This window comes from Mercenaria mercenaria, chromosome 12 (assembly GCF_021730395.1).
Source record: "Mercenaria mercenaria strain notata chromosome 12, MADL_Memer_1, whole genome shotgun sequence".
NCBI classification, from domain to species: domain Eukaryota; kingdom Metazoa; phylum Mollusca; class Bivalvia; order Venerida; family Veneridae; genus Mercenaria; species Mercenaria mercenaria.
In genome coordinates, this window is record NC_069372.1 from 28,159,199 (window position 1) to 28,586,422 (window position 427,224).

At 35.5% G+C, this 427,224-nt stretch overlaps 6 protein-coding genes and 3 long non-coding RNA genes across 20 annotated transcripts in view; 4 read left to right on the forward strand and 5 right to left on the reverse strand.

Moving 5' to 3' along the window:
* LOC123534099 (signal peptide peptidase-like 3) overlaps positions 1-13,299 on the forward strand; it is a 58,454-nt gene extending 45,155 nt beyond the window's left edge. For all 5 annotated transcript variants that reach the window (XM_045316168.2, XM_045316172.2, XM_045316170.2 and 2 more), the window contains exons 10-14: positions 419-507; positions 886-931; positions 4,750-4,900; positions 5,357-5,466; positions 8,273-13,299. In XM_045316168.2, coding sequence (XP_045172103.2) covers positions 419-507; positions 886-931; positions 4,750-4,900; positions 5,357-5,466; positions 8,273-8,341 — 465 coding nt within the window. In that variant the 3' untranslated portion in view covers positions 8,342-13,299. The remainder of the gene's footprint in view (positions 1-418; positions 508-885; positions 932-4,749; positions 4,901-5,356; positions 5,467-8,272) is intronic.
* Positions 13,300-19,599: 6,300 nt separating this feature from the next.
* Positions 19,600-91,969, forward strand: LOC123534101 (septin-5-like). 2 transcript variants are annotated; one of them, XM_053519539.1, is made up of 13 exons: positions 19,600-19,631; positions 22,462-22,574; positions 31,264-31,301; positions 72,391-72,571; positions 73,043-73,166; positions 75,049-75,183; positions 75,640-75,757; positions 78,049-78,150; positions 78,803-78,899; positions 79,453-79,504; positions 84,633-84,737; positions 86,535-86,613; positions 87,925-91,969. In XM_053519539.1, the coding sequence occupies exons 2-13, from the start codon at positions 22,523-22,525 to the stop codon at positions 88,012-88,014; spliced, it is 1,173 nt and encodes a 390-aa protein (XP_053375514.1). In that variant the 5' UTR covers positions 19,600-19,631; positions 22,462-22,522; the 3' UTR covers positions 88,015-91,969. The 2 variants fall into 2 exon arrangements, with proteins under 2 accessions (XP_053375514.1, XP_053375513.1); XM_053519538.1 differs by lacking the exons at positions 19,600-19,631; positions 22,462-22,574; positions 31,264-31,301 and adding exons at positions 48,018-48,590; positions 53,053-54,475.
* Positions 91,970-93,027: 1,058 nt separating this feature from the next.
* LOC128547294 (uncharacterized) lies at positions 93,028-95,146 on the forward strand. Its single transcript, XR_008366427.1, has 2 exons — positions 93,028-93,540; positions 94,836-95,146. It is a non-coding gene; the product is annotated as an uncharacterized LOC128547294 (long non-coding RNA).
* Positions 95,147-100,237: 5,091 nt separating this feature from the next.
* Positions 100,238-160,751, reverse strand: LOC123535159 (A-kinase anchor protein 1, mitochondrial-like). 2 transcript variants are annotated; one of them, XR_008366426.1, is made up of 9 exons: positions 160,617-160,751; positions 124,924-126,141; positions 118,591-118,813; positions 110,739-110,860; positions 109,662-109,842; positions 106,886-107,101; positions 102,357-102,496; positions 101,566-101,788; positions 100,238-101,185 (listed from the first exon to the last, which is right to left on the reverse strand). XR_008366426.1 is itself a non-coding variant. In XM_053519540.1 (8 exons), the coding sequence occupies exons 2-8, from the start codon at positions 126,076-126,078 to the stop codon at positions 101,723-101,725; spliced, it is 2,103 nt and encodes a 700-aa protein (XP_053375515.1). In that variant the 5' UTR covers positions 126,079-126,141; positions 160,617-160,751; the 3' UTR covers positions 100,238-101,722. The 2 variants fall into 2 exon arrangements, 1 of the variants encoding a protein (XP_053375515.1); XM_053519540.1 differs by having other exon boundaries at positions 100,238-101,788.
* A 191-nt stretch (positions 160,752-160,942) lies between these two features.
* Positions 160,943-199,994, forward strand: LOC123534555 (serine/threonine-protein kinase ULK2-like). The gene is made up of 22 exons (XM_045316842.2): positions 160,943-161,326; positions 163,106-163,198; positions 163,555-163,605; positions 172,649-172,718; positions 177,698-177,748; positions 182,214-182,339; positions 182,800-182,873; positions 183,016-183,176; positions 183,428-183,510; positions 184,662-184,712; positions 185,155-185,285; positions 185,735-185,869; positions 188,406-188,488; positions 188,866-189,121; positions 190,442-190,643; positions 191,682-191,897; positions 194,034-194,132; positions 194,283-194,500; positions 195,144-195,435; positions 195,964-196,115; positions 196,713-196,848; positions 197,274-199,994. Exons 1-22 carry the CDS (start codon positions 161,237-161,239, stop codon positions 197,351-197,353), a joined length of 2,850 nt encoding a protein of 949 aa, XP_045172777.2. The 5' UTR covers positions 160,943-161,236; the 3' UTR covers positions 197,354-199,994.
* LOC128547295 (uncharacterized) lies at positions 199,842-200,279 on the reverse strand. The gene is made up of 2 exons (XR_008366428.1): positions 200,191-200,279; positions 199,842-199,971 (listed from the first exon to the last, which is right to left on the reverse strand). It is a non-coding gene; the product is annotated as an uncharacterized LOC128547295 (long non-coding RNA).
* Positions 200,280-204,457: 4,178 nt separating this feature from the next.
* On the reverse strand, positions 204,458-399,540 carry LOC123533205 (titin homolog). 6 transcript variants are annotated; one of them, XM_053519533.1, is made up of 23 exons: positions 399,331-399,540; positions 355,241-357,505; positions 348,156-348,231; positions 332,638-332,813; positions 311,204-311,279; positions 285,213-286,730; positions 282,060-282,609; positions 281,711-281,784; positions 280,544-280,831; positions 279,733-280,017; positions 277,068-277,367; positions 276,231-276,518; positions 274,178-275,808; positions 243,233-243,358; positions 241,686-241,761; positions 239,216-239,388; positions 236,521-236,743; positions 235,862-235,936; positions 230,427-230,564; positions 222,343-222,403; positions 217,424-217,529; positions 213,019-213,170; positions 204,458-207,939 (listed from the first exon to the last, which is right to left on the reverse strand). In XM_053519533.1, the coding sequence occupies exons 1-23, from the start codon at positions 399,373-399,375 to the stop codon at positions 207,798-207,800; spliced, it is 8,844 nt and encodes a 2,947-aa protein (XP_053375508.1). In that variant the 5' UTR covers positions 399,376-399,540; the 3' UTR covers positions 204,458-207,797. The 6 variants fall into 6 exon arrangements, with proteins under 6 accessions (XP_053375508.1, XP_053375509.1, XP_053375507.1 ...); XM_053519534.1 differs by lacking the exon at positions 399,331-399,540 and adding an exon at positions 377,800-377,892 and having other exon boundaries at positions 236,563-236,743; XM_053519532.1 differs by lacking the exon at positions 399,331-399,540 and adding an exon at positions 377,800-377,892.
* Positions 223,637-230,159, reverse strand: LOC128547296 (uncharacterized). The gene is made up of 2 exons (XR_008366429.1): positions 229,732-230,159; positions 223,637-228,870 (listed from the first exon to the last, which is right to left on the reverse strand). It is a non-coding gene; the product is annotated as an uncharacterized LOC128547296 (long non-coding RNA).
* A 4,961-nt stretch (positions 399,541-404,501) lies between the features above and the next one.
* LOC128547297 (uncharacterized) lies at positions 404,502-425,826 on the reverse strand. The gene is made up of 6 exons (XM_053519542.1): positions 425,667-425,826; positions 422,325-422,513; positions 417,369-417,478; positions 415,956-416,079; positions 407,109-407,260; positions 404,502-404,772 (listed from the first exon to the last, which is right to left on the reverse strand). The coding sequence occupies exons 1-6, from the start codon at positions 425,734-425,736 to the stop codon at positions 404,554-404,556; spliced, it is 864 nt and encodes a 287-aa protein (XP_053375517.1). The 5' UTR covers positions 425,737-425,826; the 3' UTR covers positions 404,502-404,553.
* Positions 425,827-427,224: the final 1,398 nt, after the last annotated feature.

Here is a 427,224-nt window from a genome sequence, read left to right on the forward strand (position 1 = left end):
CCGTCGCGTTGGTTAAAGTTTTTGATTAAGTCAAATATCTATCTTGAAAAAGTTATTTACTATAAAGATCTACTCCAGGAGAAACAATCCCCATAAGTCTGATTTGAATTTTCAACAGAGTTATGTCCCTTTTTTACTTAGTATTTTTTGGTTAAAGTTTTTGATAAAGTCAAATATCTCTGTTACTATCAAAGCTCTAACTAGTTATTAACCAGTAGAAACAATCCCCATAACTCTGATTATATATTAGAATGAGTTAAGCCCCTTTTACTGGCAAAGTTCTAATTTAGAGTCAAGCGCTAAGAAGTCGAGTGTGCTGTTCTATGGACAGCTCTTGTTTGTATTGATAGCTTATAAGTTTTATATTGCCAGCTCATGAAAGTAAACATTGTTTAATATCCTAAATTGATGTTTTTAGGTAGGAATGCTGGCAAAGAAATTCCATTTCACAGGACTAGCACGAGAAGCCCCAAAGTTGTCACTACCAGGAAAACTTGTCTTTCCAAGGTAACATATAACAAGTATTCTATAATGTTTTAATTAACTGAGGTTCAGACTTTTGGGTTATATCCTAATGGAAGCATAATTTTGCAGTCACCCAGCAAAAATTTGCTATGTCATTGATTTTGGTAAAAAAACCTTCCCAGCAAGTTGTTGTACAATGAATGTAGTTAAAAAAGAAAATAATTGATATAATGTACAGTGTAAAAAGATTGTTATTGAGGTCATAATCTGACTTGTACCATTACATTTGAATTCAAAATATGACATGTGAGGTGTTCTTCTCATTGATATTAACTAGACAGTTGACTTTGTGACTGTATTACAATAGTACTTTTACTTAGCACTTTTACTTAGCATAATTCTTTTGCACTTCTTTTCCAGCATGCAGAATTCTAGTCACTTTTCTATGTTGGGCCTTGGCGATATTGTAAGTATCCTAAATTTTGATAATCTTTTTGTGTACCCCCCCCCCCCCCCCCCCCCCCCCCCCCCCCCCCCCACAAACAAAAGTGGGTGGTGGGGGCACTTAGAGTTGCTCTTATCTGTCTGTTGGTCTGTTCTTTTTGTCTGTCTTAATATTTGTGCCGTGCATATCTAAAGAGTGTTTGACCCAGAGTCATCAAACTTCACAGGATTGTTATTTAGCATATTAAGTTGTTCACCTGGTGTTTAAGTTTGAATCCCATACAGCCAGACCAGAGTTATGGTCCTTGACTGTCAAAAATTGCATAAAAAGGGAATAAAAGATTTTGCTGTATACCTATATAAATTGTGTCGAAAATACGCCTTGTATATCACAAGTAAATATGAACAGGCAGATAAAAAGTTCCGTATTGTACCTTTTGTATTGTTGCCGGACTACTTTCATTTAATATGCATGACCTGACACATTTCTTTGAATAGCGCACAAAAAAATCCTCACTCAGTTCTATTTCAATATCGACAAACATTGAATATTTCATTTGATAACAAAACAACATACAAAAAGGTGGATATTTATTATAAGAGAGTCATTATAACAGTAGTTAGATGTGGGACTTTGTATTTGGCTCCCATGGATTTTGCAAGGATGGATCACATAATGAGATACGATCTAGCAAAACCCACTTGAGCTGAATACAGCATCCGAGATTAAGGTACTATTATAATATTAATAACCCAATTATATTGCATATATCTCAAAAAGTATTTGACCTAGGATAATGAAACATTACAGGAAAATTACTCAGCATGACAAGTTGCGCACCTGAGGTTCTGTAAGAGATTGCATTCAGCCAGACCAGAGTTATGGCACTTGGCTTAGTCAAAAATATGCATAAAAGGACTTGAAAGTTTGTGTTGCAGGTATCTTAAAGCATATTTGACCTGGGGTCATGAAACTTGATAGGAATATTATTCAGCATTTGAAGTTGTACACCTGCTGTTTTTTAGCTCACCTGAGCAATGCTAGGTCAAATCAAAGAAAAACCTTGTGTATGCGATAGAGGCTGTATTTTTGAGTCGGCTAAAGGCTGAAAGCCTTTTGACGAGTCCTTGCTATCCAACGATTCTCTAAATGGACCGAATAACATGTGAAGGGATGTAGTTCCATTAGATTTCTCAAATTTCAAACAGTTCACTGCATGAATGAAGTTAAGTTGTGTCAATTCCCTTTGCTATGACCAATATACGATGTAATCTGTCATATTTATGACTTGTAATTGTGCAATTCTCGAATGTAACTCATTAAGCATAAATGTGCATTTTAAGAATTGCGCAGGCTTACAAAGCTTGGGTAACATCCAGCGAAAGACAAAAAATAGTTCCAGCAGGGCTCTAGATAAGATGCGTATTAGCGTAAATTACGCATAGAAATAATGCAAATACGCATGTCTAATACTTTCTAAGCGTATAAAAACGTATATAAAATTACAGAAACGCACACAATGCTTTTTTAAAAACAAAATCTGAATCGTCTGGATGCGTTAGGTAACATAGCCGATCAGCCTTAATTCTCCCACATTGAACGTAAACACGCATCGTATGATTTCTATAAACTTTGCGTGGGTTGAATTTTGCAGTCAGAAAACGGATAAATTATCGGAAGAAGAAGCTCTTACTGGTTTGTTTAGTTACTACTGATATTAAAAATGGTTTTAATTCTTATTTTTCGAGAAATAAACAAATCGGCGAAACGTTGAATTGTATTTTCTTGTAGTTTTTGAAATCGAAAGTAGATCGTCTATGTTTGGCGAAACGAAACAACTTTTTTATGAAAAGATTTAAATAAAAGGTAATTTAACCGTAAACTTCAATGTCAGATACTGCCAATTGCTGCTAAATGTCTTCGTATCATCACAATTTGTAAAATATATTGTTCAAACTGGAGAAAAGTGTAATCGTATCCGGATATAATATTTTGGGTAAATATCGAGCTGTGTTATGAAATTTTAAGAAAAAAACTAAAAACAAACTGAAACTGGTAGACTATACTGTCAGTACATCAATCATTAGCCGACTCAGGCCATTCAGGCCTTTGATTTCAATTAATCTTCATGAATTTTGGTCAGAATGATTACCTTGATGAACTCTAGGCCAAGTTCAAATATAGGTCATCTGGGGTCAAAAACTAGGTCACTAGGTCAAATCAAAGAAAAACCTTGTGTATGCGATAGAGGCTGTATTTTTCAATTAATCTTCATGAATTTTGGTCAGAATGATAACCTTGATGAAATCTAGGCCGAGTTCGAAAATGGGTCATCTGGGGTCAAAAACTAGGTCACTAGGTCAAATCAAAGAAAAACCTTGTGTATGCGATAGAGGCTGTATTTTTCAATTAATCTTCATGAATTTTGGTCAGAATGATTGCCTTGATGAAGTCTAGTACAGGTTTGAATATGGGTCCTCTGGGATCAAAAACTAGGTCACTAGGTCAAATCAAAGGAAAAGCTTGTATATGCGATAGAGGCTGTATTTTTCAATTGATCTTCCTGAAATTAAGTCAAAATGATTACCTTAATAAAATCTAGGCCAAATTTGAAAATGGGTCATCTTGGGTCAAAAAGTAGGTCACTAGGTCAAATAAAAGAAAAACCTTGTGTATGCGATAGAGGCTATATTTTTCAATTGATCTTCATGAAATATAGGCTGTATTTTTCAATTGATCTTCATGAAATTTGGTCAGAATGATAGCCTTGATGAAATCTTGGTCAAGTTCGCATATGGGTCACCTGGGGTCAAAAACTAGGTCGGTAGGTGAAATCAAAGAAAATATTTACTTATACTCAATATTTTTGCTCCAATTTTAATAATAATTGGTCAGAATATTTTTTTCCATGAAATCACTAGGTCAAACATGTTTACTCTGTTTAATATGTTGTGTTATGGTGTGTTTCTCAGGTGAGCGACCTAGGGCCATCTTGGTCCTCTTGTTTATGGGATTTCTGTCTGTCACACAAGAGTAATGGCCCTTGATTAAGTCAAAATGTGCATAAGTGGCATACAGGTTTCATGTTACATGTATTGCAAAGGTATTTGACTTAGAATCGTCAAACATTTGGGGATTGTTGATAGCATGTGAAGTTGTGCATTCTGATGTTCTGTTTGGGATTTCATGCAGCCAGAGTTACGGTCTTTGGCATAGTGAAAAATAAAAAAAAGTGCTTAAAAGTTTGTGTTGCATATATCCTAAAACATATTTCACCTAGAGTCAAGAAACGGTGTTGGAATGTTATTATTAGTATTATCATTAAGGGCATACACTTGTGTCCCATGTATCTCAAAATGTATTTGACCTAGAGTCATAAGACATTAGAGGATTGTTATATAGCATGTGAAGTTGTGCACCTTGTATTGTCTTTAGAATTTCTCTTAGTCAGACCAGATTTATGGTCCTTGACATGAAATGCCTAAAAGTTTGTGTTGCATAATTATATCTTAAAAAATCTCCTAGAGTCATGAAACCATGTACAATGACAGGAAGTGGATGCAGCTGTGTCCTATGGACACACATCTAGTTTGAGTAGTGACAATGATATACCCCAGAAAGCAACAGCAAGGTCTTTTGTGCACAAGAGCACAACACAAGTTGAGCTATACTGACCACCCATCAGTTGTACCTGCTTCTACTGCTTGATGTTTGTTCTTGCATGAACCTTTCTGATATTTTTCCAGATGGTTCAGGGCCTGCAAGAACTTAAGATGAAAAAGACCTTAAACAGTTCCTTACATACTAACTGTTTGAGATGTGTTGCTTATATATTGCAGGTTATGCCAGGCCTATTGCTATGCTTTGTTCTGAGGTATGATGCTTACAAGAGTTCACAGCTGAACAGTATGGACCAGGGCATTCCTCCCCCACCAACTTATGTACAGAAAATCACATACTTCCACTGTTCTCTCATAGGATACTTCCTAGGTAAGTTACACGGTTCACCAATTAATTGGCAATTAACTGTAAAAATTGGCAAACTTTGTATACATCTAGCAAAAAAAAGTAAAAAACATAACAAAAAAAACCCCATCTTTAATTGATATTTTATCTTTTCACTTTTCTGTTAGCAAACATAGTAAGCTTGCTGACACTGTCCAGGATTAACTGAAATGTCTGTAGTTTTGTTCAGAACATCTATTTCCTAGGGATTTGAAAGTTTTGCATTTCAGTTTTTGCAGATTAGAGAAATGAGACTTTAAGTTGTTCTTTGGGAATTAATTTTGTCAGTTGATGCAACCATTAGTTGCCAATGAATTGTAGATATCCCAAATTATTATTAGTGCTGTTACAGTATGTAGGATACCTGGTTAGTTGAAGAAGTAAACTACTTGGAAAAAAGTGTTGTGCTGAAAGTACAAAACAAGTTTTCTTTAATTTCAGGGTTATTAACAGCCACAGTATCATCAGAAGTGTTCAAAGCAGCCCAGCCAGCATTGCTATATCTTGTTCCATTCACGTTATTGCCATTGCTTACTATGGCGTATTTAAAGGTAAGCAGCCCAGCCAGCATTGCTATATCTTGTTCCATTCACGTTATTGCCATTGCTTACTATGGCGTATTTAAAGGTAAGCAGCCCAGCCAGCATTGCTATATCTTGTTCCATTCACGTTATTGCCATTGCTTACTATGGCGTATTTAAAGGTAAGCAGCCCAGCCAGCATTGCTATATCTGGTTCCATTCACGTTATTGCCATTGCTTACTATGGCGTATTTAAAGGTAAGCAGCCCAGCCAGCATTTCTATATCTGGTTCCATTCACGTTATTGCCATTGCTTACTATGGCGTATTTAAAGGTAAGCAGCCCAGCCAGCATTTCTATATCTGGTTCCATTCACGTTATTGCCATTGCTTACTATGGCGTATTTAAAGGTAAGCAGCCCAGCCAGCATTGCTATATCTTGTTCCATTCACGTTATTGCCATTGCTTACTATGGCGTATTTAAAGGTAAGCAGCCCAGCCAGCATTTCTATATCTGGTTCCATTCACGTTATTGCCATTGCTTACTATGGCGTATTTAAAGGTAAGCAGCCCAGCCAGCATTTCTATATCTGGTTCCATTCACGTTATTGCCATTGCTTACTATGGCGTATTTAAAGGTAAGCAGCCCAGCCAGCATTTCTATATCTGGTTCCATTCACGTTATTGCCATTGCTTACTATGGCGTATTTAAAGGTAAGCAGCCCAGCCAGCATTGCTATATCTGGTTCCATTCACGTTATTGCCATTGCTTACTATGGCGTATTTAAAGGTAAGCAGCCCAGCCAGCATTTCTATATCTGGTTCCATTCACGTTATTGCCATTGCTTACTATGGCATATTTAAAGGTAAGCAGCCCAGCCAGCATTTCTATATCTGGTTCCATTCACGTTATTGCCATTGCTTACTATGGCATATTTAAAGGTAAGCAGCCCAGCCAGCATTGCTATATCTTGTTCCATTCACGTTATTGCCATTGCTTACTATGGCGTATTTAAAGGTAAGCAGCCCAGCCAGCACTTCTATATCTGGTTCCATTCACGTTATTGCCATTGCTTACTATGGCATATTTAAAGGTAAGCAGCCCAGCCAGCATTTCTATATCTGGTTCCATTCACGTTATTGCCATTGCTTACTATGGCATATTTAAAGGTAAGCAGCCCAGCCAGCATTGCTATATCTTGTTCCATTCACGTTATTGCCATTGCTTACTATGGCGTATTTAAAGGTAAGCAGCCCAGCCAGCATTTCTATATCTGGTTCCATTCACGTTATTGCCATTGCTTACTATGGCATATTTAAAGGTAAGCTGATATAAAGACATCCTACCTACCCAGTGTCAAAGTCTTACTGTGTGGTTGACCAGATCTGTAGTAATGTTTTTGTTTTTGTGTGAATTATGACTTTTGCAAGAGTAAGTTGATATGAGTAGGATATTTTATAATGTTTAATATATCGTTGAAAATGTTTGTTGTATGGGGAAGCATGTATGTTCCTTGTTTAAAATTCTGGCCCATAAAAACTAGAGCATTTTTTTTTTTTAATTTTATGACATGCAAAGATATCCTGAAAGTTTAATAACAATCCATCAACATATACAGTCAGAATTGAAAATAACAAAATTGATCATGAAAATTCTTGTTGATGATACTGGTAAATTGAAAACTAATCATTGCTCAAAAGATTTTAAAAATATAGGTCCTACAACTAGCCAAGGACTGATTTATAATATGAATGGTTTTATTGTATTTAAAGAGCAAACTGCAGACAAAAGTATTGTACCATAAACTTTGGGGGTCTTCCTATACCATCAAAGCTGGAAAGTCGGCATGTGACCTATAATTGTGTTGATGTGATGTTAAACCCAACAAAACAAACAAAAAATAAAACTTTGTCAGAATGTTTTTCCCTATGAAATTTAGAATAAGAATAAAACTGGGTTACAAGCTCTTAAACTAGGTCACTATGTTGAAACACAGGAAAACATTGTTAATGCTTTAGAAGCCACATTTTCTACTTGATTTTCTTAAAACTTTGTCAGAATGTTTGTATTAAATCTAGGTCAAGTTTGATACTGGATGATCTAGGTCAAAATCTGGATCACTATGGCAAATCATAGAAAGATCTCAGTGTTAGCACTCAGAAGGCCACATTTTCTACCTGATCTTCATGAGTATTGGTAGGAATGTATGTCTGTTTAAAATCTAAGGTGAATTTATAATGGGTCACTTGGGGGAAAAAAACTAGGTCTTAAGGTTAAGTCATAGAAAATCTTTGTTAACACTTCAGAGGCCACTTTTTCTACTTGATCATCATAAATCTTTGTCAGAATGTTTGTCTGTATGAAATCTAGGTCAGACTAGGTATCAGAGGTCAAAAACTATGTCACTGGGTCAAATCATTTAAAAACTTTTGTTACTGATCTCCCTGATGTTCATAAAACATGGGAAAAAATGTCTGTCTCTACTTAATCAAGTGCCTGGTGTAAGAACTAGGTCGGATGAGCGATACATCGCCTTAAGGGCTCTCCTGTTACATCATAATAATAGTATTAACTATATGCAGCATAGTTTTTCTCATCACTTAATCCTTGAGAAGCCATTGGTTACTTTATATTGTTCAGTGTTTAGAAAATATCTTACATTTTGGATATAAAGTATTTGCTTATGGTTCACTCAGTTACAAGCCCTCTGTGACACTGTTGAAGTTTTTAATAGATGATTCAATCATATGCACATAGACAGTTTTTTTTCCATGAAAAAAAATATGTTCCTCCCTTTAAAGTTGTCTCACTTATACAACATACACTTATTTTCAGGGGGATCTGAGAAGAATGTGGAATGAACCTTTCATAGTTCAGCAACCAGCAAAAGATCTGGATGTATAGCACACTTGTGATAGTTATAGATGTACTGCCAGTGTTTTCATGGATTTACAAAACTTATTGTGAACAACATCTATGGCTTTTTTGTTTGCCATGGATTTTATGGGAAATATGCAATGGATTTAAGCAACTGAAAATGAATTAACATACATGTAGGGGAAATTTTAATGGTTTCTTTGAGGTCTCTTTGAAAATAACATATTTTTCATGGATTTTCTTCTTCTTTTTTTCATATATTTTACACATTTGTATGAACATAAGATTTTTATCAATTTGGAATAGTCTGTGTTTTTCCTTGAATGACACTAGAAAAACATGAGATGAAGGCATGAATTGATCTGTGGAATTCTTTGTCTTGTGTAAGTGGGAATGAAATGTGTGTGCTAAATTTGTTAGAACTGCCAAAAACTTCCCGAAAGAAGTTCGGTACTCAAGAATTTCTACTGATAAAAACAAAAATGCCTTTGTAAATCACTGTGCTGTTGTGTATATTGACATTTAGAATAATGCTGTTACAATAGATTCAATGGCTGTCATTGTTTTTCATCAAATATTCTTCATAAAAAAATAGTTGAAGTTGTCAGAATATGTTTTAAATTGCAAAAAAAAAAGATCTTCAAAATTTTACTAAATAGAAAAAAGTGTTTGCTTTGGAAAACAGCTTAAAGTACTTAGCCAATTTGTTATTATTATTTTTTGAAATTTTTACTTTTCAAATAAACTTTAGAAAATACAAGACAGTGTAAATACAAGACAGTGTATGTATAGAATTTTTATTTGTAGGGTATGTTGATGTTTTTAAAGTTATCACTGCAATACAAACTTTAGAAGGTACCGTTAGGTGCCAGTATTAGATTTTTTTATTGTTTTTATATACAGATTTGTTTATTGGTAATTAGTGATCAATATGTGTGTATTTAGTCATATCATTTTTCCTTCAAGTTTGCTTTTGAAAGAAGTTTTTGCACAGTAAATTTTCATTAAAAATGAATTTAGTTGTTCAAGTAAAATTTTGTCCCTGTTTCTGTCTGCAGTATAAAGGGATAATTCTTTTGTTAACTTTTTCAGTTTTATAAAATACACTTTTTAAACTTGAGTTTACAAGTTTTCACAGTTATCCGTGTTTCTAAGTCACTTTTTTGCATCGTTAATTCATTTTTACTTACGTTTTTCTATGGTTTGGTACTTGTTTTTTTGTAAATTTAATAAAAATGACAAAACTAAAAACTTTATTTAATGATAAATGTATAAATATTTCAGTTAGACATTCCATAGTAGAATTTTTTTCTTTGTTTACTTTTTAATATTGCTTGTTTATATAGATATAACTTTAAGGATTCAATAATACCCTAGACCTTTTTTATCAATAATGTTCTTTCTGCACATGAAATGGGAAATACAGAGTTTCAGATATAGTTTTCTTTACTTAATGATTTGGGACAATTTTTGTCATTGCTTTTTACTTTTCGGTTTTTGGTAAATTTCAGAAACAGGCATTGGAAAATATCTTTGATATTTTATCATCAGCATGTCAACTTGGTACTGTGTAGTAATGCACATGACTTACTAGAAAAGTTTTCTATGGGTAAACTATATTTACTGTTATATGTGTGTTATTATATGTTTTCTTCTGAAATGCAACAGTGGGTTATAACATATAATTTCATGGTGATAATATAAAATATAATTTCACTGGTACTTAAATATGGAAGAAAAAGAAGGCGATTTGTTTCATTTTTGTAAGTATTCATTTCTTTCATTGTAGGTATTTGTTTGTTTAATTATGATATTGAAATACTCCGCTGAGCAAACACCAGATACAATATTTCTACAAAGTGGTATACTGTATAGCGGGTTATATTCGCAGAGGTTAAATTTTCGCTATATTTGCGGTCAACATTGACAGCGCGAAATCTATACACCGCGGTTTTTTGTTACCGCGAATATACACATTTCACAAAGGAAGACACTCAATTACAAACTTTACTCTTTGTTTTTTTGTTACTTTACATTGCATGTGCCAGATTGTAATGTACTGTGTCAGTGCGTGCAGGCGTACATTCACCACCTTCAGTGATGGCTCTAGTTTTTTATAAATTTGATAGTATTTTGAAGAAAGAAATATGAAAAATCCTAAATTTTATGATACTAATAAAAGATCAACTATAATCTTTAACCGAGATAAAACTGTAAACAACAAAACTGACACTAGGCATCACGCTAATTGCCAATAATTAGTATTAATTACTGGCCATTTCATCCATAAAGTTTAACAGATCGTAACAAAGGACGATCACACCATTTGTTACCAGTTTGAATGAAGAAGTTGCTGTCATTTTGAAAAATGCCATTCCGAGATATTAAAAATTGCTTTCTCTTCATTCATAAAAATATTTAAATTTTTAAAAGGAAACATCAAATAGACCAATATTTTATTGGTTTTATTTTCAAGAAAACAAAAATTGATAGTTCAGTGAGACCAGTTCCGCTCTCCACAAAAGAGGTAATTTATTATCGGTGTCGATGTTAATCCTACTTTTGTTTTCAGTCTACCTCAAAATTTGCGTATTTATTATTATTTACATGTCTAGGAAGAGTGACCTCCCTTTCTTTTGTTTACAACCAAGGTTTAAAAGTCAGGGTTGGGAGTAGTTTCCATGAAAGTAAGACACTGTGAATTCAAAACTCTTCAAAAAATGCGAACATTTAGCACCGTGAATATAACCTGCTATACAGTATATGAATTAAAATGTCTAGTTAATGACATACCTTTATAAAATTATTAAAAGTAAAAATTACATGCAGCCTTATACTAAAATGTGATATAAATTTATATGTCATGTTGCATTATTTGAGATTTACCAACATGAACATTTTGAGGTAAAACCATTGAAAATGCATAAAGAAATAGAAAGTTTGTTTGTTCAAAATATTTTTCTTTGTTTTACATTTTCTCTTGTGGCTATACCACTAGTGAAACTTGTTTCTGATGTTGACTCAGTGAAAAATGTTTCAATCTTACACTGAAACAAAGAAATATCTTCTCTGTCTTCTCGGAATAGAGTATACCTAGCTGTCCTGAACTAAAAATGGTGCAGGAATTTTTACACCCTAATAAAGAGGGACATATAACAGGTACATTGTACTTCGGTGTTGTGATAATATTTTGCTTTTAAATTCTCTATTAAAATTGCTTACCAGATGTAATAATGATAAAATTATGTTGACTTAGTAAATAGTTTTCCAACAGACATCTTTAGCAAGTTATAGAGGATTTTCTTTAGAGTTAAATACTCAAGTTGCCAGATGTGATTTCCTAAAACATAGTCATTGAAAAAAGTATCCCAAAATATGGGATTGCAATTTGAGAACTTTAGTGGCATCTAGTCTTATATTGTTGATGTTGTGTGTCAGTGTGCATTTTTTCTTCTATAGGTCTTTTGAGACTTAAATTTCAAGTTTAAAGGGATAGAATGATAGAAATATTTATTTTGGTTGTTTAAATGTTTTAAACTGTATGATTTGATAGTTTTCTATTTTCTTTCGTTATTAGGCCAGTGTATGTTATAAAGGGTTTACATAAGACACTTTATTACAGTAAAATAGTAGAAATTCTGTTTCTAATGTAGACTTCAAAGAAAAATAGATAGACACTTATGGATGTTAGCATCATCACCCTTCATAATCATCATTATCATCATCAGCAGCTGAATTATTACTTTTGTTGCAGTCATAATTCTGATCATCATCTTCATCACTAGCAGCAACATCATCATCATGTTGTTATTTCTGTAATATAAATTTTTATCATCATCATCATCATCATCTCTGTGATTAATAACTCCTTACATTTCAGTATTTACAGAACAGTGATTTACAGCAATAACATATATGGACTAAAATAAAGAAATCACAAGATGGTGTTTTCTTTTACAAAAAGAAAATTGTGGCTCTCTTTGTTTGCTTGCTTGTTATGAAGAGATGAGATACACAAATTAGCTTTTATTAAAACTTTTGTAGAGCAAATACTCTTGTTACAAGGATAGGAATACTCTGTTTCAAGGATAGGGATATTGTTTATAACTTAAAAATGTTCATTTGAAGTGCTCCACCATGGAGCAGTCTGCACAATGAACAATTTTCACACCATTATCTGAGTAGTAAGTGTACAGGAATATGAACTGAGATATACTGGGATTGATCCCTGGATACTACAACTGTCCTCTGTCTGGCTGTCACAGAACACATACTGTCTGAAGTCATACATCCCCTACCTGTGGGAAAATGTGTGTTACTTGCATAGAAAAAGTTAGTACTGGTTATAATTTGGGTACACTGCTCATGATAAATACTGTTGAAAAGTGGTGTTAAAATCCATATCGGTTCACTTGTTTTTTCAAAGATTCAATAAAATTTGAATTAGTCATATATAAGATTCACTAGACTTACATTTAGAGAACTTGTCAGCTACGTGGAGAAAAGGTTCATGCTGGATCAGTGCTACCTTTTGATACACAGCTGGAAATAACATTTAACTAATTATTGTCGGATAAATTTTACTTTCTGTAAAAAATAAAACCACCGTAACAATTTCTGATTACTTTTTATTTCAGCGCCATGTTTTCTTTTCTATTTTTTGTTTTGTTTCAGTGAAAGAATAGCTTCATAGAAATTATATTCATGTGCTAATATATCTCCAGTTCTTTTTAATTTGTATTATATCAAGATGATTTGGACTGTCTTGTGATAAATAAAATACAAATTACAAAAAAAGTAATATGAGATATCAGTACATTTCATTGCAGAGTCATTTGTCAGGTATCATTGTAAACAGTGTAAAATATCTTGTCAACATCGCCATTTTCAAAAGTTATTTTTATTTCTCATGTATGATATTTTTGATGTATGCTTTTTATTTGCTAAATATTTGTATTTCGTGGAATAAAATCTGTAAAAACCAAGGGTAGTCTATTTTTACTTATTGTCCATCTATTGCCTAGTTTAAGTACATGAGCTACAGTTTGGTTTTCAAGTGTATGAAATTAAGACTGGAGACCAGTTTCACAATGTGTCATTTTTAAAAGCGCATTAAAGAACAGTATGGTTTCAGAATGTGTCATTTTTAGCTCATCTGATTTTTTGAAAAAAAAATGATGAGTCATTGTCATCACTTGAGCGGTTGTCCGCGTCTGCGTCGGCGTTGCCTGGTTAAGTTTAATGTTTAGGTCAGCTTTTCTCCTAAACTATCAAAGCTATTGCTTTGAAACTTGGAATACTTGTTTACCATCATAAGCTGACCCTGTATAGCAAGAAACATAACTCCATCTTGCTTTTTGCAAGATTTATGGCCCCTTTTGTACTTAGAAAATATCAGATTTCTTGGTTAAGTTTTATGTTTAGGTCAACTTTTCTCCTAAACTATCAAAGCTTTTGCTTTGAAACTTAAAATACTTGTTTACCATCATAAGCAGACCCTGTACATCAAGAAACATAACTCCATCTTGCTTTTTGCAAGAATTATTGCCCCTTTTGGACTTAAAAAATCAGTTTTCTTGGTTAAGTTTTATGTTTAGGTCAGCTTTTATCCTAAACTATCAAAGCTATTCCTTTAAAACTTGCAACACTTGTTCACCATCATAAGCTGACCCTGTACAGCAAGAAACATAACTCCATCCTGCTTTCTGCAAGATTTATGGCCCCTTTTGGACTTAGAAAATATCAGATTTCTTGGTTAAGTTTTATGTTTAGGTCAACTTTTTCTCTTAAACTATCAAAGCTATTGCTTTAAAACTTGCAACTCTTGTTCACCATCATAAGCTGACCCTGTACAGCAAGCAACATAACTCCATCCTGCTTTTTGCAATAATTATTGCCCCTTTTGGACTTAGAAAATGATTTCTTGGTTGAATATTATGTTTAAGTCAACTTTTCTCATAAACTATCAAAGCTATTGCTTTAAAACTTGCAACAGTTTTTCACCATCATAAGTGGACACTGTACATCAAGAAACATAACTCTATCCTGCTTTTTGCAAGAGTGATGGCCCTTTTTAGACTTAGAAAATCATGGGTAGGACAATATTTCTATTATACAAAAAAAATCAGATGAGCGTCAGCACCCGCAAGGCGGTGCTCATGTTAAAAGCACCGTCAAGAACAGACGGTTATGTATGGGAGTTTCAGACTGGTTTCCAGTTCAGTTTTTAATCCCCCTCCACAAGTGGGGGGTTATAGGAATGGTCTCCGTCCGTCCGTCTGTCTGTAACACTTTCGTGTCCGCTCCATATTTCCTAAACCCCTTGAAGGATTTTCATGAAAATGATCACCTCATCAAGACTATATGCAGAACCAATGAGTCAGCCATGCCGGCTCAAGGTCAAGGTCACAACTGAGGGTCAAAGGTTTGAGCCTTCCATTTTGTGTCCGCTCTATATCTCCTAAACCCCTTGAAGGCTTTTCAGCAAACTTGGGTCAATTGATCACCTCATCAAGATGATGTGCAGAACCCATGAGTCAGCCATGCCGGCTCAAGGTCAAGGTCACAACTCAAGGTCAAAGGTTTGAGCCTTCCATTTTGTGTCTGCTCTATATCTCCTAAACCCCTTGAAGGCTTTTCAGCAAACTTGGGTCAAATGATCACCTCATCAAGATGATGTGCAGAACCCTTGAATCAGCCATGCTGGCTCAAGGTCAAGGTCACAACTCAAGGTCAAACGTTTTAGCCTTCCATTTCGTGTCCGCTCTATATCTCCTAAACCGCTTCAAGGAATTTTATAAAACTTGGGTCGAATGATCACCTCATCAAGATGATGTGCAGAACCAATGAGCCAGCCATGCCGGCTCAAGGTCAAGGTCACAACTCAAGGTCAAAGGTTTTAGCCTTCCATTTCGTGTCCACTCTATATCTCCTAAACCACTTCAAGGAATTTTATAAAACTTGGGTCAAATGATCACCTTATCAAAACAATGTGCAGAACTTAGGAGTCAGTCATGCTGGCTCAAGGTCAAGGTCACAGCTTAGGGTCAAAGGTTTGAGCCTTCCATTTTGTGTCCACTCTGTATCTTCATCAAACTTGGGTCAAATGATCACCTCGTCAAGAACTCATGAGTCAGCCATGTCAACTCGAGGTCAAGGTCACAACTCAAGGTCAAAGGTTTGAGCTCTGTATCTCCTAAGCCCCTTGAAGGATTTTCATGAAACTGGTCAAATGATCACCTCATCAAGATGTGCAGAATTCATGAGTCAGCCATATCAGTTCAAGGTCAAGGTCACAGCTAAAGGTCAAAGGTTTACCCTTTCACTATCCATAACAGTGGCAGGTGATTTAGCTGTCATTCAGACTGCCTTGTTATCTTTGGCTGGTTATTTAATTATCGGGACAGAAAAAAAGAGATTTTTGTTTGTTAACTCCGAAGGTTAGTATACAAGAATGATCAAGCTGAGAGTTAAGACTCTAGAGGTCACAATTCTGACTTCTTTAACATGTGCAAGAAAGTGGTTCAGGGGCCGAATACACAGTTTTTAAAAAGACAGTTATTGTGAAAGTTTGTTTGCAAACAATAAAAAGAAAGCTTTCTTCAGTCCTAGTGTAGGTACACACTGGAACCCGTCCAAACTGAACTCTTTCCTTGCCCATAACATTTTTTAAGAATTAGAAAGTCAAATCATATCATAAAAAGAATATACACATTTATGTTTCAAATACCACTTTAAACGAATTCATCAAGGCAACATTCCATCCTAATTGTACTAAGGGCATGGGGTGGGGAGGGAGGGGTTTCAAATACCACTTTAAACGAATTCATCAAGGCAACATTCCATCCTAATTGTACTAAGGGCATGGGGTGGGGAGGGAGGGGTTAAGATATTCCGTGCAGATTCTGTGAGAATATACCATGGGAAAACACAATTTCCATCCGCTTTTAAGTACTGAACAGTGTTGAAAAAAAGTGCAAGATTGATTTCAAAGTATTAAACCTTTATAGTGAAATTTGACTGTATTATGTTATATTAATAATATAAATATATGAGCAATAATCTATACAGTATACATAGGCGTAAGAGCAAGGAGGCTGCGGCAAAATCTTTAACGATGTAACTCATTGCAGACTTGGAGCGGTCTTCTGCGCATGCCCGAAAGTGATTATCAATTGTAGCGCACGGCAAAAATATGCAAATTTTTGCATGTCCGCATGCATTTAGTGTACAATATGCATAAAATACTGACTAAAGGTTAGGGTTAGTATCACCATAGTTACAAAATATATACATTTATGATATTTTCGTTCAAATTTAGTTAATCCGGTATGTACCGGAGTCTGTAAATTATACCGGCGCACCAAGTCTGCATTGAGTCACAGTCAATCTTTAATAGATAATTGTTTATTGTTGCCCTTGTCCATTTGTTTGAATTTTTGTGATGTGTATATCTCGAAAGTATTTGTGACAGAGTCGTCCGACATCACAGGATTGTCACTCAGCGTATGAAGTTGTGCACCTGTGGTTTTAATTGGGATTTCACAAAGCCAGACCAAAGTTATGGCCCTTTACTTAGTCAAAAATATGTCTGTCTGTCCGACACAGGCAGACCAGAGTTACGGCCCTTTAGTAGTCAAAAATATGCGTGAAAGGTATAGCAATAATCACAGCTACATTGTGTTACCGCAAACAAATGTTTTTTTAATGACAGTCTGGCCGAGATTTCTCTCTTGCCATGGCAACCGAAAGGAAACACTTTAAAAATATTCTTGTCCAAAACCGCAAGGCATAGAGCCTTGATTTGGCGTGTAACTTCATCTAATAGTCCTCTATGAAGATTGTTCAAATTGTGCCCCTGGGGTGAAAAGAGGCCCCGCCCCGGGGGTCACAAGTTTTACATAGACTTATATAGGAATTTTTTAAAAAAATCTTCTTGTCTTAAACCACAAGACCTAGGCCTTTGATATTTGGTATGAAGCATTGCCTTGTTGTCCTTTACCAAAATTGTTTAAATTATAACCCTGGGCCGAAAAGAGGCCCTGCCCCGGGGGCCTCAAGTTTTACATAAACTTATATATAGGAAAAAAAACTTTAAAAATCTTCTTGCCTGAAACTGCAAGACCTAGGCTTTTAATATTTAGTATGTTGCATTGCCTTGTGGTCTACTACCAAAATTGTTCAAATTATGCGCCTGAGGTGAATAGAGGCCCTGTCCTGGGGGTCCCAAATTGAACATAGACTTATATAGGGGAAAAAATAAGAATCTTCTTGTCTGAAAGTTCAAGGCCTAGGCCTTTGATATTTGGTATGTAGCATTGCCTAGTGGATCTCTAACAAGATTGTTCAAATTATGCCCTTGGGGTGAAAAGAGGCCCTGCCTTGGGGGTCGCTTGTTTTATGAGTTATATAGGAATATATACTTAAAAAATTATCAGATCTTATTTCCTAGACTGTTTAATTATAATTACCTGATGACCCCAAGCGATTAGGGGTCACTTGAGTGTGACCTTGACCTACTGACCTACTTTCTTGTTTTTTTAAGATACAGCCTTGAATTTTGGATGACTGCACACTGATCTTAAAACTGACAATCAAGTGTCCATGAATGTGACCTACTGACCTACTTTCTAATATTTTAGCATCACAGTGCCATTTTAAACATATTACTCAGGTGAGCGATTCAGGGTCATCATGACCCTCTTGTTACAATAAGGCTTATTGTATACCACAGTGGTCAAAATGAGGAGCTACAATTTGGGTCAAATTGCTTCTCTTTAAGGAGATGTCAGGGCTGAGATAGTTTAGCATTATTACAATACACAGTCGGTATTGAAATTGTGTTTCCAATACATGTGCTCATTAGATAAATCCTCAATATCTATGTGAAAATAAGGGATGTGTTTTGTATGATTGCAACACTGTGAGTTGCTCCAATTACTGACAAATGACTGAAACAATAGGAATTCGTACGAGAGATGGACAGACAAAACGACAGTGAGGTAACAATATATTCTTTTATTGTTTTAATGTATGAGTTGTAAGCTACAATAAAGAATACCCATTTTATGAAAATCAAATAACAGAAAAAAAAATAATTAGGTCATGAGTCATCATATACCTGTCAAAATTTGTCATTAGTTTTCACGAGCTGTCAAAATTACTTTTATCTCTCTATTCTGCAAATGCATTGTTTTTGAAAATATCTTGGACGGATATTGTAGTGTGTAACTTACTTTACATTCCACATTAATATTTGTGCTTGAAATTGCTTTGTTGAGCTCACGATGTCACATATGAATGTCTATTGTTTTAGTTTACTGTCTGTTATAAAGGTATCAGATCTCAATATTAAGATATAAGAATTGTTCGTTTCTGGTAGACAATGGAAACTATTTGGTTGAATCGTAATATAACAGTTTTTGGAAAGAACTGAATATTCTTTGGTTTTTTGTTATTCACCGGAAATTCAAAAAGTGACATCACCTTAAGAAAAAAGATTTGCATTTTTAGCTATTTTATGTAGGCCTACCTAAGCAATGTACTCAATACAATCGCGCTTAATTAGATTTAAAAAAAATTATAAACGGTTTTGGAGAGTTATCATAATTTAGGAGGATGGACTTTACTACATTACCAGAACTAGTGCAACATCAGAATGTACTGTACTACATTACCAGAACTAGTGCAACATCAGAATGTACTGTACTGTAAACGTGAAGTAAATTAAGTTTTTGACTAATAAAACATTTTGAAAAAAAAAAGAAAAGAAAATTCAGGTTTGCTCTGAAAAAAAAGGATGGCTCCAAGAAAAATCACCCCTATTCTCCCTCCTAATTTCAAATGGTCGGCCTTTTTGTCCGCTTTTTTGCACTGAGATGGCGGTATATGTAAGAAACATGTGGAAAATACGGTTAATTCATGGTATCTATAAGAAAGCAGATTTTCCGTGCGAATTGATCTGCAAGTTGACGGATAATGAAAACGGGCGCCGATGAGAACTGCGAAAGCAGATGTCACCTGCGCGAGCATCTATTTGACTACAGAAGTAAATCAAGGTATCAAGGTCAAAGCCGATTTTCCGTGCTTATCTATATAACAATACATGTGACTCGAGCAACATTGAAAAGAACGGAAAACTCCGTGCTCTGATAAGTTAAGGCAATATCCGCCCCTGTCTGCTTCGGCAGCTGATGTCGCCCAGTTTATCCAATCAATAATCCGTATTATTTGTCACTAACCAATCATATGTCGCGTTTTATCAATCGATATGTCAAAGCGTGGGTGTTGAGTCACACGTGAATTTGTGTTATTGTAGGTAAGTTATTATAGGTATTTTTATTTAATATTACTAGTAGAATCGTTCATTTGTAAGAACAGGATATGCAAGGTAAGAATTCATTATTTCTTACACTAGTCAGAGTCATTGTCTGAGACATGAATATTTGATTAATTGATAGAAATTAAATAATGTATGCCTGATGCTCATGAAAACCTATTCAGTGCCAGTGATCTATAGCTTTAGAGGGAATGATCAAAGTGTGCCCTATTCATATTCTGATTTGTGTCCTCATAGGCATATGAGTGGGAGCTAGGTGGGGGTAGGGGAAGCATATTTATTTTGCCCCACAACCTTTAACCTCAAAATCAGTATTTTCTTTCACAGAAAAGGATAAATTATTAAGATAAAGGTAAAAAAGTCCTGTAAGAAAGTACTGACAACTAATTTTATAGATACTGTTAAAAATAAGCAAGTATATAGGCTATATACCAATAAAAGAAGCACATTTTGGACCGAATTACTGCATTATAACCAATAAGAGATATCTTTTTATCAAATTTCATAACATTTTCATCTCTGTTTTCAAGAAAGATGTAATACCGAACATGTTAACAAGTTTCATTCTGAAAATTTGAGATTTTAGAGAAATATAGACATTTACGTGAGGCCACCCCCTACCCATTTTCTTGGCTAAATTTAGGCTCTATGGTCGCTTCATTGTAAATTTTGGTAAAAGTTTCACCTGTATGCATTATTTTTCACTTTGATTCTGAAATATCATTCATTCCGTCATGAATATGACTCAAATAGATGCATTTTGTGCATCTTCACACATTCTGGAGACAAAATATTGGCCTTTCTATTGCAGAAATTGCTGCCGAAAAAGGCGCATCTACTCAAAATATGGTCAAAATTCAAAATTTTTCAAATTTAATGATTATTTTGCATTGAAAACATCATTTTATAACATATACAATCGATTTATGACTATGAAGACTAATTGTGATGTGTTTCGAGAAAAGTCTTATTTCAGCTCTTATAGGATATATACCAATAAAAGAAATTGTTCTTTGTTTCATATAAAATTCAGCTACTTCAGACCAATTTGTTACAGTTTCTAGATTTTCACTCCGTTGTTGACCTATTTTCCACAAGATATCCATACATTTGCTTCAAGAAAACGAAAAGAAAAAGGGGTGTTGAAAAGTATGCAGTGAAATGCAAGTCAACTGAAGTCAGGTACCCTCATATTGCCGCATTTCAGAAAGCGGTCCGCAGAATAAACACCCTACATTCGTTTTCAAGTAAACAACTCGAAAACATGCGAGTATTAGCATGAAACGTGTCCTATTTTATGTAAAATTCATTCCACGAGTGAAATAATGCCCATTTGGCCCCCGATTTACGCGCAAATGCGCGAAAAATGGAAAAATTAGGATTTATTTATTAGGGACTTCTTTCGACTACACCACGGAAGCACATTTTGGACCGAATTACTGCATTATAACCTATAAAGTATGATGCTTGTCAGATTGTCTCCCCTCCTCCTTACAGGGCACTAGACAACTTTTGGGGACAGGTACCCATGGGTACCCTCAGGATGGGGAATTTTTCATCATTTTGAGACAAAAAAGGGAAGTTTTTAGCCATATAAATGTTACTACTTTTCGCACTTATTAATACTGTTTTCAATTATTTCTAACTAATTTAACTATATTGCAGCAGTAAGGCCAAAAAAAATTAATGTTTAGTTTCTCAGGCCACTTTTTGCAAAATTTAATGAGGCAGTGTGGATTTTTTTAAAATTTTTATTTTCTTTTTTATTAACGACATTGCCCGTTTTATATGAAATCCAATGATGTACATCCATATTTAACACACTTAAAGACATTGATGAACAAAGGAACCATTCTTGACGACTTATTTGTACGTATTCACATATTTTCCTTCTTTTGTCCTCAATTTTTGTTGAATTTTCCATTTTCGCGAATTTCTTCAGTTTTTCTTTGATAAAATTTTGAGATGCGGCGGGTCAAAATCGTATGCGGCGGGGCCTGAGAAACTAAACATTAATTTTTTTTTGCCTAACCTTCCTTGGAGCCTATATAATAGAGGCACTATAATATAACTTGAAAGAGAGTTCATATCTAGTTGTGTCAAACAACCTATTATCAGGGGAATTTTCTTCTGAGAAAGGGGAAAAACATATTATTTTATGAGGGGAATGGTGCCCATATTCGGCCCCCAAAACGGCCAAGTGAGTGCCCTGTCCTTTACCAAATAACACTTTGAAACAGTGGTATAATATTCCTATCAGAAAGAACCAAATTCAGAGAGCACAGTAGGTGAAGTACAAAAACATTATAAGAACCAAGAGGTGTTTGGTTTGAATCCCAGACAAGGAGTAATGTTAACCATGATGACTTGATTTAAAGGTCATTCACCTGGCACCTTGAAAGGTTTTTATTGATAGTCTGGAGAACAGAATGATACTAGACTGGTGAGGAATTTATGAAGAAAATTGTCTACCATAAATATTATACTGAAATACAAATGAAGGAAAGGTCTTGAAAGCAGTGCCTGACCTCTGTTTGTTTCCATATTATCAGTTAATTATAACATTAAGTTGACATTCTCATTAGAAGATTTATTTAATTACCAGTAAAATGAAACATAAAATGGAAGACAGTTTTCTTCTTTTAATCCCTGTTTTATTGTATTCTTTTAAGATGTTTGTTCTTACATATATATTTTCTGCGTTTTCTGAAGGTATAGTAAGCCAAACTATGCCATCGCATTTTTCTGTAACCAAGCAATGTACAGTGTAATCTTTTTCATACTTTACTGCTTCACTTATCTTTTTCAGTCTGTTTCCAGTATGATATAGATTGTAACTGACAGAAGTTGTTGATCTTGTTCTTACCACCATGAATGCTGCCAGGTTAGCATCTCCCAGATCTGGCAGACTTTACACAGCAGGTATAGCTTTTAAATCATCATGGCAATAAAAAGGTTCTGTAGTTACTTTCAAGCTTTCATTGCATCACCCTGTACTGAAAATGTAAACAGATATGAAATTCAGCTAAACTATATTACCACTACATCATCACTATGTTCACAATATTCAATTTGATCTTCCTAAAAGTTAGATCTGATGACAGCCCATTCAGATTCATCTTTCTGTATAATGGGATTTCCAATATTGCTATTATTAGTTTGACTACTCAAAGAATAGGCAGAGCTATTGGACTCACCCATGCCTTGGCATCCCGCATCGGTGTCTTCGTCAGCGTCCCGATTTGGTTAAGTTTTTGTATGTAAGCTGGTATCTTAGTAACCACTTGTGGGAATGGATTGAACTGACTTACATTGCACAGGTTCCATATCTCTATTTTGCTTTTAAGCTCACCTGTCACATAGTGACAAGGTGAGCTTTTGTGATCACCCTTCGTCCGTTGTCCGTCCGTCCATGCATCAACAATTTCTTGTCTGCACGATAGTGGTTTCATTTATGATTTTATTTTAACCAAACTTGCACACAACAAGTATCACCATAAGATCTCAGTTCCTTTCTTGAACTGGCCAGATCCCATTATGGGTTCCAGAGTTATGGCCCCTGAAAGGGCCAAAATTAGCTATTTTGACCTTGTCTGCACAATAGCAGCTTTATTTATAATTTGATTTTTACCAAACTGGCACACAACTTGTATCACCATAAGATCTTGGTTCCTTTCTTGAACTTGCCAGATTCCATTATGGGTTCCAGAGTTACAGCCCCTGAAAGGGCCAGAATTGACCTTGTCTGCACAATAGCAGCTTCATTTATTTTATTTTAACCAAACTTGCACACAACTTGTATTACCACAAGATCTTGGTTCCTTACTTGAACTGGCCAGATTCCATCATGGGTTCCAGAGTTATGGCCCCTTAAAGGTCCAAAATTGGCTATTTTGGCTTTTGCAGCCATATAGAGACTTCATTTATGGTTTTATTTGATACAAACTTCCAAAATATCTTCAACAACAATAAATCTTGGATTCCATGACAAATCAGATCCAATCGTAGGTTCCAGAGTTATTTTATATCTGATTACCTCCCCTGATTGTAATCAAAATGGTTTATATCAGTAAGTATTTATAGGACTTATTTGAAATTTCATTATTGTCATTAGTTGGACTGAGCCAATCAGGGTAGGTAACTATGGACTGATTTTATGTGAAATTACCTCCCTTTATTTCAAATTAAAATGGGAATATCTCCGTAACTAATGAAGATACTGATCCGAAATTTCATTTATGTCAGCAGATTTATTTGGCAGATCCTTCTTTCGTTCACTTACAATAATTTTTTTTTTTAATTACTTCCCCTTTACGTTACTATAAATAGCTTATTTTTAGTAACATTTTTTATTACTTGCCGTAAGGAAAAACCGAGACCACTTTTCTGTGGTACAACATGGATGGTACCTCCAATTTTTAGGTGTATTTTGACATATCTGTACATTGTAAGAATTTTTTTTCTTTTTGGTTAAATTTCTTCCCTTTGTTGTTCCTGTCCTTTGTACTTAGATATTTTTTCTGAGGACCTTCTTGTCCTCAAGTGCAATGATAACAGGTGAGCGATATAGGGCCTTCATGGCCCTCTAGTTTACAAAATTATGCCACTTTTTTGACTTAGAAATTTTTGGTTAATGATATCTCAGTATCCACTAATAGGAATGGATTGAAACTTCACACACATGTTCACTGTCATGATCTGACATGCAGTGCACAGATTCCATTACTCTCCTCTGTATTTTTACAATATTATGCCCCTTTTTCGACTTAGCAGTGTTTTTGTTGAGTTTTGTATGTAAGCTGGTATCTCAGTAAACACTAGTGTGCTATTGGACTCACCCATGTGTCGGCGTCGGGTCCCGATTTGGTTAAGTTTTTAGCTCGACTATTCAAAGAATAGTCTAGCTATTCTATACTCACCCTGGCGTTGGCGTCGGTGTCACACCTTGGTTAAGTTTTTGCATGCAAGTACATAAGCTAACATTTTAAGGCATATAGCTTGGAAACTTATTTTTTCTTTTTCTCAGTCAATTACCAACAATTAGACCGCCTCGATAGCCTAGTGGTAGAGCGCCCGCTTTGAGTGCGGGAGGTCGTGGGTTCGATCCCCGGCCGCGTCATACCAAAGACGTGAAAAATGGTACCAGAAGCTCCCTTGCTTGGTGCTCAGCATTAAAAGGAAAACTGGCCTCTTCTCTCATACCCTTGTGGCGATGGATTCCATCAGGAATGAGGTGTCGAGAGTGATTAATATAAGTTGTAGAACTTCCTTCACAATCGACCTAAAATAAATTATGTAAAAACTAATTACCAACCTCACTGGGTCAAAATCCATAGCTCTGACATGTATTTTGAGCAAATTATGCCCCCTTTTGGACTTAGAAAATTCTGGTTAAAGTTTTACATGCAAGTTACTGTCTCCAAAACTAATGCAGATATTGAATTGAAACTTCACATGTGTCTTCGGGGTTATAAAACTAGTTGATAACACCAAGTCTCATAACTCTGACCTTCATTTTGGCCAAATTATGCCCCCTTTTGGACTTAGAAAATTCTGGTTAAAGTTTTGTGTGCAAGTACATACAGCTATTAATTACCAAAAGGCATATAGATTTGAAACTTAATTTTTCTTTTTCTAGATCAATTACCAACCTCACTGGGTCAAGTCCCATAACTCTGACATGTATTTTGGGCATATTATGCCCCCTTTTGGAATTAGAAAATCCTGGTTAAAGTTTTGCGTGCAAGTACATACAGCTATTACTTAAAAGCATATAGATTTGAAACTTATTTTTTCATTTTCTATATCAATTACCAACCTCACTGGGTCAAGTCCCATAACTCTGACATGTATTTTTGGCAAATTATACCCTCTTTTGGACTTAAAAAATTCTGGTTAAGTTTTACATGCAAGTTACTATCTCCAAAACTAATGCAGATATTGAATTGAAACTTCACATGTACCTTCGGGGTTATAAAACTAGTTGATAGCATCAAGTCCCATAACTCTGATATGCATTTTGGTCAAATTATGTCCCCTTTTGAACTTAAAAGTCTTTTGATATTTAACATTTTGGGTAATATTTTCCTGCTTCTGTGACAATATTTCGTATAGTCAAGCTTGCCTGTCTTACGGACAGCTCTTGTTGTATGTAAGCTGGTATCTCAGTAACCACTTATGGGAATGAATTGAAGCTTCACACACATATTCACTGTGATAAACTGACTTACATTGCACAGGTTCCATAACTCTGTTTTGCTTTTTTACAAAATTATGCCCCTTTTTCAACTTAGAAATTTTTGGTTAAGCTGGTATCTCAGTACCCACTAATGGGAATGGATTGAAACTTCACACATATTTTTCGCTGTCATGATCTGACATGCAGTGCACAGGTTCCATAATCTACTTTGTATTTTTACAATATTATGCCCCTTAGCAGTGTTTTTTGTCAAGCAGGCTTGCAGAAGGGAAGACATATGTAGTTGTCCAAATGGCTGTTTCTTGTATGTGTGTGAGTCCATGCGTCCATCCAGATTTGTTTGTCTGGACCATAACTTTGACATGCATGGAGCAATCTTGTTTATATTTGGCAGGAACGTTAACCTTAGTGAGACAGAGTGTCATGCGCAAACCCCAGGTTCCTATCTCAAAGGTCAAGGTCACACAGGTCAAAGGTCAAATCCAAAAACGACTGTCCGGAGCATTTCTTCTTCATGCACGGAAGGATTTTGTTGTAACTTAGCACAATTGTTCACCATCATGAGACGGAGTGTCTTGGGCAAGAACCAGGTCCCTAGGTCTAAGGTCAAGGTCACACTTAGAGGTCAAAGGATACAAGAATGACAACTTTGTCCAGAGCATTTCTTCTTCATGCATGGAGGGATTTTGATGTAACTTGGCACAATTGTTCACCACCATGAGACGGAGTGTTTTTTGCAAGAACCAGGTCCCTAGGTCTAAGGTCAAGGTCACACTTAGAGGTCAAAAGTCAGATACAAGAATGACTTTGTCTGGAGCATTTCTTTTTGATGCATTGAGGGATTTTGATGTAACTTGGCACAATTGTTCATCATCATGAGACAGAGTGTCATTCGCAAGATCCTAGAATTACTTTCCTTTGTTGTTACTATAAATAGCTTATATTCGTAACTTTTTTATTACTGGTCCTAGGGAAAAATCAAGACCACTTTTCTGTAGTACAACATGCATGTAACATCCAGTTTTCAGGTGTATTTTGACCTATCACTACAGGTGAGGACTTTTGTGTGGATTTAGAATTTTTTTTTTTTTTTTTTTTTTTTTACATCCTTTTGTTGTTACTTTAAATAACTTTTATTGTAACTTTTTGCAATCTCTTTTTTATTTGGCATAAATGTTTGCCTCAATGAGACAAGGAGTGTCATGTGCAACTCCCAGTCCTTTTGACAGCTGGCAGGCTCGACATGTTGCCTGTGAGCATCTAGTGTTGAGTTTTGTATGTCAGCTGGTATCTCAGTACCCACTAATGTAAATGGATTGAAACTTCACACAATTGCCCATTGTCATAAGCTGAATTGCACTGTACAAGTTCTATAATGCTTTGCAATTTTACAAAATTATGCCTCTTTTCGACTTTAATATTCATTCAGTTGACAAGACTGTTGAATAGCCAAGCGTTGCTGTCCTCCGACAGCTCTTGTTGGTTAAGGTTTTATATGTAAGCTGGTATCTCAGTATGGATTGAAACTTCACACACTTGTTCACTTTGATGATCTGACATGCAGTGCACAGGTTCCATAACACTACTTTGCATTTTACAAATTATGCCCTATATTCGACTTAGCAGTTTTTGGTTAAGTTTTTGTATGTAAGTTGGTATCTTAGTACCCATTAATGGGGATGGATTGAAACCAGTCACTTGTTCATTGTCATGATCTGACATGCTTTGCATAGGTTCTATAACTCTACTTTGCATTTTTACAGAATTATGACCCTTGGTCATGTCAGGTCAGAAATTAGGTCACAGGGTCAAATCAAAGGAAGAGCTAGTTAACACTTTAGAGGCAACATTTATGACCATATCTTAATGAAACTTGGTCAGAATGTTAATCTTGATGATCTTTAGGTCAGTAGGTCAGGTGAGCGATACAGGGCCTTCATGGTTCTCTTGTTTTATAAATGCATTCATGGATGTTTAGATTACTTGGCACAAACATTCACCATAACAAGATAATGTGTCACGTTCAAGATCCATATTCCTACCTGAAAGCTCAAGATCACCCTTCGAGGTCAGACTTTTACATCATTATACATGTCTGGGTGCAGTTGTTCGAAACTTTAACAAGTGATTAAGCTAATAGTTGGTTAACTTTTACAGTTATTTTTCGACATTTCAGAAGACTTAGGAAAACAAATGTATGAGGTAAGAATTATGAACACTGAAAAATCTTTACAATGAAATCAAAATATCACACTAGTGTTTCCCATCAAGTCCAGTATTTTGAATCAAAATTTAACCGCCGGTTAGTTTAACAGCAGATTAAAGTTTTGAACAACCGGACCCAGGTCTATAACTTTTGTATGAAATGAAGGATATTCAAGTAACTAAATGGCACTGTAACTAGACAGTTTGCAAAACTGCACTCCTAGCTAAAAAGTTAAGGTCACCCTTAGTGGTCAAGGATTTTAAATCTTTAATTTTTTGTATGAATGTATTATTATGCATACACCTTGGCAAGAACCATTCAGCATTACTAAATAGCTCAGTTGTCAAGGCCACACTTAGAGGTCAAGAGATTTACTTCATTTTTCTTGTCAACTCTCTAACTTTTGTATTTTCATGCATACACTTCTGGCCAGTATGAGCGAAACACTCCGACAAATATGTATTAGCACACTGCATAAGTGGCCGAATCAGACACTTCAGGTTGTGCACATACATACTATGTAGAAGTCTGTCCAAATCATAAGGTGGACGGATAGCTCAGTGGTTTGCACACTGGCCTTCCAGTCCTGAGGTCGGGGGTTCGATCCCCGGCAGCTACTCAGGAATTTTCAGAAACGCATTTCAGTGTTTCCCACCCAACTATAGGTTTACTGGTCAGGAACCCAGGCAATCCTTGCATGTATCAGTGCTATACACTGGGCACGTTAAAGAACCAGGCTGTCTATTCGCAATGAGCTAGGCTAAGTTAGCCGGACAAGCCTGTATCTGATTTCTGATCTCTCTGTCATGGGGGCTTTGTCTCACTCTGTCCCTCTGGTCAGATCGCTCTGTGTCTGTACTAGTAGAGGATGAATTATGTGCCCTTTGTGGCTGCATTTGAACTATGTAAAGCGCCTTTGAACGTGAAATTGATCATGAAAAGGGCGCTATATAAATCTGGTATAATAATAATAATAATAATAACTGCCAATTTTGTGCAGGTATGCTAAAATGAAACTATGTCACCTTGGCTTAAAAACAAGATCACTAAGTCAAATCATAGAAAACCATGATCACATTTTTTATTTGATCTTCATAAAATCTTGTCTTGACTATGTGCTCACCATCAGGTGTGAGAATTAGAGCTGTCACAGCCTTCTGAGTCTTCGGGATTCACTGAAAAGACAGCCTTCTGAGTCTTGGTGATTCACTAAATAGAGCTGTCACAGCCTTCTGAGTCTTCGGGATTCACTGAAATTTTAAGGTTTCACTGAATTACTAAAACAGTATCATTTTCACTGTTCACTCTTAAAGTAATAGATAACCTCCTATTTATTTGGAAATTCTAACTTTAAATTAATATGATCATATGGACAGCACAAGTAAAACAGTTACCAGGCTGTCCTAAACAGCCTAGATTTATTTGGACTAGTGTAACCTCTAGTACAGTAGAAGACATCTTAACTTGCCATTTATCAGACTTCTCAGCTCCTTGATTCTCAAGCACTTTTGTCTAAGGAATAATATAATTGTCAAGTATTGCACCGGAAATCAATATCCAGATTTGTCCCTGTCTCTCTTCCCTTTGTTGGAAGAACAAAAATAACTTCATACATTCCAAAGGAGTTTTGTTTGTTTTAGCAAAAAGGATTTGGATATAATTGTTATGTGAATATAATTGCTATATTGCATTTTATTACAGTATTTTAGAAGATTTGTTTAGTGTCATACAAAACATGTATAAGATCAAAAAGGACTAATGTATTTGTTAATTGCTTCTGTTTAAATGGGTTTTTTTTTGTAACACTTGTCTCCTTGATATTTTGTTCTAGCTTGTTCATGAAAAAATGGGACTATTATTTTATTGAATTTCATTTTCATTTATTGTACTGGACATGATTTGGATTACAGACATGGATTTAAAACATGAAAACAAGGGCTGTGGAAATAGTAAAGTTAATGCTGTTTATAAGATGGAAAGGAAAACGATGAAAAGTTTGCTACATATTGTCAAATTGTTGATATTTTCCTCTGTGATATAGGCATACATATATTACACTAACATTTTATACTGTTTCAAAATATACCAATTGGACAGTTATTTATGTATCTACATGCACGCACAATAGAAATAATTATATAGTGACAGTTATTTTTATTGCAACATTCATTTATGAATTAGTGAAAAAAAGATCAAAGGTTACTATTGAGTAAATAATTATTCTACTTAAGGTAACTGGTAAGTACAAAAGATAATAGTTATTGTAAATATAATTTTAAGTGATTCTTTTCTGAATGAGGAGCTACATATTGAATCTTTCCTGTTAATATATTACAATTGTTTGATCCATAAAATGATTCAAATTTTTTAAAAGTTTCTTCTTGTTATGAACTTTACATTCTTAAAAATTTCGGTATAATGAATGATCTATTTGTTTTTGTCTTACTTTATACAGTCAAAGATCACAGTCATGTTCTAAAAACCACTAACATGTGGTGGCTGATTGCACGAGAGACCACCGTGTGGTGGCTGATTGCACGAGAGACCACCGTGTGGTGGCTGATTGCACGAGAGACCACCGTGTGGTGACTGATTGCACGAGAGACCACCGTGTGGTGGCTGATTGCACGAGAGACCACCGTGTGGTGGCTGATTGCACGAGAGACCAGCGTGTGGTGACTGATTGCACGAGAGACCAGCGTGTGGTGACTGATTGCACGAGAGACCAGCGTGTGGTGGCTGATTGCACGAGAGACCACCGTGTGGTGGCTGATTGCACGAGAGACCAGCGTGTGGTGGCTGATTGCACGAGAGACCACGGTGTGGTGGCTGATTGCACGAGAGACCAGCGTGTGGTGACTGATTGCACGAGAGACCACCATGTGGTGGCTGATTGCACGAGAGACCACCATGTGGTGGCTGATTGCACGAGAGACCAGCGTGCCAATATGCTGTTTGTTGTTCTGGCCTGTTGGAACCCTTCAAATGTGCCTACATGCCAAAATGCAATATTTGTGTGTCAATACAACAAATAGGCTTTTGTTATATTGGCGCACTAGTTTATCATGTTGGCTTGTTGGCAGTTTCAGATACGCCAGTATATGCCAGAATGGAATGGCAGAAATCAGCCACCATATTAGTGTCATATCAGAAGGGGGAACATTTCAAGGAAACAGTTTTGATCTGTGTTTATTTCTGTCTTACAGGAAGAATGGGAGAAAACAGGGCCTGTCTGCCAGGTGAGGTATGTACACTGTTTTCATCATAATGGTAAAAATATAAGTCCTATAAGTTCTTTGATACACTGCTTGTTATAAATCATATTAAAGCATGAGAAGTGCACTATAGTACTGGAACCCCCACGATTGAGTGATTAAGGTCGCTGACATTGAATTTCTTACCCGTGTGGATTCGAAACCATGTTAGGAAGCCACCCATGCCTGACATTGCTCTTAGGGGCACCTTTGATCTTCCTTCACCATCAAAATCAATCTAAAATAATTGCCATATGACCTAAATTGTGTTGATGTGACTCAAAACTAAAAAAAAAACCAAAAAAAAAATGCAAATGCACCGTGTACTTGTAATACACCATGTGGATCTATATCTAAACATACTCGAAAAATTCTGGTATATAGCATGTAGAATAGCATATTTTCTGTATTCTCGTGTTATAAAAAATCCACTTTCAAGTAATTATCAGATTGCACAATGGACAAACAATATATAACTTAGGGAATACAGAGTTTTGACTTAATATCGTATTTGAGTTGTATATCTTTATACCATTAGTAGCAAGGACCTTTTATCTCATATGTATATTAAGACAAAATTTCTTGTAAACAACATCATAGTGATTGTTGTATTATCAACTGGTATAATATTATATAAAGGAATGCATTTCTATGTGTAAAATTCTGCCAGCACAGAAATACCAAGGATTATACACAATAAGTGTCTAAAGCGCTAAATGTCAAATTTTTAGAACACTCTGGCTATAAAAATGATTATCTTAACTAGACAGAGGAGAATACATGTAATTGGTTTCTTTGAGAATTTCTGTCCAACCAGCAATATGTCATCCTGAACAAATTGGCTATGATATTAAAAACAATAAAAGATACTGTAAAGTTCAAGAATTTCTTCTCTTTGACTTTTGCAATCTTTGAAATGATTGATATTCATTAAATTCCTGCAAAATGAAGAAACATGTAAATCAAACAGCGAGTATTAGTGTTGTCTTATCATATTTTGTTGTTGTTGTTTTCTGACCATTATTGCATCATGCATGCAGAAGTCCAATGCCCAGGCTCAGCTGTGAATTGTAACTAATGAAGCTTTTTTTCATCCAGCTTCTGTTAAAATTTGCCTATCATAAGTTACCTGTCTTTTATAATTCCAAACATAGGGGTTGATAATCTAAGCCATGTAAAAAGTCTTCTTATAGAATAAATTTAGCACAAAAACAAAAAGATTAGTTCTTATTCAGATCACTGCGGTAGGTATTTCAACAATTAGACAACAACACGTATAAAAGTTTTATGTATTGTAGTTTATCTCATCAGCGTTTCGGCTAACACCTTCATCAGGATAATTCACATGCAAAGATTATGCATTCTTTGAATATCAGTGAAAAAAGATATTTTAAGATCTCTAGCACTTACTGGTAGCCTATGTATACCTTTAGCATTTTACCGTCTTTGTCATGAAGTGTTGGGGTGTCAAAATTCAGAACGTAGGTGTCAAAATTCTATACATACATTTTATACATACATTTTTCTAAAACAGACTCTTTATCATTGGAGTTAAAAGGTCTAAACACAAAAAAAAAGATTCATAGGAGATTTGTGAAACAAAAATGTTTACACAATGTTACTGCAGATGGGTGGTATACTTGATAATATCAATATTTGCTCGAAATTCATAAACAGTTACAACAATTATTTATGCTTCTTGAACTGCTTTGTTATGCGACACATGCATGTGAATAAAGGAATGATACTAATATTTTGTTTAATTGGCTTGGATTTCTTTTGAGGACTTTTTTCCTGTATTGTATACTTAACTAAAGCAATAAAACTTCATGTTGGAATTAGTTTGAGGTTCGGACATTTTGTCTGGTTATCACATGAGGGTAAATGGTTCTTCTTGGGCACCTGTCAGTACCTGAAATAAAGTTGGGAGGGACATCAGAGTACTTGTTGGAAAGTTGGGAGGGACATCAGAGTACTTGCTGGAAAGTTGGGAGGGACATCAGAGTACTTGTTGGAAAGTTGGGAGGGACATCAGAGTACTTGCTGGAATTTGGAGGACATCAGAGTCTTGTTGGAAAGTTGGGAGGGACATCAGAGTACTTGTTGGAAAGTTGGAGGGACATCAGAGTACTTGTTGGAAAGTTGGGAGGGACATCGAGAGTACTTGTTGGAAAGTTGGGAGGGACATCGGAGTACTTGTTGGAAAGTTGGGAGGGACATCGGAGTACTTGTTGGAAAGTTGGGAGGGACATCAGAGTACTTGTTGGAAAGTTGGGAGGGACATCAGAGTACTTGTTGGAAAGTTGGGAGGGACATCAGAGTACTTGTTGGAAAGTTTGGAGGGACATCAGAGTACTTGTTGGAAAGTTGGGAGGGACATCAGAGTACTTGTTGGAAAGTTGGGAGGGACATCAGAGTACTTGTTGGAAAGTTGGGAGGGACATCAGAGTACTTGTTGGAAAGTTGGGAGGGACATCAGAGTACTTGTTGGAAAGTTGGGAGGGACATCAGAGTACTTGTTGGAAAGTTGGGAGGGACATCGAGTACTTGTGAATTGGAGAGTACTTGTGAAGTTGGAGGACATCGGAGTACTTGTTGGAAAGTTGGGAGGGACATCAGAGTACTTGTTGGAAAGTTTGGAGGGACATCAGAGTTCTTGTTGGAAAGTTGGCAGGGACATCAGAGTACTTGTTGGAAAGTTGGCAGGGACATCAGAGTACTTGTTGGAAAGCTGGCAGGGACATCAGAGTACTTGTTGGAAAGGTGGGAGGGACATCAGAGTACTTGTTGGAAAGTTGGGAGGGACATCAGAGTACTTGTTGGAAAGTTGGGAGGGACATCAGAGTACTTGTTGGAAAGTTGGGAGGGACATCAGAGTACTTGTTGGAAAGTTGGGAGGGACATCAGAGTACTTGTTGGAAAGTTGGGAGGGACATCAGAGTACTTGTTGGAAAGTTGGGAGGGACATCAGAGTACTTGTTGGAAAGTTGGGAGGGACATCAGAGTACTTGCTGGAAAGTTGGGAGGGACATCAGAGTACTTGTTGGAAAGTTGGGAGGGACATCAGAGTACTTGTTGGAAAGTTTGGGAGGGACATCAGAGTACTTGTTGGAAAGTTGGGAGGGACATCAGAGTACTTGTTGGAAAGTTGGGAGGGACATCAGAGTTCTTGTTGGAAAGTTGGGAGGGACATCAGAGTACCTGTTGGAAAGTTGGGAGGGACATCAGAGTACTTGTTGGAAAGTTGGGAGGGACATCAGAATACTTGTTGGAAAGTCACCATATGACTAAAATTGAGTTAAGGTTTAGCAGTATATCACAAAACAACAGATTTTTTTAGTAAATGAACAGCATCTTGACACACAACTTATCTTTCCAATATACGTTTTACTGTTCTGTCCCACAGAGTTGGATACTTAAAATATTCTTAATGACTTGTCCCCCTTTAAATAAGAATGTCATTTGTAAAGAAATAAATGTAAACAATAGTCAAAAACGATGTTTTACCTAGTTATGTAAAGTTTAAACACTCGCACGATGTTGCAAATGCATCAAAACGAAGACATGTAACAGCTTTTTAAAAATGGTGAGTTTTTAAAGCCGCTCAACTGTCCAGAAGTGTGGCCCCTTCATGCTGTCCCTTTTTGGAGTTCGATACATGTATCAGTAAACTGACAATGGTTTTGTAGAATAATATAAATATTTTATACGCTGTTAAATTTTCATGTAAAACAATGCTTTCTTTCTATGATTTGATGACGTTCGAACTTTTTTCTCCGAAACATGGACCTATACCTTAAAAGCCAGCAAAACAAAAAAAAGTCTGTTGTTAATAGTGTTAATTATATTTTGAATGTGTATTTCAGGTGAGCAATATAGGGTAATCTTTGCACTCTTGTATTTGAAAATTCATTTCAAGACTTAAGTTGTTATGGTGGAGAAAATTTCAGCACCCATAGAAATTGAAAGAACATGAGGTAATCAATGAATTCAGACAAAAACAGGGACAGTTAGACATAACTGCAAGAACTGATCAATAAGTCTGTGGATTTAGGTATTATAAATCATTATAATATGGCAAGACAAAACAGATAGAAGTTTTCATGCAAGTGAAATTAATTGACTTCATTTAAAATAAATGAGATGACTTGAGAAGAAGTTATTGGACAGGATTTTTTTTACATTAGCGTTATTAGTAAATGGTAGCTAGTAATCGGTACAGGATAGGGAAAATCAATGGTCGGGATGTAGGTTAGAGACACAAATTCACATTAGGAAGTCTCAAGTGTATGTATGTTATAGATTGTAACTGGTTTGCTTTAAGGACATGTTAAATAAATGATTTGGTTATCAAAGTACTGTTTGAACAAGTCTTTTGTAATTACACACTTCCCGATTTTCAAGGAATTTTTTTTTAAATACATTTTAGAGCTAGGAACCAAAATTTAGGTAAATAATTACTAACTTATAATTTTGACTGCAGATAAATCTCATTATACATAGGGACCAAGTAAGTTTTTCTGTCTTCAACAAATTTTATCAGGAACAATGATCAATTACTAACTAGAATGTGCTTATGATTATTAGATAAATTCTATAGCAATGGTTTTAGCAATGATTTTACCTATCTCGAAAAGGAAATAATTATATGAAAAATGTATACATACTGACATTCAACAGTGAAAAATATATATGTGGAAAAAGTGTAATAATAGCTGAAAAAGGAGTAAATAGACAGGGGATAAATTAACCTGAGTGGGAAGTGTTCTTGGTGAAAAACATTAGAAGTTTAATTAGACAGTTACCCAGGCCAGTGGTCAAGGAATTCGCAGAACTCCAAGCTTGTTAAGTATGCAGATGAAAAAAAAGGTAATATATAGGTGTCCAGTGGTCTATGAATGAAAAATTGTAAACATGTATATCTGTTCTTGAATGTCTCTGTTTTAATAGTTGTTGGAAGTTTCTCATTCCTGTTCACATGGATGATAAGGAAGTATCCTCTATTATGTTGTTGTTGTTTTTTTCTGTTATATTTGAAAGGGACTGAATTTTTAACTTCCTGGTCTTGAAGGAGGAAGCTAACATTTTCTGCTCTTGGAGCTTGCATTGAACTGTATCGGGTTTTGATGTAAATATATTATTTTAACCATTTAAGATAGGAATGTACTTTAATCTGTTAAAGATGTTATTAAAGAAAAGTTGCAGGTAATTCAAAAAGAGTGCAATTATTATTTGAGAACAAGATTCAGGAAGCGGTTCTCTGGAAGCTGTTCCATATGTGTAGGGTCATTTGCAAGTGATTATCTGGTACATTGTGCTTGCCAGGGTGGAAGATGTTATTATAAAGAGCCCCCCTTGTTTTAGTAATTATAGTTTTAGTACTTATGTTACCGTAGTTCTTTCAAAACATGTTAGAGATTGGTACTTTTGTGGTATAGCTATAGCTTGCAACTGTTACATTGCTATAGCTTTTAAATTGGATATATTACATTGCTTTAGCTTGCAAATGGGATATGTTACATTGCTCGAGCAATGCTATCATGCTGTTGTCTGAAACTGGATTATTGGAAGTGGAATGTTGGAGTATGTAAAATTGTTGCAGCTTATTAAATTGCTCCATGACATAACTGGAGTTTGTTATATTGCTGCAGACTATAACTGGAATATGTTGTATTACTGCAGACTATAATCAGGGTATGTTGTATTGCTGCAGACTATAACCAGAGTATGTTGTATTGCTGCAGACTATACATGTAAGTGGAATATGTTGTATTGCTGCAGATTTTAACTGGAGTATGTTGTATTGCTGCAGACTTTTACTGGAGTATGTTGTATTACTGCAGACTTTTAAAGGAGTATGTTGTATTGCTGCAGACTATAAATGGAATATGTTGTATTGCTGCAGACTATAATTTGAATATGTTGTATTACTGCAGACTATAATCAGGGTATGTTGTATTGCTGCAGACTATAAACCAGAGTATGTTGTATTGCTGCAGACTTTTACAGGAGTATGTTGTATTGCTGCAGACTATAACCGGAATATGTTGTATTGCTGCAGACTATGAGTGGCATATGTTGTATTGCTGCAGATTTTAACCAGAGTATGTTGTATTGCTGCAGATTTTAACTGGAATATGTTGTATTGCTGCAGACTGTAACTGGAGTATTTTGTATTGCTGCAACTATAACTGGAATATGTTGTATTGCTGCAGACTATTACTGGAGTATGATGTATTGCTGCTGACTATAACTGGAATACGGTATGTTGTATTGCTACAGACTATAACTGGAATATGTTGTATTGCTGAAGATTTTAACTGGAGTATGTTATATTGCTACAGACTATATCTGGGTTATGTTGTATTGCTGCACAATACAACTGGAGTATGTTGTATTGATGTAGACTATAAATTGAGTATATTATGTTGATAATGACTATAACTGGAGAATGTTATATTGATGTTGATTATAACTTATAGCTGGAGAATGTTATTTTGATGTAGACTATAAATCGAGTATATTATGTTGATGTTGACAATAACTGGAAAATGTTATATAATATTGATGTTGACTATAACTCGAGTATATTATGTTGATGTTGACAACAACTAAAGTATGTTATGTTGAAGTATATTATATTGATGTTGGCTATAACCGAATACCATTTAAAAATGAAGACTACAACTGGAGACAGTTATATTGATGTACACTATAACAGAAGTGTATTATATCAATATTGACTATAACTGGAGTTATATGTTATATACAAATAGAGTACACTGCTATAGCTTATAAATTATGTGGAGTTTGTTATATTGCTATAGCCTAAATGTTAAGTTTGTTACATTGTTACAGCTTGTACTTGGAGTTTGTTACATTGCTATAGCTTATACTTGTAGTATGTTACATTGCTATAGCTTATACTTGTAGTATGTTACATTGCTATAGCTTATACTTGTAGCATGTTACATTGCTATAGCTTATACTTGCAGTTTGTTATATTATAGAGATAGTTAATGCTAGATGGAGTAATTTTTCCTAAAACTATAAAATTTTACTAGATTAGCTATATACATAAGTGACTAATGTTTTAGTCCTGTATATTTACATATTGAATATGCATCTTAGGAATATTATGGTACCATATTGACAAGAACAATATGCTACAGAATTATGGACTGGTTCATAAAAATCTCATTGGAAATAAACAAAAGTGCAAGATTATTACACTGTTTGAAAATAAACATCAGCCAGCCATAGGCATATCAGTTCTGAAGGGATGTTTCCAGCAATTATAGTGAGTAAATTATTTCATACATAATTACATAAAGAGCTTAAGTTGTCTTTTTTGTTTTATTTATTTCCGTTGAGATAACTTTTTGAGTTTTAAAAGATTTGGTAAAAAATAAATTGTATAGAAAGTGGTTAATTAATTAAGGCTTAATCATATAGAAGAAGAACTTCATTACTATATATTTACATTTGCTCAATTCTTTTCCATTTAAAATTATGTTTATTTTGTATAAATAGCAAAGGAAAGGTGCCAAAGTTCCGACAACACTGCTTAGTAATAACAGACCTTTGTTTTGATGCTGTCCACATATAGTCTATGAGAATGTTCCTTAGATGCATCGCAGTTGTTCCATCTGATGAACACAATGACTTTAATGTTAAATGCAACAAAATGTATGCAATTTATAATATAACCATGTTTACAGATGGAAAGGAAATATAATATAAATATAAGAAATGAACTAATTTTTTTGGAGTTCATGCGAAATGAACGACAGAATAGGATCGGCAAATTAAGCATGAGTCGCTAATGTGATTCATAGATTTGGCGATCCTATTCTGTGGTTCATTTCCCTTGAACACCGAAAAAAATGATTTCATTTCTTAAGTAGATAAATTGTAGATTGATTAGTTAAACTACCTTACATTGCAGTAAACAGATGATGTGAAACAAGCCTGGTTTATTATGTTATAATGTAGAACTTGAAGTTGTTTGATCGGTTAAACTATAATAGCTGATGTGATAAAGGCCTGGTTTATTATGTTATAATGTAGAACTTGAAGTTGTTTGATTGGTTAAACTATAATAGCTGATGTGATAAAGGCCTGGTTTATTATGTTATAATGTAGAACTTGAAGTTGTTTGATTGGTTAAACTATAATAGCTGATGTGATAAAGGCCTGGTTTATTATGTTATAATGTAGAACTTGAAGTTGTTTGATTGGTTAAACTATAATAGCTGATGTGATAAAGGCCTGGTTTATTATGTTATAATGTAGAACTTGAAGTTGTTTGATTGGTTAAACTATAATAGCTGATGTGATAAAGGCCTGGTTTATTATGTTATAATGTAGAATTTAAAGTTGTTTGATTGGTTAAATTACCTTACATTGGTTAATTATGATTTAACTATTCACAATGCAGTCACTGCTCACTGTTTATAGTCAATGTACAATACATATGCTGCAGTCACTGCTCACTGTTTATAGTCAATGTACAATACATATGCTGCAGTCACTGCTCACTGTTTATAGTCAATGTACAATACATATGCTGCAGTCACTGCCCACTGTTTATAGTCAATGTACAATACATATGCTGCAGTCTTTGCCCACTGTTTGTAGTCAATGTACAATACGTATGTTGCATTCACTGCCCACTGTTTATAGTCAGTGTACAATACATATGCTGCAGTCACTGCCCACTGTTTATAGTCAATGTACAATACATATGCTGCAGTCACTGCCCACTGTTTATAGTCAATGTACAAAACATATGCTGCAGTCACTGCCCACTGTTTATAGTCAATGTACAAAACATATGCTGCAGTCACTGCCCATTGTTTATAGTCAATGTACAATACATATGCTGCAGGTCATTGCCCTCTGTTTATAGTCAATGTACAATATATATGCTGCAGTCACTGCCAATTGTTTATAGTCAATGTACAATACATATGCTGAAGTCATTGCCCACTGTTTATAGTCAATGTACAGTATACAGCAGTCATTGCTCACTGTTTATGGTCAATACATATGCTGCAGTCACTGCCTACTGTTTATGGTCAATGTACAATACATATGTTGCAGTCACTGCCCACTGTTTATAGTTGCTGCAGTCACTGTTTATGGTCAATGTACAGTACATATGTTGCAGTCACTGCCCACTGTTTATAGTTGCTGCAGTCACTGTCCACTGTTTATGGTCAATGTACAATACATATGCCGCATTCACTGCCCACTGTTTATAGTCAATGTTCAATACATATGCTGCAGTCACTGCCCACTGTTTATAGTCAATGTACAAAACATATGCTGCAGGCATTGGCCACTGTTTATGGTCAATGTACAATACGTATGCTGCAATCATTGCCCACTGTTTATAGTCAATGTACAATACATATTTTGCAGGTCATTGCCCACTGTTTATATTCATTGTACAATACATATGCTGCAGTCACTGCCCATTGTTTATAGTCAATGTACAATACATATGCTGCAGTCATTGCTCATTGTTTATAGTCAATGCACAATACATATGCTGCAGTCACTGTCCACTGTTTATAGTCAATGTACAATACATAAACTGCAGTATACTTACACAGTATGCCAGCTGGAGTTTATTGTCAGTGTTGATTGCTTGCCTGCTGGAGTTAATTATGTCTCCCCCAGGAGACATATTGTTTTTGCCCTGTCCGTCCATCCGTCCGTCCGTCCTTCCGTCCGTCCGTCCGTCCTTACGTCACACTTCATTTCCGAGCAATAACTGGAGAACCATTTGATCTAGAACCTTCAAACTTCATAGGGTTGTAGGGCTGCTGGAGTAGACGACCCCTATTGTTTTTGGGGTCACTCCTTCAAAGGTCAAGGTCACAGGGGCCTGAACATTGAAAACCATTTCCGATCAATAACTAGAGAACCACTTGACCCAGAATGTTGAAACTTCATAGGATGATTGGTCATGAAGAGTAGATGACCCCTATTGATTTTTGGGTTCACTCCATCAAAGGTCAAGGTCACAGGGGCCTGAACATTGAAAACCATTTCCGATCAATAACTAGAGAACCACTTGACCCAGAATGTTGAAACTTCATAGGATGATTGTACATGCAAAGTAGATGACCCCTATCGATTTTGGGGTCACTCCATTAAAGGTCAAGGTCACGGGCCTGAACATTGAAAACCATTTCCGGTCAGTAACTTGAGAACCACTTGACCCAGAATGTTGAAACTTAATAGGATGATTGGTCATGCAGAGTAGATGACCCCTAACGATTTTGGGGTCACTCTGTTAAAGGTCAAGGTCACAGGGGCCTGAACATTGAAAACCATTTCCGGTCAGTAACTTGAGAACCACTTGACCCAGAATGATGAAACTTCATAGGATGATTGGTCATGCAGAGTAGATGACCCCTAACGATTTTAGGGTCACTCTGTTAAAGGTCAAGGCCACAGGGGCCTGAATATGGAAAACCATTTCCAATCAATAACTTGAGAACCTCTTGACCCAGAATGTTGAAACTTCATAGGATGATTGTTCATGCAGAGTAAATGACCCCTATTGTTTTTATGGTCACTCCGTTAAAGGTCAAGGTCACAGAGGCCTGAACATTGATAACCAGTTCCGATCAATAACTTGAGAACCACTTGACCCAGAATGTTGAAACTTCATAGGATGATTGAACATGCAGAGTAGATGACCCCTATTGATTTTGGGGTCAGTTTGTTAAAGGTCAAGGTCACAGTGGCCTGTTCATGTAAAATAATTTTTTGGAAATAACTTGAGAACCACTTGACCTACAATGTTGAAACTTAATAGGATGATTGGACATGCAGAGTAGATGACCCCTATTTATTTTGAGGTCACTTGATCAAAGGTCAAGGTCACAGGAGCCTGACCAGTGACTTGAGAACCACTAGGCCAAGAGTGTTGAAATTTAGCGGGATGACTGGACATGCCAAGTAGATGATCCCTATTGCAGCCAACCATCAGTGTCTCTTTGACTTTTGCTCCTGACCCCTATTGACTTCTTGCCTATAGGACTTTGCATTGGGGGAGACATGCGCTTTTTTACAAAAGCATTTTCTTGTTTTAGTTTAGTTTTTATTCGAGTGAGATACTGTTCACCGATGATATGACTCAGTGTTAATAAAAACATTTTCATCCGACATTCATACAAAACAGTTATAACCAAAAAATCACCGGGTTACTTAGATTTACAGCATCGGCTTGAATTTTTAAAAACGACTTTTTACAGAATTCTGTAATGAAACAATAACCACTGTATGGTAAATGATATAACTAAGAAAATGAATGGTCATATATCAATGCTTTTTATCTAGAAACAAGAAAATTATAGACACCTTTCGAATCACTCAACAGCATTCAGGTAGACAAAATCTTTCCCACTTCTTCTTTATTATGTCTCCCCCCCCCCCCCCCCCCCCCCCCCCCCCCCCCCCCCCCCCCGCTGGGGGAGACATATTGTTTTTGCCCTGTCCGTCCATCCATCCGCCCGCCCGTACGTCACACTTCATTTCCGAGCAATAACTGGAGAACCATTTGAGCTAGGTAGGACCTTCAATCCCAATTGATTTTGGGGTCATTCCGTCAAAGGTCAAGGTCACAGGGGCCTGAACATTGAAAACCATTTCCGATCAATAACTTGAGAACCACTTGACCAAGAATGTTGAAATTTCATAGGATGAGTGTGCATGCAAAGTAGATGACCTCTATCGATTTTGGGGTCACTCCATGAAAGGTCAAGGTCACAGGGGCCTGAACATTGAAAACCATTTCTGGTCAGTAACTTGAGAACCACTTGACCCAGAGTGTTGAAACTTAATAGGATGATTGGTCATGCAGAGTAGATGACCCCTAACGATTTTAGGGTCACTCTGTTAAAGGTCAAGGTCACAGGGGCCCGAACATTGAAAAACATTTCTGGTCAGTAACTTGAGAACCAAATTTGACCCAGAATGATGAAACTTCATAGGATGATTGGTCATGCAGAGTAGATGACCCCTAATGATTTTGGGGTCACTCTGTTAAAGGTCAAGGTCACAGGGGCCTGAACATGGAAAACCATTTCCAATCGATAACTTGAGAACCTCTCGACCCAGAATGTTGAAACTTCATAGGATGATTGCTCATGCAGAGTAAATGACCCCTATTGTTTTTGGAGTCACTCCGTTAAAGGTCAAGGTCACAGGGGCCTGAACATTGATAACCAGTTCCGATCAATAACTTGAGAACCACTTAACCCAGAATGTTGAAACTTCATAGGATGATTGAACATGCAGAGTAGATGACCCTATTGATTTTGGCGTCAGTCTATTAAAGGTCAAGGTCACAGGGGCCTGTTCATGTAAAATCATTTTTTGGAAATAACTTGAGAACCACTTGACCTACAATGTTGAAACTTAATAGGATGATTGGACATGCGGAGTAGATGACCCCTATTTATTTTGAGGTCACTTGATCAAAGGTCAAGGTCACAGGAGCCTCAACAGTGACTTGAGAACCACTAGGCCAAGACTGTTGAAATTTAGCGGGATGACTGGACATGCCAAGTAGATGATCCCTATTGCAGCCAACCATCAGTGTCTATTTGACTTTCGCTCCTGACCCCTATTGACTTCTTGCCTATAGGACTTTGCATTGGGGGAGACATGCGCTTTTTTACAAAAGCATTTTCTAGTTCCCAGTGTTTCCTGTCAATGTACAATGTGCTTGCTGGTGTTTACAGTCTGTGTTCATTACTTGCCTACTGGGGTTAATTCCCATTATTTCCTGTCAATGTACAATGTGCTAGCTGGAGTTTACAGTCAGTGTTCATTACTTTCCTGCTGGAGTGAATTCCCAGTGTTTCCTGTCAATGTACAATGTGCCTGCTGGAGTTTACAGTCAATGCTCATTGCTTGCCTGCTGGAGTTAATTCCCAGTGTTTCCTGTCAATGTACAATGTACTTGCTGGTATTTACAGTCAGTGTTCATTACTTGCCTGCTGGAGTTAACTCCTATTGTTTCCTGTCAAGATACAATGCACTTGCTGGTATTTACAGTCAGTGTTCATTACTTGCCTGCTTGAGTTAACTCCCATTGTTTCCTGTCAAGATACAATGTACTTGCTGGAGTTTACAGTCAGTGTTCATTGCTTGCCTGCTAAAGTTAATTCCCAGTGTTTCCTGTCAATGTAAAATGTACTTGCAGGTGTTTACGGTCAGTGTTCATTACTTGCCTGCTGGAGTTAACTCCCATTGTTTCCTGTCAATGTACAATGCACTTGCTGGTATTTACAGTCAGTGTTCATTACTTGCCTGCTGGAGTTAACTCCCATTGTTTCCTGTCAAGATACAATGTACTTGCTGGAGTTTACAGTCAGTGTTCATTGCTTGCCTGCTGGAGTTAGTACCCATTGTTTCTTGTCAATGCACAATGTACTTGCTGGAGTTAACAGTCAGTGTTCATTGCTTGCCTGCTGGAGTTAGTACCCAGTGTTTCCTGTCAATGTACAATGTACTTGCTGGAGTTAACAGTCAGTGTTCATTGCTTGCCTGCTGGAGTTAATTCCCAGTGTTTCCTGTCAATGCACAATGTACTTGCTGGAGTTTACAGTCAGTGTTCATTGCTTGCCTGCTGGAGTTAACTCCCAGTGTTTCTTGTCAATGCACAATGTACTTGCTGGAGTTTACAGTCAGTGTTCATTGCTTGTCTGCTGGAGTTAGTACCCATTGTTTCTTGTCAATGCACAATGTACTTGCTGGAGTTAACAGTCAGTGTTCATTGCTTGCCTGCTGGAGTTAGTACCCATTGTTTCCTGTCAATGTACAATGTACTTGCTGGAGTTTACAGTCAGTGTTCATTGCTTGCCCGCTGGAGTTAACTCCCAGTGTTTCTTGTCAATGCACAATGTACTTGCTGGAGTTTACAGTCAGTGTTCATTGCTTGCCCGCTGGAGTTAACTCCCAGTGTTTCTTGTCAATGCACAATGTACTTGCTGGAGTTTACAGTCAGTGTTCATTGCTTGCCTGCTGGAGTTAACTCCCAGTGTTTCCTGTCAATGCACAATGTACTTGCTGGAGTTTACAGTCAGTGTTCATTGCTTGCCCGCTGGAGTTAATTCCCAGTGTTTCCTGTCAATGTACAATGTGCTTGCTGGAGTTTTTGGTCAGTGTTCATTGCTTGCCTGCTGGATTTAATTCCAATTGTTCTTTGTTGGTGTTATAGTCATTGAACAACAAACTTGCTGGTGTCAGGTTTTAATGTTCACAGTCAATATACAATACACTTGCTAGATTCACCTCTCATTGGTCGGGAAAAAAAACCCCAACACTATCTTAAAAAACTGTCTTTGTTTTACATTATATAGACTTTGTAAATACTTTAAGAAAGATGTATATGATTATATTTTCACTGATCTCCCCTTTTTATTTTTTTCTGTTTCATTAACTTTGCAACTACCAAATAATTTCTAAGAATGGTAATATATATTTTGATAAATGGCAAAGAAGGGAAATGAAACCTGCAAGAAAACTAATTCTACCTCAGGTTAACTATTGTCCTATTGAACTGCCTCTAGTTAAGGTATAGGTCCATGTTTCGAAGAAAAAAATTCGAATGTCATCAAATCATAGAAAGAAAGCATTGTTTTACATGAAAATATAACAGCATATAAAACATTTATATTATTGTACAAAACCATTGTCAATTTATTCATATATGTATTGAATTCTGGAAGGGGACTACATGAAGGGGCCACACTTCTGGACAGTCCAGCGCCTTTAAAAACTCACCATTTTTAAAAAGCTGTTACATGTCTTCGTTTTGATGCATTTGCAACATTGTGCCAGTGTTTAAACTTTACATAACTAGGTAAAACATCGTTTTGACAATTGTTTACATTTATTTCTTTACAAATGGCATTCTTATTTAAAGGGGGACAACTCATTTAGAATATTTTAGGTATCCAACTCCATGGGACAGAACAGTAAAACATGTATTGGACAGATAATTTGTGTGTTAAGATGCTGTTCATTCGCTAAAAAAATCAGTTGTTTTGTGATATACTGCTAAACCTTAATGCATGTGATTATTTATGATATAATTTGTATAACTGTGGCTCAACTAGTGGCTGAGGCTTTGTTCCTCTAGTTTCAAAATGGCAGAGAAAGGTAAGAAGCTCTTAATTGTTGTTAAAGACATATCCTGGATTGAACATTGGACAAGGCATCTTTTCATAAATTCACTTTTAAGTTACAAATAGCTTTACCATAGATACCTGTTTACAATGTGCAGTTTTTTCGACTTATAGAACCATCCCCAAATGGGTGCGTATTATACTCAAGTTTAGACAATTTTCCAACTTTAAAACAAGTTCATTTACTATTTTTTCTCCATTTTGGTAAAGGGAAACTACACTCTTTGCCAAAAAAAAAAACTGTCTTGTAATGTTCTGTAAAAGACCTTTTCAACAAAATGAATTTTATGTAAATTTAATTGTATTCTGGAGAAACTAATTGGGCTAAATATGGCTATATGGGTTAAAGATGATAAAAGTGATGCTTTTACGGTACTAAAACACTGTTAATGGTGGTAGAATTAAAAAAAATTCTATGTGTGGATATTGACTTTCATGTTTTGATGTGTCCTCACCGTTACATTTTTGAGCTGCTGTGCCGTCAGTTAGCATTTTAAGTCCCAAAAAAGTTCAAAATGTCAAACAAGAGGTTCTAAACTATGTAAAACCATGCAAAATTAAGAGTTCTTTTTGGAAATTTAATACTGGCCAATTTCACCTATGGGGGCATGGGACAGTAAATTTGAAAATTCCACAAATCTGTGTTGATACCAGTGTGAAAAAAAAATCATAACAAATCCAGTTTTGAGAAATTTGATGTAAGCATCGAGCGAATGTATTGCACATACTTAATAGAACTTCATCATGTGACATTTTCAGCCTGCCAATACCATTGTTTCTACGATAAAAACGAGAAACTCGGTTTCAGGACACTAAATTTTGAGGCAAAAATGGCCCAAAATGCACACCTTGCGGGACGTTTACCATATTATCTGCAAATGACTGACCTAAAACATTTGTATATTTTTAAAGCATGTGACCAGATAAAAATAATGGTGGGAAGAAAAGTGTCTCATAACTGTTTACTTTTCCCACAAATTTGAGTAGAATCTTGATAGATTGATGACCGTTTCCATGTTGTCTGACTTCCGTTTCCTCAGGTAAGATTTTAGACCTGGCCATCTACATGGAGCTAGGAAAATCGATTCGAGCATATATTTATTTTTCACAATATTTACTCAGGGAATTTTTAGTTCTATAAGAATCAAAAATAAGCAGTTGAATATAAATGCCATTAGGTACATCTACCTATTTTATTTAAGAAACGTACCCGAGCCACAATGCGAAATTGGCCCCTGCCTCTTTTAATGATTCTGTCACTTCTCCTATTTGTATTCTATGCCTCCCTGATCAGTCAGTTTTATTCACTAAAAAAGTCGGACAGAGTAATTTGTAGTACAAGATCTTTAAGAAAGAATATTTGTCTTTTAACACCTATTGTTGTTGTTCTATGATCTGTTAAATTAATTGACATATGTGTTTAACTTGATTGCATACAATAATATTGTTTGTTTAATTTGTGCCTTTTTTCATACAGGATATGATCAGTTATTGGAAATGAAAAATAAAATCTTCCCTCCCCTCTACTTTCAAAGTAAAATTTGGATGACAGTGCTGGAATTACTTTCTAAATGGACTACAGTTACTGTTTATTTCAAAGAAATTAGAAAATATTGACTTTCAAATAAATAAAACTTGATATTTAATGGTAACTAATATCATCCAAGTTGAAATAAGGTAAAATATGGTTGGACATACATATAAGGTCATATACAGTTGAACCCCAGGTGTACCCCCGAGGGCAGTACTTCAGACTGCATCATTATTATGTATCTATCTACATAGAAATCAAGAGATGTTTTACTAATTGTCACGGTGTATTGTTACCTACGTCTGACAGGTCCATTCTGTACCAGTTTGTTCACGGAGTGTTGTATGATCCGAAAGTTTGATTGATTCGGAGATTTATTTTCATGGTTTAAACATTTAGTGGATATATATATGTGCTTTTAATATTCGGATTAAATGAAAAAAAATTCGTAAACTTATAATTTATGACTGTAAATATAACTTTTAAGGAAAATTAGAAATGGAAAGTGAAAAATAGAAAATTGAAATAGGAATGTATGGACTTTACAAATTGGCAGTTTACAGCAATATTTGATATACCAAATGATATATTAGGACTCACATAAAGAAAGTGTAATACTGATAAATGGTTGAAACACATTTATAGGTAGCTTTTTCCTAATGAAAATATGAAAGTTTCTTTCTGTTCTAATTGCTTTATGAAATTATCAGTTTCCTTTATATTTCTAATGAAGTTGTTTTGAGTATATCCAGTAAACTATTTTACATAAATTATTTTACTTCAAGGAACATTCCTGTAAATAAACTTCCTAGGAATCGTAGACCTTCTTTGTTTTGAGTTTTTATTGACAGTAATTTCTAAATAAAAGTAATTTTCAGCTTGAGAAAAATTGATTGATATAAAATCTGGAAGAAAGCCGCTTTAATAAGCCAGCATGCTCCCTGATTAATGCCAGACTTCCTTTTCTTTGAGACTTTATCAGGTTCCTTGATAATCTGAAATGTGTTTCCTGTAATGATTGTTTTATGCTAATAATAAACTTTCAACTGTATATATACCGCCCATAATATGATGAATTTGATATTTATAGTTTATTTTCATTTTTAAATGAAATTAAAAACTCTCTTTTATTTGAAAAAAATTGGTTTGAATACATCCTTTTTCAAAATGGTTGTCATGCTGAGTATTTATTGGCTTGACTTCTAGTAAACCAGGATTTTATATAATTTTTACTTTACCTGTGTTAAGATTTTGAAATATGGTTTAATAAATACATACTTTGGTATTATGCTTTAAAGCTTCTCTTTGTTGATACGGGGGTAAAATACTAACTAGATTTTTTATCAGATGAATTTGCATTTTGTTTGTGAATACACTGAGGAAACTAGCTGCTGTTCATTTTCATATAAAAGTGATGTTGTATTCTTTATTTTATTTTTTGGGGGGTGGGGGGCATAATTTAAGGAAATTTTAACATTGCAGTAATGAAACTTATCATAAATATATTAAACTGCTTTTATTATATAAAGTACATTCTTACTTCTTAAAAATATGTAGGTATATGTATAGAATGACCCATTATACTGATTTGGAAGTCATCTGGTAAAAAGCCAAGGTAACAAGTGACCTTTGGACTAAAAAAGTTTCTTCCGCGTAAGAAGTGGATAAGTATCTGTCATTTCCATTTGGTTTTAGGAGTCAATAGGTTTTAGGAGATCATAGTCACACCTCTGCGAAAATCTGTTCTAGAAATCAGTACAGTTCTAGAACTGTTTCCGAACGTAACAGAACAGTACTAGAAGTGTTCCGTAACTCAGTTCTAGAACAATTGCTCTAGAACTGTTCTGGAACATTTTATTGTACAAATCAAGAACATTTGCAGAACAATATTTGGTTCTAAAAGTGTTCTTAAAATGTTCCAAAATAAATTCATGACCTATTCTGTGATTTACAAGTTCTACAAAATTAATGTTCCAGAACTTATTTGTAGAACATTTTTAGAACATTTCAAGGAAATATCAATTTCTTCAAATGTTCTACAAATGTTCTGAAACAAAATTCTAGAAGATTTTGTCAAATCAGGTTCTGCATATATTCTAGAAACGATCTGCAACAGAATTCCAGTACACTTTTAGAACTGTTAAGGGATTTATGTTCTTCAAATGTTCTATACAATAATTGTTACACAAAAATTTAGAAAAACCTGTATAACTTTAACTTCTGACCTGTTCATTCATTAAACATAAAACTTAGGTTTATTACCTTTTACAATAAATGAATAACTTCATGAACTTTTCATTAATGCTCATGAACATTAAATTCATTATGTCACATGATCAGTTTCCATTATTTTGTTGCATGCTGGGATTTTTTTTTGCACATGTGATTCAGCAACTTTTGAGAAGTTTGTGCAGCAAGTAAGAAGGAAATAACTATCATACTACAGTCAGGAATTGTTTAAAAGGAACATGAGTATACTGAAAATCAAATAAGTAATTATGGTGTTGTCATAAATCATTCATTTAAAAAAAAATAAAGTCCTTTTAAAATGTCACAAGTTTTCACGACCCTGAAGCAAAGCTAGTACATGCATCTGAATTTCAATCTTGAGATTAAGGTAACTTGACATGGACAACCAAGATGGCGTCACGATATTGGGGGTGGTCACATTATTTACTCGTATAGATGATATGCTGCTACAGAGGTCTAAAGATGCATTTTAATCATTTAATACACACGTATACAATTGTAAAAATGCATTTAATTTATAAAATTATAAAATCAAATGTTCTGAAACTCACCATGAAAACTAGTCAATTTTTGTGCACATTTTGCGGAAAAGTTATGCATCCAAACTGAAAATAATTTATATACTCATATCTTTAAATATGTCCTTCAGGTGCTCCACCTATGAACAAAAGAACTTATTCACTGAGTTTTATGCCATTTGCTCTGTAATTTGGTAAGTAAATTATAAATTTCAATATTTTGTTGCAAATAAATTGAGTAACAAGGGCTATGCAATTCCAAAATATGTTTTACGTAAAACTCACCCAGTCCTATGAAAAGAAAGTGAACCCAAACATAGCTGATTTGGGTATATTACATTGTGTTTATGACCCTTGCATGTTCAAATGCAGAAATCCTCATCTAAACTGGCTCTCTATTGTTTGGGAGACAACAGAAAAAGCAAGAAATGTACTTATCAATTACATTAAACATACATTAATTTAGTAGGCCTAAGACCCATGCTTTCCATGAGATTTCCATGCAAGTCAGTGAAGTTTTGAAATTGAGGGTTATTCAAACAGTAGCAAGCATATTTGAACTAGGACACAGATTGAAAATATTGTAAACGTTTTATAAAATTTAAATACAAACAATGTAGAATTACTAAGAAATGAACACAACACTCAAAACTCTAAATATATAGGATGTAAAGTCTCAGAAATAAGAACAAAAAAACTTACATGTACTGGAATTTTTTAATGACCCTCACACTGCAGACAGGTTTCAACTTTTTAGGGTGTAAAATATAGAAATTATACTAATTTACCCATTAAATTCCAGAGCAATAGCATGAAACTCAATAGATAAGTTCTTTTGTTCATAGGTGGAGCACCTGAAGGACATATTCAAAGATAGGAGGTTATAAATTATTTTCATTTTGGATATGTAACTTTTCCGCAAAATGTGCACAAAAAATGACTAGTTTTCATGATGAGTTTCAGAACATTTGATTTTATAATTTTATAAATTAAATGCATTTTTACAATTGTATATGTGTGTATTAAATGATTAAAATGCATCTTTAGACCTCTGTAGCAGCATATGGTCTACATGAGTAAAAAATGTGACCACCCCCAATTTCGTGACGCCATCTTGGTTGTCCATGTCAAGTTACCTTAAAGTAAATTATACATTGTTTAACTTGATGTTTTGTATTTTATACAGCAATTGTTTACTTCTTATTATGCTCCCAATCCCACTCTAGTTTACTGTTTTACTCAACATGTCATCCCCTGCGAAATAATCTGGAATAGTTCTAGAACTATACTAACATTGTTTTAGAATAAGTGCTCTAGAACAGTACTAGAACAATGCTCATTAGTTCTAGAACATTTAAAGAACAGTTCTATTACGTTAAATGAGACAAATCTGACCCTGGAATGTTCTAGAACTGTTCTCTTACTTTTTTTTATCAGTTGTTCTAGAACAGTTCTGGAACATTTCAGGGAAGATCTGTCCCATTTAACGTTGTAGAACTGTTCTAGAACAAATGGTCAGAACAGTTCTAGAACATCTGTCCCTGAAATGTTATAGAACTGTTCTAGAACAACTGATTAAAAAAAGGTAACAGAACAGTTCTAGAACATTCCAGGGACAGATTTGTCTCATTTAACATAATAGAACTGTTCTTTAAATGTTCTAGAACTAATGAGCGTTGTTCTAGTACTGTTCTAGAGCACTTATTCTAGAACAATGTTAGTATAGTTCTAGAACTTTTCCAGATTATTTCGCAGGGGCAGTGACGCCAATACTGAAAATTATTTCTGCTCAATAACTTAAAAAGATTGGGGCTACAGCTATCAAACTTTATTGGAAGATTACAATGTGGTGAGTTGATGACTGCTGCTATTTTAGTGGTCATAAAGTCAAAGGGCAAGGTCACACATGCCTTTACACCGGGGGGAAAAAGTTCACATCATAGACCTATAGCAGTATAATTGCATGTCGACAGTAGAAAGCTCCCTGTTGTTGTTTGCTGGCAAATTAGATCAAATGTCAAAGTATACTTTAAACTGAAATTTATGAACACAGCTCTCTCCAATATCAAACCCATCTTGAGGTGCAAATATGTTTTATAAGACAGCCTTTGTTTAAAATCTCTGTTCTTAAACAGTATAGATCATTCCACAACTTGATCAAATTAATATTAACAAATATAGTGTTGTAGTCAAATTGATACAAATTGTAATAAATTTTTCTAAACAGACAGGGAACATGATTTTTACACATATTGAAATATTTACAATTTAAAAAAAAACACACCTGCCTTAAGATTCAACAGTGTGATGGATTGGTGAAAAAAGAAATACGTTTAAAGAAAATAGAAGTCAGTGAACTAGATGTATTTACTGCCGTGAGTGTCTCATTTATTATGCAAATTATGTGAAAAGCTTGTCAGAAATGCAAAAAAAAAATTGAAAAGGGATGTAATATAAACATGAGTGAAAACACAAGGAACAGTAATTACCGCTCACCGCTAACGCGTAAAATTGGTGTTGGATTAACAAGGACAAATTTAAGCCCTAGATTACAAGATGCCTCTCAGAAGTCATTGAGAGATACGCCACTTCTGACACCAAATCGGTTGATAATATCTGGGTCATCTCTTGGGCCCAGTCGGACAAATAATGACCATTATTCAAGTGGATATAGTAGGCTTGGTGGATATAAGAATATAAGTGCACCAAATGTTGGCTCAGCCACTAAAGAAAATTCTGATGTGTTCACAAATGTAAAAAACAGTTCAGATCATAATCAAAATATTGAACAGCCTCTAAGGAAAAATTTATCACCTACAAACACTTCAGAGTTGATAAAAAATGAAGATGTTACAACTGGAGTAAGTGTTCAGAGGAGTCAGTCAGCTAATAGAGGGCTGTTTTATCATGGTAGGTCTTCCCAAACCGACACAGGTGTTGGACTGATAGATGGATACAAGGCATATAGACCAGCAGACTATATCACTCAAAAGAATACCGATTCTAATCTTGAAAGGTTAAACAGATCTACAAAAACAGTAAACTATGACATTGACCTTGAACAAGATGAAGATGATGCTGTGGTAGAAGTCAAAGACACTGTTGATGGAACAGAGACAATTCATTTAGAAATGACTGCTCCAAACTCACCAAGCCAAGATTCTGGTTACCATTCTCCAAGAATTGAGACAAATGTTGACTCTTTTAGTACATCAGTTCTAGGGTCAAGGTCACCAGTCAAGTCTGATGCAGTGAAGAGTTATTCACCTTGCTCGCCTGATCGGGATGACTCTGCATATGTGCCAACAAGGCCAGTAAGGTCAAAACATAGTGCTAAGAAACAGAGTATCAACCAATCAAAACAGTTGTCTCAGAATATTGACCAATCAAAAGAGTTGTATACTGCACCTGAACAAGCTCCATGGCAACAGGAAACAAAAATTTTAACATATGGTACTTCTATAACTGGAAAAGGTAATAGAGATGAAAGAGATGATACTGACTTGACCAAAGGAAAACAGGTAGATAGCTCGTTACCTGAAGATGGTGATCTAAGGTCAAGGTCATATGATGAGGCTGAAAGGGTGCCAGTGGCAAAACCAAGGACTCATAGAAGACTTACTAGGAGATCTATAAGCTTCAAACGTTTGGTAAGGAAATCTTTACATGTGTTGATATGACCAGCATAAGTTAACACTCACAAAAAAATCTACTTGATATTTGATTTTGCAGACTTATAGCTAAGAAAAATATATTGTATCTATATACACTTAGAATTGTGCTTTTTCCATAACATGCTTAGAATTGTGCTTTTTCAGTAACATGTTGTAGCCATTGCTAAAAGTTGCAGTGCTAGATTTTAAACTAATATGTACTTAAATCAAAGTTTAAATCATTAATAATCATTCTGAAGCATGTACAAAGTTTTTAACTGATCCCTTAATTATCAATTGTTTCCTTATATATTTTAATCCATAGAAAGTTAGAAAAAGGACGTTTTTATAACTGAATAACAACTTGCTGACTTGCTTGACTTTTTATGTTCTTAATACAAATTAAAAGATCACTCTAGTCTTGTTGAGCTAAAAGCAACTCTTGTTACTTTTGATCAAGATAAAAAATACAGGTTTGAAGTTAGTCTTGCCTGTGGCTACCTCATTTACATGATTCATTTAGTTTAAATTGGCTTGTCAAACTCTTTAATGGCTTAAATGAAACAATTAATTCATTATTCAATTTTTTACTCAAGAAAAAAAAAGGTGATGGTGTATTGCATTTCAAAGATAACTTTGATGGTGGGGTTTGTGGCTTTACCTATGAAATGCACAAAGCATGTCTTACAAACATTGTGCAGTCTCTTCTATATAGCTAACAACTTATTCTCCAGCCCCATTATTTGGAAAACATGCAGCCTGATTATTTGGAACTTGCATGATTTGAGTATAATATTATGTGTACATATGTATAAGGGACCTTTTTAAACCTGGTGGTTTTCAGTTCAAACCTACCTGTGACATTTTGATTATTTTTTCTCAGGCTCTAGGCTATAAATTCACCAATTTTATAGTCATGCAGTAAAAAAGTAGAATTATCTGTATTTAAAATGTCAAACATTTTATATGCATTCCAGTTATACCTATATAAAGTATCTACTGGACTATAATGATTTCTATGCATTTAAATCTTTGCAGTCCAAATTTGGATTTGAAAAGATAGTCTGATGGAGTTAGATTTCATCTCGTGCGAGCTTCTGCAGACAATGATAAACAAGGGGGCCTCCGTGGCCGAGTAGTTAAGGCTGCTGACTTCAAATCACTTGCCCCTCATCGCTGTGGGTTCGAGCCCTGGTCGGGGCTTTGAATTCTTCGTGTGAGGAAGCTTACGTAAGGTTGGTGGTTCCACCTAGGTGCCCGCTCGAGGTACACCTGGGGTCTTCCTCCACCATCAAAGCTGTAATGTCTCCATATGACCTATAATAGTGTCGGTGCGACGTTACACCCAACAAAATAAATAAATAACAATAATACACAAAAAACATGTATTATCCTCCACCACACTTAGCAGCAATGCATGGAGTGAGGGAGTGAGGGGTTAGGGTTGGGAGGGAGGGGTATTGTTTATATTAATCCTGTGATCAAACCTCACAGCAGTGCTTAGACTGGCATCAGTCATTAGAGTCATAAAATGTAAAGCACTGGCTATAAAATCAATCCTCTCTGATACCACTTTCTGAAAAAAATAACAATATCTCTTGCCTCTGTCTCTATAAGTCTGTTGAGAAGAGCCTAGAGAGAAAATGTTTTTCTGAGAAAATATCAGTGTCAGTATGTAGAAACTAGTATAATTACAGATTATTTGATCTCAACAGACTTTGTAAGTCTAAGAAGTGCTGAGAGGAAGGAAGGGGGATTGTTGACACTAGTCTGAGCAAAAGTCTGGTGGAGACTTATTTAGTTTTAGTAATCACCATAAATTTAGTATGAAGTAATACAGATTGTTTGAATTACTAAACTTTCCTAAATTATAAGTTTATGATGGGCAAGGCCTTTCATGCAGTCTATATTAAATATGTAAAATGATCTCCCTTGAGGCTTGCTATTAACATTTACTTGTTACAACTTTATTTTATTGCAAATTTACTGGAGCAAGGAGAGATGAAAATAAATAGGTATGTGGTATGTATAACAAAAACCATAAGTACTGAAATTGAAACTTTATCATGATGACCCTACTGTAAAGTTTGTATTTTATTCAAAGATCTATTTTATAGTTGTATGTTTATGATTTAATCTCAAGATGAAATTCACCTTAGTGTAAATGATGTTGTACAGTTATAAGATGGAGACATTTAGTTTTAGACTGCCATTTCTGAAGTTTTTATAAAAGGTGTTCAGTCAGTCCAATTTTTGACATGTCTCTCTGTTTTAAAGTGAAACTATTATTCCAGTTCTCAGAATGTTGAACCAGAAAGTTGAAGTAATCTTAGATATCAACAGAAATGAGTTTTGAATTCTAGATTTTCTGGATTTCAATTTTATCAGACTGGAAAAAAAGAGATGTTTGTTTGCAAAAGTTTAAAAAAGAAATGACAGTTTTACATGTTTATTACTTCCCTTTTGTCTGTCTTTGTTGATCAACTAAGATATGTTCAAACTTAATCTGAAGTAAAAAAATATATGGGTACAAAACTTATACTTAAGAGTAAATTATTTCAGTATCCTAGTTACTGTCATAGAAGAAAATTAATGTTTACGAAGATTGTCCTTAAAGGGAGATAATAAACGTTCAGTTCTGAACAGACTGTATCCTGTCCTGTAAAATGTTAGATAATTATAGCTCAAAAGTCCTGGATCTTTAAAGAATGTGAGACCTTGACTTATAAACATCAATCTGAAGACATTTCCCAGTCATCTTATCAAGCCTGTCCAGATGATTAATTCCTTATCAATATGATATATAACAAAATAATCAAGGTCTAAATGGACCTGTGACACAAAAATTGATCTGAAAATTGCTTGAGTTTTTTTAGTTTGTAGGGTGCATTCAATTAATCATTTTGCCCTGAAAATGATTGATTTTACAGTTATGAAATTTAAGGATTGTTTATATGTTATGTATTATGACCCTAACTGTGCTATGTATAAATCCTCACACGTCACACGATAACTCAAACAATAACATGTTTGATAATTATGATTTTTCTTCATTAAAATGTTTCAATACAGAAAATATTTTGGAATAACATTACAGTTTGTACTTAATTTCTATCATTGACAACCTTTTTGAGTTCAACTTTGTCTGTATGATCGTGGCAAGGTCCTCTCTCAAGTTTGTTCAAATGATTGCACTTGATAAATTTTAGGGGCTACCAGAGCTAAAAAGAAACAACAAAAAAACTTTTAACATATTCTTCTCATGTCAGAACCACTTGGTGGACCTGAAACTTTGTCTAAGATTGAAGATTCGTTTGATTGATTCTATGGGCTGCTAGAGCTAGATATAGAAAAAAACTTTAAATTTAACGCTGAATGGATCATCATCAAACTTGGTTTTTTATCATCCCAGTAAGGTCCTCCCTCCGATTTATTTAAATGGTTCTGATTGATTGATTTTATAGGCTGCCAAAGCCAAAAATAGAAAAACCTTTCAACGACTTCTCATGAACCACTTGATGCATGACCAAGAAACTTGGTCTGTAGCATCCAAGTAAGGTCCTTTCTTAGATTTGTTCATACAGATCCACTTGTCTGATATTAGGGGCTGCCCCAGCTAGAAATTGAAAAACCTTTCAATGACTATTTTTCTTGAACCGCCTGATGCATGACCACCAAACTTGGACTGTAGCATCCTAGTAAGGTTCTCTCAGTTTTGTTAGTATGGTATATTTTACATTGTAATTATGTCTCCCCCAGGAGACATATTGTTTTTGCCCTGTCCGTCCGTCCGTCCTTCCATCCTTCCGTCCGTCCATCCATCCGTACGTCACACTTCATTTCCGAGCAATAACTGGAGAACCATTTGACCTAGAACCTTCAAACTTCATAGGGTTGTAGGGCTGCTGAAGTAGACAACCCCTATTGTTTTTGGGGTCACTCCGTCAAAGGTCAAGGTCACAGGGGCCTGAACATTGAAAACCATTTCTGATCAATAACTAGAGAACCACTTGACCCAGAATATTGAAACTTCATAGGATGATTGGTCATGAAGAGTAGATGACCCCTATCGATTTTGGGGTCACTCCGTCAAAGGTCAAGGTCACAGGGGCCTGAACATTGAAAACCATTTCCGATCAATAACTAGAGAACCACTTGACCCAGAATGTTGAAACTTCATAGGATGATTGGTCATGAAGAGTAATTGACCCCTATTGATTTTGGGGTCACTCCATCAAAGGTCAAGGTCACAGGGGCCTGAACCTGGAAAACCATTTCCGATCAATAACTAGAGAACCACTTGACCCAGAATGTTGAAACTTCATAGGATGATTGTACATGCAAAGCAGATGACCCCTATCGATTTTGGGGTCACTCCATTCAAGGTCAAGGTCACAGGGGCCTGAACATTGAAAACCATTTCCGGTCAATAACTTGAGAACCACTTGACACAGAATGTTGAAACTTAAGAGGATGATTGATCATGCAGAGTAGATGACCCCTAACGATTTTGGGGTCACTCTTTGAAAGGTCAAGGTCACAGGGGCCCGAACATTGAAAACAATTTCCGGTCAGTAACTTGAGAACCACTTGACCCAGAATGATGAAACTTCATAGGATGATTGATCATGCAGAGTAGATGACCCCTAACGATTTTTGGGTCACTCTGTGAAAGGTCAAGGCCACAGGGGCCCAGACATTGAAGACCATTTCCGGTCAGTAACTTGAAAACCACTTGACCCAGAATGATGAAACTTCATAGGATGATTGGTCATGCAGAGTAGATGACCCCTAACAATTTTGGGGTCACTCTGTTAAAGGTCAAGGCCACAGGGGCCTGAACATGGAAAACCATTTCCAATCAATAACTTGAGAACCTCTCGACCCAGAATGTTGAAACTTCATAGGATGATTGTTCATGCAGAGTAAATGACCCCTATTGTTTTTGGGGTCACTCCGTTAAAGGTCAAGGTCACAGGGGCCTGAACATTGATAACCAGTTCCGATCAATAACTTGAGAACCACTTGACCCAGAATGTTGAAACTTGTAAGGATGATTGAACATGCAGAGTAGATGACCCCTATTGATTTTGGGGTCAGTCTATTAAAGGTCAAGGTCACAGTGGCCTGTTCATGTAAAATCATTTTTTGGAAATAACTTGAGAACCACTTGACCTACAATGTTGAAACTTAATAGGATGATTGGACATGCAGAGCAGATGACCCCTATTTATTTTGAGGTCACTTGATCAAAGGTCAAGGTCACAGGGGCCTGAACATTGACTTGAGAACCACTAGTCCAAGAGTGTTGAAATTTAGCGGGATGACTGGACATGCCAAGTAGATGATCCCTATTGCAGCCAACCATCAGTGTCTCTTTGTCTTTCGCTCCTGACCCCTATTGACTTCTTGCCTATAGGACTTTGCATTGGGGGAGACATGCGCTTTTTTACAAAAGCATTTTCTAGTTATAAACTGATATCTGATTGATAAAAAGTCATATATCTATTTATGTCACTGATTGTAATAAAAACCTTTTATAGGAAAACAAGTCAATCATGTTAGAATATAATCTTTTCTTATAATCATCTAGATTTTGGACAGTATCCTGCTAGGGGAGGAAGGGTTAGGGGAGAGTGGGGGATTTATATAAATGGGAAACCTTATTCAGGGGTATATGGTGTGAAAAATGATAATTTATGTAAATGTGATAGATGTAGTCTACATACCTGTTTAGTAAAATTCAACATCACACTGGTCAGTATATCTATAACTTAATATAAATATTTTCAATTCTCAATGACAATATTGACAAGTTAGGGAGGCAAATTTTATACTAGTGTAATAAAACATGACAGGTTTTGATGAGTTTTTGACATGGTATAATATCTTCACTGACCTCCCCGACAGCGTGTCACACAGGCCAGCAGGATAGAAAATTTATACATGAAGAGTTTTTCAAAAAGTGATGAGTGTCTCTGTAATGTGTAACATTCATGAGATTTGTTATGGAAATGTAATCTTTAAGAATATTATGTTTACTGAAATATAACTGTCGTATAATCTATGTAAAGAAAATAAGATTATGATATTATATGGAGGAAGTCGTAGGTGAAAGAAAATATTAAAGTTTTGCAAAATGGCAGCCTTGGTGAAAAAAGAATGAATTATTAATCGTATTTATCATTATCTAAAGAAAAAGAATAGAAATCAGGAACACTTACTTACAGAGCTTTTACAGTATTCTAGAATGTTTACAAAGACATTGCAGGTAAGAGATTTAGAATATTTACAAGTTTCAACTTCAATACTTTAATACTATGTCAATCTTGTTAATAAATAAAAAATAATATGTTAGAAGTTTACTGGTTCTTTGCACTCTTTACTTGTTTAGACTGAAAGAGAATGTTAAATGACAAATTCTGTCTAAAATTTTAAGATTTAGTTAAACGTCCTTTCCATAAAAGTTTGAAGTAATCTTGACATGTCTGTGATATTATATGTTTGTTAAATTAACAGCAAATTATTCCTTTCTGGTACTGACAGGGATGGAAAAAATATGGAGTCAAAAATTTCTGCAAATTCTTTCAACAAAAATTCCATTTAAGGGCATTTCCGACAGGTGTTCTTGCACAGCGGCTGGTCCATTACTTATTGATCCTGTTTTTCGTTAAAAAGAAGATAGAGTCATTTTCAGACAGTATCAAACACTGTAAAATGAAAACAAATTGGTTGTGAACGTATTTCAGCTGGTAAAAAGCGAATAGGAAAGGCAAATGATGTCTGTTTACAAGTAAGACAATGGAAAGTAAAGAAATTGTAGCTCCGATATCCAGCACAAACGAATAATAAGTTAAATTTTTATTCATGTTTAAGTATGTTTAAGAGTTTCTTACAGCTACTGACCCACAGTTTGGGTGAAATTTTTTAACATATTCGTTTCCACCAAGTTTGGCATAGAATGTATATATGACACTGAAAAATGATAAAGTGGGTGAAAATAAAAGTTTGATATTGGTGAAAATGCAAGAAGAATTTAAGTTATCTGCATCACACCCGTTAACCAGTTCCGAGCAAAACAGTTCGTGGCGGACAAAACAGTTCACCGATATTTTTGCCGGTATCTGCATTGGGGTAAGCGGGGATGACATGATGCTATTCGTATGCATATAGTGATGTAAGATACGCGTATAATGATTATACACATCACCAGTCCATAGTTGGCACTATTAAACCAGCACATGTATTTTGTAAAAAGAACATATTTTTGGATTTTAATCGGGCTTTTCTGTCAGTCAGTGTTTGATCAGGCTCGAACCACCAACAGTCTATATCTCCCATTGTTTTGCCTTTACCCCTTGCAATTTTCTTTCCGTCTATGCCGGTTTTGATAGAGTTTTCCCCTACATTGTTTGCAAACATCTTCATAGTGTCTACAAAAACACCTAGTAGTATATTGGTTCCAATGCGTCCTGAACTATGATTGGTTTAGAAGGCACTGCAAAGTTTATACTTGAGTTTTGTGTAGAACAATCACGAAGAACTTGCTGTCAACTTACAACTTGACCTGTATTTCGGGGACCAGCCATGAAACGCAACAATTTCCCACGGAACAGTTTGTAACCAACTATCCAAATTTTTTTTTAAAAATTCGTGCATATATCTCATCCGGGATGAAGAGGATTTCGAAGACCTTTCTACAAAATCGAGGAACAACAAATAACATATGTTTTCCATTGGGAACTGTTTACTAGCAACTAGTGATAGCCATTTTTTTATATAATTCTAACTGACCATTTCATGTAATGTTTCTATTACCTCAGGTATATTGTCATAAATATCAGTTAAATTTACTTCAGGTGGGTCTGTTTCTTCTGAAAAACAGGGAGAGGATTCTAATTTAAATGTTGAAGTGTTTCCTAATTCCTTGTTTTCGCTAACATTTAGTGAAAGATTGTCTTCTGCTTCTTCAGATAAAAAAGAATTTTCAGTGTTGTTTTCTTCAAGAAGAGATATGTGTAACTGATTGTTTTCTTCAACGGATAATATATGTGACACAGGTTTAATACATTCAAATATTTTTGTTCGATATCTAGTTTTTCCTGTACGACAGTCAAGCTCAAGTTGTTTGTACTTGAACGTGTCAAACCTATGGCTATTACAGAGGTGCTGAATTAAGTGCCTATAAACATCAGCTGTTGTATTGCAGTAGTAGCACAGGAACATATGCATTGTGATCCTGAAAGAAATATCACTAATGATATAATAAAGTAAGTGGAACGTTCCTAAATGGGAAGGCATCACATCAAACTACCGTACCACTGTAAACATAATTTAAGAATGTATGAAGAAGTGTTGATGATATATTACATTGTTAGACGGTTGTATGACTTATATATGCTTTGATTTACATCTGTTTGTTAATTAAAATTAGTGTAAATTGCTGTTGTCTGATTACAAACGTTATTTTTCAAGACTTACGAGCTTGATATCACTATTTAGACCATTTATTAAAGTAAACTAAAAAGATACAGGACTGCTCTTGCTTGCCACACAAATAACCTTAAGCTGTGCAATGCCGCCACACATTTTTTCGACCATTTCATGTTTGAATGTCTATAACTCGTTGAATATTGCGTTTTGTCGCTTAAAAATTGGACACTATTCAGGGCAAACATTATTATAAAGGTTGACGTTAATACCATAGACCGAAGTTGAAAAATGAATTAAATATACCGTGATAAACTTTCGCTTTCACATTTTTTCAACAAAATCACACTTTTAACTCGTCATAACTTACTAAATATAGGTTAGTTTTAAATGGGAAGCACATGACATGTTCTTCGTTTATGCTACTTTTTACAGAAATAAAAATCTTTAACATATTTGCACCAACAGATTCTTGGATAGAGAATACTTACCCCTATGCAGATACGGGCAAAAATATCGGTGAACTGTTTTGTCCGCTACAAACTGTTTTGCTCGGAACCGGTTAACGGGTGTGTGCATTATTTCAAAAGTGTTGCAATGGTTTACTACCTTCTATTTTTAGTTATTTATAAGAATATCTTGCAAAAATCTAATGTCAATAAGTTTTTACCACTAGTCACTTCAGAGTTCTTACATTTTATGGATCTTTGACAGAAATTATTTTTTGCCTAAAATATATGTGTTAGTCCCTTTTAAAGGTCCATTACTAAGGGAAAGTGAGTTGGCAATTTTTTTCATAGCCAGTGCATAGACTTCTGCAAGACACTAAATAATAAAGACTGGCAGGTCAAAATTTACAGAAGGTCTTTGGAACTCAAAGAAATGTATGTGTATTATGTTGAAATTTCAATGAATCGACAGAATGACCCCCCAGGTCTTTTTAACTTTCTTCATACTTCATAGAAAAATAATTGTACATATACTGCGATTTATTTCGAATTTCTACATACCAACTTTCATTTTCCAATAAAATGAAATAGTTTCTGTGCTTTTTAAAAGAAATTAAAATGTTCACTTTCCTTAGTATTGGACCTTTAAGGACAATTTTTCTGAATCAGACACCCAAGGAATGACAGTGGAGGCAAATAGTAGAGATATGGCACCAAATATTCCAGAAATATATCACAGAAAAACTATGATTATGGTCAGTTGAAAAGTTTCAGGAAAAATTCTCTGTAGTGATAAAATTTTGCATCTGCAAAGAGAACTTCATAAGTAAATGAACTAAAGCAAACTATGTTTAATGACTGTGATATAGTAACCATTGTTAAAGCCAGGTTCAGTTTTTGCAACCTTAGTGTGTCTTTTCTGCTGGACATTTATGTATGGTCTTCCTACATGTTACTTTTGACAGAAATGATGTAACTACTTGTCAAGGCAAATACCAATCATTTTTATCACATAAATGAAATCACTGCAGGCAGTGTGCATTTATATGATGCATACCATCTTCAGGTATTTTCTAAAGGATATGATATAAAAGCTACCTTTGATGGTAAATATTTATGTTTGTTTACAATTGAGTACATCAGGTGGTACAGTTCGTTTTCGTAAACATCATGTTTGTAAACATTAAAGATTGCATTTTGTAAGTTCCTTATTTTAGTTTGTCTTGTACAAGAAAAACGTGAGCTCAAGCTAAAACAAAACATAATCAGAAAGTAAAAAGGTCATTTTGTAAGTAGAGAAATTTTGGGTTGAAAACATGTAAACACGTGTAACCTATTAATCAAACTGTAGATACTTATCCCCAATGATAACGTGATTCCCGCCCAAACGCGAGGACGAGTCTAATTCATGATAACTGATGAAATAGCAATTCATAATGCTTGCACATTACTTGACAAGCAAATATTAGTATTTCTTCCATTTTAAGTATCCACTTAGTATGTGGCAACATAGATCAGTTGGGCAGTTGGGTAAAATGCAGACAAGAATTGGATATAAGCGAATCGTTGTGTGGGTTCGAATCCTCATGTGGTTTTTTTTTTCAGATGTTTTTGTTTGTTTTTCCTATTTTTTTTTTCATTTTTGCTTTTTCCTATTCGTTTTATTTTTGCTTCCGTATTTTTGTTTCTTTCTTTGATGGTTTGTTTTTGTATATATGACTTTATATAACACATTTAGTATCTTCAGAGTTTGCATGGCTAAAGTACATGCATTTAATCAACATCATCTTTTATATATACTAAACTATTCTGATCTGCAATGTCGCCTTTAGATACCTCTCTGTCGTGTTGTCACAGAGCTCATGAAGGAATTAAATAAAAATTGACTGTCCATGTTGAGTTTCGAACCTACACGGCAAAAGATCTGTTGAACATGGACAGTATGCTTTACCCCTGAGCTAATTTGTCATTGGTACAAAATATAGAAATATTTAGATTGTAACATGTTAGAAAAATGTTGAATTCCCTATGTCCCATTTTAATTTATTTATAGTCATGTTTGTAAATATCAAGTTATCGTTCGGGCATAGTAGCCATGTTTATGGATTGGGGTATGCTGGCTGGTGGGTGGAGTTTTGGTGATTAACTTGTCACAGTGTAGATATTTTAAGGAAACATATTATGAAGGTTCACTGTATAGAATGTTTTGTGATTCTCAGTTCTGATTGTAAAGTTCCCTGTTACTAAAAATAGAATTTTAATTTCTGCTGGATACTAAAGTTTTAGTTAAATAAAATCAGTTTCAGGACAGATATTTTTAATGAATATTGTTTAATAGAGATTTAGCAAAAGGTTTCTTCTAGCCCATATGCAATATTTTGTCTTTTAAGAAAATCTTGTTTTTAGCATCATGTTACAGATGTCAACTGTGACCTTGACCTACAAGCATAGACCAAGTATGTTACACATTGTTTCATCATGGGGAACATTTGTGTGCAGTGCTACAATAATCCATCAATGCACATAAAAGCTATGGAGTGGAAACAATTTTAGTTATTTCATACCGAAGAATATTCCTCCGGCCAATAATCGATAGCGGTCAGATTTTCTATATAGAAATAAGAAGGGCATGTACACATTTTACTTAATAACAAAATTACTAAAAATAAGAAACCTTAGGTGCAAACATATTACCAAAGTTCAACATTTGATTCATCACAAGGTTTTTTTTAATTAAATTTTATCTTAATTTTTGATTCGTTCTTCGCATGAAGTTTGATGCCATCATTTCGTCATTTTTTCCCTTCTTTGTTTCCATATAAAATGTGCAAAAATCTCATACATGCGTTTCTTCAAAGCATTTTTTTGTATAAAACCATTGATATGAAAGCTTAGGTGCAAGAACTTTCCTACTCTCATTGAATTTATCTTTTGAATGATATTTATTTCATTTTTGTGAAATAAAAATTTGATTCGTTCTCAGACGGTTTATTTCCACTAATTTCGAAGAAAAATTAACTTCAGCGCGAAGTTGTTGTTGTAGCGTCATAAGCAGACATATTATAGTATGCCGCGTGAACATGCGGTATTGTGATCAAAAGGTTAAAGTAATGATTTAATCATTTAATGTAATTTTACTTCGCGAGTAATTCATTTTGTGTTAATATCACAAAAACAATATAAGATAAATATTGCATTTTAATATTTCGGTTCTAAAAAGAAAGAGATGCGCATTTCTTCTTATGTTGTTGTTCTCACGTTATTTCATATACATTTAAATATCAAGTGTCAATTATGCCAATTATGTCAATTAAACATTAAAAGAGATAGCTTTCCTATCGACCCTTGGATCACAAATGCAAACTGTCGTAAAAAAGTAAAATACAGAATTTTTTGTACATATTTTACTTAATAAATTTGAGTAAATAAATTTCAAGGTCCGCCTTGATCAAATTAAAGCTGGAAAATATGTCCGGAGCATTTTTTTGTGTGTACAAGAATGTTTTTGCAATGCGAATAATATCTGCATTTAAAACAGAATTGAATTTTACTTCAGTAACTTAATGATATATTTTTGTTTCGTGAACATTTTACCTGGTTTCATGATCTTTTCAGTTATCATAAATGTAGTCGTGATTAACTTACTTTCATAATTTATTGTACATGTTCAATTCAAGATAATTTTACATGAAACAAATTTCTATATAGAAGTAATAAAATGTTGTATGCATCACGCATAAATACTTTTTATTGGACCTGTCATAAAACTTGCCAATTACCTCTAAATAAGGAACGTTAAAACAACACAGACGATTATAATACTGATAAGGCTATAATTGCGTTTTGAATTTAATACGGGTATTTGTTTTGTAATTACAAGGTAAAATTATCATGCGATTTTAATCTTTTGCATATTTTTTATTTTGCAAACAGTTTTTATATATTGGTGGAATATGTGTAGTTATATTAAAATGAATAATGTCTGCCTGGATACGGCAAAATACCTGTACCACGCTGATTGCCACTATCTTTTTTTTTTTTTTTAAATTTTACAAACATACCATAATTTTCGATTCATTAAACTTCCTATTTTGTCTATATGTTAAGAATTACTGAATTGATATACGTGTGATGTTCAACCATTTCAGATTAAAATAATTCAAAACCTACACCTGTGTAATTATAAATTGTAAACAGCTGTTTAAAAAAAAAAAAAAACAACAACAAAATAACTTGCGTATGTATTTTTGTGACATAAGAATGGACGTGGTAGTGGCAGCAGGTATAATACATATCAATCAGACAATTTTAAAATATATTCAAGTTTATTAGTATTTTGTGACTTCCCTGTTTGATATTTGTCTTTGTTTTCCTTTTTTTGGACAAGAATGTGTTATGGCCGTAAAAGTTATAAAATCGGATAAAACATGGTTCGATCTTCTTTTTTTTGTTGTGTGTGTGTGAGGGGAGGGGGAGGGGGGGGCGGTGGTACCTAGGTCTTTTACACATATTATACTTAAAGACAGCGTTATTTAAGGGGACGCATACTTTGAAATTAGAAAAAAGTGGGTGGGGTATGATAAAATTTACCTGCAAAAAAGTACAAGGTTTTGGTACATGAAATGGATACTGTTTCAACTGTTATAAGTACACAAAGGATTGCTCACTAAAATAAAAACGAGAAAACTGAAACAAGAAAGTTATTGTTGAATTACATAAGACTTATTGTGTACATTCAAAGTCAACAATTAAGACTTTTTGGTGCGAAAATAATAGTGCTTCACCTTGTCCAAACATTTATCAATGTCCTACAGATTCTAATTTAAAGAAAGAATGTGAAATATGGTCACTGTCTTGCTTTTCATTTCGCATATGTAAGCTAAAACACATTATTTAGTTTGTTTACAAAGTAGTGCATAAGAAAAGATACGGTGGTCAAGGAATGCCACATTCCAAAACTAAAAGAGTATATTCCCCTTAATACATTAAACATTTATCGTTACAGAAGTCTAGTGGCTTACAATAAGGGCCTAGAAATGTTGCCATTATTAATTTTTAACTTGGTATTCATGAATTACAATGCACTTAAATATCAAAACACATTCAACAAACTTTTGAAAATGTATTGTCTTAAAAATCCCTAAAATAAGGTATGAAATTTGGTTGAGAGGTCCAATCAATGTGTATATGTGCAAAAGTAACATTCTAATCTTGTTCACAAAAGTTACTAATACACAGCAGGCATGTCAATGATCAAAACTGGACGAATATACAGTTATCCTCACTTTAATGTCATTTATAATTTGTCCTTGAATTCTCCACCATACTTTTCATAACTCTGTTTGCACGAGTTGCACGAGAATGCTGTCATTCGCGTAAAAAATGGGGTCAAATAAGTTGTAAATGCAATATCATCTAAACGTAATTAATGGATTATGCAGTTCAAGATAAACTTTATCTCATAACGTAACGAACATGTATAATGTTGTAACAACAATTTTACTTACACTGATTTAAGTAGCAGTCGGTTTATAAGTGACTTTATTGATTCATTTTGTGTTTTGTTATTGTTGTCAAAAAGTATAACGGAAGTGCCTCACAACTGAAGCGGAAACCAGTTTGATGCGCAAAGTAGTCCAATGTAAGTAATATTTTTGGACAAATGTCCACAGAAATTAATAATTTTCTAATATCAAAGACGAATATCTGAATAGGATTCATTATTTGATAAGAAATTATAATCATCGACATGTTTTTTAAAAAATCGTACACGTGCTGACACCTAAGTTGTCTCCCGTGGTTTATTAGAGTTACCTTTCGTCCGGCGCAGTAATACATTTGCAGTGAATCGCCGAGAAGTCGTGGGAAAATTAAAAACGATGTAAACAAACTGAAATTAACCACCTTTTCAAGATGAATTTCAAGTGATCGCCATTATGCATTTAACCCGCCTGACCTGTGTAGCATCCTAGATATCTGTTCTAAGGTATTCATTGTGTAGAACGTCATGTTATGCCCTTGCAGTGCTAATCCCACTCTGATTTTTTTGTTTACATTTTTATCAATGAGAAATATGGCGTCCAACTCGAGCTGAAATGGCGTGGCGTTAAATTTTTACATGTTTAAGAAAATTTGGTGTGTTAGAAAGAAAATCTCATCCCTTCAACATTATTTGGAACACTGTTATTGTCAAAAACCTGTTTTTTCCTTCTACAAAAGCTTAATATTTTGTGTTGAATGTACTTTCACAAAGACCTCTATTTTCCTATTACATTCATAGTACCACATCCTTATTCACAAAATACTGAATATTACAGGTGTCCATCAGTATTATATCAGTTTAGGAATATGTTTTTTATTTTCCCACCATCGATTTCTTGAATATGCACCCCTTCCGCATTTCTGTATGAACTGTGAATGTAGCAATATGCGTCCCCTTAAAACAATGTAAAATCAGATCATATTTCTTAAATATATATGTCAGATTTTATTTTTCAACGACAGCATATTTTATATATGGGAGACGCCGTAAAAATATCAATGCTAGTGCTATATAAATATAAAAGGATGTGTCTATGGGTACGAACCTCCTTTTTTCTAGAGATTAAGGGTCATTTACATTTCAGATTTGGTTGAAAATGAAAAAAATAAATAAATAAAAGACTTCATCGATATTTGCCTTTAACTTGAATCTAAATGGTTTACAGATAGCAATGTTCAGCCGATTTGTTACATTGTTTTTCGAAAACATGTTAAAATATACATTCTTCTTATATAAGAATATGTATGAAAATAATTTTATATGAAAATATGGTTTTTATTGCTGATAGATATGGTCTATTGATATAAAAATAAATTTAATTATTATAAAATAACATGTTAAAAATGCTATGGTTCAGAAAATTACATATTAAACATTCATTTGATAAAAATGTCTTCTTTTATTTCTAATGAAAAATCCCTTTTCCATAATTTGTAACTCCAGTGATAATTGAAGCTTGTTTAATTATCTTATGAAAAACCTTCCCTTTTATTAGCTCATCTGATTTTTTGAAAAAAAATGATGAGTTATTGTCATCACTTGAGCGGTTGTCGGCGTCGGCGTCGGCGTCGGCGTTGCCTGGTTAAGTTTTATGTTTAGGTCAGCTTTTCTCCTAAACTATCAAAGCTATTGCTTTGAAACTTGGAATACTTGTTCACCATCATAAGCTGACCCTGTATAGCAAGAAACATAACTCCATCTTGCTTTTTGCAACATTTATGGCCCCTTTTGTACTTAGAAAATATCAGATTTCTTGGTTAAGTTTTATGTTTAGGTCAACTTTTCTGCTAAACTATCAAAGCTTTTGCTTTGAAACTTGGAATACTTGTTCACCATCATAAGCAGACCCTGTACATCAAGAAACATAACTCCGTCTTGCTTTTTGCAAGAATTATTGCCCCTTTTGGACTTAGAAAATCAGTTTTCTTGGTTAAGTTTTATGTTTAGGTCAGCTTTTATCCTAAACTATCAAAGCTATTCCTTTAAAACTTGCAACACTTGTTCACCATCATAAGCTGACCCTGTACAGCAAGAAACATAACTCCATCCTGCTTTTTGCAAGATTTATGGCCCCTTTTGGACTTAGAAAATATCAGATTTCTTGGTTAAGTTTTATGTTTAGGTCAACTTTTTCTCTTAAACTATCAAAGCTATTGCTTTAAAACTTGCAACTCTTGTTCACCATCATAAGCTGACCCTGTACAGCAAGCAACATAACTCCATCCTGCTTTTTGCAATAATTATTGCCCCTTTTGGACTTAGAAAAATCATTTTCTTGGTTGAATATTATGTTTAAGTCAACTTTTCTCATAAACTATCAAAGCTGTTGCTTTAAAACTTGCAACAGTTTTTCACCATCATAAGTGGACACTGTACATCAAGAAACATAACTCTATCCTGCTTTTTGCAAGAGTGATGGCCCTTTTTAGACTTAGAAAATCATGGGTAGGACAATATTTCTATTATACAAAAAAAATCAGATGAGCGTCAGCACCCGCAAGGCGGTGCTCTTGTTACACTTGATATTGAAATAAACATCCAGGTGACAATACCCGGAGGCAGTAGATGTCGACATCGCAATACCGATATATGTTACCAATACCAAATAGCTGTTGTCTCCCCTGATATCGATTTTCTGCAATATCGGTCATGAGGTCAATTCTTCCTCATGCTTCTTGACCTTTAATAATGACCTTGACCAACAACCATGGGTCATGGATATATATGCAGGTGCTCATGCGTATTAATCATGTGACAAAAACATCCAGGCAGGGCTAGTTCTGCACAGAATTCAGAAGATTTTAATATTGCAGAACCAAACAGATTTTCATCACTGTCATAACAAACAGTTTAATAGGGTAGAAAAGTTTTGGATTGAGTGTTCTTGTTATCACTAAGGTCAAGGTTACTGTCAGGTTATGGCTACTATTTTAGACAATAATGTCCTTTGTTATACGCCCAAAGGGATGCATTATGTTATACCCCAGGTGTCTGTCCGTCTGTTAGCAATTTCGTGTCCGATCTGGAACTCTTGAACCCCTTGAAGGATTTCAAAGAAATTTGACACAAATGTTTACCACATTGGGATGATGTGCAGAGCGCATGTTCTGGATGGCTCACTTCAAGGTCAAGGTCACACTTAGGGATCAAAGGTCATGTGAGTGTGTTTCGTGTCCGTTCTCTTGACCCCCTTGAAGGATTAAAAGAAATTTGACACAAATGTTCACCACATCGAGACTACATGCAGAGTGCATGTTCCGGATGGCTTGCTTCAAGGTCAAGGTTACACTTACGTGTCAGTGGTCATGCCTTTGGGCGTATATTGTTTGTCATTGTATTAATCGTGCATAACATTCATACTTTAACCACTTTGTATTGTATTTCAGCTAAAATGTTCAACGGCTCCTGCCAGCTCAACTTTAATATGTATATTTTCTGAATATATGAATGGTTTCAAAAAAGAATAAAGGATCGAACTAATCTAATTTCAGGAAGACGATGAGTACATTGGTTTTGCATCACTGCCAGAACAGGTCCACAGGAAGGCGGTCCGCAGAGGGTTCGAGTTCACACTCATGGTTGTTGGTGAGACAGGTTTGGGAAAGTCAACTCTGATTAACAGTCTGTTTCTAATGGACCTGTACAAAGACAGAAAAGTTGGAAACATTGAAGGTTTGCAATGTGCACTCTTGTGTATGTGTTAGTCCTTACAAGATGTATTCATAATTGATCTGGACTCTGACAAATGATCATCTTTGATGTGTGGACAAGCTTGAAAGGAAACTCCTGAAAGACTCCACATTCATTGCTCAACTTCTTTACAGTATACAGTGTTTATTATATTGAAATGTTAATGTACAGTATTATAAATGCAGTAGATTGTGTAAGACTCAACCTAATTCATTCGGAACATTATATTTCAATAAGTGTCTCAGTTGTCAAAATTCTGAACAGAAAGTGCATGTTTACAAGATGCAGTTTGGACGTTAAATAAAATGTGTTTATAATATGTGTATGTGAACATATGCATATAGAAATCTTAACTCTTCTATGTGTAATTTAATATAATATTATATTGTTCATGTAAATCTTTTTAAGTAGTTAATCATGTAAAATGTTTTAAAGTTAATTCATTTGTTTTAGAGAGGATACAGAAAACAGTGGAATTGGAGAAGAAAGAGCTTGAGATAGAGGAGCGTGGTGTAAAGTTGAAACTGACTATAGTTGACACACCCGGTTTCAACGATGCTGTTAATGCAGAGGAAAGGTGAGTGGAGAAAAATTACAATGAAGTTGACAGACCAGATTTTAATGATGCTAAAGATAAATGGAAAAATGTAAAGTTGAAATGACTATAGTTGATACAACTGGTTTTAATTATGCTGTTCATGAGAGGAATGGCAAAAAGAGAAAATGTGAAGTAAAACAGTTGACACATCTGGTTTTAAGGATGCTGTTCATACAGAGAAAATGTGAGATGAAATGTGGAATGACCTTGAAACTGACTATAGTTGACACACTAGTTAGCTCGCTTGAGCACAAAATGCTCGGGTTGGGCTATTGTGACTGCTCATCATCCCTCGGCCCTGTCATCTGTAGTCCGTTGTCTGTCCATACTTTTCTTAAGATCACATCTGCTCTGAAACTGCTGGTCAGAATTTCACCAAACTTGGTCAGTAGCATCCTGGCATGGTCCCCAGTCAGGATTGTTCAAATGATTTAGGTCAAAGCTAAAAATAGAAAACCTTTTTAAAGAGTTCTTTTTATCAATGGCTGGATTGAGCTTCATCAAACTTAGTTTGTAGCATTATTATAAGGTCTTCCCTCAATTTGTTCAAATATGGCTTCTGAACTCTATGAACTGTTGGATAGATCTTCATCAGATTTGATCTTTAGCATTATCATAAGGATTTCTCATAATTTATCAAATAAAAATAGAAATAACTTTAAATGACTTCTACTCATGAAGCACTTAATGGATTGATCTTTAACACCTTTATAAGGTCCTCTCCCAATTTTGTTCAAATGAGGATGCTTGACCCCTTTAAATGGCTGCAAGAGCTAGAAATAGAAATACCTCAATATGACTTCTTCTTATGAACTGCTTGATGGATCTTCATCAGACTTGACCTTTAGCATCATTAATGGTCTCCGAAATTGTTGAAACGGGGGCACTTGGCCCTTCTTAGGGGCCGCTATGCTTAAAAATAGAAATACCTATTAATGATCTGTGACATCATAAAGTCCTCCCCTAAAGTTTTTCAAATTGGGGAGCTGGGGCCACTAGAGCTAAAAATAGAAATGACGACTTTTTCTCATGAACCACATGATGGATCATCATCAAACTTTTGCTGTATCATCATCGTAAGGTCCTCTCATAATGTTTTAAATGGGGTTGCTTGACCCGTTTTAGTGGCCCTACAGCTGAAAATAGAAATATCTTTAAACATGTCTCGTGAACTGCTGGGTGGATCTTCATCAGACTTTTCTTTAGCTCATCTCCATAATTAAAATTTTGTTCAGTTGGGGTCACTTTGCCTCTTTTACAGGCCACTAAAGCTAAAAATAGAAATACCTTAAATTGACCTCTACTCTTGAACCACAACCACTTGATGGTTCTTCATCCAACTTGATCTACAGCATCATTTTAAGGTCTTGTCCCAAATTTGTTTCAATGGGGGAACCTGGTCCCTATAATGGGCCACTGGAGATGAAAATCGAAATACCTTTAAATTACTTTTTCTCATTAACTAATTGATAGATTTTCCATCAAACTTGGGCTGTAGCAGCATTGTAAGGTCCTCTCAAAAAAATTTCAAACAGAATCACCAGTACCTTTTCGGGGCTACTAGAGCTAAAAAAAAAAAGAAATGCTTTTAATCAATTTCTTCTCATGAAATGCTTGATGGATCAACACCAAACTTGGTTTGTAGCATCATTGTAAGGTCCTCTCCCAGACTTGTTCAAATTGCAGCACTCATACTCCTAAAACCCTGTTAACACTCTAGAGGCTGTAGGCTCAATTACTCAGGTGAGCAATCCCGGGTCATCATGACCCTCTTGTATTAAAACTTGTAGTAAAAAATATTTGACTTGATATCACTGATTTTTGCATGTGTTAATTTCGAGTTTATTGGTTGTATTGTCAGCTGGAAGGCAATCGTGAGCTATATAGACAAGCAGTTTGATGCCTACTTCACAGCAGAAAGTGGTTTAAACAGGAAAAATATCCAAGATACCAGAGTTCACTGCTGTCTCTATTTCATCTCACCTTATGGTCATGGGTATGTAATGTATTCATTTCTGTGCAGTTCCTCTGTTTTTACTGGTTAAAGAATTATAAATTAACAACTTTGATTATACTCCCACAAACGAAGTTTTGTGGGGTATATAAGAGTGAGCTTGTCGGTCAGTCAGTCGGTCCATTGGTTTTCATGGTTTCCGGACAATATGGAAAGGGGCGCCATAGAGAGATGACGCAGCATCAACAGCAGGCTCATCAGAATGAGACTTAGACTAAAGGCTTATCAGTCAAAATTTTCCAAAGTGCTTAAAAATTGTTTTATAACGTTTGATTTTCACAGAATAAATCACTTTTTTTAACTCCAGTGGTTGGAGGTTCTAAGCCAGCATGTAACGTGTGTCCATGACAAGAAATTGTAAAAAAATTTAAATGTAACTATTTCTCACATTCTCAAATTTGGGAGATATGCTTGTATTCACATTGTCATGTTTTTCAGGTTGCGGCCTGTAGATGTTATGGTAATGAAGAAGTTACACCACAAAGTCAACATTATACCTCTAATTGCCAAGTCAGATATGCTTACAAAGCAGGAAGTGAAGAGATTAAAAGAACGGGTAAGATAATGCTAGCTTGCTGAAAAATATTGTTATTTAACAGTTTTGTAGACGTAAGATTAACATATGAATAAGAAACACATTATCAGGCCCCTACTGGTCCTAACTTGAAAGTCAAGGTCTCATTTGGAGGGTAGAGGTTAAATTGGTATAAACACGATTTTCTTTCTGTTGCTCCATAATTCTGCCATCTATCTAAGGATTTTAATAGTGCTGTATTGAACTCTAAATTGCAGCTGGCATTTTCATGCCCCCCAAAATTTCGAGAGGTTGGGTTAGGAATTGGGGTGAGGGTATTTAAAGTTGCCCTTGTCCATATGTCTATACATATTTGTGTTGTGCATATCTTAAAACAATATGCATAAAAAGGGCCTAAAAGTTTTTGTCCATCACAAAAAGTATTTGATTTAGGATTATGAAACATAATAGAAATATTATTCAGGGTATGCTCTTGTGTACCTGTTGGTTTATTTGACATTTCACTCAGCAAGACCAAAGATATGACCCTCGACTTAGTCAAAAATATCCATAAAAGTTTGTCACAGGTATCTTAAAACTTATTTGACTTAAGGTCATGATACCCTGTAGGAATATTATTCAGCATGTGCTGAGTTGTGCCTCTTGGGTTTTATTTGAGATATGTGTTGGTCAGACGAGAGTTGTGGCCCTTGATTCAGTCAAAATATGCATAAAGGGCATTTGAGTTGTCCCATGTATCGCAAAAAGTTGTTTGACCTAGAGTCATAAAACATTTGAGGATTGTCATAAATTATGGCATGTAATGTTGTGCACCTGGTCTTGTCAGATCTTGTCTGGCCCATAACTTTGATATGCGTTGTGGAATCTTGTTTATATTTGGCATGAATGTTTAACTCAGTGTGACGGAGTGTCATTCGCAAACCCCAGGTTCCCATCTCAAAGGTCAAGGTCACAGTTAGGGGTCAAAGGGCAGGCTAGACATGTTGCCCATGGGTATCTAGTTAACATATTGTAGGTTTTGAAGATTTAAATTTCATATTTTTCATATTGTGATCACTCACTGTCCGTCATCGGGCGTCCGTCATCCGTAAACTTTTACTTTAAACAACATCTCCTCATAAACCGCCAGGCCAATTTCATCCAAACTTCACAGGTATGTTCCTTGGGTGAAGCTGTACAAAAATTATTCAAAGAATTGAATTCTATGCAGAACTCTGGTTGCCATGGCAACCGAAAGGAAAAATCTTCTTCTCAAAAACCAGAAGCCCTAGAGCTTAGATATTTGGTGTGAAGCATTGCCTAGTGGACCTCTATCAAGTTTGTTCAAATCATGACCCCTGGATCAAAATTGCTCCCGCCCCAGGGGTCACTTGATTTTACATAGGAAAATCTTAAAAAATCTTCTTCTCAAAAACCAGAAGCCCTAGAGATTAGATATTTGACATGTAGCATTGCCTAGTGGACCTCTACTAAAGTTGTTCAAATCATGACCCCAGGGTCAAAATTGACCCCGTCCCCAGGGGTCACTTGATTTTACATAGATTTCTATAGGAAAATCTTAAATTAAAAAAAAAAATAAACCAGAAGGCCTAGAGCTTAGATATTTGACATGTTGCATTGCCTAGTGGACCTCTACAAAATTTGTTCAAATCATGTCCCCCGGGGTCAAAATTGACCCCGCACCAGGAGTCACTTGATTTTACATAGGAAAATCTTCAAAAAATTTCTAAAAATAAACCAGAAGGCCTAGATCTTAGATATTTGACATGTAGCATTGCCTAGTAGACTTCTACAAAATTTGTTCAAATCATGACCCCGCCCCATGGGGTTACTTGATTGTACATCGGAAAATCTTCTAAAAATTTTCATAGATTTCTATAGGAAAATCTTAAATTTAAAAAAAAAAAAAAAACCAGAAGGCCTAGAGCTTAGATATTTGACATGTAGCATAGCCTAGTGGACCTCTACAAAATTTATTCAAATCTTGACCCCCCAGGGTCAAATTGACTAAACCCCAGGGGTTACTTGATTGCACATAGGGAAATCTTCATAAATTTGCTAAAAATAAACCAGAAGGCCTAGATCTTAGATATTTGACATGTAACATTGCCTAGTAGACTTCTACAAACTCTGTTCAAATCATGACCCCCGGGGTAAAATTGGCCCCACCCCAGAGGTTACTTGATTTTACATCGGAAAATCTTCCAAAAGATTTCTAAAAATCATCAGTTTGACATTTGAAACATGTAGCTCATATTACTCAGGTGAGCGATCCAGGGTCATCATGACCCTCTTGTTTATTATCTTGCCAGGTTCTACTGGAAATTGAGAAACATAACATACATATATACCAGTATCCTGATTGTGATAGTGATGAGGATGAGGAGTTTAAACAGCAGGACAAGCAACTCAAGGTATGTTCCATTGTTTCCTGGTTCTTGTTACTCACCTAATTACCTCAATACTGTGAAATCATTTAATGTTGCAGGCATGAACATTTGTGGTTTTGGCCAAAATAGCTATTTTATGGGGATATGAATTCATGGATTTCAAGTTTTGAATATAAATAAATAAGAATCTTACTTGTTCATCGGGATTTAATTTTGTGGATTCACTGAACCAAGAAATCCACAGAAAGTAGTCTCTCACAAATATTAATCATTTCAAAATGTAGAGAACCCTGGGCAAGGTATATATTTTTGTGATGACTAACTGAAGAAAACATGTATGAGGTCATTCATGCTCCATCTCTGATTCATATGAAGAAGGTATCAGTCAATTATTAAAAGCAAGACTTTTGTGGCAGATATAAAGGTATTTTGATATTATTTTGAAACTGGCATTATTTTGTCTTTCTCAGTCATATGTTTTGAATTTTTAACAGATTCCAAGGTTAAATTTATTTCAGATTTGAAATATAACATTAATAAGAGTTACAGTTGCTTATTTAGATTTAATTTCATTGATCAAGCCAACAATAAAAACAATACCTGGCAAATATTAATGGATTAACTGTGCAGACCCTTTTATATCATTATCAAATCCTTGTCTTTCTCTTTGTTTCAGAAATCCATTCCATTTGCAGTAGTGGGCAGTAACACTGTTGTAGAAGCTGGGGGTAAAAAAATCCGAGGGAGAATGTATCCATGGGGTATTGTTGAAGGTAAATAGATCTAAAGAACATAAATTATTCCTTTCTCTACTCCTACAAATGAAAGTTTAGAGGATATATAGAAGTCCGTTGCCAAAACTGTGGTGTGATTTACATCAATAGTTAGACAGGGATTCCGTTGAAACTTCATACGCTGATTTGCATTCAGTGTTGGATGTGCATTAATGTTTTTTCATAGTACAAACTTTGCAGCGCCAACTGGCCTAGACAGATTGTGGGCATTGTTGGTGCATGCAAGTTTGTGGCACAAATTACTTCTGTAGTTTTAAAGGGATTTCAGTGTTGGAGGGTAGTTTTACAATAGAAATGTTAGTACAAAGAAAGCTACCGTTAAATCAGTGTCAGGCACGGTAAAAAGTTGTGTTTTCTGCTGGTATTTTCAGAAGGCTCATACAGTTCAGACATACTAAGGTTTGTTAGCTGTAACATTCAAATTGCAGACGTCTTCTCTCAATAGATGTATTGTTAATCATATACAATGATATTTTACAAGTATTTTTAGTGAAATTCTAAAATCATTTCCTTTGTTGCATTTTGTTTTCAGTGGAAAATCCTTTACACTCTGATTTTATAAAGTTGAGACAGATGTTGATCAGGTATGTAAAATCAGTTACACTACATGACAAGCTACCTACTATTAAAGTTATTTTGAAAAATACTAGTTATTGGTGTACCAGCAGTTGAAGTAAAGACTTAAGATTACACTCCAGATAATTGTTCAGACATGGATATGCTTCCCTGGAAAAATGTTAGCTGTGGTGCATTTTGATGAACAGTTGGGGATATAATCTAACATATTTTGAACTTAATATACAGTAAACCAGTGAAAGTCATGTGCAGACCAAGGCCTTGGGTCGTGTATAGGTAACTAATCTACTGGCTTCACATGAAAGAATTTGAGACCTGTGAGGTTTGACACTGTGATGAGGACAAAGTGACTTGAAGTCACAGACCTCAGCCACTCAGCTGTTCAGATGGCTTTTAAACACCTTGTCTGCAAGAAAAACTGTAACAGTGACATCATAACTGTGTTTGTGTGTTTCAGTGTCATTTAGGTTTATGTTTTGGAATGTGTTTGTATATTGCAGCTTCGTGAAGTTTTCTGCATTGTAGAGGTTTATCTTCTTAAAAGTTTGTATATGGCAACATCATCGAGGTTTATGTTCTTCAAAGTGTTTGGCAACATCATCGAGGTTTATGTTCTTGAAAGTGTTTGTATATGGCAACATCATCGAGGTGTATGTTCTTGAAAGTGTTTGGCAACATCATCGAGGTTTATGTTCTTTAAAGTGCTTCTGTATGGCAACATCATCGAGGTTTATGTACTTAAAGTGTTTGTTATGGCAAGCATCATCGAGGTTTATGTTTCTTAAAGTGTTTTTGTTGTATGCAAATCTCAAGAAGATATATGTTCTTTAAAGTGTTTTATGTAACATCATGAGGTTTTGTTCTTGAAAGTGTTTGTTATGGCAGCATCATTGAGGTTTATGTACTTTAAAGTGTTTGTACATGGCAGCATCATCAATGTTTATGTACTTGAAAGTGTTTGTGTATGGCAGCATCATCGAGGTTTATGTACTGGAAAATGGTTGTGTATGGCAGCATCATCAAGGTTTATGTTCTTGAAAGTGTTTGTGTATGGCAATATCATAGAGGTTTATGCTCTTGAAAGTGTTTGTATATACCAACATCATTGAGGTTTATGTACTTTAAAGTGCTTGTGTATGGCAACATCATAGATGTTTATGTTCTTGAAAGTGTTTGGCAACATCATCCAGGTTTATGTTCTTGAAAGTGTTTGGCAACATCATCGAGGTTTATGTTCTGGAAAATGGTTGTGTATGGCAACATCATCGAGGTTTATGTTCTTGAAAGTGTTTATAAACATCATTGAGGTTTGTGTTCTTGAAAGTGTTTGTATATACCAACATCATTGAGGTTTATGTACTTGAAAGTGTTTGAGTATATCAACATCATGAGGTTTTATTCGTGGAAAGTGTTGTATATATATCAGCAATTAAAGATATATAGTTTATGGAAAGTGTTTGTATATTCTAGCACACATTGAGGTTTATGTTCTGAAAGTGCTGTATGTATAGATTTTTTCTAGCACCATCTCAGGTTTATGTTCTTGAAAGTGTTTGGCAACATCATCGAGGTTTATGTTCTTGAAAGTGTTTGTATATGGCAACATCATCAAGGTTTATGTTCTTGAAAGTGTTTGAGTATTTCAACATCATCGAGGTTTATATTCTGGAAAGTGCTTGTATAATTCAGCACCATTAAAGAATATGTTATGGAAAGTGTTTGTGCATTTCAGCACCATTGAGGTTTATGTTCTGGAAAGTGCTTGTATATTTCAGCACCATTGAGGTTTATGTTCTGGAAAGTGTTTGTGTATTTCAGCATCATTAAGGTTTATGTTCTGGAAAGTGGTTGTGTATTTCAGCATCATTAAGGAATATGTTATGGAAAGTGTTTGTGTATTTCAGCACCATTGAGGTTTATGTTCTGGAAAGTGCTTGTATAATTCAGCACCATTGAGGTTTATGTTCTGGAAAGTGTTTGTGTATTTCAAAATCATTAAGGTTTATGTTCTGGAAAGTGTTTGTGTATTTCAACATCATTAAGGTTTATGTTCTTGAAAGTGTTTGTGTATTTCAACATCATCGAGGTTTATGTTCTGGAAAGTGCTTGTATAATTCAGCACCATTAAGGAATATGTTATGGAAAGTGTTTGTGTATTTCAGCACCATTGAGGTTTATGTTCTGGAAAGTGCTTGTATATTTCAGCACCATTGAGGTTTATGTTCTGGAAAGTGTTTGTGTATTTCAGCATCATTGAGGTTTATGTTCGGGAAAGTGCTTGTATATTTCAGCACCATTAAGGAATATGTTATGGAAAGTGTTTGTGTATTTCAGCATCATTGAGGTTTATGTTCTGGAAAGTGCTTGTATATTTCAGCACCATTAAGGTTTATGTTCTGGAAAGTGTTTGTGTATTTCAGCATCATTGAGGTTTATGTTCGGGAAAGTGCTTGTATATTTCAGCAGCATTAAGGTTTATGTTCTGGAAAGTGTTTGTGTATTTCAGCATCATTGAGGTTTATGTTCTGGAAAGTGTTCGTGTATTTCAGCATCATTGAGGTTTATGTTATGGAAAGTGTTGTGTATTTCAGCATCATTGAGGTTTATGATTCTGGAAAGTGCTTGTAAATTCAGCATCATTAGGTTTATGTTCTGGAAAGTGCTTGTATATTTCAGCATCATTGAGGTTTATGTTCTGGAAAGTGGTTGTGTATTTCAGCATCATTGAGGTTTATGTTCGGAAAGTGCTTGTGTATTTCAGCATCATTGAGGTTTATGTTCTGGAAAGTGTTGTGTATTTCAAGCATCATTGAGGTTTATGTTCTGGAAAGTGCTTGTATATTTCAGCACCATTGAGGTTTATGTTCTGGAAAGTGGTTGTATTTCAGCATCATTGAGGTTTATGTTCTGGAAAGTGTTGTTATTTCAGCACCATTAAGGTTTATGTTCGGAAAGTGTTGTTATTTCAGCATCATTGAGGTTTATGTTCTGGAAAGTGTTTGTGTATTTCAGCATCATTGAGGTTTATGTTCTGGAAAGTGCTTGTTATTCAGCATCATTAAGGTTTATGTTTGGGAAAGTGTTTGTATTTCAGCAGCATTAAGGGTTATGCTCTGGAAAGTGTTTGTGTATTTCAGCATCATTGAGGTTTATGTTCTGGAAAGTTGTTGTATATTCAGCATCATTGAGGTTTATGTTCTGGAAAGTGTTGTTATTTCAGCAACAATGAGGTTTATGTTCTGGAAAGTGCTTGTATAATTCAGCATCATTGAGGTTTATGTTCTGGAAAGTGTTGTGTATTTCAGCATCATTAGGTTTATGTTCTGGAAAGTGGTTGTGTATTTCAGCATCATTGAGGTTTATGTTCTGGAAAGTGGTGTGTAATTTTCAGCATCATTAAGGTTTATTTCTGGAAAGGTTTTGTATTTCAGCACAATTGAGGTTTATGTTTTGGAAAGTGGTTGTGTATTTCAGCATCATTGAGGTTTATTTGGAAAGTGCTGTATATTTCAGCATCATTGAGGTTTATTATGGAAAGTGCTTGTATGTTTCAGCATCATTGAGGTTTCATTATGAAAGTGTTTTTTATTTAGCCACCATAGTTAAGGATTATATGTTATCGGAAATTTGTGTATATTTCCAGCATAATTGAGTTTATTTTTGAATGGTTGTATTTATACAAATTTATAGCTTATAGGATTTGTTTTATAGGAAAGCTGGTTTGTGTACTGCCTCATGAGAGGGTTGACTTTAGTTCGGAAAGCTTTCAGTGGATGATTGTGACCATGCTTTTGCTCATAACGTAATTGTTCTTGGAGGAGGGGAATATGTAATTTTTTCCATCATTGAATGTAGCAGTTTATGCCATGGATAAGTTGATAAATGACTTCACGCACCAATAGGGAATGAATTACGGATAGAGTCGTTGTTGTTTCCTTGGGTAGCCATTGTCTTGTGAGATTTGTAAGAATGTGTCTGAATCATTTCGTCACCTGATCATGTGGAGGGGTTACTGTCTGGAAAGGTTTGTGATGTACAGATCTGAAATGGTTAAGTTACTGCGTCATTACTTGAATATGTTGAAAATGGAGGTTAACTATGTTCTGGCAAGAAAATGGGTTGTAAAAATTCTCGCATGATGTAGTTTATGACTTCATCCGAACTTGTTACAAATTTATTTCTTTGTCGTCAGATGTTTAAGGTTTGGTAACTATGTGTGTGTATTTAATATATATCGAGGTTTATGTTTGGAAATGTGCTAGTATAATTCAAGCACAATTGAGGTTTATGTTATGGAAAGTGTTTGTGTATTTCAGTATCATTGAGGTTTATGTTCTGGAAAGTGTTTGTGTATTTCAGCATCATTGAGGTTTATGTTCTGGAAAGTGCTTGTATATTTCAGCATCAATGAGGTTTATGTTCTGGAAAGTGCTTGTATATTTCAGCATCATTGAGGTTTATGTTCTGGAAAGTGTTTGTGTATTTCAGCATCATTGAGGTTTATGTTCTGGAAAGTGCTTGTATATTTCAGCATCATTGAGGTTTATGTTATGGAAAGTGTTTGTGTATTTCAGCATCATTGAGGTTTATGTTCTGGAAAGTGGTTGTGTATTTCAGCATCATTAAGGTTTATGTTCTGGAAAGTGCTTGTTTATTTCAGCATCATTGAGATTTATGTTCTGGAAAGTGGTTGTGTATTTCAGCATCATTAAGGAATAGGTTCTGGAAAGTGGTTGTGTATTTCAGCATCATTGAGGTTTATGTTCTGGAAAGTGGTTGTGTATTTCAGCATCATTGAGGTTTATGTTCTGGAAAGTGGTTGTGTATTTCAGCATCATTGAGGTTTATGTTCTGGAAAGTGGTTGTGTATTTCAGCATCATTGAGGTTTATGTTCTGGAAAGTGGTTGTAATTTTTCAGCAACATTAAGGTTTATGTTCTGGAAAATGGTTTTGTATTTCAGCACAATTAAGGTTTATTTTCTGGAAAGTGGTTGTGTATTTCAGCATCATTGAGGTTTCATTAATGGAAAGTGCTTGTATGTTTCAGCATCATTGAGGTTTCATTAATGGAAAGTGCTTGTATGTTTCAGCATCATTGAGGTTTCATTAATTGAAAGTGTTTTTTTTTATTTTAGCACACACATGCAGGATCTGAAGGATGTTACTTGTGATGTTCATTACGAAAATTATCGAGCAGAGCATATATCTGAACAAATGACGACCACCCAGCGAGAAAGAGGGTAATTAAATGTTATTTATTGAATGAAAATTGCTAATTTTATACTAAATTTATTTAGCTTGAATATGAAAACAATTTCAAGTTTTATAGGAATAAGCTAGAGAATGCTTCTTAGATAAAAAGTACTGACTCTCTATGAAGAAGGGGTGTGACTTTAGTTCAGAAGCTCTTTCAGTAAGGAATGATTGTGACCCTGCTTTTGCTTATACACCCGCTGTAATTGTTCATAATGGGAGGGAGGGGACATATAAGATAACCTTTTCTCTCCATCATTTGAACAGTACGACCCAGTCTTAGTGCACATGTAGAATGAAAGTATGAATACAAACCTGACTTACCCACCTGCTTAGCTCAATAGGGAGAGCGCACATCTACGGATTGCAGAGTCGTTAGTTGTTTCCTTGGGTGTGCCATATGTTCTCTGTGACGATTTGATAAAAGACATTGTGTCTGAAATCATTCGTCGTCCACCTCTGATTCATGTGGGAAAGTTGGCAGTTACTTGCTGAGAACAGGTTTGTACTGGTACAGAATCCTGGAACACTGGTTAAGTTAACTGCCCGTCATTACATAACTGAAATACTGTTGAAAAATGGCGTTAAACCAAAACAAACAAACCTATGTTATCTGGAAACAAAGAAAATGGCTTTGTACACAAAATTCTCCCCGCATGATGTATTTAGACATTCATCCCACCCTTGTTACAAATTTAATTTCTTTTGTCGTCAGATGTCCTAAGGATATAGTGTTACCCCTCTCCATGTGTGTGTATTTGTAATTATATATTCCAAGCTTTGTTGTGCATGTTTGGATTTTAATTAAAAAATGAGGCACAAATAATTTTCATGAGCCAGACATATATCTCAGAGGTGAAGGTCATGCTAAGAGGTCAAAGATTTTGTGTCATTTTAGCCGGACTATTAGAAGAATAATGAGAGCTATTCTAATCACTCTAGCATCAGTTAAACCCCTTTTTGCATGCAAGTTCTGTAAGTAACTATTGCCTCTATTGGATCAAAACTTTACACAAGGTTTCATAGACACAGATTTTACTAAGTTAGATAACTCTTGATTCCATTCAATTCAAAATAAAATGTGCAGCCTTTTTCTACTTAGAAAATTTGGTTAAAGTTTTGCATGCAACTGTCGAGCTGTTTCTTAATAACAACATGTATTGGATTGAAACTTGGCACAATGCTTCCAGGTGATCAGACCTACTGAACAGACCTACTGATATTAGATTACTCTTCCTTTTATTTAGTTATGGCTCATTCTCAGTTTTGCATGCTACTATGAAGCTATATATCAGTAACAGCAGTTGCTATGTACATCTGATTGAAACTTCACACAAGACATCCTTCTCCCTAAACATACATGACTGTATACACAAATTGGAAAACTCTTGTTTGAAATCAGTTCATTTTCAAAAATTTCCTGTTGATAGACTAAGAAAATTTGTTGAAATTTTAATTGCAGGTTGTTATCATTGCAACAAAAATAAGTTTGTAATTCAGTGAAATAAATTAAGTCATTTACATAAGCCTTACCAAGTTATGGGCCTTGTTTGACTGAGTTGTCATATAGTCAGGTGTGCTATCTTATGGACAGCTGTTGTTTAGATTGGTTTAAAACTTATGTATACATTGATGAATATTCCGATGACTTTACTTATACGATCTCCATAACAAGATGTCCCATACAGGACCTCATACCTGAAAGGTTAGGTCACGCTTACCCAGTAGAGGTCAAAGACTTTAGCTTACTTGTCTAGTTTGTAAGTTATTTTAATTTGTTTCAGAAAGTTAAAGAGAGATTCTGCAGCTAATTTAGAGACTTCTCTGGCGACGGAACAATTGTTACAGGAGAAAGAAGCAGAGGTATCAATTACTGTATAGAAATTGAATAAATATGTGTAACGTTAACTGACATATATATTTATCATATACCACTGAATTTATACTTCCAACAAAATATTTTGAAAAGCTCTTTTGTTTTTGAGTTCTTTGTATCAGTTACTTTATTTTATGCTCTTTAGTGAAATTTATCAGTGAAATAAAATCGATATTTTCACTGTTTCAAACAGTGAAAATATCATTTTTATTTTTCACTGGTACGGACCTACACTTGAATGCGAAAGAATATGAATTATAAATAATAGAAAAGTACTTTAAAAATATACTTCAATAAAGATGTAGATGTATAAAAATACTAACAGGATCATAAATATATACATTCTATCATAATAAAATGTAAAAGAAATCAGGAAACATAGATTCCTAATAGAACTATTTACAGGTTTTCTACAAAGATATCATGACGTCACGACATTATGACATCATGATGTGATGCACGTGACGTTGCGCGGATAAACTGGATATAATTTGGTTAAAATCATTAAAAATGCATAAAATAAATAGAAAATTTGTTTGTTTCAGTGTAAGATCAAAATATATTTCACTCGTGAACACCATAATTTACATTTTCACTCGTGGTTGCGCCATCCATGAAAATATTACATTATAGTGTTCACTCATTGAAATATATTTCCATCTTACACTAAAACAAACAAATATCCTCTACAGAAATAAACACCGTGACAAGATGCTGTGTTCAGTCCACTAAGTTTTGACAGAGATATGGCCCCATATTACTTTTCAAAGGATAAATAGATTTGATTCATTTTCAGTACACAGGTATATGATCGATAAATACCAACAGTTACAATCAACCAAGTTTTGGCAGAATTGTGAATCTTTTCAGACTTAAAATTTTGCAAAACATCTATGTCTTAGTTTTGAAAATAATTCATTTCGTAGTTAGGTAAACCATTTTGAAATACAGGTGGAGTTCAATTTTGGTTACAGTCTACCAATTATGATGGAGTTATTGCTCATTTTGACTTTAATAGAATTTTGTTTGTATTGTGGTTCCTTTATGTATATAGTGGACAATAAAAACTTCCTGTCAGAAACTGCTGGACCAATTTTGAAACTTCTTTCATAGAAATTGTCTGCAATAACTGTTGAACCAATCTGTGAAACTCAGCCGAGCGATCTATGGCCATCATGGCCCTCTTGTGAATTTCTCTCTCTGTGTATATATAGTATGGAGACAAAGTAGTTTAATGATCTTTTGGTTTTATGTTGGATTAAAGTGTGCCATAATTAAAAGCATATTTTGTTTTACAGATCAAAAGAATGCAAGAAATGTTGGCGAAAATGCAAGCACAGTTACAGAGTAACAGTCCTAGACCTAACGGCAGAGTGGGCCATGTATAATCCTAGACCTAACGGCAGAGTGGACCATGTATAATGTTATTATTTTGAATATTTTGATTGAGAGATGTGGGGTAAGGATGAGGGAATTTAAAGCCTGCAAATGAGAAATTGTATGAAGCAGTGAGGTGTACAATGATCAATCAGCTTCATTGGTAAAAATGGCGGATAAGTGATACTGTTGACTGACTTGATTTGGTATGAGAGCTGTAAGCCATGCGTTACAGCAACATTTTTACATCTGTGAAAGAATTACTACAAATTTGAGGATGACACCTTACAGAATTCTTGCCGTTTGATTGTTCTCTTGTTTTTGAGTTCATGTATTAATGTTTGATTTTTTTCTCTTTTTTGTGACTAGCAGTTGACACATAGAAGAAGTGTATTTAATTAAGTTGAACGCAACAAAAAAGAGTATTAAAATTTTGTCTTGTGGGATAAGCAGTATATTAGTGACTTATTCAGTGTGACATATAACTGAACATTTTGTTAAAGTGCAATATGCCTTTCTCATGATGAGATTTTAGCTGGCACCTGGAGATTTTAGTTAGCACATAGTACCTCGGTAATTTTAGTTGGCACCTAGACATTGTAACTTGCACCTAGAAATTTTAGTTAGCACATAGACATTTAAGCTTGCACAGTGTCAAATTTTGTTGTACCTAGAGATTTGACTGGTACCTAGAGATTTGACTGACTCCCTAGAGATTTGACTGGTACCTAGAGATTTGACTGACTCCCTAGAGATTTGACTGGTACCTAGAGATTTGACTGACCTCTAGAGATTTGACCTGTACTTACAGATTTAAGCTTGCACTGAGATTAGCAGGCACCTAGAGATTTGACTGGTACCAAGAGATTTGACTGACTCCCTAGAGATTTGACTGGTACATAGAGATTTGACTGACTCCCTAGAGATTTGACTGGTACCTAGAGATTTGACTGACTTCTAGAGATTTAACCTGTACTTACAGATTTAAGCTTGCACTGAGATTAGCAGGCACCTAGAGATTTGACTGGTACATAGAGATTTGACTGGTACATAGAGATTGACTGGCACTTTTATAATTTGAGCTTGCACCTAGACACCAAAATAATTAGCTTTTACCTAAAGATTTAAGGTAACAGTTATAAGACAGGAGAACTTTTTCATAACAATGTAATTGATGTGTTATTTAATAGATACATTTAGTAGATTAAGCTGGATAAAGTGCAGCAGCGAAGCATTGGGTATGTGTAGGTATAATAGTCTACAAGTGTATGCATTGATATGGTTGCTGAGTAGAGGGGCTTTGCCACATTCTTCACTTATGGATAAGGAAATCCCAGCCAAGATTGAGATTTGTCTAAAAAAATGTTTTACAATGTTTACGGACGTATCTCAAACTAACGGAGGGATTGCCTTTCCACTACTTAATAGGTGAGGTAGATTTATTTTGTGTCATAATAAAATAGTCTGTAACTGGTGCAACAAACATTATAAGATTATCTGACACTGGTGTTGTATTCAGATTACTTTGTCTTGTAGGTGTATAGACAATATTCTGTAAGTGAGCTATGTAGATGGCTGTCTTGTCTTAGAAATGTTCCAGCTTCCATACAGGCTATATCAGTTGTCATGCATGATATCATATCAAGGTTTATGTATACCCACTTACTAAACTTTTGATGGCATTCTTCACGAGTCGTGGTACATTTTACATAAATGAGTACTTTCATTGCTTAATGCCTGCAATAATTATTGTCTAAAACTTACTGAACAATTTTATTGTATGCATTTCAGCAGCACCTGTTGATACGGACTTGCGTTTAGATGCTGCTAGGTGTTGGTGTGGATTTTATAATATTGAACATAATTAGGATTTTTCTTGTGAGCTGTATGTTGTTAGTTTTGTTGTTGTTGTAGCTTTTTACAGATATTTACTTTTTACATAAATTATGTATAATAAGTAGTTTTTATAGAAAATATGTTTTTAAGTACTGTGAAGGGTTCCTTGTATTTTTTGAAGAAAAAAAATTTAATTTACCTCACTTATATAATGAAACTGGAAACTGGGATTTGGTAAACATTCCATAAAATTGTGTCACTGGCCTCATATTGAATTACAGTTTTACTCTACGGTTTTAAAAAGTTTATGAATTTTAGGTAAGGTCATAAAGTGTATAATTTATTATGCCACAGCCTGTTAAGGAAATATGAGTTAAAAAGAACTTTTTACTTTCAGTTGATAATAAAAAAATGGAGAAAATATGTAACTTGTATGGGATTTGGAAAAAGCTTGACAGTGATATAAGAGTATATAAGGTTGTTTCAGTGTAGGACTGAAATATCTTTCAGTGAGCAAACATCAGATGCAAACTTGTTTGAGCAGCAGTGTAGAGACCAAAGATGTTTCATTCTTACATGTAAAACAAACAAATTTTCTATTCATTTCATATCTTTTGAAGAGTTTAAACCAAACTTGACTGACTTTACCTTCAGAATGTCAGGAAGTTGGGCAAAGTCACTCTCAGTCATGATAATGCAATGTTCATTATAGTTTTAAATAATGTTATGACATGTTCAGATTTTTTTTACGTAACTTTGGATTATTATGCCCCCCTTCGAGGTGTATATTGTTTTGCAGATGTCAGTTGGTCAGTCAGTTGGCCTGTATGACGGTAGGTATGTATATCAATTGGATGATAACTCAAGAACACTTGGGCCTAGGATCATGAAAGTTGATAGGGAGGTTGGTCATAACCAGCAGATGACCCTTACTGATTTTGAGATCAGTAGGTCAAAGGTCAAGGTCATATTGACCCGGAACAGTTAAACGGTTTCCATGATGATAACTCAAGATAGCTTGGGCCTAAGATCATAATTATTGATAAGGAGGTTCGTCATGAGCAGCAGACGACTCCTATTTATTTTGAGATCAGTAGGTCAAGGTCATCATTGACCCTGAACAGGTCTAAGGTTTCCGATGATAACTCAAGAATGCTTGGGCCTAGGATCATGAAAATGATAGGGAGTTGGTCATGACCAGCAGATGACTTCTATTGATTTTCAGATCAATACGTCCAAGTTCAAGGTCACAGTGACCCGTAACAGTTTAACGGTTTCCAGACGATAACTCGAGAACACTTGGGCCTAGGATCACAAAACTTAATAGGGAGGTTGATCATGACCAGCAGATGGCCCTTATTGATTTTGAGATCAGTAGGCCAAAGGTCAAGGTCACAGTGACCCGGAACAGTTAAAACCATTTCCGGATAACTTGAGAATGCTTTGGCTTAGGATCATCAAACAATGGGGAGATTGATCATGACCATCACCCCTTCTGATTTTGAGGTCAGTAGGTCAAAGGTGAAGGCTACGTTGACCCAGAACAGTAGAACTTTTTTTGCCAAATAACAAGAGAATGCTTTGATCAAAGATCACATTTGATATGGAGGTCACTTATGACTGGTAAATGACCTATAATTATTGCTTTGAGGTCATTAGGTCAAACGTCCAGTGCACAGTGACCAAATAATTTGTTCCTTGTGCAGTTACTGAATGCATCAAGTGGGGCATTTCGTGTTCAACCAGCTCTTGTGTATCTTTGTTTTTGCAGGTATTTATATATAAATCTTTACCAATGTATGTTGGAAAGAACTTATTTATACTTTACTTTATTCTATGTTTTAAATGCCTAGGATCATAATTATTGATAAGGAGGTTCGTCATGACCAGCGACAAGTCATACTTGTAGACATTTCAAAATGAAAATTCCAGTTTGAAACAGTGAAACTGCAGAGAAACACGAGATAAATTGTCTTAAATTATAGAAGAAAAACACATTATGCTTAAGGTTCTATTTTTCATTATTTTTATGGTCTAAAATATTCTTACTATAAAGTGATGTGTTCCTAGTGAAGGTAGTGAACACTATATATATACCTTTGATTTAATAAAGTGTATGATATATTATAATTGTTGAGTTTTTATTATTGCGCTAAACCTCATTTGCTGACTAAGAAAGTGAAGTATCCATCTATATGATTTGATATTAGGCATTCTAATATGCTTTTCTCTGTTAAAACACTCTTACGCTAGAATGACATCACGTTAACATTGCAGTGACGTCAGATGTTTTTGTTGTGACAAAAAAGAGCGCTACTTTATTTTATCTACTGTTTTAGATTAAGGGCATATTAGAATCGCAATAATTTATAGCAAAACCGTATTTTAACACTATTTATACACTCGGGCAGTAATACGTCGTACAAATAATGTCACTCGGGCTGTGCCCTCGTGAAACGTGTGCAAGTTTGATTAAAACTGATCGCAAAATGTGGTCTATCATGTTCACAAAAAATTGTGAACGGATGATGTGTGATCACAGAAGCTCACCTTGTCACTACCCGAGCTAAATAGCCACCGCAAAAGTTCCTTTTTTTACAGTCATCTGCACATCAAGCTTGGTCAAGTGTGAAAGTTTGAAGCAAATCAGGCGAATAGTGTGGGAGGAGTTGGACACAAGGTTTTGGGATGTACTACGTACAGACAGCAGCAATTCTATATGCCCCCATAAATGTACGAGATTAAAAAGTGTAGTAGGACAGCTATCGGCCAGAAGCCGCACAGTGAGCAATCACAGTAGCTCACTTCATGCTCAGGTGAGCTAAAAAAAACATGGCTGGGGAAACCCATACCCTCCAAATTATTTTAGGGGTATTAATAACAAAAGTTAATTTGTGCAAAACTCTTTACAACAATGACATTCTTAGGCCTGATATGTCTGTTTCAAGCAAGTTCTACAAGGAAATTCTAGCAGTCATAACCCTGAAAATGAGGTTGGACATTTCTTGGGACAAAACTAAGCTGAAAACCTGAGTCAGGGTACACATTTTTCACTGAAGAAGCTCAAGCATATCTGAATATTGATGTAACACAGATGAAATAGCATAAAATTGTGTAAACATCACCCGTTCAGCAAGATTATCTCAAGCTCTCCACCTATCCTTGTACTAGTGACTGAAAGAAACAAGAACACTTTTAGATGGGAGACATGGTTTTAATTTCTTTAAAAGACAAAAATCTACGCATAGTAAGACACATAAGAAAAGAACCAATACAGTGTATGGACTTTACCAAATTTACAAAACTGATCAAATAAAAATCTCAAAATAAACTCATTCTAGATTTAACATATACTGTATCTACCAAGCATTCTCTCTACATAGTAAACAGAACAATTCACTCAGCTCTTTTAAAGTCACACAAAAAACATTTGATTCATTATTTCCATAAAAACAGTTTTTCTGGAGAATACAGGGACCAAATATAGATCCACACAAAAGATCTTTCTGACTGATAATAGCTACTTTAAATTTATTATGAAAGTGTAATTTTTCAAGGCACCTGGGTAGAACCACTGACCTACCGTAAGTCAGCTGGATGGCTCCTGCACATAACAAATTCTACACTTTGTATAAATTAAGGTTTTGGCAATAAAATGTTGCATTTATGTTTACTTCTGTAACGGTTCGAGAACAAAAGTAGTAACAAGAGGACCATGATGGTCCTGAATCGCTCACCTATCCCCACATGACCCAGTGTTGAACTGAGTATGACATCGTTATTTCTATCATTTGACATAGTGACCTAGTTTTTGAGCACATGTGACCTAGATATCATCAAGATAAAAAATTCTGACCAATTTTAATGAAGATCCATTGAAAAATATGACCTCTAGAGAGGTCACAAGGTTTTTCTATTATTTGACCTAATGACCTAGTTTTTGAAGGCACGTGACCTACTTTTGAACTTGACCTAGATATCATCAAGATGAACATTCTCACCAATTTTCATGAAATATCTCATGAAAAATATGGCCTCTAGAGAGGTCACAAGGTTTTTCTATTTTTCGACCTACTGACCTAGTTCTTGACCGCACATGACCCAGTTACGAACTTGATTTAGATATCATCAAGCTGAACACTCTCACCAATTTTCATGAAGATCCATTGAGAAATATGGCCTCTAGAGACGTCACAAGGTTTTTCTATTTTTAGACCTACTGACCTAGTTTTTAACCGCACCTGACCCAGTTTCGAACCTGACCTAGATATCATCAAGATGAACATTCTGATCAATTTTCATGAAGACCTCTTGAAAAATATGGCCTCTAGAGAGGTCACAAGGTTTTTCTATTTTTAGATCTACTGACCTAGTTATTGACCGCACGTGACCCAGTTTCGATCTAGACCTAGATGTCATCAAGGTAAACATTCTCACCAGTTTTTATAAAGATCCCATGAAAAATATGGCCTCTAGAGAGGTCACAAAGTTTTTCTATTTTCAGACCTACTGACCTAGTTTTTGACCGCACGTGACCCAGTTTCAAACTTAACCTAGATATCATGAAGGTGAACATTCTGACCAATTTTCATGAAGATCCATTAAGAAATATGGCCTCTAGAGAGGTCACAAGGTTTTTCTATTTTTAGATCTACTGACCTAGTTTTTGACCCCACGTGACCCAGTTTTGAACTTGATCTAGATATCATCAAGGTAAACATTCTGACCAATTTTCATTAAGATCTCATGTAAAATATGGCCTCTAGAGAGGTCACAAGGTTTTTCTATTTTTAGACCTACTGACCTAGTTTTTGACAGCACGTGACCCAGTTTCGAACTTGACCTAGATATCATCAAGATGAACATTCTGACCAACTTTCATAAAGATCCCATGAAAAATGTGACCTCTAGAGTGGTCACAAGCAAAAGTTTACGCACGGACGGACGGACGCCACGCGATCACAAAAGCTCACCTTGTCACTTTGTGACAGGTGAGCTAAAAATTACAGTTTCAATATATTTTGTTTTACCAACTTATATTTGATTGAAACTCTGAGGATTCTCATGTCAAGAAAACTACTCCAAATGTTTAGAAAGTTGTTTTTTTAAAGTTCCTATTTACACTGTATCTGAAATAATTTAATGAAAAAGCCTATTTAAGGAAATGTCAATCACACATTAACAGCATGGGAACTTGCTTAGCATATGTTAGTGCAAACAAGGTTACATGAAATTTATTTATAGATATAAAGGAAAGTATCACCAATTCTTTTTCCACCTTTGGATGTGGCCAGTAAAAGGAACCTTTTGTAACTGGCTGAAACTACTCAAATTCTTAAACTGTATGATTGTGCAACTTGTTTCTGTGATCCATTTATACTGTATGGACAGCTGAAAATTTCCAAATTATCTGGTACTGGACCAGTGAGTACACTTCTAAAATATGCAAATTAAACCTAATTTATATGTCACATAATGCTCAATAGTCTTAACATCAGGAATTACTTTTCTGTTTAGCAGAAGAAATGTTTATCATGGTATATGTATAATCACACCATCCACAACACATCCCAAAACAATAAACATTAGTAGCACACTTTTACATAATCTTAATACACGCAACACTCGTAAAGGCATTTGAAAAGTCAACAAAAACAGAATCACAATACCATTCTCAGATACTAGTAAACAAACAAGAGCTGTCACAGGAGACAGCGCGCTCGACTATTTCGATGTTGGATAGTGAAACTGGGCACATCTGAGGAAACTAGAGCTGTCACTGGAGTGTTTAATGACTCCAATTGTGGATGAAGATATTACACAATAGCCTGAGTCTATGTCAAAAATATCAACTTAAAGTAATAAGAGAGGTAAAAATAAAATCTATCAAAACACTATAAAAGTATATCCTAAGCAAAAAGGGGCATAATTCATTAAATATTGGTGCCAGAGTTATGTACCTTGTGTCATATGGTGTGGGTGATGATGTTGAACACTTATTTTAAGTTTGAATCAAATCCATTCAGTAATAACAGAGACAGAGTGAAAGTGCATCAAAACTTTAACCTAAAATTCTAAGTAAAAAGGGGAATAATTCATGAAAAATTGTGCCAGAGTTAAGCATCTTGTGTCATATGATGTGGGTGATGATGCTGAACAACTATTTTAAGTTTGAATCAAATCCATTCAGTAATAAAGGAAGTAGAGTGAAAGTGCACCAAAACTTTAACCTGAAATTCTAAGAAAAAAGGGGGAATAATTCATAAAAAATGGTGCCAGAGTTATGCACCTTGTGTCATATGATGTGGGTGATGATGTTGAACAATTGTTTAAGTTTGAATCAGATCCATTCAGTAATAACAGAGATAGAGTGAAAGTGCATAAAACTTTAACCTTAAATTCTAAGTAAAAAGGGGAATAATTCATGAAAAATTGTGCCAGAGTTATGCATCTTGTGTCATATGATGTGGGTGATGATGCTGAACAACTATTTTAAGTTTGAATCAAATTCATTCAGTAATAACAGAGGTAGAGTGAAAGTGCACCAAAACTTTAACCTGAAATTCTAAGTAAAAAGGGGGAATAATTCATGAAAAAATGGTGCCAGAGTTATGCACCTTGTGTCATATGATGTGGGTGATGATGTTGAACAACTATTTTAAGTTTGAATCAAATCCATTCAGTAATAACAGAGATAGAGTGAAAGTGCATCAAAACTTTAACCTGAAAATCTAAGTGAAAAGGGGGGATAATTCATGAAATATTGGTGCCAGAGTTATGGCCCTTATGTCAGATGATGTGGGTGATGATGTTGAACAACTATTTTAAGTTTGAATCAAATCCATTCAGTAATAACAGAGATAGAGTGAAAGTGCATCAAAACTTTAACCTGAAAATCTAAGTGAAAAGGGGGGATAATTCATGAAATATTGGTGCCAGAATTATGGCCCTTATGTCAGATGATGTGGATGATGATGAGGAATAAGTATTTCAAGTTTGAATCAAATCCATCAAGTAATTACAGAGATAAGTTGAAAAAAGAGAAAGTGCACCAAAACTTTAACCAAGGTGGGGACGCGGAAAGACGCCGACGCCGGGGCGAGTAGGATAGCTCTCCTTATACTTCGTATAGTCGAGCTAAAAAGGAACAAGAGCTCATAGAACACGAAATGTCCCCCTTGATGCATTCAGTGATTGCAAAAGAAACAGAAAATATTTGGTCACTGTGCACAAAAGTTCTAATGTTCTTGGTCAAAGTGACCTTGACCTCTGACCTACTGATCTCAAAATAAACAGGGGTCATCTGCTGGTCATGATTAACCTCCCTATTAAGTTTCGTGATCTTAAACCCAAGCGTTCTCAAGTTACCGTCTGGAAACGGTTTTACTGTTCCAGGTCCCTGTGTCCTTGACCTTTGGCCTACTGACCTCAAAATCAATAGGGGTCATCTGTTGGTCATTATCAACCACCTCATCATCTTTCGTGATCCAAGGCCCAAGCGTTCTTGAGTAATCATGTGGAAACCATTAAATTGTTCCTGGTCACTGTGACCTTGACCTTTGACCTACTGACCTCAAAACTGATATGGGTCATCTGCTGGTCATGATCAACCTCCCTATCAACTTTCATGATCCTAGGCCCAAGCGTTCTTGAGTTATCATCCGGAAACCGTTAAACTGTTCCTTAGCACTGTGACCTTGACCTACTGACCTCAAAATCAATAGGGGTCATGATCAACCTCCCTATGAACTTTTATGACCCTAGGCCCAAGCGTTCTAGAGTTATCATCTGGAAACCGTTTAACTGTTCTGGGTCACTGTGACCTTGACTTTTGACCTACTGACCTCGAATCATTCTAGGAACTTTCATGATCCTAGGCCCAAGCATTCTTGAGTTTATCCGTAAATCGTTTAACTGTTCTGGGTCAGTGACCTTGGCCATTTGACCTACTGATCTCAAAATCAATAGGGGCCATCTGCTAGTTATGACCACAACCACCCTATCAACTTTCATGATCCTAAATTCAAGCGTTCTAGAGTTATCGTCCAGAAACGGATTGGTCTACATACTGACCGACTGACATCTGCAAAACAATATACCCCTCCTTCTTCGAAGGGGGGCATAATAAATAGAGAATGTTTTATAATTCAAAGAGTTGTTCAGTAATTGTAAAAACTGTTATATACCTCTGGGTGACAACTGCACAAGTGGAAAAATATACAATTTACTATTGTTTATTTCAAATATTCTTCACCTACTTTTCCCCTCTCAACCTATTAATAGTGAAAACAATACAGATATACTCTGGCAGTGATATCATGTGAACAGAAATAACCAAAACGTAACCAAACAATGTATATTTCAGTCAACATGGAAGCTATATAATTTCAACCTACTCTAGTCTTAACTGTCTTTCACAACCTGATATTTACTTGGATGGCAATAATAAACAAGAGGGTCATGATGACCCTGAATCGCTCACCTGAGTAATATGATCCACATGTTTAAAATGGCAAACTGATGCTAAAATACTAGAAAGTAGGTCAGTAGGTCACATTCATGGTCACTGAAAGTCAGTTTTAAGATCAGTGTGCAAAACTGTACATGTGATCCAAATTTCAAGGCTGTATCTAAAAAAAAAGAAAACACGAAAGTAGGTCAGTAGGTCAAGGTCACAGTCAAGTGATCCGTAATCACTTGGGGTCATCAGGTAATTATAATTAAGCAGTCTATGAAATATGATCTGATAATTTTTGAAGTATTTATTCCTACATAACTCATATAAAAAGTGACCCCCAGGGCGGGGCCTCTTTTCACCCCAGGGGCATAATTTGGGCAATCTTGTTAGAGATCCACTAGGCAATGCTACATACCAAATATCAAAGGCCTAGGCCTTGAACTTTCAGACAAGAAGATTTTTTTCCCTATAGATATGGCTATGTTAAATCTGGGACCCCAAGGGGCGGGGCCTCTTTTCACCCCAGGGGCATAATTTGAACAATTTTGGTAGAGGAACACTAGGCAAGGCAACATACCAAATATCAAAAGCCTATGCATTGCAGTTTTGGGCAAGAATATTTTTAAAGTTTTTTCCTATATATTTAGTCTATGTAAAACTTGAGACCCCACCCCCGCCCCCCGGAGCAGGGCCTTTTTTCACCCCAGGGTTATAATTTGAACAATTGTAGAGGACCACAAGGCAATGCTACATACCAAATACCAAAGGCCTAGGTCTTGTGGTTTTAGACAAGAAGATTTTTAAAGGTTTTTCCTATATAAGTCTATGTAAAACTTGTGACCCCCGGGGCGGTGCCTCTTTTCACCCCAGGGGCACAATTTGAACAATCTTCATAGAGGACCATTAGATGATGTCACATGCCAAATATCAAGGCTCTATGCCTTGCGGTTTTTGACAAGAAGATTTTTAAAGTTTTTCCTTTCGGTTGCCATGGCAACTAGAGTTCTGCATGGAATTCAATTCTTTGAACAACTCTGAAAGGGGGCCACCCAAGGATCATTCCTGTTAAGTTTGGTGTAATTCTGCCCGGTGGTTTTCAAGAAGATTTTTTTTAGAAAATGTTGGCGGATGGACGACGCATGACTGACAACGGACATCGAGCGGTCACAAAAGCTCACCATGAGCCTTTGGCTCAGGTGAGCTAAAAAGCTGATCAGAATTTTGTTTTAAACAAAGTGAGAAAATCAATGTCAATCTCTAAACACTAAGTCCCAATAGTGTTTTGCCAGAACATCCATCCCAATCAGTTATATTGGGCATAAATGTATATTACAACTTGCTATCTCTCTAAACAAAACAAGCAACTGTAAACCAATGAGTTGTTACTAAAAATGCATAGACTAAAATAGACTAACAGACCTAATTAAGTCGTGAGAAACTTAGTGCTAAAATCTTAAATTAACTGTCACAGAAAGCATTTACCATTTTCCTTTCAATTAGAAAAAAAAACCGGTTTGCTTTGTTTTGTTTAATATGTCTACAGGAGAAATGGCATCATCTCATTGATATGGCAGTGTAAATTAAGCAAACCTCATCAGAACATGAAATGTACATTTTATATGAGGGTTGGTTAGGAAGTTATGTCATTGTGTCTAAGGGTGCAACTATTTATCATATTAAAATTATATCAAGATGCTAATTCAATCCTGATTACACATGTTATTATTATTTCCAACTGTTGTTTCAATTTAAACAGAAATTCAAAGTTGACACACTAATATTACCATCCAAAAAGAATGTTTATTTTTTAACAAAGACAATCACCTATTAACATGAAAATCAAGTTCAAAATCAAACTCCACCTCCTTGGATATACTCTGTGTAGTTTTAAGGTATTGCAATATACATGTAACACTGCAAAATCAATGAAGACACAAGGCTGTGGTACAAGCTTTTAATAACGATCAATATCTTAATATGTATCCGACCTGGATTCAGTTTAAAAGTGAGAAGCCTGAAAATCTACTTTCAAAAGCCTGGAATGTCGTCTTCCAACAGTTATATATAAGGAAATTCTAGACCAAAAGCCTTAAGTGAGGACCAGTCCTTAAAAATACTATATCTGGAGTATGCAGTATGTTTTTATGTTATTTTCAGACAGTACTGCAAATAAATCGAGGTACTCAAGGTTTTTTTTTTTATGTTTTTCATGATACACATTTTTATAGCCCCAGTGACATTAATTTTTGGATCAACTTCTGTTTTCCATAAAATCAACAAACATATTTAATCTGACATATATTCACAACTTTCATGATTTAAAACAACCATATCATTTTGTGGAAATATATACAGCTTTATGGTAAATTTAAACTTCTTTTAGAAATCCAATGTTAAAAGAAATAAAATTTGGAAAGGGTTCAATGACAGCGTTATGGTATATTTAGCTTCTTTTATGTTAAAAAAATACAGGAACAACAAGCCATTTTGTGAGTAGATTTCCAAATAGCAATCTGATAATAAACTGACATATCCCATTTACAAATATCAAGTAATTCTGTATTCAACACTAATTTAAATTTCAGCTAAATTTAAACTTGATTAGGAAGTTTATCCCAATATAAGAAAATCTACAGAGAACAATTTAAAACATCAGTTTGGCTCAAATGTTAATTCTAAAAGCTTTATTTTTGTTTCCCTCATATCTCTGGATATGGATGAGAACACCACAATTTATATTAACAGTTAAATTCAAACTAAGATGTACAACACTAACTGAAGAATACAACAGAGGTAAAATGGTAGCTGATATACAACTAGTATATAGACGTGTCACATTTCCTTTGTCTTCTAATGATGGTGGAACAGTCTTGTTCAGTGACTCATTTCTAAAAGGACATATAGATAAATGGAGTACATTTATGTTTCATAATTAAAGGATATTCAGGATTTTTTTCATGAAATACTTTAATCATCATACTGTGAATTCACAAAGACATGTAACAAACTCTCCATGATGATCAAACGTTTAAATATTGATATCTTACTCTGTTCGTTCTAACAATAACTTTATATGGGAAAAACAGAATGTCACATTTTGTAGTAATTTTCAGGTGAAACCCTTACCTTGTATACACAGGTTGAGTTAACAAAATCATGCATGTTATCAAAGTAAGAAATAAATCCATCTTGTTTAATTACTCGTATTTATGTCAATATAATGTGAGATATACCCTTACTATTATAATTAGAAGGATTTATGTTCTACCTGAATATCCCTTTAAATCACACCAATAAATCTCTTCTAGTTCCAAATAATTAACTTTTCACATTAACAAAAGAACGTTCTTGGTTTGATGAATAATTTAATGATACAGCCTTGTTCAGTCAATGAATTCCTGGTTTTTTTGTAACAACAGCACAGTTCATTCCATCAATTCTACCCATCTGACCACTCCTCTGTTTACCATTTCTCTATTGACCAAGACAGCCTGTAAATATACCATCAATAGGATAGAAAATTAAATGGGTTGCAAAACAGAATCAACATACTTCTCATTTCAATTAAGAAGTCCATTATGTAATCTAGATGGCTTAAAACAAAGTTGTCAGCCAGGCACAATTTTCTGTATAGACACATAAACAAGTTAACTATGACCGTTCACAAGCTGACAACATAGGTTTTATGTAAGACACATTTTCTCATTAAATCCAACCCTGCAAAACAAAGTTCTTGGCCACTCACATTTAAATTTTCTGGACTGACTAACGGACATGCATATATACCACATGCCTCTGTTATTTAATATCATAGATAAGGAATAAAAATCTAATTAAAAAGAAGCCAATATATAATTTTTCATTACAGCAAAATTGTAATATACCCTTTCTTTAGATGGTTAGTAAAAGGATATTGAACACACTCACAAATAATTTACTGTAATGAAATATAAAATACATACATCATCTATAGACTTCAGTATCACAACAACCACCATACATTTGACAAATATAGATTATGGGAAACAACTAGATGAGACAAATATCTGGAGAACTTACAGAATTAGCTCCTAAGATCTGGTACACATGAATGTATGGTATTCCATCCTCTGCACGCCCAACAACTTGCCCCTGGAGTAATTTCCCTTGAGTAAGTTCCTCGAGCACCACTGCAGCCTCTGTACTGAAATACTGCTCATCTGAAAACAGAACAAATGTTAAAGCTATCTGGATCATGTACTTGTCTGTCCTATCACTAAACACAACAAGCTTATTAACAGGAAGCTGGGATCTTGTATTCAGCTCCAGTAAGTTTTGCTATTTATGAGGTGTGGAAAAACTATGTGATTTTGCCTTTTAAGTTACATCATTTGATAAATGGATTATTATTAAGTGGCAAGTGTATAATAAAATGCTACTCAACAGCAGTACAGAAGAAAGAGTAGCAACATGTTTTTCAATGGTTTTAACAAAATTTTGTACATTTTGATACTTTTCAATTCCAAATTTCAAGATTTATTTCACTAAAATCTTTCAAAAGTCCACTGAAAAACATGTAATAAAAGCTAATTACTACACGTCCATCTTCCTGGGAGTGAAATAAAGCCATTACATAAGTTTGGTTCAACACTAGTGTAACAAGAGCTCGTAGAACACAAAATGCCCCCCTTGATGCATTTTGTAATTGCACAAGGAACGGAAATTATACGATCACTGTGCACTGTACGTTTGACGTACTGACCTCAAATAAATAATTATGGGTCATTTACCAGTCATAAGTAAACTCCGTATCAAATGTGATCTAGGCCGAAACATTCTCTTGTTATCTGGCAAAAAAACTTCTACTGTTCTGGGTCAATGTGACATTGACCTTGCCTACTGATCTCAAAATCAATAGGCGTCATCTGCTAGTCATGATCAACATCCCTTTAAGTTTCGTGATCCTAGGCCCAAACGTTCTCAAGTTATCATCTGGAAACGGTTTAATTGTTCAGGGTCACTGTGACCTTGACCTTTGACCTACTGACCTCAAAATCAATAAGGGGCATCTGCTGGTCATGGCCAACCTCCCTATCAACTTGCATGATCCTAGGCACAAGCATTCTCAAATTATCATACCGGAAACAGTTTAACTGTTCCATTCACTGTGACCTTGACCTTTGACCTACTTACCTCAAAATCAATAGTGGTCATCTGCTGGTCATGACCAACCTCCCCATCAACTTTCACGATCCTAGGCCCAAGTGTTCTCAAGTTATCATCCGGAAACGGTTTAACAGTTCCAGGTCACTGTGACCTTGACCTCTGACCTCAAAATCAATAGGGGTCATCTGCTGGTCATAATCAACCTCCCTCTTAATTTTCGTGATCCTAGGCCCAATTGTTTTCAAGTTATCATCTGGAAATGGTTTAACTGTTCTGGATCACTGTAACCTTGACCTCTGACCTCAAAATCAATAGGGGTCATCTGCTGGTCATGATAAACCTCCCTATCTACTTTTATAATCCTAGGCCCAAGCGTTCTTGAATTATCATACAGAAACTGATTGGTCTATGGACCGACCAACATACAGACCACAAAACAATATACCCCACTGTGACCCTGACGTTTGACCTATTGACCTCAAAATCAATAAGGGTCATCTGCTGGTCATGACAAACCTCCCTATCAAGTTTTATTAACCTAGGCCAAAGCGTTCTTGGGTTATCATCCGGAAACTGATTGTTCTATGGACTGACCAACATACAGACCACAAAACAATATACCCCACCTTCTTCCATGGGGGGCATAATAAAGCTTAGACGTCAACATCGTTTTAAGTGAAGGAGACAATAGTTGAATTTACTTTGGTCTATAATAGGTTAAGAAAGAGGAAATTTTGATGTTTCAGCAGAAAATGTTTTCATCTGAGAAAAGGAATATTACATTTGTGACATTCCACATTGAATTTATTAAACTTGTTGAATAAAATTGATAAAATGCTCGCATTCTATTATTTTATTCAACTTGTTTAATAAATTCAGTATGAAATGAAAGTTTGAAGGGAATCAGTCTAATAGTGTGGGAGGAGTTGGATACACAAGATTTTTGTGTAAAATAGTCACAGAAAAAATTCTTTCCTTTATGGTCATCTGCACATCAAGGTTGTTCATCTGTGAAAGTCTGAAGCAAATCAGGCTAATAGTGTGGGAGGAGTTGGACAAACAAGATTATGACGTAGACTATGTACCGATAGACAGCAGCAACGCTATGTGCCTTATGTATTATCCTCTATTTATTATATCATAATTAAACTTAAAGCAAACTAGAGATTCCATAGCAACATCAACAAGGAGCTGCGTTCAATAAATGCTTGATGCCCCCAGTGGCATCCTTGTCGATACAAAGCAACCTAAGTCCAAAACGAGGTCAAGTTCAAGGTCAAGGTCAAACTGAGGTCAGGTGATGTCTGAAGATGAGGAATGGTCACAGGTTACATCTGCATTAGTATCAAGTCATTCTAGTTAGGGGTATTGATGTTAGACAAAACGGTCCCATTTGGTTAACCTCGTACGGACGGACGAACAGGACAATCACTATATGCCTCCCGCATCAGTAGATGCCGGGGGCATAAAAATGTATCAAAACAAAACAAGAGATCACAGAGTGATCTTGGCGCCCACCAATGTGCCATTTTTGTGTGTTCCAAATTTCAAGACTTACTGATTAGCTCAAGGTCAAATTTCATTTCCGTACACAACACTGTGCATGTGGTCTAAATTCGAAAGCTGTAGCTTGAGAAATGTGAAAGTAGGTCACTAGATCAATTTCAAGGACAAAGTGGTTTATACACAAAACTATGCATGTGCATCAAGTTTGAAGACTGTAGTTTGAGAAATTGGAAAGTAGGTCACTAGGTCAATCTTAAAATCAAAGTTTATTTCGGTACACAAAACTATGCAAGTGGTCCAAATTTGAAGGCTGTAGCTTGAGAAATGTGAAAGTAGGTCACTAGGTCAAAATCAAGGTCAAATTTCACTTCAGAACACCAATCTACGCATGTGGTCCAAATTTGAAGCCTGTACCTTCAAAAATGTGAAAGTAAGTCACCAGGTCAATGTAAAGGTGAAAGTTTGTTTCGGTACATAAAACCATGCATGTGGTCCAAATTTGAAGGCTGCAGCTTGAGAAATGTGAAAGTAGGTCACTGGGTCAAAATCAAGGTCAAATTTCATTTTGGAACAAGAAATTATGCATGTGGTCCAAATTTGAAGCCTGTACCTTCAAAAATGTGAAAGTAGGTCACTAGGTCAATGTCAAGGTCAAAGTTTATTTCAGTGCACAAAACTATGCATGTGGTCCAAATTTGAAGGCTGTAGCTACAGAAATGTGAAAGTAGGTCACTAGGTCAAAATCAAGGTCAACTCATGTCAAGGTTCATCTTGCCACTCAAAACCATACATGTGGTCCAAATCTGAATGTTGTAGGTTATTGACAAGAAGTTTTTTAAAACTTTTCCCTATATAAGTCTATATGAACCATGTGACCACCAGGGCGGGGCCATATTTGACCCTAGGGGGATAATTTTAACAAACTTGGTAGAGAACCACTAGACGATGCTACATTACAAATATCAAAGCCCTAGGCTTTGTGGTTTGGACAAGAAGATTTTCAAAGTTTTTCCCTATATAAGTCTATGTAAACCATGTGACCCCCGGGGCAGGGCCATATTTGACCCTAGGGGGATAATTTGAACAATCTTAGTAGAATACCACTAGATGATGTCACATACAAAATATCAAAGCCTTAGGCCCTGTGGTTTTGGACAAGAGGTTTTTCAAAGTTTTTCCCTATATAAGTCTATATTAACCATGTGACCCCCGGGGCGGGGCCATATTAGACCCCAGGGAAATAATTTGAATCATCTTGGTAGAGGACCACTAGATGATGCTTCATACCAAATATCAAAGCCCTAGGCTCTGTGGTTTTGGGCAAGAAGATTTTCAAAGTTTTTCCCTATATAATCTATGTAAATTACAGAAATAAACAAAGGGCCATAACTTACTAAAAAATTGTTGCACCAGTGTGATTTTCAGAGGCACACAACTAGGGTACCAATACATCATTCTGACAAAGTTTGGTAAAAATCCCCCTAGTAGTTTCTGAGGAGATGCGATAATGAGAAATTGTTAACGGAAGGACGGACGGACGGAATGACGGACGGACGGACGGACGGAAGGACGTCGGACCACGGACGCAGAGTGATTTGAATAGCCCACCATCTGATGATGGTGGGCTAATAAGAGATAATATCTAGTGTACTATATCCCTTCCATGTTTCTGCACTACATGCCAAAGATGAGTTACATTTTCCTATTATAAAATTTTCTTACATATAAAAATTTCAAATGCCCCTATGCATTTTTGTTTGAAATATCATAAACTCATTCATTTCTGAGAAATATATGGACATTTGCATGTATTTCAAAGCTTTCTAACTTCATACCTATGTTTTTACAGTCTCTACTTTTTTATCTTTTACTTTTTATTTACTTTTGCAATGAAATTAAATGAATTCAAAGTAATTATATATTAAGGAAAAACTTACTATCGAGAGGAGTTATGTTAGCTAGATAGCACTCTATAGCCTCAAATGGTAGTGTCATGAAGTCACTTCGTATCTGTTTCAACAACATGCTTGATACACGACTGTAACCACCATAGTCAACATACTTCACATCACATTCATCAGAATCCTCGTGTGATGCCATAATCTGAGCTCTATACCAGCCATTCAACATTGGTGCCGCACAAATCACTCCAGCTGCAGTCATAACATGTTAGTAAACAACCAGGAAACAACTACAAACATAATCTATTGTTTGCAATTAAATTAGCTACCAGTAGGTGTAATGTAAAACAACAGCACCGCCTTGCGGGTGCTGATGCTCATCTGATTTTTTTGTGTAATAGAAATATTGTCCTACCCATGATTTTCTAAGTCTAAAAAGGGCCATCACTCTTGCAAAAAGCAGGATAGAGTTATGTTTCTTGATGTACAGCGTCCGCTTATGATGGTGAAAAACTGTTGCAAGTTTTAAAGCAATAGCTTTGATAGTTTATGAGAAAAGCTGACTTAAAACATAATACTCAACCAAGAAAACTGATCTTCTAAGTCCAAAAGGGGCAATAATTATTGCAAAAAGCATGACAGAGTTATGTTTCTTGATGTACAGGGTCAGCTTATGATGGTGAACAAGTATTGCAAGTTTCAAAGCAATAGCTTTGATAGTTTAGGAGAAAAGCTGACCTAAACATAAAACTTAACCAAGAAAACTGATTTTCTAAGTCCAAAAGGGGCAATAATTCTTGCAAAAAGCAGGATGGAGTTATGTTTCTTGATGTACAGGGTCAGCTTATGATGGTGAACAAGTGTTGCAAGTTTCAAAGCAATAGCTTTGATAGTTTAGGAGAAAAGTTGACCTAAACATAAAACTTAACCCAGAAATTTGATAATTTCTAAGTACAAAAGGGGCCATAAATCTTGCAAAAAGCAGGATGGAGTTATGTTTCTTGCTGTACACGGTCAGCTTATGATGGTGAACAAGTGTTGCAAGTTTCAAAGCAATAGCTTTAGACAGTTTAGGAGAAAAGCTGACCTAAACATAAAACTTAACCAGGCAATGCCTACGCCAATCAAGTGATGACAATAACTCATCTTTTTTCTTCTTCAAAAAATCAGATGAGCTAAAAACTGAATGACAATTTTGTCCAACTGAATCTTTTAGTTTTTTTAAGATGCTATTTTTCAGCAGTATCTCAGTGTTTGTTTGGTATGGCTTTAATGCCATTTTTTCTTTCAGCAGTATTTCAGTGTTTGTTTGGTATGGCTTTAATGCCATTTTTCAGCAGTATGGCTTTAATGCCATTTTTAGACAGTATTTCAGTGTTTGTTTGGTATGGTTTTTATGCTATTTTTCAGCAGTACCTCAGTGTATGTTTGGTATGGCTTTAATGCCATTTTTCAGCAGTACTTCAGGGTTTGTTTGGTATGGCTTTAATGCTATTTTTCAGCAGTACCTCAGTGTCTGTTTGGTATGGCTTTAATGCTATTTTTCAGCATTACCTCAGTGTTTGTTTGGTATGGCTTTTATGCTATTTTTCAGCAGTACTTCAGTGTTTGTTTGGTATGGCTTTAATGCTATTTTTTCAGCAGTACTTCAGTGTTTGTTTGATATGGCTTTAATGTAATTTTTTCAGCAGTACCTCAGTGTTTGTTTGGTATGGCTTTTATGCTATTTTTCAGCAGTACCTCAGTGTCTGTTTGGTATGGCTTTAATGCTATTTTTCAGCAGTACCTCAGTGTCTGTTTGGTATGGCTTTAATGCTATTTTTCAGCATTACCTCAGTGTTTGTTTGGTATGGCTTTTATGCTATTTTTCAGCAGTACTTCAGTGTTTGTTTGGTATGGCTTTAATGCTATTTTTTCAGCAGTACTTCAGTGTTTGTTTGATATGGCTTTAATGTAATTTTTTCAGCAGTACCTCAGTGTTTGTTTGGTATGGCTTTTATGCTATTTTTCAGCAGTACCTCAGTGTCTGTTTGGTATGGCTTTAATGCTATTTTTCAGCAGTACCTCAGTGTCTGTTTGGTATGGCTTTAATTCTATTTTTCAGCAAGATTCCAGTTTAGTTTGGTATGGCTACCAAGCTTTTTTCAGCATAACTTTAAAGCTTTTATTTTGAGTATGTCAGTGTTTGTTTTGTATGTCTTTTCAGCAAGATTTCAGTGTTTGTCTGGTATGTCTTAAATACAATATAACAGCAAGATTTCAGTGTCCGTTTGGTATGGCTTTAATGCTATTTTTTTTAAGTTTTAGTGCTACTTATCAGCAGTATTTGTGTTTGTTTGGTATGCCTTTGATGCATTTTCAGCAAGATTTCAGTGTTTGTTAGGTATGTCTTAAATAATACATTACAGCAAGAGTTCAGTGTTCGTTTGATATGGATTTAATGCTATTTTTCAACAGGATTTCAGTGTTTGGTTGGCATGGCTTTAACGCTATTTTTGAGCAGTATTTTAGTTATGCAAAGTTAGTCAATCTATCTTACAAGCATGGATTTTATAAAACCAGTACCAACTTGTTCTGCCAAAGTAGATGAAAATTTCCTAAATGGATTAGATTAGTGATGGGAGAATGACAACTTCAAATCATCAAAGAATGCAAACTGGGATTGAACCTGCTACCTCTCAATTTCAGTGTGGGATTCTAGTTGCCTGATGCTTATATAAATAGAACGGTCCTTCTTTTGACAGGACTTGTAAGAACTGAGATATAACATACATGTACTTCTGAAAGAAATAAAAAGATAATGTCTCCTTACCCTCAATTGGGCGCGGAATATCAGGTACAGCCCCTTCTTGCATGTAACATTGACTCATGAATGTATTAAGTCTGTCCAGGGATGGGTATGTAGGATGTGTCGGCTGCTGCACAAATATACGACCTGCATCCACTATACTGGACACAACAATGTCCACTGATACACCTTCTGGCAAACTTAGCTGCAGGAAAACGAGTAAAACATACATCAATCCTTGTATCCCTACAATGGTTCCCTTGTTGAACCAATGACATTCACCAACAGTTGTTTGTTTCAGCCAAGCAGTACTGTTTCACTACACATCTTCCCTAACCAATCAAAATAGTCTACGATCGCCTCCATTTCTGTATATAAGTGCAAAATTACAAGGAATATTTATTTCCCAAAGTAGCCTGAGAATACCCAAATAAAGGAGTACTGTGAATTTCACATATTGATCGCAGTCATTTTGTATGTTGCTTGAATTTTCAAACTGGCAGTGGCAGGTCAAATATAGGAAAATTGATTGGCTGAAACAAGTCCCGGTAGTAATTTACACAGGATTCATACAGAACACCTGAGACACAATTCAAGTACTTTTCAAGGCTTTTTAAGAATTTTTTCAAATTTTCAAGGACTGCTTTTCTCAAAACAGAATCTTGAAATCATACCAAGAACAACATTTATTAACCATTTCAAGCAATCTTTATCACTCATTGTAAAATGAATACATAATTCAAAAGGATTATCACGCCTGGCAGCAAAGAAGTGGCAAAATATATATATTTTTTCTATATCTTATTTTCAAATTTAACCTTTTCATGAAGCGTTGATAAAATGTTTTCAAAAGACACTTAAAGGTCTATGTGAATCCTATTACAAGTTTGCAAGCTCACCAACAAATGAAATCAATCCAAGGTTCCTCCAATACTATAAAGAACCTCTAGTCAATTTCATATTTTACCATTTTACTCATTCATAAGAAGTATGATGAGTAAATACTGATAGGCCTAAAAAATTATCTGGAGCCCTGCAACACTAAAGCAATATCCCTCCACCTTCATAAAATAAAGATTTTGGTAAGACATACAGACTTACCTGCATGATTTCCGGCATGATAACTGGGTTGGCAGCTGGTGTCATATCCATACCTGGGTACTTAATGGCAGGAAACTTCCTCTTTATGATATTACAAGCAGTATCAATGGCACTCTGGGAACCTACGCAAACATTAGAAGAAACTCATCACTACATTTGTACTTGTAGATAGGATATGTTGTTAATATATAAGAAATCATCTTCATTCATTCATTTCATAATACATGTATATACAATACTTTAATTTTGAAAGACAAACATAGTTACGACTAAAAAAATACATTTCCTTGGTAGACAAATATTTTCAAATATTGTGTACTCTAGAGCAACAAATTTCCTGTCAATAGTGCCTTTACAGTGAAATCATACTGATTTAAAGGGCTATTTTAATTGGATAATGCTGTTTTTAAAGGAAGACCCTTAAATCCAAATTAAGCCTGATGCTGGATAGTGAAATTGGGCACATTTGAGGAAGCTGAAGCTGTCACTGGAGTGTTTAAAATCTCAAATGTGGATGAAGATATTGGCCAACAGCTTAAGTCTGTGACAAATGTATTTAGTAATAACAGAGATAGAGACAAAGTGTATCAAAACATTAAATAAGTATAAAAGGGACATAATTTTTGGAAAATTCTGCAAAAGTAATGCACCATATTTCATATCATGTGGAACATCAATTTGAAATTTGAATCAAATCTATTTAATAATAACGGAGATAAAGCAAAAGTGCATCACAACTTGAACCTGTAATAGACCCTGCCTCATATGATGTAGTAGATGATGTGGAACAACCATTTTAAGTTTGAATCAAGTCCATTCAGTAACAACAGAGAAATGGTGAAAAGCATCAAACTGAAATTCTAAGTAAAAAGGGGACATAATTCATTAAATATTTGCACCTGAGTTATGGACCTTGAGTCATATGATGATGAAAGAACTGTTTTAAGTTTGAATCAAATTCATTAAGTAATAACAAAGATATAGTGAAAGTGCACCACAATTAAACTAAAATTCTGAGTAAAAAGGAGGCATAATTCATGAAATATTGGTACAACAATCAATCCGTTTGATAACAACAGAGATATAGCGAAAGTGCATCAAAACTTTAACCTGGAATTCTAAGTAAAAAGGGGGATCATTGATAAAATATTAATACCAGGGCCATTGTGTCAAATGCTGTGGGTGATGATGTGGAACAAATATTTAAGTTTGAATCAAATCCCTTCTGTAATAACATAGATATAGTGAAAATGCAACAAAATTAACCTTACGTTATAAGTAACGAAAGCAACGCTCGACTATTCAACAGCCTTGTCAATTGAATAAATATACAATCAAAAGAGGCATAATTTTGTAAAATTGCAAAACAGAGTTATGGAACCTGTACAATGCGTATAAGCTCATGACAATGGACAATTGTGTGAAGTTTCAATCCGTTCCCATTAGTGGAGATCTTATGGTGATACAAGTTGTGTGCAAGTTTGGTAAAAATCAAATCATAAATAAAGCTGCTATTGTGCAGACAAGGTCAAAATAGCTAATTTTGGCCCTTTCAGGGGCCTTAACTCTGGAACCTATAAAGGGATCTGGCCGGTTGAAGAAAGGAACCGATATATTATGGGGATACAAGTTGTATGCAAGTTTGGTTAAAATAAAATCATAAATGAAACCACGGACGCACTGATGCACAGAAGAGGGACGACGGACGAATGGTGATCACAAAAGCTCACCTTGTCACTATGTGACAGGTGAGCTAAAAATGCAAAGCAGAATTATGAAACCTGTACACTGCATGTCAGATCATCACAGTGAACAAGTGTACTGAGATATCAGCTTACATAATTATAAAACCTTAACCAAAAATTTTCTACCTCGAAAAAGGGGCATAATTTTGTAAAAAAGCAAAATAGAGCTATGGAACTTGTGCAATGTAAGTCAGTTTATCACAGTGAGTTAGTGTTGAAGTTTCAATCAATTCCTGCAATTAATTACTGAGATACCAGCTTACTTATAACAAGAGGACCATGATGGTCCTGAATCGCTCGCCTCTTCCCCATGACCCAGTTTTGAGTATGACGTCGTTTCTTCAATTATTTGACATAGTTTTGAACTTGACCTAGGTATTATCAAGATAAAAATTCTGACCAATTTTCATGAAGATCCATTGAAAAATATGGTCTCTAGACAGGTAACAAGGTTTTTCTATTATTTGACCTACTGACCTAGTTTTCGAAGGTACGTGACCCTGTTTTGAACTTTACCTAAATATCATCAAGGTGAACATTCTCACTAATTTTCATGAAGATCTCATGAAAAATATGGCCTCTAGAGAGGTCATAAGGTTTTTCTATTTTTATACCTACTGGCCTAGTTTTTGACCGCACGTGACCCGGTTTCGAAACTGACCTAGATATCATCAAGGTGAACATTCTCACCAATTTTCATGAAGATCCATTGAAAAATATGGCCTCTAGAGAGGTCAAAAGATTTTAATAATTTAGACCTACTGACCTTGTTTTTTACCGCAGTTGACAAAGTTTCAAACTTGACCTAAATATCATCAAGATGAACATTCGGACCAACTTTCATACAGATCCTATGAAAAGTACGGACTCTAGAGAGGTCACAAGGTTATTTTTATTATTTGACCTACTGACCTAGTTTTTTAGAGCACATGACCCAGTTTCAAACTTGTCCTAGATATCATCAAGGTGAACATTCTGACCAATTTTCATGAAGATCCATTCACAAGTATGGCCTCTAGAGAGGTCACAAGGTTTTCCTATTTTTAGACCTACTGACCTAGTTTTTGATGCAGTTGACCCAGTTTCGAACTTGACCTAGATATCATCAAGATGAACATTCAGACCAATTTTCATACAGATCCCATGAAAAATATGGCCTTTAGAGAGGTCACAACGTTTTTCTATTATTTGACCTACTGACCTAGTTTTTGAAGGCATGTGACCCAGTTTCGAACTTGACATAGATATCATCAAGATGAATATTCAGACCAACTTTCATACAGATCCAATGAAAAATATGGCCTCTAGAGAGGTCACAAGGTTTTTCTATTATTTGATCTACTGACCTAGTTTTTGATGGCACGTGAACCACTTTAGAACTTGATTTAGATATCATCAAGATGAACATTCTGACCAATTTTCATGAAGATCTCGTGAAATATATGGCCTCTAGAGAGGTCACAAGGTTTTTCTATTTTTAAACCTACTGACCTAGTTTTTGAACGCATGTGGCCCAGTTTCGAACTTGACCTAGATATCATCAAGATGAACACTCAGACCAACTTTCATACAGATCCCATGAAAAATATGGCCTTTAGAGAGGTCACAAGGTTTTTCTATTATTTGACCTACTGATCTAGTTTTTGAAGGCACGTGACCCAGTTTCGAACTTGACCTAGATATAATCAAGGTGAACATTCTGACCAATTTTCATGAAATTCTTGTGAAACATATGGCCTCTAGAGAGGTCACAAGGTTTTTCTATTTTTAGACCTACTGACCTAGTTTTTGATGGCACGTGACCCAGTTTTAAACTTGACCTAGATATCATCAAGATGAACATTCTGACCAATTTTCATACAGATCCCATGAAAAATAAGGCCTTTAGAGAGGTCACAAGGTTTTCCTATTATTTGACCTACTGACCTAGTTTTTGAAGGCAAGTGACCCACTTTCGAACTTGACCTAGATATCATCAAGATGAACATTTTGACCAACTTTCATAAAGATCCCATGAAAAATGTGACCTCTAGAGTGGTCACAAGCAAAAGTTTACGGACGCACGCACGCACGGATGGACGACGGACACCGCGCGATCACAAAAGCTCACCTTGTCACTTTGTGACAGGTGAGCTAAAAACTTAACCAAATGGGGACCAACGCCGACACATCGGTGAGTCCAATAGCTCTACCTATTCTTTGAATAACCAAGCTAAAATGGGGGCATACTTCATGAACAAAAGCACCGCCTTGCGGGTGCAGACGCTCATCTGATTTTTTGTCTCTGTATAATAGAAATATTGACCTACCCATGATTTTCTAAGTCCAAAAGGGGCCATAATTCTTGCAAAAGGCAATACAGAGTTACGGTACTTGCTGTGCAGTGTCAGCTTTAAATGGCAAATAACTGCTCCAAGATTTAAAGCAACTGCTTTAACCGTAAAGGAGAAAAGTTTACCTAAACGCAAAACTTAACCAAGAAATCTGACATTTTCTTAGTCCAAAAGGGTCATAATTCTTACAAAAAGCAGGATGGAGTTATGTTTCTTGCTGTACCGAGTCATCTTTCAATGGTGAACAAGTGTTGCAAGTTTTAAAGCAATAGCTTTGATGGTTTAGGAGAAAAGTTGACCTAAACATAAAACTTAACCAAGAAATCTGATTTTCTAAGTCCAAAAGGGGCCATAATTCTTGCAAAAAGCAGGATGGAGTTATGTATCTTGCTGTACAGAGTCAGATGGTGAACAAGTGTTGCAAGTTTTAAAGCAACAGCTTTAATAGTTTAGGAGAAAAGCTGACCTAAACATAAAACTTAACCAGGCAGCGCCAACGCCGATCAAGTGATGACAATAACTCATCATTTAAAAAAAAAAATCAGATGAGCTAAAAATGAGTTTGGTACCTTGTGTCATATGATGTGGGTAATGATGTAGAACAACTAGTTTCAGTTTGAATCAAATCCATTTACCAACAGAGAAAAAGTGCACGAAAACTTTAACCTGAAATTCTAAGTAAAAAGGGGGATAAATCATGAACATAGGAGTGAGAGTTATGACCCTTGTGCCATATGATGTGGGTAATAGTGACTAATGAGTACGCAAGTTTGAAGCAAATCCATCAAGTAATCACAGAGTCAAGAAACATAGAAAATTTTAACAACAGTGACCTTGATCCTAGTGACATCATATGCAATCCCAAACTCCTTTTCTATGCAAGCTACCTATATTCCAAGTTTCACTTGAATCGGTCACTCTAACTCAGGTAACTGAGCAGAAACCAAAAGTTGACGCTGCCCAACAACATTCGCCAATCTAATAACCAGTTTGTTTTTAAAACCTTGTTAATAAAGAGAAAGTGCATCAAAACATTAAATAAGGAGATACTGAGAAATCATTAATATTCGTGGGGGACTAATTTTCGTGGCTTTCGTGGTTGAGTCAATCCACGAAATTTAATTCATACAAACAAGTAAAATTTCCTTTCATTTTATGTTCGAAAGTTGAAATCCACGAATTCATATGCCCACGAAATTGCCGTTTAGACTAAAACCACGAAATTTTATGCCCACGAAATTAAATGATTTTACAGTATATTGAAGAGAATTCAAGGTGTGTAAATACCAATGACTCGGGCATAGCTTACAGCCGGTATCGGGACCTGGCGTCTTAAATTACCTTTGTATAAAATGTAAAATTTAGAGCTTGCGTAAAAGATAAATAAATGTTGTTTTTCATTAAAATATATTTTACAACGCATTTCTGTAACTGATCAATAAGTTTTTAACTAGACCTGTGTAAAACTTTCTCGGCGTGTTTTCACACATTTTGCATTAAAATACTTAGAACTCCATTTCAGGTAGCCGGAAATCGATTATCTAATCTTCAAACATAACTAGAAAATGCTTTTGTAAAAAAGCGCATGTCTCCCCTAATGCAAAGTCCTATAGGCAAGAAGTCAATAGGGGTCAGGAGCGAAAGTCAAAAGAGACACTGATGGTTGGCTGCAATAGGGATCATCTACTTGGCATGTCCAGTCATCCCGCAAAATAAATTTCAACACTCTTGGCCTAGTGGTTCTCAAGTCACTGTTCAGGCTCCTGTGACCTTGACCTTTGATCAAGTGACCTCAAAATAGATAGGGGTCATCTACTTTGCATGTCCAATCATCCTATTAAGTTTCAACATTCTGGGTCAAGTGGTTCTCAAGTTATTGATCGGAACTGGTTATCAATGTTCAGGCCTCTGTGACCTTGACCTTTAACGGAGTGACCCCAAAAACAATAGGGGTCATTTACTCTGCATGAACAATCATCCTTTGAAGTTTCAACATTCTGGGTCGAGAGGTTCTCAAGTTATTGATTGGAAATGGTTTTCCATGTTCAGGCCCCTGTGGCCTTGACCTTTAACAGAGTGACCCTAAAATCGTTAGGGGTCATCTACTCTGCATGGCCAATCATCCTATGAAGTTTCATCATTCTGGGTCAAGTGGTTCTCAAGTTACTGACCGGAAATGGTTTTCAATGTTCAGGCCCCTGTGACCTTGACCTTTCACAGAGTGACCCCAAAATCGTTAGGGGTCATCTACTCTGCATGACCAATCTTCCTATTAAGTTTCAACATTCTGGGTTAAGTGGTTCTCAAGTTACTGACCGGAAATGGTTTTCAATGTTCAGGCCCCTGTGACCTTGACCTTTAATGGAGTGACCTCAAAATTGATAGGGGTCATCTACTTTGCATGTATAATCATCCTATGAAGTTTCAACATTATGGGTCAAGTGGTTCTCCAGTTATTGATCGGAAATGGTTTTCCATGTTCAGGCCCGTGACCTTGACCTTTGATGGAGTGACCCCAAAATCAATGGGGGTCATCTACTCTTCATGATCAATCATCCTATGAAGTTTCAACATTCTGGGTCAAGTGGTTCTCTAGTTATTGATCGGAAATGGTTTATAATGTTCAGGCCCCTGTGACCTTGACCTTTGACGGAGTGACCCCAAAATCAATAGGGGTCATCTACTCTTCATGACCAATCATCCTATGAAGTTTCAACACTCTGGGTCAAGTGGTTCTCTAGTTATTGATCGGAAATGGTTTTCAATGTTCAGGCCCCTGTGACCTTGACCTTCGACGGAGTGCCCCAAAATCAATAGGGGTCATCTACTCTTCATGGCCAATCATCCTATGAAGTTTCAACACTCTGGGTCAAGTGGTTCTCTAGTTATTGATCGGAAATGGTTTATAATGTTCAGGCCCCTGTGACCTTGACCTTTGACGGAGTGACCCCAAAAACAATAGGGGTCGTCTACTCCAGCAGCCCTACAACCCTATGAAGTTTGAAGGTTCTAGGTCAAATGGTTCTCCAGTTATTGCTCGGAAATGAAGTGTGACGTACGGACGGATGGATGGACGGACAGGGCAAAAACAATATGTCTCCTGGGGGAGACATAATTTTGATAGTTGTCTATAAACCTCTTGTTCATCGAGAAATTCACGCCCAAGGCATTACTTATCTTACACCTACTGTCACAATCTGCAAACAATTAACCGTTTAGTCATACCCAGAGGCAATTGTAAACATGTGCATGCGAGATTTTAGACTGATCCAATATGATCATAGTTGCTGGTCCGTAATGTTCAAAACAATTTGCAAACCAGTCTTGAAATTACGTCATTTTACCGCCACGTGCCAAAGTGTTCTTTCGTTTTCACTGGCGTCAATATTCATGGAGTGGTCAAAGGATGCGGCAGTTTAGTGCTTACACAGAGTTTATGCTTTTTAATTTAAATACTTGCTACAACATCCAAAAACATCGACAATGATTAAACAAAAAACGGCGAGTTCATAGAAACTACAGCGAATTTCGGACAAACATGAATTCAGATAAGTGGTAAGTGGGTATAAGCATTTTTCCAGAATTCTTCTGATATTTTTTCACTGCGTCCTATACACGAGTGTGACCTATATTCGGCCGATTATGGTAGTCAAGCTAAAAATAATTATATTTATTTCTGTCTTTAAACTCTGAGAATCATTATAACAGTTTGGGCCCAAAACCATAAAATATCATGCCAACAAATTAGATTATTTTTATCATAAGTCTTCGTACCTTCTATGACACAAATCTGATAATCTCGAGTATACGGGTTATTCTGTAACCGTATCTTTGTTCCAGACTGCTGACTAATCATCTTGATTGTTTTTCCACGTGTACCTATAAACAGTCCACAAAGATCCGATGGTATGTTGAATTCAAATAAGCGGTCCTCATCAGGGGGCGATGTGCCCGTATTCTCTTGAACACTTCCACCTTTACCGCTGTCATTGGAGGCCTGCAATAAGATATCAATATGCTGTGCCAATATCTTATTCAAGCCACTTGCCGTTATCATTAATCTATGTTAATTGGTTTAATTTATAATTATGAATTTCAACATGTGTAGTTAGAGCAACAAGAGGACCATGATGGTCCTGAATCGCTCACCTATCTCCACATGACCCAGTGTTCAACTGAGTATGACATCGTTATTTCTATTATTTGACATAGTGACCTAGTTTTTGAGCACATGTGACCTAGATATCATCAAGATAAAAAATTCTGACCAATTTTCATGAAGATCCATTGAAAAATATGGCCTCTAGAGAGGTCACAAGGTTTTTCTATTATTTGACCTAATGACCTAGTTTTTGAAGGCACGTGACCCACTTTTAAACTTGACCTAGATATCATCAAGGTGAACATTCTCACCAATTTTCATGAAGATCTCGTGAAAAATATGGCCTCTAGAGAGGTCACAAGGTTTTTCTATTTTTCGACCTACTGACCTAGTTTTTGACCGCACATGACCCAGTTAGGACCTAACCTAGATATCATCAAGCTGAACATTCTCACCAATTTTCATGAAGATCCGTTGAGAAATATGGCCTCTAGAGAGGTCACAAGGTTTTTTCTATTTTTAGACCTACTGACCTTGTTTTTGACCCCACATGACCCAGTTTCGATTCTGACTTAGATATCATCAAGATGAACATTCTGACCAATATTCATGAAGATCTCATGAAAAATATGGCCTCTAGAGAGGTCACAAGGTTTTTCTATTTTTAGATCTACTGACCTAGTTTTTAACCCCACGTGACCCAGTTTCGAACTTGACCTAGATATCTTCAAGGTAAACATTCTGACCAATTTTCATGAAGATCCATTGAAAAATATCGCCTCTAGAGAGGTCACAAGGTTTTCCTATTTTTAGACCTACTGACCCTAGTTTTTGACTGCACAATGACCCAGTTTGGAACTTGACCTAGATATCATCAAGGTGACCATTCTGACCAATTTTCATGAAGATCCATTGAGAAATATGGCCACTAGAGAGGTCACAAGGTTTTTCTATTTTAGATCTACTGACCTAGTTTTTGACCCCACATGACCCGTTTCGAACTTGACCTAGATATCATCAAGGTGAACATTCTGACCAATATTCATGAAGATCTCATGAAAATATGGCCTCTAGAGAGGTCACAAGGTTTTTCTATTTTTAGATCTACTGACCTAGTTTTTAACCCCACGTGACCCAGTTTCGAACTTGACCTAGATATCATCAAGATGAACATTCTGACCAATTTTCATGAAGATGCATTGAGAAATATGGCCTCTAGAGAGGTCACAAGGTTTTTCTATTTTTAGACCTAATGACCTAGTTTTTGACCCTACGTGACCCAGTTTCGAACTTGACCTAGATATCATCAAGATAAACATTCTGACCAATTTTCATGAAGATCTCATGAAAAATATGGCCTCTAGAGAGGTCACAAGGTTTTTTCTATTTTTAGACCTACTGACCTAGTTTTTGATGGCACGTGACCCAGTTTCGAACTTGACCTAGATATCATCAAGGTGAACATTCTGACCAATTTTCATGAAGATCTTGTGAAATATATGGCCTCTAGAGAGGTCACAAGGTTTTTCTATTTTAGACCTACTGACCTAGTTTTTTGATGGCACGTGACCCAGTTTCGAACTTGACCTAGATATCATCAAGATGAACATTCTGACCAACTTTCATAAAGATCCCATGAAAAATGTGACCTCTAGAGTGGTCACAAGCAAAAGTTTACGAACGCACGGACGGACGACGGACACCGCGCGATCACAAAAGCTCACCTTGTCACTTTGTGACAGGTGAGCTAATAAATACTGTATGTAGTCGCTAAAAGACACAAATTTAGAAAAGATAAATGGGAAACTTCAACAAATGGGCCATGAGAAACATGTTTACATGCAAAACTGTGAAAATCTAATTTGCAATATGAGGTTATTTCATGATGCCAAAGAAAAAACAATAAGGGTCATCTACTTCATAAACCCAATAATTCTATCAAGTTTGAACATTGTGGGAGAAGAGGTTCTCAAGTTACCATGCAGAAATATTTTCAATGTTCAGGTCCCTGTGACATTGATCTTTAACCTACTGGCCCTTAAAACAATCGCGATAATGTACTTCATAAGGCCAACCATGCCAACAAGTTTTAAAGTTCTTGGTTAAATGGTTCTCAAGTCATTAAGCAGAAACCATTTTCAAAGTTGAGGCCCCTGTGACCTTGACCTTCTGACCTCAAAACCAATAAAGGCTTTCTACTTGATAAGCCCAATCATGCTATCAAGGTTGAAGGTTCTGGGTCAAGTGGTTCTCAAGTTATTGAAAGGAAACCAATTATCAAGGTTCAGGACCATGTGATCTTTGACCTAAATGCAATAGGATTCATCTACTTGATGATTCCTATCAGACTATCAAATTTGAAAGTTCTGGGTCAAATGTGTCTTAAATAGCAGAAACCGTTTTCAAGGTTCAGGTCCCAGTGACCTTGACCTTTGACCTATTGACCCTTAAAACAATAGGGGTTATCTACTTGATAAGCCCAATTGTGCTCTTTAAGTTTTAAAGTTTTGGGTCAAGTGGTTCTCAAGTTGCTCAGCAGAAACTGTTTTCAAAGTTGAGGCCCCTTTGACCTTAACCTTTGACCTACTGAACCAAAAAACAATAAGGGTAATCTACTTGATAAGCCCAATCAACTATCAATGTTGAAGGTTCGGTTCTCAAGTTTTTCAGCAGAAACTGTTTTCAAAGTTCAGGCTGCTCCTTGATCTTTGACCTGTTGACCCCAAAAACAATAGGGACCATCTTCATCAGCCCAATCATGCTATCAATATTAAAGACACTGGGTCAATGATTCTCAGATTATTAAGAAGAAAGCAATTTCAAGGTTCAGGCCCCTGTGAACTTGACCTTTGACTTACTGACCTAAAAAACAATTGGTGTCATCTTATTTATAAACCCAATCATGCTATCAAGTTTGAATGTTGTGGGTCAAGCGGTTCTCAAGTTACCACATGTGCAGAAATACTTTTCAATGTTCAGGTCCCTGTGACCTTGCCCTTCGGCCTACTGATCCAAAAATCAATAATAGGGGTCATGTATTTCATAAGCCCAATCATGCTATAAAGTTTGAAGGTTCTGGATCAAGTGGTTCTCAAGTTATGGAGCAGAAATCTTCCAGGTTAAGGCCCCTTTGACCTTGACCTTTGATTTACTAGCCCCAAAAAACAATACTAAGGGGTCATCTACTTGATAAGCCCAATCAGGCTATCAAGTTTGAATGTTCTAGGCTAAGTGTTTCTAGTCACAGAGCGGAAACCATTTTCAAAACTGAGGCCCATGTGACTTTGACCTTTGACCCCGAAATCAAGAGGGGTCATCTACTTGATAAGTCCAATTATGCTATATAGTTTGAAAGTTCTTGGTCAAGTGATTCTCAATTTACTGAGGGGAAACTGCTTTTAAGGTTTCAGGGCCCCTGTGACCTTGACCTATTGATCCCCAAAACAGTAAGGGGTCTTCTACTTCATAAGCCCAATCATGCCATCAAACTTGAAGGTTCAGGGTCAAGTGGTTCTCAACTTTTGGAGCGGAAACCATTTTCAAGGTTCGGGCATGTGACCTTTGACCTATTAAACCAAAAAACAACAGCGGTCATCTACTTAAGCCCAATCATGCTACTGTGTTTGAATGTTCTAGGTCAAGTTGCTCTCCAGTTAATGAGTAGAAACTGTTTTCAAGGTTCAGGCCCCTGTGACCTTGATCTTTGACTTGTTGATCCCAAAAACATTAGGGGTCATCTACTTTATCAGCCAAATCATACTATCAAGTTTGAATGTTCTGGGTCAAGTGGTTCTCAAGTTGTTGGGTGGAAACTGTTCACTCTAAGGACCAACTGACACGACGGACAGGTGCAAAGCAATTCTCTCCCCGCTCCTCCCGCTTTTTTGAAAAGAGGCATAAAAGGGGACATAATTTTGACAAAATAAAAAAGCTAGAGTTATGCATCTTATCCTAGGAGTTCAACTCATGATACTAAAGACATGCTAGAGTTAAGTAACTTCTCCTAGGAGGTCTCCTAATGATGCCAAAGACATGTGTGACCGTTTGAAAGTTTATATGCAAAACTTTTGTGCCAATGACAACTAAAGGGTGATTACAAAAACCATTACGATTTGAAAACTTTCAAATAGTCCCAACTAAAATTGACTTGTGATATGATTTTATTATATTACCACTTTTTTGTCTGCAAATGAACAGTTTTCTTCCATACTGTAGAAAATACAATGGTTTAGACCACCAAGGTCTATTATTAGCATAAAACACACAGAAAAAATTCCTTAAATATTTGGCCTCTGACCTCCTGACCTTTATGGTAGGGGCATGGGTCTTGAAGAACCTCCCCTTCCTCCCTGACCTTTAAGGTAGTGGTATGGGTCTTGAATGTGACATCTGATTGTGGTCCTTTGAGCCAAACTATTTCAAAATCCAACAGAGTACAACAAAGTTATAGACCGAACAAAACTGTGCATGGACAGACGCACATAAGGACAGGTCTAACACTATGTGCCCCTAATTTTGATGATTGGGGCATAAAAATGCTGCAAAGTACACAAGTACAGTGACAAGACTGATAACTGGCGGAGCGTTTATGCAAATTATTTAGAATAGCTGTTGCATAATAGAGCCAGTGATAGAAGTTCAAAGTAATTTATTTTCCGTTTTTAGTACATTTTACATCATTTGGTACATTGCTGTACTGTGGCATATTGGTTTGGAAATACTACAATACATATCATAAAATCATAAGCCTTTTTAGTTGTGAGCAGAGATCACTCTGCTCTCGGCATTCTGACCCCTTAAGTGACCGAGTCATGTAGTGACCACAGGCAATCATCCTATGAAGTTTGACCAATGTACGCCCAAGCATTCTCGTATCATTGATTGGAAACCAATTAAATGATATACTAACAACAAGAGCACCGCCTTGCGGGTGCTGACGCTCATCTGATTTTTTTGTGTAATAGAAATATTGTCCTACCCATGATTTTCTCAGTCTAAAAAGGGCCATCATTCTTGCAAAAAGCAGGATAGAGTTATGTTTCTTGATGTACAGTGTCCACTTATGATGGTGAAAAACTGTTGCAAGTTTTAAAGCAATAGCTTTGATAGTTTATGAGAAAAGTTGACTTAAACATAATACTCAACCAAGAAAATGATTTTCTAAGTCCAAAAGGGGCAATAATTATTGCAAAAAGCAGGATGGAGTTATGTTTCTTGCTATACAGGTCAACTTATGATGGTGAACAAGTGTTGCAAGTTTTAAAGCAATAGCTTTGATAGTTAGGATAAAAGCTGACCTAAACATAAAACTTAACCAAGAAAACTGATTTTCTAAGTCCAAAAGGGGCCATAAATCTTGCAAAAAGCATGACAGAGTTATGTTTCTTGCTATACAGGGTCAGCTTATGATGGTGAACAAGTGTTGCAAGTTTTAAAGCAATAGCTTTGATAGTTTAGGATAAAAGCTGACTTAAACATAAAACTTAACCAAGAAAACTGATTTTCTAAGTCCAAAAGGGGCAATAAATCTTGCAAAAAGCAAGATGGAGTTATGTTGCTTGATGTACAGGGTCTGCTTATGATGGTGAACAAGTATTCCAAGTTTCAAAGCAATAGCTTTGATAGTTTAGGAGAAAAGTTGACCTAAACATAAAACTTAACCAAGAAATCTGATATTTTCTAAGTACATAAGGGGCCATAAATCTTGCAAAAAGCAAGATGGAGTTATGTTTCTTGCTATACAGGGTCAGCTTATGATGGTGAACAAGTATTCCAAGTTTCAAAGCAATAGCTTTGATAGTTTAGGAGAAAAGCTGACCTAAACATAAAACTTAACCAGGCAACGCCGACGCAGACGCCGACGCCGACGCCGACAACCGCTCAAGTGATGACAATAACTCATCATTTTTTTTCAAAAAATCAGATGAGCTAAAAACAGACAGACTGACATGAGCAAAACAATAAACACCCTCTGCTACAAAGGCGGCCATGAAAATCATACCAACCTCACTAAGATTATCACAGTTTGATGAAGAATCAGAATGGTTGTTTTCAGATGTTTTTTCGGTTTGTAAACCAGTCCGGGAACTTGGACTGGACAGCAACTGATTCGACTGGTTCTCAATTTTTGAGTCTATATTATCAGAAGCATGGAGCTGATCACTTTCAGTTCTCTCAATTTTCATTGAACTTTCAGCCTCATGAATTGTACTGCTGTTGCTGTTTGAACTTACAGGAATATTTTGTTCACAATGGTCAATTTCTGGAGGTGAGTTTAGTGATAAATTTTCATTGAGATCTGTCATATTTTCTGGTATGTCTTCATGCCATGATCGTGTTAATGGTTCAGTTTGTTGAACTGTTTGATCTTCAGGTTCACTACCAGATTCTGCTGTAATGTTCAAATCCTTCACTTCATTCTCACTATTTTCCATTTTATTTTCATTTAAAACACAATTGTCAGACACATTAGTTGGAGTGTTAAGGGATAAACTTTCTGTGTCAATTTTGTCAGTGATTTCTTGAGACATATCAGCTGTATGAGTTTGTTCTGGTTTGGGACTAGAGAACTCTGGAGCAGCTAGAACATTTTCAACTTCAATTGGTGTAATAATGGATTCTTCAATTAGTTGCAATGGGGTTTTGGCAGACTCTGAAACTTTGGAATCATCAAGAAAGTTTTCATTGAATGTTCTGTCTGAACTACAAGATTCTGTGAAAGATGATTTCACTACTGTCTCATGAATCAAATCTTCTACAGGTGCAGCTTCAACACATGTTGCATCACCAGAACCAGTCATACTCGATTCAGCATGTAAGTTCTCGGAAGCTGTATTAAAAGAATTATTATCACCTTTGCAATTAGAATGACAATCACGACCTGTCCTTTCTAAACTGCCACTTGATACTGGATTTTCACGAATATTTGAGCCACCATTCCCAGTGAGGCTGTTTAAAGCCTCAGATTTTGAAACATTGGCTGCTATCTGGCCATTATCTGAAGCAGAGCTTTCTGTCTGTGATGACAGTCTATTCTTATCTGGAGGATCTGTCAATCTTCTAGCTGCTGGCTGTTTTCTGCGCCCAAAATACCACAGTAGACCCAGCAAAGCAGTCACAGCTGGCACAGCAATTGTTACGATTGTTCTAAGGTTTGACATTTTAGTTGACCGTCATGAACAGTAATTCTGTATGATTAGCTCTATATGATAAGCTTACACTACCTGAAAAAGAAAAGTAAAGTTCAAACAATATTTCAACCAAGTTTCAAAGATTTACAGTCAACTTGTCCCCTAGTCCACTTGTCCCTGATTTGGTCATTTCGTCCCCCTCGACGTTTCAAAGTTGGTCATTTCGTCCCCCTTTTTCCGCCCCCCTTTTTTAAAGTGTACTGTATTTTTGAAGAATTTTCAAAATATGATAAATTAAGTTGTATCTTTTTTAAACAAGCAAATTCGATGAATTGGTATCCCCCACGGAATGGGTTTGTGGTGAGGAATGGCAAAAAAATATATACAGCAAAAAGTTAAGGATGTTACTAAGAAACAAATAATTTCAATAGTCAAAATCAATTTAACAGAAAATGAATGCTTTCTTTTTGTTGGGTGTGCACGTGGTCCAAATTCGAAAGCTGTAGCTTGAGAAATGTGAAAGTAGTTCACTAGATCAATTTCAAGGACAAAGTTCTTTGTACACAAAACTATGCATGTGCATAAAGTTTGAAGGCTGTAGTTTGAGAAATTTGAAAGTAGGTCACCAGGTCAATCTTAAGGTCAAAGTTTATTTCGGTACACAAAACTATGCAAGTGGTCCAAATTTGAAGGCTGTAGCTTGAGAAATGTGGAAGCAGGTCACTAGGTCAAAATCAAGGTCAAATTACACTTCAGAACACAAATCTATGCATGTGGTCCAAATTTAAAACCTGTACCTTCGAAAATGTGAAAGTAGGTCACTAGGTCAAGGTCAAAGTTTGTTTCGGTACACAATCCTATGCATGTGGTCTAAATTTGAAGCCTGTAGCTACGGAAATGTCAAAGTAGGTCACTAGGTCAATCTTAAGGTCAAAGTTCATTTCGGTACACAAAACTATGCAAGTGGTCCAAATTTGAAGGCTGTAGCTCGAGAGATGTGAAAGTAGGTCACTAGGTCAAAATCAAGGTCAAATTTTATTTCGGAACACAGAACTATGCATGAGGTCCAAATTTGAAGCCTGTACCTTCAAAAATGTGAAAGTAGGTCACTAGGTCAATGTAAAGGTCAAAGTTTGTTTCGGTACACAAAACTATGCAAGTGGTCCAAATTTGAAGGCTGTAGCTCGAGAGATGTGAAAGTAGGTCACTAGGTCAAAATGAAGGTCAAATTTTATTTCGGAACACAAAACTATGCATGTGTCCAAATTTGAAGGCTGTAGCTTGAGAAATGTGAAAGTAGGTCACTAGGTCAAAATCAAGGTCAAATTTCATTTCGGAACACGAAACTATGCATGTGGTCCAAAATTGAAGCCTGTACCTTCAAAAATGTGAAAGTAGGTCACTAGGTCAATGTCAAGGTCAAAGTTTTTTTCAGTGCATAAAACTGCATGTGGTCCAAATTTGAAGACTGTAGCTACAGAAATGTGAAAGTAGGTCCTAGGTCAAAATCAAGGTCAACTCCTGTCAAGGTTCACCTTGCCACTCAAAACCATACAGGTGGTCCAAATTTGAATGTTGTAGGTTATTGACAAGAAGATTGTTTCCCTATATAAGTCTATATGAACCATGTGACCACCAGGGCGGGGCTATATTTGACCCTAGGGGGATAATTTGAACAAACTTGGTAGAGAACCACTAGATGATGCTACATTACAAATGCCAAAGCCCTAGGCTTTGTGGTTTGGACAAGAAGATTTTCAAAGCTTTTCCCTATATAAGTCTATGTAAACCATGTGACCCCTGGGACGGGGCCATTTTTGAACCTAGGGGAATAATTTGAACAATCTTAGTAGAAGACCACTAGATGATGTCACATACAAAATATCAAAGCCCTAGGCTCTGTGGTTTTGAACAAGAGGTTTTTAGAAGTTTTTCCCTATATAAGTCTATATAAACCATGTGACCTCCGGGGCGGGGCCAAATTAGAACCCAGGGAAATAATTTGAATCATCTTGGTAGAGGACCACTAGATGATGCTTCATACCAAATATCAAAGCCCTAGGCTCTGTGGTTTTGGACAAAAAGATTTCAAAGTTTTTCCCTATATAAATCTATGTAAATTATAGAAATAAACAAAGGGCCATAACTCACTAAACAAGAAGCTGCGTTCAATAAACGCTTGATGCCCCCGGTTGCATCCTTGTCGATACAAAGCAACCTAAGTCCAAAAACGAGGTCAAGTTCAAGGTCAAACTGAGGTCAGATGATGTCTGAAGATAGGAATGGTCACAGGTTACATCTGCATTAGTATCAAGTCATTCTAGTAAGGTGTATTGATGTTAGACAAAACGGTCCCATTTGGTTAACGAAGAGATGGCCCATATAAAGCAATCAAGTCCAAAAGGAGGTCAAGTTCAAGGTCAAGCTGAGGTCAGATGATGTCTGAAGATGAGGAATAGTCACAGGTTACATCTGCATTAGTATCAAGTCATTCTAGTAAAGGGTATTGATGCCAGACGAAACAGTCCCATTTGGTTAACCAAAAGATGGCCCATATAAAGCAATCAAGTCCAAAACGAGGTCAAGTTCAAGGTCAAACTGAGGTCAGGTGATGTCTGAAGATGAGAAATGGTCACAGGTTACATCTGCATTAGAATCAATTCATTCTTGTAAGCAGTATTGATGCTAGACGAAACAGTCCCATTTGGTTAACCAAGAGATGGCCCATATAAAGCAACTTAAGTCCAAAATGTGGTCAAGGTCAAGCTCAAACTGAGGTCAGGTGATGTCTGATGATGGGGAATGGTCACAAGTTACATCTGCATTAGTATCAAGTCATTCTAGTAAGGGGTACTGATGCTAGACAAAACGGTCCCATTTGGTTAACCAAGAGATGGCCCATATAAAGCAACCTAAGTCCAAAATGAGGTCAAGGTCAAACTGAGGTCAGGTGATGTCTGAAGATGGGGAATGGTCACAGGTTACATCTGCCTTAGTATAAAGTCATTCTAGTAAGGGGTATTGATGCTAGACGAAACGGTCCCATTTGGTTAACCTTTAAGTCTTACAGACGGACAGGACAATCACTATATGCCTCCCGCATCAGTAGATGCCGGGGGCATAAAAATTATTGAACCTGTCTGATTTTCAGGGGGACACAACTAGGGTACCAATACATCATTCTGACAAAGTTTGGTCAAAATCCCTCTGGTAGTTTCTGAGATGTAATAACGAAAAATTGTTAACGGACGGACAGACGGAAGGACGACGGACCACAGACGCAGAGTGATTTGAATAGAAACAAGAGATCACAGAGTGATCTTGGCGCCCACCAATGTGCCATTTTTGAGAATTCCAAATTTTAAGACTTATTGACTAGCTCAAGGTCAAATTTCATTTCCGTACAAAACACTGTGCATGTGGTCAAAATTCGAAACCTGTAGCTTAAGAAATGTGAAAGTAGGCCACTATATCAATTTCAAGGACAAAGTTCTTTGTACACAAAACTATGTATGTGCATAAAGTTTAAAGGCTGTAGTTTGATAAATTTGAAAGTAGGTCACTAGGTCAATCTTAAGGTCAAAGTTTATTTTGGTACACAAAACTATGCAAGTGGTCCAAATTTGAAGGCTGTAGCTTTAGAAATGTGAAAGTAGGTCACTAGGTCAAAATCAAGGTCAAATTACACTTCAGAATACAAATCTATACATCGAGGGCTTAGAGCGAAACTAGTCTAAGTGTATATAGAAATAGAAGCAGATAGACTAGTTTCGCTCTGAGCCCTCGACATGTGGTCCAAATTTAAAACCTGTGTATTCAAAAATGTGAAAGTAGGTCACCAGGTCAATGTCAAGGTCAAAGTTTGCTTCGGTACACAATCCTATGCATGAACGTCTAAATTTGAAACCTGTACCTACAGAAATGTGAAAGTAGGTCACTAGGTCAATCTTAAGGTCAAAGTTCGTTTCGGTACACAAACCTATGCAAGAGGTCCATATTTGATGACTGTAGCTCGAGAAATGTGAAAGTAAGTAACTAGGTCAAAATCAAGGTCAAATTTTATTTTGGAACACAGAACTTGGCATGTGGTCCAAATTTGAGGCCTGTACCTTCAATAATGTGAAAGTAGGTCACTAGGTCAATGTAAAGGTCAAAGTTTCTTTCGGTACACAAAATTATGCATGTGAATTTGAAGGCTGTAGCTTGAGAAATGTGAAAGTAGGTCACTAGGTCAAAATGAAGGTCAAATTTCATTTCGGAACACAAAACTATGCATGTGATCCAAATTTGAAGGCTGTAGCTTGAGAAATGTGAAAGTAGGTCACTAGGTCAAAATCAAGGTCAAATATCATTTCGAAACACGAAACTATGCATGTGGTCCAAATTTGAAGCCTGTACCTTCAAAAATGTGAAAGTAGGTACTAGGTCAATATCAAGGTCAAAGTTTTTTTCAGTGCACAAAACTATGCATGTGGTCCAAATTTGAAGGCTGTAGCTACAGAAATGTGAAAGTAGGTCACTAGGTCAAAATCAAGGTCAACTCCTGTCAAGGTTCACCTTGCCACTCAAAACCATACAGGTGGTCCAAACTTAAATGTTGCAGGTTATTGACAAAAAGATTTTAAAAGCTTTTCCCTATATAAGTCTATATGAACCATGTGACCCCCAGGACAGGGCCATAATTGACCCTAGGGGATGATTTGAACAAACTTGGTAGAGAACCACTAGATGATGCTACATGTACAAATGCCAAAGCCCTAGGCTTTGTGGTTTGGACAAGAAGATTTTCAAAGTCTTTCCCTATATAAGTCTATGTAAACAATGTGACCCCCGGGGCGGGGCCATATTTGACCCTAGGGGAATAATTTGAACAATCTTAGTAGAAGACCACTAGATAATGTCGCATACAAAATATCAAAGCCCTAGGCCCTGTGTTTTTGAATAAGAGGTTTTTCAAAGTTTTTCCCTATATAAGTCTATATAAACCATGTGACCCCTGGGGCGGGGCCATATTAGACCCCAGGGAAATAATTTGAATCAGTTTGGTAGAGGACCACTAGATGATGCTTCATACCAAATATCAAAGCTCTAGGCTCTGTGGTTTTGGACAAGAAGATTTTCAAGTTTTTCCCTATATAAATCTATGTAAATTATAGAAATAAACAAAGGGCCATAACTCACTAAAGAATTGTTGAACCAGTCTGATTTTCAGGGGGACACAAATAGGGTACCAATACATCATTCTGACAAAGTTTGGTCAAAATCCCCCTGGTAGCTTCTGAGGAGATGCGATAACGAGAAATTGTTAACGGAAGGACGGACGTCGGACCATGGACGCAGAGTGATTTGAATAGCCCACCATCTGATGATGGTGGGCTAATAAAAATGTGGGGGGCGGGGGGATTCATTATTCTACGCCATATACCTTTTTAAGCTATGAGCATCACAAACAAAAAATCAACTATATCGGCTATTTCAAGGGCTGTAACTCTGTAATAAGCTCTAAGATTCTCAAGAAGAATGATAAGTGTGCAAGATCACATCATGATAAAGACTCAAGCACGGTACAAATCTGTAGATTTTTGAACAATTAAAGGGAAATAATTCTAAGGAAAATTGACCAACAAAAAAACTATGCATGTGGTCCAAATTTGAAGGCTGTAGCTACAGAAATGTGAAAGTAGGTCACTAGGTCAAAATCAAGGTCAACTCCTGTCAAGGTTCACCTTGCCACTCAAAACCATACAGGTGGTCCAAACTTAAATGTTGCAGGTAATTGACAAAAAGATTTTAAAAGCTTTTCCCTATATAAGTCTATATGAACCATGTGACCCCCAGACAGGGCCCATAATTGACCCTAGGGGATGATTTAAAACAAACTTGGTAGAGAACCACTAGATGATGCTACATGTACAAATGCCAAAGCCCTAGGCTTTGTGGTTTGGACAGAAGATTTTCAAAGTCTTTCCCTATATAAGTCTATGTAAACAATGTGACCCCCGGGGCGGGGCCATATTTGACCCGGGGGAATAATTTGAACAATCTTAGTAGAAGACCACTAAAAAATTTTCCATACAAAATATCAAAGCCCTAGGCCTGTGTTTTTGAATAGAGGTTTTTCAAAGTTTTTTCCCCTATATAAGTCTTAAAAAAACCATGTGACCCCTGGGGGGGGGCCCATATTAACCCCGGGGAAATTTAATTGAATCAGTTTGGTATAGGACCACTAGATGAATGCTTCATACCAAAAAATCAAAGCTCTAGGCTCTGTGGTTTTGGACAAGAAGATTTTCAAGTTTTTTCCCTATATAAATCTATGTAAATTATAGAAATAAACAAAGGGCCATAACTCACTAAGAATTGTTGAACCATCTGATTTTCGGGGGGACACAAATAGGGCCCAAATTTACATCATTCTGACAAAGTTTGGTCAAAATCCCCCGGGTAGTTTCTGAGGAGATGCGATAACGAGAAATTGTTAACGGAAGGACGGACGTCGGACCATGGACGCAGAGTGATTTGAATAGCCCACCATCTGATGATGGTGGGCTAATAAAAATGTGGGGGGCGGGGGGATTCATTATTCTACGCCATATACCTTTTTAAGCTATGAGCATCACAAACAAAAAATCAACTATATCGGCTATTTCAAGGGCTGTAACTCTGTAATAAGCTCTAAGATTCTCAAGAAGAATGATAAGTGTGCAAGATCACATCATGATAAAGACTCAAGCACGGTACAAATCTGTAGATTTTTGAACAATTAAAGGGAAATAATTCTAAGGAAAATTGACCAACAAAAAACAAGAGGGCCAAGATGGCCCTAGGTCGCTCACCTAAGAAACACTCCATAACAGTGTAAAACATGTTTGACCTAGTGATTTTCATGGAAACAAAATTTCTGACCAATTTTCATTAAGATTGGACCAAAAAAATGGTCTCTTGCGATAAAACAAGCATTTTTTAGATATGACCTAGTTTTTGAACCTAGATGCCCATGTTCAAACTCGACCTAGATTTTATCAAGGCAATCATTCTGACCAAAATTCATGAAGATCAACTGACCAAAAGGGCCAAGATGGCCCTAGTCGCTCACCTAAGAAACACCCATAACGTGAAAAAACATGTTTGACCGGTGATTTCATGGAAACAAATATTCTGACCAATTTTCATTAAAAATTGGACCAAAAAATTGGTCTCTTGCGAAAAAAACAAGCATTTTCTTAGATATGACCTAGTTTTTGACCCTAGATGACCCATGTTCAAACTCGCCCTTTAGATTTTATCAAGGCAATCATTCTGACCAAAATTCATGAAGATCAATTGAAAATACAGCCTCTATCACATACACAAGTTTTTTCTTTGATTTGACCAAGTGACCTAGTTTTTGACCTCAGATGACCCAAAATTCAATTCGACCTAGATTTCATTAAGGCAATCATCCTGACCAAACTTCATAAATCAATTGAAAAAAAACAGCCTCTTTCGCATACACAAGATTTTTTTAATTTGACCTAGTGACCTAGTTTTTAAATCTCAGATAAACCAAATTCAAACTCGACCCTAGATTTCATCAAGGCAATCACTCTGACCAAATTTCATGAAGATAAATTTGGGAAAACTACATCCTCATTGCATACACAATGTTTTGTCTTCGATTTGACCTAGTGACCAAAATTTTTTGACCCCAGATGACCCATTTTCGAACTCACCTAATTTTATCAAGGTAATCATTCTGGCTAAATTTCATGAAGATCAGTTGAAAAATACAGCCTCTATCACATACACAAGTTTTTCCTTGATTTGACCTAGTGACCTATTTTTTGACCCGATATGACCCATTTTCGAACCGGCCTAGTTTTTCATCAATGCAATCATTCTGACCAATATTCATGAAGATCAATTGAAAAATACAGCCTCTATCGCTTTACACAAGGTTTTTCTTTGATTTGACCTAGTGACCTAGTTTTTGACCCAAGATGACCCTTTTCGAACTCGGCCTAGATTTCTTTAAAGGTTATCATTCTGACCAATATTCATGAAGAATATTTGAAAAATACAGCCTCTATCGCATACACAAGGTTTTTCTTGATTTGACCTAGGACCTAGTTTTTGACCCAAGATGACCCATTTTCGAACTTGGCCTAGATTTCATCAAGGCAATCATTCTGACCAATATTCATGAAGATCAATTGAACAAGAGGGCCAAGAAGGCCCTAGGTCGCTCACCTAAGAAACACACCATAACAGTGTAAAACATGTCTGACCTAGTGATTTCATGGAAACAAATATTCTGACCAATTTTCATTAAGATGGACCAAAAAATTGGTCTCTTGCGATAAAACAAGCATTTTCTTAGATATGACCTAGTTTTTGACCCTAGATGACCCATGTTCAAACTCGACCTAGATTTTATCAAGGCAATCATTCTGACCAAAATTCATGAAGATCAATTGAAAAATACAGCCTCTATCGCATACACAAGATTTTTCTTTAATTTGACCTAGTGACCTAGTTTTTGACCTCAGATAACCCATATTCAAACTCGACCTAGATTTCATCAAGGCAATCACTCTGACCAAATTTCATGAAGATCAATTGAAAAATACATCCTCTATTGCATACACAATGTTTTTCTTCGATTTGACCTAGTGACCTAGTTTTTGATCCCAGATGACCCATTTTGAACTCGGCCTAGATTTTATCAAGGTAATCATTCTGGCTAAATTCCATGAAGATCAGTTGAAAAATACAGCCTCTATTGCATACACAAGGTTTTCTTTGATTTGACCTAGTGACCTAGTTTTTGACCCCAGATGACCCATTTTCGATTTTGGTCTAAATTTCATCAAGGTAATCATTCTGACCAAAATTCATGAAGATCAATTGAAAAATACAGCCTCTATCGCATACACAAAGGTTTTTCCTTGATTTGACCTAGTGACCTAGTTTTTGAACCCAGATGACCCATTTTCGAACTCGGCCTAGATTTCAACAAGGTAATCATTCTGACCAAAATTCATGAAGATCAATTGAAAAATACCGCCTCTATCGCATACACAAGGTTTTTCTTTGATTTGACCTAGTGACCTAGTTTTTGACCCAAGATGACCCATTTTTGAACTCGGCCTAGATTTCATCAAGGTTATCATTCTGACCAATATTCATGAAGAATAATTGAAAAATACAGCCTCTATCGCATACACAATGTTTTTTCTTTGATTTGACCTAGTGACCTAGTTTTTGACCCCAGCTGACCCCTTTATGAACTCGGCCTAGATTTCATCAAGGGAATCATTCTGAAAAATATTCATGAAGATCAATTGAAAAATACAGCCTCTATCGCATACACAAGGTTTTTCTTTGATTTGACCTAGTGACCTAGTTTTTGACCCGAGATGACCCATTTTCGAACTCAGCCTAGATTTCATCAAGGTAATCATTCTGACCAAAACTCATGAAGAATAATTGAAAAATACAGCCTCTATCGCATACACAATGTTTTTCTTTGATTTGACCTAGTGACCTAGTTTTTGACCCCAGCTGACCCCTTTTTTGAACTCGGCCTAGATTTCATCAAGGGAATCATTCTGAAAAATATTCATGAAGATCAATTGAAAAATACAAGCCTCTATCGCATACACAAGGTTTTTCTTTGATTTGACCTAGTGACCTAGTTTTTGACCCGAGATGACCCATTTTCGAACTCGGCCTAGATTTCATCCAGGTAATCAATCTGACCAAGTTTCATGAAGATCAGTTGAAAAATACAGCCTCTATCGCATACACAAGCTAAATGTTGACAGACAGACGACAGACAGACGACAGACAGACGACAGACGCCGGACATCGAGCGATCAGAAAAACTCACCTGAGCATTGCTCAGGTGAGCTAAAAATACAGCCTCTATCGCATACACGTTTTTCTTTGATTTGACCTAGTGACCTAGTTTTTGACCCAAGATGACCCATTTTCGAACTCGGCCTAGATTTCATCATGGTTATCATTCTGACCAATATTCATGAAGATTAATTGAAAAATACAGCCTCTATCGCATACACAAGGTTTTTCTTTGATTTGACCTAGTGACCTAGTTATTGACCCGAGATGACCCATTTTCGAACTCGGCCTAGATTTCATAAAGGTAATCATTCTGACCAAGTTTCATGAGGATCAGTTGAAAAATACAGCCTCTATGGCATACACAAGCTAAATGTTGACGGACGACAGACGACAGAAGACAGATAGACGACGGACATCGAGCGATCAGAAAAACTCACCTGAGCATTGAGCTAAAAATACAGCCTCTATCACATACAGAAGTTTTTTCTTTGATTTGACCAAGTGACCTAGTTATTGACCTCAGATGACCCATATTCAAATTTGATCTAGATTTCATTAAGGCAATCAACCTGACCAAATTTCATAAAAATCAATTGAAAAAAACAGTCTCTATCACATACACAAAATTTTTCTTTAATTTGACCTAGTGACCTACTTTTTGACCTCAGATAACCCATATTCAAAATCGACCTAGATTTCATCCAGGCAATCACTCTGACCAAATTTCATTAAGATCAATTGAACAAGAGCTGTCCGTAAGACAGCCAAGCTCGACTATTCGAAATATTGTCACAGAAGCAGGAAATTATTACCCAAAATGTTAAATATCAAAAGAGTTTTAAGTTCGAAACGGGACATAATTTGACCAAAATGCATATCAGAGTTATGGGACTTGATGCTATCAACTAGTTTAATAACCCCGAAGAAACATGTTAAGTTTCAATTCCATATCTGCATTAGTTTTGGAGATAGTAACTTGCATGTAAAACTTTAACCAGAATTTTCTAAGTCCAAAAGGGGGCATAATTTGCTCAAAATACATGTTAAGAGTTATGGAACTTGACCAAGTGAGGTTGGTAACTGACCTAGAAAAAGAATAAATAAGTTTCAAAGCTATATGCCTTTTGGTAATAGCTGTATGTACTTGCACGCAAAACTTTAACCAGGATTTTCTAAGTCCAAAAGGGGGCATAATTTGCCCAAAATACATGTCAGAGTTATGGGACTTGATTCTATCAACTAGTTTTATAACCCCGAAGACACATGTGAAGTTTCAATTTAATATCTGCATTAGTTTTGGAGATAGTAACTTGCATGTAAAACTTTAACCAGGATTTTCTAAGTCCAAAAGGGGCATAATTTGCTCAAAATACATGTCAGAGTTATGGGACTTGACCCAGTGAGGTAGGTAATTGATCTAGAAAAAGAAAAAATAAGTTTTCAAATCAATATGCCTTTTAGTAATGGCTGTATGTACTTGCACGCAAAACTTAAACCAGAATTTTCTAAGTCCAAAAGGGGGCATAATTTGCTCAAAATACATGTTAAGAGTTATGGAACTTGACCAAGTGAGGTTGGTAACTGACCTAGAAAAAGAATAAATAAGTTTCAAAGCTATATGCCTTTTGGTAATAGCTGTATGTACTTGCACGCAAAACTTTAACCAGGATTTTCTAAGTCCAAAAGGGGCATAATTTGCCCAAAATACATGTCAGAGTTATGGGACTTGATTCATCAACTAGTTTTTTATAACCCCGAAGACACATGTGAAGTTTCAATTTAATATCTGCATTAGTTTTGGAGATAGTAACTTGCATGTAAAACTTTAACCAGGATTTTCTAAGTCCAAAAGGGGCATAATTGCTCAAAATACATGTCAGAGTTATGGGACTTGACCCAGTGAGGTAGATAATTGATCTAGAAAAAGAAAAAATAAGTTTCAAATCTATATGCCTTTTAGTAATAGCTGTATGTACTTGCACGCAAAACTTTAACCAGGATTTTCTAAGTCCAAAAGGGGGCATAATTTGCCCAAAATACATGTCAGAGTTATGGGACTTGATTCTATCAACTAGTTTTATAACCCCGAAGACACATGTGAAGTTTCAATTCAATATCTGCATTAGTTTTAGAGATAGTAACTTGCATGTAAAACTTTAACCAGAATTTTCTAAGTCCAAAAGGGGGCATAATTTGCTCAAAATACATGTTAGAGTTATGGAACTTGACCCAGTGAGGTTGGTAATTGACCTAGAAAAAGAATAAATAAGTTTCAAAGCTATATGCCTTTAAATGATAGCTGTATGTACTTGCATGCAAAAACTTTACCAAGGTGTGACGCCGACGCCGACGCCAGGGTGAGTAGAATAGCTAGACTATTCTTTGAATAGTCGAGCTAAAAATACATCCTCTATTGCATACACAAGGTTTTTCTTTGATTTGACCTAGTGACCTAGTTTTTGACCCGAGATGACCCATTTTCGAACTTGGCCTAGATTTCATCAAGTTTATCATTCTGACCAATATTCATGAAGATTAAATAAAAAATACAGTCTCTATCGCATACACAAGGTTTTTCTTTGATTTGACCTAGTGACCTAGTTTTTGACCCGAGATGACCCACTTTCGAACTCGGCCTAGATTTCATCAAGGTTATCATTCTAACCAATATTCATGAAGATTAATTGAAAAATACAGCCTCTATCGCATACACAAGCTAAATGTTGACAGACGACGGACGACAGACGACAGACGACAGACGACGGACGACGGACGCCGGACATCGAGCGATCAGAAAAACTCACCTGAGCATTGCTCAGGTGAGCTAAAAATACAGCCTCTATCGCATACACAAGGTTTTTACGTGATATGACCTAGTGACCTAGTTTTTGATCCGAGATGACCCATTTTCGAACTCGGCCTAGATTTCATCAAGGTTATAATTCTGACCAAAATTCATGAAGATCAATTGAAAAATACAGCCTCTATCGCATACACAAGGTTTTTCTTTGATTTGACCTAGTGACCTAGTTTTTGACCCAAGATGACCCATTTTCGAATTCGGCCTAGATTTCATCAAGGTAATCATTCTGACCAAAATTCATGAAGATCAATTGAAAAATACAGCCTCTATCGCAAACACAACGTTTTTCTTTGATTTGACCTTGTGACCTAGTTTTTGACCCGAGATGACCCATTTTCAAACTCGGCCTAGATTTCATCAAGGTTATCATTCTGACCAATATTAATGAAGAAGAATTGAACAAGAGATCACAGAGTGATCTTGGCGCCCACCAATGTGCCATTTTTGAGTGTTCCAAATTTTAAGACTTACTGACTACCTCAAGGTCAAATTTCATTTCCGTACACAACACTGTGCATGTGGTCCAAATTCGAAAGCTGTAGCTTGAGAAATGTGAAAGTAGGTCACCCGGTCAATGTCAAGGTCAAAGTTTGTTTCGGTACACAATCCTATGCATGTGGTCTAAATTTGAAGCCTGTAGCTACAGAAATGTGAAAGTAGGTCACTAGGTCAATCTTAAGGTCAAAGTTCATTTTGGTACACAAAACTATGCAAGTGGTCCAAATTCGAAAGCTGTAGCTTGAGAAATGTGAAAGTAGGTCACCCGGTCAATGTCAAGGTCAAAGTTTGTTTCGGTACACAATCCTATGCATGTGGTCTAAATTTGAAGCCTGTAGCTACAGAAATGTGAAAGTAGGTCACTAGGTCAATCTTAAGGTCAAAGTTCATTTCGGAATACAAAACTATGCATGCGGTCCAAATTTGAAGCCTGTACCTTAAATATGTGAAAGTAGGTCACTAGGTCACTGTAAAAGGTCAAAGTTCATTTTGGTACAAAAAAACTATGCAAGTGGTCCAAATTTGAAGGCTGTAGCTTGAGAAATGTAAAAGTAGGTCACTAGGTCAAAATCATGGTCAAATTCTATTTCGGAATACAAAACTATGCATGTGGTCCAAATTTGAAGCCTGTACCTTAAAAATGTGAAAAGTAGTCACTAGGTCAATGTGAAGGTCAAAGTTTTTTTCGTACACAAAACTATGCATGTGGTCCAAATTTGAAGGCTGTAGCTTGAGAAATGTGAAAGTAGGTCACTATGTCAAAATCAATGTCAAATTTCACTTTGAAACACGGTACTATGCATATGGTCCAAATTTGACGCCTGTACCTTCAAAAATGTGAAAGTAGGTCACTAGGTCAAAATCAAGGTCAAAGTTTTTTCCAGTGCACAAAACTATGCATGTGGTCCAAATTTGAAGGCTGTAGCTACAGAAATGTGAAAGTAGGTCACAAGGTCAAAATCAAGGTCAACTCATGTCAAGGTTCATCTTGCCACTCAAAAATATACATGTGGTCCAAATTTGAATGTTGTAGTTATTGACAAGAACATTTTAAAAGCTTTTCCCTATATAAGTCTATATGAACCATGTGACCCCCGGGGCGGGGCCATTTTTGACCCTAGGGCGATAATTTGAACAAACTTGGTAAAGAACCACTAGATGATGCTACATTACAAGTATCAAAGCCTTAGGCTTTGTGGTTTGGACAAGAGATTTTCAAAGTTTTTCCTTATATAAGTCTATGTAAACCATATGACCCCCAGGGCGGGGCCATATTTGACCCTAGGAGTAAAATATGAACAATCTTAGTTGAAGACCACTAGATGATGTCACATACAAAATATCAAAGCCCTAGGCCCAGTGGTTTTGGACAAGGGGTTATTCAAAGTTTTTCCCTATATAAGTCATTATAAACTATGTGACCCCCAGGGCGGGGCCATATTTGACCCCAGAGAAATAATTTGAATCATCTTGGTAGAGGACCACTAGATGATGCTTCAAACCAAATATCAAAGCCCTAGGCTCTGTGGTTTTGGACAAGAAGGTTTTCAAAGTTTTTCCCTATATAAATCTATGTAAAATATAGAAATAAACAAAGGGCCATAACTCACTCATAAATTGTTGAACCAGTCTGATTTTCAGGGGGACACAACTAGGGTACCAAAACATCATTCTGACAAAGTTTGGTCAAAATCCCCCCAGTAGTTTCTGAGGAGATGCGATAACGAGAAATTGTTAACGGACGGACGGACGGACGGAATGACGGACGGACGGACCACGGACGCAGAGTGATTTTAATAGCCCACCATCTGATGATGGTGGGCTAAAAATACAGCCTCTATCGCATACACAAGGTTTTTCTTTGATTTGATCTAGTGACCTAGTTTTTGACCCGAGATGACCCATTTTCGAACTCGGCCTAGATTTCATCAAAGTTATCATTCTGACCAATATTCATGAAGATTAAATGAAAAATACAGCCTCTATCGCATACACAAGGTTTTTCTTTGATTTGACCTAGTGACCTAGCTTTTGACCAGAGATGACCCATTTTCGAACTCGGCCTAGATTTCATCAAGGTAATCATTCTGACCAATATTCATGAAGATTAATTGAAAAATACAGCCTCTATCGCATACACAAGCTAAATGTTGACAGACAAGGGACGACAGGTGACGGACACCGGACATCGAACGATCAGAAAAACTCACCTGAGCATTGCTCAGGTGAGCTAAAAATGACAGGCATCTTCAAAGTATGTTGGTTCATATGTATTTCAAGTTTCATGAAATTCTACCAGCTTGTTACTGAGAAATGGCTGCAGATGTGGATTTTTCATTAGATCAAGGGCAATAACTCTAAGGGAAATTGACCAATCAAAAAAAAAAATGACGGGCATCATCATAGTATGTTGGTGCATGTTTATTTCAAGTTTTATGAAATTCTACCCGACAGTTACTGAGAAATGGCTGCGGACAGACATTTTTGGGCATTTTTCATTAAATCAAGGGCAATTACTCCAAGGGAAATTGACCAATAAAAAAAAACTTAACGGGCATCATCGCAGTATGTTGGTTCATGTTTATTTCAAGTTTCATGAAATTCTACCTGCTAGTTACTGAGAAATGGCTGCGGATGGACACACAGACAGATGGACACATTGACAACGCCATTTCAATACCCCCCTCCCGATTTCATCGGCGGGGGATAATAAGTATATTTAATGTTAAAAATATACATAAGGTTTCGTTTGTTTCAAGAACTTTTTTTTTGTTTCAAAAATGATCGATTTTATTAATAAAGAGGATTTTCTGTTGTTGCTTTTTTTCCTGTTTTTTGTGTGTTTTTGTTTTGTTTTTTTTTTTGTAAATTTGCTACATTGAACATGGTTGTTTCTTAATATTCATATTTGATGCTGCTTATTTTCAAATTCTTGAATAAGATTAAACTTTTTTATAACATATAATTTCCTCAATCCAATCAACTATTAACAAATTTTATTCAGTCAATCAACACCTTCTCATGCAATTAAATACCATTAACACCTTCCAATCAGCCCAATCAACGACTTTTAATGTGATTAGTAACCTTTAACACCTTTCGTATATAGGTATAGGCTCATTCTACTTTTTTTTTAAACTCCTGTCCTCCGACTTTTGAAGTATTGGTTTTTTTTATTTTAATGATAAAAATGAATATAAAGCCTGTTTGTTACCTTTAGTAATACCATACATGCCATAATTTTTCCGGACCTTTCCGGGATTCCGAGTTAAAATTTCCGGAATTTTTACCGTTTGTCCGGGACATACACCGTGACATTAGTATTCGTCTGTTTCATGCATAAATATCATAAAATTATATGCAGTTTCCGGAGATAAACATTGTTCCCTCGCTTAGGAATAATTTGTTGCAAATGTCGTCTAGCTTTCTAAGGGAGGTAAATAGGGTAATTTACGTCTATAGTTCGGCACGTGAATTGGTTGCGTTACCGTGGTGAACTGAATTGGGAGACTTGCTATATACGAAGAATTAACCTGGTCATCGTGATTTAGAATCCAGCTTATTTGGTATCTTTTTAAAGCTTAAAAGTTTACCTAATCATTAATAAAATGGAATCCTCAAAGGAATGAAATAAATCTTGTAGATAAAATCTATATAAAATATTTCAATTTCCAAGGACCAGCCAGCAAAGGCATTCAATAACAAAAGTTTAATTTAGAATATGTGTGACAATCAATCTTCATTTTGAAAGATTACAACCTTTTAAAACAATTATCATTTAATTGACCGTTATCAGCCATTTCTTCCAATCAAGGCTACATGTAGCTTCACCGCCTACGTGCTAACAACAACGAGATTTTCGGCTATTGTTCCTAATATTAAATTATCATAAAACTGTTATTGATCACATAATTTTGTCAATTTATAATCAGGGTCATCAAAATAGCTGACTGTAAATTAATCTGGGTCATCAAAAGATCGCAGTGGGCAATGTGAATGGTGATCGGAGCTAGCTTAATCATGCTCGAGGGCATGAAACTGATTATCGGATAATTAGGAATAAACAATGCAACACCGGTGACTGTTTATTGTGTTTTATTCATGTAAAATTCAACAATTTATAGGCAAAAAAACTAGTTTTTTGGGGGGTTATTTTTGTTTTTCTGTATTTTTAATTTTCCGGGACATTTCAACACTGTCCGGGACACCGGGACGAGTATGTGATTTCCGGGACAATCCCGGACAATTCGGGACATATGACATGTATAAGTAATACATATGTGACAGATATCAGTTGTTTATTTTTGTATTGTATTTCTAATTAAAACTTTCTTTTGTTATGACCAGGGATAAGGATTTATTGCACTCTATTTTCTTACTAGTTATGATTCTTAAGTTAAGTTAATTATTATATTATCTTTTTATTACTAAATGTACTGTACGCATTTATTTTATTTTATTTCAGTTAATTATCTTATAATTTCAGTATATTTCTTTCATTATTTTAACCAACCTAATTATTTAGAGTTAACCATTTCCAATATAACTCCTTCAAAACTCAAGATATTAAACTTTACCAATTTTCAAAGTCAAAGGTATCATAAAAAAATAAAAAATGCTTCATATACTGCCAATTTCAGAAAAGCTCGCCGAATGGGCATTTACATCAAACGCAGGTAGTAAATGACGTAGCTGTCACTCTAGTAATCGGTGAGAGGGTAATTTGATGACGCTTGTAGTTTGCCCCGCCCAACCGTATATTTCTATCGGTCGCAGTGAAAATTACAAAAGTGAAATATTACGGGAGTTTATTTCAGGATTACAATATATACATACATGTGCATGTACACATACGCAGCATATACACTTAAAACTATTTACATCATACATGTGATAAGTTCAGAATCCCAAAACTGGAGGTTTGCCCTTTTTCAGCTGGAGTTGGGGTCTCAAAACTGGAGGTTTTTCAACGACATAAATTAAGCGCGCGGACACATAACTTACAGGCAAAATCCAACATTTTTGGCCACACAATAATGTATATAAGTCTACACCAGAAGAAACAATCCTCATAACTCTTGATTTGAATTTTGACAGAGCTATGCCAATTTTTAACTTCATTTTTTTTTTTTGTTGAAGTTTTATATACTGTCTAATATCTCTGTTGCATTCAAAGCTACTGACTATTATGCCCCTTTTACTGGCAAAGCTTCAATTGCCCCTTTTACTAGCAAAGCTTTAATTCCGAGTCAATCACTGAGAAAAGTCGAGCATGCTATCTTACAGAAGCTCCCTCTTGTTCTAACTTTAAACTTTCTTAACAGATTAAATTTGTAGAAACAAAGTCTCAATTGGGTCTGAAATGAAGGTGAACATGCATTAACATTATTCTACCCGAGGACTTCAAAAAAAACAAAAACGAAGCTCTAAATTGGTCTGAACACAACTCATAAATTAAGTAAATTCCTTACCCCACCCACTTTTGTATAAAAATACTGATGATTTTGACATGAAAAATAGAAAACAGAAATGCATCAACGTGTATTTACCCTTACCAAAATAATGTAGATTGATGTTATCAAATAAATGAGTGTGTGTTTTCATCCAATTTTCAATGAAATATGTCCGATTTAGTAGCAAATTAATTTGGTAAACAATGGAAGAAAATGGCGTAACTCCATAAGGGGAAATAACACTCCTGTTCTAAAAATAGTAATGGGTCGGTTTTACTGAGCAAAATTTTTCTTTGAATAATCAAATTCATTTCAGTTGGGAATTATTTCTTATGACTGGGAGTTTTTTGCTTCAAACTGGTAAAAACTGGAGCTTAAGGCATTGAGAATGGGCAGATCAGGGTTCGAATTTAGCCATATTTTCTACTTGCATTTTTTCGCAAGTGGTATTTTTTTTTAACTTGCTAAATGAAAAAACAACTTGCATTTTCCGCGACTTGTCACTTTATTACAACATTAACACAAACATCCACGTGACGAGTCAAGCCAATCGTATCTGCGCTATGTAAATAGTAACTTATTATAGGTAGCAGGGTACGCTTTCGAATTTTGGCCCCCGTCAATATTTGTTATAAAGAGAACATTGCGATTTTGGATGTCTGTAAATTAAGGTGAGAGATAATGATTATTAATTCTTTAGAAAATTTATACAGCCGATACATGTAAAATTCTGATGTCAGTTGGAAAACTAACTGCTGGTAGCTTTGTATGATCAATGAGACACCATTTCGCGGAAAAATTCAATTCACGGAAGGGTTCTGTGCTTGTTGATTGATACTCAGGAACATTTTCATTATTTTCCGAAAAAACGAGCTGGATGGGCCCACATTCCGTTTATGTCCTGACGTTCAGTAAGGACTATTAAATTAAGAAATGCAATAAAATTGGACAGTGTTCTTGCAGCGGGATCATTGTAGACTGTTCAAAAGGTGAAAAATTGATGATTTTGGCACGCTATTTTTCATGGATGATGTAAACCTTTCACTTTGATAACTTTCTTTATTCTTGTATGAGAATCCTGATCTTGCCATTAATTAAAAGCACAAAACATGCACGCAATTTATAAAATAGCCACCCAAATTTTGCTCATAGGGGAAGTGCAATATTGCGACTCGCTACATGTAAGACCGTCCGTGCCCAAAATTTTCGCATCTAAGTGTACCTTGCTACCTTAAGGAAAATCTGCCAAAATTAAATTTTGAAAGAACTCTTGTGCAGTTTCAAATAGTTTAGAACCTCTTTTAAGATATTCTAAACTTTCTGGGCACTTAAAACGCTACCTGACGGCACAGCAGCTCAAAAATGTTACGGTGAGGACACATAAAAGCATAAAAGTCAATATACACGCATACAATTTTTTTGGATTCTAGCTCCAGTAACAAGGTTCTGGTACAGTAAAAACATCATTTTTATCGTTATTAACCCACACAGCGCATATTTGGCCCACCAGCTATGCAGTTCGTCAATCAGGGGGATGGTCGGACGGTGGGGACCCCATGAAATAAGAAAATAAGGGGTGGAGACATTTTATTTTCGCAAAATGGTGCAGAATTGCCCTTATATCATTCCTAATGACAAAATACGTTAAATCATGTCAGAAAATGGTAAAAACTGATGTATTGTACGTTCTTTGTCTCGTAGCGACGATTTGTAAATTTTGGCTACATTTGTGCATTAGGGGTGGGCAAGTTTAGAGTCTCTCATACAGACTTCTATTCATGCTATTGAAAACATTTTTATTTGGTTGAATTGGCGAAAGACATATAAAAGTTCAGAACAAGTAAAACCCTCTTTTGTTCATTAACTGAAAAATCTTAAGGTAGCAGGGTACATTTTCGAATTTTGGCCCCCGTCAATATTTGTTATAAAGAGAACATCGCGATTTTGGATGTCTGTAAATTAAGGTGAGAGATAATCATTATTAATTCTTTAGAAAATTTATACAGCCGATACATGCAAAATTCTGATGTCAGTTGGAAAACTAACTGCTGGTAGCTTTGTATGATCAATGAGACATCATTTCGCGGAAAAATTCAATTCACGGAAGGGTTCTGTGCTTGTTGATTGACACTCAGGAACATTTTCATTATTTTCCGAAAAAAAAAAACGACCTGGATGGGCTCCCATTCCGTTTATGTCCTGACGTTCAGTAAGGACTATGAAATTAAGAAATGCAATAAAATTGGACAGTGTTCTTGCAGCGGGATCATTGTAGACTGTTCAAAAGGTGCAAAATTGATGATTTTGGCACGCTATTTTTCATGGATGATGTAAACCTTTCGCTTTGATAACTTTCTTTATTCTTGTATGAGAATCCTGATCTTGCCATTAATTAAAAGCACAAAACATGCACGCAATTTATAAAATAGCCACCCAAATTTTGCTCATTGGGGAAGTGCAATATTGCGACTCGCTACATGTAAGACCGTCCGTGCCCAAAATTTTCGCATCTAAGTGTACCTTGCTACCTTATAGATTACCAAACAAGAGGACCATGATGGTCCTGAATCGCTCACCTCTTCCCACATGACCCAGTTTTGAGTATGACGTCGTTTTTTCTATTATTTGACATAGTGACCTAGTTTTTGAGCTCATATGACCCAGTTTTGAACTTGACCTAGATATTATCAAGATAAAAATTCTGACCAATTTTCATGAAGATCCATTGAAAAATATGGTCTCTAGAGAGGTCACAAGGTTTTTCTATTATTTGACCTATTGACCTAGTTTTCGAAGGTATGTGACCCTGTTTTGAACTTTACCTAGATATCATCAAGGTGAACATTCTCACTAATTTTCATGAAGATCTCATGAAAAATATGGCCTCTAGAGAGGTCACAAGGTTTTGCAATTTTTATACCTAATGGCCTAGATTTTGACCGCACGTGACCCAGTTTCGAAACTGACCTAGATATCATCAAGGTGAAAATTCAGATCAATTTTCATGAAGATCCATTGAAAAATATGGCCTCTAGAGAAGTCAAAAGATTTTAATAATTTTAGACCTACTGACCTAGTTTTTGACCGCAGTTGACCCAGTTTCAAACACGACCTAGATATCATCAAGATGAACATTTAGACCAACTTTCATACAGATCCCATGAAAAGTATGGCCTCTAGAGAGGTCACAAGGTTTTTTTTATTATTTGACCTACTGACCTAGTTTTTTTAAGGCACGTGACCCAGTTTCAAATTTGACCTAGATATCATCAAGGTGAACATTCTGACCAATTTTTATGGAGATCCATTCACAAGTATGGCCTCTAGAGAGGTCACAAGGTTTTTTCTATTTTTAGACCTACTGACCTAGTTTTTTGACCGCACATGACCCTGTTTCGAACTTGACCTAGATATCATCAAGATGAACATTCAGACCAATTTTCATACAGATCCCATGAAAAATATGGCCTTTAGAGAGTTAGCAAGGTTTTTCTATTATTTGACCTACTGACCTAGTTTTTGAAGGCACGTGACCCAGTTTCGAACTTGACCTAGAATTCATCAAGATGAACATTCAGACCAATTTTCATACAGATCCCATAAAAAATATGGCCTCTAGAGAGGTCACAAGGTTTTTCTATTATTTGACCTACTGACCTAGTTTTTGATGGCACGTGACCCACTTTCAAACTTGACCTAGATATCATCAAGGTGAACATTCTGACCAATTTTCATGAAGATCTCATGAAATATATGGCCTCTAGAGAGGTCACAAGGTTTTTCTATTTTTAAAACCTACTGACCTAGTTTTTGACCGCACGTGACCCAGTTTCGAACTTGACCTAGATATCATCAAGACGAACATTCAGACCAACTTTCATACAGATCCCATGAAAAATATGGCCTTTAGAGAGGTCACAACGTTTTTCTATATTTGACCTACTGACCTAGTTTTGATGGCACGTGACCCAGTTTCGAACTTGACCTAGATATCATCAAGGTGAACGTTCTGACCAATTTTCATGAAGATCTTATGAAATATATGGCCTCTAGAGAGGTTACAAGGTTTTTCTATTTTTAGACCTACTGACCTAGTTTTTGAAGGCACGTGACCCAGTTTCGAACTTGACCTAGATATCATCAAGGTGAACAATCTGACCAATTTTCATGAATATCTTGTGTAATATATGGCCTCTAGAGAGGTCACAAGGTTTTTCTATTTTTAGACCTACTGACCTAGTTTTTGAAGGCACGTGACCCAGTTTCGAACTTGACCTAGATATCATCAAGATAAACATTCTGACCAACTTTCATAAAGATCCCATGAAAAATGTGACCTCTAGAGTGGTCACAAGCAAAAGTTTACGGACGCACGCACGGACGCACTGACGCACGGACGGACGACGGACACCGCGCGATCACAAAAGCTCACCTTGTCACTTTGTGACAGGTGAGCTAAAAACCCACCGGATGCGGTAAACGTCATCAAAATTAGCACAGGTACTTGTCAGCAGTTGAAAAGACAGGCGCACTGGACATGTATCGAGTGTAAACTTCCGTTTACGACGAAAGATGAAAGAGTGCTCCGAAATTCGTTCTGCAAATGACAATGCGCTGCAATGACCGCGAGTTGTCAAAGAAAGAACAGTGTAAGATCGAGACGACTGTTAGAAATGCACATTATTCGGCCAAAAATTTTCACTCGCAAAAAAATGCTGGTGTCTGAAATCTCACCTCGCAGTTTGAAATTTGCACTCGCATTTCGCGAGTATGCGAGCTTAAATTCGAACCCTGCAGATATTCAGCCCCGTGAGACAGGTGGAAAATGCCCTGCTTGTCTAATCCCTTATCAAAACAAACAATTAAAAATTCACCTGTGAAAAACAACTCTTTCCTCCAGCTACATGTGTGTCAAACATGTATAATACACAACAGTCGGTGACACTTTGATTTACTGTGCAAACATGTTTGGCACTCCTCGGTAATTATCAACCCAGTCATAATACTGATTTTTTTTTTTTGAAAAGCGGGAGAAATATGGTTTTGGTTGGGAGACGGGAGGCAAGGTGAAAAAATCGGGATTTTGACCCTCCCGCGCAGGAGATCACATGTATGATTTACATTATAGATCTGAACTGTCTGAAGATCAGCATTGATGTGTATAATTTGTATTTATAGCAATTCTCGACGAAATACAACACAGCTGGTTTCATGTATTTATTTTGAATTGATGTATCTAGTCTTCGTATTATATCCAAGGATGTCTGTCATGGGATTTTTTTTCAGATGCGGAAAATACCGCTTATTATCGATGTTGTCTTCCACATTGAACTTAAAGGTTCATTTACCCATTTTGCTTTCAATTGTGAGAAAACAAACTCAGCAATATTTATTTAAAACTACATGCAGTATCTTGTCAAAATATAACTGAAAATTTTGTCCCTAGAATCGTGAACGTCTGGTAATACCTAGTACATGTATGTATAATGCCTTTCTTCTATTTCAATCTTTTAGCCTGATTGTGGCAAGTGCTTCTGCCTTTGCGACCAGTGCAGACCAAGATCAGCCTGCAGTCTGATCATGGTCTGTATACTGTTCGCCATTCAGTCAGTATCTTTTTTTGTAAGCGCCCCTTTTAACAGTTATGGTACTGTCCAAACTGAAAGATGGACAAGTTCATTATAGAAATTTAGCAGGGTAAATGTTAAGAGCGCAGCTTGTTGCATTTTGTTCTTGTTACACAGAGAATAGAAACCTAAGATCATGCACTAGATTTTGTAATAACAAGAACTGTTAGTGGACAGCACGCTCGACTATTCTCAGTGCTTGATAGTATAATATAAGCCATGAGTAAAACTTTAACATTACAATAAGCATATTCTAAGTCGAAAAGGGGCCATAATTCAGTCAAAATGCTTGATAGAGTTGCCTCCTCCTTTTACAGACTGGGGTCATGATGGTAAACAAGTATGCAAAATATGAAAGCAATATCTCAATGGACTTTGAAAATATTTGGGGTGGTATGCAAACTTTAACATTTATTCTACGTTGAAAAGGGGCCATAATTCCGTCAAAACGCTTGAAAGAGTTGCCTCCTCCTTTTTACAGACTGGGGTCATGATGGTAGGTAAACAAGTATGCAAAATATCAAAGCAATATCTCAATGGACTATGAAAAAATTTGGGGTGGTATGCAAACTTTAACATTTATTCTAAGTCGAAAAGGGGCCATAATTCCGTCAAAATGCTTGAAAGAGTTGCCTCCTCCTTTTTACAGACTGGGGTCATGATGGTAAACAAGTATGCAAAATATGAAAGCAATACCTCAATGGACATTGAAAGTATTTTGGGGTGGTACACAAACTTTAACATTTGTGTGACGCTCATGCTAACGCTCGCGCAGATGCCGGAGCAAGTAGGATAGCTCCCCTTTTCTTCGAATAGTCGAGCTAAAAAGCTTTATTGTCCAATTTACATGTCACGTTGATTGCTATTTTAGCGTGCCAATTATGACTGATGTCACACTATACTGAACATGTTTTCAGGTCACTGTTATATTATAGCACTACGTCTTGTTCAGTAATTCCTTATTTCTACACATGTATGTGTATCTGACAATTCTGTAAAGAGCGCAATGTGCGCTGAGTGCGACCAAGTAAATCGCATGCAGTCTTGGTATTTCTTTTGTTTTCATTTTTGCTTCGAAAATTACTAAATGGTGCAAATAAACACACAGCCATTTTTTAAAAAACTAATAGGCATTTCATTTCCTACGATGCGATATAATCCGACTGTCGGTAAAAAAATACAAAGTGATGTGGTCATTATACCTCCATCTGAGTCTGATTACCACATCCAGTCTGCCAGGTTTCAAGTGGGTTAATTTAGATTGCCTTGAATCTGTTTATTTCGATCTTTCCAAGTCTGAAGCTGAGAATTGTCAGACAAGCTTACGATAGGAAAATTATAGTTAACTGATGATTTTAAACTAACATAAGCACATGTGATTCTGATTAAATGCATATCATGGTCAGATGGTAAGATCGTTAAAACTAGTATTTGTGACAGGCAAAGTATAAGCAAGATCGTCTTTTACAAACACTGTGAACATAGAGGTGCAATTTTACTATCACAGTTTTGAATCAAAAAATCTTTTGAGAGACGTAAGTTCTATAGAATCTATTTTGTATTTACAACATAATCTGTAAAATACCAAAGCAAAGGATCGCCATCGATTAGAATTTCATTGGAAAAGTTTTCAATATAAAAAATATACATTATTTCATAGAAATCCGTCAAATTATTACTGAATGCAGAAGACATGTGGTATGCGATGTCATGAATACTTAAGTCAAACGGAAACAAGGAGCTGTGTTCAATAAACGCTTGAAGCCCCCTGTGGCATCCTAGTCAATACAAAGCAACCAAAGTCCAAAACAAGGTCAAGTTCAAGGTCAAGGTCAAGGTCAAACTGAGATCAGGTGATGTCTGAAGATGAGGAATGGTCACAGGTTACATCTGCATTAGTATCAAGTCATTCTAGTTAGGGGTATTGATGCTAGACGAAACGGTCCCATTTGGTTAACCTCGTAAGGACGGATGAACGAACGGACGGACAGGACAATCACTACATGCCTCCTGCATCAGTAGATGCCAGGGGCATAAAAAGTAGAAATAAAACTAAGCTGTCAGTCAATTCCATCACCCTTAATCAATTTGAGAGTTCTATGTTGACTTCTGCCGAGTGATTTCTAGAATCCGAATTGTAGTACCATCCATCGTTTGACTGCTCCCATAGTTGAGTGGCTAATCGTTGTCTTGAAATCACTGTAACCTCTCACTGATTTTGGTGGGGGCACGGGTTCGAGCCTTCCTACCGACCATATTTCTGTATGTGAGAAAGTTGGCAGTTTCTTACGGAGACGAGAGTCTAGTACTGGTTCTTCCCAGGTGCAATGCTTAATTAAGTAAACTAACCACCCGACATCAAAAAAGAACTGTTGAAATCTGGCGTTAAACGCAAGAAAATAAATTTCTGTCATGAGCAAGTTTCTTAGCAAGGAGACTTACTTAGTCATGAATCCTGACTCATTGCTATTAAAGCCAAATGAAGGAGCCCAGCACTTAAGGTTTTTAACTTCATGTACAGCGGCTACATGACTGAAGTTGAATCGTTGGTAAGTACAAATACATGTTCAATGTACGAAAAAAAAAAATTCCAGTTAATTCAAGCATGTCTTCAGAATAGCATGTTTGCTGGATTACCAAACACACAGAAATGCTTAGAGCTATTACCTTTATAACTTGAGTAATGTATGTAAACAGGGCATTTATGTTTAAACTAAATATATAATTTTTAATGTGAAAAGTGATGTCCATGAGGCTATGATTTACTACTGTAAACTTAGATCCCTGACCAAACATAAAAATGCACATCATCTTTTATCGACTTGTCACATGGAAATGGCTGTACATCGGTGACAGGAAAAAACAAGCTTATAATGTATACGTGAAATGACCGGGAAAATGCAACGTTAATCAAGTTCAGTTTTACAGACATAATGCAGGGTTTTTTTCGGCTGTTTTTATAGCCGTCATTCAGCTATATTCCCAATGCCAAAAAGTATATATTTTCCCCAAAATGAGTGCAAAAATTCCCAATCTACAGTCAGAAAAAAATTTCATCAAAATTGCACAAACACTGACCAAATTATGGACAATTTTGTAATGGCAGTATGTTAAAGCGGTTGTACAATGTGAAACAAGTGTAGGAGAAAGTGCTTAAACACATCCTTACTATATCCTATGGGACTAAATATTTCCCAAATTGGAACATTTACGCGTCAAAATTCCCAATTCTGGGCATATAGGCTATGTTCAAAAAACAGCAAGAAAAAACCCTGTAATGTAATCGGCCAGAGTGCACGTAAAAAAATGTTTGTTTTGAATTTGAGTCCGAGATACGGCTAAAAACTGTAATGTCATCCATTTTAAAAACCATATATACATTTATGACAGACTTTTCAGTTTAACTTGACTCGCGTCTTTGGCGGAGTTTATGTAAATGACAGTTACAAAATTAGCCACTCACGATAAGAAAATCGATATCAGTCAGTGACTTAATGTGTCTGATGCAAACATTGAATCGGCGCACTATTCTGAAATTGGCAGTATTTAGGGGGACAAAATTACCAAAAGGGGGACGAGTTGACCAAATTTTATCATGAGGGGACGAAATGACCAATTTTGGGGTACAAAATTACCAAATCGGGGACGAGTTGACTTGATACCGTTTCAAACAGGAAACACAAATGTTTAACAAGTGATAAATTTGAAAGGATTTCATGGGAATTACCTAAGAGAAATAAGCAGAATAAGTTCGGATGTGACGGAGACAGACGTCAAAAGTTAACACACTGTCCCGAAATGTCCTATTACAATGTAGTATTATTTGGACTAGTCTCCATCCTGAACACGAGTCAAGCACAGACACTTGGGGATCAGAACCTGTCACCCCTCCAAATCCACCCCTGCCAACCTTCAGCCAATATGTTTTCGCCCTTTAAATCAGACTGAACACATGTCTCGATCATACAACAACTTCTGTTACCATTTCAATATGTTTAAAAAATCTGCCATATACTATCAATGCTCAGAAAAACTAAAGATAACTTACTTCGCAATGTAAACACGATATTCTTGTCCAAGGAATACGAGAATAGATCCCAGCTTGATGTTGCGCAGTCAAATTTACGATACAGAGCCGGGACACAGACGGTATCATTAGCGGTTAAAATAACAAGAGCACCGCCTTGCGGGTGCTGACGCTCATCTGATTTTTTTTTGTGTAATAGAAATATTGTCCTACCCATGATTTTCTAAGTCTAAAAAGGGCCATCATTCTTGCAAAAAGCAGGACAGAGTTATGTTTCTTGATGTACAGTGTCCACTTATGATGGTGAAAAACTGTTGCAAGTTTTAAAGCAATAGCTTTGATAGTTTATGAGAAAAGTTGACTTAAACATAATACTCAACCAAGAAAATGATTTTCTAAGTCCAAAAGGGGCAATAATTATTGCAAAAAGCAGGATGGAGTTATGTTGCTTGCTTTACAGGGTCAGCTTATGATGGTGAACAAGTGTTGCAAGTTTCAAAGCAATAGCTTTGATAGTTTAAGAGAAAAAGTTGACCTAAACATAAAACTTAACCAAGAAATCTGATATTTTCTAAGTCCAAAAGGGGCCATAAATCTTGCAAAAAGCAGGACGGAGTTATGTTTCTTGCTGTACAGGGTCAACTTATGATGGTGAACAAGTGTTGCAAGTTTTAAAGCAATAGCTTTGATAGTTTAGGATAAAAGCTGACCTAAACATAAAACTTAACCAAGAAAACTGATTTTCTAAGTCCAAAAGGGGCAATAAATCTTGCAAAAAGCAAGATGGAGTTATGTTTCTTGATGTTCAGGGTTTGCTTATGATGGTGAACAAGTATTCCAAGTTTCAAAGCAATAGCTTTGATAGTTTAGGAGAAAAACTGACCTAAACATAAAACTTAACCAGGCAACGCCGACGCCGACAACCGCTCAAGTGATGACAATAACTCATCATTTTTTTTCAAAAAATCAGATGAGCTAAAAATACTTGCTAAGAAAGTCAACTACCGCCGTGGTCAAGGTAGTACAGACGCTGGTACTGAGACGATTTTTTGGGCAGGGCCACGGGTTAGTCCAAATAATTGTACTCGAGAGTTGAATATCGTTATATTATTTTGACTTGTCGATATCTGCCTCCGAGTACAAACCAGAAAAGGTAAAGAATGTGGTAGCACTGTCCTCTTCTTTGCCTAAGTAACACCCAATGGAATCCGTTGGGCGGGAATTATGTTATAATAATGCAACGGATAAAAAAAAGAAATACATACATAGAAAGCCTGTAATTTTTCCTTTTCAATGATGTATATATTACCGAGATTTCTTGAGAAAAATTCAAACTATGGCAGTTAAAAAAATGCCAAGGTTTAACACGAGTGTACTACATATTGGAAAATGGCCGATCATCGGTAAACACATCACTACACGAAGGGTTTTCATTGGTCACGCCTCCAACCGCCATTACATGAAGACGATTGAAACGTTAGAGGTTTAAATTTTTTACAACAGAAATTCTTGATAAATATGTCCTGTTCTTATGTTTTTTATTTACTATTTATGATTTAAGGAGGTAGGTTACCTTCATATTCGTATGTGCGCATGTCCAACCGGAAGCTAACGTGACGATTTACGACGACGTTTACGACAAATTAAATGTGTTTGTATATTCATTCTCCTGAAAACAAATCATGAACCTGCCTCCGATCTGATACTTTATGGTTTAATAATGCAGATATAATGAATCAATTGCCGCAGAAACGCTTCAAAACAATGTTGCCTTAAAATGACGTCATTGACGTCATGACGTTACGTGTCAGTTACCGCGCAAAATTAATAGATTTTATCTTGAAAGTACGTAATTCTGTGCATTTTCTTTATTTTAACTATCTTCAAATAACAAATATTTGCTGAAATATTTGTTATGAATCTTTTGCTCTGAATAATCATCAATATTTTGCTTCTTTTATGTAGTTAAATTGAAACGTTATGCGGATTGTAAGAAAATGGATGATGGTAACCAATGTTTTTTGGAATATAGTTGGATGAAAGGTTACTTGTAACGGCCATTTTCAAATAAAAAATCTAGCAGTTTGATTTGTAATACCTATTTTTCAGGTTCCGTTGATAATTTGTTACTTATATACTAAAACTAAGATCTAAAATTGTTCAAATTTCAGTAGAAAAATGTGGTTCCTTGAATTTAATTGATGTTACCATGGAAACGAAGCCTGTGACCTATGTATCAAAATGTAAAATTCGAAAGTGTTGACACTGGTCTATTTAAGAAACACAGCTTCGGCTTTTTATTTTCATTTCAACAATATCCATGAGAATAATAGCAGCATGCTGAACGATTTTTCCATGAAAAATGCCAGACGAGGGGTACTGCCGTATGTATTCTAAGCTGTGAAATTTGTTTGAATCAATGCAAATAACAAGAAAATATAACTTACGTTAGAAATAATATGTTTTAAAGCTACATTAACTAGAATGATAATCTTATTCAATATTTTTTATAAGAAATTTCGACAAAAAGCAAGATATAAGCTATTTTAAACATCTCTGTTGCCATGGTTACTGTAAACTTTAAGAAAAATAGGGTACCATGTAAAGTGCTTGGTATTTTGCTTATAATATTTCCCAAATATTCCATGTTGGTCATTAACAGAATGCCACTTAAGCTGTCGAAAACCCCTATTTTTATACATAGTTGTTTTAAAATGAGAGAAAATGCGTTACCATGGAAACACGAGCCCCGCGACATATACATTTAAAGCTTATATTAGAAGGCTAACGTGCATATTAGTAAACTTATCAATTATGCAGACTTCTACGGATATCAATGAAACTAAAAAATAGCTGAAAAGTGTTAAATATCCGTATTTTCCTTCTTCTTTCAATATGAAATACCTTTAGATGGTCATGTTCTTCAAACCTGGATAAAAAATGAATTTGAAGGGACAGAGACAAACGAAATTGAGATTGTAGCAGGTAAAACTTCATATTACACGAAATACAAACAAATGCTGTGGTTAAACTAACTTGAATTTACCCTTGTAACAAGGTAACCTACCTCCTTAAAACAACAGGTAAGCAGTTAGGGCTAAAGAAAAATCGTGACTACTGATAAATCGTAATTTCAATTGACCACAGTTTCCACCACAGTTTTGATTGTTTCTGGTTGAGACCTCTAGGTAGTTTCAAATCTTATGTCCTTCTTTGACAAACACAATATTATCAGCCAGTTCCAGCATGGTTTCAGGTCGGGTCATAGTTGCGAAACTCAGCTTATTAATTTTACCCAGGAACTTTATAGTAATTTAGAACAAGGCCAACAAACTGACGTCATCGTAATGGATTTTTCTAAGGCATTTGACAAAGTTGACCATTTGAGGCTAATTTACAAGTTACAATCCCTAGGTGTTAGTCCCCAAATAACTAATTGGGTCAAATCCTTCCTCTCTAATCGTACCCAGAAGGTCGCAGTTGAAGGTCACCTGTCCAGCGAACTTCCGGTCCTGTCTGGAGTTCCACAGGGGTCTGTCCTTGGGCCTTGCCTTTTCCTTGTATACATTAACGACCTGCCTGACTCAGTCAAATGTAAAACCCGTATGTTTGCAGATGACACCATCGTTTACCTCACTGTCAACTCAAATAATGATAGCATAGCCCTTCAAGAAGATCTCCATAAATTAGAAACATGGGAAAGAGTCTGGCAAATGGAATTTAACCCCGACAAATGTGAAGTCCTTAGAGTAAGTAGGAAGAGAAATCCCTTTATATATCCCTACAGGTTACACAATACAGAGTTAAAGTCCACCTCATCAGCTAAATACCTAGGAATAACTATCTCCAATGATTTGAACTGGTCACAACACATAGAAAACATAACTTCTAAGGCAACCTCTTCCCTTCGATTTATTCAGAGAAATGTCAAGACAGATAACAAAAAGGTCAAAGAAGCTGCATACACCACCTATGTCCGCCCCCAGCTAGAATACTGTTCAACTGTGTGGCATCCCTGGCAGAAAACCCTCACCCATAAACTTGAACGAGTCCAAAGGTCAGCAGCTAGGTATGTTATGAATGATTACAACTATACAAGCAGTGTAACTGAAATGTTGAAATCCTTAGAATGGAAAACTCTCCAGTACCGTAGGTTAAACTGTTCATTACTTTTGTTTTACAAAGTAAGGACCCAGACCGTTGCTATTGACCAAGGTTACTTGTCCCCCATTAGAAACCTGAACTACTTGATCCCTTATTCCAGCACTCAATACTTTGCTAACTCTTATTTCCCTAGAACCATCCGTCTCTGGAACTCCCTCCCCACATCAGTCAAAGCTAGCCCCAGCCTCAGTATCTTTACAGCAGGGTTTTCCCGGACGCAGGTTTTCTGCGTCCCTGACGCGCTTTGACTGCTTTGGACTCGCAGTTTGTAGTGCCTCTGCGTCCACTGGACCCGCAAAATCGGTCACGAAACTCCTTTGCACTGAAGCTTCCTTTGCGCAGATACCCATGTAAAATGCGCAGTTTTTTACCACCGGGACCATCCCCGAATCGTGGGTGCTCATTATACACAGGTATAGACGTTTTTCCAACTTCAAAACAAGTTTTGTTACCGATGTTCGCCATTTTGGTAAAGGGAAACTACTCTCCGCGCTAACTGACACCGCTAAAATCTAAGATTGCCGTTACGTTCCGTAAAAGATCGAATGGTTTATTTTTCTATTAAACAAAATTAATTTCTTATAAATTTAAAGTATTTTGATGAAAAAATATTAATATATCACAAAAATTATGATACTAATTAAGGATCGAGTATTATCTTTAACTAAGATCAAACTGTGAACAACATAATTGACACAGTTGACACTTAATTGCCGGTAATTACTGGCTATTTGATCATAACAAAAAGACTGTCACACCTTTTGTTATCAGTCTGAATTGAGAAGCTCATGCCATTTTGAAAGATACCATTCCGAAATACTGAATCAGCTGCTATCTAAATTAAAAAGATACAAGTTCATTCGGTTTTAGGATAATTTTTTTTTTAGTAATAATGTCCATTTTCAAGATCAATAATTTGTGGACCCCCAAAAATTATTAGGGACCCTTAAATTAGCAGCCATGGGAGTCCATGGACTCCCAAATAAAAAACCCGAGGGAAAACCCTGTTACAGAGAGACTGGCGGCGGTCACTATGTAATTCCTCCATTCTGTCATATTTTAACTGTAGCATACTGTCCTTTTATCTTTTACTTTTAATACTGTAATATACTAAATTTCTTTAACAACTGTTTCTCTGACAGCGTCGACCAGTCATAATCGGAAATTGATTGTTGGTTGTAACGATGTAGATGTAGACAACGTAAAATATCAAATTGTAAAATCGGTCTGCCCGAGGTCTCATTATTTAGACTAGGCCACGGGTTTGCTCCGCGGTTTGGGAATTCTGTTTTTTTTTGTTTTTTAAATATAATATTTTCATTTTCTTTTTAACAATACATTCTCAAATAAAAAAAAATATTAAAAAAAAAGATCGCCCATAGCACGGAGCAAACCCGTGGCCCTGCCCAAAAATAAGCTCACAGAACCAGCGTCTGTACTCTTGGCCATCGCGGCAGTTGACGTTGTGAGCGAGTATTTTCATTTTAACCACTAACAATATTGTCTGTGTCCCGGCTCTGTGTAGTAAATTTTACTGCGCAACATCAAGCTGAGATCTATTCTCCTATTCCTTGGACATGCTATTTTATGTTGAAAATGCTCTGAGTAAGTTGTCTTGTGTTTTTTTGAGCATTGATAGAGTATAGAAATTTTTCAGACATGTTGAAATGGTAACAGAAGTCGTTGGATGATCGAGACATGTGCTCAGTTTGTTTTAAAAAACGAAAATATACTGACTGAGGGTTGTCAGGGGCGGCCTGGGAGGGGGAGAGGTGCTGACCCTCAAGTGTCTGAAGCAGGACACGGATTTCAGCAATAATTTTGCAAGTGACACTGGTCTGGTCATGCATTGTGCAAATGCTAATCAGGTTTACCAAACTGTATCAACATGCCATCAAAACATCAGGAAGACTTTTCTCCCGACCTTGTTTTTTGCGAAAATAAACATTACCCCACCCACCAAATAAACAACACGATTTCCATCACGCATATTGTTGGACATATTAAAATGGCAAAACAACGAGCATAAGAGACAACTTATGATGTCAAGCCACAATCATGCATATATTTTCTTCTTGTGGGAATGTCAATACCTAGAACTGACACACAGGGATACGTTTTCACCAATCTTTTTCCACACGTGGTGGGATACTCGACTATCTCCAATGTCGAATTACACGAGATTTCACGAGAATGGTGGAACTAACTTATCGATGACCCCAAAATATACGCGTCGTTTCTTGACCTAGAAAGGTCACATTAAGAATATTATTCTATCCGTTTCATTCTGAAATTGTAACATTATGCCAATTTCTTCTGTGAAATAGAATTCTCAAAACTATATATATTGAAAAAGTGTATTTTAACATAAAAGCATTCCAACGAGGAATTACTTTCTTCGCTTTGACAGGTGATCGAATGTAATGTGTACTTCGGCTCAAACCAAAACATAATCAGATGTGAATTTGTATTGATTAGTAAGAATAAATTATGCAGTTCTTTATTATGACGTAAACGTACAAAAAAGACCTTATGTGCTTTCTATTTTTACTGAAATGCATATTTAAAAACATGTGTTGTTAAATTTGAAGGAGAAATGGCAGGTATATCAGTCTTCTGTTGAAAAATGGCAGAGGAAATAAATTTGGCATTTGGCAGCCACAGAACAAATAAGTCATCTTTATATAGCCATAGGATTTAGGCAACAGAAGTGATGGAGGTTGTTGGAGAATACGAATATAGCAAGAAGGACCTGATAGGGCATGGAGCTTTTGCAGTCGTTTTCAAAGGGCGATTAAGAAAGGTAAAACATTTTCACACTGTAACAAAGGAAAACCTACTCACTTTTACAATTAGTAGTGGTAGAAGGCAAGGCAAAATACAACATTTGTTTGGCATTGTTGTGACCATTGGATTAGTTGCATTGTATTGTATATTATAGTTTCATTTGATAAGATAATCGTTATTTAATGTCGGTTATAGATAAATGTTTTCAACAGAAGCTTGTATCTGACATAATTCATTACTAAACTATATGCTGTAGATCATCAAGTTGATCTGTTTTAGGGATAGCGAGAAAATGTCTCATTTCCTAAGTTATACCAGGTTGAGTTAGCACCAAACAAATATATGAAAACTATGATTTTACAACTACATCCACAGTATTCAACTTGATTTTGATGATTTGTGGTATGGTTTTCAGTACTATTCTTCAGATTTCAAATAGTTCAATTAAGGATGGCCTTAAGTGTATTTGTGACATAGTAGTGCTTTCACATTGCTTAGAACTATTAGTTCTGACATTCTATTATTTGGCATTTGAAATATGATATTATTTATTAATATTAATATAAAGATATAAATATACAGAAGTTTTAAACATGTATAGATTTCAAATTAAGTTAAGATAGCAAAAAAAAATTTAAAAAAATACATGAACATTTACATTGTTACTATGTATACATGATTTAGTGTTCAGTTGTATATGCGGACAAAATTTAAATTTTAGTGTACATTGTATAAGCAAGCATCTTAATTTTCAAATTACGAAGAACTCGTAACTAACTTGAAATATACTGTATGAAAATGTTTAAATTGAATGTTTACAGCTATAATTAAATCAGCTGATGCAATATTAGGCAACTTTGTTCTTTGTGTACATGTTGATTGTTCATAGCCATTGAAGTGTGCCAAAAGCCAATATTATATAAGCGCCATTTTTGTAGACAGTCGTTACTGTCACCCTTTGTTGAACATGAAAACAGCTGTCTGTATTAACACTTCATTTTTGTTTGAATTTACATTATTAGCGGCTGACCTTATGAGAATAATGCTGTTTAAAATGCTATAATTTTCATTGTAAATATGCTATGATTATGGGACCTTGGTGTATTTTATTTTAAATGAATATCATTCAGAAAAAGCACAAATTAGAATAATAAGTCAAATCATGTTGTTTTTTTGTTATTGTAGCCTTCATTTGTCATTTAAGCTTAACAAAGACTTGATTTCTAGTAGAAACCTATAATTTTATTCATATGAAAACATTCATGACACCACAAATCATTTTAAACTATCAGTCAGCTTTTAAACTTTTTGTACCAGTTGCCTCCTATCTTCTTTATTGTAAACATAAAGTTATTAATAGCAACCAAAAAATTAATATTCATTAACTGTCAGTCAATAGCAATGCATGCAGAAAAAAGTATTATTAAATTCCCAAAGTAGCAGTGATGTTGCCAGAACCTATTTTCAAATTCATCTACAAATAAATGTATATATGTAGCACATATTGCATTTTGAAAAGAGGGATGTTTGTTAAGGAACACAATTTAATTTATCATCTTATATCGGAATAAAAGTTATAAAGCCAACTTTCAATGAATAAATACATGTATTTTTTTATATAAATATAGTGCAGGGGGTCTTTATTACGTTAGTGGGGAGCATTTATATGAATACAGTATGCCAGAGGAGTGTGTTTTTTCGTTTTTGCATAAATGATAAAATAGTGCAGTAAATGTTTTGATGCACATAAAGTACATAACTTGGTTTGAATGTTTCTTTTGCATGTTGCTTTCAGTACCCGGAGAAGACAGTCGCAATCAAAAGTATAACCAAGAAGAACATAGCAAAATCACAGAACCTTCTGAGCAAGGAAATAAAGATTTTAAAGGTATGGTAGTTGTGCAGTAAGACAACATTCACTGGTAGTTGTGCAATAAGACAACATTCACTGGTTTCTGGTAAAGGCTGCTTGCCACCTTGTATAATTTTCAAAGAAATTGCATATAACATCCTGCATTTAAATTTAAAAGGAAAATAAAGTAAGAAATTTGAGCATTGAACCATGTTACAATGCAGCACACTCCATTTGTTTATTGCTGTGATTATCATATTAACTGATTTTGAAAAATGAAATGCAGTGAAGCAAGCACATATAATAATACTTATTAGTACATTAACCTTATTAAATTTATACTTATTTCAGAGTCTCGGTCTGTATTAATTTCCTCTTTATTTTTTTTTCAGGAATTATCAGGACTCCATCATGAAAATGTTGTTCAACTCATGGAATGTAAAGTAAGTGTAAAAATCTCATTTTATGCATCAAGGCTTCACAGCAAAATATAAAAATGTAAAAAATCGGTCTGAAGGTAGGGTGATAGTACATTAAATAAATATTTAAAAAGAAGCAAAACTAAAAGATTTTTTATCAAAGGTTTATTCCAGTCATTTTTGAAAAGATTGCAGGAGTGACTTGGTTAAGATCAATGATTTTTAACATGTATGGAACAAAAATAATGTTTCAAAACTAAATACTCAAAATAGAAAGCTGAAAATTTGAAATGAATTAGATTTTTGTTCTTAAATTGATAACAACCTGAAGTTCTGTTAAAGGTCCAATACTAAGGAAAGTGAACATTTTAATTTCTTTTAAAAAGCACAGAAACTATTTCATTTTATTGGAAAATGAAAGTTGGTATGTAGAAATTCGAAATAAATCGCGGTATATGTACAATTATTTTTCTATGAAGTATGAAGAAAGTTAAAAAGACCTGGGGGGTCATTCTGTCGATTCATTGAAATTTCAACATAATACACATACATTTCTTTGAGTTCCAAAGACCTTCTGTAAATTTTGACCTGCCAATCTTCATTATTTAGTGTCTTGCAGAAGTCTATGCACTGGCTATGAAAAAAATTGCCAACTCACTTTCTCTTAGTAATGGACCTTTAAACTATCATTTATTACTAAAAGAAAGTCAAAACATTTTACTTATTTATGTTTGTTTTTGGCAGAAGATTTTAAGAAATCAACGGAAATTGTAATTCAGAGATAATTCATACCAATCAAGGTTGGCAAAGTATTTCCCAGGGTGGTATTTCCCATGGGTATGTCCCAGGAAATACCCCACCCCTCCCCACAAAACAGCAAAAGTGGGAAATACTGGCTAAAATATTATTATCAATACATCTGTTAAATCTGTTAAATTCATTGTCCTGTACAGTTTCCCATTATGTCACAATTAGCAATTACATCATTTTATAGGTTTCAGTCAATTATTTGATGCACATGATTACAGATGCAATACAATAAACACATGTACATCATCCCTTTAGGCAGTGTCCTTGTACATTAAGCAGTTGGAGACCGCACAGTTAATTGTATTTTTTTTTCTTTTCCAGAATTTTAAGACTGCATTAATGACCTTAAACTTTGTATTCAAATGTCACTCATGATATCATTGTTTCTGAAAACAATATTTTGGTTGATTTTTTTAAGCTCTTACCTGAGCTAAAGGTGCACAGGTGAGCTGTGGCTGTACTGTGACAGGTGTTTTTCATGATTAGCTGTTAATTTTATAGACTTCTTTTCCTTTGTCAGAAGCATTCCTGACTGTTGTCAACTGACTGCATTATAAGGGCCCCAAAGAGACAGAAGTATTAAAACCTTTAACTTAATTTATTAATTGATTTTATTTTTTCTTGTAAAATATAGTTTCTTTGTCAAGTCTTAAAAATAGTAAGGCAAGAAACATTAGGGGGCCTATTAAGAGGGAGAGCATACCTCAAACATGAGGCTAGTAAATAATGATGTCCCAGTCCATGAAAATAACATGTACTGATCAACCCGAAATACATGAACTAGGTTAGTAGTTTTACATGCTAAACTGGGTTACCGGTGCATACTACCAGAAATGGAGTAATACTGTTAAATAGAACAGTTGTCCTTAAAGTGGACACTCAGGTTGTATATGTATGGGTGACCTTTATGTTGCAGCAGTTAAACCAATAAAATAATGTACCAGGTAAATATAGTTTACCTGATATGTTTAATGTTTTCATGATTTGGCTATATTTGTCACTTAAATGATATAAGAAACTAGAGGTATTTATGGTATATTTTGACATAGATGTGAGATTGGCCTACAGCATGTATATAATAAAAAGGTCAGAAATGATCCGCATTATGTCCTTCCAAGTTCACACTCTGATATAGAAACCAGTGTTCTATTGAATCTATGCTAAAATACAGCCAGAGTATCAGTGGTGTGTTGAAGGGGTGTAGCTAGGGCTTCAGTAATCACTGTTATATGTGTATGCAGGTTATCTTGAGGGGTCCGGCATGCTCCCCTGAGAATTTTTAGCTCGACTATTCAAAGAATAGTCCCGAGTTATTTTTCTCACCCTGGCTTCGGCGTTGGTCGCGGTCACACTTTGGATAATGTTTTACATGCAAGTATATACAGTTGTCATTTAAAGGCATATAGGCTTCTTTTTCTAGGTCAATTACCAACCCCACTGGGTCAAGTTCCAAACTCTTACATGTATTTTGGCCAAATTATGCCCCCATTTGGACTTAGAAAATCCCAGGGTTAGTTTTGCATGCAAGCTAGATACTATCTCCAAAACTAATGCAGATATTGAATTGAAACTTCACATGATTGTGTCGTCAGGGTTATAAAACCTTAGGTGACAGTATCAAGTCCCATTTTGGCCAAATTGTGCCCCCTTTTGGACTAAGAAAATCCTGGTTAAAGTTTTGCATGCAAGTTACTACAGTATCTCCGGAACTAATGCAGATATATTGAATTGAAACTTCACATGTGCCTTTTGGGTTATAAAATTAGGTGATAGCATCAAATCCCATAACTCTGACGTTTATTTTGGCCAAATTATGCCCCCATTTGGACTTGGAACAGATTGGTTAAAGTTTTGTATACATGTTACTCTCTGAAAAAGTAATGCAAATATTGAATTGAAACTTCACATGTTTCTTCTGGTTTATAAAACTAGGTCAAAGCATCAAGTCCAATAACTTTGACTTGTATTTAGCAGAACTATGTCCCCTTTTGAACTTAATAACTTCTGGTTAAAGTTTTGCACATAAGTTACTAGCAGAATGATAATGGATTGAAACTCTAGATATTTAAACATTTAGGGTAATATTCCTGCTTCTGGGACACGGTGGCGATACCCTGGGTATGCAGGGGTGCAAAATGGCGGCGGAATCTCTCGATTCGGGTAACATTTTACATTATTACTGTCTTAATACTTAACCAGTTTTAACGAAATAAAGACGAGTGCCCGCTCATAAGAATACTACACCCTCGACTATAAAGCTTGGACTCCTGAGTTTCGTAGTTTTTGTGAAAAGTGCAACGGCGCATTCTGACGGAAAAAATGCAACTGCTATGTAGGGGGGCATTTTTATGAAAATGACTAAACCAGCTATCCCCTTGTGTTTCGAAAAACGGCTTGTAGGGCGGAACCGGACTTGACATGTTCCAAAGCTGTTTTAGAACTTTAGCAAATGAAATCGCCAGTTTTCGACAATTTCGGGCGATTAAAAGGAAATGCTATGTGGGGGAGGTGTTTTCATATTGTTATGTGGGGGTGCATTTGACATGTGGGGGTGACTTAACTGGCTGCTAGAGACACGCAATAATACGGACAAAAAAGCCAGCGAAAAATACTTTTAACTGTTAAAGGCATATTATATGTCAAAATATATTGTGATGATGTCCGTCCTTTTATCCTTGCATGTTTCTTCTCATACATTGTTGGCACTAGAGACTTGAAACTTGATCACGATACTGCTATGGCCTTTGGAGAGTGCATTTTCATACGACACCTAGATATAAAGCTATAGGTATCATAAGGGGCGTGGATCTATTATATTAAATTTTGCTGTAACTTGTACTAAATTAGTACTTGTAATCAAATAACAACCTTGTTGGCAAGACGTTCAATTATATTCTTTAATATTTGACCTTTACCTTTATTTGACTTTTCACCTTTACTTTTAAAAGTCGGAACATAGTCATTTTGATGTCCATCTGATATTTGACATCTACTATTTAAACGCTAAAAACTGATAGTTTGCTGTAATGTTTTTATTACTTCAAACATTTGACTCGTATTCACAAATACCAATTCTTGTGACAAGATGTTCACCTTGATGTATCTACGTATGACAATGTCCTTCATTTTACTTTGATCTTTGCATTTAAAAATCGGAAATAATTAAATTCCCCATAACCTTTGTCAGATTTTATAACCAACTTGGCTGTAATGTAAACTGAACAATCTATGCGAAAAAAAGCGGATGATATCTTTTGACAAATTCTAGTGATTTATTGTTGTCTTCCTTTAACACGGTGGCGATACCTTAGGTATGCAGGGGTGCTGTAAGGGTCTGTTATAATTTTCTTAGTTACTGTAACACCATTAATACATGAACTTTTGATGAATAATTGAGGAAAGACTTACTTACTATGGAACTTTACATGGAAATCCTGGTGACACTGTGAAATCATGTGCCATAAACTGATCTTTACAAAGTATAGATACTCTTACCTTATAAACTTGCCATACTGGTGTGAACTGATTAGAAAGGAACATTTTATATATGAAAACCACAATAACATTGTGAAATACTTACCTTTTTTGATGGAAATTTGTCAGTCTTCTCAGATTTCATTGTTACCAAAAGTTTCACTGGCGGAAATATTTGAAATCCGCCCAATTCAATATTTTCTTATAAGATTTCCATTTATATTCAAAGTTTCTACCTAGGAACAATTCATGATCTGTATTTATTTGTAATTTATGATTGTTAAACACCAGAAATCCATCAGCTACCGTTGTTATATGCAATTTATTGATCATTTTCTTATTTATTTTTCGTGCTGCATTTCAATATGGCTGCTGCTGAAATGATGGATTTCAGCCTCGGAAATCCTTCTATCATTTGATTGGTGGATCTTGGTGGATTTCTGGATTTTACTGTTTTGATTGGTGGATTTCAGATCCAAATGTTTATAAAAGCCGGTAAGAAATCCTGGCTAGGACTTCGGTCTTGACCTTCAAAAGCGTCACATCAAAAGTGCAACAACCGCCAACTTTCAATTTCTCTTAGATAAAATTCAACCAACACCTGTTTGTAAGTATTTGTAATTCCATTGTATGAAGGAACACTGTTGTCACTATATGAGAATATTAGTATAACTTATAGTAAAAGTACTTTTAAACTTGAAAGAAATCTTCAGTTGTTTCCTCGGAATCCTGACAGATGTTTACAGGTGCAAAATTTAACCTGTTTTTCGTTATTTTTTTTTTTTTTTTTTTTTTTATTAACACCAGTTGGTTTTGTTTCATCAGAATGCGCCGTTGCACTTTTCACACAAAATATGAAACCCAGATGACCAAGCCCTACAACCGAGGCTGTAGTTTTCGTATGGGCGGACACTCGTCTTTATTTCATTAACTGGTTAAGTATTAATAAAGTTAACATGAAAAAAAGGTTAAATTTTGCACCCCTGCATACCCAAGGTACCGCCACAGTGTTTAAAGGAAGACTACAATAAATCACTAGAATTTGTCAAATGATACCATCGCGTATCTGTTCGCCACTTCTTTTGTCGCATTGATTGTTCAGTTTACATTACAGCCAAGTTGGTTATAAAATCTGACAAAGGTTATGGGGAATTCAATTATTTCAGATTTTTAAACGCAAAGATCAAAGTAAAATGAAGGACATTGTCAAAATTAAATACATAAAAGTGAACATCTTGTCACAAGAATTGGTATTTGTGAATACGAGTCAATTGTGTGAAGTAATAAAAAACATAACAGCAAACTGTTTTAAATAGCGTTTAAACAGTAGATGTCAAATCGTGATCAAATTTTAAGTCTCTAGTGCCAACGATGTATGAGAAGAAACATGCAAGGACGAAAGGACGGACATCATCACAATATATTTTGACATATAATATGCCTTTAACAGTTAAAAGTATTTTTCGCTGGCTTTTTTGTCCGTATTATTGTGTGTCTCTAGCAGCCAGTTATGTCACCCCCACATGTCAAAAGCTCCCCCACATAACATTATGAAAACACCTCCCCCACATAGCATTTCCTTTTTATCGTCCGGAATTGCCGAAAACTCGCGAGTTCACTTGCTAAAGTTCTACAACAGCTCTGGAACATGCCAAGCCCGGTTCCGCCCTACAAGCCATTTTTCGAAACACATGGGGATAGCTGGTTTAGTCATTTTCATTAAAATGCCCCCGTACATAGCAGTTGCATTTTTTTCCGTCAGCATGCGCCGTTGCACTTTTCACAAAAACTACGAAACTCAGGAGTCCAATCTTTATAGCCGAGGGTGTAGTATTCTTATGAGCGGGCACTCGTCTTTATTACGTTAAAATTGGTTAAGTATTAAGACAGTAATAATGAAAAATGTTACCTGAATCGAGAGATTTCGCCGCCATTTTGCACCCCTGCATACCCAGGGTATCGCCACCGTGTGGGACAACAATTTGAATAGTCAAGAACATTGACTGTCTTATGGACAGCTCTTTCTAGAATGTCTGTGCTACGACCCTTCATAGGTGCACTGGCTAGTTATATAATCAAATTATAACAGTTATTAGGTTCATAAACAGAGCAAAGTGATATTGATATATAACCAGATAATTCTGTTTTGTATGTTCATCTCTGTATCATTCAATGTATACTCAAGTTAGTCCCCATGAAACAATTATTAGTTTATTTACCAAGTTTTGAAATGGTGCTGTTAATAATTTTACCTATATTATGTAACACATTATTAGGGGTGATAATTTCGGCAGCAAAAGCTAGAACAAATTGTACACATATGATAACTGAAATCTTACCAGATGACATTGTGTCATTACCAGTGCTGCATTTTTGTCGAGCCCTCTTGCGGTGAGCTTGATACAGTCGTTTTGGCGGGCCGGTGTATGTCCGTGCGGTCGTCCGTGCGTGGTGGGATTTTGATGTAACTTGGCATGAATGTTCACCATTATGAGACAGAGTGTCCTGCGCAAGAACCAGGTCCCTAGGTATAAGGTCAAGGTCACACTCAGAGGCCAAAGGTTTGGGCGGGCTCGACATTCTGCCCGTGGGCATGCAGAATGTATTCTAGTTATTGAATTGTGTATACTTATCATTGATTCTGTTTAAAGGAACTTTTTTATTGCAGTCAGGTACAGCATTTGATGCAATGAAAAATGGAATTATTCTGTCTCTGAACCTTGTCCTTACTGAATAGAAAGTCTTTGGAAACAGAGGTGAAAACCAATCATGTATTTTTACAAACTCAGGTACCCAATAAGATGTTCATGATGAACAAAGTAATCTTTCTGGCATTTAGTATATATCCAAAGAACATAATTATCTTACACAAACAGATGTTATCTTTCATGCAGAAATCCCAGAGTGCACTTTTGCAGTCATTATGGCCACATTTATTGATGTGTTATTGCAAGCTTTTGATATTCTGCAAAAAAACATACTTTGCCTGTCCATAAAATTTACATCATATGTTATAAATTAATAAAAAAAAATTGTCACAAGTTCAAATGAAGGGATTGTCGCAGTGACTTGGGGTCATTTAGGACAACTGCATAAGCTGTTATTGAAAAATGCACTCAATGATGAAATATTATGTTCCTAAGTTAAACAACAAGAAAATGTTATATAAACAAGTTATCTAAATTATCCACTTTTGTTCTATGACCATTTATGATCAGTAGGATCTAAGGTTCAGTGTTTTGTAAGTTGGAGATTATTTTAATCATGCATTACATTAGTGACCTTGACCCTGTAAGGTGATTGGTTCTCTATATTGGACAGAAATTTACAGAACTTTATTTATATTTATGTGCACTACTTATTGCGCTGTCTCCATTGTTAAGCAGAAGTTGATTCTGCAGACATAGTCAACTCAGTAATGGAGGCATTACCTGTGGTTTGTTTTGCCCGGGCATGCTTTTCTTGTCTATGGATACAACCTGGGATGAACAAAGTATGATCAGATTGCAAAAAAAAATATTTTAATCACAAGCCAAGACATAGTGATATATACATCTCTACAATAATATATTTGCCTGTATGTTAATTTGTTAAATTGTCTTTCGTTAATTTGCAAAAAAGACCATTTTAAGTAAAATTCCATTTGTGTAAACTATATCAACAAAAAATTGTGTTGATGTATCACTGTGTTATGGGATAAAGAATTAAGAAATAATTGCAAGAATGTACATGTAAATGTGTTATGCAAGTCTAAATAGAAAATAGTTTGTGTCCATGAGTGAAATACATGTTGTAGATGACTATCTAAAGTGTCATGTATTGTAGTAAATACCATTGTCCATTATCACATCTCAAAGATTGACCATTACCTAACTGCCAATAGTGAGATTTTAATCTGCTTGTTTAATGCTTGAAATGTAGGCTTATGATTTGTATTGTATTGACCTGCTTAAATACTTATAACATGATAATAGACTGGTAACCTTTCAAAAGGTTTAAAAACTATTAAAGACTGTCTCTGAAATACTCAAAGACCACTGCTATAAAACCTGCTTTAAAAGGTCACTATTGAAGAGTTAAAGTGTTATGTACCTGTGTTGACAGACCACCTTTCAACAAGGATCACTTTTCATTTCCTAAAATTGATGTTTACATATAAACAAGTGGGAACAGTAATTGTAATCTAATATCTGGTCTATACAATGTCATGCAGTTTTCAGTGAAAAATCTAACTTAAAAGTTAACAGTTGTCAGGACATAAGGTGTACCTAAGTTCATTTAAACTTTTAATAATAATATCTTCTTTGTTTGTTTGTTTGCTTTATAGAGATAATTTTCTGCTGTTTGTTTTCTTTGTTTTGGTAACCGACTTTGAATTCTACGTCTTACTTCTACGTCTTATGAATTACATTCTACGTTTTACCACAAAGACATGCCTTTCTATTTATATAAATAGTTTCCCTATGGTTGAACAAGTTCATGATATACAATCTATGTCAATATAAACATTGCTGTATGACCCAGTTTCTAACTAGGCTTTGGTCTGACTTCAGCTGTCTTAGATTAAGGTGAATCTTTTATGTTAACCTACTCTGTGTCAGGACCAGCCCTTTCCTTTACCCAGCCCTTACCCAACAAGGTTTATTACATGCAGGGACTTGCTGTAACTCCTTAGGCAAATTACATCTGACCAGCATGTTTTTAAAATCATAAAAAAAAATTAAAAAATGTAAGACTGTGACTGTTTTTATAAATGATCCTCCATTTTGAATTATATTTTCAGGAAACAACCAACCATGTATATCTGGTTATGGAGTACTGTAATGGTGGGGATCTGGCTGACTATCTTCAAGGTAAGCTCAAGTCTGTAACAGGACTACAAGGAACAATGCAGCACCTGTGAAAACATTGTACCATATAGAATTTTTAACTTTGGACTTGTTGGATAAGTGAGGGTAGGCACAGAGTTTGAATCAATTTTAGTTTGAGTTCTGGATGTGTCATATATGTTGGTGGTTATACCTGTAGTAGGAACACAGAACTTTGTTTCCTCTTTTCTACCTAGGTGCACGTCCATCCTGAAATAATGTCTGGAGAGGCACTTGTTGGCTGTGTTTATGTGATTTAAAACCCAACAAAATAACAGCTTTTTAAGTACAAAATATCTCTATACTTTGAATAAGAGGGGGTGAAGATAAAGACATAATATTATGTTCAGGTGATTTCTTGTAAATGATGCAGTATAAACAAAAAAATGAATAACATTATTTTTATAATTAAAACCTGTACATGTCATTTGTTTACGATCTTAATCATTCTAAATATTTGATGAAATAGAAATTACAAACCATCAATCAGATCAATTAAAAGGTCACAAGTTGACAGTAATTTACCGATCATATATTGATGTGAATTTGACATTATTGACAATGAGCCTGTGCATTTGGACACAACAGGAAATACAAATGTAATATACTATGCCATTTGAAATAAGTGACAGTCTTAATTTGCCTGTTTTTGGTGTAAGCAGAAACCCAGAGTCTATGTCCAGCATGTGGTTGGCTGTTTCTGAGCATATATTTGAAACAGACCTGTGTCAAAGCTTCTTTTTTATCTCCAAAGTCATTATAACTGTGGAAACAAAAAAAGTGAAAATCTCTTCTGTTAGTGCGTATCGGTTCTAAATGATGGCTATAAAAGGAACAGGGAGTCATGCTTATTCCACATTTAATTCGGAACTGCTTTTCAAAGGTTTTCTAATCAATATTTGATAATTAAGGGAAACAGAAAATATTCATCTGCCTGTTATACATTATTAAAACAGCTAGCCAAAGGGCACTAGAAAAATAAATAATGGATGACAGGCTCTTACTTCTATGACAAGGATGTTAGCTATTTATTTCTCTAATTAAAAAAATGTTCATCATACATTTGTTTACTAAATTAAAAATGTAACTATGCACTTTAGATATATATAAATGCAAATCAAATATGCATTCAATAAAATAAAACTGAACGCAGTATTTCATCATGGTATTACTGTTTTAGGACACGATACCATGACTACCATAAACATATTTTTTATGCGTAGATCCAATGCATTCTTTTACTTTTGTTTCTAATACAGTTGTATATTGATCTATTGAGTGTACCACTTAAATGCTCCAATAAGTAACTGGTTTAATCGGTGAATCATGTATTTACGTATGACGACATTGTTGTGAAATTTAACCTTGTATCCAGGTACATGGGTACCGCCTCACCACGGGTTAAAAGGTCTTGAAAGTGAAACTTAAAGTTGATAAGTAAAATTTCCTTCAATTTTAATATCCTTATTTAATCAAAACATACTTTTATTGCACAAGTGCTATGATTTTTAACAAATTAATAGAACATATCTGTAAATTTAAAGTTATGAAACATGGATTATATGTTATAAGAACATAGCAAAGTGATACTGTAAAATCCTCCATTTTTGTAGGGGAGTGATTTTGTGGTTTGATCCACAAAATTAAATCCAAATGAACAACAAAAATTCCCATTCATTGATGAAATTTAGTGCCCAGGAACTGAAATGATTCTAAAGGAAGCTTTTGTATAATAAGAATACAATGATAATCAGGAGGTGCTTGAATGTCTATTAGTTTTTGTCACAATAAATGTCTGTTTAAAGAATTGCATGTTTCTTTAGATGGGTGTGTGCATACTTTTGAGTTATTTATTCCTTGTATTCAGTAGATAATGAAGGAAAGGGCTTCCATTGACAAGTTTAATTGCCACTTGATCATGAAACTATGAGGGCAGACTGTTATGTTTCATACTTACAGGGAAATGAACAGTTGAAAAGCTTACCCTTTTCCAACTTAACTTGTGCAGTTGTTCATATTTTGTGCATATCATTATGATGTGCATGGTTTCACAATTTTACCTGTAATACATAATGTTTTTAGCTGATATATATAGATGTTACATCATACAAACTATTCATAGGCTTGTCAACAACATTTTGGAATATAGGAAAAAATGTGAAAAAGTTAAAACTGTTAAAACACATAAAACACATACCAAGGACTTTTTGCAACTAAACACAATATTCTACATTTTATTGTTAATTAAGTTAGTTGAGTTGGTGCCATGTTTCGGAAACATTTGTCACTTGCCTGGCAGCTGATGCAGCACAAATGTAATTATGTCTGGTAATACAATAGGCCATTATGTCTTGTTGTTCATTCTTCACAATCAAACAATACATGATGTGTTTTGTGTTGATTTCTTGATGTCTGTTAAAATAATAATAAATAAGATTTTGAAATAATGGTAGAATGAGAAATAATTTTAAGGCATTTCACCTATGATTTTTGTTTATTCGAGATTTTTTCTCAGCTCAGATTTTCTGTTTTTAGCTCACCTGAGCACGAAGTGCTCAAGGTGAGCTTTTGTGATCGCCCTGTCCGTTGTCGTCAGTCGTCACCGTCCGTCGTCAACAATTTGACTGCTAACACTCTAGAGGTCACAATTTTGGCCCAATCTTAATAAAACTTGGTCAGAATGTTACCCTCAATAAAATCTTGAACGAGTTCGATATTGGGTCATTTGGGATCAAAAACTAGATCACCAGGTCAAATCAAATGAAAAGCTTGTTAACACTCAAGAGGCCACATTTATGACTGTATCTTCATGAAACTTGGTCAGAATGTTAATCTTGATGATCTTTAGGTCAATTTCGATCTGGGTCGTGTAGGGTCAAAAACTAGGTCACCAGGTCAAATCAAAGGAAAAGCTAGTTAACACTCTAGAGGCCACATTTATAACCATATCTTAATGAAACTTGGTCAGAATGTTAATCTTGATGATCTTTAGGTTAAGATTAAATCTAGGTCAAGTGGGTCAAAAACTAGGTCACCATGTCAAATCAAAGGAAAAGCTTGTTAACACTCTAGAGGCCACATTTACGGCAATATCTCTATGAAACTTGGTCAGAATGTTTATTTTGATGATTTTTAGGCTAAGATCAAATCTGGGTCAAGTGGGGTCAAAAACTAGGTCACCAGGTCAAATAATCAAAGGAAAAACTTGTTAATACTTTAGAGGCTACATTTATGACTGTATCTTCATGAATCTTGGTCAGAAAGTTAAACTTGATGATCTTTAGGTCAGGTTCGAATATGGGTCATGTGGGTTGAAAAACTAGGTCACCAGGTCAAATCAAAGGAAAAGCTAGTTAACACTCTAGAGGCCACATTTATGACCATATCTTAATGAAACTTGGTCAGAATGTTAATCTTGATGATCTTTAGGTCAAGTTCCAATCTGGGTAAGGTGGGGTCAAAAACTAGGTCACCAGGTCAAATCAAAGGAAAAGCTTGTTAACACTCTAGAGGTCACAATTTTGGCCCAATCTTAATGAAACTTGGTCAGAATGTTACCCTCAATGAAATCTTTGATGCCTACCACGTTGGGTCATCTGAGGTCAAAAACTAGGTCACCAGGTCAAATCAAAGGAAAAGCTTGTTAACACTCTAGAGGCCACATTCATGGCAATATCTCTATGAAACTTAATCAGAATGTTTGTCTTGATGGCCTCTAGGCAAAGTTCGAATCTGGATCATGTGGGATCAAAAACTAGGTCACCAGGTCAAAAAATCAAGAAAAAATCTTGTTAACACTCTAGAGGTCACATCTATGAATGTATCTTCATAAATCTTGGTCAGAATGTTAACCTTGATGCTCTTTAGGTCAAGTTCGAATCTGGGTCATGTGGGGTCAAAACTAGGTCACCAGGTCAAATCAAAGGAAAAGATAGTTAACTCTCTAGAGGCCAACATTTATGACCGTATCTTTATGAAACTTGGTCAGAATGTTAATCTTAATGATCTAAAGATCAAGTTCAAGTTCCAATCTGGATCAAGTGGGGTCAAAAACTGGGTCACCAGGTCAGATCAAAGGTAAAGCTTATTTACAATCTAGAGGCCACATTTATGATTTTATCTTCATGAAACTTGTTCAGAATGTTAATCTTTATGATCTTTAGGTCAAGTTTGAATCTTGGTCATGTGGTATCAAAAACTAGGTCACTAGGTCAAATCAAAGGAAAAACTAATTAACGCTCTAAAGGCCACATTTATGACCATATCTTAATGAAACTTGGTCAGAATGTTAATCTTTATGATCTGATCTTTAGGTCAATAGGTCAGGTGAGCGATACAGGGCCTTCAAGACCCTCTTGTTTAATTATACAATTGATTTGCGATAAACAAAAAATACAAAATAATATTGGTAAAATTAAAGAGCAATATATTATGACATATGGCTAGTAACAACTACCAACAGTCTTAACAACACTCATAGATTTTCTTGTATTGCTGTTCAGTAATCCTTAGAAACTTCACCAACTCTGTTTACTTACCAAATTAATCACCAACTCATTTATCATATGGTACTTGTGATTCAGAAATTGAGATATTCTGGCAAAGACTGCAGATAAAATGCCTGTAGAAACCCAGAAGAAAATTGTAATTTTGATGCAGTTATGATGACTCTGATGATTTAGATTTAGATAATGATGATGATGATTTGACTTGACTATATCTATGTTGATGATGATTATTGTTATTATGATGATCATGCTGATGATGATTCCATTATTGAAATGTTTATTGATGAAGAGAAGATTATTTGACTTTTCTTCATCTTATGATGATGGTGATGATGATGATGGAGGTGTTGGTGATAAAGATGATAGTGATTATGATGATAGTGTTTTTTGTTTATCTTTATGATTAATGATGAAGAGATGCTGCTTTTTTACCCAGTGATTGTTGTTCATTTTCAGCTAAAGGTACACTCAGTGAGGACACAATCTCAAACTTTCTCAGACAAATTGGTAAGCATTTCTTCTATCATATGCAGTATGTACTAGTTTTATAAAAGGGACTTAGATATGTGTAAAAAATCTACCCTTCCAATCACTTATCCCAAAATGGTGATAACAAAAATACATTTTGTTTTGGTGACTTCACAAGTTTTTCCTGGGGTTTGAAAACTATGTAAAAATAAAGGCAAGTATTAGTTGGTTGCTATGACTACAAATGTGAAATGTTATGTTGATTTAAAGGTCAATCACATGTAAGTAACATTATATGACATTTTTCATATATTCTGTTAAAGATTTATTATGTAAACAGAAATACCATTACACAGATTTAGATCCCTATTACAAATGTATCTTTTATTATCTTTATGACATTTTGTAATAGCCCCTACCCTCTAGTATGTAAAAGCAGACTATTTCAGTATATTTCTAGTTTACATTAAGTTATGCATTTATAGATATTGGGCTATTTCAACGATAGGAATAAAAAGGAAAGTGTTAAAACAGCTTAGCTATTTCCAAACAGTCTAGATAGGCGAAGGGAGGTAATAATGATTTAACAAACTTGCTTTTGTAATGAATTTCAGCTAAATGTGTAATTGTCAATGCAAATTTTTTAAAAATCTAATACAGTAATTCTTATTTACCTTTAATTTCTTACGCAAAGTATGTTTATTATACGCCTGAAGGGACGTATTATGACGCCAGTGTCCGTCTTTCTGCCCGTCCATTAGCAATTCCGTGTCCGCTCTGTAACTCTTGAAACCCTCGAAGGATTTCGAAGAAACTTGACACAAATGTTCACCATATTGAGACGACATGCAGACTCATGTTTTGGATGGCTCGCTTCAAGGTCAAGGTCACGCTTAGGGGTCAAAGATCATATGTATTTGTTTCATGTCCGCTCTGTAACTCTTGAATGGCTTGAAGGATTTTAAAGAAACTTGGCACAAATATTCACCACATTGAGATGACATGCAGAGCGCATGTTTCAGATGGCTTGCTTCAAGGTCAAGGTCAAAACAATTTTGTGTACGCTCTGTTATTCTTGAACCCCTTAAAGGATTTTGAAGAAACTTGACACAAGTGTTCACCACATCAAGACAACATGCAGAGTGCACGTTTTGGATGGCTTGCTTCAAGGTCCAGGTCACACTTAGGGTTCAAAGGTCATATGTCTGCTGTGTAACTCTAACTGCTTGAAGGATTTTAAGGAAACTTGGCACAAATGTTCACCACGTCAAGATGACGTGCAGAGCACATGTTTCGGATGGCTTGCTTCAAGGTCAAGGTCACACTTAGGGGTCGAAGGTCATACCTTTGGACATATATTGCTCTGCATTGTGGTGCTCTTGTTAAATTTATACTTGTGTATTGGTTGAGGAACCAAGATAGGAAAATCAACTTTTAAAAATACCTCCAGGGGAAATCTAGAATGTAGAAAACACTCATTGAACACAGTGAAGTGTTGAATGATCACTTGTTTAAGTTTCCTTTGAGGAGAAGTGTAAGATATTTTATGGTTTTTTCACCACCAAGCTGTTGTGTCTGCTGACTGAAATGTGATGAATCATTGGCCAAAAAATGACAAGAACTTCCTAATGAGGATAAAATGGAAGTTGCATTGATTTTCAGCAATTTTCTACGTAATCCTTTTACTGAATGACGCACTTGCGGAAAAATGTTCGTTATTCAGTAATACAATAATGGCCACCACATGATTTAGTACTGAGCATTGTGCTACTGAGATATATATTACTGTTAACAACATAAATTCTATATTAACATGAGAATTATTATTGCAAGACATAATTCCCTGTCACAATGCAGCTGATAATGGTAAAATTATTATTGATTATGAACATGATATTTTATACATTAACACACTCTGTTTTTTGTCATGAACATAACTGTTCCTTTTGCTTTTTATTCCCCTGAAGGGAGGCATATTAGTTTTCAACTGTCCGTCCGTTAGTTCGTTCGTTAGTTAGTTAGTTTGTCATAACGTTAACTTTTTGCATGAAGGCACTTTACTCACAAACCACTGCACCCAGGACCTTCAAACTTCACATGCTGATAGTACTTACTGAGTACACGACCCCTACTGACTTTGGGGTCACCAGGTCATAGGTCAAGGTCACCAGGTCAAAGGTCAAGGCGCTGCGGGGGCATTTGTCACCATTAGTGACAGCTCTTGTTATCTGTTCCTTTTAATATATTCGTCTTGGGAACAATAATAGTAAAAGGTAATTATGTCTCCCCCAGGAGACATATTGTTTTTGCCCTGTCCGTCCTTCCGTCCGTCCGTACGTCACACTTCATTTCCGAGCAATAACGGGAGAACCATTTGACATAGAACCTTCAAACTTCATAAGGTTGTAGGGCTGCTGGAGTAGACAACCCCTATTGTTTTTGGGGTCACTCCAAAGGTCAAGGTCACAGGGGCCTGAACATTGAAAACCATTTCCGATCAATAACTAGAGAACCACTTGACCCAGAATGTTGAAACTTCATAGGATGATTGGTCATGAAGAGTAGATGACCCCTATTGATTTTGGGGTCACTCCGTCAAAGGTCAAGGTCACAGGGGCCTGAACATTGAAAACAATTTCTGATCAGTAACTAGAGAACCACTTGACCCAGAATGTTGAAACTTTATAGGATGATTGGTCATGAAGAGTAGATGACCCCTATTGATTTTGGGGTCACTCCATCAAAGGTCAAGGTCACAGGGGCCTGAACATTGAAAACCATTTCCAATCAATAACTATAGAACCACCTGACCCAGAATGTTGAAACTTGATAGGATGATTGGTCATAAAGAGTAGATGACCCTTATTGATTATGGGATCACTCCGTCAAAGGTCAAGGTCACAGGGGCCTGAACATTGAAAACTATTTCTGATCAATAACTAGAGAACCACTTGACCCAGAGTGTTGAAACTTTATAGGATGATTGTACATGCAAAGTAGATGACCCCTATCTATTTTGGGGTCACTCCATTAAAGGTCAAGGTCACAGGGGCCTGAACATTGAAAACCATTTCCGGTCAGTAACTTGAGAACCACTTGACCCAGAATGTTGAAACATGATAGGATGATTGGTCATAAAGAGTAGATGACCCATAATGATTTTGGGGTCACTCTGTGAAAGGTCAAGGTCACAGGGGCCCGAACATTGAAAACCATTTCCGGTCAGTAACTTGAGAACCACTTGACCCAGAATGATGAAACTTCATAGGATGAATAGTCATGCAGAGTAGATGAACCCTAACGATTTTAGGGTCACTCTGTTAAAGGTCAAGGCCACAGGGGCCTGAACATGGAAAACCATTTCCAATCAATAACTTGAGAACCTCTCGACCCAGAATGTTGAAACTTCATAGGATGATTGTTCATGCAGAGTAAATGACCCCTATTGATTTTGGGGTCACTCCGTCAAAGGTCAAGGTCACAGGGGCCTGAACATTGATAACCAGTTCCGATCAATAACTTGAGAACCACTTGACCCAGACTGTTGAAACTTCATAGGATGATTGAACATGCAGAGTAGATGACCCCTATTGATTTTGGGGTCAGTCTATTAAAGTTCAAGGTCACAGTGGCCTGTTCATGTAAAATCATTTTTTGGAAATAACTTGAGAACCACTTGACCTACAATGTTGAAACTTAATAGGATGATTGGACATGCAGAGTAGATGACCCCTATTTATTTTGAGGTCACTTGATCAAAGGTCAAGGTCACAGGAGCCTGAACAGTGACTTGAGAACCACTAGGCCACGAGTGTTGAAATTTAGTGGGATGACTGGACATGCCAAGCAGATGATCCCTATTGCAGCCAACCATCAGTGTCTCTTTGACTTTCGCTTCTGACCCCTATTGACTTCTTGCCTATAGGACTTTGCATTGGGGGGAGACATGCGCTTTTTTACAAAAGCATTTTCTAGTTTTCTTACTGTGTTGGAAGGTTTAAGGTGATGAATATGCTCTATTTGTTCACATAGATATTCCCTTCTAAATAAATATATCTCCATATGTTATGTGACTACAACAAAGCCCAACTGAGAACAGTCCGTATCCCCTCAATCATCTTGCAATAGCTTAGTGTCAACCTCAAAAGGGTATTAATTAGAATGAACATGGTAGTAAAAAATATATAATTATTTTAAATACAGTAAAACACGACTGACTGGAGCAACAGTAAAACACGACTGACTGGAGCATCAGTACCTCTAGCACCAAGGCTCACTGAAGCAATTACAATAGTCCCCGGCCATTTTCCTCATATTTTCTAAATTTGAATTTCTTAAAATCTTCTTGCTCATCTCCTGGCCATTTTTCTCATATTTTCTATTTTGAATTTCTTGAAATCTTGTTGCTCATCTCCTGTACCTCAAGCAATCATTGCTTTACTGAACATATGTTTACTGTGTATTTTAATAAGTTTGAAAAAAAAAACACATTATATATTTTCAGCGGGTGCTATGCGAGCCCTGAATGGCAAAGGTATTGTTCATCGTGATATGAAGCCACAGAATATCTTACTGTGCTTCCCTCCAGGCTCCAAAAACCCTCCAGCCTCACAGATCAATCTGAAAATAGGTAGGTTACATTATTCATTAAGATGATAAGGAGCGAGTTCAGTCAAGACTATAGTTAAATAATACAATAAAGCTTACCTCGAACTTACTCTTGTCTGTGCACGATCTAGTCAGGAAACACAATAGTTCAGCTTACAGGATGTCATTAGTGGGAACCAGACAAAGTGGTGGCAAAAGCAAATTCATGTCGATGTGTAATGTAATTTTGAGCTTCAGTAGGGTTACTTTGAGAATAAAACAAAAATTAATTTCCAATATTACATATGGGAAATACATAATTAATGTTACCCTGAAGTTAAAAAAAAATCAGTTTGTATTTTGCCAGCATGAATCAATGTCTTTATTAGTTGTTTCACATTGTAAATGATTAAAAAGTAAAATTTAATGGTGATTGGAAGAAAAATTTAATGTGAAAATCAACATAAGAAGTATTTATAGTATTTTTATTTTGATTATTTCAGCTGATTTTGGGTTTGCAAGATTCCTGCAGGATGGAGTAATGGCAGCTACATTGTGTGGATCACCCATGTATATGGTATGTACATTTCAAAAAGGATACCAGAAACTTTGTAAACTAGACCTACAATATATTTATCCAGGGGTTCTTGCCTCATACAATTTTCTTTCTCGCCTGAATATAAAAATATATCATTGATGTAATCATGTTTTTTTTGCAGGCCCCAGAGGTGATCATGTCACTCCAGTATGATGCTAAGGCCGACCTGTGGAGTATAGGTACTATAGTGTTCCAGTGTCTCACAGGAAAAGCCCCATTCCAGGCCACAACACCACAGCAACTCAAACAGTTCTATGAGAAAACTCTTGAACTTAGGCCTAAGTAAGTACCTTTGCAGCAGTAATTATTTTTGTTTGCATACTTGAAAGTTTAGGAGTCGTATGTGTTGTTGAATAATTTTAGTTTAGTTTATACAAATTTTTTGTTTTGGCTGAATTGTGATGAAAGTGTCAACTTTATTTGAATCACTCTCGAGTGCACTTCTTAATTTTGATACACATCCTGCCATGTAGGGACTTTCCAAAAAAGTGATATATGTTCAAAGCAATAAAGCATTATTGTTCATGTTTCAGCATTCCCTCAGGAACGTCACCCGAGCTCAAAGATCTGCTGCTGAAACTTCTCAAACGTAATGCAAAGGATAGAATAGAATTTGGTATGCATTATAATTCAGTTATCATTATGTCTCCCACCGCACAGTGGTATGGGAGACATATTGATTTGCTCCTGTCTCTGTGTGTGTGTCTGTCACAAATCTTGTCCACACTCTAAGTTGAACATTTCTCATCTGATCTTCACCAAACTTGAACAATATGTGTTTGCCAATAAGTCCTCGACAAAGTTCGATAACTAGCCAAATCGGCCCAGGCACTTTTAAATTATGGCCCTTAAAACTTGTTTTTGATAATCAAAGCACTGAAAGTCTGATAAGGTAGTTGAGGTCTTGGTGCATGGTGATTAGGTAGTTGTGGGAGACATGCGCTTTTTTCAAAAGCAGCTCTAGTTCATTCTTGAAGTTAGTTCAAGCATGATTGTAACTTTATATATAAATCAACTAAGTTACATGCTCTATGGCATAGCAGTTAAGGTATCAGCATTGGCAGTGGGAGATTGTGAGTTCAGATCTTAGTGGGAGCTGTTTTGATATAGCAGGGTGGTGAGTGGTCAGCTAAGTGTACACTTATTCAATAGTTTGCCAGTCGTCGATCAAAACTAAGTCTGAAGACAAGCCATTCAGTTTAAGATTTATGACATGACATTTATTTTCACAATTTTATTTTTAACTTTTTGACTTATCGGCCCAGTAAACATGTGGTTATATAGCACAAACTATGGACTGGCGATTTATATATAAAAGGGTACCTTGTGTACCCAACTTCTCCTACACTGTCTTTTTTTTTTTTTTTTAGTTATGCATCATTTTCAGACATACCAGTAATACAAATTACCACTAAATCTCTCCATCTTATGTACTCAATTACTCCTACAGTTTCCATCAAATTAAACTGAACTCCTGAATGTCATGTCACACTTTATTTATGAGTTTTCATGGGGCATTTGTCATGTGACATCATTTTGTTTGTTCTGTTTATAATAAGACTTTGCTGAAAATTTAATGAACAGTAACTCTTATTTACAGGGACAGTTACTAAGTTGCAAAATTTCTGCAAAATTAATCAAATTAGATTCAAAAAATATTATGGTGCTTTAATAGGAAATAAAAACTTTTGATTTACAGTATTTGTTTATCTAGGCCATGTATTCATAGTGCAAGAATCAATAATTCCAAATATTTTATCTTTTCAGAGGATTTTTTCATCCATCCATTTGTGCGACCATTGTCACCTGCTGCATCTTGTAAGTATAACTTGAATATATTACAGAAACTCAGGGGTCAAAGGGCCGTATTCAACCCGTAAATTATTCATATTTCAGTATTTGATGGCCCAGATTGTAACATAAAATGCTATGCTTTCAGGCTGTTACGAAGGTTTTTTGGAATTTAAATTGATACTGATGGAGCTTCTTTCAGCCGATCTGATATTGCTTATTGTATACACCTTTCAGTTTCTTAGTATGCACTACTGTTTGTAATTGAGTCACTAGACTAGATAAAAAAATTTGTTTTAAATAATTCTGTTATATATTCTGACTTCATCAGTCTTGGCTCTCAAGTGTTTTGAGAAGACAATACAAAATTTGAATAGCCTCAGGAGTTATCTCCTGTGAACAAAACACAGGGTCTGAACACAAACTGTAGAGTCTCTTGCATTTATTAAAACCTTTATTGTATTTTCAGCATCCCCAGTGCCTGTTCCAGGCAGAAGTCCAAGTTTCTCGTCAGACAGTCCAGCTTCTCTGAAGGCCAATTCTGCATCACCCCTATCAGGCAAAATGGAATATTCTCCTTCCCCGCCCCCTGTACAAAAAGTAAGTACCTCTGGTGCTGTAACAGTGTTCCTCATTTCACATTTGTAATGTCCTAAGAACATTTTCAGGGCTTTTCCTCAGATCAGCAAATGAGAAATTTTTTTTCGTTTGAAAAACAGCTCTATCAAAAAGGATTTTATTCCTTCCAGAATATGTTTGTACTTGTAAACAGGATCGGTCAGCTTGATTGTTAGTTACTTTGAAGACAGAGGTGTTGAGTACCCATGCCAGGCAAGGCTAATGGTCTCAAGCAGAGTTATATAGTGACACTGTGTTGTTCAGACAGTCACTTGTACAAAACAACTTGCTGCTGAAGAAACACCATGTTAACTGTGTTCACTGTGTAACTGTAGCAAGTCTCCTATATTTAAATATACTTAACATATAAACATAGGAAGCCTAGAGTTTTCTTCTCTCAAATTATTAATCACTGTAAATTTGTTTTCCAGTCAAAGAGTCCACTCAAATCTGAAAAGTTGCAGGAACCATCTAGTCATATCACTGGTTCCCCTCGAGAAGTTGCTGGTTTCCTCAAAATAGCCAAAGAAACTGAGACTGGTTCCCGGTGCAGCACTCCCACGGAGGTAACAAAAGTTGAAGCATGATAAATACCAAATATGTTTACTATGTAGTGATTATTGTGCCTATTATAATGCATTGATTTTGTGTAGAGATTATTTTAATCAACAGTGAGCATATTGTGTTAGTTACTGTTTGTAATATTTTCTTATACAGTTTTTTAACTTACGGTAATAAACATGATGGGCACTTTTAAAGATTTTTAGATATTTCTTACAGAAATTTCTCAGAGAAAAGTTTGTGCATGTTTGGAAAATTGATATGCAGTCAGTTTTGGAAAGAAAGCTTATGTGTAGTAAAACGAAGGTAGAACTTTTGAATAACCCGAGTGTTTTGAAAAACTAGTCCTATTGGGAAAGTTTATGAAAACTTATAATATTTGCTAGATTCCCATTATATTATTTTACCTTGTTATTTGGTAGTTTCTGTTCTTTATAGTTTCCACATTTGAACCATATTCCATACATACTTCCTTGAGCAACTTTCATTTAACAATCCTAACATCAAAAATTATTTTTATGAACAACCCTTCCCAAAGTCTCCTTTTTATGTATGCATGCATTGTGAAGATTATGTTTTTGCATGATACCCTTGTAAACTGGTATTCAAATACATCTACAATTTTGATTTTTGTAAGAAGATTTAAGACAGTGAATATTTTCATGAAAATTTGTTTTAATATGGTTTTTAACATGATGTTTTTTTTTGTAGTATTTTCAGAATTTTCTTTTTTTTCTAAAGTTTCTATAATTTTTTTTTATGACAAAAAGAAATTTTAAATACAAATAAGAACAAGCTAAGATTCAATAAGTAATGAAAGAGTATTACAGAATTTACCAGTTATGGAAATACTTGTAGGAAGAATTGTTCTGTACGGATCAATAATATATCTGAACGCTCGAGTCCGTATGATTATTTCATGTTGTGGATGGAATAATGTAACGGACTGATGACTCACTTGTCTGGCTTTTGCAGAATCAGCTTTCCGAATATGTACTGCACGGTTACAGATTGATAATTTGTCACTGTTTTTGAAATTTCTTGGAAAAAACACGTTTTTTGTTGTGAAATGCTTTTTAATGAGGAAAATTGAACTCTGTGTTATGTCACATTTTACAAGTCATGAACTATAGTTTTGTATAAAGCTGAAAAAAAGGAAATTTATATGATTGTTTGATTTTTTTAATGATTGAATTTTTTAACTGATATAAGACAAGAAAATACAATAGGAGTTCTATGTAGAAGTGATATAACTGTCCGAATATTTATTGTGTGGGCATCTGAACTGTATAAAAATGTCATCAAAAATGAATGTTGAAAGTAAAAAAAATATTGACGTGATATCAACCATGGTGTTAAAGTAGAAATATTGGACCCTAATGGATTAGACATGAAGCTGTAGCAGGGATGGGATGTATTTTCCTGGTGTATTGTCCCCAATGTGAATACGATTTAATCAAATGAATATGTAAAGTTTATGTTATGTTAGCTGTTACATAAAATAAATATCAGTATGCTCAATAATTATACTTTTTTTATTCCACACTGTTTTTTGTTGTTATCTCATTCAAGTATGGACATATTTTAATGAAAATTGGACACACTATTTAATGATCAGTTAAGTTAAATACGACATAACAATAACAATTGGACATAAATTCATTGAGTAATATGTGAGAAAATGAGTACAACCTGGTGCTGGCCCCTTTGCGGCAAGTAGTGCCATCTTTGGGATTAAATAATTTTGCGGCCCACATTACACTCTCAAGGACCAGAAGATGCTGTTATATTGGCATGGAATACTATTCTTCAAGTTTGCATTAGTAGATTATCCAATAAATATGGAGCAATGTTCACAGATATTGCATGACTTTAGTAGTTCAATTTTAATCCATATTTTATTATATACATTGTATATGTCAATATTTGGCAGAGATAAAAACAAATAAAAGGCAAGATGTTAGCAATTTTGTTAAGTATATCTTAAATTTTGTTAAGAGAGTTATTATTATTTATGAATAAGACATTGAAATTTGCACAGTCTTAGCTGAAAATACTGTATCATAATGGATATTTACAAAGAATCTGATCTTTATACAGTTACTTGAAATTAGTTATTATCTTATTTTCTGTATAAAATTTTAGAACACTATTGCTTTTAGCACAGAAAAAAAAATGAATAAAAAAATAGGGATGAAAAGTACGTCCAGAAAGATGTCCGTTGTCAATTGTTTATAACTGCTTGTTTGTTGCTTACACAGAAGACAGAATTCTGCATGAGTTTGCGTGTTTGTTTCTCAGTCACCTTATGTCTGCATTAAATTGTGATTTATCCATTTTTCCACTATTGATCCAAGTGTTCTGATGCGTGGGTTTTTTCCTACAGACAACACGTATCGTGCATTTTGTCGTAAATTCACAGAATTTTGAACAGTTTTGGCTGGGCTCCAAACTGCGGAATGCTCACTCAAGAAAAACAGCTAGCAGTTGGGTTTTTGTCTAAAATCAAAAATGAAATTTTACTTTTCTGTTACATGACAGGACTTTGTTATGGTTCCAGAAGGTATAAGTCCAGAACAGTCTGATGTTGAGGACAAGGCAATTAAAATGTCAACAGAAGATGGGTAAATATAAATTTTGTTTTAATATTGATTTTGATAATGGAAATTAACATTTATTTGTTGAGAACAAGACTGTTATTTTTTCTATCATATATTGTCAAATAATAAAGTTTTAATTGACTTAATTTCAAGTGAAGATAGGAAGGTATGTTATTTAATGTTCAAGTAATAACTTATAATAATTAAAGTTCCATAACTGAAAATGTCTTAATTTGTCAAACAATATTTCATTCACTTCATATTCAGTGCAACTTGAAATAAAGTAATTATTTGAAGTTGAAAAAATTTAGAATGGATCTTTTGCTGAAGTTAAAAATGTATCATTTTCCAATATTGAAGATTATTTGATTAGATGTTATTTCTATATTGATAAATTACAGTGTTACAACAGAAAAAGTAAACATTGTTACTGTCACACCAACCTCTGGTGCTGCACTTTATAGGAAAGACTCAAACCCATGTTTCAATGCCAACCGCCCCTCCACACTACAAGTCGCCTCTCCATCTGGTACTCCGCCATCCTCGGAGCCAATCCCTGTCCCGACCCAGGTCGCAGCTTACCAACGAATGCAGAGTAATTCACCGACAAGTCCACAAGTTCAAAACAAGACGTTTGAAAGTGGTTCCTTAAAAAAGGTTTGGTTATAATCTCTTATTTTTAAATCTATATATATATATATAGTCCTTTCCATTGGTCTAGATGTAGTCACATGATCAATGATAAAAAGCCATATTGACTCGAAGGCAGAGCTAAAAACACATATTGTTCTCCAGCTGTGACGTCATCACGGTTTGATGTCAAAACAATGCGACGTTGTACACAATTTACTGCGAAAAATGACCAACGGCTGCAGATATTTGTATTCAGTTTTTATACATATTTAAGTAAGCAGGATTTAATAATAAAACAGTTGTTGCCTTTTAGGTTCGGTCGATATGTGGATTTATCAACCTGATAAATCCACATATCGACCTCAGCAAAGGCAATAACTGTATAATATTAAATTCTGGTAAATGAAAATTAGTAATTCTTTAACAGCCATAATTAGACCTATCAAAAGAAGATAGTGGGTAGATATAAATAGAGAACATTAGTTTATTGCTTATGAATTTAAGATCTATTAGACACGTCAGATCTGAATGCATTAACATTTTTCAGATACACTTCCTTGATTTAAGAGCAGAAAGCTAAAATCTTACTAAAATGCTATGGATGAGTCAGCTTACATTTCTTTTAGTGATTCCGTTAAAAAAATCTTTTGTTAATAATAGATAGATAGATTTATTTCAGCATTAAATATACAATTTACATGGCAAGTATGATATTAATACAACAAACAATAAACAATGTATGAATTAATATAGCCATGCCAATCAACATTATATGTCAAGGATAACACAAAAAGGAGTTAAAATAAACTCTTATTTCCATTGCGGTCCTTGAGATGTAGTGCTGTATGACGGAAGAAGATATCACATGCCAATTGCACATACGTACTGGACGGTCTCATATTCCTGACAAAAACTTGTTTGTAAAAATCTTTGTCTAAAACAAGATGGCAAGTCAGAAAAGAAGACTGGCAAACTTTTATAAAAAAACTTTATAAAGCAAAATTTATTATCCCCCTTGATTTTGCCTTTTATTTCACTTGAAGGTAGGATATAAGACAATAATGTGATACTACATTTTCACTTTCATAGGGATTGTTATAGTATACTATGTTTGTCATATTTCTTATGACATAAAGAATTACCAATGCTAGGCATATACTTTACAGTTGTGTTTGTATAAAAACAGTATATTGTTCCCTCAAAAATAAACTCATATTTTATATTTGAATAGGAGGGTGTAGAGAATGTTTGGAATTAATCTCCTTTCCCATGACTTAATAAAGTCCATTTGATTTTATATCATAAGGGATTTTTTTTTCTCAGTAGTTATTATTTCTTTTACAGGTAGTAGAGAGAAAGGAGTCTGGTTTGTCTAGACATGGATCAGACACAAAAGTGAATGTCAGTGAAATTTCCCCACCAGTTCAGTTCAGTATAGGTACACCACCGGGTAATACGTGTACCCCTGGATCATGGAGGCGGGGCAGTATATCAAACTCACCGAATAAGTACGGTACAACACCTCCATCACCACTGAAAAAATCAGGTAAAGGTTGAAAAATGATGTAAAACTGGTGGTTTAAATGTCTGAATTCAAGTATTGAGACTAATCTTAGAAAGAAACATTGTTGTTTCTTGGTTTCAGAGATTTTCACAAATTTATTCACAATGTAACATTCTCATAAGCCAGTTTCAGAGATTCTTGCAATGCAACTCTGGTTTTATTTAGATGTTACAAATGTCATTTGTCAGTTTCAAATATTTTCACTCTACTGTTCAGTTTTAAAAAAAATTCACAATGCATCCATGTCATTGGTCAGTTTCAAAGATTTTCACAATGCAACCATGTCATTGGTCAGTTTCGAAGATTTTCACAATACAACATTGGCACTTGTCAGTTTCAAAGATATTTACAATTCGACCGCAACATTGGTTAGTTTAAGACTTTTGCGATGCTACCATGTCATTGTCAGTTTGAGATATATTCACAATACAACCTAGCAATTATCAGTTTCAAAGATATTTAAAATCATGTCATTAGACAAATGCAGGCAGTTGTCAGTTTTAAAGGAATTCATAGTATGTCCTTGGCAGTTGTTAGTTTCAAAGGAATTCACTGTATATCCTTGGCGGTTGTCAGTTTCAAAGGAATTCACAGTATGTCCTTGGCAGTTGTCAGTTTCAAAGGAATTCACAGTATGGCCTTGGCAGTTGCTCAATTTCAAAGGAATACACAGTACGGCCTTGGCAGTTGCCAGTTTCAAAGGAATTCAAACCTTTTGGTTAGACTGCAACAAGGTTTATGTTGTTGATAAGAGCTATGATGATGCCTGGCAGAATGGTGTAATCTTGTAAAAAAAATAATAATAAATATTACAAACGTGCCTGTTATTCATATTGTTGAAGTGTCGTATTTTTGCTTGTTTTAGATAACCATAGTGATAAAACTGATAACAGTATTGGTAAATCTAATAAAGGTCTTGGTAAAACTGAAAATCTTATTTTTAAAATGGGTAAGTACATTAGATGCAACCCTGAAAATATCCACCATTATTCTTTACCTTTATATGCTATACTTATGCAGGTTCTGTACCAGCTCATTTATCACCAGTGCAGTATACAGGACCTAGCTCACTGCCCACTATAATAGACTCTCCCACCAAGGTACCTTCCACTCTGCACTTCCCTATTACAAATATAAATGAGATACGCCCAGGACTTGTCAGCAATGCAGCTTACCAACGTCACCACCCATACACTGTGCCAGAAAACTTGCAGGCATTGGAATTTAATGGAAATCGTAAGTTTTGAAATCAAATTTGATATTGATTAATTGCAACAATTTTAGGTTTCTTTGTTTTTTCCATATTTGGTAATATTATAATGATATCTAAGCAAGTCAGTCTAATCTTGGTCAAATGATAATGCGTCACTTCTAATGTTTTCAGTCCAGGGTTATCCACAGGCCATTTCTGCCGGGCCCTGTGCCTGGCTAAAATATCTTAGTGCCCGGCTATAAAATTTCAATATACAAATTGTTGTGTATACATCTTACCACCTGTAAACATAACCAGTTGATAATTACCCGTTTTGATTATGTTTATAGACAGTGTTACAAACATTATAAGCTCATTTTACCGCCAGCTGTTAAATTGTACTTTCATTCTCGTGCACGACAATTTTTTCCACATTTTATGTTGAAGAGAAAAACAACGTGTTTAAGAACTTGTATATATCAAACAAAGTTTTATATTGCACGTAATCAATTTTGACATCTATTGAAAAGAAATCGGTCAGCAGAAGTTGACAATCTGTTCAGCTGAAACAAAATGAAATAGATGCTGGTGGAACATGTTGAACCATTTATACATGTATTGTCTGTTCTGTAACCAGCAAGTAGTAGCTAGGCTATTTCAATTAAAACACATGCAAAATTACTACCGCTTTTTGGGGAAATCGGCAAAAATCATACCAGAAACTGAAGGGTATTTCAGACGACACTCATTCGGATAAGTCAATACACAGTGTCAGAGAAGGTAGAAAGCTGCAATTATTCGATAACTTTATTTCAAATATTTTTTTCGTGAAATGAGCTTCAGATTCAACTAAAACACATAACACAAAATTATTGATAGGTTTGAAAGATAGCTTGTGCTAGACACTGTGTGAAGATCAAATAGATTGACATTGTTTCCTTATATAACTGCTATGTTACAGTTTCGATGAAAACTTAATCAATGCAAGAAAAATTGTCAATACATGTTTTCTTATATTCCCAACTTCAAAGAAAATCAAGTAGCAATTATTTAATAAATATTTTGCATTGATTTCTTATGTTAAAATAAATGTATTTACTTAAGCTAACTTATTATAAATATGTCTTTTTTACATTTTCACAAGTTGTTTATATTTAAGAAATAATAAATCTGTTCCTATATCTTATCAGTTAATGAAATATGGGCAGGAGTTTGGATGCGTAATAATTAAATCACGAGTGCCCGTGTTTTATTAATTGATAAAATTATTGGAACATATTTATTATTTCGATTCTAACAACACAGATAATTCGGATTTTACAGTACTACATTTTCAGCGTAATACGTCATTCGGGTCATATGCTGTTACAATTTACCCCCTATGGTTAGAAAGAGTTGCATAGCCAATGGAACATATAGATATTTGTTTCTTTTTATCAGAATTTTGAGAAGTATTTACAATTTAGTAATCTAACAGCTCGCAAACTATTTTTGAAGAGAATCATCAAATTAGGCGAGTTGACCCTGTGTTACAAGTTACGAGCTTAACTTTATATGACGTCACATCATTATGACGTCATACTTTATGTCATACATTTATGACGTCACCGCTGAATCTTAATTAAGCTAATTGAATTCGCTTGTAGAGATCAACGGTCCTACGCATAAGTCAGTATGACATTTTATCATATTTATGGTTTTGAGATGCTGTTTTCAACCGTTTGGCCCTGAAAAAATTTGTGTGTAATGGAACTGAAGTAGAATCTTAGGGGGTGAAATGTAACAGCTAACCATATTTTATCGTAGATTCATGTATAGGCGATTTCGCTATATGTTTATATACCAATTGCTGCAGATCGTGTTAGAATTTATAATCTCAATTGACTTAAATGAATAATATGCTTATTGCGATAAACCGCTAAAAAGCGTACGCAGCTATAATTCCGCAGGGCAGGGCTATAACAAACCCTGCAGTCCATAAAAAATCTTTTCTTACAGTGATAAATGCAAGAATGGCAAGAAAATATGTTCAATAGCAAGTTATTAGCTGTTTTCTCTTTTATGCTCAATGGATAAAAATTGGTTTTGGAGTAAAGTGTTCTTTTCTTAGGTAAAGGTTGTTGATTCTCGAAATAAAATGGTGATATATTAGATTTTAAAAAAGTTGTTATCATTTACAGTGTTAGGAAAGCCAGGTAACAGTGGTCGACCATCAGAGGGAACCAGTATGTTGTCACAGCAACTTTTCAAGGCAGCTTTTGGAGAAAGTCCACAGCAAGGTATCCATCATATCCATTTACCCTTCCATTAAAATGAAATTGTATAGGGATATATATTCTTTAATCTCTCCTTTGTCTCCTATTTCACTTCTTTAAACATTTTAACATAGGTTTTTGACTGAGTGAAATTCTGTGTCGAATGTTTTTCAGACACAAGGACAGTGATACCATTTGCTGGGTTTGGAAGTCGGGAAAGAATTAATTCTGGCAACAGTGATAAATCGGACCGGTCAGCAACCTATATACGACGTGGAACCTCTCTAGAAGCATCACCTCCACCGGCCCTCATGTATGCACAGTCCCCATCAAACATGGAAGGCCCCATTGCATTTGTAGCCCCAGAATTGTCGGAAGAAACTCTCATGGATGTGAGTGAACTTTTGTTTTTGATTGTTAGTCCTCTACTGTTGAAACTGAAGGGTATTTCTAGTTTGCTTTCAGTCTGTCTGTCTGTCTGTCTGGGATCCTGTGATAACATAATGCTTTTTTGTAAAACTTGGTACATGAATAGGTGGCAATATTCTTTTTGTACCCCCATTAACAAAGTTTAGGAGAGGGTCTTTCTGGAGTCACCTTGTATGTGTCCATCCGTGTGCATGCATGCATCTGCACCAGTGATAAGTCCTGAAAGGATGGATGGATTGAATTCATTTTTGGTACACAGGAAAATATTAAAGATCCAGTGGCGGGTGATTTTCATTACAATGCATTGATATTTGCTAGAGTTTTGGTTGTTTCTTACTTAAAATTCAGCAAAATGTCGTGGTACTTAAAAGGATGAATGGATTTAATTCAGTTTTGGTGTATATAAAATACAGGCCAAGTTTGATTTGGGTTATAATCCACCAGTTTTTGGTGTAGTAACGCCAGCTTTTCAACTTAAAATTTGGTTGATTGGCCCAAGTGTTTTCATAAAAAGAGAGAATGTCCACTGTTATGTGTTTATGGAAATATATTTGACTTAGTAATTCCTGTTGCACATTTTTAGTTAAGTTCCTATCTGTTTTTCAGGATAACCACAACGCAACACTTGCCAAGTTAAACTTTGCTCTTGACTTGGTTGAATGTATTCTGGAGGTTTCAAAATCTCGAGGTGCACCACTTAACTCATTCTCGGAAAGTGTGAATTGTAACAGGGGAGAGAACTTGCCAGAACAGGTGCCAAAATTTACAGAGTCTCAACGACGGCTTGAACAGCTCATACTTCATGTACGAGCACTACATTTGTTGTCGTCTGCTCTACAACTGGCCCGTGATGAGATTAAGGCGGGAAAACTCACAATTTCAAACTCTGTTAAAACTGGTAGGTTTTATAACTTTGATTATACAAAGTCAAACAACATAAATGTTAATGTAAACTCAAGGGATGGAAAACTCATAGAAATTATTGTTTTGTATTCTATTTTAAAACTCCTAAAATTTCTTTACACTTTAACTTACTAAGTGAAAGTGATCAAACTTCTGCTAAAGAACACCCGTGATAATAAACTGCCTGGCTGTAAGCTTCACTTGTTCCTTATTAAACATTTTAGTGTATTTTAACCTGTGAATAAATACCATCAGAATATAAAGGCTACAAAAAATCCACACAATTTGAACATTTTAACAAAATAATAAAGAGTCTGAATAAACTAATCCAGTTCATTAGTTTAGTATTCACTTGCCTACATGCTGTATACTATATAAAGTTTGCAATAATGTATGTAAAAAAAAAAAAAAAAAAAAAAAAAAAAAAAATCTAAGCAATCAGGAAATTGTTTGTATTAATGGCTGTTGTTCCTTTTTCTGTTTTGTCTTGCTATTTTATAGTTTTTAATTGTACTCTTTTTAGTTGTAAAACAAATGAATGAGCATTACCACATGTGTGTACGTGTCAGTCGGGAGTTACAGCAGCGACTTGGAAGTTCTGTTCAGACCGCCCTCAGCCCACAGATTGTCATAGCAACTGCAGATAAACTGATATATAATTATGCCATTGAAATAGTAAGTTACTGCAACATGTATCTTTGTCAGTAGCTGAGTTTAGTAGAAAATGATATCATTCATTGTTGTCCATCCTGCCAAGCTCAGTATGTATTCTTAACATATGGCAGAGAAAGATTATTAAATGTTTCAGTTAAATATTACAAGTATATGTATCAGGTTGAGCATGGGGACAACACCTTGGAACATTCACCAGAAAGTGAAGGTGTCCGGAACAGTCAGTCAACAGGAAGTGTAGATGTCTGGAAGCTTATACCTGTCTATGGCATACCAACCTCACATTTTATATATACATTGTATATATATATATATATATACTATGTAAATAAAATGTCTTCCTGTTGAGATTTGTTCTAACATTAGAGACAAAGTTTATGCATTAGCAGATCATTGAACTCATTCAACTAGACATTTTATCAGACAGTAGAACAACGAGAATAACTTTAAGATTGACACAAGTTTTAGTTTGTGCAAGGCATGTTTTAAAATTATTCAAAAAGCTGATCTGTCTAATTTATTGAAAAAAAAGAACGGCCATATGATTGTTTACAACTGTTGAAACAGTTTTAAGAAAATGAAATCATTGGTTAATTATAGTGCCAGACTGCAGCACTAGATGAGCTGTTTGGGAATCCTCACGAGTGTTTCCGTAGATACCAGACTGCACAGATTCTATTACACAGTCTCGCACAACAGTCACGCAACACGCGCGATAAAGAATCTCTCAATAAATGTAAGTAAAAGAACAACTCAAATAAAGCATATTACATAAAAAGGGTGTAGTGTGGTTAAGTGGTTACTGACTTTGTGACACATGCCACTCACTGATGTTGGGTGGACCTGGAGGAGGAAGTCACCAAATTGAAAGATAAGTGGTTCTTACGAGATGGTCACCTGTGTATGAACTAACGCTAAAAGGGGCACATGTGGTCCTCCTTCATCTTCCATCAGATATTTAATAAAGTCTTCAATATTCACCTCCCAGTACTCGGTATCCACTTTGGTCTATAAGACTATGGTAAGTTTGTTCGCAGTTTATAATTATGCTTGGCAGACACAGTCATGTTAAATGGAATTGTGAAAAAATAAAGTTTTAAATTACCTGATTAATAAATCAATGATGTATGTTTAAACATGTTGTTGGGGTTTTTTTTGCAGATAAAGCAGCAGTGGAAAGACGATTATCAAATTTACAAGGCAATGCATATTACCAACAACAGGCCTATGCTGCCAGCTGATCCATACTTTACACATTCACAACAACATATGTGTAGTATAGATGCCACTGCATATAGTTAGTGCACGTGTACAGTATAAAATTATGCATAGTATTATTTAAAAAATGTACATAGCAGTATAAAGCATTATTAAATTGGCAGAGCATGGTGAGGGAAAACAAAAAGGAGTTCAGAAGAAAAAAACATCCTCTACTTTTTATGTATTCTTAAAAAAACATTGTGATAAACATCTAAGCATGACAGTCCATGTATTATATACCAGAGCAGTGATAAACAGATAAACTAGTGAAAACTTGATGGCAATGTTAATTGACTGGTGCATTAATAGTGTCACAGTCATCTTGTACAGCAAATCTATACACATTGTAAATAAAATGAATAACATGTAAATAAGGAAGCCTTTAAACCCAGTGTACATAGATCATCACATCTAAAACACGGCCCTTTGTTTGTTGCCATGAAACGGGGAAGATGAAATGAAAAATTGTTGAGAAGAATATTTGTTACATGTTTTTCTGTGAATCATTGAAATGTAACAGTGAAATTTTCACCTGTGGCTATGCCACTATAGTTTTCTTTTCTGTAGAAGATATTTTGATCTTACACTAAATTGTACAAAATATCCACTATGATTTAGTATGTGAGACAAAGGATAAAAAATGTTTGTAACTGTGCTGTCTTAATTGAAAACTATTATTGAAAAAGGAAACCTTGTGCTTAGAATTCAGAATTTTGTTCTGAATTGGTGATAGAAGTTGTCCTTTGGGGTATGGACTGATTAAACGCTGACAGGTTGTGCTGTGTATAAACAGAGATGAGTGGAAGAATAGGACTGTAATTTACGTAGTTACTTACACAGTTCAAAGAAAAACGAACATTATTGGTTAGATAGTGCTTGAACTGTTATATGAAAGATGTAATTGAACACAACAGAAAAGATGTGTTTCAACACTATAGGAAAGATATGCTAGAACACTACAGGAAAGATATGCTTGAACACTATAAGAATATTACTGTAACAGATCAGGGTGATTTAAGTATAGATGATACTATTTAGAATATTCTAAGTGATGGGGAGTGCTGAGGGGTGGTGGGGGCTGATGGAAGTGCTGAAATGCTAAGTGTGATTAAAACGTTTTTTGTAATATAAACAAACACCTGTAGTTGTGCTGATTTCTACAAACATGTGCTGACATTTTACAGCAGATTGTTCCAAGCTGATATGACACGGCTGATTGTTAGAATTGAGAGTGTTAATGGACAAACTTTAGAAATGAGCTATGGCTTACACTAAGGTAATGTCATACTAATTGAAGGATGTTGTCAAGGACAGAAATCAGCTGACCTCATCTCCTAGATTATGTTAACCAAAAGTTTGACATTACACAACTTGAGTTTTTCAATTTTACATGTAAGTGGTCTTTTAACATTGCTTGGATATGAAGATGGGTATCTTTCATTGGATAGTCTGATAGGCTGTGATTATTTTTGCAAGTATTAATAAACTTGTTATAGTCAGAAATTCCACTGCAAAGAAATGTGCAAAGACATGGTAACTTTTGTTGATATTATACTGTTTCATTGACAGATCTTGTCTCAAACTTCACTATTTGTTATGTTAGTATTTATGTATTTAAGGGTTATTTATGAACTTGTTTGAAGGGAGTGAAATTGAAGATTTATGGATTACCTCAGTTACTTATTTGTTTTGTGAGATGTATTTGTGATTTCTTTGTCAAGGGATTGGGGTATGTGTATAGATATGTATGTTTTGTATATTTTGCCATGTTTGTTGCATTTTGATTTAGCCTTGCCTTTTGTACAACAATGTTTCTGATCATTGAAAGCAGTTAGATGTAACCACTGTATGATGAGATCTCATTTGTTGCATCTTTTATATTTGTTTGCTTTGGATTTATTTTGTGCGATGCTTTTACTTACATGCCTTGAGTTATACCATTTGATCAACAGATCATTGCCTTGTCTCCAAAAATATGACTTAAATGAGTATGATACAATTAGATCATCAGCTCATGGGCAAGTCTACCTTACCTCGAGAAACATTTTGGTCAACAGCTCATGGGCTAGTCTACCATGCCTCGAGTAATACAGTTTAGTAAAATGATCAAGGGCAAGTCTACCTTGCCTTGAGTAATGCAGTTTAGTTAACAGATCATGGGCAAGTCTACTTTGCCTTGAGTAATACAGTTTAGTAAAAAGATCAAGGGCAAGTCTACCTTGCCTTGAGTAATACAGTTTAGTTAAAAGATCAAGGACAAGTCTAACTTTCCTTGAGTAATGCAGTTTAGTTAACAGATCATCGGCAAGTCTACTTTGCCTTGAGTAATACAGTTTAGTATATAGATCATTGGTATATCCAGCTTGTCTTGAGTAATACAGTTTTAAAAGATCATGGGCAAGTCAACCTTGCCTTGAGTGATACATTTTGGTCAACAGGTCATGGGCAAGTCCACCTTGCCTTGAGTGATACATTTTGGTCAACAGGTCATGGGCAAGTCTACCTTGCCTTGAGTAATACATTTTGGTCAACAGGTCTTGGGCAAGTCTACCTTGCCTTGAGTAATACAGTTTAGTTAAAAGATCAAGGGCAAGTCTACCTTGCCTTGAGTAATGCAGTTTAGTCTACCTTGCCTTGAGTAATGCAGTTTAGTTGTCATCATGGGCAAGTCTACCTTGCCTTGAGTAATGCAGTTTAGTTGTCAGATCATAGGCAAGTCTACTTTGCCTTGAGTAATACAGTTTAGTATATAGATCATTGGCAAGTCTACTTTGCCTTGAGTAATACAGTTTAGTTAAAAGATCAAGGGCAAGTCTACCTTGCCTTGAGTAATGCAGTTTAGTTAACAGATCATGGGCAAGTCTACCTTGCCTTGAGTAATGCAGTTTAGTTGTCAGATCATAGGCAAGTCTACCTTGCCTTGAGTAATGCAGTTTAGTTGTCAGATCATAGGCAAGTCTACTTTGCCTTGAGTAATACAGTTTAGTATATAGATCATTGGCATTACAGTCTGGTCAACAGATCATGGGCAAGTCTGCCTTTTCCTTGAGTAATATAGTTTAGTTAACAGATCATGGGCAAGTCCACCTTGCCTTGAGTAATACAGTTTTGGGCAAGTTTGCCTTGCCTTGAGAAATTCAGTTTGATCAACAGATCATGTGCAAGAAGATGCTTAATTAAAGATTCAAAATTTATGTTGCTGGTATCGCAACACATATAGTTTCTCTTACAGTGTTGTGTGACATACAAACATAAGCTTTAATACAGGTTTATAAGTTCATGGATGACATTTTGATTACCTCATTCTGACAAGTTATCCGATTTTTTAAAGAAAATAACATATTATCAACACGTTAGATAAGACTGTAGAAAAACTGTATGTAAAAGGATCAGTTACATAATATATGATGGAGACTTTAGCACGATATTATAGTCATTTATTTTCAAGGGAATAATTATAAAATGCATATGGATGATAAAGTCATATGAAAATTCATTACCATATCTTGCACCTTTATTTATTTAAATTTTACATACAGTGGTAATCACTGTTTATATATGTATGTAATACTGAAACAGAAAAAGGGCCATCAGTGATTTCACCTGCATTTGTAACTGCACCAGATTGTGGAGAAAGTGCAGGTAACAGAACAGAATCCAGGTCTGTAGCATCTCATTGTAACCGAGCAGTTGTGAAATTGACCAGTGGTCAAGCTGCGTCCTGGAACTAGTATCCAGACTTTGTGTTATAAGCTTGGGGCCAGACAGACTTTTAATTCATGTTTATGACAATGAGAGAAAAGGTGTTCCTTCACCAGATCCAACTCTGGCCTTGAGCTTCAGTAATGGATTACTGGTTTTTACCACTGGAAATGTCAGGAACTTCCTTATCACTAATGGTCCTTTGACAAATGGTAATTTGTAAAGTGCAATATAAGAAGTGCTTTCATAGACTTAATTAGTCGTTTGAATGTGATTGCAAATGTTGATAATATATGAAATAATTTATGTATAACTTATTGTAGAAAAATTATATGATAGATTCATGTTAACTTTAATGTTAAATGTACCTCAGTATTCTAGACATACTTTTTTTTATCCAAATTGATGAAATATGGATCAACATGGGGAGAATCAGCTGAGTTGCAACTGTAAACTACCATCATATTTCTTTGACTTTTAGATTGGGAAATTTGTTGAATTTCATTTCCAAAGTCACTTTCTAATCTAAATGTGGATCTAGGAATCTTACATGCATTTCCTTATTCAGAATTAGTCTGAAAATCAGAGAAAAATTAATGAATGAACAATTTTCCGTCAGTAGCTTAAAATTTTTACAGTTCATATATGAAAATCCCTAGTAAACAAGCTGAACATTGTATTCATTGTTTCATGCATGAAAACAGCATTTGTATAAAGTTAAACAGGAAAATGAAATAACGTAATTTATTAGTAAGACTGTGGAAATCATTACAAGAGATCAGCGGTATGCACTTAGGCTAGTATTTCAGTTTCCTACAGCCGAGTCAGTAAATGAAACATATTTTTAGAAATATAGGTGTGTTAGCAAATACATGTTAAAAGTATATTGAAGAAATTTTTCCAAGTGAAATATGGTACCTGAACAAACTGTTTAGGTTGGATATGGATGAATCTTTACAAGATTTGTTGAGATGTTGTATGAAGGTATTGAGCCAGTGTTTAGAATACAGTGAGAATTATCTAGCATTCTCTAGCTGTATGTATGGGTTAGATTGTTCACTGTTTTATGGTTATTTCTGTACACAGTATATTTTATTATAATGGTACTACCGGTAAACATTGCTTACTGCCAGACATTTTTGTTTACATGAAGCTTTTTAAATGCATTTGTATCATGATTATTTTCTTATTTGAATATTTGCATTTAATTTAATCCTTTTAATGCATATTTGTAGGTTGGTCCTCCGTTTTCAAATATTTTAATGTTAGGCTCTCCATTTCTTATTTGAAGCTTTATGCGATAAAAAAGTATGTAGTCTAGATTTTAGTTTGTTACCCATGTAAATATAGCATTTTAGTGAATGTAATTGTTGTTCCTTTAAAATATTCATATATCTTTTACATCAACTGATTTTTAATGGACAATTGACATATATGCAAATCTAAAATGTGGCGCATGTACCTTTTATCCAGAATAGACTCTAACCTTGATAGTAAATGTACCTAAGAACTGGTATAGACTCCATCATAAATAATACCTGTACCTTAAATCTGGTATAGACTCCATCCCAAATAATACCTGTACCTTAAATCTGGTATAGACTCCACCCTTTATAATTCCTGTACCTAAAATCAGGTATACTGGTAGACTTGGAGATTTCAAGTAGAATACAAAGTTGCATGATTATATGACTCAATAATAACAGTACTGAAAGTTATGAAACGGTATAAATTATTTAGCTTTTTTTCGTGTATTTTTGTTTTGAATTAGGGATAATATTTCAGTTGTCTTTAGGAAATCTTTTTCTATGGTTGGATTTAAATTTTTATACAAATGGTTGGTTTTGGACTATGTTTTGATGTGAATTTTTAAAGCTTGCATATTTTACTGAATAAAAGGGAAGCAAAATCCATTCTGGTAAAGAGAACCTATTTTTGTTTCTTATAGGTAAGAACACTGTCCTTAATATTACTGATGGGTCCTAGCTAGACTTCTTCATGCATAATTCAAGTCCTTCAAGACATGACTTGTTAGGCTTAGTTTGTTTGTATTAATTTTTCAGAACTTTGAGATTGTGAGATAGGTTTATGGACAAGTATGGAAGTATATTGTTTATGGACAAGTTTGGAAGTATGTCAGACTGGGGTTATCTATATATTGTTTATGAACAAGTTTGTTAGCAATAATTTTGTGTTTGATTTTTATTGTGTATGTTTAGAGATGTGCATTATAAAATAGCATTGTGGTTTGCCATTACAGAAACTTTCCATCGAGTGATGATCATGTATTTCATTTTTATGTTGTCACACTGTTTTTATTCATGAAAAATAAACATACTGAAAAGCTTTAAATGCCATCTTTTTTCATTGCAAATTTGTGTTATGACAGGGAGAAAATATATATTTATATGCCTATATACAAGATATCCAGCACAAGTATACTTCATGTTCAAAAGGGGGCACATAAATCTGCTCTTAAGTGCAATGGTTCCTCACAGTAAAAATCTGCTACTCTATGCATGATACACAGTAGTGAAAGTCTGCTTCTATTGCTTTAAGTATGCATCTTTGAGCAAAACTGTCACAGAATCACAATGTTCTCTGCCAGTGTATGCAATTTTCAAAGTGGAGTTCAGAAAATATAGAACAGTGAGTATTGTACTATTTGTAAAGGCATTAATCAAGAACCTGTTGAAAATTAACTCATCAGTGAATTTGTGTGTACAGTTTTGCTTGGCTTCTGTTATCAGGTATTCAAATAGTGCCTATCTGAACAGTGCCTATCTGAATACTCATACTTCCTTAAACAGCAACTTGAAGAACTATACAATGAGAAGTCCCCTATATTTACTGTTGAGAACATAAAACTACCAAGAGCCTGAAACTGATTAGAAGATTGTAATGACTTGACAATGTATAGTGCTTCTGGTATTATTCTCAACTGTGTATTTTACTTTTGCTCCCCGCCCTTTTTGTTTTGCTCAGGTTTGTCCTATTGACAATCTGATTTCTAGTCAGTAACGAAGGCTTTGGCTACAGTGGTCCGTTTTCATAGAAAGATGGCATATAGTGCCCTTTTTTTAAGGGTCAGTAGGTCAAAAGTCAAGGTCAAAGCATCACTGAGAAAAATTACACACCCAGTTAAATCCAATAGGCCACCATGTGTTTGCTATGTTGAATTTTGTATCATAGATGCCAGGCTAACTGAAGGGCAATTTTGTGCAAGGTTTATAACCTTAGCCCCTGCATGTCAAAGAAGCATACCGGGTACTCCAGTAGTTCAAATCTAACTCAAAGTATACTGCTGAAGGTCCAGACAGCTTCAAACTCACAACTGTTAGACTTGAAAATACAGTTCTAACAGGACTCAAACAACAAACAAATTTTTTTCAAACCTTCATTTATTTATTGTGTACATAAAAACTCTTCTAAAAACTGAACTCTTACAGTTAACACAACACAGTGCAGTTATGTCATATGACTTAAAATTGAAGTTACTAAAATAAATGGAAGAGAATTGTTATTTTTTGTAAACTTTCATAGGCGTGATTAAATGAGCTTATATATCATAGATATTAACATAAAAAGGTATAAAGAGACAAAAAATATAAATCATGAGGTATAGTTTATTACAAATTGTTAGAGCAGTGTTTAGAACTGAACAGAATATATTTCATATTTACATGTATATTATACTTTAGTTAACAGTTAAGATGAACGTCCTTGAACTATTTAATGTATATACTCCCCTATAAAATGAGACAAAAAAAAAATGATCCATTTTAAAATCAAGTATATAAAAATACAGTAAGAAAGAAAATTTTAACCAAGTTTTCTTTATATGTATAACCTGGTAATGCACAATACGTCAGCCTTTCATCTGGTAAAATTAACAAAAGGTTATACTTAAATTTAATAGTTTAAGTTCTATATAATACATTCATTATGCTAAAACAAAAGGAATAATTGAAGTCTACAACATATAAAATATGTTATACATGTACATGGTTTGGAGTATTTGAATAATTTGGTTATATTTATTTAAAAATCCTGTCTAGAGTAAAGTGCACTATAGCAATTAAAACTATCACATGATTTGTTATTGTAAGAGATGTAAGTCATGAGATAATTTTTAACATTTTTTATATAAAAACCTATCTACAAATAAATATACATAACAATATACTACAGTAACAGATCAACATGCAATGGCAGAAAAAAATAACTCTAAAATAATCTCTTTTATCTATACAGCTTAACAAATACATACATTGCATCACACAATAGTTCTGGAAGAATCAATGCAAAATTACTGAGTCTCTTCTTATAAAACTGGTTTTAGTTAAAAACATACTAAAATACTTTTTTATTCAGCCTCTTTTCTTCTGCTTTACTTTCTACGTGAACAGAGAAAAGGAGTAAAAGAAATATAAAATCAGAATGAAAGCAAAAAGTTAAAAATGTGTCTGACAAATTAACATTTCATTTTTAAAAACAAAATTTAAATGTATAAAATTATTTAAAGCAAAACAGCTGAAAACCAGTCGACCGTGAATCCCTTTATAAATGGTAGTACTGACCAAAGTAAAATACAGTAGTTTTGCATTTAGACTTCTATTTGGCATCATGAGAATATTATATAAAACACTTTAGCCCAAACAATTAAGTCATATAGGGAGTTTTTCAGTTAGATCTGTATTGGCACAGAAGCATTTTCAAAGATGGTAGAGGGTGAACATCCGCTAAACATCACATGCTTATAGACTTTCTGCTTAATGACGGAAATGAAGGGAAGACAGAGTTAAACACTAAAAAGATCACGGATGACAGATAATGCCTTACAATTATTGCAATAAATATTGTACAAACTGTAAACAGTATATAATTATGTCATATTCTAGTAAAGACAGTTTATCAAATTGACTTAACATGTGTTTTACACCAGCTTTTGCCGAGTATCCTATGATAGGAGACTAGATAAAAAGGCGAAAATGTCTCCTTAGAAAAATTCAAGGAAAAGCTCAAAATTTTTACACGTAATCAATATTTTTCTCAACAAAGCTAATACATGATTCGGTTCCCTAAAACTGTCCATTATACACACATTTCAGTGTTTCAACACCATCTTCTAAGCACATTTTATATGTTACAATTACTTAACCTGCTTTGATTGTGTGGCTACATTACACCTCGGTGTCTTTTTATGTTACAAAAAGGTTAGATGCTAACACATAGTGACATTGTAGTAATGTGAATTAGGAGAAACAGACTTTAGATGGCAGTTAGATAAATAAATCACTAATATATATCAACATTCTATATATTTCCTGCATGTCAGTTGCTATTTACAAATTCTGAACACCATAAAATTTTACCTAGGTACAAAAAAGTTCAAGATGTTTTGACATATCAATAAAAGATTATACAATCCAAACTGGTAATGGGCAAAAAGCTGGTACAGATATATAAATGTAATATTGTGAGACCAAAAAATAATGAAATATTAACGAAATACTGAGAAAAAATTTCGTAGATAATGTAGTGGATAAAAACCAAACACGCAGTTTTTATAGATATTTTAAAGCATTTAATAATTTGAACAATGATGAGAAAGAAATGCAATGCAATGAGAAGACACTGCATTATGCGATAAATGTGTAAGAGTTAACTAAAAATGCATAAAATATATTGCATAGTTGATTTTCTATTTATAATGTTACCTGAATGTTACTAAATATAGCACATACACATATAATAGCATTAAAAACTTTCCTTGCCAAAACTATACAAGGGAGCTACTTCAGTGTCTAAAATGCAGAGGACATGAAGAAAACTGTTTGCCGTCTGTAAACTCTGTGCATCTGCTGATAATGCAAAAAATGCTAACGCTTCATCAATGACAACATTTGGCATTTATATGACCATTTGCAACTATTGCATATATCAAATAGTTACAGTTGATTTTCATCTTTTGACAAGTGTCATTGTTTTTTTCTAAGCAAAAACACTGGTTGACAACTTTATTATCAATAAATTTCATTTTCTTTGAGTAGGTTACACATAACAGTTTAATACAGTATTCTGTAACAGTACTGTCAGGTATATTGAGTAAACAAAATCTGTACATTGGCATATTTTTAGATACAAAGAGTAGCTCCCGAAGTGTAAGTTACATATCTCACAATTAACAAGATTTTTTGGAATAAGCCAGTCCACCCATATATTTCAGAATGGAATATTCCACACTGCAAGACTGAGGACAGATAAGCAACAAAATAGTTGTACATATGTAAAACAAACTTTACACCGATCGCAGAAATATCGCAAAGAATCTTTTGAAAAATATTTTAACACAGATATAACTAAACAATGTCTGCATAGCTGAACTTCATAGTAATTTCCCCTGAATGTATAGAGAGCACCATACTCATGAACAATTTCTGCTAAATGCAAATCCATTTTTCTAAGAAATCAGTCTTTATTTCAGTAGAAAGATTTTCTGTTTTCTATGGAAATAAGACAACGGAAGTATACCCGAATCTACTATCAAAATATTATATTGTCATTTTACTGATGCAGTGAGAATAATACTGACCTTCACAGGATACAAATAAAATAGGTTAAGAAGAATTTTAGCGACAAACACTGAATTTTGTAGGTTTTTCAGAAAGACTTCCCAAAAACTTAACGAAACTTTTAGAATGTCCTTGACCTTTCTCTGTTTTACGCTGCAGCTTTATTTCTTTCATGTGCATTTAATTTTCTGTAGAAACTCTGAACATAGGTAAACACACATTTCCAGTCTGGTTTCTGCATCCGCACCATGTCTTCAACATCCAATAATGGTGCAATATCTGCTAGCTTCCTGCAAATATAACATTTAATTTCATTTAATTAAAAAGGTTCTTTTTTTCTATTCTGAATGGTGAAACCGATCGACAACATATATTTAAGAAATAACTAGAAAATATCGGTAAAACAAATGGATGCTCCTTGAAATATGATTATTGCATATTAAAAGAACAAAAGTGGAATTCACTGACTGGGCACATATAGTTTACTAATGTTGAATAATCAAAGGACAATATCTCATTGAAAAATCATTCCACTGGAACACAAAGAAAATATACGCACTACCTCTTGAGAGTGAAGCATCCTGCTGAGAAATACTCATGACTAGGATGGCACTATAGTTTACTTATGTTGAATAATTAAAAGGCAATAACTCAGTAAAAATCACCTGACCAGAACATGAAAATAATATGCCCTGAGTAAAGTTTCATATGAAGTTTTGATGAATTCCAGCAAGTGGTTTCTGAGGACTGCTCCAGACAAGAATGCTGAATACCAAAAGGGCAACTCAGTGAAAAATCATCCGACCAAAACACAGATAATATGCTACATTTCCTCTGGGAGTGAGGCTTCCAATAAAGTTTCAATGAATTCCAGCCAGTGTTTGCAAATGTTTCTATAGTATACTATGTTGAATACCAAAAGGGCAATTACTCACAGAAAAATCATCCGAGCGGAACACAAAGATAATTTGCCCATCTCCTTTTGATAGTTAAGCTGCCTATGAAGTTTGGCTAAATTCTGAGAAATTCTCCGGACAAGAATTGTACTATAGTATACTAATGTTGAATAATCAAAGGTCAATAACTCAGTGAAAAATCAGCTGACAGGAACAGAAAGACAATATGCCCATGTCCTCTTGATAGTGAAACTTCCTATGAAGTATGGCTAAATTCCAACAAGGGGTTGCCGAGAAATACTCCAGACAAGAATTGTACTATTATATACTACTGTTGAATAATCAAAGGGCAATAACTCAATGAACAAGAGCTGTCTCCATAGGATGACACATGCCCCCGATGGCACTTTGAATGAATAGCTATGGCCGATGTTAGAGTTTAGGACCTTTGACCTACGGACCTGGGCCTTGCGCGCGACACGTCGTCTTACTGTGCCACACATTCATACGTAGTTATTTTAAAATCCATGCATGAATGACAAAGATATGGACCGGACATGCCCATCATTGCACTATCATGAAATATGACCTTTAACGTCTAAGTGTGACCTTGACCTTTGAGCTACAGACCTGGGTCTTGTGCGCGACACGTTGTCTTACTGTGCCACACATTTATGCATAGTTACTTGAAAATCCATCCATGGATGACAAAGATATGGACTGGACACGCCCATCAATGCACTATCATGAAAAATGACCTTTAACGTCTAAGTGTGACCTTGACCTTTGAGCTATGGACCTGGGTCTTGCGCACGACACTGTGGTACACATTCATGCCAAGTTATTTGAAAATCCATCCATGGATGACAAAGATATGGACCGGACACGAAAATTGCGGACAGACTGACAGACGGTTCAAAAACTATATGCCTCCCTTTGGGGGCATAAAAATCATCCGACCAGACCACGAAGACAACCTGTGCATGTCCTCTTGATAATGAAGCTTCCTATGAAGCATGGCTAAATTCCAACAAATGGTACGTTGCTGAGAAATACTCTGGACAAGAATTGTACTATAATATATTACTGTTGAATAATCAAAGGGCAATAACTTGGTGAAAAATCATCTGACTGGAACACAAAGATATATGCATCTCCTCTTGATAGTGAAACTTCTGATTCCTTCAGTGGTTGCTGAGAAATATTCCCAACAAGAATTGCGGGACGGACAGATGGACGGACTGATGAAGCGGCGACTATATGCTTCCCCTCTGGGGAGCATATTAAAACCATTTTTTAATACATTTAAATACAACAAGGAGGTTACACACCTGCGGAATAATTTAAATATATTAAAACATAGTTCTGCTATATATCATTTTGATTCTATCATGTCTTTTTTATGTAAGAAAGTGGATAAAATAGGGAAGCACTATATACTGCTGGAACCACCATATAGTGCATTGTCATCAATGTGTTTTAATGATATCAAATCATGATGAGTGATTACACATCCCATGGAATAATTTAGGAGTATGTAGACCTCTTGGGAATAATTTTGTGTTCCTAATAATCAATTCAGAGTGAGTGTGCCAATCAAGTGTGTACATAATAATCAATTCGAGTGAGTGTGCCAATTAAGTGTGTACATAATAATCAATTCAGAGTGAGTGTGCCAATTAAGTGTGTACATAATAATCAATTCAGAGTGAGTGTGCCAATTAAGTGTGTACATAATAATCAATTCAGAGTGAGTGTGCCAATCAAGTGTGTACATAATAATCAATTCAGAGTGAGTGTGCCAATCAAGTGTGTTTGAAAATAATCAATTCGAGTGAGTGTGCCAATCAAGTGTGTACATAATACTCAATTCAGAGTGAGCCTGCCAATTAAGTGTGTACAAAATAATCAATTCAGAGTGAGTGTGCCAATTAAATGTGTACATATTAATCAATTCAGAGTGAGCATGCCAATTAAGTGTGTACATAATAATCAATTCAGAGAGAGTGTGCCAATTAAAGGGCAAGGAATGCCTGACAGTAAGTTAATTTTATATGAAAGCCATCCTCAAGCCTTTCAGAACGCTGAAATAATTTTTAAAATCAGGCAACTATTGGAAAAGATATTGCAGTTTGAAATTTAAGAAATGGCTGGTCATGGAAATATTTTGGAAATAACCTTTTAAATAGTTTAATTTCATATGTTTCTTGAGTGTAAGATGTAAAACATGATAATTATCTTTCATTAGAGCTGTAGAGGAATTATTTTACAGAAATAAGTAAATACAGTTCAGATATGTATCAAGAAATTAATCAGACATTTTGTTTGTGTCATCATGGAAACAAAATGGCCACCATTTTGATAAAATATTTAAATACTCATAACTTTCTCATTTTTAAGCCGATTTTGAAAATTCTTTCATTTTAAAAGATTTAAGAAGTCCTAGCAGATGGAATTAACATAAGACAACATTGTCTTTCCCTTTAAGTGTGTACATAATAATCAATTCAGAGAGTGACAATTAACTGTAACACCATTCCGTTATGTAATTTTTTTCTAAGTGTCCTTTACACAAAATAAGATCAAATATAATACACTCTTTTTCAGCACCTGTATGGCACTTCATAATTTGTGATGTGACATCATAATGCCATGTTTTAATAACAAGAGCTGTCGGATGACAGCGCGCTCGACTATTCGAAGAATTGATTGAAGAATGGGTCAAAATATTTCCATAGTTTTTCAGACTAAACAAAAAAATGGATAAACAAAAAATGTTCCTGTATTTGTGGATTTCGATTAGTCTTGCACTAACTGGCAATGTGTGACCATGATGGCAAATATGTTAAGTTATATGTCTGGCAAAACATGGACTTATATGAAAAATTTAACTAATTTCCAAGTCCAAAAAGGGCCATAATTCAGTCAAAATAGTTGACAGAGTTATATACTCTTGCCTACAGATGGAAATCATGTTGATAAACTAGTGTTAAAAGTTTCAAAGCCACAGTTCAAATAGTTTTGACAAAACGCTGACTTGTTAAAAAAAACTGAACAAATTTCAAAGTCCAAAAAGGGCCATAATTCAGTCAAAATAGTTGTCAGAGTTATGTACTCTTGCCTACAGATGGAAATCATAATGATAAACAAGTGTTTAAAGTTTAAAAGCCAAAATGTCAAATAGTCTTGACAAAACATGGACATATATAAAACAAAACCAATTTCCAAGTTCAAAAAGGGCCATAATTCAGCCAAAAAAGACGAGAGAGTTACGTACTCTTGCTATTGATAGAGACTATTATACTGAACAAGATATAAAAGTTTCAAAGCCATATGTCAAACACTTTACACAAAATATAAACTGGTACGAAAAACTTAACCAAGATTTCTAAGTCAAAAGGGGCCATAATTCAGTCAAAATGCTTGATGGAGTTATGTACTCTTGCCTACAACTGACATTGTGATGGTAAACAAGTGTTGAAAGTTTCAATGCTTATCTCAAAAGACTTGTCAAAATGTGGACTGGTACGAAAAACTTAACCAAGATTTCTAAGTCAAAAAGGGGCCATAATTCAACCAAAATGCTTGATGGAGTTATGTACTCTTGCCAACAACTGGACATGGTGATGGTAAACAAGTGTTGAAAGTTTCAAAGCTTTATCTCAAAAGACTTTGTCAAAATATGAACTGGTACGAAAAACTTAACCAAGATTTCTAAGTCAAAAGGGGCCATAATTCAGTCAAAATGCTTGACAGAGTTATGTACTCTTGCCTATAACTGGACATGGTGATGGTAAACAAGTGTTGAAAGTTTCAAAGCTTTATCTCAAAAGACTTTGTCAAAATGTGGACTGGTACGAAAAACTTAACCAGGGTGTGACGCCGACGCCGACGCCATGGTGAGTAGGATAGCTCTACTTATTCTTCGAATAGTCGAGCTAAAAATGAACACGATTTTCTCATATTTGGAATCAGATAAAATATACCTGCACAGATAAGTACACTAGCCAATTATAGTTCAGTGAAACACAATTGCTTCCCTTTCCTACTGTAGCCCACATTTCAAGATGTATCATACAAAAATAACGCAAGCTTTTAATATCATATTCTATCAATCTATCTAAAATTTCTTTCCAATAATTTCTTACACTTTGATCATTATCCAAATTTCAAATGCAAGAATATCTACATGAGAATAAGTACAGAGAATGTCTACATGAGAATAAGTACAGAGAATGTCTACATGAGAATAAGTACAGAGAATGTCTACATGAGAATGAGTACAGAGAATGTCTACATGAGAATAAGTACAGAGAATGTCTACAAGAGAATGAGTACAGAGGATGTCTACACGAGAATAAGTACAGAGAATGTCTACATGAGAATGAGTACAGAGAATGTCTTCAAGAGAATGAGTACAGAGAATGTCTTCATGAGAATAAGTACAGAGAATATTCTGTAGAAAACACTTACTCTGCTGTGTCAAAAGCAAGTTCAAAATTCTTTCGTCTTTGTTTTGCATCGAGAGATCGGATATCAAAGGCTTCTGGGTAGAAATGGTGGATCAATGCACAGAAAGCGAGACCGTTATTCCAGGAAGTGGAGAAATTTGTAATTTCAATAATCTGCAATCATAAATAAATGTACATAGGAAAATAAAAATTCATAAAATACTGTCAAATTTCCAAGTCAGCACTGAAGAAGCCTAGGAAGGCAAACACATATCAATATTGCCTTTCTGTAATACGCAGCTATAGAACGAAGTAAGCCTGGTATATTTCAGTCATTTAAGTAAGAACTAATTACGGTAGTCAGATTTTCCAGCATATCCACTGGCCAAGAAATGTCACATGCTCAATTTTTTTTACTATTTTCAAAAGATGTTTTACTGTACATGTATAATACTTTTAACACAATAGTCTCAAAAATATCTTAGAAATTAATGCAAGTGTTTACTTACGTACATCAATATTAACTAGCAGAAATTCTATAATACTAAAGTGATGATGATGACGAAAAGGAATTCATGTACAGAATGAGAGGGAGACTACAACAAGTAAACAGGGAACATGTGCACATTAATTAACAGACAAAAGATGAGTAAATGAACACCCATATCCAATGTTAGTAAATTGAAGTTGTTATTGTTTGCCTTATTCCTGGGTAAAACATAACAATCCTCACTGAACCACCCACAAACCGGCTGGTTTCACTTTATCTCTGAAGAAAGCAGACCCATTAATCAGCAATTACTGTTCTGAACACATACTTTTCTTATACAATTTCTACCTTCTCTGCTTGTTATAATATTAATTGAAATTATTTTAAGTTGATTGTAAACTCAACTCCTCAATCCTGACGATATTCATTGCCATGAGGATATTAGAGAAAAGAATAGTGTCCGCACCAAGTAAGGGAGCTAACTGTCCTTCTCTGGTTGTAACAGAAAAGCAGGAGCTCATATAGGCAAATGATGCCTACATAATAACTGATTATACAGAATTCACATTGTTGATTGTCATAACTGGGTCAACTACCTTAAAACAAAGTTCACACATAGTAATAAAGGCAAACAATAGACTTCTATCTGTGAGAGATGCATATGCATATTTGCAATTACTCTTCTATGGAATATCGAAACTGTCATTTATTGAAAAAGCAAAGACATAACCACCATTACCCTATGATGCTGTATAGTCACCTCTGTACAGCCAGACACCCTGGGGTGTTGTTCTCAGAATGATGCTGTACAGTCACCTCTGTACAGCCGGACACCCTGGGGTGTTGCTCTCAGAATGATGCTGTACAGTCACCTGTGTACAGCCAGACACCCTGGGGTGTTGGTCTCAGAATGATGCTGTACAGTCACCTCTGTACAGCCATACACCCTGGGGAGTTGTTCTCAGAATGATGCTGTACAGTCACCTCTGTACAGCCGGACACCCTGGGGTGTTGTTCTCAGAATGATGCTGTACAGTCACCTCTGTACAGCCGGACACCCTGGGGTGTTGTTCTCAGAATGATGCTGTACAGTCACCTCTGTATAGCCGGACACCCTGGGGATGATGTACAGTCACCTCTGTATAGCCAGACAGACACCCTGGGGTGTTGTTCTCAGAATGATGCTGTACAGTCACCTCTGTACAGCCGGACACCCTGGGGTGTTGTTCTCAGAATGATGCTGTACAGTCACCTCTGTACAGCCGGACACCCTAGGGTGTTGTTCTCAGAATGATGCTGTACAGTCACCTCTGTATAGCCGGACACCCTGGGGTGTTGTTCTCAGAATGATGCTGTACAGTCACCTCTGTATAGCCAGACACCCTGGGGTGTTGTTCTCAGAATGATGCTGTACAGTCACCTCTGTACAGCCAGACACCCTGGGGTGTTGTTCTCAGAATGATGCTGTACAGTCCCCTCTGTATAGCCACACACCCTGGGGTGTTGTTATCAGAACGATGCTGTACAGTCACCTTTGTATAGCCACACACCCTGGGGTGTTGTTCTCAGAATGATGTTATACAGTCACCTCTGTACAGCCGTACACCTTAGGGATGCTGTACAGTTACCTCTGTATAGCCGGACAGCCTATGGATGCTGTAAAGTCACCTCTGTACAGCCAGACACCCTGGGGTGTTGTTCTCAGAATGATGCTGTACATTCACCTCTGTATAGCCACACTCCCTGGGGTGTTGTTCTCAGAATGATGCTATACAGTCACCTCTGTATAGCCGGACACTACAGTTACCTCTGTATAGCCAGACACCCTATGGATGCTGTAAAGTCACCTCTGTACAGCCAGACACCCTGGGGTGTTGTTCTCAGAATGATGCTGTACAGTCACCTCTGTACAGCCAGACACCCTGGGGTGTTGTTCTCAGAATGATGCTGTACAGTCACCTCTGTATAGCCAGACACCCTGAAGTGTTGTTCTCAGAATGATGCTGTACAGTCACCTCTGTACAGCCAGACACCCTGGGGTGTTGTTCTCAGAATGATGCTGTACAGTCACCTCTGTACAGCCAGACACCCCAGGGTGTTGTTCTCAGAATGATGCTGTACAGTCACCTCTGTATAGCCGGACACCCTGGGGATGATGTACAGTCACCTCTGTATAGCCAGACAGACACCCTGGGGTGTTGTTCTCAGAATGATGCTGTACAGTCACCTCTGCACAGCCAGACACCCTGGGGTGTTGTTCTCAGAAGTATGCTGTACAGTCACCTCTGTATAGCCGGACACCCTGGGGTGTTGTTCTCAGAATGATGCTGTACAGTCACCTCTGTACAGCCAGACACCCTGGGGTGCTGTTCTCAGAATGATGCTGTACAGTCACTTCTGTACAGCCAGACACCCTGGGGTGTTGTTCTCAGAATGATGCTGTACAGTCACCTCTGTACAACCAGACACTCTGGGGTGTTGTTCTTAGAATGATGCTGTACATTCACCTCTGTAGAGCCAGACACCCTGGGGTGTTGTTCTCAGAATGATGCTGTACAGTCACCTCTGTACAACCAGACACTCAGGGGTATTGTTCTCAGAATGATTATGTACAGTCACCTCTGTATAGCCAGACACCCTGAAGTGTTGTTCTCAGAATGATGCTGTACACAGGGTTGTTTAGTAACTGGTCAAAAAGAAGTTTGCCTTGTTAAAAATGTAAGAACCTGAAGTTAAAGTATTGTACTGTATTGTCACAAAGTCATATGCAGCTCTCAGTGTTATACAGGTTAAAGCAAAGAAAAGACATTATTAAGAGAATCACAAGGATTATATGATTACTGTATGGTAAAGGCATAAGTAATATCACTGCATCCTGCTATAAGCACTGACCATCCCTGGTCATCTGGGTTACACAATTATCACAAAATACAGTCAAAGTACACTCAGCAGTAAGGCTTTAAGAACTGAAACGCCATGTTTTTCATTGGTTTATGAAATAGAATGGTGACTATATTTCCAACTGCCACTGTTTCAAACAAAGAGGTTTTCATTTTATAATTTTCACTGTTATAAAATGTCCACTACATTGAAATATAAAAGAAATCTGAAAAAAATACTCAACATTTTTTTTTCCATATCAACACTGTAACATCATAGTTATGTATGTGTTGTCCAATATGCATGACACTGCATGAGTAAAGTTAGTATCATTTAGCAAAAGCCATTTAAAAATGTGAAATAAATAGAAAATGTGTTTGTTTAACAAGCAAGATTGAAATATCTTTCTATTGTGAACACCAGGCCCAGATCTTAAATTTTCACTCGTGAAAATGTTCCGTCAGATGTTCACTAGGTGAAAGACATTTCAATATTACATTGATTATGTTCTTATAAAACATGATTTTTGTTTTTTACAGACAGTTAGTTCATTACTAATCAATTCCAAAGTTAGTTTGTTACTAATCAATTCCAAACTATACTTCAGTTTAAAATGATGGCTGATGTAATAATGGAACTTCAAAAAAAGTATGAAACTGAACAGCTGTGTGTATTCTCACTGTATCAAACATAAAACAAAACACCATAATATCAAGGTACTGGGTATAAAGGTACCGGGTATCACCAAATGGTTTTAACAATTACTACACACCAATCTATCACAATAGATGATATTCCAGAACTTTAGCTGTTGGGTTTTACATGATCTTTCTAGACAGTATTTATCACTGAGACCACCAAGTAAGACTTTCCTTGGTCATGCTAGAAAACCCAGAAATCAGCAAATTTCTGGAGTATCTCCATTATATCACACAACAATTATCAGGGATCTTAAAACACATATCACTTGGGTTTGCCAACTTAATTTCAAAGCACCATGCTATCATTAGCAGCCAATCACAGGGTTTGCCATGCAAGGTCATATGACCTATCTTACATCAGTATATTCACGAGTCATTGCTTTACACCATTCCAGTAACATAGTCTTTATGGCACTAGGGCTCCTGGTAATATTTGCTCCCCTACCAGCACCTGGGGCCAAGCTTTAAGGGATAAAATATGTCAAATATTAATAAGCATTACAATACTTGGTCAAGATGGCTTCTGAAACAGAAGAATAATCAAAATAGTCAAAAAACAAGAGGGCCATGATGGCCCTATATCGCTCACCTGTTATCATTGCACTTGAGGACAAGAAGGTCCTCAGAAAAAATATCTAAGTCCAAGGGACAGTAACAACAAAGGGAAGAAATTTAACCGAAAAAAAAAAAAAATCTTACAAGGTACAGATATGTCAAAATACACCTAAAAATTGGAGGTACCATCCATATTGTACCACAGAAAAAGGGTCTTGGTTTTTCCCTACGGCCAATAATAAAAAAGTTACTAAAAATAAGCTATTTATAGTAACGTAAAAGGGAAGTAATTAAAAAAAAATTATTGTAAGTGAACAAAAGAAGGATCTGCCAAATAAATCTGTTGAAATAAATGAAATTTCAGATCAGTATCTTCATTAGGTATGGAGATATACCCATTTTAATTTGAAATAAAGGGAGGTAATTTGACATAAAATCAGTCCATAGTTATCTACCCTGATTGCCTCAGTCCAACTAATGACAATAATGAAATTTCAAATAAGTCCTATAAGTACTAACTGATATAAATCCATTTTGATTACAATCAGGGGAAGTAATCAGATATAAAATAACTCTGGAACCTATGATTGGATCTGATTTGTCATGGAATCCAAGATTTATTGTTGTTGAAGATATTTTGGAAGTTTGTATCAAATAAAACCATAAATGTCTCTATATGGCTGCAAAAACCAAAATAGCCAATTTTGAACCTTTAAGGGGCCATAACTCTGGAACCCATGACGGAATCTGGCCAGTTCAAGAAACGAACCAAGATCCTGTGGTGATACAAGTTGAGTGCAAGTTTGGTTAAAATCAAATCATAAATGAAGCTGCTATTGTGCAGACAAGGTAAAAATAGCTAATTCTGGCCCTTTCATGGGCCATAACTCTGGAACCCATTATGGGATCTGGCTGGTTCGACAAAAGAACCAAGATCTTATGGTGACACGTTTTGTGCAAGTTTGATTAAATTAAAATCATAAATGAAGCTGCTATTGTGCAGACAAGGTCAAAATAGCTAATTCTGGCCCTTTCAGGGGCCATCACTCTGGAACCCATAATGGAATCTCGCCAGTTCAAGAAAGGAACCAAGATCTTATGGTGATACAAGTTGTGTGCAAGTTTGGTTAAAATAAAATCATAAATGAAGCTGCTATTGTGCAGACAAGGTCAAAATAGCTAATTTTGGCCCTTTCAGGGGCCATAACTCTGGAACCCATAAAGGAATCTGGCCAGTTCAAGAAAGGAACCAAGATCTTATGGTGATACAAGTTGTGTGCCAGTTTGGTAAACATCAAATCATAAATAAAGCTGCTATTGTGCAGACAAGGTCAAAATAGCTAATTTTGGCCCTTTCAGGGGCCATAACTCTGGAACCCATAATGGGATCTGGCCAGTTCAAGAAAGAAACTGAGATCTTATGGTGATACAAGTTGTGTGCAAGTTTGGTTACAATAAAATCATAAATGAAACCACTATCGTGCAGACAAGAAATTGTTGACGCACGGACGGACTGACGACGGATGAAGGGTGATCACAAAAGCTCACCTTGTCACTATGTGACAGGTGAGCTAATAACAAGATAATACAACATGCATCTTGACCTTCAGACACCAAAGGTTAACCTGTAAAGGTAAGACAACTTTAGCATTTTTAAATGAGTGCTGTTTTGTTAGTGGCTGAAATGTAGTCAGCTGGCCTGTCACATCAATTTTTTACATCTGCCACTGTGACAAAGAAGTCTGGAATAAAGATGGTAATTAATTACAGCCTTTCATGTTGCTCAGATACCTGTAAATGTTTTCAAGTTTCTGCAGATTTCAGCAGCAGACATAACTTGACATTTCCATCTCTTAATGTGAAACTTACAGCCAAAAACCTGAGAAATTTATTCTTCCTGTTACACTTTTCAATGATGTCTAAATGATATTTGGCTGCTGAAGATGTTTCTATGGAGACAATAGCTAGAAAATGTATAACAAAATAAAACTGGCAATATGTCTGAAAAAAAATCTGAGTTAGGCAGGAGATTGCAGTAACAAAACTAAGCTTCCCAGGGAAACAGATATAACTAAGTTAGTAAGAAATATGTGCATTCTTTAAGTGTTAGTCTAACTCACTATCATGTTAATCCTGATTTTATTCAGTTAGATATACATCTATGTCACTGAACATGCTTTTTAAATGTTGGGATTATATGATTCTATAAATGGATCAGTTTATGTCTTCTAGCCTCAAAACAAAACAAGTCAATCTCATCACTAGCAAATATAAGGGCACAATAATCTTAACTCAGCCTCACTGTCCAAAATATCATCAGTATAAATCCCGCACAATAACTCAAACGATAACATGTTTGATAATTATGATTTTTCTTCATTAAAACATTTCAATTCAGAAAATATTTTTGTATAACGTCACAGTATGCACTTAACTTCTATCATTGACAACCTTTGAGTTCAACTACCAAACCATGCCATACGAGGGCCAATCTAAAAATAGTGACAATCGCCTGCTTCCATAGTAGTTTGACTTGCTAGAAACTCATGTTTTACCCAGATGATATATGAATGACTCCTTTATAATCCTGGAAAGTTTTATTCAAAATTATTGTACTGTTTCGCAGATATTTAGTTTTGTATCAGGTGTAGGCATATACTCTAAGTAAAATACATGTAGCTATAAAAAGTGAACAAAAATCTGTAATTAGAGCGTACATTAAAATACGTTGTTCTTTAGAAATAACTGCAAGGCAGATATTCGGTGAACTGCATAAACTAAATTTGAAGACACACTGTATACCATATTTCAACAGGATTGTCATTATTTTTAGAATGGCCCTCATACACCTAGCTTAATACCTTTTTTTGTTAAAACAAGACCTGTCTAATGACAGCATGCTCGACTATTTGAAGCCTTTCCACCTTAGTACTAGCTTATATACAACAGCTTCAGCAAAATTTTCTAAGTTGAAGGAGGGGCTAATTTGGCAAAAATGTAAGCTAGAGTTATGTAACTTGCTACCTGAGGTCATCTCATGATGCCGAGGACATGTGTAAAGTAAGAAAGCATTTGGCCCAATTAATTTGAGAAATCTGCTTAAACTTTAAGCAAAATTTCCAAGTTAAAAAGGGGTATGTTTTTGACAAAATAAAAGTTGATGTTACTTGCCCTGTAAGGTCATCTCATGATGCCGAAGACATGTGCGAAGTAAGAAAGCATTTAGCCTAGTTTTTTTTTAATGACCTTCTTATATGCAATAACAGATATAGAGTGAGAATGTGTGACCAGTTCTATATTTTAGATATATTTTTATTATGAAAATCATTAAAATAACATTAAGTCATTATTTTATCAGAATGCCCTTACCTTTCTACAGTTTATTACTTATCTAGAAATAATTATAGCTAAACATATGTGCATTTGATTTGGTCTGCTACTTCAAAAGATTCCAGACAGAATTTGATATGGTAATAATTTAATTAGTAAGTGTTTATTAGTATCAGAAAGTAATAAGCCACTGGAGTAGACAAGTACTGGTCAGGTTTTAATGTATGCATGTGTGATATGATTGGTTGAAATATGATGTATGTGTGATGTGATTGGTTGAAGTATGAAGTGGGCGTGAATGAAAATGTTGCAGAGTTTGGAGGGAAAGTTGAAAGAGGTCAGTTTTGAGTTTGAGTTAGATTTAGGTTTTTGTCTTAGGCACTGGAAAGTCAAAATTAGTCAAAATTGATATTTTAATATTTTAGGCAAGAAAAACTTGGAAACTTTGAGAATAATAAATTATTATGTATGATGAATTGATAAATTGGAATTATTGAAAAGTGATATAGAATGGAATAAAAGAATATTAGAACTCTACCACTTGTTTAATAATAGCTAATTTCCCCGAGAAAAATGGACCCCGGTTACAAATGCATCAAAACTTTAACCTGAAAGAAATTCTATGTTAAAAGGGGGCATAATTCATGAAATATTGCTGCCAGAGTTATGTCCCTTTTGTCATACGATGTAGATGATGTCAAACAATTGCTTTAAGTTTGACTCATATCCCTTCTGTAATAACAGAGATGTAGTGCATCAAAATTAACCTGAAATTGTAAATAAAAAGTGGAAATAATTCATGAAAAATTGGTGCCAGAGATATGGACTTTGTGCCATATGATGTGCGTGATGATGTGGAATAAGTATTTTAAGTTTGAATCAAACTGAGACTGAGATAGAGTGAAAGTGCACCAAAACAACCTGAAATTCTAAGTAAAAAGGGGGGATAATTCATAAAATATTGGTGCAAGAGTTATGACCCTTGTGTCAGATGTGTGGGTGATGATGAGAAATAACTATTTCAAGTTTGAAGCAAATCCATCAAGTAATTAAAGAGATAAAGAGAAAAAAGAGAAAGTGCATCAAAACTTTAACCAAGGTGTGGACATGGAAGGACACTGACGCCAGGGCGGTAGGATAGCTCTCCATATACTTTGTATAGTCAAGCTAACAACTTAGCACAACTTATTAAAAATCAAAAGCAATATGGCAAGTATTAGTATAAAGACCAAAATAATAACTTCTTAAGGAGAAAAGGTAATTTTTTTCATCCTTTTCATAATAATCTTTTGTTCAAACTTATTATTTCTATTTTTTCTGCATCCCTAAAATATGTCATTATATTATGTGTGTTACTGCTGTATATTTAGAGCATTTTTGAAAAACTTACTTAGTTTTTGGTGCGTTCTTTGCATCCATAGCCTTAAAGGCATTCATAGCACCACCACGACCTGCAACACAAAATCACAAGGTCAAAATATATAAAAATTATCCCTTCTAGAAAAGACTTAAACTAATCATAAAATGTGTTAGGTGTCCAATTAAAGCTACGTATCAGACCATATGATTATTGTTTCACAGCTATATGTTGCTAATGGCTTTGCTCATGTTGGCTAAATATATATGTATATATAAATAAAACAATGGTTAAAATCATCCCTGAATACCGGCAATACATATTTTAATGTGAAGTCTTGTACTCAACAACAGCGAGAAGCTTTCATAATAAATAACTTACATTTTATTGTAAATTTTTATTAGGAAATATAATTTTACAAGAAATTCCTCAAATTCAAATCCTCAAGATATTAAAATATTAATTAAATATGAAAGGTGGTTTTTGTGAACATTGCTTATATTGCATTTCTTCACATAAAATGAATGTGTTAATGATGATAGGGCTGCCAAGTTTTGAGGCATACTTAAAAACAAACAAACTGTGAATGTGGAAGATATGATTATTGTTTACTATTTTGTTCATTTATCTCAAGTAAGTTCAGTCTATCTCATTTTTCTCAAAAGATTTAGTTAAAGGCCGACAGTACCACAGATTTTCCTGAAAAGATGATAGTGCTATATAAAAGACATCTATCATAATGAAACATAATATTTCTAAGAATTTATAACTAGAAATAGTAAGAGAAAACTGATGAAATATGAGCCAGCTATAAAATGTTCAAGGAATACTAATAGCTACAGATTAACAAATCAGACGAAAGTAGAAACAAGAGCACCGCCTTGCGGGTGCTGACGCTCATCTGATTTTTTTTGTATAATAGAAATATTGTCCTACCCATGATTTTCTAAGTCTAAAAAGGGCCATCATTCTTGCAAAAAGCGGGATAGAGTTATGTTTCTTGATGTACAGTGTCCACTTATGATGGTGAAAAACTGTTGCAAGTTTTAAAGCAATAGCTTTGATAGTTTATGAGAAAAGTTGACTTAAACATAATACTCAACCAAGAAAATGATTTTCTAAGTCCAAAAGGGGCAATAATTATTGCAAAAAGCAGGATGGAGTTATGTTGCTTGCTGTACAGGGTCAGCTTATGATGGTGAACAAGTGTTGCAAGTTTCAAAGCAATAGCTTTGATAGTTTAAGAGAAAAAGTTAACCTAAACATAAACTTAACCAAGAAATCTGATATTTTCTAAGTCCAAAAGGGGCCATAAATCTTGCAAAAAGCAGGATGGAGTTATGTTTCTTGCTGTACAGGGTCAGCTTATGATGGTGAACAAGTGTTGCAAGTTCTAAAGCAATAGCTTTGATAGTTTAGGATAAAAGCTGACCTAAACATAAAACTTAACCAAGAAAACTGATTTTCTAAGTCCAAAAGGGGCAATAATTCTTGCAAAAAGCAAGATGGAGTTATGTTTCTTCATGTACAGGGTCTGCTTATGATGGTGAACAAGTATTCCAAGTTTCAAAGCAATAGCTTTGATAGTTTAGGAGAAAAGCTGACCTAAACATGAAACTTAACCAAGAAATCTGATATTTTCTAAGTACAAAAGGGGCCATAAATCTTGCAAAAAACAAGATGGAGTTATGTTTCTTGCTATACAGGGTCAGCTTATGATGGTGAACAAGTATTCCAAGTTTCAAAGCAATAGCTTTGATAGTTTAGGAGAAAAGCTGACCTAAACATAAAACTTAACCAGGCAACGCCGACGCAGACGCCGACGCCGACAACCGCTCAAGTGATGACAATAACTCATCATTTTTTTTCAAAAAATCAGATGAGCTAAAAAGTAACTTCATATTATGATAAACATGTAAATTCATTTAAGCAATGCATGTTCAAGCAAATAAGTACAATCCATGACAAAACTCCTAAATACTGAAATGACTGAGGTCTAACCATTATTGATATATGTTAGAAGAATGATTTTCTACAATAATATATATATCTAAGCTAAGAAGCTGACAGTAAACAGTTCAGGGATGAAGTAAATTGAGGACATAGTTCAACAGCAGGAGCTAAAATAAAATGAAAACATAATGGACACTCATTTATTTTTATTTCATTTCAGCACAAGTTTATACTCACTTCATCCCTGTACCGTAAAAAATCAAACAATTTGTTAAAGAAAAGGCTGAAAAAATAGACAATAATACAATAAATTCTACTATGCATGCAGCTACATAAGACCTGTCATTACTATTATCCTGCATGTTAAAATATTACATTTTATAACTTTTCATACCAAAATTAAAGTTATATACATGCAAGTAGTTACTGGCATATATTCATGAAAAGTTATTTTCATGAACTTACGCAGTTTCTGTAATGACAAGCCTTGAAATTACAATATTATACCACTTTATACCCCAGTCACACATACGGCCCGGATAGCTATGTCTAGCCACGGACAGAAACGTGGTAATCCGTATCGATCCGTACCTGAGCTGTACCTTAAAGTAGTAACCCATATCAATCCGCACGGCTAAGGTACGGATCGATACAGATTACTATGTTTCTATCTGTAGCTAAACGTAGCTATCTGCGCCATAAGTGTGACTGTGGTATTATACGTAGTTATACAAAAAGCATGCTTTGTGCCAAATTGAATTTGTAATATCAATTTTGTATTTTCCCAAGGTGATTCTTTATAAAACACAAAAAAATATGTGTGGGAGGAATTTTCATTTATTGATCTGGAAACATTTTCTGTCCCAAGGTCACCATGATCTTGACCTTTGATCTTCTGACCAAAATAAATATTTCTAATCTACTGACTTCAAGCAATCATCCTATAAAAGTTTTACAACTGTAGACCTAAGCATTCTCTAGTTATTGTGTAGACAGCATTCTTAGGCTCAAGGTCACTGTAACCTTGACATATGACCTTCATCTACTGTTTTAAAAGCAATCATGAAGTTGGATGACCTTAATGCCTAGTTATTCAGCAGATACTATTTTCAGGTCAATGAAGGTCACTGACCTTGACTTCTGACCCACTAGCCCCTTAAATAATATGGACCTTCCAATAACCACAGGCAATCAACTAAAGAAGTTTGACAACACCAGGCCTAAGCGTACCGAAACTACATCCAGCCTGGAGGTCAACAGCACTGAGTTTAATGTACTGAGCCCCAAATCGCAGGGTTGTGTATCATCCTATGAAGTTTCATGTCAGTTAGCTAAAGTGTTCACTAGATATTGATTTGAGTTACTAAACAGTCTATAGACCAACATGAGCACTCTCCAGAGAGGTGTGGGGGTGCAGGCAGCATAAAAATATCATTATGAGTTGTTTTTTTAAAAATTGCGCATTCAATTTTACATGAGCAGTAGATTTTATAACAAGAGGCCCAAATGGGCCTAAGTTGCTCACTTGAAGAGGATCATAACCATCTGACCCATAAAGGGGCCAAACACCCCAAACTGAACAAATTTATGAGAGGACCTTTTATTGATGCCACAGACCAGGTTTGATGAAGATCCACTGAGTGGTACACAATAAGTAGTCATTAAAATGTATTCTTACTTTTAGCCCTAGCAACCCCTAAAAGGGGCCAACTGCCCCCATTTGAACAAATTTGAGAGAGGTGTTTTGAGTACTTTAGCAAGATAATTGAGGACACCATTCGTCTTAAGCGTGTATGATACAAATATCATTCTACAATGAAGAATTTTATTAAACCATATTTTTTCAAAACATCAATGTATCTGAAAGATATTCAGCAGATAAAAAGATACGGCCATATGCATAAGACCGATTTGAAAATATTCATCCTCCGGTCAATTTTCACAATATATGGGAAAGTCCCACTTAGGACAACATTTTAGCATACAGAAAGAGAACCAAAATACAATAATGAAATGTTTAATATTAAATTTTGTAGACTATTTTCAATCACACAGTCAGTAAAATGTAATGGACCGTGTGCTTGATTTTTTAAAATTTGCCAAATATCAAATAAAATCCTTATATTGCTGCTCATCAATATTTTTATTTTTATTTATTTTACATCAAAAGCTATCTATTGTCAAAATTAACCTTATTTGTTTGTTTGTTTGTTCCAGGTTTAGCCCCATACTTCAACAGTATTTCAATTATGTATTAGCAGGCAGTTACCAGTAATAATCTGCTCTCCGCAAGTAGCTGGCAACTTCTCCACATGGATCAGAGGTGGAGAATGAATGATTTCAGACACAATGTCACAGAGAACATACGTCTCACCTGTAGATAAAACTCATGATCCATAGACCCATTTTAAATATCTGTACCTTACATTTTCTTGAAGAATACTGTCAGTGCTGAATAAAAATAAAGAAGTGAAGGTCATGTTTGTTGCAAGAAAAATATTTTCAGTCAAACAAACACACTGTAAAATCAGCTAAAAATGAGACCCCAAAATTGCAGTGATGGTGTATGACCTGAGTTTCAAGGAAAAATTCTGTTATGTTATCAGTTCATTATTAAAATCCTACATGAATGTCAAGCATAGATCTGTCATGTGATTTCAGCCAAAATTTGTATGGAAAATAAGGAAAGTAGCTCTACAGAGCAAAAAAATGCCTGAGAACTATTTGATTCTATCATTATATAGGTACCATTTTTTTCACATCATTTTCCTACTTAGTGTTTGTTTACCTTTAATACACTAGATATTAAAGGATCACGGCAACATTTGTGCTCTGGATGCTGTCTATAGTCTATGTGGCATTTTTATGCTTCATTGTGTCTGAAAGGGCGAATGGACCGTTATTAAACTTAAACACTGACTGATTGTTTTCTAGATTTCCTGGATAAATCACTTCCCGTTTAAATAAAACATTTTTAAAATAAAGTCTCTATATATTTGTCATTGTCATCACTGTTCTTTTTTGTACGATGACATGTCTGCTATGCTTCAAGCACAATTTTAAAAACCTAATTATACTTCTGTCTCACCTTTAACTTGGGAAGATGATTATTCTAATGTAATATATCTATGACCTGGTTACTAACATGAAATGTAAAAAACATTTTGTTGCAGCATATAACAAATACTGGCATTTTGACAATTCTGCAACTTATTTGCAAGAAGATGTTCAATAAAAGAACCATTTTGTAATTAATAGCTAAATTGTTATTTACAGAGAATTTATTTACGATGTTCATTTTGATCACCAGCTAGTAACTTGGCATCAAGTAGAAATAAGTAGAATTTTTACAGTGCTAAAAATCAAGTCAATACCTTATCAAAAGAAGACAGATAAGGAGAGCCCCTAGCTGCTAGTAAAACTGTGACAGGAAGTTGCTAAAGTTGATATCCACGATGGCACATCTATCTATACTAATACCTCAACCAGAACCCTTGTTCTAGGTGACATGAAAAAGCAACCTGCAGAATTTTATAGGCCTATGTAAGACCAAGATCAGACAGCACACAACTTTGTCAGCTGACCAGGGTCTAGACTGTTAGCTTCTTAGACACTTAATCCTTACCTACTTACTGGAAAGCAAACAGTGTAAACCCTGATCTGTCAGCACGGTTGCATGCTGGCTGATCTGGGTCTACACTGTTTGCCAAAGTCCTAAAAAAGGGCTAACAGAGAGCTCAGTGCAAAATAACTGTATCTTGTAATTACAACTGTTTTGTGCAAAAAGGTCAATATTCATTGTAAGGGTGAAAGGTACAGGTTAAAGTCTTTTGGAAAGTTAACATATAAACTGTAAATTCTAATTTTCATTTGTAACTATATTTTGGACTGACTAATACTTTTTTTTTCAAAATGGACATAATAAATCACACTGCCAGCAGACTGCAAACGTTTTGATATTCCACACTTTCCACCAAACTGATCTGTATTCTAAAGAATATTCATTTCAATGCATTTGGTGTTTGGCCAACATTTTCTAAGAATTTGTGTCTACTGTATATTAAACAAGAGGGCCATGAAGGCCCTGTATCGCTCACCTGACCTATTGACCTAAAGATCATCAAGATCAACATTCTGACCAAGTTTCATTAAGATATGGTCATAAATGTAGCCTCTAAAGTGTTAACTAGCTTTTCCTTTGATTTGACCCGGTGACCTAGTTTTTGCCCCCACATGACCCAGATTCGAACTTGACCTAAAGATCATCAAGATTAACATTCTGATTAAGTTTCATGAAGATACAGTCATAAATCTGGCCTCTAGAGTCTTAACAAGCTTTTCCTTTGATTTGACCTAGTGACCTAGTTTTTTAACACACCTGACCCAGATTTAAACTTGACCTATAGATCATCAAGATTAACATTCTGACCAAGTTTCATTAAGATATGGTCATAAATGTGGCCTCTAAAGTGTTAACTAACTATTCCTTTTATTTGACCCCCGTGACCTAGTTTTTGACCCGACATGACCCAGATTCGAACTTGACCTAAAGACCATCAAGTTTAACATTCTGACTAAGTTTCATGAAGATATAGTCAAAAATGTGGCCTCTAGAGTGTTAACAAGCTTTTCCTTTGATATGACCTAGTGACCTAGTTTTTGACTCCATCTGACCCAGATTTAAACTTGACCTAAAGATTATCAAGATTAACATTCTGACCAAGTTTCATTAAGATATGGTCATAAACGTGGCCTCTACAGTGTTAATTAGCTTTTCCTTTGATTTGACCCGGTGACCTAGTTTTTGACCCGACATGACCCAGATTCAAAATTGCCCTAAAGATCATCAAGTTTAACATTCTGACTAAGTTTCATGAAGATATAGTCATAAATGTGGCCTCTAGAGTGTTAACAAGCTTTTCCTTTGATATGACCTAGTGACCTAGTTTTTGACCCCACCTAACCCAGATTTGAACTTGAGCTATAGATCATCAAGATTTGACCAAGTTTCATTAAGGTATGGTCATAAATGTGGCCTCTAGTGTAAACTAGCTTTTCATTTGATTTGGCTTGGTGACCTAGTTTTTTATCCTACATGACCCAGATTCAAACTGGACCTTAAGATCATCAATATTAACAATCTGACCAAGTTTCATGAAGATACAGTCATAAATGCGGCTTCAACAGTGTTAACAAGCTTTTCCTTTGATTTGACCTGGTGACCTAGTTTATGATCCCAGATAACCAAATATCGAACTCGTCCAAGATTTTATTAAGGGTAACATTCTGACCAAGTTTCATTAAGATTGGGCCAAAAATGTGACCTCTAGAGTGTTAACAAGCTTTTTCTTTGATTTGACCTGGTGACCTAGTTTTTGACCCCAGATGACCCAATATCGAACTCGTCCAAGATTTTATTGAGGGTAACATCCTGACCAAGTTTCATTAAGATTGGGCCAAAATTGTGACCTCTAGAGTGTTAACAAGCTTTTCCTTTGATTTGACCTGATGACCTAGTTTTTGACCCCAGATGACTTAATATCGAACTCATCCAAGATTTTATTGAGGGTAACATTCTGACCAAGTTTCATTAAGATTGGGCCAAAAATGTGACCTCTAGAGTGTTAACAAGCTTTTCCTTTGATTTGACCTGATGACCTAGTTTTTGACCCCAGATGACCCAATATCGAACTCGTCCAAGATTTTATTGAGGGTAACATTCTGACCAAGTTTCATTAAGATTGGGTCAAAAATGTGACCTCTAGAGTGTTAACAGTCAAATTGTTGACGACGGACGGACGGACGGACGGACGGACGACGGACGACGACGGACGCCGGACACAGGGTGATCACTAAAGCTCACCTTTGAGCACTTCGTGCTCAGGTGAGCTAAAAAAAGTTTTGACTGAAAAAAATTGAATCAAATATTTTTGCTTATACATATTTTACAAGAAAAAGTAATTAATTTCATGAGGATGGAAATTCAAGAGATGAACAAAAGACTGTTTAAACTCATTGCACTTATGACAGTTTTTCATTCATTTTTTGGTGATACAAGTCCAAAATGTTACCTGACAAAAAGTGATAGATACTATAGTAGTGTTATAAAGCTAAGCTAATACAATACAGTTAGTTATAATAAATGCAAGCCGTATATCGTCTACCTCCCCACGATTCTGTTTTCTCAGACGTGTGTGTCACATTGTCTTTACTGCTCCAGGATTCTGTTTTCACAGTGAGGACACCGCTCACATTGCCGGCTGCTTTTATTATTTGTTGAGCCAACTGGGGTGCTATATCTTCTAGTAGAGGGCGGGAATAAATCATACATTTATAAATATCTAGCCAAAATGCTTTCAATAACCATCAAATGCTTCACCGCAAACAACCAAATTTTCTTGGAAAAAGCTACACAACAAACTATAACATAATCACTTCCTCATCCGCTTGTGTAAAAACAAACTGCATGGTAATGTGTGCAACAAGATGAACAAAACTTCAGCACATAACACTGAAAGTTTGGCATGTGAAAACAGCAGTGACACAGATTCTTTGGAACCCTGCAAACAAACACTCGCTTTTATAAAACATATACTTTTGTCTCGGATGGAAAATTGTTCACTAAGCTTTTTCCAAGAAAACTTTCATGTAATCATGCTATATAATACAGTCATTCTATCATTCACACATGAAAGTCGTAAAATGAAATGAAAATGTGTCAACAAATAATAAATAAAATAATGAAAACAAATAAATTATGAAAATTTATGACCATGCATTTATGCAAACATAATGATCAAATTTTACTTTTAGGGGTAAACAGTATTAGATCATTGGTCCCACTACTTGCTTGTACCAAGATTTATAAAATAGAATAGATCTGAAATTCGCATAACATTATATAGCAATATCTCACTAAATAATAGTAACCAAATGAATGACCACACTCTTTTTCTGAAGTTTCAGTGACATAATTTATTCCAAAAAAATCAATGCGAAAACTCAAACAAGAGGGCCATGATGGCCCTATATCGCTCACCTGAGTACCATTGCTTTAACCAAAAACAAAAAATTCTTAAAAGGTACAGATATGTCAAAATACACCTAAAAATTTGAGGTACCATCCATGTTGTACGACAGAAAAGTGGTCTCGGTTTCTCCCTACGGCCAATAATAAAAAAGTTACTAAATATGCTATTTATAGTAACATTAAAGGGAAGTAATTAAAAAACAAGAGCTGTCTCCATTGGATGACACATGCCCCCGATGGCACTTTGAATGAATAGTTATGGCCGATGTTAGAGTTTAGGACCTTTGACCTACGGACCTGGGTCTTGCGCGCGACACGTTGTCTTACTGTGCCACACATTCATGCGTAGTTATTTTAAAATCCATGCATGAATGACAAAGATATGGACCGGACATGTCCATCATTGCACTATCATGAAATATGACCTTTAACGTCTAAGTGTGACCTTGACTTTAGAGCTACGGACCTGGGTCTTGTGCGCGACATGTTGTCTTACTGTGGTACACACTCATGCCCAATAATTTTAAAATCCATGCATGAATGACAAAGATATGGACCGGACACGCCTATCAATGCACTATCATGAAATATGACCTTTAACATCTAAGTGTGACCTTGACCTTTGAGCTACGGACCTGGGTCTTGCGCGCGACACGTCGTCTTACTGTGGTACACATTCATGCCAAGTTATTTGAAAATCCATCCATGGATGACAAAGATATGGACCGGACACGAAAATTGCGGACAGACTGACAGACGGTTCAAAAACTATATGCCTCCCTTTGGGGGCATAAAAATTATTGTAAGCGAACAAAAGAAGGATCTGCCAAATAAAAACAAGAGCACTGCAATGCAACGCAAATGCAGAGCAATATTCACACAAAACAAAGTCACATGACCTTTGACCCCTAAGTGTGACCTTGACATTGAAGTGAGCCATCCGAAACATGCGTACTGCACATCATTTCAATGAGGAGAACATTTGTGTCAGGTTTCTCTGAAATCCATCAAGGGGTTACAGAGCAGAAGGGAAATTGCTAACCAACACACAGACAGACAGACGGACACCAAGGCGATAACATAATACGTCCCTTCGGGTGTATAAAAAGGAATCGAGATCTTATGGTGATACAAGTTGTGTGCAAGTTTGGTTAAAATTAAATCATAAATGAAGCTGCTATTGTGCTCTTTCAGGGGCCATAACTCTGGAACTCATTAAGAGATCTGGCCGGTTCAAGAAAGGAACCAAGATCTTATGGTGACACAAGTTTTGTGCAAGTTTGATTAAATTCAAATCACAAATGAAGCTGCTATTGTGCAGACAAGGTCAAAATAGCTAATTCCGGCCCTATCAGGGGCCGTAACTCTGGAACCCATTATGGAATCTGGCCTGTTCAAGAAAGGAACCAAGATCTTATGGTGACACAAGTTTTGTGCAAGTTTGGTTAAAACAAGAGCTGTCCATAAGACAGCCAAGCTCGACTATTCGAAATATTGTCACAGAAGCTGGAAATTATTACCCAAAATGTTAAATATCAAAAGAGTTTTAAGTTCAAAAGGGGACATATCAGAGTTATGGGACTTGATGCTATCAACTAGTTTTATAACCCCGAAGAAACATGTTAAGTTTCAATTCAATATCTGCATTAGTTTTGGGGATAGTAACTTGCATGTAAAACTTTAACCAGAATTTTCTAAGTCCAAAAGGGGGCATAATTTGCTCAAAATACATGTTAAGAGTTATGGAACTTGACCCAGTGAGGTAGGTAATTGATCTAGAAAAAGAATAAATAAGTTCCAAATCTATATGCCTTTTAGTAATAGCTGTATGTACTTGCACGCAAAACTTTAACCAGAATTTTCTAAGTCCAAAAGGGGGCATAATTTGGCCAAAATACATGCCAGAGTTATGGGACTTGACCCAGTGAGGTAGGTAATTGATCTAGAAAAAGAATAAATAAGTTTCAAATCTATATGCCTTTTAGTAATAGCTGTATGTACTTGCACGCAAAACTTTAACCAGAATTTTCTAAGTCCAAAAGGGGGCATAATTTGGCCAAAATACATGCCAGAGTTATGGGACTTGACCCAGTGAGGTAGGTAATTGATCTAGAAAAAGAAAAAATAAGTTTCAAATCTATATGCCTTTTAGTAATAGCTGTATGTACTTGCACGCAAAACTTTAACCAGAATTTTCTAAGTCCAAAAGGGGGCATAATTTGGCCAAAATGAAGGTCAGAGTTATGGGACTTGGTGCTATCAACTAGTTTTATAACCCCGAAGACACATGTGAAGTTTCAATTCAATATCTGCATTAGTTTTGGAGATAGTAACTTGCATGTAAAACTTTAACCAGAATTTTCTAAGTCCAAAAGGGGGCATAATTTGCTCAAAATACATGTTAGAGTTATGGAACTTGACCCAGTGAGGTTGGTAATTGACCTAGAAAAAGAATAAATAAGTTTCAAAGCTATATGCCTTTAAATGATAGCTGTATGTACTTGCATGCAAAAACTTAACCAAGGTGTGACGCCGACGCCGACGCCGACGCCGACGCCGACGCCAGGGTGAGTAGAATAGCTAGACTATTCTTCGAATAGTCGAGCTAATAAAATCATAAATGAAGCTGCTATTGTGCCGACAAGGTCAAAATAGCTAATTTTGACCCCTTCAAGGACCATAACTCTGGAACCCATAATGGAATCTGGCCAGTTCCAGAAAAGAACCAAGATCTTATGGTGATACAAGTTGTGTGCAAGTTTGGTAAAAATCAAATCATAAAGCTGCTATTGTGCAGACAAGGTCAAAATAGCTAATTTTGGGCCTTTCAGGGGCCATAACTCTGGAACCCATAAAGGAATCTGGCCAGTTCAAGAAAGGAATCAAGATCTTATGGTGATACAAGTTTTGTGCAAGTTTGGTAAAAATCAAATCATAAATAAAGCTGCTATTGTGCAGACAAGGTCAAAATAGCTTATTTTGGCCCCTTCAGGGGCTATAACTCTGGAACCCATAACGGGATCTGGCCAGTTCAAGAAAGGAACCGAGATCTTATGGTGATACAAGTTGTGTGCAAGTTTGGTTAAAATAAAATCATAAATGAAACCACTATCGTGCAGACAAGAAATTGTTGACGGAAGGACGCACGGAAGTAAGGACTGACGACGGACGAAGGGTGATCACAAAAACTCACCTTGTCACTATGTGACAGGTGAACTAAAAAGCATTATGGCAAAACATGGAAAATATCTGTGCAGCATAATGCAGAACTGGAGACATCAACTTCTGTGATATTACACCAAGTACATTATTCAATATAGCATGTTTCCTTTAGTGAGGCAGGAAAGAGTCTAGGGGAAACTCTTGTATATTTTCATAAAGAGTCTAATTTTGTTGGATCACTGAGAAACAAGCTGTCATGCTTCTCCAGTGTTTCTCACAACACCCTAACAAGAGCTGTCAGTGGACAGCACGCTCGACTATTCTCAGTGCTTGATAGTATAATATAAGCTATGAGTAAAACTTCAACATTACAATAAGCATATTCTAAGTTGAAAAGGGGCCATAATTCAGTCAAAATGCTTGATAGAGTTGCCTCCACCTTTTTACAGACTGGGGTCATGATGGTAAACAAGTATGCAAAATATGAAAGCAATATCTCAATGGACTTTGAAAATATTCGGGGTGGTACGCAAACTTTAACATTTATTCTAAGTCGAAAAGGGGCCATAATTCAGTCAAAATGCTTGATAGAGTTGCCTCCTCCTTTTTACAGACTGGGGTCATGATGGTAAACAAGTATGCAAAATATGAAAGCAATATCTCAATGGACTTTGAAAATATTTGGGGTGGTACGCAAACTTTAACATTTGTGTGACGCTCACGCTCACGCCGACGCAGGGGCGAGTAGGATAGCTCCCCTATTCTTCGAATAGTCGAGCTAAAAATGTAGGTTGAAATCTATATGAAAATATTTTTAACATGTAAGGAATAAAATCTTTTTTTTTAGGTAACTTTAGGATAACTTGCATGCAAGATTTCAACAATGTGAGGCTGTGGTGAAAAGGAGAGAGAAATGAACGAATGATGTGATTGACAGATGAGTAAACAAATACAGGGCAGTTGCAGCAACTCTTACCCCGCTCTCTGTCACCTCCACCCTGCCTGCTCGGTCTCCGTACAATTGTTAAAAAAATTATTTCAAATGTTTGTACCTTTCAAAGGTATGTCGCCAGATTCATCACTGATCATTAAAATTGTAATTTCTGTGGAAAATCCTCTGTTCAAGAGACATAATGGTTTACTTTATCTGACTTTGACAATTTCTGAATATTTTAGAGTTCAAATTCTTAAATGTTACAATGTTCATGATGATAATTTAACAAAATATTGTAGGGATTTTCTGATTAAACATCAGACCATTTGGATATGTTTACTAGCTTCCACAGCAAAAACTTAAAATTGCTATATTCAAAAAAACAAACGATTGATAATAATAGCTTCTATGTTTTTGTTAGTTCTACTTAAATGCAGTTTATTTAAAAAACAGGAAAATTACAATGCACCTACCTGCAGGTTTTCCAGTAGCTCCACCAACTTTTGTCACAGTTTCTACTTTCCGCGTTGTCGTTACACTCTTACCATCTACAAATAAAAGCGAAACACTGCATGCAAAACGCACATCAACATATAAAGTGCCGACTCGAAAACATACGAACAATCATTCGCAAAGGCATCTGTCATTTTTTATGCTTAAACGCATTTACAAGCACGTTTTTTACACATATAATGACATCTGCAAATTTTCACATAATGATATTGATGTTAATTCTGGTTATATGCCAAAACAAAATCTTTCACAGTCATGTTAGAGATTAAGCTGTAATACGAAAATGAGCAGTAACCCAGTTTTGACCATAAAACATAGCATATAATAATTAAAAAATAATAGGAGAAAACCAAAATAACAAACTTATCTGGAAGGAATCAGGCCTGTATTTGTAATTAGTTGATTGAAGATAACTGCACAGTAATGCAACTTTATAGATGATAGGAAAAATTACACAGGATAAATTTGATAAACCAGGTAGCTTATCAAGAAATGCATAAAATCTTTTTGAACTTTTATAAAATTTCTGCAACAATAATAAGAATAAGAAAATATTTTGCAGAAATAGGAGGGTGAAATATAGGCAGCATATCAACTAATACTTAAAACCAGGCCTAACCTCTCGATATTTCAGTTTTCACTGTTGACGTTTGTGACATACCAGTCTTGCCGGCAGCTTGGTCATATGAATCAAGCGTTTTCTTTTTTAATATATCGGCCTGTTTTATTTTTTCTTGTAGGGCACGTTCTGATATCGCCAAATGTGGTGAATCATGGTGAGTTGCCCCAGCACCTGATAATTCCTTTAATGTTCTCTTCTTCTCTTCCTCTGCCAGTTTCAACTGAATAACAGAAATCAGTGAATTCATTTAAGAGATAAGTATTAAGTAATATATCATAATTCAAAAACATGTACAACTTTCCCTTATCCTTAACTGCTGTTCAGCCATATCAAGGTTTTTGGACTCGTGTGATATAGGAGTGAATGTCACACCTACCCTTTCCCTTAACTGCTGTTCAGCCATACAAAGATGTTTGAACTCAGTGTGATATAGGAGTGAATGTCACACCTACCCTTTCCCTTAACTGCTGTTCAGCCATATAAAGATGTTTGAACTCAAGGTGATATAGGAGTGAATGTTACACCTACCCTTTCCCTTAACTGCTGTTCAGCCATATAAAGATGTTTGGACTCAGTGTGATATAGGAGTGAATGTCACACCTACCTTTTCCCTTAACTGCTGTTCAGTCATATCAAGGTGTTTGGACTCATTGTGATATAGGAGTGAATGTCACACCTACTCCTTCCCTTAATTGTTTTTCAGCCATATCAAGGTGTTTGAACTCATTGTGATATAGGCATGAATGGCACACCTACCTTTTCCCTTAACTGCTGTTCAGCCATATCAAGGTGTTTGAACTCATTCTGATATAGGAGTGAATGTCCCACCTACCTTTTCCCTTAACTGCTGTTCAGCCATATCAAGGTGTTTGGACTCATTGTGATATAGGAGTGAATGTCACATCTACCCTTTCCCTTAACTGCTGTTCACCTACCCTTTCCCTTAACTGCTGTTCAGCCATATCAAGGTGTTTGAACTCACTGTGATATAGGAGTGAATGTTACACCTACTCTTTCCCTTAACTGCTGTTCACCTACCCTTTCCCTTAACTGCTGTTCAGCCATATCAAGGTGTTTGAACTCACTGTGATATAGGAGTGAATGTTACACCTACTCTTTCCCTTAACTGCTGTTCACCTCCCTTTTCCCTTAACTGCTGTTCACCTACCTTTTCCCTTAACTGCTGTTCAGCCATATCAAGATGTTTGAACTCACTGTGATATAGGAGTGAATGTCACACCTACCCTTTCCCTTAACTGCTGTTCAGCCATATCAAGATGTTTGTACTCACTGTGATATAGGAGTGAATGTCACACCTACCCTTTCCCTTAACTGCTGTTCAGCCATATCAAGATGTTTGACCTCAGTGTGATATAGGAGTGAATGTTACACCTACCCTTTCCCTTAACTGCTATTCAGCCATATCAAGATGTTTGAACTCACTGTGATATAGGAGTGAATGTCAAACCTACCCTTTCCCTTAACTGCTGTTCACCTACCCTTTCCCTTAACTGCTGTTCAGCCATATCAATGTTAGGACTCACTGTGATATAGAAGTGAATGTTACACCTACCCTTTCTCTGAACTGCTGTTCAACCATATCTAAGTGTTTGAACTCAAGGTGATATAGGAGTGAATGTTACACCTACTCTTTCCCTTAACTGCTGTTTAGCCATATCAAGGTGTTTGGACTCAGTGTGATATAGGAGTGAATGTTACACCTACCCATTCTCTTAACTGCTGTTCAGTCATACCAAACTGTTAGAACTCACTTCAATATAGGAGTGAAAGTTACAACTACCCTTTCCCTTAACATCAAGATGTTTGGACTTAGTGCAATATAGGAGTGAATGTTACACCTACTCTTTCTTTTAACTGCTGTTCAGCCATATCAAGATGTTTGAACTCAATGTGATATAGGAGTGAATGTTATACCTACCCTTTCCCTTAATTACTGTTCAGTCATAACAAGATGTTTGTACTCAGTGTGGAGTGAACGCTACACCTTCTCTTTCCCTTAACTGCTGTTCAGCCATAACAAGATGTTTGGACTCAGTGTGGGAGTGAATGTTACACCTACTCTTTCCCTTAACTGCTGTTCAGCCATAACAAATGTTTGGACACAGTGTGGGAGTGAATGTTACACCTACTCTTTCCCTTAACTGCTGTTCAGCCATAACAAGATGTTTGGACTCAGTGTGATATAGGAGTGAATGCTACACCTACCCTTTCTCTTAACTGCTGTTCCCTTAATTGCTGTTCAGTCATATCAAGGTGTTTAGACTCAGTGTGGGAGTGAATGTTACACCTACCCTTTTACTTAACTGCTGTTCAGCCGTATCAAGGTGTTTGGACTCAGTGTGATATAGGAATGAATGTCACACCTACCTTTTCCCTTAACTGCTGTTCAGCCATATCAAGGTGTTTGGACTCAGTGTGATATAGGAGTGAAAGTCACACCTACCCTTTCCCTTAATTGTTTTTCAGCCATATCAAGGTGTTTGGACTCAGTGCGATATAGGAGTGAATGTTACACCTACCCTTTCCCTTAACTGCTGTTCAGCCATATCAAGGTGTTTGGACTCCGTGTGATATAGGAGTGAATGTTACACCTACCCTTTCCCTTAACTGCTGTTCAGCCATATCAAGGTGTTTGGACTCAGTGTGATATAGGAGTGAATGTTACACCTACCCTATCCCTTAACTGCTGTTCAGCCAAATCAAGATGTTTGGACTCATGGGTTTGGGCAGCTTGCTTCTGAAACTGCTGAAGTTTCTGCTGTTTCATTAAATCTGCCTCCCGATGTTTCCTTTTGATGGCATCTTCAGGTTCCGGTCTTCCTGCACGTTTAGCCTCCCATTCTTCTGTTAACAGAAAGGGAAAGAAACTTAATTACTGACAAACTATATGTTATATGTTATGGAAAAACAGGAGAATTAGTTGTTTTTAAAATGAAAATCGAAAAGTGTTTGTAATGCTTTTCTCGAGGTAAACTGCCTTGATTATAAATATCTATATTTAACGATCGTTGAATACATAATTCTCCATGGTGGTATTGGTAATGACAGCCGAAAATTGCTGTGGCAGCCCAGGTTTGATTCCTGACATGGCATCTTTTTTTTCCCTAATTTGGCCTTTTTTATGACAGTTTAGAAACAAAAGCTCATATTCTAATGTTCATAATACGACCAAACTTAGATCATTTCGGGCAAAATCTGGAGGTAAGTGCCTTTAATTCTGGACCAAGACAACTGATCGTTTATCTGGGGTTTCCACTTTAAAAGAGGGGTTTCACTGAATAGGAAAAGCATAGTTTTGAATGTTGGTACTAAGAATGTTCTTTGTTTTTTTTCAATAGTCCAGTCCAATATATTTACAAGGGTAGAATGAAATGTCTGTTTATAACAAAATATCATCATGGCTCAGATCTCGAGTTTAAATTATACAGTAGTCTGGGCATTTTGTTAGTACCACACAAACCAAAGCAAACTCTATGCACTTTTATTACTCTGATCTGGTATTTTCACAGCAGTTGCTTTCCTACTTCAAATCATGTTTACAATTAACTTGTCTTCTCACTGCACAGTAAACTATGACCTGTCTTGTAAAGTTTTCATTTAAAGGATTTCTTTCCAATTACCATTGTATTGCCAAGTTTTATTCATGTTACAGATAAACAGTTTATTCTATACATTGTATCTGTAATGCTACTAAAGCCCCTCCCCATGCCCTCTCTCCTACAGCCTAAAACTTCATGTTTTCAGTAATCTTTTTGTGTATTTGGAGCATTTTGTACTGACATTATGCATTAAACGCTGATTTATGTGTGAGATACTGACATTATGCACTGCATGCTGATTCTGTGTGGTGTACTGACATTATGCACTACACGCTGATTCTGTGTGGTGTACTGACATTATGCACTACATGCTGATTCTTAGACTGGCTCCCGTCCCTATGTTTGTTCTTATTTACATTTATATAAGTTTATTCATTAAGAGCGAAGTAACTCCAGCAGGTTGTTTCTACATTTTTTATTGCCCCTGGCTCCGAACATAGGTATGGTTCAGCCATCAGATTAGACTTACACAGTCTGTTGAGATTAAACATTTCCCATTTTATTTATTTATTTATTTATTTTTTAAATATATATCAAATTTTCTGTAGCTCCCTTTTACTGAGGCTAGAGATATTGTAAATTTTATGAGAAAGTGGTATCAGAGAGGATTTTATGCCCAAGTGCTTTACATTTAATGACTCTAACGACTGATGCCAGTCTACCATCAGATAAAATGTGCTATTTTGGAGGCTTAAGATTTTCTTATTTTGCTTGCAGTATTTATATAAAAAAATAACCATGCAGCCAGGGAGCCAGGCTAGCTGATTCTGTGTGGTGTACTGACATTATGCACTACACGCTGATTCTGTGTGGGGTACTGACATTATGCACTACACGCTGATTCTGTGTGGTGTACTGACATTATACACTACACACTGATTCTGCGTGGTGTAATGACATTATGCACTACACGCTGATTCTGTGTGGTGTACTGACATTATGCACTACACGTTGATTCTGTGTGGTGTCCTGACATTATGCACTACACGCTTATCTGTGTGGGGTAGTTATTTTTGGAAAACCTAAAAATATGGTTATGTCAACTGACCAGAATTAGTGGTACAATATGAACAAGGAACAGCATTTAATACATGTCAGCGTTTGCTTGGAACATTCCAGGATATAAAATCTGCATGTTTACCATTTATCAGTATGTGTCAAACAGCAGTCAATGATAACCAACATATTCCAGCACATGTTAATATAGGTAAGTAATTATCCAGAAGTTCTTACAATAGGTAATATAGGGAATAAACATTATAAACGATGCAATTAATTTCTTACATCAAAACAATGTCTCCGAGCCAAGAAAAGGTTTAGAAACAATGGCGTGCTTGCATTTTTCTGAAGCTGCATGAACAATTTGTACTGGTATCAATAATCAACATGTGTTCAAAGAATGATTACATTTTGCTAGAGAGGAACTGTGTCTACAGTTTTTGTCTTCCATCTTGCAGAAAGATTCACCACAAGTTAGACAAGGCAGAAGGATTTTTTTCCAGCAATTAAGTTTGGAAGAAGACTTTTTTGATGTCTACTTACTCATATGCTGTTCTCTCAATTCTTTTATACGTGCTCTGATCTTTTTCCTTTCATCAAAGTTGTCTGATTTGCTGAGCTAAAAATATGTAGGATAAATAAACATTACAAATACAAATTATGAAATGACATAAGAAGAGCACTGCCTATGGGTGCAATCACTCGTCTGCAAGTGCTGGACAATATGTAAGAAAAGAGTTATAGTTAAGATTTTCTAAGTACAAATCAGGCAATAATTCTGACAAAATGCATATCAGAGTTATGGGTCTTGACCTTCATAGTCCCCTAATGATGATAAACAAGTGTGCAAAGTTTCAAAGCAGCTGTAGCTTTTATAGTTTTTGAGAAAAGGTGGACCTAAACAAAAATTTTAACCAAGAAACTAAACTTTTCTAAGTACAAAATAGCCATAATTTTATCAAAATGCATATCAGAGTTATGGTTCTAGGCCTACATAGTCCCCTGATGATGATAAGCAAGTGTGCAAAGTTTCAAAGCTGTAGCTCTTACAGTAATTGAGCAAAGGTGGACCTAAAAAACATATTTTAACCAACGCCAACGATCAAGTGATGACAATATCTCATAGATATTTTTCAAGCTTTTGTGTTTTTGCTGGAGCTGGAAGAACTGGTCTTACACCCCGGGATTTAAGATGACTCAAATGTAGTAATTTATAAATGAATGCGTTAATTCATACACTACTACAATAAAATAGTGCTTAAAAAAAAACATTCATTTGACCTTATTTCTTCTATTAATTGAAGACTAAGATTTGCAAGAAAAAGAATCTATGTGGATTGAAATTTATCTGGCTCTCTGCAGTTTAAAATAACACTCAAGCCAGATATTACCATCTGGATTCTTACAGTAATAATTGTCTACCCATGTGTAAAAGACCCTAAAATAATATTATGATAATATCAAAGAAATGATTTTCTCTCCTCTATTTAATCATTGTTAAAGATCTAAGAATTGGATAAATCTAAACTGCTACTTTACTTTTATATATAGCCCCATCTACTGCCACTTGGAAAAGTAATAAAAGAAATTCCTGAACTTCTGTAAATATGACACTATTTTCTAGAGACTGTTATATAATTTAGGGCATAGTGAATTTTCCAGTTTCCAGGTTACTTCAGTGTGCGAAGCATGAAGAGGTGCTGAGTCCAAACCCACAGACCTTTAGTAAGCAACTGGATAGCTCCCTCTCTCAAATGCATTTGAGCTTTGGTCCCAGAGGAGGACAGTAGGTGATTTGTAAACAATGACCTTCACCAGTCAGCCAGTACTGCCTCTTGACTAGTCTGGCTACCATTTAAATAGTATTTCAAAAAATAAATATCTTTTTTCAAGCTGTTTCTCTATCTCAGCAAAATTCATTCCCAGCCCTGATGATAAAAGGGGCACATCTGAATACCTCCAGGAGAACATAACTTATCCGATGTACTTCTGTGTATTGTAAGTCCGAGAAGACTCAACTCAAAAAGAAAAATTTAATGTAAGTAAAACAGCTATAATTTCATACATAGACCAAGAACAGTAACTCTTACCAGTTGGTTCAACTGCTCCTCATCTGTGATTGTAGAGTAATCCATCTTGGTAGAGGATGGGGCAGAAGGGTCCCAGTACTTGACTTCTTTACGGGTCGAGCCCGAATCAGACTTGTCCTCCTGTTTCTAAAATCAAAGGAGATATTTATATTATTAAACTGCAAAACAGTCCTAGTTATCCTTAGGAATTTTCTAGGGAACAGAGATTTTTACTTCAAAATGATTAAAGTTCAAGAAAATAGCAGTTCTTGTTATTTTCAATGGAACCATTTTTCAAAATTTAAATGTAAACAATTACATGTCACACAAACATTTCCACTAGCACTGGATTTTTATCTATTACTTTTCCCATGAAAGCTTTCTACAGGAGAAAACCTAACATGATAGGAGCCACATTTCTATTCAATTATCCCCAATTATTACTGAATTATCACCAGTTATCTAACACGCCTGATGCATCAAGCATTGTTTGGCATGATAAGATGTCTTTGACAGTATTGCAAATTTGTACTGTGTTTCTACACACAAACATTCAGTTTTGTACTTCACACAATAATACCAGCTTTGTGTAATTGTCATTTTCATCTTTCAGTGATCATCCTTCAATTCAATTTCTGAAATTTAAGTAAGCTGACCCTTAATGACAGCAGGAAATTTCTGTTAAATCATATATTCCCTGTATGCAAACATTTCAGCATTCTCTGGTTTGTACACGATGAGTTACACTAAAAAAGCAAAAACATGCCAATTTAGTGAAGATATATAAGTAATTGCAAAGAAATTACCTATTGAGTTATCATGATATTGTTATTATTGTGTGTTACCTGAAACAACAGAATAAGTGATGCCACATTTCTTTGACTTAATGCTGTCATTTTTCTCTGTTTAATACAGTATCCAAATTTGATATCCATAGAGAATGACTACTTTCACATCTTTTATTCACTAAAGAAACTCCTGACCTCAAAATTCTTTTTGTCTTTCAAAAACTTTTTTCTTTCTTTTTGTTTTCATAATGAAATATATAATGTCAACATGTGTTACTGAACTGACTTGCAATCAGAACTTTTAACCATTTTTATTTACCATTCCTGTGAAATTGCCCATCTTTAAGGTAATAATTGTATGAAATTGTACAACTTTATTGCTTTTGTTCCTTTGAAAGTTATTAACATTTAAGAGGTTTGATTATAAAACAAGTGTCCATTTTATAATACACTTGACCACAATAAAGCCCCGAAGATTACTTTGAGGTATCTTTAAAATGGTAATCTGAAGATTTTAGAAAACAAAATGACCTTATTTAAAACCGGACATTACATGCACTGTCAAAGGTTAGAGTTAGATTTCTCTGATTTCAAAGTTTACCCTGTATCTTAGGGTCTCCATCCTACAAAACCCATTAAAACTATAAGTATGTCAGCCTTGCTTATCTCAAAATTCCAACTATGACTAAGAAGTGCACATGTTCATCTTGTTTCTTTATAACTATACACATTTTCACTCTTTGACAGTGAGACTTCAGTTGTGTCAAACTTAACTTGAAGTTCTGTCAGTTAAATTTCTATGATTGTATTTATGCCTTAGTGTGTCAAAGAAAAAAAATGGATGCCTACATAATTATGCAAAGCAAATACATATATATAATGACCAGCAGTTAAAGTTAAATTCCATAATCTCTAAGTAAAATGCTTGCCAAAGATCTACCTTGGAATTCAACATAATGAGTTTCAACAGTTACTGTACATCAAATATTCTCAAAATGATGCCAAATGCAAATTGCAATTTTGTTTACCTTTTTCATGTCAAAGTTGTTACTTTGCAGGCTTAGTTTTTTGTATGTTTTTTTCCCTACCAATGGAGGCGAGACATTTTATAACACGGTCCAGTAAGGTTTTTCTTAGTGGCTTATAGGTAAGTCATTTTCAAGAAATATTCAAAAATCATTCCTGCCTTTGATGGTGCTAAAAACCCAAAATCACCAAAATGCAGGTTCGGAAACCATTTCAATATGTCACTGACACTTACCAAACTACACATCTTGCACAGTGACCTTGGCATTTGCAGTTGTCAAGGAGAAGTATTCCAGGTAAATATGAAATTTTATATTATATATCTGTTTATCTTGTCTAAACTATTATTATACAAGATAACATTAACAGCATGGTGCCTTAAGATCAGATATTGGGATCTGCTTGCATGCTGTTACTTACAAAATATTGTCTGATATTCAGGTAAACAGAATCAATATTTCTAACAAACAAATTAATACTACCATTTGGGTAACCATAAAGTATCACCTATACAGCTGTTTTATGGTGATTTGTTCTTCTGTTGTTGTTGTTTTTTTGTTGGGTTTACATCAGGCTTACACTGACTTCACTGACTTTAAAATTTGTTCAATGTTCTAAAGTACTTGGTAAAGATCTATGCTGAAAAATATTTCTATCATGTGCATTTCACCTCAATTTCTCAAGTGGTATATCCAAGAATAGCCTCTTGATAAATTTACCTTCAAGTTCTGAGTAAAACTTGTGTACCGTATAACCCCGTTTAAACGCCCCCGGGGGCGATGCATTTTACGAAAAATTTGATCCAAACAATGTCAGTAACTCGTATAAACGCCCCCCTATTCATCCCAATTCATGCACTGACATAACCCGATACGTAATCGTACTGGGAATCTGTGTAAAGTCGCGCGCCGAGTGACATCATCCGAGTTAAATTCGATCAATACTGTAGCGTTTATAGCGTGGCATATTCAGTACTTACACACAGTAGATTTATTTCTGCCATGCTTGTTGACGTGTTTAAAAGTTTGTGTTAATAAAGTGTGGGGTTTTTTTTAAATTCATTTGTATTGTTATGGAATTGTTATTATCTGGATATTATTGTGTTGGATCTAGGACCAATTTTTGAAGGTAAGATTTTTTTATTTTCCCAAAAAAACGTGAGGGGGCGTTAATTAGAGGGGGAGCGTTAATACGGGGTTATACGGTATCCCAATTACTTTGATAGATAAAATAAATCATGAAATGAATATTCAAAGTTAAAAATTATTTCTGGCAGCACTTACATTTTACAATTACTTATTGGAAGATAACACTTAACTATAACTCTATCTTGCAAGTTTAAATTTGATCATAGTAACAGGGTGCCATAGTTACACCAAGGTTATAAGCCATAGTTATACATGCGTCATAGTTGTACTCTGAAGAGATCACAGATATAAAAGGCCACAGTTATATCCTAACACAGGACCATAGTTAAACCAAGGTAATAGTTACACCTTAAGTGGGCAACAGTTATTCTAGAGCCCTAGTTACAACCTGAAAATACCACAGTTACACCAAAGTTTTATTACTACCCTGAACTGGGCCATAGTAAACACCAGGGTCATAGTTATGTAATGAAAAGGCCATATATAGTTATTCCAGGAACACAGTTATACTCTGAAGGGGTCATTATTATACCTGAGCCCTAATTATACCCTTGTTGTAGTTGAAGGGACCATAGTTATAGTTATACACTGTAGGGGCTAAAGTTATACTCTGAAAGGGCTATAATTATACCCTGAAAGGGCCATAGTTGTAAGTTATATCCTGTAGGGGCTACAGTTATACCCTGAAAGGAATATAGTTATACCCTGAAGGGGCCATAATTATACTTATATCCTGTAGGGGCTACAAGTTATACCCTGAAAGGGCTATATTTATACCCTGAAAGGGCCATAGTTATAGTTATATTCTGTAGGGGCTACAGTTATATGCTGAAAGGGATATAGTTATACCCTGAAGGGGCCATAGTTATAGTTATCCCTGGAAGAGCTATAGTTATAGTTTGAAGGGACCATACTTATAGTTACACCCTGAAGGGGCTATATTCACGGTTATACCTGAAGGGCCTCATAGTTATACCCTGAAGGGACCATTGTAAAAATGTTATCCAGTAATGGCTGTATCTATACCTTGAAGGGGTGGTAATTACAGTTTTACCCTGAAGTGGTCATATTTATAATTTTACCCTGAAGAGCCCCATAGTTACACCCTAAAGGGACCATAGTTATATAGTTTTATCGAGTAGAGGCTATAGTTATACTCTGAAGGGGCCATAGTTGTAGTTACACCCTAAAGGGGCTATAGTTACAGTTACACCCTGGAGGGACAATTTAATATTAAACTTGAGCAAGCTAATAATGATGGGAGTAACAATTAATTTACTAAGTATAGCAAGTCTTGGCAGATACGCTTCTATCAAAATCCACAAGTTTTACTCTTCTTATCACATCCTTGCACAGTCCTATTTCTCTGAGAAAAACATTATCAACATGACTGGAATCATGATTTTTTACCAGCAGGTTCTTCACAAAATTCTCATGAAATGTAACAAAAAATCTTCCAAATAGTTAACTATAACTGCCAGTGAGTTCTAGACAAGCTGTTACAACAAAAAGATCATTAATTCATCATTGATGTTCCCCATACTAATTTAGTACCTGACAAAACTATAGCTTGTCCATGTATGTAGCCAGTCTGATAAGCTAAGCCAGATAGTTGTGTGAAAATCAAACCAGATAAGCATCTAAGGCATACTGTGAATGATAGAAGGAAGTTATATCTACAACTTGAGCTTTCTTCCCCATGGAAAGAATATTACAGGAACATCTAGATACTCACTCTGAACTTTTCTGAGATTTTGCTTAATTGCTGACTTTGAAAACTGAGGTAAAATAGTAAATAAAAACACATTTGTACTGGTCACAGTATTTTTACAAACAAAACTATACCAACATAATGCAAAAATGCTACATTTTTTAAATCTAGTTTTATATTTGTTCTTAAATTTTTATAAGCTGAAAGAGATTTAATCAAAATACTAAAGCACATTTGACACAGATCAAGCGATCCAGTCTTCAACATTGCAATCTTTTAAAATGTTTAAAAATAATGATAGATGATGGTGAATTTTAGCTAAAATTGCCAAAAACCTTAAAAACATGACAAAAACATAACATTATTAAGGTTTGACCTATTTATATATTATAATACAGCATTCCATCTGAAACCAAATGATATTTTCCAAAACAATTTGGCCAAAGAAAAACCAACTTAAAGCTTATAGGGCATCTTCATATAAATACACTTCCTCAAACTATCTGGCAAGTAGAGGTGGAAACACAAAACAAGAGGACCATGATGGTCCTGAATCGCTCACCTATCCCCAAATGACCCAGTGTTGAACTGAGTATGACGTCGTTATTTCTATTATTTGACATAGTGACCTAGTTTTTGAGCACATGTGACCTAGATATCATCAAGATAAAAAATTCTGACCAATTTTCATAAAGATCCATTGAAAAATATGACCTCTAGAGAGGTCACAAGGTTTTTCTATTATTTGACCTAATGACCTAGTTTTTGAAGGCACGTGACCCACTTTTGAACTTGACCTAGATATAATCAAGTTGAACATTCTCACCAATTTTCATGAAGATTTCATGAAAAATATGGCCTTAAGAGAGGTCACAAGGTTTTTCTATTTTTCAACCTACTGACCTAGTTTTTGACCGCACATGACCCAGTTATAAAATGACCTAGATATCATCAAGCTGAACACTCTCACCAATTTTCATGAAGATCGATTAAGAAATATGGCCTCTAGAGACATCACAAGGTTTTTCTATTTTTAGACCTACTGACCTAGTTTTTGACCACACATGACCCAATTTCAAACTTGACCTAGATATCATCAAGTTGAACATTCTGATCAATTTTCATGAAGATCTCTTGAAAAATATGGCCTCTAGAGAGGTCACAAGGTTTTTCTATTTTTAAATCTACTGACCTAGTTATTGACCGCATGTGACCCGGTTTGAATCTGACCTAGATATCATCAAGGTGAACATTCTGACTAATTTTCATAAAGATCCCATAAAAAATATGGCCTCTAGAGAGGTCACAAGGTTTTTCTATTTTTAAATCTACTGACCTAGTTATTGACCGCACGTGACCCAGTTTCGAAATTGACCTAGATATCATCAAGGTGAACATTCTGACTAATTTTCATAAAGATCCCGTAAAAAATATGGCCTCTAGAGAGGTCACAAAGTTTTTCTATTTTCAGACCTACTGACCTAGTGTTTGACCGCACGTGACCCAGTTTCAAACTTGACCTAGATATCATCAAGGTGAACATTCTGACCAGTTTTCATAAGATCCATTGAGAAATATGGCCTCTAGAGAGGTCACAAGGTTTTTCTATTTTTAGACTTACTGACCTAGTTTTTGACCCCATGTGACCCAGTTTCGATCTTGACCTAGATATAATCAAGGTGAACATTCTCACCAATTTTCATGAAGATCCATTGAGAAATATGGCCTCTAGAGAGGTCACAAGGTTTTTCTATTTTTAGACCTACTGACCTAGTTTTTGACTCCACGTGACCCAGTTTCGAACTTGACCTAGATATCATCAAGGTGAACATTCTGACCAATATTACTGAAGATCTCATGAAAAACTTGGCTTCTAGAGAGGTCACAAGGTTTTTTCTATTTTTAGACCTACTGACCTAGTTTTTGACCACACGTGACCCAGTTTCGAACCTGACCTAGATATCATCAAGATGAACATTCTGACCAACTTTCATAAAGATCCCATGAAAAATGTGACCTCTAGAGTGGTCACAAGCAAAAATTTATACACGCACAGACGCACGCACGGACGATGGACAACGGACGCAACGGGATCACAAAAGCTCACCTTGTCACTTTGTGACAGGTGAGCTAAAAATGCAGCTTTGTAAGAAAAAAAAAGTAATCAAATATGAGTAACACAAATAGAATGAAGAAGAATTTTGATGTATTTTACAGTGCCAGAATGTGACTTCTGGTATTTGGTTCACTTTGGGGTAAATTACTGTGAGTCTTCATGCCCTCCCAGCCTACATTCTGTGACTTCAGGGTGAAACAAAGTTAAGAATTTGGTAATTATGAATGAATGACATTTTTGTCATAATATCTGTTCTCTTTAAGGAAGTGCCAAAAACAAATTTGCTGGAAGTGAATTTATTACCAAGAGTGCTATAATATTTATTGCTTACTAGGAAATCAAGGAAAACATTCATGATACTGTAGTAATTAAAGATCAAAGATATAGCTGATAAATGAAAGATCAAGAAAAAAAATGTTTAAAATGTGGCATTCCTTATTAAACACAGAATATATAGTTTTGTCAGTTATATATAGAAGACTCTCATCTTAAACATTCCCAAGTCCAAATTCCTACACCTACTACAAATACACATTTCAATGGGAGTGGAACTGAGAAGATACAAGTGTGGGAGGACCAAGGGCATCCAAGCAGTAATGGTGAATAGAACTCTGATACAGATAATCCCCAACACCCAACATCCCGGCACAACTCGCAATAATGGTCTACAATAGATATCAGCTTGTGCTAATTAATTTTAGGTGTTACATCTGACTTAGGTAGTTATTTCAAGTCCAAGTGCACACAGTATTGTCAGCTATAGTAATGTTTAACTTCATCCATTACTTAAAAGCAGCATGCCTCCAGACTTGGCTAAAAAATAATCTTTCTTTCAAATTGAAGTTTGGTCATATTATGAACATTAGAATATGAATTTTTGTTTTTAAAATATTTTAAAAGTTCCAAATCAAGAAAAAAGGATGACCCCGTCGGGAATTGAACCCCGGACCGCAGCGGCAATAAAGACATTTCCCCATCGTCGTATAGCTGAAGTAGTGAATAATGACTTCAAAATAATTATAGATATTTATAATCAAGACAGTTTACCTGGGGTAAAAGCGCGACAAAGGCTTTTCGATTTTCATCGTAAAAAGTAGTAATTACAACAGCAAATTCCCATGTTTTCCGTAACATAAAGTTTGTCAGTAATTAAGTTTTAAAGCCTTCTTAAGAAATATAGCATTTATTTCAAGATATCTAAAATTTTTTTTATTTTTTTTTGTTGTCGAACGATCTGGAGGCATGCCGCTTTAAAAATCTGATATATAATATTCATTTCTTTTAAGAAATGTAGAATTATTTATGCCTGTTTTCTGTGATCTTAGTATAACCATTTTAAAAGTTAAACATATTCATGAATGGCAGTGTACGAGTAATATATCTATGCTCAAAATATGAATGTATATTGCTTATCAGCAGAGATATCATATTTTGGTAGTATATGGCCATATATTTCATTCAATTACAAGCTACTTTGTGCATTTAAACTTGTACAAGTTTCTTTTTTTCTAAGATAATGCCGCGACACTAGCAGAGAAAATGTAACAAATTTTAGGCACATTCTTTGTCTTTGACAAGTGGCATCTGCATGCTACATAATCATACAAAAATATTCCCCTAGTGTGTATTCAAACTGACTGAACACATACAAGATTTTATAGTTTTTCATTTTTGGAGAAATAGCAAAAAACACTTTACCATTTAATATCAAAGGTTGCTTTATCTATATGATTATTATATTTTGGTGAACAGATATTGGTTTCCATGGTTTTAGTATCATAACAATCAGCTGCTACAACCATAAACAATTAACAATCCAGATAGGGTGGTTCTAGACTGAAATAAACTGCTAATAACACATATTGCATACACGGGTGGATCTAAGTGGCACAGGGGGTGGGGGTGGGTGGGGGATACCAGTTTAAGGTAGTTCTGTCTGGCCTTTGAATACAGAAACGAATTTTTTATGAGTTAATGGCAACCAGTGAGTAAATTTATTAAAACTGCAACATTACTATCTTTCCATACATAAAATATAATAATAAACTAATAATATTAAAACATTTGACATGTTAAATAATTCAAACTAGAGGTTGTTTTGCACGAAAAACGTATGTGTCAAATAACAAATAAATTACCAAAAGTTAGGGAAGGGTGACTATGTTACAGTATTGCAGTACAGAGCTATAGGGAATCAAGATAAAGCTGACTATTTATTGTCCATATTAGTATTGACCTGGCACTCATTAATCTTTGCCAATATTTTCGGAGCTTTTTGTTAATTTACGCAATATTTGTACCCTGAAAATATCTATATTACTAAAGTAACAATATATACAGTTAACCGATGATACAGTGGCGTAGTGGTAAGGTGTCTGACTTCCACGCCTGTTACCAAGGGTTCGAATTCACCATAGATCATTGTTAATGTAATGTTATGTTATCGATACCTGTTTACATTATTTCATGTACATGTATCATATTTCATGAATTTTAATTGTTTGCTCTTGTAGTATTTATTTTCTGGAACGCTGGTGACAAGTAATTTATCTTTTTATGTAAGATACTTTAAAAACAACTTTTAATACACTTTGTTAGAACAGGTGAATATGATAACCCATAAATATCACGATATGTTTGATCAAATAAGTGGTAAGTTTGCAAATTTGGGGAAAAAAGATATGGTCAGACGTATGACTCGAACCCACAACCTTGATATTGCCAGCTAAACGCTTTGTCTGCACAGCTACCTGCACATGCGACAGTATATCAATTAAGAATATATATGTAATAGTTAATTCATATCGCTATTTATGTTCAGACGCCAAAAACAAATTTACAGAAATATGCGGAATATTAGTGAGTGCCAGGTACTTACGGAAAATACACTACCCGAATAAAAAATGTAAATGAAAAGACATAATATGTATAGGGAGGTCATTCTTTCTCATAAATATTTTCTATGAGAAAGAATAACCTCCCTAGCCAGAAAGGGGAGTGGGGATATAGTACTGTCATGCACTGCTGCATTAATGACCTCCCTAGCCAGAAAGGGGAGTGGGGATATAGTACTGTCATGTTCTGCTGCATTAATGACCTCCCTAGCCAGAAAGGGGAGTGGGGATATAGTACTGCCATGCACTGCTGCATTAATGACCTCCCTAGCCAGAAAGGGGAGTGGGGATATAGTGATGTCATGCACTGCTGCATTAATGACCTCCCTAGCCAGAAAGGGGAGTGGGGATATAGTACTGTCATGTACTGCTGCATTAATGACCTCCCTAGCCAGAAAGGGGAGTGGGGATATAGTACTGTCATCCTAGCCAGAAAGGGGATTGGGGATATAGTACTGCCATGTACTGCTGCATTAATGACCTCCCTAGCCAGAAAAGTGGGAGGGTTGGGAAGGGAGATAGTACTGTCATGTCTGCTGCATTAATGACCTCCCTAGCCAGAAAGGGGAGTGGGGATATAGTGCTGTCATGCACTGCTGCATTAATGACCTCCCTAGCCAGAAAGGAGGGGATAGTGAGGTGTATATATGAAACTGTCATGTACTGCTGCATTAATGACCTCCCTAGCCAGAAAGGGAGTGGGGATATAGTACTGTCATCCTAGCCAGAAAGGGGATTGGGGATATAGTACTGTCATGCACTGCTGCATTAATGACCTCCCTAGCCAGAAAGGGGAGTGGGGATATAGTACTGTCATGTACTGCTGCATTAAGGATAATATTGTAATGTCATACAATGTTCTGACCTGATGCTGTACTATTATCAGAACAAACAAGAGCTGTCTGATGACAGCGCACTTGACTATTCGAAGAATTAATTGAAGAATGGGGTCAAAATATTTCCACAGATATTCAGACAAAAGAAATAAATAGATTAGACAAACAATGTTCCTGTATTTCTTTGATTTCGATAAGTCTTGCACTAAATGGCAATGTATGAACCAATTTTAAAGTCCAACAAGAGCTGTCTCCATAGGATGACACATGCCCCCGATGGCACTTTGAATGAATAGTTATGGCCAATGTTAGAGTTTAGGACCTTTGACCTACGGACCTGGGTCTTGCGCGCGACACGTCGTCTTACTGTGGTACACATCCATGCCCAATATTTTTAAAATCCAAGCATGAATGACAAAGATATGGACCGGACACGCCCATCAATGCACTATGTTGAAATATGACCTTTAACGTCTAAGTGTGACCTTGACCTTTGAGCTACGGACCTGGGTCTTGCGCACGACACGTCGTCTTACTGTGGTACACATTTATGCCAAGTTATTTGAAAATCCATCCATGGATGACAAAGATATGGACCGGACACGAATGCACTATCATGAAAAATGACCTTTAACGTCTAAGTGTGACCTTGACCTTTGAGCTACGGACCTGGGTCTTGCACGCGACACGTCTTCTTACTGTGGTACACATTCATGCCAAGTTATTTGAAAATCCATCCATGGATGACAAAGATATGGACCGGACACGCCCAACTATCATGAAAAATAACCTTTAACGTCTAAGTGTGACCTTGACCTTTGAGCTACGGACCTGGGTCTTTCGCGCGACACGTCGTCTTACTGTGGTACACATTCATGCCAAGTTATTTGAAAATCCATCCATCGATGACAAAGATATGGACCGGACACGAAAATTGCGGACAGACCGACAGACGGTTCAAAAACTATATGCCTTCCTTCGGGGGCATAAAAAGGGCCATAATTCAGTCAAAATAGTTATGTACTCTTGCCTACAGATGGAAATCATAATGATAAACAAGTGTTCAAAGTTTAAAAGCCATATGTCAAATAATTTTGACAAAACGTGGACTTGTATGAAAACAGAACCAATTTCAAAGTCCAAAAAGGGCCATAATTAAGCCAAAATAGATGACAGAGTTATGTACTCTTTCCTACAGATAGAGACTATTATACTAAACAAGTGATAAAAGTTTAAAAGCCATATGTCAAACACTTTACAAAAAATATGAACTGGTACGAAAAACTTAACCAAGATTTCTAAGTCAAAAGGGGCCATAATTCAGCCAAAATCCTTGATGGAGTTATGTACTCTTGCCTATAACTGGCCATGGTGATGGTAAACAAGTGTTGAAAGTTTCAAAGCTTTATCTCAAAAGACTTTGTCAAAATACGAACTGGTACAAAAAACTTAACCAAGATTTCTAAGTCGAAAGGGGCCATAATTCAGCCAAGTGCTCTTGCCTATAACTAGCCATGGTGATGGTAAACAAGTGATGAAAGTTTCAAAGTTTTATCTTAGAAGACTTTGTCAAAATATGAACTGGTACGAAAAACTTAACCATGATTTCTAAGTCAAAAGGGGCCATAATTCAGCCAAAACCAAAAACCAAGGTGTGACACCGATGCCGACACCGACGCCGTGGTGAGTAGGATAGCTCTACTTATTCTTCGAATAGTCGAGCTAAAAAGGAAAAAGCAAAAAACATTAATCTTTCAAATGTAAAAGCTGTAAAGTTCATAAGTATGGCACCTGGAAGGTCAAAATAAGGTCACAATATAAGCACCTAAGTATGCAAATGTGGGCTTGTACAGACAGACCGGGTGACAGACAGAAGAACAGCACCAAACCAATATGTCTCCCCACTACACGTGGATCTTAAAATCAATACTTGTAATCATGGGCAAATATCTCAAAAACAAGCACACAAACCTATAAATTTTATTTCACTATTTATGACTGGGAGAATTTTCATTAAAATCTACATTGTCGAAAAAGTTCTATAAGCAAAAATTTTATCAAAATTGTAATTTTCCAATTATGAAAACTTGCAATGGGTCAATATTTTTCAAATTTAATGTAGCAAAAACACAAGCACATGACCTATTTTTATTTGCCTAATTTCTATGTATATTCCAAAGTTTTGAAAAATCAGGGTTTGATCTAATTCTACATTGTAGAAAAAAGTCTTATCTGGATTTGTAGAATTATCTTAATGTTGGAATAACCTGGAGGCACCACAGTTTTTCAACAAGTCTTGACATGCAGCAAAGTATCCTTAATTAGTTTGAGACATGAAATAGTGCCAAGGAAAGAGTGGCTCTCTAATGTTTCCTTATTGGCAGAATAACTGAAGGTATCTAAAGGTAATGGTGGAATTATGGCAACTTCTGACACCTGAAGTGGTATGTGCAACACTGACCTTTATCAAAAGTAATTTCTATGAGTATACAATATTTACCTATGACAAAAAGCAAGTAATTAATATTCCTTCAGAGAAAGGTAATTATATTAATATTGAGGTTGTTCTTGTGCACATGCCAATGATACAGGGATATCACGTAGGTCAATAATACACGGATATCATGTAGGTCAATGATACAGGGATATCATGTAGGTCAATGATACAGGGATATCATGTTAGTCAATGATACAGGGATATCATGTAGGTCAATAATACAGGGATATCATGTAGGTCAATGATACAGGGATATCATGTTGGTCAATGGTACAGGGATATCATGTAGGTTAATGACACAGGGATATCATGTAGGTCAATAATATAGGGATATCATGTTGGTCAATGATACAGGGATATCCTGTATATGTCAATGATACAGGGGTATCCTGTAGGTCAGTGACACAGAGATATCCTGTAGGTCAGTAATACAGGGATATCATGTTGGTCAATGATGCAGGGATATCATGTTGGTCAATGACACAGGGATATCATGTAGGTCAATAATATAGGGATATCATGTTGGTCAATGATACAGGGATATCCTGTATATGTCAGTGATACAGAGGTATCCTGTAGGTCAGTGACACAAAGATATCATTTAGGTCAGTAATACAGGGATATCATGTTGGTCAGTGATACAGGGATATCATGTTGGTCAATGACACAGGGATATCATGTAGGTCAATAATATAGGGATATCATGTAGGTCAGTAAAACAGGGATATTCTGTAGGTCAATGATACAGGGTGTTGTTTTTAAAATGTCAATAATACAACAATATCTTGTATATGCCTATGATAAACAAGAGGGCCAAGATGACTCTAGGTCACTCACCTAAGTAACATACCATAACAGTGTAAACATGTTTGACCTCATGATTTCATAGAGACAAATATTCGGATAAATTTTCATTAAGATTGGACCAAAAATGAAGCCTAGCTAGCTCTTAAGTGTAATCAAGCATTTTCTTTGACTTGATCTAGTGACTTTTTGACCCCACATGAACCAGATTCATACTAGTTTTTAACCCCAGATGACTCATATTAGAAATTAGGCTAAAGATCATCAAGATAAACATTTAGACCAAGTTTCATAAAGATAGGATCATAAACGTGGCCTCTAGCGAGTTATCAAGCTTTTCCTTTGATTTGACTGGATGACCTAGTTTTTTATCCCACATGACCCAGATTCGAACTTGACCTAGCGGTCATCAAGACAAACATTCTGACCAATTCTTATGAGCTTCAAACTTAAACTGTGGACTCTAATGTTAACAAGATTTTCCTTTGATCTGGCCTAGTGACCTAGCTAGTTTTTTACCCCACATGACCCAGTTTCAAAACTGGCCTAGAGATTATCAAGACAAACATTCTGTCCAAGTTTCGTAAAGATTCAGTCTCAACTGTGGCCTGGAAAGTGTTCACAAGCTTTTCCTTTGATTTGACCGGGTGACCTAGTTTTTGACCCCACATGACCCCTATTTGAACTGGACCTATTTTTTATCAAGGCAACCATTCTGACTAAATTTTATGAATATCCAGTGTAAAATGCAGCCACTATTGCATACACAAGGTTTTTCTTTGATTTGACCGGGTGACCTAGTTCTTGACCCCAGATGACCCATATTTAAACTTGACCTAAATTTCATCAAGGCAATCATTCTGACCAAAAAAACATTGTTCAATAAAATTTATGTCTTATATAGGCAAACATGTATAATTATGTCTATTACACAGGGTGTCTTGCATGATGATGATAGAGGGAATAAGCCAATGAAACAAGAACAATGACACAGGGTATTCTGTTTATGCCGAAGGCACAGGGATATCTTCTATATGCCAATTATACAGGGATATCTTCTATATGCCAATTATATAGGGATATCTTCTATATGCCAATTATACAGGGATATCTTCTAGACATCAATTATACAGGGATATTTTCTATATGTCAATTATACAGGGATATCTTCTATATGCCAATAATACAGGGATATCTTCTATAAGTCAATTATACAGGGATATCTTCTACACGCCAATTATAAAGGAATATCTTCTATATGCCAATTATATAGGGATATCTACTATACACCAATTATATTGGGATATCTTCTATATGCCAATTATACAGGGATATCTTCTACACGCCAATTATATAGGAATATCTTCTATATGCCAATTATACAGGGATATCTTCTAGACATCAATTATACAGGGATATTTTCTATATGTCAATTATACAGGGATATCTTCTATATGCCAATAATACAGGGATATCTTCTATAAGTCAATTATACAGGGATATCTTCTACACACAAATTTATACAGGAATATCTTCTATATGCCAATTATATAGGGATATCTACTATACACCAATTATATTGGGATATCTTCTATATGCCAATTATACAGGGATATCCTCTACATGCCAATTATAGAGGGATAATCTGCTATAAGTCAATTACAGAGGGATATATTCTATATGCCAATTATACAGGGATATCTTCTACATGCCAATTATACAGGGATATCTGCTATAAGTCAATTATACAGGGATATATTCTATATGCCAATTATACAGGGATATCTTCTATATGCCAATTATATAGGGATATCTTCTATACACCCATTATATTGGGATATCTTCTATATGCCAATTATACAGGGATATCTTCTATATGTCAATTATACAGGGATATCTTCTATATATGCCAATTATACAGGGATATCTTCTATATGCCAATTATATTGGGATATCTTCTATATGCCAATTTTATTGGGATATCTTCTATATATCAATTATACAGGGATATCTTCTATATGCCAATTATATAGGAATATCTTCTATATGCCAATTATATTGGGATATTTTTTATACGCCAATTATATAGGGATATCTTATATATGGAAATGATATAGAGTTGTACTGGGGTAAAAATAAACAAGAGGGCCAAGATGGCCCTAGGTCGCTCACCTAAGAAACACTCCATAACAGTGTTAAACATGTTTGACCTAGTGATTTCATGGAAACAAATATTCTGACCAATTTTCATTAAGATTGGACCAAAAAATTGGTCTCTTGCGATAAAACAAGCATTTTCTTAGATATGACCTAGTTTTTGACCCTAGATGACTCATGTTCAAACTCGACATAGATTTTATCAAGGCAATCATTCTGACCAAAATTCATGAAGATCAACTGAAAAATACAGCCTCTATCACATACAGAAGTTTTTCTTTGATTTGACCAAGTGACCTAGTTCTTGACCTCAGATGACCCATATTCAATTCGACCTAGATTTCATTAAGGCAATCACCTGACCAAATTTCATAAATATCAACTGAAAAAAAAACAGTCTCTATCGCATACACAAGATTTTTCTTTATTTGACCTAGTGACCTAGTTTTTGACCTCAGATAACCCATATTCAAAACCGACCTAGTTTTCATCAAGGCAATCACTCTGACCAAATTTCATGAAGATCAATTGAAAAAAACACCTCTATTGCATACACAATGTTTTCTTCAATTTGACCTAGTGACCTAGTTTTTGACCCCAGATGACCCATTTTCGAAATCAGCCTAGATTTTATCAAGGTAATCATTCTGGCTAATTTCATGAAGATCAGTTGAAAAATACAGCCTCTATTGCATACACAAGGTTTTTCTTTGATTTGACCTAGTGACCTAGTTTTTGACCCCAGATGACCCATTTTCGAACTTGGTCTAAATTTCATCAAGGCAATCATTCTGACCAAAATTCATGAAGATCAATTGAAAAATACAGCCTCTATCGCATACACAAGGTTTTTACGTGATATGGCCTAGTGACCTAGTTTTTGACCCGAGATGACCCATTTTCGAACTCGGCCTAGATTTCATCAAGGTAATCATTCTGACCAAAATTCATGAAGATCAATTGAAAAATACCGCCTCTATCGCATACACAAGGTTTTTCTTTGATTGGACCTAGTGACCTAGTTTTTGACCTGAGATGACCCATTTTCGAACTCGGCCTAGATTTCATCAAGGTTATCATTCTGACAAATATTCATGAAGAAGAATTGAAAAATACAGCCTCTATCGCATACACAAGGTTTTTCTTTGATTTGACCTAGTGAATTAGTTTTTGACCCCAGATGACCCATTTTCGAACTCGGCTTAGATTTCATCAAGGTTATCATTCTGACCAATATTCATGAAGATTAATTGAAAAATACAGCCTCTATCGCATACACAAGGTTTTTCTTTGATTTGACCTAGTGACCTAGTTTTTGACCCGAGATGACCCATTTTCAAACTCGGCCTAGATTTCATCAAAGTTATCATTCTGACCAATATTCATGAAGATTAAATGAAAAATACAGTCTCTATCGCATACACAAGGTTTTTCTTTGATTTGACCTAGTGACCTAGTTTTTGACCCGAGATGACCAATTTTCGAACTCGGCCTAGATTTCATCAAGGTTATTATTCTGACCAATATTCATGAAGATTAATTGAAAAATACAGCCTCTATCGCATACACAAGCTAAATGTTGACAGACGACGGACGACAGACGACAGACGACGGACGCCGGACATCGAGCGATCAGAAAAACTCACCTGAGCATTGCTCAGGTGAGCTAAAAACAGTTTTGGCGGAAACCATTGTTCAACTACTCAAAAGCCTTGTCAATTAACAAAAACATAGATACAAGTAAAAATAAATGGGGCAAAAGTTTTAAGTCATAGAACTTCTCCTCTTATGATGCTTATTGAGATAACAAATTACATCAAAAAATGAAAAATGGGCATACAGCTTTCTGAAAACTGAGATAAAGAACCTTGATCACAGTGAACAAGTGTGAGGAGTTTCAATATTTCTGCATTATTGGATACTGAGATACTTACTTGCATATAAAACTTTACTATATAAATCGGAGTAACGGCACTGATGCATTGGTGAGTGCAATCTTCAAAATGAACCTATCATGTATCAATCTGCTATGCTGAGTTTAGATTAGACTTGTTCAAACTTATCAATGTTGTATACAAAGTACACTAAAAAATAATTCAGGAATTGTTTATATGTCTGAGTGCATCAGGATGCCAGAAACTATCACATATATATCAAGATCTATATAAAATCAACTGATCAACCCAGCCAGACATGGCTTATCATTTCCTCAATCATTCTGCATTGATTATAGACCAGCACACTAATTAATACTGCCATATGTTTGATTGTAAGAGGCAGATATTTAACCTACAACATTGTCAGAATATTAGAAATGGTCCAAATAACAACCTGGATGCTTGGTTAGATAAGGGTGGCGAATGTTACAGTATTGCAGAACAGAGCTAAGCTACAGGGACTCTAGATAAATTTGACTATTTACACTACCAGAATAAAACTAGATGCCCACGGGCAACATGTCGAGCCCATCAGCTGTCAAAATGTCAGGGAGTTGCACACAACACTCTGTCTCACTGAGGCAAACATTTATGCCAAATAAAAACAAGAGCACCGCCTTGCGGGTGCTGACGCTCATCTGATTTTTTTTGTATAATAGAAATATTGTCCTACCCATGATTTTCTAAGTCTAAAAAGGGCCATCACTCTTGCAAAAAGCAGGATAGAGTTATGTTTCTTGATGTACAGTGTCCACTTATGATGGTGAAAAACTGTTGCAAGTTTTAAAGCAATAGCTTTGATAGTTTATGAGAAAAGTTGACTTAAACATAATATTCAACCAAGAAAATGATTTTTCTAAGTCCAAAAGGGGCAATAATTATTGCAAAAAGCAGGATGGAGTTATGTTGCTTGCTGTACAGGGTCAGCTTATGATGGCGAACAAGAGTTGCAAGTTTTAAAGCAATAGCTTTGATAGTTTAGGAGAAAAAGTTGACCTAAACATAAAACTTAACCAAGAAATCTGATATTTTCTAAGTCCAAAAGGGGCCATAAATCTTGCAAAAAGCAGGATGGAGTTATGTTTCTTGCTGTACAGGGTAAGCTTATGATGGTGAACAAGTGTTGCAAGATTTAAAGGAATAATTTTGATAGTTTAGGATAAAAGCTGACCTAAACATAAAACTAACCAAGAAAACTGATTTTCTAAGTCCAAAAGGGGCAATAATTCTTGCAAAAAGCAAGATGGAGTTATGTTTCTTGATGTACAGGGTCTGCTTATGATGGTGAACAAGTATTCCAAGTTTCAAAGCAAAAGCTTTGATAGTTTAGGAGAAAAGTTGACCTAAACATAAAACTTAACCAAGAAATCTGATATTTCTAAGTACAAAAGGGGCCATAAATCTTGCAAAAAGCAAGATGGAGTTATGTTTCTTGCTATACAGGGTCAGCTTATGATGGTGAACAAGTATTCCAAGTTTCAAAGCAATAGCTTTGATAGTTTAGGAGAAAAGCTGACCTAAACATAAAACTTAACCAGGCAACGCCGAAGCCGACGCCGACGCCGACAACCGCTCAAGTGATGACAATAACTCATCATTTTTTTTCAAAAAATCAGATGAGCTAAATGGAGTTATGTTTCTTGATGTACAGGGTCTGCTTATGATGGTGAACAAGTATTCCAAGTTTCAAAGCAAAAGCTTTGATAGTTTAGGAGAAAAGTTGACCTAAACATAAAACTTAACCAAGAAATCTGATATTTCTAAGTACAAAAGGGGCCATAAATCTTGCAAAAAGCAAGATGGAGTTATGTTTCTTGCTATACAGGGTCAGCTTATGATGGTGAACAAGTATTCCAAGTTTCAAAGCAATAGCTTTGATAGTTTAGGAGAAAAGCTGACCTAAACATAAAACTTAACCAGGCAACGCCGACGCCGACGCCGACGCCGACAACCGCTCAAGTGATGACAATAACTCATCATTTTTTTTCAAAAAATCAGATGAGCTAAAAAGACTGCAAAAAGTTACAATATAAGTTATTTGTAGTAACAACAAAAGGAAGTAAATCTAAAAAAAAAAAAAAAGAAAAAATAAAAAAAAAAAATAAAAATTTGAAGTCAATACACCAAAATCCTTACCAGTAGAGTCATTCTTGTATCCTCTGACCTCTATGTGTGACCTTGACCTTAGACCTAGGGACCTGATTCTTGCGCATGACACTCTGTCTCATGATGGTGAACAATTGTGCCAAGTTACATCAAAATCCCTCCATGCATGAAGAAGAAATGCTCCGGACAAAGTCATTATTGATTTTGACCTTTGACCTCTAAGTGTGACCTTGATCTTTGAGATAGGAACCTGGGGTTTGCGCATGACACTCCGTCTCACTGAGGTTAGCATTCATGCCAAATATAAACAAGATTGCTTCATGCATGTCAAAGTTATGGTCCGGACAAACAAATCCGGACGGACGCACGCACGCACATACACCGAACAGCCATTTGGACAACTATGTCTTTGCTTTCGCAAGCGGGCTCGACAAAAATGTAAATGAAAAGACACTATAGATATTTTCCATGAGAAAGACTGACCACCCTAGCCAGAAAGGGGAGTGGGGATATAGTGCTGTCATGCACTGCTGCATTAATGACCTCCCTAGCCAGAAAGGGGAGTGGGGATATAGTGCTGTCAGGCAGCTGCTGCATTAATGACCTCCCTAGCCAGAAAGGGGAGTGGGGATATAGTGCTGTCAGGCAGCTGCTGCATTAATGACCTCCCTAACCAGAAAGGGGAGTGGGGATATAGAGCTGTCATGCACTGCTGCATTAATGACCTCCCTAGCCAGAAAGCAGAGTGGGGATATAGTGCTGTCATGCACTGCTGCATTAATGGCCTCCCTAGCCAGAAAGCAGAGTGGGGATATAGTGCTGTCATGCATTGCTGCATTAATGACCTCCCTAGCCAGAAAGGGGAGTGGGGATATAGTACTGCCATGCATTGCTGCATTAAGGATAATACTGTAATGCCATACATGTTTTGTGCTGTACTACTCTAAGTGCAAAAATGAAAGAAAAACAAACAAAAAAAAACAGTAAAAACCATAAAGTTCATAAGTCTGGCACCTGGAAGGTCAAAATAAGGTCACAAAATTACAGAAAAGCTCCCTCTCACCTGTAACTGGCCCTAAATCTATCCAAACACTTCCTACTCTTTTCACTTCTTAAATTCCAAGAACTACCAGTCCAATAATATCCAACCTCACAAGACTGTGATTTTTTCTACAAACTTTTGGCATATATTCTGTTGGAATGCACTATTAAGTTCCTAGCATTCAAGGTGTGCTGAAAGTTTGTGTACCAGTCAAACAGGTAAGGTGTAGGTAAGAGAACCAGACTAAATCTATTTATAGTAACTGGGCATCTTAGGATGCTGGAGAGTACAGGTATTCCCAAAAGACTTATCACCTTGTTTTTCTTCTCCATAAAAAGGTTTTCCAAAATACACTAAACAAAATGAGATCTGAAAATCTTAATACAAAAGCATGCATGCCCATGTTCCTAAATCTGCTAAATCTATTTCTTTGAATGTATTTTTTTTGGGTTATTATTTCAAAACATGTTTCTATTTACAAACAATCTTTGTAGCAAAGCTGAACTAGAAAGCTCACAATTTTATCCAGCATCTTATTTAGTCAAGCCAAAAATACTGAAGCAAAAAACAAACACAAACTAGTCAAGGTCAATGTTTTCATTAACTAGTTTTAATTTCAATTACATTTTAATTAAAACCATGCAGCTAGTGTAACTCTTAGTAGATAAAACTTTTTCATTTTGTCTTAAAGTAAAACATACTCTTCCATAGCAATTAAAGAAGTCTCTTGGGGGGTTAGAAATGATAAGGGTGCACTTCGGTATACCGTAAACTACTGAAAAAGGTATCTTTTTAATGGAGAACATAGCCGCTTTATTTTTTTAGACTCTTTCAACAACATGTCTCAAAGTTTGTGCAATTAAGAAATGCAATATAATACAGGATGTAATATATTGTCTGTAAGATCTGGATGTGTCATTCTTCAGGGAAATGAAACAGATAAAAGTTTTTGGACAACAGCTGTACCTTTATCAGAGTGTAATCTACACCATGTACAGAGTGTGGAACCAGGAAGCTACAAGCTGTATAAATATCATATAGATCTCTGTCTACAGTGATTCATCTACCCAAATCTTTCTCCTACATATTTAATGATATAACTAAGATATGCAAGGTGGTTCTGTAGTTGTTGTCTTACACTGGACTTGTGTTGGAGTGTACATTTGAATAGTTTTGAAATATTTTTTTCCAAAGTAAAGTTATAGTTTATTTAAAATAAATCTACCAATCAGTTTTCATTAAGAAAGCAATATACATGATTTCATTGTAATATCTATCAAATAGCTATGTATCAAAGTAATTATGATCATAAAGTAAAACTCCAGCTGTGTTTGAGGCTGGAGACTGCTGAAAATTCTGGATTCTAAAGAATACCTGAAATATTTCAAGAACAGACACCTCCTCATTTACCTCACCTACTGCTGCAGAATATACCAAGCTTTCAATTTCAATCAAGTACTCTATCAATCTTTGTAACAAGACTGCAGGTTCATTTCTTTTATCATTTCTGTTACCATGGTTACTGTAAACAACATTTTGTAACTCTCACACATTTTTATCAAGGAAAGATCAGCAGAAAATAACAACAGTCAAAATAGCAGGGCTCATATCACAACTGATAAGATAATTATTTGTATACTTTCAGAGCACTGTGAATAAAATGATACAAGAGACCTGGAAATTCCCTGAAAACCAGTTTTTTCAAACATTTTCTATTTTTAGAAACATTGACTCTGACCTAACAGAGACAAAAAAAAACACAATCACTTAATCTTTCTTTCCTATTAAGCTACCTATATACAAAGTTCCATTGCTATATCTCATTCCTAACTAGAGCTATTGAGCAAAAAGTGTTTTTTTTTCTATTTTTAGTAACATAGACCCCAAATACAATCAAAAGCTATTCTTCATAATAAGCTTGCTGTACACTAAGTCTGTGACCTTGACCTGGACCCTACGGCATCTAAATGCTTCTTTTTTTATTACCACAAAAAAAAAAAAAAAATCGGGCTTAGTACCACTACTCCTCCATCACACTCCAAAATTACTAAATTACAAGAGGTACAATGCCTTAGATGACCGTGCCAGTGGAATTTTCAAAGTATGCACATTAAATTATGCTGACCTTGAACTTGACCTATGTAATCCCAACCTTGGTTTTCCTATAAGTTACCTATATGCCAAGTTTAATTTCAACAGTATTGAGCAGAAACTGTTTTTTTCTATTTTTAGTAACAGTGACCCTGACCTTGACTCCACTAACCCCAAATACAATCCAAACCTTGGTCTTACTATAATCTACCTATAATTTCATTCCAATATCTCGACCCAAACCAAAGTTTTTAAACAGACACCAAATTCTGATGCAAATTCCAGCAAAACAAAATCTACTTTTAGCAACTGTGACCTTGACCTTGGCACAATGGCCTTTATCACAAAAAAAGTTAGGCACTCTATGGGATTTGAACCGAGGCCCATCCGTTCCACAGCAGAAAAGGTAGCTTTTGCCCAAAGCTCTAGACCACTGCACCACAGTGGAATTAATTTTCTAAGTGTGCAAATTAAATCAGTTATACTGACCTTGAATCTGATTCCACTAATCCCATATGCAATCCAAGCCTTAGTTTTTCTATAAGCTACTTATACGCCACGTTTAATTTCAATCCATCAATCGAAACTAAAGTTATTGAGCGGAAACTTTTAATTTTTAGTATTAGTGACCTTGACCTTGGGTCCACTGACCCTAAATTCATTACCAACCTTGGTCTTACTATAAGCTACCCATTTCAACATCTCAACCCAACCCAAACTAAAGGTATTGAACAGAAACCAAATCTTGATGCCGCCCATCCATCCATCGAACAACCAATTTAATAACCAGGTTTTCAACTTTGAAAAACCTAGTAAATGAAAAACATAGATTCATGTTGTAAAGATAAAAATATATATAATAAATTCATCAGTGTAATTTCAGGGGTGTAAAAGAAACAATTTTACTTACTTACAGTAAACATAAATAATTTCTTTAAGTCCAATAACATATATGGAATTTTCTGTTATAATTTTATCTCATACCTATTGTTTGTTATCATCAATATACTATTTTTGTTACTGATATTTTTGGATACAGTTGCCATATCTGACAAGAAGCTGAACAATGTTGTAGTCTTGATTAGTTTATTATTGAATCAACCAATGCTGATCACTTTGAAGAGGAATGTAGTTCCTACCACATCACAGCTCTGTTTTCTGTTGTTTTTTAGGTCATTCTGAAGGTTTTATGGTAGAAGCCCCTCAGCACATTACCAAAGCCCCTCAGTACATTACCAAGGCCCCTCAGTATATCATCAAAGCCCTTAGGTACATTACCAACGCCCCTCTGTACATTACCAAAGCCCATCAGTACATTATCAAAGCCCCTCAGTACATTACCAAGGCCCCTCAGTATATCATCAAAGCCCTTAGGTACATTACCAAAGCCCTGTACATTCTGTACATTACCAAAGCCCATCAGCACATTACCAAAGCCCTTAGGTACATTACCAAAGCCCCTCTGTACATTACCAAAGCCCATCAGTACATTACCAAAGCCCCTCTGTACATTACCAAAGCCCATCAGTACATTATCAAAGCCCCTCAGTACATTACCAAGGCCCCTCAGTATATCATCAAAGCCCTTAGATACATTACCAAAGCCCCTCTGTACATTACCAAAGCCCCTCTGTACATTACCAAAGCCCATCAGTACATTACCAAAGCCCCTCTGTACATTACCAAAGCCCATCAGTACATTATCAAAGCCCCTCAGTACATTACCAAAGCCCCTCTGTACATTACCAAAGCCCATCAGTACATTATCAAAGCCCCTCAGTACATTACCAAAGCCCATCAGTACATTATCAAAGCCCCTCAGTACATTACCAAAGCCCATCAGTACATTATCAAAGCCCCTCAGTACATTACCAAGGCCCCTCAGTATATCATCAAAGCCCTTAGGTATATTACCAAAGCCCCTCAGTACATTACCAAAGCCACTCAGTACATTACCAAAGCCCCACAGTACAATACCAAAGCCCCTCAGTACATTACCAAAGCCCCATTCAGTAAACCAGCTGCATGAAAGAAGAGATAAGTGAAATGAACTCTGCAAATTGAACAATTCAGTCACGGAGGCCCAGACTACAGAGGCCCCTCCTTTGCTTTTGAAGCTTTGTCAGATTAAACACTATACCAGTTCATTGTACAACCTACACCATGCTTGTCAACTTGTCATCAACTACTCTGTTGTTTTTTAATAATGTTAGTTAATTCAAGTGTAGGCGGCCTGTTACAGTTTATGATGAGGAAAATACATTCTATACATGCAAATATTAACATTAACAGAGATTGCATGAATTCTTTGTATATTCTCTAGTACTTCCACTATAATTAAGTATGCTTAGTTATCCAATTTTCCCTTACATAACAATCACAACAATTGAGGTAACTACTAACAAGAACTGTTTGATTGTCAAGTACCAGCAAGTATTAGAACACTTCTACATGTGTATGTACAGCTGCAAGAGATGTTTTATTTCTAGATAATCCCGAGGACATATGGAAAACAATGCAATGTTATATTGTTGAGCTTATTTTTCTATTACATCTTGATAAAATGTCTCGATTATCAAAAACAACTGCAGAATGTGCCTAAACGAAACTGGCAAGAATATAACATATATAATTTGTGATAGCTGTATCATACATCTCTGTAACAACATTTCCACACAGCTACTGTTGTTTTCATCACTTATTTGGAAGTTTTTTTCTTCTTTTAGAAATGAGCAAAAAGACTCACCAAGCGATAAGGATGCATCACAGTTTTACAGAAATTCTTTGCTGTTTATGTCATTATAAGAGACTTATTACTTTGGTTTTGTAAAATAATGTGGCTATTTGTTCAAGATACCACACATATATATAGCAATGACTGGTAAAATACCATACAACCTCTCTTAATGACACCTCTACAGAACAAATACCTCTCTACATTGACACCTCTGTAGAACAAATACCTCTCTACATTGACACCTCTGTAAAACAAATACCTCTCTACACTGACACCTCTGTAGAATAAATACCTCTCTACATTGACACCTCTGTAGAACAAATAACTCTCTACATTGACACCTCTGTAGAACAAATACCTCTCTACACTGACACCTCTATAGAACAAATAACTCTCTACATTGACACCTTTGTAGCACAAATACCTCTCTACATTGACACCTCTATAGAAAATACCTCTTTACACTGACACCTTTATAAAACAAATAACTCTCTACATTGACACCTCTGTAGCACAAATACCTATCTAAGTTGACACCTCTATAGAACAAATACCTCTCTACATTGACACCTTTTTAGAACAAATACCTCTCTACATCGACACCTATTTAGAACAAATAACGCTCTACAATGACATCTCTGTAAAACAAAAACCTCTATACACTGACATCTCTGTAGAACAAATACCTCTCTACATTGACTACTCTGTAGAACAAATACCTCTCTACATGGACACCTATTTAGAACAAATTTGTTTGTTTTGGGTTTTTAACACTGTTTTTCAACAGTATTTCAGTCATGTAACGGCGGCCAGTTAACCTAACCAGTGTTCCTGGATTCTGTACCAGTACAAACCTGTTCTCCGCAAGTAATGCCAACTTCCCCACATGAATCAGAGGTGGAGGACTAATGATTTCAGACACAATGTCATTTATCAATCAAATAGTCATGGAGAATATACGCCCTGCCTGAGGATCGAACTCGCAACACCACGATCCGTAGACCAACTCTCTTACCTACTGAGCTGAGCGGGCAGGTCTATTTAGAACAAATAACGCTCTACAATGACACCTCTGTAAAACAAATACCTCTCTACATTGACACCTACACCTCTGTAGAACAAATACCTCTCTACATTGACATCTCTGTAGAACAAATACCTCTCTACATTGACATCTCTGTAGAACAAATACCTCTCTACATTGACACCTCTACAGAACAAATACCTCTCTACATTCTTTTCCGTAGAAAAATTTAGAACAAATAACTCTCTACAATGATGCCTCTGTAAAACAAATACCTCTCTACATTGACACCTCCATAGAAAAATACCTCTTTACATTGACACTTCTATAAAACAAATAACTCTCTACATTGACACCTCTGTAGCACAAATACATCTCTACATTGACACCTCTGTAGAAAAAATACCTCTCTACATTGACATCTCCGTAGAACAAATAAAGCTAAACAATGACACCTCTGTAAAACAAATACCTCTCTACATTGACACCTCTGTAGAAAAAATACCTCTCTACATTGACATCTCCGTAGAACAAATAAAGCTAAACAATGACACCTCTGTAAAACAAATACCTCTCTACATTGACACCTACACGTCTGTAGAACAAATACCTCTCTACATTGACATCTCTGTAGAACAATACCTCTCTACATTGACACCTCTATAGAACAAATACCTCTTTACATTCTTTTCCTTAGAAAAATTTAGAACAAGTAACTCTCTACAATGATACCTCTGTAGAACAAATACCTCTCTACATTGACACCTCTATAGAAAAATACCTCTTTACATTGACACTTCTATAAAACAAATAACTCTCTACAATGACACCTCTATAGAACAAATACAATTCTATACTGACACCTCTACAGAACAAATACAATTCTACACTGTCACCTCTGTAGAACAAAAACCTCTCTACAATGACACCTTTATATAACAAAATACCTCCTTACATTGACACCTCCATAGAACAAATACCTCTCTACATTGACACCTCTATAACAAAAAATCCTCTATACAATGATACCTCTATAGAACAAACACCTCTCTACATTGACACCTCTGTAGAACAAATGCCTCTCTACAATGACCCCTCTATAAAACAAATACCTCTATATTTTGACACCTCTATAGAACAAATACCTCTCTACAATTTTATGTTTATACTATAAAGTAATTGTTCATATTTTCAAATATGAATTTGGTACTGATATATCTTTAAATATCTTGCAATGATTTGCAAACAACTAATGTAACTATTAGCTAGCATATTTCTACCTCAGAGTTGCCTATTCCAACGCAAAAGGGTTAGAAATATAGTACAATGAATTTTGTATAAATGTTTTTCAACAGAGCATATGCAGGATGAATTATGTGTTTTTCTCAAACTGTAACTAACCGTTAACATTTCAAGAATTTCTAGAACAAAATCTATGAAACTGAATTGCTTCAGCATTATAACACTTAACAAAAGCATGGAAAACAGTTGCAGAGAGAAAATAGCAAGAAGTTATGTGGGAAAGTCATTTGGCATCAAAACTATGTGTAATTACAAAACCACAGTAAGGAATTAAAGACAGGAATACACTGCAGAACACCTTGATAAACTATTCGTGCCACTGTACTATTCATAATTTACTTTTAAAATCATACAGTTACTGGAAACACAAATGATGTCAACATTATGTATGACAAATGCACCCCTGAAAATGACTGAATTAATAAAATATAAATTCAAACAAGAGTGCCAGACTGTCACAAAATACGCCCGTCATCGAACTTTGCCTAATTCAAAGGCCATAATCCAAGAATGTCTGGGGCGATTTTGATGGTTATCAAACTTTGCTGAGATATTATGCCCACAAACATTGTTAGCAAGTTTGGTGAAGATCGGATGAAAACTGTTTGACTTAGAGAGTGGACAAGGCTAAATTTGCAGTTTTTCAAGTAATTCATGGGCCATAATCCAAAAGCGCCTGGGGCAATTTGGCTGGTTATCGATCTTGGCTGAGATATTATGCCCACAAACATTGTCAGTAAGTTTCGTGAAGATCGGATGAAAACTATTTGACTTAGCGAGCGGACAAACACGGGTGTTCACATAATACGCCCTGCTCTTTAAGAGACGGGCGTATAAAAAGGAACATACATGTATTGAAACAAGAGATCACAGAGAGATAACTTCTTGCTATTTTCTCTCTGCAATTGTGTTTCTAACCATTGAGCCATTTTTGAATGTTCCAAATTTCAAGACTAGCTCAAGGTCAAAATCAACGTCAAATTTCATTTCAGTACACAACACTGTGCATGTGGTCCAAATTTGAAAGCTGTAGCTTGAGAAATGTGAAAGTAGGTCACAAGATCAATTTCAAGGTCAAAGTTCATTTTGGTATACAAAATTATGCATGTGCTTCAAATTTGAAAGTTGTAGCTTGAGAAATGTGAAAGGAAATACTAGGTAAAAATCAATGTCAAATTTCAAAACACAAAAATAAGCAGGTGGTCCAAATTTGAAGCCTGTAGCTTCAGAAATGTGAAAGAAGGTCACTAGGTCAAAATCAAGGTCAAATTTCATTTCGGAACACGAAACTATGCATGAGGTCCAAATTTGAAGCCTGTACCTTCAAAAATGTGAAAGTAGGTCACTAGGTCAATGTCAAGGTCAAAGTTTTTTCGGTGCACAAAACTATGCATGTGGTCCAAATTTGAAGGCTGTAGCTAAAGAAATGTGAAAGTAGGTCACTAGGTCAAAATCACGGTCAAATTTCATTTCTGAACACAAAACTATGCATGTGGTCCAAATTTGAAGCCTGTACCTTCAAAAACGTGAAAGTAGGTCACTAGGTCAATGTCAAGGTCAAAGGGTTTTTTTTCGGTGCACAAAACTATGCATGTGGTCCAAATTTGAAGGCTGTAGCTACTGAAATGTGAAAGTAGGTCACTAAGTCAAAATCAAGGTCAACTCGTGTCAAGGTTCATCTTGCCACTCAAAACTATACATGTCATCCAAATGGCGGGGCCATATTTGACCCCAGGGTAATAATTTGAATCATCTTGGTAGAGGACCACTAGATGATGCTACATACCAAATATCAAAGCCCTAGGCTCTGTGGTTTTGGATAAGAAGATTTTCAAAGTTTTTCTCAAAATAAATCCATGTAAATTATAAAAATAAACAAAGGGCCATAACTTACTCAATAATTGTTGAACCAGTCTGATTTTCAGGGGGACACAAGTTCACACAACTAGGGTACCAATACATCATTCTGACAAAGTTTGGTCAAAATCCCCCAAGTAGTTTCTGAGGAGATGCGATAACAAGAAATTGTTAACGGACGGACGGACCAACGGCGGACCACGGATGCAGAGTGATTTGAATAGCCCACCATCTGATGATGGTGGGCTATTCAACTACTTTTTGTTTTCCCACTTCTAAAAACTCTGATATGAAATTTGCAGGAATACAAATGATGTAGTTCTAATATGGCTAAGTTAAAGAAGAGGCATAACTCAAAACATTAATAGAACATGAATATGTGCATGTAAACTTCTGGTTGATTATATGTAGCAAGTTTAATCTGAATTGGATGGAAACTATAGGAGAGGTTTGATGGAAACTATAGGAGAGGTTTGATGGAAACTATAGGAGAGGTTTTAGAGCACAAAGTACAGATGTAGCTGTAATATGGCTATGAAAATAAAGGACATATCTCAGAAAATAATAATCAGACATGGAAGTCCCTAAAATTTATGAAGTACACCAAGTTACATCTGATTTAAATGGAAATTGTAGTAGAAATTGGGTGCATAAGATACATATGTAGCTTGAATATGGGCAAGTGCAAAAAAAGGGGCATAACTCAATAAATAGTAACTGAACATGAAAATCCTGACAATATGCACATGTCAACTTCATGCTAATGAAGGAGGGGCTGAGTACATAAGAAAGTGTGATGAATGGACAGACAGAATGACAGACAGACAGTTCAAACACTGGGTTTGGAATAGTTTTTTAATAAAAAAAAAATTATGTCAAGGGATACTACTCACCTGTTCTTTCTGTGGGGTAAGCTCCAGAGTTACATCTCCTTGACTAGATGAGGGTGCCTCAATCTTGAAACTATGGCTACGTTGAATGCCAAGTGACCTGTTTCCTACAGGAGACCGCAGACTTTCTGTCCTACTCAGATTTATTGCTTTTGCTATAATGTCGACTGGACTGGATTTCCCTGAAGAACTACTGCTAGAATTTGTATCCCTCATTTGGAAGATCTTTGCTCTTTCTGACACAGGGGTCAGTTTGACAGAATCTCTGTTTGGTTGATTGGAAGGGGAGTTTGTAGAATCTCGGAGAGCCAGGGATGTATTTCGATCAACAATTCTAGCACTCTGGCTTCGAGAAAGTTTTGTTTCTCTTTGAACACTTACTGGTAATTCACTTGTAACAATAGTTTCTTTATTAGAACTGTCCTGAGATTGAGTTTTGGATTTTTCTCTTTCTGCTGCTAAAGGACTTGGTTTACTGCCAACTTTTCTTAATTTCACTTGCAGCCATTCTGGTTTCTCACTTCCTGAAGAACGTACACTCTGAGATCTACGTATTTCACCCCCAGTACGGAATTTTGCAACAGGCTTTACCTCTTTTACATTAGAACTTTCTAAGCACAGTGAACTCAAGTTAGATCCTGCTTTCACAGTTTTCAATATTTCTTCATTGTTTTTGGGATAGTTTTTAATTTCAGAACCATTTTTGTCTTCATCTGGTTCAGGAAGATTTGCATTATGTTTTCCTCCATAATTCTTATTAATGTCAACCTTCCCTTTGGATGTATGAAAAGCTTTAACTGAAGATTTATTCTGGCTTTCTGTAGAATGACCGTTTGTTAGAAGTCTATTATCCTCAGCATTACTGTACTTGTCTGGCTTCTCTAAATCTATTGATCTCTTAGACTCTTCAGCTTTTATAGATGTATCAATGGACTGTAAGCTTCCAGTCCTTACAAGAGACTTCTCAGAATTTTCCCTCCTTAAAGATCGCAGGCTTCCTTGACGTACAAGCATCACCTTTGATGCCTGAGATTTCGCAACTTGTTTGTGTTCACCTTCCATACTAGGTTCAAACTTTACTGTAAAATTTTTCACTGCTGCAGTCTGGATTGTCTCCTTCTGAACTGTTACTTTTTGTTTTTCCACTTCAGGTGTGAAGCTTTTCTCTGCAGTTACTTTTTGTTTTTCCACTTCAGGTGTGAAGCTTTTCTCTGCAGTTACTTTTTGTTTTTCCACTTCAGGTGTGAAGCTTTTCTCTGCTGTTACTTTTTGTTTTCCCACTTCAGGTGTGAAGCTTTTCTCTGCAGTTTCTTTTTGTTTTCCCATTTCAGGTGTGAAGCTTTTCTCTGCAGTTACTTTTTGTTTTTCCACTTCAGGTGTGAAGCTTTTATCTGCAGTTACTTTTTGTTTTCCCATTTCAGGTGTGAAGCTTTTCTCTGCAGTTACTTTTTGTTTTCCCACTTCAGGTGTGAAGCTTTTCTCTGCAGTTACTTTTTGTTTTTCCACTTCAGGTGTGAAGCTTTTCTCTGCAGTTACTTTTTGTTTTCCCACTTCAGCTGTGAAGCTTTTCTCTGCTGTTACTTTTTGTGGTTCCACTTCAGGTGTAATGCTTCTCTCTACTTGCACATTTTCATCTGAAAAGGGGTAAATACTGCTTTCAAAATCTATATTACTGTAACCGAAGCAATGGAAACAGTAAATTAAACATTTTGGACAATTTTTTCCAGCATGTACAAAATATTCTCATAAAATAAGGAATACTGTGTCTCTTTAGCAACAACAGCTTCTTTAAAACATCAAACTGGTTAATTCTTTTAATAGTGAATAATCTAACAAAAATTCCCAGTGTTCATTACACCAGGAAAAAGGTATTGCAGCAAAAGCTAAAACATTAAAACAGACATTTGTAAAACATCTAGTTTACTCTGTTTGTATGTTCTAAGTTACAAATAACTGACAAATTAATTATTGTTTGTGGAGAAACATAACCCTGAAAATTTGAAATCAGTTTCTGCATTTTGCTTTTTACAAGCATACTATAGTCTGTCTTACATACCATGCACAGTCAGCTGACATGAGGTAGAAATTTCTCCTTTCTCATTGGCTGCAATACATTCATAACAACCTGTGTCTCTGGCACAAGTCTCGCTGATTTCCAGTTCAGCCACATGGTTATTGTATGTCTGCTTGAAATCAAACATCTGTCCAATAATGAGCCCATTTTTCCGCCAAGTAATCTCTGGTTTTGGTTCACCGTTGATGATACATGTTAGTGAAGCCTTCTTGCCGCTGATCACGGTAACATCAGATAGCGGCTGAGTCAAGGAAGGCGCAGACTTCAGTGCTGTACACGATACAATAGAATTACATGAAAAGTGTTTGTAAGCAAATTATGTATGACAGTGCAACCTCAAACACCAACAGACTAACTGAAAAGTGATGAAGGCTAGTGCTGCTGTGATATATTTACTATGTCAATGCTAGTCTAGGTGAAAACAAAATGTCTGCAGTTAAAGATTTCTATTTGCTTTTGAAGGTTTTTTTGTAACACTATCATTATGGTATGTTTTTTTTACAGGAATGTGGAGAAAAACCAAGTTAAAACATGACTCCCCACCATTGCTTAGAGTATCTTTAATAGCAACTTTATGAGTTTTTTGTTGAAAAAATATTAGTAATTTACATTCTGCTTTGAAAATAAATGGGAGTCTTCTTTTATATTACGTACATCTGTCAGTCAATTACAATAAATAATAATTTAATTATCATATTTTGTTCAAGCATGTTTGATGATTTAGAAATTCTTTTATTTGATGTAATTATAAAGCATTCAAAATTTATATGACATCAAACTATCATTAATCAAATAAGTAAAAGTAAAGTTCAGTTCTACCTTTGACAACAAGGTGACAATGTGCTGAAACTTTCCCTGAAGAATTTTCTGCTAAACATTCAATTTTCCCGCTGTCTCCCACAGTTACTTTCCGTATAACCAACATGGCTACCCTTCCATCAAAAGACATCCTGTGACGACCATCCTCTGTGACCTTTGACCCATCACGATACCAGGTAATATTTACTTCCGGAGAACCGATAACCTCACAATCAATGATAACAGGGTCACGTTCATTGGCTATAGTTGTTTCCGGCTTTTTCAAGAACACAGGATAAACTACATCAGGAGATTCTGACTCTGAAATTGTCCAGTCAAAAATTAATGTCGAAAAGAGCTTGAAAATGAATAAATATTTACATCTAACACATATCATTGCATATCATTTTATTTAAGTGTTCACTGGTAACAAGTTGTAAAATTCTATTAAAACATGAAATAAAAAGAAAATTATTTACATTAAATACATGTTTTTCACCATGAACACGTATCTTACTTTACACTTGTCACATGTCACTCTTGAAAATATTTGCATCTAGTGTTACCTGTGAAATTATCAGAATTTTCAATGCTGAGTGATTGAAAATCTGGTCAATAGTAATAGCTCTGCTGAGTAATTAAAACATTATCCAAAGCTGTATTTCCATCGCACCTTCTACAGTAATAGATTCTTCTTTCATGCATACTTAGAAATAATACAAGGACATGAGGTCCTGAAATCGCTCACTCTTCCCATACCAGTTTGAGTATAATCTTTTTTATTATTTGACATAGTGACCTAGTTTTGAGCTCATGTGACAGTTTTGAACTTGATCTAGATATTATCAAGATAAAATCTGACCATTTCAAGAAGATCCATTGAAAATGGTCTCTAGATAGTCACAAGGTTTTCTATTATTTGAAACTATTGACTAGTTTCTCGAAGGTCGTGACCCTTTTGATTTAATAGATTCTCAGTGAACTTCTCACTAATTTCATGAGATCTCATGAAAAAATGCCTTAAGAGTAAGGTTTTTCTATTTTTATACTTTCTGCCTAGTTTTGACCCCATACCCAGTTCGAAAATGACCAGATATGATCAGTAACTTCAGATCATTTTTGAAGATCATGAAAACTTGCCTCTAGAAAGGTCAAAAGATTTCTAATTTAGACCTACTGACTAGTTTTTCCTTGACCAGTTTCAAACTGACCTAGATATCACCTAAGATAACATTCTTAGGCCAACTTTCAACAGATCCCATGAAAAGTATGCCTCTAGGAGGTCACAGTTTTTGATATTTGACCTACGACCTGTTTCTAGGCACGTGATCCCAGTTCAACTTGACCTGATATCATCAGGGAACATTCTGCCAATTGTTAATGGAGATCATTCACAAGTATGGCTCTAGAGGTCAAAGGTTTTTCTTTTTTTAGACCTTGACCTCGTTTTTGACCCCACATGACCTGTTTCGAATTGACCTAGATATCATCAATGAAATTCAACCACTTTCATAGATCCAGAAAAATATGCTTTGAGGTCACAAAGGTTTTTATTATGACCTACTGACCTAGTTTTTGACGGCACGTGACCCACTTTCAAAGACCCTGAATCTCAAGGTGAACATTCAACCACTTTCATACGATCCATGAAAATGGCCTCTAGAGAGGTCACAAGGTTTTTCTATTATTTACTCTGACCATTTGAGGGCAGTGACCCACTTTCGGACTTGACTAGATATCATCAGGTAAACATTCTGACCATTTCATGAAGATCTCATGAAATATATGGCTCTAGAGAGGTCACATAGTTTTTCTATTTTTAGACCTACTGACCTAGTTTTTGACTGACGTGCCCTATTGAACTAGACCTAGATATATCAGATGAACATTCGTCACTTTCATACAGATCTGAAAAAGTGCCTATTAAGAGTATAGGTTTTTCTATTATTTGATCTACTGACCTAGTTTTTTGAGGCAGTGACCAAGTTCGAACTACCTAGATACATCAAATAAACGTTCTGACATTTTCATGAAGATCTTGTTGAATATATGCCTCTAGAGAGTCACAAGGTTTTTCTATTTTAACCTATGACTAGTTTTTGACGTGCACTGACCCAGTTTCGAACTTGACTGATATCATCAAGGAACATTGACCATTTTCATGAAGATCTTGTGAAAATATGGCTTAGAGGTACAAGTTTTTCTATTTTAGACCTACTGACCTAGTTTTTGAAGCACTTGACCATTTAACTTGACCTATTACATCATCAAAATGAACCATTCTGACCAACTTTCATAAAGATCCCATAAAATGTGACCTTGAGTGGTCACAAGCAAAGTTTTACGACAGTACCACGCACGCACGGACGCAGACGACGGACGCGCGTATCACAAAAGCTCCTTGTACATTTGTGCAGTGAGCTAAATAAATGCTTTTAAGCACATTTATTATATCTAAGCATATGAACTCCCCCTCATCAAAAATTACAGCTGAGTACTTACATCTGTTGTAAGCAGTCCTTCCACGAAATTCTATTGGCAGGGGATTTTTACTTCACTGAACAGATTCATCTATTTATTCTTAGCGTTCCCATGACTCAAATAGCCTTGAGCCTTTACAAACAAATCCTACAAAATGTTAAAAACAATATGTTTTCAAGGATCCCATATTCTCGTACATTCTCACCTTCTACAGTCACTTTACATGAACATCTTTCCTCTCCATTAGAACTCTTTACAGCGCAGGAGTATGTGCCACAATCATCCAGAAATATTTCTGTGATTTCAAGTTTTGCTTCTGTTCCATCAAATGTCTGTTTGAAATCAGAATTACTACGTAGAATAGCACCATCTTTGTACCATAAAACAGTGTCAGTATCTGACACCTGACATTCCAGGCAAAGTGAGTGGCCTTCACAAACTGTGACGTCTGCTAATTTGGTGAAAAATGATGGCAACCCTGAAGTTGTCTCTGTAAAGAGGGAATACAGTTTGGAGAAAGTTCTCCACAAAACACAAACAGTAAAGGCAGTAGTTAAATCTGTGTTACACAATGAAGATAATGTTTCTCAGCAATATTTGTGTGCCTTTTATGTTGAAGTTGGTAGAACTTGCAGAGTGATGAGATTTGCTGTTGCTGGGCACTGTCTCCATGGTGATGTGGGTTTGAGTACTGGTGGGTTCGAGTACTGGGTTCAGTTAAAATAGCATGCATTATTATAAAATTCAACGAAATTTGAAATTATCAACAGCTCTTTTAAATTTATATAACAAGTGTATTTCCATCCGTGAAAATTATATACAGTGACTGCAACATAGTTTGCAGGGAAATACATTGACTCTAAAAGCAAGGTACATCTAAGGGCCAGTCTTTCATTCTTTAAAAACTGGAACCCAAACCATTTTTGCTTACATACATGTTTAAAGTTTGTTTTACTTCAATATCAAAAAAAGTTTTCTTTGATTTTTGCAGCAAGTTTATTTCAAGCTTAACCTACTTTTTATGATTAATCTTCCATTAGTGGATGCAGTTCCCAGTTGATTTTCAAACATACATTTATATTGTCCAGCATCTTTCAAAGAGACTGGATGGATTGTAAGACTTGCTTTCCCTGTATCTGGATCAAAATCCATCTTTACACCATCCTTTTCATTAGACAATAGGTTGTCTCCCCTGAACCATGAGACAGCTGGTAAAGGGGAGCTAATTACAGTACATTCAAGAACAGTAGTGTCCCCTTCTGTGGCTGTTGTCTCTTTCAATGTAGCCTTAACTTCAGGACAACCTGCAAATCAAAACAAAATATATGTACAAAATATTTAATAAATATTCAATAGCAATAGTTTGAATAACGTGATATTCAATCCCTTTTGAAGGTCGGTTTTATGTTTTAATAACTGGTGCTCGTATGACCCCTTTTTTACAGAAGCCCCTTGTGTAATATCAAACACAACAACTACTTACAGAATTGTAGACACAGTAAAACAACCCAACATTCTTCAGTCAGTACATGGTTGTGTAAGAAATATGTGTGAATCTTTGTAAAAATGTGCCTGTATTTTCTGATTATATTATTGTAAAACGTTTCTACTAACACGATTTTTGAAGTTTCCACTACATACACACAAGGGAAAATGACCACATGGTCATTGATGAAACAGTATAATCTATATAATCTTCATAAAGGGTTACCAAAGAAATATTTGTGTAAACTTATTTTAAAATCAGGCCAGCAGTTTCTGACTTAATGATTGTTTTAAAATATTCCACTATATAAATATAGAGAACAGCGACCACACCCCATAGTTGCCATGTTTTTGACTAATCAGAATAATTTGAACATTACACCTCAAATATGTGACCTCTAAATTTGACTTAGGCCTTTCAGTTAGATGCCTAGGACTTACAAGCAACACACTGTCTTGTTCTGGTTAATGTGTTTAGAATATCCATACATGGATAAAGAAGTGACACTCAGATGAAAGTGACCCGAAGTCTTTGAACTCCATGTGGTGCCCCTGATCTGTAAGTAGGGGTTCCGGTCTTGTGCATGACACAAATGGGACAAAATGACATACTGAAAGATGAGGCATAAACCTGTAGCCTCCAAAACTGGTTTTCCAACCAGTAAGGGACTGAAAATACATGTGATAAACTACAATACCTGAGGGACGTCCCAAACGTTTATGGACAGCAGCTATATGACTTGTGGTTGTTTCTTGACAAACTGATGAATCCCTGAAATTATAAATATTGATCAATAAACTAGAACATCATCAAACTTTAAACAACAGCTGTTTCCTGGTACTTGGTAAAACTTATATATCGGTTTGAGCTAAATTAAAAACAACAAGAATGATGCACTCACTGCATGTTTCCTTGAATGAAAGCACTATATAATCATAACCTGAATCCTCCAGAAAGGAAAAATTTCTGATTTTCAGTCTTACTCTATTAAAGGTGATTTTATCAGAATTAATCAAAGTCATGATATATAGACAAAACTATCAAACCCTTCTTTAACGTCTGACTTCTCCGTCACATCAGTATCATAGAGCACATCTTGGATGGATTTCAGCTTTAAGGGGGAGCCATCTGCTGGATCTCGGTTCAACACCACTTTTGCCTCAGATTTATCTCCCCATGTTTCATTTTTAGATACTGACATATTTTCAGTTACAGAACTCAAGTCATGTTCTACTAATTCTGTACCGTCCAAATCTTTCTTGCGTTTTATGTTGTAGTGATTTCGAGTAAAATAGTTAGAACCTCGTGATGTGAGTTTATGTTTTGTTTTCGACACATCTTTTTCATAAACTGAAGAGCTCCCGCCAGGGGAGGTTATCTTCTTTTCAACAACAGTATCAGTTTCACGTGTCTCTGTTCGACTCTGGGTCCTACGGAGTTTTTTCCACTCTGTGATTGTTGTGTCACCCTCTTGCACCTGGCTGACTTCCTGGACAGTTACTGTTCCATCGTCACCATGTATCACCGATATTGCACCATTATCTTCAGGCTTTACTTTTACGTCCAGAGATAAATTGTTGCTTAGCTCAATTTTTGCTGAAAATTATTATACAAAAGATGTTTGAAAGTTCCATTGTTTAACTACATCTGATGCAATTTTAAATCTGGACCATTACCAGTTAAACTAACATCAAACAAAGGTCACAAAATAAAATGGTTAACTGGAAAATCCTTAATTACTTTCTAACTACAACTTTGTTGTCCACTACAATTGATGATATATTTTATGATCATAAACCTTAAATGTCAAACAATTTTGTAAAATTAACTACATCAAAGTTTGAACAATTGTCTTTTTGATAAATAGAAAACCTTAAATGTCAACACAATAAAGAAATAATTGAAAACAAATATATTTTCCTTTGATTTTATTATTGACAAACAGCCTTGCTAGACTAGGTTTGACATTCTATGGTAAGCCTTGCTACTCTAGGTTTGACATTCCATGGTCAGTTATTGCAGAGGGCCCCACTACTCTAGGTTTGATATTCTTCAGTTTAGTATTGCATAAAGACCTGCTATTGTAGGTTTGACATTCCATGGTCAGTTATTGCAGAAGGCCTTGCTACTCTAGGTTTGATATTCTTCAGTTTGATATTGCATTAAGACCTGCTGTTGTAGGTTTGACATTCCATGGTTAGCCATTGCAGAGGGCCCTGCTACTCTTAGTTTGACAGTCTATGGTTTGGTATTGCATAAAGATCTGCTACTCTAGGTCTGAAGTCTATGGTTTGGTATTGCATAAAGATCTGCTACTCTAGGTCTGAGGTCTGAAGTCTATAGTTTGGTATCGCATAAAGACCTGCTACTCTAGGTTTGACAGTCTATGGTTTGGTATTGCATAAAGACCTGCTACTCTAGGTTTGAAGTCTATGTTTAGTATGCATAAAGACCTGCTACTCTGTCATAGTCGTGTTTGTAGCATAGACGCTATCTAGTGTGCAGTTTATGGTTGTATTGCATAGATCGCTACTTAGTTGACAATCATGTTGATGCTAAGACTCTACTCTAGGTTTGAAAATCTATGGTTTGGTATTGCATAAAGACCTGCTACTCTAGGTTTGACAATCTATGGTTTGGTATTGCATAAAGACCTGCTACTCTAGGTTTGATAGTCTGTGGTTTGGTATTGCATAAGGTTTGACAGTCTATGGTTTGGTATTGCATAAGGCACTCTACTTGAGGTTTGACATTCTATGGTTTGGTATTGCATAAGGCACTCTACTTGAGGTTTGACATTCTATGGTTTGATATTACACAAGGCCCTGCTCCTCTAGATTTGACATTCTATGATTCTGGTACTCCATAAGGACCTGCTATTGTAGGTTTGACATTCTATGGTTTTGGTATTGCATAAGGCCCTGCAATCAAAGGTTTGACATTCTATGGATTGGTATTGCACAAAGCCCATCTTCGCTAGGTTTGACATTCTATGGATTGGTATTACATAAGGTCCTGCTCTTCTAGCTTTGATATTCTTTTTTTTTTGTATTTTGCATATAATTAAAATGTACTTGTTGGATTTTTGAAGCAACCAATCTACTGTATTTTTCGGTTACAGTTTCATTTTGATGTGGGCCTACTTTGCAATACGTGGCTCTATGGCTGTGTTTGGGGTGCATTGTGCTTCCAGGAAATCTACCCTTACCTTTTATATTCTATGGATTGGTATTGCAGAGAGCCTGCTATTCTAGCTTTGACATTTTATAATTTGTAATTGTAGGGGGCATACTGCTCTTGTCTTTGTTATTGAAGTAGGCCCACTACTCTAGGTTTGACATTCTATGGATTATTGCAGAGGGCCAACTACTCCAGGTTTGACATTCTATGGATTGTTTTTGCAGAGAGCCCACTACTCTAGGTCTGACATTCTATGGACTGATATTGCAGAGGGCCCACTACTCTAGGTTTGACATTATATGGATTGTTATTGCAAGGGGCCCACAACTCTAGGTTTGACATTCTTGTCTTTGTTATTTCAGAGGGCCCACAACTCCAGGTTTGACATTCTATGGATTGTTATTGCAGAGGGCCCACAACTCTAGGTTTGACATTCTATGGATTGTTACTGCAGAGGGCCCACTACTCTAGGTTTGACATTCTTGTCTTTGTTATTTCAGAGGGCCCACAACACTAGGTTTGACATTCTATGGATTGTTATTGCAGAGGGCCCACAACTCTAGGTTTGACATTCTATGGATTGTTAATGCAGAGGGCCTACAACTCCAGGTTTGACATTCTATGGACTGTTATTGCAGGGGGCCCACTATTCTAGGTTTGACATTCAATGGATTGTTGTTGCAGTGGGCCCACTACTCTAGGTTTGACATTCTATGGATTACTATTGCAGAGGGCCCACTATTCTAGGTTAGACATTCTATGGATTGTTACTGCAGAGGGCCCACTACTCTAGGTTGCAGGTCCAAACTCCAGGTTTTGGTATTATCTGACAGCCCTGCTACTGGAAGCTGGATATTCTATCGTTCGTTTTTCAGACAGACTTGCTACATTAGGTTTGACAATAAATGGTTTGTTGTTGTAAATGACTCTGCTATTGTTATTTTACAATCTATAGTATGTTGTTGCAGATCACCAAGCTATTATTAACTCAACCTATCCTTTACATAAATCAAAATTACCTTCTGATTTTTTAATTCCTGAATTTTGCTGTATTGCACTGCTGCCATTTTCACTTGCTTCAATTACATTTTTTAACTTGATTTCTGCTGTATCAATAATCTCATTGCTTTCTGTATCTTTTTTCACACTGACATCCATTTTGGGTTCATTTTGAACTTTCTCTCCATTAATATCATTTGAAGTGTGTTTTTTCAAATCTTCCTCCATTTCTGAAGATTCACAGCTGTCTTCCTCCAGAATAGGAACATCTGCTGATGAAATATCAGTCATGTCATTCTGTTCTGGGAACTCTTCCACTGCTCCAAGAATTTCAGAGAATGCAGCTTCAATATCCATTGTAGACATTAACTTATCTATATCTTTTGACAATGGCAAAGACTTTCGCTTTTCCTCTAACCAAAGCAGACTAGGACTTAGTCTGCTGTCCTTTTCATGTGTTGTATTCAGCTGTTTCTCTGATTTACCAAACTTCCTGTCTTGACCTTTGATATTGGACTGTAAGTCTCTTTTAAGTCTTTTATCTATATCTTTTGTAACTGCATGTGTTTTACAAGACCTATCTGTATCAGTTTTATCAATGTTTTTACTAGAACCTTGTTTACCCTCTTTAGCAGAACTTGTATCTGAATGGACAGACCAAATTTGTGGCTCAGAATTACTTCTATCTCTTCTCAGATTCACAAGTTTATTCTGTTTATTCCTTTCAACATCTGCCCTTGATACAAGAATATGTGAAGCTTTGGATTTAGCATGTTCATTATCAATATCATGCTCTTTAACTTTTCTGTCACTTTCCTTTCTACCTGCTTTTTCAAAAATCTCACATTTTTCAAATATTCTATTCTTTTTCTGATTTTCTAATTTAATCACTGTATCTTTGAGAAATTCAACTGGTTTCTTTACATCTGTAACAGATTTTGGAATTTCACTTTGTGTCAGAGTTTTTTCAGTTTCTTTACCAGACTTTCTTATAAGTGTTACTCCAGAATTATCATGTTTATCATTTGGCACATCACATATTTTATCCTTGTCTCCACTTTTTCTCCTGACGCTGTCACACTGAGAATGCCTCAGTCTATCATTTGATTCATTTTTCTTGTCAGTGTTTAATTCCTTCAGTGGACTTCCATTAATGGATGCTGAACCGTTCACTGAATTACTCTGAAAGACAGTTTCATGCAAATTTTTAGAATTTTTGGTTTCTTCAGACTTTTTCTCAGTTTCATTCCATCTATCTGAATTAAAACTAGAATGTCTTTGGACAGTTGGTTTACTTTTGTCAGTTCTAGCTTCAGACTGCTTTAGAGTTTCCTTTTTAGCATGTGAATAGTCTCTGTTTGTTTCAGTTTCATGATTCTTCTCTTTTATCTGTCTATCTATGTGTGCATCACGCTTTTCTGCTACACTACAACTACGGAGAACAGTTTGATTGCTCTCAGCAGTTCCATTCACAATTGGTTCTGATGATCTTTGATGAATAAAACTTTGGCTTCTCTTAAGACCTGATTGTGCACCTTCTGAAAAGATAAAAAAGTGACTTATTGACATATGAGACATGTTAAAATTGTACTTTGTACCATGTCAAATAAGAACAAGTAACCTAAAACAAAGAAAGTAACTGCATCTGTTTAAGTATTATATCTTCTGATGAAAAAAAATATTTTATACTTTCTCAAATCTAATCCAAACAACATTGTCTTGAATCAATACATTATTATATCTAATTCTGCATGATAACAGGTAGAATTACCATCATTTCCTTACAAAAAAAAAACAACAACTTGTTAAACCATTTATAGTCTATAAAATAGCATAACTAACCCAGTATGACAAGCTTTCTATTATGTTCAACTGATATTTGAGTTAATTTGTAAAGCAATAAACAAAATATTGACATCCTATTATTATGGCAAATGACATCAAAAACCATTACAAATGGGCACCATTAAACTTAAACACCATGAGCAATAAAACTATGTCAGGTCCACCCTCATTTGTTTATTAGTTAAAGATGCATCAAAAGAAAAACTAAAATAAAATGGCAATAAACAGTTCATGGGCCCCTCATGAAATAAACACAACAAAGATATATATAGGTAACTGCCAATGACATAAACCACATCAGATACAACCTTAAAATATAACTCAAATTTTATTTGTATTATGATTATATATTCTGTGTGCATTATATATAACCAACCTGAAGAAAACCTAAGTGCTTTATTTCGACACATTGAACTTTACATCTTTTATGTTACTTTAAGCATAAATTCTTAAATGTAAGAGCACCCACTCCCTCCCCCTTTTCCATTTTTTAAACATAAGATTTAGTGTGCTAAAAGAAATGTAACACATAAAAAAGTTTAGGTATCAAAATAGAACTATTTAAATAAATAGAAATATTTAAATAAATTCAACTGATCTTACACACAGTGCAGTTTCACTCCAATCTTATTGTAAAAGTCAGACAGAAAAAAATCCTTCTTCATAAAATCCATAACATGAAAGGTTCTTCAGTTGTAAGCTGTGACATGTCTGTATTTTATCATATGTATATAATATTTCCTGTTATTGTCACATTATACAATAGGAACTACAAATGCATTTTTGCCTAGTACACAGTGCAAGGGCACAGCTGTAGGATGATATAGAAAGGGGTTGCATCGCATTTGGCTTCAACACCAAGTCACAGTGCAAGGGCACAGCTGTAGGATGATATAGAAAGGGGTTGCACCACATTTGGCTTCAACACCAAGTCACAGTGCAAGGGCACAGCTGTAGGATGATATAGAAAGGGGTTGCACCACATTTGGCTTCAACACCAAGTCACACAAAAGTCTTACATTTTTCTCAATGGCCAGAAATCACTAATCTTTTATTTTCTATTTAACAACTTCAATGCAGTTAACTTATAGCATTCCAGACAAATAGACAGAATGACTGAAGTATAAAATTGTTCCATATGGAACAGAAGTGTTCGCAACAAAATGTCAAATACACCACCATTACAAAATAAGTGAAATGCAAATGGCTGTTGTAACAACTTGTATATATGACAAAGGTTCTCATTTATTAGCATATAACTGCATACACAATTACTGTTTCATTTTCCACTCATTATTCTCCTAATCTGTTGCCAAGAATTGTCTAAATTACTCCTACATTGGACAATAACATTTTTGAACTGAGCTTTACCACCCTGTAATACTGTGTTTGCCCAGGAAGCAGGCTGGTTTTGTTGCTTTTACTGCAGTTTAATGCCATCGTTCAAAGTATTTCAACTATATATTGCAGTTTCATGCCATTGTTCAAAGTATTTCAACTATATACAGCTGTCAGTTCACCTAAAGCCAGTGTTCTGGATTCCTCATACAACTTCAACACATAAATCAGAATCAGGTGGAGAACAAAAAATGATCTCAGACATATTGTCTTTAGTCAACCTTTATAGAGAACCACTGCCCTGTGACCAGTGTTGACTTTTTCACCTATATCAGAACTGTATATGACTACTGACTTTTACAGAAAACGAAGTATAGAAATAAGAACTATACTTAAGCAAATACTTAAGTTAGTAATATATTGTGCTTAAATAGAAACATAATATTTGTGTGACTGAAATAAGTACTGCAGACAAATACTTCTAATCATAGTATAATATTCTAAGCTATAAATACATTGTTATAGAAAAAATCAACATCAAATAACAACAACTTTATAAGCAATAGCATGATTTTAAAATAACAAACTTAACTAAGTAATTACTTAAGTTTTTTCGCGAAATTGGGGCCAGGACTCAGACCTGTGTGACCTACTGATTATAAATCTTGGTAAGTTTCTGTTATAACTAGATGAAAAAGAGATTATTTTTGATTAGTAAAACTTTTGTCAGGGTCAAGCTCTTTAGAAGATTTTTTTTCATATAATAAAGTTAAAAGTTTTGTAACAATCTGAACTTCTCCTTTTTGCATCTTTATGGTATTCCAATTCTTACGTGAAATATTAAACATGGAAACTAAGCAATAAACATAAAGTGGTTCACTGACTTCTTAACAGTTTGCAAATTTCAAATTTCAAAAAACAGTTTCAAATTTCCTTGACAACAGTAAAATTTATGTTTTTAAAGTGACACACGATCTCCTTGTATTATCTAAACAAAATCTGCACCTATAAAGTTTCATGGTAAATTTAAAATACACTTAAAATGATACAATTATTAAACATCACATCAATTAAAACAAGAAGATAAAAACACACAAGAATGTTTTTCAACAAGAGCATCACTTTGTCTAAATATCCTTATATTAGGACGGGTGGAGAAATAAAGATGCTGAGTGTTGACATAATGAAATACATCAATTACTTTATAAATCAAGGGCCTTAACTCTTGAACTTCTGGTTCAATTAATCCATTCATCAACCTCGACAGAGATCTTAAGGTCTTCACATTTTGTCCAAATATGATGACGAAATGACAGTAGGGTAGAATTAAAAAAAAAACAACACAAGCTTTTTATGTATCAAGGGCCACAAATCTTGATCTTTGGCTCATAATCAAACTCTACAAAGACCTTATGGCCTTATACATCTATCTATGATTGAGAAATAAAAGGTAACCAAACCAATTTTGGACAGACTTACAGATGACAGACATATCCAACAATCCTAAAGCTGTGATTACAAGCACTTTGTACTCAGGTGAGCAAACTTTGTCACCAATACTGTAATATAAAATCTATACATCTGTTTGTCAGAAACCTCTGTCACTATAATACATGTATTTTCTGATATATCAATATCTTCAGATATTCTTTTCACAATCTTAAATGTATGTGCAGTCTCAACACAACTAAGTTAATCCAAATTTCATCTTGCCACCCCAAAACACTGTTTCTCCAACTGAAGTAAGGTGATTAATTCAGGTTCTATTTTACTTCTTTTGACTGTTTTTTCCACACAGCTGAAGTCATAAAATTGATAGGAAAATCTTTTATACACTAGTTTTAAATTTCAAATTTTACCTGACATAACAAATTTGCACTTGGGTTTTATCTAAAAAGAAAAGATTCATATTCTAATAAAAAAGCACAGGAGCTTTAAATCTACAACCTCTTTTTAAAGTGATTTTTAATGATGATATGTTAAACTGTTCCCCCCATGCCATTTTAAAATATTGTGTCATAATGAATTTCATAGACAAGATTTACTACAAAAAGCAAACAAAATACAAGAATCTGTTTTTTAATAAATCCGTACAATGGTTTCTATATTCTCTATAGAACTGTATTTACAGAACTGTTTATAGAACCATATTCTGTAAATGGTAGATTTAACTTTCTGATTCAAAGATAATAAATAATGGTTTAATAATATAAACTTGCATATACAATGACTCTAATAACATTAATAAAAATTCATGTATAACTCAGTTTCAAAGCAAAGTTGCGCAAAATTTTACAATAACTATTAGTTCTGGCATTTTAATAAGCATAACTTATCTCCCCTGAGTAAGGCATGTGGAATTTTATAAACTGATAAACGGGAATAAATAGTACAAGAGAGTATGATAGCCATTTGGTAACTTGGGAATATCAGGTTAACTTGGGCTGTGACAGTCAGGCTAACTTAGGTTGTGATAGTCTGGCTAACTTAGGTTGTGTCTATCAAGTTAACTTAGGTTATGATAGTCAGGCTAACTTAGGTTATGTCTATCAGGCTTAGAGTTATGTTGTGTCTATCAGGTTAACTTAGGTTGTGATAGTCAGGCTAACTTAGGTTGTGTCTGTCAGATTAACTTTGGTTGTGTACGTAGGCTGTGATAGTCAGGCTAACTTAGGTTGTGTCTATCAGGCTGAGTTATGTTGTGTCTATCAGGTTAACTTAGGTTGTGATAGTCAGGCTAACTTAGGCTGTGTCTATCAGGTTAATGTAGGATGTGATAGTCAGGCTAACTTAAAGGTTGTGTTTATCAAGTTAACTTATAGGTTATGATAGTCAGGCTAACATAGGTTGTGTCTATCAGACTAAGTTATGTTGTGTCTATTGGGTTAACTTAGGTTGTGATAGTCAGGCTAACTTAGGTTGTCTCTATCAGATTAACTTTGGTTGTGTAAGGTAGTGATAGTCAGGCTAACTTAGGTTGTGTCTATCAGGCTAAGTTATGCTGTGTTGTGTCTATCAGGTTAACTTAGGCTGTGTTTGTCAGGCTAAATTATGTTGCATCTATCAGGTATACTTAGGTTATGTCTATTAACTTAGGCTAACTTTAATGCTGTGTCTCTCAGATTAACATGGGTTGTATCTATCCTGATAAGGTAGGTTGTGTTAGGTTGTGTCTATGAGGTTAACTTAGGTTGTGTCTAAGACATTAACGTAGGTTGTGTCTATGAGGTTAACTTAGGTTGTGTCTAAAACATTAACGTAGGTCGTGTCTATCCTTATAATGTACCGTATTTTCCCGTATTAACGCCCCCGGGGGCGTTACATTTTCCAAAGAGGGGGTGTTTATTTGAGGTAAAAAAAAATAAAAAATGAAAATTTTTACAAAACTTAATAACATCGTATAAACTAGCTGTAAAGTGTTTCTGTGTTGTTTAATTAGTTTAATCCCCTCCAAAACATAATTATTTGGCATCCAATTTAAAGCAGTGTGTCTTTTATGCATTTAAATACGGTATCGATACCTCGTGTATTCCATGTCTGGCTTTTTGACACGCTCGCGACACTACACATTACGTCATGACCCAAACAGCTGTGTACTCCGATAACATTTTCCTTAGCGCAATACACAATGTCAATGGTTTGACACGCTGCTGTGCCTGCTTTTAAATTAAAAGTTCTTAAAACTGCCGAAGAAAAGGGTATATCGTAAACACATTGCTGCAAGTTTGTTTAAAGTCGGCAGGAAGCGTGTGCGCGAGTGGTGTAAAAACAAATCAAAAATGTATTTACCGTTTAATTTTCTGTTTGATGATTGGGTACGTACCGTACGTAGTACAAATGTTTTGGACTTACGGTACATGGACTGTTTAAAAGTGTGTTTAATTTTTAATACATTGGACTTTAGTACCGTAAATTAATTATTATATGGACTTATAAAAATGAGGTAGGTGATTTTTTTTCCCGTTCTTGTTGACTTTTTTCCCCTCCAAAATGGGTGGGGGGCGTTAATTAGAGGGGGGGCCTTAATTTGGGAAAATACGGTAGGTTGTGTCTATGAGGTTAATGTAGGAACTGTGTCTATCATGTTAACTTAGGTTGTGTCTGTACCAAAAGATAACTTGGAGGTTGTACACGTGGGGTTAATGCCAAAAGGTACCATATCCTTCTTTAATTATCAGCACTTGGTACCTTTTGGCATTTACCCCACGATATGTACCAACAAGTAACTTGGACCCAGGTTAATTTACACAAACTCACACAGCATGTACAGCCAGGGAAGTAATTCATGAAGTTATCTATTAAGGGAAGTAAATGCATGCAGTTTATCTACTGTTTTGAAGTATTTAGTTCAGAAATTTAGTTATGTTTGGTACAAATTACGTAAAATATAATGTATGAGACAATTCAAATTGTCAAGCAGATCAATAATTTTGCCTTCTTGAGCAATATCCAATTTGCCATCTTTATAAGGAAATTCTCGCAATCTCACTACTAAGCTGACAGGCTAGGCTAGTCACACCTCCTTCCTCAACAACAAACCATGTATGTAAATAAACCCAGGAGAAAGAACATTAAAAGTTTCAATCATTCAAAATTAAAACTAATCAATCATGTTCGCATTCCAAACAGTCCTGTGTTGAAAACAGATTAAAGTTCTCCACACTTGAAAAATCAGAAATCTACAGGTTATAAAACAGTAATAAATGATGCAAGCTGACCCGCATGTCTATATATTATTTCAATCACAAACTGACCCATTTTCAATGAAATTTTATCTTTGAAATTCAAACAGAACTGCTTTCCATTAAAATGCTCTTTTGACTCAAAGACATTTTCAGACTCTTCCATCAATATAAAATGAACATACCTACCATCAACTTTTTTATCTTCAAAAATCTTCTATAACTATCCTTTTTTTAAAAAACAAATCTATGATAACTAACTAAAATAATATCTCCATCTTGACTATTTTCCTACCATCTCGGATGTTACAGTACAGTTATCCTCAGTATTTTTGTCCCTATTTTGAATCCCTCACATTCATTTTTCTCATTCCCTTAAACCACAATTTTCACTTAGTTCACATTAATAATAAATTAAAGTGGTACTACAACTACAGGCTGTAGGTAGTCCCATCTGATAATAACCATAACTGGCAAAAAATCCTCAATCAGCAAAATATGTTACCTCAGACCAATCCCAAGCTTGCTATCAAGTAAACTAAATTACATTTTTTACCATCCAAGTCATGTTATAAAAGTGTCATATTTTGCAATTATGTCAAAGATAAAGGGTACACAGTTACAAAAATTCTAAAAAACATCAAAGAGATAAACAAACAGTCTGAAACTCAGATACCTAAATCTTTATCTTATATTTATAACTTTACTAAAAATGTTATGATATTGCATAACAATCTAAACCAATCAGTGACTTACCTTTTTAAAGCCAAAAAAAAGAAAAAAAAAAAGAAAAAAGATTAGATATCTTTGCAAATCTAAGGTAACACTTTAATTTTAAAAGTTCAAAAAGTTAAAAGTCAAAAGTCCAGAAATCCTTTAACACGATCAAAGTCACAATGAATCACTGTACACGGTATATGATGCTGAAACTTTCTTGTCTTTTTTTATTCAATCCATTCACATTATAATTATTTTAATTAAATCCCACCATGAAATCGCCATATAGATATACCTATATAACCTGTCAGCATGGTTCACTCAAACAGGGGTATAACTTTTCAAACTCATCTTTCAAAAACAACAACTATAAAATTACAAAAACTTCACCAGTTTACCTTTACTAAGGGGTAAAATTATCCAGTTAAAGTCATGTAGCGAATCGTGTATATATGTATGTTACAATTTTAGGAGCCCTTAAAACTGATAACATCTCTATGTCCAAAAGTATCCAATTTAGAAATTTGAGCATAATCGTCAAAATGATCAAGATGTTTCTGGGTTAACTCATCACTGGTCAAGCCCATACAGGGAGTTACTGGTTATTATTGTTACTTGATAAAGCACAGACAGAACAATAAATTAAATAGATGCCTAAACAAGGTCTTAGTGTCGAAAGTGTTAACGCGACATAAAAACTTATAGTTAAAGGTACTTTTCATATATCTTTATAACTCAGTTCATAACAGAAACAAAACACTGGTAGCTTAATGTGTCAAATCAAAGGCTGGATCAGGCTTGAACATGCAGTAGCCACTATACAGATTTGCTACATGTAGTGGTCATCAGACAGATTTGCTACATATAGTGGTCACCAGACAGAATTGCTACATATAGTGGTCACCGGACAGATTTGCTACATGTAGTGGTCACAAGACAGTTTTGCTACGTGCCAGTCCTCATCCGAGAGATTTGCTACATGTAGTGGTCATCAGACAGATTTGCTACATGTAGTGGTCATCAGACAGATTTGCTAAATGTAGTGGTCATCAGACAGATTTGCTACATGTAGTATTCACCAGACAGATTTGCTAAATGTAGTGGTCACCAGACAGATTTGCTATATGTAGTGGTCACCAGACAGATTTGCTACATGTAGTGGTCACCAGACAGATTTGCTAAATGTAGTGGTCACCAGACAGTTTTGCTACATGTAGTGGTCATGAGACAGTTTTGCTACATGTAGTGGTCACAAGACAGTGGTCACCAGACAGATTTGCTACATGTAGTGGTCACCAGACAGTTTTGCTATATGTAGTGGTCACCAGACAGATTTGCTACATGTAGTGGTCACCAGACAGATTTGCTACATGTTGTAGTCACCAGACAGTTTTGCTATATGTAGTGGTCACCAGACAGATTTGCTACATGTTGTAGTCACCAGACAGTTTTGCTATATGTAGTGGCCACCAGACAGATTTGCTAAATGATGTAGTCATGAGACAGGTCTACTACACGTAGTTCTGTTTGTTTTGGGTTTAACACCATTTTTTAACAATATTTCAGTCATGTAACGGTGGGCAGTTAATCTTACCAGTGTTCCTGGATTCTGTACCAGTACAAACCAGTTCTCAGCAAGTAACTGCCAACTTCCCCACATGAATGATCAGAGGTGGAGGACGAGTAGTGGTCACAGGACAGTTTTGCTACTTGCCAGTCCTAACCAGACAGATTTACTATGTGCAAATCTGTCTGGTGAAAAAAACTACAAGTAGTAAATATGTCTGGTGTCCACAAGATGTAGCAAATCTGTCTGGCACAACTGTCTTAGTTTATACAGAATTTATTTTAGGTCAATTGTGAAGGAAGTTTTACAACTTATATGAATCACTGTTGACACCTCATTCCTGATGGAATCTATCGCCACGAGGGTATGAGAGACGAGGCCAGTTTCCCTATTAGTGCCGAGCGCCAAGGAAGGGCGGTACTGGTACCATTTTTTACATCCTTGGTATGACGCGGCTGGGGATCGAACCTACGACCTCCCGCACTTGAAGCGGACGCTCTACCACTTGACTATCGAGGCGGTGGCACGTAGCAAAACTGTCTTAGTTTATACAGAATTTATTCAAAACTGTCTTGTGACCACTACATGTAGCAAAACTGTCTCATGACCACTATATGTAGCAAATCTGTCTGGTGACCACTACATGTAGCAAATCTTTCTCTTGACCACTTCACGTAGCAGAACTGTCTCATGACCACTACATGTAGCAAATCTGTCTGGTGGCCGCTATATGTAGCAATTCTGTCTGGTGACCACTATATGTAGCAAATCTGTCTGGTGACTGCTACATGTAGCAAATCTGTCTGATGACCACTACATGTAGCAAATCTGTCTGGTGACCACTACATGTAGCAAATCTGTCTGATGACCACTATATATAGCAAATCTGTCTGGTGTACACTACATGTAGCAAATCTGTCTGGTGACCACAATATGTAGCAATTCTGTCTGGTGGCCACTACATGTAGCAAATCTGTCTGGTGACTACTACATGTAGCAAATCTGTCTGATGACCACTACATGTAGCAAATGTGTCTGGTGACCACTACATGTAGCAAAACTGTCTCGTGACCAGTACATGTAGCCAATCTGTCTGGTGACCACTACATGTAGCCAATCTGTCTGGTGACCACTACATGTAGCAAATCTGTCTGGTGACCACTACATGTAGCAAATCTGTCTGGTGACCACTACATGTAGCAAAACTGTATCATGATCACTACATGTAGTAAATCTCTCAGATGAGGACTGGCACGTAGCAAAACTGTCTCGTGACCACTACATGTAGTACATCTGTCTCGTGACTACATCATTTAGCAAATCTGTCTGGTGACCACTAAATGTAGCAAAACTGTCTGGTGATAGATTTGCTACATATAGTGGTCACCAGACAGATTTGCTACATATAGTGGTCATTAGGCAGATTTGCTACATGTAGTGGTCACCAGACAGATTTGCTACATGTAATGGTCATGGGACAGTTTTGCTTCATGTAGTGGTCACAAGACAGTTTTACTACATGTAGTGGTCACCAGACAAATTTGCTACATGTAGTGGTCACAAGACAGTTTTGCTACGTACCAGTCCTCACCAGACAGATTTGCTACATCTTGTGGACACCAGACATATTTACTACTTGTAGTTTTTTTCACCAGACAGATTTGCATGTTCTCCTAGACCTTGACAATACTTGTTACAAACTGATGTAGTTACAACAACCATGTCAACAGTAAAAAAAATCAATTTGAAAATCTTGGAAAAAAGCAACAGTTTAACATTTCTAGGTAAAAACAATTGCTGTCAATGTTCAAGCAAGTTCAACTACAGACAATAGCTGAAGTAAGCCTAGGAGCTCTAGCTATCAATGCTCAGGCAAATTTCTCTATAGACAATAGCTGAAGTAAGCCTAGGAGCTCTAGCTATTAATGCTCAAGCAAGTTCCTCTATAGACAATAGATGAAGTAAGCCTAGGAGCTCTAGCTATCAATGCTCTCAAGCAAGTTCCATAATAGACAATAGCTGAAGTAAGCCTAGGAGCTCTAGCTATTAATGCTCAAGCAAGTTCCTCTATAGACAATAGCTGAAGTAAGCCTAGGAGCTCTAGCGATCAATGCTCTCAAGCACGCTCCTCTATAGACAATAGCTGAAGTAAGCCTAGGAGCTCTAGCTATCAATGCTCAAGCAAGTTCCATTATAGACAATAGCTGAAGAAACCTAAGAGCTCTAGCTATCAATGCTGAAGCAAGTTCCACTATAGACAATAGCTGAAGTAAACCTAGGAGCTCTAGCTATCAATGCTCAAGCAAGTTCCACTATAGACAATAGCTGAAGTAAACCTTAGAGCTCTAGCTATCAATGCTCTCAAGCAAGTTCCACTATAGACAATAGCTGAGGTAAACCTAGTAGCTCTAGCTATCAATGCTCAAGCAAGTTCCTCTATAGACAATAAATGAAGTAAGCCTAGGAGCTCTAGATATTAATGCTCAAGCAAGCCAAGTTCCACTATAGACAAATTTGCAAACAGCAGGTGTATCATGAAGTTTTCTTTAAGTTTTACCTTGTATGGTCACCTTTAAATCTCTTTAAGCCACTAACAGTCTTATATCTAAAATATTTACCACATTTTGAAATATGGGAGTAAACAAATGTTCCTTTACAAAGATTTGACTTAAAATCTTTAACTCAATTTATGATAAGGGCCGTTAGCCGAAAAAGATCACCTTAATTCCGAAGTATCAATTCAGAATTTATTATTCGCCTCCCGTCTGGTAATGACTGATAATGGATAATATGCCTGTAGGGCACAAATTTTTGTTTTCATTTGAACTTTTTTGTTATCATTTATATTGCATTGACACTGTTTATCAATAGTTATAAATCACTGATTTAACAGATTTTTCAGTGAAGTATTCAGAAGTAACAGATTTTCCTTCTTTTTAATATTAAATAATTTCTTCTAATATTGTAAATCATTTTTATAGTTTTATTGTAATACAAAAATTCCATTCAAATATCAGTATTCTTACCATTTTTTCTTGCACCTAGACTGGCATTACTGGTGACTTTACCCGTGCCAGTAAATCATCTTGCAACCCCTATGCTTGATGACTCTTGTTAATGACCACTAAGATTTGTTCACAGATTATATATTTCTTTTTGTTAATTTCAACAAGAGGACCATGATTGCCCTGAATCGCTCACCTCTTTCCACATGACCCAGTTTTGAGTATGACGTCGTTTTTTTTTATTATTTGACATAGTGACCTAGGTTTTGAGCTCATGTGACCCAGTTTTGAACTTGACCTAGATATTATCACGATAAAAATTCTGACCAATTTTCATGAAGATCCATTGAAAAATATGGTCTCTAGAGAGGTCAAAAGATTTTAATAATTTTAGACCTACTGACCTAGTTTTTGACCGCAGTTGACCCAGTTTCAAACTTGACCTAGATATCATCAAGATGAACATTCAGACCAACTTTCATACAGATCCCATGAAAAGTATGGCCTCTAGAGAGGTCACAAGGTTTTTTTATTATTTGACCTACTGACCTAGTTTTTTAAGGCACGTGACCCAGTTTCAAACTTGACCTAGATATCATCAAGGTGAACATTCTGACCAATTTTTATGGAGATCCATTCACAAGTATGGTCTCAAGAGAGGTCACAAGGTTTTTTCTATTTTTAGACCTAATGACCTAGTTTTTGACCGCACATGACCCTGTTTCGAAACTGTCCTAGATATCATCAAGATGAACATTCAGACCAATTTTCATACAGATCCCATGAAAAATATGGCCTTTAGAGAGGTCACAAGGTTTTTCTATTATTTGACCTACTGACCTAGTTTTTGATGGCACATGACCCACTTTCCAATCTGACCTAGATATCATCAAGATGAACATTCAGACCAATTTTCATACAGATCCCATGAAAAATATGGCCTCTAGAGAGGTCACAAGGTTTTTCTATTATTTGACCTACTGACCTAGTTTTTGACCACACGTGACCCACTTTCAAACTTGATCTAGATATCATCAAGGTAAACATTCTGACCAATTTTCATGAAGATCTCATGAAATATATGGCCTCTAGAGAGGTCACAAGGTTTTTCTATTTTTAGACCTAATGACCTAGTTTTTGACCGCACATGACCCAGTTTCGAACTTGACCTAGATATCATCAAGATGAACATTCAGACCAACTTTCATACAGATCCCATGAAAAATATGGCCTCTAGAGAGGTCACAAGGTTTTTTCTATTATTTGACCTACTGACCTAGTTTTTGAAGGCACATGACCCAGTTTCAAACTTGACCTAGATATTATCAAGGTGAACATTCTGACCAATTTTCATGAAGATCTTGTGAAATATATGGCCTCTAGAGAGGTCACAAGGTTTTTCTATTTTTAGACCTAATGACCTAGTTTTTGATGGCACGTGACCCAGTTTGGAACTTGACCTAGATATCATCAAGGTGAACATTCTGACCAAGTTTCATGAAGATCTTGTGAAATATATGGCCTCTAGAGAGGTCACAAGGTTTTTCTATTTTTAGACCTACTGACCTAGTTTTTGATGGCACGTGACCCAGTTTGGAACTTGACCTAGATATCATCAAGACGAACATTCTGACCAACTTTCATAAAGATCCCATGAAAAATGTGACCTCTAGAGTGGTCACAAGCAAAAGTTTACGGACGGACGCACGCACGGACGCACGACACTTTGTCACTTTGTGACAGGTGAGCTAATAAAAATCAAACAAGAGGGTCATGATGACCCTGGATTGCTCACCTGAGTAATATGAGCCACATGTTTCAAATGGCAAACTGATGCTAAAATATTAAGAAGGTAGATCACAAGATCATATTCATGGTAACTGAAAGTCAGTTTTAAGATCGGTGTGCAAAACTGTACATGTCATCCAAATTTCAAGGCTGTATCTTAAAAAGCAAGAAAGTAGGTCAGTAGGTCAAGGTCATAGTCAAGTGATCCCTAATTGCTTGGGGTCATCAGGTAATTATAATTAAACAGTCTAGGAAATATGATCAGATAATTTTTCAAGTATTTTTTCCTATTTAACTCATAATTATAACGAGTGACACCCCAGGGCGGGGCCTCTTTTCACCTCAGGGGAATAATTTGAACAAACTTGTTAGAGATCCACCAGGCAATGCTACATACCAAATATCAAAGGCCTAGGCCTTGAACTTTCAGACAAGAAGGTCTTTATTTTTTTTCCTATGTAAGTCTATGTTAAACTTGGTACCCTCTGGGCAGGGCCTCTTTTCACCCTAGGGACATAATTTGAACAAATATGGTAGAGCAACACTAGGAAAGGCAACATACTTAATACCAAAAGCCTAGGCCTTGCATTTTCAGGCAAGAAGATTTTTAAAGTTTTTTTCCTATATAAGTCTATGTAAAACTTGAGACCCCCTGGGGCAGGGCCTCTTTTCACCCTAGGGGTGTAATTTGAACATTTTGGTAGAGGACCACAAGGCAATGCTACAGATAAAATATCAAAGGCCTAGGTCTTGTGGCTTTAGACAAGAAGATTTTTAAAGTTTTTTTACTATACAAGTCTATGTAAAACTTGTGACCCCCGGGGCGGGGCCTCTTTTCAACCCTGGGGCATAATGTGAAGAAATTTGATAGGGGACCATAAGATGATGTCACATGCCAAATATCAAGGCTCTACGCCTTGCGGTTTTGGACAAGAAGATTTTTAAAGTTTTTCCTTTTGGTTGCCATGGCAACCAGAGTTCTGCACGGAATAAAATTCTTTGAACATTTTTGAAAGGGGACCACCCAAGAATCATTCCTGTGAAGTTTGGTGTAATTCTGCCAAGTGGTTTTCAAGAAGAAGATTTTTTTAGAAAATGTTGACGGACAGACGACACACAACGCACGACGGACATTTAGCAGTCACACAAGCTCACCATGAGCCTTTGGCTCAGGTGAGCTAATAAACTAACTGTACCTCTTTGTTCCTTACAGTATATTTCATGATTCAGAAAAGCTTATTTCACTAAAAAAACATAATGTTAGCTACAAATGATTAAACTAAACCAGAACTTTGTTGTTGTGCATGTCTGAAATGTCATAATGTCAATTCTGTTTCTTTAATTAATACTGGATGGGAGTTTCTGTGTTTTAACAGGCAAAAAAAGATTTTATCACTGGTTTTAGGTGTAGATGGGAATATTCAGCTGTCAGGTCAGCAGAATCTGGTTACTGCCAAAAAAGTCCCCCTCAATCCTATTTTTCTATCTGCATCTACAACCAGAGGCAGATTATCATAATCAGCAACTGCCTCCTTTTGAAACATTTTGTAAGTCAAAGCAGAAGTTTAAAAAAGATCTATATTTAACCTGGCATTCCAGGTTTCCATATGTGATTATCATGTATGGGTTTATAATTCTTATAAGAAATCTTACAGAAACAAATGGGAAATAGTTGCTTTTCCTATATTTTCCAGCATTTGTATGGGGTACCGGAGGTAAACTGCTTTACTTATAAAGCTTTATTTTAACCATTGATAAGTACATGTTCCTTGGTGGTGAATTGGTCAAGAATGCAGGAAAATATAAATATTTATTGTTGCATTGGCCTGCCAGTTCGATTCCCGACTCAGGTGTGATTTTTTTTTATTTCACAATTTTTCAACATAGCTTAGAAACAAAATCTCATGTTCTTATGTCAGCCAAAATCCAAGTCAATTTAAGTCCCTTTTAGCCAAAAGCTTGCTGAAATGAGTCGTCTAATTGGTTGAAATAAAAATAGATCGACGGAAATATATGTAGCAATATTGAAAATCCGATTATAGTGAAAAAGATGAATTTGAATGGGCTGTCATCAGATCGAACCTTTAGGAAGATCAGAACTTTTGTCAGATTGATGTTTCACTGTATAAAGATGGTGACCTATGACAGACTGCACTATAATGTTCCATTTGTACATCTACAATTTGTGACCGATTTTATGGTTTTTCAGCCATTAAGACCACAGCTGATAAAATCTTGTTACAAGTAAACACAACACTTATTTGGACATCAAATTCAGGGATTTTAGTATCTAAATGATACAGAAGTGTAACCAATCACAATGTTTATCTATATTTTTATCAAACAAGATATAAAATTTATCTAACATAAAATTTTAAATCTCTGATCATAATAAACATGACTCATATCATTTTGATTTGAATGCTTTGAATATTAGATATATCTGTTATAATTCATTGTCAGAATGTCAACAACTCAAAACCTTAAAAAAAAATGCATTTTTACTTCATGTTTCATCTATCTTTCTCTCGGTCATGTTTCACTGTTCTGTTTTTTAAAATGTATTGTTACATTGATTTTTAGTCATTTTATCACCTTTCAAGATGGAGAATGGAAATTTTCAACATGGAAAAGTAAAAAAAGTTATGTTCTAATTATACTGAGAACTCTGCACAAAAACTTTATTCCATCTTTCAATTCTGATTAATCTCTCTTACCTGTTTAAAGTAACACTAAGTCTCTTCAACATTGAATATAAACATGAGAAATAAAAATCTCCTTAAAAGTGAAATCACTTCCATTCATCAACAAACAGTGGAACACTTGTTTACAGAACCAGACCTCACCAGACATCTAGAGGCCTGTGATCCCATTTCAGGATGTCATATCTTCAGATTGTTTCAATATCTTCAAGTGCCACTTATTTCTACTCTCCAGTGTTTGGTGATAAATGAAAAAATAAAATATGACACCGAAACAGGTGATACGATAAAATGTCATCTCCAGGTTAGAATAAAAATGTCCACCATGATAGTGACACTGACAAGGAAAATAATTCTTTAAGCAAATAAAAATTATGATGATGATAAGAGTATTAACAAGGATGATGATGATGATGACTATGAATAATGACGATAATGTTGATGATGCTAGCTACAATGATGATGATGATAATAATAATGATGAAGACTACAAACAATGATGATGATGCAAGCTACAATGATGAGGATGAAGATGACATGAAATGTTGATGATGAACTGCAAAAAAGTAAAACATGAAAATGCTAAACAGAAATCAGCTTATGAGGAAGCACTGTACCAATATTTTTGTCTGTTTCAGCTCAAGACAAACATCGCAATATTATACTTAAAATTATGTAGGATACTTTGGTACTGGCAAACATTTTTTATGCATAAGAATTTCAAAGAGACCTCTCTGATGATAATTATCTTCTTCTTCCTAATCATTACAGTTAATGATGACATCAATAACAAGAGCTGTCCGTAACACAGCCAATGCTCGACTATTCGAATTGTTGTCCCAGAAGCAGGGATATTACCCTGAATGTGAAAATACATACACAGTTTCAATCCAGTATCTGCATTAGTTCTGGAGATAGAAACTTGCATGCAAAACTTTAACCAGGATTTTCTAAGTCCAAAACAGGGCATAATTGGCCAAAATGCATGTCAGAGTTATGGGACTTGATGCTATCACTTAGTTCTATAACCCCGAAGACACATTTGAAGTTTCAATTCAATATCTGCATTAGTTTTGGAGACAGTAACTTGCATGCAAAACTTTAACTAGGATTTTCTGAGTCCAAAAGGGGGAATAATTTGGCTAAAATACAGTTCAGTGTTATGGGATTTCCCCAGTGAGGTTGGTAATTGACCTAGAAAAAGAAAAAAATAAGTTTCAAAGCTATATGCCTTTAAATGATAGCCATATGTACTTGCATGCAAAACTTTAACCAAGGTGTGATGCCAATGCCAACGCCAGGGTGAGTAGAATAGCGAGACTATTGCGAGACTATTCTTGAATAGTGGAGCTAAAAATGAAGACAGTACCACAAAATCTAAAGATTGTGTAAGTGTTCATTAAATACATCTTTGGAGTACCATTGTTGAATAACCTGCAGGTTTAAAGCACTTCAAATGTTTAAGTATTTTCAAGTGGACTGTGACACCAAATGTGCATAATCATTAGACTGGTTTTTCAAATCTTCACCGATGAAGTCACAAATTGTATATTTTAAAATAAAATATAAGTATGTCATAACTAGTGATACAAGAATGGAAGAAAAAAGAAATTTTGACAATGATTTAAAATACGTCAAACTCTCTTTTAATTTTTCTATACAGACAGATTGAAAACTATGAAGTGAAATACATATTTTTGTAGTGGAAAGATTAATGTTAGGTACTTCATACACTCTTCAAATACTTATCAATGAAAATATATTAGAACACTTTCAAGTAAAGAGTCTAAAATAGCCCAAATAAGATATACTCAAAAATACATGCATCTGTTTTAAGTATTACATTAATAATGTAAAAGTTGGTCCCTTGCTCACAATTTATTATATTTCAGGTACTGGCAAGAACTAACTACAAGAGGCCATACTGGGCCTAATTCGCTCACCTGAAGAGGACTGTGACCTTTAGACCTTGCTTTTGATCAAGTTTGCGGAACATCATTAGTTCATTAAAAGTTACTTGAACAGTTCTCTATTATTTACTGTGGCAGCCCCTAAAAGAGGCCAAGCAGAACTATTTAAACAAGAGATCACAGAGTGATCTTGGCGCCCACCAATGTGCCATTTTTGAGTGTTCCAAATTTCAAGACTTACTGACTAGCTCAAGGTCAAATTTCATTTCCGTACACAACACAAATCTATGCAAGTGGTCCAAATTTGAAGGCTGTAGCTTGAGAAATGTAAAAGTAGGTCACTAGGTCAAAATCCAGGTCAAATTTTACTTCGGAATACAAAACTATGCATGTGGTCCAAATATGAAGCCTGTACCTTCAAAAATGTGAAAGTAGGTCACTAGGTCAATGTAAAGGTCAAAGTTTGTTTCGGTACACAAAACTATGCATGTGGTCCAAATCTGAAGGCTGTAGCTTGAGAAATGTAAAAGTAGGTCACTAGGTCAAAATCAAGGTCAAATTTTATTTCGGAATATAAAACTATGCATGTGGTCCAAATTTGAAGCCTGTACCTTAACAAGAGGGCCAAGATGGCCCTAGGTCGCTCACCTAAGAAACACTCCATAACAGTGTAAAACATGTTTGACCTAGTGATTTCATGGAAACAAATATTCTGACCATTTTCATTAAGATTGGACCAAAAAATTGGTCTCTTGCGATAAAACAAGCATTTTCTTATATATGACCTAGTTTTTGACCCTAGATGACCCATGTTCAAACTCGACCTAGATTTTATCAAGGCAATCATTCTGACCAAAATTCATGAAGATCAACTGAAAAATACAGCCTCTATCACATACAGAAGTTTTTTCTTTGATTTGACCAAGTGACCTAGTTTTTGACCTCAGATGACCCATATTCAAATTCGACCTAGATTTCATTTAGGCAATCAACCTGACCAAATTTCATAAATATCAACTGAAAAAAAACAGTCTCTATCTCATACACAAGATTTTTCTTTAATTTGACCTAGTGACCTAGTTTTTGACCTCAGATAACCCATATTCAAAACCGACCTAGTTTTCATCAAGGCAATCACTCTGACCAAATTTCATGAAGATCAATTGAAAAATACATCCTCTATTGCATACACAATGTTTTTCTTCGATTTGACCTAGTGACCTAGCTTTTGATCCCAGATGACCCATTTTCGAAATCAGCTAGATTTTATCAAGGTAATCATTCTGGCTAAATTTCATGAAGATCAGTTGAAAAATACAGCCTCTATTGCATACACAAGGTTTTTCTTTGATTTGACCTAGTGACCTAGTTTTTGACCCGAGATGACCCATTTTCGAACTTGGTCTAAATTTCATCAAGGCAATCATTCTGACCAAAATTCATGAAGATCAATTGAAAAATACAGCCTCTATCGCATACACAAGGTTTTTACGTGATATGGACCTAGTGACCTAGTTTTTGAACCCAGATGACCCATTTTCGAACTCGGCCTAGATTTTATCAAAATAATCATTCTGACCAAAATTCATGAAGATCAATTGAAAAATACAGCCTCTATCGCATACACAAGGTTTTTCTTTGATTTGACCTAGTGACCTAGTTTTTGACCGAGATGACCCATTTTCAAACTCGGCCTAGATTTCATCAAGGCAATCATTCTGACCAAAATTCATGAAGATCAATTGAAAAATACAGCCTCTATCGCATACACAAGGTTTTTCTTTAATTTGACCTAGTGACCTAGTTTTTGATCCGAGATGACCCATTTTCGAACTCGGCCTAGATTTCATCAAGGTTATCATTCTGACCAATATTCATGAAGAAAAATTGAAAAATACAGCCTCTATCGCATACACAAGGTTTTTCTTTGATTTGACCTAGTGACCTAGTTTTTGACCCGAGATGACCCATTTTCGAACTCGGCCTAGATTTCATCAAGGTTATCATTCTGACAATATTCATGAAGATTAATTGAAAAAATACCACCTCTATCGCATACACAAGGTTTTTCTTTGATTTGACCTAGTGACCTAGTTTTTGACCCGAGATGACCCATTTTCGAACTCAGCTTAGATTTCATCAAGGTTATCATTCTGACCAATATTCATGAAGATTAAATGAAAAATACAGCCTCTATCGCATACACAAGGTTTTTCTTTGATTTGACCTAGTGACCTAGTTTTTGACCCGAGATGACCCATTTTCGAACTCGGCCTAGATTTCATCAAGGTTATCATTCTGACCAATATTCATGAAGAAAAATTGAAAAATACAGCCTCTATCGCATACACAAGGTTTTTCTTTGATTTGACCAAGTGACCTAGTTTTTGACCGAGATGACCCATTTTCGAACTCGGCCTAGATTTCATCAAGGTTATCATTCTGACCAATATTCATGAAGATTAATTGAAAATATACCACCTCTATCGCATACACAAGGTTTTTCTTTGATTTGACCTAGTGACCTAGTTTTTGACCCGAGATGACCCATTTTCGAACTCAGCTTAGATTTCATCAAAGTTATCAGTCTGACCAATATTCATGAAGATTAAATGAAAAATACAGCCTCTATCGCATACACAAGGTTTTTCTTTGATTTGACCTAGTGACCTAGTTTTTGACCCGAGATGACCCATTTTCGAACTCGGCCTAGATTTCATCAAGGTTATCATTCTGACCAATATTCATGAAGATTAATTGAAAAATACAGCCTCTATCGCATACACAAGCTAAATGTTGACAGACGACGGACGACAGACGACAGACGACAGATGACAGACGACGGACGACGGACGCCGGACATTGAGCGATCAGAAAAACTCACCTGAGCATTGCTCAGGTGAGCTAAAAATGTGAAAGTAGGTCACTAGGTCAATGTAAAGGTCAAAGGTCATTTCAGTACACAAAACTATGCAAGTGGTCCAAATTTGAAGGCTGTAGCTTGAGAAATGTAAAAGTAGGTCACTAGGTCAAAATCAAGGTCAAATTTTATTTCAGAATACAAAACTATGCATGTGGTCCAAATTTGAAGCCTGTACCTTCAAAAATGTGAAAGTAGGTCACTAGGTCAATGTCAAGGTCAAAGTTTTTTTCGGTACACAAAACTATGCAAGTAGTCCAAATTTGAAGGCTGTAGCTTGAGAAATGTGAAAGTAGGTCACTAAGTCAAAATCAATGTCAAATTTCATTTTGAAACACAAAACTATGCATATGGTCCAAATTTGATGCCTGTACCTTCAAAAATGTGAAAGTAGGTCACTAGGTCAAAATAAAGGTCAAAGTTTTTTCCAGTGCACAAAATTATGCATGTGGTCCAAATTTGAAGGCTGTAGCTACAGAAATGTGAAAGTAGGTCACTAGGTCAAAATCAAGGTCAACTCATGTCAAGGTTCATCTTGCCACTCAAAAATATACATGTGGTCCAAGTTTGAATGTTGTAGTTACTGACAAGAACATTTTAAAAGCTTTTCCCTATATAAGTCTATATGAACCATGTGACCCCCGGGGCGGGGCCATATTTAGCCCTAGGAGGATAATTTGAACAAACTTGGTAGAGAACCACTAGATGATGCTACATTACAAGTATCAAAGCCCTAGGCTTTGTGGTTTGGACAAGAAGATTTTCAAAGTTTTTCCCTATATAAGTCTATGTAAACCATATGACCCCCAGGGCGGGGCCATATTTGACCCTAGGGGTATAATTTGAACAATCTTAGTTGAAGACCACTAGATGATGTCACATACAAAATATCAAAGCCCTAGGCCCTGTGGTTTTGGACAAGAGATTATTCAAAGTTTTTCCCTATATAAGTCTATATAAACCATGTGACCCCCAGGGCGGGGCCATATTTGACCCCAGAGAAATAATTTGAATCATCTTGGTAGAGGACCACTAGATGATGCTTCATACCAAATATTAAAGCCCTAGGCTCTGTGGTTTTGGACAAGAAGGTTTTCAAAGTTTTTCCCTATATAAATCTATATAAATTATAGAAATAAACAAAGGGCCATAACTCACTCATAAATTGTTGAACCAGTCTGATTTTCAGGGGGACACAACTAGGGTACCAATACATCATTCTGACAAAGTTTGGTCAAAATCCCCCCAGTAGTTTCTGAGGAGATGCGATAACGAGAAATTGTTAACGGACGGACGGACGGACGGACGGACGGACGGAATGACGGACGGACGGACCACGGACGCAGAGTGATTTTAATAGCCCACCATCATCATGATGGTGGGCTAACAAATGTGAGAGAGGATCATACAAGGATGCTACAGACCAAGTTAGGTGATTATCCATTTTGCAGTTCATGAGAAGAAGTCATTTAAAGGTTTTCTATTTTTAGCTCTAGCGGCCCCTAAAACAAGTCATGTGGAATCATTTGAAAAAACTTCAAAGGGACTGTACAAGGATATATCTGACCAAATTAGGTGATGATCTTAGATCAGGCTGTTAATAACGAGATGTTATTTAAACGTATTTCTATTTTTAGCTCCGGCAGCCCCTAATATCATTTAAGCAGAACCATTTGAACAAACTTGAGAGAGGACCTTACCAGGATGCTACAGGCCAAGTTTGGTGTAACTCTGACCAGTAGTTTCAGTGGTGATGTTTATGAGACGGACTATGGATGCCAGACCATCCGCCTATACTAATAGCTCAACCTGAACTGAAGAGCTAAAAAGAAGTAAAATATTCAAGGTTTGTGCTTAATTACCTCCCCTCGCATAAATATCTATTTTAAACTTTTATCGAACTTAGCTAAAAAAAATTTGTTTAATTATGTTTTCTTTGAAAATTAGATTATAAGCAGTCAAAGTGATGGCAAAATTCATATTTAAAATTTGAGCAATTACTATAGACAGCCTCTCCCATGTCTTATGAACAATATCATATACATATTCTGAACAGCAGTAGTCAATTAATAATAAAGTTCAACAAAAGTTGTTGGAGGACAATAACTCTTGACTATTCAATGCCTTATCACTAAAAACATGACGGCCCTAAGTCGCTCACCTGACCTCCTCTATTTGACCTTGAATATATAAATAACACACTGAATCGTGGATGGTAATATCCGTGTAGCATATAAAAACATGAAACAGGTCAAGTGCTGGACCATTTAAACAAATTTTAAGGAGGACCTTAGAATGATTCTAAATACCAAGTTTATGGAAATCCATCGCTCAGTTCATGAGAAGAAGGTGAACAAACTTGAGAGAGGACCAGAAAATGATACTACAGACTAAGTTTGACGAAGATCCGTCAAGCTGCTATTCAGAAAAAGCTGTATAAAGATATCTCTATTTTTCGTTCTTGTTGCCCCTGAAAGGGGCCAAGTGCCCCAACTGAACAAACTTGAGAGAAGACCTTACAAGAATTCTACAGATCAAGTTTGATGAAGATCCGTATAGTGGTTAAAGAGATGAAGTTGTAAAATGCAGGAGATATACATAAACCATATTAACATTCTTTTACAATACTGTTTCAAGGAGTTTTTTGTTGTTAAAATTAGCCTTTGCTGGTAGAGACAGCAATTTAATACCACAGGAAAAGGGTATTTCCGTAGGTATTTTGAGGTATTCTATGTAAATTATATAGTCATATATGTCAATTTTATCTTTGATAAATTTATCACAAAAATGTTTCAGTGGAATGTAAGATTCCTTTCTCAACAAATCACTTTAAAACATGGTTACATACATTTTGCTGAGCAAATACTGTGTAATTTATTCTGTCCCCTGTATGTACAAATTTGCTTGTACAGCAAAATAGACAAATAAATGAGGACTACTACTGCAAATATCTTATATTTATTAACCAGAATGTACAAAATTGAAAACTGAATTTGAAAACATTTTTATTGTTTCTGGAATTTATACCAGCACTTGCAATAATCTGGAGAACTGTAAAGGTGGACTGACTGAGCAGAAATTGGAAAGATTTCAGCCATTTTATCTTTTATTTGTAGCCATTGTAAAAATAGCAAAAATTAAGCCATGTGAAAACAGTCATCTGGTACTCAAAGTGTGCTCTCAGAGACTACCCAGTAATACTGGCTAAGAAACATATAAGAATGTTGTCACACCAAATCTTACCTAGAACTCAAAATGCTACCAGTGTTCTCTGAACTCAAACTGCTACCAGTGTTCTCTGAACTCAAAATGCTACCAGTGTTCTCCAAAACAAGCTAAAGAAGGTTAGGATGTACTGACTTAATTTAAATTTCTAGAACATTCGCAAAATCAGTAAGTCCTGTTGTTGTTTAACATGACGTCATTTCCTTCCCTATTTTGTACAAGCAGGAACCATGATTTCAAAACAGAACAGAACAGAACACCTTAGATATGGACCAAGGACTACATTACAGATATAACAACGTTTTAACCCACCTCTATTCTGCTGACGAAGTTGTCTCAGTGCTAACCGGATTTTCTTCTTCTCATCATAGTCTTCTGTCTCACTCAACTGAAATTAACAAAATGTTGACACTTTATTTACTGCTTTACCATCACAAGGACTCTATAGAGTTTTGAAATTGAGAAACATAAATTTTCTAAATATTTATATAATACTGGCTGCAAAGACAGCATCTATCGGGAATTGACTTAGAGTATTATGATAGTATGTGCTGTAGGGCAGCACTGACTGTGCTTTTACAATATGGAGCAAAAAGGCTTTAGATCAGTCTAAGCATGGTAGGATGCTATTAGATTAAACAATTCAAGTAACAGACTGATGTGCTTTAGAACACTGAATTCATCTCATCTGCTTACAAATGTGCTTTGGGTGACCAAATTAATCTCTACACCCTGCATAGGTGCTTAATTAGGTGACTAAATTTATCTCTACAGTTTGCATATGTGTTTTAGATGACTAAATTAATCTCTGCTTAGACGTGCTTTAGACAACAATTAACTCTACAACCTTAAGTTGTGTTTTAAGTGACTAAATTAATCTCTACAGCTTGCAGAAGTGCTTCAGATGACCAAATTAATCTCTATGCAAATGCATGCACTTAGATGACTAAATTAATCTCTACAGCTTGCAGAAGTGCTTTAGATGACTAAATTAGTCTCTACAATTTGCAGAAGTGCTTTAGATGACAAAATTAATCTCTAAGCAAATGCACTAAGATAACTAAATTAATCTTTACAACTTGCAGACGTACTTAAGATGACAAAATAAATCTCTACAGTTTGCAGACATACTTTAGATGACTAAATTAATCTCTACAGTTTGCAGCGTACTTTAGATGACTAAATCAGTCTCTAAAGTTTGCAGACATACTTTAGATGACTAAATTAATCTCTACAGCTTGCCGATGTACTTTAGATGACAAAACTAATTTCTAAGCAAATGCATTAAGATGACTAAATTAATCTCTACAACTTGCAGACGTACTTAAGATGACAAAAATTATTCTCTACAGTTTGCAGACATACTTTAGATGACTAAATTAATCTCTACAGCTTGCAGACGTACTTTAGATGACTAAACCAGTATCTACAGTTTGCAGACATACTTTAGATGACTAAATTAATCTCTACAGTTTGCAGACATACTTTAGATGACTAAATTAATCTCTACAGCTTGCAGACATACTTTAGATGACTAAATCAGTCTCTACAGTTTGCAGACATACTTTAGATGACTAAATTAATCTCTACAGCTTGCTGATGTACTTTAGATGACAAAATTAATCTCTAAGCAAATGCATTAAGATGACTAAATTAATCTCTACAACTTGCAGACATACTTAAGATGACAAAAATTAATCTCTACAGTTTGCAGACATACTTTAAATGACTAAATTAATCTCTTCAGCTTGCAGACATACTTTAGATGACTAAATCAGTCTCTAAAGTTTGCAGGACCTGGTGTGCTTTAGAACACTTAATTAATCTGATACAGGTTACAGATGTGCTTTAGATGACTACCTTAATCTCTACAGCTTGCAGACTCAAAATGTTACATAATACTTATTAAGTTTTCAAAAGAACATTATTTTCTGTAGAATAAAGCCTGGATTTGGCGTACGGAAATGAAAATCCTTTTATGAATTTAACAGCAACCTGTAAGTAAATTTATTACAATGGCACTGTTACTATCTTTCTAAAGATTAAAACATCTGACATGTTAAACAAGAGGGCCATGATGGCCCTATATATTGCTCACCAGAGTTGATCTGGCCTACTGACCTAGTTTTTGACCCAACATGACTCAGTTTCAAACCTGACCTAAAGATCATCAAGAATAACATTCTGACCAAGTTTCAGAAAGTTAGGGTTACAAATGCGGCCTCTAGAGTGTTCACAAGCTTTTCCTTTGATCTGGCCTACTGACCTAGTTTTTGATCGCACATGACCTAGTTTCAAACTTGACCTAAAGGTCATCCAAACAAACATTCTGACCAAGTTTCATAAAGATTGGGTCACAAATGTGGCCTCTGGGGTGTTCACAAGCTTTTCCTTTGATCTGGCCTACTGACCTAGTTTTTGACCCCAAATGACCCAGTTTCAAATTTGATCTAGAGATCATCAAGACTAACATTCTGACCAAGTTTCATAAAGATTGGGTCACAAATGTGGTCTCAAGAGTGTTCACAAGCTTTCCCTTTGATCTGGCCTACTGACCTAGTTTTTGACCCCACATGACCCACTTTCAAACTTGACCTAAAGATCATTATTATCATTATTATATTATACCAGATTTATATATCATCAAGACAAACATTCTAACCAAGTTTCATAAAGATTGGGTCAGATTACCATACTGACTAAGTTTCATGAAGATAAAGTCATAAATGTGGCCTCTACAGTGTTAACAAGCTTTTCCTTTGATTTGACCTGGTGACCTAGTTTTTGACCCAAGATGACCCAATATCGAATTGTCCAAGATTTTATTGAGAGTAACATTCTGACCAAGTTTCATTAAGATTGGGCCAAAACTGTGACCACTAGAGTATTAACAAGCTTTTCCTTTGGTTTGACCTGGTGACCTAGTTTTTTAACCCAGATGACCTAATATCGATCTCCTCCAAGATTTTATTGAGGGTAACATTCTGACCAAGATTCATTAAGATTGGGCCAAAATTGTGACCTCTAGAATGTTAACAAGCTTTTCCTTTGATTTGACCTGGTGACCTAGTTTTTGACCCCAGATGACCCAATATCAAACTCATTCAAGATTTTATTGAGGGTAACATTCTGACCAAGTTTCATTAAGACTGGGCCAAAATTGTGACCTCTAGAGTGTTAACAGTCTCAAATTGTTGATGACGGACGACGGATGGATGACGGACGGACGATGACAGACACAGGGCGATCACAAAAGCTCACTTTGAGCACTTTGTGCTCAGGTGAGTTAAAAATCAAGCACACGACCCTATCTTTTTTATTTGCTGAATTTTCTAAGTATATTCTGAAGTTTTAAAAATCAGAGTTTTATTAAATTCTACATTGTAGAAAAAAGTTTGATCCAAACGTGCAGAACTACCTTAAAACACAAATTATAATTAATTCATAAGGATGTTAATCAATAGCTGGCGCATGATGGCACAGGGGATGAATGGATGGAACTGTGATCATTTTGTAGTGATAATTTTGACAGTTCAAATCTCACATCAGTCCAATGATTTTTTTTGATTTTTTTTTCTTTACATACTTTACGTAGGTTTGTTCTTGAACTGTTTCTTATTCATTGTTTTGTTCTTATTTTCATATAAAGTTGGCCCAGTTTCTTTCAATTAATCAATACCAAAATTAAAGTAGGCCGGGCAATGCTTTTTATAGTGGGGTATATGACTGTCATAAAATTTAAAATCATCCTGTTGTGCTTTAAAATCAAAAACATTATACATCATTATCATATTATTTAAAGGAAGTGTGTTTAAACATAATTACATGACAGTATATTATGATGACATATTTCGGTTAACTAAATTAACTAAACTGAGAGGTCTTCATTGAATTCTGTTGAACAATAAACACTTTAAAATTAAAAAAAATAAATGGGTCCGGGAATCGAACTAACAACGAAAAACTACAAGACGAAGCATGTTACCGCTCAGCCAACGATGAATTTAAGTGTTAAAATTGGAAACGTTACGTATAGACTCAAACTTATGATATTCTTTTGTTTGTTTACATTTCAAAACGCCATAATACTGTGCAATACTTAAGTAATTATATATAATTGTGTGTATATGTATTTACGACTTAGCAGCTACAGTCAATGTCAATGAGAGACAATAAAGAATAAAAGTTTTTTAAGTGTTAATCATTAGTGTAAATACAATAATATTACCACAGAAAAATTAAACTCTTACATATTCATTGCCATAATTCTGGCTGTCTTTATGCAATGTTATTCAAAATATCACACTCCACCTGCTAGAAAATCCTTACTTAAAAGCCTTAAATAAATATTAGCAGAACTTTGGTAGGAATTTTAATTTCAAACCCTTTTGGGGTAATATTTGGACAGAAGTCGTTTGTTAAATCTATGATAAAAGTTTCAAGTGAAGCATCTAACAGGTTTATCACTGTTTGACTTATGATTTACAAAAAAGGTAACAAAATCCAATTAAGCTATGAACATTACATATGGTTTTCTTTCATCTCATATTGGGATCAAGTTTTTACATATTTTAGTTTTGAACTTTCATTTAGGCGAAAAAATAATTAATATTTAATATTCAAATACACACTGTATAAACGTGGTCTTATAAGAAAAAGTTATTTTATTCCACCGCTGCCTCTGCATTTTCATTGAAACAATCAGATACGTGAAAGAAGTATTGCCAGGCAATACAAAGTCCTCTACAGGTTAGGGTTATACAGTTTTGTCAACTGCCTTAAATGTAATAACATTTTTAGTTTATATATAGCATCTTTTTTGACAATTTTTAGCCATATAAACGACAGTATCTACAATGCCCAAAAAGTCACATTATACTGACACCAGGCTGACCTGAGTCCCAGCACTATCTTCTTAATGCTGAAGCTTCTAACTACCATTTTAGACTTCTTTGGTAAAAAAGTGTACTAAAAACAGTATGCATGGTTGTTGAATTTTATTCATTTCCACGTAATGTATTGTAGAAAATAATTGAAATAAAGGTAGATCAAATTATCTCTTACAATCAAACTTTAATGGGAAGTAATTCTGGTTTCAAGTCTCCTACAGTTTTATTTATATCATTCTACAAATTAGGTATACTGGTTGGGAACCATTTTCCGGACAGGAACAGTTTCCGGACACATGTAATATCCGCTTTATTTCGTTGTTATTCATGTAACTGTTTCATCTAGATCATTTAGATGTTTGTTCTTCATGTCTACAACAAACAACTATTTTATAAGGCTGTATAATGTTTGGGTCTTTGATGATAACTCATCTGCGTTTACAAAACAACTTTCTGTCTTAACGGGGCATGAAGATAGCATTGCGCATGCGCAGTAATTCACACATGCCGAGGTATCAAATGGGGAAGAAATAATCAAACAACATAATGATTGTCTGCTGATAACATGTTCTACTTTTAATTTCATGCTAAAAGTTACGTAAGATGCAGTGCTGTCGATTTTTGCACTAATTTTATTCTATATCTATTGGAATTATCAAGAATTCGTATAAGACGAAATTCGAGTTTTTTATAGTCAACCTCGCTTTGCTTTCGTAGCTGTTACTGAATGTCGGGTTATGTTTTATGTGCAATTTTGAAGAGATGAATGATAAAGAAATGTGTAGAAATAGTTTAATTACTAACTGTAATTATATCAAAGCACATTATTAAATTACGCCCTCACAATAAAAGAAGAACTTCATGTTACAACAAATTCATTAAATAGTGCTGACTATATTATTTTCACACTGCCCAAATTTTAAAATGTTAATGGGTTTCACAATTTATTAAGTTAATCTTTCTGGTATTGTAAGTATACTTAGCTAAAATGTGATTTATGCATGTCATTATTTACCTTTTCAAGTAACAGGTCCATAATTTTTATAATGACTACAATGAAAATCCACTAACCAAATATGGAAGGGTCAGTTGAAATACTCTATGGCTTTTCAACATTTATTTACACATACATAATAAATGCTTTCCTGCAGATATATCTGGAGTACCTCTTCAGGTGATTTGGATCAATCTTCAGATCTTATAAAGAAATGAAACAGCACTAAAATGGCCTGATTTTGGACAAAGATTAAAATGGCTTCTTCTCCAGTTAAAACACTGTGGTTAAATGCATATTAGCTGTATAATATTATATGACTGTCGTAACAATCATTTTTGATTATTAAACAAGAGTGCCAGAATGTCACAAAATACGCCCGTCACAGCAAAGTTCTTTACTCTAGCTGCTGTATAGCAAATGAATTTTAATTTTGTGGTTGTTTAGTAATCATGGTAAGTCTTTTGTTTTTCTAAGTCCACAAAAACTCCTTACCAGGTAGAGAGACTTTAAAATACACCTAAAATTTGAAAGTAACATCTATGTTGTACCACAGAAAAGTGGTCTTGGAAGGGAAGTTAATCTTTAAAAAAAAAAAAAAATCCCCCAAAATATTGTAAGTCCACACAAAAATCTTTAACAGGTAGAGATTGGTCAAAATACACCTCAAAATTGGATGTAGCATGTTGTACTACAGAAAAGTGGTCTCGATTTTTCCCTACGACTAGTAATGAAGAAGTTACAATATAAGCTATTTATAGTAACAACAAAGGGAAGTAATTCTGAAGAAAGGACTGCGTATGACACTTCCTCTCATGATGGTGTATAACTGTGCCAAGTAACATCAAAATCCCTCCATGCATGAAGAAGAAATGCTTCAGACAAAGTCATTCTTGTATCTGACCTTTGGCCTCTAAGTGTGACCTTGACCTTAGACCTAAGGACCTGGTTCTTGCACATGACACTCCGTCTCATGATGGTGAACATTTGTGTCAAGTTATATCAAAATCTCTCTATGCATGAAGAAGAAATGCTTCAGACAAGGTTTTCATTCTTGTATCCTTTGACCTCTAAGTGTGACCTTGACCTTAGACCTAGAGACCTGGTTCTTGCGCATGACACTCGGCCTCATGGTGGTGAACATTTAGGACAAGTTATATCAAAATCCCTCTACGCATGAAGAAGAAATGCTCCAGACAAAGTTTTCATTCTTGTATCCTTTGACCTCTAATTGTGACCTTGACCTTAGACCTAGGGACCTGGTTCTTGTGCAAGACACTCCACCTTATGGTGGTGAACATTTGTGACAAATTATATCAAAATCCCACTATGCATGAAGAAGAAATGCTCCGGACAAAGTTTTCATTCTTGTATCCTTTGACCTCTAAGTGTGACCTTGACCTTAGACCTAGGGACCTGGTTCTTGCGCATGACACTCCGTCTCATGATGATGAACAATTGTGCCAACTTTCATCAACATCCCTCCATGCATGAAGAAGATATGCTCCGGACAAAGTCATTCTTGAATTTGACCTTTGACCTCTAAGTGTGACCTTGACCTTAGACCTAGAGACCTGGTTCTTGCGCATGACACACTGAACAACTGTGCCAAGTTTCATTAAAATCCCTCCATGCATGTAGAAGATATGCTCCGGACAAAGTCTGTGGACGCCGCCCGCCCGCCAGGGGCGTTCCCATAACATATCCCGTTTTTCAAATGGGCGTATAAAAAAAATGGATAAGCTATCATCTATAACAAGCACTTTCATTTTTATTATTTGTTTAAATTGCTATAGAAATAATTTCAAGAAGCTGTGTTTGACGAAGTCTTTGCTTAAATATGATTTTGTCTTGTCAAAAAAGGATTTACGAAAGGACTTTAATATCATATATTCCTAACTGATTTGGTTCAACATTAGTGAAACATTTAACATAATTGTCACATTTCCTATCAATCAAACATCTGAATTTAAATTTCAAGGTGAAGATATATGATATATCATTTTTCAATAATACAATTATACATGTAAGTCAAATGTCAGCTGTGTCAGTCCGTACTAATTTCAATACAATTCTGAAAAATGACGAACATAAATGAAAATAAAGTTTACCAATGACCCCAATGGCCAGCAGTTATTTACAATTACTTGTTCGATTTATCTTTATAATTGGGTAATTTTCAATAGATCCTATCCCGGGTAGATAGGATATAGATTATCAATGGCCGATATTACCAATTTTTCATTACTCCGTGATAACTTTATGGATCTGCTGATATTGAAACCTGACCCTTTTCACCTTAGTGTTACAAGTATTCAAGTCCTCTGTGTCCCAGACAGACATGGGAATAGGGAGCAACACTACGCCCGGAAAAACTGATGAAAATATTATGAAAAACATATTCATTAAAATTTTTCTAGTAGAAGAATACACAGGAAGCACCAAATGATATTTAGATATCATATTTTCAATCGACTGACTATAACCAGTAACAATGCTGGTTATGGTAATAGAATCGACCGTACGATGAAATTGATGTGTCCTGAATTAGTTTAGACATGTACTAATCTTGCAAAATTTGTAATAACTTATATCTTGAATTGTATTTATATCCTAAAAAAGGAATAAATTAGAAAATGTGTCCATGGAACAAAGGACAATAATTGTGGTCTAGAACATTAGCCCCCAAACTGTCTAAACATAAAACATTTACAGTACAATCTTCTTTAAAAGCTGAAATGCACCGTCATAATATCACAATTTTTTTTAATAACATTTCTTTCATGGATATAACTATATAAAACTCTAGGCGAACTGATAGCCTGGAATCTACTTAATATGGTTTTCACCAAACACTTTACACCTAATTTCTAACTAAACATTGTCCTAAGTAGACTTCATGAAACATCTTGTTCCTACATTGTAACTATGTGCTAAATAGGCTTCCTCATGAACTCCTTACACTAAACTTCTAACTTTGTCCAAAGTAAAATTCTTTAAAACACCTTACTCCTATTTACTTCTAACTCTCTTTTAAACAGGCTTCTGAAACACCTTATGCCAAACTTGGTCATAAGCAGGCTATGTGAAACCTGCACCTGGTCCTTATTTTCAACTTCAAATGTTGTACCATTATTTACCTCATACCAGCTATTGCATCAATTTCAACCTCATTTTCAAGTAAACCAAAACATAAACTTACCTTTGTTGTTGTGTCCAGTTGGAACTTATCTGGTAAAGGCACCAACGAATATTCCAAACTAAGTCTGCGTTGAAAATACATTATGTTTTCTTTCTATCTGTCACTACTACTTTTTAAGTTATTTTTATCAGTTCATTTCACTTTTATAATCCTGTCACATTTTATGTGTAAACATATGTCCATAAAAACATATAAAATTCTAAAATATAGTAAATATTCCCAGATACTGAACTTCAAAATGATCACGAGCACTCTGTGATGATCACATCCTTGATGCTGCCTCAATAATCTCGATTTTCACTAATTTTTATACTTGATGTGTAAATTCTGTTTAGTATTAGAAAATTATATAACATTCAGGTAATTTCATTTATAGATACAGTAACTGTAAAAATGTAATTTTGTATGTCTTCATAAATATTTGTATTGTATCAATTAAGGATTACTTTGTAAGCTATTTATCATATCAATGCCCTGATTACATGTACATACAATGACTTTTCTTTTCTTTTTTATCCCTTAACACCTACAGGAAACCATACAAAAATCATCATCCTTATCTAATTCCCCAAGTACTTATCATCTAGAAAATTCTAATATCACTGTATGAAAACAAATCGAGTGTTATAATATCTTATTTTCAAAAAGTACAATGACACATGTATTTAAAGGATATTATATCTGCAATAAAGTCTAAATAGGGATTTAAGAAAATGTTTGAATATGTGGATTTCAACAAAATATTATGATAATATTTAGCATCTGCTGAACATTCTTACAATTGTCCGGGCTGTCCTTACATCTGGTGTTATCATTTGATTAATGCATGCACCCAGTCTCTGTAGAATACTAACATTTTATTCATAATTTACACACTTTTATTATTTTCTTTCACATATTTACCACAAAATGGAATCATGATAAATACATATCTAAAATATGACAGAGAAAATGTATCATTTTGCTACCAAAGTATTAAAGATTTAATCCGATACAATGATAGACCTGCCTTTAATGCAAACACTAGCCAAGTATTTGTAAATATGGCAGCCTAATTTAGCAGTCAAGGTATAGAATTATTTTCATCCCCAATTTCTTTGACAAGACCTGAATTATCATCATTTGAACTATCCAATAAATAACACATCATTAATTATTTATTGAATATTCAGGAATCAATGATATGCCTGAGCTCTATGTATCAATAAAAGAGCAATTAAATAATGATTTTGTGTTATATTTCCAAGGGTTTGTAAAACATCATCAATAACATTCTGAAGAGTTGCCAGATCATACTGGATCTTACTTCTCTTTTTCTTAGGCAGTCTTATGTACAGAAATAACAAAAGGCCCAAACATGCCTAAGTCACCCACCTGCACAGCACCATACCCTTTTGACCTTACTGCACAGCACCATACCCTTTTGAACTTACTGACCAGCACCATACCCTTTTGAACTTACTGCACAGCACCATACCCTTTTGACCTTACTGCACAGCACCATACCCTTTTGAACTTACTGCCCAGCACCATACCCTTTTGAACTTACTGCACAGTGCCATACCCTTTTGAACTTACTGCCCAGCACCATACCCTTTTGAATTTTTTAATTGCACATGCCATAACTTTGAACTTGCCAGCACCATATCTTTTGAACTTCTGCACAGGCCATCCCTTTTGAACTTACTGCCAGCCCAACCCTTTAACCCTACCTGCCCAGCACCATACCCTTTTGAACTTACTGCCAGCACCATACCCTTTTGAACCCTTTCTGACCAGCACCATACCCTTTTGAACTTACTGCCCAGCACCATATCCTTTTGAACTTACTGCCCAGCACCATATCCTTTTGAACTTACTGCACAGTGCCATACCCTTTTGAACTTACTGCCCAGCACCATACCCTTTTGAACTTACTGCACAGCACCATACCCTTTTGAACTTACTGCCCAGCACCATACCCTTTTGAACTTACTGCACAGTGCCATACCCTTTTGAACTTACTGCCCAGCACCATACCCTTTTGAACTTACTGCCCAGCACCATACCCTTTTGAACTTACTGCCCAGCACCATACCCTTTTGAACTTACTGCCCAGCACCATACCCTTTTGAACTTACTGACCAGCACCATACCTTTTTGAACTTACTGACCAGCACCATACCCTTTTGAACTTACTGCCCAGCACCATACCCTTTTGAACTTACTGCCCAGCACCATACCCTTTTGAACTTACTGCCCATGTTTGGTGAATATCTATCACAAGGTTCAAGAGAAATGTGATTTCTCTCATTCAAATATGTAGTCAGAATTGAATGATCGTTCATTTTCAAACATTTCTGCAATAATATAACAATGAATAAATGCACCATAAAGAATGTGACATTACTTCTGTACAAACCCTCATATACAAAAGTGACAGAACACTTATTTGTTAAACTACATACAAACAGACTAAAACCAAGTCAATATTAAACATTTACATAATATAAATACTTCTTTTTCTATTCATTCTTTAAATCAGTTATAAATTTAAAAAATTTAGCTCTGGTAGCCCCTAGGTGAAGCTCAGCAGAAACATTAAACAAATATGAGAAAGGTTCATACACAGCAGTTCTCGACAATTTTGGATCACTGAACATCTTATCTAATGGTTCATGAGAAGTAGTAGTCATTTTCTTTATGTCTAGCTGCCGCTATGTATAGTGAAGCAAGAAAAGTCTATACCAGAAACCTTCAGACCAAGTTTGGTGAACATCCATGAAGCAGTTCATGAGAAAGTTGTTAAAGGTTGTTTAGATGGACAGCAGACAATAAATCACCAGATGAGCTAAAATATACAAGATTCACAAAGTGAGTGTTTCCTTAATTCTAAGACAGATTCTCTTGGCATTTTTCATCATTATTTAGCTTCATATACTTTAAACAAACTTAGTTAGTTTCAGAGTAAGCAAATATAAAGCTTAAATTATTTGAAGCATTTTTTTATTCCAACTCTTCTGTACCGGTAGTTATTCCAAATCTTGAAAAAAAAAATGATATAAGAAACTAGTATCCTATTTACAGAAATAGCAAAACATACATTCCATCACTGAAGTTCTATCAAATAGTTTCCTTAAAAATGATTTATCATCAAGTTTGTTTACGTTTATCAACCACATCACATAAATATTCACATTTATCATTTTCCTAAACAAAAGAAAACATGTTTTAAACCAACAAAAACTATCCTTTAAGGAATGCGTGGATCATGTTTGACACAAGCATGAAAAGATGTAAGATGTTTTCGCCCCCTAAATACTGAAAGATAACTATCTAAAATAACATGTGATGTAAAGGTTGTTTCCTTATTGATCTCAATGTAAAGATAAATAGCAGACATCTTATTTCGGATTAGCCAACACGTAAGTGGGCAAACTATTCTAAATGAATAAGACAATCAAATCGATGAAATTTTATAGCAGTGAAATCAGCAATGATGTATTGATGAATCTGTAGATTCAGAGTAACACACCGAATATAGAACTATTTAAAAGGAATGTAAACATTACAGCCTAGTGAAAAGTATACCTTTCAAAAATCATCTGCAAAAAGGATTTCATAATAATCTAAATAAATACCAACACATTAAAACCTTTTGTCATGTTTGATGAATGGGAAGATTTTACTGCCAACCAACAGTTTTCAATCATGAAAGTTAACACTTATTTAGTTACCTATGTAGCAGAAAAAGTGTTAAACCAATTTTTTTTCAAAATGGTCAAGCTGACGATTTTCAACAAACTGACACCAGAAGCAAGTGAACTGCCAGTAAAAACAAATCAATGTATTTAGTTATATCATTAAAAAACAAGTGAGCGGTAAAGCTTGCAATAATACAGTATCCAAGTACAGAAAACGTTTAATTAAAGCATCACCATTTAAAAAATGTTATAATTTCTTAAATCCAATACTTAAACCTATTTTTCCTGAGACATATCTTACACTGAACAAATTTAAGACATATCTTACACTGAACAAATTTAAGACATATCTTACACTGAACAAATTTAAAATGATTGTGTTACACATTGCACTGAATATTCCAGTTGGTTATTGCCTTAATAGCTGACGAATTAAAAACTTTACATTATTAAACATTTTAAACTCCCAATAAAAACATACAAAATGGCTGAAGAAATAAAAGATTTTTCCAACACCTATTGACTTTGATATAAGAAAGGGCATACGCAAGTCATAAAATAAACATCTTCTTTTCATTGACAGAACATATAATAGACTTCTTCTATACTGTGATTATTTCGGAAATCACAAAATAAATATCGTCTTTTCATAGACAGTCTGGTATCTTACCCATAGGAGAGATAGTTGCATGGATTCATGTAACCATGTTGAACATTTATTATCAATTTGAGGAGTTCTTATTTACTTCATTTTACTCATTTGTTCAATTCCTTTTACACAACAACCTAAATGCACTTAAAAAGGTCATTTAATAAAAGACAGGAATTAAAATGTGGAAAAAAAGTTTGAGTAACAAATCTGATACAGCTACTATACCAGAAAAATTGTTTGATAAAAAGCAAAAATATATACCCCTGCCCCAAATATCTTTCTTACAAATGCAGTCCTTGAACAGAATAGGAATTTTTTCTAACAAAACCGATTTATGTTTTTTCACCATATAAACTTAGTTCTGTAAGATGTCTAGTATAAAGTTTTGCGAACATGTGTCTACAGCAACCTAAAACATCCTACATACTGAAACTTCTCAATACAAGACCTTCAAAAAACCGGAAACTTCTGAAAATGACGGATGATTTTCTCGATCCCAATTTCCTTCATCTATTTTCTGAACACCGGAGAGTTTTCAAAAACAAGAGGGCCTGAAGGCCCTGTATGGCTCACCTGAACAAAGTAGGTCAGTAGGTCACATTCATGGTCACCGAAGTCAGTTTTAAGATCAGTGTGCAAAACTGTACATGTCCTCTAAATTTCAAGGCTGTATCTTAAAAAACAAAAAAGTAGGTCAATAGGTCACATTCCACATGACCCAGGTTTGAACTTGACCTAAAGATCATCAAGGTTAACATTCTGACAAAGTTTCATGAAGATACAGTCATAAATGTGGCCACTAGAGTTTTAACAAGCTTTTCCTTTGATTTGACCTGGTGACCTAGTTTCTGACCCCACTTGTCCCAGATCTGAACTTGACCTAAAGATCTTCAAGATTAAAATTTTAATTCAGTTTCATTATGGTATGGTCATAAATGTGGTCTCTAGAGTGTTAACTTGCTTTTCCTTTGATTTGACTTGGTGACCTAGTTTTTGACCCCACCTGACCCAGATCTAAACTTGACCTAAAGATCTTCAAGATTAAAATTTTAATTCAGTTTCATTATGGTATGGTCATAAATGTGACCTCTAGAGAGTTAACAAGCTTTTCCTTTGATTTGACCTGTTGACCTAGTTTCTGATTCCACTTGACCTAGATTTGAACTTGACTTAAAGATCATCAAGATTAACATTCTGACCAAGTTTCATAGAGATGTTATCATAAATGTGGCCTCTAGAGTGTTAACTTGCTTTTCCTTTGATTTGACTTGGTGACCTAGTTTTTGACCCCACCTGACCCAGATCTGAACTTGACCTTAAGATCTTCGAGATTAAAATTTTAATTCAGTTTCATTATGGTATGGTCATAAATGTGGCCTCTAGACAAGCTTTTCCTTTGATTTGACCTAGTGACCTAGTTTCTGACCCCACCTGACCCAGATTTGACCTTTACCTTAAATTATCAAGGTTAACATTCTGACCAAGTTTCATTAAGATATAGTCATAATTACGGCCTCTAGAGTGTTAACAAGCCTTACTTTGACTTGACCTAGTGACCTAGTTTCTGATTCCACTTGACCTAGATTTTAACTTGACCTAAAGAACATCAAGGTTAACATTCTGACCAAGATTCATGAAGATACAGTCTTAAATGTGGCCTCTAGAGTGTTAACAAGCTTTTCCTTTGATTTGACCTGGTGATCTAGTTTTTGACCCCACCTAACCCAGATTCGAATCTGACCTAAAGATCATCAAGATGAACATTTTGACAAAGATTCGTGAAGATACAGTCATAAATGTGGCCTCTAGAGTGTTAACAAGCTTTTCCTTTGATTTGACCTGATGACCTAGTTTTTTACCCCAGATGACCCATTATGGGATCTGGCCGGTTCAAGAAAGGAACAAGATCTTATGGTGACACAAGTTTTGTGCAAGTCTGAATAAATTCAAATCATAAATGATGCTGCTATTGTGCAGACAAGGTCAAAATAGCAAATTCTGGCCCTTTCAGGGGCCATAACTCTGGAACCCATAATAGAATCTGGCCAGTTCAAGAAAGAAACCAGGATTTTATGGTGATACAAGTTGTGTGCAAGTTTAATTAAAATCAAATCATAAATGAAGCTGCTATTGTGCAGACAAGGTCAAAACAGCTAATTCTGGCCTTTCAGGGGCCATAACTCTGGAACCCATAATGGTATATGGCCAGTTCAAGAAAGGAACCAAGATCTTATGATGATACAAGTTGTGTGCAAGTTTGGGTAAAATAAAATCATAAATGAAACCACTATCGTGCAGACAAGAAATTGCTGACGCACAAAAATAGCAAATTCTGGCCCTTTAAGGGGCAATAACTCTAGAACCCATGATGGGATCAGTTTTCAAAAGGAACCGAGATATCATGCCAATACAAGTTTTGTACAAGTTTGATCAAAATTGCTTGCAAAATGTGGTCTCTATCATGTTCACAAGAAATTGTGGATGGACAGAAGGACGATGGATGAAGGGCGATCACAAAAGCTCACCCTGTCACTATGTGACAGGTGAGCTTAAAAGGCCATAATTCTGACAAGATGCAGCTTAGTCAAAGTCCATAATGATGATAAACAATTGTGCAAAGTTTCAAAGCTGTAGCTCTTATAGTTTTTGAGAAAAGGTGACCTAAACAAAGATTTTAACCAAGAAATTCAAATTTGCTAAGTACAAAAAGGTCCATAATTCTGACAAAATGAAGGTTAGAGTTATGGTTCCTGCCCTACAAAGTCCCTCAATGATGATATAAAGTGTGCAAAGTTTCAAAGCTGTAGCTCTGATAGTTTTTGAGAAAAGGTTGACCTAAACAAACATTTTAACCAATGCTACATGACGCCGACTCTGAGAATCAAGTTACAACAATACTGTGTAGATTTTTTTTTTAAATCAGAGCTAAAAATGAGTAAACCCTTTAAAATCATGCCATTTTACGAAATCTTCATTCTATTCATAATTAAAATTACTAAGACAACGTCGAAAAATCCTAAAACTGAACTCTCTCTACAGGATAAATATAAAACAAGAGTGCCAGAATGTCACAATATACGCCCGTCACAGCAAATTTCTTTACTCTAGCACCTGTATTTGCAAATGGAATTTTAATTTTGTGGTTGTTTAGTAATCATTGTAAGTCATTTGTTTTTCTAAGACCACAAAAAAACTCCTTATCAGGTAGAGATACATTAAAATACACCTAAAATTTGAAAGTAACATCTATGTTGTACCACAGAAAAGTGGTCTTGTTTTTTCCCTACGGTCAATTATAAAAAAGTTACAATATAAGTTATTTATAGTAACAACTATGGGAAGATAATCTAAAAAAAAAAAAAAAAAAAAAATCCATAAAAAAATTGTAAGTCCGCACAAAAATCTTAACCAGGTAGAGATTGGTCAAAATACACCTCATAATTGGATGTAGCATGCATGTTGTACTACTGAAAAGTGGTCTCGATTTTTCCCTACGACTAGTAATGAAAAAGTTACAATATAAGCTATTTATAGTAACAACAAAGGGAAGTAATTCTAAAGAAGGGAACTTCGCATGACACTTCGTCTCATGATGGTGTATAATTGTGCCAAGTTACATCAAAATCCGTCCATGCATGAAGAAGAAATGCTTCGGACAAAGTCATTCTTGTATCTGACCTTTGGCCTCTAAGTGTGACCTTGACCTTTGACCTAGGGACCTGGTTCTTGCGCATGACACTTCGCCTCGTGATGGTGAACATTTGTGCAAAGTTATATCAAAATCCCTCTATGCATGAAGAAGAAATGCTCCGGACAAGGTTTTCATTCTTGTATCCATTGACCTCTAAGTGTGACCTTGACCTTAGACCTAGGGACCTGGTTCTTGCGCATGACACTTCGCCTTGTGGTGGTGAACATTTGTGCCAAGTTATATCAAAATCCCTCCATGCATGAAGAAGATATGCTCCGGACAAAGTTTTCTTTCTTGTATCCTTTGACCTCTAAGTGTGACCTTGACCTTAGACCTAGGGACCTGGTTCTTGCGCATGACACTCCGTCTCATGATGATGAACAATTGTGCCAACTTTCATCAAAATCCCTCCATGCATGAAGAAGATATGCTCCGGACAAAGTCATTCTTGAATTTGACCTCTAAGTGTGACCTTGACCTTAGACCTAGGGACCTGGTTTTTGCGCATGACACTCCGTCTCATGATGGTGAACAACTGTGCCAAGTTTCATCAAAATCCCTTAATGCATGTAGAAGATATGCTCCGGACAAAGTCTGTGGACGCCGCCTGACCACCCGCCTGCCCGCCCGCCAGGGGCGTTCCCATTTTTCAAATGGGCGTATAATAATTTGCGTGTCGGAACTTTCTCCAAATCACAGAAAACAACTTATGGTATGTAATTGTATATGTCCAAATCACTCTTTACTTCCAAATACTGGAAGTTTACAAAAACTGGACTTTTCTTTTAGTCCCAAGAGTGTGCATTATTATTTTCAAAGTTACACAGTACTATAAGGTAATGGTTCATAATCCAAAAAAGAAGAAACTTTTATTTCAGCTATTTTGCTATTTCATCTTTGAGTTTTATCTCGATATTAAAATAAATATGTACACACAAAGCATCAAGCATAATTTCCTTCATATTTATAAGCTACTGTCAATTTACAATGTAAAAATTGTAATCATGAATCTGAATGCCTTTCATATTTATATATTTAATACCTCTAAAATAAATTTGTTATTTGAAACCAGTATGAAATATCATTTAATAAACTACATAAGAGTGTCTTGACACCCATTTTAAAGAGCACACACAACTTGTTTGCACAATATTTTTTCAAATAGTGATCAACCATATGCAATTACGTTACTACTGTAAAACACTAGCCCCTTCATAAGCTGAAGTGTATACAAAAATTCCAATTTGATCACCAGTAGTCTCCTAATTAGTTCATTTATATCCAGAAGTCACTTCTATAAAATCCACCACACAAACATTAAAAAATCTAGAATAAAATCTAGAATTTAAGGCCTGCCATTTTCAACTTTTGAAATAAATTTTCATCTGTACAAGTATTTGTGTTTTGTGTATTAATCAAATTACAGTTTACCCTTAAAGAATATAAATGGGAATGGTAGAACTACCAATTAAGTTAATTTTTGTTACATTTATATAATTGCAATTGTTGAAAAAAGACATAGTCATTTTCATGGATAAAAAGGTATAAATAGCTTGTTAGTGAATTGGCTAATATTGGGTTATCAAAAAATCTAATGTCAAACTTAACCAAAATTAAGATTTTTCTGAATAGAAAACATAATATGTCATTACATATAATTTAACAGATTTCTATTTATAACATGAAATAAAGTAAATGAGAGTTGTGCCATCTTACACAATCAATTCAACAAAAATGTCTTTAAAGTCGACCTGTCATAACAAAATGAATAGACGAAATTATTAAGCTGCACCTACAACTTCAGTAAAGAGAACTCCTTTCACTCATTGCTGAAGGAAAAGAAAATATGAGCCGTGCCATGAGAAAACCAACATAGTGGGTGTGCGACCAGCATGGATCCAGACCAGCCTGCGCATCCGCGCAGTCTGGTCAGGCTCCATGCTGTTCGCTTTTAAAGCCTATTGGAATTGGAGAAACTGTTAGCGAACAGCATGGATCCTGACCAGACTGCGCGGATGCGCAGGCTGGTCTGGATCCATGCTGGTCGCACACCCACTATGTTGGTTTTCTCATGGCACGGCTCATATGTTCATTATTAGGGTCGGGAGAAGCAGCTACTTTCTTACTACTGTATATCAAAATATTTTGCCTTGTGCCACAAAATATACTAAGATACTTTTCAGATCTAACACTGTAGAACTTTGACGTTTATCTTACTTATAAATAAACAAACAGGAATATAGTGTTCATTTTCGTGTTTTGCAAACTTTATAGTAATGACATAAAACAAGCAAATTATTATTTGTCAACATCAGATGAAAACAATTTTACACAGTTTATCTTGAAATAATGCTAAATATTAATGATCATATCTGAATACAAAATTCATGTTACAGTACAAACACCAGTAATACTGGACATTTCTTTGTTTCACAGTAAAATTTAAGTAACTTTCGTAAATTGAACAACTGGTGCAATATTTTCAGTGCCACTCATAACAACAAAAATGACAGAAAGATAGTTTGATCTAACATGGAAAAAGATATTAGTCTTTTCAATTTTACTCAAATACATGTTCAACATCATGACACTACAATGTTTATATTTTGAAAAAACAAGAACTGTCACTTTTGGTGACAAATGCCCCCGAAGCATGCCCAAGAATGTTTTGTCTGTTTGTTTGTTTTGGGTTTAACGCCGTTTTTCAACAGTATTTCAGTCATGTAACAGCGGGCAGTTAACCTAACCAGTGTTCCTGGATTCTGTACCAGTCCGCAAGTAACTGCCAACTTCCCCACATGAATCAGAGGTGGAGGACTAATGATTTCAGACACAATGTCGTTTATCAAATAGTCACGGAGAACATACGCCCCGCCCGAGGATCGAACTCACGACCCCGCGATCCGTAGACCAACGCTCTATCTACTGAGCTAAGCGGGCGGGCTGCCCAAGAATGTACAGTTATCTGCGGAAAAAAAACATCAACATCATTTTGTGACCATGACCTTGACCCAAGAGACCCGGGTCATAAGTGTGACACACCTCAATATGGTTAACATTTGTGTCAAATTATTTTCAAATCCCTTTAATAAAGGCAGAGTTATTGTCCAGACAAGAAACACCTTTGACTTCTAAGTGTGACCTTGACCTTGGAGCTAGGGGTCTATATCTTGCACATGACACGTAATCTTAATATAGGGAACATTTATGCCAAGTAGTTTTAAAATCCCTTCATCAATGGCAGAGTTATGGACTGGACAAGAGACAGACCATGTTAGCCTTTAACCTCTAAGTGTGACCTTGACCTTAGAGCCAGGGGATATGAATCTTGCCCATGACAGATCGTCTCATTGTTGGGAATATTTATGTCAAGTAATTTCAAAATCCCTTCATCAATGGCAGAGATATGGACCGGACACGAAATAGACCCTGTTAACCTTTGACTTCTAAGTGTGACCTTGACCTTTGAGCTAGGGGTCCGGGTCTTGCGCAAGACATGTTGTCTCATTAATATAGTGAACATTTATGCCAAGTTATTTCAAAATCCCTTTATGGATGGCAGAGTTACGCATGCACGCACAGACACACAGACTGATGGACGGACAGTGCGATTTTAATACGCCCACCTTCGGCGGCAAAAAAAGTAAGGTGGTTCTAGTAATTAATATTAAATAAAAGCATATTTCTATAAGAATCTATAAGAATTTTCCAATTATTTATATTCACAATTAACTTTGGTTGTGTATCAATGAAATTAAATTTCATAATATCAAGATATAACATTTCATTAACATGCATAGGAAAGCATGAAATATTAGGCAAAAAATGTAACAGGGGTTGGGGAGCTTTCAACATTAAACCAGTCACACTTATAAGCTATTTAAACCACTTTCACCTTTAAGAACATTTTTTTCATTAAATTTTTCTTTAAGAAATCCCTCTTAATCATTTTTATTTAATAAAAGATAAGTTGAATCATTGATATTTAGTGTCATACTGATACATATTCTCAAAGACGTATGAAGTAATGATTTTCAATAGTTTAATCAAATACAGATTTTCTAATAAGTGGACTATATTGATAACATAGATTTCAATTTTAATTCTTTATTTAGACAGTATTATGAAAAAGCTTTATATGGATATTTTCGGATGACCCCTGATGGTAATTTGATGTAAATTACTTAAGTTAATCCAAAATGAACATTTTCCCACTGTCTTTGCACTTACCTTTCAGTCCAAACTGGAAGAGCATAAAACATGCTAGAGAGTCAGAATGACCATGGTGTTACGCTGTGCAGAATCCTTACCTACACTACATGTTCAAATCAGAAAACAGAAATCTTGCTATCGGCTAAAGCACATAGATATAGTAACAAATTCACAATTTAAGTGTGCATGGTAACCACTTTTCCCAGTCACGTTATACATTTTTTCAGAAAGAATTATCAATATGTCAACATGAACTCTAACTTAAGTTGGACTCTCCATTTACTTAATAGATACTTACTCTACATTCATGGCAGTGTGTAAGTTAGCTGCCACTTCTTTTCTAAGTCTCGAAGTGTGTTTGTAATGCAACTTCTGGAGGCACTCAGTTACTGCTCTGTCCGAAAATGAGTGAGTTATTCTTACCTTTTTTCTTAACTCTTCAATACTTGAAGGGCTAGTATCTTCATCTGGCTTTTTCTCACCCTTTCTTTCAGGCGCTACAATGAATACTGGTGTGGCATGTGTTATCACCCCTGCTGTCACAGATGCAGATCGTCGTAAAGCAGAAACCGGAGGTACATCGGTTGTTCCCTCTAATGCTGAAACAAAACATAAGGAACGTAACAATCTCTTCTCCTACAACAGTCTCTAACATTCAATCACCATTCTTTCAATTTAAAACCATTGTTTACAAGCGAAAAACTTTGAGAACACAACTTGTAATGATAATGATTTATTTAGATAAGCACTCCATATACCATTTATCAAAATGCATGAAATATGTATCAATATGTTAAAAAGTATTTCCATAAATTTGAATAAAAAGTTTTCAATTAGATATGAAATATTCAACACCAGACCAATTAAGTACTTCAGCACAGTCATTCCGTCTTGTTCAAAACAATCAATTCTTCACAATGTCTAAATAGTAACGGACAAATGTAAGAAATAATTTACGTGCATTTTGAAACGGTTTTTATGCTCCTCAAAGTGACGTAAAAATTCCTTGGCACACCTGAATACTGAAATACCAGGACTTAAAATTAAAAAATAAAAACTAAGTTTCAATCAAAGATAAAATTGTGAACATTAGCACTTTAAAGTCAAGTAAACAGAAGTATAAAGTACATATCAGAGATAAAAGTGGCAAGGAAATGACGAAAAGTAAATTTGCCTATTGTAAAAACAAAGTAGACCCATATATCATGCTTAGTTTTTCAATGAAAAATATCTAAGGGTGTAAAAAAACACAAATTTCTTCAGGGGCAATGAAACCATACAACTGATATAAATAATAACAACAGTTACACATAAGTTTTCATTTTTCACAAAAATTAATGATTGTGTGACTCAATGTTGTTAATATCATAATTCCCAAAAGAAGTTTTAATCATTTATAATTAACAAAAATATGTAACAAAGGAAAAACATATTCAGCATCTGTAAAAGTTGACATTAATGAGAGTAAAACAGAGCATTTTACCAAGATTTATAGAATCTTTTTCCTTATAACCTTCAGCCTTAAAATTCATTTTATGTTGAAATATGTATAAGAAAGAAATGTTGACATTTATAGTTTGATATTACTCACACAACAATAATGATAATTTTAAGCTTACATCACCAGCAGCCCTAAACAAGAGCTGTCAGAGGACAGCAACGCTCGACTATTCAACAGCCTTGTCAATGGAATGAATATTAAAGTCGGAAAAGGCATTATTTTGTAAAATTGCAAAAGAGGATTATGGAATCTGTAAAATACATATCAACTCATGACAATGGACAATTGTGTGAAGATTCAATCTATTTATTCCCATTAGTGGGTACTAAGATACCGGCTTTCATACAGAAACTTAACCAAAAACGGCTAAGTCGAAAAAGGGGCATAATTTTGTAAAAATGCAAAGCAGATTTATGGAACCTGTGCACTGCATGTCAGATCATCACAGTGAACAAGTGTGTGAAGTTTCAATCCATTCCATTTAGTGATTATTGAGATATCAGCTTACATATAAAAACTTAACCAAATCCAGACGCCGACGCATGGGTGAGTCCAATAGCTCTACCTATTCTATGAATAGTCGAGCTAAAAACATGCCAATGTCTTTACCAGGCTTGTTCACACAATCTTTTATTGGTTAAAACATGGACAAACAACCCTACTCACAGGCTGGAGTTCTGCAAGCTTTAACTAGAGGTCAAAGGATAAAAGCATGCAAGTTTTAACTCGAGATCACAGGCTGGACTGCTGCCAAGTTGAACTTGAGATCACAAATTATAACCCTGCAGAGTTTAACTCAAGTCACAGATTGGAATCTAAAGACCACAGACTGAAATACAGCAGAGCTTAACTTGAGGTCACAGGCTGGAATCCTCCAGAGAATAATTTGTGGCAATAGTTGGAATCTGCAGTTTAATCTGAGGCAACAGGCTGTATTCTGCAGAGTTTGAGGTAACAGGCTGGAATCCTGCATTTAAATTTGAGGCAAAAAGTTTGAATTCTGTAGAAAAGTATTTGAGACAAAAGGCTGGGATCCTGCAGTTTAATCTGAGGCAATAGACTGGAATACTGCAAAGTCTAATTTGAGAAAATAGGCTGGAATCCTTCAGGTTTGAATTTAAATACTGCAGAGTTTAATTGCAGACCACAGGCTGGAACCCTGCAGAGTTTCCCCTAAGGTAACTGGTGCATATATTAATCAGAAAATAGTAAAACAGAAAGCTGATTCCTGTAACTTATTCTATTAAGATTTTTTCCAAGAGAAAGTTTTTTGTATTATGAAAAATTCAAGTTCAGAATGCACAGCATGTTATCTAGCAACAAAAGCAATTTGCCATTGTAAGCCTTTCTACAAACTTTATTTAGAAAACAAAATTGCTTTTAGAGAATACTAAAACTTAACTTATTTGCAGCAAAATGTTAAGATAAACAAGAGCTGTTTGTAAAACACATATGTCCCCCATCATGGCTTGTTAAATTTCAGTCCCATGATCACTATGACCATGACCTACTAACCCCTAAAACATTAAGGGTTTTCAAAAGCCAAAACATGCTATCCAGTTCAAAGGTGCTGGGTCAAGTGGTTCTAAAGTTATTAAGTGGAAATGGTTTTCAAGGTTCAGGGCCCAATGACCATGACCTTTGACCTACTGACCATGACCATGACCATGAAAACAATATGGATAATCTACTTTAAAAGCCCAATAAAGTTGAAAGTTCAGGGTTATATGGTTCTCAAGTTACCATACAGAAATAATTTGAACTTTTACCTACTAGCCCCAATAATGATAGGGGTCATCTTCTTCATAAGCCCAATCATGCTATCAAGTTTGAAGGTTCTAGGTCAAGTGGTTTCTCAAGGTATACAGCGGAAACAGTTTTCAAAGTCCTGGGCCCATATTCATAAAACTCCTAAGGAGAAAACTTAGGAAAATCCTTAACGTTGTAAAATTCCTAAACAACATAGCACAAAAGAAAAGTGTAAACTTTCAAAGATTTATTGATAATCTTCATTACTATGCCAGATTCTATGAGGCAATATTGTAAGACATTCCAAATATCTCCACGATTGTCCACAAAATGCGTCGGAACTTTTCCCTTAGTTAGTCCCTTAGGGAAAATTTTCCCTAAGGAGCTTTATGAATACGGACCCGGTCCCTATGACCTTGACCTTTGACTTTCTAACCCCAAAAACAATACAAAAGGGGTCATCTACTTCAAAAGCACAATCCTGCCATCAAGTGTAAATGTTCTAGGTCAAGTGGTTCTAAAGTTATTGAGACAAAACTGTTTACAAGGTTCAGGCCCCTGTGACCTTGACCTTTGCTATGTTAACCCTAAAAACAATAAGGTCCATCTACTTTATAAGCCAAATAATGCTAAAAAGTTTGAAGGTTCTGGGTCAAAAGCTTTTCAAATTATAGTGTGGAAACAGTTCAAGGTTCAAGTCACAGTGACCTTTGATCCCCAAAACAATGGGGGTCATATACTCCATATGCCCAATCATGCTATCAAGTTTGAAGGTTCTGGGTCAAAAGCTTCTCAATTGAGCAGAAACCATTTTCAAGGTTCAGGCCCCTGTGACATTGACCTACTGATCCTAAAAACAATAATCATCATCTACGTCACAAGCCTAATCATGCTATTAAGTTTGAAGGTTCTGGATCAAGCAGTTCTTAAGTTATTGAGCAAAAATCGTTCTAAATACAGACCCCCATGACCTTGACCTTTGGCATATTGAGCCCCAAAACAACAAGGGTCATCTATTCATTACCTGATCCTACTATTAAGTTTGAATGTTCTGGGTCAAATGGTTCTCAAGTTATTGGGAGGAAACTATGCGCTCTACAGACAGATGCCACCGAACCGACAGGTGCAAAGCAATATACCCACTCTCCTTCCAAGCAAGGCATAATAAAATACAAAATCCAGAAAGCAAAATGAAACCACATGAATTCCGAAACAAAAACAAAAGTGTAAAAAGAACAAGGTGCTGATGTGTAACTCACTATGTTTAGTTCTGTTAGAATGTACTGAAAGAGAAGGTACAAAATAATGGTCAATTCTTCATAAATACCCATCTCTTCATTTTATCTACCTTTCTCTCCTTCTACAACTCATAAAGTATTGACAATAAGTAAAGGTATCTTACTTGTATTTTTTTCTTTTTAATAAAACATTGATATAACATGGCAATATAGCATTTATAGCAATACAACATTTGTGGCAATATAACATTTATGGCAATGTATTATTAATGGCAATGAGTGACTGAAGTCTTTCATGGAAGTTAAGTTAGATAACCTGTCCTTACCTTATGAAAACATATATTCCGTAGATAAAAAAGTTTTCTAAACTGTTGAAAAACAGTCACAATTGATTCAAAGCATGTGAACATTTTTCTTGTTAGGAAAGCAAACTTGGCAATGTTTTTTTCAGAGACAAGTCAATGACCAAAACATTACACTTAGTATGATCTGATGTGATTTTTATGACACCAGCAGCTGATGTATAATATATCCTGAGGTATTAACTTATTTTCCGCTCAGATACCACTGTATCACAACACTTTGTGAGGCATCGTGGGACATCACACACATCGCTTCCCAACATTAATATGATACCCACTATGGATGTCACTTTTTGCCGCATAACCTAGCGCTTATAATCAAAATCGCTTTAGGACATCAACTTCCTTTAATCAAAGGTTGACCTTTTATGATAATTTACATGACATTTCATTGAATAATATCAATAAGCAACCAGTGTTCTTGTAAAAAGAATCCAACTTCAAAACCAAAATATTTCACTCCAGAATAATCAAAATAAGATACAGGTCAATCCCAATTAGCCATACATTTTTTCATTAATGTAAAATTAATAAATATGAACATGACAAAAAAATGAAATTGAAAGAAGATTTTCGACTGATTAAAAATGATTTTAATATCACTTCTAAGTTAAGTTATAGGATCAATATTGAAGAAAACAAGCTCCTAAAATTCTAATTAGATAACTTTTTAATAAAAACTTGTTCATTGAATTTAATGTAACTATTCTGTGTGTATGTGTCTGATGTCATTCATTGTTCACTGAATTTAATGTAACTATCCTGTGTGCATGTGTCTGATGTCATTCATTGTGCACTGAATTTAATGTAACTATCCAGTGTGCATGTGTCTGATGTCATTTATTGTGCACTGAATTTAACGTAACTATCCTGTGTGCATGTGTCTGATGTCATTCATTGTGCACTGAATTTAATGTAACTATCCTGTGTGCATGTGTCTGATGTCATTCATTGTGCACTGAATTTAATGTAACTATCCTGTGTGCATGTGTCTGATGTCATTCATTGTGCACTGAATTTAATGTAACTATTCTGTGTGCATGTGTCTGATGTCATTCATTGTGCACTGAATTTAATGTAACTATCCTGTGTGCATGTGTCTGATGTCATTCATTGTGCACTGAATTTAATGTAACTATCCTGTGTGCATGTGTCTGATGTCATTTATTGTTCACTGAATTTAATGTAACTGTCCTGTGTGCATGTGTCTGATGTCATTCATTGTTCACTGAATTTAATGTAACTGTCCTGTGTGCATGTGTCTGATGTCATTTATTGTGCATTGAATTTAATGTAACTGTCCTTTGTGCATGTGTCTGATGTCATTTATTGTGCACTGAATTTAATGTAACTATCCTGTGTGCATGTGTCTGATGTCATTTACTGTTCATTGAATTTAATATAACTATCCTGTGTGCATGTGTCTGATGTCATTAATGTTCAACTATCCTGTCATTAATTATTCCTAGAAATTACTGTAAATATCCTGTGTGTCTAATGTCAACAGGGTTTCCACAAAGCATGGTATTAAATGTTCACAGAATTTACTGTAGCTACTCTGTGTATATCACAAGGTATTAACTGTTCACAGATTTTACTGTAGCTACTCTGTGTATGTAACAAAGTATTAACTGTTCACAGATTTTAGTGTAACTACTCTGTGTATGTCACAAGGTATTAACTGTTCACAGATTTTAGTGTAACTACTCTGTGTATGTCACAAGGTATTAACTGTTCACAGATTTTAGTGTAACTACTCTGTGTATGTCACAAGGTATTAACTGTTCACAGATTTTAGTGTTACTACTCTGTGTATATCACAAGGTATTAACTGTTCACAGATTTTAGTGTAACTACTCTATCTATGTAACAAGCCTGGTAACAAGGTATTAACTGTTCACAGATTTTAGTGTAACTACTCTGTATATATCACAAGGTATTAACTGTTCACAGATTTTAGTGTAACACTATTGTGTAAATCTCTCATTATTAGCTGTGCACAGAATCTATTTTTACTATTCTGTGTATGTCTTCCTCAAATTTAACAACTCTGTCTAGATTTCATTTAGATAACTGTTACTGCAACAATACTGTGTAAATCTCATGAAATGGACATCTTGTATCATTAACTGTCTGTAGAATTTACTATAACTATCCTTTGTGAGTACTGCAACTATCCTCTGTGAGCCTTGTGCCATTACCTGCTTGCTGAATCTATGTCATTATCTGCTTGCAGAGTTTACTATAACTATCCTCTGTGGGCCTTGTGCAATAACCTGCTTGCCAAATTTGTCATTATTTGCTTGCAGAATTTATTATAACTATCCTCTGTGAGCCTTGTGCCATTAACTGTTTGTCGAATCTATGTCATTATCTGCTTGCAGAATTTACTGTAACTATCCTCTGTGGGCCTTGTGCCATAACCTGCTTGCCGAATTTGTCATTATTTGCTTGCAGAATTTATTATAACTATCCTCTATGGGCCTTGTGCCATTACCTGCTTGCTGAATTTGTCATCTGCTTGCAGAATTTACTGTAACTATCCTCTGTGAGCCTCATCTCATTACCTGCTTGCAGAATTTACGTCATTATCTGCTTGCAGAATTTTCTGTAACTATCCTCTGTGGGCCTTGACTACCTTTTGTTAGTCTCATGTCAGTAGCTGTTCACAAATTTTACTGCAACTACCCTGTGATAGTCTTGCATCATTATGTGTCAGCAGAATTGCTGTTACTACCCTGACTGGGTCTCATAATTATTGACTTGGCAGTGATGGTAAATATTGATTATGATGATAATGATGATGTTCACAGTGATGGTAAATGATGGTAATGAAGATGATGATTACATTGATTGTAAATGGTGAATATGATTATGACACTGCTAGTAAATGGTGATTACAATGACAGTAAGATTGATGGTAAATGGTGATTACGATGACAGTAAGATTGATGGTAAATGGTGATTATGATGACAGTAAGATTGATGATAAATGGTGATTATGATGATGGTAAACTGATGGTAAACTGTGATAACGATGACATTGATTGTAATGGTGATTATGTGGACATTGATTGTAAATGGTGATTATGAAAATGATTACGGTACATTGATGGTAAACAGTGATTATGATGATGGATGATTACATTGATGGTAAACAGTGATTATGATGATGGATGATTACACTGATAGTAAATGGTGATTAGGATGGTGATGATGACATTGATGCTAAATTGTTACATCAATGTCAAATAGTGATTATGATGGAAAGAGTAACAAAACAACTACAAGCAATATTTTCAAACAGTTTGTAGTTTAAATTGACTATTTTACTGATGAAAGGTAAAATAATTTTGTCTCTAAGAAATGCTTAAACATTTTTCTTAAAGAAAATGGAAGCCAGTATGACATTGATATGTTAAGATAAAAGCCTGTATTTCCTATTCATCAACCAAAAGGAAATGTTTGAATAATGCAAGGCAAGGTTGCAATTTATCAATAACTTATACACTGATTAATTACCAGAATAATTAGAAGTCTGACAAGAAAATTGCTTGATTATCAGTTTATTTCATCTAGATGTGACAAAATACATTTATCATATAAATGCCTAGACAATCTGGTGTTTAATACAAATGGGACTGGGTTTCACACGAGGTCACCAAAGGTCAATGAAAGATAGTCTTGAGGTAAAAGTTAAAAAATACAATATTTTTGGAATCATTAGTAACCAATTATTCATTTACTGAATAGTTTTTGTTCTATTTCAAATTCTGATATAATTATGACAATGCAAGATTTTGTCAAGTAATGACATGTAAATTGTATGAGTAAAATACTTGTACAGTAAAACAGTGACTGACTAAGGTTGCAAGAGGAAAATCCTTGAGTTATCTGAGGTATGGAGCAGGACCACATAAAATGCTTCAGTGAGCCTGGGTGCTTGAGCCATTGATGCTCAAGTAAGCCCAGATCCTTAAGCCATTGATGCTCGAGTGAGCCGAGGTGCTTGAGCAATCAATGCTCAAGTGAGCCCAGGTGCTTGAGCAATCAATGCTTCAGTGAGCCTGGGTGCTTGAGCCATTGATGCTAGAGTGAGCCCGGGTGCTTCAGCGATCAATGCTTCAGTGAGCCCGAGTGCTTGAGCCATTGATGCTCGAGTAAGCCCAGGTCCTTAAGCCATTGATGCTCGAGTGAGCCTAGGTGCTTGAGCCATCAATGCTCGAGTGAGCCCGGGTGCTTGAGCCATCAATGCTCAAGTGAGCCTGGGTGCTTGAGCAATCAATGCTTCAGTGAGCCCAGGTGCTTGAGCCATCAATGCTCAAGTGAGCCTGGGTGCTTGAGCAATCAATGCTTCAGTGAGCCCGGGTGCTTGAGCCATTGATGCTTGAGTAAGCCCAGATCCTTAAGCCATTGATGCTCGAGTGAGCCCAGGTGCTTGAGCCATCAATGCTCAAATGAGCCCAGGTGCTTGAGCAAGCAATGCTTCAGTGAGCCCAGGTGCTTGAGCCATTGATGCTCGAGTAAGCCCAGGTCCTTAAGCCATTGATGCTCGAGTGAGCCCAGGTGCTTGAGCCATCAATGCTCGAGTGAGCCCGGGTGCTTGAGCCATCAATGCTCAAGTGAGCCTGGGTGCTTGAGCAATCAATGCTTCAGTGAGCTCAGGTGCTTGAGCCATCAATGTTTGAGTAAGCCCAGGTCCTTAAGCCATTGATGCTTGAGTGAGCCCAGGTTCTTGAGCCACCAATGCTTGAGTGAGCCCGGGTGCTTGAGCAATCAATGCTTCAGTGAGCCCGTGCTTGAGCCATTGATGCTCGAGTAAGCCCAGGTCCTTAAGCCATTGATGCTCGAGTGAGCCCAGGTGCTTGAGCCATCAATGCTCGAGTGAGCCCAGGTGCTTGAGCAATCAATGCTTCAGTGAGCCTGGGTGCTTGAGTCACTGATGCTAGAGTGAGCCCGGGTGCTTGAGCCATTGATGCTAGAGTGAGCCTGGGTGTTTGAGCCACTGATGCTCGAGAAAGCCTGGGTGATTGAGCCACCGATGCTCGAGTGAGCCAAGGTGCTTGAGCCATTGATGCTCAAGTGAAACTCGGGTGCTAGCGCCATTGATTCCCAAGTGAGCCCAGGTGCTTGAGCCATTAATGCTCTAGTGAGACAGGGTGCTTGAGCCATTGATGCTGGAGTAAGCCCAGATGCTTGAGCCATTAATGCTCTAGTGAGACTATCTGCTTGAGCCACTGATGCTAGAGTCAGCCATCAATGCTTGAGTTAGCAGTGTTTCACTGTATCTAACTTCATTTACAGTCTCAATGGGTTGCCATGTGAATGCTCAAGAAGAATGTTAGTCATTTCAGGTTTTTGGAGAATAATGTAAGATTTAGTAGATGCTCCAAGTCCAAAAGCAACCACTGGCAAGGTATAAAATACCCTACACTGGACCTCGGTTTAAAGTAACTGACTATCAGTATCTTTACATGGAGAGTCCTGTGTCTGGTGGAGTTTGAACCCATGACTTCCCACTTGTGAAGCCATTGCACTAACCGCTGATCTTTAAAGGACCATTTTAACACCTAATCCTTCATTTTACTGCTTTCATTTTGTGTTATGCAGATGTGTATCAAGTATGCAGCAGTTGTTTTATATATAAATATATATATTAATATTACCAGAGATTTTCTGACAAAAGAAGAACAAGAGGGCCATGATGGCCCTGTATGGCTCACCTGACCTATTGACCTAAAGATTATCAAGATTAACATTCTGACTAAGTTTCATGAAGATACTGTCATAAATGTGGCCTCTAGAGTGTTAACAAGCTTTTCCTTTGATTTGACCTAGTGACCTAGTTTCTGACTCCACTTGACCAAGATTTGAACTTGACCTATAGATCATCAAGATTAACATTCTGACCAAGTTTCATTAAGATACAGTCATAAATGTGGCCTCTACAGTGTTAACTAGCTTTTCCTTTGATTTAACCTGGTGACCTAGTTTTTGATCCTACATAACCCAGATTCAAACTGGACCTTAATACCATCAAGAGTAACATTATGACCAAGTTTCATGAAGATACAGTCATAAATGTGGCCTCTAGAGTGTTAACAAGCTTTTCCTTTGATTTGACCTAGTGACCTAGTTTTTGACCCTACCTGACTCAGATTTGAACTTAACCTATAGATCATGATATTACCATTTCATACAAGAGGGTCATGATGACCCTATATCACTCACCTGTTAAACATGGCCTAGGAATCATCAAGATAAACATTTAGACCAAGTTTCATGAAAACAGGGTCATAAATGTGGCCTCAAGGGTGTTAACAAGCCTTTCCTTTAATTTGACCGGGTGACCTAGTTTCTGATCCCATATGACCCAGTTTCGAACTTGGCCTAGGAATCATTACGATAAATATTTTAACCAAGTTTCATGAAGACAGGGTCATAAATGTGGCCTCTACAGTGTTAACAAGCTTTTCCTTCGATTTGACTGGGTGACCTAGTTTTTGAACCCATATGATCCAGTTCCAAACTTGGCCTTGGAATCATCAAGATAAACATTCTGACTAAGTTTCATGAAGATAGGGTTATAAATGTGGCCTCTATGGTGTTAATAAGGTTTTCCTTTGATTTGACCTTATTTATTTATTTATTTGGGTTTTATGGCGCACCAACACAGTATAGGTTATATGGCGCCAAACAGGACTACAAATTTTGGTTTCACATCTCATTTACATAGAAATAAAAACATGAGGTATGGAATCAAAATTTGCATACCTGCTGGAATCACAGAGTTACAGCAAAACTAAGTGTTAAGACCCTATTAGTCGCCTTTTACGATCATGCAAGGGTAAGGCAGTGGTTCCAATTCTTTTCATACACAGATCGTCCCAGAACCACATGGGGCTTGATTTGAACTGGTGACCTAATTTTTCAACCCACATGACCCAGTTTGCAACCTGGCCTAGGAATCATCAAGATAAACATTCTGACCAAGTTTCATGAAGATAGGGTCATAAATGTGGCCTCTAGGGTGTTAACAAGCTTTTCCTTTGATTTGACTGGGTGACCTAGTTTTTGACCCCATATGACCTAGTTTCGAACTTGACCTAGAAATCATCAAGATAGAAATCATCAAGATAGGGTCATAAATGTGGCCTCTAGGGTGTAAACAGGTTTTTCCTTTAATTTGACCTGGTGACCTAGTTTTTGACCCCGCATGGCCCAATTTCTCACTTGGTCTAGAGATTATCAAGATAAACATTCTGTGCGAGTTGGTTTCAAATCAAAGCATAAATAAAACCTCTATATGGCTGAAAGGGCAATAACTCTAGAACCCATGATGGAATCTAGCCAGTTTTCGAAAGGAATTGAGATCTTATTGTGACTTAAGTTGTGTGTAAGTGTGGTTAAGATCGAATGTAAAATGTAACTTCTATGGTGTTCACAATGTAAAAATTAACACATTTTGGCTCTTTCAGGGGTCAATCAGAGGCCACAACTCTGGAACCTATGATTGGATCTGATGAATTCATCATGGAATCCAAGATCTATTGTTGTTAAAGATATTTTGCAGTGATCAAATCAAACCATAAATGAAGTCTCTATATGGCTGAAAATGCCAAAATAGCAAATTTTGACCTTTTAATGGGCCATAACTCTGTAACCCATGATGGAATCTGGCTAGTTTTCGAAAGGAACCGAGATATTATGCCAATACAAATTGTGTGCAAGTTTGATTAAAATCAATTGCAAACTGTGGTCTCTATCGTGTTCACAAGAATTTTGGACAGACGACGGACGAAGGGTGATCACAAAAGCTCACCTTATCACATGTGAGCTAAAAAAAACTTTAACCCGGAGAGTAGTATAATTCTCCATATTCTTTGAAAATTCGAAGAAAAATAATTCATCAAGTCCGGAAAAAAGCTGTGTCATAGTAGAGGTATTCATACTTCAAGGTGCTGGAATTAGATAAACAGGATTAAACAACATTAGACTTCAGGATACCACTCCGAATAAACATGCTAATTTCAACCTACTTTTAATAAAAAAAATGTTTATATATAAATGTTATTTCATTTAGCCGTAACTGGATTTGCATAAATTGATAGATTTACGCAAGCAATCTATACTGATTTTAATCCAGAATTATTCAATGTGAAAAACATTGCATTAAGAAAATTAAACAGACGAAAAAAATGAAATTACAAAATTCGTATATATATATATTATATATATATAAACGGCTTAAGTAAATTACAAGGTAAATTTGGTCCAAACATTTTCCAATAAAAGATTGGAAAGCCAAATATTATTCAGTCAATATTTCAATTCTGTGCTTCAAAACGAAATTTTTAAAAGTCTGTTACTCTGTAATTTTTAATGCTCTACATTGTCATATTTACACAGCTATACCAAGGGTTGTGCCCTACCCCAACCTCTCAAAATCCCCAGATCAACATCTTTATAGCAACAATCTACCTGACCATTACATGTTCTACCACGCTGTCCCGTACGATGGATACTTGAAATGTTCTGAAAAAGTTGACCCCCTTTAAACTAGAGCTATCACTAAAGGTGATGAATGTACCTCCCGCATGCACTGACACAGTACATTGCAATTTGAAGCACACAAGATTGCATAATTATGTGGACTGTATGTATATAGACTGTATGTATACAGTATAGTAACAAAAAACAAAGTTCCATAAGTATGCAGAATATTTATCTAAAAGAACGTAACATGCACCAGGCACAACTAGGGTTGGTACTGATCACTTGTGTAAAGTTTCATTTAATTGTGTGCAAGGGTTCGGAAGATTAGGCGCGCACAAGATTGCATATGCAGACTGTATGTACATAGTATGTTAACAAGACACAAAGTCCCATAACTCTGCAATTTTTGTTGTTGAAAGAACCTAACATGCCCCATGCACAACTACTGATGAGGAGAGATGGTGCGCACAAGATTGTGTCTATGTATATAGTATAGTAACAAAAAACAAAGTCCCGTAACTCTGCAAATTTTTTTTCTCAAAGAACCTAACATGCCCCATGCACAACTACTGTTGTTACTGATCACTTGTGTGAAGTTTCATTAAACTGTGTGTCAAGGGGATGAGGAGAGATGGCGCACACAAGATTGTGTCTATGTATATAGTATAGTAACAAAAAACAAAGTCCCATAACTCTGCAATTTCTTTTTCTGAAAGAACCTAACATGCCCCATGCACAACTGCTGTTGTTACTGATCATTTGTGTGAAGTTTCATTAAATTGTGTCAAGGGGATGAGGAGAGATGGTGCGCACAAGATTGTGTCTACGGACAGACAGACAGATGGACAGATGGACAGACAGACAACCTGAAACCAGTATACCCCTCTTACAACTTTGTTGTCGGGGGGTACAATAAGAATAACTCTAAAGTAGGTTAGGATATCCTGGCAAAAGCTGCATTTGCATATGTACTAGTTGTGAGGTTTGATGATTCTAGCTGTAATTTGAATTATTTAGGATGGATGGATGAACAGCCGGGCGGACAATGCTAAATCTGTATCCCTCAACCCTTGGCAATGGATTATATTTGCCACTTCGCACCATCTGAGGTACACTTACCAAACAATATCCAAGGGGGCATGCCCAGGACTCTGTACCCCTCTAAACTAAAATCCTGGATCTGCCTCTAATACTCTATTTGTATTTTGTAGGTTAAGATTAACAAAAAAATGTTACGTTGTGCATTTAAAAATAAATGGTGATTTATCTCTCTCTCTAAATATAAATTTCATTAGTAATAAACAAGATCTTGAGATTGGGAATTCAAATCTACATCAAACTGTGTATCTACTAATTTAAAAACGTAAAAATTGTTAGGTAGCCATATTTCAAGAGATGGTTCAGTTGTTGTTGTTTTTATTTTGTATGATTGTAAATATAATACCTAAATTTGACACCTGTATGGGCCTTGAGGCATTTGATAGGTTTATATGTGAGACTCTCTTTCTACCTTGGTACCGACATGAACTTCCCTCCACATCTTTTTATTGCATTTTCATTGGGCATTATATTAAAATGATAATGTTTTGTAAATTAAACCCTACCTACAGCAAAGAGAATACATTTTCACACAGCTCTAGGAAAAGAATATAAATGTCTTATTTCCTTCTTCAATATTAAATGAGACATACCTTTTTTCCAGAAATAACCATTTATAGAGTAGTGTTTGAAGAAATACACTAGTGGTACAGAATTTCTATTCTGAATCTACATAAAGCAAGGTCTAAAACATCAACTTCCCCCACCCCAATCCCAGACAATATAAATGAACAACCCACCCATTCTGAGATCTTGTATACTTAATATATATCATGGAGCAAAATAGGGCTTGTGACAGTCAGCAGTGAACTGAATTTATTAGAATTGTTTGTATTTATTAAAAAGATCTGTTTTTTGTTAATTTTTGTGAAACCAGAGTATTTATCTGATGTCATAATAGATAATTTGGTTTAAACAGTATCTATTTTCGAATACAATGAGTACATACATGCACACATACAGTAAGATACAAATGAGCAAATTATACATAATTATACACAAGTCTTCGAAAAAGTTATATGAATTTGTTTGTGTAAAGTTTAATGGCGTTGATCTGAAATTGGAGTATGTGCGTGTATATTTATGAGGTAATAGATGATTTAAAATTTCTGTGTCAAAACATTTGCTAGTAAACATAAATTTTTACTGCATTAATTGTATTTTTAATACCTTGATAAAAAACTGTTGTTTTTTTTTCTACTTTTCAAATGGCTCACAATGGTATACTTGATTGCTGATATTTGACACCTGTAATTTTAGTATTTGAGCAAAGTTATCAGAAAATCTTTCTACTAGAAATAAAGAACGAGATGTGCCTTTCAGTCTAACTGACTAGGTCCAAGAATTCTCCAGTCATCGATGGAAATTGTTTTGAACCTTAATCTGGCCACCAGGTTTACGATGAAACTAAGGGAAACAAATCTGTCAAGTTTGTTAAAATGAATGACTGTATTCCTTTAAGAGTTACTTCCCTCTACATGCACAAGAAATACATACCCATTCTTTTCTGTCTGAGTTGTCGTACCTCTGCCCTCATTTTCCTTTTCTCACTGAAATTTGCGCTCTTTCGAAGCTAAAATAAAATCAATAAACTTTTAAACAAATTTACAAAACTTTGTAAATTTATCTTCAAATTCTTTTGCCAATTAAAATTATGTATCAAATTCAGAAGCCGGTCATTGGAAGCCAGTAATTAAAAAATACAATTTTGCAATAATTTTATAAATTTTATGGTACGAAAATATACACTTACCATGATAATGAAAAATTTCAAAATTTAAAAGTAATTAAAAAGTCTTTTTCACATCAGAATGCTTCAAAATGGTATCATTAAATGTAAAACAAAGATGTCACAAAACATCAAAAATATCTTGTCACCTGCTAAGTTCAATCGTAAAACATGATAAAAACTGCCCTATCTTGCAATTATTTACAAACATCTGCCACTAACATTTCTGACATGTGCCTTCATATCAACTATTATTTCCAAAAGATTACAGTCAATATTTTAATAGGAAAAAAGAAAACAAAATATAAATTTTAAATGTATACAATATGCACTGTCATTTTTTAAAGAACTAAAATCTACTAAAACTGTGTTTTATTTCTGTCTGATAAAACAGTGAGTGTTGTTCACCTTATGACAACTAAATCTATCAGGACTACTAGTCCATAAAACGCCCCTAAACCCAGGCAAGTTGAACCATTTAAAAAATCTGCAAGTTTGGTGTAACTCTGACCAAACATGCAGGACGATAGTGTAACAAACCATTCATTAGCCGTCCATCTATACTTATAGCTCACCCTGAATTTTTGTTTCAGGTGAGCTAAAATTGGAAGATCTTGCAAGTTTCTTTGTATTGTTTGAATTTTCCTGATTGGCTTACAGTCCGGTCTCCCAATTACTGTGACCTTGACTTTTGATGCTAAAAGCAATAGGGATTCTCCTCAAGTGGTGCTAAGTCACCAAGCAAAGTTTAACAAGAGGGCCATGATGGCCCTATATCGCTCACCAGAAGTAATAATTAAGTCAAACATTCTTACAAAGTTTCATAAAGATTGAGTCAAAATTGTGGCCTCTAAAGTGTTCACAAGTTTTTCCTTTGATTTGACAGGGTGACCTAGTTTTTGACCCACATGACCCAGATTCGAACTTGACCTAGAAATCATCAAGAAAATCATTCTGACCAAGTTTCATAAATATTGGGTCACAACTGTGGCCTCTAGAGTGTTCACATGCTTTTCCTTTGATCTGGCCTACTGACCTGGTTTTTGACCCCACATGACCATGATTTGAACTTGACCTACAAATTATCAAGACAAACATTCTGACCAAGTTTCATAAAGATCGAGTCAAAATCGTGGCCTCTGAAGTGAACACAAACTTTTCCTTTTGATTTGACGGGGTGACCTAGTTTTTGAACACACATTACCAAGGTTCAACCTTGATCTAGAACTCATCAAGACAATCATTCTAACTAAGTGTTATCAATATTGGGTCACAACTGTGGCCTCTGAGTGTTAACAAGCTTTTCCTTTGTTTTGGCCTACTGACCTAGTTTTTGACCCCACACGACCTAGTTTCGAACTTAACCTAGAGATCATCAAGACTAACATTCTGACCAAGTTTCATAATGATTGAGTCAAAATTGTGGCCTCTGAAGTGTTAACAAGTTTTTCCTTTGATTTGACGGGGTGACCTAGTTTTTGACCCCACATGACCCAGATTCAAACTTGACCTAAAAGATCATCAAGACAATCATTCTGAGCAAGTTTCATTAATATTGGGTCACAACTGTGGCCTCTAGAGTGTTCACAAGCTTTTCCTTTGTTCTGACCTTCTGACCTAGTTTTTGACCCCACATGACCCAGTTTCGAACTTGACCTAGAGATCATAACATTCTGACAAAGTTTCATAAAGATTGGGTCACAAATGTGGCCTCTAGAGTGTTCACAAGGCAAATGTTGACGGACGACGCACAACGCACATCACATGCCGAACGCCGGACAAGGACTGGTCACAATAGCTCACCTTGAGCACTTTGTGCTCTGGTGAGCTAAAAATTGTAGCTATCACACTTTCTAACTTAGAGCCCAAAATATAAACATTACTGGAAACGAATTCGGGTCACTGTCACCCTGCCATTTGAGTCATTGACCCTAAAATCTTCAAGGACCTTCCTCTTAAGGTGATGTCACGTTTTGAATTTCCGGTGAATAACAAAAAACCAAAGAATATTCAGTTCTTTCCAAAAACCGTTATGTTATGATTCAACCAAATAGTTTCCTTTGTCTACCAGAAAGGAACAATCCTTATATTTTGATATTGAGGTCTGGTACATTTATAACAGATAATAAAGTAAAACAATAGAAATTCATACGTGACTTCGGTGAGCTCAGCAAAGCAATAAAGCTTAAATATGAATATGGAATGTAAAGTAAGTTACACACTACAATATCCGACCAAGATACTTACAAAAACAATGCATTTGCAGAATAGAAAGATAAAAATAATTTTGACAGAAAACTAATGAGAAATTTTGACAGGTATATGATGACTCATGACCTAATTAAAAATTTTCTGTTATTTCTAACTTCCAGTTTGATTGTCTTAAAAGTTGATATTCTATACTGTAGCTTACAACTCTTGAATAAAAACAATATAAGAATATATTGTTACCTCACTGTCGTTTTGTCTATCCAAGTCACGTACGAATTCCTATTGTTTCAGTCATTTGTCACTAATTAGAGCAACTCACAGTGTTGCAATCATACAAAACACATCCCTTATTTTCACATAGATATTGAGGATTTATCTAAGGAGCACATGTATTGGAAACACAATTTTAATACCGATTGTGTATTGCAATAATGCTAAACTATCTCAGCCGTGACGTGTCCTTAAGGTACTTAGAGTGGTGGAACCTATGCTCGCGGTATTCCTATGCTCGCGGTATTTCGATAAATATGCTCGCTGCAGAAGCACTGATAAAAATATTTCATCATGCTATATTCAACACCGACCAGTGGTGAAATGCCTTTACAACAAACGTAGCGATAGCCGCGCATGCCGCTCACATGACGTATACAGCAGCCGATACATTCTACGCAATCTATATCCGTCGCACAAATCTCACACAAATATGTCAAAATCACTCAACTAAAGTTAGATTTTTTGAAATCATGCATTACATTCAGATATAAGATAAATTTAAGAGCAAGATGTGATGAATGTGGCGCCTGGCTACACTACGAGTGCCTTTCGAACCATGAAAAGATCTTAGTATTTTGACAAAGTCCAAACGGTTCTTCCTCAGATGTAGGGAGGAGTAAATTTCCTACACACAAAAGACGTGTAGAAAACATTAGCGAGTTAATCACTGTCGTTGTTTGAATCTTCAATACTTGAACATTCTGTTTTTAAACAACATTATTATACGTTTTTAAGCTTTGTTCTAATAGTGACTCCATTTCTGTAAGGGAAATATGCACATAGAGGCACATACTAAATTTTATCCCCATTTGTTTTGTTTTTCACATAATAAATGAGTAATGTTCTAAATATTATATTCGCATATGCTTGTTTGTTCATTTTTAGCCTGCTGAATTTTTTTTCGTCCTTATAGTTTAAACGATATTACATACCGCCAGCATAGATTCCCTTCAGGGCAAATTTTCACCTTTTTACGTATGCCGTGTCGATAGCTCACGAGACGACTAAGTCACGTGATGACGCACAACAACAATATGTTTCGCTAAAAGGAGGATAACTTTATGTTTTTGCATAGGCAAATCGAATTAATAATTTTTTCTTGCTTCTTAAAAAGATTACATATGTACAAAATATCGCGAGCATAGGTTCCACCACTCTAGTAATTGTGAGAAGTTTGAAAATCTTAGATCTGATACTTCATAACTAACAATCCAAAAACAGTTTACAGTCTCTAGATACAACTTACAACCCAGAAACAGTTTTCAGTCTCTAGATACAATAACCTTGACCTCTGACATAAAAACAGGGATCCTCCCCAAGTGGTGCTTAGTCACCAAGTGAAACTGTAGTTATACCTCCTGACTTAGAACCCGGAAACAAAAAATTACCTGAAGTTCAGTTTTTCTCTAAAACATTGACGTTCGAGCCACTGAGCTAAAAAGCAATATGAATCTTCTTTTGGTGTTTCAGTTGTTGTGTAGTTTGAAAGCTGTAGCAGCTCACTGTGACCTTGAGCTTTCACCTACTATCCAAAAAACAAGAACGGTCCTCCTAAAGTGGTGCTTAACTATCCTTTAAAGTTTGAAGTTGGGAACCAGTACCCGGACAGGACCATTTTCCGGACACATGTTTTATTAACTGCTTTATTTGGATGTTATTCACACAATTGTTCCATCCGAATCATCTGGATGTTTGATTGTCATGTCTACGACAATCCCTTGTTTCACAAGTCTATATAATGTTAGGTTTTATGATGATACCTCACCTGTGTTTACAAGACAACTTTTGGTCTTAATGGGGCATGAAGATAGCATTGCACATGCACAGTAGTTTTAACTTATCGAAGTATCAAGTAGGGAAGAAATAATTAAACTGCATATTGATTTCAATATGAGATGAAGAAGCAGCTGAAGTTTGTGCAGTGTGTCAAACACATTTTTAGAAAATAATGGAGCTAAAATATAAAAATTTGTCTGGCTCCCAGCTAGTAGTTACAATATTTTGACTTAATGTGACTGAATATATTAAATGATGGATGGACAACACCATTCAATAATACATCCTACTTTTTCAAAAATGAAAAAACGAGAGTTGCTCACCTGACCTTGAATGTTTGACCTAGAATATTTGTTTAATGACAATCTGTATAATGGAAGGTAACAACTGAATTTAATATGAAACTAGATGGATCAGAACTTCAGGAAGATCCACTTCAACATTGTGAGTCTTTCTATTATTTCACATAGTGCCCTAGATGTTATGCCAAGGTGACCCAGTTCCACAAATGCCATTGATTTCATTAAGGTAGGAAATGTCATCTCTAAGCTGATATTAAATTTTTAAGTGTGCTAAAGTTTTTTCTATGATTTGACCTTGTGAAATAGTTTTTGACCCTTGATGACCCAGTTTTGTCTCTGACCTAGGTTTCATATATACAGTCTGACACATTCACACAAATCAAGCAGAAAACATGGCCTCCGAGTTTAGTTTGTGAACCCTGATGACCAATTTTTGTACTGGGCCTAGATTTAATAACAAGACGGCCATGAAGGCCCTGTATCGCTCACCTGACCTACAGACCTAAAGATCATTAAGATTAACATTCTGACCAAGTTTCATTAAGATATGGTCATAAATGTGGCCTCTAAAGTGTTAACTAGCCATTCCTTTGATTTGACCCCGTGACCTAGTTTTTGACCCGATATGACCCAGATTCGAACTTGACCTAAAGATCATCAAGTTTAACATTCTGACTAAGTTTCATGAATATACAGTCATAAATGTGGCCTCTAGAGTGTAAACAAGGTTTTCCTTTGATATGACCTAGTGACCTAGTTTTTGACTCCAACTGACCCAGATTCGAACTTGACCTAAAGATCATCAAGATTAACATTCTGACAAAGTTTCATAAAGATATGGTCATAAATGTGGCCTCTAAAGTGTTAACTAGCTTTTCCTTTGATTTGACCTGGTGACCTAGTTTTTGACCCGACATGACCCAGATTCAAACTTGCCCTAAAGATCATCAAGTTTAACATTCTGACTAAGTTTCATGAAGATACAGTCATAAATATGGCCTCTACAGTGTTAACAAGCTTTTCCTTTGATCTGACCTAGTGACCTAGTTTTTCACCCCACCTGACCCAGATTTACAGTTGACCTTAAGATCATCAAGATTAACATTCTGACCAAGTTTCATTATGATATGGTCATAAATGTGGCCTCTACAGTGTAAACTAGCTTTTCCTTTGATTTGACCTGGTGACCTAGTTTTTGATCCTAATTGACCCAGATTCAAACTGGACCTTAAGATCATCAAGATTAACATTCTGGTCAAGTTTCATTAAGATTGGGCCAAAATTGTGACCTCTAGAGTGTTAACAAGCTTTTCCTTTGATTTGACCTGGTGACCTATTTTTTGACCCCAGATGACCCAATATCGAACTCGTCCAAGATTTTATTGAGGCTAACATTCTGACCAAGTTTCATTAAGATTGGGCCAAAAATGTGACCTCTAGAGTGTTAACAAGCTTTTCCTTTGATTTGACCTGATGACCTAGTTTTTGATCCCAGATGACCCAATATCAAACTCGTCCAAGATTTTATTGAGGGTAACATTCTGACCAAGTTTCATTAAGATTGGGCCAAAAATGTGACCTCTAGAGTGTTAACAAGCTTTTCCTTTGATTTGACCTGATGACCTAGTTTTTGATCCCAGATGACCCAATATCGAACTCGTCCAAGATTTTATTGAGGGTAACATTCTGACCAAGTTTTATTAAGATTGGGCCAAAAATGTGACCTCTAGAGTGTTAACAGTCAAATTGTTGACGACGGACGGACGGACGGACGACGGACGACGACGGACGACGGACACAGGGCGATCACTAAAGCTCACCTTTGAGCACTTCGTGCTCAGGTGAGCTAAAAACAAATATTCTGACTATGTTTCATATATTTGATATATAAAATTAGGCCTTTGACATATTTTTGACCCAACACAAGCCTGGCAGATTTGAATCTGATCTTGCTTTCATAAAGACAAATATTTTGCCCAGGCTTCGTATCGATCAGAATAGCTCACAGGTAGGCTAAGTTTGTAACTTTTAGAAAGGATGACAAAAGAATTCCATCATGCCTCTGAATGGGAGTAAGGGACATCCCAATCATGAATTTTATACTGTTTAAGTAAAGAAATTCATATGATTAAGAACCTCTTGTTTTTTGTCCACTTTAGGTAGGCACTGGAAAAACTTACACTATGAAACATAGAATTATGCACATATTGGAAAATTTTATGATATAAGCAAAACATTTATTGCCTTTCCCCACCTGAAATTGAGTACTTTAGTATAAACATAATAAATACCATTTCTTGGAGTTTTGCCTCTTCTTGCATCAAGCTACCAATCAATTCAATTTTCCCTATAGGTGTTAGTGGTTCCTCTGTTTCAAACATCTTGAGCACATTTCTTTCCCTTTCTTCTCCATCAGTATCTTTCATTGGTTCATTCACCAGAACATCTGTCTCACTGACAGCTCTTCTTCGTCTCACAATGTCAGATTTTGACCTCTGCACAAGTATTCTTTCTGGTTCTTTTCTATATTTATCAGCAACCTTAGAGGTTAATATACCATTTATTTCATTATCTGTTTTATCACTGCTGGAAAAGGTATCATCATCAGATTTATAACCAGATTTTAGCTCATTTTCCCTATTTAAAAGCTGAAGTTCACGTCTGACTCGGTAAGCTTTACGTTTGGAGTCAGATCTTTCTAACTTTTGCTCCAGTGTCTTTTTGAGATCAGCTGGATTCATTTTGGATTTATCAACCTTATCAACAATCTCTTTTTCATTGGTTAGTTTTTCTCTTCTTTCCTTCTTCCTTTCCTGAAGAAGGCGAATAGTTCGCTGATGAACAGTTTCATCATCTTCCATTTCAATGTCACGTTTTACTGGAATTTCTGGCAATTTTCTCCTTACTGAACCAGTTTTACTGACCTTTCTTGGACTCATTTCCGTCAAATGTCTCTTTTGTTCATTAGGATTTAACCCTTTATTCACGACATCATGTAAATATGGATCTTCTGGGATTTTAACACTATCTGTTTTCTTTTTACGATATTTCCGATAATGTTTCTGCTCATCTGAATCAATTCTGTTTTTCCTTGACAGAGCAATTTTTTTCTTGAAAAAAACATCATCAACATTATCTTCCATTGTCATAGTTTTGTTATTTGTGTAGTTAGAAATCACATTTACATCAGAATTCAATTCATTTACCCCAACTTGGTCATCAGGGTCAGTTTTTACTGGGGATAAAACAATGAATTTATCTTCTGTGTTATTCTCTTTGCCATGCTTTTCTTTCATTTTGTTAGTAAAATAACTAAATTCCTGTATTTCACTTTTAAAATCTCTTTTTCGTTTTGATTCAAGCTTACTTTTTAATCGTGACACTAAATTTTCTCCAGACGAGTCTCTTTTAATCTCAGCTGCTTTTGCGGTATAAATTCCTTCTTGAGTATCAACTGATTCTGCACTATCTTGTTTTATAGTTCCACTATTCTTGTTTTGTAGAACTTTTGATTCCACTGATCTACCAACAAATGTATCATTACAGTCTTCAAGTAGTCCTTGAATATCTTTCAATTCCTGAGAGGTATCAATAGTTACACTTTTAACTTCCTTTGTTCTTTCCTGAGAATTATTTATTACTGAATTTTCTGAAGATTTATCTACAGTGGGTGGAGCACTTTGTAATTTTGTTCTTGTAATTGTTGAACTTACAGGGTTTAATCTAGTTGCAGGTGTAAATGCACTAGTTCTATAACTAACAATTTTTCTTGGCTTTCTTGGGGATGAAATAACAGGTGATATTTGAGTCCTTGGGGAATGTGTATTATCACTATTGAGACTAGATGAACTAACACTTACTGGCCGATGTAATACTGAAATTTGTTTTACTTTCTCCAACTCTCCACTGAATTCTATTGCACTTATATCCAACACTGCACTATCATCTTCTTTTCTTTCATTCTTTGGTAATGGAGTACTTTCATATCTCTTGATTTTCTCCTTCTTTTCAAATGATTTATGTTTATCTATTTTCTGAGACTCTATTCCACATATTGGAATTTCAGTTCTAGCTTTTGTGTCAATAACTCCTTCTTCAGTTTCAGTACACTTATCAACTAACTCGGACTTGTCCAACACATTTATTCTTGTAATGGTAGTATGAACTTTTCTTGGACTTTGAAAATCTTTCTTCCCACGCAAGGAATTTTTTGGAGAGCTTAAAGTACCAGCATACAAATAACTCCTAAACTGTGGTTTTTCATTTTCATTTTCATCTGTGTTATTATGAACTTTAATTGACTTCACTCCCTGAGATTTTGAATCACCATTGTTATTTACATCAAAATCTTTAATATTGTAAGTTTTGTTATCTATTGCACTAGGTTTTAGTGGCAGCTGATGTTTTCTAGGTGATGTATCAGATGAAAGACGCTTCACGCTTTTAGACCCGAATGAGTATGTGATGATGTCTGTACCCTCAAGTTTGAGTCCTTTAATCTCCCTTAGGGCACAGCGGATGTTTTGTCTCTCTTTGAAATCCTTGCATGCTGCCAACTGAAAATACACAGTTATAAAATTGCCCACAATGAATTTCTTTCTACAAGAATATTTGTCAACAAAGATATATACTCTCAAGATTGCCAATAGATATCCATACACAGGGAGAGAGCTGGGACACTTTTTCAATCTCCATTATGTTCCTGAACTTTACAATCAAAATCTTTTTTTTATTTCAAGCTACTCGCCCACATTTTTGGTGAATTTTTTCAACATGTTCATTTCCACCAAGTTTGGCATAGAATGTATATAAGACACTGAAAAATGATAAAGTGGGTGGAATTAAATGCTAAATATTGGTAAAAATGCAAGAAGAATGTAAATTTTCTGCATTATTTCAAAAGCATTGCAATCTGCACAATATTTTTGGTTATTTATAAGAATATCTTGTAAAAATCTTATGTCAATAAGATTGTACCACTAGTCATATTCAGGGTACTCACTTTTTATAGATTTTTGAGAGAAATTATTTTTCGCCTAAAATGTGTGGGTTAATCCCTTTAACTCCAAGTCAAAATTCACTTCCTTTCAGGTTTCCAGCCTAATATCTCCATCCCCCTCAATCATATTTCCCAAGAGACAAATTTCAAATGTAATCATCAAAATAAAAACAACTGTTTGCTCATTTAAATGAGCATGATTGTTTTAAGCTGTCCATCTCACAAATTTTAACTGTCTCATCAACTTTGCAGTACGCACTAAATGTCAATATTACATGAGAAAAAATAAATTCCACATTTGACATTGACCAATAATCTTATTAAACAAGGTTGACCACAGCTGACCCCCAGTAACCTTGTTCTGTGAATTTATTGTTTACTTATTGTCAAATTTCACCTACTGTGGAGGTCAATTAAGTGCACCTTATCTTTACAATACTGTGAGCTGAAAAAAGTAATCACAATTCCAGCATGAGACTGTAATATTTTTATGAACTTCTATATTAAGCAAGATGTCAGTCATGATATCAAAATCAATGTAACAATATGGAAGACAAACACACAAACATGACTTGCCTAATCAGTACATCCAACACTTCATCAAAATCACCATCAAAACATGAGTAATTAAATCCCCTAATTTTACCATTAACTGCTGAAAATTCCTATTAAATGTGCTATATATGGAGTTTATGTGACAAATCTGTAGAGTTGATAATTAGGATCAGTACAAACACCATTTACAAAATCAATTGGAAAAATTGGTAATAATACCTCAGTGACCTTTAGTGACCGGAAAAATGACTTCAACAGCAAAATGACTTCAATGCCCAATCAAGGTTAAATCAGTTCTCCTATTAGAGTGATTAAATCTAAGACTTCAGTCTACATTAAAAACTTTATACTGACCTAAAACAATGACTATTATATGATCATTTTGTTTGTTTGTTTGTTTTGGGTTTAACGCCATTTTTCAACAGTATTTCAGTCATGTAACGGCGGGCAGTTAACCTAACCAGTGTTCCTGGATTCTGTACCAGTACAAACCTGTTCTCCGCAAGTAACTGCCAACTTCCCCACATGAATGATCAGAGGTGGAGGACTAATGCTTTCAGACACAATGTCGTTTATCAAATAGTCACGGAGAACATAAGCCCTGCCCGAGGATCGAACTCGCGACCCCGCGATCCGTAGACCAACGCTCTTACCTACTGAGCTAAGCGGGCGGGCTTATTATATGATCATGATTCATGGCAGATTTATTTTTCAGTTTACTTCACAATGTTATATCTAAACTTCACCTTTTACATTATCTGTTTAATATTAAATCCACAAACAGATGTACCCACAAACAGCAAGTTTTTAATGAAACTCTCAAAGTAATAACACTTACATAAGCAGAAAACTGTCTTATAATAACACTATTAACTTGAGCAAATAACTTATAATAACACAAACTTGAGAAAATAACTTATATTAACAATAACTTGAGCAAAAAACTTATAATACTAATGACTTGAGCAAATGACTTAAGTCAATACCTAAGTAGAAAGGCAGCCAATCCTATGTCTCTTGATCATAGAAATGAAATGTCTCAATCTGATAAGCTTAAACCATTTTATATTTGCATTCCATAATAGTAAAAGACAATCTGAGTCAGAACTCAAAAATATCACTAACCAATTCATAATCCATTATGGTTATTTCCACTCAAACTTGACACAAGTCCTTTTTTCAATGACTAAACCCTGCTATTATGTTAAACATAAAATGTAAAAAAAAAACCATCAACTTTTGGTAAGAGACCAAAAATACATCAATAGTAAATGACATATGTTTGATAGTAAATGACAATTAACCTACATCAGAGGTTATGATCTTTACCACCAACCGTTAACAATGAAATGTCACAAAATTTGGAAGAGAATCAAACATTCTGGATTTTAGTTTGTCATCCATACCTGTATCTTTATGCTCATCTTGGTATATAGTATAGTATGAGTAAATAAAAGTTTTTGTAATTCAAGGGAAATAACTAAAATTAGACAATATTTATTTATTTATTTATTCATTTGGGTTTTATGGCGCACCAACTAAGTTCTATATCTAGGGGAGGTAATTAACATACATAATTATTCATAAAATACTTAGTGTCTTATTTTCCTCATTTGAAACAATGTCTTTTGCCACCTTGTTTGTGTGGCAAAAAATGGAAAATAAAGATCTATTTAATATGGAATTTTTCCTTCAGAACACAACAAAAGCAAAAAATGGCCCCTACATACATTGTATATGGGGGCATTATAATATACATTGTATGTGGGGGCACTATAATATACATTGTTTGTGGGGGCACTATAATATATACTGTATATGAGGGGCATTATAATATATATTGTATATGAGGGGCATTATAATATATACATTGTATGTGGGGGCACTATAATATACATTGTATGTGGGGGCACTATAATATATATTGTATATGAGGGGCATTATAATATATATTGTATATGAGGGGCATTATAATATATACATTGTATGTGGGGGCACTATAATATACATTGTATATGAGGGGCATTATAATATATACATTGTATGTGGGGGCACTATAATATACATTGTATATGAGCGGCATTATAATATATACATTGAATGTGGGGGCACTATAATATACATTGTATATGAGGGCATTATAATATACATTGTATGTGGGGGCACTATAATATACATTGTATATGAGGGCCATTATAATATATACACCGTATGTGGGGGCAGTATAATATACATTGTATGTGGGGGCACTATAATATATATTGTATATGAGGGGCATTATAATATATATTGTATATGAGGGGAATTATAATATATACATTGTATGTGGGGGCACTATAATATACATTGTATATGAGGGGCATTATAATATATACACTGTATGTGGGGGCACTATAATATACATTGTATATGAGGGCATTATAATATATACATTGTATGTGGGGGCACTATAATATACATTGTATATGAGGGGCATTATAATATATACATTGTATGTGGGGGCACTATAATATACATTTTATATGAGGGCATTATAATATACATTGTATGTGGGGGCACTATAATATACATTGTATATGAGGGGCATTATAATATATACATTGTATGTGGGGGCACTATAATATACATTGTATATGAGGGGCATTATAATATATACACTGTATGTGGGGGCACTATAATATACATTGTATATGAGGGCATTATAATATATACATTGTATGTGGGGGCACTATAATATACATTGTATATGAGGGGCATTATAATATATACATTGTATGTGGGGGCACTATAATATACATTTTATATGAGGGCATTATAATATACATTGTATGTGGGGGCACTATAATATACATTGTATATGAGGGGCATTATAATATATACATTGTATGTGGGGGCACTATAATATACATTGTATATGAGGGCATTATAATATACATTGTATGTGGGGGCACTATAATATACATTGTATATGAGGGGCATTAAAATATATACACTGTATGTGGGGGCACTATAATATACATTGTATGTGGGGGCACTATAATATATATTGTATATAAGGGGCATTATAATATATATTGTATATGAGGGGCATTATAATATATACATTGTATGTGGGGGCACTATAATATACATTGTATATGAGGGGCATTATAATATATACACTGTATGTGGGAGCACTATAATATACATTGTATATGAGGGGCATTATAATATATACATTGTATGTGGGGGCACTATAATATACATTGTATATGAGGGCATTATAATATACACTGTATGTGGGGGCACTATAATATACATTGTATATGAGGGGCATTATAATATATACACTGTATGTGGGGGCACTATAATATACATTGTATGTGGGGCACTATAATATATATTGTATATGAGGGGCAGTATAATATATACATTGTATATGGGGGCACTATAATATACATTGTATATGAGGGGCATTATAATATATACACTGTATGTGGGGGCACTATAATATACATTGTATGTGGGGGCACTATAATATATATTGTATATGAGGGGCATTATAATATATATTGTATATGAGGGGCATTATAATATATACATTGTATGTGGGGGCATTATAAAATACATTGTATATGAGGGCACTATAATATACATTGTATATGAGGGGCATTATAATATATACACTGTATGTGGGGGCACTATAATATACATTGTATGTGGGGGCACTATAATATATATTGTATATGAGGGGCATTATAATATATATTCTATATGAGGGGCATTATAATATATACATTGTATGTGGGGGCATTATAAAATACATTGTATATGAGGGGCATTATAATATACATTGTATGTGGGGGCACTATAATATACATTGTATATGAGGGCATTATAATATATACATTGTATGTGGGGGCATTATAATATACATTGTATGTGGGGGCATTATAATATATACATTGTATGTGGGGGCATTATAATATACATTGTATGTGGAGGCATTATAATATACCTTGTATGTGGGGGCATTATAATATACATTGTATGTGGGGGCATTATAATATTTACATTGTATGTGAGGCATTATAATATACATTGTATGTGGGGGCATTATAATAAACATTGTATATGGGGGGCATTATAATATATACATTGTATGTTGGAGGCATTATAATATACAGTGTATGTGGAGGCATTCTAATATATATTGTATGTGGGGGCATTATAATATACATTGTATGTGGGGGCATTATAATATATACATTGTATGTAGGAGGCATTATAATATACATTGTATGTGGGGGCATTATAATATACATTGTATATGGGGGCATTATAATATATACATTGTATGTGGGGGCATTATAATATACATTGTATGTGGGGGCATTATAATATATACATTGTATGTGGGGGCATTATAATATATACATTGTATATGGGGGCATTATAATATACATTGTATATGGGGGCATTATAATATATACATTGTATGTGGGGGCATTATAATATACATTGTATATGGGGGCATTACAATATACATTGTATATGGGGGCATTATAATATACATTGTATATGGGGGCATTACAATATATACATTGTATATGGGGGCATTATAATATACATTGTATATGGGGGCATTATAATATATACATTGTATGTGGGGGCATTATAATATATACATTGTATATGGGGGCATTATAATATACATTGTATATGGGGGCATTATAATATACATTGTATATGGGGGCATTATAATATATACATTGTATGTGGGGGCATTATAATATATACATTGTATATGGGGGCATTATAATATACATTGTATGTGGGGGCATTATAATAAACATTGTATGTGGGGGCATTATAATATACATTGTATGTGGGGGGCATTATAATATACATTGTATGTGGGGGCATTATAATATACATTGTATGTGGGGGGCATTATAATATGCATTTCTCATTCCACCTTCCTTTATGGCTAAACAGAAGCCTGGCCTGAGGCATGGACTTTGTTATTTAGTGAAAAACTATATAAATACATATATAATGATTGTATGAAATCCCTTCTATATGAGCCAAGTACACATAAAATGTCTGGTCAACTATTGTCCATAGGGTTTCCTATACAATATCTACTGTATATTTACTTAATTTCAATACATACTTCGTTTGCCATGGTATTGTATAATGATGACAAGATATAAAATGTTTGTCTAGTAGTTACAATTGTTATGAGAACCAGACTGTTTACCAACCCAGTAAACAAACATTGTTTATACATGTACTCGTACATAAGTCTATGGGTACTACATTACTACATTAAACTAAGTTTTAACTTAGTTACCTTGAATCAATCAAGTTAAAGAAGTTGTTAAACTTAAGCTGCCAAGCTGACACAGTATTCGTTTATTTAAAATTTCAACTGCACTGCCTTATGATAGATTACTGAGATCTTAAGGCCTGTCTAAATCTGTTCAGAAATTAAATCAAAGTCTGGTCAAACCTGTATTCAGCAGCCAGTCAAAGTCTGGTCAAACCTGTATTCAGCAGCCAGTCAAAGTCTGGTCAAACCTGTATTCAGCAGCCAGTCAAGACAGTGACAGGTGGCTGATTAAGACACAATGTAATTACAACAAAAACGTGATTCATAAAGGAAATAAAATATATCACTTTTTATTATATCTGTACTTAATTCAAAAAAAAAATATTTCTTAACTATAACACTATAACAATTAGTAAACAGTAAAATGACCTCTGTTTACTCAAATTTTAATTTAATCTATAATTATGCTGATTGTTTGTATGAAAACTTTGATAAAATGGTAAACAGAGAACACTGAACTTGATAAAAAATTACAATAGGGAACAAAATACCAATAGACAGACAGATTAAACCATACCATAAGCTTGTTTATCTAAGTGAATAGTCTGTCAATGCCATATTCAAGATAATATCATTCAGCGATCCACTTGAAATATGAAATACAGCCCCTTATAAGTCTATAAACAAATTTTAGTAAAGATAAAATATGAAACTGGAATACAGATATTTGATCAGGCATTATAGTCCTGGTCAAAAATCAATCCAACATTAATTGGTTATATACATGCCGAGCATTTAGAACTTGTTTGTACTTCAATCATGAAATGGAACTGAGGAACTCCTATTCAACAGCTGACTTTAATGTTCTTTAAAAAACTCAGCAGGGGATACTATACTTTACATTTACTTTCGCTGGCATGAATTTTTATGGTTTCAGCCAAACCAGCATTTCTGAGGGGGCCAAGAATCCAAAAATTTCAAATTTTAGATGTAAAAGAAGAGGCATAAATGGGCTTTAGTTGCTCACCTGAAGCGGACCTTGATCATATGACCTTGCTTCTGACCAAATTTGGTGAACATCCTTTAAGAACTTCATTAAAATGAAACTTATTTAAACTTTTTTCTTTCTATACATTGCTGTGACAGCCGCAAACAAGAACACTGCAATGCAAAGCAACATACGCCCAAAGGTATGACCCCTAAGTGTGACCTTGACCTTGTAGCTAGCCATCCAGAACATGAGCTCTGCACATCGTCTTGATGTGGTGAACTTTTGTGTCAAGTTTCTTCGAAATCCTTCAAGCAGTTCAAGAGTTACAGATTGATAATCTTTGACCCATAAGTGTGACCTTGACCTTGAAGCAAGACATCCAGAACATGCGCTCTGCATGACATTTGTGTCAAGTTTCTTTGAAATCCTTCAAGGGGTTCAAGAGTTACAGAGTGATGACATTTGACCCCTAAGTGTGACCTTGACCTTGAAGAGAGACATCCAGGACATGCGCTCTGCACATCAACTTGCTGTGGTGAACATTTGTGCCAAGTTTCTTAACAATCCTTCAAGTAGTTCAAGAGTTACAGAGCGGGCACCAAACACACTCATATGACTATTGATCCCTAAGTGTGACCTTGACGTTGAAGCAAGCCATCCAGAACATGTGCTCTGCACGTCATCTTGATGTGGTGAACATTTGTGGCAAGTTTCTTTGAAATCCTTCAAGGGGGTCAAGAGTTACAGAGAGGACACGAAACATACTCGTATGACCTTTGACCCCTAAGTATGACCTTTACCTTGAAGCGAGCCATCCAGAACATGGGCTCTGCACAACGTCTCAATGTTGTGAACATTTGTGTCAGGTTTCTTTGAAATCCTTCAAGGGGTTCAAGAGATCCTTCAAGGGGTTCAAGAGTTACAGAGCGGACACAAAATTGCTAATGGACTGACGAATGTACGGACACCTGGGGTATAACATAGTACTTCCCTTCAGGCGTATAAAAATGCAACACCATTATAACAAGGCAGTCTGAAAGACGGCTATAACCCCCGACGCTGTTATGGATAGTGAAAGGGTTCATGGTATCGGGTGGAAGCATTGACGTTGTGAAGTGTATTTTATAGTCCATGTATGACGACATCAATGAATTTGTTCAATGCATTTGATATAAAAAGAATCATGAGTATACAACTCTGGCAAGTAGATCGGTTACTGAATATGACTCAACAACTTCTACCACATAGTTTAAGAGGAGATGTCGGGTGATGGACAGATGCCGGACTGAGGCTTGACAGTGAGTGATCACATTAGCTCACCCCGAGCACAAAATGCTCATGTGAGCTGAAAAGAAACTAGAAAATGCTTTTGTAAAAAAGCGCATGTCTCCCCCAATGCAAAGTCCTATAGGCAAGAAGTCAATAGGGGTCAGGAGCGAAAGTCAAAGAGACACTGATGGTTGGCTGCAATAGGGATCATCTACTTGGCATGTCCAGTCATCCCGCTAAATTTCAACACTCTTGGCCTAGTGGTTCTCAAGTTACTGTTCAGGCTCCTGTGACCTTTACCTTTGATCAAGTGACCTCAAAATAAAAAGGGATCATCTACTCTGCATGTCCAACCATCCTATTAAGTTTCAACATTGTAGGTCAAGTGGTTCTCAAGTTATTTCCAAAAAAAGATTTTACATGAACAGGCCACTGTGACCTTGACCTTTAATAGACTGACCCCAAAATCAATAGGGGTCATCTACTCTGCATGTTCAATCATCCTATGAAGTTTCAACATTCTGGGTCAAGTGGTTCTCAAGTTATTGATCGGAACTGGTTATCAATGTTCAGGCCTCTGTGACCCTGACCTTTAACGGAGTGACCCCAAAAACAATAGGGGTCATTTACTCTGCATGAACAATCATCCTATGAAGTTTCAACATTCTGGGTCGAGAGGTTCTCAAGTTATTGATTGGAAATGGTTTTCCATGTTCAGGCCCCTGTGGCCTTGACCTTTAACAGAGTGACCCTAAAATCGTTAGGGGTCATCTACTCTGCATGACCATTATCCTATGAAGTTTCATCATTCTTGGTCAAGTGGTTCTCAAGTTACTGACCGGAAATGGTTTTCAATGTTCAGGCCCCTGTGTCCTTGACCTTTAATGGAGTGACCCCCAAAATCGATAGGGGTCATCTATTTTGCATGTACAATCATCCTATGAAGTTTCAACATTCTGGGTCAAGTGGTTCTCTAGTTATTGATAGGAAATGGTTTTCCATGTTCAGGCCCCTGTGACCTTGACCTTTGATGGAGTGACCCCAAAATCAATAGCGGTCATCTACTCTTCATGACCAATCATCCTATGAAGTTGCAACATTCTGGGTCAAGTGGTTCTCTAGTTTTTGATCGGAAATGGTTTTCAATGTTCAGGCCCCTGTGACCTTGACCTTCGACGGAGTGACCCCAAAATCAATAGGGGTCATCTACTCTTCATGGCCAATCATCCTATGAAGTTTCAACATTCTGGGTCAAGTGGTTCTCTAGTTATTGATCGGAAATGATTTTCAATGTTCAGGCCCCTGTTGCCTTGACCTTTGACAGAGTGACCCCAAAATCAATAGGGGTCATCTACTCTTCATGGCCAATCATCCTATGAAGTTTCAACATTCTTGGTCAAGTGGTTCTCTAGTTATTGATCGGAAATGGTTTTCAATGTTCAGGCGCCTGTGACCTTGACCTTTGACGGAGTGACCCCAAAAACAATATGGGTCGTCTACTCCAGCAGCCCTACAACCCTATGAAGTTTGAAGGTTCTAGGTCAAATGGTTCTCCAGTTATTGCTCGGAAATGAAGTATGACGTACGTACATACGGACGGACGGACAGGGCAAAAACAATATGTCTCCTGGGGGAGACATAATTAATCTTGTGACTGACACCATGAAAATTAGTTCCCAGCAAATAATAAATTTACAATAGTACTCCCCCACCCCACCCCACCCCTCGCCCCCTCAAATGGAAGACAGGAGACTTTGAAATTACAAAATGTTCCATCAGTTGCTGTCATGGAAAACTACATAACACCTAGTAGTCTGTATTCTCATACAGACAATGACAAAGAAGATATAACTTTAAATTTGAAAGGAAAAATATCTAACAATTTAATAAATTACCTATGTAAAACTCTAAACTTATCATTAACCGACTCAAAAGATACTTTAATCACAGTAATTTTCTCAAGGCTTGAAACCTAATGATATGCACCTTTGAATAATCTGAAAAAAGTAATGAATTGCAAATCAAGTTTTCCGAGTGAAATTCATTAGACATTATGTAAATACATCTAACTTTCGTAAAAATAACGTTTAAAAACAGCCTAAAGACAGCATGAATATATTTTGTCTTCCTCAAGATGTAAACTTTTAGTACCTTATACAGTAAGCACACATATATAATATATTGTAGACTTGGTAATATTTAAAGTGATTATAATTTTGCCTTGAAAACACATCAGTAGAATCTACATTTTTCTGTTTGTCAGTGGAAAGCAAGTACAATCAAAATAATGTTATACTCTTTAAGCATATTATTGTTATACAAAATGTACATGGGCCTCCGAAGTCTCATCATTACTGAAAAAAACTTCTGTTCTACCCCTGGGTGTAAGACGAATCATTTGTTGTAATTTAACTTGGCAGAGCCATATTACCATCTAGACAGTTACTCTCAAGCCAGATAATGTTTCTTATAATCTCCAACATGTTCAAATACTACTATTGTAATCAATTGCAGAGACAAAGGAAGCCCAGAAACTACCTCCTCTACAGCAATAAGGTTCAGTTATTTAAGTCCTAGAGTATATGCAGAAGCAGATGATGCTGTAACTGTACAATTTTAAATAATCTGTGCACTAACATTAGAATTATATAGAGGATAATTGTTGGTTTCGGTGTAATATCACGTTATAATTTCACCGAGTGGGCACCAAAAGTGATATTTTCACGAGTGGCGCAGCCACGAGTGAAAATAACAACTTTTGGTGTTCACGAGTGAAATTACAGTGATATTACATCGATACCAACAATTTTTCTGTTTATTTTATATCTAAAACTCTACTTTTGTTGTGTTTATTTCAATAAAATGTCGAAATTTGCGGGAAATTTTATCAGGAAGCATCGCAAAGATGACGATCCTTTAACGAGTCATCGTATATTGTTCGCCTTTCAGTACCTCGTAATTTTGAGAGTCCGTATCAGATGATATTTCACGAGTGCCAGTGAGTATCAGATTGATTCACCGTTATATTTCGATAAACCACCGAAAAACATAAAATAAACAGTAGTATGTAGACATAATGTCTAATCATGATTTGACAACATACTATATTGCATGTGCATGTCTCATTCTAATATGAATTTTGACTTAATGGAAGTGTCAGAGTGTGTACATTATCAATGTTATATTATAATATTAAATAGAAGCATTTATTCTAACCTCCACCAGACAACATTCCCACCCTCACTTCTCCACAAATGCAAGCATTCCTCATTCTTTAACATTATCTCTACTACATTTTAGAAATCTACACCTACATATTCTTACAGGAGGCCATTTCATTTTCCAAATCAAGTACATAAAATTTCACTATTACGCAATAAATCCTTCGAGACTGTCACAATGTTAAAAATATGATCACTCCCTATGAAAAGGCTTGAAAACGAATCTTTAACAAAGTTGACAAATGGAAAGGAGAGGAGCTTACAAAGTTGGCAAAACATAAATGAAATACTATCTCACAAGCATTTGAAGTGTCTTTTCAAATACGTAATATTTTATCAATGACATTCAAATTTTTGGCAAGGTAAAATGAACGTAATGACCGAACCTATTGACCGTCAAAAGGGAAAGGGAAGGTTTTTGTGACATGGATTTTGATATTTCAATCCACTGATATCTTGTCAAAATACTAAATAAATGTTTAGATACAATTTTCAGATGCATCCAATGTATGGGGTATGTTATTTATTGCAATCTACTTTACATGTGATTCCAAATTCATATTTTTATAAAGTATTGCGCATGATAGTAATTTAATTTAACATCAAGTATAAAGCAATGTCATTATCAATGGTACTGTATTATCTTATTCTTATCAAATTGGTGAAAATTACCTAGTGTATGCAGTTTGTGCCCACCATTGAGAAATCATTTATTCTGTGCTTATGATTTACAGCAGCCCATTATTATTTCAAGAATATCACAGAACTCTGGTGACTGCCTGGGCCAGAGGCTTGTTTTTGACTCTTGCTTTTTTGTTTTTCATACTAAGATTCTCAGAAAAAAATAGTGAGGGCAAAAAACAGTACATGAAGGACCATTTTTAATGTGTAATACCTGTGCAGTTTCTAACAATACTTACACTGGTTAAATCTGTATTTTACTCTTAGAGCAGGCACAGTGGTCCATTGCAAACACCATCTGACTACAAATCAGAATTGTGAGTCTGGTCCCCAGTTTCTCAGATTAAAATCTACTAACACTGCAATAAGAGTCTTCTTAAACTAGCTCCTAAACTATGAAATATCCTTTTATTGTATTCCTTTATTATGAATATAGCCAGTCTATATTTTAAGTCCAATATGACAATATTACAAACACTTCTCAAAGAAATTTGCTAAAATAGACAAATCACAAAAACCAGAATCTTTATTATCTGTCTAGTAGCCAGTCTGGAACTGGAGATCTTTATTATCTGTCTAGTAGCCAGTCTGGAACTGGAGATCTTTATTATCTGTCTAGTAGCCAGTCTGGAACTGGAGATCTTTATTATCTGTCTAGTAGCCAGTCTGGACCTGGATATCTTTATTATCTGTCTATAAGTAGCCAGTCTGGACCTGGATATCTTTATTATCTGTCTATAAGTAGCCAGTCTGGAACTTGAGATATTTATTATCTGTCTAGTTGCCAGTCTGGACCTGGATATCTTTATTATCTGTCTATAAGTAGCCAGTCTGGAACTGGATATCTTTATTACCTGTCTATAAGTAGCCAGTCTGGAACTGGAGATCTTTATTATCTGTCTATTAGCCAGTCTGGAACTGGAGATCTTTATTATCTGTCTAGTAGCCAGTCTGGACCTGGATATCTTTATTATCTGTCTATAAGTAGCCAGTCTGGACCTGGATATCTTTATTATCTGTCTATAAGTAGCCAGTCTGGAACTGGAGATCTTTATTATCTGTCTAGTCGCCAGTCTGGAACTGGAGCGTTTTCTGTATTTTGCACTGGCCTCCACCTAAAGTTTCTGACAGTCTAACAATAATCTTTATATTACCTTTATATGTCTTTTGCTACTTCTTTAATTATCTCCCTTTAAGGAACATTTTTACTATTTTGATGCTTTAAACACACTGATATTAGCTCTATCTTTTATCAACAATAAATTTCCATGTTCATGTATTTTTTGAAAAAAAAAATCTCGTTTGCAGGCCTACTTCAGCAAGTTATTTGCTTATTTTGTTGAAGTAAGTGGCACATGGAATTATCTTATTGATAGCAAATTATTTCAAATGAAGATCCAGTTTCTGGCTGTGATCTGCAACACATATTACATACCAGCATGTTTGCATATTCTATTTAAGTAAGTGCGGCAAAATACAGTGTTTGCCGATACTCCACTTGCATATTTTGTAGAAGCAGGTGGGGCAAAAGTTGGCAATCAGACTGGTTATTGTATTTGCATGAAGGAAAAATCTTGCAATTTGTCAAAGTTTAAAGACTTATTAACTGGATTATGGAAAAACCCGCAGTCCTCTCCACTAGATAGAATAACAATATACATGTCTATTATGGTAATCTCCTAAATTCTAACAGCATATGGTAACTTATAAATTCAGAAAAAAAACTAATAAAATAAGTTGCTGCTTGTTTATTAATTATTTATATTACATGCTATAAAGATAAAGACCTCAGTTCAACAACTATCGATTGAACAACCTCAATTATCCACCATTGATTTTTCCTAACATTTCAAACACTACTATTTTAAATCAGGTCTTTTTTATCAAGTCAAGGTTCTTTGGAGAAAATAATGCATTAGAAATGTGTGTGTTGGACACATTAACATTTAAGCCTCCTCATCACCCCAATATGGCCTCTCACCGAAACAATTATATGTCATATAGCAATTTTCCTGCTTAAATGGTGGAGGAAGACCCCAGATGCCCCGGCCTCTGTGCATTATTTAATCCCGGCAGGCACCTGGGTAACACAACTGACCTTCCGGAAGCCAGCTGGATGGCTTCCTCACATGAAGACTTCAATGCCCTGAATAAAGCTCAAACCTACATCAGTGAGGGACAAGTGAGCCAAACTCAGCCATGGAGGTCCCCTTACATGACTTACAAAAACATAACTTTTCAAAAGTTCTCAAAAAGTCAAAGAAGTTTCAATTTTTTTCTATTCCAGCTATATGAAAAATACTTAAGTTGCAGTTTTGCTGTGAGGTTTCCCTGACATAATTTAGGTTTTACTGATTTGTAAGCATTTTTCAAAATGATGCAAAAATCTCAAATGGCAAAAGCTTTTGGTTCAGCATCTTCAAACTATTTTCTGTTTTAAACCACTAAGTGCACCACATCATCTTAAAAGAAAAGTTTGACTTTGGTACGCTACACTAACTGATCCAACTATTTTAACAAGAGTGCCAGAATGTCACAATATACGCCCGTCATAGCAAATTTCTTTAAACTAGCACCTGTATTTGCAAATGGAATTTTAATTCTGTGGTTGTGTAGGAATTATTGTAATTCTTTTGTTTTTCCAAGTCCACAAAAAAACAATTCCTTACCAGGTAGAGATACCTTAAAATACACCTAAAATTTGAAAGAAACATCTATGTTGTACCACAGACAAGTGGTCTTGATTTTTCCCTACGGTCAATTATAAAACAAGAGATCACAGAGTGATCTTGGCGCCCACCAAAGTGCCATTTTTGAGTGTTCCAAATTTCAAGACTTATTGACTAGCTCAAGGTCAAATTTCATTTCCGTACACAACACTGAGCATGTGGTCCAAATTCGAAAGCTGTAGCTTGAGAAATGTGAAAGTAGGTCACTAGATCAATTTCAAGGACAAAGTTCTTTGTACACAAAACTATGCATGTGCATCAAGTTTGAAGGCTGTATTTTGAGAAATTTGAAAGTAGGTCACTAGGTCAATCTTGAGGTCAAAGTTTATTTCGGTACACAAAATTATGCAAGTGGTCCAAATTTGAAGGCTGTACTCTTGAGAAATGTGAAAGTAGGTCACTAGGTCAAAATCAAGGTCAAATTACACTTCAGAACACAAATCTATGCATGTGGTCCAAATTTAAAGCCCGTACCTTCAAAAATGTGAAAGTAGGTCGCTAGGTCAATGTCAAGGTCAAAGTTTGTTTCTGTACACAATCCTATGCATGTGGTCTAAATTTGAAGCCTGTAGCTACAGAAATGTGAAAATAGGTCACTAGGTCATTCTTAAGGTCAAAGTTCATTTCGGTACACAAAATTATGCAAGTGGTCTAAATTTGAAGGCTGTAGCACGAGAAATGTGAAAGTAGGTCACTAGGTCAAAATCAAGGTCAAATTTTATTTCGGAACACAGAACTATGCATGTGATCCAAATTTGAAGCCTGTACCTTCAAAAATGTGAAAGTAGGTCACTAGGTCAATGTAAAGGTCAAAGTTTATTTCGGTACACAAAACTATGCATGTGGTCCAAATTTGAAGGCTGTAGCTTGGGAAATGTGAAAGTAGGTCACTAGGTCAAAATCAAGGTCAAATTTCATTTCGGAACACAAAACTATGCATGTGGTCAGAATTTGAAGCCTGTACCTTCAAAAATGTGAAAGTAGGTCACTAGGTCAATGTCAAGGTCAAAGTTTTTTTCTGTGCATAAAACTATGCATGTGGTCCAAATTTGAAGGCTGTAGCTACAGAAATGTGAAAGTAGGTCACTAGGTCAAAATCAAGGTCAACTCATGTCAAGGTTCATCTTGCCACTCAAAACCATACGTGGTCCAAATTTGAATGTTGTAGGTTATTGACAAGAAGATTTTAAAAGCTTTTCCCTATATAAGTCTATATGAACCATGTGACCCCCAGGGCGGGGCCATATTTGACCCTAGGGGGATGATTTGAACAAACTTGGTAGAGAACCACTAGATGATGCTAAATTACAAATGCCAAAGCCCTAGGCTTTGTGGTTTGGACAAGAGGTTTTTCAAAGTTTTTCCCTATATAAGTCTATATAAACCATGTGACCCCCCGGGGCGGGACCATATTTGACCCTAGGGGTATAATTTGAACAATCTTAGTAGAAGACCACTAGATGATGTCACATACAAAATATCAAAGCCCTATGCCCTGTGGTTTTGAACAAGAGGTTTTTCAAAGTTTTTCCCTATATAAGTCTATATAAACTATGTGACCCCTGGGGCGGGGCCATATTAGACCCCAGGGAAATAATTTGAATCATCTTGGTAGAGGACCACTAGATGATGCTTCATACCAAATATCAAAACCCTAGGCTCTGTGGTTTTGGGCAAGAAGATTTTCAAAGTTTTTCCCTATATAAATCTATGTAAATTATAGAAATAAACAAAGGGCCATAACTCACTCAAAAATTGTTCAACCAATCTCAGGGGGACACAACTAGGGTACCAAAACATCATTCTGACGAAGTTTGGTCAAAATCCCCCTGGTAGTTTCTGAGGAGATGCGGTAACGAGAAATTGTTAACGGACGGACGGACGGAAGGACGACGGACAACGGACGCAGAGTGATTTGAATAGCTCACCATCTGATGATGGTGGGCTAAAAAGTTACAATATAAGTTATTCATAGTAACAACTAAGGGAAGTTAATCTTAAAAAAAATAAAAATAAAAAAATAAAAAAAATTCTAAGTCCACACAAAAATCCTTACCAGGTAGAGATAGGTAGAGATAGGTCAAAATACGTCTCAAAATTGGATGTAACATGCATGTTGTACTACAAAAAAGTGGTCTCGATTTTTTCCTACGAATGGTAATGAAAAAGTTACAATATAAGCTATTTATAGTAACAACAAAGGGAAGTAATTCTAAAGAAGGGACCTGCACACAACACTCCGTCTCATGGTGGTGAACATTAGTGCCAAGTTATATCAAAATCCCTCTATGCATGAAGAAGAAATGCTCCGGACATTCTTGTATCTGAATTTTGGCCTCTAAGTGTGACCGTGACCTTAGACCTAGGGACCTGGTTCTTGCGCATGACACTCCGTCTCATGGTGGTGAACATTTGTGCCAAGTTATAGCAAAATCCCTCCATGCATGAAGAAGAAATGCTCCAGACAAAGTATTCATTCTTGTATCCTTTGACCTCTAAGTGTGACCTTGACCTTAGACCTAGGGACCTGGTTCTTGCGCATGACACTCCGTCTCATGATGGTGAACAATTGTGCCGGACAAAGTCATTCTTGAATTTGACCTTTTACCTCTAAGTGTGACCTTGACCTTAGACCTAGGAACCTGGTTCTTGTGCATGACACTCTGTCTCTTGATGCTGAACAATTGCGCCAAGTTTCATCAAAATCTCTCCATGCAAGAAGAAGATATTCTCCTGACAAAGTCTGTGGATGCTGCCTACCCAGCTGCCCATCAGTCCGCCCACCAGGGGCGTTTCCATAATATGTCCCATTTTTTAAACGGGCGTATAAAAATGAACAAAAAAGGCCTCATTTAGTATGGTTTATAACAATAACAGCTTCACCATTATATAGTTACAACTAGGTGTTTCCTGACACAACCGGGAACTACATGTTATACGGGAACTACATGTTATACATACATTTTAATGTTTGCACTAAACAATCACATAAAACAAGTTATGTAAAAGACTCCCACTGTGCACTTCAATACTCTCCTTCAAGTGCTCCTAAACTTGAAATGTGACAAAAATATACACAACTTACATATTTTGGCAAATAAACATCTCCAATTTTTCTCATTTTTTTTTTTTACAAGATCGTCTGAAATCAAGAATTAAAATAAAAACCCAAAACAACTAGAATGATGGATAAAATGAACATGATAGTTTCATTTTGAAACAAAAGGATCTGTTACAGATCTATTGACACCTTTTATACACAATCACCTAGTTATGCTGGAGACAAATATATCAATTTTACGAATGATTGATTACTAATTACTTTTTGTAAGCTATCGTTTCAGAAACAAAATAAAGACATATTACAACATGCTTTTTTAAATGGATTTCAACAATACTTGACAACGACACTAATTTTTTTACATTGTGTTAAAATCAATTTTAATTTTACAAATTTTCAGTGCTTTTGAAGAGGTCAAGTAAGTGTATCAGATAAAATTTGAAGTTCATAAAACATAAACAGATTACAGATGATATACATTGTGCAATGATCTTGAAAAAAATTCAACTGAATGCCATTATTGAAATGTTTGTTCCGCCTGTGTCATCTTGTGATTATATCAACAACAGCATATTTACCAATAGATTTAACAAAGGAACACAGTGGAAAACATACCATTAATAGAATATATACAAACAAACTCGTTAGAATGAACATGTTTAAATCATAAAACAACAGTTTCAAAACAATGCAAGAATCTATTATGCATATGGGAGGGTAAAAAAACAATGACTCTTAGAAAGTAAGTATGTTTATAAGGTATACTTTCAAGCAATATATATTTGTAATCTAGTATTATGAAAAGGAAAATGCTGCAGAGCCAAGACATACTCTCTCAAATTAAACTTCACTAGGGATTAACTCCGGTGACCTCTAATTGGGAAAACTGAGCTAACACCTTTATCATAATTTTCATGCAACTTTCTTGTATTGCAAAATCATGGTCATGTAACACACTTTGGAAAAATAGAGCAAGAATCATATTTTTTGTCAATCACTGCCTATAAATAGACTGTCATTTGGATATAGCTGTTAAACTCTTGACTCCAAACATCTTTAAAATTTGACAAACAGCTTATGGTTTACCATTCATGCCTTCATAAATAAACAAGTAATAATCTTATTTAAGTCAAATAACTTCCTATAAAGTACACTATGACTGGCAAATATACAAAATACATAAGCTGAAGTAAGACCCATTCAATATAGTAATACCATCTATTTTCTTAAACGCCTTTTCAAGAGTACAAATACGCAACAGTAATTTTTGTCTGTATTTGCGACTAGCAACTTCATGTACAAAATCATTAAGGATTAATTTTTCAAGGATTTTGTGACTTTGTAAATCCCATTAAAATAAATGAAATGAAATTCCAGTGCTCTCATTTATCTTCAAAAGTTAAAATCATTTTGGTCAAAACCATGAAATAAAAAAAAAAACATGCTGCATGTAAAAACTTTAAGGTAAATTGAGGTTTACGATGACAACAACCCACACAGTATATTATACATTGTTTTTTTACTGTTTTGTTACGTAATCAACTGTCAAACAGTCGTGTTGTCATGGTCAGAATGACTCTGTTTATTTAGTATAAATGAATGTGAAAAAATGTTAATTAAAATATCTCATTTAATACCAAGTGTCTCATTACCAAAGTGACAAAAAAAATATATAAATGAATTTCCAAAAAATACCTAATAAACTATCAAATACAGAATATCCCTAAACCTACAGACAACACCTTTTCACCAAACAGCAGCATTATTTTAAAGTGGAACTTTTCATCAGACTGCTGAAGAATCAATGAGGTTTTCATTTTTTTTTGCAAGTAAATATATTTCATCTTGCTGCAGTTATAAATAATCTCTAAAGTTCAACAACCAAAGCAGTTTATAGGAACAATAATATAAAAAAAAATACTTATATTTCGGTATAGAATTCATGCAATACAGAAACAGACACTTATTTCAAGTTCGTTTAGCAAAATACAAAAATTCAAATATATAAATATAATCCAATGTTCACTTACTCTATAATGACACAGTATTTCCTTAATTAAACTATAAAATGCATCATAGTTATATGAACCTTCTGGTTGCTGGAACATGTACAATTTCACACTGTTTCAGATAAACACTTACTGCAACTTCTTTAGATCCAATAGTTTAGACAAAATCTTCCTTATTTGAAAAAAAAAAGTTTTCAACTGGATGTATTCAATTTCTTCAACAAAAACACTGACAGTATGTAAATTAAGACAAAAGGTTAACTCCCAGTACCTGACAGTTACACACAAGTGACACCAATTAAAGCTGGTCTGACAGGTGTAATTATACCCGAGGCAGACACAGATCTATTTCAATGATATACGACTAAGAATTAATCATTTAGTTATTTTCCATTATTTATTTTCCATTATTTATATAAATTTTCACTTTTGAAATTGAATACATCATTCTGTAATAGTGGGTTGTGAGGCAGCACAATGAAGTTGGACATTGTGCTTATCTGCTACAAGCAGACATTGCAAAATAATTAAAAACATACTAAACCTGAACACATATAATACTGAGGCAATTCCAAAGGGGCTTCTGTTGATGGAAATATACTGAGGCAATTCCAAAGGGGCGGGTTCTGTTGATGGAAATATACTGAGGCAATTCCAAAGGGGCGGGTTCTGTTGATGGAAATATACTGAGGCAATTCCAAAGGGGCGGGTTCTGTTGATGGAAATATACTGAGGCAATTCCAAAGGGGCACCTGTTGATGGAAATATATTTTTGTAACAGTAACATCATCACTTTATTATTTTACACTACATTGTTAATATCTTCATTCGATGAAAAATTAACTTTCTTTCTCTTGACAAAAAGCATTAAAGGTAAGTGATTTCAAGCATTCAATGAATTTATCTGATTAAAGTTGAGTTTTAAACTGATTATAGAGCATGTTGCACAATATGATTGCTTCGTGGATTCACACCAGGTTCTGTTTGAAGACTTGTCTCAGAAAACTGAAACTAAATCTGAATAATTTCATTAAATGCCTATTTTTATACAATGACATATTCAATGGCATTGTACATAATAAATAATAATAACAATATTAATAATGACAATAATAATAACAGCCTTATTTTAACAAACAGTCATGACTGCACCCCTCCCCTTGAGGTCAGTTTACCTCGATTGCGAATACCAGTCTCAGTCTCAGAATTCAACAAACATTATTTAGATTAAGAACTATGGGTATGGATGCTTTTGCAACTGACAAAGGAATAGAGATCTTCTGAAGGTCCACTATTGGTAAACTGTGAAGCGAAAGTTCCAAGCCTTTTTGGCAAGCCTCAGCAACCCCTGCAGGCGGATAGACGATGTACTATAGGTTTGTTTTCCAAGCTGAAAAGGTCAGGTGCTGAACAATAATGCTGGACTTGTCTAGATTAATTGTAAACATGACTGATGATGTCAGACCAACACACATCCTCTCACTCCTACACTGTGTCTGAACTTACTACTAAGAGGTAGTAAAGTAGTTATTCACTGTATATGGTCCACTTGAATGTAGTCTATATCAGTATACAGTGGCGTCCCAATCCCCCAACTAGTAAAGGCCATTTTCAGGTCAGATGTAATTGATGCCTGACTAGAATTAGAAGAGGAACATCATTCTTTGGATGATTTTAAGCAATGTATGTGCTTTCAAGCCTGTATGAACTGCTAGAAAAATGTATTTCCTGACATCTATCTAAGCAATATCAGCAGTTTCATCACAAACAATGTCTTCTTTAAATTATGGTCAAACCTATGTGTTCTATTTTTTGATTGCAAATAGACAGACTTTAAAGACAAGGGTAGTTTTACAAAAAGTGAAAGACTGAAAATGCTGAAAACAAAAATATACACTGTTATCTTTATATAGAAAATAATAGTAGACAGATTGAATACCTTAATCTAAATCCAAGAATAATCTGAATATCTCAGAAAGAAAGCATGGATACCCACGACTTTAACAGTTTCAGTCTGTTCTATATGATATAACCGAATTATACAGTAACTAGATGTGTGTCCATAGGAAACTGATGCCCACAACTTACTGTTACTATACATGGTTTCATCTGTCTTTAGGTGAAATATTTTTTAAGATACATGCAACACAAACATGCAACGTATGTAATAATCTTTTGATGTTTTATGACTCTAGGTCAAATACTTTTTGGGATACATGGGACACAAACGTTTAGGCCCAGGAAGTTCATGCATATTTTTGACTCCAGTCAATGGCTATAACTTTGATTGAATAATACCTTCATGACTTTAGGTCAAATATTTTTTAAGATAAATTCAACACAAACTTTATGTGTATTTTTCACTAAGTCAAGGACCATAACTCTAATATGGCTGAGTGAAATCCAAAACAAAACATCAGGTGCACAACTTCACATGAAATATAACAATCCTCTATTAATGTTTTATGACTCTAAGTCAAAAAACTGTTTTGAGATACATGCAATACAAACTTGTATGCCCTTTATGCATATTTTTGACTAAATCAAGGGCAGTAACTCTGGTCTGACCAAAAGAAATCCCAAACAAACCCCAGGTGCACAACTTCACATGCTGAATATTATGTCTGTTATGTTTCATGACCCTAGGTCAAGTATGTTTTAAGATTTGTGTGACACTTTCATGCCCTTTTATACATATTTTTTGACTAAGTCAAGGGCTATAACTCTGGTTTGGCGGAGTTAAATTTTACATGCCAAATAATATTCTTATATTGTTCCATAATCCTTGATCAAATACTTTTTGAGATACATGAAATAACTCTGCTATGGCTATGTGAAATCCAAATTAAAAAAAAAACAACAGGGGCATAACTTCACATGCTGAATGACAATTCTGTGAAGTTTGATTAATCTTGGTCAAATATTTTTTGAGATACGAATGACACAAATTGGGACGGACGGATTAACATATTTTTGACAAAGTAATGGGCCATAACTCGTCTGGTAGTGTAAAAAAAACTTTGGTGTGTGTGTGTGGAGGGGGGAGGGGAGGGGTTAGTCGTGTGAAAAAAAATATATATATGATAAAAAATGTGCCATTTTTGTCACTTGCTTAGTATATTAAAACTAGAGTGCCGCCAAGCGGGGCAATATACGCCCGAAGGCTTACATCATAGGATGGGAGCAAAATTTTAAGAACTTGACTGTTGTAGCCCCAAAGGACTGGAACAACAAAAGGATAACTTCAAAAAAAACAAATCTAAGTCCACAAAAAAAATATTCAAAGTGTACAAAAAAATCCTTATCAGGTACAGGTATGTAAAAATACACCTTAAAATTGGAGGTACCATCCGTGTTATACCACAGAAAAGTGGTCTCGGTTTTTCCCTACAGCCAATAATAAAAAAGTTTCAAAATAAGCTATTTATAGTAACATAAAAGGGAAGTAATTCAAAAAAAATTATTGTAAGTATAAAAAAAGAGATCTGCCAAATAAAAACAAGAGCACTGCAATGCAGAGCAATATACACAAAGCAAAGTCATATATGACCTTTGACCCTTAAGCAGGGCTTTCGGTAGGTTCTGAAACTCAAGTCATTGACTCTTCAGCCTAAATTTTCAAGAGTCAAAATCAGATTTTCAAGAGTCAGAGTCAGATTTTCAAGAGTCAAGATTAGCTTTTCAGGGGTCAAGCTATACTTTTATTAATGCAACTCTCATAGACATTATCTAAAACAAGTACATTAGTCATTACAGATTTTTTTCAGCAAATTCATATTTTAGTTGTCTTATTTTGCACATTGCCTAGAAATGCGTGGGTTTGGTGTTTTACTTTATTCTTGGCAAATTCTTCTAAATTAGAACTAAGAGTGATCATATTTTTCTTAAATGCAGACTTTTTATTGTCTTTTTATTTAGATTGTACTAGAAAAGTCTTAAGAAATGATAAAAATGTCCGAAAATGGCGGTCGCGAAAACGAGTGACAAATACGGAAAACGAAAGTAAACATTAAAAATTCTTGCTAAAATACCTGTTTTAAATTTAAATTTTTTCACCATACCACGTATAATTTCTGCTTATTTAAAGCATTTATTTTTTTTGCCCAAAGAAAAACCTCGGCAATGATAATGAATTTATTATAGACCGTGACGGCCGACCGGCTCATGTAATCGTGTCAAGCACACAAATAATTACCAAGTAATACAAACATGTTAATCTTGGGCTGCATTGTTTACCAATTAACATTTACACATTGATCAATAAACACCTTTGATAATGACAGGTCATTATTGTACTCAATACAAACCGCGAGATGATTACGTGTCAGTCGGCGCGTGGCGTGATTGACATCTGTCAGTAGCTAATTAACATACGACGCTCCGCCTATTGCCATACTTCCGTTTGTGCTGGCAACAATATTAAAATTCACTGAGATTTTGATTGATACGGGGCAGAACTTTCTAACTCGAGACGCATCAAAGTAAATTTCTGCGAGACAAGCCGACGCATGGGGCATATTTTATGCGGGTCAAATACAAGTTTTTTCTCTATTTTCGCGGGTCAAAACCCGGGACCTCGGGTCAACCGAACGCCCTGCCTTAAGTGTGACCTTGACCTTGAAGCGGGTCATCCGGAAGATGCGCTCTGCACATCGTCTTGGTGTGGTGAACATCTGTGTCAAGTTTCTTTGAAATCCTTCAAGGGGTTCAAGAGTTACAGAGCGGACACGAAACAAAGTGATATGACTTTTGACCCCTAAGTGTGACCTTGACCTTGAAGCAAGTCATCCGGAACATGAGCTCTGCACATCGTCTTGGTGTGGTGAACATTTGTGTCAAGTTTCTTTGAAATCCTTCAAGAGGTTCAAGAGTTACAGAGCGGACACGAAAAAAAGTGATAAGACCTTTGACTCCTAAGTGTGACCTTGACCTTGAAGCGAGACATCCAAAACATGCGCTCTGCACATTGTCTTGGTGTGGTGAACATTTGTGTAAAGTTTCCTTGAAATCCTTCAAGGGGTTCAAGAGTTACAGAGCGGACACGAAATTGCTAACGGACAGAAGGACACCAGCGTCATAACATAATACGTCCCTTCGGGCGTATAAAAATTATCTCTATTTTGTAAGGTTATGGAGTTTATAAAACAATTTGTATCAATTATGTAATATTCTATGTACTTACTAAGTGAAAATTTATATAAATTAAATCAATTTGTCACAATTAATTCATAGACTGCTTGACTTCTTGTACCAATTTTACTTTTTTGGTTTTGGTTTTGTCCATACCATAAAACAAGTATAGTAACCTACCATAATGATTGTTGTAACTGTAACTGTTAGAGAATACATGAAAGAAAATATATGTAATATTAAAACTAGAAATGTGTCCATGGGACACAGATGCCCCCACTACATGACAAAGGACACAAATTTTTTCCTAGGTCAGGGGCCATAACTCCTACAATACTGAATGAATCCAGACATGAAACCCCAGGTGCACAACCGCAAATGCTGACCAACATTCCTTTAAACTTCGGTGACTCTAGGTCAAATACTTTTGGAGCTACGCGCGACACAACATTAAAATGACCAATTTTTAACTAAGTCAGGGGCCATAACTCCTACATGACTGAATGAATCCAAACGCGAAACCCTAAGTGCACAACTGCACATGCTGACCAACATTCCTGTAAACTTTGGTGACTCTAGGTCAAATACTTTTGGATCTACGTGCGACACAACATTAAAATGATCAATTTTTAACTAAGTCAGGGGCCATAACTCCTACACGACTGAGTGAATCCAGACGCAAAACCCCAGGTGCACAACTGCACATGCTGACCAACATTCCTGTAAACTTTGGTGACTCTAGGTCAAATACTTTTGGAGCTACGCGCGACACAACATTCTCGGAAGGACTATTCTCTGAATAGTGGAGCTAAAAATAAATGGACAGGCAGAGGAATAAGCAACAAGACTGTGTGACTCCAAGACAGAGAGATAAATAAACAGGCAGAGGAATAAGTAACATGATTGTGTGACTCTAAGACAGAAAGATAAATGGACATGCAGAGGAATAAGTAACAGACTGCGTGACTCCAAGACAGAACTAGAACTGTCACAGGAGTGACTTATACCCCCACAATACGGTCTTGTCACAGAAGAATGGCAACCATAAGAAATTTTATAATACTTAGAATGATATATAGTGAAAATACATCAAAAGTAACCTTAAATTCTAAGTAAAAGGGGGCATAATTCATGAAAAATTGGTGTCAGAGTTATGCACCTTGTGTCACATGATGCGGGTGATAAGGTGGAACATCTATTTTAAGTTTGAATCAAATCCATTTAGTAATAACTGAGATATAGTGAAAATGCATCAAAATTAACCTTAAATTCTAAGAAAAAGGGGGCATAATTCATGAAAAATTGGTGTCAGAGTTATGCACCTTGTGTCACATGATGTGTGTGATAAGGTGGAACATCTATTTCAAGTTTGAATCAAATCCATTTAGTAATAACTGAGATAGCAAAAGTGACTCCTATATAGCCCCCCACCCCACACAAACATGTTTGGTTGGGGTATAAAGATAAATGGACAGGCAGATGAATAAGTAACAAGATTGTGTGACTCCAAGACAGAAAGATAAATGGAGAGACAGGAGAATAAATAACAAGATTGTGTGACTCCAAAACAGAAAGATAAATGGAGAGACAGGAGAATAAATAACAAGATTGTGTGACTCCAAAACAGAAAGATAAATGGACAGACAAAAGAATAAGAAACAAGACTGTGTGACTCCAAAACAGACAGACAAGAAGATGAATATGGCACAAACTATATACCTCCCTTAGGTCAGATGACAAAAAATGGTTCTCATAAAGAATGTCATCAAAGTCTTTCTTACAGTTCAAAATCTCATGTGAACAAGGTAGACCAAGTTTTTTGTTGTAAATCATAATAATGTAGGAATCAATGTTGAAATTGTCAATTTCTATTTCAAAGAGATTATATTTAATCTAGAATTGGTATAATGACAATTATGAAATTATGATCCTTATGTACTGATGGTCTACAATGATAGTGTGATACACAATCACAAAATATTGTTGAACTATGGTTAAAATGTGTCAAACATGACCCTTGGGCTGGTCACAACCACTTATGTGACCTGATAAGATGGCTGATAATTAAAACGCTTCAAGTAAAAACACAATAATATTAAATGACAGGCTTTTAAAAGTTTTTTTATCTGATGTTTTACTCAGTACTGTATAATCATTATTATTTAATAGGCACACTTTTAGCTAGCACAAACCCAATGGAACAAGCAACTCTTGATAAGATAGCGATTTTGGAGGTCAGAGTTACACACAGAAAGGTACTGCATGACCTTGACCTTTGACTATATACATACTTTACAGCTTCCAGTAGAGTATGCCATGGTGATTTAATGAGTTTGTTAAGGTTTAGAAGTGTATCACCAAACCACAGAAATATTTTGTAAAAGAGCAGCATCTTTACCAACAATCTTACTTGTCCATTACATGTTTTACCCTAGTCTGTGTTCAGACCCTGTGTTTTGTTCACAGGAGGTAACTCCTGAGGCTATTCAAATTTTATATAATTATGTCCCTTTTCTTCTTAAAACACTGGGTCAGAGCCAAGACTAATGAAGTTAAAATATATAACAAAATTATTATAAAAAAAAAATTATCTAGTTCGTAGCAAGACTTGTTTTATCCTATTGTCCTGTACAACTGCATACTTAAAATATTCTCAAAAAGTTGTCCCCCTTTTAAAACAAGAGCTGTCTCCGTAGGATGACACATGCCCCCGATGGCACTTTGAATGAATAGTTATGGCCGATGTTAGAGTTTAGGACCTTTGACCTATGGAGCTGGGTCTTGCGCGAGACACATCATCTTACTGTGTCACACATTCATGCATAGTTATTTTAAAATCCATGCATGAATGACAAAGATATGGACCGGACATGCCCATCAAAGCACTATCATGAAAAATGATCTTTAACGTCTAAGTGTGACCTTGACCTTTGAGCTACGGACCTGGGTCTTGCGTGTGACACGTCGTCTTATTGTGGTACACATTCATGCCAAGTAATTTGAAAATCCATCCATCGATGACAAAGATATGGACCGGACACGCCCATCAATGCACTATCCTTTAACATCTAAGTGTGACCTTGACCTTTGAGCTACGAACCTGGGTCTTGCGCACGACACGTCATCTTACTGTGGTACACATTTATGCCAAGTTATTTGAAAATCCATCCATCCATGACAAAGATATGGACCGGACACGCCAATCAATGCACTATCCCAGGGTCCACGCTTCTAGGCGACGTGAGCGAAGTGGTCGCTTTTTTTCTGATGACTTCGCTCTGTTTGTACAGAAAAGCGAAAAACAAGTCGCCCTAAAATCTGGCGCCCGAGGCAGTTATCATACATGTATATATCACATCTATCAGCTTCTAATCAGCTTGTAAAAACATTACATAATCAATTAGCGAAACTTCTCCCGTTACGGGTTGTGAACTTCACGTGTCAACAAAGTATGCTCCGCCTATCACCGAATATCGTTAGGATGATTTTAATTGGTCGAAAACTTTGGAAACACCAATCAAACGAGGCGAAACAAAATTGCCTTTAATTGATTTTGTGCATCACGGATAAAAAGTGTGTGCATCACGTGTGAAAACAAACAACTAAAAACTGTCAAAAGTAGGGTAAATAAAAACAAAAACACAAGTATGTCGGCGCAAGAGTCAGTAGCTGGTTATAGGATGATAGCCCATTGCAAATTGACCGATAGGGCCTAAAGAAAAGCTCTGAATAATAACCAGAGTTGTTCGTAATGTATGGTTTTAATTGCGGCTGCCAGACGTAAATATTCTCGTGTTATACATAAATTAAATTGAAATTCAGACAACATGTATTTAATTTCAATCAGTCACAATCAATTTTAGATAAGAACACATTAGCTTTTATCTTTTTGTTAAAGTTTTTTGAAAACGAAAGTAGGCTGTCAGAATGTCTGCTCGCGGTGACAACTTGCCGGTATTTCATGGACATTTTTCTTAATTTTCTTCAATAAAAGGTATTGTCATTGTAGACTTTGATATTAGATACTGTCCAGTGCCGTTAAATTTTCTTTCCATCATCACAATTTGTCAAATATATTCTTTAGACTCGAGAATTGGGCAATGCTTATGAGTGTATCAGTATCCGGACATAAAATTTTGGATATCCGGATTTTGACCAGCTGGGGTTTGAAACAGGGGTGTGCATGGATAAGAATTGAAAAATAATTTTCTATTGTTAGTTTTGACTGGTGGAAGGAAGATGAGCCCGGCAAATCGCACTGTGTTATATGTAGACTGGCAAAATTTGATAATGCAATGCAAGGGGTCATGACACATGAGCCGAACAGCAAATAACACTACACATGCCTGTTATAATACTGATGGTGATTTAGTATTATTTATGAATGTTTCAAACTACTGCATAAATACATGCTCACTGTGTGTGTTTGTATTTGATACTTGGTATTTTGTACTTATTTATAAGTAAAATATGTGTTGTTTTGAAATGTTATTCCTTTGTGCTGTACCATCAAAACTGTAATATACGGTTTAATTAATGACTGTTTTGACCCGCAGCCTCACTTCTCCCTGTTCTGAGAAAACTTCTCCCTATTTTCACTGAAGGGAGAAGTCACTTCTCCCAATTTTTCTGGGCTAGCTTGAACCCTGTATCCTTTAACGTCTAAGTGTGACCTTGACCTTTGAGCTACGGACCTGGGTCTTGCGCACTGCACGTCGTCTTACTGTGGTACACATTCATGCCAAGTTATTTGAAAATCCATCCATCGATGACAAAGATATGGACCGGACACGAAAATTGCGGACAGACGGACAGACTGACAGACCGACAGACGGACAGACAGACAGACGGTTCAAAAACTATATGCCTCCCTTCGGGGGCATAAAAAGATTGCCATTTGTAAAGAAATAAAAACAAGAAAAGCGGCAATGCCACGAAACCAGGTTTTCAACACTTTTCATAAGAATAAACAAGAGTGCCAGAATGTCACAATATACGCCCGTCACAGCAAATTTCTTTACTCTAGCACCTGTATTTGCAGATGCAATTTTAATTTTGTGGTTGTTTAGTAATCATTGTAATTCTTTTGTTTTTCTAAGTCCACAAAAGAACTCCTTACCAGGTAGAGATACCTTAAAATACACCTAATATTAGAAAGTAACAACTATGTTGTACCACAGAAAAGTGGTCTTGGTTTTTCCCTACGGTCAATTATAAAAAAGTTACAATATAAGTTATTTATTGTAACAACTAAGGGAAGTTAATCTTAAAAAAAAAAAAAAAAAAAAAAAAAAAAAAAAAAATTGTAAGTCCACACAGAAATCCTTACCAGGTAGAGATTGGTCAAAATACACCTCAAAATTGGATGTAACATGCATGTTGTACTACAGAAAAGTGGTCTCGATTTTTCCCTACGTCTAGTAATGAAAAAGTTACAATATAAGCTATTTATAGTAACAACAAAGGGAAGTAATTCTAAAGAAGGGAACTGCGCAAGACACTTCGTCTCATGATGATGTATAATTGTGCCAAGTTACATCAAAATCCCTCCATGCATGTAGAAGATATGCTAACCCTAACCCAAACCTAACCCTATTTTTAGTAACAATGACCTTGACCTTGATCCCAGAAACCCCAAAATCTATCCCAAGCTACAACTTTATATAAGTTTTCTATACACCAGGTTTCATCATGATAGCTCATTCCTAAGTTAAGTTATTGACCGGAAACCCTTTTCTATTTTAAGTAACAGTGACCTTGACCTTGACCCCAGAAACCCCAAAATCAATCCCAGCCTTTGTCTTGATATAAGCTACATACATACCAAGTTTTATTCAAATATCTTTACCGAAACAAAAGTTATTGACCGGAAACACCTGAGTTTGACGCCGCCGCCTGCCCGACCGACATCTACCCCAATCTAATAACTCGGGTTTTCGTTGAAAACCTGGTTAATAAACATTGATGAAAACTACGTTAAACCTAGATATGTGAATTTTCAGCAATGGGACTTTGTTGTCAATGCATCAAACCAAGATATGCAACAGTTCTTTGAAAATGGTAAGTTTTTAAAGGTGCTGAAATATTGAAAAGTGTGACCCCTTTATGTTGTCCTTTTCTGGAATAAAATGTATATAACTGTTTATTGACGATCTTATTGTAGAGTGATATACATGTCTTATATGCTGTTGAATTTCCATGTAAAACAACTCTTTCTTTCTATAATTTGGTGTTCTTTGAATTTCCCTTTTCAAAATATGGAGATAAATGTTAACAGCTTACAGTTACAATATGGCATGGTTATTTAACAATTTTGTGCACATCTTGAAATATATAACATCATGGTGATTTTACGATTTTGTGTACAACTTACAGCAAAGTATAGCATGGTAATTAACAGAGTTGTGAACAGTTTACAGTTTTTGCAAACAGGTTACAGCACAGTATGGCATAGTAAATTATTCAATTTGTGCATATCGCACAGTATTAAACATTTTTGAGCACAGGTTACAGTATAGTATCACATGGTAATTTAACAAATTTGTGCACAGCTTACATTACAGTATGGTATGGTAGTTTAACATTTATGTGGATAGCTTATAGTATCACTATCAGTTTTGTGTACTGCTCAAAAAACAGTATGGCATGATAATTTAACAATTTTGTGAACAGCTTATAATACAGTATGGCCATATAATTAAACAATTTTGTGCACAGCATATAATAATGTATGGCATGGTAATTTAACAATTTTGTGCACAATATATAGTACAGTAAGGCATAGTAATCTAACAACTTTGTCCACAGTTTAAATGACAGTGTAACATGGTAATCTTACAAATTTTATCCAAAGACAGTACAGCATAGTCTAATTGTCTGGTAATGTAGCGACTCCGTGCACCAAAGACGGTACAGCACAGTCTAATTGTCTGGTAATGTAGCCACTCCGTGCACCAAAGACAGTACAGCACAGTCTAATTGTCTGGTAATGTAGCCACTCCGTGCACCAAAGACAGTACAGCACAGTCTAATTGTCTGGTAATGTAGCCACTCCGTGCACCAAAGACAGTACAGCACAGTCTAATTGTCTGGTAATGTAGCCACTCCGTGCACCAAAGACAGTACAGCATAGTCTAACTGTCTGGTAATGTAGCGACTCCCTGCACCAAAGACAGTACAGCATTGTCTAACTGTCTGGTAATGTAGCCACTCTGTGCACCAAAGACAGTACAGCATAGTCTAATTGTCTGGTAATGTAGCGACTCCGTGCACCAAAGACAGTACAGCATAGTCTAACTGTCTGGTAATGTAGCGACTCTGTGCACCAAAGACAGTACAGCATAGTCTAACTGTCTGGTAATGTAGCGACTCCGTGCACCAAAGACAGTACAGCATAGTCTAACTGTCTGGTAATGTAGCGACTCCGTGCACCAAAGACAGTACAGCATAGTCTAACTGTCTGGTAATGTAGCGACTCCGTGCACCAAAGACAGTACAGCATAGTCTAACTGTCTGGTAATGTAGCGACTCCGTGCATCAAAGACAGTACAGCATTGTCTAATTGTCTGGTAATGTAGCGACTCCGTGCACCAAAGACAGTACAGCATAGTCTAACTGTCTGGTAATGTAGCGACTCTGTGCACCAAAGACAGTACAGCATAGTCTAACTGTCTGGTAATGTAGCGACTCTGTGCACCAAAGACAGTACAGCATAGTCTAACTGTCTGGTAATGTAGCCACTCCGTGCACCAAAGACCAGACATCCCAACTCTCCCGATCCGATCGGGTTTCTCCCGATTCTGGTTGTAAAACCCGATCACCCCGATCAGAAGTCTCAATCTCCCGATTAAAAAAACAAAACAACATAAACACACAAAAATTATGAAATAATCCGCTTCTTTGCGCCTATCTGATACTGTATCACTACTGACGAGTCTGTAAACAACAGCTTTCGGATATTTTCGCACCTTATTCTACCCATGCTGATTATTGTTTATTACACGATTTAACAAAGCCAGGTGTTGATTAATGTGTCACAGTTGAAATTAAAATCCAGACATTAGATATCTAATTAAATTCAATCAAATTTAGATTAGAAATTATACTGGCTTTACCTTTTTCTGTAACTTTTTGAAATCGAAAGTAGATGGTCGCCGAGTCAACCTGCTAGGTTTTAAAAAACATTTCTCTTAAAATCATTTTGATAAGAGGAAATGTCATGGTAAATTTTAATACCACTTACTATCAAATGCTGTTAAACTGTCTTTGCATCATAACAATTTGTCAAACACATCATTTTAACTGGAGATTTAGGCAAATCTACGAAAGTGTAACAATACCCGGACATTCAATTTTGGATAACAGGATTTTGATCAATAAAATTATTTGAGCCAGGGGTTTTAAATACTGGTTGACAGGGATGAGAATCAAACAGTAAATTTTCTATTGCTTGAACTTTTATTCTTTTAGCTATATACATTTTGTTTTTACAGTTCTAACAGCTGTACTGTTTGTCAAGTAAAATTCACATGGGGAGTCTTCTTTCCAACAAAAGAAATAGGAGAGATCGTGTTTGTATACAAATTCTATTTTTAGAACTGATAAGACAGTGATCGGGTGGGCAGAAGCCGACCGTCCATGTTTTTTGTAAGCAGTGATGTTTTTCTAACGGTCTAAACTTTCTTAAAACACAAATTACATAAATAATTTTTTGATCAATGGAAAGGTTATAAAACAAGCAATTTATTGATTACTTTTAATTGTTATTTCGAAATAAAATGGATTAATTATGAACGCTTAACTTACACTGTTTTTCTAAAGGTTGTGAAAATCACTACGCAGCTTTTAAAATTATATGTCATTTAAAACGGTTATTCATTGAAAAAAGATATTTGGATACAAAAATATGAAGATTGTTAGTATTTCAAATCTTTTTGAATTTTGAAAATCCATAAATGAGCAAAAAAGTTATTAAAAATTAAAAATTCTGATTCAATACGCAAACGGTGTTAAAATCATTTGTTTTGCCAACCACCAGATAAACAGATGTTAACGCGTGACGTCACGGCGATCTCTCCTATAAAAGTGCAGGTTTAATTCTCAGTGGTGTTTTGAATTTAGACATAGTGCTTAAAGTGCCATAACTATTTAATTTTGCACAGAAGGCTTCATGTATTATTGTTCCAAAACATTAAAAATGCATGAATAATAAGATATAGACAAGTGAATTTTTTTAAGACTAGTGATTTTATAAGGGCAAATAAGTTTATATTATCATTAGATTTGTTAAAAGCTTCGTTATCATGAACATTATTACCGCGGTATAAAATCTCCCACTTGAACACCTCAATCTCCCACTTTGGAAAGCAAAAACTCCCACTTGGCATTCAGAAAAAGTTGGGATGTCTGAAAGACAGTACAGCATTGTCTAACTGTCTGGTAATGTAGCCACTCCGTGCACCAAAGACAGTACAGCATTGTCTAACTGTCTGGTAATGTAGCCACTCCGTGCATCAAAGACAGTTCAGCATAGTCTAATTGTCTGGTAATGTAGCCACTCCGTGCACCAAAGACAGTACAGCATAGTCTAACTGTCTGGTAATGTAGCGACTCTGTGCACCAAAGACAGTACAGCATAGTCTAACTGTGGTAATGTAGCGACTCCGTGCACCAAAGACAGTACAGCATAGTCTAACTGTCTGGTAATGTAGCGACTCTGTGCACCAAAGACAGTACATAGTCTAACTGTCTGGTAATGTAGCGACTCTGTGCACCAAAGACAGTACAGCATAGTCTAACTGTCTGGTAATGTAGCGACTCTGTGCACCAAAGACAGTACAGCATAGTCTAACTGTCTGGTAATGTAGCGACTCCGTGCACCAAAGACAGTACAGCATAGTCTAATTGTCTGGTAGTACAGCATAGTCTAACTGTCTGGTAATGTAGCGACTCCGTGCACCAAAGACAGTACAGCGACTCCGTGCATCAAAGACAGTACAGCATTGTCAAATTGTCTGGTAATGTAGCGACTCTGTGCACAAAGGACAGTACAGCACAGTCTAATTGTCTGGTAATGTAGCGATTCTGTGCACCAAAGACAGTACAGCATAGTCTAATTGTCTGGTAATGTAGCAGCATAGTCTAATTGTCTGGTAATGTAGCGACTCCGTGCACTCCGTGCACCAAAGACAGTACAGCATAGTTTAACTGTCTGGTAATGTAGCGACTCCATGCACCAAAGACAGTACAGCACAGTCTAATTGTCTGGTAATGTAGCCACTCTGTGCACCAAAGACAGTACAGCACAGTCTAATTGTCTGGTAATGTAGCGACTCCGTGCACCAAAGACAGTACAGCATAGTCTAATTGTCTGGTAATGTAGCGACTCTGTGCACCAAAGACAGTACAGCTAGTCTAATTGTCTGGTAATGTAGCGACTCCGTGCACCAAAGACAGTACAGCACAGTCTAACTGTCTGGTAATGTAGCGACTCCGTGCACCAAAGACAGTACAGCACAGTCTAATTGTCTGGTAATGTAGCGACTCCGTGCACCAAGGACAGTACAGCACAGTCTAATTGTCTGGTAATGTAGCGACTCTGTGCACCAAGGACAGTACAGCACAGTCTAATTGTCTGGTAATGTAGCGACTCTGTGCACCAAGGACAGTACAGCACAGTCTAATTGTCTGATAATGTAGCGACTCTGTGCACACATCATGGCATCATTACTTAACTATTCCTTCAATATGTGTTAAAATGCCCCATAGAATTTCTTAAACAGTTCTGAAGCCTTAAAAGCCATTTAACATAAAATACAAAAGGTACTGTTTATCTCTTAACATTTTCTTACCAAGATCCGATTTTGGACCTCTTGTTCGTATATGATTTCCATATCTAATATTTAAGTAATATAAGTGTTATCTGATCAGTACAAGAACATCAATAGAATATATATATATATATATAAAAAACCAATTAACATTGAGGCGCTAAAAAGTAAACATCTTTAATGTATAATTTTACATTAAATGTTATTACTTTAGACAGTAGCTTCACTACAGTGACTATCTTTATGTTCTATAAAAGTATGAAGCATTAAATTATAGTGTTTTGATCAGGTCCGTGACGTTTAGTGTTATATGACAGTATGTAAGTAAGTGATGATTACTCTGATATAGTCAATTATATTTTGACAGAGGAGAATGACATCTTTATCAGGTGACAAGAAAAAGCTACAAAAAGATGTTCCAAAACCTGAATGGTCAAGTATGATAAGTCCAGCATCCTGTCCTTGTTTAACCTATAAACAGGACATGTCTGCAAGACATAAACTTACAAGTTTTTTTAATTCTGAAGAGATCTACACAGTTTATAAAAGAGTAACTCTTGATAAAAGCATTATAGGGCTTTTGCTTATTTTGTTATTTTTTACTCCAAGATGGGATGCAAAAATCAGTAATAAAATGATTAAAATGAAATCTTACCAAAGTTAATTTGTGTAAAATGTCAGATGAAAAGGAAAAATCCAGTCATTATGTTCCAAAACACAGGTCATAGAAGCACTCTGGTGTGTTTATAATTAAGAAACACCAAATTGTATTACTTTGACATAAAGAGTTAATCCAGACACCGGATTAAGGAATGGATTAAGTGGCAAATATTAAATATTTTGTAAATCTGTTCATTTCAATGATAAATAACAAAGTTATTTAATAATGATTGATTTGTAAGCTGATTTATGAAGTGTGCACGGCTAGGTAAGTTCACACTTGCATTTGGAATACTTTGAACAAAATATTTTAAACTAAAATCCCCCAGTTTAAATTTATATATAATTAATGTCTCTAACAGCTGTTCTACAATCAATCAATGTAAATTAATGTCATTAAACTTTATTTTTTAAAATACCTGAACTATATAATGCTTTTGGTGATTTTTTGTCTAGCTCCACCTAAACTATGTATGATTAATCACAACACCAGGTCTCATCTGTAGTTACTTACTGTTGTAGTATATCAACATTGAATAAATAAGGAGTTTATATATGTAGGTGAAATTTGTCATTAACATTTAGTAAACAAGAGGGTCATGATGACCCTGGATCGCTCACCTGAGTAATATGAGCTACATGTTTCAAATGTCAAACTGATGATTTTTAGAAATTTTTTGGAAAATTTTCTGATGTACAATCAAGTAACCCCTGGGTTGGGGCCAACTTTACCCCGGAGGTCATGATTTGAACAAAGTTTGTAGAAGTCTACTAGGCAATGTAACATATCAAATATCTAAGATCTAAGCCTTCTGGTTTATTTTTAGCAAATTTATGAAGATTTCCCTATGTACAATCAAGTAACTCCTGCGGCTGTGTCAATTTGACCCTGGGGGATCAAGATTTTAACAAATTTTGTAGAGGTCAATATCTAAGCACTAGGCCTTCTAGTTTATTTTTAGAAAATTTTGAAGATTTTTATATGTACAATCAAGTAACCCCATGGGGCTGGGTCAATTTGACCCGTGTGTCAAGATTTGAACAAATTTTGTAGAAGTTTACTAGGCAATGCTACATGTCAAATATCTTAGATCTAGGTCTTCTGGTTTATTTTTAGAAATTTTTTGAAGATTTTTCTATGTAAAGTCAAGTGACCCCTCGGGCAGGGTCAATTTTGACCCCGGGGGTCATGATTTGAACAAATTTTGTAGAGGTCCATACTAGGAAATGCTATATGTCAATACACCTTCTGGTTTATTTTTAGAATTTTTTGAAGATTTTCCTATGTAAAATCAAGTGACCCCTCGGGCGGGGTCAATTTTGACCCCGTGGGTCATGATTGAACAAATTTTGTAGAGGTCCACTAGGCAATGCTACGTGTCAAATATCTAAGCTCTAGGCCTTCTGGTTTATTTTTAGAAAATTTTGAAGATTTTTCTATGTACAATCAAGAAACCCCATGGGGCGGGGTCAATTTGACCCCGGGGGTCATGATTTGAATAAATTTTGTAGAAGTCTACTAGGCAATGCTACATGTCAAATATCTAAGATCTAGGCCTTCTGGTTTATTTTTAGAAAAATTTTGAAGATTTTCCTATGTAAAATCAAGTGACCCCTGGGGCGGGGTCAATTGTGACCCCGGGGGTCATGATTTGAACATATTTTGTAGAAGTCCACTAGGCAATGCTACACGTCAAATATCTAAGCTCTAGGCCTTCTGGTTTATTTTTAGAGGATTTTCCTATGTAAAATCAAGTGACCCCTGGGGTGGGGTCAATTTTGACCCCGGGGGTCAAGATTTGAATAAATTTTGTAGAGGTCTACTAGGCAATGCTACATGTGAAATATCTAAGCCCTAGGCCTTCTGGTTTATTTTTAGAAAAATTTTGAAGATTTTCCAATTTTGACCCCGGGGTCATGATTTGAACAATTTTAGTAGAGGTCCACTAGGCAATGCTACATGTCAAATATTTAAGCTCTAGACCTTCTGGTTTTTGAGAAGAAGATTTTTTTTTAAATTTTCCTATGTAAAATCAAGTGACCCCTGGGGCGGAGTCAATTTTGACCCTGGGGTCATGATTTGAACAAATTTGCTAGAGGTCCACTAGGCAATGCTTCAAACCAAATATCTAAGCTCTAGGGCTTCTGGTTTTTGAGAAGAAGATTTTTAAAGTTTTTCCTTTCGGTGGCCATGGCAACCAGAGTTCTGCATGGAATTCAATTCTTTGAACAATTTTGAAAGGGGGCCACCCAAGGATCATTCCTGTGAAGTTTGGTGTAATTCTGTCCAATGTTGACGGACACACGACGGACGACACACAACGGACGACGGACATTGAGCGGTCACAATAGCTCACCATGAGCCTTTGGCTCAGGTGAGCTAAAAAGTAATTAATTCTTAGGCAGACTGCTTCCTATGAAATACTGCTGCTTGTTTAAATTCAGTGAATTGGAATCCCCAACTGAACGGGATAAATGTTTCACCCTTTAAATGCAATTGAAATTCATTCTTTTTGAAGCTACTCATTTTTAATTATTGACTGAAAACCATTTTTCTGTATTAAGTGACAATGACCTTGACCAAAGCTACCTAAAATGGAAGTAATAGACAAGAAGGCAATAGGGGGCAGGAGCGAAAGTCAAAGAGACACTGATGGTTGGCTTAGTGATTGAAATGCAATAGGGATCATCTAATCAGCATGTCCAATTATCCCAGTTTCAATGTTCTGGGTCAAGTGGTTCTCAAGTTATGGATTGGAAATGGTTTTCCATGTTTTGGTCAATCTGTCACACTTCATTTCCGATCAATAACTGCAGAATCATTTGACCTAGAACCTTCAAACTTTGTAGGGTGATAGGGCTTATGGAGTAGATGACCCCTATGGTTTTTGGGGTCACTCCATTAAAGGTCAAGGTCACAGGGGCCGGAACATGGAAAACTATTTCCAAACAATAACTTGAGAACCACTTGACCCAGAATTTTGAAACCTCTTAAGATGATTGGACATGCAGAGGAGATGACCCCTATTGATTTTGGGATCACAGGTGTCAGATCATAGAAAACCATTTCTGATCAATAGCTTGACAACCATTTAACCCAAAACCTTCAAACTTAATAAGGTTATTAGACATGCCGTGCAGATGACCCCTATTTTATTTCAGACAGAGACTCATTAATAATGTATTTCAAAAACTCACTTACTTTATCTCAGAAACCCATTCACATTATTTCAGGAAGTTAGCAGGTATGTGAAATACACTGAAAAAATGTGCTGACATGCACTTTGAGAGACATTCTTTCAAAACTATTTAAAATCAATGCTCAACTATCAAGTTCCTATAATTATGTGCAATCATAAAATCTAAGCAATCATCCATTGAACACCCTCAGACACAAAATATTATCTGGGTACCTTTTATCAAATGTCTACACTTTTATACAGTGATAAAGAAAGATTTTATTTTTAATCATAACACAGGTATAGTAAAATGAGTAACAGTGCACAACATGGTAGATATATATTATGTTGATGCTCGGGCAGTCTGTGGTGCGTAAGTGCAGCCAAAAAATTGGGCACCTGTAATTTGGACACCTATGACAAAACCTTCAGTAAAAGATATGATTTTTTTTACAAATCAAGCTGTATTAGGGAGGTAATTTGGAAATATCCAAATGACTGAAACTGGCAAAATCTGATGGTAAGATACTTAGACTAGAGCTATCACTAAAGGTGTTTAATACCCCCTTAGTTTTGTTTTAATGAACAAGATATGTTGTGTACTTTGCATGTTTTATGAAAATCTTTCCAGACTTGTCATCTGCCAGCTGGCGATAAAAAGCCAGACCCTGTTATGCACCCTGGGTAACAAAATTATGAGAGAGTTTGTCTGGATTCTTTACTGCTATAATAAAGCTAATTATCTGATGAATTTCATTTACATATCTTATACATACAGTGTCTTCACATTTACATAAATATAGTGGCTGACCACTTCATATGGGTTAAATTAGCTGGCTATATAAGTCTTGTTGAGCCTATAAGAAAAAAATTCTATAATGTAGCATTTAATTTATATTTTCAAAACTGAGGACAAATAGAAAATTCAGTGAATAACAAAGACTGGGTAGTGTGCTCAATATTTTCCTTGAAACATTATTTAAGAACAACACCATAACAATGACAAAATTACACAAATCTATCAGATGTTTGGGTTAAAAAAGTTGGTTTATCAAGGAAACCTAATATTTTTGGGGGTACGAATTGTCCAGGTCTTTTTGACTGAAATATAAATTGGGTACTCACCTTAAGTTGACTCATATAAACAAAATAAATGGACCTTTCCTTCTACTGACCCTACTTTGACCCTTCAATCCCCTTTCATTTCAGAAGTCATATTAAAATATCTATAAAACTACAAAATTACAAGATCCAATTTCAGAAAGCTCATGTTCCCATCTTTTCATATAAAGGGTTTCTAACTTTATTTTCTGTTCAATTATCCATTACATTTACCATAGGCAAAAATATTCAAATAGTGTACATTATTCTTACATGTATATAACAGGTCTTTGCATTGCTTTATTCTATTTATTATTGATTTGCATTATTTAAGGTGTATATAGAGATAGGCTATTGAATTATCTATTTATTCATACCAAATCTGCAGGATGCCATTTATAAAATCAACCAATTGATTTTTTCTCTGCAATCAAATAACTATACATTTTCATGATAAAACTTGTTTTGCTATCTGACTATACTTTATTTATCATACAAATAATGACTGTATAGTGTACATTAATGAATTATATCGGTGATAAACTGCTCCATTAACAAAGTAACTCATCCTTTTTATATCTAATTTCTTTCTTACAAAGGCATATATATGTTATACATGTAAAATACATAACAAAACAATGTAATCTCTTTACCATTTCTTCCAAAGATGCTGGCTCAATTTTTAAATATTTATCCATCTTTTTCCTTATTTCATGTTTTTAATAAATTTTTATCCAATTTGTTTTTTTTTTAATGAAGAGATAATCCTGATCCGTCAACATTTTTACACTAATTTGGTTGTAAAGATTTAATCCAGTAGGTTTCCGCCATTCTGTTCTACCTGTATGCTCATGATGCTGTGTCGTCTGCTTAATTTATCACATGGGACACTCGCACAATCCATTTTTAACAAAGGGTAAGTCAGCATGCTTTACCTTAACTGATCGTATCAAATTCACAAAAATCAATTATAGCACTTAATTACTGATAAATATTTTCTTTCAGCTTCGACTGAAATAAAAAGTAGAATTAGGCTCTTACAAGTAGAAATTTATGGCTTCCCTCCCTTTACCACAATGTAAACCTTCATTTAAAAGATAACTTGTAATCTGTCATAATAGAGTGTTATTGTGTCAATTTATTTGTATGAACTTTACAACTGTGGTATTGCCATATACAGCATTTGTTCAAATAATAGAATATATGTAAATATTTAGGTAACAAAGAATTTAAAATTCAGCCAGATCTTATCTTTAATACAGTAACTGTTACAAGAAAATGCAGTCACCAACTTTTGAAAAAAACACATGTACCACTTCATGTCAAGATAAAAAGATGTGCAATATCTCAGAATAACACAAAAACATGTGTCGGGCAAAAGACAAACATAAACCTGAAGCAGTACAATCTTTGTAATACAACTTAATTCTTCCGGAAACAGAAATGGAAATCATTAAAATATGGCACTTTTCTTAACTCCAGGGTATATAACACTCGGACTACTTATCTGATCTAGACCATATAATAACTTGAAAGAGATCTCATCTGTACACACATATTAGAATTGGTTAAAAAATGAGGGACAGTTCGGTACTCAAGCATAAACAAAGAGAAATATAGCGTTTTTGATAAATTAAGGGCACATAACTCTTCTTCTCAAAAACTTCTATTATGATCTGGTCTGTTATAAATAATAAACAGGATTTACAGATAAACACATCTTATGTAAATATGAATAGAACTGGTGGAGAAATGGTGCCACAGTATAAACATAGTGAAATATAGCTTTTTCAAAGGCCAAAAATAAGTTAACCAAACAAGAGGGCCATGATGGCCTATATCGCTCACCAGAGTTGATCTGGCCTACTGACCTAGGTTTTGATCCAATGACCATTTCGAATTTACCCTAAAGATCATCAGACAAACATTGACCAAGTTCATATAGATTGAGTACAGCTGTGCCTTTAGAGTGTTCACAAACTTTTCCTTTGATTTGACCATGTGACCTAGTTTTTGACCCAAATGACCCAGATTAAACTGGACCTAGAGATCATCAAACAACATTCTGACCATGTTCAAAAAGATTGAGTCAAAATTGTGGCCTCAAGAGTGTTCACAAGCTTTTCCTTCGATCTGGCCTACTGACCTACTTTTTGATCCCACAAGACCAAGATTCAAACTTGACCTAGAGATCATCAAGACAAACATTATGACAAAATTTCATAAAGATTGAGTCACAACTGTGGCCTCTAGAGTGTTCACAAACTTTTCCTTTGATCTGGCCTACTGACCTATGTTTTGATTCGACATGACCCTGTTTCGAAATTTACCTAGAGGTCATCAAGACAAACATTCTGACAAAGTTTCATAAATACTGGGTCACAACTTTGATCTCTAGAGTGTTCACAAGCTTTTCCTTTGATCTGGCCTACTGACCTAGTTTTTGAGCCCACATGACCCAGATTCAAACGTGACCTAGAGATCATCAAGACAAACATTCTGACAAAATTTCATAAAGATTGAGTCACAACTGTGGCCTCTAGAGTGTTCACAAGCTTTTCCTTTGATCTAGCCTACTGACCTAGTTTTTGACCCCACATGACCCAGATCAAACCTGACCTAGATATCATCAAGATAAACATTTGGCCAATTTCATAAAGATTGAGTCATAACTGTGGCCTCTAGAGTGTTCACAAGCTTTTCCTTTCATTTGACCGTGTGGACTAGTTTTTGACCCCACATGACCCAGATTCGAACAGGACCTAGAGATCATCAAGACAAACATTCTGACAAAATTTCATAAGATTGATCATAAATTGGGCCTCTAGAGTGTTCACAACTTTTCCTTTGATCTGGCCTAGTGACCTAGTTTTTGACCCACATGACCCAGTTTCGAACACGCCTAGAAATCATCAAGACAAACATTCTGACCAAGTTTCATAAAGATTGTGTCAAAAACTGTGGCCTCTAGAGTGTTCACAAGCTTTTCTTTGATTCTGACTGGTGACCTAGTTTTTGATCCCACATGACCCAGATTCAACTTGACCTAGAAATCATGAAGACAATCATTCTGACCAATTTCATAAATATTGGTCACAACTGTGGCCTCTAGAGTGTTCACAAGCTTTTCCTTTCATTTGACCGTGTGACCTAGTTTTTGACCCCACATGACCCAGATTCGAACAGGACCTATAGATTATCAAGACAAACATTCTGATTAATTCTCATGAGCTTCAAACATAAATTGGGGTCTCTAGAGTGTTGTTAAGATTTTCCTTTGATCTGGCCTAGTGACCTATTTTTGGATCCCACATGACCCAGTTTCGAACACGGCCTAGAAATCATCAAGACAAACATTCTGACCAAGTTTCATAAAGATTGTGTCAAAATTGTGGCCTCTAGAGTGTTCACAAGCTTTTCTTTTGATTTGACTGGGTGACCTAGTTTTTGATCCCACATAACCCAGATTCGAACTTGACCTAGAAATCATGAAGACAATCATTCTGACCAAGTTTCATAAATATTGGGTCACAACTGTGGCCTCTAGAGTGTTCAAAAGCTTTTCCTTTGATCTGGCCTACTGACCTAGTTTTTGACCCCACATGATCCAGTTTCGAACTTGGCCTAAAAATCATCAAGACAAATGTTCTGACCAAGTTTCATAAAGACTGAGTCAAAATTTCCGACAAGCTTGGTAAGCCTGCGCAATTCATGAAATGCACAGCGCAATAAATTTGTTATTTGCGCAATGATTTTAAAGCGGACAGGGTAACAAATGGATAGTTTGGCTAATAAGTTAATACGCAGTTTTTATTTGAATTTGTGAACATCATATTTGCTATTTTGTGACAAAAGGGCATAAAATTAGTCATCATTATCATATGCGCAAATGTATTACCAAATCCCACAGAATCGTTATGCGTGTTTATGCTTAATGAGTTACCGCGGAAGAAAATACGTGGCTTTATTCGAGTATTGCACAATTACACTTCATAAATTTGACAGATTACATCGTATATTGGTCATAGCAAAATGGGACATAACTGAACTTCATCCGATCAATGAACTCTTTGAAATTAGAGACAATCTAATGGAACTACATCGATTCGCTGTGTTGTGAGGCCATTTAATGTGAATGAGAAATCGGGCGATAGCAAAGACTCGTCAAACACTTTCAGCCTTTAGCCGACACAAAGATGCAAAAATAACCATGTTACTGAACCTTTCTACAAAGTTTGGTTGAAATCTCACCAGCAGTTTAGTGCAGACAAACTTTTCCCAAAAAAATAAGGGGAAACATAATTACAAACATGCATGATTCACATCAGAGTTGCACCTAGCTCACTCACAGAATCCATTTACAAAGAAAAAGCCAGTTATCTTGCTGATTTCTTCTTACTGCATAACAGCATTAACATTTTGCCAAGCAAGGACTAAAAGGATGTTTCTGCTTCATGTAGTTCTTTTGGAGGTTTCTGAAACGTCCATCTTTTATAAGTGTTCAATGATTTTAACTATGATTTTTTATTTGTTTGCTGTGCTAAGGCCACAGAATGCCCTTTGAAGATTAAATTTATGTCAGATTATTAGCACTGCTAAAGCCTATATGGGCACTCAAGCCATGCCCTCATGTACATACAGGTTTAGTTCTGCTCATAGCCATTTCCGGTCTGCCAATGCCATTTTATAAGTGTATAATATGCACATAGATCATTGCAGGCTGAAATCTTCTTTCATAGCAACTTCTACAGCTAGCTAATGGAGGGTTGATAGTTCTACCCACTTGCTTTCCAAAAACAAGAGCAATGCCCATAGGGGGACCTGTGGCCTTCCTCCACCATTAATGCTTGAAGAGTGCCATAAAACCTTAAGGGTATAATATACTGATTTCTCGGTATTTGCAAGATGGGCTTTTGTTAATGGGGTCGGTTGATAAAGGAAGTAATAAGATTCCAGCTATTTTGTTACAATACTGTATAGGGCTTTGAAATTGCAATATTTTTTTCAAAATGTACTGTAGTATGGTTTGTAAAATTAACACATTTTCATTTAACACTTTTTAAACATGAAATGTTACTTCATGGAAGAGTCTGCCAACGAGTGCACTTGATTTCATTATTGTTTTTCTGCGTATGTTCTGATAATAAGGTCACCAGAATAGGGTATATCATACATCAGATGTCAACATGCATTAAGTTGTTTACTATATACTTAATCGTAATAACAACTAGCCTACTCAATTGTTTGAATTAGTTATTCATATAAAATATCTATGTTAACAATTTTTTATTGTGTTAACCCAGGGTAAAATGACGTCAAAATGACATCCCAGATCCCTGTTGGTCCAGTAGTAATTTTGGCCACATTCGGTTATTGTGCCTAGGTTACAGGACTCTGTCCTATAAAATTTTGTTACTTCCTGTGTGTATACTGTAAAATCAATTAACTTTGTTAAATTTTCATGGTTTATGCCAAATTTACTGTTTAGTTGTGGATTTCAAATTAAAAAAATAATGGAAATTTACCTGTTTAACTGGTTTTAACTTCATGGAAAGAAGCAACTACATTGAATCAACACAAACAGTAACAATTTCACAGTACAATCAAACTTGTCATAAAAACTGCCAGTCGAGAGAGACCATCTTTCTCCAAAAAACACCAATTCCATTTCCTTACGTTTGCAATATGTTTTAACCTGTGAATAAAGACCACTTTTCTACTCTCCCATTATAAGGTGGTCTTTGAAGACAGGTTTGCCTGTACATGGTATAAACAACTACCTCTTGAGTTTATTAAGTGAACCTCAAAGGTTGAAGACTTCAGCAACTGTCTATGTATCATTTTATTGAGAACTGTGTACCTTTACAATTATTTCATTAACCAACGATATCCGATGAAGACTCATCCTCATTCCATTTATGCGGGAATTCTTGCATAACCGCCATGACTCCCTTGTTCTTCTTCCCGCACCAGAGATGTGACAAGATTGATGACTCATTGGGACAATATTCTCCCGTCTTGAATTTAAAACACTGTACATCTAGCAATCCGAAGAACAGTTTACCTACTTCATCAGAGGTTGGAGTTTCCACTTTCTATAAATTATAAACATATCTTTATTATCCAGATACAATACTGAAAATTTATTTATTTTGTGTGCATATAATTTCATGTTTAAGAAAAGTTTTTGGTGGGAACATGAATTTGTGGATTATTAATTATAAACTGATTTAATAGATTCAATTTCCTGGACTGATACAACCAAGCAACTTGTAAAAATGAGTCCCAATGACTAACAATCTTTTGTGATTTTATCTTCTTATTTGGAAGTATAAGCCTAAATCATTATTCATAAATAGATCATTTTGTCCAAATAAACTCCCATCATTCTAAACAAATAATTATCTTGACTGCATAACCATGAATTCAAAAAAATGTCACTGAAGTCACTTATCACAAACTGCTATTAGCCCAATATGCTACAAGTCTGAAGGTTCAACACAGATGCTAAGCTAAGTCTTACAGACATTTTATAGTTCTACAAGTCTCAATGGACAACGCTCATGGTTAAAATAAACTAGAATAATATTATCATGGTTAAAGTAAAAAATAAATACCTTCAAACAATCATAGGGATGTTGGTCACAATCGCAGTGACTCAGTGTCCATGGGTCATGGTAACAGTAAAGTAAAATACCGATGTTAAAGTACAATTACTTTCAACAACCATAGGGATGTTGGTCACAACTGCAGTGACTCAGTGTCCATGGGTCGTGGTAACAGTAAAGTAAACTAGAAATTGCTTTTGTAAAAAAGGACATGTCTCCCCCAATGCAAAGTCCTATAGGCAAGAAGTCAATAGGGGTCAGGAGCGAAAGTCAAAGAGACACTGATGGTTGGCTGCAATAGGGATCATCTACTTGGCATGTCAAGTCATCCCGCTAAATTTCAACACTATGACCTTGACCTTTGATCAAGTGACCTCAAAATAAATAGAGGTCATCTACTCTGCATGTCCAATCATCCTATTAAGTTTCAACATTCTAGGTCAAGTGGTTCTCAAGTTATTTTCCAGAAATGATTTTACATGACCAGGCCCCTGTGACCTTGACCTTTAATAGACTGACCCCAAAATCAATAGTGGTCATCTACTCTGCATGTTCAATCATCCTATGAAGTTTCAACATTCTGGGTCAAGTGGTTCTCAAGTTATTGATCGGAAATTGTTTTCCATGTTCAGGCTCCTGTGACTTTGACCTTTAACAGAGTAACCCCAAAATCGATAGGGGTCATCTACTCTGCATGTTCAATCATCCTATGAAGTTTCAACATTCTGGATAAAGAGGTTCTGAAGTTATTGATCGGAAATGGTTATCAATGTTCAGGCCCCTGACCTTTAATAGAGTGACCCCAAAAACAATAGGGGTCATTTATTCTGCATGAACAATCATCCTATGAAGTTTCAACATTCTGGGTTCGAGTGGTTCTCAAGTTACTGACCGGAAATGGTTTTCAATGTTCAGGCCCCCGTGACCTTGACCTTTAACAAAGTGACTCCAAAATCAATAGGGGTCATCTACTTTGCATGTACAATCATCCTATGAAGTTTCAACATTCTGGGTCAAGTGGTAATCAAGTTATTGATCGGAAATGGTTTTCAATTTTCAGGCCCCTGTGACCTTTACCTTTGACGGAGTGACCACAAAAACAATAGGAGTCATCTACTCTATATGACCAATCATCCTATGAAGTTTCAACATTCTGGGTCAAGTGGTTCTCTAGTTATTGATCGGAAATGGTTTTCAATGTTCAGGCCCCTGTGACCTTGACCTTTGACAGAGTGATCCCAAAAACAATATGGGTCGTCTACTCCAGCAGCCCTACAACCCTATGAAGTTTGAAGGTTCTAGGTCAAATGGTTCTCCAGTTATTGCTTGGAAATGAAGTGTGACGTACGGACGGACGGGCAGATGTTCCTACAGATGGACCTTTATTGGGTATTTCTTTTGTTAAAAAGTACCAAATATGCTACAAAAAGTACCCAATAAACACTACGGAATGAATAGAATTTACCGTTACCTATTGTTCTATATACCCAACAAATGTTCATTCGTAGGCTCAGACGGATGGACGGACAGGGCAAAAATGTTTTAAAGTACAATTACTTTCAAACAACCATAGGGATGTTGGTCACAACTGCAGTGACTCAGTATCCAAAAGTCATGATTAAAGCAGAATTACCTTCAAACAACCATAAAGTGACTCAATGTCCATGGGTCATGGTGAAAGCAGAATTACTTTCAAACAATCAAAAAGATGTTGGTCACAACCACAGATGCTCAATGCCTATGGATCATGGTTAAAGCAAAATTACATTTAAACAACTATAAAGTGACTCAATGTCCGTGGGTCATGGTTAATGCAGAATTACCTTCAAACAATCATAAAGATGTTGGTCACAATCACAGTGACTCAATGTCCATGGATCATGGTTAAAGTAATGGTACTTGGTCTGGAATCTGTCAATGTAGTATGGGCAATGATCATGGGTCCTACAACAGGCATCAGTTTCATTATGAACACCTAAAATAGACAGAAACTATGGCTGGAACATACAGGATCTCAATACAGGATCTGCTATTCCTGAGATATGCAGACAAAGACTATGGCTGGAACATTCTCAATACAGGAATTTCACAATGCATCTGCTATTCCTGAGGTATAGCATAGAAGTTGCCATTTCATTACACAATAAGTATACACATACATGTTGGAAATTTCTTTTAAAATTCATGTTTTCTTCCAAAACAGCTGAATTTTTCCCTGGATATACTGGTCCAGTTGCCTAAATCCAGACGGTGCTTAATTATTCGGACACCTTTAAAAATGCTTAAAGATCATGATTTTTAACTGGAATGAACATGACTGACACAGACGAATGCTTTGATGACCAGTTGGCAACAACAGTGTGTGAATGTAAGTATTTCCTGAGAAAATTACCTTCAAATATCCGCACCGCTAAAAGTAACAAGAGCTGTCCGTAAGACAGCCAAGCTCGACTATTCGAAATATTGTCCCAGAGGCAGGAAAATATTACCTAAAAAGGTTAAATATCAAAAGAGTTTTAAGTTCAAAAGTGGGAATAATTTGAGCAAAATGCATATCAGTTATGGGACTTGCTGCTATCAACTAGTTTTATAACCCCTAAGGCACATGTGAAGTTTCAATTCAATATCTGCATTAGTTTTGGAGATAGAAACTCGCATGTAAAACTTTAACCAGAATTTTCAAAGTCCAAAAGGGGGCATAATTTGCCCAAAATACATGCCAGAGTTATGGAACTTGATCCAGTGAGGTTAGTAATTGATCTAGAAAATTAAAAAATAAGTTTCAAATCTATATGCCTTTCAGTAATAGCTGTATGTACTTGCACGCAAAACTTTAACCAGAATTTGCTAAGTCCAAAAGGGGGCATAATTTGGCCAAAATGAAGGTCAGAGTTATCGGACTTGCTGCTATCAACTAGTTTTATAACCCCGAAGACACATGTGAAGTTTCAAATCAATATCTGCATTAGTTTTGGAGATAATAACTTGCATATAAAACTTTAACCAAAATTTTCTAAGTCTAAAAGGGGGCATAATTTGCTCAAAATACATGTCAGAGTTATGGGTCTTGACCCAGTGAGGTTGGTAATTGATCTAGAAAAAGAAAAAATAAGTTTCAAATCTATATGCCTTTTAGAAATAGCTGTATGTACTTGCACGCAAAACTTTAACCAGAATATTCTAAGTCCAAAAGGGGGCATAATTTGGCCAAAATGAAAGTCAGAGTTATGGGACTTGCTGCTATCAACTAGTTTTATAACCCCTAAGACACATGTGAAGTTTCAAATCAATATCGGCATTAGTTTTGGAGATAGTAACTTGCATGTCAAACTTTAACCAAAAAGTCCAAAAGGGGGCATAATTTGCTCAAAATACATGTCAGAGTTATGGGACTTGACCCAGAGAGGTTGGTAATTGACCTAGAAAAAGAAAAAATAAGTTTCAAAGCTATATGCCTTTAATTGATGGCTGTATGTACTTGCATGCAAAAACTTAACTAAGGTGTGACGCCGACGCCAGGGTGAGTAGAATAGCTAGACTATTCTTTGAATAGTCGAGCTAAAAACTGTGTGTTGTGAGGGATGACGTCATACGGCACACGCCAGTTATTTGAGGTAAGGGGAGGTACTAATTTAATGAGAAAACAATTCTGCCTTTTGCAGATGACCCTTTTTCTTAGTTGATCACCACTGACGTAAAACATGTTTTACAATTCTGTACTACCCTCCGTAACTATTTAAGAAATTTAACCAATTTCTGTTATATAATGATTAATTCAACAGAGAAGAAAATGCCAGCATTTTGCAGACAAGGGAAGCAATTCATAAGATAAAATCGGCACGGCGTCATTATAGTGCACAGTTGCGTCAAAAAGTATAACGACAGCAACAGAATCTGCATGTGGGTGAGAATAGTTGTAAACATTAATTTTCGCTAAGATAGATTTTATTGTGTATTATATTATTGTTCTATTTGGCAGTTACATATTAAATTAGAAACTAGTCCACATGATCACGTGATTAACAGGTAATAAAACTTCAATAGAATGGAGATGTCTGTATACATTTACAGGATTGAATCTGACTGCTTTGTTTCAAACAAAGTTGTGTTCATTGTTATTTTTTGGTGCACAAATTCTACTGAAATAGTGTCCGAATATTTAAGCACTCTGAAGGTCGATTTTGACAGCTTTTACTGGCCCACTTCAGATGATTTTTTCTATGATGAAATCAGCAATATACGATTTTCTTGTTTTGCATAGAGATTTAAAAAGAACCTAAAATTATACATTTGAAATGTGATGCAAGTGCGGTTTCGGAATGCAAAGTTATCGTCATAAAACCACCAAAAGTGTCCGGATTTAGGCACTGGACCAGTATGATTTGCGAATTTCATTTCTTTAGTATATAGTAAACTTCCCATTAAACTGATGCATGTAAATATACAAAATTTGTATTTCAACTATTTGTTTCAGAGCAGATATCATTTGAATTAGTATTTCACAAGGAGAAATAACAGATAATAAAATATTCCATCAAATCTTTTATGTTACTCTCCCTTAGACAGAACAAAACATGCAACACTTAAACATTTCCACATATACCGTATCTGGTCTACAGTATATAGTATCAGGTCTACAGTATATAGTATCTGGTCTTCCATATACAGTATCTGGTCTACAGTATATAGTATCTTGTCTTCCATATACAGTATCTGGTATACAGTATATAGTATCTGGTCTTCAATATACAGTATCAGGTCTACAATATATAGTATCTGGTCTACAGTATACAGTATCTGGTCTACAGTATATAGTATCTGGTCTTCCATATACAGTATCAGGTCTACAATATACAGTATCTGGTCTACAGTATACAGTATCTGGTCTACAGTATATAGTATCTGGTCTTCCATATACAGTATCAGGTCTATAGTATACAGTATCTGGTCTACAGTATACAGTAACTGGTCTACAGTATACAGTAACTGGTCTTCCATATACAGTATCAGGTCTACAGTATACAGTATCTGGTCTACAGTATATAGTATCTGGTTTTCCATATACAGTATCAGGTCTACAGTATACAGTATCTGGTCTACAGTATGTAGTATCTGGTCTTCCATATACAGTATCTGGTCTACAGTATACAGTATCTGGTCTACAGTATACAGTATCTGGTCTACAGTATGTAGTATCTGGTCTTCCATATACAGTATCAGGTCTACAGTATACAGTATCTGGTCTACAGTATGTAGTATCTGGTCTTCCATATACAGTATCTGGTCTACAGTATACAGTATCTGGTCTACAGTATATAGTATCTGGTCTTCCATATACAGTATCTGGTCTACAGTATAAACTATCTGGTCTTCCATATACAGTATCTGGTCTACAATATACAGTATCTGGTCTACAGTATATAGTATCTGGTCTTCCATATACAGTATCAGGTCCAGGCACGTGTCCAGGCGGGGGGCCAGGGGGCCCGGGCCCCCCCAGCTGGCTGGCTAGTTACGATTTTTATTACTATGGGCCCCTCAATTAACAAATTTATACACCAGCGCAACGGGCTTGATTTGACAGCAATACACAGGCTAAAGAGCCATAAAACCGTGTCCGGTAGTGGAAATTAGCCCCAGGCATGTCACAGATAAAAGTTTATCTGTGCATGCTTCATTGATCGCTTGATCGGTACTTGATTGGGTAGTGGAGAAACTAATATGTTTTTTACTCTTTGGAAGTGTTATAAAATGATCATTACATTGTTGGTTTTGTTAAGTAAATCATAAAATGAATCTGAAAATTGAAACATTATGATGGTTATATTTTGTTTTTACATTAAGGCACATTCCCCAAATTTATTAAATTGATAGATATTTATCCTATCTTTTTATTTTACAACAATTATGGATTTGAAACTACTGTATCAATTTTACTCTTTTGGGTCCAATAACCTTTCTTAAAAACTCTCATAGTTTTAAAAGTAGTTTCTCAGTAAATCTTACAAAACGCATCTAAAACTCGTTACTTATAAGGGCTTTTATACATAAAAATATCATTTAATATGTGCTGTGATGTTATAGTTTGTACAGTCAAAGAAGTATAAAATACACACATATTTATTTTTATAGATCTTTGGTACAATTAAGAGTTCATTGTCATTTGAAATCTGTGATGTAAATAGTAATTGTCATTATACTTCGTTTGTTTTGTTGGAAATCTAAAAACATTTGGCCATTTTGCAAATAGGATACCCTTAATAATTAGACTAGCCACTAGACTGATAATTACGATATTTCTATGATTTTTTTTCTTTTTTATGTTCATAAAGACAAAAGCCAGTCTATTCTAGAGATTTTCTAAGAGGACTGATGTTAAAATTGTAATATTGGACATAGTATATCGACTGGCTCAGTTCACTACATGAAATCATAAAAATGTGGGGAAAAAATCATCATAGTATAGGAGCTAGTCTACTTAATAATCATCTTAAAACTTCAATATTTTTTTCAACTGGGTATCATGCAGAAAAATAAGTCCATACACTGTGACTGTACAATCATACATACATTGAAAAGGCTTGATGAAATTATTAAAAAGTAGACTTTTCCTTAAATATATAATACATTCATGCATCCTTAAAGGTGTTTCAGGTAGCAGGAAAATGCATCTATTCATGTGCCATATTAAAAAATTTTCACAATCGGGAGGGGATACCCCTCCCAAACCCACCCCAGGTTCAGCCCCCCAGCAAATAAATCCTGCACACGGGCCTGAGGTCTACAGTATACAGTATCTGGTCTACAGTATATAGTATCTTGTCTTCCATATACAGTATCTGGTCTACAGTATACAGTATCTGGTCTACAGTATATAGTATCTGGTCTTCCATATACAGTATCTGGTCTACAGTATAAACTTTCTGGTCTTCCATATACAGTATCTGGTCTACAATATACAGTATCTGGTCTACAGTATATAGTATCTGGTCTTCCATATACAGTATCTGATCTACAATATACAGTATCTGGTCTACAGTATATAGTATCTGGTCTTCCATATACAGTATCAGGTCTACAGTATACAGTATCTGGTCTACAGTATACAGTATCTGGTCTACAGTATATAGTACCTGGTCTTCCATATACAGTATAGGTCTACAATATACAGTATCTGGTTTACAGTATATAGTACCTGGTCTTCCATACAGTATCTGGTCTACAATATATAGTATCTGGTCTTCCATATACAGTATCAGGTCTACAGTATACAGTATCTGGTCTACAGTATATAGTATCTGATCTTCCATATACAGTATCAGGTCTACAGTTTACAGTATCTGGTCTACATTATACAGTATCTGGCCTTCCATATACAGTATCAGGTCTATAGTATCTTGTCTACAGTATATAGTATCTGGTCTACAGTATATAGTATCTGGTCTTCCATATACAGTATCAGGTCTACAGTATACAGTATCTGGTCTACAGTATATAGTATCTGGTCTACAGTTTACAGTATCTGGTCTACAGTATATAGTATCTGGTCTTCCATATACAGTATCAGGTCTACAGTATACAGTATCTGGCCTTCCATATACAGTATCAGGTCTATAGTATCTTGTCTACAATATAAATTATCTGGTCTTCCATATACATTATCTGGTCTACAGTATATAATATCTGGTCTTCCCTATACAGTATATGGTCTACATTGTCTGGTCTACAGTATCTAGCCATATACAGTATCTGATCTACAATTTGCAGTCTACAATATCTGGTTTACAATATAAAGTACCTGGTCTATAATATGTGTTCTACAATATACAGTTTCTAATCTTCAACATACAGTATCTCACCTACAGTATCTGTTCTGCATTTTCTTGTCTATAATATACAGTATCAGGTCCACAAGAGTGTATGTCAAAATCCCCTTGATCAAAATCCCCTCCACTGAAAAATGACTGGGAGTTACAAAATCCCCTTCATACTTTTGCAGGGGGTATCATAATCCCCTCTGTGATTTTCATTATAGATATATAGATATCAGTGCCCCAAATTAAATTATGTTTGCTAAAGGCATTGTATTTACGTGCTTTATGTAACAGACTTTTAAACTGTGTATAGTTGTATTTGAACTTGATGAAATAAGTAAAAATCACAGAGGGGATTATGATACCCCCTGCAAAAGTATGAAGGGGATTTTGTAACACCCTGTCATTTTTCAGTGGAGGGGATTTTGATCAAGGGGATTTTGATTGTCTCCCGGTCCACAATATGCAGTACCTGGTCTACAATACAAAATAACTGGTATATCCTGTCTACAATATACAGTACCTGGTCTACAATACAAAATAACTGGTATATCCTGTCTACAATATACAGTACCTAGTCTACAATACAAAATAACTGGTATATCCTGTCTACAATATACAGTACCTAGTCTACAATACAAAATAACTGGTATATCCTGTCAAAATAATTGGTATATCCTGTCTACAATATACAGTACCTGGTCTACAATACAAAATAACTGGTATATTCTGTCTACCATATGCAGTACCTGGTCTACAATACAAAATAACTGATATATCCTGTCTACAATATACAGTACCTGGTCTACAATACAAAATAACTGGTATATCCTGTCTACAATACAAAATAACTAGTATATCCTGTCTATAATATACAGTACCTGGTCTACAATACAAAATAACTGGTATATCCTGTCTACAATACAAAATAACTGATATATTCTGTCTACAATATACAGTACCTGGTCTACAATACAAAATAACTGGTATATCCAGACTACAATATACAGTATCTGGTCTATAGTATCTGATCTGCATTATCTAATCTACAATTTATATGAAGGTTAATCCAAAAGTGACCATGGAGCATGAATACATGAGAGGATATTATTTTCTAGGGTTGTTTCGTTTTAAATACATGGAAATACAAAGTATATCTGTAATGTCATTTCACTGTATGCGAAAATGATGACTGTTTTGTGAATAGAAAAATACAGAGGAACTAGAGGTGCTTTTGAGAAAAGTGCATCTCCCACAACAGCCTAATCATCTGAATAGTAAGTCTGTCTTTATATATTGTTTATGTGTTGGAGTAAGCGGCCTACTGGTATTCACATGTTGGAGTAACTGACCTACATCTGTGTATCGGTAATTATGTTCAAGGGTCATAATTTTTCAAAGTGCCTGGGCCAATTTGGCTATTTATCAAACTTGGCCGAGAACTTATTGGCAAACACATTTTGTTCAAGTTTGGTGAAGATTGGATGAGAAATGTTCAACTTAGAGTGCGGACAAGCTTTGTGACAGACAGACACACAGACAAGAGTAAATCAATATGTCTCCCACACCACTGTGTGGTGGGAGACATAATTAATCTATCACCAATCATTACAAAACTAATGCGCAAAATCATATGACATTATAATGATGTGAAGTAACCATTTGCCAATACAACTTTTGGGGGCGTGAGAGGTGTTGCACATTTCATTACCTCTCATGAACAGACTCAATCAAACCAAGTCTGCTATTATTCCGCTCAGTTGCATCCTAAGCTTCCATAGGCTCTTTTTAAAGATTTTATTTAGTTTGCTGAGTACTGCTTAAGCTTGTTCATATCTCAATAAATACAGGATCATTTGATATCTTAAGAAAATATTGCAAATAGATCAAAGTACTTGGATATGCATTTCTGATGTTTTCTGTACATTATACACATTACTACTGCACCAGTGACATTTCCTTTGGATCAGCCCTCCTAGTACCTGGTCTACAATATAGTACCTGGTCTACAATATACAGTACCTGGTCTACAATATATAGTATCTGCTCTACAATACATAGCACCTGGTCTACAATATACAGTACCTGGTCTACAATATATAGTATCTGGTCTACAATATATAGCACCCAGTCTACAATATATAGTATCTGGTCTACAATATATAGCACCCAGTCTACAATATATAGTATCTGGTCTACAATATATAGCACCTGGTCTACAATACATACCACCTGGTCTACAATACATACCACCTGGTCTACAATACATAGCACCTGGTCTACAATATATAGTATCTGGTCTACAATATATAGTATCTGGTCTACAATATATAGCACCTGGTCTACAATACATACCACCTGGTCTACAATACATAGCACCTGGTCTACAATATATAGTACCTGGTTTATCTACAGTACTTTGTCTACAGTATCTAATCTATAAAATAAAATATCTTATCTATATAACTGTATCATAATATCTGGTCAGCATTATCTGGTCTACAATATACAGTATCTGGTCTGCAGTATCAGGTGTTTTGAATACAATATATGGTCAACATCATACATACAGTATACAGTATCTGGTCAAGTAAACAGTATCTAGTTTATAGTCTACAGTATCTGGTTTACAGAAAGCAGGATACACTAGCTTAACTGTAGTATCTGACTTACAATTGCCAGTCTACAGTATCTGGTCTACAGTATCTGTTCTTAAATATACTCTATCAAGTATTTTGTTTAGAATATACAGTACCGTATCCACAGTATCACACATGTGTTTAAATTACAAGTGATGATTCCAGTATGCTTCCCCACTGCAACTAAAACTTGACAATCGTCAAAATAGTTTGATACCTAAGTCTTGCATATTTTCTGCTACGTTCTCGTATCCACACCACTTAGTTCCTGGATAAATGGCAAAGTGACTTCCTGCTCCACTTGGAGCCCCAGTCTCAAAATCACCCTTAAATGGTTTATCCTGCAACAAAAAGTAGTCGGTATGTTTTTTTTTTTATTGTTACCTCAGAAGCAAGAGTAATTCATCAACAAAACAGCTCCAGATAACCTTAACGTGCTCTAACACAGTTACAAAGCATTTCTGCACTCAAAACTTGGTCTGAAATGACTTTTACAAAATGCACACTGATGTGGTTGCATTTCAAGAGACATTAGGGTTGAATAGTGGGAGAAGGTCCCAGGTGTTAAGTAGAAAATCTGTCTTTTAGCACCAGCAACACAGATAAATGGCATAGTAGATAGAACATTACAGCTTGCTCCAACACCAATCCCATAAATCGTAGCTAAAGAGTGTAATACTATGAAATAATTTCATTTTGTTGGCAAAAAAAATTGGTTTTGCCAGAAACAGCTTTTTCCTTGAGACCTGAATGGGCATATTACATATTTCAAAGATAAAATCAGTAGAAACTAAAGCTGCTTTTGAGAAAAGCCCATGTCTCCAACAACTGCTTAATCATCTGAATAGTAAGTCTGTCTTTATAATATACTGTTTACTCAAAGAAAATATACCTTTGATAATTTTGGAGTAAGTTTTGGAGTAAATGGCCTTTCAGTATATATCTGCACCAAGACCTGTATCACTGGCATCAGTATTTTTGGTAATTCAAGGGCCATAATTCTGAAGTGCTTGGGCCAATTTGGCTAGTTATCCAACTTGGCCGAGGAATTTGGTGAAAATCGGATGAAAACTGTTCGACTTACAGCGCAGACAAGATTTGTGACTGACAGACAGACGGACTGACACAAAGACACACACAGACAGGAGTAAATCAATATGTCTCCCACCACAGTGGTGTGGGAGACTTAACCAGTAGGTGTTTTTGTCACAAAAACGTATGTCTCCCCCTATGTATACCTTTAGCTCTGGCGGCCATTTTGTGGAGCGAAGTTGAACGTGTCGGCGATATGCACAACTAGGCTTGGTACTGATCACTCCTGTGAAGTTTGGCGAAATCTGTCTAGCAGTTTGACCTGTGAAAGCCGGACAAGATTTTTTTCTATTTTTAGCCATTTTGTGCAGCAAAATGGAACATGCCAGCGATATGTATAACTAGGGTTGGTACTGATCACTCCAAAATCCAGCCAGCAAACAAACTTAATGCGAACAGACAGACGGCGGAGGCAAAAGCAATATGTCTCTCTCACCTATGGGAGAGACAATTCTATAACTATGTTCACTGAGATTTTCTGTGGATTGATGGAACACACAGTAACACAAAAAATTTCCACATGTTTAAGATTTCAAACCTGAACTAAGTCATGGTTGAACGAGTCGTTATCGTCTAAGCTCGAGGCACGTCTAGCTATGCGTTGGTACTGTCTGCACTTTTGCTTCATTAAAATGATCTGATCCTCACCTGAAATGTAACATTTGAAGAAAAGTAGAATGGAATATCATAACCAAGGTAAATACTGCAATATTTTCCAGATTTAAATTTATGGAACTAGATCTTGCTTTAACAGGAACAAGGTCTAACTTTTCCTGCTAGCTACTAGCTGCAAAAAGATAGACCTCAGTCTGTGTCAACAATGCTTGAAAGAAATTATGTATATTTGGCAACAGACAAAAACAGTATTGCATGGTTCAAGTATTTTCTTGAAATAATGTTGAAAATACTTGTTTCCTAACTCTGTCAGATTTTTAGGGTAATGACCAAAATATGTTGATACATATGATCTGTGTATATACTGCAATCAACCAACACAGGCAAAACCAGTACATTGGTGAATACCATGACCAAATGGGCCGAAGTCGCTCACCTGAAGGAAACCTTAACCATCTGACTTTGCTTCTAACTAGGTTTGGTGAAAATCCTTTAATCTGTTCTAAAAACAAAAGTTATTCAAAGGTTTTTTCTATATTTTGCTGTCAAGCACTAAAAATGCATAACCATCAGAAGAAATCATTTAAAGGTATTTCTACTCTAACTCTAGCGGCCCTAAAAGGGTCCAAGTGCCCCATTTGAACAAATTTTGCATAAGACCTCATAATGATGTTACAGACCAAATTTGATGGAGATCCATCAAGGGGGTCATGAGAAGAAGTTATTTAAAGGTATTTCTATTTTTAACTCTAGCAGCCCCTAAATAGGGGCCATAAGTGTCTCCAATTTAACAAATTTGTTAAGGACATTATCATGATGCTACAAATCAAGTTTGATGAAGATCCATCAAGCGGTTTATGAGAAAAAGTCATTTCTATTTTTATTTCTAGCGGCCCCTTAAAGGGAACAAATTTTGGTAAGTCCTTAAAATGATGCTACAGACCAAGTTTGATGAAGATCCATTGTGCGATTCATGATACATAGTCGTTAAAAGGTATTCTTATTTTTAGCCCTGTCAGCTCCTAAAAGGGGCCAACTGCCCCCGTTTGAACTTTATAATTATCCTACTGCCCATTATAGGTATTTCTTATTTCAGCTCTAGTGGCCCCCTAAAAGTGGCCACGTACCCCCATTGAATAAAATTGGGACAGAACCTTATAATGATGCTACAGGCTAAGTTTCATGAAGATCCATCAAGTGGTTGATAAGATGAAGTCTTTTAAAGGTATTTCTAGGCTTTTCAAAGCGGCCAAGTGCCCCTAATCAAACAAATTTGAGAAAGGACCTTATAATGATCCTCTAGACCAGGTTTGATGAAGATCAATCAAGCATTTCATTGGAAGATGTTATTTAAAGGTATTTCTAATTTTGATTCTAGCAGCCCCTACAAGGGGTCAAGTGTACCCCCAACTGATGATATTGCTGAAGGACCTTATAATGATGCTACAAGTCAAGTTTGATGAAGATTAAGCAAGTGATTCATGAGATGGAGTCATTTAAAGGTATTTCTAATTTTGGCTTTATTGGTCCCTTAAGGGGCCAATCATCCTCATTCAAACAAAATTTGGAAAGGACTTTATAATGATGCTACAATAGATAGGGTGATGTTAGTACTGTAGATTCAGACTTGAATGATGCAGACTCTACAAGGGGCTGACTCCCCCATTTGAACAAATTTGGGAGAAGTGATTACAATGATGCTACAAACCATGTTTGATGGTGATCCATCCAGAAGTTCGTGAGAAGAAGTTGTATTTCTAATTTTAGCTCTAGCGGCCCTTAAAAGGGGCAAAGTGCCACATTTGTTTAAAATTGGGAGAGGACCTTATAATGATGCTACAGACAAAGTTTGATGAAGATCCATCAAGCTGTTCATAAAAAGAAGTCTTTTAAAGGTATTTCTAGTTTTGGCTTTAATGGCCCCAAAAAGTGGCCACATGCCCCCGTTTGAACAAATTTGGGAGAGGACCCGATAATGATGCTACAGACCAAGTTTGATGAAGATCCATCTAGAACCTCATGAGAAGAAGTTTTTTTAAAGGTTTCTCTACTTTTAGCTCTGGTGGCCCCCTAAAGGTGAACCATTTAAGCAAAGTTGATGAGGTCAATGCCAGGGTGCTACTGACTAAGTCTGGTGTAATTCTGACCAGCAGTCTCAGAGGAGAAGATGTTTAAGTAACAAGAGCTGTCCGTAAGACAGCGCGCTCGACTTTTCTCAGTGCTTGACTCTGAATCAGAGCTTTGCTAGTAAAATAATTCCAAGTTAAAAAGGGACATAACTCTGTCAAAATTATAATCAGACTTATGGGAATTGTGTCTCCTGGTGTAGACTTTGATAGTAAATAAATATTTAGAGTTTCAAGTCAAAAGCTTTAATAGTAACAGAAATATTTGACTTTTAACAAAAAATTCTAAGTTAAAAAGTGGCATAATTCTGTCAAAATTCAAAAATCAGAGTTATGGGGATTGTTTCTCCTGGTGTAGACTGTGATGGCAAATAAGTATTTTAAGTTTCAAGTTAAAAGCTTTGATAGTAACAGAGATATTTGACTTCATCAAAATCTTTAACCAAAAATACTAAGTTAAAAAGGGGCATAATTCTGTCAAAATTCCAATCAGAGTTATGGGAATTATGTCTCCTGGTGTAGACTTTGATTGTAAACAATTATTTTGAGTTTCAAGTAAAAAGCTTTAATAGTAACAGAGATATTTGACTTTATCAACTTTTTTTAAAAAAATTCTAAGTTAAAAAGGGGCATAATTCTGTCAAAATTCAAATCAGAGTTATGGGGATTGTTTCTCCTGGTGTAGACTTTGATGGTAAATAAGAATTTTAAGTTTCAAGTCAATAGCTTTGATAGTAACAGAGATATTTGACTTTATCAAAAACTTTAACCAAAATGTCTAAGTTAAAAAGGGGCATAATTCTGTCAAAATTCAAATCAGAGTTATGGGGATTGTTTCTCCTGGTGTAGACTTTGATGGTAAATAAGAATTTTAAGTTTCAAGTCAATATCTTTGATAGTAACAGAGATATTTGACTTTATCAAAAACTTTAACCAAAATGTCTAAGTTAAAAAGGGGCATAATTCTGTCAAAATTCAAAGCAGAGTTATGGGGATTGTTTCTCCTGGTGTAGACTTTGATAGTAAATCACTATTTTAAGTTTCAAGTCAATAGCTTTGATAGTAACAGAGATATTTGACTTTATCAAAAACTTTAACCAACGCCGACGCCGGGGCGAGTGCAATAGCTCTACTTTTTCTTCGAAAAGTCGAGCTAAAAATGTTGAAGCAGGACACAGGACGATGAACGACGGATGTGGGACTATCCACCTACACTAATAGCTCACCCTGAACAAAGTGACCACACACCCTGATGACATTCAGATGAAACAGAATAATTTCTACACTTCTACAATCTTTGTAAAGGATCACAAAAGAAACATTTGTGTAATATTTTTTAAAAATTGGGCCTGCTGTTTTGATAATATTCCAATATATACACACAGGGAAAAAGTGTCCCCCATCCCCCCACCACGGCCCTCCAATTTGAACAATCTTGGTAAAGGACTACTATAAGATGCTATATACCAAATATCAATCTAGGCCATGTGGTGTTGGACAAGAAGATTTACAAAGTTTTTCCCTATATAAGTCTATATAAACCATGTGACTCTCGGGGCAGGGCTATATTTGACCTTAATGATATCATTTGAACAGTCTTGTTAGAGGCCCACTAAATGATGCTCCATACCAAATATCAAAGCCTTAGGCCATGTGGTTTTGGGGTTTTGGACAAGAAGATTTCAAAGTTTTTCCCTATATAAGTCTATATAACCATATAACCACCAGGGCAGGGCAACATTTGACCCTAAGGGGATAATTTCAACGATCTTAGTAGAGGACCACTAGATGATGCTACATACCAGATATCAAAGCCTTATGGCCTGAGGTTTTGGACAAGAAGATTTTTAAAGTTTTTTCTTTTGGTTGCCATGGCAACCAGTGGTCAGAACGAAATTCAATTCTTTGAACAATTTTTACAGAAGATCATCCAAGGAACTTTCATCAAAATTGGCCTGGTGGTTTAGAAGATGTCGTTTAAAGGAAAATGTTGACAGACAACTGACAACGTACGATGACAGACAATGACTGACCACAATTGCTCACCCTTGAGCACTTCATGCTCAGGTGAGCTAATAACCCCCACATACACTGTATCTGGAGGTATAGACAGCGCACTCAACTTTTCTCAGTGCTTGACTCTGAATTAGACCTTTGCCAAGTAAAAACTTTATAAAACTTTAACCAAAAAATTCTAAGTTAAAAAGGGACATTATTGTCAAAATTCAAATCAAAAGTTAAGGGTATTGTTTCTCTTGGTGTAGGCTTTGATAGTAAATAATTATTTTAAGTTTCAAGTCAAAAGCTTTAAAAGTAACAGAGATATTTGACTTTATCAAAAACTTTAACAAAAAATATCTAAGTTAAAAAGGGGCATAACTCTGTCAAAATTCAAATCAGAGTTATGGGATTGTTTCTCCTGGTGTAGACTTTGATAGTTAATAACCATTTAAGTTTCAAATAAAAAATCTTTGATGGTAACAGAGATATTTGACTTTATCAAAAACTTTAACCAAAACTTCTAAGTTAAAAAGGGTCATAATTCTGTCAAAATTCAAATCAGATTTATGGGGGTTGCTTCTCCTGGTGCAGACTTTGAAGTATTTTAAGTTTCAAGTCAATAGCTTTGATATTAACAGAAATATTTGACTTTATCAAAAACTTTAACTAACGGTGACGGCCACGCTGGGGCGAGAGCAATAGCTCTACTTTTTCTTCGAAAATTCAAGCTAAAAATCAGCAAAGTTAATCACCTATGTTTTCAATGGTAACACCTGCACTCTTTAAAAGTTTCTGTCCTTTCTTCACACTTGTGTGCATAATGCAAGATGTCATATCCTCAAGTGACTTTGATGTTGTTGCTTTTACAACCACACTACCATCAGTGACATAGAATCTGTTCACGTCATCAGAAATCTTCCAGACTTTATAAGCTACCTCTCCTGTAATGTTACCAATATACAAAGCTTATACATACAATAGATGTAGACTAGATAATTCCAATACATGCAGTTGTGAACTATCATTTTGTTGTTATGACTTAAAATTATATAAATCGATTTTGGTAGTTTTTGCTTCACTTTTACTTTTACTTACTTGTGTTTTGATAGATAACAGATATATTTACAGTTTTAAGAATTTTTATTTCCTGGTTGTTTCTTCTTCAGAAGCTAATGATTCTTAACATTCATGAGTATCTTTAATTCCAGCAACGCTTTGTTCACGAATATTAGTGAAAATAAAACATTGCAAACATCACCCAATATCCTGTACTAACATAATCCAATCTACTGTACTAATATCATCCACTCTACAGTACTAATGTCACCCATCCTACTGTACTAACATAACCCAATCTACAGTACTAGTATCACCCAATCTACAGTACTAACATCACTCATTCTACTGTACTAACATCACCCATTCTACTGTACTAACATCACTCATTCTACTGTACTAACATCACCCAATCTACTGTACTAACATCACCCATTCTACAGTACTAATATCACCCAATCTACAGTACTAATATCAACCAATCTACTGTACTAACATCACTCATTCTACTGTACTAACATCACCCATTCTACAGTACTAGCATCACCCAATCTACAGTACTAACATCACTCATTCTACTGTACTAACAATACCCATTCTATTGTACTAACATCACCCATTCTACAGTACTAATATCACCCAATCTACAGTACTAATATCAACCAATCTACTGTACTAACATCACCCATTCTACTGTACTAACATCACTCATTCTACTGTACTAACATCACCAAATCTACTGTACTAACATCACCCAATCTACAGTACTAATATCACCCAATCTACTGTACTAACATCACTCATTCTACTGTACTAACATCACCCATTCTACAGTACTAATATCACCCAATCTACTGTACTAACATCACTCATTCTTCTGTACTAACATCGCCCATTCTACAGTACTAATATCAACCAATCTACTGTACTAACATCACTTATTCTACTGTACTAACATCACCCATTCTACAGTACTAGCATCACCCAATCTACAGTACTAACATCACTCATTCTACTGTACTAACAATACCCATTCTACTGTACTAACATCACCCATTCTACAGTACTAATATCACCCAATCTACAGTACTAATATCAACCAATCTACTGTACTAACATCACTCATTCTACTGTACTAACATCACCCATTCTACTGTACTAACATCACTCATTCTACTGTACTAACATCACCAAATCTACTGTACTAACATCACTCATTCTACTGTACTAACATCACCCATTCTACAGTACTAATATCACCCAATCTACTGTACTAACATCACTCATTCTTCTGTACTAACATCACCCATTCTACATTACTAATATCACCCAATCTACAATACTAATATCACCCATTCTACTGTTCTAACATATCCCCATCTACTGTTCTAACATCACCCAATCTACAGTACGAACATCACCCATTCTACAGTACTTACATCACCTAATCTACTGTATTAACATCATCCATTCTACAGTACTAACATCACTCATTCTACAGTACTAACATCACCCATTCTACTTACTAACATCACCAATTCTACAGTACTAACATCACCCAATCTTCAGTACTAATATCACCCATTCTACTGTACTAACATCTCCCAATCTACAGTACTAACAGCACCCAAGCTACAGTACAAACATCACCCATTCTACTGTACTCACATCATCCAATCTTCAGTATTAATATCACCCATTCCACTGTACTAACATCACCCATTCTACTGTACTAACATCTCCCAATCTACAGTACAAACATCACCCATTCTACTGTACTCACATTATCCAATCTACAGTACTAACATCACCCAATCTACTGTATTAACATCATCTATTCTACAGTACTCACATCACCCCTTCTGCAGTACAAACATCACCCATTCTACTTACTAACATCACCAATTCTACAGTACTAACTAAACTGAACTGAAAAAAAAATTGAAAAAAATATAAAATAAAACTAGACCTGTCACAGGAGTGATGAATTATACGCCCATAATATGGTCTTGTCACATAAGTAAGCCAATGTCAAAGTCAAACCTCAAAATCAATAGGGGAATCTGTTGGTCATGATCAACCTCCCTATTAAGTTCCGTGATCCAAGGCCCAAGCGTTCTCAAGTTACCGTCCGGAACTGTTTAACTGTTCCGGGTCACTGTGACCTTGATCTTTGAACTCAAAATCTATATGTGTCATCTGCTGGTCATGACCAACCTTCCTATTAAATTTCATGATCCTAGGCCTAAGCATTCTCAAGTTATCATACGGAAACCGTTCAACTGTTCTGGGTCATTGTGACCTTGACCTTTGACCTACTGACCTCAAAGTCGAACTTAATCTGTATTTTATGATGTTACATCTGTGTACCAAAATTTATTTAAATCTGTCAAGCCTTTCATGAGTTACAAATTCACTCCTATAAAGTCGAACTTGACCTGTATTTTATGGTTACAACTGTGTACCAAAAATTATTTAAATCTGTCAAGCCTTTCATGAGTTATTGTCCGGAAACCATGAAAAACAATGGACGGACAGACAGACAAGTTCACTCCTATATTCCCCTCACCCCAAACTTCACTTTGTGGGGGTATAATTACAAGGTTTGATAAAAGTCTGGCATAAAAGGACCAAGGAATAGCGTGGACAAATAAAGAATAAATTAATGAAGGGCCATAACTAAGTAAAAATCAACCAAATGGAACCCACTTCGCACATGCATAACTAGGCTTGGTACTGATAATAATTACAAGGTTTGATGGAAATCTGGCAAATAATTGCTGAGAAATAGCCTGCACAAATTCTATCTACAGACGGATAGACGGACCGGAATCCAATATAGGCCCCCTCCCCACTCCAGATACTAGTATCTGGGGGTATATTAAACTAAACAGTGAGTCTATACTCTACAACCTTTGAACACTACAATGTGACCTTTATGGCATTATGGGCAGACGTTCCATTATTAAACTGAAATAGAAAAAAAAATGCTAACACCTAAGAAGGCACAGTCATAAAAGTATGAAACAATGACTAACCTTTCTCAAGCCCACAAGCTGCTGAAGGTAAAAGACAAACAAAAGCTGAAAATACCAAAATAGATGCCATCTTTATCAGTTTGTCTTAAACTGAATTTTTAACCTGAATAATTATAGCATATTTCAAAATGACCTTATAAGATAAGAAGATTCCTGGTGATAATAATTATGTAAAAATGTCACAACATAGTTCTTACCTATATATTTGTAGAGTTTGACTTGATTACACTGTGACCAAAGTGGCCTAATGATTAAAGCTATTAGTATCAACACATATGTCAAAACATCAAAAATTTTAAATCTGTAAATTAAGAGTCATATTGCAGTTGACATTTCTGATGTCAGAGGTCAAGTGTTAACCTGAGGTAAAGAGGTATTCAGAACATTCAAAAATACACAAATGTAAATGCTGCCTAAAACTCACTAAATTAAAATTTTTACTTTACAATATACAATTACTAATATAAATTATAAACATACTTTCTCAAACACAAAAAAAAGATGTGACTCTATCAGAAAGCTGTTTTAAAAATTTCATGATTTTTCAGATGAGTAAAAAAGGAGTAAAACAAAACAAGAGGCCCTGTATCACTCACCTGACCTAGTTCCTAACCCAGATATCCTAGTATCTAATTTGGCCTAGAATTTTGACCATGTAAATCAGGTAGATCATTTACCAAATTTTTCAACAATTTAACCTAGTGACATGGTTTTTGTCCTCAGGTACCCAACTTTTGAACTTGACCTAGATTTCATACAGACAAATATTCTGACAAAGGTTTATGATAAAATTGAAAAAGTTGCCTCTTAAAGTTCCATGATTCAGGCTAATGATTAGGTTTTTTTCCCTAAATTTATCCTAGAGTTAAAACAGACAAACATTCCTACTAAGTCTCATGAAGATCAGGTAGGAAAGATGGCCTTTTGAGTGTAAACAATGTCTTTTATCTATGGTTTGACCTAATAACCTAGTTTTTGACCTAGAGAATCCAGTATCTAACTGGACCTAGATTCCACAGAGAGAAACAGTCTAAAGTTCTATGAAAATCAAGCAGAAAATGTGGCCTCTAGATTGTGAAGCATGTTTTCCTATGATTCAACCTAATGACCTTGTTTAAGATCTCAGGAAACCCAGTTTTGAACTTGACCTAGATTTCATACGAACATTCTGACAGAGTTTTATGATGATCAAGTTGAAAATGTGACCTCAGTGTTAACAAGGTCTTTCCATGATTTGACCTAGTGACCTAGTTTCTGACCTGATGTAACCCAGTTTTGAGCTCAATCTTGACTTTAAAGAGACAAGCATTATGACAAAGTTTTAACAAGTTAAAAATGAAAATGTGTTAATAAGGTTTTTCTATTTTAACACAGTGTCCTAATTTATGACCTCTGGTAAGCCAGCTTTAAACTTGACATAAGATTTCATTGAGACAAATATTTTAAGGAAGTTTTAAGAAAATAAAACAAAATGTGGCCTTTAGAGTGTTAACAAGGTTGTTCTATGATTTGACCTAGTGACCTAGTATCTGAACTCAGGTAACTCAGTTTTGAACTT

Coding starts and splice junctions, on each gene's coding strand:
- LOC123534555 (XM_045316842.2), top strand. CDS start 161,237: ATGGAGGTTGTTGGAGAATACGAATATAGCAAGAAGGACCTGATAGGG. Junction 185,870..188,405: donor GGTGCAGCACTCCCACGGAG/GTAACAAAAGTT, acceptor GTTACATGACAG/GACTTTGTTATGGTTCCAGA. Junction 195,436..195,963: donor TTCAAACTCTGTTAAAACTG/GTAGGTTTTATA, acceptor TACTCTTTTTAG/TTGTAAAACAAATGAATGAG.
- LOC123534101 (XM_053519538.1), top strand. CDS start 53,285: ATGAGTGAAAACACAAGGAACAGTAATTACCGCTCACCGCTAACGCGT. Junction 72,572..73,042: donor AAAAGTTGGAAACATTGAAG/GTTTGCAATGTG, acceptor CATTTGTTTTAG/AGAGGATACAGAAAACAGTG. Junction 78,900..79,452: donor TCCATGGGGTATTGTTGAAG/GTAAATAGATCT, acceptor TTTTGTTTTCAG/TGGAAAATCCTTTACACTCT.
- LOC128547297 (XM_053519542.1), bottom strand. CDS start 425,736: ATGGCATCTATTTTGGTATTTTCAGCTTTTGTTTGTCTTTTACCTTCA. Junction 422,514..425,666: donor AGCTTGTGGGCTTGAGAAAG/GTTAGTCATTGT, acceptor GTAACATTACAG/GAGAGGTAGCTTATAAAGTC. Junction 417,479..422,324: donor TGTTACCATTGAAAACATAG/GTGATTAACTTT, acceptor GTTACATTTCAG/GTGAGGATCAGATCATTTTA.
- LOC123533205 (XM_053519532.1), bottom strand. CDS start 377,877: ATGTTCCAGCAACCAGAAGGTTCATATAACTATGATGCATTTTATAGT. Junction 235,937..236,520: donor GAAAACTGAAATATCGAGAG/GTTAGGCCTGGT, acceptor TTTTATTTGTAG/ATGGTAAGAGTGTAACGACA. Junction 222,404..230,426: donor GAAAACAGAATCGTGGGGAG/GTAGACGATATA, acceptor TTTGTGTTGCAG/GTCGTGGTGGTGCTATGAAT.
- LOC123535159 (XM_053519540.1), bottom strand. CDS start 126,078: ATGTCAAACCTTAGAACAATCGTAACAATTGCTGTGCCAGCTGTGACT. Junction 107,102..109,661: donor TATTCCGCGCCCAATTGAGG/GTAAGGAGACAT, acceptor TTATGACTGCAG/CTGGAGTGATTTGTGCGGCA. Junction 102,497..106,885: donor TAACATAACTCCTCTCGATA/GTAAGTTTTTCC, acceptor TTCTGTTTTCAG/ATGAGCAGTATTTCAGTACA.